Raw genomic sequence first — 576716 nt, forward strand, 5'->3', positions numbered from 1 at the left:
ACCCATTTTGTTGAGTTTTTCATGAAAGGGCCTTGAATTTTGTGATATTGCTCTTCTGCATCTATCAAGATCAATATATGATTTTTATCTTTTGTTCTGTTAATGTGGTATATCATGTTGATCGATTTAAAAATGTTGAAACATTGTTGTATCCCTGGAATGAATCCCACTTGATAATGGTGAAACATCTTTTAATGCATTGATAAATTTGGTTTGCTTATATTTTATTGATGATATTTTCATCTATGTTCATCAGGGATATTGGCCTATGGTTTTCTTTTTTGGTAGGGTCTTTGGTTTTGGTATCAGGGTAATAGTGGCCTGGTAGAATATATCTGAAAGCTTTTCTTTTCTTCTTTTTTGTTTTCATTTTGCTTGTTTGTTTTTTCTTTTTTTTAAACTATTTAGAGGAGAATATGTCTTAACTCTTCTTTATTATTTATTTATTTATTTATTTATTTATTTTTAAAGATTTTATTTATTTATTTGACAGAGAAATCTCAGGTAGGCAGAGAGAGAGAGGGAAGCAGGCTCCCTGCTGAGCAGAGAGCCCGATGTGGGGCTCAATCCCAGGACCCTGAGATCATGACCTGAACAGAAGACAGAGGCTTAAACTACTGAGCTGCCCAGGCACCCCTTAAGTCCTCTTTAAATGCTTGGTAGACTTCACACGTGAATGCATCTGGTCCTGGACTTTTGTTTGGTGGGAGTTTTTAAGTTACCAAGTCAATTTTATTACTAATAATTGGTCCGTTCAGATTTCCTATTTCTTCCTGATTCACCTTTGGATGATTTGATGTTTTTAGGAATTTATACATTTTTCTAGGTTGTCCAGTTTGTTGACATACACTTTTACATAGTAGTTTGTTATAGTCCTTTGTATTTCCGTGGTGTTTGTTGCTACTATTTCTACTTTGTTTCTGATTTTATTTATTGGAGCTTTCTCTCTTTTTTTCCTTGATGGAGCTGGGTAAGGCTTGTCGAATCTATGTTTTCAAAGAACCAGTTCTTGTTTTCATTCATCTTTTCTATTGTATTTTTAGTCTTTATGTCATTTACTCCTATTCTGATCTTCATGATTTCCTTTCTTCTACTAAACTTTAACTTCATTTTTCTTTCTCTAGTTCTTTTAGGTATAAGATTAGATTGTTAATTTGAGCTTTTTCTTGTTTCTTGAGGTAGGCCTACATTGCTGTAAATTTCCATTTTAGAACTGCTTTCACTGTGTCTCAAGTATTTTATTTTTTTTTAAAGATTTTATTTATCTGACAGACAGAGGTCACAAGTAGGCAGAGAGGCAGGCAGAGAGAGAGAGGAGGAAGCAGGCTCCCTGTGGAGCGGAAAACCTGATGTGGGGCTTGATCCCAGGACCCTGGGATCATGACCTGAGCCAAAGGCAGAGGCTTAACGCACTGAGCCACCCAGGCGCCCCATCTCAAGTATTTTAAATCCTTGTGTTTTTTTTTTTTTTCAAAGATTTTATTTATTTATTTGACAGAGATCACAAGTAGGCAGAGAGGCAGACAGATAGAGAGAGAGATGGAAGCAGGCTCCCTGCAGAGCACAGAGCCCAATGTGGGGCTCGATCCCAGGACACTGGGACCATGACCTGAGCCGAAGGCAGAGGCTTTAACCCACTGAGCCACCCAGGTGCCCCTCCTTGTGTTTTTATATTCTTTTCTCTGATGTATTTTTTTGGTTTTCTCTTTTATTTCTTTGTTGGCCATCGGTTGTTAGTAGGTTTAGATTCCATTTGTTGGTGTTTTTTCCAGTTATGGTTTTGTGATTGATTTCTAATTTTATACTGTTTTGTTTGGAAAAGGTGCATAATGTGATTTCAATCTTATTACATTTGGGATTTTTTTTTTTTTTTTGTGGTCTGATTTGTGACCTATCATTTAGAATGTTCTATGTACATTGAAAAGATTGTGTATTTTGTTGGTTTTGAGTGAAATGTTCTCTACACATCTCTTAAATCCACCTGGTCTAATGTATTACTTAGAGACACTGTTTCCTTATTGATATTCTGCCTGAATGACCTCACCATTGATGTGAGTGGAATGTTTAAGTCCCCTACAATTATTGTATTAATGTCAGTTTCCCCCTTTATGTCTGTGAATATTTTCTTTACTTAGGTGCTCCTCTGTTGAGTGCGTAGATAGTTAAAATTGTTAGGTCCTCTGTTGGATTGATCCTCTTATCATTATGTAATGTCCTTCTTTGTTGTTTTTAATGGCTATTTTTTCTGATACAAGTATTGCTACCCTAGCTTCTTTTTTTTTTCACTCCCATTTGCATAAAATAATAACTTTTTCTATCCTTACATTATTAGTTTGCGTGTATCTTTAGGTTTGAAGTCAGTCTCTTGGAGGCAGCATACAGATGGGTCCCCCTCTTTTTTTTTTTTTTTTTTAATCCATTTCACCATCCTATGTTTTTTATAGGAGCATTTAGGTGATTTACATTTAGAGTAATTATTAATACCTATATCCTTATCACCATTTGGTTCATTGTTTTCTGGTTATTTTGTAGTTCCTTTCTGTTCCTTTCTACTTATTCTCTTACCTTGTGATTGACTTTTTTTTTTAGAGTTATGCTTGGCTTCCTTTTTATTTTTTGTGTATCTGTTACAGGCTTTGGGTTTGTAGACTTAGGACTTCCAGGGCTGGTGTGGGCTGGGGGCCGAGGGCTTGCTGAGGTGGCAGGCTGGCCAAGGCACCTGGAATGTGCTCCGGTTGGTATGAGGAAGGTGGACAGGGAACCTAAACTATGATGCCCGCCAGCCCCTCAGACCTGGAGAGAGTTCCAGCAGCTCCTTGATCTTTTTAGGGGAAAACAATCTACAGTCAGGTCAGGTCAGACAGATCTTCTCGTGGTCCCTCAGTACTGTCCTGCCCATTGCAGTTCACTACATCAGGAGGAGGGGTTCCCTTCATTACTGTCCCTCTGTCTCTCTTGCCTTTCTCTGTGTGATCTGTTTGTGTGTTTGTGTGTGTGTTTGCTTTTGCAGTGCAGGAGCTGCTCATCGAGCACTCCATTCTTCTATGCTTCTTCAGGAAGAATGGCTTTATCAATAGGTGTAAATTTGGTGTGTTCATGGAGGCAGTAAGTTCAGGGTCTCTTTATGTCACCATCTTGAGCCAGAAGCCCCAAGAGATCAGTTTTTCAGCTGTCAAGTGTTACTGTGGTATGGTAATCCCATGGATGAGAAGTGAAGTATTATAGGCGAATAACTGAGTGTAGGGTTTGAAGCAAAGCCGTTGCACTTGAATCCTGTCTGTCTCCAGTTCCAAACGTAGACCTAAGAAATTCACTGGGGGAGGTTCGGAGGAGAGAAGTGATGACTCCAGTCTGAGAAGACTCAGGGAAGGCTTCATTTCTGGCATTTGAAGTAGGACTCGGGGGATACTCCCACTGATGCTGCTGGTTACTTTTATAAAAGCCATTTCTTGCTTCTTCCTTGCCAAAAGAACCTGCTGTTTTTGGACAAGCTATCCTTCCCCAGTGTGACTCACAGATTTATTCTGTTTGACTTAAACCACAGGATGGCTAACAGTTACTTGTTTCTGTAAATAAAGTTTATTGGGATGAATTGTCCGTGGGTTTATGTTTTGTCTGTGGCCACTTTGCACTGCAGAGGCAGAGCTGAGTGGTTGTGATGGGGCCCACACAGCCCACAAAACCCGAAATATTTGTAATGTGGCCCTTTTACAGAAAAAAAAAAAGTGTTGATCTCTGATGTAAGTCATCGTGGCATTTCCAGTCCTCTTTCCATGGAGTGTGTGATTTAGGGATGAGAATGCAGCACAATTTTGGCCAGGAAGAATGGGCTAAGGAATCTGCTGGGTTTCCTTTGTGACCAAAAGAGGCCCTCAAGAAGGGTCCCCACTTCTGCTAGATGTGTTTTTGACTAGGTGTGATCCCTTATGTGAAGGTAATATTGTGAGCTTAAGAGAGTGAGCCTTAAGAGCAAGAGGGTGTATTGAGGATGTCAGACTGATATACTGGAAAGTGTTTGTGTCCTTGACAGTGTCTCGTAGCTGCCAAAGTAAAGATTCCTGGAACCATCTTCTCTCCAATTCTTTTGATACATGGCATAATAAATTTTCGCTTAAGCCAGTTGAGTCTGGGTTTTCTTATTTGCAGCCAGGAGCAATAGGAAAATAACTGCAGACACAGTGTAAAGAACACATCTGAGTGGTGTAAAGCAGAGACTACTGAAAGAGGTTTCTGTCTACTTGACTGAGAACTACTGCTCTAGAGCAGGAGCTCTGCTATTAACAAAACTTTGGTCCCTGAAATGACAGCACCAGCATTACTAGTTAGAGAACTAGGGAAATGGTTAGAGATGGAGATCCTGAGGCCTCACGCCAGACCTACTGAAAAAGAACCTCTGTTGGGGCGGGCCCAGTAATCTGGGTTTTAATGAGCCCTCCAGATCCTGACGCACGCTCTCCTTGGAGGACTACTGCTCTAGACAGGTCCCAGATAGCTGTGAAATTACTAGGGATTTTTTCCCCCTTGCAAACAAATGGTACCATTTATTGGAGAAGAAGGAATGCATCGGAATAATTTTTCGGGGAGGTAGTAATGGTATTCATACTGTGTGAGTTAAGAATTTGTGAAATATGGAGTATTGCTAGCAATAAGCTAATTAAATTTTAAAGAAGAAAAGAAAGGGTCCAGGTTCTTGGCTCATTTACATTCTGAATACAAAAGGCCCTCTTTCTATGAATGTAAAACAAATCAAATTAATTATGCCAATGTTGTTTTCCACTGTAGATTAAGGACATTACATTCATCAGTGACACTGTACATTTTGAAGCCTATTAATTATCACTTCCTGGGGTAGAGGGGAAACTTGTTCTTTAGCAGCCTTTGCTGACCTCATTCTTGCAAAACAGCACAATTTGAACCTTCTAAGAGAAAGGTTCTTTCTTTACTTGGTAAAGAAAAATAAAATGTAGGAAGATTTCAGGTTTTTCTTCAGGCAGTTTAAAGTATATGGATTTAAAATGGAAAAAAAAAAATAAACGAGAACTTTGAAATGGGGACCACGCATTGAAAGATTTACAGGTCCTTGGCAAATTTCTTTATCACAAGCATACACCAAGAGAAGATTTATAAAGCTCATCGGTCTGACTCAAGATCAGCCCTAAAAGTCATGACCTAAAGCAGGAAGAAAGAGGTGTCATTTCACATGCTGACTTTGATTGATTGATAGAAACTGCTCAGTTACTGTTTTGGGGAGAAAACACGTTTGTCTTAATCAGCCCAGGCTACAATAACAAAATACCACAGTGGCTGACTTAAATAACAGGCATTTATTTCTCACCCTGCTGGAGACTGGAAGTCCAAGGTCAATGTGCCAGCAAAGTCAATGTCTGCGGGGGTTCCCTTGTAGGTTTGCATATGGCTACTTGTCACCGTGTATTCATGTGGCCCTGTCTTAATGTGTGCAGGTGGAGGGAAGAGAGGAAACCAGCTCTTTGATGTCTTTTCTTATAAAGGCACTGATCTTATCATGAATGCTCCGTACTCATGATCTCAGCGAACCTTAATTACCTTTCAAAGGCTCCATTTTCCAAATAGCATCAGACTGGAGGGCTTATGGCTTCAGGATAGGAATTTGGGGTCAGTGAACACAACTAAGTCCATAGCCCTATCTACGGTCCTGTCTGGCTTGGGGAGAAGGAAAGCTGTGTTGGATCGGTAATGTCTGTAATGGGCACAGAAATGACTGAGTTTTACATCATGGGTGTTTGGTAATTATTACCCTTACCCTGATTGCACTTTTAGTCAGATGGAGTAACTTCAGTAATAACAGAAATTCAGCTCAAACTGTTTTAAGCAAGAAAGAGAACTTACTACCTCACGTAACGAGTAGCTTAGGCTAAGGGTTTTGGGTCCTGTTTGATCTCGTGCTGAAATGACACAAGGCTAGGTTTCTCAGCACTGTAGACAATACTCAAGGTGATAATGGTGACAGCAGCTAACATACACAGCCCTTCAGTGTGCTGGGCACTGTTTTAAGCACTTCAAATTTACTACATTTAATCCTTAGAATGAGCGTATGTGGTAGGTGATAGCATTATTTCCATTTACAGATGAAAAGATGGGGGCATGGAGTTATTAACTTGTTCAGGACTCTGCAAATAATAGAGTCAGGAATTGAGTCTGTGTGATGTTTCTAGTGCCCATACTCTAAACCAGGGTCTGGCAAACCATGCTCCATGGGCCAAATCCTATATCCATCCATTTTTTAAAAATTTAATTTTATTTTTTTTTGGTGATCCAAAATTAATTGTTTATGCACCACACCCAGTGCTCCATGCAATACGTGCCCTCCTTAAACCCACTACCAGGCTCACCCAACCCCCCACCCCTCTCCCCTCCAAAACTCTCAGTTTGTCTCTCAGAATTCATGGTCTCTCATGGTTCGTCTCTCCCTCCGATATCATCTTTGGTGAATTAACTCCAAGTCTATTACCCACTTTTCTACTGGATTTCTGGGTTTTGTTTGTTTTAGTTTTTCTTTTTAGATTTAAATTTTAACTTTTTTTCCCCTGGTATTCTCAGTTTTTTTAGTTGATTATTTTAAAGCTTATTATGGTAGTTGACATGTAAGTGATTCAGCAGTTCTGTACATTACTCAGTGATCACCACAATTAGTCTCCATCTGTCACCATACAATGTTATTAGAATATTATTGGTATCTCAATATTGTATTCCCCAGGCTGTACTTTTTTTTTTTTTTTTTTTTTTTTTTTTTGGTGTAAAATGGTGGTTTATTAAAGCACGGGGACAGGACCCATGGGCAGGAAGAGCTACCCTGGGGTTGTAAGGAGTGGTCCATTATATGCTTGCAAGTTGGGAGGGGGTTAGTGATGGCATAAGTCTCTAAGGAATTTTGGAAGCAAGGTTTCTAGGACCTTGAGGGGCTAGCTATTTTTGGGAAAAAATTATTCATTACTAGTAATAAAACCTTTTCATAAGACCTTTTAGATGTGTATCAGTGGGCCATATGCTTGGAAATGATTGTCAACACTATCTTTGAGGGTTTAGAGATAAAGTTTCCAAAGGAATTGTTAAAGTAGACTTACGGGATCCTGGTTGGGGGTAGGGGTCCTCAGGCTAGGATTGCCCTTTGCCCTTAGCAAAGCATTAAGGTGGAGGCAGTTGAGCCCCTAGAGGAATGTCACTTTGCCTGTTTTTTTTTTTTTTAATTTTTAAATTAACATATAATGTATTATTAGCCCCAGGGGTACAGGTCTGTGAATCGCCAGGTTTACACATTTCACAGCACTCACCATAGCGCATACCCTCCCCAATGTCCATAATCCCCGCCCTCCAACCCTCAGTTTGTTTTGTGAGATTAAGAGTCTCTTACGGTTTGTCTCCCTCCCGATCCCATCTTGTTTTATTTATTCTTTTCCTAAACTCCAAAACCCCCACATTGCATCTCAACTTGCTCATATCAGGGAGATCTTATGATAATTGTCTTTCTCTGATTGACTTATTTCACTAAGTGTAATACCCTCTAGTTCCATCCAATGTCATCTGCAAATGGCAAAATTTCATTTCTTTTGATGGCTGCATAGTATTCCATTGTATATCTGTACCATATCTTCTTTATCCATTCATCTGTTGATGGACATCTAGGTTCTTTCCAAGTTTGGCTGTTGTGGACATTGCTGCTATAAGCATTCAGGTGCATGTGCCCCTTCAGATCACTACATTTGTATCTTTAGGGGAAATACCGAGTAGTGTGATTCCCATGCTGTCCTTTTTATCTTCATGACTTACTTCTTTTATAACCAGAAGTTTATACCTCTTAATCCTCTTTATCCTATTCCCCAGCCATCTCCTCTTCAGCAACCAAGGGCTTGGTTATATTTAAGAATATTTAAGAATCCATTTGATTTGTTTTCTTTTTCTTTTTTTTTTTTTTTAAAGATTTTATTTATTTATTTGTCAGAGAGAGGGAGAGAGAACACAAGCAGGTAGAGTAGCAGACAGAAGCAGAGAGAGAAGCAGGCTCCCTGCTGAGCAAGGAGCCCGATGTGGGACTCGATCCCAGGACCCTGGGATCATGACCTGAGCCAAAGGCAGCAGCTTAACCAACTGAGCCACCCAGGCATCCCTGATTTGTTTTCTATTTATTTTGTATTCATTTGTTTTTTTAGATTTCACATATAAGTGAAGTCATATAGTATTTGTTTTTCCTGTCTGACTTAATTTACTTAGCATAATACTCTCTAGGTCCATCTCTGTTGTCCCAGATGTGAGTATTTTAGATTTTATCCATTCTATTATGCGTGTAGGTGTTTTATACAGTTGTTTCTAGTGTTTTAATTTGTATTATCCAATGACCTTTGCTTGTTAGTCATCTGTATATCTTTTTTTTTTTTTAAAGATTTTATTTATTTCAGAGACACAGAGGAGAGAGAGCACACAAGCATGAGCGGGGTGGGGCAGAGGGAGAAGCAGACGCCCCACTGAGCAGGGAGCCCATGTGGAACTTGATCCCAGGACCCTGTGACCATGACCTGAGCTGAAGGCAGACGCTTAACTGACTGAGCCACCCAGGCACCCAGTCATCCGTATATCTTTTTGGTTAAGTGTCTGTTAAGATATTTTCTACCTTTTTAAAAACTAGTTTTTATATTGAGGTATAGTTGATACACACTACTAATTTCAAGTGTAGAGTATAGTGATCTGACATCTTTTATGTTATGCTGTGCTCACAAGTGTAGTTACCATCTGTCATCATATAGCACTACTACAGTATGACTAATTATATTCCCTATGCTGTACCTTTCATTACGGTGACTTATTCCACAACTGGAAGCCTGCACCTCCCTCTCCCCTTTGCACTTTTTGACAATCCCTCTTTCTGCCACCCCTCTGTCAGCCAGCCCTTTTCTGTTCTTATCAATCTGTTTCTGCTTTCCTGCTTTTTACTATTTGTTGATTTGTTTTGTTTTTTACGTTCCACATATAAGTGAAATTACATTGGGTTTGTCTTTCTGTGACTTACTTAGCACGATACCTTCTAGGTCATCCATGTTGTTACAAATGTCAAGATCTCGTTTTTATGGCCAATATTCCATGTGCTATACACCATATCTTCTTTATCTGTTCATTTATTGATAAACATGTGGATCGCTTCCATATCTTGATGACTTTAAATAATGCTGCAATAAAAATAAGGGTGCGTGTATCTTTTTGAATTAATGTTTTCATTGCTTTGGATAAATACCCACTAGTGGCATTACTGGATCATATCATATTTCTATTTTTAATTTTTTGAGGAATCTCCATACTGTTTTCCACAGTGGTTACAGCAATTAATGTTTCTACCAACAGAGCACTATGTTTCTTCTTTCTCCACATCATCTCCAGCTCTTACTATTTCTTGTCTTTTTGATTCTAGGCATTCTGACAGTTGTGAGATGGTATTTCACTGTGGTTTTGGTTTGCATTTCCCTTATGATGAATGATGTTGAGTATCTTTTGATGTGTCTGCTGGTTATCTGTATGTCTTGTTCTGAAAAATGTCTCTTCCGGTTTTAAATTTTACTTGGATTATTTGGGCTTTTTTTGACATTACAAAAGTTCTGTATGTATTTTGGATGTTAATTCTTTGTTGAATATATCATTTGTAAATGTCTTCTCCCATTCGGTAAGTTGCCTTCTTGTTTATTGATGGTTTCCTTCACTGTACAAAAGTGTTTATTTCGGCATAGTCTCAGTAGTTTGTTTTTGCTTTTGTTTGTCTTGCCTGAGGAGATATATCTATAAATCCATTGCTAAGGCATCTAAGAGACTACTGCCTATGTTTTCTTCTAGGAATTTGATGATTTCAGGTCTCACATTTAGGTCCTTAATCTCTCATTTTTTCAACATTGAGAGTGATATTAGCTGTGGGTTTGTCATATATAGCCTTCATTATGTTGAGCTATGTTTCCTCTAACCCACTTTGTTGAGAGTTTTTATCACGAAAAGATGTTGAATTTTGTGAAATGGTTTTTCTGCATCCATTGAGATTATCATATGATTTTTATATTTTATTTTGTTAATGTGGTCTACCATGTTGATTTGTGGATATTGAACCATTCTTGCATCTCTGAAGTAAATCCCACTCAATCATGTTGAATGATCCTTTTAAGGTACTGTTGAATGCAGTTTGCTAATATTTTGTTGAGAATTTTTGCATCTGTGTTCATGCTTTCATTGGTCTTTTCCATTTTTTTAAGTTTCTATGTCTTTTATTTCCACTCTGATCTTTACTATTTCTTCCTTCCACTAACAAAACTTTAGGCTTTGTTTGTTCTTTTCTAGTTCCTTCAGGTGTGAGCTTTTGGTTGTTTATTTGAGCTTTTTCTTGTTTCTTGAGATAGGCCTGAATTGCTATGAATTTCTCTCTGAACTGCTTTTGCTTTGTCCCAGAGATTTTGGACTCTTGTGCTTTCATTTTTGTTTTTCTCCATGAATTTTTTGTCTTCCTCTTTAATTTTTGCATTTACCCATTGTTGGTTAGTAGCATATGGTTTAGCTTCACATTTTTTTTTTGCATTTTCCCCCTTATGATTGATTTCTCATTTTATACCACTGTGATTGAAAAAGATGCATGATATAATTTAGTCTTCTTTAAAATTTGTTGAGACTTGTTTTGTAACTGACATGTGATCTCTCCTTTCCTGACATGTGATTTTTCCTGACATGTGATATCCTGTAGAATGTTCCATCTGCTTTTGAAAAGAATGTATATTCTGGTGTTTTGGATGAAATATTCCATATATACTGGTTAAGTCCAGCTCCTCTGAAGTATTGTTCAGTGACACTATTTCCTTCTTGACTTTCTGCCTGAATGAGCTATCCACTCAGGTATATGGGGGTGTTAAAATCCCCTACTATTATCATATTATTGTCAGTTTCTCCCTCTATGTATGTTAATATTTGTTTCAGGAATTTAGGTTTTCTTATGCTGGGTACATAAATATTACCATTAAAAATTCTCTTGTTGGATTAATCATTTTATCATTATGTAATGCCATCCTTTGTCTCTTGTTATAGTCTTTGTTTTGAAGTCTATTTTGTCTGACACAGTTATTACCACCCTAGCTTTCTTTTCACTTCCATTCAAATGGAATGTGTTTTTCCATGCCTTCACTTCCAGTCTGTATGTGTCTTTAGGTCTGAAGTGAGTCTCTTGTTTGCAGCATAATGGGTGGTGTTTATTTATTTATCTGTCACTCACTATCTTTTGATAGAAACATTTAGGCCATTTACATTTAAAATAATTACTGATATGTATAGGTTTATTGTCATTTTCTTAATTGTTTTCTGGCTTTTTTTGTAGTTTTTCCTTTTTTATTCTTGGGCTCTCTTTCTTTATGGTTGATGACTTGCTTTAGTGTCATGTTTGTCTTTCTCTTTATTTTCTTGTGTATCTATTACAGGTTTTGGTTGGTGGTTACCATGAAGTTCATTTGTTACATCCTCAGTATATAGCAGTCCATATTAAGTGGATGGCATCTTAAGTTTGAACACATTCTAAAAGATCTTCATCTTTACCCGCCCTCACCATGTTTTATGTAGGTGTTGTCATATTTTACACCTTTCTATTTTGTGAGTCCCTTTAACTAATTTTCAAGATATAATTGATTTTTACTAGTTTTGTCTTTTAACCTTCATACTAGGTTTATAAGTGATTATTCCACTCTTATTGTATGTTGGCTTTTACTCATGAAATTTTTTCCTTTCATAATTTTTTTCTGATTATGGTCTTTTTTTTTTTTTTTTTTTTTTTTTTTTTTTTTTTTTTTTTTACTCAAAGAAGTCCCTTTAACGTTTCTTCTGGTTTAATGGTAATGAAGTCCTTTTAACTTCTGTTGGTCTTGGTAAGTCTTTTCTCTGCTTCAAATATGAATGGTAACCTTGCTAGGTAGAGTATCTTGGTTGTAGATTTTTTTTTCTTTAAGCACTTTGAACATATTTTCCTACTCCCTCTGGCCTGCAAGGATTGTTCTGAAAAATCAGCTGATAGCCTTAATGGATTTTCCCTTGTATGTTACTACTGCTTTTAAATTCTTTAACTTTAGTCATTGACATTTAATCATTATGTGACATGGCTGAATCTTCTACTCATCTTGTTGGGAACTCTCTGTGGTTCTTGAACCTGGATGTTTGTTTTCTTCCCCAGGTTAAGGAAGTTTTCAGGTATTATTTTTTTCAAGTATGTATTCTCCCCTTTTCTTTCTTTTCCTTCTGGGAACCCTATAATATGAAGGTTTCTTCACCTGATATTGTTGAATAATTCCTTTAACATATCCCTTTTCTAAAAACATTATTTTTTCTTTTTGCTATTCAGCTTGGGTGCTTTCCATTACCCTGGCTTCCAGATAACTGAAATGTTTTCTCCATTCTCTAATCTACTGTTGATTTCCTCCAGTGGGTTTTTCAGTTTGGTTATTATTTTCTTCATCTCTGAGTCATTCTGTTTTATATATATATATACATATATATATATTTTTTATCTCTGTTGATGTTCTCACTGAGTTTATCCACTCTTTCTGTCCAGTGAAACATCTTTATAACCATTGCTTTGAACTCTTTGTCATGTAGATTGGTTGTTTCCATTTTGGTTGGTTCATTTTTTGAGGTTTTGTCTTGTTGTTTTGTTTGGAGCATATTCCTCTGTTTCCTCATTTTACCTTTCTGTGCTTGTTTCAGTGAATAGGCAGAATAGATCCTTCTCCTGATCTTGAAGGATTGTTCTTGTTTATGCTCATCCCCTGTGTAGACTGTGTGTTGGGTGACCTTGGCTGGCTGGCAGCAACTGTGGCTGGTGTGGGCTGGGGGTCCCCAGGCACTGTGTTGGGGCTGCACTGTAGGGAGGGCTGGAGCTGAAGTGGGTGTGGGCTCGGGTGATGTCAGGACTCTTTGCATAAGAAGTGCCCTGTCTGGACAGCTGAAGCTGCAGTACATACAAGGCAAGGGTTTCCAGGGTTCTGCATATAGAAGTTACCCTGGTAGGATAGCTGAAGCTAAAGTGGGGATAAGGCAGGAGGTCCTGGGGCTCTCCACAGAGAGAGTACTCTGCATGCTGGCTGAATCCCAGGGAGGGGTGGACCAGCATGTCTTGGGGTACTCTGTGTAGGTGGTGTTTTGGTTGGGTGACTGGAGCTGAAGCAGGCCTGAGCCAGGAGGTCCAGGAGTGGTCTCAGTTCAGGGTAGCTATCAGTTAGTCTAGAGCCAAAGTGGTGTAGGACTGGAGTGTTCTGGGGTGCTTTGCACCTGTGTCACCTTCAGGAGATGGCTGGAGGTGTAGTGAGTGCGGACCAGAGGTGTCTGAGGTGTGCTGCACTGTGGCCAGCCTGGGCTGGTGTGGGCTGTGGGTCTTGGGGCTCACTGAGGTGGCAGGCCAGTGACAGTTCCTGAAACCTGCTCCCATGTGCACTATCCAGGTGGAAAAGGAACTTAAATCAGGTACTCACCAACCCCTCCAACCTGAAGAGAGATCCAGCAACCCCTCCACTGTTTGGCAAGTTTTGAGGGCTGTTTCCTTTATATTCTAGTTGCCCTCTTAAACTGGGGTGTTTTGTTTGTTTGTTTGTTTTGTTTTGTTTTGTTTTCTTGTGTCCCTGGGCAGATGAATCTGCTCGCAGCCCCTCAGTACTATCTTTACCCACAGCAGTTTGCCATGTGGAAGGTGGGGTTTCCCTTCCTCACCTTATTTTGTTCCCCTTGCCATTCTCAGTGGTCTTTTGTCATATAGAAGCTATTCAGTCTCTTCTTCAGGGAGAATTTTTCTATAAATAGCTGTAGAATTGCTGTGTCCCTGGAGGAGGTGGGTTCAGGGCCTTCCTCTGTCACCATCTTGGTCTGGAACCCCATTTTTAAAAATGTATGTTTTTTAAAAAATAGATTTATAGGAGCTGTATTTCCAGTGGGAGAATTCTACTCCTTTATCTCGACAATATGCTTTGCCCACGGTTCTTGTGACTCTGATGCTTCCTTCTTTATTGCTTGGGATGTATCCCCTTACCCCATGTCTGCTCCCCAGGGCCCTCTCCTCAGCTAGCAGAGTTTTGATCTCCACTCTCTCTGTGCCATCACCTCCATAAAGGCCAGGACACCTTGATGACTAACTCTCCATTGTATCCAGTGATATTTAGGTCATAGTACTTTTTTTCCTTGCTGCTTGCTGGTAACCTGTCTTGACCTTGTTGCCTTGCTGGCTCCTCAAACTCATTATGTCCCAAATTAGACCCCTTATCTGTCTCTTTTCCTCCCCCTGAACACTAGTCTCATTCCTTTAGTATCTACCTCTTTTCATATCATTGCTTATCGTCTTGTCTATTAATGGTTTGCTCTCATCACCTCAGTTTCTAAGTTATACTAATCTTACCTCTTCAGTTTTTCCTGAACCCTCAGTTCAGGCCCTCACCCTCTTTGCTGGACCACTTCAGCAGCTTCCTAAGTAGGCTCCCTGCTTTTCAGTCTTGTCTACTCGACCTGTGTCATTTATACAGTTGCCGGAGTGATCTTCAAAAATGTAATCCCATCTGTGTCAATTCTCTTCTTAAAAATCTTCTGGTGGTACTCCATTGACTGCTGAGTGACACCTAAGTCCTCTAAATGGCTCTCTGCAATCTCAACCCGCTACCTGTCCAGCACCTGAGCCGTCCTAGCCAAGAGCTTTTTGGCAAAATCTAACTGTTCATTGTGCTTAGAGGTTGGTACTTGCCTTTGCTCATGTTTGTGCTCATCTGGTTAGCCCCAACCTCCTTTGGGATTGCACCTCATCTCATCCCGACCAAGAGGTCAGATGCTTTCACACTTTACACCCACAATAAACTACACAAATCTCTACCATTTGCATTAACCATGTTATGTTGAAATTACCTGTTGGAATTATATTTTTATTAGGCTATCTTTCTTGAGGTTAGGGATCATATCTTTTTAATCTGTGTAGATTAATCAATGGGACATAATCAAATGGGAATTTGATGAAGAGAGCTATGGGAACGCCTATAACAACATAGCATTTGATTTTGTGGGTAGATGATAGTTAATGTAGCGAATAAATGAAGTGGTCCACCTGTGTGAATCTGTGCCAATGTGGACTCTAGTGAGACTTGGCATGGAACATGTCTCCCAGCACCACCCCCAGAACTGTCTTTGGTACCATGGACAGAAATGTTGACAGCTCTTTGAGTAGTAATTAAGACTTCATATTCAGAACCTCCACCTAGGCTTGAATAGACCTATTCGTTTTAGGCACATGGAAAAATAACAAAGCAACAAATGATAAAGCAAAAATAACAAAGCAACAATGTGAAATAAAGTTCATTTTGGAGATGGTTTCATTCTTGGTCTTCGAGTAACTTTCTGTGCAAACCCTGGGCAGATTACCCCACCTCTCTGGGCATGAAAGTGCCTAAGTAAATTGAAGTGTCCTCACAAACTATAATAGTCAATTACTGCTTATCACCAGGATAGTTATTCCATCCAAAGTGGTGTTGTGACTGAGCAGTATAACAAGCAGGTGAGAAAGGAAGTCGTTACACTCTTATGTGGAGCCATATAATTTTATTACCAACTAAGCCAGCAGAGCTTTAATGTGTAAATGAATCCCCAGTTCTGATGTAAAAGGCAGTAAAAAAATTTACAACCTTTGTCTCCACGTTGTGTTCTTAAGTAGCTGGGAAGCACGCGCCATTCTGACGGGAAGAATCATGAATTCAGAAATGATTCTCTACGAGAGGAATATCTGTTAGTGGGGCGTTGAGGCTGTGCCTGTGTGTATGCACGCATGTGTGCATGATATGTTAGGAAGAATCCATCATTTGTTTAATGCTGGAGAAGACGGAAAAGCTGTAATTGCCTTTCTTGCAGGATTCAACCCTATGTCCCTCTTGGGACATCTTCAGAGACTGATGGGAGTTAGTTAACCATACTTATGCTGGTCAAAATGAAGAGCTGCTTTGAGCCACGTTCCGTTCCTGAAATGGCACATTCTTTTTGTACTTTGGAAGCCATTAGCTTTTGAACTGAGCTTCCTTTTCCATGATGGACACATTGAGTTTCTATGACATTTGTCACATCTTCAATGAATATACCCATCTTTGAGCTTCCACTGATTCTTCCATCAACTAGCATCTCTGATAGAACTAAGTAACCTTTCTGCCTTTTCAAAAAAAAATGTGACTAATAAGCAATACCCCTCATCGTGTTAGGAAATGAAGGGCTGAAAAATGGAGGCTGCCATTAGATAAATGCCCCCATGGAATTAAGAAAACAATCCTGGTGTCCTAGCCCTGGCTTCTTCCTGTTAGCGTTCCACCATAGGCTAAAGACCCATGCTGCAGTGTACTTTGGGGGCTACTGCTTTGTGGATACTATGTAACGTGACTCAGTCCCTTTCCCCCTCCACTGTGGACCAGGTGCTGTTTAACATGCAGTTGTTTGCTGCTTTCTTTGATATATTCAGGCTGACTGTTCATAAGGTACTTGTGCTTACTGCTGGAAACCACTGGTCTAGATGAAATATGACTTTCAATTATGCCACAGTCAAAGAAGCTGAAATAAGAAAGTCCAATTGGGGGCTCAAGTTTTTTTTATTAGAGTGACTTGAGCCTGGAGAATAAATTCCAGCATTCACACCTCACACACTCCCCACCAACCAGACCCTCCGCCTCCCTCTAATTTATTGTTGTGCCTCTCGGCTGCCCACAGAGTCTCCATTTCTAGATTGTGGACACCTGGGCAAATGAAAATGCCAATCTTCTCCCATCCCTGTCTTGTTGCATTAGGCATGCACTAGGTTCCAAGTGATTTCTTTGGGGGAACTGCTCGCTTTCCCCCAAGAACATCCCAGGGAAGGTTTGCCTCACCTCTTGCTTCCAAGTGGAAGGGTTGAAAATAATAGCTCTTGTCACTTCTCTTTGCCTTGTTATGAGGAATATTTAGTGCCGGTGCTGGGATGTGGGGGTAATATCTTGGGTGTGATAATGTTGCGCCCTGCATCAGTGCACATGGTATTGATTGTAAGCTGTCAACCTTTCTGCATGCTCTGCAGGGTCCCAGAAGCTTAGCAACTGCTGGGAGCTAATGCATCAGGCAGGGACACATGTGCTCTATGAAGTAACTTTGTAATCTGAGCTTGGTGGCTTGCTCTTAAAGCATCTTGGCTCACTAGCTCTCAATTTTTTTTTTAAATTTCTTGACTCCTCTGAGCAGTCCTGAGATGCCATATACCAGGGTTCCCATTACTCAAACTCCCAGTGGCAAACTGCTCATCTTGTAAGCTTCGTGGGGACAGAGGCTGTGCCTGTCTTCTTCATTCATTTATTTGCCCATTCATTCAACAAATACTTATTGAACACCTACTATGAGGCAGAAACTTCTTTATGCTTTAGGGATACAAAGTGGCCTTGGTCCTCAAGGAACTTAGGGTGTTCAGCAAAGACATCTCTAAGGAGTTGATACTTGAGCTGAATTTATCAGTGTATCTCCTGTACCAGGGGGCTTTGTTAATATTTGCTAAGTTAGGAAAATCATAATTCCTCAAGTGAGTGGTTTATAGCCTAGATACTGGAGAATCTCTGATATGTAAATTCACTAATGATCATTATTATTTCTCATATCAAGAGTTACAATCCCTTCATCTTATGTCCCCTTACTTCTCTTGGTCTGCCTTACTACTTTTTACCATTTAAGCATACCAAAATATTCTAAATTCCTCAGATATACCATGTGTGTACTTTTTTTTTTTTTTTTTTTTTTTTGCCTTTCCATGTAGTATCTTGAGACCTGGAACACTCTTGTCCTTTCTCTTCCCCTGGATAATTCATTCCCTATTTATCTATTAAGGATTGCCTTAGGAATCACATCCTTTTGGTAGCTTCTGGTCTTGGTGAACTGGAGTTACTTTGCATTGTCCCGAAGCCCTGAGATACCCATTAAAGCACGTATCTTGCTGTTTTACAGTCCTAAACAAACAATAGCAAGAAACATGCATGGGGTGCTTACTGTTTGTCAGGCCCCATTCTCCTATGTATTAAGTCATTCAGTTCTTTTGTGTACTAAATCATTCAATCTTCATAGTAATTTTATGAAATAGGTGCCATTCTACCCTTATTTTACCAAGGAAAATGAGACCTAGAAATGTTAAGTAATTGGCCAACAGTCATTCAGCTTATTAAGTGGTGGGAGCCCAGTTTCCACCCAAGACAGGCACCCTGAGCTCTTAACCATGACGTTCTCCTGTTACCACTGCCTTTGAGTTTGCATGTATCCCGCACAACGCTGCAAGCCCTTTGAGGACAGGGACTGTCAAGACTGCTTCCCCACACCCCTTTGGCGCTGGGCTTTGCAGGTAGTGCATGGTCAATCATTAAATATTTATCGAGTGAATAAATGAACAGATGCATGAACATGACTCAAACTGAGCAGCTATTTAAAATGCTGAAATAGTGCTTTTCCTTTTGCCCATGAAGCAGCTCCCTTCTGTCACTTCTTCTCCAGGCTTCCTGGGGTTCTCTTTGACCCACACAAGGATTTACTAACTTGGTTGGGAGGGAGGGTACCCCTAGCCAATCAGAGCAAGAGTCCCAGGACCTGTGGTTGGTCCCAGTTCCTGATGGTCTCTCAGTTTCTGTACAAGGGTGAATTTGGGAGAAGTGCTCTGTCCAGTTTGACTCAAGCCAAATGCAGCAGCCCTTATGCCTGGGGTCACAACAAAGAGTTACGGTTGGGAGGAAAGGAGCTATGAAACAGACCAAGGTTGACTTCTCAGGGAATTGGGGGTAGGGAGTGGGTCAGGAAAATGACAGTTACTAGATCCCTGTTTCTGGCCTGGTAGTGATTATTGTTCTGACAGCATCCAAGGCAGGAATCAGCAGAGATGGCAGATCACCTTGTTCGGCCACCGGCAGTTTAAGTAATGGTGCGTGGAAGATCTCAATTGGAAGACACTTAAACAGTAATAATAAGGTCAGGGTCACAGGTTGCTGACCTCTGTGAGCCACTTGACTTCACTCTCTGCTTTAGTGACAGATCAAATTTGTATTTGTTGTCAGCTGTCAGGTAATATTTGGTTGCAGAGAGATGGTTTGTATCCTCACAAGTGTTAAAAACAAAAACAAAAACAAAAACACAAGATAGAGTAGCTATGTATTAACCCATCACTGTGATGGAAGAAGTATAAGATCTGGGACAGGACAGATCTTGATGAAACCTCTGGCTGGGTCACGATGACTGTGTCATTTAACCTTTTTGAGTATGTTTCTTGACTGTAAAAAGGTAACAACAAATTTACCCATCAGGTGATTGTAATGATTTTAAAAAGTGCCTATACCATGCTTGTCATAGAATCAGTGCCCATAAATATGTTTCTTTTTATTTTTTCCATCCATTTTACATTGAAATGCAGTACTTGGCTATGGGGGCTTAATACATAATTGTTATTGGGTGAATGAAAGAAAGAAGGTCAATGCCAGTTCTGGCAAGCTGAAAATGGGTTTCTGATGGAATGAGAGAAACGTGGACTCCATGCTCTCATGCCATGTCCATGGTTGCTTCAGAACCTCATGTGTGTTGTTTTCTGTACTGGAAATGCCCTATCGCACTTTGACTGTTGATTCAACCGCTATAATACTCTGCTGAGATGTCATGTATTCTGAAAATCATTTCTTACCAGTCCTTGCTAACTGTTTCCTTCTTTGTATTATTTCTGCAGTTTACACATACCTCATTGTATTGTAAGTAGGATAACAACATCCATGTTGCCCCTCTGTACTGTCACCTCCTGGAGGGTGGGGGCGGATGGCTTCTATAGCTCAGCAACCCGCACCCCAAGCCCTGCCCCTGGTTGATACATGCCAGGCACTCACTTCATGAGCGATAGTGATCGACTTATATATGGGTCAGGACTGGGACTTGCTTTCTGATCAGTAACTTCCATCTATCTGTATAAAATGTGAGATAAGATAGAGGATGAGAACGCTTGTGAACCGTATAAGCTTAGTGAAGTTATACAATCTCTTTCAGTTTCCTTATCTGGAAGATGGAAACAATAATAGTATTGGCATCTAGAATTTCAGGGGTAAATGAATTAACACATGGGAAATTGTTGAACCAAGTCTCGCCATAATAAGAAGCGCTCAGTAACTGTCAGCTACTGTCATATATTAGTAAGAGCATTTTAAGAACTCTGGCTTAAAAGTCAGATACGTGGAGTTGGAGTCCTGGGTCTCTCTCTTCCATGCCTGGGTTGACAGCTTGAGTCTATTTCCTCACTTCCGAGATGGAAATAACACTGGCATCAACCTCGTGGGCTTAAAGAAGGAAGTTGATGAGAGATTACCAGTTTGTCCTTCCAGGGAGTATTGTTCCTATTACTGATAATAGTATTGTTCCTATTATTGATAAATTTAAATTTATCAAAGCGATTATAAGTAAATACATTTCTTGTGCTTCTCCCAGTAATTCTGTGAGCTAGGACAGGTGGCTTTCTGAGGATCTGATAGGTGGCATGACTGATGTACACACTGAGTGACTTGAGGAAGCTCCTTAGTTACTTAGCAGGGAGCTAGGGGCAGGATCCACATTTCCCGTCTCCCAGTTCCACGTCCTTTCCATGACCACTCAAGTCATTCCAGTGGAAGGCAGTTCCTGAGACTTGGCTAAGCAGTATGGGGGGAGTGGATTAAGGTCTGGTTAAAGTCTGAGAGATGCCCAGTGACTCAGGTGGCAGGGAGAGTGTTTCCTGGTGGTGAATGTGTGGATTGAACTGTCTTCGGGGGTACTGTTGAAAGCACACCTGCCTCATCTACACATGGCCATAATGGAGGATGAAGAGTTAGGAAGGGTTCCCTCATTCTGACAGCAGACTATAGTGTCCACCCCAGAGCTTTGCTGTTAGGCCTCTGAGGGCTTTCCTGAGACCTGCTGGCAATCAGCAGAGGGAATAAAAAAGCATGCATCCACAGTGGTGGAGGGAGGTGCGGTAGGAGGGGGGCATTAGGCAGTTGCCCTGGTGGCTTGAAGGGAGGACAATCGTAGGCTCCCCATTTGTCGTGACTGTGTGTGTTAGGGTCAACTTTCCATATAACAGGCCCTAGAGTGTTAAAAAGAAGTATGCTAGAGATGACTGATTTCATTGGGTACTCAGTTAAAGGAATGTTCTCTTCATCCTTATTCCACCTGACTGCTGTTCTACATTCCACATGCTGGTTTGCATAATAAGTGTTGATAAGGTTGAGTTAATTATGAGATCAACGAGAGGTTTAAAGATGTTCTGTTTTCCCCCAGTACAGAGTAAAGACAGGAGCCAGACTTGAAGGATTTTAGAAGCAGATGGATTCTTACTGCCTACTCACCTACCTACACCCCACTACTTTGATGCTCACTTATGTCTTTCTTCTTTGTTTCTTCGGATTTCTCTTCTACCTCCAGACAAGAAGGCATGGATGTCTGTCCAAGTCTAGCTTTTGAAATGTCAGGGGCTGTTTCAGTTGGATCATGTCAAGAAAGGCTTGGGAAGCTGTGGCTCCCTTTCCCCCTCCATCACGGGCCATCTTCCAGTGTAACCTGATGGCTCATACCAAGCAGCAGGCCATGCAGTATTTAGTATAAGGAACCAACAAACTGTTGAAAACATGGCTGGTCAGCTCTCCAGTAGCTTTTATTGTCAGCTGGAACAGGGACTGAATGGACGATGACCACCTCCAGTACTGGGGCAGAAGGAAACTGCAACTGAAAATACCTAGTTCATTACCTGACACAGGGCAGATCAGTGCAGATATGCGGTGGTGGCGATGGCTGCCTGAGGTCCAGTCTCTAAGGCCTTCCCCTCCTGTTCTGGTCTAGGAGTCTCGTATGTTTTCTTCTGGTGCGTCTTTGTTCAAATAGCTGCTCTCTGCTCTTAACTCTGAGATCTTTAGCAAATTCCTCTCACTCCCTGGATCTCAGACTATAAATCTATGTGCTAAAGGCATGGGACTAGTTAGGGGATTTTATGTGGAGTCTACAGGTAGCCTGCAAGGGTGGGGGGCTGTGAATTCCTTAAAACCATGACCGAATTGTTCCTGTATGTGTTGTGGGGAGCACTCTTGGCTGCAGATAGTGAAGAACCACTGTCCTCTGGGACTCTAGGATGCCTCCATATGTTCTCTGATACCGGTTACTCCATGTCCCCAAGTCTAATAAACATGTTCCTGGGGGTTCACAAAATGATTGTAGGTGGTGCATGGGTATGATTATTATGTCACTCGTTATGTGATTATTTTAATGGTGAAAACCCCACTAAAAACAGACATTTCCTGATTATCGTTTCTTCAGAGGAGGCTAAGTCTTGCTTCTAAAAAAGGTGACTTCTATGACTAATATCACAGAAGTAGGTTGATGCCTAAGTCTGAGCAACAGGGATCTCTCCCAACCCCCACCTGGTACCAAGAGAGGAGGGGAGTGTCAGAGGAGCAGAGAAAAGGCCATGAGGCAGTTGATAGTAAACTCTGGACAGTAACTCACAGGTCCTTCCAGTTATCCTGATACCACAGTTCTATAGAAGTTGGAGAAATTTCTGATCCTCTCTCAGGTCTCTAAGAACATTGTCACAGACAGGCCAGGAATCCTGCCCAGAGAGTTGACATCTGGGGCCAGCGTGTGGGCAGTGCTTGAAGGGAGGCTCTCATTGCAGGGAAGAGGACAGACACTGAGAACAGAGTCACGTCTTCATCCACGTGCTTCTTCAGGTTTGAGAAGTACTTCTCATGGTTCAGTGTTTCTGAAATTGGGCGGTGTCTTACAAAATGGTGCTCCCTTAAATGCGAAATAGCCGTTACCTTGCCAAGAAGCCGTTATTTAAATGGATAGTAGCTTAGAATGGAAAGAGGCTTCTGAGACTCTTTTTTTCCCTCCTCCCAAGCAAATGACCCTTGCACGTTGGGACTTCTAATGAACACACCAGTCCAAAGAGAATCTCACTGTAAAAGAAATATGCTCATCTCATTTCCTGTTGACGAAAGGGAAATTAAAGGGAAAGAGTCACTGTGACAGATATAGAGACACTGAAGCCTGGGTCCTGCTTCCTGGGTGCCTCCCACCTCCTCTCTGAGACTCCCTTTCCTATTTATAAATCCTTTGGATTCACAGAGTCTCCTGCCCAGGAGTGTGCCACATAGAACCTTCTGGAACTTACAAGTCTGAATTTTAGATGGCGGGGGAAGGATGAAGCAGACTGCACAGGTTCAAGCTAACTTCACGATACTGTGAAAGATGTCTTGACTCCCCCATACTCCGTTTTTGGAGCAAGAGAGCCGTGTGGTGTATTTATCCAGATGGTGAGCTTGGGGTGGGTTAGAAACACTTGATGAGACGGCACGAATCCGCATGTGCCTTCGCCATTTCTGTGCTGGCTGCAGTGGAGATTGATGGATTGTGCCTTTTGGTTACCCAACCCAGGAAGAGGGGAGGGGGCTGCAAAGGAGGTACGCCCCAGAGGAACAGACCAGCCTTTCTCGGGGGGGGGGGGGGGGGGGGGGCTGGGGGTGGTGCGCCATTGCTTCACTTAGAATGCCGGGTAATAAACAACCGGGACCCGGCCTTTAGAAGTCAATGCAATAAATAAGCTGGAAAAGGTTGAAGAGAAAAAGCCAATGAACGTGTAAGTGGAGGATTATTCGGAGCCATTTAAAATGACAAAAAGCAAGAGTAACAAAGCAGCAGATGGAATCTGGCCCCACATGGTCTTGCCAAGCTAACTCTGAGAAGCACTGTGTAGAAAGTGTTCTCTTTATGTCCCCTGAAGCCTTCATGGGGTTTCCTGGCCAAATTCTCAGGCTGTTTCTATGGCGTTTCCAGAAAAAAAAAAAAAGTGTAGTGCTGATGTGTCCCCTCCCTTCTCATTCTGCATCCCCTTTGCTGCCTCGTGACATAAATCTCTGCTTTCAAATTAAAAAATGTGGTGGGAGAGGGAGATGCCGACCGCTTGTGATTTTTTCACACAAAAAAGTAGAAATTGTCTAAGAGTAAACGGTGTTTATTTTTTTGTTGATTTTTTTTCAATCAAATGGAATTGCTTAATTAAAAAAAAAATCTCTTTTCTCTTTAAATACTACAGACAACCTCATTTTATCTCAGCAGACACCTAGAAACAAAACACTGGACCCACCAGAGAAAACTGGGCAAGAAAAGCATCAGAAATTCAAGTCAACTATGGAGAATTAGTGTTAGCTGGCAGCTCTCAATTCTAACCAGAAGTGTCTCAGAACCTATTGGGTTTAACAAAAGTTTCTTAGACCTGGGGATCTGGGAAAGTTGGACTCCTTTTAATTCTATCCCAATTGTTTTCTGCATAGGGAAATTAATGTCAATGCATCAAATGAAGACCCAAAGAAACATTTAAAAACATGTCTGACTAGTATTCAGTATGTGAGATTATTAAGTAATAACTTGTCCTCCTAGTTAACCTTGTCCTGGAATATATATAGGTTATTTGTAGCCGCCACTGCTATAATATTTTCTGAAGGGTGCCAAGCCGTATGCAAGATCTTTTTGCTAAAGTCCAGACTGTCGACACTGATCTCGTCTTTTCTCCGCTTGCCCCCTACGCATACTTTCCGTGGTTTTAGGATAGCCCGGGGTTTGCTGTTTTCCCTCGAGGCCTCCAGGGTGACATCACGCTTGGTGTTTCTGTCGAACATCCTGAAGAAGTTGTTGTAGGAGCCTGTCATGATGACGCTGCAAGGTAGAGAGGAAATAGGGAATCACTGAGGGCTCTGGAGAAAGGCAGGAGCATATCCCTGTTGTCTTTCTGGAGCCTATGACACCACATTGTGGCCAGCGTCTGGCACCATCGTCTTACTAAAAACCAAAACCCAAGATCCCAAACAGACTGGCCAGTGTGACTATCTGTGGTCTTGGTTTTGAATCCCTAAAAGCAACAAGCTCTTGGGCTGGTTTGGAAGTGAAGGCTCATGATAATCCGCCTTGTTACTTACTACTTGGGATGGGTCCCCTTTTGGTTCTTTGGCTCAGTGAGTCCCGTGGTTTTAATGATCTCAGCTCTACCTCCCTTAAGATTGCAAGGCTGGAGAGAGGTCAGGACAGGAGGAGCCCTTTTGGAAACATCGGTTATGCACACAGAAAGTGTGCTTGTGGGAGTGGGGCTATGCTGCCAGGCAGCTAAGGCTTTCTGCCGCCCGCACAGTGGGAGAAAGGCCGGTAGAACAGCACACTGAGCCCCGTGTGTCCTTCCCCTGCTAAGAACCAGCTCTCTCAATTTAGCCTTGCCAGCAAACTTCGCTAAAAAATGGATGTCATCGTGCTCTCCCTCAGGAAGAGATAAACAAATTCAAATTTTAGAAGAACTGGGGAGCGCAAAGGCTTGCTAGTGGGTTGACAGATGGCGTCCACATTTTTATAAGAGTTCTCCACCTTCAGGCGGATTTATGATTGACTGAGGGCAGTGATTGCCAAAGCCTTCCAGAAGCAGGGGACTGACTCTTAATTGGTGACAGTTTGCATGCAGGGCTAGCCTGGGGTCGGGGGGTGGAGGGCGAGATCATTCTGTCTCGGTACCAGCCAGGGTGGCTGCTGCTGGCGCGTGGGCGCTTGGCTTCTTGGCCTCGTTGGTGGGTGAAGCCCTGGCTGGCTGGTTAGGGTTAGGAGGACAGTGCCTCCTCTGTGTTCAGGTGGTGGGAGTGTACAGACAGGTGCAAGGAAAGCTGAGAGCCCAGGGCCACAGCCCTGGGTATGTGTTTCTGGGTGCTGGGTCAGCTGTGCCAGGCAAGCCAGTCAGGGGCTGGCTTGTGTTAACTCTGGCCCAGGATATGGATGTGGTGAATGTGTTTGTCCTGCTAGTGGAAGAAGCTCTTGCTATCTTATCAGGCAGGGTACTGAGCACTGGACACCCCCCCACTCCACCCCTATCTTGCTCGGACTTACATAATCTAGATGGGATTTACACCTGAGGAAAAGGGACTAACTTGCACAGTGTCACACTGGGATGAAATGGCCAGGTTGGGCCTCCCACCCCCATGTGCCCTACCCCAGGGCCCAGCACTCCACCAGCGGCCTCACTGCTCCCCATGAATGGACAAGGCCTTCCTCTACCATGGCCCAACTTGGTTTAAACAGAGAAAGCCTTTGCTTTTTGGGTTTTGTAGGTTGGTTTGGGAAACAACAACAACAACAACAAAACACAAAAACCCCCAAACCTCTCAACCTTACCTGAACCAAGAATTTTCTTGGTTATGGAAAGCAAGAGTGAAGTTATGAAAAGAATGTCAATCTTAGGATTCAGACTCAAAACTTCCTACTTTTGTCCTACTACTTACTAGCCCAGGAGCTGGGGCAGGTCACTATCTCGCTGAGCCTCAGTTTACTCAGCTATAAAATGGGGATGATGACAACAACCTTGTCATCCTGTGGTCAGGATGCTGTAACAGGATGTGTGCAAAGGTGACTGATATGTACTTTGTGAGTCTAGGTTAAGATAAGTTATTAGGACGATAACAAATAGAATTTATTAATAATGAAAAAGCAAAGAAATTATATGTGAATTAAAGTATTTATATAAACTACAAATAAAAATTAGAAACACAGGGCCGGGGCCAGCTACTTTTCCCCTTAGGAGCCTCAGTTCATACATCACAGCTGCTCTGCTGTCTCCTCCCTCTGCCCTAAAGCAATGGGGTGCTGTGACTTGGGTCCTCTGTGATGTGTGGATTCTTTTCGGGTCTGCTAAGAGGAAGGCACATTTTGGTTCATTGGCAAAGGAAGCCAGGGAATGGCCAGAAACCACTTGTTTTTACTAAATGCTCCAGTCCCTGTACGCCTTGTCCCGACAGAAGGTAGTGCTTGCAAGCACTATGGTTGATGCCGTGTTCCTCAAAACACTAAATCAGCCCCTGGTAGCCTGTATCTTGTTCTGGAAGGTGGGGAATCATCTGTATTTGTCAAACTAAAAATGAACTATTAGAAGGTTATATGAAGTATTGTTGAAATAAAAGGCCTTAAAACAATAATAAATCACTTTGAGGGACTATGATAAATGAGGCCAACTAGAATTCAGCTAATGAACCACCGGGGCCTTTGGCCAGGTCTACACTAGAAGCGTCTAGGGATAATTTTCCATCTAGAAAGCATACTTTGCAATAACTGGAACTGTTTACGCTGGAATTTGCTGGTGTATTGTTAGTGTTCTTCATTTTGGCCATGTTGACCTAGCTCTGGGGGCGTCTGGTGTGTAAGAGATGGGATTCTCTCGTTCATGTCCCATGGTCACCTGTGTCAGTCCTGAAAGAGGATTCAGGGGTCTCACTGCATCCCTCCCTTATATCCAGGTCTGACCTCAAGGGAAACCCAGGGACCCACAGAGTGGATTCCTGCCAGGCCCTGGGGTCTGATTCCTACCCCTCTTGGCCATGCCCTGCTTGGGATACATTGCCCAGGACCCAGCTCTGGAAGGTTCCCCAGCCACAGAGCTTCTCTTACCTGTCTGACCCATTCCACACACATTCAAATTTATCAAAAATGCAGTCATTTTCGTAGAGGGAGCACAGCTTGCTGCGGAGGTAGTCATGAACCTGTTGGGGAAATACATCAAGAGGGTCAGTTACTATTTTAGAAACGCCTGTTTCTGTGAAGACGTCCTCTGGGGATGTGAGCTGTTAGTTCTTCCAGTATACATGTGCCTGGAATCAGACAGCCTGGGTCTGAATCCAGGCTGGGCTCTCTGCAACCTGGGATTATCACGCTGGGTTGGTGAGCTGCTTACGCGGTGAGTGTGGATTAAGCAAGCTTGCTTAGGTGGCCCGTGGCCTGCAGAAGGGCCGAGTGGGTGGTGGAGTTCCACTTTCATTAGCAAATATGCATCAGAGGATGCCACTCATTTGGTCTTTGATTCAACCAATGTTTATGGCCCGCGTGCTCTGTGCTTGGGATAGGCAGCGAGCAAAATGCTGCTGGCCTGCTCTTATCCTAGTGTGGGGGCAGATGAGTGTTCACGTGGGCCTCAGGAGGCGACATCGCAGAAAGGAACACAGAGCTATGCCATGATAATGGGAGGTAGCAGAGGCAGGGCAGGCCAGGGAGAGCCTGGGGGCAGATGACGGCACGAAGCAGGGCGAGAGCGGCGGGAGGAAGTGGTCAGCCTCTCGGCATGTTTGCAGGGACCACAGAGAGGATTTGCGGATGGTGCAACTGTGACGCATGGAGAGAAGAACAGGGGTCAAGATGGCTCCTGGATCTTTGTCTTGAGCTAGCGCAAGGATGGACTTGCCCTGTTCATTTTTGGGTATGATCACTTGGAGACGTGTGCAAGGTGAGCTGTTGACGAGACTCTGATGTGAGGGCTGCAGTCCTGGAGTGTGGGCAGCTCCCTCCTGTTTCTGTTTTTCAGTAAAATAAGCAGCAAAGCCCACAGATGAGAACGAGGAAGGGCAGGGATGCTGGGGAATTGAGGCGGCACGGCTGGAAGGCACTGGGGCCCCACGAAGTTCTTGGACGGGAATTTTACATGAGACCGGGCAGCCCGGTTGGGTCATTCACCCTGTGGTCTCTGAGACGGTTTGGGGATTGAAAAGTGCTCTGAGTCATTTGGACAGTGCAAGTATTTCTAACTCTGCAAATGACTGTTCCCAACTAGTCCTGGGTCTTGTCAGGGTAGCTGCCTCATTGCTTTGGTGACAGGAGAATCCATCTGTGGTGGCGCTTCTGGCATTGTGAGATGGGGGAGCAGACGCGAGGGTGAGTTTTATGTCGTGCACGTGAGATCTCAGCTGTAAATTAACTCCTTGTCGTTCCCTTCCTCTCCTGCCACCTTTTGGGTATATGACAAGCGGCACAGGTCTGACGTGGGAGGCCATTTCTGTCTGCACAGCTGTGGATCTCTCGTGATTGCTAAGAGTCTTTGAGCAAAGGAGCAGAAGAGAGTCTGTGGGCAAAAAAAGGGCTGATTCTTGATCTTGACCATTGTTCGGCAGACCTTTTCTATCAAGGGCCAGAAAGTGAATACTTATGCTTTGTGGGCCATAGACATCTGTGGCGACCTCTCAACTCAGCCCTGGTAATGCAGAAGTAGCCACAGGTCACGTATAAGCAGAGGAGTGAGGCTGCGCCCCAATAGCACTTACTTATAAAACAGGTGGGGGACAAGATGAGCCTCTGGGTCCCCCGATCTTTCTTGCCTTTTCTTGATGTCTCATTGACTTGTTTCTGGGTTGTGACAGAGGAAATAGAGAGCTGTGGCTTCTGAAGGGCAGTATGCCAAGTGGGGAATTAATCCAGTGGGCAATTCAAGCCAAGTGTTTTTTAGTCTAGGCACACCTTGAAGATACTGTGGGTTCTAGACCGCGATCATAAAGTGAATACCGTAACAAAGTGAGTAGAAGTAGAAGTTAGGTTTACACTATACATTATTAAGTGTGCAATGAACTGCATTATCTAAAAAAAACCAATGTATATACCTTCATTAAAAAATAATTGCTGAAAACAAGTGCTAATTATCTGAGATTTCAGGTGAGTTGTCCTCTTATAGTAGAAGGTCATGCCTCAGTGTTGTCCTGACTGGCCACAGGGGTGGCTGGTGAAGGCTGGCATGGCATGGCATGGCATCCATGGAGATGGCAATTTCTTCAAATAAGTCCAAGTGTGCCACATCCATGGCCTCTGTCTTTCACAGGATTCTTCTGTAGCATGCGATGTTGTTTAAAATAGCATTTACACATAGCAGAACTTCTTTCAAAATTGGAGCCAATTTTTCTCAAACCCTGCCCCTGTTTCATCCACTAAGTTTATGTGATATTCTAAAGCCTTTTCTGGCATTTCAACCATCTCTACAGCATCTTCACCAGTAGATTCCAGCTCAGGAATCCACTTGATCTGCTCATTGGTAAGCAGCAGCTCCTCCTCCTCTCAAGTTCAGTCCCATCCGTAGGCTCCACATGCTATTTCCACCACTGCTGCAGTGGTTTCCTTCATTTAAGTCTGGAGCCTCCCCAACTCATCCACGAGGATGGGAATCAACGGCTTCCAAACTCCTGTGCGTGTTGATAGTTTAACTTCTTCACATGAATTCCCCAGAATAACAAATCCTTTCCAGAAGGCTTTGCATTTACTTTGCCTACACCCATCAGAGGAATCACTAGGGCAACTCAAGCCTTATGAAATGTAGTTCTTCTATAATAAGACTTGAAAGCCGAAATGACTTCTTGATCCATGGGCTGGAGAATGGATGTTATGTTAGCAGACATGCAAACAACATAAATCTTGTACATGAACCTCCTAGCTCTTGGGTGACCAGGTCCATCATCAGCGAGCAGGAGTACTTTGAATCTTTTTTTTTTTTTTTTTCTGAGCAGTAGGTCTTAAACACTCAGTAAGCCATGTTGTAAACAGTGCAGTCATCCAGGCTTTGTTGTTCCGTTTATAGAGCACAAGCAGAGTCGATTTTGCATATTTCTCAAGAGCCCTAGGATTCTCAGAATGGTAAATGAGCTTTGGCTTCAACTTAGTCACCAGCTGTGTTCGCTCCTAACTGGAAAGTCAGCCTGTTCGTTGATGCTTCGAATCCAGGTGTTGACTTCTCCTCTCTAGCTATGCACTCCTTGATGGCGTCTTTTTCCAATTGAAGGCTGTTTTGTCCACATTGGAAATCTGTTGCTTGGTGTAGTCCCCTTCATGAACTGTCTCAGCTAGGTCTTCTGGAGAACTTGCTGGAGCTTCTAGATCAGCCCTTGCTGCTACTCTTGTGCTTTCAGGTTTTGGAGATGGCTTCTTCCCTTGAACCTTATGAGTGTTTTATAAATGGAACCTCTCCCGAGCTTTACATTTTCTTCTGCAGCCTCTTCACCTCTCTCTGCCTTCAGGGAATGGAAGAGAGTTAGGGCCTTGTTCCAGATTGTGCTTTGGCCTAAGGGGATGCTGGGGCTGGTTGGATCTCCTCTCTGAGCCACTCAAACTTTTTTCTAAGGCTGTTTCGATTTCTTATCATTCATTTGTTCACTAGGGTAGCACTTTTAATTCCCTTCAGGAACTCTTCCTTTACAGTGACAACTGGGCAGATGGGCACAAGAGGCCCAGGTTTCAGCCGACTTTGCTTTTTACGTGGCTTCCTTGCGATGCTTCCTCACATCTAGCTTTTGATTTCAAGTGAGCACTGAGACTCTTTCTTTCACCTGAGCACTTGGAAGCCAGGGGTGGGTTATCAACTGGCCTGATTCAATATTGTTGTGTCCAGGGAATGTGGAGGCCAGAGGAGGAGAGAGGGATGGGGGAAGGACAGGTTGGTAGAGCAGGCAAAACACACAAAACATAAATTATTGGAGCTCACCATCTCATATGGGCACTGCGTGTGGCACCCCAACACAGTTAAAGTAGTAATGTCAGAGATCACTCATCACAGAATTGTCATAGCATGTGCTACTACTACTACTACTAGAGCTTGAAAATGGTAACGGTGACACAGATTTGAAATGAGCAAATGATGTTGGAAAAACAATGCTGGTAGATTTACTCAATGCAGTGCTGCCGTCAACTTCAATTTGAATATGTGTATAAAAAAGGCAGCATTTGGAAGTGTAATAAAATGAGACATGTCTATATTCCAGTTCTCCTACTTTTTGGAGAAGAAAATGAGCCAAATAGCTCCTTTTTTTCAGCCTTCTCCCCCTCTACTCATTCCACTGATCTGATATGGAGCACTTTTCAGGCAAGGCACGGGTATATTTTGAGAAGGGAGAAACTAGTTTTGAAAACAAATGGTTAAGCAGGTTTCTAGGATGCAGAACTCCTCAGAATCCTACAAGGGTCAAGGAATGGTAAAATTATAAGAAATGGAGAGTCATTATTTTATCTCACTATAATCACTAAAATTTGTTTTTTTGGCTCAGTCTATGTTCTTCACAAATTTTTCTTGATATATAAACTTTCGCCTTTGGCCTTCTGTCTTATAGAAACATCACAGGTGAATAATAAGGATCAAAACATGTGTGCCTTGGAAGTGTGGGTCCATTAGTAGGAACCACATTGCCAAAAACTCTACAAATAATTCTTGAAAGACAAAGTCAGGAGGGATCTAAAGGAAAATCTGGTCTAAACCAGTATTTTCTCCTCCCCAGCAGCTAAATTTTGGGAAGCTCCTACTGCCTTGACTTGATGTCATCTAAAGAAAAAGAACATCGACCATGAAGGTATGTTATGTTTACGTTCTGTGGCTCAAAGAAAAAATAAAACCTTAGGGAAACAAGATGGACCTCTCTCCATGGAGAAAAGGATAAGGTAAGATACATTGATTAGAAACATCTAGAACACAGAGCAAGAGAAAACTTAAAACTCACCCAATTTGATGCTTTTATCTTCACATTCCAAATATTTGTTGTCCACGTTCCTATTGTGTATGGCCTTCTAGACACTAAACTGAGCCTCCCAACATAGAGGTTCTCAGATCATGAGCTCGTGGAGGCCTTGTATTGTAGATAATGAGACTGTTCATGAGGCCCAGCAAGTGGGAACTCTGCTGGGTGGTTCTGAGATTTCAGGGGTCAACAAACTTCTTTTGTAAAGAGTCACATAGCGGGTATTTTAAGCTCGTGGGTTATATCATCTCTGTCACACCTGTTGAACTCTGCCCTTGTAGTGTGAAAGCAACCATGTACCCACGATCAGGCGTGGCTGTGTTTCAGCAAAACTTTTTACTAAAACAGATGGAGGCTGGATTTGGCCTACCAGCCACCATTTGCCAACCCTTGTTTTGTAGGAGAGCTTGAAAAGAGCTGATGATACTGACGTCTACAGAAAAGAACTAATGATATTTAAGTCTACAGTTTCTCCTTCCTGGAAAGACGCTGGAGACCAGTGGACACATGTATGAAAATACAAAGCAGGCACATTACTTAGTCCCCTCCCCAGGGAAGGCATTAGTAACTGGTGATGAATTATTTCCTAAGGGGCCAGGCTTCACCATCTTTTTCAACAATGTTCTAGAAATTCAGTCACAGTTTATTTGCCATCTTTTATATAGTATGTTACCAATCTAGGTACAGTATATAAATTTGACTAAATTGCTTTGAAAATGCTATCTAAAGTTACACTTCTGTAATATTTCATTTAAGTATGTGCATTATGAGACCTGTCTCAAAGTGTTTGACAAAGAGCATTTCCACATCTACCGCCAGCTGAACTTGCTTTGAGAATCACGCTCTTTAAATGCTAATTATTCCATGTCACAGTGAGCTTACTGGGTTCTAAACCCAGCTTTGCTCTTAAAGCCTTTCTCTAAAATGAAAGTACTAATTGCTCCTGCCACTGAAGAGACTAAATCCAGTTTTCTGTCGTCCAGGCTCACCAGCAGGCCACAACTCTGTCCATACCACCCACACTCCGGTTCTAATTGTCATTGTCCTTTGTAACATGAAAGGTGTGTGCAGCTGAAAGAGGACACTCGAGTTGGCTTCACCCTGGACTGAACGTGAAGGTAAGAGCTTTGAGGCTGTTGCTGTGAAGTGGGGCCCTGAAGTCTGGCAGGATCTGGGGGGTAGGCTGTTTCAACCACAGACTATCTCAACCACCTACGTCCTCTTGAATTCTGGCCCCAAAACCTTCTCACAGCACCCTGCATTACTCACAGTTGGTCAAAGTCCTTGGTGTCCTCAATCTTCTCTCTGAATTTCCTCTGAAAGATTGGCTTGTCCCGTGGCCGCTCTTGAGTCACAGTGTGGGTTAAGTGGGCTCCTTGCTGCTCCAGACAATGATTCCTGTTCTAAAGCCTCAGTCCTTTGAAGCCATGTCACCAACCAAACTCCCTGCTGACTACCTTGTTACAGTCAGCAACAGTTCTGAGTCCCTCTGTCACATTCCTTGAAGCAATTCTAGCACCCGGATATCCTGCCATTATTCTTCCTGGATCATTACTCTGGTCTCTCCGTTGTTTGGCCTCATCATTTTCAATGTGTTTTATCCTTTGCTTCCTTGGCCACATGATGTGACTTGCCACAACCCTAATTATACCTGTTGAACAAGTCCTGCTCTATTGCTACCTCCTTTTTTAGTTCACTCTCTTTACCATCTGGAGTCTATCAATTCTTCAGATCCACTTTTTGGTCTACTTTCCTTCAGCCGTTATTTCCTTCCTCATGTATCAGTGGTTCAGTGGTCCATCTCTCTCCTTCCATTTTACTCAACCGGATCCCTGAGCAACCCTGCCTCTCTCATGGATGAGTATTTTATAGTTTTCCTTCTCACTCAGCTAATGACTTTGTTCTTATTTTATGAGAAAACAGAAGCAACAAGAAGAAACCATCTATGGCTACCATCACAATGCATCCATCGCTATTTACTCTTCTCTCCTTCCTTTGATGAATGAATTGCCCATTTTCCCACCTATAGCCTTCTGTAATGGACTCTGTTCCCTCTTGTTCCCTCAAGGAGTCAGCTGCTTGACTCTCCTGGCTTATTCCCCTCAGCATCAAAGATGCTGTGATAACTTTCTTATGTCTATAGCCCATTCTGCTATTGCCCTTTAGACTAAAATCTCTTGGAAGGACTATCTCTAGTCCTTCTACTTATAGTCTCTCTCAAACCCCACTCCAATCAGACCTTCATTAATACCATTCACCTACACCTATCTCATTGCTAAATCCAATGGTCATTTTCAGTCCTTTCCTACTTGATTCAGCAGCATTTGGTAGTTGGTGATTCCTCCTTGAAATCATCTCTTTACTTGGCTCCCAGAATCTTATTCTCACTTTTCCTCTTCCCAACCTGTAAACACTGGGCTCCCAGGGCATGGTCCTGACTGTTGCTTTTCTCTAAGCTAAGGTATACCCAAACTGATCTGTCTACTTGGAATTTCTGGGTGTTTACTTGGCTCTACATGTCCCAAACTAAATCTTGATTCCCTCATCTACATAAAATGGCACCACCATTTTCCTCTTTGCTCAGGATAAAAACCTTGGAATGATTCCTGGTGCTTCTTTTGCTCTTACATCACACATCCAATTTGTTGTCCAATCCTGTTCTACTATCAGCCCTAGCCAGAATGTTGCCATAACTTGTTAACTGTTCTGCCTCCTCCCACTCCCCCTATAGTCTCTCCTCCCCAGCCCAACCAGAATGTTAGTCAGTGATGAAAATATTCTGGAATTGGAGGGGGATGAGGTTTCCACAGCCTTGTGAATATACTAATGTAGACTTTGAAAGGGTGAATATTGTGGTATCTGAATTATAGCTCAAGAAAAAAATATGTAACTTAAATCCCTCTATCTAAAATTTTCACACCTCTTTTAATCTAACCCAAAATATCTTTAAAAAAGACTAGTTTACCCCCACCTCTTGATCTTTGCTTCTTTTGTGCTCTTACAGAAATGAGTTTCTTCAAATCCTTTCTGCCTCAAAGTCTGGTCTTCATCTTCTAAAAAAAAAAACCCATTCTATTCTAAACACTGCCTTCTCTTTTGTTCCCTTTGTCCATAAAACTACCAGCCGTTTTGCCAATGCTTAAGCCAACAACCTGTATGGTCTTCTTGCCTCTTCTTCCCTCCACACTGAATTAGCAAGCGTGCCTCACAGACTTTCCTCCTACCTGTCTATCTGCATGCCACCATTTCAGTGGCAATCGACATCATCTCCTCCTGTCATTTCCAATGTAAAAACCTTCTAATGGTTTTCCCTTTGCCCTCAGCCTGAAGACAAAATAACTGAATCTTCTTTACCAGGGCCTACATTTCCAGACTCTTCTTTCTGCCCATGCTCTATATTTAATATACAAAGAGCTCCTTTCTGAACATAGAATCTATGAACATACTATTGTTCTGGCTAGTTCCTGGTAGTCAGGGTTCAGCCTTTGGGTCTCTTCTCACCGGGCTGACCCACCTTGCCTGTGCCCTCAAGCACCCAGTGATAAGGAAAATCTGTGTTCTGAGGCGGCCGACTGATCCAGCAGGAGAATCCCAGTCCCAACCCCAGGGCCATTCCAGGTTACCCCCTTGTCCCACCACCTGTGGCCGCAAGAGTGGCACAGATACGGAAGTACAAGTGTATTAATAACCCCCTTTGTTTGTGCTCGGGGCCCAGACCTTGAGCGATTACTCTCTTCTGGGCCCACCCGTGTGAAATAAACCTCCAATCCTCCAAGATCACTGAGTGCTACTGTTTTTTTGGCCAGGAACCAGTCTGTATTCCGTAAATTTGGTTCCCTGACCAGGAAACCCAACTACACTGGCCCAGTCTTGCCACCCGTTTGGGGGCAAAGACAGGGCAGTGATGGAATGAGGGGTCGTAATGGAGAACGTGTGCCCTGCCTAATCTTTGGCAGTCTCCTACCTGGTCGCCTTGGACTGGCCCCACACCACTGTTCCCGCCAGACTCCGAAGAGACTGGGTAGGTGAGGCCCTAGTTCCGATGTTGGATTCCTGTAAGGCCTGGGGCCCCAGGCCCAGTCAGACCTACCCGTCAGGGTGGAAGCAGGACCTTGATCACCTCCCAGAGAGCTAGAGGTCTCACAGGTAGGACTTCCTAGGGAGGGAAGTCCCTCAGGTAAGAAACCCCTGAAAGGGGGATTAGTAAGTAATTTCCTGATGGAATTCCACTGGGGCCTCCTGGGGCAGGAGGAACTGTAATAACTTCGGCATGAATGTGTGAGTGAATGTGCAGTTTGACCTGGCTTGTCAGGCAGACTGATTCTGTGGCTCCACAGTCTTGGGATTACGGAGTCCAAGTGGGCCCCAACCTGTTTCTGTGGTGACCTCATTGGTTCTCTAGTGAGCCCTTCGGGGCGCCAGTCTGGGGTTTATATGGACTCGCTATGGCTAAGAGGCATCCTAGTCTCCTCCGGGAGGGTGGACAGGCTGGCATCTGACTGGTCTCTCCTCAGGAGGGGCCCCCACCCTCTGTCTTGGCGCCACCACACCCAGGAACATCACTGTGGGATTAAGCCAGAGTAAAACTACAGTTCTTGAGACCATGATCAAAAATTTTTAAAAAGGGGTTTTCAGAAGGTGATGGAGTTAAGATGCATCCGGGCAAATTGAGAACTCTATGTGAGTTAGAATGGCCCACCTTTAATGTCACATGGCCTTCAGAAGGGACGCTGGATGTCCCAACAGTTTGTCAGTTGTAACAGGGGAGCCAGGACACCCTGACCAGTTTCCGTACTGCCTAGGAATTGCCCAGACCCTCCCCCCTGGGTGTGATTCGCTTGCAACAGGCAGGGACAGGCCAGGGTCTTAACTGCCTCATCCAGGTGGCCCACAAAGACCAACAGAAGCCCCAGCCTCCACAGATCCTCGCCGGAGATCCCAAGGATAAGCCGATCATGCCGCTCCGTAGGCACCCCTGAGGCCATCTACACATGCCCCCTCCAGTTCCAAACATTCCACCATCAGTCTCCCTAGTGCCCCAGGCCCAGAGGATCCACTTTCTCCAGGACCAGTAGCCAGGCTGTACCTCAGACTGGGCCAAACATCCTCCAAATGCCGGTACGAGGGAAGAGAGAACCCGAGAGGCACGATAAAGACGGGATAGTCCAGCCCAGCCGTTCCATGCTGTATTATGAAGCCCACCTGTTCATTCTGGGAAAGGGTTCTCAGAGTGGCCCTGTTAGCAGGTTTATAAGGCAGAGAGGCCCCAACCACCGAAAGGGGAACCCAGACCCTCTTGGCCAGTGATCAATGTACCTTCTGTGGAGGAAAGGGTCATTAAAAAAAACTAAATGTCCCAACCAGGGAAAGGCCCAAAAGCCCAGCTGCTACAAGGAAAAACTCCAAAAAGGGGATCTTATAGGCCTTGCTGAAATAGACTCAGACTAAGGGGGACCAGGCTGTCTTCTTCTTAGCCCCCATGAGCCCATGGTCAAATAAGAGGCCAACCAGTGACTTTTATGGTTATACTGGGACCAAGCACTCTGTTGTCACCTCCCTCATGGCCCCTTTCAACAAGAGACTGCAACCATCCTTGGGGCTACCAGGACACGGACAATACAACAGCCTTCTTGCCAGGTTCGTCAGTGTAAACTCGGGGGCCATAAGGTCCAACATGAATTTTATTAGTTACCTGATTGCCCCATCCCCCTCCTGGGCCGAGATATACTCTCTAAGCTTGGGGCTCAGATAAACTTGGAGGTCACTGGGACAACAGTCTCTAATTAAACCGAGGGCAGAAGGAGACGGGGACTCTGGTGCCAGCAATCACCACACCAAGGAAAAAAATGGAGGCTACCTGGTGCCCAGGCCCAGCCAAATGGCCCACCGGAGTTGAGGCTCACCTTCAGTATGGGCTAAGGACAGCCCACCTGGACTAGCCCAGAACTGGGCCCCTATCCTTGTTGAACTGATCCCAGGAGCCCAACCCCAGAGGCAAAGGCAACGCCCCCTCCAACAAAAAGTGAAGATTGGCATTCTAGAACATCTGGCCAGACTTAAAGAAGCAGGTATTCTAATTGAGTGCCAGTCAGCCTGGAACACCCCAGTCCCACCAGTTAAGAAGACAGTAGGGGGATATCGAATAGTCCAAGACCTGCGGGCCATCAGCAAGGTAGCCATCTCCCTCCACCCAGTGGTCTTCCAAAGGAAGTAGCAATCCTGCACTGTAAGGGACACCAGAAAGGAGACGACCCCATAGCATGGGCAAATCATCTGGCAGATGAGGCTGCCAAGACCGCAGCCAGTAAGGACATGGACAGAGCCCCTTCCCTCACCATGGTCCTGACACCCCCAGAAGAAGTCCTTCTGCGCAGTTACACTAAAAAGAAAAAAAGGGCCATGGCTAAGGGAGCCACCCTGACTAAAAAGTGATGGTGGGTGATGCCAGAAGGACGTGTCCTCATCCGAACAGCAATAGGAGGGCATCTAGTCTAAAAAGACCACCCACTCACCCACCTGGGAAAAACGGCCTTAGAGGCCCTCCTCCAGAAGCATGGTGGCATCGGCCAGCTGCCAACCCTGGGCCGAGCAACCAGTGAGCAATGCACAACCTATATAGAGCTATATATAATGCTTGGCCAGCACTGCGGCCCCCGCCAGGTATCCAGAGGAGGGGAGTAACCCCTCTCAAAGATCTAGAAATAGACTTCACAGCCATGCAGCCGAGCAGGGGGTTCAGATGTCTCCTAGTGATATTCTCTAAATGGGTCAAGGTCTTCCCGACCAGGACTGAGCAAAGCCGGGAAGTAACCAAAGTCCTCTTGTGGGAGATCGTGCCCCAGTTTGGCCTGCCGTTAACAATCCATAGTAACAGTGAGCCCATACTGTGCAGGTCTTGACCATGTCTCTCACATCTCCTGGAGGCTCCATGCCGCCTACTGGCCCCAAAGCTCAGGGGAAGTAAAGTGAATGAATCGCACCCTCAAGGGAACTTCAGCAAAGTTTTGTCAGGAGACTAGCCTCCCAGGTCCGGATCTGCTGTCCCTGGCCCTCCATGCCTGCTGCACGCCTGGGACACTAGGTCATTCCCCTTTCAAATTACTGTATGGATGGCCTCCCCCTGTGCCTGGGGAGCCTTCCAGGAAACTTACATCAGATTGGGGATAAAAAAATAAAAACAATTTCAGGCCCTGGGGGCCACCCTAAGTAAATGACAAAGGTACACCATTGAGAGGGCTCCAATCTCCTTAGGGTCTCAGGTGCACTCCTTCCAGGCAGGAGACTCAGTCTGGATCAAAGATTGAAAAAGGGAACCCCCTCAAGCCACAGTGGACAGGGCCTCACTCTGTTGTTCTAACTTTCCCTACTGCCCTTAGAGTCTCTGGTGTCACCCCATGGGTCCACCACTCCAGAGTGAAAAAAGCCCATCTCTCAGACGAAGAGCCATACCAGTGGGAAGTCCTGCTAAACCCCGCAGAGGCACTCTGGCTTTGCCTCCGCCAAGACCCCACCGATGGATGGACACCTGCTCACCATGACCCCTAATTCTCACCAGCACAATATCCCTTATTGTAGGGGTCGGACTCACTGTTGCCCCTTCTGGACTTTCCCCAGAGACATGCCATTGTTGTGGTTTACGGAATGACCCAAGTGTTTTACTGCCCGTACTTGTCCACAGGTTTTATCTGCTGTCGGGCTAGCCACGATGGCGCTCTCTAAGGTTGTGGACCCCACTTTCATACGCTCTCTGCTGTCTCCTCTGAAGCACATTTCACTATGGTTTTCCTGACCTCAGTCAGTCCTGGTCTTCAGTTCCCCTCACTGCCTTCAGCTAGCCCGACCCTGCGAGGGGCAGGGGGCAAACTCTTGCATTACTGTAACCGGCAAATGGTTCCCTTGGTTCTCCCCTCCTCATCGGCCTCCTCTTTATGCTCCTCACAGTAGCATTTAGTCCTTGTATTTTTAATGCCCTCACCAGGTTTACCACTGCACCAACTGCCAGGGTCAGACTCCAGATGCTTCTTACTTACTACTGCCCTGTAGATAATATAGACAATGCCCTCTAAACCAGGTGTTTAAAGGGGCATCAAAGGGGGGAATGATAAGGAAAATCTGTGTTCTGAGGCAGCTGACCAATCCAGCAGGGGAATCCCAGTCCGGGCCCGAGGGCCATTCCAGGTTCCCCCCTAGCCCCACCGACTGCCGCCCCAAGAGTGGCACAGATACAGAAGTACAAATGTATAAATGACCCCCTTTGTTTGTGCTCAGGGCCCAGACCTTGAGCGATTACTCTCTTCTGGGCCCACTGGTGTGAAATAAACCTCCTCCAAGGTCTCCGAGTGCCGCTTGGTTGTTTAGGGCGGGATCCAGCCCGCGTTCCGTAACACCAGTACCATCTCTAGCATCACCACCTACTCAGTCCCCTGTTCATCCCTGGGCTTCTCCACCAGACCGTCGGCTCTAGGATAGCAGCACCATCGCTGTCTTGTGTAGCTTCTATGTACACTATGCAGCCCACATTAAACGCTCAGTAGATACGGGTTAAATTGAATTCAAGCTCCCTCCTTATGTACCCTTGTCTAATACCCTACGGCACTTACAGACTGCACCATTTTATTCAATATACATGACATGATGATGTATGGTCTCTTACTCTTTTACATTGTAAGCCTTTCAGCCAGAAGCTGATATGGAGGCCCGCAAAGGAAGTGCTTTGTGTACCTGTGGGTAGGTAGTGGTCCGTACCTGGTAAGTCTCAATGGGGCGGTTTTCCATGTTAAGATCCCAGACTTTAACGGTCAGATAGTCTCTGGTCATGATATACCTCCCACTGTGGCTGAACTTCACATCCGAAATTGAAGAGATAATTTCAGAGAAAAACGACCTGTTGCTTGGATCTTCGGGCTCTTCAAAAACTGCAGAACAGAAGCAAAAACAAGAGAAAATAAGTACATCCTCATCACCTAACTCTACCACGTCTGGGCCAGTCAGAAAGCCAGCAGTCTCACTGGAGTAGAATCTGCAGGATGTAAGTAAGTTACTGAGACAGAACCTGGAAGCAGAAAGAGTGGTCACTGGTTTCTGCATTTTCTTTCTCATGGAAGGACTCGCCCAGGACCTGTACCATTCAGAGGTCGGGCACAGAGCCTTGCCAAGCTCCAAGGTGACGTATCTATTTCACAATTCCCCTGATCTCTGTGTGTTACCGCTCCTATCAACATTGGAGTCATCTGAGATGCTTAAAAAATGCGTTTAAGATACATAAGATTGAGATGTAAAATTATGTACCATAAAAATCTGCTCATTTGTAGTTTAGAGTTCATTGGTTTTTTTCAGTATAATCACATAATTGTATAAGCATCACCGCAGACTACATTTCAAACGATTTCATCAACTGATTTCCCTCTCCCCCCGCCCCCAGAATTCCATACCCATTTGCAGTTAGTCGTCATTCCTTACTCCTGCAGCACCAGGAAATGACTAGTCTGTTTTCTTGTTCTATGGAATTGCCTAATTTCCCATAAATGGAATTACAGGAGATGGAGTTTCCCTGTGACTGGCTGCTTTCCCTCGGTGCCCCGTTGCCATGGTTCACCCATGCTGTCATAGGTATCAGCCCTTCACTCCTGTTTATGGCAGAATATGGGTACATATCCACTGTATGGATACACCACATGTAATATATCGATTTAACACTTGATAAACACCTGGGTTTCTGCTTTGTGGCTACTATGAATATTCATGGACAGGCTTGTATGTGGATATTTATTTTCATATCTCTAGGTCACAGTTTTCCATCATGGCCCTGGCTGAGCCTCACCTGATTTCCACTTTAGAGGAATGAACGCAAGCCTCCCCAGCTGGACAGCAGATCCCATCGGAAGCGGCTGTCCTGTGTCTATCTACCTTGATTTTTTTTTTTTAAAGATTTTATTTATTTATTTGACAGACAGAGATCACAAGCAGGCAGAGAGGCAGGCAGAGAGACAGGAGGAAGCAGGCTCCCTGCTGAGCACAGAGCCCGATGCGGGACTCGATCCCAGGACTCCGAGATCATGACCTGAGCCGAAGGCAGCGGCTTAACCCACTGAGCCACCCAGGCGCCCCCTATCTACCTTGATTTTGAACTTCTCTGGTTCAAACTGAATGTACAGAATAAAGCTTAGGTATATCTTTTTTTTTTTTTTAAGATTTTATTTATTTATTTGACAGACAGAGATCACAAGTAGGCAGAAAGGCAGGCAGAGAGAGAGGAGGAAGTAGGTTCCCCGCTGAGCAGAAAGCCCGATTCAGGGCTTGATCCCAGGACCCTGAGATCATGACCTGAGCTGAAGGCAGAGGCTTAACCCACTGAGCCACCCAGGTGCCCCAAAGCTTAGCTATATCTTGACCTTTCCCATTTCTATGCCCCATTGTTCTACCTTCCTTGACTCAAACTCTGAGGGACTCACAGATCTCATCTTTCACTACTATCTTAGCCTTAAATGATCTTTTTGTAGAAGAGTTCCCCCCGCCCCCCGCCAACTTGGTCTGGCCTGCTTTTTTAATAGGAGCTTAGGTACTCTCCCATTATTATTTAACAATCCTTGCATTTGCTTTTTTTTTTTAAGATTTTTTTTTTAAAATTTATTTGACAGAGATCACAAGTGGGCAGAGAGGCAGGCAGAGAAAGAGAGGAGGAAGCAGGCTCCCTGCAGAGCAGAGAGCCCCATGTGGGACTCGATCCCAGGACCCTGAGATCATGACCTGAGCTGAAGGCAGAGGCTCAAGCACTGAGCCACCCAGGTGCCCCCTTGCATTTGCTTTTATCTCAACTGCTTTGTCAGCTTCTTTCTGGTTTTTCTATGGACTGAAAGTCTTCCACACAAATGTTCAATAAACATGTGTTGCTTGATTAGAACCAAAGCTAGATCAGTGAATGAATTCTTTGCTGTCTAGGGGCTCAGCATATCTGATGGGGAGTTAGGTGCATTTGTCCATACTTACTTTTAACCTGTAACAATAGTAATTGAATATGGTTCCACTTAACAAGTGTTTGTATCACAATTTTTGGCTACATGGAACACCATTCTGCAAGGTAACACATCCTCCAGAGCTTTCTCTTTCTTGCTCAACACACTCAGAGTCCGTATCGAATTCCATGTAGAAAACCTAAGGCTATAATAAGTTGCCTTTCAAACCTTGCCGAATTAAACTCTCAGCCAAACCAAAATATTTGTCACCTCACCATTTAAGAGAACCACAAAAACCCCTCATCAATTAGAACTGAACTTGAGAATTAAACCCACTGACACAGAAAAACCTCTTGGACTTTAAGCACTCGGGAAGGCTCTTGGACTCTGAGAACATAATCGAGAACTAGATCTTCACATTAGTTTCTCCTGCACAGAACCTCATGAGGGTTGGGGACTTTCAAACTCCAGGCAAGCCCCATGCAAACATCTCAACAGACAAGTGGGAGCCTTGAGGCATGGTCCTCTCCACCTGATGCACCTGCCGTAAATGGGATGGGATCAGCACACTGGCTCCTGCAGCCCATCAATTTCTGCCTCTGTCACTTACCAGCTGTTCACATTTTATTTCCTACTCCAAGATTTCAGTTTTCCCAGCTGCAGAAAGGGGACGCATATTCCTTGGAACATATGATTGGCACACTGTAGGTTCTCAATAAATGTCAGGAGCTATTTTTATCCTCATTAGCATGTACTGGTTCTGTATCAGCTAATCATATTTTATTCCAGACTGAGACTTGGGGACTGAGGACTATAGGACTTGTGGGCTATTTCAGTGACATAAAGAAGGTGTACAAGATTATACCTAGCAATCTGTTCTCCGTATACATGGCTCATTGGGATGCTAGGGTAGTAACCTCGTAAAGCCCAAAAATGACAGCCCCAGAAGATGGAGGGGAAATGAAAGAAGACAATTCTCTCATCAGCCCACCACTAATTACTGTGTATGACCCAAGAGGGTAGGTTCTAGACAATGGACCGGCCATCACAGCACTTTGCGGCTTATTCCCTGTCTATGCATATCCAGGTTTTAATATCCACTCCATGACTTCTTTTCATTCATTCATTTAGCAGCAACAATTCACAGTGTTGATAATGACTATTTGCAGGAAGCTTCCTATGTTCCAGGCTCTGCGCTTTACATGTTTAATTTCATTTAGTCCTTACACTAATCTTCTCCCATAGGAATGATGCTCACAGATATGAAATACGAAGGCACAGAGAGGTTTTGTAACCCGTCTGAGGACAGCACAGCTCAACTGGGGTAGAGCTGCATTTTGCACGCAAATCCACCTGACTTCAAAGCCCTTGTTCTTAACCATGATGCGGTTCTGCCCTGCCTCATGCAGCTCCGAACAGGTAACCAGGGTAGAGTCTACATAGAATCATGGAATCACAAAGCCAGAAGGCTCTTACCCCCTGGTTATCACACTGGATATTTTTAAATTGTGTATTAATTAGATGACAGCGGGTAGAGAGGTGAATGGTGACTGCTCCCACGCTATCCTTTTCATATAGCCAAAGTCCTCAACAGAATCAACTCATTTTAAACACTGTAGAAATACAGTTTCTACAATAAGGGCTCATGAGCTCAAGTTTTACTACATCATCAGCAAGCATAGGTTGGGGATCTCAGGACTTTGTATGACTCAAGACCCTCATATCACAATAAGCCCAGACCCCCAGGCCATCTCTTACCTCTGGATTCTAATCTCTGTGGCCTGTCAGCAGCAAGACAACCTTCCTTCTCGATGCCCCTCTCCACCAGTTTATATGCACTGGCTTTTAATGTATTTTGTGTCCCCTAAGATACAAGCTCTATGAGGGGAGGGGTTTTTATTTTGCCCTGCTGTAGTCCCTGAAACATAAGACATGCTCACTAAATATGTTAGCTGAATGAATACTGACAAGTTATTTTTAATTTCTACAGGAAGATAATACTTATTAACTCACTAGGTCCTGAAAGGAAAAAGCAATGCTCTATTCACCTCGACTTTGTTCCAATTCCTTGAAAAGTATGAATAAATAAATACCTTCCATAGGAAGTTATCTGTAATTCAAGGTTTTCAGTAATTCAGCCTGAACAATCATTTATCAGCTATTTGAGTATCTTTTACATGCATGCACACATATGCACAGAGCACTTAGTACATCACCTAGGACATACAAAGTATTTTTTTTTTTTTTTTGGTGGGGGTGGGATGGACACATGCCAGGCCCTATATACCAAGGACACCAGGAGAAAGATCAAGTCCTACTCTCATGGAACTCACAGGCTAGAGGAAAGGACAAATGTTAACTGATCACATTTAGTTACAGACACGAGTAAGTGAGATTTTTACAGCATTATCGGAGGGAAAGAAAGGTGCTGGGGACCCAGCTAGGGAATACAGATGGAACAACCACTGTGTGTTCCATGTAATTTACTAAACATGTGGTACAAAAGGATTAAGTGCCTGGGCATTTCTCTTGGAGACCCTTGGCTTAGCATTAACAATCCTGCTGACCTACATGGTTTTCAACTAGCTTCTAGAACATAAAGCCATCAGGAGGAGAAAAGAAGAATCCTTTGACATAGCAAAGACAAGTTTTGTTTCCTTCATGAGGAAGGACTCTGGATGAGCATCCTAACAGCCCAGACTGAAGCAGTGGGGATGTGTCAGATTTGCCAACAGGGAGCTTGTGTCTCAGAGACCCCAATGACAACACTAACAGCAGTAATGGTATCTATGCTTTCTTGGTCCTCAGGCTTTGTACACATGATCCCACTTATGCTCACACTTATAAGGAAGGTACTCTCACTGCCCTTACTTAGAGATGAGACCGGCCAAGAGAGGCCGAGTAGCTTGCTCAGGATCATATGGTTAGTGAGAAGAGGCTTTCAAAGGACCCTCTGTCTGCATCCTTGTCACACTGTCTCCACAATCAGCCCTTTTCTTGCTCTGTCAATATCATTTCCCTGTTCAAACAACTGAATCAAAGTGGACTCCCTACTTTTCTAGATGTACCTATGAGTGCCCACTTCTGTTTATCTACTCCTTCTTACCTTCCCATGTACTCATATGGGAAACTGAAAAGACGATCAGCCTGGGAGTCATGGATGCTATGTTGGAATCCAGGCTGGACACAAATTAGCAGCCCCTAATAATACCCACTATCTGTTGAACAATTACACTGTGTGCTTTGTATACATTAACTCACTCGATATTCATAGGTATTATTTCTAGTTTGGACAAATCAGTCTAGTCAGTCAACTCAGGCATGGGTTCTATTGCTCATAGGAGGCAGAGCAAGGATTTTAACTTGGTTTGTTGCCAGTTTATGTTTTTAACCTCTGATCTGCCTCTCATTTCAAAGGCTGGACCACCACTGGCTCTCTGGACTCATTTTCTTGTCTGTCATAAGAAGGAGGTAGGATTGTCTACCAAGTGCCTCCCACCTCTCAGATCATAAGATTGGTGAATCTCAGAGGTCTTGTCTTTTAATTTTCTTCTACCAATGCCCCTGTACTCTAGGATAGTCTTCCCGAGGTGATTTCAGCAGAGCACTCAGGAATACATCAGGGATACTGGAATGTAAGGTCAAAAGAGCTTGGGGAACTCCTATTCAGTTTTGGGGGTTGACAATGCATGATTTCAGCAGAGCACTCAGGAATACATCAGGGATACTGGAATGTAAGGTCAAAAGAGCTTGGGGAACTCCTATTCAGTTTTGGGGGTTGACAATGCAATTAGCCTATTAGAGGTGCTGAGAAGTCCTGCACACAGAAAAAATTTATTCTTTAGGAATCCAGGCTTTTCAACTTATGCACTAACAAATTTTGGGATGGATCATTCTTTGTTATTGGGGCACTATATGATCTTTAGCAACATCCCTGGCTTCTGCCCACTAAATCCCTAAGCCCCAGATGGGACAGTCCAAAATGGCTTCAGAAATTGCCAACTGTGTCCTGGGACGGTATGACTTACCCTTGGTTGAGAACCAACAGCTTTTGTCCTGCCTTCAGATCTTATCGGATCACATCATCTCCCTCCCTACTACTTCACTGTATTTTTTTTTTCACACATTACTTGAAGCCTATCATTTCTCTAGTACAGAGTTCCTCAGAATACCTGGGGTTATGATGCTATAGGCAAAAACAACCAACACTTCTTTTAAGTCCTACAGGGTATATTAGGTGTCCCGCACAGAAAGAGTTTTGTGTTATAATCTGTGCGACTAGGAACATGTCTGCATGTAACTAAGCATATTCTCCTTCATGGAGTCTGGCAGAGCACTGTTCACCAGAGAGAACTCAGACCACAGGGTAACTGAAGATGGGATTGCAATCCTGGGAAAGAGATGAAGTGATGAGACTGAGGAAGAGTTTAGAAGAAAACTGTTGAGGGAGGAGCAAGATGGTGGAGGAGTAGGAGATCTAAATTTCATCTTGTCCCAGGAGTTCAGCTAGATAGTTCTCAAACCACGCTGAACACCTACAAACTCAACCGGAGATCGAAAAGAAGAAGAGCAGCAATTCTATGAACAGAAAAGCTACCTCTTTCCGGAAGGTAGGACATGTGGAGAAGTGAATCTGATCTGATACATGGGAAGATAGATCATGGGGGGAGGGGCCGCCTCCCAGCAAGCAGTGGAGCTCAAAATTGGAACTCTTAGAAGTCTGTTCCACTGAGGGATGTTGCTCCAGATGATAAGCGGGGGTAGAGCCCTAGCCGGGACAGTGTGGTCTCAGGACCCTCGGGGTCACGGACAGACCAGGGGTGTCTGAGTGTGGCAGAGCTCCCAGGTATCAGAGTGGGGAAGCCAGCATTCATTTATATAAAAACAGTAGTTTCCAATGAAACTAGGAGCTGGTTCTTTGAAAGAATTAATAAGATTGATGACCCCTGGCCAGACTTATCAAAAAGAAAAGAGAAAGGATCCAAATTAACAAAATCATGAAGGAAAGAGGAGAGATCAAAACCAACACTGAAGAAATACAGACAATTATAAGAACATATTATGAGCAACTATATGCCAGCAAATTTGACAATCTGGAAGAAATGGATGCATTCCTAGAGATGTATAAGCTACCAAAACTGAACCAGGAAGAACTAGAAAACCTGAACAGATCCAGAGCCAGTAAGGAGATTGAAACAGTCATCAAAAATCTCCCAACAAACAAGAGCCCAGGGCCAGATGGCTTCCCAGGGGAATTCTACCAAACACTTAAAGAAAAATTAATACCTATTCTCCTGAAACTGTTAAAAAAAATAGAAATGGAAGGAAAACTTCCAAACTCATTTTATGAGGCCAACATTACCTTGATCCCAAAACCAAAGACTCCATCAAAAAAGAGAATTACAGACCAATATCCTTGATGAACACAGAAAATTCTCACCAAAATACTGGCCAATAGGATCCAACAGTAAATTAAGAGGATTATTTACCACGACCAAGTGGGATTTATTCCTGGGCTGCAAGGTTGGTTCAACATCCACAAATCAATCAATGTGATACAATACATTAGTAAAAGAAAGAACAAGTACCATATGATCCTCTCAATAGATGCTGAAAAAGCATTTGACGAAGTACAGCATCCTTTCTTGATCAAAACTCTTCAAAGTGTAGGGATGGAGGGTACATACCTCAATATCATCAAAGCCATCTATGAAAAACCCACCGTGAATATCATTCTCAGTGGGGAAAAACTGAGAGCTTTTCCGCTAAGGTCAGGAACGCAGCAGGGATGTCCATTATTACCACTGCTATTCAACATAGTACCAGAAGTCCTAGCCTCAGCATTTAGACAACAAAAAGAGATAAAAGTCATCTGAATTGGCAAAGAAGTCAAACTCTCACTCTTTGCAGATGATGTAATACTTTATGTGGAAAACCCAAAAGACTCCACTCCAAAACTGCTAGAACTCATACAGGAATTCAGTAAAGTGTCAGGATATAAAATCAATGCACAGAAATCAGTTGCATTTCTATACACCAACAAGAAGACAGAAGAAAGAGAAATTAAGGAGTTAATCCCATTCACAGCTGCACCCAAAACTGTAAGATGCCTATGAATAAACCTAACCAAAGAGGCAAAGAAGCTGAAAACTATAAAGCACTAATGAAAGAAATTGAGGAAGACACAAAGAAATGGAAAATGTTCCATGCTCATGGATTGGAAGAACAAATATTGTGAAAATGTCTATGCTACCCAAAGCAATCTACATGTTTAATGCAATCCCTATCAAAATACCATCAATTTTTTTCAAAGAAATGGACCAAGTAATCCTTAAATTTATATGGAACCAGAAAAGACTCTGAATAGCCAGAGGAATGTTGAAAAAACAAAGTCAAAGTTGGTGGCATCACAATTCCAGACTTCAAGCTCTGTTACAAAGCTGTCATCATCAAGACAGTATGATACTGGCACAAAAGGACACATAGATCAATGGAACAGAATAGAGAGCCCAGATATAATCCTCAACTCTATGGTCAACTAATCTTCAACAAAGCAGGAAAGAATGTCCAATGGAAGAAAGACAGTCTCTTCAACAAATGGTGTTGGGAAAATTGGGCAGCCACATGCAGAAGAATGAAACTGGACCATTTCCTTACACCAAAATGGATGAAAGACCTCAATGTGAGACAGGAATCCATCAAAATCCTTGAGGAGAACACAGGCAGCAACCTCTGACCTCAGCCGCAGCAACTTCTTCATAGAAACATTGCCAAAGGCAAGGGAAGCAAGGGCCAAAATGAACAATTGGGACTTCATCAAGATCAAAAGCTTTTGCACAGCAAAGGACACACAGTCAACAAAACCAAAAGACAACCGAAGGATTGGGAAAAGATATTTGCAAATGACATATCAGATAAAGGGTTAGTATCCAAAATCTATAAACAACTTATCAAACTCAACACCCAAAGAACAAAGGCTCTAATCAAGAAATGGGCAGAAGACATGGAGAGACATTTCTGCAAAGAAGACACCCAAATGGCCAACAGACACATGAAAAAGTTGTCAATATCACTTGGCATTAGGGAAATACAAATCAAAGCCACAGTCAGATACCAGATCACACCAATCAGAATGGCCAAAAATAACCAGTCAGGACATGACAGGTGTTAGCGAGGATGCAGAGAAAGGGGAACCCTCCTACATTGTTGGTGGGAATGCAAGCTGGTGCAGCCACTCTGGGAAACAATATGGAGGTTCTTCAAAAAGTTGAAAATAGAGCTACCCTGCAACCCAGCAATCGCACTACTGGGTATTAACCCTAAAGATACAAATGTAGTGATCCGAAGGGGCATGTGCACCCGAATGTTTATAGCAGCAATGTCCACAATAGCCAAACTATGGAAAGAACCTAGATGTCCATCAACAGATAAATGGATAAAGAAGATGTGGTATATATATACAATGGAATACTATGCAGCCATCAAAAGAAATGAAATCTTGCCATTTGCGACGATGTGGATGGAACTAGAGGGTATTATGCTGAGCGAAATAAGTCAGTCAGAGAAAGATAATTATATGATCTCTCTGCTATGAGGAATTTGAGAGGGAGGACAGGGATTCATGGGGGGAAGGGAGGGAAAAATGAAACAAGATGGGACCAGGAGGGAGACAAACCGTAAGAGACTCTTAATCTCAGGAAACAAACTGAGGGTTGCTGGAGGGGTAGGGGAGGGAGAAGGTGGCTGGGCGATGGACGTTGGAGACGGTATGTGCTATGGTGAGTGCTGTGAATTGTGTAAGACTGATGATTCACAGACCCATACCCCTGAAGCAAGTAATACGTTATATGTTAATAGAAAAATAATAATTAAAAAAAGAAGAAAACTGTTGATTTGGGAGAAACCAAAAGCTAAAACCTCCTGCGTTACAACAGGGACAGAAGGTGACGGGAAGCATGCAGGGTGCCCGTGTGGGCTCTGGGGCCAGGAGAAGAGAGGCTGGAGGGAACCCAGAGTCTGTACAGGGTGTTCCTGTGTGTGGCTCCTTTCAGCTGTCCTGGAACTCCTGTCCACGGTGCCATGGCTAAGAGGACAGGTGGTCCCAGGCTCAGCTGGCCCAGGCTGAACTCCAGCTCTGTTGCTTCTAAGTTACGAAGCCTTGGACAAGTGGCTTGCCTCCTTCCTAGCTTCGTTTTCCATGGCTGCCAAATGGAGCTAAGAGGAGTACCCACCTTGGAGAGGAGATGAGATAGATCTTTTTGGTTGAGCATGTGGCCTCGTGCCTGGACCCACAATAACAGGGAAGAAGGTGCTGCTTCAGGCAAGCGTGGTGTGAGAGGAGCCCAAAAGCCTCCCGTGTTCTCCCACTGGGGTCAGATTGGAAGAGCTACTAGTTGTGAAATGGATTTCTCTGTCTTCTAACTGCACTGGCACACAGACATGCAACAGCTTGTCCTGGACTATCCCTCGGAACACATCTTCCCCGGGACAAGTGGTGGTGGCTGGCTGGCACGCGATGTCACTGCCGCCCTGGCTTGGGTGACTCAGGCAGAGGAGGGGGAACATAAAGGAAAGAAGGCAGGCAGATGTGAAGGTGGGTTCATGATGACAGAGGCACAGACTCAGAATCACACATGGGGTTTTAAAGTGCTCACTTGCGCTGATGCATCTTTTGCAGAGAAGGAGAGCTGGCACGCTCTTCTGTGTGGAGATGTGGCTGACTACCTCCCTGTGGTGGGGACACAACTAGAGAGGGGGGCGGATGGCGATTTTCCTTCAGAGAGATGCAGGCAACAGTCTTGCCCCTGGAGAGAAAAGGCCCGACAACCGAGATGCAGCCAGTAACCTGTCCTATCCAGAAGCCACATCCAGTCATTCTGCCCAATGAGAGAAATGGCCAGTGATTTTCCCAGGGAGGGTAAGAACTCCCATGGACTGATCATGCTGGCCTTCCTCCAGCTGAGGACAGTGAGAGAAGTTTCAGAATGAATTAATAATGAATATACTACCACAGGTCTCAAGACACCATCCCCAGACACGGGCTGCAGAATGGCAGAGGTCTGAGGTCACACTGAGACTGAGATCAGATTAAGACTCAGGATTCTGTGTTGAGAAGGAGTGATACCCAGTGACTCAGCCTTAGTGATTTGCTCTTCATACAGCCTTTCATTAATTCTACAAATAAGTGTTCAGCGGTGAGCACCGCGGGAACCCGACGCACAGCATCACGGAGAGTAAGCGATACATCTAGAAGGGATTATGCAGGTCCCTGACTTTTCTATAACTTTGCAGAATAGGTCAGCATATAGATATACTTCACCAACAGATCTTCTAATAAATAATCATTCAAAGGAACGCCTGGGTGGCTCAGAGGGTTAAAGCCTCTGTCTTCGGCTTGGGTCATGATCCCAGGGTCCTGGGATCGAGCCCCGCATCGGGCTCTCTGCTCAGCGGGGAGCCTGCTTCCTCCTCTCTCTCTGCCTGCCTCTCTGCCTACTTGTGATCTCTGTCAAATAAATAAATAAATAAATAAAATATTTAAAAAAATCATTCAAAGTTAAGAAATAGTGAGTCACCCCCCCCTTTTTTTTTAGACAAAAGAAATGGACTACAACTCAGAGGGAGGAGACATGATGGGACAGGCGGGTGGGGTCTGATCTGGCTGATGGGATCGGGGAAGGCTTGGTTACAGGCTGAAGCTTGAGGGATCAATAAGCACTAGACAGATCAGAGGTCAGCAAACCTTCCATGTAAAGAGCCACATAGCAAGAATTTTAGGCTTTAAGGGCCATTCAGTCTCTGTCGCAGCTATCATAGTGTGAAAGCAGCGCAGATGATCTATAAACAGATGGCCATATATTCCTATCAAGTGCTCCTCGTGGACACCAAATTTCAGTTTCATGTAATTTTTACAGGTCATGAGACAGTATGGTTCCTCTTCGTTCAACCATTTCAAAGTGCCAAACCCTCATTCTTCACTAGAGTTGTGCAAAAACAGCTGGTGGGCCAGATTTGGCCTGGAAACCCTAGATTGCTGACCCCTTATGTCGATGGTCGGGGGATGGTCAGGGTGCCTATACTAGACAGGGCAGTCAGCAGGAATCAGCCCATTCTGCGGGGACAGTGGAATCGGAAGACAGCTGTTGGTGCAGAGACATCCCGTGGAAAGCATGGAGGATGAGATTGTGGCTTAGTGACTGCAAACGTGCTTTCCTCCAGTGCATGTGCAAGGTGGGTACCGGCAGATACACTTGGGCTAGAATCTGTGGCCCGCCACTTACAGGCCGGATGATTTTTTTCAAGTTTCCATAGCTTTCTGAGATTCAGATTCCTTATCTTTAAAATGCAGATATCATTTTAAGAAGCAGAGGTAGAAAAGCAGATAGGATGCCTACTGAAATGGCTGGCCACGGTCAGCATCAACAAACAGCAGCGTCACACAGTCTTCAACCCACATGCGCTCAAGGCACGTGGACAGGCATGGGGGTCATGAAAGTGAGCAAGAGAGGTGAGGACCCTGTGTGCTTTGGTTCTGTCTTCAACAGAGAGGGGACCCATGGTTGAAATCTTTTTTATTTTTTTTTAAGATTTTATTTATTTTGTTGGCAGAGAGATAGCGAGACAGGGAATATAAGCAGGAAGAGTGGGAGAGGGAGAAGCAGGCTTTCTACCAAGCAGGGAACCTGATGCGGGGCTCGATTCCAGGACCTTGGGATCATAACCTGAGCCAAAGGCAGATGCTTAACCAACTGAGCCACCCAGGCGCCCCCCGCCTTTCTTTTTTAAAGAAAGAAAAGTTGCTTGTTTCTTCTGTGGTTGGTAGAAAAGTCTCCCCAAGCCAAAGATGTCCACGCCTTCATTCCTGGAACCTGTGATTATCTTAGAGGGCCAAAGGGAATTAAGGTTGTGAACTACCTGACCTTAAAATGGGGAGATTATGCTAGGTTATCCGGATGTGCCTTAAGGAGCGGCAAGGGACCCTTTAAGGGAAGGAAGAGGCAGAGTGACCCAGTGGAACAAAGTTTCCACGGCCACCTCTAGCTTTGAAGCTGGAGTAAAGGGGCTGGGAGCCAAGGAATGTGGGCTGCTTCTAGAATCTGAAAGCGGCAACGAAACGGCTTCTCCCACAGAGCCTCCAGAAAAGAACAGAACCCTGCAGGCGCCTTGATTTTAGCCCAGTGTCACACATCCTGGATTTCTGACCTTCAGAACTGTAAGATAATTTTGTATCGTTTGAGATCATGACAGTTACTATGTTTGTGGTAATTTGTTACAGCAGCAAGAGGAAATTAATAGCCCTCTTTCCCCGTATTACCATCAAAGGAAGGGGACAGAGTGTGTGTGCTCTCTTGCCCAACCAGACTCTCGGAATCTGCTCTGATGTCCCTGGGCCTTGAGGCAGCTCTGTCTCCCCATGGGTCCCTCTTAGCAGTGCTGTTTCCCGAGCTGGCCCAGAAAGTAAGCCAGCATGAGCTGTGACCTGTCTGCTGCTTTTACGGGAGCTGGTGAACCAGCACGGCCGGGCACCCTCTCCTCCCACCCTGCCGCTGCACCCAGAGGCTGACATGGTCCAGAGGAACCAAGACAGAGCAGCTGCAAAGAGAGCAAGCCAGGGGGCCCAGACCCCAGGAGGGTGGAGTAGAACACGAGACTACCTGTGATCCCGATGAGTGCTGGACATTCTTCCCAAAGCAATGCCATTCCCTGCAAAGATGCCTAGCCTGCCTCCTCTCCCTGACTCCCTACAGCCAACAGCCGACAGTGCCGCCTCATCAGCCCACCATCCAGGGCCCTCCAGATCAGGTCGGAGATCAGGCCCCCTTCTGATACTGCCCTGTGACCTTCCCAGCCCACTCATCATTTGCATGGGGGTAGAGAGCTCCCACCTGCAGTGGCCAGGGGCATGGTGAGACAGACGAGGCAGGCATGGACTTACAACAGAGAGTGGCGGGGACTGTGGCAAACTACTGTGTCCACAACTGATATGGGGGGCGCAGTTTCCACACAGCTCCAGCGGATCGCTGCCATGCAGGAATGTGGGTCCAGCAGAGCCAGCCTGTCTCATTTGTAAAATCCAAGTCTTTCTGAGAAATCCAGATGTTTCATTGTTAGCAACCAATTAAAACATTCTAGCGTGTGGGCAAATGCAATTCATGCGTCAGCCACACGGGCTGTTGTCTGCAACGTGTGGTTCACGTGCTTAATACTGAAGACCTGTGTTCACGGGGCATGCGCTCTCTGAGTGAGAATGGCATCCCAGAGCCTCATCGGCTCTGGGGTTAGACACTGATCATGAAGGAGCCTCAGTTGGACTCTGTGCTCTACAGAGAGGGGAAGTGGGAATCTGTGTTTTGCGGAGGGCGTACTTGGTGATCTAAAGGCTGAATTTGGGTCAACATCCCCAGATAAGTGTATTAATTAGGGCCTGTCTGTCCTTCCTTTGGGAGGAATAATCACTTATTAGCCAAGCGGGGCTGCTGCCTTTCTGAGAACTGTCATTCTGGAAGGATGTTGATTGGAGATTTCGGAGCACATGGTCTCCAGCCTACAGTGGGGGGAGGGAGGCAGCACCCATCCACAGGACACGATGCCTTGGCAGTGGGAGCCTCATGAAGAAATCCTTTAACAGTGAGGCATGGCTTCACTAATGCTCTGATTTGGTCTTTCCCTCCAGTACACCCTCTCTCTGTAAGGTGGGTGAATAGCAAAGGGTGGGTCCTCATGCCTCCCGCTGTGTGCATTCCTATAGCGACTGGGCTGCTGGAACATGACAACAGTGTCCTCACGTCTCTGGGCTCACTCTGTACATGACAGGCTAGAGCCTTCTCATCTCCCTGATTTCTGTCTCTGTCTCTCTCTCTCTCAAAATTTGTTCCCAGCAGGAAGCTTTGTGCAGCTGTTCCAAGAGAAGCTTGAGTTCCCTGGGGAGCCTTGGCCCAAGTGGAAGGGACTGTGAGTGTGTGGTCTTTATTAGGGGTGATTGCTGGGAAGCCGGTTGTCATGGCATCACAGAGACCAGACCTGCACTCCCAAGATGTCACCATTTCCCAGGCCAGATACATAATCACTGCAACGAGAGGCAGAAACACGGAAAGGAGAGAGGGGCAGCTCCCTGCTGATGGTAATCTCCTTGCAGAGTGAAGTCAGGGGTTCAAGGCTGAGTTGGAGGGGGTCCATCTGGACATGGGCCAGGTGTGGGGAGGAGAGGGACCTGGTGTCAGCTGGTTATCGCTTCATTGTGTTCTCAGGGCTCTGCGGCAATGCCTGTGTTCCTGGCACTGCTTTCTACAGGAAAACATTGTTCCTAGCCCACAGACAGTCAGACTCATGTCTTGAATGCTCCTGGAGCTCCCGTGCATGGTATGGTATTAGCTACCATGTTGGAGTGGACGGAGAAATAGCCTCGCACCTGCCAGGCACTGTGCTAAGCACTTTATGCATGTGATACTCTCCACATTTCTGTTTTACAGATGAAGAAATGAGGCTCCAAGAGTCACCTGCTCCTAGGACAGGCCAGGAGGGGGCAGAGCGGGAATGTGAACCCAGATGCAGCTCTCAGGGCCACTACTGTGCCCCATTCTACATTGCCTTTCCTCTAGTCCCATGACCAGGAAGGGTGAGCCCTTCACCTAGGAAATGGCAGGCGCCAGAAGGCAGGGTTCCCGTACAAGCAATGAGTGGCTGAAATATTAAACGTCTGATCTGGGCATCATTAGCTCTGTGCTCTCACCCATCACGGGATTAACCAGGACGGAGCTATCTCTTTATAGTAACACAGAGCTGCAGGGGCAAAGTGGAGGACAGTCACCAGACTGACCGAGCCCCTTATTATCAGCTGGCTATGCCCTCTCTTGTTCCTCACTGGCTCCACATACTCCATCCCCACATTGGGTCCCCTTCCCCTCTAAAGAGCCTCCAGGACCTCGGAGAGAGAATGCATTTGGCCATCCCTGCAGAAAATAAAGGCTGTGTCCCTCAGCAAGCACTCTGGCTTAATGACTTGCTCAGGGGGAGGACAGGAGGGACAGTCTGCATCCTGTTCTCATAGGGAATCTGGCTGAAGAGGACGCTCACATACTTCCCTGCAGCGCGCTCCGGGCGCCTGCTCAGTCGGGGCTCAGGAAACACGGGAGCCGCGGTCTGTTGATGTCTGGAAAGCCAGACTCCATCAGAGGAATGCCTGAGCCCTCCTCTGCTCTCCCAGGACCTGGCTTACCCAGGCGCCAGCCCTCTGGCCTGGTGAGGCCATGACGGGCAGTATCTCTGGGCATTCTTTCTCAACAGCTTCAGCCACGGGCTTTAGACCTGGGTCTGAATCTGGCTTCTGCCTATGACTAGATCTTCGACTTTGCCAATTTACTTGCTTTCTTGAGCCCTCATTTTCTCATCTCTAACTCTGAGTTCATGGATTGTTGGGGAAAGAATAAAATATTAATAAATACTGAGTGCTTTCCATGGGCCAGGCTTTATCTCACTGAATCCTCCTAACAATCTAATAACGCAGGCTCCAGTCTTGTCCCCATTGTGTAGAGGGAGACAGGCTTACAGAGCTTATGTGCGAGAAGTTAGGCACACACTGGGTTTGTCTGACCCTAGAACCAGCGCTATTGACCACGGGAGTGTGCATCCTCTTTCTATCCTCATTAAAACCTGGTTTCCAAACCACAAGTCTCACTGATACCTATAACTGGCCTTTAGGATTTACCTTCATAAACCTCAACAGAGCTGGGAGCTCCATACCAGAAAGCTATCAGGTGGCCGCTCTGTTCCACTGCTTCCTCTCGCACTCCCTGTCCCTTCCTCTCCCTCCCACTGCCCCCCACCGATCTCTTTCTGGACGCCGGATTCAGGACCAGTCCCTTCCCGTCCTGAACTTCGAGAGTGGAGCTCTCACGTTCTCATCAGGACACAAAAGTCAGAACATCATAAAACATTACAATATGACCCTTAAAGGAGGTTATTATCTAGACCTCAGTATTAAATAATATATGATTTTGTACTCTAGGCATGTATACGGGCCACAAATATTTCTAGGAGGAAAGCTTACAACTGAGAAAATTCTGAGGGTCAGCTCATTTGCTTTTCCTAGGCACCTTTTCCTAGGACAAGATAACACCCTACATCTTCATTTTCATCCTTGGCTTCAGAACCACAGCCCTAGTGTATTGTCAGATGCATGCTACATTTGATCTGATGTTTGTTCTTTTATGAACAAGTCTCCGATCATTCATCCGTGAGTTAGCCTGTGGGATATGTTGGGTGCTGTTCAGGGGTGCTGGAATGCTTCTGCTCCTTCCTGACCTCCCTGGGTATGAGCAACCGTGTGCTGTATTAACACACATCTGTATTTCTGTGGCTCTACACTGACACAAACATAGAAGAATCCCAGCAAACAGGGACTAAAAAATGCCGTGATTTGGGACTTTGAGGAATACCTAGGATACATGGAGGATATCTGGCATCGCAGTTTGTTTTAACCATGTAACATGATAGTCAGCATAAATACTACGTAGTCAGCGGCTTCACTCTCAGACACTGGGAATCTGAAGTTCACATTCAAATTAAAACAAAGTTTATGTTAGAAACATCCATAGCTGGGGCGCCTGGGTGGATCAGTGGGTTAAAGCCTCTGCCTTTGTCTTTGGTCATGATCCCAGGGTCCTGGGATTGAGCCCCACATTGTGCTCTCTGCTCAGCAGGGAGCCTGCTTCCCCCTCTCTCTCTGCTCTGCCTACTTGTGATCTCTGTCAGATAAGTAAATAAAATCTTAAAAAATAAAAAAGAATCATCCATAGTTTCATATCCTCCTGTGTGATGGAGGTAAGTCCACCAAACCAGGGGCTGCTTTTTCCACGGCTGCTTATCCCTCTGTGTTGAACACGACACCTGACTCATATTTATTGACCAGTTGGTTCCTTGCTTTGCTTGAAATCACCATCTTTTTCTCCCAAGCTGGGTGATCCTGTCTTCCCTTATGTCAACTCTTCAATGACAATTTCATGACATTTTGGGGATTTTGAAATGATACCAAAATTTCAGGATGAACGAGTCGACCCCAGGATTGAAGATGACCACCCAGAAGATAAATCCTATTCAAACCTTTATGTTCAGGTTAAAGACGTGAGAGAAGATAGAAGCAAGTATCATGATAAGCTTGGTGGGGGTGAGCTTTCCTCTGCCCTCTGCTGCCTCTGGGCTATGCTTGAGGACAACGGGAGGCTGGCAGGTGCTCTGCGTAATTCAGCAGATAAAGGGACCTGCGCTGATGGGGCTGGGAGCTGTGTGAGTGGACAGCAGATCTCACAACTCAGTTATGGATGCCACCTACTGAGCTGTCAAAATGGAATTATGTGAACAACACAGGGGGCTCGAATTAGCCGATACACTTAAACATGGGTCAATTACACACGTGAGAGATTCCCCATTCCCTTCTCTATCCTCCAGTGCTGGGCAAGTACGGAAGGTGGCCATATTCATTAGAGGAAGAAATAAACACACGATAAACCCACGATCTTTCATCGGTATATTAGATTTAATGTTTCTGGGTGTTCATTTCCTCAAGCTGCAAAAAGAAGGAACTACTTTGAACTCACAGGGTTTTGTGAAGATCAGTATGATAAAAAATGGAAGGGGCTCTGTAAATGGTAAAATGCTAAACCATAAAAGGTATTGATATAATTATTTATGCCTTTTTTTTATGTGAATCTTATGTCCACAGAATTTGTGAGCTTCCTTCCCAAACAGTCTTTCCACTAGTCTATGCCAGCTCATTCACTGCCCTCCATCTGGGCATATGCTTAGACCAAAATCATCCTGGATTTTTCCCTTTACTTCACCTTCTGTGTCTAGGTTTCAAACAAGTCCGGTGCATTTTCCACTCAAAGCACAGCCCACACGAGGCCAGTTTAGATCTAAGCCGCTGTTCTCTCTAGCCTGGACCATTTGATGCCTTTCTAACTCTTTTCCCAGCATCCACTTTTCTTTCTCACATTTCATTCTTTCCATATTTGAGCATATATTTACAAGTCTATGCCTGGTACTTTTTTTTTTTTTTTTTAAGATTTTATCTACTTATTTGACAGAGAGAGAGTGAGTGAGTAAGCATGAGGGAGAGGCAGAAGGAGAAGCAGACTCCTTACTGAGCAGGGAGCCCGATGCGGGGCTCGATTCCAGGACCCTGAGATCATGACCTGAGCTGAAGGCAGATGCCTAACCGACTGAGCCACCCAGGCGCCCCAAGTATGCATGGTAATCCTTTGCACAAGCCTTCCTAGGTTTCCTCTTTCCACATAAAATAAAAGCCAAATGCCTTACCTTGCCAACAGGGCTACCAAGTTGACCGACTCCTAAGCCCTTAGCATGGCATACCCTGGGGATGAGGCCTGCAGGTTATGTGGGGTGACCCCTGAACCCTAGTGATCCCCTAGTGACCTCTCATCAGTTGCCAGCAGAGTCCTCTGTGACCTGAGCTACCAGCCTGCTCCCCCCACTTCCCTTCTTGCTGCTCCCCTCACCACACTACAGACAGACAAACCGGCCTTCCTTTGCCCCTCACCCTGGCAAGCACAGTCCAGAATCACAGCCTCTGCATTTGCTGCCACTGCTTCTCCAGGAACACTTTTTACAAGATCTCACCTTAGCTCATTGGCCTGTGTGTATGTTCCTCGCCTATCCATCCACTGGGACAGGGTGCCATGGGGGCAGGAGGTATTCTCCTGGTGCCTAGACACAGAGCCTGGCACACAGTAGCCACAATCAATGTTGGTCAAATAAATGACTAGCTGGTTGATTACCATCATTTCAGAGACTCCTCTGCTCTTTATTTTGCCTACCTACAAATGCCAGTGCATTCCCAAAGCTCGAAATGGGGGAACACAGATGAGGTCAGCCACCTTCTCATTTATATAAAATGTGAGCCTTTTTATTTATAGAAAAAGAAACCCCATGTGCAAATTTATCATTCTGCATGACTAGAGCTGTTCGATGGGCATTTGCTTAACACCTTCACTAGGCTAAGTGCAACAGGGACAAATAAAGAGCTTCAACCATTTAGTGGGGCAGATGGCAATGGAAACAGAATTTCGACCGATAGTATCAGGTGGTCAGATGGAGGGCCCGGAGTCCTACTTGGTGAAAACGTGAAGATGATGGAAGGCAGGGTTGACTCCTGAAGGACGTCCGTGTCCTAATCCCCAGAATTCACGAATATTTTACTTTTCATTACAAGGGGGAATTAAGATTGTAAATGAAATTAAGGTTGCTCATCAGCTGACCTTAAACTAAGATTAGTCTGGATTACCTGGGCAGGTGCGGTACACTCATAGAAGACCTTACAAGTGAAGAGGAAGGCAGAAGAGACAAGTCAGAGATGTGTTATGCTAAAGGACTTGTCCCACTGTCATGGGCTTTCAGATAAAGGGACCAGAAGCCAAGGAATGGGCGTAGCCTCTTAGAAGTTCAAAAAACAAAGACACGGACTCTCCTTTAGAGACTCCAGAAGAACACAGCCCTGCCAACACCTTGGTTTTAGCCCATGGGACCCATGTCCGATTTTTGACCTACAGAATAATTAGGTGATACATTCATGTTGTTTTTAGTCATGAAACTTGTGATAATTTGTTATAGCACCCAGAGGAAACTGATACACAGAAGAAGAGGTGAACTTTCTGATGTCACCTGCGGTAGGAATAGATAAGCTACTCTAAGACCTCTCTTGCCCAGGCCAATGCCTCTCTTGGGGGGACATTTCTTCCAGGTATCCCTTAACTAAGGTTCTCTTGAATCTCAAAGTCAGGATGCTTACCCAGTGCCTGTGACTGCTTTGCCAGTGAAAGCTTGTCATAGATGAGGAGGACAGGCAAGTTGGCGTTGAGATGTTCCACGCCCAAAGCAGCCAGGTCCACTTACAACGTCATGGCCAGCCTTTCCCATCCCTTGTCTCTCTGGGGCTACAGCCACATGCCTGAGCCAGTTGTGGCTACGCTGCCTTCTCACCTAAGGCCTCTAGTGAGGGAGGGAGCAGGGCCTGGGAAGGTGTCAACCGCTAATGAATGACACTTGCCTCCAAAATTAATAAGCCTTCTAGTTCTTAGGAAAATGCACTCAACTGGAGTCTCCAGGATGACTAATTGACAGAACTGGCTAAATTAATCAAAAATGGAAATGAGGTTGGGGAAAGGGGGAAGGGATTCTATTTTTACTCTGTGGCTTGGATCTTGGCTGCTCTGTTGTTAATGGCTGCTAAGCTTGAATGGGGTAGACACTGGGTTGGGGTGAGGGGAGGGTTGGTTTTAGTGAATTCTACTCCTTATAGCAAGTCTCTGGCTTTTCTCCAGGAGGGGGTGGTGTCCGTGTGTTTGTAGTCTTGTCATCAGGCGAAAGCATTTTAATAAAGGGCCTTGTTTTTTTTCACCTGACCGCCCCTAAAATAAACACTGTTAATTATGTCCCTGATCAAAGTGAACCCCTTTTGGAAGCTGTGTCAAACCTCAGAGGTTTTAAGATTCATTGCGGCTGCATTGTCACTGATGTCTTCGGGCACATTCCATCAGAGACCGGGGGAATGAACCATAGCTTTATTAAGGGATCTAGTGGTCTAGAGAAGTGGGACTTGGCAATTGTTTGTAGATGAGGGTGAAGAACGAGACAGTGGATTTCATGTTCTCTGCAAGGGCAGAGTTAGTCCTGCAGTTGGAAATTACCGGGCTGGGGGATCCAGCTGATGGGGATTATATGAAATGGAGCCCTGTGAAATAATCCTTCTGGATGTTAGCAAAAGGTCACGCTCCTTCGCTACCTGCCAAAGAGCCAGGAAAAGAATCGATTCTTCTCTTGGAAGAAGACAGACCTGGGTTCAAATGTTAGTTTCTTCATTATGATTTGGGGCGTGTGTCCTCACCTCTCTGTGCCTCATCTGGAAATAGCAGTTACCAGAATGAGTCTTCATGGGTTGTTATGAGGCTTAAATGAAATACAGGAGAGTCATACCCCCTCTACTATACACACTTCTGGAGGAAAATGGAATTTCAGATCTGGATTTTTAGGTTGGGTATCAAACTATATCCCATCCACAACAGGATGGAATAGAAGAACAAGGCTGTTCTTCTAATGACTACACTGTTCACTAGAACAACTCAGACTTGATGGCCTTGAGAACTCCTATCTTTCCCCTATGACATGAAAAAGTCAGATCACCTTCACACCAGCCCCCTGACCACAGATGGAGGTGCCTTGCAGGGTTGGTGCTGACTGTCCCTAGCCAGGAATCCTGCCTTGGTTTCCTCTGGATGAGGGAGTTTCAGGGGTCCCATCTTGACTCTATGCAGCAGACTCACCGGTATGGCCTGGAAGGGAAGGGGGTTCTGGGCCTTCCATCACTGTTGCCCACAGCCACCCAGCCCCTCACCCTGGCCTTCTCTCCTCTCTTGGCTTACACCCCACTGCTTCCTACCCCTCTCCCCCCCCAGCTCGCGTTTTCCTCTTACCTCCCTGGCAGCTTCTACTCGGCCTCCTGTCAAAACCACCAGCTCTTCCCCGGCTGCCCTGGTGAATGTTGCTGAGCCCTAGGCCTCTGTCCAGGACTGTCCGCTCCTCCCCACGGACACCCCCTCCCCTAAGCTGCTTCACCACCCCCCCCATGCTTTTCTATATCCCAGCAGCTCATGACTCCTAAATTTTCTCTTTGGCCTGCACCTCCCTCCTGACGTCCACACTCAGGTGTCCACGTGTTGCAGACTTCCCGACATGGGCGGGGCAGACACACCTCAATCTGGTGCCACCCAGAGACAATGCCTGGTCTTTCCACATCAACCTGCTCCTGCCTCTGTCTCCTTGTCCCACTGTATGTCACCACTATGCCCTCTGTTGCTACAGACCAAAACCCATGAGTTATCTGAGGTTCCTCTGTTTCTAGACCTCTCCACCGCCACCTCTCAGCAGTTCCATGGAGCTCTGCCTCCTCAGGAGATTCTGCCTCTGTGCACTTCCCACCCCTTGTGTGCCCCTGCCCTGGTCAGAGTCCCTATCATTCCTTGTCCCAGCTGAGGGAAGAGCCTGCTCACCAGTCTCTCTGCTCCCAGTCTTGCCTCACCCTTTGAGATCTCTTTTATGATTATAAGCAGAGTACTGGCCACTTCTCTGCTCAGAACCATCTACTGGTTTCCACCTCACTCTAAACAGAATCCAGGTGCTTCGCCTGGTCTACCAGATGACCTCCTCTGGCCCCCAGCTGCCTTTTCGGCCTTATCCTCCACTCTGAGGCTCCGCCCACCAGCCTCCATCCTCTGGTCTTTCTTCTATTCTTCCAACACACAAGGTTTTTCCCATGTGAAGCCCTTCATGCTTCGATGTTATCTCTGTCTGCTTTTGACAATTCAAGTCTCAGTTCTAAGGCTTTCCCCGCCACCGTAGGCAAATACCTCTACCCAGCGACTCCTTAACCCTGTTTATTTCTGCAGCTTTTGTCACTGGGTGACATGAATGCATTCATTCGTACACTGGCATGTCCCCCCTTGCCCCAACTGGCATGTGAGCTCTGTCAAGACAAGTGTGACTAGGTGTTGAATAAATTGTAGCTGGGTAAGTGATTTCTGGTGTCCTGGTTACAGGGTACAGGTCTGGGTCACACCTCAGCTCTGTCACTGGGGAGCGTTTCGTGTTCTGTCACAAGAGGAACATTTGGTGGCCATCAGAGTATCATCTCCCCTCTGCGTCATCTGTAAAATGTGACTTGTGATGGTATGCCCCTCACAAGGCCGTCGGGAGGTCTGAATGAGCTTGCTCCTTGGCTTACTTCCTGGGCATCGTGACATGTTCTAGAAGTTAGCTGAGGTAGTGGCCCCAGACATGACTCCACCAACGGCCGTTGCTGCCGCTGCTCCTGTTCCCACTCTTAAAAGACACATGTGGAAGGGGAGCAGGACAGCACCAGCATCCCAGCCCTACCTAACACAGGGCTCACACAGGCTGGGCACTGTTCTAAGGCTTCACAGTGCTCTCTCCTGGCAGCCCCACAAGGTCTACCCAGAAGGTATGCATTTCCGCCGGTCCTGTTTTATAGACAAGGAAACTGAGGCACAGAGAGATTATGAAACCTGTTCTGGGTCACCCAGTTGGGCCACAGTGGACACCAGACTGACTTCCCTCCCTGACACGGGCACCGTCTGAGCTCACGCGCTCAGTTTAGTCTGGAAGAAGGGAAGAAAGCCCCGAGCTCACAGGGAACGCTGTGGACTGAATGTGTGTCCTCGCTGCCAAATTCACGTGTTGAATCCTCATCTCTAGTGCTATGGGATTTGTAAGTGGGGCCTTGGGGAGGTGACTAGGTCCCGAGTGGAGCCCTCACAAATGGGAACAGTGCCTTTATAAAAAGAGTCCCCGGAGAGCTCCCTCCCCACTCCCACCACATGAGGACACAGCACGGTGAGAGCTGTCTATGAACAAGGAGGCAGGTCCCCACCGGATACGAAATCTGCCTGGGCCTTGATCTTGGACTTGCAGCCTCCGGAACGGAGAGACAGCCATGTGGGGAGTTTAAGTCCCCCAGTCTGGAGTCTACCACAGCAGCTTAAATGGATGAAGACGAGGAACACCCAGCTGGTCTGTGCACGGCCTCGCCCATCCCAGTACTTAAGACAGGTCCTGTCGAAGGGTGTGTGTGGAGGGAACCCTAGGTTTCCATTCTGGAGCTCAGCATCCCCGCGGGGCTCTTCTGTTACCACAGACTTTAAATCGGAGAAGTACAAATACGGCCCTGAGGGGAATGTGGAAGACAGGCAGGGTGCCTGTGTCTCAGGATTCTGACCTCATCCCTGCCTGCCAGTCTCCGTCTACACCTACTCTCTTCGCCTTGCTGCGTTCCTGGTGGGTCTGCGCCTGCAGCCCGCCTTCACTAATCGCCTCCTGTTCACTCCATCTTTAACCACGTCCGCAGGTTGTTGGCAAGTTCAGTCTCTAGGGCCCTTCAGGGGACACCCCGCCCCCTCTTTTCTCCATTTCCATTTGAGGATTCCACCTGCCACTCTTCTCGATCACAGCAAGTGAGCCTGGGACCCACACCTGCAGCTGTGGCTTCCAGGGCCGTGCTCCTGATGATACTCCTGTCTTCTGTTAGGCGCTGAGTTGTGTCCCTCACTGACCAAATTCTTAGGTTCAAGCCCTAACTCCGAATAGGTCAGAACAACTGTATTTGGGCGGAGGGTCTTTAAAGAGGCAATTTACATTCAAATGACATCCCTAGGGTGGGCCCTAATCCAATAGGACTGGTGTCCTTGGAAGAAGGGAGTTTTGGACACAGACATGTGCCAAGCAAAGAGGCTGTGTGGATACTGGGAGAAGACAGTCATCAGTAAGCCAGGTCTAGAGAAGACCCTTTCCGCACAGCACTCAGAGGTGAACCCTGTCAATGCTCTGACATAGGGCTTCTGGTGCCAGAGCTGGAGATGATTAGGTCTGGGTGTTTAAGTCACCCAGTTTGTGGAACCGTTGCTGCAGCAAGGCTAGTAAACAAATACACCCTCTTTCATCTGTCTTTTCCCATCTGCCTGCCTTTCTACCACAGATATTCGGTGAAGCCCTATAGTGGCCGGCACTACATGAAGCATTGGTAATTCAGTGGTTGGCGAGATACGGTCCCTGCTCTCAATGGAGATTACATCCTAGTTGTGGGAACAGAAAAGGAAAAGCAAACATTTAGAGATGGATGCTATGAAAGAATAAAGAAATAAAAGTGTAATGAGATATAAATAGGGTGTAAATGAGGTAAAAAGGGAAGTCTTCTCTGAGGAGGTCAGATTTTCCCAGAGACCTAAAAAAAAATGAGAAAAGTCCAGACAAGTAGGAACATGCTGGAAGAGCATTCCAGGCAGAGGAATAGCCTGTGCAAAGGTCCTGAGGTGTGTTGGAAATTTAGGAAGAAGGCCTGTGTGGCCAGACTATGGGGAGCTCACGTTGGAGAGGTGGGCAGGGACCAGATTTATGCAGTGTACTGGGAAGGAGTTCAGATGTCATTTCTCTTTCATTTCCTAGGTTGTCAATGGTCCCATCTGGCCAGTTTCTCCACTCACCTGCCAACAGTCATGAATCGAGAAGGAAAAGCATGGTTCAGCCCAGCCAAGGGCTGCTGCCATCCGCGCCCTATTGTTTCAGGCATTAAAATCTCAAACAGCAAACGCAACCCTTGTCGCTACCGCCAGAAGGGAAAATAGGGAGATGAGGGAGCAAAGCATCCCTTCCAACCCCTGCTGAGTATGCAGAGTGAGGGACATATGGAAATTAATATATGCAGCTCTGATCACACGGATCTCCTCGGTATTTTGATTAAACGCCGACGGTTATTAAATACTCTCCTTCTTGGAGCTCATCACCAAAAGCCAATGTTGCTTTTCATTTTGAACTCTGATGAACTGTCTCAATTCTGTTCACACACCTTGGCTGAGCCATCGTTGGCTGGCGTTTGAGGAGGATGGAGAAAATCAATATGAAATGTCAGGCGAGAGGTCAGACTGAGCTCGTTTTCCCAGCCGGCAGGAGCCGGGCCGCTGCAGCTGAACAAAAGGGGGTGTGCATTGAAGAAGGTCGGCACTTCGGACGAGTCAGGAAAATGAATTTTGTTCGCTTCTTAATTAGATTAGGAGGCTGGCGGCTGGCAGCTCAGAGCCCTGCGGCTGTCGGTGTAGGGGTGGAGTGTGGCGAGGCAGGGCTGCGGCACAGGCCCAGGGCCCACTAGCTAGCTCCCGTGGCCCCCTGGGGACTATCCCCGGGCTCTGCCTCTCTAGGGCTGGGTGACCCAGGCTGCAGAGAGCTGAGCAGGCCTCCTGCTTCCATGGGCCCAGGTAACTCTTCCCTGTTCCTTTGCAGGGGGCTTCTCAGGGGTCAGGCCACAGCTCGGCGGTTACTGCCTGGGGTGTATGCTCCTTGTCTCATTCCCTCCTAGCACCACGGGCCTCTCTTTCATGCTACTTTTTAATAGCTAAAATGTCCTGTTTGTTATTCCCTGATGAATGAGTCTTTCTTCCTTCGTGTGAAGGTTAATTTTATGTATCAACCTGAGCCCTGTGGTGCCCAGATATTTGGTCAAGCATTATTCTAGGTGTTTCTGTGAAAGTGTTTTTGGATGGCTTCTATGTTCAAATTGAAAGAGCGAGTAAAGCAGATCATCCTCCCTAATGTGGGTGGGTCTCATCTAATTAGTTGAAGGTCTAAACAGAACAAAAGGCTGACGGCCCTCCCCAAATAAGAGCAAATTCTTTTTAAGAGGGATGTGGGCTGTGGGCGGTTTAAGGGGTAGGGAAGGAAAAAATGAAACAAGATGGGATCAGGAGGGAGACAAACCATAAGAGACTCTTAATCTCACAAAACAAACTGAGGGTTGCTGGGGGGAGGGGGTGTGGAGAGAGGGAGTAGGGAAGGGGATGGTTGGGTTATGTTACAGACATTGGGGAGGGTATGTGCTATGGTGAGTGCTTTGAAGTATGTAAGCCTGACAATTCACAGACCTGTACCCTTGGGACTAATAATACATTATATGTTAATAAAAAAAATAAATTAAAAAAAAAAAGAGGGAATTCTTCTGCCTGACTCCTTTGAGCTGGGGCATTCCTTTATTCCTGGCTTTGCACCTGAACTGAAAACACTGGTTCTTCCTGGGTCACGGGCCTGCTGGCCTTTGAACTAAAACTATACCATTAGCTCTCCTGGGTCTTGGGTCCTTAGACTTGGAGTGGAAATATACCACTGTTTCCTGTGGGTCTCCTGCTATACCACTGTGGATCTTGGGACATGTCAGCCTATAATTTCATGAGCCAAATACTTCTAATAAATCTCTCTCTTATATGCACACACACATATGTATCTACGAGATATCTATCTACCTACCTAATCTATCTACCTACCTACTTATTCACCTCCTATTGGTTCTGTTTGTCTGCAGAACTCTCACTAACAAAGACAGGAAGCTCTAAGAGGGAGGAAACCAGGTATGGTATCACTCACATTGGGTCTCCAGTCTCGTAAAGTACCTGATGTATATAGTAGGTGCTCAATAAAAACTACTTAAACAGATGACTAATGGGGCTTCATATATCTGGAAAAAGGGTTGAGGCTTTCGTGCTGTGCCCCAGCTGCAGGCCTGGAACAGGGGGATTCAGGTCGTCTGTGCCCCTTCCTGCCTCTTGCGTGCCTGGCAGACGCCAGCATCTCACACACGTGATGACATTTACTTCTCATGAACCACCAGCCCGAGGAGGCTGTCTTGATGATTTTTACTTTCAAATGAGGAACATGGGGCTCAGAAGAATTAAATAACTTGCCCGAGGTCACCTAGTAATTGAATGTCAGAGTGGAGTTCTGATTCCAAAGCTTCTGCTCAAAACCTTTCTAGCTCTGGCAGCTTCTAAGGCTTTGTCCTTTTCCCACACTTAAGGGTTCAGGATTCATCCCACCTCCTCAATGTCTGAGTCTGACTCCTAAGCCCAGACTTGTGTCTGCCACACTGGGCCATGAGGACACTGGGCCCCTCATGCCACGTCCCACATTCACTCTGGGTCAGCAGCCCAGGAGTCGGATCTGCCTTCACTCACCAGAGAGGTTGGCCCCCCGAGGTAGCTCATGTCACCCCACACAGAGCACGTTCCCCGCTGAATCCCAACTCTTCACTGTGCCCCAGTGTGGCTTCTCAATGGTCCCCGTTCCACACGCTGTTTATATCACCCTCAGGCATTAATGCCTTTACTGAGTAAGTATTTACTGAGCATCTACTTATGCGCCAGGCGTTGGCAATGTGATGTGAGTAAAAACAGATTTAGTTCTTAACCTCAGAGGGGTGGTGTCTAGAAGGAGAGAACAATGAACAACCAGTATCCATGCACCACGAATGCCAACCTCTGATACTGTTTATGTCGCCCACGGTTATTTTTTTTTTTAAAAAGGTTCCTTTCCCTCTTCCCTTCCTTCTGATTTCCATAGCCACCACCCTTACGTAGGTTATGAATTGCCTTTGTATTGAGATGAATGCAGAATGTTCTAATTGTCCTACCTTTCTTCCCACCACCACTGTGTTCATCTTCCATAAAACATAAATTCTGTCACTCTGTTCTCCAGCCAAATGATCTCAACTCACTCTCCACATACTAGGGACTGTGTTTCTCAACCTGGGCCGCATGGACGTATCTGAGAGGGAGGAAGATATGGGGTTGCACCAGGCAGTTCAGAAAGCCACAGGCTGTACACTGCATCTTTTGGGAAACATCCATTTTGCTTGAAATCTGGGAGTGGGGGAGAAATGTAATTATTAAGTCAAACTGAAAATCAACATTCTATGGGAGTAAAATGCACCATTCCTGTGAAATTTCAGGATGGAAAAATAAGACTTCAGAGTCGGTCTGTGGTGGTCGGCACCTCCCCCAGGGACTCTGCCTCGGCTGTTCTGTCTGTGTGGGTGGGCCGGGCCACCCAGGGCCTGCGGGAGAGGTCGGACTGCTGCTGGAAGCCCTTCCTGCTTTGTGGACAGGATCACGGCCTGACCCGCGAGCTGTGTGACTCGGGGAAAATGCTTAAGAAGCACTGGCTGCCACAGGAGCCAGACTCTGAGTGCGGAGTCCGTACTCAATGAGTAAATGAACAAATGCATGAATGAATGAATACATGAAGTCATATGCATTTAACTTTGATCTTCAAGGACCAACCTGATATGAACCATCACCCCACTTTTACCTCTTTCTTTGATATTCATTCCCCCAAACTTGATTCTATATAAAGGTTCCACGTAACTTCCTAACTTCAGGTTTTTGTCTATCCTGTGTGCACCACCCAGCACCGCCCCCCGCTTCCCACCTAACCAGATCCTGTGTATTCAGAAGGACTACTCAGCCTCTGCTTTCCTTGTGACATCTATCACAAGTGTCCCACCTCCGCAGAACAGCCCAACCCGTCTCCACCACTCATTTGAGTGTTAAAACTCTGCCTGAAATGTTGCCTGGGTCTATCTCAGGTCATGAGCCAAATTTTACATGCACCAAATGCAGGAGATGACTTAGCTTTGCAGTGGACCCCTCAGAGTTCTCAATAGTAAAAGACACATCACGGATACAAGAAAATCATGCTGAAGGACTGATAAGGGATTTTAGTCTAGATATATAGTTCTCAACCAGGAGCAATTTTCTCCCCCCCACCCCCCGGTATTTCATGACGTCAGCAGATCATTTTGGTTGTCCCAACTTGTTTTGGCCACTCACAACCAATGGGGAGAAGGCCAGAGATGCTAAACATTATACAAAGGACAACACCCTTCTCCGAAGAACTATGTGCCCCAGACTCAATAGTGCTGCCGTTATAAATCCCTGTCTACATGATAGTGTCCTCCTAACTTGTTTCCTTGTCTCTCTTTTCTCCCTCTTAGAGGCCAGCCCGTGACTGGGAGAAATCCTGATCTCATTACTCCCTTGGTTACTTCAGTGGCTGTTCACTGCGTTGGAGAAAACATTTAAGTTCTTCGAGATAGCCATATGCTCGGGCCCCTGCATCCCTCCTGAGCTCCAACTCACTTCCTTCTCCAAGTCATTCCCTACGTACCAGCCTTCTCACTCACCCTGCAGTCCAGCAAATGTTCCGATCTTTTGTGCCTCAGCACCTTTACCCATGCTCATCCCTCTGCCTTGAATATGTTTCCTCTCGCCAACTTAGGTAAGTTAAGTCTTGCTCAAAGGTCAGTGCCATCCCCCGCAGGAGCACGTATTTATTAATCATCTCTCATGTGCCAGGCCCTGGTATAGGTGCTGGGGAGACAGCTATGAAGAAGACAGAATAGGTCCAAAGAGCTAACCATCTAGAAAGGCGCTCTCCAATAGAACTTCCCACCATGATGGCAATGTCCTAAACTGGCACTAATATGATAGCCACGTGCCACATGTGGCTACCAAGCACTTGGAATGTAGATAATCTGAATTGAAATCTGCTGTAAGCATAGAATACACAACTGTTAATCATTCCTCTAGGCCCCATGGCAAACTCATGCAGTGGAAGTTACTGTTTTACCTGTTTTGGAGATGAGAAAACAGGCTCAGAAAGGTTAGGGACAGATAGACAAAGTCAGGCAGCTCAGAAGGGATGAAGCCTAGCTATGACCTGGGTCTATGTGGCTCAGAATCTATAGTCTACACACCACCACAGTCTACACACCACCACAGTCTAAATACCAGCTCCCCTGTGCGATACTTCTCATGCCCAAAGAGCAAGGAAAAATGATGAAAATGACACAGATATTTCTGGCCATACACCGACTGTTCTGGCCATACACCGACTCAGTCATCCTATCACTCATGTCAGGGAGTGAATCTGGAAACTGGGACAACGGGAGAGAAAGTCTTCATTTCTTGGTCTCCACAGCCAAAGGTATAGGCCAAAAAGCAGAAGGTGATGGGGGAACGAAAAGAGCTCTGGTCCCCTCTGAGCATTGTGGCAGCTTCATGTTACTTAGCCTGAGACTAGACATGGATTATCACTGCCTGCAGGCACTTCTTCTCTGGGAGCACTTTCTTTTCTAGAATGTTCCAGGACCACCCTGTCCACCACAATACTTGCTGTCAGTGCCAGTACACTTCATCTGCTCACAGGGGTCTTAGAGCCTTTGGTTTCTAAGCACTCAGTCCCCACTAGTTTGGAGCTACTTCTCTCCAACAGTGCCTTGAAAACCTGCACGACCATGACCTTTGAGTCTGGCTGTTTGTTTAACCCATCCCCTTTCTCTGAAGCTCTTCCCTCGTGCCCACTAGACCTCTAGAGTTCTGGCTCCCAAAGCCACACCCTCTTCAGGAAGGCACTAACCCCTTCCCATGGGTGTTATTCTTTTTCTCTTTTTTAATTGATACACTCGAAATATGACATTGTGTTAGTTTCAGGCATATGACGTAAGGGTTTGACGTATGTATACATCACAAAATAATCACCAATAAGCCTAGTTAACATTCGTCACTGCAGAGAGTTACGAATTCTTTTTCTGGCGAAGAGAACTTTTAAGATCTACTCTCACAGCAAGTTTTAAATATGCAGTAGACTGTGATTAACCTCGTCACACCCCCAGCCGCCATTCGTGATTGCCTGCCTACTCTCAGCCTCTCACATTGTCCAGGGGCCCTCGTGACTGTGAAGATCTGTGCAGAAGCCACCAGCCCCCGACCAGGACACACTCCTCCCCGTGCCCCCCATCCCAGCCTATGGCAGCAATCCCCAAACCGGTCTCCCTTCAGGGGACTCCTCAAGCTCATTCTCCCCACAGCAGCCAGAGTGATGTTAAAACATAATTCGGATCAGGTCACAAGGCGATGTGACTGGGCTCGTGTCCCATTCACGTGGGGATTCCACAACCTTAAGTGAACGCTGGTGGAATTGAACATGAAGGGGCACGTGTACCAAAACACCAGATGTGGAGCGGACTCCTGAGTCAGGTCAATGCCTGGACTTGGCCCCCGGAGGCTGTCAGGTGGGGATGGGGATCCGCATCCTCTAGGCTCTCCCTTCCTCCTCCCGCAGGTCTGGGGCCCGCCCACCCGGCGCACCCCATCTGCGGCGCGAGGCTCACTACTCACATTTGCTGTGCCTGTCACACAAGGCCGACGCCCTCATGTCACACAGCCGGATCGTCCCTTTGCTGCTGCTGTACACGAAGCTGTTGCAGTGATGCGGGTGGAACTCGGCCGCTGTGATCACCTCCGTGAGCTCCTCCATGTTGGCCGGCTTAATGTCCACGATATCTGGCACAGGCGGGTCAAGGACGGAACCGGGACAAGCAGGCAGGACCTCAGGGGTGACGAGTAGCAGCACCGCCTGATTTTAGTGTAACCTGTGAGCATTTACCGCACACGGGGAATCCGCAGAGGAACCCCACGAGCACACGGGCGGGCCTTCCTGGTCTTGGCAGAGAGGCCTAGGGATGCCCAGGGCTCGGAGGCATCGTTAGAACTCCGGTCTCCCTGACCCCTTAGGATATTTCGTCCTCCCCCCAGGGAGAACAAGCCCCATCGAACACCAGACTTATCTGCTCACGCTATCACGCTAACATGTGCTGAACTGCAAAGACTTCCATTCCTCCTCTGACGACAGCGGTCACGAAGCCAGCCCCATCCAGCTAAATAATTCCGTTTACCTGCATCTTTCCTCAGACTCCTGGGTTGGTAACTGAGGTCCACAGTAGACTGTGAATCCTCTCCCATGAAATCCCTGAGATCTTTAACAGCACACCAGTGAGAGTAACAGTGGCTGCTACTACTACTTAGTGAGCACTGACTCTTTCCAGGCCCATTGCTGTGCAAAGCAGATCATTTATTTTAGTTCAGTTAAGCCTCAGAACATCGCGATAACCTGTCCCTTCCTGATCCCCATTTGTCAGGGGTGGAGAGGGGGGGCCTGCCCCATGTCCCATGGCTGGAGGGGTGGCACCAGGATTTCCTCTCAGGTGAAAAACTTGTGCTCTCGAGGAATTATGCACCATTTCGCTCCCCGAAGATACATGGGACCTCAAGCTTCCAGAAGCTGTGATTTGCTTTAGAGCTTGGCTGGGAGTTTTAAGCGCCCCCCAAAAAAGCCGTCCAGTTGCATGGTGGGACCGTTTCAGCCTCCCATGGAATATATCTTTGTTTTAGCATCTGTTTTTTTTTTTCCTTCTTTAGTATTTTCCTTTCTGATCAAGAACTATTATAACTCCATTTTTCAAGACCACATCCCTGTATACTGAAATGAAACATCTGGTCTTTGAATTATGGACGTGACTCCGTGGGCACGAGGTCCGTCAGGAGGGAAGGGACGGGTTTGTGCCACTCCAGAGCTCGGGGCACCTGCATGCAGGTTGGGGGGGGCACCTGGCTGAGGCGCTGTCTGGGGACCTGAAACTGCCTGCAAAGGCACGGGGCTCATGACATGGATGCTGTCACACGGGAAACCTGACCAAAGCGATTCCCACTTTTCCTAGACTTCCCCACTCGTGAGCCCCCTTTGTAACTGCGCCCACATGTACATCTCCGGCGGGGATCTGCTCAACACGTGTCCTTCCGATTGGTTTCACTATCGACTCCCTTTGTTCCCTTAGCCTTGTCGAAGCCGTAAGCTTAGAAGTCATGAAACCATGGGTTTAAGGGGCTAGTTACATTTTAAATAATATATATGAAATAAATGCATATCAGTTAAGATAAGAATGTTGATGTCTGTGCCGGGAGCTCATCCATCCTGTTTTGGGAAACTGCATCGACTGAACAAGCAGTAACATGACACAGACTCTGCTATTAGCCTGGGATGGAGGCAAAACTTTTCTGCTTTTCATAAAGTTAGGGGCACAGTCCCCTCCTTGGAGCACACACGAGGTACAAGTAAATGTGCTGGTATCTTCAGTCACACCAGCACGGACACAGTCACCCGTTCCTACATGTCTCCTATGCTCCAGCAGGCGATCTGGTGCCATAAGGGCTCTGTAGTCTGTTGTGCCCTTCTCCCCTTCAATTATCTCTCAGAAGCCCTGTCGGGGCTTTCTAAAATTAGTTCGCAACTCAACTAACACTACGTCTTACTACCATTTCCCCCACCAAGCCCATTTGCAAATATGACTTGGGTCTCCAGAGCAGGTGGGTCCCCTGGATTCACAAAACACTACCTTTCAACTCAAGGGCTGCCACGGTTTTAAATCTGATTGCAGTTAGCACTGCTTGCTGGGGCACAGGAGGCTGGGCCCCAGGAGGCCCTAAGCTGCCTCTCTGATGTTCTCTTCTGCCCTCCCCCGACCCACACCAGACCCCTGCCCTGGGCTTAGGTGGCCACGGGCTGGGGGATTGGGTGAGCAGAGGCTCGCGTGTAGCTGCTGTCAGATCTCTTTGCCTTCTGGAAAGAGCCTCCAGAGCCTAGCACGCCAGGGAGCGTGTTTCTCTTTTCCTAAAATAGGGCACGAAAATCTGGTGTCAGCTTTCTCAATCGCTACCAGGAGAGCTCTAAAAACAAGCCTAACTGGAAGGGATCGTTGCTGTGTGGGAGGGGGAGGTGCTACAGCTACTGTTATTTCTTTCTTACCTAAAAATAACGGCCTGAAGTCAGAACGTGTGAAAATGCAGTGCTTAAAGATATCCATGAAAGCAGGAAGGAACATTCCCCCAGCACCCAGAACAGCACCATGGGCATGGGCTCCGGACTCGGCTTAGGGCTGCTTCCTCTGGATCTAGGCTCCCTCCTTCCTGCATTCCCTCCCTCCCTCCCTTCCACCCAAGCTGGATGTTGACGCCTCCCCATCATCCCTCATCCCCAAGCATCGCCCTTTTGACTAGAATGTCTGACTCCACAGGGTTCGGCGATGGCTCCAATTCTCTCTTTAATAACTGTGATGCCATGGACAGCAAGAGGATAATAATCAACAGTTAATATTTACCGAGTGCCACGCGTTGTCTCATTTGACCTTCATCTCTGCCTTCTGAGGTCAGTACTAGGAACAGGCCTATTCTCCAGGGGAAGAAGCAGTCACTGAAATGAAGTAACCAAGGTCACAGAGCAGGGGGCAGAGCTGGGATTCCAACCCGGTCTGACTTCAGGGCCTGGGAGCTTGGCCACAGGCTACTCTCCCTCCCCTGAGGAGGGGCCCTTCCAGAGACAGCCCTTCTGACCGCAGTCATCCTGGCTCTCTTGAGACTCCCTCCAGCTAATCCCAGAGGGCAGACTGTGTTTTTTAAATTCACTGACCACTTTGGTGGCCACATTTTTCAGAATCAGAGTTTGGACACAGCATCTGACACAGGATTCCTGTCTCCTATGATGGGATAATTATTTTTTTCTTTTTTGAGCCATCAACTGGAACAGAAACATATGGGATTTCTTGAACTGTTCACTGATCGAGGATCTGCTGAGTTCTAAAAAACATGCGGGAGGGGACTAGTTACCAAAATTCTGCGGCTGATGGGGATGAAAGGATGGGGTATTTCGCATCTACCTCATCCAGAAACCCAGGACTTTCCTCTTACTCTGTTCTAAAGGGAGATGCACGCCTTCGGCATATGTGGTTTTGCCCTTCATGTCAGGAGGGAAAGAGAAAAGAGATAAGCAGTGCATGGCTTCCTGTATTATCTTGAAAACAGAATGATGCATTTTGACAGTCAATTTTCTCTTCCCTCTGCTTTAGAACTCTCTATCCAAATTATTTCCCTGTTGTCCCGAAGAACTAAATGGCAAAAGCAAAGCATAACACCGGATTCATGGCTAATATACAAGGCAGACAGCCAACAGATTGCTATTAAATTAACCCTGGGGCTTGACAGATCTGTTCTTCCTGACCCCAACTGCTTATGGCATTCCTTATTAATGCTGAGCCCAGACAAATTACCTCTGCTAACAAAAGGGGTTAATCTGCTTCTCTGTTGGGACTCTGGAGGCAGCTCCGAGGACAGGAGGGGGCACAGCTAGTTTGGCAGCTGAGCTCTATGCTTGGAAGGCGGAAGGAGGGAAGGTGAGGGCATCACTGTGCCAGGCAGGGCCTAAGGCATCATTTAAAATAATAATTGAAGACACTGGGAGGTCACCCCTTAAGGGATTGGCTTCAAACAAATAAGATGCCAGAGTCATAAATTACATCACCAGTGGGGTGAGGGAATGGAGAAGGTAATGGCAGGACGCTAAGGGGTAGCACGGGGGCTGTTCAAAAGTCATTTCCTTCATCTCCAATTTGGACAAAGCTTTCTACCAAAAAAAGAAAAAAAAAAGTCTACGGCAACACTATTAAAAAAAAGAGAGCGATAATAAACCGACAAATATATACAGAAATAGGGAAACGAGTAAGTAAATTTTGATCTTCCTCATTAAATTGTTTTTGCAATGAAATTCTAAGTTTGTTAAAAAGCTGTGAAACACTGCATCTATAGCATGATCATAAGGTCATTTAAAACTTACACTCTGGAACTGATGAGCCAAAAGGCAAGATTCCAAATGTTAGTAATAGTTCCATCTGGGTGGGTTTATGAATTTTCAGTTATCAGTTATCATTTCCACATTTTCTCTTAATCAAGTAGTATTTCAGGACAGGAAAAGACAAGGTATTATATGAATTATATAGTATATATTATTATACTATATATACTATAAATATATATGTATAGTGTAAATGTGTACATATAAAATATGTGTGTATATATATATATATATATATATATATATAAAATTAGGTGGGAGAAGTTAGATACAAAATATATACACAGTTTGACCAGAGTCATGTAAAAAAAAAACAGAGAAAGAGAGACAGAGAGAGAGAGAATACAGAATGGAAGGAAATGTGGTTACTATCTTATAGGGATTAGAAGGAAGGTCAGCATGTAAGTTACCCTTTAGTAACTGTACTTTACAAAGGGTAATTTACCTTTACCATTCATTCATTCCTTCATTCCTTCACATAAATCTACAAATGTTTACAGAGAAACTGCTAGTACTTTTCTGGGTTGGGGGGGCAGGGGTGGATACAGCCATGACCAAAACATCTAAAACATCCTCCTGATCTGTGGAGCCTATATCTTAGAAGGGCACATGGTCACAAAGCACGGCAGATCAGCATAATATATAATATACTAGACAGTAATAACTGCTAAGCAGAAAAAGAAAGCAGGGAAGAGAGGGAGAAATGGTACGTGTGTGGGTTGACAGGGTGTGCGTAGGTCCTAGGCTGAATGGAAGGCAGTTTTCTGGAGAAATAGAGTTAAGATTTTTTTCTCCTTTTATTATTTATTTGTTTTTCTCCACCCTTGTAGTTGAATTAGCTAGCATGATGTTAAACTGTGATGTATATCCCCTGTATATACAATCAAAACTAAGCGGTGAGATTATAGGTGATTCTAATAATCTCTACAATAAATACTTATTTTTAAACAATAAAAAATTAAAAAGTAGTTTCCTTGTGTTAGAACCATCCATGAGACAGGTGAAAGATGAGAGGCCTGATCACCATGGGTAAAGTTCAAGATGGTACTGTGATCAATACCATGCTTGGAACAAAACTGGGTCAAGGAGATTGGGATCCAATTTTGATTCCAAGTCTGTTTTGCTTGCAGAACATAGGAAAGCCATTTTTTTTTTCTCTAGGGGTTTTGATTTTTTTCATCTTTGAATGGGCATAATCCTATTTACTCCAATAACCTCTGAGAATTTTGATTATGAAATAATTTCATGGAGAAAGTTATTAAAGAGCTTTACAGTAGACTGAATAATCCCATCTCCAAAAAATTTATTTTTCCACAGATAGCTTATACATTAGTTTCATGGGCTTTTGAAGCTGAGGGCCTTGCATGCTTCTGTCTTTATCTGTGCAGATTTTGTTGATAATAACAAGATTTCTTTTGTTTTTGTTTTGTTTCATTACCTAAGCCCCACCTAAGCCGATCAAGGGCAGGAAAACTGAACAGGAGGCCTTTCTGCAGGCTGGGCTGGAGAGCGGAGTCTACACTGGCCTGGGAAAGACACCCATGTCCAAGAGCAGTTGAAGTTTTCATGTTGAACTAGTTAGAGTCTGTCAGTACCGAACGTGGAGAACATTCTTAACCACATTAGAGTTGGATTTCCTTTTAGGGGACATGAATTGCTTTTTTTTTTTTTTTTTCCCCCTTTCCAAAGTCTGAATGCAATCTTTGGATATTAAGTACTGATTATCAAGCTTCCAGATCTTGTTAGCTGAATGGATGTGTTACTTGATGATAAAACACCGGCAATCTCTGAAGAGGACTCTAAGGGATATTCTTCTTTTAAGAGCTTAAAAAAAGCCAATGTGCAAATATTTATGGAGGGTTTGCCAATTGCTAGGCTTAATATGAGATACTGACAAAGAGACACATGGTGCCACATTAGTTACTGCTTATGAGTATGTAGTGAGCTACAAAAGACACTGGGCTGAGATTATCTTCATGATTTGGGGGAGGAGCACTTGAAAATCCCATAACTGTGGACTCTACTATTCACGTGACATAGAGCTTGAATTCCGTTATTAGCAAACACCCAGTATTCCCTTCAAAGTTCAGTTCGGATGTTACCCTTTATGATGCATTCTAGCCTTTCCTTCATGATTCTCCCTGTCCTGTGTCCTGTGTCCTAGCACCTTGATTACATTTAACACGTAGTCCATATTATTAGTACTAACTGAGTAATTTGAGATGGTGAGATAGAGGATATCTCACTGGAGTATGAAGTAAGAGTGACCAAGATTTTAATCCCCAAGTCTGTGACCAGCTACATAATACTGAAAGCCTTTAGACTTGATAGCTCATCTACAAAAAGAGGCCAGAAACTATAAGAGATAATGTGTAGAACATACCAGGTACTTAATACAGGCTCCAAAAATTCTTAGTCTCACCATCCCTAGGATGACAACATGTCTGTCTCCCTCCGTCCACATACTTGCTTTGCTGGTTTTGTGATATGTTAACTTGGTTAGGCTGAATCCCTGGTGTTCCCTTTGTAGGATATTTCTGGTTATGTTGGGCTAACATGGGCTCAGGAGGTTCGGAGGACAGAAGGGAGGAAGCAGCTGTTGTGTATCTCTCTCTCTCTCTCACAGACACACGCACACACACTCTTCCTCCCACAAGTTCTATTGTTAGGGAATCTGCTGTAAGAGATTCTGCAGATGTGATTAAAGACCCCAAGAGGTTGACCTGAAGTTCATCAAAGGAAGATTATCCTAGGTGGGCCTGGATTAATCAGCTGGAAGATATTTAAGGGAAAGCTTAGGCCTCCCCTGAGTAAGTGACTCCTAAAGGCTGCTGGGTTCAAAACTGTTCTGTCTTCCTGACCACGATGTGTGGACAAGCTTCAAATTGTGCTTGTGCTATTCCAACCCACCTGTGATTTTTCCATTCCTGACTGATTGCCTTATAGATCCCGGACCTGCTTGGCCAGCCACACAACTGCAAGGCTAATTCATTTTAATAAGTCAGTCTTTCTCCCACTCCCTCCTGTCCTTTCTTTCTCTCTGTAGGCAGAAAGACAGATGAACAGACAGATACACACACATACACACACTGCTCCCCCAAGAGTTTTGCTTCTCTGGTTGAACTCTGATTCATCTACCCTTCAGATTATAAGAGCCATAATAACAGGGATGGAGTTTTACTCATCTTGGCATTTCCAGTACACATAGTAAGTGTTCAATAAATGTTTATGGATTTTACTTTAAGTCATTGTGACTTAGCAGCCTTCCCTAGGCATAGTTTTTTAAAATGTAGAAAATCCATAGTAGGTCAATAATAGGTCAAGATGCCAGGCCTGGATATTGTAAATCATTTACCTTTTTTTTTTTTTTTTTTTGAAAGAATGGGATCCAGGCAACAAGATTAGAAGAACAGAGGCCTGGGAAAATGTTACAGATAATAATAGCTTCTATTTATTAAGTCTCTTCTCTGTGCCAGGTGCTTGGCTAAGAAGTTGACATGATGATTTCATTTAATACCCACAATAACCTTACAAGATACCTGGTATTATTATCTCCCTTAAAAGATGAGGAAATGGAGGGTCAGAGAGATGTTAAGCAACTTTTCAAGGTCACACATATTTTAGGAGATAAAACTGGATTCCACTCCACTGAATGTGACTCCTGAGTCTAACCTCCAAGCTAACTACTACTAACTACTAAGCACTCCTAACGACTAAGCTCTACTTCTCTAGAAAGCTCAAAAAAGCCCAAGAAGTCTGCCTAGCTGCATTCTTGCCTGCTCTCTTGACAACACGAGGTCCAAGGGGCTTTCTCCATGCCGAGGGAAATCCCTTATCTCATCAAATCCAAGGTATGGCACAGACAGAGAGTCAGCAGCCACATAAGCAAAGCACCAGACCTTAGAAAACCTACAAGGGCTGTCACTGGAATGCTCTTCTTTTACACTAAATGCCAGTCTCAGAGTGATATGTACATTTGTGGATGGAAGCCAGAGCAGCAATAAGGGAGATGAACTGGTATCAGGCCCCACAGTCTCCTTCAGGGCCTGGCTGGTAGAATCCCACCAGAATGAAAGAAAGGCCGCTGTCCAAGGTACTACAGAGAGACAAAAGCCAGGAGTTGAGGTCCCCTAATGAGAGAATCAAGTACAAAAGGGCCTCAGCTTAGTTGACAAATGAAGCTGATGCACAGGGCTGCTAAGACCAAGGTCAGTAATAAAGCACCCTCTGATTCCAGATGTCTTCTCTCAGAGAGATGTTCTATGTCATGCCCAGAGAACAGACTTCTGTAAGATGTGGCTTCTGCTGACCATTTTAGGCTTGCTTACACTATGTTCCACCACATCCTCTGAGCTCTAGTCACAATGGCCTTTTTGGAGTTCCCCCAAAATCGTCATCCTCCCTCCTGTGACATGCCCTTTGTACATGCTAGACCAATCTCCCCTGACCTCTTTGCCAAATTAGCTCATACTCTTTCTCTTTCAGATCTTAACCCAATCATCAATTCCTCTGCAAAGTCTTCTTTTACTCCCTCATCTGAATCAGATTTCAAAAAAGAAGCATTCACACAACTGTATTTCCTTTCCTCACAGGGCTTTCTTCTGTTTGTAATTAAAAAGAGGTCAGGGGAGATTGGTCTAGCATGTACAAAGGGCATGTGGCAGGAGGGAGTGATTATTTGATGAATATCATTCTGAAAGCAGGAAATTTCTTTTCACTTTTTCTATCCCCATGGCCTAAGTGCAGTGCCGGGCACAAACTAGGTACCCACTATCCAGTTGTTGAGGGCTGTTCTCTTTACTTTCACTTGACAGGAGCCTATTAATAGTTCCCATATTGGACTAGTAAAGGCCCAGTGAACTCATTCTTAATCTTGAGGAGAGAGTTCTAAGTATCTGAAGCATACCACAGAAAACTAATTTGAAAATTAGGGTTGCTTCTTGCCTTAGAAAGTCACTACCCTAGCAATGAGTTGTTATTATTATCCTAAAGTAGTTAACCCATTAAGGCCACACGGTCTGACCATTTCAAGACAGAACCTGTTATATAAGACAAGGACAGATTGGCTATGGAGGGAAGGGAGAGGATTCAAGCTGTCATGAGGCCAGGAATGATACAATCTGATCTGGTATTAAACATAAGGCCCTGGGCCTTGGAGATCCTGCAAGCATGTGGGATCTAGAGTAGAATGAGCAACATCTTGAAAAGAGCATTCAACTGCAAAACCAAAGGAGGAGTCTAGAATGGAGAAGACCAGACAATGAATGAAGCAGAATAGAATCCACTATACTGTCATTCAACTTTTTTGGTTTCCTTGTTCGTCCCATGATGATCATCCTCGTTTTGAAACCTGCTGATCGCTCATTTAGCAGGGCACTGACCTAAGCATATATGATTCTGTATGAATATATGTACAAGTATTATATGTGTCCATATACATACATACATATATAGGTATATACACATATATGGATATATTTTATATGCAGTTGACCCTTGAACAATGTGGGGACTAGGGCCAGAGACACCCGTGCTATCAAAAATCCACATGTAAATTTTGGCTCCCTTAAATCTTAATGACGAATACCTTACTGTTGACCAGAAATCTTACCGATAACCTAAGTTGATTAACACATATTTTGTATGCTATATATAATTATAAACTGTATTCTTACAATAAAGCAAGCTGGAGAAAAGAGAACATTATTAAGCATATCATAAGGAAGAGAAAAATACATTTATAGTACTGTACTGCATTTATCAAAAAAAAAAAAAATCACCGTGTAAGTGGACCGGTGTAGTTCAAACCCCTGCTGTCGAAGGGTCAATTGTATATATAAAATTTATCCACATACACATATGAAACATATAAATCTTTCAAATATAAATAAATAAAATATAATCTTTTAAAAAGTTCTCACAATCCTCTCTGATAGAGCTCCTCTTTAAAGATCATGGAACAGAGGGCCGGATAAATTAAGAACCATGTTAAAGCTTCCATACTCAGCAAGTGGTAGAGCTGAGAGTGAACTTTAGGACTTTGAGAGCTTCTAGAACTTTTAGGACTCCACAGCCTGTGTTCTCAATCATAATGCCAGTGTCACACCAAATGCCAGGCAGGGGAAGTCATGACTATTTTTTTTTTAAAAGATTTTATTTATTTATTTGACAGAGAGAAATCACAAGTAGGCAGAGAGGCAGGCAGAGAGAGAGGAGGAAGCAGGCTCCCCGCTGAGCAGAAAGCCCAATGTGGGGCCTGAACCCAGGACCTGGGATCATGACCTGAGCCGAAGGCAGGGGCTTAACCCACTGAGCCACCCAGGCGCCCCTCATGACTATTTTTTAACCAGACTGCAAGACCGCTTGTCTTACTATTCACTTTTCTTCACATATACTTCCTCTGTAACTTAAGTGGATTTTTCAGGATCTATGAAATCATCAGACTGATATGATAGTTCTATTTTTCTAGTCATCACGGTCATAAATGCTAATTCTGAAAACAAAGAAAGGCCCCATCGTGCTTAGAAGCCCCTTCACTACCATCCCCATAGTACTCCTACCGTGCTCCGGGAACCCCCAGCATTCTAACCTGAACCACGTTTTCCAGCCTTTGTAGTGGATAAGAGGCGTCATGGAAATGGCGCTAAACACTGTGTGATTTAATAAGAGCTGCCTGCTGGCTGGTGTTTTTCTGAGGGTGTTTTGAAAGCTGGCCGCATCCTCCCTCAGAGGTGGCTACACTTCAGTGACAAGAGGCAAAAGGGTCCCAGTTTGTACCATCAGCTCAGCACTTAAGGCGGTGTGGTTAAAAAGAACTGAATAGATACCAGTGATCATCATCCTCATGATGACGATGATGATTTTACATACGGCTGCTTTCAGGGTGAGTGGCACAGTCTCATTTGTATGCCGGCATCTGGCAGGCTGTCACACATCTGCAGAATATAACCTAAATTGTGCTATTAATATTTCCCCTTTGCATTCTCCCCAAGGCATCTGTCTCCCCAAATGCCTAAAGAAACCCCCCTCCCTCTTGAAGGCCTAGAGGCAAATCCAGAAAACATGTCACCTAGATTGGGGACAGCAGGCGCTCAGAGAGACAACAGCTGAGACCAAGCAGATTCCTGGCTCTTGGAGAAGGTATAAAGGGAGAGAGGGAACCACAACCCACATTCATCCTATTTGCAGCTGAACTTCCAGACAAAATCTGTAGGCAGGTCTTCTGAGGCTCAGATAGTAGGTAGAGTCTGCTCCGTGACCAACAGGAGGTGCCAGTCATGGTCCTGAGGATCAGGTCTTAGTGCCTCCATCACTGTCATTGCTTGCTTAAACTGCCTTTCTTAGAAGACCTTGGCAAACCAAGAAACAGACTTTTCCATATACAGAACAAAGTAATGGTTACTGGAGGGGAGGTGAGTGGGGGATGGGTGAAATAGGTGATAGACATTAAGGAGTGTTGTGATGAGCACTGGGTGACTTATGCAAGTGTTGAATCACCATATTGTACAGCTGAAACTAATATAACACTGTAAGTTAACTGCTATTTAAATAAAGACGTAAGGGCAAAAAAGCCTTGGGCAACTATCAAGCAATTTTCTGTGGTGGAGACTAGCTAGCTGTGTACCAAAACCAGGTCAATATATATATTTTTTAAACACACATAGCTACACTACATTTCCCAGCGTGCTTTGCAGTTAGAGGTAGACATGTAACTGACTTCTAACCAATGGGATTCATGCTATTTGAGGGCCTGGCCCAAAAGAGCCTCCTGTATGGGGTTCTCTACAATATTTCCTTTTGTTGTCTTGACCGCAGGTCAGGCTGGTGACAGTGGGGAGCTGCAAGATGGAAGCTTCTTTCTTTGATTCACAGTTTGGAGGAGGTTGCTTTTTGGTGGGGATGATCATAATGGACTTTATAACAGAAATCATCTTCTTTGTGTTTGAGACACTATGTAGTCTATTTTTATCAAAAGATTCATAGCTTTACTATAACAAATGTACTCTTTAAGTGAAATTTCCAGCTTAAATTTCATGATCACTGGGGCACTTGGGCGGCTCAGTCAGTTAAGCATCTGACTCTTGGTTTCAGCTAAGGTGACAATCCCGGGGCTGTGAGATTGAGCTCTGGCTCAGGCTCTCTGCTCAGTAGGGAGTCTGCTTGTTCCTCTCCCTCTGCCCCTCCCCTAGCTCATTCTCTCTAAGTAAATCTTAAAAAAAAGCAATCAACTGTCTACTGGATAGTTCCATTCCAGTGATCTATCACACTTCAAACTTGCCCTGGCTAATCAAAACGGCATTTTCTGTATCTCAGAATGTTCTAGGTACTCAGATACAGGAATGGATCATATAAAGCCCCTTCTCTCATAGAATTTACATTTAAACATGGGGAAATCCAAAATACACACACGCACACAATTTCAAATAGTGGTATGTACTGTGAAGATAAGAGGGATAGAGGGCTATTGGTGGCTACTTGGTAGTTAATGGGAAAAGGGCCACTGAGGAGGTGTCATGAGTTTGAAATGTGAACGATGGGATGGAGTTAGCCATGTGAACTCTGGGGACAGAGTATTCCAGAAAGAGGGGACAGCAAATACAAAGAAGAGACATAAGAACAAGGTTTATCCAGGAACAGAAAAGAGATGAGTTGGCTGAAGCAGAGTGAATTTGGGGAGAGTGATATGACAGGATATCAAAGAGGGAGGTAGGGACCAGACCATAGAGAATCCTGTAGTTCAAGGTAAAGAACTTGGGTTTTATTCTAAATTCACTGGGAAGTTATTAGAGTGTCTTAAGCAGGGGAAGAATGAAATCTGAATTAAATACCGAAAGGTCCACTCTTTTATGGGAACATGAACTATGTAGAAGATCAAGAAAAAAAGGAGACTAAACAGGAGATTACTGTAGTCACATAGAGGAAGGGATAGTGGCCTATGCTCGTGTACGGTAGCAGGAGTGGAGAGGGAGAGAGAACAAGTAGCTGATCTGAGATATACTTCAGAGTAAGCACTAGTGGGACTCATAGATTGGGTTGGGGATAGGGAGGTTGGTGACTGAGAGAAAAAAAATCCATACTGACTCCCAGGTCAGGTGCTCAGCAGCCTGGATAGAGAAATCATTACCTGAGAATGGGAATTCAAGTGAGGAGTCAGGGCTGTGGTGGGATGGACCACAGGAGAGGTAGGGAATAAATGACCCATCCATATTATGAAACAGAGACTCATTGTAATGGAATTAGAATGTTGGCTCAGACACTCATTCAACAATTTTCTTGATGTTGCTGGATTTTAGCTAAATAGTGGACAGTAATATTTACATTAGGGGGTTGTTATATCAAATATACCTTTGGTGTATGGGGACTAGAAGGAAGCATGATGGGGACGTGAGGGTTGCTAACACAGTTTAGTTTCTTGATCTGGATGCTGGTTATACAGGTGTGCTCTGTGGAAATTCATCAATCTGTAAAATTACAATAAATGCACTTCTCAAAATGAGAGTCAATGCATGAAGCTCCTATTGTAGTGCTTCAAATTCAATAAATAGCAGCCAGTATTATTTTACCATGTTGATAAAACGAAAACCATCTCATGAGTACCTGCTGCCCATAGAGGCCATTTACAAATCCTTTCACAAGAGGAAGGAACCCTAACTGAATTCTGGGGTCTTATAGTTGATAAAGTTGCAACTGACTTGAGTTCACGACACATGAATGTCTCTATGCCAACGAACTGACTCCGAGTTCCAACCCAGAGGCAACGCGGGACTACTACGTCAGTAATTCAATACTTCTCTAAGTTTGTTAGGATGAAGGATGGATGCCGACACAATTGAAAAGGGAACAGCCCTCCACAACTGCTAGGAGCAGTGGTAGCGATGGCTTCTTTCTCTTCTACTTCCCCCCAAGCCTGAACATACCTGAATATTTAGGATTCAAGCCAACTGGTTATTGACCCCCAGGAAAGGATACTAAAACTTTGATTGGTTATTTCAAAGTTCCAGAGATTAATCCTCAGGTCATCAGCTGACATGTAGGTCTCATAGTCGCTGTTGACTGATATAGAGTTGATGTGATATGTGTGTGCGTTGGCAAATACTCTTCGCGGGGTGGCCTCCACCATCAGGTCCATGGGTCTCAGGACAGGCACCTGGGATGGAAGAGAAACAGATCACTTCAGAACCAAAGCTCTTCACCAGGGAAAACGTGTGCACATTTATGTCCTTACCATACACACAAAATCATGACCACAGTTAAAAACTTGAAGTTAGAGAAGTAGACTGATAAATCCCAAATTTCTGTCTCCTCTGCTGCTTTTAGTTTTATTTATTTATTTATTTATTTATTTTTGGTCTATTCCTTTCAGTTTTACATCCTTCTCAAAAGATGTCACCATCACTTAGCCCTCCCTCATGGGCAATTTCATCCTTTATAGGCTCTGAGCATTTTTCCCTGGCTGCTCTAGGGGGCCTCATCCTAGGGTCACTGAACTGAGAATCTACAGTGCTGTCCTTAGCTCCCAGAGCTGTTGCTCCAAGCTGCTCGCCTGTTTGTTTCAAAAAGCAGTATAATGGGGCACCTGGGTGGCTCACTCGTTAAGCATCTGCCTTCAGCTCAGGTCATGATCCCAGTGTCCTGGGATCAAGCCCACATCGGGCTCCCTGTTCAGTGGGAAGCCTGTTTCTTTCCTCTCCCACTCCCCCTGCTTCTGTTCTCTCTCTTGTTGTGTCTCTCTCTGTTAAATCAATAAATAAAATCTTAAAAAAAAAAGAAGTGTAGTTTAAAAAGGAAGTTGTCAATTATCATATGGCTTCACTTACTTGTGGGGTAAGTGAAGGAGAGGAGAAGTGAGTTAGGGGAAATCAGAGGGGGAGATGAGCCATGAGAGACTGTGGACTCTGAGAAACAGACTGAGGGTTTTGGAGGGGAGGAGGATGGGGGGGGATGGGTGAGCCTGGTGGTGGGTATTAAGGAGGGCATGTATTGCATGGAGCACTGGGTGTGGTGCATAAACAGTGAATCTTGGAACACTGAAAAAAATTATAAAAAAAATTAAAATAAAAAACTAAATAAGAAGGAAGTTGTGGGCAAGTTTCAGAAATACCTAGTTCAACTTTGATCTACATTTATACCACAGAGCTTAGGAGGTCTAGATCCCATCCTGGCTTTTTCTCCAATCTTTAAGGGCATTTTGGGAAAATATATCACCACCTAAGATTCTAAGAGCCCAAATTCAGCCATTAGCATATAGAGCACTCATTGACATCCTGTTTTACCTGGGAAAATCTTGGTTTATACCTGTTGTCTTCATGTACCAACCACATAATATCTACTTCCACATCAAAACTGTCCTAGTTTGGACAATAAAGTATACGGTCATCTTACTGATATATAAAGTGTACTCAGTGATTATTTGTTGAATGAGTGAATAAGAATATTTGAGCAAATGTCTTCTTCCCCATAGGCCAAAGAATCAGGCAGTTACATCGATTCCAACACACGAAGCTCTTCCTGGCAAATATGAACAAAGACGCAATGCTCTTTTGACTCCCTCTTTGAATTCAAGGGCACTTCTGACTTCACCCAGGTGAACTGGCTCCTGAGAAAGTGAGAGAGAACCTACCAGTGCCTGACAGGGGACAGACTAAAAACAATACAAAACAAACAGAAAACACAGATGTGATCCTTTACCAGAAACAAGAAAGTAAAAGGACCAAAACAATTTCAAGGAAGTCATCTCTTGCAACTGAGTGGACTTGCTGACTGATTAGTTTGCAGGTGCTCAATTAAGACTTCAGTTCTGGATTTGTTTCAGCCCAGCGGGTGAGGGGAACAGGGCAGAAACAAAGGTTACATTTTGTGAAGTATACTCATCCTAGTTCAGTCTTGGAGGAGATTAGCTCCTTCGAACTTTTGAGAGTTTTTAAATCAGATAAATAATTCAGAAGAATCAGTAGATTAAAGCCTAGTTAAAGCCTCTGCCTTCAGCTCAGGTCATGATCCCAGGGTCCAGGGATCATGGACTCTTTGCTCAGCAGGGGGCCTGCTTCCCCCTCTCTCTCTGCCTGCCTCTCTGCCTACTTGTGATCTCTGGTGGTGAAATAAATAAATAATGTGATCTCTGTAAAATAAATAAATAAAATCTTTTTATTTTATAAAAATAAAATAAGAGCACTCTATTGCTGTGGTGCTAGACAGGCGGCATGGATGTAGGAAGAACTAGGAATCCTCTGAACACCAGGAAAGAGAGGGGAGGGCAAGCTTTGTGAGCCCCCCCCCCAATTATGGATGATGGTTTTAGAGCATATGCTTAGGGATGGCAAGAACTATAAGACCTGGGTTCTCATCACAGATTCATGACATGCCTAAGGGCTGTGTGACCATGGGTGATTAACAGTAATACCCCTAGTTATCAGGAAGGGTAGTTGGGATCTGTGGAGATAATATATCCTCTTGTTCTCCCTCCTTCTTGCCCTTGAGAGACATTTATTAGGCTATATACAAGGTCCTGGGGGCAGTGGTAGAGCATTTGACTGCAAGCGCCGGGAGGATCCAACTGGTGAGCAAAACCAGACACTTCCTGCCTTCATCCAGCTGGTCTAGATGGAGGAGGTAAATACAAAGTCATGTCACAATAAAATGCAGTAAGTGTCCCAAAGGAGAGGATATCATGCAAGGGGGGATTTAAAATGGCCAGAGAGTTCTGGAGAGCTGATGCTAAGGAAGTTTGGGATGGATAACTGTGAAGGATGAGAAGATGTTTACTACCCCAGGAGGGGAGAGAAGAATGTTCCAGCTGGAGGAAACAGCCCATGCAAAGGTCCTGTGGTGGGGGTAGGACAGGAATGAAGGGCTGATAGGTCAATGTGGGTGAGACAGAGGGAGTGATGGGAACCTTGGTAAGAGATGAAGTAACAGAAGAGGTCACAGGCAAGATCCCCACCTCCAAAAGATTTTTGCTATTATCTTTAGAGAAATGGGCAGAAATGAAAAGACTTTCAATGACTGTGGTATGATCAAACTTTTGATGTGATCATTCCTGATGTATGGTGGAGTACAAGTTAGAGGACAAATGAAGTAAAAAGTTGGAAAGGAAGATGATACACTATCAACACCAGTGAAGGGTGCATCCAAGTCAAGACTTCGTAATGGATTAAAAAAATGTCTCTGCTCTTGGGAACTCTCCTCGCAAATAGTTACTGGGCATTTATTCCTCTGTGTCAATCATTCTTCATACATCGTTCCTGGGAATTCTTTCATCAGCTTTGTGAAATAGGTACTAGTGGGAGTACTATTACAAGGAGAAAGCTCAGGTTCAGAGAGTTGAAGTCACTGGCCCGGGGCTGCCCAGCTAGAGGAGGCTGTGGTGGCTCTGAGGCAATGTCAGAATTTAATATGAGAGCCTATTTGACTGCAGAGCTGGCATTCCTTCCACCGTCTCCCACCACACTCATGTATCATATGTGACAGGAAGTGATGAATGGTCCAGATGTGACATGAATACCCAGCACTAGTATTTGCGGAACCGACAGCGTTACTGATAGTAGTAACTGTAGTGGTAGTCCATGAGGTTTACAGTTAAGCTGCCTCTAGCAACCTCAATATGATGTTGTAGGTGTTCCTGGTATTTGAATGGGGGGGGGGGGCGACTGTGTGTGCTTTCAAAAACACATGCCACGCTTTTGTAGTGTGTCATAAAGGAGCTCCCCACCTGGTGCTTTGGAGGGCTACCTGTGCTTCCTCTGCCCACCCCCCCCCCAGATGTAGCAGAGCTCAAAGCGGGCTCCCCAGGGCCACAGAAGAAATGGAATCTGCAAGGACTTCCCGTGGCTCCTCCTCCTGTCCTCACTGAGCCTCCTTCATTACAGTGCATTGTCTGCAGAGGCTTCCCGTGGCTGTGGTGACAGGGAGGGAGCGTGACAGCCGGGATCAAGAGGCATTACAAAGTGGGAACTGCCAGCCCAGAGTGTCAGCTTAACGTGATGGGGCTGCCTGCTAATTCAGGCTGACATATTCCATGATGTACCACTTAATGGGGAAGGCTCTGTGGAGGTGTCTGGGGAGGGAGCCTCTGATGCTTCCCCCAGATAAGGCAGAGGGAAGAAGATCATTCACACTAGTCCGGCACCATTCCCATGCCCGGGGCGAGGTCTAGCCACTGCCTGATGATGCCCCTCACAGGAAGGAAGAGGTCTGGTTCAAGCTGGACGGCAAGCTCATCAGGAAGCCCCATTGGGACCGTGCTTGCCAACTGCTCCGGCTAACTAGTGCCTTCTGGGCCAGACAGGAAGAAGAGCCGGGCACTGTGTTCTGAGTTGGACCCACCGGCACTCGTCAGGGCCTTCTCTGTACGACATTCATGGAGGGCTTCCATGTCCTGTGCCAGTCGCTGTGTTAGAGCACCCCCGCCCCCACCCCCGCCCCCGTCCCTGCCCTGAGTCCAGGGCTCTGCTTCGTTTAGCCCTCTGCCTTCTCGGGGCAGAGGCCCCGAGGAAGATTCTTCTGTTCACCCATTTCCTAGGGAAGGTTCAGAGAGCTAAAGTACCCCGTCCAACGTCACATGGACAGTAAGCCGAGAGGCTGAACCGAGGCAGTGTGGTTCCTGAGTGGACACACTACTGCAGATGGAACTACTAGAGGGAAATAAGAAATTGTCATTTTTGCAGGTCAAAAATCATCAAATCTCCGTAACTGCGTATGGTTCAGCCTAATACTCTGGAAGGACTCTGTGCTAGGGTGAGGTGACAGTGACTCACGGAACAATGAATCTTGGAAGGGTGCTTAGAGCCTTTCCCAAGGACCATCCTGTGTGTGTGTACGCACGTGTGTGCACGCATGTGTGTGGCCGCGTGTGTGTGCGCATGCATGAGGGGGATGGGAATTTAATGAGAGCCCTGGCTGTCTAGGTTTTACCTCCTTCATCACTCTTGACAGTCCATTGGGATTCCCAATCATATCTTGCTTAAATAAGTATTTCTGTGAGTAAGGCAAGGGTGAAAACAACTGGCCCAGGCAGTACCTACCACATGCAGATGAGAGATTCAGGACCCGCCGAGGTGAGGTGCCTTGTCCAGTCACCCAGAGAGGGGCTGCCAGCACAGTCTGGGTTTCTCCCTCCCATCCCAGAGCTGCTTCTGCCCCCAAACCACGTGCCCGAACCATTTTCATAGGACCAGAGCCCCCTTTCTGCCAAGTGTCAAGACAAAAACTGGACAAAACCCAGGATCAAGCCAAGACCTTTAGCTTGTAGGTCAAAGTCTCTCTTCTGAGCCATGCTGGCCGTGGTGGGTGAGGCTCAAATCAGCTGAGACCAGGCTGCCCCATGCTTGAAATGAGAAGAGCATCCCCAGGCCCCAGAGGGCCGCGGGATGCCCTTCACGCCCCTCCCTCAGGTGCCTCCTACTCCTCCTGCACTTGCATTCTGTTTCCCCTCATTGCCCCGAGCCTCGTTCTGAAGGAGGAGCACGTCAGCCCCGTTGGCAAGACAGCCAGCATTGTATTAGAAGATTAGCTGGAGAGGGTGCCACGTCCCAAGAGATCAGAGTCAGAGTGCAACCTGCTGAAAGCTGACAGAGCTCTCATCTGTAATATTAGGGTGGTGCAAAGAGCCCAGAGAACCACATGGCTGCCTCCTCCTCATCGCTGAGGTCTTTGTTCAATATCACCCCCTGAGAGAGGCCTTCCACGCCCCCCACCTCAGATTTCACGTGTCCTCACTATCTTCTCACCCAGTTGACTGCTTAGCAGGTTTTAAACATTTCAGCAATTCATCGCTTTATTCTCATGAGTATTCTATGATTTAGCTTGGTAGGTATTACGATCCCTGTTGTACAGATGAGGCAACTGAGGCCAGAAAGGTTAAGGAATTTGTGGCAAGTCACACAGCTGGTAGGCATGGCTGGCACGCTTGACTCTGGAGTCTAAGCCGTCGGTCAATCTCGATTCTGGGCCCCGGAAGAGCACAGTGGGGTGTGTGGGACTGAGACAAGTAAAGAGACATTTCAGGGCAGGATCTGTGCTGTGGTGGAGGCCACTAGGCACCGCCCAGGCCGTGTTGGCCAAATGGGCTCTGTGTCCACCTGGGGAGGTCAAGGGAGACCTCAGAGGGAGAGGGTTATGAAACCGGGCAGGGTGCAAAGGGCTTGCAGGACTCCATCAGGCAGAATGGGGGGTGGAGAAGGGAGGGGTTATGCTGTACTCAGAGGGACCAGCCCATGCAGAAGCTCAGAGAGGAGAAAACAGAAAACGAAGAACGTGTGCACCAGTGTGTGACTCCACGTGTTTCTGGGGGAGGGTGGCCGTGACTTAATGATGGGCTCAAGTACCCCCTCTGTTTGAGACATGAAGAGTGCCTGAACTGGGGAAGTGGGTGGGTGTGGATGAGGAATGGCTTTTGAGGGAAGACCAGAATGCAGTGTGGGAGGGAGCTGATGGCTGTCTGGGGAACAGCATTCCCGATGGAGGGAAGAGCAGGTGTGAAAGTTGGAGCCCATGAGGGAAGCGGGGGGTGGGGGAGAGTGTGACATTGGCACTTGAGGTTACAGTACAGGAGGAACATCAAGGGATCTTTGTGGATGGAGAGGAGTCTGTAAGGGAGCAATGGCAGCAGACGTGGGGTCAATAGTCTGTGCTGCATCACAGACGTGACCGGGAGGCTGAAGGAGACTCGGGGAGCCGTCCAACACACTCGCCTTCCTGCTCAGAAACTCCTTGCTCACTCTCCCTCACCACTCCATCCATCTCTCCCCACCTGGCCTTTAGTCTTCCCGCCTCAGCTCCTTTCTCATTATCTTTCCTGTCCCTCCTCTTGGAACATATAAGATCATCTTTCAGTCCCCAGAACCCATTTACTAACAAAATGAATGTTGCTGTCATTGGGCTTATTTGGCGACCACGCGGGCGATTCTTCACAATCTTCCATGACACTGAGGCGGGCGTCGGCGGGTCATGAAGCCCCCCTTCAGAGACACACAGGGGAAGCTGTGCAGAATCCTGCAGCCCCTGCGGCCCCCACTTGAAACGACATCTGTGAAAACGCACAGCAGGAAGAGGCTAGAGGTGAGGACCCCCATGCCTTTGAGCACCGACTCTTTACAGAGAAAAAACAACAGCTGTGTTTACCATGGCAACCTCCAGTGCCCCAGCAAGCTGACAGACTAGAGGCAAGGCTCAGAGAGCAGAGATGGCCCGAGAGGAGCTACAGAACAGAAAGAAGATGGAGTCGTGGAGAAGGAAGAGAGAGGGGGGGGTCAGGTGTGGAAGGATGTGAATGGATTTCAGCTGATTGGTAAGCTCGGGTCAAATATGTTGGAGTCCAGCAGGCACGCATTTGAACACCCTTGGTTGTTAAGCACGCATGACATAATCGACATTATGGGGCCTTTTGAGAAAACTGCTATCAGTTTACCTCCATGCTTGTTCCATATCTCCTTCTCGTTGTTCAACACATGCTCCCCACCACTCTCCCAATAGTGGAGATACTGAGATACCAACATTTCATATTGGGACTGATAGGCCAAAGGACAGTCATGGGTTACGTGCTCCATGTCCTCACTTAGGGAGGACACAGAGCAATGTCATGACCACACACTGGGCCCAGATAGAACCTTCAATAAACATTATTACATGCCAGGCAGTTAGCACACAGAGGGTCCTTAAGATTCTTTCTGGAGGCAGATAAAACACAACCGCCTACCCTTTCTCATTGCTCCTAACAAGTCCTTTGGGGAAGCTGAAACCATGGCTGTTCAACATGGAAAAGAAAGAGAGGAGAGCTGTCTACCTCCTCCTTGGTGCAAGGAAACCGTGACCCTGGTGCTCGGACCACAGGTGTAAGGCTGGGTGGAGAATCTGGGATGATTTTACTCTTCCATCCAGAAGCAATAAATGGTTAGGCAGGTGGAGAACCAAGGAAGTCATGGATGCAAGCCTCACTTCAAGTTTGCCACCAAGTGTCTCTCTGGGCTTTCTTCAAGGAAATCCTTCACGCCCTCCAATGATAATTACTGTGAGTTTAGGATAAAGCCAGACTTCTTCAGTGTCAAGGAAGACCGAGTAGGTCAGCCTGAAAATGGGAGAGCCACTGGGTCCTCCTGTAACTATCCTTGTTCCCAAACAATATAGCTTTGTGGCAGAGCAGCCATCATTAAACAGGAGTATGTGATGGCTTCCCAACAACTATATGGAACAGTTTTCAAGGTGACCATTTTGGGGCGACTGGGTGGCTCAGTCAGTTAAGTGCCTGTCTCTTGATTTTTGGCTCAGGTCAAAATCTGATCTGAGGGTTTCGAGTCTATGCTCACACTGGGTGGGGAGCCTACTTGGGATTCTCTCTCACCCTTATCCTATTCCCCTCCCCCACTCTAAAAAAAATAAAAAGGCAACCATTTCCCCTTATCTAACTTCCACATATTTTCCTTGCTGAAAGCAAATCATCTCAGGAGATACCCACAGCCTATCTCTTTCTCTTTGCAAAAGAAAAACAGAGAAGACATGCATTCACCCATCTCCAATCCTACTGTGGTACACTAGCCAAGGTATAAACACTTCTGGGAGAGATAAGTGGATGGTGCCTTTAATCTATGCTCCACAAATGTCACCAGCTCCAGCTCAATATAGTATGAATTTCTAATAAAGTTTTATTTCTTATTTTTAATTATTATTTGTCAGAATGATGTGTTTATGTTGCTCAGGTCAGCTGTATTCTATTAATAATTTTAGAAACAATTACATCCGCAAGAGAATTTCATATATTCTGGGGGGGGGGTACCTATTTTTGTTGCAGAAACGATCAAGAAAGGCTTTTAGCATTTATTTGGGGGAAGCGAAAATATATGTTTCAAGAAGAAAAGCAATATAAAGTTCTGACTTTTAAAGAACTTGTTCCCATATTCTTTCAATGGACATCGGTGAGTATCCAGTTAAGGTGGTATTTAAATTCCAGTAGATGCATTAAAAAGGTGATATAATGGTTTTATTTTATTTATTTATTTATTTATTTTTTATTTTATTTATTTATTTTTAAAGATTTTATTTATTTATTTGACAGAGAGAGATCACAAGTAGAGAGGCAGGCAGAGAGAGAGAGGGAAGCAGGCTTCTCGCTGAGCAGAGAGCCCGATGCGGGACTCGATCCCAGGACCCTGAGATCATGACTTGAGCCGAAGGCAGCGGCTTAACCCACTGAGCCACCCAGGTGCCCTAATGGTTTTATTTTAAACTGCCTACATTCAAAATACTCCTGAACTCATCTTCTGTAATTATTTACCATTACGATGGAAAATGCTTAGTCGTCTACATATAAATGTTCAGGAAGGCACAGAAGTTTTCAGACATCTTCTAGGGGGTGCACGAACATCAAATCTACAGTTGTATGGTGTAAGAGAATTTTGGAAGTAGACCTGGGCTTGAATCCTGGGTGAGCCATTTATCAGCCACATAGCCTTGGGGAACTTCTTCACCTTTTGCCACGTGAACGGTCCCTTGCATGATGTTACACATGGCAACTCTCAGTAGTTTTTTTGAGAAAACTCAGCAAAGGGCCTGAGGCGTACTATCTAGTAAGGAAGAAACATTTAAGGAAAATCTACTTTGGGCAGGACAGGGTTGGGCACTTAATGTACAACTTGTTACTGAACCTTCACGATGACCCTAAGAGGAAGGTGCTGATATTATTCCCACCTTCCAGATGTGGATGCAGAAGCACAGGAGGTCATAATGCTCATTCAAGCTGTGAAGCTGCCCTTGAACTTGGCAGTCTCGCTTCAGCCACTATGAATGCTATTATTTGAATTCTTACCATTAACTGTCAATTGTAGAAATATGGTCCATTTCAAGAGACTGCTAAAGGAAGACTTCAGGACTTTTTCTATTGGCTCTGGGGCTTAGGCATCCCTTCTATCCACCTAGGGAATTCAGTCGTGATTACAGAACTCGGCATTGCCGAGGAAAAGTGGCTAGTGGGATGATTGTTCACTGGGTAGCAATTAACTTCATCGGAAAAAAAAAAAAAAAAACAGCTGAAGGCTTTTCTGGTTAGGAGTTTTCCCAAATAGCTTCTGTCCACATTGTCATGAAAACCCTGGAACAATATGGTCGTCCATCCAATTATCAAACCAACCTGGGGGCCAGAGTCTGGCATTCTGTGTACCCATTATTAAAGGGTAATTCAGTGTAACAAACCAAATCGAGTATGTACAAAGACTGTCAAATAAAATAAACCACTAACAAATTCAATTACTTCCCATTTTCAGTGGGAAGAATGCCAGTCATTTTTCATTTTAAAAAATATGCATCTTAATTCCATTTTTTTAAAAACATGAAAAGCAGCACATGAAGGTCTCTTGCGCTGTCTACACCGAGGTTTATTTTCCACAGGCACATCTTTCCTGGTCCTGGGGCATGTTCTTTCTGAGAATTAATGAAGCATTAAGCCTCCCCCTGGTCAAAAAACTTGTTTCCTCCATGGACCAGTGGTGGATGGAGTTCAGAAAGCAAGAGTGATAGGTTGGCTCCGGTTTTCAGCGACAGACCAGAGCTGTTTCCAGAATGAAACTGCCACTCAAGACCAGCCCGCCAAAACCCCCGGGGAATCCTATCCAAATAATATAATTTTTAGATTTCCCTGATCACACCCTTCAACAGCCTCAATATGTCCCTGATTTCTTTTACTGGCTTTGTCATGTAGATTGAAGTAAGCCTTAGAGGAAAAACCCCTTTGGACCAAGTCAGGCTTTTGTGCTTCCGTGTCTTAAATATCTGAGAATTATATTCTTTCATTTGACAAACATTTATGAAGTGCCAATCACTTCTCTCGGTGGTACGTGTAGAGAGTGAACAAAACAGATTATTTGCGGCACTTAAAGTAGAATAGAGAAGAAAGACATTAAGGTCTCAAGGTAGATAATCCTGTCAACTGTCACTGCCGTGATAGGAGACGTACCGGGTTTCAAGAGAGGAAACAAAATAATGTTTCATTAAAAAAAAATAGGGGCTCTAATTTAGATTGGGGAATTCGGTAAATTGTTTTCAGGGTAGTAAAAACTCACCTCCCCAGATCAGGACTCTAGCATCCTCTAATCAGTGGCCAATTTTACTGTTGGACAAGAGTGGAGATAGTTTTGGTTGTCACGGCTGGGTGTATGCTCCTGGCATCGAGTGGGCGGAGGCCCAGGACAAGGCTAAATGTTCTGTGAGGTACAGGACAGCCCCCAGCCACAAATCACTATCTGGTCCCCAAATCAACCATTGTGAGGTTGAAAAACCCAGCTCCTAAAGAAACCCATCAGACACAATGTCTAAATCTAGGATAGAAAAAAGAAACCCAGTATTAACTTGTACAATAGGTAGCAAAGAGTTTCTATTCACAGAGATGTTTGGAATTAAAAAGTATAGATATATGTACACACACTCATATAGACATAAATACTCATATACATATACACATGCATATAATACACACGCACACACACACACACACACACACACACACACTCTCTTTTATGTACTTGGAAGACTTATCCTCTGTTACCAGCTATAAGAATGACATACAACCCATAAAAACTGCCCGAGGAATTAATATATATATTTTTAAACCCAATGCATCAAAGATAGTTTTTATGGCAGACCAACAATTTCATGCTTTTAGTGTCTTTGACTTCTTTTGCCCTCTCTATGGAAAAGACAGGAAAAATCTCTTTCCCTCAGAAGATAAACTCGATATCTAATTACCAGTCCATGCAGCAGCCTGTAATTCTGCCAGTTTTATCTTTTTTTTTTTTTTTGCAGACACTTCCATTTTCTGCCAACATTGCTATTTCTCAAAGCATGTTTCCCTGTTCACTGCCTTTCCTGTTATTTCCCTTGATGTTTCACATTGTGTAATTCTGCAGGAAAAAAAGGAGACATCTTAAAATACCCCAGTAGGGGAAAATTTCAATTAACACTTATAGGTGGGGAAGGAGATGGGATGGGAAGAGGGTATAATTTCTGATTAGTTCGGTTAATCACAAAACTGTTTTTGTCTTGGTTTTCAACTGCTATTGATAGGAGTATTTCTAAAATCTATCCACACACTTTCTCCTATCAGTGATTAGCATAAATATCACTGAGTCTTTGATGACCAAAGACAGACACCACCTCAGGAGCATCAGACCACTTTCTGTCATTTGTTACTGCAGAATATACAAATACAAATCTGATATTTACTTCAAGAATCGTAGAGTTGGAAGTCACATCTGAGAAGTCATGACACTGAAAAGACATGGAGGTGTACGAAGAACTTTGAAACATGGCCTTTCAAGAGATACGCACAAAGCTATACAAATAGCTAAATGGTGTCAGTTCTGCCTCCCGCCAACAGATGGCGGTAGTGATTACTAATGACACCATGATCTAGGAACCATTAACTTATGAATCTCCTTTCAGAACTGCATCCCCTGGTTCCCGTTCCTGGCTGCATATCAGAATCGAATGAGACTTCTTATTAAAAACAGATACCTGGGCCTGACCACTGGTCAGTTAAGTCAGAATGCCTGTGAGGTGGAACCCAAGTAATGATACTTCAAAAGCCCCCTAACTGACTAATATGTAGAGCCAAGGCTGAGAGCAGCCAATGAATCTGAGGGGTTAGATGGAAGGGTTTCCATACAACAAACTTGTAACAATGGTTACCTTTAGTGGTATGAGATTATATGAGTTTAAAATTATTATTATTATTTTAAAGATTTTATTTATTTGAGAGAGAGAGAGAGAGAGAGAGATCATAAGAAGCGGGGGGAGGGGGAGGGAGAAGCACTGAGGCAGGGGGCCTGATGTGGGACTCAATCCCAGGACCCTGGGATCATGATCTGAGCTGAAGGCAGACGCTTAACCAACTGACCCACCAAGGTGCCCCGAGTTTTAAATTATTTTTATAGTTCTGTACTGACTGAGGTTTTTATGTTAACTTTAAAGAGACACTCTGATGTTTTACATAAACAAGAAGGAAATCATTTATGGGAGACAAAAATGACAGCATTCAAAATATATAGAAAGTTCCTAAAAACTGTTGAAAAGTTGAAAAGACAACTCATTAAAAATATGGGCACAGGATATGAACAGAAAATTGAGAGAAAGTGAAAACCAAATGACCAGGAAATACATAGAAATATGCCAACCTTACTAGTCATCAAGGAGATGCATATTAAGTCTGTGAATCTTTAATCTTATAGAAGATTAATCTTATTAATCTTTAATTTTTACTTACAAAAATTTTACTATATGCCACTCACTGTTCTAAGTGTTTATCACTATTAATTCATCAAAACACATAACAATTTTATGAGGTAGGTATTCATATCTATTTACAAAGGAGGATAACAGACACGAAGCAGTTATGTGTCTTGCTTAAAGTCACACAGGTAGCATGTGCTAGAGCTGAGACAGGTACTTCTGTATTCTAGCAAGAGCATCCTTACCCTTAACAATTACACTATATTCCCTCATCTGTAGTAGCCCTACTTGGATGGGTAAAAATTACAATGACTAATAATACCCTATCCTGGAAACGACAGGAGCAATTGGGCACTTGCTGGTTGGATTATGAACGGCAAGAAAATTCCAGAAGGTGACCTGGAAGTAGGTATTAAAACAAAATAATGTACACATCTTTTCATGTATAAACAAATCCTACTTTAATGGATATTATTCTACAAAAACCAAACAGTAGCTTGGGATAATACATGTTTGTGCACACTTACTGCAGCATTGTTAGTTATAACTACACTGTGGCAAAATCTACAAACAACCCAAATGTCTATCAATAAGAGGATGATTTAACAACTTATAGTACACCCATACTTGAAAATATCTGCCATTATTTCAAGGAAGGATTGACCTGAAGAGATGCTACTATTACTTAGCGGAGTAATGTGTATAGGTCTCAACTTTGTAAAAACAAAACCCAATCCTATCCATCTACTGATGTTAATATGTGCTTGTGTAAGCAAAGAGAAAGGTATGAAAAGACACACACCAAACTAGTAACAGGAATTGCACTGAGATGTGGGTCCACAGTTTAGTATTATTTCACTTGTTGCTGTAACCACGAGTTAATTTTGGAGCATAAAAGAAAGAGCAGCAAAATCCCAATGTCTAATGTCTTGCCAGGGCAGGATTCTTAGGATTTTTCAGTCTGCACCAGACTCTTCCTGGGAAGATTCTTTCTGGGAAAAAAGCAGCTCTAATGAGCACAAGATCTACTTTCTTGCATGGTCTACCTATTAGTTCTCTAGGTAATCAAAGAGCCAGTCCAGCCCCTTCCTCCATACAAAAGCACTTGCAACACTTGAGACCAGCTCTCAACCCATCTTATGCCTCATTAAATAAATTATACCAAGACCCCAATCTTCATATCCTGCCAATGCTAAGGGCTGCTTCACCTCTGCTGAAGCTTTGCTTTACTGAACACATTCACTAGTTCTGACCATAGATGGACCTATATTCTTCACACAACATGTGTGTTTTCCCCTTTAAGTAGTTTAAAACTGATTTACCTCCCTCATAGTCCATATCATGTGCTCAATTAAAATTCCCAGGTCTTTTTTTTTTTTTCAAATAAATGAATGTCTAGTCAAAGGTCTTCTATACTACTTGAGTTTTTAAAATTGAGTATGATTTCCTAAGTTCTCCCTCATCCCCCTCCTCCAGGATTTACCCCTTTCTTTTCAAAGTGAAATACAGGGGTGGAGAAATGGTATGTGTGTGCGTGTATGAAATTATGAATTATGGACTCTGGATAACCAGATTTTTCTGTATAATGAAGAAGATGGGTGAATGAGTTCAGAATTTGGAGAACATAGGATCATGTCCTGTAGTTTGGCTGCAGAGTGGGAGGTACCTGAGATCTTCCATTCCCCAATAGCAGGGCTGAATTTGAAATGTAATAATCCTGGAAAGTGAACTGTTATATGAAGTGGGTGAGGGAAGAGATAGCTCTGGAGAAGTTTTGCTAGTTCAAGGAGAGAGAGCAGGGAGAGGCAAAGAACAAGGTAAAGGAATGGGACCAGAAAGAGAAGAGTGTATTTGAGAAAAGCAGCAGCACCTAGGACCTCAAGAGAAAAGGAATGGCAAGACTCCAAAATAGGAATGGAGAAAGAGAAGAAAGTAGCAGGCACGGGTGTTGAGGGGCAGGAAATCATCGAGTCCGGACAGTTTAGACGTCAAGAAACAGAAACCACCACAAACTTACTTCTTAGAAAAACTCCTATAAAACAAAATCAAGAGGATTACTGTAGGACAGGAAAAGCTTGAGGCTTGTCAGGACTGGAGATGGCATGTATGAGATAGAATAGGGATGTGGCATGTTGTCAGGGACCTGGGAACTATGTTTTGCTTTTCTCTCTGTCTCTCCAGGGCCATCTGGTCTCTCTCTCTCTTTTTAAGAGACAGAGCATGTCTCCCCCCAACTACCATGTGAGTTAGGGGAGGAGTAGAGGGAGAGAAATCCTCTAGCAGGCTCTCCACTGAGCATGAAGCCCAACACAAGACTCAACCCCACAACCCCTGATATCATGACCTGAGCTGAAACCAAGAGTTGTATGTTCAACTAACTTAGCCACCCAGGCATTCCTGGGGTGGCCTGGTCTCTTAACCTGCTTCTCCCTGGATGTCTGGCCCTTTCTCCTCTCCTCACTAACAAAAGTTAACTCTATCTGTTTATGAGTCTGACTATGGTTTCCAAAGAGTCCCTCTGATCCTGTCTCCATTACACTTTCAAACCAAGTGCTCGTCACTATTACAAAGGAGAGGAGGGAGAAAGGTAGGAAGAATGGAAGAGTCAAATCCTTGTAAAAAAAATCTCATCTCGGGTACCTGGGTGGCTCAGTGGGCTGAGCCTCTGCCTTCAGCTCAGGTCATGATCCCAGGGTCCTGGGAACGAGGCCTGCAACGAGCCCTGCATTGGCCTCTCTGCTCAGCAGGGAGCCTGCTCCCCCAACCCCACCTGCCTCTCTGCCTACTTGTGATCTCTGTCTGTCAAATAAATAAATCTTAAAAAAAAATCTCATCTCTTCCCTTGTACATATCATGTTCATAATCACCTCCATGCCTCACTTCCAATGACCCCTTTCTTAAGTCCTTCCATAGGCTGACTGTGGGAGTTCATAGAACTTCCCCCATTCCTCATGCACACATATACTCAGACCAGTGGAGAATTTGGTATTTTAAGAGTCCTGTAGAAAAGGACGAATTTTCTAGCTTCCTCTTTCAACCTGGCACTATTATGACAGCCTTCTTGGAATCATTTCCTGACTAAAGCTCCTAGTATTATAATTCAGACTTCTAACAGTCTCTTGTTCAAGAGCAAAACACAACTGGCCACTCCTTCCAGAAAAGTTATTGTGTTTGGAATGCTGTTGTAACTGCACTTCAATCTTCTTCAGGCAATGAACCCATTTCTTTTAACTCTCTCTTCCCATCTTCTCTCAATTCCCTAACAATGTTACAAATTGTGACTTGTCCGTGACAATCACATACTTTTTTTTAGATCACATTGTTACAGTGTATTAAGAATAAGAGTTTATCCTGAATAAAATCTGGTAATTACTTCTGGAACAACCTACTATTTTGGATGACTTATGCCTGGTCTGGTTCAACCTAACACTTTCATGTTATTATTCACCAAGACCCTGGGATGTTTTCTCCATACATTCGCTTCCTCTTTTCATATTCTATGCATGAATGGTAGGATTTTCTCTCGCATGTACCAGCACTGTGCTTTGCCCTTTTAGAACTGAACTCTCTATCTTATCTGTTCACCTCAAGTTTGTAAGGTGGGCATCCATTTCTTTATTCATTCTTGACCTCTTCTTTGTCCCCAAGTTTTGCAAAATGTGAGCCTGTGCAATCAATGGTGGAAAGCAGGAGGGAGGGTGCAAGGATGGAGCTTACAGCCTTCGAGGCTGACTCCTAGGACCATAAACTCTTTTCTTTTTTTCCTGAAGGGAGGAATATGAATTATTTTCTCAAATAGCCAAAGCAGGGGACCCCCTTTAAAAGCCATAAATCTCTGAGGCTAACAGTTAAAAGGGAGGGAAAACTAATCATACAGATGAAAACAGGACAAATATGCAGTTCATTGAAAATCACTGCAGTTGAACACCAAATTACTCTACCTGATTTCTACTTCTTTCACATTCCCCTGAGAACGCATTTTACATCTAAACTGGGAATAATAATTATATACTGAATTGCATTAATGTGTGGATTCAACTATATATGCTTAGCATAAAACAGAAAAATGAAAGAAGGAAACAAATTTAAATAACTTTGACTATGGCAACTGCGTTCCGCTCAGTGGAGAGAAGCCCTGCACGAGTATGAGGTAGGAAGTCAATCTGTGCTTTCCTCAGACTGGCTGACTGTGGGTCTCATCTCCTAGCATCTTGATATGCTGAATGAGCTACTAGGGTTTAAAGCAGTCTTGGGATGCCTGGGTGGCTCAGTTGGTTAAGTGGACGACTTCTGTTTTCGGCTCAGGTTGTGATCTCAGGGTTGTGAAATCTAGCCCTGTGTTGGGCTCCACGCTGGGTATGGAGCCTGATTAAGATTCTCTCTTTCCCTCTCCCCCTGACTCTCCACTTACCCCCACCCCCCACCCACCTATTAAAAAAAAATAGAGCTGTCTGTTTTTCATAAATGGCCTTTCAGATTTTTTTTTTGTATAGCTTTCTAGTGCACATTCTTCTTCTTCTTCTTCTTCTTCTTCTTCTTCTTCTTCTTCTTCTTCTTCTTCTTCTTCTTCTTCTTCTTCTTCTTCTTCTTCTCCTTCTCCTTTTTTTTTTTTTTTTAAGATTTTATTTATTTATTTGACAGACAGAGATCACAAGTAGGCAGAGAGAGAGGAGGAAACAGGCTCCCTGCCAAGCAGAGAGCCCGAAGCGGGGCTCCATCCCAGGACCCTGGGATCATGACCTGAGCTGAAGGCAGAGGCTTTAACCCACTGAGCCACCCAGGTGCCCTTTTAAAGCTTTTTTTTTTCTTTAAAGATTTTATTTACACATTATTCTTTATATGGTACATATCTATATACACTTGTTATTTTGTACAGAGATTACAAAAACTATGTACTGTATACCTTATGGGTGATTTAAGGGATTTTTTAGGAATATTTTTCAACAAACCTGACCCTTGCATTAGATGACTGTGGAACCCAGCCTCTTCAAAACTGCCACTTTGCTGACCCTTTTACAAATACCTATGATTTCCCATATGCCATTACCTTCTTTAAGCATCACAAAAATCCCACACAGTTGAGACTGTTTTATAAATATTTTATAGATATTTAAATAATTGAAGTTCGGTGAAGTTAAATGACATAAGTCATAAGGTCATTTGGTTAGGATCAGCAGAGACAGGATCCAAGCACAATCTGAACACAATAATAAAAGATACAACTTTTATTTTTAATTTGTTCCCACTATTCTGGTTCTTTTCATTATTTTTTATGTAACCTTTTAACCTATTTAACATCAAAATGAGATGTTCAGTACATCAAATTTCATAATCACCTTTTAACCTCAACTTTTTAATACATATACCTCTGTTTCTCTTTTACTTTTCTAATTTTATTTATTAATATTCATATAGCCTTAAGCTTCAAGGTAATCCCCTTTCCCCAATCGATGCTACCCGTGTATGTAAACCAGTTTTAATCCCCCTTTATCTCAGGAAAGTTGAGTCCTTTAACAAAGATATCAAGATACATCCAGGAAGAATCAAAGTAATCTTCCTCGCCCACACTGAGAATTTATAACCACCCTCCCATCTTTTTCTTCTGTCAGTGTTTCTGTGTATTTGTTTTTGTTCTGGTAGTATATAAATCTTATACTTGGGGTTCATTTTCACTTTGGGGTTATTTGTTTGTTTGTTTTTCCTTGTCATCTACTTTTGTTGATCTTTTTGTCTGTTTGTTTTCATATATATACTTTATAAATCTTACCTTTGGGGCCCATTCAGCCTGGACCTTTTCTTTTATTTTTTTCTTTTTTTTCTTTTCCTGTCTCTCTCTCTTTTCTTTTTTCTTTCTTTTTGGTGGGGACTCTCAATTGCTCAGAAGTGTTCCAGGGTGCACCTTGCCTGCATCACAGTTGATATATTCAGCTACACATCCCTTCAGCCGTCTCTCACCAAAATTACTAGGAGGAGGAATGCCCAACAGAGGAAAAATTCAGGGACTGGGCCCTCTCCATCACAGCTTTTGGATATGGACATAAACAGTATGTCAGAAAGGGAATTCATTATCCAGGCAATAGCTAGGTTAGAGAAAGCCTTTGATGGAATTGATAAAATGGAATTGATTAGGGCATATGTGAAAGCCACCAGAGATGATGTTAACAAGGCTCTCCATGAGTTCCAATTTAATTTTAATTCTCTAAAAGCTAGGCTAACTGAGGCAGAAGATAGAATTAGTGATCTGAAGGAAAAACTGACAGCTTAGAAGCCATGAATACAGAATTAGGGAAATAAATGATGCCATGAAACGTTCCAATGTCAGAATTAAAAAAAAAAATGTCGTGTCATGGACTCTAAACTCTTGATACATTTCAAGCTCTTCGGCTTATACGAGGGGTGTTCTATCTTCTTTTGTCAAGGACTACATAGAGAATGATATTCTAAATACTTTAAAAAGTTAATGTAACTATTTGTAGGCAATATTTGTTGTGCACTTACCAAATGCAAGGTGCTATTGATATACTATAGCTATGAAATAATCTTCTTCCAAAAGCAGCTCAGAAATTGAGAGTGTAAAACAAAGAGTGAAATAATACAAGCAAATCATCAAATAATTTGTAGGAAGAAGCCAATAACAGGGCCTGGGTAAGTCATGATAAGGACTTTGGAATTCATTCTAAGTGATAAGGGAAACCAATGGAGGCTGTTCAAATGGGAGTGAGAGATCTTATTTGCATTTTTAAAAGCTCCATCTAAGTACTTTGTGGTTATCAGATTGTTGGTGGGTTGAGGGGAGTGGAGGGTCAGTGAATGTAGGAATAACAATTGGGAGGCTTTTTGACATGGACTGATGGATATAGGCTAGAAATAAATTAGCAGAACAGAAAGATAATGAAAGAGGAAAGAAAAAGTTAGAGATATAAGTAAGCTACCTTGAAGCAACCACAGTAAAACAGAGAAAGTGGAAATCAGACTTAACAACATGCTTTATAGGCTTGAGGAAATGACACAAAACAAAATGAAAAGGTACAAAGATCTAAAAATCAATGAAGAACCAATTATATATACACAAAACAAAGAGGACCCAATGCATGTATAATTGTTGGTTATAAAAAGATCAAAAGAAGTGAATATAAAAAAAGATTAAAATGTATTTATATAAATTCTGTGAAATAAAGACTCAAGCCCAAGATTGAAAAGATGGAAAGGTATAGCAATCCAAGAAAAACAGAAAGTTTAATACCAAGGCATACCCTAGTGAAGTTATGTTACCCTAAGTATAAAGAGTATCTACGGGTTATGCAGATCTTTAAAATGAGTCAAGTATGAGAAGTAGAAATAAAGAATGGCTTCAGACTATCCCCCCCACTAGAAACCCAATGCCAGAAACAAACCAGTGTCCACAAAGTTATGACAATTTCATATGCTTTCAGGCTGTGATTTAGCATAGAAGAAACTTTTATGGCAGGCAAAAAAAAAAACATAGTATTGTAAGTCCCAGCCACAGCAATTAAACAACAAAAAGAAATAGAAGGCATCTGGATTGGTAAGGAAGAAGAAAAACTCTTGCTATTTGCAGGTGACTTGATAGCATATACAGAAAACCCTAGAGTCCATCAAAAAACTACTAGAACTGATAAATAAACTCAGGATACAAAATCAATGTGCGGGAATCTGTTGTATTTCTAAACACTAACAATAAAGCAGCAGAAAGTGAAATTAAGAAAACAATCCTAATTACAATTGTACCCAAAACAATAGAATATCTAGTAATAACCTCAAAAAGGGAGGTAAAAGACCTACACTCTGAAGACTATAAAACAATGATGAAAGAAATTCAAGATGACACAAAGAAATGGAAAAGACATTCCATGCTCATGGATTAGGAGAACAAATGTTAAAATCTACAGATTTAATGGGATTCCTATCAAAATACCAACAGCATTTTTCACAGAGCTAGAAAAAGTAATCCTAAAATTTGTATGGAACCAGAGAAGACCTCAAATAGCCAAAGTAGTCTTGAAAAAGAAAAAACCAGAAATATCATAATTTAAAACATCAAGTTATATTACAAAGTGGTAGTAATTAAAACAGTATGGTACTGACATTAAAATAGACACATCAGTCAATGGAATAGAAGAGAAAACCCAGAAATAAAACTACAACTATATGGTCAATTAATCTTTGATAAAGGAAGAATGAATATACAATGTGAAAAGGCCAGTCTCTTCAACAAATAATGTTGGGAAAACTGGACAGTTACATGCAAAACAATAAAAATGGAACACTTTCTTTCATTATATACAAAAAAAAATGCACAATGGATTGAAGACCTAAATGTGAGACCTGAAATCATAAAAATCCTAGAAGAGGGCATAGGCAGTAATTTCTTTTATATGAGCAATGGCAGTACTTTTCTAAATGTGTCTCCTGAGGCAAGAGAAATAAAAGTAGACTATTGGGACTACATCAAAATAAAAAGTTTCTGCACAGTGAAGGAAATAACCAACAAAACTAAGAGACAACCTACTGAATGGGAGAAGGTATTTGCCAATGACATACCTTTTTTTTTTTTTTTTGACATCTACACTTTTGTTTATTTCCTAAATTATGGGATCATAATTAAGGGCAAGTTCGTCTTAAGAAGCAGACTTCATCGCCCACGTTGAAAGACCTCCTTTCCAGCCAATGACATATCTAATAAAGGGTTAGTATCCAAAATATATGAGGAACTGATACAACTCAACACCCAAAAAACAAATAATCCAATTAAAAATGGGTAAAAGACATGAACAGACATTTGTCCAAAGAAGACATGCAGATGGCCAACAGACACAGAAAAGATACTCAACATACTCACCATCAGGGAAATGCAAATCAAAATTACAATGAGATATGACCTCACACCTGTCACAATGGCTAAAACAAAAAATGCAAAAAACAACAACTGTTGGTGAGGATGTGGAGAAAAAGGTACCCTCTTGCACCATTGGTGGGAATGCAAACTGATGCAGTCACTGTGGAAAATAGTATGGAGTTTCCTCAGCTAAAGCTAAAAATAGAATACCTTACAATCCAGTAATCACACTACTGAGTATTTACCCAAAAAGTATAAAAATGTTAATTCAAGGGGATACATGCATCCCTATATTTATAGCAGCATTATTTATAATAGCCAAACTATGGAAGAAACAGAAGTGTCCACTGATAGATGAACATATAAAGAAGATAAGGAATATTACGCAGCCATAAAAAAAGAAATGAACTCTTGCCATTTGCAGTAGCATGCATAGGGCTAGAGAGTATAATGCTAAGTGAAGACAATCAGAGAAAAGACAAATACCATATGATTTTACTCCTATGTGAAATTTAAGAAAAAAACAACAAATGACCAAAGGGGAAAGAGAGAGAGAGAGACAAACCAAGAACAGACTTAGAGAACAAACTGATGGTTACCAGAGGGGAGGTGGGTGGAGGGATGGGTGAGATAGGTGATGGGGATTAAAGAGGGCATTTATCAAGATGAAAAAATGTTCTTATATTCTAGCCAGATGGGTCACCTGGAAAGCCTTAGCTACCTCTCAGTCTTAAAAAAGCAAAATTTACAGGGGCTAAAATATATTTATATCAAAGTGGGACTTTGGGCTTGATACAATCAGAACAATTTTAAAAAGAAACAAGAAAGGAAAAACTTCATGTGTTATGCAATTCAATATTACTTAATGCTGTGTCTTGTACCAACAGAAATACATAGCCTAGACTTCAGGGAACAGAGTGATATTAGACAGTGACCAGCATGGTACTGGGCACACATTAGGTGATGAATACATATTGATATCACATATTGATAGGTAACATACTTTGTGTCAGGCACAACAGTGGATCTTTGGAATGGGACAACAAACAAGATAGTCTCAGACTTTCTGTGGCTCAATGCTATTTTATGTGCCTTTACACAGTTGGGAAGTGCTAAATGTCTCCTTTGATGAGTTATTTGCATAAACAAATCGAGAGCTGGTACTCCTGGCTGGCCTTGTGTAGCTGCAGATTACAAACCCAGGAAGGTATGAGGTATGGTCTCTTACTCTTGCTTTCTATAACCCTAATAGTACCTAATGCTTTGAGGGGGCTTGCCCTATTCCATTCCATCAAGCACATGATGTGATTTCGCTCATGCAATCCTCACTACCACTATATGAAACAAGGACAATCTGTGAGGCGTATCCTCAGACACGGGGTCCCATCTGTCCCGGTGAACAGAAAACTGCCCACCTGACAATGACCCTACTTTGGCTTTCCTTCTATTGTATCCCTAGCTACTACCATTAAATGTGATCAGAGAAGGAGCGTGGGACTCCAATGGTAGTCTCATTAACTTCAAGTTATTAAAGGGGAAAATGCGGAGAATCCGGGCAGGTGCAGATGAGGCCAGTTGGGCTGAGAATTAAGTGAAATGATAAGCAAGATAAAGGGAAAGAATCAAGGGAAGATTTTACTGAGGTTAAGAGAAAAATAATGAGCTCTTTTTTAAACACAAAAGAAGGACGTAAGCACTGAAGAAGGAATCCAGGCTGCTGGGGGCTGGCAGGGGGTAATTTATTGATCGACAAGTAAGAATGTGCCCAAAAGAAAGACACAGAGGAGGAAAATTATTTGCTGCAGTTTTCACCATGGGAGATGTCCAAGGAGGCAAAAGATGTAAATTTCTCAGGGGAGAAGATTATGAAGTAAGATTCTTCAAGTCCTCCAAAGGAAAAACACTGCCTTTTTTTTTTTTTTTTTTTTTTTAAGCCTCCATGTTGTTGACGAACAAGCATCAAACCACCAACTCACACAGTTGGTCTGAAACTGTTTGGAATATAGGAAACTGGGACTAATTATTCCTCAGTCTCATAACGACAGGATCAAAGGAGACCGATAATCGCTCAGGGAACAGACTCAATGGGTTTCTGTGGGCTCGCCCACAGAAAGGAGGAGAATCTAAGACTGGAGGCAAAGGAAAGGCTTCTCATCGGGGAGCATGCTGGAGAGGGGATGCCTCAAAGGTCACAGGAAGCATAAGCAGAGTTGGTCCAAACGTTATAGATGAAAGTTACATGATCTATCTTGACAGGGGAAGCTACCAGCAGAAATGGAGATGCTTAAGGACGGCTAGGGGAAATGGAACCATGGTACAGTTCAGCATGTAAACAAAGGGGGCAGACACCCCTCTTCCCCTTTACAAGGACAACCTGCAGCTGTTTAGGCTGGGGTGGTGATTTAACACTCTCTTGTTAATTTCTAAGTCTTTGAAGGCATCTGACTCTCGGCTCTCCCCAACTATTTACTTTTCCTTCACAAGAACGCTTTTGTTTCAAATGACATTCTCTTCTAGATATATTTATAGATCTATAATTTTTTTTGTCTTTAATTATAGAGAAGAAGATAAACCCAGCCCTTGAGTTATGATACCAAATATAGGGAGGCATTTTCATTTTTTAAGGTTACAGATTTAAGCAAGCTAAGTTTACAGACTGTTTGGAATTTCAATCTTTCAACATATAAGGCACTTGCAAATGCTTCTGCATATATATATATGAAAAAAATATATATTTTCTTCCCTAGGAGGGCCCAACGCCAATAAAGCTCATCTGTGCCTGAGTTATAGCTTTTTCCCTTCTGATAATCAGTGAGAATTATACAAAGGCATAGATAGCATTGTTAGCAAACAGAGATAGCAATCTAATTCTACCTGATCATTTGTTTTTCCAGAACATATCTTACCACAGATGCTGGCAGGATGGTTTCTATAGAAAAGCAGTCCAATTAAGGGGGAAATTTCTGTTAGGTCAATTTTAATGTCCAATGCTGAATCTGAATTTGTGAATATGAAATAAATTAATAATGAGCTTGTGCAGGGGGAAAAAAGAGAACTCTTTTTTCAGTGGTCAAGAACAGGAAAAAACAGCAAGAGAACTTTTTTTTTTTTTTTTGGTAAGGGAAAGTGAGATACATAAAAGGTTACCTTCAATGCTAACAAAATAAAGACAGGTCTAACATCTGAGCATGAATCCTTTGATCTAGGTAAAGAATTCTGCACTTTTGCCGACTGATGGCTGGAGGCTGAGGCAGAGAATCGAAAAGAAGCCTTGTCCCCAGAATCCTGGGCCAACTTTTGACAACGTTCCATGAACTATGGGGCTATCATCCCAGAGGCCACTCCCGTCAAAGAAAGGGCTGTAGCTTCTTCTCTAGGAAGCAGTTACTACTAAGCACAGAACTTTTCTCAGCTCAGTGAGAACTTAAAAGTTCACTGGTCACCCAAAAAAGGTTGATAGAGCATGGGAACATACCTCGACTTTATCTAGAGACTCAACCTGATGACTTATTTTCTGTTATCTCCTTATCTTTACTTATAGGGTTTTTCTTTTTTTTCCTTCCCAGTTAGAGTCTGTCTGTCTGTATGTATTCATGTATTTCTGAATCTTTAATGGGAGTGTCCTTTAGGCCAGTGATATGAACATTCACTGAAGAATCTTAAATACTGAGGTTGATGTGGCTTAGGCAAACGACCTTGGGCCCTTTGATCCAGTGAGAAGTCTTTCCTTTCCCACCTATCCTCAAAACTGTATGTTCCCATCTCAAAACAATAACTGGGGTTTACTGATGATGTCTCTGTACTGAGCATTCCTAATTCCCAACCTGAAGCTAGCTACCTAGTACTGAATGGTTAATACTAAAAACCAGACCCTATGCTGGTAAGTACTATGATGTAGGCCCCTCAGGCAAAATCAATACTTTGAAAGCTTAAATAAAAGACCCAAAGCCAGGGATGCCTGGGTGGCTCACTCCATTAAGCATCTAACTCTTGATTTTGCCTCAGGTCATGACCTCAGGTTCCCGGGATTGAGCCCTGCATTGGGCTCTGTGCTTAGCGGGACATCTGCTTGAGGATTCTCTCTTTCCCTCTCCTTCTGCCATGCACCACTCCCCCCACCCCTCCCTTGGTTGGCTCGCACACCTGCTCTTAAAAATAAAATAAATAAAATAAAAGGCCCCAAGCCATACAAAGACAGAGCTGGGATTCGAATCCAGAGTTCTTCCTCTAAACTCTTGTAACTGCTCTACTAGACTGTCTCCCACAACAGTTCCAACTGTGGGCTTTCCCTCCCTTACCAGAGGATAAGTGGAAATAAGTCGGCCTCACATTTCTTCTGGCAACAGGAACATTTTGCTCACACATTCTGAACAAACAAGCAATTATTCTGTTTTATTTTAAAGTATCCATGTGACTTGTTCGCTCAGCTCCCACATCCCTCTGTGTACTGTCTTGACTCATATTTTGGGTTTGTTCAGAGAAAATAGACTGCATTTCTAAGTCCTAGGGAATTTTAACTGGCAGCCAACACATTTTGGGCTGTGTTGTGATTTTGAAGATATGCTTCTCTTTAAAATACATGAAGGCGCAAAAGAAGAAAGGTTCCTCGATCACTGGCAACAGGAATATCTGAGCTGACAAACCACGGTTCCCTTTGAATGCAGGTTCCAGTGGCCAAAGTCCCTTTCAAAAGCCTGGGGAACTGGTCTGTCCTGGAGAATGAAGGAGTTCCCCCACAGGTGTGTCCCCTCGGTCTACCGGGGCCCAGAAGACTCACAAGGCAGCATTCCTTAAGGTCTGCTGCCCAAGTCAGTAGTCTGGGCTTACTCAGTGCTGGGGTTTCTCCCACTGGAGCCTTCCAAGGCTCCCACATTCTGCTAGCTCTCTGGTATTTTATAGAACCTAACATGAAATGAATATTTAGGTACCATCCAATCATTTCAGGCTTTTCAATTTTTCCTGAACACCTTCAGTTCTGCTGTCCTTCATTCAAGCCTTTTCTTTCTGTTTCAGGTTGTTTTCTGCCCCTAGATACACCTTGATATCCTGGACTGTGGGACAGGAGGTTAGTCCAGATAGTCCCTGGTTATCTTGGAGATTTTTGGCCAGTGACTGAGAGAAGGAAAATGATGACAATAACCACGATCGCTATGGTGATGACACAGTAGGGAAATCAAGGAGCACACAAAAAACACGCATAATACCAAACGGGCTCCCCACTCTGGAGTGCGGGAAAGCTTTGGTGGCCGCTCTTGTTAGATGGGTGGTAAGAGCCCTTAGTGAATGCCAGAGAAACAAATCGCCCCTTCCTGGAGCCAGTGGGCATTTGTCTCTGTTGTTCCTCTGGGCACGGGCTCTGTTCTCTCTGCATGGATAGCAGAGCAAATCTTGCTTTGGAGGCAGTCAAGAGCTTTTTAAAATGGTTCTGCACTGCTAACCAACCTCAGTCACTTCCTTCTCTCTGGCCCAATTCTTGCATGGAAAATTGAGGTAATGATTTATACGTAGTAAGCAGTTCTGACAGGTGCACTCTGTCTTGGCTTCTTCCAGCCCCCGGACTAATCGGAAGCTTATCTTTTCCTTTGTGTAATAGGGAGCTGTCAGGTTCTATGACCCTCCAAACAATTCAATCGCTCATGGGAGGGTTCACCTTGGAGGGAGGATGCCTTCATACTGGAGAAGGTCCGTGGAGGCCACGCCCTGACATGTATCAAAACGGTGGCCAGCGAGAGGCCGGAGGGCGACAGGGCCATACCAACAAGATGCTGCTGGCTTCCTCCATTTAAACCCTTTGCATCTGCCAATAACTTCCTGGTTTGTGCTGACAGCTTTTCTGCAGTGGTGTATATATCTGTCTTGGGTGCCAAACATTTAGCACTGAGTGCAAATAAGGGCTGTTTCCAAAAAGGACCAGTGTAGAGAAGAAAGGGCACGCACTGCTCTTGGAAGGGAAGAGCAGATTCCTGAGCAAGGTCTGTGATGCCCAGCATGTCTGGCCACGACCTGCCTGCCTTGTCACCTGCACCGTGCTGTCACCACACATTTCCTCGTGCTTAGGATTCCAAAAACTCTGGCCTGTTCCATCCCCGGCTCACCTGTGCAACCTCCCACCTCACGACCTTGGCCTGAGGCATGTCCTCTGCCTGGAATGTTCCTCCCACTCTCCTCGCCTCACCTACCTCCTGCTTCAGCTCAATTAGTAGTTGCTCAGGAACTTATTCTCTGCTCTCCCCAAATGGATCAAAGTCTCCCATCTGTTCTCCTGTGTACCGTCCACTTCTCTTCTGCAGCCCCAACCCGGTGTCAGTTTCATATTGCGGGGGTGGCATTTGATCCATGCCGTTTCTGACCAAAAGAGACTGTAAGATCCATGAGGGCAAGAAACAGGTCATTCATGTTTGCTGCTGCCACTCCAGGGCCTGTCGCAAGGCCTGGTTATAGTAGGGACTCAAGAAATACTTGTAGATTTAGTGAGACCTGGGTGGTGCATCTGATCTTAGTTGATTTGACCATGGCGTAGGGCAAAGGTACATTTAATCAGGACTGATGTGACAGTCAACTGTGGTTCAGGTGCAGGGATGACTTTATTGTGGGAAACAACAATGGGGACCAAATATGGCTGTCTTTGGTTACTTCTGTCTCAGTATCTAACCTCACAACTCCTGAACTCATTGATAATCTTATGTCCCCCCACTTCCCTCACTACCCCCCCAATACTTTTCTCAGATGCTCTTTGAATTTGGAGAGCAAATGATTTTTTTTTTTTTTTAAATCAAGCTCTCACATGTTTCTAAACATCTGCTTGTTTGCAAATGCAATGGAATAATTGGAGGAAGTTGGCTCCCCTTGTGTCGAGATGTTTTGGGATTTAAATGGGGCACCTGGGTGGCTCAGTGGGTTAAGCCTCTGCCTTCGACTCAGGTCATGATCTCAGGGTCCTGGGATCGAGCCCCACATAGGGCTCTCTGCTCAGTGGGGAGTCTGCTTCCTCCTCTCTCTGCCTGCCTCTCTGCCTACTTGAGATCTCTGTCAAATAAATAAATAAAATCTTTAAATAGGCAATGTCCTTATTTAATTCAAAGTTGCAGAACTCTGGACCCTGAAATAATGAGAGGAACTGGGATCACAGAGCAGAGAAGCAAATGCTGAGGAGCTTGGGCAGGGCTGACTGCAGCATCAGGCAAGGATGCATCAAGTCCATACGTTTCACTAACAGACAAAGGGGTGTATCAGACAAAGGGGCGTAACCACCCAGTTTCTCACAGACGGTCAGCCCCGTGAGGGCAGCCATGTATATCTGGGACCATGGATGTACAACCTTCCCTTTATAAATGATGATTAGAGAGATGCTAAGCTATATAGAAGGAGACTTTGGTGAACAGGGATGGTTTCTAGATCAGCTAATGCAGCGTTCCTGCTGCAAGAGGTTTCTGACAATGTGAATAAAACCTCCATTGACTCAGATGGTTGAGAACCCTGGATTTTGGGGAAGCCGGATACTATGGTTGCTAAAAGGGGGGAGTCTACTATCAGAGAGCCAAGGATGACCTCTGGTTCTGTCCCTTGCTAGTGAGCAACCCTGCACAGACTGTTAAGCAGTTTCCTCATCTGAAATGGCAACAACAGTTTTTTGGTTTTGTTTTAAAAATTTTATTTATTTGTTTTTGGAGAGAGAGAGAGCGGGAGCACATGTGTGAGCGAGTGGGGGCAGGACCACAGGGAGGGTAAGAAAGAATTGTAAGCAGACTGTGTGGAAGGCAGAGCCTGATGCGGGGTTTAATCTCACAACCCTGAGAATCACGCCCTAAGTAGAAACCAAGAGTCAATCGCTTAGCAGACTGAGCCACCCAGGTATCCCTGGCAATAGTAGTCTTAAGCTCTTGGAGTTCAGGTGAAGCTTCAACAGGGGGGTATGCAAGGTGCCTGGAGCTGTGCCAGACACTGTTAAGTGCTTAGTTCATATTAATGAACTTGAAAGCGAAGAATCTTTCCCCATCAATATGATTTGAGATGGCAAGGCAGGAAGAGCAGAGTGAAAATGCCGCCAGGTGAACGCCTTCTTCCTTGACCCAGTTCTTCAGCCATCATTTCCCCGAGTGAGGTCTACTGCTGTGCCGCTTGAGGTAACAGTGCCACAAGCTGTTTGTTAACGGCCGATGATAAGATAAGGAGCTTAAGACAGAATCAATGCATTGCTTCCTTCACTGAGAAAGTCCTGGTCTGGAAAATAAAGTGTCAGCCGAACAAGGCAGTGGCTGGGTGATGTGATGATTCATATTCTGGTACTTTATCTGTAGACTGGCACTGGGCCAAAGGCCACATTTTGAGGAGAATGTCATAAAGAAAAGTGATCCCATGAGCCAAGCAAAGGGCTTTTCATGTGATGCCCTTGGTCATGGTCAGCTAAGTTTGGTGGAAAATATCGCATGTCATGTTATCTTTTTTGGAGTCTGATATCCTCTATCAGTATATTCAAGGTCCCGAGAAACCCTGAAGTAAATAAATTTGTTTAAATGTTTTTAAGTGGGGGTTTCCCCATATACTCTTGAGCAAGAAACATGTGTGAGAGTGAATGTGTGTGTGTTTTTATCACTGCCTTTAACATTTTTCTGGTAAAGGACAGAAGCCCATTGGATCACAACAAACGACAAGGGTGTGACCCCATTCTCCTCCGTTCAAGCAAATACAAATTACCATCGTTAGGTAGAAAGTTCTTTTCCTTCTACTCAATCATTCTAAGGAATCCAAAGAATTAAATATTTTTTTCTGTTGATAAGAATCTCCTTTAAACATGAAAGTTACCCTTATAAAATATCTTCCTCCACCAGGTCCTTTGCAGCCCCCCCCCCAAAAGGGACCTTCTCATACATTAACCTCTAGGGAAATAGTTAAAATCTTTTTCTCAGATAAGGACAGGTATCGAAAATGCTACATCAATGTATCAGGTAAAGCCTGGTTTGCAACATACAAGGATCAAAGTGATCCTGTCTTCTCCTGAACTTGATTCGAAACCCATCTGTGTTCATTATTTTCTACAAAAATTTTATGGATAATGAGCAGGAGCCCTAGAATTTCTTCTGTGGCTTCAAATTAGTTCTTTGCATGAGCTGGTAGCAGAAGGGATCTAGGCACGTATTTCTGATCTCTGGTTCAGCAGGTCTAACTGACAAAGACGATTCCGTTCTTGGCTTTGTGAACGCTCTAAGGTTTCTTGGGCCGTGCATGCCCACACCCGCAGACCTGAGCAGGAGTCACGTCAGGGCATGGGACTCACCCCTCTCACCGCAGCAACAGTGAGGTCTGGGGACAGTGTCTTTCCCATCACACTCATAACTCAAGTAATTCCACCTGAAAAATTCAGAAATTGGAGGCCCTTTTCTCCTTGAACCATCCAGTTGTGCCTGGATTTTCTGCTTACTGTAAAAATATACAGAGAGCTAGCTCTTGAAAGGAAAAGATGGGTGAAACTATACTGATAACCTCTCTTTTGAGAAAAGTCCATCTGGGTCCGTGTGGATTAGGTTTGAGACAGGGACAAGATCCTTGCTTGCAGGGCCTGAGAAGGGCCAGCAGCAGGCCTGGCTGGGCCAACCTTACCACACCTCTGAAATGCACATGAATTAATGAGAACAGATTGCAGTCTAGAATACAGTCCTGGCTCATGACTAGAAGATAAACCGCATCAGAGGCCATGGAAACAACAAGATTTTCTTCATTTAACAGGATTCTTTTCTTTTTCTAATATTAGTGGGCTTCTCAGCTTCCCAACCGCTATTAAGTGTATGTATGGGAAGTTATATTTACCAGTTTCTATCACATCCAAGAAGCCATGGTAGCCGTCAAAGGGGGTAAGAGCAAGAGACAAAGTGACCTTTATCTTAAACCAGGTATAGGATTCTGCTTATATTTACATTAACACTGGATCTGATTACCACACTGGAAAGGCAGCAGAACAAAGGCAGCTTTCAGATGAAAGAAAATATTTTGTAGCTCAAGAATGCACTCTGAATTTGAGGCAGCTTTGGAGTCAGTACAAACACAAATTCAAAATCAGGCACAATGGATCGCTGGTTCCCTGACGTCACACTGCTTTGAATCTTTACAATTATATTCATCGGACTTTTCCTGAAACTTTTGGTCTCCGGGTGACAGACAAGAGGGGAGGGGAGAGGAGAAAGGGAATAATGCTGACCATCCACTGTTCACAGGGCATCATGCCACATACTGCTGGCATATTACTCTATTTTATTAACAGGGGTGATTTCCATCTTACTGATGATGGCTGACGTGTGGCCTGCTCCCTTTCCTGGAGACCTGCCGTATGGTGTTAAGATCAGAGACTGGAGTCCGTGAGAATGTGGTTAAAAATGGGACTGCCACTTAGCAGCTATAGCCTGTGGGTAAGTCATCTCAGCTCTGAAGTAAAATTCTTCATCTGTAAAATGGGGATGACAACAGCACAGCCCCCACAGGGCTGCAGAAGATGGTGTTTATAATGTACGCAGCACAAAGTCTTGCACACGGTACGTATTTAATGAGTGTCTGCAAAAGAGTTCGCTCTCAGGGCACACTGGCCATCAGGTGGGCTGCCTCTGATTCCATAAGGACTAGGATGGGGAAAGAACTTGGGTTTTGAAGGGCAGAACCACTCACATGCAACCTAAACTCTGATGGCTTGCAGAAGCTTACTCCCAAATCAGATCACTCAGTATAGCGCCGACCTCCTTTTGATAATAAGGTTGCCCTCGGATTACTCTATGTAGTACCCTGAGGTAAGGGGAAGGAAGAAGTCAAAGACAGAACGTAACAATGAAACCAGAGAACCTTCCCCTTGGAGCGGACCTTTCAGGTCATCATTGTGCCAATGCCCCCAAAACCCAGGTGGTCTTCAGGACTGCGATAGAGCTGAGAGGTTCGGGAGGGTCCCTTGGCTCTGCTCCCACATGTTCCGAGTCAGTGAGCTGGGACTGATTTAAGCCACATCCCAGAGTCTCATCATCACCCAGCTTTGGTAAACCATGACCTAGTTCCAGGCGTCCTTTGTGCCCCTCCTTCCCCCAACACCACACGGGAAACTCACCTGTGCCCAAGACACAAAGCAGCTTCTACAGTTTCCTTGACAGGCTGTCCTCTAGTTCCTGCTGACTCAGAGTGTGGTTTACATTGAATATTCAGATGAACAGACCAGATATTCTCTTTTGATATGAGAGGAAGGATAGTAAAGACATGAATTCCAGTCCAAACACTACCACTCACCAGCTGCGTGACCTTAGGCACATTGCATAACTTCTCTGATGTCTGGTCTCACATCTCTCTCTCTCTTTTTTTAAAGATTTTACTTATTTATTTGACAGAGAGAGTGAGAGAGCACAAGCAAGGGGAGCAGCAGAGACGGAAGGAAAAATAGGCTCCCTGCTGAGCAGGAAGCCCAATGAGGGGGCTCTGTCCCAGGACTCTGGGATCATGACCTGAGTTGAAGGCAGACGCTTAACCGACTGAGCCACCCAGGCTCCCCTGTTCTCACATCTCTAAAATGAGGTTTATTTCAGTCCCTCTGTAAAGGCTTTATCTCAAAGATAAAATGAGCCAATATATGTACACTGTCCCTGGAACACAGCAAATCCTCAATAAATGTGGGCTCCTCTCATTATTATTCCAACAGAATTAGTTCCTTTGCCTAACATCGAACACAGCTAACATTGTCTCACCAAACACTGGCCAAAGAACAGGACGGAGACATCCCCAACACTCATCCCCACGAGGCGAAATGCATCAAAATGCAGAGGCTTGTCGGGGAGGGTCGTGCCGAGGTTCCTGTGGAGTGCTTTCTGATCCCATAACCAAAACCCCATGACACAGACAGATACAATCAGATAATGATGGCAATCAATAATGATAACAGAAATTATTATTTATTTTCATAAACACAGACTATGTGCGTCCCGCTGAGTTACACACATCACATGCCAGCATTCTCTTTTGGGGCAGTCAATCAATGGGAAATCTCAATATCCACCCGCCGGGGCAGGAGGGGGAGGGACGGAGCGAAGGTTGAAAAATTACCCACACCAGAGTGACACGTTCACGGAGTTAATCTAATCCAGGGGGCCATTGCAAGCCTGTGAATATGGAACAGGCTTGATTGATTTTTCACTGCAGTAGCTAAACACTTCATTGTTGTTTGCAACAAATATAAGGAAAGGAAAGATGAAACTGTGCAAGGGTTGGATATTAAGTCCCAGCACAGCAATAAATCACAAAATGAAGCCTAGAAAAATTAAAAATGGGTAGGGGAAGGCTGTATCTGTGTCCTAAGAGGCCTCGGGTATCAAAGCATAAGAGCCAAACTTAAAACCTGGGCAGGGCTGGCACATCCTGACTCACCCAGTAATCTTCCCCGAACCTGGGGTTACCCATCGTCCATGGGCACTGTAGAGGCAGCAAGAAAGCATAAGGTTGTGTCTAGATAGCAAATACTTGCTTCTCAGAGCCTTAGTTTTCCCCTTTTGTAATGGGGATAATTACATCCATACCATTAGAAAGAGGAAAATACCAATTCATGTCCTACTTGCCTCCCAGCATCCGTGGGAGCATCCAACGAGATCCCCAGCATGAAAGACCAAATATCCTGCAAGATGCATCTTGGAAACCCCTTCCTAGGCCTGTACCTCCTTTCCCTCTGTTCTTGCTCTGATACAGCAAACTTCTGTGCTGGTCTCGGGACCCTTATCCTCTCCAGTGTTTCTCAAAGAGCGGCCCAGGGACCGCACGTACAGAATCACCTGGGGGTTTTCCAGAAGGGGTCTGGTCAAAGATTCACTGGGTGTAACTCAGACCTTCTATGCCAGAAGCCCTAGAGGGAAGGGACTGTATTCGACAGAGCCTCCCAGGTGCCCATGAGGCATTCTGAATATAAGAACCATTGCTTCTATTAATTTTTGGTTGCAGGCACTTGCATCCTGTTCCCACCTTCCTCTTGAGAAAAGGGAGGGCGTTTCACTCGTCTTCGGGAGATCCACTTGGCAGTATGTACCTAGCACAGTGCCTGACACACAGCAGGCACTCGCCAAATACGATAAAATACAGTAAAAAGTTCTATGTGTCAGATGCCATCCCTCTTGTTGTCTCAATCAGGGGCCACACAGTACATAGTACTGAGTAATGGGGAAGGTCAGGACCTCTGGGATCACAGAGACCTGGGCTCCATTCTTGGCTTTGTCATTTATTATCTGTGGGGCCTTAAGCCAGTGCTTACCTCCCTGAGCCTCTGTTTACACATCCTGTAACACGGGCATGATGCCCAAGTCACAGGATTGCAATGAAGAAAGAATTGTAAAGCACGCATTACACACTCTCAGCCCAGAGCCGGTCCCTAGGAAAGGCTGAACACAAGCAGTTGCTTAACTTAACCCCCTGGTGTGTTTAATCAGTTCTTTAGAAAACAGATCAGGTAGTTCCACTAGCTGTTTCACTGAAAGGATCACTTTTGGGAAAAGAGCTAGTCTGTTTAATCAACCTTACTAAGCCGTGACCTGTTAGCCACAATCCTCAAAACGACCCCTTGTGAGTTCAGAGCTGGCAAACGCTCTTGCTAATGGGCCAAGTTGCCCTTAAGGTGGCGGGAGGGTGGTGGTGTTTGGCGGGGGGGTGGTTGTGTGTGTGTCCAAACAGTCATGGGCAACATTTGCAAACATCAGGGTCACCCTACGTGGAAAAATGTTAGTCCAGAATGTCATGAGTGTGTGTCTAGAGGCTGAGAGGAAGACGGGCTCAGTCGCCAGCATCCAGCTCATATATAAAACAGCAGGTCATTTCATCTTTCCAAAAGAGTGCACCCACTGTGTGCCCACCCTGTGACAGAAAAGCCTTTGCAGCCCTCAGTCCTTGGTCCCCCCTCTTCCACCAAAGTAAAGCTCATGCATTAAGAAAGCTCTGCTGAAGAAGTCCAAGGTACACAAAGAACGAAATTCCCCTGCTCTCTGATCATGAATGAAGATCTTAGAAGGCAGAAGCTATACGGAATCCTAATGAATTGGATAGATTTGGTTCTCATCTCAGTTTGGCCATTTGCTAGGCATGAGATCTTGGGTAAAATCCTTGCCCTCGCTAAGGCTGTTTCCATTTCTGTATAATGCATTCATTTGACAAATATGTGTCCCTACCACATCCCGTGAGTTCTAGGTGCTGTGGCTGCAGGAAGAAAACCCAGTGTGGCTCCTGCTTTCCCGGAGGTGGAGGGAAGGTGGAGGGCCAGCAGCAAATACATAGATGATATCTCAGGCAAGGATACAGACCAGCAAGAAGGGGCAGGGTAAGGCCACCGATGGTGAAAGGGAAGACCCCAGTATGTGATTTTCCCTAGGGAATTCCAGAAGAGCTTCTCAGAGGAAGGCAGGCTTTGGATGACCCAGAGAGAATAAGAGAACTTACCTGGCAGAGTTACTTTAGAACTACATGATCTAAGGATATGAAATCCAGCATCTGGGATAGAGTAAGCACCTAATAAACATGGCTATTATTATTATTACTATTAATATTAGCTGCAAGGAATATCTGGGTAAAATCCATTAGAAAACTGGAATTCATCACAGCCCCTTCATTTCTGGCAAGTCACAGCGTGGGAGATCACACCTTCTGATATCTACATGTGTAACTGGTTAAAAAACAAATTCCAATCTGGCCTAGGTTCCCAGGGCACTGGCAGCGAACCATAATGAGGCAAATAATAACTCCAGGCTCCTCCTGCTGGGAGGAATATGCTAAGTGTGATTTCTCACCACCCAGCTCCCATCCCAGGCTGATGAAGTTACTGCAACTATGAGTTTCTGTTGCCTAGAAAGGGCTCTGAGGGCTGCTTACATCTTGCTATTGGGAGGCTGGACAGGAAGGCCAGGGGAATCTTGCTAAGCAGAACTCCTGAAGACTCCAGGGTCATTGCTCCTGCATGCTGGGGACAGGGATCTGAAAACCCACTGTGTATGAATGTGGGGGTAGGAGAGAAGGTGGAATGGGTAGGGAGAGAGAGACAGGCATCCTGATCTGGAGTGATAATGGTGCTAATGAGGAAGAAAGCCATTTCAAATCCTCCAAAGTGTGTGTTCAAGTGTTAGAGCGATAGCTCTTGATTTTTAGTCCTAGCTTTGGAATCACCAGTTGGCAGGCATTGGGCAAGTCACTTCTCTTTCTGAGTCTGCACCAGGTTTAAGGGCTCACGTCCATGGCAAAGGAGACCAAGATTTGGTTCTTAGTTCTATGTGACCCTGTGTATATTACTTAACCTCTCTGAGCCTCATCTCTACAATGGGTAGTTGATAGCAAACTCTACCGCGGGTGACAGCTAATGCAGACACAGTGTGCAGCACAATGCATGGGATATAATAAATGTTCAATAAATACTAGATACCAGCATTTTCACTGGCCCTCCCCCTGGCTGTTCTGAAGGTAAATCAAGGGATTAGGTAAGAAAACACTGATGATATAAATGGCACTTTACAGCACTAAGGTTTTGTTATTAAATTATCATCATGATTATTGCTTTGAATGCTATATACTTAGCAGTCAATATGGTTTTCATAGAAGTCTTCTCATAGCCTTTCTGGATAATGAGTGATTGGATGTAAAAGGTTATCTCTTCTGTGAAAAAAGAAAAAAAAAAAAGGCCACATTCTTGCTTTGAAAAGCTGAGGATCCTAGCACTGAAACAGAACAGGTTCATTACTCAGTGAGGATTAATTAGCTGTCGGGGATTATTAAATGTTCTCACTCTCAAGAACCACACAGAACTGGAAAGTATGAAAAGTGAGCAAGAGGTAATCGTAAGACAGGGAGGGGGAAAACGCCACAAGTGCCGGCAATGCAAATTTCGAGAGAGGAGCATGTTAGTAAATTACAGTCTGATTAATATCAGGTCAGCTCATTCTCTGTTTGGAGTCATTGTTCTGAATCTACGGTCTTCAGGGTTGTTTGTGGTTTTTTTTTCTTCTACTACTGAGATTAAAATGGAAAGGAGGCTGGCCTTTTCAGTGTTTTCATCCAAAGAAAGCTGCAGTGTGGAGGATTACACTGAAACATAGGATACTGGAAAGCCTAGGAAAGTAGATGGGGTGAAATCAAATATGGGTATTTACACTATTATAGCAAATGTGTCTCTCAAGTTGATGTAGTAACTATTGAAATGATTGAAAAGTAGCAGAGGCCCATATAAAATGATAGCTCAGGGGAGCCTTAGAGATTATAAAATCCAGTGACCACAGACCCCTGTCTCAACCCAAACAGACTTGTGTTAAACATGTAGATCTCACTGGATCTCCTCCCTTTGCTGAAGGGAAATCACTGGAGTCGGGTCCCGGGAATCTGGACCTCGCACCGTGGATGCAAGAGCACAGACTGTTCAGTCTTCTGTGTGGCAGCCTAGAAACTAAGCTTGGACAGAAGAAATGTGATTTGCTGGCCCAGGGTCACACAGCTTGTTAAGATAAAAGCAAGAACCAGAATTAGGGTTTTCTAACTTGCAACCACACCTCAAGGCCTCCTTCCATGTTTGATGGGTACCGAGCCTGATTCAACATCTCTGCTCTAAGGGAAACATACACACACAGGCCTTCTCTTCATCACGGGGGCCATATCTCTGAGCACCAACCACAGGCGTACAAAATCCTATGGGACACCAGGGATGCCAGGAACTACAGATGCGTTCTGAGAAGGTCTGTCCACAGAGCAAAGACAAGGTGACATCTGGGCAGAAGGTCATGATGTGAACCCCCCATTGGCACCCACAGGATTGCTAAGTTCCACGGGGCCAAAGATGATCTTATTCCCTTTGGACAGTCAACAGATTGCCTGCCACTCACTAGGTATCAGTGATTTGCTTGTGGACTGAGTACAACAGTATAAAAAGTACATGAGAAGGAAAAGAATATGAACTTTCTCATATCAGTAGGGAGTAATAACAGCTATGATAATGATAATGATGAAAATAATATCATACCAACAGCAGGGGACAAACATTAATGAGTGCTTTCTGGGAGTGAGACACTCTAAGGGTAAGCACTTTGGCACACACAAGACAGCGTGGATTTCTCACAAAAATCCCAGGAAGCACTGAATCCTTGTAATGCACAGGGGACTTGGCAGGCACAAGGACTTTAATTAATATGCCCAAGGTCCCCAGCTGGAAAGCAATGGTGCCACAGTTCTGACCCACGACATACTGACTCAGTGTCCAGACTCTTCACTATTCTACCCTTGGCTCTGCAAAACCCCCACACCTTTAGAGCATCGGGCCAGCCTGATACGGAATATTCGCACGGCCGTTCTTCAGTCTGGAGGCACAGGCCGACAAGAGGAAACAGAGCCAGTCAATGCTTATTTGCTCAGAAGACCAAAGACCAGGTACCCACGAGTAGTGGGTAAATACCGGACAGCTTAGCATTGTGACCAGCAACTAGCCTGTGTTCACAAAGCAGCTGCTGGAGGTACCTGGGTTGGCTCAGTCAGTTGAGTGGTCGACTCTTGGTTTCAGCTCAGGTCACAACCTCAGGGTCATGAGACTGAGCCCCATGTTGGGGTCTGCACTTAGCAGGGAGCCTGCTTGAGATTCTCTCCTTCTCCCTCTGCCCTTCCCCCTGCTCACACTCTCTCTCTAAAATAAATAAATCTTTTTTTTTTTTAAAGATTTTATTTATTTATTTGACAGAGAGAGATCACAAGTAGACGGAGAGGAAGGCAGAGAGAGAGAGAGGGAAGCAGGCTTCTTGCTGAGCAGAGAGCCCGATGTGGGACTCGATCCCAGGACCCTGAGATCATGACCTGAGCCGAAGGCAGCGGCTTAACCCACTGAGCCACCCAGGCGCCCCAAATAAATAAAATCTTAAAAAAAAAAAAAAAAAGCATCTGCTGCATCAAGAGAGGAGCAAAGGAATTAACGAACAAATAAACAAGTGAGCTAATGGGCACACACTGATCATTCAGCTCCCGTATCTGCTTCTAAACCTCGAGTGACAACCTCTTTTCCGCGCATGGGCTGCGCTGTGCCTTCTCAGTTTTTGGTCTTCGGTAGAGCAGCTGGTATCTGAAAGCATGTATCTGACACAGTTTTGAAAGCCCCTCAGGGCCAGGGCTGGTATCAGCATGTGTCTGCTTTACCTCTCATGTTAAACACATCCCAAACCACTCACCACCGAGTCCTGAACCACTCTAACCTGTATCCAGAGAGCCTTCCCTTAAAAGTTTGCTTTTTAGAAATCCATTTTTAACACCACTTTCCTAAGAGAACTTTCCTGGTCTCCCAGAGCCAAATATAATTTCTTCCTCCATTGACCAAACTCTCTCTGACACTCCCTGCATTTATCTTACTCTATTTTGTGCCATAAGCATTTTTATAGTAGACCTACAAATCTGTTCTTTACCAGACTGTGCATTTCTGGAGGGCAGGGAGGGAGCCACTTAGACCAACAGGCGAGATCACATATTGAAGACCGGCCACGGAAGGAGGGCTTTCCAACCGCGGCACATTTTTAGCCAAGTATGAGGTTTGCTGTATAGACAGAGAATCTACAAATAACTTGCATGACCAAAGTTCCAAAGGGTTAAAGTGATCACACGAGATTCTGGTGAGGAGCAGAATTCAAACCCAGGCCCATTACATTCACAAGTTCACATTCTGAATCATAAGATTCCAACTTGCCATGTGGGTAGTCCCATCTCCTGCACCTTGAGTACAAAAGACGCTCAGAACATTTTCGATACTGAGAGCAGACAGAGGCTGAGGATACAGTAAGGCACGACAGTGGCCATATGGCCAGTCCTGGGGGCATAAAGGAAGGACACGCTTCTGCAGTCATCAGAGCTCAGACCTGTCCTCCTCCTCCCTCTGCTTTATCTCCTTCACTCACACATGACGGTTGCAACCGAGAGCAGCACCCAGCCCACAGCCACACCGGTGAGTTCTTCCTCGGTGCCTGGTGGCCAAGAGAAGCAAAAGACAGCGGCCAAAACTGCCCCGGGGACTCACCCTCAAGGTCGTGATGGTGGCGGGATCCCGGAGCCGGCCCTCCTCATCTTTCAGATTGTAACCTTCTGGCCTCTTATCACGCTCGCTGACTTTCCACAGCTTCACAGTTTTATCTGTGGAGGGCAGCCAGAGGAAACCAAATTACAGTGAAAACCAGCTTGTCAGGGAGTTTTGTGTGCAGAGGGGTGGGGCGGGGGACACAGGGGGAGGTGGGGGTGAGGACGGAAGGAACTGGGGGTCACGTCAGGGATTCAGGGCATCATCTAATGCTGTCTGGAGGCAGAGCTCGTGTTTCAGAACAAAACCATATATTGTGCCTAGACCAATGGTTTTCCTGATGATGGACTATGAAATCTGGAGCTTATGTTTTCTTTTGGTTCATTCAATAAAATTATTTTCAATAAAAATATTTATTAAACACTGAACAAGAGCGGTCACATATACAGAACTAGCTGTGTCACTATGTTATTAGCACTTGTCATGGAAAATTTATTTAATGCTCACCACAACCCCCATTTCCGTATCCCACCCGAGTAAGGACTGTCCCGGCCATGACCGGAAGGGCCTTCGTGACCCACACTTCCTCACCCTTTCTGGTCTCACCATCTGCCCCTCTGCCCCCCTCGCCCTGTGCTTCTGCCACACGGCTTCTCTACAGCCCCCATACATGTTGTCTCTACTCCTGCCTCGGGCTTTGCACTAGCTCTGCCTTTTCCTGGAGCCCTCGACCCTCTTCTTCACGTGAGTTTTTCCTTCACTCTGCTCTGTTCATGTCCTACCCCCAGAGGGGCCTTTCTGTGCCAACCTGCATCAGAATGTCCCCACCATTCTCTTCTCCTGCTCCTCTGGCTTCAGGGCCTCATCTTGCAACTATGTGACAACGGCTTTGTTTCTTCTCCCTCAAGTGAATGTAAGCTTGCCGGAGCCAGGGATTCTGTCTTGTCCATTACTACACATATAGCACATACAACAGCACCCGGGACACAGTGGATGTTCAATAACTATTAGGTGCGTGAACGAGTGAGTCCCATCTATACTGTGTATCTTGCTAGCAGTACTCAGAGATATCAAATGGTAAGAACATTCATCCAAAAGCTCCTTTCCCTTTGCAGTCTCCTTGGAATCCCCAGCTGGAAACTGCCTTTCTCCCCCGCGTGCTGTTCCAGCACTTTCCATCACTGGCTGACACCTGTCATTTGCCATAGCAATAAAGCAGGGCAAGATCTCTAATGGGTACGGGGGTGAGGCAGGCAGGGAGAATGAATGAGAGGGGCCGAGGGCTCTGGGTGGCAGGAGATGGCACGCCCTACCTGCAGATTTTTGATCACATTTCTTAAGAAAACATGTTTGGGCCAATCAGATCATAGGTGTGGGCCACGTGCCTTTGCAGGCTTTCCTGAACGGGTCCTGCATTCATTACTTGTATGCATTCTAGGTTTTCTTGTAGGAGGCAGGGACTCGAATGCCTTCCTCCTCTGTATCTTGCTCTGTGACTGCACGGGGTAGGCTTGGGAACCAGACAAACTTGGGCCACACCCTCACTCCCCCTCCAGCCAGCCACATATGGCCAAGGACAGGGATTCCCATGGAGCAGGTGTGTAGTTTCTTCAAGTGACAAACGGGAACACCAGATTTATCAGGAAAAAGAGCACAGGATGCCCAATTCAGTGTGAACTTCAGAGAAACAACAAATGACTTTTTAGTATAAGTATGTCCCAAATATTTCAACCTTATAAATAAAGGCACCTAACTTCTCTATGCCTTGGTTTCTTTACTTGTCAGCTGGGGAAAACAGCACCTTCCCCACGGGTCTCTCAGGAAGATGAAATGGAACACTGGGCATGTAGTGTTGAACACAGGGGTGGCCTGCTAACAATGGTTGACAAAGGGCGGCTGTTATTAGAATTTGCAAAGGGGGCAACTATTCTCTGATAATAACATGTTGCTCTGTGACCGTGACAGTTTTATCCTGTGGTGATGTCAGCACATATCATTTCCTTTGCAATACTGTGGGGAGATGAGCCGCCTCTCCCCCAGCCTCTGGTAGGGTTCCCTTTCTCCTTCACCCCCTCACCCTCCTTCTCCACATCTCCTTGCCAAAGGTCTGGCCCTCAGGGGTCTGAAATGCACCCCATCCTGAAGTTGGCTTTCAGCAACCACTTGGCTACTTTAACAGGTCAGTGCTCCTGTTTCCTATTATCTGGGGACAACTCTAGCTGGTCACATGTGCTGGCAGACCCAGCCGGGCTGCTAAGTGCAAGGTGTGTGTGCCCTGAACCGTGTGCTCCCCCGGCCTGTACTGGGACAGAAGGCAGGGAAGCCTTCCCCAGCCCCAGAGTCGAATTTCTGCACTTCCTGTCCATACACCAGCAGTCCTCAGCTCCTACCTGCTTTGGATGCTCTGTGGCCGCAGGCGCTGCATTTCAGGGTGAGAAAATGAAGCAGACGCCCTGCTTTATACAGTGGCTGGATTAGTGACCGGTCAGCTGTGACTCAGAACAACGCAAATCAGTGATGTTTAACACCCAATATTTCCTACTGCTGGGCTTTGGAATATATCCTGTCCCCTTTGCAAGGCGATTCTCCTCTTCTTTTTTCTTATTATAAACAATACATTGCAACACAGAGAAATAGAGAAACCACAGGTAGAACATAAAGAGTAAGAGTCAGCTATAATCTGGGGCACCTGGGTGGCTCAGTGGGTTAAGCCTCTGCCTTTGGCTCAGGTCATGATCTCAGGGTCCTGGGATCGAGCCCTACATCAGGCTCTCTGCTCAGCAGAGAGCCTACTACCCCCCCCCCCTTCTGCCTACTTGTGATCTCTCTCTCTGTCCAATAAATAAATAAAATCTTAAAAAAAAAAAGAATCAACTATAATCTCTCTGGTCAGGGACAATCCTTGTTAATGTTTCACAGAGATACTTGTATTTTTTCTCTGCATTTTTTTTGGTGGGGTGGGGTACAAACCTATAGCAATACTGCATATACAGATTTTGTATTTTCTCATTTTCTTCTTGTATTATACAAGTGGCAAATATAATTACAAAAAATGAAGATGAGCCAGAAAGTGAAAAAAAAAGGAAAAAAGAAAAAAATTAACATTTCCCTCAATTCCGCTAGACAAAGAACACTATCAGGAAAATTTCATATACATCCTTTCATTATATTTGTGTGTACAATTATATCACTTTTTAATATATGTAATGTGCTATGCATAGTTTATAATATGCTTTTTTCCTAATCATATCTATCCATACTAACATCTACTCCTATAAATATCTACTTTAAAATAGTAAGAATTTGTTAATTATTAAAGGTCAAATAAAGGGAGATTTATTAGTAAATTATGGAAAACTCATACAAGGGAATGCTATGCAGTCACTGAAAATGTGATGATATTTTATTTTATTTTATTTTATTTTTTTTTAAAGATTTTATTTATTTATTTGAGAGAGAGACAGTGAGAGACAGCATGAGCAAGGAGAAGGTCAGAGGAGAAGCAGACTCCCCATGGAGCTGGGAGCCCGATGTAGGACTCGATCCCGGGACCCCAGGATCATGACCTGAGCCGAAGGCAGTCGTCCAACCAACTGAGCCACCCAGGCGTCCCGTGATGATATTTTAGAAGAATATTTAACAACCAGGAAGATATTCCTGTTAAGTGTTATATCACTAAGTAAAAAAAAAATCTTGCTGCAGAACAGCTTACAGATTAATCTCATTTTTGTTAAGAAGCAAAAAGATTTATCCATTTATCTACATCTCTGCTTTTTTCTTTAGAAGACATTAATACTGGTTCTCTCTAGGTGTGAACATTGTATTTTCTTCCTTTTGCTTCCCTGTTTTTTTCTAATTTATTTTTTATGATGAACACATACTGTTTTCGTAGCACGCAGAATTAATCAAGTATACCTTTCCCTCTCATTATAAGAATTAAGACAGAAGTAGAAAGCTAGGTAAAGCAATGTGTTTTCGCCTGGCAAGTAATTTCAAAGTCTAGATTCACAATGGAATGTTGGTTTTATTTTTCATGAAAAATGATAAAGTTGAAAATATATGCCAGCAGAACATAAAAACTACACCCAACTGTAATGAGATAAGCACATTTTTTTTTTTTTAAAGATAATTGATGGCGAATTCAATCCAATTCCCTATGGCTGGGTTGCCTGGAGTCATTCTCGACTTTATTATCACACAATTTTTCTTGACTTAGTATCTTGAAGCTTTGTGGATAAAAAAGTGTAAGGAACATGTGGCTGTTACTATGAGTAATGACTTTTTCTTTTTTCTGGCTGGCTCTCTGAGTAGTTTATCATTACTTATGGCAGCTTTTAAACACAATCTTATCATCTATCTTCATTTTCTCTTTTGTACAGTAATTCCAATTGTCTTTCATTAAGTTTTGCATGTTAACCTATTTGGCTTAAGGGGAATTCTCAACCTCAATATTAGTACAAAAAAGAAAATCACATAAGAACATGGGAATTTTTCTTCTAAGAATCATTTTGAGATGCTGTTGGCATATGAAATAGCATCCCAAATGGGAAGATAATATCCTTGTTAATCAAAAAACTATTTAAAAACTCAATTAACAGAACATTATGCTATATAATTAATCTTCATTGCATTTCAATGATTTCCATCCCATCCCCCCCCCCAAAAAAAAAGCAGTTAATAAGTCTTTGGATTCTATAGTAATAATCAATAGAGTAAATTTCATAATATGAAGTCAGTTAGCCAGAGCAGATCATTAGACACTTTACCTCTGCCTAAAACAATTAAGTCAACATCATCAGAAGTCTCTTTTATTCTAAAGGGTTGGATAGGCAGAACCTATTTTGCATTCGCCAGCGAAACAAACAAAAAAAGAGGAAACATTTATGTGGTCTGGCTTTCAAGAAATCCAGGGTGAGAAAAGTAAAGTGAACAATACAGACAGTTCTGAGAAAGAATTAAATTACTGAGAATCTGGAAAAACAGATGAGTGGAGATCTGGTCATGTTGAGATAAGCCACGTGGATAGCGTCAAACTGGCTACTTCAGAAATGCGAGTGTCTAGACTTGGACTCTGGCTTTATAATCAAGAGAGTTTGGGTTCATATACGTTGAAAACTTCTCCCCCTCTTTTCAGAAGCGTAACATAAAATTTGTTGTAAAAACTTTAGAAAGTGAAAAATGATAAAGGGAGCAAGTCTACAAGACACTCAACATGCACGATCCAAAATTAATCATGATAAATCTTGCGGTGCGTTTCCTTTCTGACTTCAGGAACACTAATATATGTCTGATCATATTACATACATATGACCAATACCTTGTCAGTGCTGGGGATCAGCACAAAGCAAATTCCTACCTTCTTGACTTATATTTAAATGTATATTCCTCCTAGGCAGACTCACACGTAGGATGAAATGAAGCATTCTTCAGCTTATTTGTTTGATAGAGGGTTTTCAATTTTTGTACATTAATCTTCTTAATTGTTATGCTAGTCAACTAGCGCCCTTTAGTATATGATTTTATTCTGAATTGTTCTGAGTATAGGTGGCTTCTTTCAGCAAGGGTATTAATGAACCTTAAGGGTAGGTCATTCCACTGTATAAAGGTTTACCATATTAATACGAATCTCTATCCAACCCTCTATGTCCTCTCTCTCCGACCTAGTTCTATCAACTCCCCCTAAAACAACAAACGGTATCGGAAGAGTATGGAGGGAGGGAGAAAAAAGAAATCACTTCTTGGTCTATCCTTTGGTAGGCCCCCCTCTCTTCTTGACCTGTGCTCCTGGTCGAGAACTTGATGGTGTAAGAGAGACATGGCCATCTCCTTTACAAACCCCCAAATATATTCAGGGATTAATAATTCCTACTCCATATGCCAAACTCATAGGGATGGCATATGGAGTTTTCTGAAATGTCTTCGCAGAACACTGAGTAAATCTTAAGAAAGGAAGTCATATTTTAAAAACACCTGGAAATCATCTGCATTATCGAAAGCTACGGATAATGGGTCTCTCACATAATTTGGTCATAAATTGGTTATTTTTGAAAAGGGTAAGTGCTATGTACTAGGAGCCTACCCTGGGCCAAGTATTCGGGTAGACATCTTGCAAACACAGTCTGGAAGTTTTTCAACAGCTTGCAAGGTAATAAGAAAAACTGAGCCCCAGAGAGATTGAAATACATGGTTTGCTGATTTTATCTCTACGAATACCAAACAGGCAAAGTCACCTCCACGTACCATTAGTAGACAGAAGGAAGTAGGCTGCATTCTGCTGAGGGAGCCATCTTATTTTATTGATTTTTTCTTCTATTTCTAAGCTCTTCAGGTAATCGAACTCGGGTTCATGGCTCTGGAATGTGCTGTAAACATTGTATTCACCCCTACGATGAACCTGATTTTTACTCTGTAGGAAGAAGAAAACACACACACACACACACAGAAGATGAAATCACGTAAGCCAACTACAAATTCACCAATTCCTTCTTTTGGGGGACAGAGTCACTGGGGTGGGATGAGCAGGCCATGTCAGTGTAGAACGAGGGCAGAACCAAGGCAACAAGTTTACCTTAGCTTACTGGCCTCCCCAGCATTTGATCACAAACCCCAGTTGGTGAACACTGGGACCTTCAATATAAAACTATTTATTTATAAATTATATGTATGAACTTCTGCACTAATATATGGTATATATAACATACACAGAGGGATAGATATTAAAATAGGATCATTTAAAAATACATATCACTAGAAATTCTAATCTTTTCTTTCTATGTCCTAATGGATGTCTTGGACACCCTTTGGAGTGAGCCATCCCACACCCAAGTCCATACCTCTATTAATCCCTCACAAAGACTCCAAAGCTATGGCATCTGTACCTTTTAAAATCTTACCAGATCCTCAGAGAACCTCTGAGAGGTTGGCAGTGCAGGAAAATGGACAAGAAAGGCTCAGAGGTACTAAAATGACCTCTCCAAGGTCATACGGCTTATACACAGCAGTTTTGATCATCAGATCTCTCCCTCCCCCCATTTTCTTCTGACATGAGTGACAAAACAGACATGAGTACAGAGATGCCACTGGAGTCCCTGGGAGGACTGTTAGACTCTACCCCCTCCGCCCACCCCTGCTTCCCCCCAGCTCCCTTACGCACGGTGCCCACAGAGGGAACTACATTAAGTATGCTATTAACTAAACTTAAAGGAAAGGATCTGCGGAAGGGGGAAAGGGTAAGAGGAAGGGTGGAGAGGAGGACAAAGAAGGTGTTAAAGAAAAAGGGGAAGGCAAAAAAGAAGAGGGAGTTTATATTCCAGGTGTTTTAGGACCTTATCACCAAGAGCTTCCAGATTCAGGCTTTGCAAAACTGTGCTCACGAATTCAAATTCAGGTCTTACTGAACATGTGTTGCAAGAAGCTGGATTCTGAAGAAGAGGCTCAATTAAAAAAAAAAATCATATTTCTGGATGGATATTGAACATCCAAACCCAAGTCTCCATGTACTCCATTTGGTGGGTGATGGTGCTGATGGTCTGTATTGAGCATATTTTGAGGGTCCTAGGAGCCAATTCTTCAGGGGTGGAACATGCCTCACACAAGTCAAAAGCAGGCCTGGCTTCCATGTTGTCCCCTGGCTTTGCTTCTCAGCCTTCGCATTCATTCCAACCCCCAAGTCTCGCCACAGAGCAGAACACCCAACTGTACGCTCCTTTCATCGATGTCTATTTTTTTATTGAACAAAACCATCCTCCTTTGGAATATGCGTCCCCCTTCTACTACTGACTCAGGCTTCCCAAAGAGGTCAGTCAATTAAAACAGGTGAAACCTATAAGAGCTACCGGAAATCATGGCACGGATTAAGATGGGCAATGTGCTGCCCAGGGTAATTTATGTTAAATAGTGGCTCTGGTTCATCTTTATCATCTCTATGGACCTAATTGGATTTTCTTTTAAAACAGAAGAAGGTTTTTGAAAATCAGTTTTAAAAGGACTTTAAATGCTGATATCCTGCTTATACTACGGAGACAGCCAGTCCACCTTAACAATAAATTTATAAGAATGCTGATTTGCTACCATCCAAATCAGACTGTCAAACGTGTGTAGTATGTGCCAGACCAATTAGCACTCGGCAGCTCTGGAAAAGCAGGAAAAATTCCAGGTCACGAAGAGCTATTAGTTCCTACTTGCCAACCACATTTTCGTGTTTCCAGGGCCAATGGAATAGGCCTGGTGCCTGATTTAATGCTGAACACTTGAATTTATACAGAACCCCGAGGGATCATGATGCCCTTATAGAAATTAATTGCAAATAATGTGCAATTACCAAATATATCACCTCTAAATGAGGCTTTCCTTTTTTCCTTTTTTTTTTTTTTTTGAGGGGAGGGGGAACATAAATGGCTTTGAGGCACAAATCAGGCTTTCAACTGCTCGGGAAGTCTCTTGTGAAACCTTCCTCCTGTAGTGGGCCTCCCCCTGCCCTGGGCCTGGTGAATCTGAGAGGCAGGCGGTAACAGATGGGAGAGGTCCTAGAACACACACGGGCCTGCTGGAAGCTCCGGGACCATGCCAGAGGAGGCCAAGAAATCAGATTGGGCTGAAATTCCCTTCTGACAAAAAGAGAAGCAGACACGAAAAAAACCTCAATTTATATGAAAAAGAGAAACAATTCCTAGTGGAAACCAAGTCTCAGTAGGAAGTGGGCTTTTTGAGATTCAATTCACTGGAAGTTCAAACTCCTGGTCAGCATGCACACAGCACGGAGCTCCAGGGACCTTTGTGACACCTGCAGTAAAGCACTGGTCACGTGCATCATCGAGATGACACCTGGTGGGATCTCACTCCCTTTGGTAGGATGAGCTAACACTATCTTCTGTACAGACCCCAGGTGTCCTTTTCACATCTGTTGGCAAAGAGCTGTTTTTTTGTTTTTTTCCCCTCCTACATATTCTGCAGGATCACCTGAAATGGGGAGACCTTATTTCAATGGCTGGAAGAGAAATCCCACTCAAAGAGGAGTTCTCCGCTCAACAAACAGCCATGGAATTTCACAGGTCAGATGGGAAGTGAGGTCATTTTCAATGTGCAACACCCAGGTTGGGCCAGATTAGGCCATGCCCGGAAAAGGCTCTATTATTAGGTGCTTTTAGGAGCCTGAATGTGGAACTGTTGATGTTAATGACTTTTTGGCAGTTTTTAGTTTGCTAGCAAAGCAGCAAGGTTAAGGGCGACACATGAGGATTAAGGAACAGTAGGAGACCTCCTTTAAAAAGAGAAGAAAATGGGCATTTTGCATTCACTGCCACTTACCTCCTGCTCTCGTTGAAATATTACAACCCGACCCCCCTTGTCCCCTGTCGCTAGTAATTCTCCCGTGTGGTTGAATTCTACCGTAGAGATAATGTCAGCTGAAAAGGAGAAGACAAAGGCAATTAAAGTAACTGCACACTTACTTTGAAACGATAGATAATAGATATACTTTTCTGTGCACTGAAGGGCTCTAGGCTTTGTCTCTGCAGTGGAATTTACAAGGATTTGATGCTCTGTATTTTAAGCGCCACGAGAAGTGGCATTTGAGAAAGTCAATTTCCGAGATGCCCACACTGCAGGGTGGGCTCTTGGAACATCTGGAGAGAACAAAAGGGAAAAACACATGCAGACCCTTTTGTTAGGGGCAAGAGATAACGCATTTCTTTAATGGCTCCAGGAAATGGCAATTTTTTCTTTTTCTTTCTTTTTTTTTTTTTTTGAGAATTTCTACCTCTCACGGATCTTTTACCCACCCAGGATTTTTGCATTCTCCTTCCTTCTACACAAACTTCCCCAAACAGGTTTCAGGCATGGCTATTCAGACTGGGCTGAGGACTGTGACGCACACAGCTGGGGGGCCTAGAAGCTCAGACATGGAAAATGAAGGGACAGAGCAGGAAGATTTCACTGGGACACTAGGAGTCAGGAATTCAGGAGGGTCCCCACAAACGCAGCTTGACCCACACTCCCTCTTCCCTGGTGAGCCCAACACACCCTTCTGGAAGAGCACAGCCTTATTCCAACCCCAGGAGCAAGGTGCTGAGAAACAGGGTCACGAGGTCAGAGGGGAGAGGGCAATTTGTATTCTGTATTTCAGAACGAAGAAAATACACAGGCGCCAGGAACCCAGATCACAGATAATTGCTGAAGGAATGCCAGCCTGCCAGGTCTTTCTTCAACCCTGGTTACCCTGGAGGAACACGGACAGGTAAATTACCTATGATTGGATTTATTAGGGTTATTTTTAGAAAAAATGTCAGAGGTTAATTCCTCTGCAATTATTCTCCTGCAGGGCTCCAACAATTGCTACCAAGAGTGCAAATGAGTTAAAAAAAAAAAAAAAGAGGCAGGGGAATTATGACGATGGCCTTTGGCAGAGGAACATTCTCAAGATTATGTCTATGTGAGGAAAGCAAAGGGGAAACAGTGAGGTGGAAAAAGAAGGCAATTACTCCTGAATAATTCAAATCTCAAATCTCACTTTAATATCATTTCAGGATTTTTTTTTGTATGACTGGTTTATTCAGGTAAGTTGTGTAAAATTCTCCACTTTGCATGGAATTACCCTGTTCCACATGTGAAAATGCTTCCAATGGTCATTCTTTGTGCAGAAGTAAAACAAGCAGGCACAGGCCACAGCCACTTCCAAGCAGGGCACATTTAAAAAAACAATTCATGATTTCCTGTTTTGGCCTCTTAGATGTCTGACCCCAGGGGCAGCAAATTCAAAGCCCCACAGAGCCATGGGGTGTCAGGGTGTGAAGCAACCAAGTGAGGTAGAAAGCCCGTGGCCCCTCTTAAGGGTAAGTGGCTACTCAGCTTACACCAATTGTGGATATGAAATATTTCATGTGTTGCTGGGTTTTTACATTTTTTTAAATTTTTTAAAAAATAACTTTTATACTCAATCATTTCAATTTTATATATTGTCAACTTTTTTTTCAAAGCCATAACATTAAAAAAAAATAATCTCGTTTGTGGGCTGAATATGTTTTGTGAGTCACGAGTCTATGACTTCTGGTCTACCAAGTCTTTCTTCAGAAAAGGCCACCCCATTCCTTACTGATGATCTCAACTAGAACTCTAGTCTGTCCACTCAGGGAGACTCCTCCAAATGAATGCAACTTCAAGGAAACACAATCTAAGCTGTGTAGTTACTCTGCTCCTGATCCAAGTTCAGAAGCCCATTTCGGTAACAAGTGCCCATTGCGGAGTAAGCAAGCCCAGCAAGGCTGGGTAGCCGGCACCACGAGTGAATTACTAGACCACTTTCCTTTGTTGAAGTGTATGTATGTTAGCAAAGCACTTTCAGGTAAAGAGGAGAGAAGGAGGCTGTTCAGAGTTTGCCGCCATCTCAGAATGTCCTGGGAAAGCACTTGAGCGCTAGGATACAATTCTAACACTAGTTCCTGCTTCTGGCTTTTCAGTGAGCGGTGAGCAACGGGGCTATTCACGAAGCTTCCGGATTTGCGCAGAAGCTGACGTGGACGTGGCTATTTCTTCTCACTTCAGGCTTCTGTCAGGTACCTCTACATGAGGCAAAGCTCTCAAACTGCTAAAGACATAAACACTTCCCTGAAGGAAAGAAGGGTGGGGAGGCTGGGTATATTCGTTACCAGAGTCACACTGAGGTCTTTGGGGCCAACAACTGGCTTAACTTCAGTCTACACCCTTCCTGTTAACAGCACTGTTGACACAGGCTCCAGAGTTCTAGATGGTGCACTGGGAACCGAAAGATGGGCCTTCCCTTTTAGTGAAGTTGGGTATCAGAAGGAAGAGTTAAGTACCTTTCCCAAGGTCAGTTTTTGTCTCAGTTTCCAAGAAAATGTTACCCCAAGGGAAACAAAATTCCACTCCCCCAGAGATGACATACACATTTGTCCTTTTGTCCTGACTCTCTGCGAAAATGTCTTCACTCTCCTTTTTGGGGGTACACAGGTCAAAACAAGGTAGGGCTCAAGCTCATAGCAGAGCCACATGATCCAACCTCATGTTACTAGAACTCTGCGTTATGAGCGATCCAGGCATGGCCCTGCTCCTAAAAATGTCCCATTTATTTTCCAAGTGTTGTAATTATTTGTGCTATGCCTCCCTCAAGAACTTGTGAGAGAGGGGCGCCTGGGTGGCTCAGTCGTTAAGCATCTGCCTTCGGCTCAGGTCATGATCTCAGGGTCCTGGGCTCGAGCCCTGCATCAGGCTCCCTGCTTTCCCTCTCCCACTCCTCTTGCTTGTGTTCTCTCTCTCACTGTGTCTCTCTCTGTCAAATAAATAAATAAAATCCTTAAAAAAAAAAAAAAAGAACTTGTGAGAGAAAGGCTGATTGGCATGGCAGGATTCTCAAATTCTTTAGTCCTCTTGCCAAGACTTTGCTTTATTTTAATCCTGCCACTCAGGTGGTGTGTATGTTACGTTGTTTATACTAGCTATTGTCTACCTCCCTTCAGAGCACAGGCCACTGAGGCTCGAGTTAATACCTGTTTTGAACTTTCATGTTTCCGGCCTCATTTATCATTGCTAAGCCCGTAGGTGCAACCAGAATGCCTTACTGCCCCATCCATCTTTGCAGATCTTCATCTAGGACTGTTTAATAATTGATGCCAACCTCATGAATCACCCCACATTCCAATTTCAAGACACTCAAACTTCTGATACAAATACTCTTATCTGCAACAGGCTCTGGGTAGAGCAGCTGAAGTCAGAAAAGCCGGGTCGCTCCAGTTAAAATAGCTCTTGTTGAGTATAGAGAAGACACGGCGGTAACCATCAACTAGCAAGCCCTACGACAATAACTTCCTCTGAGATCACGATCAAAAGTAATCAATTCATCAAGTTCAATAAGACATTCACCTTTAAATGACATGTGTACATGACAACTCATTTTATCAAATGCCGAGCGAAATCACACCGTTATAGAAGGAGCTGTAAACTGGGGCATTTTTCCCGTCTTTTCCATAGAGATGTGGATGTAGCGCATGTTTTTGACTACAAACAAAAACTAGAGGCCAAAAGCGGTTATGGAGGTCAAATGTAGTTAACATGATTTTTTAAAAGGAAACCCTGGGAGGTAGCATGTTTGCCCTGTTCCACATTTCTGTGTGCTGATTTCATTTCCACAAGATGGTGGCCCGGTAACCCCATTTCTAGTTCAGTAGGCACTGCTAAGCCTGAGTTTTTCTTTCTAAATCAATCTTTGCATCTTACAAAGGTTCCAGACTAGTAAATTCATACATCAAGTCTCCATTTACCTGAATAATGAAACTGACTTGGCCCTTAGATGCCTATGATGAGGCTGAAGAAATGGAGGGAACCTCCACACATGCCGTAGTCTCTCACTGCTCCATGCGGGGCTGGAGTGCAAGCAACGCCTGGGCTGAGCACAATGATTAGGTGATGTACCATCCAAAGAGCAGGGTGACAATTTCAATAAAATTCTGGCTCAGTTTAAGCCTGGAGAGGACCTAAAGCCAAAGCCTCAGTGGGACAAGGTCTTACTGACCAGGTCAGGAGCACTGGCCTCTTCGCATCAATCATAGAGATGCAGATGAGAAGGTAATGCAATTTAGCCTTCAGAGCCCATTAAATGTTTTATCTCTCATCTAAGAAACATTTGGGAGGTAATACTGTAAAGTCATTTACTCTACTGAGGTCAGCTAGCCAGTTCTGTCCACTCAGTACTGGGCTGTCTTCTGGATGGTAAGTTGGGCTCTAGGCAGATCTGTCTGCTTCTGCATCGAAGAGGAGGAGGTGGTTAGCCAAGATGGGAAACCAGTGTCACAGTGGATGACAATGGTGAAACACGGTGGTGGTGGAAAGTTTTGTGTTGAGAGGGATTTGGGAGGTCACGTGCAGGGCGAAGGGCTCTGATTAATTGGGACTGGGTCCTGAGTTGCACAGCGAGGGACAGGGGGCAGCATGTGTACCCTTTGTGGTCACTGCCTAGGGGCTCGTTGTTAGATTGGCAGTGACTCGGTGGCTCATTAGATAAACAGGGGAGTCTCAGGCTCCCAGCAGGTATTAAAATTACTCCTTCCATCTGCATAAAACTGTGGCCTCCTTCTTGGGCTCTGGTTCATAGCCCAAAGTCTTGGGCTCTGGTTCATAGCCCAAAGATCATAGCCCAAACCCCATCCATTTTTCTCAGATAGGGTTTTCTCTGTTAAGTTTTGATAAATAAAATAGTGTGTTGGAGTATAGTTTCCATCAAAATAGGGTGATAAAAGGAGGTCTGGTTATGGCCATACAGGATATGCCCAAGTACGGCTACCGGGATTGGGTCAAAATGGCCTAGATTTTGGAAAATTTTAATACACTCTAAAATTAAAAAAAAAAATCAGGCAATAAAACAGTAGATATGCAATGACTGCCATTTTTAAAAAGTATACTCATTTTAAAATACATATTTTTTAACTGGTAAAGCAATATATGCTTATTAAAGCTCCCTTTAATACCAAGATGATGCTTAAAATATAAAATGAAATTTCTTTTACAATCTGACTCTCTGGGAAATAATAATTAACTCCTATAAGTACACACACACACACACACACACACACACACACATACACACGCAAACCCAGACTGAAGTCTGTCAGCCAGAGTCCAGAATGACGTTTTAGTGTAAGATGTGAATGATTTAACTTATTATAATCTTTTTTCTAATTTTTCAGGATTTTATAAATTTTTTTTTATCTGGACTATCCACCTTGAATAATTTTTAACCTGTGAAAAATTTTCATTGGTTTTCAAATTGAATACAAGATTTTAGCATTTACCTCAGTGCTTCTGTAGACTTAAAAAAAAAAATTCTTTCTAATGTCCCAGAGAGTAAAATTCACTCTTTGTGCCATACAGCTTTTGGAGTTTGGACCAATGTATGTAGAGGTGTATCCACGATGCCCAACCATGATAGAGAAGTTTCCAAATGTTAAAAACCATTATGTAAGGACAGAGGCTTCATACTGTTGGTCTCTATGGATAGGGTTTGGTTGGGAACCAAAAGCTCCTTCCTCACTAATGAGAGTCAAAGATTTCATATTTTAATCTTACTATTTAGATATTATCACTGTTGAAAATTGTGTCCTCAGAGTGGCAGGAAACAAAACTCACCACCATGCCTTTGTTAGCCCGCACCACAAACTTGGCTTATGCATGAGGTTTTCTGCCTGTGGAGTCAACGTTTGCTTTGTACTGAAACAGAACTGTGTTCAGTCCTCTGTTCGGGAGTAGCATTAGCTTCTTAAGTTGGTGTATTTCTCACATTCCTGTAGCTCAGTTCTAGTGACAGAAGTAGTAAATACCAAGCACTGAGCAGTGAAAACAAGTGGATCTCATCTTGCTCACCACTTTTATTTATTGGCAAGAGCTGCCCAGGGAGAAATATTCTGATATCATAGCTGGGCTTGGTGGGAGATGGTGGCGATCAGTTGGTGAACGTCTGGCGTGGGTACGGAAGGAGCCAGTACATAGGCCACGTGCTCACAGTCCTGACCTTCTGTGTATCACACACACTCACTGACTGATCCAGACTTGATTCCCTTGTCACCGGACCAGTGCCTACTTGTTTAGATCCTGAATCCTTTTCCTTTCATTTGAATGTAATGAATTCTGTGCGTATTGGTTTTAACTTCCATCTGGCGCTGGTATTCCTCCTACATCAAAGAAAGCAGGTAGAAGGGTCCAATAGTCCCCATTCTCAAGATCTTTTCATAAGAGCTGCTTCCTATGCAATGGCAAGCACAGTGCTGGAAAATGGGCATGGGTTCAATGTCAGCCTGCCTGGGAAGACCAAGCATATTAAGGGCAAGCAGGGTGTTAGGACAGATATACTCGGTTAGCTACTCCTACCCGGTCTTTCTCCCTTGCCTGTTTCCCACTACAGAGGCTGAAAAATCCAGATTCTTGCTTCCCAGACTCCCTTGTGTCTAGGGGTGGCAATGGGAATGAAAGATGGTCTGTGAGGCACACAGGCAAGTCTTCTGGGGGGCAAGGAGGCAGAGATTCTGGGAAGAAGGTTTTCCCCCTGAATAAAAGGGAGGAAGCAAGTGAGGTGTGGTCTTCTGGCTATACGGACATACTCCTTGTGTACAGCTGCCTTTTTTTTTTTTTTTAAAGATTTATTTATTTGAGAGAGAGAGAGAGCATAAGTAGGGGGAGGGGCAGAGAGAAGGAGAGAATCTCAAGCAGACCCCCCACTGAGCGTGGAGCCCAACATGGGGCTCGATCTCATGACCCTGAAATCATGACCTGAGACAAAACCAAGAGTCAGATGCTCAACCAACTGAGCCATCCAGGAGCCCCCATACTACTGCTTTCTCACATGATTTTATGTGGCTGTGATATGAGAAGCTGTGGCAGCCATCATGTGACCATGAAGTGACAGGGCAGGAGGTTGAATATGACAGAAGAAAGGGACAACGTCCTTGGTGACATCACTGAACGGCAAAACCTACCCCGGAAGAGCCTATGTCTGAGCTTGTTAAATAATACATGCCAAGTGGTAAAAGCCACTGCCAGATAGATTTTCTGTTATTTGCATCTAAATGCATACTGACAGACATGTCTTTCCATCTTTGTTTTCCTCATAGCACTTTGCACAGGGCCAGACTATTAATGTAAGCTGAATTGGGAGGAAAAAAAAAAAAAAGATTCTTGGTCCTGCAGCCTCTGTGCTCCAACTCTCACACACACACTTCATGTTAGTTTATCACGTGACCAGTGTTCGTTCATACTTGCTTAGTTCCCGGCATTGAGGTGGTTTGTTTCTACCCCATTCCCCTGTGTGGAAATGGTACATTACTTGTTCGGCCATTCAGTTACGAAAGCAGCGTATTGAGATAGAAGCATACCCCCACCTTCAATTGATCATGGGGTCCATCATAAAATTATGACTTCAAAGGGACCGAATCATGCTCTCTGTAGGAGCTAAGTTCTCCTGGTTAAGTCTGGGGAGCCCACCATGCTTGCTGAGCTGTGAAAATCCAGATGGTGGGAAGCCAGTGAGAAATGAACGCCATGCTGTTTCTATTAAAATGCACAAAGCTTCCCCACACTGACCAAATCCCCAGCACTAACCAGGTGTGGGACGACCCAAGACGTGAGTTGATAGAGGCTGCCTTTCATTCAAAATAGGTTCCTACCACACAGAAGCTAAGAAGAAAGTTCCTGTCATTGGGACAAGACCTGCCCAAAGGCAAAGTAGTTTTAAAAATTCTAAGTCCTCCAAAGACAGAAAAATCCAGTGGGAAATTGGTAGCAGTTCAGATTTGCCTACAAGCCTGCATGGTTTATAGTGGGATCTGCTGTCAAGGTATCTACCATCTGTTCCCCACTCTCTCAGAAAGCATAGGAGTAATTAACTGCTCGGGCAATGCAAACTCTGTCAATCATCCTGCTCTATTATCTCACAACATGGGTCATCTAGCACGGACCCCAAAATCTGTGGGACTCTGGGTCCGAAATAAGAAAGTTAATCACGACTGTGGGTCTCTACAGGATGATCTGGGACAGGCAATGTGCCACCCAAACACACATGATGAGGAGTCTGTTTGGCATGTCTTTGGTCAACAATTTTGCTGTGCCAGAGGCTCTCAAATCAGAAAGATGCTGCACCTGCCTTGTGGGAATGAAATGTCCACATGTTTGTGTGTTGGCTCCAATTTTATTTATATTGGGAAGCCTTGTAGGACTTCTCCCAAAACCCAGACGGCCTCCTTTACTTGGCAGCTCCACTGCTCCCCATTCTTCTCCTTCATAACAACCCTCACCACTTACCATTAGACTTACAACAGTAATAGGACCATTTTAAATGTCTTTCTTAGTCTCTGAATTGTGAACTCCATAAGGAACTTACTCATCATTGAACTTAGGCTTAGTGTCTTAAGATGTGATGGATGTTTCTCCATGTTTTTCTTTAATCTATCACTGAATGAGAGCTACAAAGAATCAACACCAAATGGGCCACCATATAGAGAATAACCCTAAACAAAGTGTCAACAAACAGAACATTTATGTTGGAGGAATGTAAGAAACCTATTTTCAGGGGTGTGAGACAATGGGATGTTCTTAGTTTGGGGTGAGTATTTTATGACTTCAGAACCACAGAGACTGATCAGTAAAGAACAGGTTTCATCCTAAAAAGCCTTTGTCATATTGCCAGAGATTTAAGGGTCCTATGAATCACAGGAAGAGAAAACATCAAATGGGTTGGTGAAGAGAAGGTATTGGGAGAGGGCATGGAGGTAGCAATGACACACCCAAAGTGGATTTGGAGCAAATAGGTCTGAAATGCATGAAATCTATTTAGTGAACACCTACTATGGGCACATCATTGGGCTGGGTGACAGGTATATGCTATAAACAAAACACATATGGTCTTTGCCTTCAAGAAGCTTTCGGCCTAGAGGACTGGAAGCAGTATAAACAGGGATATGGTTAAAAAAAAAAAAAAAAAGTTGAGGGGCGCCTGGGTGGCCTAGTGGGTTAAAGCTGCTGTCTTCAGCTCAGGTCATGATCTCAGGGTCCTGGGATCCAGCCCCGCATCCAGCTGTCTGCTCAGCAGGGAGTCTGCTTCCTCTTCTCTCTCTGCCTGCATCTCTGCCTACTTGTCATCTCTGTCTTTCAAATAAATAAAAAAAGTCCTTAAAAAAATAAAAATTTTTTTAAAGATCTTTATTTATTTATTTTACAGGATCCCAGGACCCTGGGACCATGACCCGAGCCAAAGGCAGAGGCTTTAACCCACCGAGCCACCCAGGCACCCCAAAAAATAAAAAATTTTTTAAAAAGTTGTAAAATGGAAAAGAGTCGGTTCATCAAACACCCTATAAGTCTTAGAGCCAGAGAGTAAGAACCCTATTGTTTGACCTAGAAGGCAAAAGGAAGTCGCTACTGAAACTTACGGTAACTCACATGTCATCCATATTCCTGCATTCAAGAAATCTCCTAGGGGTGCCTGGGTGGCTCAGTTGGTTACGTGGCTGCCTTCAGCTCAGGACTCGATACAAGGGTCCTGGGATCGGGCCACACATTGGGCTCCCTGCTCCATGGGGAGTCTGCTTCTCCCTCTGCCCCTATCCCCACTCGTGTGCATGCATGCTCTAAAAAAATAAAATCTTTAAAAAAAAAGAACTCTGTATTTTCTCTGAAGGACAAATTGAACAATAAATACAATATGTCCATGTGTTAAATTCTAGATAGGCCTAAAGAATGAAAGAAGAATGCAGCAGGACAAGATCTGGATTTTTCCTCCTAAAACGTGAAGTTTCTATGTCAAACACAATAAGGATGCTGCTACCAGTTTACAAGATATTATACAATGATGACTTTTCAACGGTCTTAGCAAAGAAAATAGAAAGTATTGGAACCAAATGTGCCATTTACAGTTCTACGAATCAGTATTTTTCTTTCTCTCGTATCCTTTCTCTCTTCCCATCCCACACCCTCCATTCTTCAGTCTCTCTCTCTCTCTCTCTCTCCATGGCTAGGCATTGTGGTGTTTTGAAGATTATAAAAAAATATTACTCTCAACGTGCCTGGCTGGCCCAGTCCGTAGAGTATGTGACCCTTGATCTTGGAGTTGTAAGTCTGAGCCCCATGTTGGGTGTAGAAATTACTTAAAAATAAAATCTTTAAAAAAAAAATTACTCTCGAGGCACCTGTGGCTCAGTTGGTTAAGTGTCTTTCTTGATTTCAGTCCAGGTCGTGATCTCAGGGTTGTGAGACTGAGCCCCACAATGGGCTCTGTGCAGGCTCCCTTAAGATTCTCTCTTTCTCCATCTGCCCCTTCCCCCCCCTAAAAAATTACTGTCTCTTGGATATGTTTATTTTAAAACACTGAATATAATACTTAACACATAATAGCTAAACAGTAAAAGGTAGCATAAATAAACTAGTGTTGATGTCCATCACCAGCATGACACAAAACTTAATAAATATTCTTCAGGCAAAAGCACTATGGTACATCCTTACTGCTATTTTATATCCACTGAAAACTGTATATTTATAAAACCCATTATATTTGATTTCATGTTCATGTGGCAATTTAGGTATCAACAAATAATATAAGATGTAGAAAAATCAAGAAATACTAAGTGTTGATAGATTTATTCATAATTCCACTTAGTCACTCAAAAAATATTCGGGGACCACATCTTTTATGTGTCGAACACTATTCTAGGTATTGAGTATACATCAATTAATAAAATAGAATATTTGTCCTTCTGGCACTTACATTCTACTTGTGAAAAAAAAAGTCCCAACAGTCAATGTTATAATAAATTGCATTGTATGTCATGTACTTTGGGAAACAAATAGCTGAGTAAGGGACATTAGGAGTTCGGGAGGAAGGTGGGAAGCTCAGATTTGAAATACAGTGATTGTGAGAAGCCTCCCTGAGCGGACTTGAAAGGGAGGAGAGAGGTCACTATGTGGGTGTCTGAAGGAAGAGTGCTTCCTGCCCACAGGGAACAGACAGGGAGAAGATCCTCAGAGAGAAACATACGTGTGTCAACAAACCTACAAAGCCAGAGCCGTGCAAACAAGGGGAAAATGAGAGCAGACAAACGAGAGACTCAGGTAACGGAAAGCTCGGAGGACCACAGCAAGCACTCTGGCTTTTGCTAAAAGTGAAATGGGCACAGCAGTGGGTAGATGGTAAATTTTGTGTTATGTCCCCTTGATCACAATTTTTTTTAAAAAGTGAGAAAAAATGAAATAGAAGGCCACTGGAGAGGATTGAGCAGAGGAGTGAGATGGTCTGATGTGCGACAAGTATCACCGGGGGCAGACAGCAGAGGGCTGAAGGAGCCTCTGGAAGGGTATGGCCATAATTCTGGTGAGAGGTGGGGGAGGTTGGGACCGAGGGCGGGCAGTGAGGGTGGAGAGCAGTAGTCAGATTCTGGATGCGTACTGACCGAGTCGACTTCACAGCATTTGCAGATGGACCGGTTGTGGGTATGAAAGACAGGATTCAGGATGATTCCAAGGTTTCTGCCCTTGGCAGCCAGCATGACGGAGTTGCCTTCACTGAGATGCGAAGTTTGTGGGTGAAGCAAGCATTTGGGGGGGGAGCGGAGACCAGATACTCCATTTTAGGCGTGTGAAGTAGGAGGGGTTTATAAATAAAGATACTGAGTAGATTAATTGGAAATACAGTTTAGAGTCCAGGAGGGGGTCTGAGTTGGGGATATAAACTTGGGAGTTCATTAACATTTCAGATGATATTTAAAGCCATGGGACTGGACGAGATCTCGGGGAGTGTGTGTATGAATTAAGAGGAAAGCCAAGGGCTGAACTTTGGGATACTCCCAATATCTAAGAGGTTGGGAAAAGAGGAGGAATCAGGAAAAGTGAAGAAGGAGCAGCTGGTAAGAGAGAAGGGTGATCAAAAAAGCTGAGTGTCGTGGATGCCAGTGAATTTCAGAGGAGGGAGAGATCAATCATGCCAAACACTGCTGATCTGCAAGGTAAAAGTGACCTTTGGATTTGAACCTTGGAAGTCGCTTTTGACCTCGTCAAGTGGGGTTTCTATGGATCAGTGGGGGTGAGTTTGGTGGAACCTTGGAGTGTGTTTCAGAGTGAATGGGAGGAAGAGAAGGAGAGAGGGTTACAGTGGACACTACCCGTCAGGGAGTTTTGCTGAGAAGCCTAGCAAAGAAACGAGGCAGAAGATGGTAAGGGATATTGGGTCCACAGAGTGTCTATTTTTTTTTTTTTTAATCATAGAAATAGCGGCATGTGTATATGCTAATGAGAAAGTTTCAGCAGCTAGGGAAAAATGAATGGTGAAGAAGAGAGAAGGCTGAACTTCTGAATGAATGCAGGCTTGCATGCTTGAATAAACAAGTCAGTACCCAGGACTGCTCCACCCCTGAGAGATGAAATCGAATCTTCCCAGGCTCAATTCCCACCCACAGCAAAAGATGGTTAGGAAGAAAAATGCTATGGAAACCCTATCTTCATAGAAGGTTTAACAGGACCCTCAAAGCATTTAATATTGCAAGAATTTCTCCCACAGAGCAACATATCAGATGTCCACGTGATCACCCTGAATCAAAGAATAATGTCTTGGTTTTCTTTTTGTTTCTTCTTCCCTTCCTGCTCGTCCTCCTCTTCTCTATCCCTCTTTTTCTTCTTTCCTTCCTCCCCTTTCTCTTTTTCTGTGTTCCATCCCTCCCTCCTTCCTTCATCTTCCGAGGCCAGGAGCAGAAAGGACTCTATTTCTTCTGTTGCGATACAGCTCCAGGTCCGTTACCTCCTGTCTACAGATTGGATAGAAGGTTGCTCAACTGCATATACTTTTTTTTTTTAAAGATTTAAAAAAAAATTTATTTATTTGACAGAGAGAGAGAGATCACAACTAGGCAGAGAGGCAGGCAGAGAGAGGGAGAAGCAGGTTCCCCGCTAAGCAGAGAGCCCGATGCAGGGCTTGATCCCAGGACCCTGAGACCATGACCTGAGCTGAAGGCAGAGGCTTAACCCACTGAACCACCCAGGCGCCCCTCAACTGTGTCTACTTTAAAATGCTAAGTCAACTTCAAGATCACTCGCACATGGATAGTCTGACCTCCTCATGGCCTTTCTTGGGTAATTTTCACCATCATTCCTAATATCGCACAGAAAGAAACAAGTCTGTCAGAGCAGAAAGAAAAAACCCACATTCTCTCTGGCCCTGTGGAAGATTTATAGACATTTTGCAAATAGCCAGACCCAGGTGACGGTGCCAGGAACATTCCAAGTGATTTGCAGATCTCCCTGCCAGGAAGTCAGTCTTCAATGGAAAACTCTTCTGGCTGAACATTCCTTTATTACGGTGTGGCTGCTGGGAGAGGATCACAACTGTCATGCAAAAGACCTTCTGAAATTAACTAGCTATTCGCCTAGCCTTGAGATATTTCAGCCTCAGAAATATACCACTCTCACAGCTTTTCTTCAAAACAAGGATTTACTGATCTGGTCTACTATGTGCCAGGCATAGTAATAGGCCCTTTACCTGAACTCTCTTCCTTAATCTATATTTCCAGGCTCATTTATCAAACACCTTCTTTGGCCAGGATCCATGTTGTGTGTTTTATATGATGTCATTTAAATGTTACTCGGACTCCACGATTTCAGTCTCTTCCTCCATTTTTCAGATGGGGAAATGGCTCAGAGACATGAAATAACTTGCCCACATCCGGAAGGCTAATAGGGGAGCTGGGATGGGTAACCAACTCTGGTCCCAGAGCCTGCATTCATCACCTGCCTTTTGCGTCCTGCTTCTGTTCCCTCTGCCTTCTATGGTTTCTTGTCCCTCCTTGCTTTTGTGGGTCATTCTTTTTTTTTTTTTTTTTCCCCAATCCTGTCTTCATCTTCCACTCACAGATACTTATGGGCTTTATTTCTTAACCTGGCAGAGTGGATCTTCTGGGTTCAGCCTTAACTTTTCCATCGATCGACTGTACTCCTTGTCACCCACCTGGCAATTTAGCAACTTTAACTCCAGGACCCTATGCAAAGGTTGTCTGTGCTGACTGCCTGTGAAGCAATTTCATTTTCCCCAAGACCTTCTTTCCATTGCGTGTGCCTGCTGACACATATGATCCTGGAGGCTAAGATCTTATTCCCTATTTTAGTCTAGAGACACAGCTTAGGGACTGGCGCTTAGGAGGTTTGCACAAAATACCTGTTTAGTGGCTGAATGAAAAAATGAACACACGAATCCTTCAAGGCCAACTCAAATGCCACCTACTCCATGGCACCTCCCGTGAGCTCCCCTGATTGGAACATAATCCCTTCCCCCACAGAGCTCCCCCCAAGTCTCTGGACTATCCAGAGGTACTTATGTAGCTATTCCCACTTACGCAGCTACATAACAGAATGTACTCGTTCTCTCTCCTTAATGAAATTTATTTCACTAAGGGCACAGTTCCTATTTTACCCATCTTTGGCTCTACCAATAAATGCCATGTAAAACTTGACTAACTCAGCATTTTCCCACTGGGCATGACTATTGGATTATGGTACAAATGTTAATAGATGCTCCGGTATTCTGTGTGTGTGTGTGTGTGTGTGTGTGTGTGTGTGTGATGTTTCTTTAACTAGACGGTAAGTTCCTTGAAGACAGAATCCCATTTATTTCTTTAACAGATAGCATCTTTATCAGTATCTATGATCTCAGAGTGCAGATGATATAAACAGTCCCCATTTGGAGTTCTAATATTCTCACGGGGACAGCTGAATGTTGGCCTATGCAATACATATCCCAGTTCTTCCCTAAAAAGAGAGTCACACATGCTCCATTTCTGTCTACAGCTTATTATTGTTGTTTTAAAAGGGTCAGGACTGTGGGTTCATGGCCTGGGACATCTTTGAAATAAACCCAGTACTTGAGAAATCAAGTGCCAAGCCCATTTTCAGAAGCACTTTCTCTAAGCACAGCAGATGTAGAAGAGTGGAAATAAGGAACATATTTCCATGTCTGTAAGTACTCTACTTTCGGGGACATTTCAAATACTGATTCCAACCATCTAAGTTATTGCCCTGGGGGAGTATGGAAAAGCTTAGGGCACGAGAGAGCCAGTAACTGTTAAATGCAGTAGCAAAATTCCTTTCTATCCAACACATACTATAAGAGGTTCTTAGCCTTGATTGTGATGCATTGATTATTTCCTGCAAAGTCCACGGTAAGAAATTTATTTTATCAAGTCAGAGAAGAAATAAAACCATTAAACACTCAAGATACAGACTTAACTGGCCACAATCTCAAATCTTCACCTGAAATTAAATCAAAAGTAAAATTTACCAGAAGCCATTTTAAGGAAACCACTGGAAAATAGAACCTTTTGGTAATTTATCATTAAGGAAACAGTAGAAACTGGCCTTTCTCAGCCACTCAAACCTCATCTTAAATCCTCTCCCTGACCCCCCATCTCCCTACATTTTAGCACCACCAATTCGCTTTCCAGATCTTGTAAATGCCGTGCTTCCTCCCACTCCGGGGTCTTCAAGCGTGCTGCTCTCTCTGCCTGAACTATTACTCTCCCTCCTCCCTTCTCCTTGGCTAGTGTCTATTAATTTTTAAAATTTCAGCTTAACCAGCACTTCCTGAGACAGACCTTTTCTGACAGCCTGTATCAGAGTCACTCTACACAGCTCTATACTGCTCTTTTCTTTCCCTTGAAAGCATCTACCAGAATTCCTCATTATAGATTTGTTTGGGGGTTTATTGTTAATGTCCGTCTCCCCTATAAGCCTGTAAAATTCACCGGGGCAGGGATCACAAGTTATTTTTTTCACCTTGCTATTCCTGGCCCGCAGCCCCATCTTTGACGCGTAATCGATGTTCAATGAAAGTATGGTTTTTCTAGAATATTTGTTAATAGTTACCCTCTAATACTGTTCTTGTCCACATGCATGCACGCATACACACACTACAGACACATGCGGTTTTCAGTCAAATTGGGTGTAGCCGCCCTGTACGATCATGAAAATTTAAAAACCAAATGAGCCTCCCTCATTCTCTTCAAGATCTCCATTTGCCTTATTCTCCTAAGCTAATCACACACATGAAAACTCACGCACTGTAAAATGTATCCACACCCTTCTGATTCTTAAATTCTTCCCTGTCTAAGCCAGTCTCCACCCTGTTCAGTTTTTAGGAAGAAAGAGAATAGAACACCAGAGACCGGGTGGGAAGATCTTTCTACGCCAAGAAGTCTGACCCAGTGAACTATTTCAGTCACACACGCGGTTTGGATTGGACTGCCCGATTGCCGAGCAGGGCTTCCCAGATGACACAGTTTATTAGTGGCTGAGCCAGCTTCCATGACCTGTCCCTCTTCGCTCGGCATGCCTGCAGTTAGCAGAGTGACAGAGTGAAGGCTGCTTGAGTGACGGGTGCCGGGGAGTCACACAGAATAAGAGGTCTCAAAGAGCCGGCTACCCAGAGGCACCAGCCACAGCCTTAGGCTCAGGATCCCCCGTGCACGCAGCTGAAAATGAGGCTTGCTGTCAATGGAAAACTATTCGCTGAGCACCTTCTCTGTGCCTCATCCTGGGCGTGGTTTTGAGAAGCCATTCTGTGAGTCAACAGCAGTCTCCCAGCCCTGCTTTCAATGCCAGCATCGCTGGGCAGAACTCTTAACTTCCTTTCTTCCCCACCGTTTACTTAATCTGTGCATTGGGGGTGGTATTATACAGAGGCTGAAATGAGTCAGTTTCTGGAAGGTGCTCAGCATGGACACACACAAACACTAAATAAGAATTAGAATAATGCTTTACCCAAAGTAATATAATGGGTGGTGGCCAACATCCCTTTTGATGTCAGAGAGACCCCATTCAGCTTTGCCATTTATGACAGACGTGCCTTTGGACAAGTTAGCTGAAATCTCTGAATCTCAGTTTCATTGTCTGTAAAATCAAATGATGCAGGCGCCATTCTGATAGCATGTTATAAACACTAACTACGGAAGGTACAGAGCTGAGCACAAGGCTTAGGATGCCGTAGGCATCTAGATCGATAACTAGGATCATGTGTTATTGCTCCATGTGGATCGCCACCTTGGATCCCAGAGAAGCAGAGCAAGGCCCCACACTCGGCATCACAGGGGCAAAGAGTCCAGAGAACACCAACGGCAGTGTACATTCATATCTGGACAGTGGGGTTGTTTTCTTGCGACACCACAATGTTAGTCCACACGATGATCTCCCATTTGTGGAACAAGATGCTTACATTTAGAAATTAGGAAGTTGTGTATGAACAATGCAGATTCTCAATTTCTTTAGAAATCAATAGATTGGTCCCACTGGACAAACATCCCCACACAGCCACTCCTGGCGTGGGCTGGGAAGCAGCTGCCTCCTTTTAGAAGGGCGCAAGGTCTTGAACTGACCTCATCTCCCACCATTCCCTACCATTCCCCAACCTTGAGGCCAACTGTCAGCTCCCCTTTGTCCTCCTAAGGTTGTTCTCTGCCGCTCTGCCTTCATTTTTGATGTTACTTGGCTCCTGTAGGCATCTGAGTTAGCCGTTGCTGGTCTTGGGTGCTTGCGGGCTTCCTCTGGAAATGGATACCTCCATGAGGCTACAGATAAGGAAGCAACCCCTTTCTCCATAGAGCCTGAGGCCATTTGTCTACACTGGCAATACAGAGTGTGGAATGAGTCAATTCCACAGCTAAAGACTGCCCTCTCCATGGAGCTGAGCACATCCTTAAAGAACAGCCTCCCACCCAAAAGTTGGCCCCATAAATTCACAATTTTACTCACCCCGAGTCTTCTCCAGTTCCATTTAGACTGAGGGTAAAAGATATGGGACAAAGGTTAGGGGTGCTATACAATAATGCTTTAGAGCTGAATTTTCTAAAACATATCCTATGGGTTATCAGTCCCTCAAGATTCTGATCCATGGGTGAAAAATGTCAAAATACTTTTGGGAAATAGCTCACACTTTATCTCACATCTTGGGGACGCATCTGAGCAAATCAGTAAGTCAGAAATCTATAGGAAACAAGTTCATTCATAATCCATTCATTTAACAGACATTTACTGAACACCTACTATGTGCCAGAAACTCTTCTCAGTGTTGGGGATTCAGCACTGATAAACAAGAATGCTGAACTCAGGTAACTTACTCTAGCATGGAATGAAGAAGGAGGCTTCCCTCTGTTTTAAAAATTTATCTGACTACGCTATGCTCCTGGGAACTACTGCTACATGCATAGTGCATGTGACTTGCAGAACTTCCAGATCCCCTTCATGATAAAAGCATGGTGGAGATTTTTCCCCTATGAATGCCTAACCACATAAGACCACTCTAGAACCCTTCTCATTCAGAGAAATACACAGTTTATTTCTTGAGAAGTCACTGAACCCACTAGGGCAGACTTAAGTGGGAAGAACTGAGGCTCCCTTGGGGTCTCAGGTGTGGCCAAGGTTTTTCTGAGAATATTATACAAAGGGTTAACTTGACTTTCACCTCCAAAGTGGAGTGTTTTTCTCTGCATCTGTTATGACCCAGTTGGAAATGTATTTGTTTTTCACTGTTTAATCTTCTGCATCACCCACTGTTGATTAGATTTAATTAATTTATGTTTCTAATGAATTTAGAAACTCACAGTGCTGTAGCAGGAAAATGTTCAGACGGCATCTGGCCACCAAATGGATTGATTACCTTGTCTGCGAAAGTCTTTCAAACATCTGGGGCCTGATTTTGTGAAATATCCAGAAGCTCTTTCAGACATAAGCAACACCCATTTAGGGGAGAGAGAGGGTACTAGAAACAGGTAGGTTTGCTTTGATTTGTAAATCTGGATTCTGGCACTCCCCCAACATGAAATCACAATTTGCTGCTCATTGGCACAATTTCAATGGTGCCAAACAGACTGATCTGAATGTATTTTGTTTGACATAATCAGAATCTACCAGGCCCGAGCCCAGGCTGCCACCCTGTGAACCCCTTTGGCTCTTCCTTCCATGAGGAGGCTCCCACTGATCATTAAGATGAAACATTTATAGAAAACATTCAGAGAGAAGCATTTTGCTCTCATTCATTCAACAAACATTATCGGGGACCCACTGTGCCTGGCACTGAGCCACCGTACCTCTTCATTAGCTGCTCTTGGCAACCACTCTACAAGGCAGGCAAACATATGACCAAGTACTATACAAAAATAATTACTAAAACTAACATCAACACTACTAACAGGGGATATAACAGGGAGAGACAGACACACACATGCACACACACTGGACAGTATATGAAGCACTTTCTATGCATTAGCTCATTTAACCCTCACAATAAAACCATGAGGTAGATGTCATTATCATCCCCATTTTACAGATAAGAGTGCTGAGGCATGGGGAGCTTATGTGACTTGCCCAGAGTAACCCAGCAGCCTTTGGCAGATGCCTTGGAGCATAGGCAGTCTACCTGTACTCTGACCCACTTTGCATTACTGGGTCTACATAACATTTTTGGAAGATCTACTATGTGTTAGACAGTGCCCTAGGGGATTAGCTGCACTACATTTTCATCACTCACATCCTACACAGTGGGTATTACTATTTCCAGACAGGGAAGCTGAAGCTCGGAAACATGAACTTATCACGGTCACAAGAAGAGTCAGTAACAGGACTAAGCCTTCAGTCAGGTGTGAAGGGCTACAAAGGCCACGTTCTGCCTGCTGTGTCACTTGTTCCTAGACAAGAGGGAAAGGGGGGTGTGCGCCTGGTAGCGTGCTCAAGGCTGTGCAAGGAAGCCTGCCGGACAAGTCAGAGCAGAGGGGTGGCCTGGCAAGTCAGCATGCCCTAGACTGCTCCAGAAAAAAGGAGATAAAGAATGTAAAAAACCTAAGAAAGTCACTTCATCTTAAAGAAGGAGGTGAAAATGCTGGAAGTCTCATTGCCTGACTGGTTTTTCTGGCTCAAATTCAGAGAGAAATGATGGACAACTTGGTGGGCTACTTACAATAAAAGCAACAATGACAAGGCGGGCCACACTAATCATCTGAAATGTTCCCAAAGATAGATACTGACTGTTGCGCAATCAGGTGACCAGGATGACATGCTGGTGTTGAGAAGACCTGGTGTGACAGAGGATCATTTACTAGGTCTGGCTACTTCTCTCACTTGAAAAGCCCCTTGTATGCGACCATTCTCTTGCTCAAGCCTCTACCTCAACATGGCCACCTGTCTTCTTTGTTCGCTTGTGCATACTCCTTCTTCCCTTGGACCATTTTTCCCTCTCAGTTCCCGCCCTGGTCTGGCTCACCTCCTTTTGTCCTCAAGCCTCAGGTTGGGCATCTGTTCCTCCAGGAAGCCCTTTTTGACTTCCCTACTCCAGGTTAGGTGCCCATCTGAAGTGTAGCCTGGGCTTCCTCCTATTTCAGTACTTGCTATGAAGGAAAGTAACCGTGTCTCAGTTTGTTGGTCTTCTCACTGAGGGAGTGTGTTGGTTACAGTGGTAGCCCCAAAGTAAGGGTATGGTACACAGTAGGTGTCCAACACACACTGAACGGAATGAATAGAGGGAAGGAGGGATTGTGAACCTTATAATACCCTCTTGGCTTTAACATCTCTTACCTTCATGGTCCATGCTACATCCTAGAAAGTCATTAATCTGGTCTTTAAACCTCCGCCATGCCATTTGCTTTTTTATTACTTTCCTTGAACACTCACAGACAAGTCAGATAGTGATAACTCGGGGATGGGGAGGAGTTCAGTCAGAGGGGGCATGGAGTCCCAAAAGTGTCCTATGCCTTGATCCTTGGTCATGGTGATGTGGGTGTATAGGAATGTAAAAATCTTCGAGCTGAACATGAGTAACCAATGCTCTACTCTAAGGAATTAATACTTTAGTATAAACAAACAGAGCCCTTGAAAGCTCACTGCGTTGACAGGATAATATGCGGACCTCTTCGCTCCAGAGTTCAAGGTTCTTCACTCGTGGCCTACTTGTCAACTTCCTTGTTCAAACTTCCTTCACTAAAACACAGGCCCTGACCATCATGCAGGTCCCCAAACTCTTGTCACTCACTCCCACCTCTATGCTTAAAATCACTCTGTCTTACCCAAATTGTTCACTTCTCTTCCTTTCCTTTGACCTTTTGGCAGCTCCTCACATTCTGGAAAGACCAGAATGAATCTTCCTCATGAATCTCAGTAATCTCCCTCATATCTGAACCTTTGACTACTTTGTCTGGTTATTCATACATGACAACATTTCCTGAAGATGGTATGCAACTTGAAGGAAAAGACTTTATCCTATTTCCAATTTTTGTATTTAGTATAGTACCTGGTACAATGGTATTCAGGGTTCTAAATATGTACTTGTTCTGAATACACTGAAGGCCTATGTATGTGTTCAGACCCTCAGCAGTTATTACCTCGTATAGAGACTAAAAAGGCAGGTTGTCTGTGTCCTCAAGGATGAAATCTTAGTGTTGCTGCTAAAACCATGGACTTAGGAGTCATGCATGGTTTCAAATCCAGGTTTTGAAACTCACTGGCTCTGTGATTGAGTAGATTATGCAGCTGTCGTCACAAAATCTCTATTTCCGCATCTATATAATGGGGACTTTCTCATCAGGGTTGTTGTGAGAATTACATAAGAACATAATGACTTTATTAGTGAACACTCACTGAATTAGTCATTTTGCCAAATAAGAACAATCCTACCCAAATAAAAGTCCATGCTCTTAATAGGGTCAGGCAAAAGATTCAGCCCAGTGACTGACTCATAGGAAACACTGAACACATGGTAGTTCTTACCAGAGTTATTAAACAGAGATATATAGTTTCAGGGAAGAAAACCCATGGACTGGTAAAAATAGAGAAGGCAAGAGATGTGGGCATATTATGAGATGCATACACGTGCACATCAACACAGAATGAATTTAATCCAAAAGAAATCCTTTGGGAAATTCCATCACATCCCATTACCACGGTCCCAAAGGCATGAGCTGGCCTCTGATCTTTACATATTTAATATCTTTGAGAAAATTCTGAAACCATAACCATCCTGACATGGTCCACAAAGGTAAGTGTATATGGGAGTTGTATGCAAAGTCGTATTTTACTTCTGGCTCCCAGAATTCTTTAATCATCGTAATTCCTTGCGCTTCTCTGCCAACTTTTGACCTTGGGATAGCTCTTTGATTGCTCAGTTGGATCTGACAGCAAGGAATGGAGAACAGTGAGGAACATGTTCTCTGTGCGCTCTTACACACTCACTGAAAAGACAACAGTTTAATAATTCTAATTCATATATACTTCTACTCATGCAATCAATAATTCATGGCAATTCCTCCACAGCATTTTAGTGACGACAGAAAGGACAGTGTATTTCTTCTCTTCCCTTTGCCTTCCTTTCTTCACTTAGTCGTGCCTGGAGCCTGGAGAGGACAGAATCTCAAGAAAACAGTTTCCATGGTGATTCTTCCTTTGAGTACCCAACTGTATTTCCCTCTTTCTGGAGTGAATTAATGCTTTTTATTGCTTTCATGCTAAATATACTGAAGATTAGATTTGAGTTCCTCTGCAGTGATACAGTTTTATCAGGAAAATAGAAAAAAAAAACACAGCATGAAGAAACCCTATCTTTCTTCCACTACACTCTCAGAAAGAAAAGAAAAAAAAAAAGACATTTCAGAGGGAGAAATAACCAGTCACAGGGAAACGGATGGAAGTGTCTGGAAGCTTGGATGTGCATATGTGCATCTCAATGTTAGAAAGCCTGTCTTGAGAGGAAATTATCTTAATTCCTCCATATGTTGAAGGTGGTACAAGTTGACCACAAGATACCGAGTTACAGGAAATAACCTGATTTTTAATGTACTACTCTCTTCTCAGAACAGAAAATACAAAAGCACGTAGAACAAGGGAATGCATAATACCTTCCCTACTCTATTCTTTATAAAGGAGAGTCTAGCTTTCTACCAAAGCTAAATACCTGAACTTCCTTACCATTCAAAATGATTAGGGGACTCTCCCAAGACACTCTGAACTTCCTGCCCAAGAACCAGTCCCACTAGTACTTAACATCTACTGTACCGCTTCCCCAGCAGACCCTAAAAGGGCGGGGCCTGTGTCTTCCCCACTCACCCCCTTGTGCCTACACAGCACTTGGAGGGAATGCAGATGAGGACAAGGAAATTATGAATGGGTAACTCTGAGGCACCGAGGTCTCCCCTGTGAAACATCAATAGGCTGCTGCAACAGAGGAAGAGGGAATCGTATAAAATGAGAAATCAATCTCACCAACAGCTATTGGTTCCACGGTCTCTCCTCAATTTTGAGACAATTGGGATTTAAAGAGAAGAATTGGTGTTGGGGGGCCGGTGGTGGGCAAAGAGTAGTACCACCCAATGAGGCTTCCTTCTCCACCATTTCACACCCACCCCACATGGTCTAGAGTCCACCCCACCGGAGAAAACTGGGATTTTAGCCAATTTGAGCCAATTAGAAGCACCTATGCCAAACCAGGTGGTGTCCCAGGTACAGAAGGGGACAGAACTAAGCATGGGAATTTTTGCCTCCAGAAAGTTTAGAGTTCAAGAGAGATATTTTGGGGGATCCCTTGGAAGAGGGTATGGCCGAGTATAAACACAGACACCCTTGATTACTGGGAACAGTGCCAACAACTAATATTTACTCATCAGTATGTTAGATACTCTTTTAAGCACCATATATACATGAACTCGCCAGATCATCACAACACAACTACAAGTTAGTAATATTAGTTTAATTAACATAGAAAGAAACTGAGGCTGAGGAAAGCTAGGTCACTTGCCGAACATCCTAAAGCCACTCAGTAGTGGAGGCAAGCTTCAAATCTGGACAGTGTGGTCCTTTAGTCAGTGTCTTATCAACTACAAGGTTCTGAATCAGACTCAGACTCCTGGAATCTCACTTAAGAAAACTCTGAAGTTAGTAGTTCGTAGAAAGGTAGTTAGTCTACCTTTGTTATGTAAATTACCCAAAGTCCATTATGTTCATAAATCCCGGGCAATCTGTAGGATGCCTGGACAGCTATATAAAATACAGATTCCAAAAAGAAAAGCATATTTTGTGGTTAAATAGATGTGTGAACGAAGTGACTTACATGTCCTTCTAACTCTAACATAACACTATGGCTCTGGTTCAAGGAGATGTTTCAAGAGTAAGCGCCAAAAGACTGGGGGTTAGGTTTCGTCCTAGAGAACCGGCATACTCCAGTTGTGAGGTGGTTCTACAAAGGGGTCCTTTTGGAACTCATTTTCTAAAGTACCTTTGAGGAAATACAAGATTCACTAACTGTATACTAAATTTCACTCCAGAGAAAATAGCGGCTAGAACAAGCTCTCAGTATATTAGCTCAGAGACACTTCCTTCTATTGTAAAGAGTGTGGATCCCTCAACTATGGTAAACATACCCATTAAAAAGAAAAAGGGCAGGAAGGAAGTGTATGAGTTCAGAGTGCAAGATTCTAAAGCTTTAAATTTTGCTTTTGCCTTGTTGAGAGAAATTGCTCAGTTTTCTGTAATGGGTATTTATAATTTCATTTTATTTTTATTTTATTTTATTTTATTTTAGGATTTTATTTATTTATTTGACAGAGATCACAAGTAGGCAGAGAGGGAAGCAGAGAGAGAGGGGAAAGGAGGCTCCCTGAAGAGCAGAGAGCCCCACCCTGGGATTATGACCTGAGCCGAAGGCAGAGGCTTTAACCCACTGAGCCACCCAGGTGCCCCGAGTATTTATAATTTTAACTATTACAAAATAACTCACTTAAAAAAATGCAATGACTCCCAGCAAAAGGAAAACAAAGATGGAAGACAGAAACATTGATTTAGTGACTGTTATCTCTTGAGGATCAAAATTAGGAAGGAAATAAAAGTTTGACCTCCAGCGTTATCTGTCCTACTGCATGACTCGCATACCATACATGGAATATTTTAAATTGAGACTCTTCTTCCATGGTTAGTAACAAGAATCACTTCTTATTAGGCAGTGAGAAGTGAAATGTGTTTGTCTATTTTCACCAAGGCACAGAATGGGGTTCAGAGATCATTTTCTTCCCACACCCCGTGTCTCAGAGTTAACCGATCCCTGTGGGTCTGTTGGACCCCAGAGCCTGTTGGTTAACACTGCTCTCCTCCCCTTCCCAACCAGACCAAGTCATCTCCAACATGGGCGTAAGATTCACTTTCATCATTAGAAAGAAGAGCCTGAAGAGTCGTGGGGAGTCTGATCAGGAAAGGTAGGCGGAGAGAGTCCCTGCATTTTCAGAAGAAACTGATGAGGTCTTTGAGGCACTTAGTGGAAAGCGGGAGGGAGGAAAGCTCTAGGTGCCTCCAAGGTGTGAGTTTGGAGAGAAAAACACAGATTAGATATGTCTTCCTGCCGGAGCTACATGTGGCATGCCAGCTGGCTCCTTTTCCAATTGCCTCTTTATTAGCGAATCCAACAATCATATTTTGCTAATCTTCTCATAAATAAAATATCATACATATCAGAAAGGCTTCCCTGATGGCAGACGGCGCTCCGAGTTCGCTAGAATGGATGAAGGGAAAACATAACCATCGAAATTACGGGCACTGTAAACGTCGGCAAAACCCGAAGCATGGCTGGGTCCTTGATGTTCCGTGCCTCCCCAGGAACACAGTCTGCTGCTGGGACTTTGCAGGGTCTTATGGGTATCTGTTTAGGGACTCTCTTTTTATAGCACTTGGCAGAAAAATAAAATTATTTTGCCAGAGACTTTATACCGTACTATATCTGTTGCTAAATAATTAGCATCTTAGATAGCAGAGAGAAGGTCAACTCGCATTTCTGAATATTCTCCTCTCCCTCTTCATTTTCCTTGGCCTCCCAGAGAGGATAACCACGTAATTAAGAGCTCGGGCTTTGAAGTCAGACGGATCTGGGGTCAAATCACAGTTCTGCCACATATTAACTGTAAGATCTTGGGAGTGTCAGTCACTCTTAGTCCCAATTTCCTCCTTGGTAAACAGTGAAGAAAATCTTGCCTGTTTTATAGCTTAGTGGGGAGGATTCAGTGAGATAATGCAAATAAAGGAGCTAGCACCAGGCCTGCATCTGTTGAGTCTTTAATAAAGGTTAGAAGGACAGAGGAAGAAATGAGACTTGAGGGACAAAGACGTGGGGGGCAGACTGGGTATGTTCATTGAGATTTTTTTTGTCTTTCGTTCTTCCATGAGGAGTTTATCATTTTACAATGGGTTCCAACTCATCTGTCCATATCGTTGGCTATAGCTTTCTTTTCTCCCCCCGAAGTTAGGACCATAAATATATCCCACTGATGTGATGATTAAGACAAGGTCCAAGGACTTTTTCCTCATTTACTGTTTAAAAACAACCTTTTGTGGAGATTTCTGATGGATCGCAGGGATATTTATGACTCAGGCCTCCTGAAAGGGTCCCTGATGCTGACTCATTCATTAAGCGGGGAGAGAAGGAGGCAGCTGAAATCATCATTCATTTATTCTGCTTCTCAGTGACAGGGAAAGGTCAGAGGTAAGCCAGTCGGCAGCGTAGGGCTCAGTAGGAGAATCAGAATTTCAATAACGTCTCTTGACCACAAGAGAAAAAAGAGTTTTAACAAACATACACTCATGAAAAGGTTTGCAAAGTCCCGCTTAACACAAATGCCACAGTAGCGCTAAGCTACAATATTCTGTGGGATGCCTCGGGCTCTCAGCTCCCAACTCACAGAAACTCCCGCTCCTCTGCAGAGGAAGTGCAAACCAAGTGACAGCTGACAGACAGGGAGGACAGACAGAAATAGAAAGGAGGCGGGATTAGGAATTTCCGCAGCAATGAGGAACGAAGAGCAACCTTGTAGAAACGTAAGTGGAGAGAGAAAAGCTTCCCTGAAACAAGAATAATAAGTGATGACCATTACCTTGCACAGTAACAGCATCCTAACACCACCATCACCATCAGGCTATAATTACCAGTAAAGACAACATCCGTAAAATTTACTAAATGTAAGTTCAGGGGGTGCCTGTGTGGCTCAGTTGGTTAGGCGGCTGCCTTCGGCTCAGGTCATGATCTCAGAGTCCTGGCGTGGGGCTCCCTGCTGGAGGGGGTCTGCTTCTCCCTCTCCATCCTCACACTGCCTCCTGCACCCCCAGGCTTGTGATCTCTTTTTTTTTCTCAAATAAATAAATAATAAAATCTTTAAAAAAAAACCAAAGAAGTTCAGAAATATGAAAACCAATAAAAGAGGAAGTACAACAGCTAACACTTCTTCGAGTACTTTGCGTCAGGGATGGGGCTACAAAGTCTAAATCTGTCCTTTCATTTCATCCTCAAGCAGTACCATAAGATTGGTTCTATTCCTACACACACAGCTCAGAAACTCGATCGAGGCTTAAAAAGGTACAGCGCTTACTCACGACCACACAGTTAACCAACAAAAATGGTCTCTAAAGCCCATTTTCTGCTCTCACTGCTTCTGCAAAGCCAAGTTGTGTTGGAAGCACTGTCCAGTGCCTATAAATTACTGATATACACATACCATAAAAATCACTTTGGATTATTTTGCATTACCCTTGGCTCTATGTATAGGATATGGGAGAAAATCTGGGTCCGATTTGGACTTTTAGGCCACTGTGAACCCTTGGCACTGCTACCTTTACAAATGTACATCAGTGGGGCTGCTGTTTCATAATCCATAAACTATAGAAAAGTAGCATGTAGCACATTCAGTATAAATTACATGGCAACACAGGATAAAATTTATTCTACTTCCAAAGCACAGGGCTGGGTGGTACAAAAAGTTATAATAGCATTTAGAGGATTGCTAAAGTTTACTTGAGGTCAATGCCAACAAATATTTTTGCAAGATATGAAACTGGAGGAGGGGACAGCTCCCTAGTTTCAAAGCAGCAGATGCTCCCAGCAAAGCCACTTTTGTCCTGTATTTTAAATAAAGGAATAACTTCTCTAGAGTCCATCCATCGACATTTGGTTTTCAGCAAGAAACATACGGTCTAATAAAGAATACACACCACGGCTTAAGACCAGAGAGACAAGACGATAGGATACAGAGTCCTTGAATGAAGACTGTTCTTTCTAAGCTTGGGCTAGAACTTTAGAGCAAACCTCTGTTGGTCAAGCCTGGAGTTGGCATCCAGGTTGAGAAGGGCAGCTGTAGATCTAGGGCAGGGAAAGTAAAGCAGGAACACACACACACACACACACACACACACACGCAAACACCCTTGGTCTCACAGTAATATAAGCGATAATTACTATCATGGCGGAATTCTGCTTGCCAGAGGCCTACCTCAAGGTCTTTGCAACATACTGGTTGGATAGTACCGATCTTCTGTATCGGATTTCGTTTGAATCATGACAACAACAACAATAGTAGTAATAGTAGTGGTGATGGTGGGACTAGCAGTAAAGTGGTAGGAGAAGTGCTAACAACAGCTAACATCCATAAACATTTCCAGGCACTGTTTTAAGTGCTTTATTTATACATATACATAAGTGCTTTATTTATACAACCTCACAGGGCTGTTGGGAAGGTAAATTAATTAGGTACTATTATTATCCCCCTTTTAACAGATGGAGAAATGTGTTAAGTGCTCTGAGTGTGATATCTCATTTGCTCTCCAAATTACCTATGTCAGTACTCCACCAGCCCCATCTTACAGATGAATAAACTGAGGCACAGAATGGGTACCTGCTCAGAGTTCCACAACTAATAGGCGAGAGAGCTGGAATTCTCACTCCCAGAGTTGCTTGACTTCAAAGTTCTTGTGCTTACCTGCTATCCTGTTGGTGTCAGTATTCCCCCTGATCCCGTGGCCATAACCTATCCCCTCCTCCTGGCCTCCAATCCTTCTTTCTCCCACTCTCTGCCTGTTCTAGTGAGACTGAGATGCAACATGTCTACTTACTCAGCTGCCACATGGGATGAAAATCAATTCCTACCTCAAAAGGCTGGTTTGACAATGGAAATCCTATAATACATGGAGAGGGTTTGCACAGTATCTCCCATTTAGAGACCCGATACCAATTACTGGAATCAGATCATGGCTCTCACTACCCTCCCTGCTCCCTGTCTTTCCTTCTCAGGTCCTGAAGGAAGCTGAGGACGTATTTCCAAGGAGAGGAAGTAAGAGAGCCAAGGGTTCACGTGTGAGAGGTGAACCGAACCAGAGAGAGGCAAGGGAGAGGGGGAGCAGCTTTGGATCTCATTGCTGGGAACTCTCATCTTTTTAATTATTTGTATAAATCACTTGTCTGTGAAAGCACCACACACCAAAGCCTCCGAGTGTGCCGATGATAATAAATTGGGTGGCACAATAAATAGTAAGGGAGCCCAGGCTGCCAAATGAAGAGGATTTAGATCATTTAAATCCTAGGCTATGGGTTGTAAAATCCAGTTTAATACTGGTAAGTGTGGGATAATAACTCATAGCAAACACTCCTCCCATCCCCAACCCCCCAGCCACAGCCCTTCCAACCACTTCTCTCACCCCTTGCAAACAGAAAGAGGACCCAAGGGGATTTGCAGAATGAGAAGGGATGGTATATACTGACCAGAAATGAGCCCAAGTTATTACATAATAATCCCAGACACCTCAGCTCGGGCTTAGAGCAAATACGAACAGCTAATAGAAAGCTGCAAGGTTCGATTAGCTGCAAAAGAGATTCTAAATCAGAGCAGGTTTTATACTATTAAATTGGATGGGGAAAAGGAGTCTCGCAGTTGGATATAGTGGAGAGATGGAAAGGATTAGGGAAACAGAGCCATGAGCATTGCTGGCTGGCTGAAGAGTGGGCTCGGGGTGGAGTCAACTTGGAGGGCATTAACGTCAAAGCACGAGTCAATTTAGTCATCCGAATGGCCCATTCTCAGTAGGCCTGGCCGTCCTTCCAGGACTAAAACCTACATTCACACACAAGGCCTTGAGGGTGACAGAAGAAGGATTCTACTGGGTAACCCTGGAATCTCGGCAGATGGAATATTTAGTCCTTGCTTGATGTGATGGTGATGCATTATTTCATTAATTCAACAAATATTTATTGAACACCAACTATGCGGCAGGCATCACTCTGGAGCTGAAGATATACCACTACACAAAGCAGACGTGACAGCGACAATACCAGCAACGGACCGTTTACACCACGCCACGTTCTTCATGTGCATTAGCTCCTTCTAGCCTCACAACCATCTTGTGATTCAGTTACTGTTACGAACTGAACTCCTACATTAAAGCCCTAACCCACAACGTAATGGCATTTGAAAGTGGGGCCTTTGGAGGGCGGTCAAGTTTAGATAAGGTCATGAGGATGGGGCCCTCATGATGGGATTAGTGCCCTCACAGGAGGAGAGACCAGATACTGGCACAGGATAGAGAGCCCAGAAGTAAACCCGCACTTATATGGTTGATTAATCTACAACAGAGGAGACAAGAATATACAAAGAAGAAAGCACAGTCTCCTCCATAAGTGGTATTGGGGAAACTGGACAGCCACATGCAAAGGAATGGAATTGGACCACTTTCTTTCACCACACACAAAAATAAACGCAAAGTGGGTGAATGACCTAAATGTGAGGCCTGAACCCATAAAAATCCTAGAAGAGGGCACAGTAATTTTTTTGATATCTGTTGTAGCAGCATTTTGCTAGATATGTCTCCTGAGGCAAGAGAAACAAAACCGAAAATAAACTATTGGGACTCTATCAACATAAAAAACTTTTGTACAGAGAAAGAAACCAGCAATAAAATGAAAAGACAACCTAACAAATGAGGCAAGATGTTTGCAAATGATATATCCAATAAAGGGTTAATATCCAAAACATATGAAGAACTTATACAACCCAACACCAAAAAAGCAAACAATTTAATTAAAAAGATGGGCAGGGTAGGATATGGGCACGGGGTCAGGGGGAATACACACACACACACAGACACACACACACACACACACACACACACACACAATGAAATATTATTACTCAGGCACAAAAAAAGAATGAAATCTTCTCATTTGCAACAACATGGATGGGCCTAGAAGGTATTATACTAAGTGAAATAAGTCACACGGAGAAAGACAGATACTGTATCATTTCACTTACATGCGGAATCTAAAAAACAAATCAACAAAACCCAAAAAAGCAGAAATAGACCCATAATTACAGGGAACAAACTGGTAGTTGCTGGCTGGGATATGAGGGTGGAGGGATGGGCAAAAGAGGGGGAAGGGGAAAGGCAAGGGACAGACTTCTAGTTATGGAATGAATAAGTCATGGGAATGAAAGGGACAGCATAGGGAATAGAGTCAGTGGTACTCTCATGGCATTGTCTGGTGACATACGGTAGCCACATTTGTGAGCACAGCATAATGTTGAGAGTTGAGAACTGTCAAGTCACTATGTTACACACATGAAACTAATGTAACATTGTATGTCAACTGTACATCAATTAGAAAAGAAAAGAAAGGAAAAATAAAATAAAATGACTTAAAAAAAAGAGAGAGAGAGGAGACACCAAAGACCTTGCTTTCTCTCTGCCACACGATGACATGGCAAGAAGATAGCCACCTGCAAGCCAAGAAGAGAGTTCTTGCTGGGGAATTGCACCAGCCAGCATCTCAACCTTGGACTTCTCAGCCTCCGGACTGTGAGAAATAAATTCCTGTTGCTTAAGCCACCCCAAATACCACTCTATGGTATTTTGTTACGGCAGCCTGAGCAGACTTACAGGTACTATTATCATCGGCATTTTATAAAAGGAGACACTGAAGCTCAGGAAGGTTAAGTATCCTGTCCAAATCATGCAGGAAGAATAATCCTGACATCCAAACTTCATCTGTCTAAAGCGTGCTGCTTTTATACGGCTTCCAAATGACGAAGTCAGCCCTAGCAGCCTCTGTGGGAAGGGATGACTGCTCTGCCAGCTTTCCCCCACCCTGGCACCACCCCCTTTCCTAAGTGTGTAGGTGGGGACATTTCACAAGTGGTACTTGAGCTACAGTGGATTAGAATGTCGTGGCTCTGAGGTACGGTCTGGTAACTACTACTGGAAGTACCACGGGGCTATGAAATCAGGATGGCAGCTTTGTGTTCTCACCCCTGCTCTGTCACAACCCCATAGGATGCACCTCTGGGTCACTTTTGGCATCTCTAATTGGTGCTTTTTAAAAATCAGTAACTTGGGGCGCCTGGGTGGCTCAGTGGGTTGAGCCGCTGCCTTCAGCTCGGGTCATGATCTCAGAGTCCTGGGATCGAGCCCCGCATCGGGCTCTCTGCTCATCAGGGAGCCGGCTTCCTCCTCTCTCTCTGCCTGCCTCTCTGCCTGCTTGTGATCTCTCTGTCAAATAAATAAATAAAATCTTTAAAAAAAAATAAAATAAAAATCAGTAACTTATTTATTCTCAAGCCCAGTACTGCCCAACAGAAGTCATGGGAGTCACATACATAATTTTAAATTTTCTACTAGCAACATCCAAAAGAAAAAACAGGTAGAATCCAACATTTTAATTTGCCAAATTTCATGAAAATATTATGATTTGGGGGTACCTGGGTGGCTCAGTCATTAAGCATTTGCCTTCAGTTCAGGTCATGATCCCAGGGTCCTGGGATCCAGCCCTGCATCAGGCTCCCTGCTCAGTGGGGAGCCTGCTTCTCCCTCCCCATCCCCCTACTTGTATCCCCCTATATTGCTATCTCTCTATCAAATAAATAAAATCTTTAAAAAATATTATGATTTAAAAATGTAATGAATGAAAAAAATATTAGTGAGTCCTCTTTCTCTTTTTTCTTTTTTCAAAAAATTTTATTTGTTTGAGGGGAGAGAGAGCAAACAAGAGCATGGGCAGAGGGAGCTCACAATTTGGAAGTAAGTTATATATTATCAAGATTCTCTACAGGGAGCTCTTGTGTTCCCAACATGAGGTTCTTCTTCTTCTTCTTCTTCTTCTTCTTCTTCTTCTTTTTTTTTCCTTTTTTAAAGATTTATTTATTTATTTGAGAGAGAGAATGAGAGAGAGAGAAAGAGAGAGCATGGGGGGGGAGGGGCATAGGGAAAAGCAGACTCCCTGCTGAGCAAGGAGTCTAATGCGGGACTTGATTCTGGGACTTCAGGATTGTAACCTAAGCCGAAGGCAGTCACCCAACCAACTGAGCCACCGAAGCGCCCCCCGCATGAGGTTCTTGAAAGGAGGAACTCATAAATTTTTACTCCCCAAAGTATTTTACAGAGTGCTAAGTAAATGACAGCTGATCATCTCTTAATTAACTGGCCCAGCTCTGTTCCTGCTCCTGTGTGTTTAAGTAACCAAGAGTCAGATTCCTCATGGACAAAGAGTGGCTTGGTCAGACACTGTTGAAGTTCTAATTATAAACAGCATTTCTTAGAGAATAAAGAGGTAGGAGGGTTCTCCATTCTGACTTATACTTGGAAGTCTTATAACTAATTCTGTTGAGAGTTTTTTATTAAGTTGATTCATTAGTAAATTAGTTGATTCAAAAATTTATTAACTATTATGCATTAGCCAGCATCACTAGAACTAAGAACATGCTAGTCCCTGCCCTTGACGGTATCATGTCTGATGAGGAATACAGACAGGTTAGGAGGTAAATGTAGCATAGTACGATAGACACAAAAATAAGGGTAAGTAGAGAGTACTATGGTAACAGGTAGAAGAAGTATCTAACTTGAACTTGAGGGTATCAGGGGAAGTTGCCTGGAGAAAGCATCCAGAGTCTACTGGCAAAGGACAAATCAAAGTCAGCCTGACCAGAGGCGACTGGCTGGCTCAGTTGGTTAAGGGTCTGCCTTCGGCTCAGGTCATGATCTCAGGGTCTTGGAATCGACCCCATGTTGGGCTCCCTGCTCACCAGCGAATTTCTGCTCCCTCTCTCTCTCCCCTTCCCCTCACTCTTACTGTCTCTCTCACTCTCAAATAAATAAATAAATAAATAAAATCTTAAAAAAAAAAAAAGTCAGCCTGACAAAAGGATAAAGGATGAAAGAGAGAAGCACACCAGGCAGAGGGGATAACTCATAAGACCCACAGAGCAGGGCACATTTGGAGACCAATCAAGACTTTAATGTGATAGGAGCATGAATTGCCAGGGCAGGGCAAAAGAAAGAGGTATGCCCACATGAGACTGGAGAAGTAAGCTTGAGGTTCATGAGGAAGATCTTCATGGACAACATCAAGAGGAGACCTCAGGGTTTAAGGTAAGAAAAAAGAATTGTGCTTAAAGAACATTAGAGTTCTTGCATTGTTTCATCATGGTACTTCTCACATTCTGTGGCCACTGTTTGTCTATGTACCTCTACCATTATACTGACAGCCTTAAGATAAGGATCCTATCTCTTTGTATCTCCAGTGCCCCAGTAGAGTACCTCCTAGATAACTGATGCTCAATACTTATTTTCATGAGTCATATCTGTCGGGAACCTTGGTGGATTTGAGGGGACTCAGTCTGCTGAGGAGGTATAACCAGAGGGGTCCTTAACTTAGATTGCTTGGAGATCCTGAAATTAGGTGTAAAAATTTGGGTGGAGATATGTACAAGTTTTAGGGACTGAGGGATCATCACTTTCCGAGATTCTCAGTGGGATAAGACCTCCCAATGACTATGAAGCACTGAATAAATGGAGAACCTTGGGAAATACGGTTTTAGAGCCTGCTCTAGCTCGGGAAGACCTCTCAGAGGCCACCTGCTACAGGTAGCAAAATGAAGGGCAGATGTGGATTTCCAAGTGGAGAAGATGGAGAAGAGGTAAAAGAGACCAGTTCCGTGGTGCGAAGATGATGTGTGCAACAAAAGGGAGAAGAATCTTGGAGACAGTACAGCAATGTCCCTCATGTCTTCTGAATTAACAATTAACAATCAATAGCTACCCAATTCTTAAAGAAAACTGCCATTGTAAATGGCAGAGTAAATTTCAGAGGCCTGAAATCCAAGGAAGATAAGGTACTGGTTGTTAATACTAGAAGAGAAAGGACCTTGTGAAATCCACCTCCGTCCCTTTCTCTTCCATCAAATTGGGTCTGCAAACTTAAAACAGTATTTTTAAATGATAGCAATCATGCGCGCGTGCGCGCACACACACACACAATTTCTTGCTAGGTATTCATTAAAATTTTACAATAATTCTGTCTCAATGGCAGAAAATTGATTTTTCTTATATTGTCTAACATTTTGAAAATTAATTAGCATGTTTTCCTCTTATAGGCATCACACCTGGAATTCAAATGGAATGGAATTCAAAATTCCATTTTGAAGGAAGAATGGTAGGATAAAAAAATGCAAAAAAAAAAAAAAAAGACGATGATGGCGATGGTGGTCACAGGATAGCAGAGTACTCATTAGTATTTCATAGGCCATAATCATAATTACCAAAAACAAACAAACAATAAAAATGCAGATTCCTGGGTCAGGCCCTGGTTCTACTGAATCAGACTCTTTAAGGAATCCAAAATTTGAATATGCAACTTACAAACTCCCCAGGTAACTCTTATGCTCACTATTGGGATTTTGAAAATACCTAGTCAACAATGGTCAATCACTCTCAATAAGGAAGGATTGAAACTACCAAGCAACTTTTTTCTCCATATCTATCTATCTATCTATCTATATACACACACACGTGTCGTAGACACTAAGAGGGCATGGGGCAGAGGTGAGCTTAACACATCCTCTTAACTTTTCATTTAGTGATTTAGCAAAAGTGATTTTTTCCCACCTTCCAAAACATTTTCATAGACATTTTTAAAAATACGCTTAAAATCTGAAGTTGGAGGTAACAGTGGCAAGGGAAGGAAGGCAGTATAAATTATGAGCTGACAATGTTACATACCCATACAAATTCCACATTTCTGAGAAAAGAGGATGAAACCATTAATGGCGTCCTTGTAGACAGCTATTTTCTTAAATACCTGGGAATTTTTCACCCTCTTACCCATCTAGATGCCAGGGGAATCAATAGCTAAGGGTATTAATAACAACCCAAGGGGTTGTCTCTCTTAGGGGTTGGTGAGCCATCCCCAGGGCTTCGAGGATCCTGTAGCATCAGGAAGAGCTGGGTTTTCTACAGCTGCCAAGTCCTGCCTGTGCTGGAAAATTGCCTTCCAATAATAACAAGACTACAATTTTAAGTCACCCAACTTTTAATTTATTCCAAAATGTTATATTTGATACACCCTTGTATGTCATCTTAAATTCTTTTGAAACCGAGTGGAGTAAAAATACTCTAGTTCAACGATCCTGTTTTGACAGATCAATATCAGCCTAGTTTCCAAAAATAAACAGGTGGACTGAAAGCTGTTTCTATGCTTCTAGGTAAGAAACTGTATTTTTTGTGGAGGGAGACTTGTCTGGGTTTGCATTTTACTGGTGATTCTTCATGGAGGTAATGGGATTTCCTTAATCGAGCCCATTAGACTATCTTCTTGTAATTATCTCAGGGGCCAATCTGTCTATGTAATGGGCTCTGGAGGAATCAAACCTTCAGGTTCTTACAAAGGAAAATGTTGTGTACATGTCAGAAGAAAACCGTTTTTGAAGAATTACTGGCTAACCATCTCAACAACAGCCGGGGGAACTTTGTTATGATACTGCAGGAAATTGCTGGATTGGGGACTTTATTGCTCCAAAGGGGATTTCTTTTTTCATGGGCGTTTTAATAAATCTAAAATGTGCATGACGTCAGTGGCACAGGGGACTCCACACCATCTGGTGAGGTTTGGGCAGGCGGCTGCCTGCTCACTGTGGGAAGATACCAGAATCTTAAGGTTGGAGAGATTGCCAAAACTCCGGACAGCTTTGGGTGTAACTAATGATCAGCTCTGCTCCCTTGCTGGATTGGGCTGGCCATTGTCCTGGTTCCTCTCACCAGGACCACAAATGTCCTGACGTGGTGGACCTAATTTTTCAGCCAGTGCAACCAGAAGATATTCACACTATGTGGTGATATTCCAATTTCCTCATTCTCTCTCCCTCTTTTTTTTTTTTTTTTTTTTTTTTTTGCAAATTTTAATGTGTAGTATAGAGGGAGTAGATCCACAGTTTAGAAGAAATCATGAAAAGCTAAGAATCCAATGGTGATGAACAGATAATAATAAGTAATAGTAATTGCTATGTGTTGATTTGACTCCTGGAAAATTCGTATGTTCAAGTCTTGACCCCCATAATGTGATTTTATTTGAAAATAGCATCACTGTAGATATCATTAGTCAAGATGAGATCATGAGGGTAGGCCCTAATCCAATATGACTGGTATCCTTATAAAAAGGTGAAACTGGGACAGAGAGATAGGCACAGAGGGAGAACGCTGTGTTAACACATAGGAGCCACCGGATGAGGCATCTCGAGGCCAAGGAATGCCAGAGACTGACAGTTCGTTGTCCCCAGAAGCGAGCAAACAGGAGGCCTCAGAAGTGCCCAACCCTGCCAACACTTGATCTCAGACTTTCAGCCTCCAGAACCATACTATAATAAATTTCCATTGTCTAAGCCATGCTTCAACAAAGTTCATGGTATTTTGTCATAGCAAGTCTCATAAGTTAACACAGTCCTACATGAACCGGGTTCCATTCTAAGCATTTCGTTTATATTATCTTTGAATCCTCTTCAACAGCAGCCTGTGGTCTAAAGATTGGTGTGACTTACTAATTGGTAGGAAATGAATGGCTGGGTGATGGAGGAAGAATTCTCTTCTTTTCCTTTTTCCCCACCAATAGTACATTCTAGTGGGGTTTTCGCTAACCCTCAGGCTGCAAGGTGTGAAGTAGAATTCACAGGATATCTGCATGTGTGACTTTGTTTAAAATGTATAAAACTCTCCCACAAGGCTACCAAAAGAAACCATGTTTGGGATTCTCCCCAGTTTTGATGTAGACGAGGACACGGTTTTCAAAGAAGAAAAGGGGGGAGGCAGCTCCTGTGTACCTAATGAGAGGGGGACGGCATGAATTTTAACCCAGGGACTCCACAGGCATTCTTTACTTCTGGGCTAAATGCCTGCTCCCCCAAGCCTAACCTGATCCAAACTTCTCCAAACCCTAAGGCTCTACAGTGCTTCAATTTTTTAAAATTTCCTTTCTGATACTGCTTCAAACTTATTTCCATTCTCTTCTCTGTCAAGTTGATTTTTCCATGCTTCATTCCAACAGGCCCTTCGCGGGACCAGGAAGAAAACAGACACCACACGATGAAGCCCAAAGGATAAGGAACTGTACACCACATCATAAGCTAAAATGCGCCCTAAATATGGCCACCAAGTCATTCAGCCAACATGGCTGCCAGTCAGGCTGCCTCCATATTGAGTGATCTGTAGCTGGATTACCAAGATTAAACCAGTCCCGATGATGTGCAAAAGTGGGCCCAACTGAGCTTATTGATTCTTTCCCACTGAGAGGGAACCACAGGTTAGTAGGCAGAAATCAATTTGACTGCATTAAGCTAAGCCAAGTGGAGATTTATTCATATCATGCTTGGGAACATCTTTATAAAAATGGCCAATTTTTTTTTTTACCTGTATACAGACACATATACTCGTTCATAAATAAATACTATGTATTTGCACAAATAGATACCAGCTTTTTCTTCCTTTCTATAATATTTAAAAATCTGAAACAAAATAGTATAGAACACAAGGCTGTTCTCCCACCTCCAACTGTGATTCTTTTTTTTTTTTTTTAAATGAAAGAAGCTATTTGTGTTGGGATGTCGTGTACTTGGCTAGTTTCACAGCACCCCAGATTTCAGGATGGAATGGCAGAGCAGACATGGATACACTGCAGCCAAAGAGGCAATGGGAGCCATTTGCTCTTGAGGAAATCATCATTTTTGGCTCTTTAAAGGAACCTGGCTCTAGGCTTCAGTGCACAATAGGGAACACAGAATTCATTCTCTTTTCTCTCCTCCAGTGAGAACACACAGGCTGGGGCTGAAGAGAGCTTTCAGAATGAACAATGGGTGGAAAACACTGCCCTTCTAGCAATGAGAAATGTGAAATTCCACTCCTACCCGCACACGTGTCACCCAGGGAGCCATCCTGTGTGCTCCATCAGGACTGGGACAGGAGCCAGGCCCTCACTGGTACTCAGGGGCTCTGCCTTAACCTCAAAAATCATCAGAAGAGCCAAAGAGGGCTTCCTCCTCATTCCTCATGTCTAAGAAGTAAAGAACACCATATTTTACTGCAAGAAACTGTGGTTCTCATCGAGAATATCTTAGAGCTCCTTTTTTCCATAGGCAGGCTGTCTATCAACTTCCTTGCCTGTCTTGCCTGCTAACACATTTATCGTCTGCCTTCATGACCCTTCCCGGTCACTTGGGTTCTTTAAATGCATTGCTGGTTCTCTGGTGGGTGGTCTGTAAACCAACAAAGGCAGCTTCAGCAAACACACGGTCAGCACCACAGAGATCAGGCAGTGAAGAGACTAGGGGTCAAGTTTATGTTCAGTTTAGAGTATGAATTGTCCATTCCCAATTCAGTAGAAAAAGCAATCATTGACCAAAACCTTTCAGTGGTTCAGAGCTGGGCACCGTGGCCACAGGAGGCGCCTGTGTCTTTGTGGCACAATATAAACTACACCGTCTCATCTGCCTGTAACTACAGCGCACCTTGCGTCCAAGAACACCTTGCGGGAAGGCTGGATTTGAGTCTGCAAGCCTGAGCTCTCACCCTTGACCTGCCATATGGCCTTGAGCAAGCGGCAGAACCTCTCCCAGACCACAGCTTTTTCAAACCTAAAATGAAATACAGGACTTCAACTAATAGTCCATGGTTTTGAGCTTTTCTTTGTGCACATAAAAATCATAAAGGCTAGATTCACCGTGCTATTACGGGAGACCTGATAAGAAAGTGACTACAGAAGCCTTTGTAAGTTGCTAAGTGACGTATGTTAATTTCTGCCATATGGGCAGGAGAAAACTCTTTTAAGGACTTATCCTTGTCATGAGCAGTCTGGTACAACCATCGGTGTCCTGTAATTGATAAATCACTAAACATCTCCGAACGTTGGGTTCCCCACCTCAGCTGCCTCAGCCTTCCGCAGGAGAGAAAATTAAGTAAAGGAAGCGTAAATGTGCTTTCAAACCATAAACTGCAGTTAGTGTTTAAAGAACTCGTTCTGACTTTTGGCATTATGATGCACACACTGTTAGTTCTTGGCTCAATGACAGATTTTAATGGGCCTGGCTATGAAAATCTTATAGAGCTATTACGTGCTACACCTGTGATGGCTGCGCAGCGTGTTAATCAAGACAATTAGGCTGGGGACCCAGAGAGTGGCTTTCCACCACTGTGCCTCACCCTCCTCACTTTGAGAGGGAAATTAACATCTGCTTTATGGTCTTTCATATCATCTCACTTTCTTGGAGAGAGATCCCATTCAGATCCACCTCGACAAAGCGACATCTATCACCGATGCCAGGAACGACACAACATCTGTGAAGAAATATTAACTTTGACTTTGGAAAGGTTTTTGGGCTGGGAGTAAAAAAAAAAAAAAAAAAAAAAAAAAAGTCGCACCTGGTACTAGCTGGATAAAACAGCCCCTGGGGTGACAGCCAGAATCAGAAGAAGAAAGTTGATCTCTTTTAAGTGATATATTGGAGAGAAAAAAGGAACAGGGAATGAGCAGATCAATTTAGCTCTCAAAGAATTTATTCTCCTGTCTGCAAAAGGAGAAGGCGGCTCCCGGGGCAGTACCACTCTGTAAGCTCCCAAGCTCCTCATTAACATCGGCTACACAACCCTCTGGAATTTTCTTCCTTGCCCCACCTCTTGATAGATCCACCTCTTCTGAGAAGCATGACAAATGCATTTTGTTGTCTGGAAATCTTTTCACCCTTGGACAAAACAGACTGGGTTGGTAATTAGTGATTTAAAAAATGGCAAATATAAGTGCTTGTTACTGGGCGGTCATAAGACTGAATTTACATGCATTTACATCCTTAGCTCCTGGCTAAAGGCACTATGCACATAGATAACACCTATTTTGCAGACAACAGAAACTAAGGCTTTGGAGGGCTAACCTAACAAGCGTACTTTGCAGAGTCTGGCCTGAAATTCAGGTCTCTTGACTGCAAGTTTTCCGTAATATCGTGCTGCTTGTTGTCTGTGGAATGAATTTTAATACCCACTACTCAAGGGTTGGGGAGCAGGCCTCACTAGGACTACACTTGTCACCTTCTAGGTGCTTCTATTAGAATTTAATTATGAGAGAAGAGGAACTTCCTGAATGGCTTACTATCTCTGGAATGAGCCCGGCATGACAGAGTGCATCCGAAAGAGAGAGCATGTAAAATGGTCCAGCATCCATTTCATTTTTTTTAATGAATTTATTTATTTATTTGAAAGAGAGAGAGAGAGAGAGAGAGAGAGCGCATACACACCCGACCAGGAGGGAGGGAGGGGCAGAAGGAGAGGGAGAAGACACCCCACTGAGGGTGGAACCTGGATATGGGGCTCTATCCCAGGACCCTGAGCTCATGACCTGAGCCAAAGGCAAATGCTTAATGGACTGAGCCACCCAGGCATCCCTCCAGCATCCATTTGTAATCATCTTCTCTGCCTTGGCTGAGTCAGAGGAAATAACTCTTGTGCCCTAAAGATTACTGTCCTGGGGACACAAGTATGTCCAGTAGCAGGTGGCTCACTCCCACTGGGAAGATCCTGGAGAGTAATGTTTCATCCAGGTCTCCTCTACCTTGCTTTGAAAAGACACCATAATGAACCATTATGCCCACAGCTTGACATCTATGCAACCAAAGTGCCCTGTGGTATCAAAGCACACTCGGAAGGTGTTGGGAGATGTTTTAAATTTTGAGGGAAAAACAGCAATATTTAACATCTGTCAGACACTGCAAAAACCAGCATAAGGAAACTCACTATATCAACATTAGTGTCTATTTTTCCCCCTTGAATAACATCGTATTTTTGCAAAGTTGGTTTTGGCTTCTGATGTGATTAAACCCAAGTACTGCATCAAGATCAAGGCAGAACAGACACCAAGGGTGGCGATGTTGAATCTGATTCCGAGGTTTAAGAGGCTGAGCAGAGTCCAACAGGGACATATATGTTGCTGTACACAATTGCCGAATGAAATTAAATATGGTTTCTTTCAATTTATGTGTATTCTCCCCCCCCCAAACAGTTACTAAATTCTTAGGCTGCACATACTTGTAGGTAGCCTGGACCAAACTAGTTAATTAACAGAAGTGTGGCAGATTTCACCTGGCCTGGGAGCACCATGAGAGCCATGACTGCAACACTAACCATGCACCGACTGAGACACTCAGGCCAATTCTGCTTGACACCAGCCCTGCTTTACCCTGAAGTGTACCACAGGGGACCCTGCCTCTGATTCTTAACTGCAGGCCCAATACACACTAGCTCTTCAGCTCTGTAGATGCATGACCTCACTCAATTCATCTGCAAAACAACATGAACATGAGACTTTTATGATCCCCATTTTTTCAGATGAGGACAAGAAGCTCAGGGGGGCTAACTGCCCAGGGTCACTTAGCTAATAAGTGGCAGAGCAGGGATTGCATCTAAGGCTGGCAGATTTCTAAAACCTGTATTATACTTTAAGCTTTTAATTTTGAGCTAACTGTAGATTCACATTTCTTACTTCCTAAGAGACAGTACAAAGAGGTCCTATGTACCTTTTGCTCAACTCTTCCCAATGGCAACATCTTGTGAAACTACAGTACAATATCACAACCAGAGATGGACGTCCATACCATCAAGATACAGACCACACTGCCAGTACATCCAAGATGACTCATGGTGCCTCTTTAGGGCCGCATACCCACTTCCCTCCAACTCCCTCTCCTTCACCCCTGGTAATCACTAATCTTGTCCCCATCTATGTAACAATCTTGAAATGACATAATGAGAGACATGGAAAATAGAGGAGTGGTTGCCAGGGGGTGAAAGAGAGGTCTATCATACCATACCTAAGACTTTGGGATTCGTTTTTTTGTTTTTGTTGTTTTTTTACTCAAGATATTCTTCTGCAGATTAATCCAGACTGTATGTACAAAAAATCTTGGTGGGATTTCCCCTACATACCAATGTGGGGAAAGTTAACATCTTTACTGCATTAAGTAGTCCAGGTCTATGCTTTGAAATACCCAAGTAACAACACTTATTCATTTTTGGACCAGGGTCACAAATTCCATTGCCCAAAAGGGCCCCATGTACCAGGTATGAAAACATGCTATATCATTCCTTTGCCTGCAAACAGGATATAGACTTTTGTTTCCCTCCCACATGAAAACAATAACTCAACCCAATGTTAGATGACAAGAAATTGTCAACCCCAGCATTAGACATGAATAGGGAGTGGTAGAGATGGTGGCTTGCTTTAGAAAGCACACCCCCTAAGGCCAGGGTTGCTGATGCTCAATTTCTCCAGTTGTTGAGAACATGGGAACAACATTACTATGTCTTCCAAATTTTCAAGAGAAGCTGAAAATCCATTTCTTAAAAATCTAAAATGTTGACAACCACTGCGGATTAAATTAAAACAAAACAGGTGAAACACACACCTCGGTGGGCTGGATGCAAATGACCAGTGGTCTTTCTGTGGTTTCTCAATTGGAGGAGCCAACAAGAAAATGTGCTCAGTCTCAAGAGCTGACATGGCAGCAGGACCCACAGACAAATACCACAAAGCAACAGCTCATGCTCTGCTATCAGTGGGGGCTGCAGAAGCACATGGGAGGACACTTAATTCTGCTCCAGGAGATCAGGGATGGCTCCCTGGGGGACTGAATTTACACAGCAACTCAAAGTAGCTGATTCCATATGTGCTATATCAACCATAGCATCTCAAGCAAACATTGGTAGGATCAAAGAGCAGAGTACAGCTCTGTTTCTGCGCATCAGAGAAGGTAATAAAGAGGTCATACAGTTCAATGTTTCTCCAAATGTCATGTCACCTGTTAGAAGAAATTACAAAGCAAAAGCTTTCCAGAGGTGAATGGCCTCTTGATCATCTTAGGATAATTCCAAGCTTCTTAAAATCACTTACTTGGTCTTGTGGGGTCTGACCCCAGGCTGCCTCTTTGGTCTCCTCTTTTCTCTCCCCACTCCTGACTTCTGTTTTTCCAATACACCAAGACCCATGGTTTTTGCATTTTGTCAGTCAGCCATCCATCTACCCATCCACCTAACCATCCATCCATCCATCCATCCATGAAAAAGTGGTTGAGGACCACCATTCCAAGTACTGCAAATACAAAAGTGAACAAGGCAGATTCATTTCCCACTCCCATGGGACCTATATTGTTAATAGCAGAGACAGAAGGACACACAAAACATGCCCCCTCTGTTACGTGGAGTTCTACAAAACAAAGTTACAAACATAGGCAATTGGAAGCATAGGAAAGAATGGTGATGACCATTTTCAGTAAGGGTTGGGAGGCTTCTGGTTAATATGTGAACAGAACGTGAATTAAGTGATGGAGCAAACCACAAAAGCACAGCGTAGGTGGGGGAGAGCTTTCCAGCAAGAGGAAACCACAAGTGCAAAGCGCCCGAGGTGGGAACATGTTTTGCCTGTTCCTGGAGGAGTGAGAAGGGCAGTGTGCCTGAAGCGGGACCGCAGTAGAAAATGGGGTTGGAGAGGAGGCCAGATGACATGAGATGACAGGAGGCTTCAGTCAGTCCTGGGATTTTACGCTCAGGGTGAGGAGGAGCCACCAAAGGACGTGAACTGGGCAGTGATCTGATCTGACTTATACAGAGTGGACAGTGGTGGGACGTGAAAGCGGAGAAACCTGACAGGAGGTTATTCCAACACTCCAGGTGAGAATGACGATGGGCTAGATCAGGGTGGCAGCCGTGAGGACAGGGAGAAGCTGACCAATTTGGGACACTCTGGAGACAGAGATGACAGGAGTGTAAGAGGAAGGAGTCAGGGATGACACCAAGGCTTCTTCCCTGAGTAACTCATACCTTTACTAGCATCCAAGACAATTCTGTCTATACCTTCCCAAGGCTGGGTCCTTACCACAGGTCAGGTCTCAGTGCCATATGCCCTCTTTGGAGATTCTCCCCTGACTAACCCCCATCCTGTTAGTTGTTCTCAGTTTAATTTTCATTTGAGGACTCAGGAATACCTGAAATTATCTTATTCATTTTATTTGACTAATTTATCATCTGAATCCCCTGACAGAATGCAGGTTCCAGGAGAAGAAGGATCAGATCTAGTTTACTGCTACATTCTCCATTCTTAACTTGGTGTCTCCATCAAAGGACATGGTCAAAGAATATTTGCTGACTGAGGTTTGGAAGGTGTGAGTCAAGTTAAAGAAGTCTCCAGGTTTTGTCAGTGTGGCTTCTCCACCCCCTCCCCAAGCCTTTAGTAAAGCAATTAGTTAATGAACTAAATAATACTGATGATTCCATCCAGGATCTGCGTCAGGCTCTGCAGCAACAAAAATGAGCGAGAAAAACACAGACCACAGCCCCACGGAGCTCACAGCACCCTGGTGGAGACAACAGCAAACAATCTCCCAGATGTGGGCTTCCACTGTGCCAAGAATTCAGGAGGGAAGCGATACCATGTGTGTTCTGGGGATCCAACCTTGCCAGGTAGCTCAGGGGAAGCTTCTGAGAGGAGATCTACAGGAGTGGCCACTGACGCCTCAGGGATCTCTAAGCACGGCATATGCTGTCACTATAGAATTTTCACGGAGCTTCTTGTGAGAAAGAAAAAAAAAAACCACATCGAGGCAAAAGGTGAACTAGCCCAGCCTTCTCATGAACTAGGGTTCAGTAGGGTTAGGAACCCAGATGGAGACGAGCAGTCATCTCATGAAAGAACTAGGGTTTTGCATTTATTGTGACATTTGAAAAATGGCAATGCTATCTAGCTCAACAGGACTGTTGAGAGAATGAAAAGCATTAATGTCTATAGAGAGCCATGCACAGTGCCTGATACATAAGATGCACAGATTATCTGGTGATAATTACAACGAGATCTCAAAATCTTGCAGGTATTAATCACATTAACACTCTTCCTACATACACATATCAAACAGCACAGTACCTGACCCACAGTAGGGGCTCAATTAATATAGATTGAATGAATGACAGTTGCCTCACTGATATACTATTTTGAATCTGCCCAACCACTCTCACTCATGATTGGACAGTAAAGAGAGAGCAATAAATCAGACCAAATCCTTTCATGTGGTTCACTTGTCCCAGGGTAGGCATCTGCTCTTAATTATTGATAATATTACTTATTGATTAGGATTGGGAGCTGCAATTAATGATTCTTGCCAGCCAAGGACACTTGGGAGCTTGAACGGAAGGAAGACAGTCTGGTTATTGGGTTTAAAGGGAGGTTAAGTTACATGGTGGAAGGACACAGAGGATTCTGTGATTTTCTGCATCACTAACTTGCAATAAAAAGGCACAGTCGAAGTCCAGAAATAGTTGTTGTTAAAATGGCATTTAATTTCGCATTGAAATTCACATGCTGGCTTGTGCATGTGATTTCTCAGCTGCTACCGTAACAGAGGAAGTCATTTTGAATGAACAATAATCAACCTGGATCTCCAGGGGCAACTTGTACCTGAAAACCTCTGAGTCCTTTGTAAACAACAGTTAAGCCTCCCTGTCTCCAGAGGGATGAGCTCCTGTATTTTTGTTTAAATCAAGCAGAGTTCAAGCAGAGAGGCTGTAATCATGAGGAAAGTTGGAAAAGTCTCAGGCCTCTCCCAAAACCAAACTCAAAAAAGGCAAAAATAATCAGGAAGTCCCCTAAGCTATTTGACCTAATAATGTTCTACTACAAGCCCCGTTCCCCCCACTGTTAGGGAATGAATGGTTGGAAATCAGAACAGTCATTCTGGAGGCCCGTCTGATAGCAACAGTTATAGTCAACATACACTTCAACTTGATAATTCTACTTCAGTGCATTTTTACTGTGAAATCCCGGGATGTGTGCTAAAGAGACACTAGGAAAGCATTCTCATTGCTTTATCTATGGGAGTGAAAATATGAGATCAGTCTCAAGGGGTGTGTGTCCCGACGGGCTCAAGGGGTGTGTGTCCTGACGGGAAGGATTACATAGATAGTGGGTTAGTACACAGCTGTTGAAAGAGTAAATTGACACATATGCTGAGTCAGTATATATAATCTGTCTATAAGAAGACACATTATTACATGAAAAAAGGTAATAGTGGATCCTATGTGCTATCTGTGGTGGTTTTTAAAATGTGTCGAGAGATTCTCTGATACTCCTTTAGCAGCTGGAGCTTGATTAGCCTCTCCTTGACTGTGGGCCAGACCTAGTGACTCCCTGATGCATAGAATATGGCAGAAATGACCATGGGCCTCTTCCAAGACTAGGTCATGGGGTATTCCTTGATCACGTCTACTCTCTTGGTTTCTTCTCACTTGTTCTAGGTGAAGCTAGCTACCACATTGTAAGAACACTCAAGAAGCCTCATGGAGAGGCCCATGGGGCCGGCAGGGGCTGTGTCATCCATCCAGCAGCCCTGTGAATGGGCCACCAGCAAAGCAGTTCCTACAGGCCCAGGCCAGCCTTCAGAGGACTGTCATCCCCGCTTATATCCTGATTACAGCCTTATCAGAGAGCATATTCCAGGACCCACTAGCTTAGCCACCCCTGCTCCCTCTCAGAAAACACAGAAGATAAAAAGCCTTATTTTGAAAAACAAAAACAAAAACAAAAAAAAGCCTTATTTTGAAGCATTAAGTTTTATGGCAGCAATCGACAACTAGCAATGCCATTTTATATAAGCATAAATTGTTTCAGTGTAATATATGCACACATAGAGACAAACACCTGACAAATAGAGAAAGCTCTGGAAAGAGATCTGCTAAAGTGACTCCAGAAGTCCCCTCTGAGAGATGGGATTAGGAGGGCGCAGGGGAACTTAGCTTCACCTCTTCTGTCTCTGTTTTTGTTGCACAGACTTTATAAATGCTACTGGCTGAGTTTTTCTGAAATACCAAAAAGGGGGAAATATAATTTTAAATTGCACCACTTTGGAATGTCATGGCAAGTCTGATAAGTCTGAGGTTTACCTTTGATCATCTCCAAGAAATAAGGTTGCTTAGCAAACTTGTTTAATAATAAGCAAGGTGATTAGTGGGGCTCTTCAACCTTGTTAAGCGGGCCAACTCCAGTCAGTTATTCTTTTTTTTTTTTTTTTAAAGATTTTATTTATTTATTTGACACAGAGAGAGATCATAAGTAGGCGGAGAGGCAGGCAGAGAGAGAGGAGGAAGCAGGCTCCCCGCTGAGCAGAGAGCCCGATGCGGGGCTTGATCCCAGGACCCCAGGATCATGACCTGAGCTGAGGGAGAGGCTTTAACCCACTGAGCCACCCAGACGCCCCTCCAGTCGGTTATTCTTAAAAATCATCTCGGCATAAGTCATGTATGTTAAATGATTATTTTTACCTGTATTTCTTACCTATTGGGAAACCAGGTCAAAGAGATCTTCATTTGGACAACACTGATTAGTAATACCCTTACTCTCAAAGAGTAGCCAGAGTCTCTCAGAAGTGACAAAGGTACCTCTACTGAAAATGCCAAGTTATATATTAATACTTGCTGGTCTTACCAAGGAGTTTAAAATCAAAGGGGTTTTATGGTCTGGCCCAGGTTCCACAAAAGGTATTTTTAAAGTAACTTTGTGTTGGGTTTGTTTTAGTCTTGCGCTCGTTTGTTTTTCAACTTGGAGTCTGGGGATCTGCACCACTCAGTGTAAGTTTCGTGGTAAGGACCCTGATCCCTGTCTCTGGTGAGACTGGCTGCAGGCACCAAAGGCTTCATGCATTTTCAGTGGAATTGGGTCCAGAGCTTCGTGCAAAATGCCTTGTGGGTGACTGACCAGAAATTCAATCACAGCACATTCATTTCAAAAATCCCTTTCATGTATCATTTAAAAGCAGCCTGCATATTTAAAATGAGCATATCTCAGATTTTGGAAATGCAGGAGAAGAATGGATTCCTGTTTAGGTTTCAGGACGAGAGGAGGGAATACACAGGAGGCATTTCCTTTCCTTAACTACTGGGTAGATTTGACTACTACTGAAACCTTCTGAACCAGCAGTTCCAGAACATAAGCCATCGTCCCACGGAGCTCAGGAATAAGAATAACTAACATTTATAGAGCGTTTTACAATCTACAAAGTGTGTTAGCATTCACCGCCTCATTTAATAGGCCGAGAGGCTCTTAATTATGCTTTTCTGATGAGGGGACAATGATTCTTTCAATCCCAGCATCTGCAGAGATTACTCTGGTTTCCCTTTCATAGGGACTCACTAAAGAGCTCATGACGCCAGCTCGAGCTTCCCCAGCCTGGGAAAGAGTACGCTGGAGCAGGTGTGAGATGGGTTAATTTCCCCGGGCTGCAGCCTGCTCCAAGTTTCTTTCCATGATCTCAAATGAAATATGTGACTGCTCTAGGAAGCCAGGAGGGCCCCTCAGCAGCTCAGGAGCCAGATGTCTGCATGCGAGTCTTGGCTATGTCGATCTCCAGCTGCACAGTCCCCAGCAGCTTTGTTTCCTCTCCTAGATATTTAAAATGATTTAACTTCTCAGTTTCCTCATCTGAAAAATGGAGCTGACAATAGTGGTACCACCCTTGTAGGGCTTTCATGAAAATTAAATGGGGGAGTTCAGACAGAGGGCTTAGGAGTGTGTGCCCTAGAGTCAACACTTTGTCACCATGTCTCTTGTGACGGTGTATACGATAAGTGGCGTCACAGCTGGATGGGGTGCAAGACACATTTGTCATTCATCCATTCAGGGTATCAGTGAGCAGCTTGCTGATGGGCACAGTGCCAAGCTTGAAGGATAAGCCAGATGCATTCCCTCCTGTCCCTCTCCTCACAAAGCTTACACTCTGGTGGAGGAGGTCCAGACAAGACCAAAATGAGATAAAGGCTAATGAAGTGGTAGGAGAGACAAAACTGGGGAGGTGAGCTAGAGTGAGGGCTAGAGGATGGATGGAAGCATGGTATCCTTTGATTTTACGATGTGAAAATCCAGTCTTTCAAAACATGGGGGGCAGAACCATCCTGGTGGTGTGAACTCATGAGTGATAGCCATGCAGGAGGCAAGAGTGAGGTGGGTCTGAGAGGTAGGTAGGGCTCATAGGCCCTGGTCAAGTGCTGTAGTCCTGTCATGTGTACATACGGCAGCCACACTTGGGAGGCAACTAAGTCACATGGTTCCACATCAATCAGATACATGTATGATATTTAGTGCAAATTTATGATATATAATGGTTACATATATAATTATCTATTACACGTATACACATAGATGTAAAGATAGCCCTGGCCATTGTGTGCGGTGAGGATGGTGGAATGGAAGGACTAAAGTAGTAACAGAAGAGTAACAGAAGAGATGCAGGCCAGCCAGGAAGGACAAAGCGCCAACAGAGTTCTCAGGAACGATGGAGAGGATGGGAAAAGGGAGCATGGCTTGGGGGGACTTTGAAGAGGGCACTGCTTTTAGACATGCAGTGCTGCCCAGAAAACACAGATGGCTTCACTAACAGTCATGTATTGTGCAAAGAGGCCATATGGATCTCCCTGGAGTGCCCCAAATTTAATGTATGGATCTCAGAAAACTGCAGGTAGATGCGGCACGGAGGAGGAAATGTCAGACTATTTCATGCATCCCAAATTACCCTGGTATTTAGACTTGCCTGTGGAATCAAAGCACAAGGAGCTTTCTAAAATAACTGTGACTTGATCAGCACCCAAGTAGAACCCTTTGCTCTGACCTCATCTTAGCTTCTTTGGTCCAAGGAAACCTAAAGAGCCTTCCATTTTCTACAAGGCATCAAGGTAAAAGGAAACGCTCCCATGCACTGAAGCCGAGCAAATGTGGGCAGAGCGATGTCCGAATGAAAGGATGGAGGAAGGACATGGAAGTCCCAGGGAGAGCTGAATAGACCGGCACAAACAAACAGCTTGCATAGTGACACGACGGCTCAGCTAGTTTTGCCCACATCATAGTTCCATTTATGCAATATTTCTGCCTGGTAGGCCACCCCCCCACCTCGCAATATCAACACCGGGAATACCAGCGTTCTCTAGAATTGCTCATACAAACATTCTCTTTGGATGAGAGGTTTACAATGGTCAGATGACGGACATTCCAAATGACTGCCCAGAAGGTTCAACCTGCAGCAGCAAGAGAGCACTTGAACTAGCTTTGGAGGTGACAGGTTCGAGTCACGTCTCTGCCATGGAACAGCTCTGGGAATCAGGGCGGCAACCCTCATCCTTTCAATTTGTTTTCTCTTCGTTGGAAGTTATCAACATCCCCCTCAAAGATTTGTCCTGAGGATGAACTATGGTGTATGTTCAAATAATGGATCAAATTAATAAAACACAGAACAGCGCTACCGTCATTATCAAATAATATCAAATACACCATATTTTTAAAAGTCTATGGATTTTCACTTGCTGTATTTAATTAGCCAATTAACTAATTAATGAGTTGCATTAGATCGGCACTAAGTTGGCTCTGTAGGAGGCAAAAAAAGAAAAAAAAAGAAAAACAAACAAACAAACAAACAAACCCTGGTCTGATTTCAGCTCATCCCGCATCCCTAGTACCCAGCAGAGTAACACCAGCTAGAAGGAGGGGCTCAGTACACACGTGGTGAACGGTAGAAAGATGCAAGAGTGAACAAAAACCACTCTAGGGAACAAATGAACACTGCTGTTTGTGGGGCGGAGATGATCGCTCCTGCTGCACGGCTGTGGATTCAGAGCAACAGGAGGGGCTAGCTCTGTGCCACACACTAGAACTTCACAGTGAAATCTGGGATGGGACTGGGCCCAGTAGCCGCTACTGTCTCCTAAGCATGTCCACCTTGGAGCTCTGCTTCCTCCTGCATGGAGTGTGTTTTCAAACGGAATTAAAGCCCCATGCTTTCCTAGTGCGGGCTTTTCGTTCGCTTCCTCAAGCCATCTGCTCTTTTATCTGTCAAAACTTATTGATTTTATTTGAAAACTTTTAATTAGAAGCTTCCAGGCAGGGGCAGAGTTAAGTATAGAAGCTTCCAGCTTGTCTCATCCTGAGCAGCTGCAGTAAGGCAATAAGGCTTAGGATTTAAATTCATTATTATCTCCACGCTGATGTCACTTTCTTTCCCCTGCTCTTGCATTGTTCCGGGATGTTACATAAGGCTTAGGAGCCACCAGACTAACACTGCTTCTTAGAAATGACCTTTCAGGGAATTTTCCTTATGTGATGAGATGCTGGTAAAGCAAGGATAATAAAGAATACACTTCCCTTCTACCTCACCTTTTACCCAAAGATGACTGAAAGCTTTATGAACATTACTTAAGCCGATCTCCTAATGCTCCTGAAAGAAAGAATTATCCACTGTAGAAAACAAAAACTAAATGTAAAGGCACCTTACCAACATAGTTAGAGTCAGCCAATCACAGAACGGTTCCCACCTTCAACCTTCCTCCACTGTAGGCTTAGGAAGCTCCTACTCATCCTACAAAACCCTGTTCAGGTATCACCTCCCCTAGGAAACCTCCCATACCTCTACCTTCCATGACAAATTAGGTGCACCCCCTTCCATTCTACTCTCAACATTTTCTATATGCATCTCCCTACAACCTTTATTGAAATTTCTGCAGTTTGTATTCTTGTTTATCTGTCTCCCTAGAGCCCAGTTTACTCAGGATATGCACCTGTTTTTCTCACCAAGGACATGTACAAATTCATTATTTTAGTGTTCTCTGAATGTCTCCCATAGTATGGCACGGAGCAGATATTCAATACATCTACATTTAACTAGACAAGATTTCCATTTCGTTTGGGAAACAGATTTTTTTATTTATTTTTAAAGATTTTTTTTTAAAAGATTTTATTTTTAAGTAATCTCTACACCCAACATGGGGCTCGAACTTAGAACCCTGGGATCCAGAGTTGCATGCTCTACTGACTGAGCCAGCTAGGTGCCACTAGATTTTACTTTTTTGAACTGTTGTAGGTTCACAGAAAAATGGAGCAGAAGGTACAGAGATTTCCCATTTACCCCCTGCTTCCACACATGCATAGCCTTCCCCATTACCAACAAGCCCCAGCAGAGTAGTACATTTATTACAATTGATGAACCTACACTGACACATTGTTATCACCCAAAGTCCATAGTTTACATTAGGGCTCACTCTTGGTGTCATACAATCTATGGGTCTGGACAAATGCATAATGACACGTATCCACCAGTGTGGTATCACACAGCCTAGTTTCGCAGGTCTAAAAATCCTCTGCTCTGCAGGATTCTGTTATTGGTCATCAAAGTACACTTTCTACAGCACAGCTAGAAAACTCTTCGCTTCTAATTCAGCACCAAATTGATTTCAAAGGAAAAAACAAAAACAGGAGAAGACCTTCTCAACCCCACCTGCTCTAATTTCTCTATAAAATAAACCAACCAGCATCCTCAAGAACTTGTGGTTAAATTTAGTGGTCTAGACCACACCGAGCAAAGCAGCTTCTACTCTGTTTGCCTTACAAGTGCTTTCAGGGTCCTAAAAGATTTAATACTATGTCTTGTGCCTAGACCAGCAGTTCTCATCCTGTTTTGCACAGCAATACTCATTACTGAAGGGCACATGTGGGATGCTCTGATTGGCGATCTATCTTCACTTTCTCTTTGACTTGAGAGAGAGGGGACAGGGACATCTTTGAGAGGGAAGGATGGTATCCCAATTTGGATCCGCTTTAACTTGCAGAAGAAAGCAAAAACATTTGTCAATTCCAGTGCTTTAGCTGTCATTACTGATTATTGTGCTAAGTCTAACTGTTCCCATGAAATACCAAGAGTGTGTTATGACACCCTATTATGCCTGGCTGGCCTGATACAGGACTCTGAAGACAGAGCAACCAATGTTCTTAAGTAACTTTAGGGTCAAAGGAAGAGCTTTTTTTTTTTTTTTTTGAAGTTGACAAATCATTTGTACACTATGAAAAAATTAAATGAGATAATTGCATACAAAGCATTTAGCACAGCATGTAACACAGAGCAAATACCCAATGAATTGAGCTACTCTGTAATAACAACATTAATAATTACTATTTATTGAGAGCTTATTATGTGCTAGGAACTATGCCAACTGCATTTTCTGTTCCTTTTTAATATTCCTGACAAGTCTGAAAGGTATTGTTTTAATCCCTGTGTTACAGTGGGAGTAAATTAAATTTTGTAATTTTCACTGGGTTGCAAGCCATTGTAACTTAGCAGGTGAAGAACAGAGTCTATCTGCCTTCAGAGTCCAATAAACTATCCTGCCACTCTTTAAGGAAACAAGGGGCATTGATTAAGTGTCCATGCCCTATAGTGTGTTCAGCAGGTGCCATATGGGAGGGAATGAACTCTGAGCCCTCTAGCAAATTAGTCTAGTTGAAAACAGCAAGATATCCAGGTGGAAGATGAGCAGTGGTAAGACAGTGTACAGTGAGCTGTCAATTAAGTATTTCATCTCAATGTGCTCCGGGCTTAATGGAGGAAGAGACTAAGGGGTTGGAGGGGTCAGGACAGACCTCAGAACTTGAGATGGACTTGAAACTATCTGTATGATCTGCATACTCTGCTGTGATTTTATGAGTGAGGAATGTATTGGAACCACCCTGAAGGGGGTGGGGGGTTCTAAACTTCATTTCCCTACCCCTAACAGACATACCTAAGAATTATTGAACAAACTGAGGGTTGCTGGAGGTAGGTAGGAGGAATGGGGTGGCTGGGTGATGGACATTGGGGAGGATATTGCTATGGTGAGTGCTGTGAATTGTGTAAGCCTGATGATTCACAGACCTGTACCCCTAAAACAAATAATACATTATGTGTTAATTAAAAAAAAGAATTATTGGGGCGCCTGGGTGGCTCAGTGGGTTAAGCCGCTGCCTTCGGCTCAGGTCATAATCTCAGGGTCCTGGGATCGAGCCCCGCATCGGGCTTCTCTGCTCGGCAGGGAGCCTGCTTCCTCCTCTCTCTCTGCCTGCCTCTCTGCCTGCTTGTGATGTCTCTCTGTCAAATAAATGAATAAAAAAAAATCTTTAAAAAAAAGAATTATTGTTGAACTCTGCCATGGACATTGATGGCAATATTTAGAGTGTACTAACTGTGAGTGTGGACTGTGCAGTCAGATTATCTGGGCTCAAATTTTGTCCATGCCCAATCTCTCTTTGAACCTCAGTTTTCCCATCCATGAAAAAGGAGTTATTGATTATGGTAATATGAAAATGTACAGAAAGCTCCTAGCATAAAGCTCGGGGTCTAGGGGATGTTCAGTGCATGATGTTTAATGTCAGTAGTACTGCTTTGGCTTGGTGAGGGAGAAAGAGGGTGGGAATCACTGATCTAAGAGGTCAGAGGAGAAAGTGCTCTGAACTCTCTGCCAAGAGCTAGTCCTGGACCCGTGGCAGGGAGGGGGCAGACGAGCTGCTTACAGGCAATATAATTTCAATTTATCTTGGGACCTAAACTTTCTAATTTAAAGACATCATTGATGGTTCTTCTTAAACAGCTCTGACTCCAAATGGCCACTTAAACAAAATGGAATGGTATGATTTCATACAACACGCTCTTGGGACTAGTAGAATTCCTTGAACAGATAAAATATTAAAGAAAAAAGTTAATGATGTTGGCTAAAACCCAAGAAGAGTTCACTTCAGGCTACTGAATCATCTTTCATAGGAGATTTTAAGAAGAGCAGTAACACTCAACAATGTGGGACCAATGGTTTGACTATCCCCGAATTCGCTCAAACGTTTCCTGAATGTTTCACTTTCTCCATCTATTAAACGTGGATAATACTTGTGCTGGCAGCTCTATATAAAGAGTTGTGAGGATTAAATAAAGGAATGAATGCAAAGCATTTAGCACAGTTCTAGGCATTTAGTTACCATTCAACAAACATTCAGAACTCACCGTTCCAGATGCTAGGCTAAAATCTGGGGCTACCCAGATGAATGAAATATCTAAGAGCTCTCCTAATAGTTTTTAATAGTTGTCTCTTGCATGTCTGCAAACTCTTCTAGGACAGAGTTCTGGTCTCATTCATCTCTACCCATCAAAGAGATGGGTATCAGAGATGAATCTCTGGTATTCACGTCTTCATCAGAGATCTCTATATCTGGTATTCATCTTTATATCATCTAATACCAGAGATGAATCTCTGGCATTCATCTCTACCCATCAGACAGTGAAGCTTAACAGTTGTGACTTGAATGAATGGGTACAGAAGACCCAAACCCTGGGTTTAAGAAACTCCTTGGAGGGAAGAGAGACATGTAGACAAGAAATTATAATGCAGTGTAACTGGTGTGGTCAAGGGGCTTTGGGCCCATAGAAGTCCTAGGTGAATAGCACCATTGTGCAAGGGCAGAGCAGACCAAGTTCAGGTCTGCGCCGCCCCAGGCTGGCAGGTAATAAGTAACATGTGTGGAGTACACTGACATCTGACTGTAGTCACTCCAAGTTCTTCAGTTGAGCCCTGTCATTTGGCTAATATTCCCCACACATTAGTGCAGTGACCTATGACCCTCCTGGCCCCAAGAGCAGCTCTGTGAGCCTCTTTTGTGAGATTTCTGCCCAGAGCACTTGGCCATAACAAAGTGGAGGGGGGAGAAATCAATACAACCTAAACTGAACACTCACTTAAAACATTAGCCTTCAACTCTGGATTCACGCCCTTGTCACTAACATCCAAAGTGCTTTTGCTCCGTGATCTGCCCTGAGCCTAGTAAGTAAACATGAAGGCGGAAAAAGAAATGGCTCCAGGGCACGGGCAGGTAAAGGCACTAGGTTATAAATGGGAATGCACAGGGGGAGGGATTCCCAATGTGGCGGGGTCGAAGGAACACAGGCTTTTTAAATGCGAGCTTGTGACATTAGGAATTTTCTCGACCTCCCTGGGCCTCAGTTTTCTTACTTGGCAAGAGCAATAAGGCTGTTTTGTCAATTCGGGGAGCATTAGAGCACGTCGAGCCCTGGCTCCCGACTGACGTTCAGTACATGGTAGCTTCTGAGAACAGCTTTTCTGCCGCTCATAAGGAAGTAGGCAAGGCCAAATGCAGTGAAAATCTTTCACTAACTACACGAATCAACGCTAGCAGGCTTTCACAGTTTTGTGTCAGGAATACTTGCTAAACACTTACCATGTGCTACCTACTCCGTTAAGAGCTGAGGACCCAGAGGTGAGTGAGACAAGGGTCAAGAATATAAATCATTTTAACCAAATTCTGAAGTGACATTTACAGAGAAGAGAATGTACCAGGTGACAGGATGCATGGAGAGGGGCAAGCAGCTCAACACAGAGAAGGAGCAAGCTGATTTGCATATAAAGGATAAGGACAAAGTCAGCTTTGGGAGGAAAGGGCAATAGGGCATTCCAAATTATAAGAAGACAAAGACAGGGGCACCTGGGTGGCTCAGAGGGTTAAGCCTCTACCTTCAGCTCGAGTCATGGTCTCGGGGTCCTGGAATAGAGCCCCACATTGGGCTCTCTGCTCAGCGGGGAGCCTGCTTCCCCCTCTCTCTCTGCCTGCCTCTCTGCCTACTTGTGATCTCTCTGTGTCAAATAAATAAGAAAGAAGAAGACGAAGAAGAAGACGACGACGACAAAGACAGATGGAGATAAGAGGGGGTGTGTGTGGGGTCCTGGGACCTGAGGCTGCTGCCAGGTCACAAAAGCCCCGTGAGCCCATTTTGGAGGGAATGTACTCTGAGAAGGTAATTACAGTCAATTTTATGTAAAGGGGCACCTAGGTGCTCAGTTGGTTAAGCGTCTGCCTTTGGCTCGGGTCATGATCTCAGGGTCCTGGGATCGAACTCCACATTGGACTTTCCACTCAGCAGGGAGCCTGCTTCTCCGTCTCCCTCTGCCTGCCTCTCTGCCTTCTGGTGATCTCTCTCTCTCTGTCAAATAAATAAATAAAATCTTTTTTTTAAAAGAAGTTTTTACGTAAGGACAGATTTGCATTGGACACATTGCTTGGGCTTCAGGGTAGAATGGGAAAAGCGACTATTGCACAAGTAGTTAGGGTGTTATTCCTACATTCCTTTCCAAACCAAGCAAGTACACAAGTCTACAGCCTCTTCTGGGTGGTCCAAGTTGGCAATTACACAAGCAAGGATAATTTCTGGACACCTAATCTTTCCCTCGCGGAGAAGCGGTTTTAGGCAGGCCTCTCTCGGTGCTCATGCTCCCTACTTCCTCATCACAAATTTGTCCATCTCTGCTGTGTCTGCAGGACCGAGCTCATTACTCTCCATTATCCATCCCCACTCAATAACGTGGAGCTGAAAGTGGAGGTCACGGGTCCCAGCCCTGCTGATGTCTGCTCAGGTTAAGCAAACTCGAGTCCTTGTAATCTCAGGAGGGGGGTGACCATGCCAGCCAGGAGAGGTCTGTCTGTACGAATCTCCTCCAGTCCTCTGAAGAGAGGGACACATAAGCCACCTGACTGAACATACACACATATATGTCTGTACTCTCCTACCTAAACCATCCTAGATCTTCATAGTTATTAATAAAATATTAAGTTACTCCAGGTAATCACCTATTTTACTGCAACACATTTAAATTCATTCTTCTCCGATATAAGAAGAGCTAATGAGGCAAATGATTAACCTCGTGGTAGAAAACAGAGAGATGTAAATAGGGCTTCAGAAATAAGTAGATTTTTATGCAAAGTGTGTCATATGCACTATCTTATCAAAATCTATATCCTCTATTAAGTTCTAAATAGATGAGGACTTTTCATTTGTTGTAGAAAATTTAGTATTAAAATTTTTTTTTTTTTTAAAGATTTTATTTATTTGAGAAGGAGAGAGAGAGAGCAAGCAAGTGAGAGCACAGAGCCGGGGGAAGGAACAGCAGACTCCCCACTGGGCAAGGAGCCCAGTGGAGGGCTGGATCCCAAGACCCTGGGATCATGACCTGAACCAAAGGCAGCCGCTTAACCTACAGAGCCACCTGGGTGCCACTAGGATTAATTTTTAAAAGGTTACTCAGTTGTAAATTATAGTCATTGTTCATCCACAATGTCCACATTCATAAAGTAAAAGACTTTTCAAATGATATCTGAACATGTTCATGTTCCTTAGCCAGAGGGAGCACAGGAGACCCACGAGGAGGCACTGCTTGTTCCCACCTAGTACTAGGATAATTTTTGGAATTACTCCCATTTTGTTAAAAACAGCCTCACAAAGAGGCTTCCCAAGCATAAGAGAGGTAAGATAAATTTATTCTTTTCTTCATTCCTCTCAGCCTTAAGATGAGCCTGAATCAAATGGCAGGGCCCAGAACATGGAGAGAACATCAACCCCACAGTATGAGAAGTGACCCCCATCCCTTCACATAGGCCTCCGACATTAGTGATGAGACACGTGCTACCCTAACCTGCAGAACACAGTCCCCTTGTTACATTCTGCCCAAAGTGACAGCATCAAGACCTGAAATTCTTTCTTCACGTCTAGAATGCTGGCTGCTAAGCTTGGATCCAGAATCTTCCCACAGTGCACAGACTATCTTTAGAACTTGGTTTCCTCATCAGATTTATAGAGAAGCGAGTTAATTCAGACCTTGTACCACAGGAAGTGCCTGGAAAAAAAAATTGATAAAAGCAACTCATTATTCCTCCCCAAGAGCCATCAGGGAGACTTTAATTAAGTCACCCTGACACACAGAACAGCGTCAACCGGAACACTGTTTCTCAGGTCCTCCCTTACAAATCCAACAGTCATCTTGGCAGAGTGTCCAGACCGCTCTTCGGGGCAGATCTTTTTAGACTCCCCATTTGTCATCATCTAATGATGAGAGGATTAATTAAAATGGTGGTTCCTCAACATGTGCTCTTGAATGAAAGGAAGTATTATTAAGTCACTAATAAGGAAATGAGGAAAAAAGAGGGAGCCAGTGGAGTTTCCTGAAAGGCTTTCCTCACTCTTTCCGCAACACAGTAACCATCAGCTCATGAAGAGTTGCCCTCTCACACAGCAGTCTTTGATGTATTTTTGCTGATGATAAAGAAACAATCACATTTCATACCAAAAGAGAAAATTCATGGTAGTCCTTTTAGGGTAAAACAGAATGCCTGGAAAAAACCCGGAGAACATGTCTCTAAGTGAACATGTGGTTAGAGGAACAACAGTTTTTCAGAACTATCGCTCCCTGCAAGTTCGCACCCCACGGAAGAGCTGTGAATCACTCCTTCAAGGACCAGCAGACAGGGAGGAGGAAAGGCGTCTGGGGCTTTCTGCCACTGAAAAGAGCCAAGGTAACACTTGACCAAAAGTGAAGTGGAAAACATGTAATTCCTTCCAATAACAAGAGCTACTATTATTATGGCTAATGTGTGAAGTTCTTTACCTGAACGATTTCATTAATCCTCTTAACGCTCCTCTGAAGGTGAGTTTTATTATTTCCAGTTTGGAGCAACAAACCAGAGGCTTGGAGAGCTAAATCCTCCCAGTCTCAAGGTAAAGTTGTGTTCCGCTGGGGAGAGCCTCCATACCCCTCCCCTGCCCCAGGGCACCCGTGGGGAGCTTAGCAGAAGCAGGAAGGGCACAAATAAGGGGGATTCCTGAGTTTCTTCTTACACATGCTGGGAGCTCACTAAACCTTTAGGGTGAGGAGGCAACCACAAAAGAGGCTGGTTTCAGAGAGTAGGGAAGCGTCACATACGCTCGAAACTTGAACCCTCACGCGCACTGCTCCCGTCTTACCTGTTCCAAAGTCGGAACAGCTCAAAGACCCTTCAGGCATCTAACTTCTAAGCACATTGCACTGAATTCATACTTCCCCGGGGGCAAGCAGTCCAAGTCAGAGATGCTCCTGGCCTCATGCCCCTAAGGCCGTCTCCAGCTTTGGCTGGGAAACCTGACCGCCCGCCTCCCCAGCTCGTTCCTAAGGTGGGACCCAGGGAACCATCCCGCCAACCGCTCCACGGACTAGGACCGAAGAGCACCAGGACCTTTGAAATGGTGGGTGCTTGGGCCAGGACTCCTGGAGAAGCACTTTACAACCCGAGGCGCTCTCAAAAATATCTCTTCTTAGGGATTCACAGTGAACATTTCCATTTTAAAGGCTCTGAAAAGGCCGGGGTTAAAAACTGGTTCCGATTTTGGGGTAGCCACACTTCCCTAACTTTTTTGGGGTGACCAGAGCTTTAGTCCATCCCCTTCTCACCGTGTACCCCGAAACTCCTTGGGGAGACCCACATCCATGGTCGTAGCCTCCGACTCTGGTCTCTTCAACATTACTCCTGCTAACTCGCCACCCTTCCTCCTTTCTACAGCGTGAGCTCCTTAAAACGTGAACTGTCACTCACTGCTTCTCTGTAATCCTCGTTGACCTCCCTCTGCATTCAGGTGAAGTGCAAACCCCATTCCACCGCTCCTAAACTTCCATACCACTGACACTGAGCCCACTCCCGTGACTTTGACATTGACCATTCCTTTCCCTCAGTAATTTCCAGCCTCACTGGCCTCCTCCCAGTTCCTAACCAGACAAACCTTTCCTGTTCTAGACATCTGCTCTTGCCTCAGTCTGAAATATGAGACTTTATGGCTTCTTGTCCTTCGGGTCTCCACCTAGCCATTCTCTCTTCAGACAAAGCTTTTGCAAGCACCAAAGGAGCAACCCTCTCCCTTACCCTTCTCAATCCCTTACTGCCTATCACAGTGAATTTGTAAAGTGGGGTCCCCTGACTAACGGCATCCACAGCAGCTGTGGGCACTTGTCAGAAGCTCAAGTTCTCGGGCTCTGCTCCAGACCTGCTGACTGAGAAACTCTGGGGGTAGGGGGAGCAGTCATTTGTGTATTAACAAGCCCTCCAGCAGATTATGAGGCACACTAAAGTTGCACTGTCCCGTGACAGCATCCTGGCTTTTTCCTGCATGTTTGTCACCAACTGTCATTATTCTTTATTTAGCTTGTTTTATCCAAGTCTCTTGCTAGATTCATAAGCACAGTAAGGATAGGACTTTGGCCAGCCATCATTGTAGTCCAGGACTGTGGCTGATGCTAATTACTATCTCCTGAATGAATGAATGCATGGAATACACCTCAGGGAAAACGGGTTTAAATAGGCGCTGTATTAGCTGATGGCTAAGCTTCAAGTGTCATAAGCCACATGCCACCAGTTTTACTCTTCATTCATTTACTCAGTGTTTTTGGCCATCTTTTATAGGCCAGGTACTGTTTCAGACAATATAAATACAAAGAAGAGCGAGTCTTTGGTCTAAAAGAAATTAGAGGCAAGGGGGAATTGTAAAAAAAAACAAAAAACAACAAAAAAACAAACCCAGATAAACACACAATGATCTCAATCGGCTAAATGTTATAATTAAGTCTACCAAAATCCATCAGAATCATGAGAAATATGCATGCATTATCTTTGACCTAGTTTTTCCAGTTCTAAAAGTTAATTCTAGAAAAATAATCAGGGACATACACAACGGATTTATCAAATGAGTGGTTATCACAGCATTATTTATAGTACCCTAAATAAAAATCAGAAAAAACCTAGATGTAAAAACAGAGAGTAATTTAAAAATTATCCTAGCTATAAGACAGAAGGGTAAAAAACATTGTATTTTAGAAGAATTCTTAATAATATATAGAATTTAAAAAATATACTGTTAAGTTAAAAAGCTGTACGAAATCATTTTTATACTATATACACTGTAGCCATACATATGCACGTTGTATAGAAACATACTTAATAAATTGGACATAGAAACATACTTAAATATATTGGAAAGGTGCTTACTAAGATAGTAACAGAAGTTACTAGGTGGTGTGATAACAGGTAATTTTTCTCTAACATTTCTTTGTATTCCCAAATCTCCTACAATGCACTACAACATTTAGAGAGAAATGTCAAGGGCAATGGGTCAGAGCAGAAGGAACACATAAACCTGCAGTGTGGCGTAGAGGGTTTCAACACAGAGGACGTGTTGTTTGAGCTGGGACTTGAGAATGTATGGGAGCTGGTGTCAAGGAGAGGTGTCAGCACTGGCAGGAGTCAGGGAAGCCTAGTGTGTCTGGGGACAAGGAGCAGCCCAGGGAGGATGAAGCAGTTGTAGACATTTGCAGCAAATCTCTACAGAAGTTTCCAGTTGCAGCTCTCCACCAAATCTACAGAGAACAAGCTGTTTGTTTACCTTCACAAAAGAAACAAAGCCCCATATGGACAGTGGCATTCTTTATTAATCAAAATCAGAGTTCACTTATGGGCCATAAGTGGGCCATCCATGCTCCACAGGGCTCCCTTCTCAGCATTTTGAAAAGCCACAGACAGGTCTTTCTGTTGTGTAAAGGATTATAACAATAAATAGAAACCATACCAATGGTTTCACTCTGGCTAGATTATTATGTGATAACATCAGATGGAAGAGGAAGGAGGAGGACATTCAAAGATAACCTTGTATCTTAGACTTAGAGCTCCCAGTGCTAGAATTCTAGAGGCAGGTCTAATCTCATGGTCTGGCCATCGTCAATGGTCAGGATTACTGAATGCGCAGTAAAATACCCCTCTGATGCTCATTCATCGCTCAGCACCAATACATAAATTTCAAAGGCCATGATAAGTGTGGCTTGACAACCTGGAGACAGATGATAAGGTCTCAGCTTCTGATCACTGAACACAATAAATCCCTTACAAACCCGGTGCTACTAATTTTTTTTAAGACCTATCTTTTGCTGTCAATCATTTTCAGGTCAATTACATGAGAACCTGTTGACCTGAAGCATACTCAGATTTGGGTAAAATGCAGTTCAATATGAATTTTGGGAAAGATTCATGTGGTTTAAACACAGAGGATTGCCCTGGAGATGATTTATAGGAGAGGTTACAAACTCAGATGTCAGTGGAGGAGTGACAGATGATCAGTTGTCTAGCAAACTCAGTTTTCCCTTCTGCAACAGGAATCAAGTTTTAGCTGGGCACCTGATTAGGTACAAACATGTTTCAGATTCCCTTGCTGTGGCAGACATGCTAGAAACTCACCAAACAATCTTTCCATTTTTCTTGGATACTCAGCCTATCAGCATTTCTCAGTCTCCTATGCAGTTAGGAGAGGCCACGCACTGAGTTCTAGCCACTGGGATAGCGGTAGAGGTGGTATAACCTGTATTCAAGCCCATAAATAATACGCAAGCTGAATTCTATCTGTGTCCCCAACTGCCAGGAAAAGGAGACATTCAAAGACCCACCTACATGAACTCAGAATGTATATAACCTCTGAGCCAGAAATCCTCCTTCAAGGAGGCTACTCTACAGAAGCACTGGAGTCATTTATACACAATACACCGAGGGTCACTTACATGGGCGTTCATTGCAGAATTGTTTATTACAGTAGACAACTGGAAACAATTCGATTACTCCACAGGAAATTATTCCATGGGAGTTAAATTATGTTAACATCCATACCACAAAATACAATGCCATCTTTAAAAAAGGGAAGATGGCTCTGTTTGCACCGACTTGGAAAGGCCACCAAGAGCTGCTGCCGAATACAAAAAGCAAGCTGCGGGGTGATTCAGTCCCTCAGCCAGCCGGCATTTATTCTGTTTGTCAGGCACTATTCCAGGCACTGGGGCTAACGTAGTCAACAACACACACAAAAACCCTTGCCCTATGAAGCTAAATGCATATAGAAGGTATTTTTAAACATCCTAAAATGATTCATCAACTAGTAATATAAATGTATTTATTCCCAAATATATATATAGAGAGAATCCATAATGATGAGCTCTGGAGAAGGGAGTGGAGATAAAAAGGGGGATATTAACCTCTTGGTCTATATTCTTTGGTGTTGTGTGAATTCGTTTGATGGGAATGTATCTGTGCACTGGAATGCAGTAGTAGTAGAATGTGTTCTAGTAATGGACCCCAAACCTCGCCCTGCAGAACCCCTCAGGGGCCACTCTTAGGAAACAGAGAGGCATTTTTCCTCCCTCCACCACCATCACTGTCATCTATTTTATTTATTTAAAGCTGCAGTGAGCTTTCTTTTGATCCAAGGCTTCTGTAGCAACAAAAATGTAAGAACAGTCCATCTTGCTCATTATCAGAAAATTATTTTGATACACAAAAGAATAAGGAATAAGAGTGAAAGCCTCATCTGGGCCTCAAACTAGACTGATCCCAGATCATTGAAGGGTTTTGATTGTCCGTCCCTTTACTGCTAAGGCTCCTCTGCCTATAAAGGTCAAGATTTCCACTTTTCGGATGTCAGATATCACTCAATAAACACCACGGATGAGTTTGGAGGTGGGAAATGCATTTTCAAATAGAAGAGTTTTTGTTTTATTTTATTTTAAAATCGTGTTAGCCCCTAAAACACCCCTGTAATAGCGAAGATAAAGTTAATCCAGCAATGCATTTACCATAGCAAACCTCCAGAACAGAAACACATTACTTCCCTCTGATGGAATTTTAAATCCGCATAAGGGATTAAACAGTATTATCTAGCTGATGGAGAGCAACTTGGGAAACACAATGGATTATGGGGAATGACCATTCTGTGTGCCATCGTTTGTATTCTAGGAAGTCCTTTTGGACCTTCCATGATTAATATGTCTGATATAATTCTAAGGAGGTGGTGTCTTTTCTAACTTCTCATTTCTTCTTTTCAAAAGGTCTGCACAAAGCAGAGTTCAAATCCCTTTCAGACTGCAGTTGACATAATCCAGACCAAATTACAACCGTGAGAATGGTCTTGCTTCTGCAACTCCTCTTTAGTTTGGTTGACTAGGGCAAGCAGAGCACATTCCCCCTTGTATTAGCACATCCACTACGGCTCACTTTAAAAAAGAAATGTTGTCTGAAAGAACAGAGAGTGAACGGACTGAATTGACAGAAAGAACCCAAAGATTAGCAAAGTTCCTTCTTTCTTTTCCTTCCTTTCCCCTTGCTTCTGTGTCAGGTGATCTAAGACCTGTCCTGTGGATATAAAATAAAACAACTAAACAGAAAATTGTCTCTCCTTAATCTGGCATTGCCTGAAATATCTTAACCCTAGGAGCCAATCTTAATTGTTGTGAGATACTTCTTTTTTTAAATGTGAAACATCCAGATAATCTGTCTTCCTAGGACCTGGGAGAGCCTTGCTACATAGACCATCTCTTCCCTTAAATGTCTCCTCCTTCCCTGACCCCAGGACAAATCTGTAGCAATGTGTGTTAACAAGTAATGCCAGCCACAGGAGGAAATATCTTAGTACTTATAGGTCAACATAAGAGAAAAAGTCCATTTTGTAGGTTTTGTGATTTCTGTGGACTCAAGCATTGGATTAATCATAAGCAAGATGAAATCTCATTTTTTGATTCTCTGGGATCTTTGTTCTAACTTGGTGAGTGACAATTGCTTTGTGTTTCTGTTTTTCTAAAAACTAAGAGAAAAGCTAACAATGATGATATTTGCAATCTCTTTCACACACAGTGAATTTACTAAAAGTTAGCTATTATTGCTATTATCATTACTACCAGTAATACATTTTGTCATAAACTGAATTTAAAAATACAGTTTGAGATCCAGGACTACATAGTAAAAAGCTTCTCAGATTAAATTTTAGTAAACTCAAAGAAAAACTCCCTCATGATGGCAGATATAAAAAGTAAATGCACTAACATTGCTATTGACCTCAGAAGAATAAAAAGGATTTTAAGAGAATGCTAGTAACAACTGTACACCAACAAACTGGAGACTCAGAGAACTTAGTTCTCTAAGAAACTGGACAAAGTCCTAGGAACACATGAATTACTAAAACTGACTCACAAAGAAATAGAAAATCTGAACAGACCTGTAACAAATAAAGAAACTGAATCATGAATTAAAACCTCTGAAAGAAAACTCCAGGATCAGACAAAATCACTGGTGAATTCTACCAAAAAATTAAAACAGGAATAAACACTAGTTCTTTTAAAACTTTCTCAAAAAAATTGAAGAGGAGAAAACACTTCTTTATTTATTCTATGAAGGCAGTATTATTGTGATACCAAAGCCAGATAAAAGCACTACAAAAACAAACAAAACCAACAAACAACAAAAAAAACCACTACAGACCAATATTCCTTAAAAATATATGTAAAAATCCTCAAAAATATATTAGAAAATTCAGCAGCATTTTACAAGATTATTTATCCCTATGAAGTAGGATTGATTCTAAGATTTCAACAGTGATTCGATAACTAAAAACCTATCAATATAAAGCACATTAATACAGTGATTAAAAAAACACACTATCATCTCAATGGATACAGAAAAAGCATTTAGTAAAATCTAACACCCTTTCGTGAGAAAAATACTCAATAAAGTAAAAAGAGAAAATAAAAAACCTCCCTAACAGGATAAAGGTCATATATGAGAGATCTTTAACTATATTATACTCAATGGTAAAGGACAGAAAGCTTTTCGCCAAAGATCAGGAACAAGACAAAGATGTCTACTCCACTGCTTCTATTTGACACAGCACTGAAATTTCTAGTCAGAGCAATTAGGCAAGAAATAAAAGCCACCCAAATTGGAAAGGAAGAAGTAAAACTACCTCTACACTTAGATGACAAGATTTTTATAAAAAAAAAAAAAAAAAACCAACCAAACAAAAAAAAAAACCACCAAAAACAAAAACCCCCAAAGAATATAGAAAAAAACTGCTATAGCTAATGTACGAATTCAGCAAAGTTACAAAATACAAAATCAACACATAAAAATCGGTTGTTTTGGGGCACCTGGACGGCACTGTTGGTTAAGCATCTGACTCGTGGTTTCAACTCAGGTTGTGATCTCAAAGTCATGGGATAGGGCCTGTGTGGGGGTCCACACTCAACATGGAGTCTGCTTAAGATTTCCTATCCTTTTGCCCCTTCCTCAACACACATGTACTCTCTATCTCTAAAATAAATAAATCTTTTTAAAAAATCAGTTGTATTTCTATACACTAGCAATGAACAATCCAAAAGAAAATTAAGAAAATAATTTCATTTATGATAGCATATAAAATACTCAGGAATAAGTTAACCAAGTCAAGACTTGTACACTGATAACAACAAAACATTGCTGAAAGAGATTCAAGACCAAAATTAATGGGAAAATATTCAGTGTTCATGGTTTGGAAGACAATATTGTTCAGATGATACCACTACATGGTAGTATATATGTCCAAAGTGATATACAAATTCAATGCAATCCCTATCAAAATCCCAATGGTATTTTTTGTAATCTAAAATTCATATGAACTGTCCAAGCCTCATGAAAAGCCACCAGCTAACAACACACTCAATGGCAAAAACTGATGTCTTTTCCTCTAAGATAAGGAACAAGACAAAGATGCCCACTCACTAGTTCTATTCAATATAGCATTAGAAGTCCAAGCCAGAGTAATTAGGCAGGAAAAAGAAAAATCAGAAAGGAAGAAGCAAAACTTTATCTATATAGAGACAACTTATTATATCTAAAAAATCCCCTGAATGAAACCACAAAAGAACCTGTTACAGCATAAACAAATTCAGCAAAGTTATAAGGTATCAAATCAACACATGCAAAAAAAGTGCATTTTTGCACACTAGCACTGAACTATCCGAAAAGGAAATTAAGAAAATGACTCTTTAATAATAGCATAAGAATTAATAAAACACTTAACCACAGAGGTGAAAGACTAATAACTGAAAACTACAAAACATTGATGAAAAAAAAATTAAGATGAAGAAGTTGCAAAGATATCTTATATTCATGCAATGGAAGACGATGTTGTTAAAATTTCCATACTACCCAAGGAGATCAACAGATTCATTGCTATCCCCCCATCAAAGTTCTCATGGCATTTGCAAAAATAGAAAAAAAAATCCTAAAATTCATATGACACCACAAAAGAAATCTTAATAGCCAAATAAAACCTTAAGAAAAAAAGAAAAAAGTTGGAGGCATCACACTTCCTGATTCAAAATATATTAACAAAGCTACAGTAATTAAACAGTGTGATACTGGCATAAAAAACATGCACAGAGACCAATGGAACAGAATAGCGAGCGCAAAGCTAAACTCACTCACATAGGATCCAGTGATCTTCACCAAAGCTACCAAGAATACACAATGAAGAAAAGATTGTCTTTTCAACAAATGGCAATGGGAAAACTGGATATCCACAAAAGCATAGGACCCAGCAATTCCATTACTAGGGGACTATACCCCAAAGAACTGAAAGCAAGGATTCAAACAGATACTGCACACCCATGTTCATGCAGCACTATCACAATAGCTAAGAGGTGAAAACAGCTTAAGGACCCATCAACAGATGAGTGGAAAACCAAAACCTAGTATACAATGGAATACTATTCAGCTGTCCAAAGGAAGGACGTTCTGAGACATGCTACCACATGGACAAACCTCAAAAACATTAGGCTAAAGGAATGAAGTCAGACACAGAAGTGCAACTATTATCTGATTCTACTCTTATGAAATATCTAGAATAGGTAAATTCAAAGAGACAGAAAATATACTAGAAGTTCCCAAAGATTAGGTAGGGGGAGAAATGGCAAATTATCACTTAATGGGTACACAGTTTCTGTTGGGGACGATGGAAAGTTCTGGAAATAGTTCTGATAATAGTCACACACACTATGAAGGTAATTAATGCCACTGAATTAAAAATGGCTAATGTGGCAAATTTTGTGTATTTTATGTTATATATTGTTTGCCACAAAAAAAAGTAAATAAAAAATCTACAAGTAGCACAGCTGAAGTTAGGAATAGTACCATGTTGTTACATATATAGAACCATTCGCAACTTTTCTATGCATAATTTAGAAAACAAAAAGTAACCTTTACTTGTTAGAATTTATCTATTTTTTTGTCTAATATAACAGTGAAAATTTAAATGATTCAATTGACTTCTTCAATTTTGCCTAATATAGTAAGAAAGGTACTTAAATGTTTTTAAAAAATGAATGCACTGCTATGAGGGATTAAACTTGCCTGCACTGGGGACATTTAGGAAAAAGTAGATGATCATTCAGCAGGAAATGTTGGAAGGAATATATACAAATGGCAGTGTGTTGGACAAGGTAAGGGTTCAAAGTCCTTCCATTTTCGAGAGCCTAAGCCTCTATGAGAATTGTATACAACTGCCAAGCTTAAATTATTTCTTTCTTCCTCAGGCAGTGGCAAACCTACAGTTTCCAGCATTCCTGATGAGAATTTACTACCTAGGTCTGGTGGCAGCTCCAATGAAAATATTCTCTGCTATCATTCCCCTGCCCCAAATGTCCCAAGAGCGTATCAGTTTTCATAAAGCAGATCAACTTAAAATAGTTCTTAATTACAGAATGGACAGATTCCTCTGTGAAATTGTAATGTAGAAAATAAGGCTCTCAGGGTGCCTGGGTGACTCAGCTCAGGTCATGATCCTGGAGTCCTGGGATCGAGTACCACATCGGGCTCCTAGCTCCATGGGGAGTCTGCTTCTCCCTCTGACCTTCTCCCCTCTCATGCTCTCTCTCACTGTCTCTCTCTCAAATAAAGAAATAAAATCTTAAAAAAAAAAAAAAAGGAAAAAAGCAAATAAGGCTCTGTTAATTCTCAATGTCTGCACTCGAGTGTTTCCAAGGAGAATATCCAGGGGCACAACACGACCAGGAAGGCTGTGACCAAGAGGGGAAGGTGAAGTGCTCACGGCCTGCCGACCTCAAACACACAGCCTGTGGGGAGGCCCTCGGAGCACAGACTGTCGTGGAGATTGTCAGTGTTGTCAATTCTTGATCTTCTTCCTCCTAGGGACTGTCTTACTCACCCTTGGTCCTACTAATGGCATACAGCATCATTCCTTTCACACGCTCCGTCAACGTCTCTCAGAGTTAAATGTTCACTCCTCCCAGACTTCATCGTGAGTTTTCTAGAACAAAGATGATGGAGATGGACGGAGATGGGTCCGTGGCTCAAACTGAGAAAGCGGAGGCAAGCGACCGAGGTTTCCAAATACAAAGCTGGGCCACAGAAGGCCGATACAGAAAACTGAGAATCTAATCATACACATCTGTGCCTTTCATTCTCCACCTGCTGTCTTGCCCGGAATGAAGACACTTAAATCCCCATTAGAGGGGCAGGGCCACCCAGCTATGGAAAAACAGAGCTGGACTCCAGTCTGCTTTGTGGGTCCTCAGCATGGCGGCCAGCTGATCAGCAAACAGTTCACGTGGGGGCTCCAGGGCGAGGCAGGATGGACAGAGCTGGCTGACACAGCAAGCCATTGAGAACAACAACAAAAATGTCACTTAATTCAGGGGCCGAGCCAATCCAGCTGGGAAATCTTTCCGAGAAAGTCACAGGAAATGCCACTTCAGCTCGGATTCTCTTCGTCGGGTCAGAGACTCGAGTCTCCCTCAAGTCAGAGACTCAAAAAGAACACTCCACCTAGCTGGGGTCAACCCAACAACACTCAAGCGGCTGCTTCTTTGGTCTTTCCAGAGTGATTTTAGCTCTTTTGGAAAGAACACTGGAGAGACCAAAGGGGCTGCGTGCTGGAAAGGGGACCGTGCCCACTTCTCATTTCCAGAAAATGGATTGCCCCGCTCGCCAGTGACTCGTGGATTTTCTATCATGAGATCTGAACACTGGGCCTGATGTACAGCGAGGCGCGCTGTTGGCATTTGCAGAAACCCTGACATCCCACATGCCAGGTCATGACTGGTGTCAGACAAAGGAGCATGCTAAATGACTTCCAGCCCGACGACGAGGCCAGTTATTACCGAGCTGTACTTTCCCCAGGTCTGAAGACTCACAGCGCTGGCACTGAAGCATGCCAGGGAGGAGATAAAATTTAATTAATAATTTCCTTAGAGGCCAACAGTCTATTACAACTGTGTTCCTTGCTGTTTCCTGCAATGACCTTATAGCTCATAAACATCACGGAGCCACCCTTGGTCATAGTCTTATCCTCAGGTTCAATTTATGGCTCAGGTTGCCCCGCATAATCAGCGAGACCGAAATAAAGATTTTCAGACGCCTTCGCTGGAAACGTTGCAGGGTCTGCGGAAGGCAAGCGCAGGCCTCCCTCCCTCTGCGCAGTCGACGGTCTGCAGTAGATAGTGTGATTTCCTGGATTACTACTAAGCATTCTGGACAAAGCTGAAGATGAAGGGCAAGTCTGCTCCTCAGTTACAGGGGGTACATTTTGGGTTTTGTTAGATTGGACTAGAGAGGACACTAAATTAGGTAGTTTTTATGTATTCTAACAATGGACTCGATCTAATTATTTCTAAAAAACACAGAATTACAAGAAGTGATATAACAGGAGGGGATTTTTTTCTCCTACAGTAAAAGATACTTCCTTTACTATGGAAATACAATGTATTTTGGACCTATTACGTGAACATTTTGTAGAGCTGTGGGGGAAACAAAGTTTTCATTATCTTTGGGAATAGTGGCTGGCTGCAAATCTGGAAAACTACAGGTTTAATAAATATCTGTTGAATGGGGGCACCTGGGTGGCTCAGTGGGTTAAAGCCTCTGCCTTCGGCTCAGGTCATGGTCCCAGTGTCCTGGGATCAAGCCCCACATCGGGCTCTGTGCTCTGCAGGGAGCCTGCTTCCCCCTCTCTCTCTGTCTGCCTCTCTGCCTACTTGTGATCTCTGTCTGTCAAATAAATAAAATCTTTAAAAAAAAAATATCTGTTGAATGAATAAGTCCGTGAATTCATTGTGAGATATTTTATATTTTGAATTATTGAAAATGTGGACATTTATATAATCAGAAAAATAACAATAAGATCCACTACAAATGATAATCTCTACCTTCTTAAAATTAAGAGCCAAATGATAATCTCTATCTTCTTAAAATTGAGAGCCAAGCTTGGCTGACTACGTATTGCCAGACTCTGGCAGGCACCAGGGGTGGAAAGGATTGGTAGCAAGTACTGGAGAAAGTTTACAGGCTGCATGTCCAAGAGCCAAGGTAATTCCCTCAGCTTTCCAGAATAAACCCCAAACTCGAAGTACAAGGTAGTCTACTCTTATCATTGGCATATTCCTCTCCCCATCCTATGCTGTAGCTAGATTGCTCCCCGTGCCCTTCAAACCCCCAAGCTTTGCTCTGGTATCTGGTAAGTGTCGCAAAAGCCTGTTGAATACTTGAGATAAAGAGAGAATTCATCACTATGCCTTTGGTGTTAGCATTCTCTCTGGTTGGGTGTTCTTTCCCAATTGCTTGTCCATCACAACTCTCTTCTTCTTTCTCTCTCCACTTGTTTCTCAGAGGCTACCTCAGACACTACCTAGAACACAGGGATGCCCTGTTGGTGTTCATCTCATTCATTCATTCATTTCCTCAGTCACGTATATCCCATCTTATTTTCAGTGGTTAAGGCAACACACATGTTGGTTGAGCTGCACGGAAGGAGAGAAGTGTATGGATAGTTTTGTGAGCACAGAGTCCTCAGTGCCCGGGGTGGGCCACCTTCCTTCTAGTTCTCATCCACATCCCAGCTGATGACAACAGGACGTGCAATTTACCCTACTGACAGAACTTCGTATTTGCTCAGGACTGTGCTAGCTTCCTCACATCGCCTTACTTCCCGCACACACCCAACACCACTCAGATCTATGTACCCCTCTCCCCATGTTACAAGTGAGGACACCAACAGAGACACACTAACTAAACCAGTCTCCGAATCCCATGGCCAGTAATGGCCGTGTCAGCATGTGGATCCAGACCGAAGTCTGAAACCCTGCTCTTAGCCGTCACATGACTCGGTCTTTCTTGGTGTCACATCAGAAACAGATGTGAAAGTGCGTCCACTGAGTTACACGCTTCAGGAAGAAAGCTCGGGTGCAATGGTTGCCTGTTTGATGCCAGCTCTCCAAATATGTGCTGTCACTCGACCACCTGGACGTTTAGTCTGTATGAACGCAAACATCTGGATATTTGGAGAAGAGAAGCTCACGCAAGCATTTCTGATTTTATCTGAGTGCCTGGCTCTCTATAATACCCAGGCAAGGCATTTTTCCTGGAAACAGAACATAGAGGTATGATTAAAAAAAGTTTCAGGCAAAGAGTAAACATTGTTTAATTATTACCAATGGAAATAAGAAGTTTCCTTTCAACCTACCTCAGTGTTTTATAGAATCAATGTTGCCCTAATATGCTCTGTGAAAACAATTCATGTGAGCCAGGTCAAATCCAACTGAGGTTCAAATAAAGGGTGAAGGAAAATGCTGAGAATGAAGTGAATTCTAGATCACTGCAGAATCTTTACCATCCAATGTCGTAAGGCTCCCTCTCTTTCCCTATCTCTCTCTCTCTCTCTTTTTAAGATTTTATTCTTTTATGACAGAGAGAGTTAGTGAGAGAGGGAACACACACATGAGGGAACTAGAGAGGGAGAAGCAGGCTCCCGCCAAGCAGGGAGCCTAATATGGGGCTCGAACCCAGGACGTCAGGGTCATGACTCAAGCCGAAGACAGACGCTCAACGACTGAGCCACCTAGGTGCCCCGAAGTGGGACTCTCTTTTATAGTCACTGATGGTCTTAACATGCTACTTCAAATCAAAACAAAGATACCATTTTATACCCCCTCTGCTTTTAGGATATCTGTTTCAGTATGCATTAAGGATGCTCAGGATGCAGAAATTTTCACTAAAGAAATTACAGGCCTAAAGCATACCTGTGATTTCTCACCAACTTAAAGTCACGAAGTGCAAACAGCAGGCCCAAAGCAATTAATACTGCAGCCTGACCTGCCAATGACTACCTTACTCCTTCAAATCTTGCATTTACTGCACAAATCACATTGTAGCAAAAGGTACAAGAGCCTCCAAACCTAACACCTCAATAGCTATTTTGTCTGTCCGACCCCCCCGCCATGGAGCTGGTTCATAGTTTTCCAACCAATGCTTCATATATGCTGACCACCTTCATGTATACCTGAACAGCTTCGTCATTTCCCTACATCAAATACATGACTTAACTGAGAGACAGGGTGTGTGTGTGTGTGTGTGTGTGTGTGTGTGTGTGCACATGCATGTGTGTGTGTTCCTGGTGGAGGGACAGAGGGAGAGAAAGAGATAAAGAAACACAGAAAAGGGGGAGGGTGATAGAAATGTGGATACAACAGGGTCTTAAGGTAATATATTCATAAAGAAAAAAATTCCTTAAAACTGCCATCACACGTTCTGACACAAATTCAGCTTTTAGGAAATTTCCCCCCAATATGCAAAATGATATAGATATAGTAAAGGTTAAAATATGGAAACAATGGAAACAACCAAGTGCCTAAGAATAGAAGCCAGGTTTAATAAATTTAAGGGCATTTATATAGAATCAATGTTGTACTATCCAGTACAACTACTGGAAGCCATGTGATAGAAGAATATTTCATGACTTTTTGTGATCTGTTTCGATTACAGATGCGCGAATAGTCATAGTCTCATTCCCAGGTTTAATTTAGGACACAGGCTGCACTGTGTTATCAGCGGGACTGAAATGAAGGTTTTCTGAAGCTACCGCTGGAAACACTACAGGCTTTGTGAAAGCAGGTGTGATGATTTCCCGGGAACAGGAAATGAAGTCTCCCAGGACCAAGGACTTGAGCGACTCAACATCAATTCCATCTCAGGGCTTTGGGAAATTTTGGCATTATCTGGTTGGGGACAGAGGGATCAAGACACAGTGTTTCTGCCTTAGTGATTAATAATTCATCACATCAAGAGACTATCAAGCAGAAATAAGATAGGAGTATGTGCACACATCTTCTGATATGTGCCTCTTTGTGTGTGTTCAGCAAATAATTCCTACATCTACAGAACTTGGCCCATCGTGGAAGATGTTCTGCAACAGGCTTTATCTTTTCTTTAAATGAAAATAAGAAAATAGAATGATTCAGTTTAGTCTTCCCCCAAGTTGCATCCAACTTCCAGTTTTGGCTGTATTATGAAATTATGGCAAAGAAGATTTTCTCAGTGAAGATCAGTGAATTGATCTATTGATCTGTCTGTTTGTCTTTCTGTCTGGAATTCCATATAGTATCTCAGGAACCACGACTAAAATGCGAGTACAGTGTCAATCCCCTAATAAAATTAATTTTGATGTAACCATGTTAAGAAATGTTATCACTGCTTTTATGTCAAGGATGTTTCCGTAGCAACCTGAAAAACCACTATGAAAATTCTTCAGACCTGTCTTTTTTTCTTTCAAAGATTTTATTTATTTTTTTGAGACGGAGAGAAAGAGAGAGAGAAGCACAATCAGGGAGGAGCGGCAGAAATAGAGGGAGAAGCAGACCCCCCACCAAGCAGAGAGCCCAATGTGGGTCTTGATCCAGGACCCCGAGATCATGACCTGAGCTAAAGGCAGACACTTCACCGACTGAGCCACCCAGGAACCCCTCTTCAGACCTTAAGAAACATAGTAGCACTAATAGTATTGCTAAAAGTTGATTCAAGACGACTCTCCTTGGGACACTTCCTACACTATAAATTTATTCATCCTCTTCACATCTTTAGTAAATATCATATCTCTTGATGGTGGTAAAGCAGAAGTAACATCAATTCAGAATTGGGATTCCAAATATAGGCAATGTAACTATATGTTGGTTCTTAATTTACTATTAATAAGTGCTAGATCCAATTGATAAACATGAACATAATTTATTTTTTCCTAGGTCTTAGCTCTTAATAAGAATGACAGCCAAGTAGATATTAAAACACAGTTCCTTTTTCTATGAAGATAGCTATCTCCATCTCACAAGAGAAGGTTCTACTATCTTAACTTTACAGAATGCCTGTTTCCCGATGAGTTCAGTCTTAGACATACTGACAAGTCAGAACCATGAAATTTTAGGAATGGACATACCAAAGTTAGAAAGAAATTCAGAAATGCATAAAAGGGGATGGAGAATCAACTTGTAAAATTTATGACTGGTTAGGACTGCCAAGAGAGAAGCCAAGAGAAGACAAAACTTGCCCGTCACCGGGTAGAATACTTTTGGGAAGAGTCCCCTCACCAGAGCCATTTCTGAGCTTTACTAGGATGGCACCCACCCCCATTCCCCAACTCCCCACTTTTCTGTGGCACATGCTTCAGTGAACACTACTTTAAATCCATTACTGTGGTTCACACAGGTTGTCAGGTTCAGTGTTCTCTGAGATAGTCAGCCAGGCACCTTCCTGCTTATCCCACATCCCGATAAGGAAGACACCACCACTTCCCCCAAACTCCCGGCTGCCACATGGCTCCACCCACCTGTGGAGCTGCTGCTGATCCCTGCCCAAGTGCTCTTCTTGGGGGCCCGGGTTACTCACAGGCAACTGAAGACAGTTATGTTGCCCTCCTCTTTCTCTGAGCTTAGTTTACAACACTTTAGTGCATGTGGGTGCTTCTTCATAACAAATGGTTTTATTTCTTCACCCATGTCAATGCTTTTCAGTATTGTCTGGAGAGGCATGATTTGGTTTCATCCTCCCCTGCCTCCTCCCCCAGCCCCCAAATGGCAGAGAAAAAAGGAAAGACACACTTGAATATGACGTAACCTAGCAAGTCCCTTCTTATGAGAGATCCATCTTGAGAGAAAGAGAAAAGTTTTTGGAAAGCAGTAAGATGATAGAACCTCTAAAATACATGTATTTTTTAATGTTCTTCAATTCAACCATCTCAGAAGACTTCTCTTGATGGTCCAACTAACAATAATCACACTTGATATTTACTTTATGCTTATCATACTCCCAGTCTGATGCATAATGCTTTATAGGGTTTATTTTGCTCATCCCTTACAACTCTATGAAGTCCTTATTATAACAAATCCCCATGTTGTAGATGAGGAACAGAAGCATGGGGACAGTCTGTCCAAGGCCACTTGGCTCTTTCCTAGCAGGTCTAGGATTGAACATTATGTCTGCAAAAGTCAAACAAGAATGGTGCCTTCCCATGTGTGTGTGTTGGGGGTTGCAAGCTCTGATGCCAGGCAGGACATGGCTAGGAGTGGAGCAGGCTGGGAGGAGACAAGGGCAGCCCTGAGTCCTCAGACTTGACCTATGGGAAGGCACCTGTGTCCCTCTTCAGCTAACTGCCAAAACATCTGTGTGCTCACTGTGGCCAGAGGATCAGAGTTTTCAAGGGAAGATGGAAATAGGGGTATTTCTTTAACACTGTGATTTTTAAATATTAGCAACTCATTAAAAAATATTTAAATATTGAGCCAACTCTCTACGGACCACACCTAAGCAGAGGCAGAGTTCAGGTCCTGTGTCCACAGTTTCTGACCCCTGCCTTTGTCTTTAATCTCAAACCTTGACAGCTGTGATCATACTGGCTTAGTAACAAGAAACATCTCTGGCCCAGCCACGCCATCTCTCCCTCTGTCTAGTCACTGTTGTAAGGAGCAGGGCAGCACAATTCTTTCCCAGTGTCTGCTGTAGGAGGCAATGCTAAAACTGAGCAGGCTCGGGAGAAGCCGGCTCTTCCAGCTGGTAATAGGAATCTGTCCCTCTCTGCCCTCCCGGCTGTTGTGGTAGCATCTTGGGAGTTGTCTCTGGCTTCCTAGTGTGGTTCAGCTACACGCAGGTGCCCTTGCATTTAGATAGCTCTTTTGTGTGTCTTGAAGGAGAAAGAAAAAAATCCCTGCGAAGCTCTGAAAAAATAGTTTAGCTTCAGCTTCCTCTGTTCAAATTTTAGAGGTGAGAGTCATCTCCACACTCAGCAAACCTTGTTTTTTTCCTTCAGCACACCCCATTCAAAAAAAAATATGGGTAATGTTTCTCCAAAGTAGGGAGGTCAAGTTTGGACAGAGAAACCTACAATTTTAGCATTAGGTGATGTGAAAAAGCACTTTAAGATTGTCGCTGAAGGGGTATTCTTTAAATCCGATCCTTTGGTGTACAATTAGATCTCTTGCAACAGCAGAGCCAAACCTCTCTACTTTGAAGTTCAGACTCAAACAGACCTCTATGTTCATTCATCCTCCTGAATTTCTCCCAGAGACCTTAGCATCAGGAAATCAATCTTGCTCACTGTTGTCTCCCCAGCACCTGGCACAAACATTAATAAGTATTTGTTGAATAAATGAATAAAATGAAAGAAGGGCTCAGATCAGTTGGGACCGAGATAACATCTATGCTGTGATTTATTCATTCAAATACGTTGGAATGAAGTCAGGTCCCTATGGAGTGTGCTTGAAGAACAAAAGGTGGCCGCTGTTCAGATCACTAGGAGACTTTTGTTTTTGCTGTGTAGGGTGGAATCTGAGGGCAAGAGCTGATTTTCTCAGAACAAAGGCGGAGGAGAGAGGGTTTCTGAGTGGATGTGTGGGTGAGCAGGAGGGAGAAAATACCAGAAACTTGAGTGGCATACGAGCAAGCCACGGGGAGAGAGAAGAGAGACGACGGGGTGTGTGATGTACCTCCCCAGTCCAATCTCTCTACAAAACCTTCAGCGAAATACTCACTGTCATCAAAGATTTTGGAGTCAAGCAACACAGTCTGTATTAACAGCGTAACTGACATGCATGTTTGACCCGGAAAACAAAGATGAATATAATAACCAAGTCCTCTCCTTGGAGGAAGAAACCATCAAGGATAAAACAGCCAGAGAAACAAAACCTCGTACAACGTGTTCTCATGCTGCTCAGAGATACTTGAAAAACACCAGTGATTTAAACAAAGGCATTCATTGCCCATTTCTGGTGTGCCGGGCTCGTGCCGGGCCCTAGTGATACAGTCTCAAAGGAGAGAGTCAAAGTTCCCTCCCCTCAAGGAAAAAGATGCAATTAATCTAAGGAATGGGATAGAATCCATGATCGGGGCTCTGAAGGGAATCAAGAGCGGGTGAGCTATGATGATGATGGATGGGATTCAGCATTAACTAGGTGGTCAGGTTTGGCCTCTCTCAAGAGCAACAAGTGAGCTGAAACCTGAAGGATGGGAGGAAGCCAGCTGCACAAAGATGTGTGGATAGAGCTTTCCAAGAAGAGCAAAGAGCTTCATCCAAAGGACCCAAGGTGGCACAACGCAAGTGATGAAGAGGAAGGTATAGACGATAGTCAGAGGGGCAGGCAGGGGCCAGATCGGGAATTCTGAGAACGTGACTAGGACTGCGAGAATAACGGGTGGACTGGCAAAGACTCAGAACTGATGACTGGAACGTAAAGGTAAAATGTAATCACAACATAAGGGCCTTGGCACGCACCATCTCTGGGGCGATGTTCTCAAACACTGGCTCTCCAGGGGGCAGGAAATAATTTAGTCTAGTTAATTGCCCTTCGGGACTGCTCTGTGTATGCATGTAAAACTATGGATTATCCAGCCCCAGATGCAAATGAAAAGGGCACAGTAGGTCACTGGTTTTCCAGAAGACTCTTCTCACTTGAGGTAGAAGTGAGAATGCCAATTAGCCTCATTTCTGTGGAAGAGAACTGAGAGAGGAGAAACACCCAGAGAATTGTGCTTCCGATTGGCTTACAAATCATAACAACCACCCCAAAATTAAGAAAAGAGAAAAAAAGCTCCTTTGCTCTTGGGACCTTAAATGATTAGAAAGAGTTGTTATTTGGCTGATTTTCACACTTCATTAGCATATGCATAATTTAACAAGGGAACATGCTGGGGGCTGGCACGGGTGAGGGCAGCTCTCCATACCCACGGACTAAAAACTGGGGCAGCGGCATTGGGAGCGCTTAATTATGCCAGCAGGGCAACAGAAATGAGCATAAAGTGGGGTAAGCACACGATGGAGGCGTGGAACAGGCACGGAGAGACACTCTGGTGTCTGCTTTCACCCACAAGCTCACCTGCTCTGAGAGCTGTAAGGCAGGCCTGAAGGTTCTTCCCAAGGACAAAGTCTCATGTGTTAATGCTCACATTCCCTACTCCACCGGCCCTCAACACCCTATATCGGACAGTCACATTTCCTTCTCGAAAAATCTGGGATGCCAAGAAGGGTCGAGTATTATACTATGGTGGTCCATATCATATTCCACTGGGCACTGAATGGAAGAATATGGAGAGGCGTCTTAGGGGCTGAATAAAACGGACTCCAGGAGAAGGCTCAGACCTTCAAATTTCACTCCTGGATTCCCTGATTAGATCCCCAAACAGAGAACCAAGGGCAAAATTTACAACCAATCCTGTAATTTAGTTAATATTTAGACTTTCTTTCCTCCACTCAAAGTATCCCTTAAATCCCAGGATGAAAATAAAGAAAAAGCTACCTTCAAGGAGAGGATTCAACTAGGCCTGGTCACCTGTCGTTCTGGTCTTGTTTCTCTGCTCGTGGCCTTGGAAGGACACACACATAACTCAGTAGTTGATGAGTGTAATCAGAATGATGTTTTTAAGAAGAATAAGCAGGGAGTTTTACAATTCTTACACTGTATCTCACACTATCACCCCATTCAATGTCATGTAACTTTAAAATTGTGACTATATCATATTGATCTATCTTGGTCAATTTGTCTATTCGGAGAGGATTTACTTCATCTTTTTCTGCTTCTGATACCTTCTCAGCATCAATTTCCCTTTCTTCTGTAAGAAAATCCTATTTTTTCTTTTTCTGAATCCAATCTGCTGTGTGTGTGTGTGTGTGTGTGTGTATGCGCGCGCGCGCCCCTTTAAGGCCTGAGCTAATTGGCATACTCCCGTCCCCCTCTCAGCAGTGATTGGACCAAGCACAAAAAAATACTCCAACTTGGACCAATGAGAGTGAGGTTCAGGCTTCTGCTGCTGCACTGAGAAGGCTGTAATATATTACTTTCACTCACTTCACACCAACTCTTCACAGCAATCCAAACATGTCAAGCATTTTCATACCTCTGTGCTTTTGCAGATGCTATTCCACTTCTTGAATGAATGAAGAAATCCATCAGTTCTTCCATATGTTATTTTGGCTTGAATCCCCAAACCTTATGCTATCATATTTAACTTAATAAGCATGTACTCATTACCGTTACACCAGACCATCGGCTGTCTCCCCATCAACCATTCCTCCCTTCTTCTGCCAACAGTCCCCTGGCTTTCCCCCTTGTCACCCTCAAGTCATGTGGGTAGTACTCATCCTTCCCTCAACGTCAGAGTTAGGCTCTAACAGGCTCGAGTCCACCAGTCCATCCTACTGAGTACAGGGAATAGACTCAGGGTTGGCTATGGAATCCAAACAAACTAAGTGAGAGGTCAGGATACATTTCCTAAGGACTTAAGGACATGTGAAACCCTGCAAGACATCAGTCCATTTTCCACCACAAACAAAGAGCCTGCAAACAGCTGCTGAGTCAATAAAGTGGAGCAGAGAGACTGTCAATCCAGGGCGACATGGCTGAGCTCTGGATCAAGCCTTACCTGAAGTTACTATTTTTCTGAACTTCTCATTTGTGTGTGCCAAATTTGTGATCAGGTAAAATTTGAGTAGGATTTTTCAGCCTGGTAACCAAAATATTCCTAACCAACTGTGTGACAAATAATATTAAATAGCCTAAGAGCCAAGGCAGAACCCTGTGGGGTGTTAGCAACCATGTTCTAATCAAGTCCAAATTGTTCATGCATTCATTCATTCAACAAATATTTGGGCACTTATTATATGCCATGTAGTGTTTTAGGGCGTTAGGGGTATATCAATGAACAGAACGAACAAATAGCCTCTTGAAGCATCCATTCTAGTGGAAGGGGATATTTAGTAAACAATCACGGTGATAAGTAAATAAAATCTATCGTATATCAAAGATGACTACAAGCAGGTAAGAGGTCAGTCCTATCAAAAGGGCCAAAAGTAGAAGGGGATTACAATTACAAATAGCTACTTAAAGGCTCCTCGGAAAAGACAACACTTGGACAAGGCTTCAAGGAAACTGGCTATCTATGTGGGTATGTGGGACAAGAGCAGTCCATGCAGAAGACACAGTCAGCACTAAGACCTTGAGTTCTCGTGACTTCAAGCAATAGCAAGAAGGCTGCTGAGCATGAAGGCAGCAGGAGTGAGGTCAGAGAGAAAACAGAAGAGCTGATGATGAATGGCCTTCCAGGCCACCGTAAGGACCTTTTTTTTTTTTTTTTTTAAGATTTTATTTATTTATTTGACAGACGGAGATCACAGAGAAGCAGGCAGAGAGAGAAGAGGAAGCAGGCTCCCTGCTGAACAGAGAGCCTGATGCGGGGCTCGATCCCAGGACTCTGGGATCACGACCTGAGCCGAAGGCAGAGGCTTTAACCCACTGAGCCACCCAGGCGCCCCCGTAGGGACCCTCTTATACTGAGTGAAAGGGAGAGTCTTTGGAAAAGTATGAACAGAGAGGTGATAGGATCTGGCCTCAATTCTTATGAGAATTAAACTGCTTACCGTATGGGGGACAGATCTGGATGTCAGAGGCAAAGGTGGGAGCAGGGGACTGTTATACAATGCATGATAGTGGCTTGGATCAGCATGGGAGCTGTGGAAATGATGAAGAGGGATGGGGTTTTGAGCAGAATTTAAAAATAGAGCGAGTAGGATTTCCCGATGGATTGTATGTGGAATGTGAGTTAAGAATGACTACGAGGTTTCTAGCCCGGGGAGGAAGAAGGAAATTTCCAATTTCCCTGAAAAAGGGACCATTGCAGGCAGAAAAGGTATGTTCAGGAGGTGATCATGAGTTCAATTTGAAAATAATAAGTCTGAGATGTTTTACTAAACATCCGAGTAAAGAGTCTCAAAAAGTTGGATATGTAAGCCTGGAGTTCAGGAGAGGACTGGACTACAGAGCGAAATTTGAGAGCTGTCAGCATTTAGGTAGCATTTTCAGCCAGAAAACTAGACAAAATAACAAAGGGAGGAGTTATAGATGAAAAGAACAGATTCCAAGGACCAATTCTTTTAATCAACTCATTTAATCCCCAAGATAATCTTATGAAGTCAGTTATTACAGCTACCCTAGCTTTACATTTAAGGAAGTCGAAGTCTAGAGATGTTACAATCATACAGCAACCAGGCCAAGAACACAAATGCTCGTCTATCAACACTTTAAATTGGCACGCAGGGACCGAAACCCAAGCAGTCTGGCCCCAGAATCTGTGCTCTTAAATATTACTCAATATTGCTACCTGTTCCCAAGAGGAATTGTTTAATCATCTGGTAGATGTTTAAGATTAGCAATAAATAAAGTGCGTAGGACCAAGAAGTGGCCCACTAAGCTAAAAGAATTCAGTGTCTTGCCTCCAGAGCTAGAATGGGTTACAAATACAATGCCCAGATAAAGGGAAGAGTTGGACTCAGGAGCAGGAAGACCAGTTTGCTCACTGGTCCTCCTACTTAGTCAGATTCAGTTGGGTGAACCTGAAAAGATACAGGTTACTAGGCAACCACTATAGACCTGATTCAGTAGACACTGAATGGAGCTTGGGAATTTCATATCGACAAGCATCTCAAGAAATTCTGAACACCATTTTCAGGAACACTGTCATAGGAAATCTACGTTGGCTCATCTCTGTCCAATAGCTGTTCACCCAAAAGATCAATAAGATTGGACTTCACTTCATTTTAGCTTCACATATAGGACAGAGACCGAAGAAAAACAGCTTAGCTTGGAGAAATAGTTCGAAGTTCTTCACAAAGTTCTTTAGTCTTACTTTGTTAACCAATAGTCAATTTCCTACTTGAACTAAAACTGATCTCATTCTTTACTTATTCATGCTAGTATATGAACCAGTGCCTGAACTTTGTACAGAAGAGGGTGGACTGTTACTAAACACACATTGAAAAAAAGGTAAGATGTGTGAGAAATTTTGCCGTGCGTTTGTCAGTGGAATCCCATGCTTACTTGGACCTCTAGCCCAATAGCAGTTACAATCAAAGTGTAATTGCATTTAGCTTTAGGCCGTAAGCGAGTGACTGCACTTTATAAAACACTGCCAAAGCAGATCTATAAATATAAGTGGGTTGGTATGAATGCCCACTTCCTTTTTACCTCTGGTCAAACAGATAAGCACAGAGTTGTTCAGAAATGCACAGAACTCCAGTAATTCTGCAAGCACTTGAGTATGTCCAGGAAAACACGAGGAACATAGCTAATATTTGTTCCCCATTTGGTCAGAATCTAAAGGTAAATTGTAGGAATGATTTCCTCCAATACTGAATACGATCACCAAATGTTTGCACATCCTATTGCTTTCTGTTTCTACTTAGCGCTTTGAAAACAGCACTTACAAATTGTCTCTATTTTGGTGATGTGACTAATCACCATATTAATATGGTGTGGTTTCATTTTTATTTCAGACCCACTGACTCATCCCATTTATTGGTTTAATTGGGAGGCTATCAAATAGAATGGGACTAGTTTATAAAGCGGGAGAACCAAGCCAACAAACAGCGATTTCTATTTCCCACCCCCCATTTTTGTGCAAGTGAAAATATTGGGGCAAGAAGGAATAAGTTCTGGGACGCCTGGGTGGCTCAGTTGGTTAAGCGGCTGCCTTTGGCTCAGGTCATGATCCCAGGTTCCTGGGATCGAGTCCCACATCGGGCTCCTTGCTCGGCAGGGAGCCTGCTTCTCCCTCTGCCTCTGCCTGCCTCTCTGTCTGCCTGTGCTTGCTCGCTCTCTCTCCCTCTGTCCCTGACAAATAAATAAAATCTTAAAAAAAAAAAAAGAAGGAATAAGTTCTCATTCCCATCTACCAAAGTGTCCGTCCACAATCCATTCTTTTAACCACGCAGTATTACACATTTGCACAGCAATATAGTGTCGTGATTAAGATTGTGAACTCTGAGCTACATGGCTGTGAATACATCATCAGTTTCTTCACCTACAACTGGGGCTAGTATGAATATCCACCTTATGAGGAACATTAAGAAAATTAGATAGGATAACACATAAAACATCACTAGCAGTGTGTTTAACCCACAACACATCCTCTGCCTCATGAGGGACTACCGCTTTTATCTTTGCACATGCTCACTGGGAAACACACAGGCTTCCCCAGCTTGGGCCCCTGGGCATTTTGCTACGGCACTCAGCTGCCCAGCGGCTGCCTGACAAGTGTCTCTGCTTCACGTCTTCCCCTGCAGACGCTCATTCATTGTGCTGCTGACGGACACCGATAGATAACAACACCCACAGAAAAATGGCACTGCAGTGATCTAACATCGGAAGAGGGTTTCAGAAATGCAGTGGCATCATCTTCTTACCAAATTGAGGAAAAAAAAAAACAAAGGACATCTTCATGATGGGTCCACACGTGTGCAGGGAAGTGGGTGCTCTCCAGTGATCTGCTTCCAAGTCTATATGTGACCAGTTATCCCTTAGTGAAGCCATTAAATGATGACAGAGCCCTGGAGTAAGCAGAACTTGAAATGACCCACCTGGTCTTACCATTTACGATGCCATTTTTATTAAGGGACAAGGTGTAGGTTATTGGGAGATACAAAGCCAGTTCCCTGGCATCTGACTGCTCTGGTAGCTGCACATGACAGAGTATTTTTTTTTCTTTCCTTTTCCCTTTAGGGAGTGCCCCCGACGTGTCATACACTGTGCCAAGTGCCTTGGGGAACAGGCAATGAACTCAAGAGCCCTGAAGTCAAGATAATGATAACCTATGGAAGACACTCTTTTACCAACAAATGCTTAGCAAAGGACATAACTGATGCTTAATAAGGATGTGCTGAGCAAATGAACAAATATATCATCTGGGTAGTCCCATCCACATGCCCAGGGTAGAAAAAGAAACTAACGAAGTCACAAGCTTCTGTTGGTGAAACGCATGGTCAGAAGGCATTCTTGGTCCTTCAGCTCCTAAGCCTGGCCAAGAAGCACAAGATTTCACTCAGGCCATGGATTCCCAATGAGAGCACTCACCTTGCACTTGCTGCATTAGCTGAGGTCTACTCTGGTCTTCTGGAGTAGACACAGTGACTTAATGGAGAGCTGCTGGCAATGGGCTCAGTCTGTCTTCACCAACCTGTGCCCCTATCCCAGAGGAATTCCACCTTTCAAGGTGGAAGTTAACAGTCAGCTCTTGGGAATGTCTTCAGAGTGAATCCTTCGTTAGCTCTCAACACCCCGGCTACATTCTGTAGCACGGAGGTTATGCACCACGATCCATACAATTGCCGGTGCTGTTCCAATCGCAATCAATAGAGTAAAGGGCTCTCAGGTGCGTCCTAGCAGCTATTATCTGTAGCATGAATACAACCATGCTTCAAAGGGTTTCAAGATACCCCAGAACTTGAGGGTGCACCATCTGTGGATTTTTGTCATCACAGAATGTAAATAATTGCTTTTTAAAAAATCCATGCCACTATTGCTAATTTTTTCATTTCCGTGAGCTACACCACTAACCACCTCTGGGTATTTACACAGTTTATCTAATTATGCAGTGATTGTGAGCATACTGAACCTTACACAGTGCGTCTGTGCATACTGAATCCACCCTCCTAATTTCTAAAACTAGTTCTCTTGCTTTTGTTTCCTTTCTGTACTGTTAGCAGGAGGACAATGACGCCCATCTTTCTGGCCTCCGGGAGGGATTCATGTTTTAAGAGCTGAAAAGCTCAAAGACGCTGCCTTCGGGGTGAGTGTGATATCACAGGATATCTTTGGCCCAGCATGCTTACAGAGACCTATCTGCTGGGTTACTGTCATCAGATGGTATTTACTGAACAGGCAGTCACTGTCTTGTGAGCTCCAAAATAATGGGTGACTCCCGAGAACCTAATTTTAAAACATTATCCCCGTCTTTGTTATCTGTATTTGTTTGTTTCAGGGCCTGACCCTTTAATTGGCACTGAGGACTCCAACGCAGGACTGCAATTTTCCTTGGGAAAGCTCAGAGAGCGGCTGCCTTAAGACACGCGGGGGGTTAGTTCCTGGAGTTCGGAGGGTGCCAAGAGTCGCTCGGCCACAAGCACCAGTACATGCCAGGACTCCAGAAGAGAACCGGTGCTTCTCTGGGGCGCAGGCCTCTCTGGGCTGCAGGCCTGGAAACGGACAAACAAGCCATCGGTCTCTGGGGGCTCCTCCCCTCTGTGATCACCCTGCCCTCCGCAGGCACTCCTCTGATTTTCTTTCTCCTTCTTGGGATATTTCCATTGTGATCCCCCAGTTTCTGCAGGAGCTTGGGGAGCCTGGTTTCAGTCCTCTGATGGGCTTTTCCCTTCCAATCCTTTATGATTCCCTCAGAAGCTGAACTGGCCCATTCCTTGCCTCTGTTATCCCACCTGTGTTCACTGTTGCCTCATTCTGCTTCAGGTTTTCATCTTCCACAGAGACTTCCTGGTCCAGTATGTCCCATCGGAGGGATGGGTCATGCCTCTTATAACCCCGACTTCCCCTACCTTCCCACATAAAGCCTTTCCCACTGGTCATCTGTTTCTCTTACCCACAACTGGCCTGGTCCTTGATTGAGATCTTCCCTCCAGCACATTCTTTGCAGATTGGTCCAAGGAGCTCCTTGTAGACAGATGGGCGCAAGGAGAAACCTTCACAGGTCGTACACCCGGCCGCCTAGCACTGAACCCGGAGCAGATGCTTACGAAATATTCTTGAGCAAATGAGTGCTTTTAATTAGGTAAGTACTCCAGAAAGTTCTAGTGAGGTTAAAATCAACACCTAACATAATCGAACCATGTGCAAGTACTAAGTACAAAAACAATAAAAAACAACAACAGTAAAAAACCGAGTATTTACTCAGCAATTGACAATGGACCGGGCACGTGGCTAGGGGCTTTGCTTGGGTTTTCCTTGAACCTCTCAACTTTATGAAGGCGGGTGTGGGTGTTCTCAGTGGAGAACTGCAGCTTCACCAGCTCACTTCCTCGAGGGCATACAGCTAATGACTGGCAGATCCGCGATTCGGGTCCACGTCTGTCTGATCCCAGAGCTGGTTCTCTTAGCAGCTTTCCTACATTGTCTTCTTTTTCCTTGTGGGCCCATTAAGAAAGATCCATTCAGGTTTAACCAGGCTGACTTTGAGACTTTATAAAACCTTATATGTAAGGACAGGTGATGGACACACGCAGTACTCCGAGGTGACTTTTCAGTGTCCGTAGGGAGTGGTTGCTGATTCCCATCCCATGGCGGACAGAACAAAGCCATTGCTAGAGAAAGTTCACCCGTTCTCTGGTTCTTTGGTGGAATAATGATTTCTTCACTGAACAAGGAGGGGGCCAATCTAGGTCATTAGGACAAATCTTGTTCCCTGGCTATCCAAGCTTCTTCTGGTCTTTGTCTTAAAGGTTAAGTCTACCAGAGCAATTTAAATATGAACACAGTAAAAATTTTAACTAAGAGTGAGGGTGGAGGGGGGAGATGGGGAGCATAAGGAGAAAGCAAGAGAACATGAGAAATTTGGGGCAGTGTTGGTAGAGAGTTCTGTTCACTTTTGTTAAATGCCAGTGCTATGAAAGTCCAAAGCCAGTAAAACAAGTGTGAAACCAATAGGGATTTCTCACCCCTCAGGTTGCTCGAGGCAATGCATACTGCATCCCCGAAATATGAGGTTTTGCAAGGCTGGGCTACAGTTACTCTCCCATGCTGCAGAATGGCACAGTGCCAGCCAAGCCTGGGACAACACATGCCCACTTTTCAGTCTTGGGTGAAAAGTGCTATAACTCAGAAGAACAGAGGGGAACAAAAGAGATTCAGCAAGAATGGGGAATAAAGCATGAATCACAGACAGAGGAGATTACCATCAAAAGCTTAAAAAAAATCTGCCAAAGCTATATAGCTTCCTGCTAATGACTGTGACTGTAATTTCTGCATATTTTAACAGATGTTCTGTTTATAAAACTGCAACCGGATTTAGGGGTTATGAATAAAGCCAGGAGGCCCTGGAGATGTTTCTTTGTATGATTAACTGACCACAGGCCATTTGTTTTACAACAAAGATGCTCAATGATCCATAGTCCATGATTTATACCAGCCCATGTATACTAATGGCTGATGTCTCCATGGTACTTCTCATTAGCATCTGAAGGGGGATTGGAGGAAAACAGATTATGGGAATAGCTCCCCATTGCTCTAACATGATAGTTCATTAGTGGGTGTGGAATCGATCCGAAAGAAAGCTAAGATAATCATAAGCTGAAATCTGAATTATAAATTATAACAATTAAATAATCCAATTCAATGATAAAAGAAAGAATATGGCTTTTCATCTCCCTAGCTGTATGTACCTTAGTAAACCAGGAATGAGAGGTTTTTTTTTATCTTCCAAATAAAAGACAAATCACATCGAAATTCCAATAATAATAAACATCAGAATAGTACTGACTTGTATTGATCACTTAACTATGCATCAGGCATCTGCTGGGTCATTTACATAAATTATCCCACTTCACTCTCACGTTATATATTAACAGGATCCCTGTGGACCGGAACGAGAAAACATCGCGGGTCACTGGCTACTTGTTCCATTTCTCATGACCCTTCTGCTTCGCTCTTGTGTGTTCTCTGAGGCTCTCCCTACCAAATGCACCTGAGAGAGACTATACATATATTTATGGACTGTATCCCCATGTGCTTATTCACATTCCTTGCTGCCTGTGTCACAGGCTGACTTAACTTCGTGGCTTCATTTCATCCTAAGCTCTCAAAGCTAAACACCTGGGTGGCATTTTTTAGTCTAAATTCCCCAAAGAAGGAATCTGATAGTCTTAGCTAACTCTGTTTTTTTTTGGGGGGGGGGGCTGGAGGGCGATGGGTACTAGGCCACATCAGAGGCCATGAGCCAATCTATTGACTGGCTGCCTTTTTTTTTTTTTTTTAAAGATTTTATTTATTTATTTGACAGAGAGAGAGATCGCAAGTAGGCAGAGAGGCAGGCAGAGAGAGGGGGGAAGGAGGCTCCCCACTGAGCAGAGAGCCCAATGTAGGACTCTATCCCAGGACCCTGAGATCATGACCTGAGCCGAAGGCAGAGGTTTAACCCACTGAGCCACCCAGGCGCTCCACTGTCTGCCTTTTTTGGTCAGTCTTTTACCTCTGGTCCAGCCAGCTGTGGTACGACAAGGTGGGTATGACACAGGGCCCAAAATGGGGCCCTTCTTTGAAACCCCTGAGTGGAAATGGGAACAGGCCAGATTCCTTTAGATGGGGAGGTCACCATCAGCAAGTCAAGTTCAGCCCTGAGGATACTGGGCAAAGGCACAGGCTATGAGATCAGGCTGCCCGCCTCTGCCTCATGTTAGCTACAGGACTCCAGGCAGTTATGGAGTAAAACTGAATTTCATTCACTCATCCATAAAATGGGACCATTATAACTAATGTGGTTGTTATGGGAAGGAAAGGGGGATATAGGTGCTTAATACAGTCCTTGCTACAGAATCCACATTTCATCAATCCCAGCTATGACCATAATGCTTGGACTATGTTTCATTAATGACAAGTTGTAATTGCAATAACTTCTCTGTAGACAAGCCCAAATTCAAGGACCAGCTAGTTTGGAAGTGGCCTCACTTAACCGTGCTGGAACGAGATGGAGGAGCAGCTGTGTGTGTCCATCATTCACATCAACTCTGTCATTTTGTTTTCATTGTGAACCAACTAAAGCTGGTTCCTCAACTGGTTCTTATCTCTTGAGGTCCTTGGTGTTTAACAGAAGTTAGGGGGTGTTCTAGACCTTCCTGAATGACCCTGACAAATGCCCAGTGATGCCTGGGGCTTCAGGAGTAACAACCAGCTCTGAGGAACTCACTGCAAATCCCAAGTCCCCTGGTTCATGTCCCATTTTCTCCCATCCAGAGTCCCAGCTCCCAAGACTGTTTCCCCTCGTTTTTTCCTGGAATGCATCAGATCCTTCTTCCTGTTTAAAATGTCTGGGTCAGTACCCAACATCTGGCAGAGCTACCCCCAAGTTTATTGGATAATTAAATTCTACCCAAGAACTTAACAGGGGGTGGCAAATGAGTACCTGAAGGCGTTGCCTGGCCCTGGAAGTTTCATCTGAGTGGAAATTATCACTATTTGTGGGTATTTGTGAGCACAAAATTAGTAAGTGCTCCTGGAACATCATCTCATTCCATCTGCTGCCAAAGTTCACAGCAAGTACCAAATCCAAGGGAGGATAATGAATTATGTGAAAATGAACTTGTGCTTGGAATTTCAATATCCCCAGGTGATGCAAATAGGAGCATTTGAACTTGCTCTGAAAAATCCCAAGCTTTGGGAGCTGAACATATGGTCCAAATTATTTAGCCAGAGGAGACATGGGATTTCCTCTAAGTAGGGTTCTGTCTGCGTGTTGGTAAACAGTTGTCCCTCCTCTCGGACACTCCAAGTCATGGTGGGAGTGGGACAAGAATGTATCAAGGTCTTTCAGCAAAGGGCATACTCAGAAAAAAGGAGACCAAACCTTCATGTTATGCCCCAAGGCTCGGAAGCCAGCACCAGCTATACAAGTCTTTTGAACCCAAAGGATTTCTGGGGAATTGGAAGGAGTCCAACGTGGCTATTAGAATCAACACTCAGATAAATTTTACTTCTGTCTTCACTGTCGAGATTAACAAGATGGTCAAGGAGCTAAAGCCAAAGCCATGAGGAATGATCATGTCACAGAGAAAGTAGGAATGAACTTAGCTGATGGGCTGCTCCTTCTGTATGATTTAAATGCTACTTCTTTCTCGGAAACGTGTTTTTCCAAGGAATCCATGCCTGGCATTGTCGATCCTTCTGAATGCTTTACAGCTCTTATTACTTAGCCTGAATTAGAGCACTTTAAAGCATGTATGGGGAGACTAAATCCCCAGGCAATTTGAGATGCCAAACTTTCCTACATTGTGTATTTGTCAGTGCTGTATAAAACGCACCATTGGAACGATGCAAGACCAAGCAAATGCCTTGTGTGGGATTGTGTTGGGTAATACCCAACACAATGCTGGGTATTATCAGCCACATTTGTTAACTTTAGTACAATTTAGACACTTTTAAAGATAAAGGTCATTAATATTTCAACACATCATTAAATTTAAATTCAGAAGTGAGAACTGTTCTAAGTGAGAATCCAACCAGTTGTAATTAGGCATTTAATAAAAATTCTCTATGTGAAGAGAAATACTCACTGGATATTGGGAGGAAAAAACCACAGCAGAATGAATGTTCAAAAAATGTTATATTCTAGCTAAGTCATGGGGCTTAATTGGAGCTATTAACGAATCTAGCAAATTAGGTTTCTCAAAACCCAGCTATGTATGCAGCTCCTAAAAATATAAGGAAATCTTAGCCCAGTCGGCCCGGCATAATGATAAGGAATGTGAATGTCAGTGTTAAGCCCAGCCGTGTCTAAGCCTGCCACGTATAAACTATGTGATCTGTGAAAAATTATTTTGACTCAGTTCTCCCAACCACAAAGTGGCCGGAAAAGAAGGAAATACCTCCCACAGTTGGTGTAAGGATGAAATAAAGTGATAATCACAGCTAATATTTATGGAGCATTACCAGGCACTATTTTAGGCATCTTAAGATATTTTTAATTGAATCCTTCCAATGAAATGGACTTTTTATCTCTTCTTAATCACAAGGAAACTGAGGCTTAGTCAAGATCATGAACTTGTGCTAGGTGTCAAGATGGGCAGCTGGTGCACAGGAACTGGAACCCAGGCCCACCTGGTCATGGAGTTCATGGTTCTGGTGCCTGCCTTCTCCCCTCCACCTCGACTCTTGACCCACTGCCCTTCCAACCAACTACCTTCTCAGTCCCACTGGAAGCACCTCGACTTGCCAGTAAGTATTTGCCAGATGAACGAATGAGCCTTTGAATATTGTTTCTGCTCAGGAGCCATGAGGAGTCCCTCAGTCTGAGCTCCAAGTACGGCTAAGACTGCGGACCTTTTGAAATTATTGATGAGCTGTACGCTAATCTCTTCAAGTTGGAACAAAAAGGGGCTGACTGAATCATTGTCAAGTGTGCTAATGACCTTGTCAACAAACCAAAGCAATGTGCTTGAAGAAAAGCATCTCGTTCAGTGGCTCCCACTCTGTGCTGGGCACCAGAGAAGAAACGAGGCTGAGTAGAGACAAGGCAACCTGGTGGGGGCTTGGTGTCTGGGAGGGAAGCACAGCGTTGTACTGCTCTCATTCCAGGAGCGTGTGACTTCTCCAGCTCCAGGAGCAGCTTCCGGCCTCCAGAAAAGGCCGTTGGGTCCCAAGATGACAGCATAAACAAGAGAGCAATTCTCTCGCAAACTGTGGGGGGTCAGATTTTATGTGCTGAGAAGAGATTAACTTTACTGCATCAAGAAGGATTTAATTGCGGGCAGCGATTAGCCAAACGATTAGGTCAATAGAATGCAGGTCAAACTGCACTCAGGGATATCCATGGCTCTTCTGACATGGGAAACCGATTGGGGACCCTAAGTAATGTGAGCAGAGTCATCAGCAAACCTTCCCAAAGACCAGATGGACTCTTTTCTTTACCCAGCAATGACAGCGTGCTGACTCAACGAACACTTGCCCCCCTACTCTTGGAACTGGAGAAGCCCAATAAAACAGCTGGGATCCTTAAAAGCTGTTTTTAAAAGTGGGGGGGGGGGGGTGGAATCTTGCCTGTTGTAGCTTTTCTTTCTCTAATTGCAGCAAAAATCAATGGTTTTGCAAATTCAAAGCAGAAATATCTTCCCCATTTAGTTAAGAAGCTATTTGGGCAGAAGATGGAATTTTTGTGCTAGCCAAAGCCCTCCGACTCAGTCAGGGCTCTATTGCTATTAACCTGTGAAAAGAATTCAGTGACAGCCGTGGGACTCAGTAAGCCAGATATGCCTAGAGTACAAACTAGGATAAAAATGCAGAGGTTTTTTTAAAGTGGTTTTTTATTTAAAGTCTACCTTACTGGCTCATGAAACATACCAACAAACAGATTACACATACAGATACATCTCCAGGGAAAAGCTGTGTTTGCCAGCTCCTCCAAGCTGGGACCCCAAAATGAGCAGCTCCATCTGTGACCCAGACCTAATTGTTGGAGGCCACGTATTCATTTTAATTATCAACAACTCGATGCATTTGAATTCCTAGTTCTTGACATTTCTCTCTTAGAATCTCAATCTCATGATGGCAGAGACCCAGAAAAACTGCCTGACCCTAATCATGGCCGCTGAAACTGATGAAGAGATCACAGAGGGGAAAAAGCCAACTCTTTCTCAGTTCTCTGGGAGGTCAAGTGCCATTTCCCTTGTCTTGACAAAGTATTCGGGAAATGAGTGTAATGATAATATGAACGGAGTGGACCACTGAACATATGGGAAGGGAAGTAGGTAGATTTAGGTGTGTGCCTGGGTTACATGTGTGCACACATGTACACACATCCACATGTGTGTACATACACGTGCACACACATCCCTTTATCTGGGGTCACCCAGAGCCAGTAACAGGGACAGTGTCCTAAATTTTAATGCCTCCTCACCAAGTTGTTTTAAGAAGCCGTGCCGCTCACGCCTACCAAGGAAATTTTTCCTCTTCTCAGAGTTTGCTGCTTCATTTCCACCTTTCCCAGTTGGAGCTCCACTCATTTTCAGGCTGTCTAGGAATAAAACATAGTGCTCCAGGAAATGGCTTATGCACAGGCCTTAAGCACACTGCCACCGCTCAGCTTGTAATAAATTCTCTAGGATCCTGTGTTTGTGACATAGAAAAGACAAAGAAGAGACACCTGACTCTTTCCACTCTGTTTTTTTTGTTTTGTTTTGTTTTTTGGTTTTTGGTTTTTTTGGTTGGTGTTTTGTTTTGTTTTGTTTCTGAGTGGGATCTTAAATGCAAACTGGCCCCTAAATTCCCACAAAGACATACCAGGCCTGGAGTTTCCTCCAGATGGAGAAGGGAGCGACACAGGTGCCCTGGCATATAACGGAAGGAACCATGAGATCAGAGTCAGCACATGTGAGCATTAGCTCCAGCTTCATGATCAGTCGCCACCAGGAATCGTGTGACCAAGAGGAGTCACCTCCCCGCTTTGTTCTCCCTGGTGGGCGAATGGAAAAGGAAGTACAAGACTGAAGGATGGTTTACGAAGTGCCAAGTGCCACGTGATAATGCAAGAGACAGTAGCTGCCCAGGCAAGTGTGGAAGGTCACGTGACACTGGCACAGGAAACACGGGAGCTTCATCTCAGCCTTGGTTCTACTTCTAGTTGTCCCATGCCCCGAATTCCCCCCCACTTCGGGTCTCCAAGTCCTCTTTGGAAAGAAAGGGTACTGGTCGTCTGCCCTAGACTCCAGGTGCTCGACAACCTGGACACACACTGTGCATGGCCCCTTGGCCAGCAGCCTCTGCAGGCACTGGTGGCCTGGAGAGATAGGCGCCGCAGGCCCCACCCTGATCCCTGGCATCAGGACCTGGCATTTCACAAGACACCTGGCTCAGCTGTTTGTGCACGAAAGCCTCAGGACCACTGGTCTTCAAAATCCCTTCTACCTTTATCATTCAATCATTCGATCATAAATGGTCCAGAGCTGGGTAGTTTGACAACACGGCCATTTCATGAGACTCTGCAAAACTTGCTATGCATGGGGGAGGGGGCAGGCTCGTCCGGTCAGCTTTCTGTGTGGATCTTCTACCTCCCTCATCACAAAGCTCATCAACACTGCTATCCAGATGTGTGTCATATTAAAGAATACTATACCAAGTTTGCTGAGTCCTAAATTGTACCAGATATGTAGTATTAAGGATGTTCATATAGTGCTCGTAAAGTATGTGATTAAAGACATAAGGCAGCCCTGGGAAGTAGGTCTTATTTTCATCTTCATTCTATGGATAAGAAACATGAATCTTGGAGAAGTTAAGTACCTTGTCCAAGATCACACAGCAGGAATTTGCCTGAGCTGAGATTTGAACCCATATCTCACACCAGACTACACACGCACACGTAACCACCATGGGACACGCCCTCCCCAATTACTTGGTTAACAGTTCCAGCGCACCTTCTAAATATTCCCATTCCACCCTTGTACCTGGCACACCATTCTTGATACTCTCCCTCCAATCATACAGTATTTTACCGCTGTGCCATCTAATGCAATAACCAAGAGCCACATATGCTATTCAAATTTAAATCAAACTAAAAATCAGTTCCCCACTGCACTAGGAATATTTCAAGTGCCAAGCAATTGTGGCGCCTGGGTGGCTCAGTTGGTTGAGCATTTGACTCTAGATTTCGATTCAGGTCATGATCTTAGGGTCATGAGATTGAGCCCTGTGTTGGGCTCTGTGCCCAGTGGGGAGTCTGCCTGAGATTCTCTCTCCCTCTGCCCCTCCCACCAACCTGGTCTCACACATACTTTCCCTCTCTCTAATAAAGAAATAAATCTTAAAGAAATTGCTTAGTAGTCATACATGCTTAGTGACTACCATGTTGGACAACACAGATATAGAATATTTCAGTCATTATAACCAATTTTATTGGATGGCATTGTTTTAGAAAATAAAATGGCTGAAAATTATTACTCCATCATTGGCCTTGTCCCTTATTTTACTACTTCTCGGGACTGAACAGTCTTAAATGCATGCTCAGGGAGTTATCTCAGCACCCGTCCCCTATGGGGTATGATGCTCTCCGGGGAGGAACTGAAAGACCTTGTATATCCAACAAATGAGAGCCCTAAAACTTGACCCTGATTTCAAGTTCAAAGACCACATCCACAGAGGAGACGTGAGGCTTTGGTGTGGCATTGCTAGCCTTGCAGCCTTGGCCTTTATGATTCATCGTGACAACTACTCATTTCTGTCAGGGGAAAAAAAAGTCCAATCAGGCAGAGTTTTATTTCCTCCCTCAAATAAAATAGACCTGACTGGCCAAGGTATCTCCAGGGACACCCGCTATAGGGCCTTAAATTACCCAGTAACACTTCTAGTCAATCCCACTTCCATCGTTGGAGTTTGCAATCAACATTTATCTCTATCGGACAGACCATCTGCAGGTTTCTAATACCACTTTTATTATTACCTTGTAAATGCAAAATCCTCAAGGCAGAAATGCCAGCTGCTAACAGCAGAGTATGTATGAGCGCCCACTTTTCCAGTGACGGATGTCTCTGGTCTCGGAGTCTCGGAGAAAAATATACCAAGGATTTGCCCAGAAATTGGGTCTTATATGGATCCAATATCAGGGGGTTTTGGGGTCAGTTCTCTCCAGTGATCCTACAGACAAAGAATGACCTTCCCTTTCTCTACCACACATAAAGCCTTGTCACTCGTTCTATATTAGAAATTGAGGCAAATAACGGGACAGACACTCTTAGCAAATGCTCAGAACCAGAACAGTTTCTCTGACAGGTATTCATAAATAAGAATAGCTATTATTTATTGAGCTCGTTTCTCTACTAATTTAGCAAATGTTCACCACATGGCTATTTTGTGCCAGACACGTGCTATGATCCATCAGGCCCCCAACAGAAGAGTTCAGACTCTCACAGAACTCTCAGCTTAGTGAAGGAGCGAGACAATCTAGTAAGCACCCAAATAAATGGATAATGACAAATTTTAATCATGGCTGGGGAGTAAAGAAATAAAGTGCTATGGTAGAAACTAAGAGGGGAGACTTTATTTAGACGAAGTGGTCAGAGAAGACCCTCTCTGAGAGCTAAAACCTGAAGGATGAAGCAGGTAGCCGGTGTGGGCAGAGCCTGCGACCAAGGACAGAGAGTTGAGACTAGGAGGTGGACGGAGGCCAGATACTGCTGAGTCAGCCTCATAAGCAAGGAGTTTAGATTTTCTACTAAGAACAAGGAGAAGTAACTTGAAGATGTGAAGCAGCAGGATGACATGTGTTTTGATTTTAAAAAGATCATTGTAGCGGAGGTGTGAAGAATGGATGAGGGGGTCAGGGGTGGGGCAGAGAGCAGAAGGACAGAGATGGGGTAAGCGCTGGGTTCTACTCCAGGTGGAAAAGGAAAGCAGTTTGGACTTATGCCATTCTATAGAATGGAGACAGAGAGAAATGGAAGAAGTTGCAAGGTATTTTGGCAGAGTACAGAAAGGACCTAATAGCCATCCTATTGTGTGGGGTGAGTAAACGTCTGGAATGAAAGATGACTCGCAAGTTTAGGCGTGAGCAGCTGGTGGGCAGTGGTGCCTTTTACCAGCACTGGGTTGGATGTTTTGTATTTATTATTTGCAAGCCTGATGATTAACCTTGCAGAAGTTTGTGTTAACATGTCCCTTCACAAATTGGAAAACTCAGAGAGATCAAGGCACTTGCCCAACATCACACAGCTTGTGAACCCTGAAGCCAGTATTTGAACCTTTGGCTGGTCTTCAAACCTCATGTGCACCTTTCCCTTTGACTTCATTGCTTCCCCACAGCATTTCTCAGTTGTTAGCTTCAAATCCTCACAGCTTCTGTCTCTGTATTGGTCCATATTAAGTGCTGTCCTCGGCTCAATTCTCTGCTCTAAACATTTCCTTCTGTATGGAACCCTGTGTCCCCTACCTCTACGTCCGACTTAGTTAACACTTACTCCCCCAAATCTTAGATGTGGCTTCCATTCTCCTGTCTTTGCTCCCTTAATGGATATCAAACTTTATAGCAATGAGTTATGTAATTGTTTGATTTCTCCACTAGACGGTAAGCTCTAGGAATGCAGGACATACATGGTATGTCCATCACTGCCCTGCTAAGTCCTGGCACAATTCCTGAACCTATTCAGTGGTAATTCAGTGAACACGTACTAAATGAATTCCTAGTCGCTGGTCAAGTTGAGAGGATGACTCATCCAATTTGATGAGTCACCCAAGGCATCAGGAGCCTGGATTAGTGTTCCCATCAGCGTGCTGAGGGGAACTGGAACTTAGATCTGGGTTAAGTTTGGGCTTTTATTACTAACTAGTTAGTTCTGTGATGTGTAGAATTTCTTATCACCTCTCTGTACCTTAAGTTTTCTTGTTGCTCCAAACAAAGAAAAGCAAAACCCGGCTCTCTTACCTCATGGGATGAACAAAAACATCCAAATGTATGTGAAGGGACATGAAAGGTATAAAAACCCCATTTGCTAGCTCATCGACATAACATCATTCCCGTTTAGCATGTCCTAGAGCTAAAGTTTCTGGAGTCCAGCAGATCTGAGGAGACTTGGCTCGACTATGTTGCTATTTATGTTTGGGCTAGTTATCTCCTCTGAATTGAACTAATGAGGATAACGGAACTAATATCATGGGGCTCTTCTCAACATTTAATCAACTCTAGTATATGGCCATGTGTGTGGCTGTATGTGTAACAAATAGTATAGAGATGGAACAATGCCTTGTGCATAGGAAGTGCCTAATAAATCTTAACCTTTTTATTATTCTTAAAAAAAAAACCCAAAAAACAAAATCCACCTCCCTTCACACACACACACACACACACACACACACACACACACACACACACAGCCTACATACCAACTCAAACTGTACATCATGAATTTTGGGGTTGGGGCACCTGGGTGGCTCAGTCAGTTGAGTATCCATCTGACTATTTCAGCTCGGATAGTGATCTCAGGGTCGTGAGATCAAGCCCCTCATGGGGCTCATGTTCAGTGTGGATTCTGCTGGTCCCACTCCTGTTCCTACCCCCACTTGTGCTCGCTTTCTCTCTATCTCCCCACCCCCCTTCTCTCTAGCTCTAAAACAAAATCTTTAAAAGAATTTTGGTGTTAAATTATTTGAGAATGTATTTTTGAAAATGTCACTGAGGACGAATATTCTGTCATACTCAACCTCAGGAGCAACCTCTTCAAGTCCGGTTTCTGTAGTTTTGTACCTCAGAATGCGTCATTTCAAAAACAAGATGCTCCGTTAAGCAGGACTGCCGCTTGACATTAGCGTGTAGCTCTGTTCAGTGGGGACAAATCCAAATGAGGGCTAGCAGCTGCCCGATCCTTAGTGAATTGAAATAGGCCATATGGGAAGACAATTTTTTAAAATTTTTTTTTTTTTTTTTGAGAGAGAGCAAGCACAGGAGGAGCACAAGCGGGGGGTGGGTGGGGATAGAGGGAAAGGACCTGCCTCTGCGCAGGGAGCCTGTCCTGGGGTTTGATTCCAGGGCACATGCTTGACTGAGCCACCGGGGCACCCCAAGTTTTTAAACTTAGCATCAGGACAGCCCTTCCTTCTAAAACTCCACTTCCCGATTCCAAATCAAAACCTTCTATTTTCCACGCTCTGCTCTGTTGCTCCTCCAGTTATTAGAAAATCTGTGGCCTGATACTGGACTCCCAAATAATGACCAAACAAAAGACGAAGGGCCTTGCTTAAGGAGCAGCAAGAATAAATGGGACAAAGGGTGCCTTAACAGATGGAAGAAGAGCGGAATCCAGGATTCAGTGAGGACAGAAATGGAGAGAACATTTGGGAAGAGTCCTGGCAAGATCTCAGGAGTTTAGATGGGACAGAAGTGGAGAGAACATCACAACCAGGAGAAGGCAGGAAGATTGTGGTGGTTAAAGCCCTAGGCTCCAGCACTTGCTAAACAAGGACTCTCTGAACGTCTGGCTCCTCATCTACAAAATGGAGAGCATGAGGAAGATGAAGGAACAAAAAGCACTTAGCACGGTGTCTAATATTAAAGATGCATTCTGGGACACCTGGGTGGCTCAGTTGGTTAAGCAGCTGCCTTCGGCTCAGGTCATGATCCCGGCGTCCTGGGATCGAGTCCCGCATCGGGCTCCTTGCTCAGCAGGAGCCTGCTTCTCCCTCTGCCTCTGCCTGCCATTCTGTCTGCCTGTGCTTGCTCTCTCTCCCTCTCTCTCTGACAAATAAATAAAGTCTTTAAAAAAAAAAAAGTTGCATTCAATAACCGCTTTCTTTTAAAAGATTATGGGCAAAAAATAAGGAGGTAAAACATCCCCCTTTTGAAATGTGTACCAAAAGGAGACAGTTAAAAAGAATTTGACCTTCTTTTGGCCCTTTGCCCCCCACCCCTTTTGTTTTTTGGATGATCTTAGCTTTCTAATTTACCAAGTTTTCCAAATGCTGCCTGCTTCCTTTGTATGTTCTTCTCTACAAGGAATCCAAGGAGGATCCATTTATATTACTTCTCCGGCAGCACCAGCATCTCCTCCAGAGCACCCCCAACAAATGTGCCCTCTGGCTCTGCCTGCACTAGTCTGCTGGGGGTGCAGGGGGAAGGGCAGAGCCTCCAGGAAGGCCCCTATTCCCTGAGAAGTTGGCGATGAAAGCTCTTCTCAGTAAGTCAGCGCACACCTCGCTGTTAGTAGCAATAACTAGTCCTAATTAGACCTTCTGAAGTTGAAACCCTGTATTCCTCTTCCAGTCAAGTCATGGCACACCACTCCCTCCTGCACGCTCTCACTGTAGGCTGCTTGTGGGTGGAGATGCCGTCAGGTTCACTGTCATCTAGAGTATCTCTCAGAACCTCAGCATGCAAAGGTGCACGAGAAACATCTGAAAGATATGCATCCAGCAAAGGATTTAAATATCCACTACAAGGAGTGGTGATCTCAAGTTCCTTCAGGAGCCCAGACACGTAACAGAAATAAGGAGGGGTGTGGGTGGAGGCTAATTGGGGAGTGAATGTGCTACCTAGAGGTATTTGAATTCTAATTGTTTTTAGAAGAGTCCATTAGCAGAACAAACCCGTTTACAGCTGAGTTGTTGCTTGGGTCACTGGAGTTTGTGACTCCATTTTACATTCCGTCCCCCTTCATCACTTCAATTAGAAATGTGAATGTCGTCAATTACTTCCTTTACAAATGCTAACTTCCAGCATCCCTAAGGATGGGCAGGCAGGACCTTCAAAACTTAATTATTTGAAAATTCATTACCTTCCCCTGAAAGCTACTTCCTTGCAATTTTTACCCAATGGTCCCTTTGAGGCTGGCAAAACAAATTGAATTCCTTTTCTGTTTGATTTGCCTGCAAATATTTAAAGATATTTACCACCCCTCTAACCCCACTAAATCTTCGCGAGATTAAAGTTCTTTCAGTGGCTCCTTATGTCAAGATCGCAAAACTCCCACCGTTCTGTCCATTCCACTGTCTTTTTCCTCTTCAAAGCGGAGTTCCACACAGGTATGTACATGTTATTAACTACAGTGGGAAATTTTGGCAAAGATCCAAATATACAATAGGAAATTGGTAATTTTCGATACATTTCCTAACACGGATGGTTTATGCATCTCTTAAAAAGCATGATGAAAAGCCTAGACCTATGCTCCTATTAGAACAAGTCACATTACAGAATGTTGCATACATCATGATCCTATTTTTACTTAAAACAATTAAAACTAGGGGCGCCTGGGTGGCTCAGTGGGTTAAGCCTCTGCCTTTGGCTCAGGTCATGATCTCAGGGTCCTGGGATCGAGCCCCACATTGGGCTCTCTGCTCATCAGGGAGCCTGTTTCCTTTCCTCTCTCTCTGCCTGCCTCTCTGCCTACCTGTGATCTCTGTCAAATAAATAAATAAAATCTTAAAAAAACAAAAACAAAAACTAATTAAAACTAATCTGCATAAGATAGAATATAGGAATGAAAATATTGTCCAAAAATGACTTCTATGATCAGGAATAAAAAAACAACTTTTTTTTTAAAAAATGTGGTTTTCAGAAATTAAAAACTTCAGATTGCAGATAATTTAACATGAAAAAATTTGAGATGGCCCCTCCTTTGATCCAGGTCAAGGTTTAAAAATCAGAGTCCTCTGGGGTTATGGACATTGGGGGAGGGTATGTGCTATGGTGAGTGCTGTGAAGTGTGTAAACGTGGCGATTCACAGACCTGTACCCCTGGGGCTAATAATACATTATATGTTAATACAAAAATAAAAAATTATTAAAAAAAAATCAGAATCCTCAATGGGAAGAGAGCTTCTAAAACCCGTGTGTTTAGTCCCTACCCCACCTCCTCCAGCTTGGAATAGTCAGATGTGGGGTGAGGGGGGAGAGCGGACTTATGAGTATATTTGGAAAAAGACTCTTCGGTGATTTCCATGCATACCACTGGTTAAGAATCAAACCAGACACTAGATCTCTGTTAATGCAGCCAAACATTATATCCCTTCTCTTGGCAGCCACATCAGTCTTTTGACTCACTCTTAATGTTAACTAAGACCCCGGAGGCTTGTTTTGATGAGCTGTTCTTAAGGGCCATTCCCCTCCCCGCGTGCAATCAGGTGGCTCTTCGAGACTTCAGCAAAGATATTGGCATTGATCCCCATACAATTCATGTTATTATTAGGTTGGGCCCATCAATCTAGACTGTCAAGATCTTTTGGTTCTGGCTCCTCCTCCCAGCTGTGAGTAATCCTAAAACTCAATCAGAATGACATTTAAGTACTTATTATTCAAATGTCCTCTTTCTCAAGGTAAATGTTCTCAATGTCATCTACCGGAAAGCCCAAGACCTTTTTTATTTCACCTTCTGACAGGTGCTCTTAGGACAGCCTTGTCAACAACACTGAGGACAGAGGCTGTCTTTCCCCTTTTTAACTGGATCACAGAATACAATTTGGAAAGGTCCTCTGTTGCCGCTTAGAGGTCTCTAACTAGGGCGTGTAAGCACTAAATATTTGCTTACTGTAAGACGCGTTTTAAATATATTAAGCCGCATAAAATAAAAACATGCCCCCAACCCCCAACTCACTTGCCACGGTGCTCACTGTTCACAGTGCGGCCTTATACAGAAGGCTCTAGGCGTACTTCTCTGCTAGGCTTGGTTTTATCTCTTTCATCAACAGTCAAATGTTTCTGCCAGCCACTTCATAATTATAATTTTATTTCGGTATCAGTTTTAAAAACAACACTTGATCATTGTAACTTCCAAAAACCATGTGAAGCAGTCCAGTTCATACCCATGAGAGGCAGAGCAAGTTCGTTTTGCTGGTGCTTTAGCAACCTGACTGGACCTGATGATTTCTGAGCAGCCTGTGTGTGGAACGAAAGACAAGAGTCCTTCCCAAATGCTAGACTTTGTTGGGATCATCTAGATAGCTGAAAAAAGTAACAGCTGCCCAGGACATGTTCCCCAGAGATTCTCACATAGTATGGCTGGAGCCGGCCTCAGGACTACGCTAGTACCTGAGGCTATACTAATGACGGGCAGGGTCTGGGCCCAGGGAACTCCGACTTGAGTAATCCTAAAACTCAATCAGAATGACATGTAAGTACTTATTATTCAAATGTCCTCTTTCTCAAGGTAAATGTTCTCAATGTCATCTACCGGAAAGCCCAAGACCTTTTTTATTTCACCTTCTGACCGACTTGAGCTTGGTGCTCTGGTGCCATCCATCCTGCCTTCTCCTCTGGGCTTCCTTAGTTCCTCACCTGCCAGTCATATCACTTCCCAGCTGACACACTCTCAACAGGAATCCAGCAGCCTCTGTGTCTTCTCATACTTGAACCCTCAGCCCCATATATTCTAAGAACTTACCTTCACACAGGTTAAAATTCAACCAGGCTGTTTATTCCGTGCATCCTAAACTTTCCGTATGCCTGTACTCCTACTGTTCTCTTTCCCTGCCCTGTATGTACTCCTTACATCTGCCTATTTATTCCTGCATTCTCTGAGGTTCTGGTCAAACACTGCTTCGTCCACAAAACCCTCCCTGATCACCGCCCACTTCTTGCCTCCTTGACAAAGTGATCCTCTCTTCCCCTGAAACCTCTACTCCCTTTCTCCTACTTGGGGCGCTCACCTATTCCACTCCTGTATTATAATTTACTGACTATATCCTCCATTTCCAACTAGATTACGGGTTGATTTATGCAACAAACATGCATTAATACATGAATCTACAAATAAACATACAAAAGCAAAGAGGGGGAAGGAGTATGGAAGAAGAATCAGTGAGACCCCACCTTCCCCTCTGCCGGCCAGAAAATATTAAAAGCATCCAATCCATCAGCACCCAACCTACCAAGTGCACACGCAGAGCCTGGTTGGTGGATTCCTATCGGCATATTTGACTATAAGGAACTTAGCTTATCTCCTTTGCTGGTAACTCAGGTTTATTACTATTTAAATATTTCCCCATGGCCTCCGATCTAGGAGACGATTCCTTGGAGGAAAAGGGGAGATGCTGCAAGACTGGGGCGGCGGGGGGGCTGCCAGACAGAGCAACAGGTGTTGTGTATATGCCCCTTGGAGGGCTCTGCTATCATCCAATCTGACCAGTGTACACATCGCTTAAAGCTATTGATCTTAGGTAAGTCCTGCCTGATCTGGCCTATTGATCTTAGGTAAGTCCTGCCTGATCTGGCCCCCACTTCTCTCGTGGCCTCATTGGATGGCATCCTGCTCAGTCCCACAACCTTTTCCCCAAAGTCATGTGTTTCTCATGGCCTTGCTTTATGTTGCTCCCTCTACCTGGCATGGCTGCTCTACTCCTAAGGGTTAGCCTAAAGGTCACGTCCTCAGGGAAGTCTTCCCTGCTCCCAGCACAGTTTACAATGACTCTGTTAGAAAGGAGCCTTTGATCTTGGAATAGGTATTCCTTCTATGATTATTTGATCAAGACTTCTCTTTCTCACTAGATTTTAAACTCCATGAGGGGAGGGAGTGAAGCTTTCTTATTTGGCTGCTCTATATCCCTAGCATCTGGCATGCTTATGTATGGCACATATGTTGTCTAAATAATATAAGCTGAGTAAACAAATTGAAATCCGAGGATATCCATCTGTGCTTAAAAACAACAAAAAAAGACAATTAGGTATGGAAAAATCATGGGAATTTTTGCAAAGCCTCCAACTCTTTCTTCTCTCCCTTCTCTTGGTTGATGGATATTTTCTACACACCATCATCTCACACAGAGATTCTTTCGACTTATAAACCACTAAGCCTGTTTTGAAAATACCTCAGAGAACCCTCATCAGCATGCACCCCATTGTTTCAAGGGAAACATTTTTGAGCACCTACTATGTGCACACACTATCCTCTAGGCATCTTAGGTTATTTGATTTTCTCGATGACCCAGTAAAGTCTGTTCATTATTTTTATTTCACAGATGAGAAATCCGAGAGTCAGACAGACTAAGTTACTTGGCCAAGATCATAGAAGAAGTAATGGCAGGAATCGAACATTGTTCAAGAGGTAATCAATGGAAAGGACGCTGACCTGGCAATCAGGAGGTGTGAGTTTTAGTCCATCTCATTCCTTGGGTGACCTTGAGCCAAGCATGTAATCTCTGAGATTGACTTCCCTGTATACAGGAATAAGACCAGGCCTCCAAAGTTTCTGAATAGGAATCAAGTACAGTTTGCTATAAAGAGTGATTATCCTGCCTCATTCCCCCTACCCTCAACCAACAGATGGCCTTCTCCTCATTTGAAAATCGAACACTCCTACCAAGGTCAGTTGTGCCTACAAATCATTGTAGGCTTTCTTCTCCTGCACAAAATCTCCAGCTGGAAATCAGCTCTAATTCTTCCTCTTGCTCAGGCCTTGCTGTGAATAATATATTTCGAAAATGAACTATTTTGGGCCAAGAAATCTGTAAATCAGAGCTGATTCATCACTTTCACCATCAGGCTCTCGCTCTCCTGCTTCTTCTGCTTTGTCAGATGAAGACATTTTACCTCCACAAACAATTTCTTTTTGGGTTTCATGGAGAGTTCACCTCAATATTCTGTGCAAACGATTAAAAACATGAAGATGGACAGAGTCTGAAGAAATAAATCTCAACTAAATAAAACTCAGATGGGATAGGTGTAGTCAGAGACATAACCATAGTAGAATCAGAATGGAAAGCGACATGGCACCTGCTTGTGAATGTGCTGATTCCAAAGGCACCAATTCATGATTGTCACAATTACTAAAGAAGAGGGAGATAAAGACTATTCCAGAAAATGTACTACTTAAAAACCAGCTCCAGTTAGCTTTAGAACTCACGTAACTCTTACCTATAAGATTTACCTTTCTAACTATTTTTCTTCGATAAATATGTACTGAAATGAATTTGCTGTAAGGAATTATGGAGACAAAGCCTTAAAAACATGCTGGGTAGGGGACCTGGGTGGCTCAGTGGGTTAAGCCTCTGCCTTTGGCTCAGGTCATGATCTCAGGGTCCTGGGATTGAGCCCTGCATCAGGCTCTCTGCTCAGCGGGCATCCTGCTCCCCCCCCCCCCGCCACCTCTGTCTGCTTCTCTGCCTACTTGTGATCTCTGCCTGTCAAATAAATAAATAAAAAAAAAAATCTTAAAAAAAGAAAAAAGAAAAACATGCTGGTTAGGCTCAAACAGCCAGCTTAAGAATAAAAGGAACTGCCATGGCTGCTCATTTGTGGATTATTGTGAATTGGCTTGTTTTCTTAGAGGCACACATACTCCTTCACAAACCCTCCATCATGCAGTGGGAGTTTGGGATGCTATTAAGAGCAACGTGATCACAAAAGCATACCACTGCAATATGAGATGGGAAAGGCCAGCTGTGTGGTGACCTTTCCTCCCCATTTCTCTTGCTCTAGGTTATACCTTCTCTGTGCTTTGGATCTTCTTTCCATATCCACCTGCAAAGCTGGCATCTCCCTGTGGATGCCAGGCTGCTCAGACTCATTTAGTCCCAAATTTACCACCACCTCGTCCACTCTCCAAACCTACCTCTGCTCCTGCTTCTCTTATTTAGGTTCCGAGGCCTGCATGCACACCACTGCCAAGCTAGAAACCCAGGATTCACTCTGCACACCTCTCTCAGCTGTGCCTTGACGTTGACAGAAGCATTACTGACCTTATTTCTAAAATAACATTCCATACATCTCCTCCGTTCGCTATATATGTCCCAAGCGGCCTTCATTCTGGCCACACACTGTCTCTTACCTGGATGAGTGCACTAGCCTCCCCCCAGACCTCCCACCTGTCATTTCATCTCTTTGAAAGTGTCATACTCCAGCCACATCTCGCCTCTCACCATGTCACATACCATGTAACTTCGCCACACACCATATAAATCCAAAGACAGGAAAAGTCCTAAAAATACACACATATGCTCACTCTCCCTCCATGTCTCTCTCTCTCCCCTCTTCCCAACACCAAAAATTAAAAAAAAAAAAAAAAAAACCCACAGATAACACTAAGTACACAGAAATACAAGAGCACAGATCCTGTAGTTACACTAACTTGCCAGCCATTCCCCACATTCCATACCCCTCTCTCACATTTCCCTATTTCTGCTTAGGATATTCTTTTCTTTCTTTCTTTCTTTCTTTCCTTCTTTCTTTTTTTTTTTTTTTAAAGATTTTATATATTTATTCAACAGAGAGAGAGAGCTCATAAGTAGGCAGAGAGGCAGGCAGAGAGAGAGAGGGAGAAGCAGGCTCCCTGCTGAGCAGAGAGCCTGATGCAGGGTTCGATCCCAGGACCCTTAGATCATGACCTGAGCTGAAGGCAGAGGCTTAACCCACTGGGCCCCCCAGGTGCCCTAGTATACTCTTTTCTAAGATGACCTTCCTTCACTATCATATCACCTGATCATGTCCCTTGAAGCTCTTACCCTTTCAGACCAAGTTCAAAGCTATCCTTGTTTCTATGAAACCAGCTGAACTTTTCCCCCCTGCTTCCTTCTCCTTGCAGTCAGACCACTCTATACATGCATATCCCAACCTAGCAACAAGGTTTGTTAGCCTGCCCTTCCTGCTGGGTAACAAAATCCTAAAAGGCAGCAGAACTTAGCAGTAGAGTGTGGGCTTTGGGGGCAAAAAGATAGGGGCTACAATCCCAACCAACTCTTGCCAGCTTGGGAAAGTAAATTCTCTGAGCCCTTATCCTCTCATCTGAAAAACAGAAATAATCCATGACTGCACTTATCATGAGCACTGAGTAATGTACAGAACTATCAAATCACTATGTTGTTAATCTAAAAGTAACAAGACACCGTATGTCAACTATACTTCAATAATAAAATAAAAATAGAGATAATCCCATCACTAACTTGATAGGGTTGGAATCAGCAGTCAATGAAAAAGACCACAGTTAATAAAAACCACAGTTAAAAGTTAATAAAATGGCGGAGGGGCACCTGGGTGGCTCAGTGGGTTAAAGCCTCTGCCTTCAGCTCAGGTCATGGTCTCAGGGTCCTGGGATCGAGCCCCGCATCGGGCTCTCTGCTCAGCGGGGAGCCTGCTTCCCCCCTCTGCCTACTTGTGATCGCTCTCTCTCTGTTAAATAAATAAATAAAATATTAAAAAAAATGTTAATAAAATGGCAACCATTATTGTTAAAACCATTTATGTCCCATACTCAACAAATGTTTAACTGCATGAATAGATTCAGCTTTCAGCCCCTTCAACTTCATAACCATCACATCAGAGCTTCCCAACATTTAGGTGGGAGCCAAGGAAAGGAGGTACTAATATCCTCGTTTCACTCATGGGGAAACGCAGATGAAGAACACAAGTAATTTTGCCCAGGACAGAAAGTCAGTTGCTCAAGTGAGAGTGGAACTCAGCCTTCAAAAGTTGTATTACAGGTATAACATCTTCTCACATTTTAGAAAATGAGCGTACCTAAAAGTGGCAGCTCTGTCCGGACATTAACACTATGCTGGGTAATTTCTAAAACATCCTTATTTTACAAGAAAATTAATTACTAAAATAACCAATCAGTAAGATCCAGAAATAAAACTGGCTCCCCAAATTAGAGTAGAGCCTTGCAAATGAAAACACAAATTTGAAAAAGAGATCTGGAGAACATAAATGAGATTATGTCATCCCCTTGCTTCCAAACCTGCTAATAACTTCACACAACCCTCAGAATTGTCATGGCCTCTATACCTCTACATAGTCTGGATCCTGTCTACCTCTTCTGCTACTCCGTCTTTACTCATTAGGTTCAAGTTGCACTGGCCTTCTGTTCCCCATACTCTCCAAGCTCATTACTGCCTTAGGACCTTTGCATTTGCTGTTTCCTTTCAGAGAGTCCTCATTCCCTAGATTTTACCCATCTTCGTTCCATTTTGTCATTTAGGTCTTAGTGTCAAGACTTTCCCTGTCTACTTTATCTAATGTGGGTTCTCCACTGTCCATAGTTTCTATTATATCATTAACTTGCTCTAATCTCTTTCTGCTATTTATCACCATATAAAATTCTTATTTGCTTTTTGGATCATACTCCCCCCGCCATGATAACAGGAAAAAACCACGTTGATCTTGTTCATCACTTTCTCTAGGACTAGAACACTGCCTGGTATATGTAGGTATTTAGTCAACACTAGCTAAATGGATAAATACATAAGTTTCTTTTATCACCAGTAAAAGATCAGGGAAGTTCCTTCCATGCATTTACAATCTAGACTGATAGAAGATCCTTGTAACTGAAACCAATACAGTCCCCAAAATATGAACTCATAGGAAAAAGTAAACCAACACTAATCATAATTCTTACGTCTTTCAGAACAAAGGACTCCTGTTTTTATTTATATCCAAGGAAAACAGAGTCTTTTGGCAAAGGAAACTGTTTGGAGACAGTCCCTCCACTTGAACCAAGAGGTCACACATGCTTCTTCTGCAACTTGGAGCTCAATTCCCTGTTCTGGTTTCAATTTGGAGATGTCATCTGACAGCCAGCAGGTCACTTCTTATAGTGGACTTGCTCTGTTGCCAGAGAGTTAACTTACAGGACTTGTCACATGAAGAGCAAAATGTGCATCAAGAGGGAAAGAGGGGCCTTTAAAGTAATTTAATTTCAGGGTTAACTTTAGCATGATACAGAAACTTCATTTCTAATGTTATGGTACCTAATCCACTTGAAAGCTAAAAATCCTGAAAAGTGACTTAATTAGCCATGCCAAAAACACATTCTTCTCAAGCAGAAGGATGAGATGATTCTTCTCTCTGTTCTCCTGAATTCTCTTCCTAATAACAAAAATATAACAGCATCCACAGCCTACCTGTAACCTAGCACAGTGACTATAAAACTCAGCAGAACAAAAGTCCCTATTGCCTCATTTCAGGTTAATTTTAAAAATCAAAGTCAGAAAAGACTCAATCATGCTTATGCTGAAATGGTCCTTGATTCTAAGCAAGCAAGTACCATCCGAAAGGTTAGGACTGGGACTCTATTTCTTTCCTGGATCTCTGGGGGTTGGTGCACGTGTGAAGTGAATCCAGGCACAAACTCCAAGCCCTCTCCCAACAAATTCCATTTTTAAACATCTGTGCCACAAATTTTTCTTTATCAGATGCCACAGGAAGTTACAGAAAGCAAGGTTTGTATTGGATATATGTACTTATGTCAAATCTGGTAACATTATAATTTACTATAGATCAAAGAACTTATTGAATATGAGGTCATTTTTATTACAAAAGCTCAGAGCATAGTTTCATTCTCTTATCCCAGCCTTAGAAACCAAATAGAGAGGTGTCTGGGTGGCCTAGTCAGTTAAGCATCTGACTCTTGGTTTCAGCTCAGATTGTGACCTCAGGATCATGAGATGGGAGTCCCACGCCAGGCTCCATGCTCTGCTTGAGATTCCCTCTCCCTGTCTCTCTGCCCCTCCCACTTATACTCTCCCTCTCTCTCTAAAATAAGTAAATTTAAAAAATCAAATAGAGGGCGCCTGGGTGGCTCAGTGGGTTGAGCCTCTGCCTTCAGCTCAGGTCATGATCTCAGGGTCCTGGGATTGAGTTCCACATCGGGCTCCCTGCTCAGTGGGGAGCCTGCTTCTCCCTCTGCCTCGGCTCCTCCTCCTGCTCATGCTCACACTCTCTCTCTCTCTCTCTCTCTCTCTCTGACAAATAAAAAAAAATAAATAAAGTCTTTAAAAAAATAAATAAAAAATTAAAAAATCAAATAGAGGGGCACCTGGGTGGCTCAGCCAGTTAAGCATCTGCTTTGGGCTTAGGTCATGATTCCAGGATCGTCGATCAAGCCCCGTGACAACTTCTCTGGCCAGCAGGGAGTCTTCTTTGCCCTCTATGCTCTCCCTCCCTCCCTCCCCTTCTCTCTCTCTTAAAGAAATAAAATCTTTAAAAAAAAAATCAAAGGGTATGTGTCCGAATTGGTGCCTAGAACTCACCTTGCCTCTGTTCATATTCCTGATGACTACTTCTTTGGTCTAAGTCCAATTAGTGCAGATATTGCTTGTTTAGCATGTATGGTCTACTCTTTCTAATTTATGGGCCTGCTTTTAGGCTACTTAGGTCCCTTCTTCAAAAGCTATAGGATTAGCATCTATGGATTTCCATCTGATCCTTATCATCACAGAGAGGAGTCAGCCATTCATTGAATCATTGCGTTTGGGGAAAAGCACTGAGTAAAAGGGGGAAAAAGAGGTTACACTAAAAAAAGTGGACTCATGAAACTCAACTGTGGTAATTATTCAAATGGGCTTTAACAGAGATGGAAGGAAAGCTGTAGGAAAGCACTTCACAGTAATTAATTGAGCCTCTCCTCATTCTAAATTGAGAAAAATAAAAAAATCAATAATTTCAAATGTGTCATACTTATTGACACTAATGAAACCTCCTGAATAAGCATTTAATGCAACTCCACTGCTATTTTAAATTTACGTTCATCACTGAGTGAACATTACAAGGTCAGGTCAGCTCCCTTGGGCTTCGCAGAGCGGATGCTATCAAACAGACAGCACTTTGTTCATGCCATATAGGGAACAACCCTTTGGAGAGTTGCTGAGCTGTCCCCGGTGCTGAAAAAAAAGCTGTTCTTTCCCCTTTGGTTCAGCAGGAGACACATATTCAGAAATGACATGGTATCTCATAGTCCAGTTACCCACATGTCCATGTTTATTTGGGAAAAAAACAAAACAAAACAAAACAAAAACCCAGACTCTCCTAAGACTCTGATTTCCTAGAAAGTTGTAGTTTCATTTATGCTATATCAGTAGAGTCTGTCACTTTACTCTTTTTTTCAGCTATTAACAATCACATTGAGGTATATTAATTTGCATGTGCCTGCATTTTTCTCCATAAAGTAAGTATTTTGCCTCCAAATAAACTGCAAGCTCAAAACCTGTGGGAATACTTACAGACTTGTTGGAATATTTGGTTTCAAATTTAGGCTTCATTACTTATTAGATGGGTAGCTTCGTTGAGTTAAGTTACTCTGTGCTCTGTCTCCTTCTCTGGGCAAAGAGGTGAGTATTCTCCCAGTTGCTAACTACCAGGGAGGGTCAAAATGCAATGGTGTATTTCAAAGTGCTCTTCAACATGCTATAAAATTATAAGCATTTATCGCATCACAAAGTTTTCTCTGTAACACAGATTTTTTTAAAAGAGTTTATTTATTTATTTGACAGAGAGAGACACAGAGAGAGAGGGAACACAAGCAGGGGGAGCAGCAGAGGGAGAGGGAGAAGCAGGCTTCCTGCTGAGCAGGGAACCTGATATGGGGCTCCATCCAAGGACCCTGGGATCATGACCTGAGCCGAAGGCAGAAGCTTAATGACTGAGCCACCCAGGCGCCCCTGCCACAGATATTTTTTTAACACAGCCCTCACAATTTAACTTTTGTTGTCTCCTTCAACTCAGAATGGGTCTGTGAAAATTCAGATCCCATGTCATACCTGGGGAATCTTAGGAGTAAAGAATGCACAGAGAGACTGACTCAGAAGAAGGTAGAAAAGCTGGAATCTATAAAATTCAGACCCCACTAAATCACTGAAAAATTAAGGTCCAAACTCTTAGTCATCTCCTGGCTCAACATCAGCTCCTCTCCGGTGCTTCCTTCCATTCACTGATATAAGGCCCCAGTTAGCAAGCTATGTATACACAGATGACCCAATTTAATCTGAATATTCACATTTTGCAGATAAAGCAACTCGTCTTGAATTAAATAACCTGCCCAAATAAAGGAAAAGTGACAGAGTCAACATTTAAAACCAGGTTACTCTGAATTCAAAGCTTACTCTCTTAATCATCATGTCCATAGCTCCCTAAATCTGAATGGGTCCTTTGGATATAAGTTAACTTTGAAGTTGGCCAGAATTTCTTGGGTCTCATACTAGAGCAGCACTTTTAAGAATAAATTATCTAACACACTAGAAACCATAATGAAAACACTTTTTTTTTGAACAGGGAGAAATTTACTGTAATCTTTGCCTTGTGAATGCTAACCTGATGTAAAAAATACCCTTGATGATATGATGCAACAAATCAGAAGGGGAGTCAACAGCAATCACAAGGGCAATGACTTACAAATGACCAATACGGCATCACCAAACCAACTGAAAGTATTACCCTACATCACCAAGGAATTCAAATAACATGTACTTTAATTTTTTTCCTACCAGAAGTCAAAACTCCTCAACCCCAATAATTATATTTTAAAATTTCATTTATTGTGCAAATCCTTCTCCTATTTGAATCCTTTCCATTCTTAAAGATCCATTGATATTCTCCTTCCTGCATGAATATCCACAGATGGCTCCAACTCCTAGTAATTTAATTTTTGTCTGTATTAATATCGCTTCTGCCTACACCAAGTATTACGCAACAAGTCACTTACTGTCCTGGTAGCTCTCCTTCTCATGTATTTAATACATATTAATTAATAAGATATAATTAAAACATTTATACTTTCTTTCTCCAGTCTTATCGGAGACTGACTCATAGTAGGTGTTTAATATTTGAACTGAAGTTGGCACTTAACTAGACTTGACTGAAACTGCTTACTGAATTTCTGCTTTCTTTCCATCTGTTTGTGAATCCCGTTAGGGCCACAATGTGGAGGCTGTGTGTGTGTGTGTGTGTGTGTGTGTACATGATACTCGAAAATGTATCCTTTGTGCAAAACATATCACAGGAGCTTATGCATGTAATTGGAATAAATGAAGGACTGAATAAATGAGCCAGTTAAATTGACAGGGATTATCTTACACTGAAAGCCCACACCCCTAACCTGACCCTAAGAGCTATTTGCAGGAAATTTCAAATCTAATTCAAGTAGATAAATTATGTTCCTAAATGAATTTATTTTATTCGACAGGAGAATCACTTTTAAAGAACCATAGGCGATAAGTATATATAAAAAGTATATATAAAAACTGTATGATGAATCATAAAAACTTACATGGGAATAAAAGGGAAAGGGCACCCAGAATACATCAATTATTTTCTCAGTGTTTTATAGCAAGAAAATGCTGAGGCATTGTACTTCAGCACAGAGCTGAAAAGAAATTTGTACGAATCATTTGCAAAAGCATGTAAGACGTTGTTAACTCCATATACTTACACATTTATTCAATAATATTTACTGCAGTAGATGCTGGGGTTAGACAACTGAACAAAAGCAGTATGTTCCTGGCCTCATAGAACTGACATTCTAACACACAATGAGAAAATAAAGCTCTCTCCCATTTGTTTATACAGTAAGTGTTGTTCAAGAATCAATTCTGAGCATAACACTGGGTTTTTACTTTCTTGGCCTGGCTGCATCTCTGATATTACTCAGTGTAGAACAGATGATACAAGCAGTTAATCTGATTTAATAAATCCTTTAATTCTCTTGGTAAATACTAGAAAAGCAAGGGGATCATGGAGAAAGAGGGTCCAGAAATAGACTTTAATCTCTTTTTCCATCATCTTGCTATACTCTTAAAGAGAAATACTGAGACAGTTCCTTGAGAGAGCAATCTCAGCTTTGCTTAGGGGAAAAAGAATTGGGAGTTTCCAGGGATATATTTGGTGTGTGTGTGTGTGAGAGAGAGAGAGAGAGAGAGAGAGATAGGCAAGGAGGCTTTCGTTCATGGTGTGTGTCCTGGCTCCTGCGATGGTCACGGTTCAAGGGGTTAAGGACCAACCCTTTCCTGGCACAGACATGCAGATCTCCATGAATTCTGCAATCCATGATGCACATTCTGTAGTTCAAATCTTTTTCCCCTCTTTGCTTTGTTGTGATTTTTCTACTATACTCTCAAGTATTCCTTTTTTTTTTTTTCTAAACTAAGACATTCTCTCACAATTTTACATGTAGTGTCTTGATTAACAGAACAGATTCACAAGACATCCTAAGGAAGAAACCTATGTGTCAAAAACTGTATCAATAAGTGACACCCACAAACTAAAATCAGGGGCTGATGCATTGCTTTAAAAATGCCCCTTATTGGCGCCTGGGTGGCTCAGTGGGTTAAGCCGCTGCCTTCGGCTCAGGTCATGATCCCAGAGTCGTGGGATCGAGTCCCGCATCGGGCTCGCTGCTCAGCAGGAAGCCTGCTTCCCTTCCTCTCTCTCTGCCTGCCTCTGCCTACTTGTGATCTCTCTCTGTCAAATAAATAAATAAAATCTTTTAAAAAAAATGCCCCTTATTTATAGATAACTTAATTGCATTAAGTGCCAAAGAATGTACTGCTTTCATTATAATGAGTTTTTATGGTCTTAGTCTTTGGAAGCTCAGATTCCATCTGTGACAGCAGACTGTGGAAGAGTTGGGCTATTAATAGCTGCTGGTACACACTTACTCAGAGCTAAGAGGCCCAGGGCTGCAGAGACAGCCAGATGGAGATAATACCACAGGGTGAGTGTATGGACAAAAAGATGATCTTTTTTTTTTTTCCACCACAAAACAGACAACACTAAAAACACGACAATCCTGTTTTATTGCAAGCCAAACTCTGAGGAAATTTTTTTTCCCCTTTCTAATTCTCAGGACTGGTTCTAAATTGCATGTGATCTATCATTGTTTCTGTTGTTCAAATAACTCCTTACATAGGTTACAAAAACAAAAACAACCAGGTGGGTTAACAACCTCAATTACTAAAATGAAATCCTGACACAGATACCCAGTTTCCTGATATAGAAAATTGGGAACAAAATATTTGGCAATTATTCAAGGAAAAAAACCCTATGATACTGGGCAGTCTTTTAAATCAAAAATGAATAAAAAAATAGAAAAAGGAACAAAAAACCAGAATGAATAACACATCAGAGATTTCTATGAAGAAAAGTTTCCCCCCCTTCTTCAAAAAAACTGATTTAGTGTGATGTAACATGATTATGGTCTTAGTTCATCTTTATTTTAATGACAGTATGAAAACACACTGCAAGACAAGAGTTACATACCTACCATACCTAATGTCTAATGTCATGCTGTGATTCTTTTGGGCCAAAGTTTAAGGGACAACAATCCTTTTTTTTTTTTTTTTAATTTATAATAACTTGTCAGGTGAATAAGAGGAAAAACTATTTTAAATATGTGACTTGTCACAAAACTGGCTAAATTCTATTTTGGTGGGGTTGCACAAAATGGGGGTTTTAGGTTTCCGAAGTAAAGGGATATTCATGGGAACGCTTACACACAATGGAAAACAGTATCATTAAAAAACGGGCAGGGGATCAACACATCACCTTGTCTGGTCTGCAACAAGGGTAGAATCACATTGTTCTCATGCAGACAAGCCCAACTAAAAGCAAGAGGTGCAGCTTCAGCTAAGAACTCATTCTGTTTTCACACTTTTAGGAAATTCCAGGTAAGCTGGGGGAGGGTGAAGCACCCAATTTTGTAGAGATACAACAGAGATCCCGTATTTCATAGAGATATCACGCAAGAGTCCGAAAAGTAAAACAAGTAAAGTAAGCAAGTAAAGCACATCTATACAGAAGAGACAAAGGTGGCCAGTTCAAACAGTTGGGTATCTGGGGTATTTCAGACTGTATCAAGAATGCACAGTGTATCCTATGAACCCCCATTTTATTCAGGTAACTAGCTTTACTTTACAGGCAAGTTCTTTTCTTTTTAAAATAAAAAATGGTCCGTCATAAAATAATGATAATCTATTTTTAACACAAACAAATTGATTAATAGTTCAGGTTCCAGAGCCACACTGCATTGAATTTACTGTCTGTGTCTGCATCTGTCTAATTGCTTAAAACTGGGCAAGTTTCTTAACTTCGATGAACTACTACTTTCTCATCAATGACAAAGAGACAGCAGGATCGTGAGGGTTAGAGATGATACTCCATGCAAAACTTATTGGTCAGTGCCTGGTGTACGATTCAAATGCAACAGATGCATCTCCTTCTCCCTCTTCTTTTTCTTTATGATTTCTTTGTACTCTGTATTACTACTGCATGTATAGTGCTTCTAAAAATTAGAAAGATCTGGGGGTGAATCCTTCCTGGGAGAGGCTTTGATCAATACTCTTCAGTTCACTCATCTGTTAAATAAAGCTGAACATACCTACCTTATAGGACTGTGTGAAGTAAATGAGATAATTCATGCCACATGCTCAACACACTCTCTATCACAGGCTAACCCTGGTGCGGGAATGAGCTCCCATGATTTCACCATCCTAATCCCATCCTTTCAAAAGGTTGATGTGGCACTTAAATGCAATAACGTATACAAAGCAGAACCACAGTGCCTGAGCCTTAAACCTTCTTCTTCCAGCCTGGTTAGTGAGACTGCATGTATCACACATTATAATTATGGTGTCTTCAGCAGTTCCACAGTGTAATGGTGAGCATTCTGGATTCTGTATAAGAGCTTTAATACTGTTTCCAAGACCATTGGGTGACTTGCTACTACACACTAGCATTTCACAGAGCAGCTGAGGTATATGCTGTACATGCTTATTGCAAACTAAAGAGATACTGTTCCTCTTCACTGTCATCCTTTTGTTAATATCAGAGAGCCAGCTCCTTAAAACAGTCCAGACACTTCCAGCAGATAGATCACAGGCTGCTTTTGCTTCTCAGTTCATTTCCAGGCTTGTTGTTTCTTCATTTCTAGCAGTACTGTTCCTTCATTTTTAGCATTATCTTTTCTAAAATTTCCACATTAGCTCATCACCTTCAAATACTCTCAGCACTGATATATCACCCTCATCGGACAATATCATATGGGTGTGTGCAGCGTGCAAGGCTCGAAGTGAGCACATTCTACAAAGAGATTTTTTTTTAAGATTTTATTTATTTATTTGACAGACAGAGATCACAAGTAGGCAGAGAGGCAGGCAGAGAGAGAGGAGGAAGCAGGCTCTCTGCAGAGCAGAGCAGAGAGCCCGATGCGGGGCTCGATCCCTGGACCCTGGGATCATGACCTGAGCCAAAGGCAGAGGCTTTAACCCACTGAGCCACCCAGGTGCCCCTACAAAGAGATTTTTACCTACATTCCTCAACAGCGGGGAGACTTGGCTGTGATGCTTTCCCGATGTTTACTAACATTTCATTGACACTAACAATTTCATTGTCATCTTTAAGCCTTCAGTAGTCACAGCAAGAGTACATGTGAAGATCTAAGGAAGCTAAGTTCTCAGGATGCCTTGAAACAAAACCTGTGTGTACCGTCATACAAAATTCCCCAGCCTGTTTGAACACTGGCAGTAGAAACATGGCATTTTCCACCTTGACTTTGCCTTCAGTGTGACAAGGCAGTGTCTAACTTCAGGGCATTCAATGGTTATGAAATCTTGACACTTCACCTACTGTGGGAATGACATGTTTAAACAGTTGCTCCATTCTCCCAGGCATTTTCATATTAAGCTCTGGTGAATGGAAAGTAATGAGATGGACCATGAAGTGCTCTGTCAGGCAAGTAATGCCTCTCTCTCCCTCCTTCTCTATCTCCCTCTCTCCCTCTCCCTGTCTCTCTCTCTCCCATCCCCTAGTCTCCTCCGAGTAGCACAGCTGACAACTTCCAACATTTATTAATATCGATCCCCTTGTCTTCTAGCAATCAATAGTGAATGTCCGAAGAACCAAATAATATTCAATGTGCAGAACTGTATTTTCACATAATATTGTGGGGAAATTAGAGACAACTTATTATATGAATCTGTTTATCTCTTTAAGATTAAGAAATTACTACTACTTCTAAACAAATTCCAGGGTTTTAGATAACGCGGCTGTAAAATAGCCCTGGGGAAATGATCTTACTACTTCTCTGGTTACATTAACTTATTGTCTAATGATTTCCTTGGTAAAATATGATTTTATGATATCTAGACTTCTTAAAAAGATGCCTGCTATAGATGGTAAATTGCTTGTCTTCTGTTAATGTTAGTACTTAACATTTCTGAGGGCTTGCAATGAATGCACTAGGCAAGATATTAGGTGTTTTACATACAAAATCCACTTCATTCTCAAGCTAACTCTATGGAGGTAAGTCCCATTATTATCATTCATGTTTTATACAGATAAAGATATTGGCATTTTGAAAGTATGGTGACTCAGTTAAGGTTGTAACAAATTAGTGGCAGCACTAGAATTTAGAATTATTTTATTTGACTCAAGAGCCAAAGGTTTTAACCACTGCTTTACATGTCTTTCTTGGTGAAATGTACTATTGTTTAGGCTTATCTATAAATATTACAGTTAACTCACCTAACCACCTTGTTATTCAGGTCTCATTAGCAAGGCACAGAGCTCCAATTGGTGCTACAATACTGATAGAATTTCCATATGAGAAGTCCTAAATCTTTACAGTTTTCAGAAAGGTGAAGTGGTTTGGTTTGTGGTCCAAATGTAGACTTCAGATATCAAAACAAAAGATGATCTAAAAAATTTCTTAAGGATTATCTACCCATCTGTACTTACAGTCTAGTAGAATATTTAATACCTAATAATCATTCAATCTAGTACATATTTTTTTCATTTATTTGGAAAGTAATGCTAAAATGTTCCTTTAAGAACTTTTCAAGAAACTAAAAATTGTGAAATGTGGCCAAATCAAGTACAAATTTCAGAGATTGTTCTGAGTTCCCAGTCTACTGCTTTGTAGGTAGCACAGAGCCCAGTTCCACAGGAGAATGGGCCTGCTCCGTCCCCTCTCAAGGCATTGTTAGTTCTAAGAAAGATCTTTCTCTTTGGTGTGTCACCTGTCCACATTGAACCTGGGGAGGAATGACCACTGCCTCACATCCCTCCTTCCCCTCAAGGTTGTAAGACTTAGAGAATGAGAACATTGTACGAAACCTCAGAACTCAGTGTATTGTAGCCCTTGTAGTCTACATTCGAATCAACAGAGGCCCAGAGAGGTGCTGAGGTGCTGAGTTGGCAGGGCCAGACTCAGGTCCCAGTCCTATGCGTCTACTACCATCCTGTGCTCCCTCGCTTGTGTAAGCAATACAGTGCAGGTAACTGGTACAGGATCATCACTTGTGAATAAGGCTGACAGAATGTCCTCACTGTTTAATGTTGTTCACCAGATATTGCTTTAACAGATGCTGCTAGTTCTGCCTCAAACATAGCCTGTATATTTTGTTAGTTACAGCCTAATGATCTGGGTTAGAGTCCCACCTCCACTAGGCATAAGCTATGTGACCTTGAGTAAGCAACAAAACCTTCCCAAGCCTGGGTTAGAAAGTAGTGACCATACCACCAACTTCACGGGGTTGCTTGTGATGTATACATGCAGTAATTCATATTTAATACTCAACAATATGTCTAACACATAATAAACACTCTATTATTTTATTATTACTATTTTGCCACATCGTGACAGGAAATTTACTATTAGGCCAGCAAGTAATTCTGTCTCCGACTCCCTGCCCATTCAGTGGCCAATAAACCCACTGCAGTCAAGATACCACTTCCTAGATCTCAAATGGGCAAACAAATTCTCACTCACTCCCCACCCACTTGGAATATGAACTCCCTGTAGAACTAGCTGTGACGTATTGTTTGGCTGTGAGCTCTCACAAACTTCTCAAGCTCTTCACTGGGAAATGTCTCCAGCTAATGTGCTAAGAAAGGTCCACTCATAATCTTATGGTACTGATGTATAGCCCAGTACCCAATATAAGGCTATTCTGTCAAGATAATAAATAGTATTGCAATCTATGGCAAAAATTGCATTCAACTTCCGGTTTCCCTTGCTTAAGGGTACTGAGTCAGAGGGAGAGAGGACTCCAAATTCCAGCTAACTGTACTCTGCTCATATTTTGTAAAGTTGAGCTGGCCCTGTTTTGCTACTAGGGTAATACCGTTTGCCTGCTTTCCTGAGATGAATCCTTTAGAGACTGCTACTCTCCCTACTCCTAGACTTTTCAAGGAGGCAGTGCTTGGGAGGTTCTGTGGCTTTGCCTAATGAGTGACAGCCAGGTTTCTGTCATCTGCAAAACACAAATATCTGTGGAACCCTGAGACCTCTTCCTTGCAGAGATAAGTCATTGCCAAAGGTCACAGAGATAGCTGCAGACACAGATGTAGTATTAGGACATATTGATTAGTCTTCTGGTTAGAGCTTTATTATGTAATTGACACAATCCTATCTTGGTGAGGTAGGGTGACATTTTGACAGTTTGCAGCCACTGCACTTGCCTTATGCATCAAAGACAATGGAGGACTACCTTTCTCTCAAGTTCACAGGCCTCAGAATCTATCTCCACCTATCTATCAATCAAATATATATTGAAGACTTGGTGTTATGTGCTATGACAATAGCAGCATCAATAATAATGGTAAATAGTGTCCTGGAGTTTATAATTTAGAAGTGAAAATAGTCCACATGACAAATATGTTAGAGTCCTATAGATGCAGGCAGAGTAAACTGATGTGTCCATAATGTGGCACAATGAAGTACTAGGACAGTAGTGTCCAATAGAAATAAAATGTGAGCCACATATGTAATTTTACATTTTCTAATAACCACATTGAAAAGTAGGAAAAAAAGTCCAGATGAACTTATGTATTACCTCTTATTAATTTTATATCTTATTTATTTTGTATTTTATTTAACACAATGTATACAAAATATTGTTTTATATGTAATCAATATTAAAACATTACTAATGAGCTATTTGACTATTTTGGCACTCACCTCTGAAGTCTGGTGTTTATTTTTACACTTACAGGACATCTCAAGTAAAAGAACCAAATATCAAAAGCACAGTGGCCACAAGTCACATGTGTGGTGACCTTACTGGATAGCACACTACTAAGAAGCTCAGAAGAAGGAACAATTGCTTCTAGAATAGAGGAAAATGGAATTGAAGGATTTGACTTATGAGAGACTTGGATATCTGAGCTGATTTCCCTAATGTGTTTGCTCCCTAGTCCCATGTCTCACTCTGCAGTAAAAGAATGTCTTTCTCAGTGTTTTATGAGCTCCTCGTGAGAAGATTCTATGTTGTATCCCTAACAATGAGCTTAGCATACACTCATTCTGGTGTTCATGTCTTTACCCATTAAATAAATATATTCAAGAAAAATAAAAATGGTCACCTACCACTTCTCAGATTCCATGTTGTTATTTTGCCTACAATCTCTCTAACATTTATAATGATGTTGCAATGAGGCACTAATACCTCCCTTTAATAAGAGAATAAGCTAAAGCATGGATTTAAGGATTTCTCAAGATCATTGTGCTAGAAAGAAGGGAAGCAGAGGGGTACTTGCACACAGACCTAATTGAAGGAAGAATATTTAGACATTTAGAGACAGGGAGAAATGTAGACTAGACTCTAGGGTGAGCCATAGCACAGAGTTAAGGTGAGTCTGGGAACAGGGTTCAGGTGTCTGCCCTCTATGCCATTCTGAGAGAGACTGAGACAGAGAGAGAGAGACTAACATTCTGAAGACTAATAAGCTTATTTAACAAACCTTACATGGCATTTTATATGTATTTTTCCCTTGGCCCTTTGTTCTGTCTCTCCAGGTAAAGATTCCTTAAAATAAGAAACAAAACCAAACTACTAGTTTCCAAAGGCAAAGGGCACTTTGGTTAATGAGAACCAGAGAAACTCCTGTGAGAAGAGGCACTGGAGATTTAGCCCAGTCTTCTCCCATCTTCAACATTTCTGAAAAATGGATATCCATCCTCCCCGTGTAAAGACCATCTCCCAGGACCATCCCTTCCACTCCTGACAGGCTGAACTCCTGAAGAGTGTTCCATATCTGAGAGCTAGTCTCCTGCCCCTTAACTTCTAATTAGAAGTTGGCTCTAATCGTGCCCTACATAATTCTCTCCTGAAGACAGGCATCACATTTCTGTGATGCTGGAGGGGTGGCAGAAAAGCAAATGGCACCAGGGACTCAGAAAAGCAAAACAGCCCCCAACCATAGACTCAAATTGAGTCCTAAAACATAGATGCAATTTCTAAAATATTTTAAAAAGCTTGTACTTGTGTCAGTTAGTAGATCAAATGTAAGCACTAGAACTTGTTTGTCCTTACAAAACTTAGTATTTTCTCATTGTTACTACAGCTTAGAAAAAGACTTATTAAATCTGCTGACCATGCTAGTCATCAGCATCTTGGAGAGCCAGGATTCCATTAAAAACAGGTCTATAAACTGGAATGATCAAACAAGATAAAGTTCTAATTTGCTGACTTCTTGGCTGTATTTGGACTGCCACTAGCCCCCACCCTAGGGTGGAGAGGAGCAGAAAAGAATGCAAATAGTGTCACCATTTTTGTAATTTTATTCACCCTTCTTTCCAAATGTTTATTTTGCTTCCTTGGGGTATCATGAAGAGTGTGTTATAACACGATCGTTCTGAGTTTTTGCCAGAAAGTCGAGTTTATCTTTAGCATCATCTCTGGGCAAATAGCACAAAGGAAAATAATGTTTGGGGTCAAATGTTGAAAACTTGAGTCTTCAGTAGCCTTAGCTGAAAGAGCAAAGGACTAAAAAGAAAAACTAGCAAATTGGCTCTGTTTTTTCTCCTACAAGAATGTCTAGTTAGAGTAGGGGCAGTAGTGGAAAGAGGATGGGTTTCAAATATCAACAGCTTTGAGTTCAAACTCATACTTGATCAGTTGGTGACTCATTGAGTACCCCCACATGAACTTAATTCAATATTTAATTGAAGGACTCCTCTGTGGCAGGCACTTTGTCCTTACAGAACTTAAAGGAAGTTAGTTACCTCTCTGAATCTGGTTGTAGGTTAAAAAGAATATATACTACTATTTGCAGGGCTCTTATAATTAAAATGAGATAACACATTTAAAATTACAAAGCTCAGCTCTTAACCATACAGTAGTCATTGCTTAACAAATCTTAACTTTCTTTTGTGTTCGGAATAACTGGATAAATTTCTCTTTTGAGTTAACTGTTGATTTAAAAGAAGAGTTCTAGGGACACCTTGGTGGCTCAGTCAGCTGAGTGTCTGACTCTTGATTTCAGGTCAGGTCATGCTCTCAGGGTCCTGGGATAGGGCTGCCTCAGCCTCTCTACCTTGGCTCCCCAGTCTGGGCAGTCTGCTTATTTCCCTCTCCCTCTGCTCCTCATCCTACTGTCTCTAAAATAAATAAATATTTATAAATAAATACATAAAAATACAGCTCTAATACATAAGCAAAAATAAAACCAACAGACAATTCCAGGCTCTAGTATGTAAGCAAAAATAAAACCAATAGACAGTTTTAGACACTCCTTAAATACCCCCAAGTCTTTAGGGGAAGTCCATCAACTATGACAATGAGACTTCAAAAATCAGTAACAGATACTAACAACTTACGATAATCCTATTTCGACTTCAACTTGGTTTTATGCAAAACAAAAATAAGTTGCTTTTCTTTCCATTAGCAGTAAGTATGGTATATGTAGCTGAAAAATCAGAGCAATAAACAAGGCTGAAATGTTAGAATTGTTCTTTCCAAGTTATCTGTGGATTGCCTGTAATGTGTGAGGCATTGTGATGAGATCAGAGTAAAGAAAGAACAAATAGGTCCCCAAACGGAAAGAGTTTACTCTCTACTGGGGGAAATGATGTCTCAAGAAGGCTAGAAGCAGACCAGAAGAAAAAACAAGACCAACATGCTTTAAATTCAAGTTGCCAATATGCTATTTTACAAGCATTAAAATATGAACATGAGTCTCTAATATCGGGATGATTCAGAAGAGATTGACATAGTGAGGTGTTTTTTTTGGGGGGGGGAGTGGGATTTGAGATGAGACTTTTGAAAATTAAGAAAATTATTCAAGGTCTTCTACTCTCTCTTTGAAGATAGAATGCATCAAAACAAAGCACCATCTACTCACAATAACGCCTTCTATTCTTGGATCCCGATTGTCCCCTGCCAACCCCATGATTATTCACTAATACAATTTCTACCTGGGTTCTAGCTCATTGAAAAGGCAACAATAACTACTCCTGCATGGAAAATATTTGGTTTTGCTATCACCGCAGTGTTTTTAAAGAACTATTCAGTCCACCTGTCTCTGTTTCTCTCCCACCCACCCCCAATAAAGGAAGGAAGGAAAGGAAGGGAAGTAAGGGAAGGAAGAAAGAAAAGGAGAAAGAATGAAAGAATGGGAGAATGGGAAAGAAAGAGAGAAAGGAGGAAAGAGGGAAAGGGAGGAAGGAAGGATGGAAGGATGGGAAGAAGTTGAAGAAAGGAAGGAAGGAAAACTGGCCAGGTTTTTTTGCATTGCTTTTAATTTCTAATTTTGAGAATCCCCCATTTCTACCTCCCCAAATTCCCTATAAGCAGGAGGTGATCACAACCCAGACATCTGGTGTTGCCCCTCCTGCTAGCTAGAAAGTTATATAAGATCAGGGTAGTAATGAAGGATTTTGATGTTTGAAAGAATTTAAAATTGTAAATCCTATTTGGACTGGACAAGCTTCACAGGTGAACCCTCTGAGACAAGACGTCATCCACATTCCCTAACCACAAAATTCTGAAGCAATAACAACCACACTCCATTCTTGGCACAAAGTACAACATTCTCCCCTTGATGTACTGCACAATAATGCCTCAGTTATATTCTGCACAATTGTTTGCCTCGACCTTCTTTATTATTGTGAAATGCTTGATTAGCCATTGAGGGATGAATGTCATGGGAACCCATGACTTCTCTGAAATTACATGGCCCATTTTATGTTCATGGCTTTCTTGGCAATTTTTCCTTATGGAGAAGGCCCTTAGCTTTCATCAAATTCTCCAAGGGTTTTGTGAGTCCTCCAAACCTGCACTCCCACCAAAAAGTTTAAGAATCCATATTTTAAATCTACCAGGATCAAATTTCTGTTTGTACCATTTCCAAATGGCTATACTCCAGCCATAAACTCAAAAGAAAAAAAATGACACACTTGGATATTTCAATGTTTTTCTGTGTTATAACAGCCAAGTACTAATTGTTGGAAGATTTAGCTGTTAGACTCTCAATTGGGATATTAGATTAAAACAATTTTTAAATCCAAGTTTTCCCCCATCTTAATGCTTAAAAATTATCTGGATATCAGACTCTGTAAATAATGGCCAACTGGGGTCTTAATATGAACATTTTTTATTAGCTATCTAATGAGAGTAATCTTACTGAGCACTCTACTAGGGAAGTACATAAACCCATTACTTTGGAGCTTGCAATCAAATTGTTTTTATCAATAAGGTAGATTATAAAACTATTCCACTCTATCCTGTACTGATAGAGTACAGGAAATTAGGTTTTAAATAGTCCCAAGGGAAATACATTCCCAACAAGCTCACATCCTATTTTATACATTCCTAAAAGAATGGCCTTAACAGGCTGTACAATCACTAAAGTCCTTGGTTTACTCTCATGAGAGAAAAAGTGCAAGTTAGAAAATATAATCTCCCTCTCCAGTTTGGCCACAACTGACCACATGACCTTCTACTTCTCAGCCTCAGCTTGTTCTTCTATAATTTGGAGGTCATTCTGCTTGCTTCATCAACTTTATAGCTATCATGACCATGAGATAATGATTTCAAAAATATATTGAAATATTATAGAATGCCAGACAAATAAAAGATCATCTTTTTTCCTGGCCTTCTTGGATATTTCTTCCTTCTCCACATACACATAAACTGTTAGAAGGACCCACCAGGATGTCACCATGGCTTTGTAGACATGTGTTTTAAGAGCAGCCAACCACTTATCTGGAAATCCAGAAACTGGAGGGAGGGCAGAAGACCTAGATGCCTAGCTCCACTCTGTGCAAACTCATTTTCAGAAAAAAAAAAATTGACATGCCATTCAGAGAGCACCCTGGACACTGAAAGATACGATTCCATTACAAAGAAGAGATCAACAAAGCCAGCTAGGTTTAGCACCTCTACATCTTTCTTTTCACCATTTTGCCTCTATAGATCATTATACAGACTCCACAGATCTTTCACATACCTTATTCCATCATTAATAACACTGTGAGATGTATCGAACAAACTTTATTCCATCTTTCACTTGACTGAATTTCTACCTTTAGTCTACAGAGTAATCTGAAGTTAAGGCAGTCTTCACAATCAAAAAGACTTAGGAGAACCTGGGGGATGCTGTTGGTTAAGCCTCCTACTCTTGGTTTTGGCTCAGGTCATGATTGTAGGGTCATGAGATTGAGCCCTGTGCTGGGCTCCACACTCTGCATGGAGTCAGCTTGAGATTCTCTCCCTCTGCCCCTTCCCCCCGCTAGAGCTCACACTCCAAATCAATCAATCTTTAAAACAAGAGATTTTAGGGCACTTAAATATTTCAACTTCTTTCTATAGCTCACAAAGTCTCCAGAGACCCCACTGCCACAGACTCCTCTCCTCTCCCACCACTCCCCCCCTTCATTGATGTTCAGCCATACTCATTTTCTTGGGATTCTTTCAAAGGGACGCAAGCCTCAGGCTATTGTACATGCCATTTCCTCTACTTGATCTACTCTTGCTCCACTTTTGTGTGTGGCGGACTCATTTTCATCTTTATCTCCCAGTTTATGTCAATTCAACTGAGATTCTGTAAAGCCATCCCACCATGGTTATCCAGTATCTCAGTCTCTCATGTGTTTCCATCACAGATAATTTACAATTACTGCATTTACTGGGTTTTGTTTTATTTTGCAGGTCTCTTCCACAAACTCACAAGCTCCAAAAAGGATAGGCACCGTGGGGGTGAGGGTGGGGTCAGCTCACAATTAAAACACCAGTGGGTAAATCATAGCCCATGCTGATAGAGTAGGCATCCCACTGGACACTCAGAAAAACCTGCTGAGTGAAAGTAACAAGCTATTTGTATATGTACACTAAAGTCTATTGGGATGTGCACATATTAAAGAAGAAATGTTGACTAACTTATTTAAAAATTATTTCTTTAGGAAGCATAAAGCCAAAAACAATTTCTGAGTCAGATTTTGGAAGCCCTAGACCAGAGGTGTCCAGTACAGTAGACACTAGCCACATATGGCTATTGCATATTTGAAATGAGGCTAGTCTGAATTGGGTGTGCCCTAAATAAAAAATACACACGATGTTTACACAATGTAATGCACATTCTTACACAATGTAACAAACACAATATAATAAAATATCTAATTTAAAATTTTTATTTATAATTTTTAATTCTATGATATGTTGAATTTTTCAATAAACTGGGTTAAAGATATTAAAATTAATTTCACCTATTTTTTAATGTAGCTACTGAAAAATTTATTATTTTTTCACTATTTCTTTTCAAATTTTATTTACATTCAAGAATTAACATACAGTGTATTATTCATTTCAGAGGTAGAGTTCAATGATTCATCACATAACACCCAGTGTTCCTTACATCATGTGCCCTCCTTAATGCCCATCTTCCAGTTTCCCCATCCCCCCACTCCCTTCTCCCCTCCAGCAACCCTCAGTTTGTTTCCTATGGTTAAAAATCTCTTGTGGTTTGTCTCCCTCTATGATTTTGTCTTGTTTTATTTCCCCCCCCCCTTCCTCTATGCTCCTCTATTTTATTTCTTAAATTCTGTATGAGTGAATTCATTTGATAATTGTCTTTCTCTGATTGACTTATTTTGCTTAACATAATACCCTATAGTTCCATCCACGTTGTTGCAAATGGCAAGATTTCTTTTTTTTTTGATGGCTGAGTAATAGTCCATTGTATGTGTGTGTGTGTGTGTGTGTGTGTGTGTGTGTGTGTGTGTATAATTTTCTTTATTCATTCATCTGTTGATGGACATCTGGGCTCTTGTATTATATACATTTTTTTATTTTTATTTTTTATTTTTTTAGAGAGGGAGAGAGAAAGCAAGAAGTGGGGGGAAGGGCAGGGAGAGAATCTCAAGCAGTCTCCACTCAGGGCATAAACCCAGACCACAAGGGTTGGGGAGGGCTTGATCTTACAACCCTGAGATTATGCCTTGAGCCAAAATCAAGAGTTGGATGCTTAACCAACTGAGCTACCCAAGTGACCCTGTACTATATATTTCTATTGTATGATCCTGGTCTAGAACATTCTGGAGTAAATGTGATTATTATGTGCTTATGGCTTTTTTTTAAATTTTAAACTCTCTATAATGGTATATACTGGTGTATATACATGTAGAAATCTCTAAGTCACTACCTAAAATTCATAGTATCACCCTACAGTTTTTTTAAACTTTATGCAGATATCAAGAAATTATCCAGGTATTACATGCTATAATACATGTGACTCCTAGGTAGAAATAGAGCTTCACAAAACTGTATGATCAGCATTTGCCCTATTGTTAGTCTTCAAATCCTTTAACCCTACTTCCAGAGTTGCCACCATAGCCTAGGCCACCATGATCTCTCACCTGTACAACTGAATTCACTTCTTAACTGGTCTTCCATCTCCACTGTAATTTTTTTTTTTCAAACAGCCAGAGTGATTGTTCTAGAGTTCAAGTCTTATATTGACCCCAGGATAAAGTACAAATCCTTACTTCAGCCTTCAATTCCAGACATAATGCTGGCCTGGTTTACCTCTCCTCTTCCTCCTTAGACTTCACATTCCAGCCATTTTGAAATCTTTGAATTTCGGAAAGGTGCCATGCTCCTTTTGGCTAGGGAACCTTTGTTCCTTCTGCTAGAGTCCACACCCACCGCCAGCCCTCCTTTTGTCTGGTCGGCACTTATTCTGCTCCCAGTTTAGGGTCAGAGAAGACCACTCTGCAGGATTCATGGGTAGGGCAACTCCCGGCCCCCACAAACATTTCCCTTGCTGGCACCACCACCGCCACTGCCACCAACAGAGAGCTTATGATACACCAGACATGTGTTAAGCACGCTCCAATTGTCCCACTGAGTCCTCACCACGAACCTGTGAGAAGACAGCCTCCGCTTACATGTACCTAACACGGGGTGCCAAGACTTGTTCTAAGCTCTTCACAGACAGAACCCCTGCCCCCGGGACAACACACAGAGTTAGCAACTAGTGCCCAGATAGGTTTTGTCAATCACCCAGCTTGTCGCTGGGGGCTTGAGCTCTGCAATTTGACCTCACAGCCTATTCTGACTCATGGCAGGTGTTATCACCATCTTAGAAAAGATAAAACAGAAGATCAGAAGGGTTAAAGCAACTTGCCCAAAGTGGTCAAGGAAGGATATAAAAGACCAGTTAGAAGCCCATTATGTTTCTCTCAAGGACCCTATATACCCTCTCAATATGTCTTACAATTGCCTACTAGCTTACTAGACCATAAGCTTCTTCTTCTTTAACTTTTAAAAAACAGCTTTAGGTTTACAGAAAAAGTGAACCAATAATACAGGGAATTCCCAAATACGTCCTGTAGACTTTCCACTATTATAAACATATCATGTTAATGTGGTACATGTTACCACATTAATGGACCACAAGTGTTAGTAACGAAAATTCATAGTTTAATTCCTATCTCCTCAGTTTTTACCTCATGTTGTTTTTCTGTCTTAGAATCCCATCTAGGATACCACATTATACTTAGTTGTCAGTCTCCTTAGGCCCTTCTTGTTTGTGGCAGTTTCTCAGACTTTCCCTGCCTCTGGTGATCTTCCCGGCATTGAAGAGCATGGCCAGGTATATTGTACGAGGTCTCCCTACTGTAACTTGTCTGGTGTTTCTCTCATAAATGAAGATCACAGAGGTAAGGCGCCATTTTCATTACATCATGGGTCACTACCGTCATGACTTAGGACGACTCATGTGGATTTTCATCACTTAGTTGAAGTAGCATTAGTCAGGCTTCTCTTCAGTCAGTTTACTCTTCCTGATCCCTCTTCCGATCTGTGTTTTGTTTTTTTTTTAACCATTCTAGCTGTTTTATTGCTGTTCTTTATTTCTTTTCAGCATAACAGAATTCATTGTTTATGCACCACACCCAGTGCTCCATGCAATATGCGATCTGTTCTCTTTTGATAGAAGTCTCTATGTGCAGCACACACTCTGGGAGGAGTGGAGAGTTACACCCGCTCGCTATGCTCCTTAAGGCTGGGTCATCTATATAATTAATTTGGCGATTTTTCTCTGTCCTTTATTAATTTATCCAATTATTTATTGATACTAGTACAGATTTGTGGATATTTATTTATACTTTGATTTATAACCCAATACTACTAACACTTTTTTTTTTCTTGAATTACTCCACTTGAGACATTAGGAACTCTTTTGGTTGGCTTCTGTGTCTCTTCGACATACTCCCATTGATGTCCCCTTTGACATATTCCCATTAGTGCATTTTTTTTTCCCCAAGCACTTCCTTACATTTTGGCACTAGAAAAGTCTCTGGCCTCATCTTGTAGATTTCCTTCCCCAGTCCTAGAATCAGACACTTCTGGAAAGATTCCTGGTTCCTTTCATTGGATAATGGTTTTAGAAATAAAGAGGTGGGATGCCTGCATGGCTCAGTTGGTTAAGCTGCAGCCTTCGGCTTGGATCATGATCCTGGGGTCCTGGGATCGAGTCCCGCATCGGGCTCCTTGCTCAGCAGGGAGCCTGCTTCTCTCGCTGCCTCTGCCTGCCTCTCTGCCTACTTGTGTGTACTCTTCTCTCTCTGGCAAATAAATAAAGTCTTCAAAAAAAAAAAAGAAATAAAGAGGTGAGTGCTAGCTGTACCTCTTGCTATGGGAGTGTCGTTTAGGTGCTCTCAAATGACAAAGGAACAGGTGTAGGTACTTAAGCCCATGCATATACATATACTTATAAATATCTCTACATGTAATCACATGTATCTATATGAAGTTAAATCTGAGTTCTTCCGGGTGTGTCTAACTCTAATTCATCACCACACGGATCGTCTAAGCTCCCAGCCTTGCTCCAACAGTCAGAAATGACGGAGCTTCATAAAGGCAATAGTGGTGCCTTAATCCATGGCCATATCCCAAGGATAGTGCCTGTCACTTATAATGCCCATGGGGACTTATGGTCCCAATAATTTGAATTCTGGAAGGGAATACAGATACATCTGCAAATGTTACCAAATACAGATTTCAAAGACTAAAATCACGACAATTTATTAGGGCAAGAGTGTAAGAGGGTACACAAACAAAGGCCTGATTTAAGTGTGTTTATTCAACTCCGTGAAGGGAAAATGACAGCAATACATCTAAGCTACACAAAAAGGATTCAGGCTTCCTTGAAAAGGATTCAAGTGGCATAAAATGGTTTGTTTCTCCACAGCAATTTACATTTATTAAAAGAGATAACAGGCATAATCATTGTCAAAACAGAGCTTCCACCCTGCGTAATGTCTTAATATATTCTCGAAGTTCCTGACAAACAGGCACAAAGCCATGGCAGATTAGACTCTAAGTGGAGGATCACTCTAATAGCTCAGCAGAAAAACCAATCTTGCTCTTCTAGGAAGGAAAGAAGACCTGAGAACAGCCTTTGAAGGCGAAGGGTAAAGTACAAAGGGAAAAGTGCTAAAGTGGGGCATCAGCTGGAGGGGGAACCGGGCTCCAATGTGACACTCTGCATTAATGATGCTAATTTATGTCTGGGTGAGTGCGTGTGCAGGACACAGAGGAAATCTGAAGAGGTCTATATCGTACCACGGCAGAGCTCATCTTCAATCTCTTGGAAGGGTGCGTGCTCTACACTGGAACGGCCTCACATGGGCATACATTATGCAGATTCTGTGTCAGTTTCATATGAACAAATCACTTGTCTCCTTAAATCTATTCTGGAGCATTTCCAATCTGTTCTGTACACGGCAGCCAGAATGATCTTTCTGAAAAACAAGTGGGAACGCGGCTCCCCATCTTCCCTACATTTAAACATTTTAACACTTCCCTTTATTCCTAGCATAAGAAAAATAGCAGAGTCCTCTTCTCCCATCAAGGCTTGGCAAGATGTGGCTACTGCCTAATGACAATCCTGTGAGAATTCAAGCCACATGGGGCGTCTTTTGCTTTACCTGGACACACACTCTCTGGGCTAATACTGTAGGGCCCTTGGTCATGCCATCCTCTCGCCCTGAATCATGCCTCTTGTTCCTCTTCAACACCACTCACGCCTGCTATGGCTTTAGGATTTAGTCCTCTCACCCCTTCACAAGGGAAGCTTTCCATTTCCTGGCCCAGTAGTCTTTTACACACACTCGCAGCCCCACAAGCTCTTCCTTTGCAGTGCCTGTCACAGTTACAATCGTACGTACATCTTAGTTATTCTGGATTAACCTATTTCCCCAGAGGGTCTGTTACTCCAGATCCCTGGCACCTAACCCCATGCCTGGCACAAAGTAAGTGTCTAATATGTAGCTCTCGAATAAACAAATGAAAACGACCGCCCTATATCCCCACACTATTGTCAAGGCTTTCTTGAACGTGAAGGCTCTGCTTTAGATGCTGAAGAGTAGGTCATTCCATGCCAGGAATCTGATAGGTCACTTTGGTGAGGAGGGCAAGAAATAGCTTTAGTAGTTTCCACAAGAACGGGAGGTCCCTTTTATTATATGGGTTATTAAGGCAATGAAATGGAAGTTTATTTCTTTTATTTTTTTAAAAGATTTTATTTATTTGGCAGACAGAGATCACATGTAGACAGAGAGGCAGGCAGACAGAGCAGGGAGGGGAAGCAGGCTCCCAGCGGAGCAGAGAGCCCGATGCGGGGCTCGATCCCAGGACCATGAGATCATGAACCGAAAGCAGATGCTTAACCCACTGAGCCACCCAGGCTCCCCCAAATGGAAGTTTATTAATGCATTATATGCACTACATGGAAGTAGATAAAAGGGGATGTGAAAAAAAAACAGAAAAGCTCAACTGTGATGCTGATTATCTACTAATCCTAATACTTAAGATCATTTTTATCAAGTAATTTTGTTTATTTCACGATATCCCAAATGCTACAATTGGGTTTTCAAACTCTAATCATTGTGCCTGCCTTTCCCTCAACAAATGTTTACCGAACGTGTTTATTACCTGCCAGTCCCTGTGTTAGACCCTGTGATACATGCTGAGCAAGAGACCCAGGGTACTTACTCTAAGCGGAGGACATTAACACAGAGATTGATAGTCATTTCAGATTAGTGCGTGACTCAGGTTCATAAGCAAAGAAGTCATGTTTTATGTGCATGAGATCACTTCCAATGTTTTAACATGACCTTAAGCGATCCAAATGCCTCACTGGAGTAACCTGTATTGTTATCGTTCTATGCTATCAAGTAGATCACAGAATTTTCTTTTTTTTAAATTTATTTTTATTTACTTATTTGTCAGAGAGATAGAGCACAAGCAAGGGAAGTGGCAGGCAGAGGGAGAAGCAGGCTCCCTGCTGAGCAAGGAGCCCGATGTGGGACTTGATCCCATGACCCTGGGATCATGACCTGAGTTGAAGTCAGATGCTTAACCCACTGAGTCACCCAGGCATCCCAGATCACAGAATTTTCACCTGATGAAGGATTCGAGGCTTGTGTGTTTTAACTTTACAGTCTCTCTTAAGAATTTAAATGTTTTTACTTCCCCTATTTAAATAAATGACTAGGGAAAACACAAGGTAGATCTTTCCCAAGGAGTCACTATAATCCCTCAAAATCTTTATTGCCAGTTTTCATGTACCCCAAAAGGATCAGAGTGTCTTATTCGCTACAATACATAACTCAATAGAGCATCTGTTTCACACCAAGAGATTTTTCATTTGTTTTAGTGATAAGTAACTCTAGAAGTAAAGTTAGTCGCACAGAAACCCTAAGGACATTTATGGAGAAATAGTAAAGTTCACCAAGACTGAATCACAGCTCTCTTCCCAACCATTATAAACCTTAAGACCTAGGACGGTAGTGGCAGCATAACTGGCCCTTGACAATTCTGGGTTAAAGATTGCTGGATGAATGAGGATACTTTGAGAAAATGAGGTGGTCGAAGCACGGGACCCTAGGGGAGGGAAAGAGGAAAAGTAATAATGAAGTAGTTAGCTCATCAAGAGGAAAGGCCACAGAGAAGTGACACCAAGAACCATATACTTTTTGTCCCCTTTTGACAATGGCCACAGCCGCATCAGTGGTTGCTCAGGAAGCTAGGAGAATTGCAGAACAGATGAATGGCAGCTCCAGGGAGCCACGGCTCAAGACTCGGGCTCTAGCCTATTGTCTTCAAACAAGAAGAACAATCAGCAGACTGATAAATTCTTCTGTTTACACTCCTGAACAAATAAACTAATTGCATCTTTGTTTTTAACCTAACAAATCAAAGCTTGATTACAGGTCATTAGTGACCATTAATACACGAAGCTGTTTGCATTTCCCTGGTCTATCTGAATTACACAGTCTTGCCTTGCATCAGCTCCATCAAGCTTCCAAAGGGAAACCCCGTTATCAGGCCTCAAGCTGGAGCAGAGACAAACTCATGATTAGCCTTTGCAATTGAACTGTGATGCAGAAGAATTCATGATTCGGGTTCATTGTTGAACTGGCCATTGCTTTCCTAGTGGAGACATGCTCTTCGGGCCCAAAGAGTATACAACCACCTCTATGACCATTTTCAGTTGTTCTCAACGACTGCTAATGTTGCATTAGTGAGCAACACGACCCTGCTAACGGGATACTGGTGTAGGTAATCCTCAATTCTTAACACGGTGGCTGATTAGAGTGCCGATAAGGGCGGAGAGCACATAGGAGATTGTCAGAAATATCAAGGGGCAGGAAGAGGAACTATTTGGCAAAAAAGGGAAGGTGAGGGGGACCCTCCCCTAGGGTCCCACTTGGAGGGAGAGAGAAAGGTGTGTGTGTGTGTGTGTAGATCTATGTATATAGTACATACATATGCACACATCAGCTAGGGAGTCCAGAATTTAAAAAAGTCCAGTCAAGGCTTTGGATTACCCCTACTAGAAGCCAAGACTCTTAAAAAATAATTGGATCGTGGCCAAGCCTCCATTTCATTTTGTGCTGAGCAGTCACAGAGGGGCAGGGAGTGATCAAAAGAGATTAACAATCTCAAATATTTGAGGCCTTTCTAACATAGCAACTGCTGTTTGGGAGCAAATCGCTGCTCCATCTCATCTAACGTTCTGTTGCTTCAAAAAGCGTCTCCTGGGGAAGGCCAGGTTTGACTATTAACATGGGGGAGGCCAAAGGATGAGAGGAGGTGCTAACAAGGCCAGGGACGACAGCCCATGTATTGCTGAAGCCATTTTTACTCTTCAATCTAGGCTAGCTCCTGAGCGCATGACTCATGCCTCAGCTCAACATGTGCAAGGAGAGTGGAGAGTTCCACGCAGTTTAAAAAGCTCTTTCAAATGAACTATCCTGCTCATCTTTATTTATATCTGCCCCTGAAAAAGTGAGATTATTAATAACACAGTAATGGTGGAAAATGTGAGCTCTCGAGTCAACTTCTGTTTTTAAGCCCTGGCTTTTCCACTTACTAGCAAGGTGACCTTCGGCTTACTTCGCTTTTCTCAGCTTCACTTTTCTCATTATCTGTGTTGGGACCCACAGAGAATGATGGTACCTCCATTCACCAGGTGACTGTAAAGCTCTAATAGGTAATGAACGTAAGGAAAGTGCTTAGCGTACTTCAACATGCTACCCAACAAGTGTTCAGTAAGGATTAACTGCTATGCTTTCTGTCTTCCTCTACAAGCACCCGCCATGGCCGCCATCTTGGCCACCATCATTAGCACCACCTCTGCCCCCCACAGGAAGATAAAGAAACTAAGTCTTCAAGACAGACTTTTTCCTGAGCTACTCAATGACTCGGGGAGGGTGAAGCCATTATCTTCTGACCATACCATTCTCCCTCCCTGGAACGCCTTTCCTGCTTCCTCCCTCTCCTCGTCCTTCGGGTCTCAGCTGAGCCATGTCTTTCTTCAGGACCCCTCCTTTGAGCCCTCTCACATCATCTCGCAGCTCCCTGTACATCCCCGTCACAGGACTTCTCATCCTGCAGTGTCATTACTTGTGGTCCTCTGTCCCCTATTGGTCCAGGTGTACCTTAAAGGCAGACACCAGCTGTGTGTACCTCACATCTGCATTCCAGGGCAGAGCACAACACCAGACACACACGTGTGGAATGAATACTTAGTAAATGGAAGGCTGATGGCAGACTCCTTTCACACCATCCCACCACTACACCGAATAGTACAATTTCTCACTGGAGCACTGTTTGGGAAGTCAGAGACAATCATACGTGGCTTTTTGCCTTCCGCTGCTTTTAAATAATCTTAGCCTTATGATGAAAACTCAAGGCAATCTTAACCGAATTTTAATGGATTCCATTTCCAAAGCAAGTAGCTTAACTTGAGAAAATAATGCCTTGAAGTGAGGCTTACGTTATGTTAACACATGTACATTCATTCATTTTACGCCCCACACTCAATCACAGAGCTATGCACGATGCTTACATAGTTACCAATCCCTCAGCATTTTGAAAAGGGCACTGTCTTTGTACTTGGAAAGGATTTTTCAGAAACAGTTGGATTTGATGAGGTACAGCGAAAAGCAGTCTTCCTCACAAGAAAGCTCTTCAAATTCTGACTCTGAACGGTCTCTTTCCCACTTGCCACTTTTGGGAATTTTCGAGCCTGACATGACACAGGTCAGAAAAAACATGACCAGATAACAAAGTAATCCAATCCCTCTTGTCCCCTCATTCTCGGAGGAGGCAAGGAGGGAATGAAGGTCGGCAGCTCCAGGGAAACCCATTTGAAGTCTATCTAGTCTTATCTCCTTAAAAACAGCAACGGAGGCCAAACCAAATGAAACTCAGACCCCCATTCAAAACCACATTAGAACATACTGGAAAGGTTACCTGGCTGGTAAGAATGAAAGAAAGGTTCATTGAAATCACAACAGATGTAAACTCTTAATTAAAATAGGTCATACAGAAAAATGCGGAATTTTTCTATAGCAAGGAAAGAGCTATAGACTACCTCCCAACACAAACACTACAAGGTATTTTTTAAGAACAAAGCCTACTCTCTCTTTTGTTCTATAAAAAAGCACAGTAGCAACATAGGCTGTGTGAAGTCTGTATAAAAATACGAAGCTAAGGCCGCATAATTCCCTCGGGACCCCAAAGCTTGACTTGACTCACCCATCCCCTTTGGCTGATGGAGAATATAGAGAAACACATATCCATATCCATAAGTACACACATCTCCTCTTCATTTTCTTCTCCCTTTAAGGCTTCGACCACATCATTCATTTTCCTAGAGTAAGTCTTCACCTGGAAACTCTTCTTTCCCCGTACCTTTCCTTAAAAGAAACTCTTCTGCAGGTCTTACTCCTCGACCTGACTCTGAATTTCTTTCCCTCTCTGTCACAAACTCCACCTCAGGAGAGAATTCCCTGAGGACTCTTTCTCAAGTAAAAATTAGAGTCCCTTTGTACCAGAAGGGCCCCAAACCACAGCCGCATGTGAAGTTGTAAAGCTCACCAGTCTCTCCCCATAGTTTGAAGAAAGGAAAACAAAGCTGGCAGAAGCCTTCCCGCTACTTGATCCCAATCAGGTGGGATGGCCCCGTGGTCATATTAATAAGGCCTCCAAGCATTTATTCCAGGATAGAAGTTATTGTGTTTCCTATGTAGTAATTTCCCGATTTCCTTCCTAATTCAAAGTTACCATTTAGTAAGGCCCTTCATTCTTCACTGCCCCTTTCTTCACCTCCTGGCCCAGTGCTTTTTCTCTGTGACAGCAGCTGACCCATCTGTCTGATTCTCTAGCCCAGTCTGCATACTTTGCCAGCATCTACACAGTCGGGTCTAGTCCTACAGAGCCTCGCCTCTTTCCTGGTTAGCTTTTTAACCAGTCATTACTTGTCACTGTTCTGTACCAACACATCTCATCAAAACAGGTTCTGAAGACAGTAAGTCAAATGGTGCTTATTACCTACACTTTCTTTATAAAAGAAATTTTTATTTTCTTTTTATAAAAATTTTATAAATTTTATATAATATATATAAATTTATATAAATATATATAAATATATATCTATATATTTATAAATGTGTTTATAAATATATATATTTATAAATGTGTTTATAAATATATATATTTATAAATGTGTTTATAAATATATATTTATAAATGTGTTTATAATTTATATATATAATATATATAAATATAATTATAAATTTATAAATTTATAAAATTATAAATTTATATATATTTATAAATATATATTTATAAATATATATATATAAATATATATAAAATTATATAGATTTTATAAAAATTACCTACACTTTCTTTTATTAAAAAAAATTGATTTGCGTCCCCCAGAACAATTTTTATGCGGCTGGAGCTATTCAAAACTTCCATATTGTTATTTTATGAAGGATAGTAGGTATAAATAATAATACTAATACCTTTATTTCCATGGGAGCTTTCATCTGGATAATTCATGCTTCATTATTCTGCCACTATTCTGTGTCTTGGGTTCTCCCTTGGCTCCTGTGACAAACACGGGGTTCAGATCCAGACTCCAGGAGGAAGTGATGCTTCAATTTTTGGTGACATACAGGTGCATTACACACGCCCCAAGTCCCCCCACAGCCTCTTTGGGTGAGGTTGTTCCTGGTCTGTCAAAATCCAGACTGATAACGGTAATACAGCCAACATTGTAAAACTTCTCTGTGGCTCAGCCTTTCCCACTGATAGTGGGCTGCTTTCAGATTTTGGAGAGCAGGGGTTCCCAAAGCATCGCTTCCAACCCGCAGCAGCGACTCTCTACCTAAGATGCCACTAGAAATCAAACTTTTGGGCTCTTTCCCAGTCCTTTTCAATTAGAATCATTGGGAGGTGCCCAGCAATTTACATTTAACAAACACTTCAGGTGGCTCTTGTAACCATTAAGGTGGAAAACAACGGCCCGGAAAACATGTGAGGAGTTTTGAGGAAGCTGGGGGCTGTCAGGAGGACTGACCCTCATGTAGTTAAACAGGGATCATGAACGCAAGGATACAAAGCTTTTGAGGTAAGGCTTCCCAGCAGAGGGCTAGCAGCAACGGTCTGGTACACAGAACTTTAAAGCAACTGGAAGTATTCAGAAACGGAAACGGGTCATATCCCCGATTAGAAGAGGCTCCCTTTCTCTCAGTGTCCAGAGGTATTAGGATTATACTGTGGGAGAATCTATGAATAAGGCAATATAAGAAGCACTAAAAATAAAGCTACAAGACTGAAAAACAACAACAAAATAAGCCTTAGCAAGAAGCATCAACATACCACTCATATAGAAAGACAGGTTTATAATTTATTTATTATCATTAATGTTTTAATATCTCAAAGCTATTATCTTCAAAAATGATTCTACTGATGCTACATAGAGTAGATAATGGATTTTCATTTCCTAATGTTTTGTTTCATATTCCGAAAAGGGCAGCAGTTGGCTTGGACTTTCATAAGATTCCATATATTATCATATGAGACATTTATTATGTAAAAGATGTCAATTACCACCATCCAGAACCGATACTAGACCAGGTATTAAGGTTAGGGTGTTATTTCTCCTCTGTTTTGTAATGAAAACCACCACCTTTTGATGGTAATGATTTTGTTTTAAGATACAGATAAATGAACTAATATTAATTAAGATACAACCAAACATTATGTAGCATTTATTTCATATTTGATACTGACTACATCACAAACACTGTCATATTTAATACAGCAACCTCAGGAAATTCAGCTTCGTTATCTGTATTTTATAGAGGAGGCACCTGTGTTTAGCAAAGTTAAAGAACTCACCCAAGGTCACAGAGCTAGCAAGTGGAGGTGGAATACAAACCCAGGGGTCTTCAGTGTCAGTGTTTTCAAACTGCTAAGTTTATTTGTTAGTATAACCCTGAATTCTAGGGATTTGGAGGGCAGAAAGAATGTATGGCCCAGTGCAAATAATACTTAGGACCAGTTAGGGCTTCTAGAAATACTAAAGAGAACCAAACAACCACTTACTGATGTTAAATCTAGGTCAGGTACTTAACTAACCACTGTACAACTATCGTACTTAATGCTTACAACAACCACAGAAAGTTAGCTGCTAGTATTATCGTGACTTTACATATGAGCGATTACGGTTAGATGATTTAAGTAATAAGCCCATCTTCTTCATAGAGAATTCACTGCTCACATATTTAAATGGAAATGAAGCAAAAGAAGTAAACAGCATGGCATGTAAGAATCACTCAGTAAATGCAGCTTCGCTGCCCTTATACCATGTTCCCAGGCAAAAGAATGGTGTTCGTGGTGATTCATCCATTCTTTCTCATCTCTTTTCTTGCTTGCTTTAAATGGCAGATATTTGGGTGCCATATGCAGCCATGAAAGAGAACTAAGTTTACTGCCTTCTCCACATCTTCATACATGTCAAACTTTAGCTTTCTGAGGCTTGCACCAAAGACAGTGGCCAGGTTGTGACCTCAAGACGCTTCCATTTGGAATAGTAACAATGAATGACCTTAGAAATGAGACATACCCCACACCCAGTGCCCAACAAAGGGCTGTGACATGCCAAGTTGCTCCAGCCAAAGAACCTTGTGTTAAGGATGTAGGTGGACAACATCTCTCAGAGAGAGTCAGCAAAATGAATGCTTTTTCTCAAGACTGCAAAATTCCTCCAGTTGGGAGTTCAATGAAAGTTGATTTTGTTTTGTAACATCATGGGAAGAGCTTGGTTTTATGGATCAGATCTCTGCACCTCTGTCTTGTCTTTATCACAAACCGGCTAGGTGATCATGGGCAAATTGAGAGCACCATTATCACAATGAGGAAAAAAGAAACTCATTCTCCAATTTTTGGGTGCAGAGTAGGTAAGAACTTTCTACAAATATTTTGTAGAAATATAAAGTCCTTTCACAAGTTTCAGATGGCATTACCATTTTATGTAACTCGTTCCTTGCTTAAAATTAAGTTACAACCTATCAACCTGGTTAAACCAAGTTGGTTCACCAACAGGCTAACAGAAGACACGAGGAAGAGGGACAATTTAAACTTGTTAGCTCTACCGAAGATACCTGTGGAACTGTTTGCTCAGTTGTTGTGATGGTTAAGAGGGATTCATTTCCATTGGCCTTACATCCCTGTAAGCTTGGCAAATCCTCAGATCAGTGAACATCAGAGTATGAAATAACCTGAGAAGCCTTTCCATGCAAACCAAAAGGATTATCACCAAACCACTATGTCACTAAACAGGACACAAACACTCTCAGTAGCTCAAAGGGAGGCTCAGTAGATTGTGCCAAAGATGCCTTTGGGTTCCTGTTCAGATTTCAAGGTGCCAACTTACTCTCCCTTGCATGTCTACATGAAAGAGTAGCATTTGGCCTCTATGGAGATTAGTTGGGACAGCAGTGAAAGGGGATAGTGTGAAGGACATTTTTATGCAAGGAGAACAAAAAAGAAATTCCATCTGGAGTTAAGTGTGGAGAGATGAATCAAAGATAGTATGTAGCACTATTGACTATTTTTACAGTCTCAGTGGGAGGATTCAAACTAGACACTCAAGAGCAGAGAGGAAAAAATTCAAGAAAAGCATTTCTTTGGTGCTTTTACATTTATCTTGGACTATGGTTTCCCTGAAATTATCTGAAAGATTAAAATGGCTTTGTGATGCGACACCATCATACCCCTTTTCCTATTATAGTTCTTTTCTTAAAATATTTTGTAGGTCAACACACATGGGTAAAACTAAAGATTACAAGTATACATTTTCCCTGGACCTATACCTGGAAAGGCACATTCCTTCTTTCAAGTCACTAGTGTGGGACCATGAAGCTGATTAATCTGGCTCTAGATCACCTTACCAAATTTACTTTCAAGACACCAAAAACAGAGCTTGTGGAAGTTGCTTAGATGAGAACTATGGCTGGGAAGGAAACTGAAGCTTCTCAGACATAAAACATGCCGTACTCTCCGAAGCCAAGATCATTTCGTGGGTGGAAGCTGGTATTTTCAGGCTTATGTTTCTCTGATAAAACACACCCATGTTCCGTCACTAGCAGCCACACTGCAATACACTACACTTGACCAAGTGCCCCCATACGTACACCTCTCCCGTTGGTCTGGTTGTCAGAATTCCACTGATTAAACATTTAAAGACTGGCTTTGGCAAAACATGCCAGAAATTCCTACAGGGTAATTAAAACCACCTTCTGTGTCAATAAACACAGACTACGAGATCCTTCGTGTGCAAAGGGGCTGGCTCTGACCCTCAGGCTCTAGGACATTTTTTCTTAGATGGCTTTTCCACCATCGAAATAGATTTTCACTGACTCACCTAGACACTTTCCTGGCCCCCTTATGAAGTGATTGGCTGAGGTCAGAGATACCACCTTTCCTTTACTGTTTCAGCCTAGACACAGGACCAAAGTCTCTGAACCCAAGGGCCAAGCTCACTGCCAAAGCCCCTTCCCACAGACCTACAGCTAAGAGAACTCAAATGGAATTCTTGTTACCAAATTCAACAGTTAAGAGTCTTTACGTGCCACTACTCCTCCAGGGTTCTCACTGATTTTCCTCTGAAGAATGATTAATGTGACTTCAAAGGAAAAGTAAGAACTCAGGTGGATATTTACTACGCTGATAACCACAGACTTGTTCTTTGCACATAGTAGACATTCCATGAATTGTTTTTCACCATAATGACAGCTTTATTATTCCTATTACGTAAACCATGTTTATACTTATTGAAAGCTATCAGACATTAGAAAATAAAAATAGTAAGAATTAAAATTTCATCAGCCTGATCTAGCCATCATTCATATTCTACTAAACATTCTTTCCTTGGAATTCTTTATGGACAGACACAGAAGTTTATAGGAGAGGAATCATACTATCTATACACCCCTTCCATCATGGATGTGGTTACCTTTAATTGTTTAATAGTCTTTTTTATACTTATTTCTCTCCTCCCCACATACCCAGTGGTAATAACCTTCAAGATATTTTTTCATACTTGGGTCATCATATACCAACTTATACAGCACGAGTGAGGTTTTCATTACTTAACTGATACTTGCTGAAGGGTTAAAGAGTAAAATAAAAAAACAAACACAGAACCAATGAAATGAGTGACAGAATAATAGGCTATGCTCTTAATTAGCTGCTACAATTTCCAAGTGATCGAAAAAATCATATAGCGCATCTTTAAACTCCAGTGGGGGTAGAAGAACCTAACTTGAACATGTCTGGATGGAGTTGTAAGTTTAAACTCCCGAGTAAATATGCACCTGGCTACTGTCCTAACTAGAGACATTACCAATCTCCTCTCCAACTCAAATCAAGTTCAAAACCACTTAAAAAGTGCCCGTGTGCCAAGCAGCTCACTGTCCTCTATAGGATAAACCAAGGAGGTGAAGGGGTGAGGACTGTCTTCCAGCAGTTTCTTTCTAGCTGGGGAGACAACGTGCAGGCTATCTGAACTTGGACTTTGGTGTCCACATCCATGAAATGGGGATAATATCTGTATATCCCAGCACTGTTGTTATGATTTTTAAAAAACTTGAACTGAGAAAAATTTCTCAGGGAATTTTTCAGGGAAAATGCAGAGTCAAGGCAGGACATGTAGTTACCAGGAAAGGGGAAATTGTATGTACAGAAGCAGGGAGCAGGGATGGGTGGGCGGTACTGAGGACTCAGCACAAGCTCGCATGGTTGACTTGAATGTCAGTTGGGAGAGACTCAAAGAAATGAGGGGACAGGCAGGAAGCAGTAATGTTTACAAGCACAGGACAAAATGGTCAACGGCCCAATCTTCTTAAAGGGCCAAACACAAGCAGGAAAACATTTTTGCCTTTTCAGCACATGCCAATGTCTAGATCAAGGCCATCCAAATGAGTGACTCAAAGGCAACCTACTTGTCAAGTAACTGGAGAAAGAAGAAGCCTGGCCCACATAACAGGCTTAAATCCAAGCTTCTGAGACTTATAGGAAAAATTCTGATCGGAAAATTTCCATCTCAAATTGTGCTGAGGAAGCGCAGGGACTGAGTAAGCATGTTGGCAACAGAAGCACAATATGATAATCAGACTGCTTTTGCTTTTTTTGTTTTTCTTTTTTTTTTACCCCTGTGCACAGAGTTCTTCAGGTCCCAGGGAGACCTCAGCAAGTCTTTGATCTCTGACCTGTAAAGGATCAGAGAGCCTTCAGGGAAACACACCTCATTCACAAGTGGAACTGCATGAAAAACCTTCTCCTCACATCTTTTCAAGTGACCAGAGGGCTCTGACTTTCAAAGCATAGAAGGTTAGTTTCAGCCGGCCTAATCCTACAGAACTGGGATGGGATTAGGTAATCTTGCAAGATACGTCAGTTGGGAGCACTCAACTGTGCCAGTCTTTTCTGTTAGCTCAGAGTTCCAGTACAGCTCTTCCCTGCTCCGTCGTATTTCTTTTTTTGAACTGGTACTGGTGATGACTTCCTGGAAGCATGTTCCGATGGCTCTGTGCCGCCCTAATCAATACTCACTCTCGCACCCCATTGCGCCTGCCCTGACTTCCCAGACAGAAGAGAAAGGAGAGGTTGCTTTTAATATTACACCCCCAAGTTATTATTGAAACTTGATGTTTCTAGAAGATGTTTTCATACTTATAACCCTTTAACAAAGCAACTGGGTCTCTTACTGACCGCCACAAATCTTTATCCATTCAAATGACCATCCATCCGCCCAGCCCATCAGCCAGCTAGGTATCTTCTGATTTTTATTTGCCTAACTCTTGGGTCACAACCTATGTTCAATTTTTTAAAACTTCATAAAGATTTTAAATTTAAAAAAGTCTCGAAGACTTTGTATTCTCACTTTACAGGAAGAAACATGCCCCAAATACTCAAGCAAATGGATTGAGACTTCAAATCAACTCCCACCTACAATCCCCAGCAACTGCTGAAATGCAGACAGCCCATTTATTTTGAAAAAGGACCAAAATCACTCACTAAAAATACAATCCCAAGATGTTTATAAGATTTATACTTCTCAATTTCATTAAATTATGCACCCAGCTTTTGGAGGAGAACTAGAGATGTCTGCTGGTCTTAAGTCAATTATAGGTAAAGTTTAGTTTCCTTGGATTTACCTGGGTTCAAATTGCATTCAACCACACATAGTATTAATAGAAAAAGAAGGAACACAGCTTTCAGAAATGTCAAATATGAACCCCAGGAGAGGGCTAGCTCATTAAACAACCATAGTGGTTGTCGTCATGGGTCAATCATTCTTTGAAGTCACCTACTTATCAGTTTGAAGAAAATTAACATTTCTGGGTCACTGGGTTCCATATACTTATCTACAATGGATGCCCTGGAACCATGAAAGTCATTTTATTTAATATAGGTGGGCAACTAAATCCCAGAGAACAAATGACTCACCCATGTATTTAATGGCAGAGGCTGAGAATTGAGCTTGCTTCCCCTCTCAGATTGGGTAGATGTATGTGGGCTTTGGGGAAGGACAAGGACAAAGGAGTATATTAAATGTCAGTGGTTATATCTTGATGAATTTATTTCTAATCTTCACCTGCATAAATTCCCTCTGAAAATCTACGACAATGTGAGGTAGAGGAAAAATATAGACCGGGCAATGGTGGGAAAGGGCCACAGCTACTGCAAAGGTCTTCCTTGGTAGAGCTTTTTCTAGAGAACACAGTAACTAGAAACTTAATTGTCTAGAAACTTAATTGTTTGCATCTAGAAAATTACTTATACCACTTAACCCAGGAATATTGACTTCAGAAATCTGTTCTAAAAAAAGTAACTAGAAAGGATTTAGATTCATGCAATTATTTATCACACAATTATTATAGCAAAATATTGGAAATAATCTAACTTCCAACATTAGATGAATGGCAAAATTATGGATGAACTATATGATGTTACAGAAGAAGGCTCACAATTTTATTTAGAATCAAAACAACAACAGATATGATACCATTTTACATATAATTCTAGTATTATCCTTCCACTGCCCCTTTCTCTTTTCTCTTACACACACACACAGTCTGGAATACATTTAAAATATTTGTAATGATTATGTCTGGCACTAGTGGTAAATTTTATTTTCTTTTTTACAGTTTTCTTTGTAGTCCAAGCTTTCATCAGTGAACATATATTTTGTTCTCATAGGCTCTTTTATTTTTCTACATAGTATTTAATAAGATTTACATTCATATCCTTATGTTTATATTTATTTCAGGTGTGTCTTCCCAATAGAATGCAAGTTCTATGAGGCCAGAGTCTTTGTTTTGTTTGTTATTGTTTGCCTAGTGTTTTTTAGCATGATGCCTTGTATATAATAAATATTTTACTAATTTTTTTTAAGATTTTATTCATTCATTTGACAGATAGAGATCACAAGTAGGCAGAGAGGCAGAGATAGAGAGAGGAGGAAGCAGGCTCCCCGCTGAGCAGAGAGCCCGATGCGGGCCTTGATCCCAGGACCCTGGGACCATGACCTGAGCCGAAGGCAGAGGCTTTAACCTGCTGAGCAACCCAGGCGCCCTTTACTAATTATTTTTAAGTGAGTACGCAGTGAACATTGAGGGGGACATACTAAAGGAGGTGTGCTTATATGCAGGGATTCTAATGGCCTATTGAACATAACAATGTGTCTAGTCTCTAGCTCAAACAGCATACTATTCTCCTTGGCGTACTTTTGTTTCCTAATGTCACAAAAGACCGCCCCACCTCATGAAGACAGCATTTGTCCCTCCTCATCACTATCAGAATCCTGCTAAAACCCAACTTTGACCATAAGCCATTGCTGTTTGCTAAAGTTTTTCTCTAGCACTTAACTGCAATCATTCACTTGGAAGGCCAACATTTTTTGAACTTCTATTGGGTTCCAAACATTTTTTTTTAGAATGGGAGGGTGGGCAAAATACCATCCAAGGGCCAGCACTTGATTCTGTAGGGTTTCTTGCTAGAATATAGCCACGCCCACATGCGGCAGTGGCAGGGTTCAGTAGCTGGGACATAGACTGTACGGTCAGCAAAACCTAAAATGTTGACTACCTGACTTTATAGGAAAGTTTATCAACTCCTGTTCTAGAATACCTATACTTATACAAAGTGGAGATACCAATTATCCTATTAAATAGTTATTCTAACATAAAGCTTATGTCTGAGAGTTTTGTAAAAACAACAACAAAACCCAAACCAAACCCAAACAAAAACACATTATTTTAACATACCTAAATTTGTTCTTAAGAACATCCATTTTTGTGTCAGACACACTTGAGTTTTAAGTCCTGAGTTTGCTGACTGACACTGGGAAGATCCTACAAATTCTTTAAGCCTCAGTTTCATGAGCAGTGAAATTGGAGCCTATCCCCTCATTTCCTTAATAAACATGTAATGGGTGCTATTTGTCAGGTACTGTGCTAGGAGATGACTATTGGACAATGGTGAATAAGACCTAAAAGTTTCACCTAATTAAGCTTTAATTGTACATACTTTCTGAGGTTTGCTGTGAGGATTAAATGAAACAGACACATACATGTGCACAGATCTGTATCATATATACATCAATATAAGGCACAAGATGTACAAATAAGCATACTATGCAGTACATCATATAGCACATATAGAGGACAGGAACAGTACTCAATTCCTGGTACACTGCAAGCACTCAGTACCTGTGTCTCTTCCTCTTCACCACAGATAAAATGGAAGCTCTTTTTCTTTTTTTTAAAGATTGATTGATTGATTGATTGATCAAGAGAGAGAGTTTGAGTAGGAGGAAAGACAAAGGGAGGGTATCTTAAGCAGACTCTGCACTGAATGTGGAGACCCACCTGGGGGCTCGATCTCGCAACCCTGAGATCATGATCTGAGCCAAAACCAAGAGTGGGACGCCCAACTGACTGAGCCACCCAGGAGCTCCATGGAAGCTCTTTTAACGGACTTCTAAGAATCAGACTCATTGGATGAAAAAAATGCTTTCCACTGCCTCTGTAAAATGGGCCTACAGCCTGCTCTCTACTCACAGCTAAATTAGCAGGCTCATCTCTGGGACAAAGACATACTCCTGCTTCTCGTAGCTGAGGTGCATGTTTACTACAAGGCTGTTGTTTTGTCTCTTATCTCATGATGCCTGTTATATGTGTTAGTTAATAAAATATCTCGGAAGGTGATGAAAAGAAAGGTGTGGAAAGTTAGGAAAGGATTATTTTATATGAAAACTAAGTTGGATGCTTTCAAAAGATGACAAAGAGCTGTGGGGTTAAATGTGGGAGAGAGAAAAGGTCGGGGCCAGTCGTAAAAAAATCTAGAAAGATCGGTGGTAAGTTTGCTTCTCACATGTTTGTACTGTTATTCACCTCAAGGAAACCGAACTCAGACATGGTTTTTGTCATTTTGGGTGTGGTTTGTAGAAGAGAAATATAAGCTCCAGTCAGCAGACTCACATTCAAAGATGAAGCCTTGATTCTTCAACAGACCCTTCATCAAAATTAGGCAACGCTATTTAAAATAGCATTTAAACTTTTTTTTTTTTTCAGCCTTAATTTTTCTAGCTGACCATCAACCATTGTTCCCAAAAGCATGGAGTAAGAGAGGCATTCTTTTGAATGTATTTCTCAAATACGAATAATAGCATGCTAGCATGTTGCCTCAACCCCTGCCATGTTTTCTAAGTAGAAGAAATAATGGGAGACAGAGTGACCTGTCCAAGGCCACAGCACAAGCCCTGCCAGAGCCATGAGGGGTCTGATTCCACCACCTCAGCCACCTGACAGAACAAAGACGCAAACACAGTGCAGACTCACAAAGCCTGACTCGGAGGGCGAAGTGCATTTTGAGCAGGACAGAGTCTCCTCTGCTCACATCCGACAGGAACTGTGACCTCATTCACCTCCTTCACCTTGCTGCCCAGCACAACCAGCACAGCAGCTGGCCACAAACCCCATAAGGAAATTTTGTTGGACGGGATGGATTTTCTTTCCTCGAGTAGTGCAAGAAACGGGAGCCTTCCTGATTTCTGACAGAGCAGGTCGTCTCCAAGGAGTGTACAACAGCAGGGGAGACATTTTATTGTGCCTGTCAGCCCGTGTCATGGAGAGCCCAGCCTCGCCGATTGGCACATGCTTGTCGCTGTCAGCGCGGTGAGATGAGCAGCACCCTGCTCACCAGATGGTTATTTGTTCCACCAGCCACCTTTGCTGCATCCCCAGTTCATTCCAGCCCAGGACAGTCTCCAGCATTCATGCTGCAAGGCTGCTCCTGCCAACAACTTTGCCAAATGGCTCCTCTCAAAGTCATGGGCCTCCCAGACAGACTGGCTCCTCCATCTGCAGCAGCTTTTGGCAAAGAGATGTTTCCCTTTCTGGCTCCACCCCTTGGCTGCACCAGAGACTTCTTGCCAGAAGGGTGATCTGACCCATCAGCTCTTACAGCCAAGCCTGGAGTTGTGGGGCTGATGAAAGCCAGCGTCTGTGTCTCCCACGCTCACCTGTGAGCACGATGTCACAACAGACTTAAGAAGAAGACTTCAGAAGGCTAAACGACACAAAGCGTCGAACACAGACCTAGGGCATCACAGAAACTTGGAACCAGAAAAATCTAGAGAGAGCATGCCACCCCTCCCCCATCTTCAGCCTCATTTTAGGAGATTAGGAAACTGAAGCCCCCAGAGTAAAAGTGACTAATTATGACAATGGGACTGGGAATTACACCCAGGTCCTCGGATGTGCATTCTACATCACTCCGAACAATGCTCCATCCCCTTCTAGTGTTCCCTCTGCTCATTTTCAAAATCTTGATAAAAATTGGACCTTTTGTATTGGCCTTGATTCAAAATGGTATTTCTGTAGAAAAAGGAATCCTCTTTTCCCTGTGTCAACATCATGACTTCTGTTTTAAACAGGTGTGTCCATTTACTAGTCTGGCAGACCCGGAAGTTGACTTCTGTTCTGCCACTCACTAGTGGGTGACCTTGGACACCTCATTCTGCTTCAATGTTTTACTTCAAGGGGGTAAGGACAGTATCAACCTCTGGAGTTCTGAGGACTAAATTAGAAAAATAGTTTGGAAATTTGTTCCTGGCACATAGCAAGCCTTCCACAACTGCTACCAGCTAAACTTTATGCTTATCCACTCAAATCTAAAATGGTTATAGAATACTCAGGGCTAGGCACATAGAAGTAGATATGCTAGGTGTTTCCATATTTGACGTGAGGAAATGCAAGTTCACGCAGTTACGGGATTTATCCAAGGTTCATTAGAGAAGAAATGAAGGACCAAAATGCCCTTCTTGCCTCTTCGTGGAGAAATAGGAATCAGTATCTTGGCTTTAAAGATGGTAAAATCAGGAAGGAGAATCTTTGAACACAAACAATAGATGGATGGATAGATGATAGACAGACAATCACCACAGCATCATATGCAATATAAAAAGCCAAAAATACTCTCCATCCATCCACCAGGGAATTACTAAATAAATTATGGTACCATCATACCACAGTGCACCATGCAGCCATTACAAAGAACAAGGCAGTTGTAGGTATCCTGACATGGAAAGATCTTCCGAGATCACTGAGTGGGAGAAAAAGCAAAGTGCAAACAGAACAAACAGTATGCATTCACTTATGCAAACAAACAATCCCTCCCACAATATCTATGTGTACATGTATATTTAAGTGTATGAAAATACACCCAAAGATGGCCACGAGGAAGCCTAGTCAACTAATGACAGTGCTAACTCCAGGCAGGGCAGTGGGATGGGTGCGGGGATAGAGGGTGCTCATGTTTTGCTTTGTCTATTTCTTTAAGATTTTTTTTTAATATATAAGTAATCTCTACACCCAACATGGGGCTCAAACTTGCAACCCTGAGATCAAGAGTTACATGCTCTACTGACTGAGCCAGCCAGGCGCCCCTGCTTTGTCAACTTCTGTAATGCTTGAGTCCTTTCAAGTAAGAAGACACTTGTATTATTTGCCTGATTAAAATAAAGACATAGACAGAAGACTGGACAAGACAGTGACAGGACTACAACGATGGTGAACCAAATGACCTCCTAACTTGGGTATTCCCGGCCCCAACTTGACTTCTGAGCAATGTTACTCTCCGAAGTTTCTTATATAGCTCTCCTCTTTGGTACACCTTCTGGTGACATTTTGTACTTAAGGATCCGAGTTTTGTCTTTCAGACCACCTGGGAGTGCTCAGCACCTTCCTGTGGTATCTGTGAGGGCTGTTTGCAGCTTGTCTACCCTCTGCCTCCTTGTGTATCTATTGAGCATCACAGAGATGAGCCCCTCCCCCCCCCATTATGTGGAGGAGGTAGCCTGCCATTCTGTGACTACTTCAGGTTCATTACCTGGTGGATTCACAACAGTGGAGTCAGCGTTGCAATGCACGGCGAGGAGGAGGCTTTCGGTACCCTAGCATCAAGCTCAGTGCAGGTAAGGTACTCTTGGCACACTTCTTCTAGTAGACCTCCCCTTTCTTGGGTCAAAATCCTGCCCTTCAGGGTCCCTCCAGGTCCTGAGATCCTGTGCATTTTTTTGCTCCTTACCCACAGAGTCCCCTTCTTTTCTCTACGTTTGCTGGAAGCAATCAGGTCTCTTTCTTCCCAAGCAAAGACAACCCCCCTACACAGCTATCACTTTCCGTTACAATGACCCCTTCTCCAAAATTAATACTAACGAGTTTTCTGTGGATTTCACACATGCAGCTCCTACCATCATCATTTCCCACTCTTTCCACAGTGAACTTGGAGCATAAGAATTCAAGGGTTCCTGGGTCACTTGAGACAAAGTTCCTAGTGGTTTTGTAAAAACAATATGCTCCCAATGAGATAGCTATGTCAGATCTGGTCTATTCGTATTTTCAGCCTGATTCTAGAGTTCTGTTGGAGAGGCAAAAGAAGGCAGATAGGTGGTAAAGATGACAAGTTTGGTGAAAGCAATTTCCTTAATAGGGGACAAGGCCAACAGCATGGGCGAGCCTTTCTGGCCAAAAACAAGGCCTCACACACCTCTGCATTTATATGAAAAGGATAATTGCCATCACATACCTGCTTCTACCCCTTCCTTTTGTTGCCTGAGCCAACTACAGGAGTTGCTACCATTTTTGGAGAATGGGTGCCCCGAAGGTCCAGGGGAGCCATTCCGGCACAGCCTGGAAACTGCACTGTTTACATCCTATGCTAAGGGGGAGGGACATGGACTAATGTATAAAAACCCAGCTAATTCTCACAATTTGCTCAATTCTATAAATATTTTCCTTCTTTCCTTACAGAGTAGAATACATCTAGAGGAGGTCAACTAAGGATCCTGGCATTGGGTGGAAAAGTTCAACTTCCTTCCTGTGGGACAATGGCGAAGGCTCAGACAAGTGCACTGCCCTTCTAGAAAGATGGACAAAGTCAGTCCAGCCACACTGAATGTGCACCATGGGGATAAATGCAAAAGAGAGAATATAACCTGCATTTCCCCCCACTTTAAATCCTGACCAGAGGCAGCAGGGGCAGGAGAAGAGCACGTGCCTCAGGTCCAGGCAGTCATGGCTTACAAGCTGGTTTTACCACTTAGAAGTAGGTGACCTTCCATAAGTTTCTTTGTTTTTTCAAAGCTCGAAATTTCTTGGTCTGAGAAATGAGGCTAATGCAACCATTCACTCGTGGTCGTTGAAGGAGATTAAATGAGTAAACATATGCGTAACACCTAGGAAAATGCCTAGGACAGACAGTGCTTGAGAAACCTCAGTTCTCTTCCCTCAGCTAAGTGCTGAATTTGGGCCCTTCGTTTCTTCATTAATGTAAATGCCAGAGTCTAGGAATGTCAGTCTACAGCTGTGCTCTTTTCATGGAGCATTACCAATATTTTGACAGAACTGGCCTAATATTATTCACCCCAGGTTCATTGGCATGTTTCTGACCAGCCCTCATAAAGGGCTGGAGATTGCCCCTGGGGACCTGGATGCTAATAATGAATGCTCGCTAGTGATTTTCAATGCACTCTGGTTATTATGTTTGGTAGCAGAACATTTCCCATCCCCAGAAAGGTCATTTACAATAGTATAAGGCTGCTTCTTTCCACCTTCCATTTCAGATCTTTCTGAGAATGGCAGAGAACTCAAACATTCATCCATATGCATTGGAAGTACTATTCTGATCTGGCATTTGCATACAAATATCAAAGCAACTTAAGGAACTACAAGGCAGCTCTCCATCATCTAACACCATCTCCTTTTATTTTTCTAGTGCCTTCCCAGCCCCTTCATATCAAAAGCCATTTTTATGTACCGTCCTACTTTTACGCATCTTAGCTTCCCTCTTGAGTGTGTGTGAAATGGGGGTGGGGTACAGGAAGCAGGGACTTTTGCCTTCTCACTTTTATTCCCATGCCCCTAGGAAGCTGTAACATTTCAGAAATCACACAGATCTCACTCAAGTCTGGAGACCCTCTACACTCAACTCACCCACGACTGGACTCTTCTTATTCTACCCCCATTGCTGAGAAATGGCCATAATAGTGTTCTCTGAATAATTTCAGCGTGTGGTGAGTTAGGTTTACACCAAGGCATTCCATTGTGGGGTCCTTTTTGTTACAATTTCTTTGTACCAAGCCCAATTAAGTTTCCTTGTTCTGCCCTGGAGTGCTTTTCTCCTAGGCATCTTATCTATTCACATGACTTTAGATACTTTTAATGTGCTGCTGACATCTCAAATTGTACATCTAGTCTCGATCTTGTTTCTGACCTTCAGACCCAGATATCTAACTGCTTGAGGGTCTTGCTGTGAGGCTAAGTGGCTCACACACCCCTCAGACTAATCAATTTCCAAAGTCTTTTTCCAGTGTCAGTGAGAAGTTCCTTTATGCATCCAGTCTCATGGCAAAGTCCTGGGAGTCGTCCTTGACACTCGCCTTCATCTACTTCTCTATCTCTGCCCAATCTATCACACCAAGTAAGTTATATCCATCCTTCTACTATGATGTATCAGAGTCACCTAATTCTCTCCACTTCTACTGCTGCCACCATCCTAGAGTACAGCTGTGGTATCCTAACTATTCCCCTTTTGCTCTATTCATTTCCTTCCCGGCCCTCTGACCCCACCCTGCATAGCAGCTAGACTGAGCTTTGAAAAAACAAACCTGATCATATTACCATCCCGATTAAAATCCTTTAATGGCTTTCGATCCATTTTTGGATAAAGTCCAAACTCCTTATGCTCAAATCTCAACATGATCTGGTCTCTGACCACCTCTCCAGTCTCTCTTTTGTGACATTTTATTATGAAACATTTTAAATAGTCAGCAAAATTGAAAAAAAATATATAGTCACTATCCATTGATGGACTCCCCTCAATTTTACCATGAACATTTCATACTTGTTTTATCATGTATCTATCCATTCATCCATCCATCTATCCATCCATTCATCCTAGCATGGATCTTTCCTGGTTTTGGTGCATTCCAGAGTAAACTGCAGGTTCTGGTCTAATTTTCATCACTCTTCCTCTTGTTCCCTATATCCCACAGGCAGCTTTCTATTCTTCAAATCAGCCACACAATTTTAAATCTCTGGGCTTTATACCTGTTGTCCCTTCTACCTGAATTGTCTTCACCTCTTGTTAATTTCTGACTGATCCTTTAGTTCTCAACTTAAAACTTTCTCAGAGAGGCTGCCTCTGGTCCCCCAGACTAAATTAGATCCCCCTTCCTGCCTTATATATGATCTAGAGGCACCCCATGCTTTTCCTGAATGTCACTTATCACCACTGGTAATTACATATTTATTTGCCAAATTCTTTGATGTCTGCCTCCTGCGCCAGCCTGATACCACGTCTGTATTGGACCATGCTGGATCACCTCTGCAGAAAGTCAGCTAATATTTGTTGAAGGAATTAAAGGCAGAATGAATCAATAATTATGTAATAATAATAATATAATCATAAATCATGGAATAATAAATTCATTCTTCCTCTATTGTGTAAGTAGTACAGGTTTTTTAAAGGAGAAGATGGAACTTATTCACTGCCAGAATGTAACCAGCAAGGACACTAAAGCAAGTAACTAAATGGCAAGATCCATGGCTGATTCGCTAACAAAGAGGAGACTGGTAGGTTTTAGTGACTTCTCTCCCATCTCCACTAGCCATTCCCCTCAAGACCATACCCAGTCAAGACAGGATCCAAGGAAAATGTGTGTCTGCTATGCAAATGTGCCTGTACTGTACTGAGGGCATTTACTGAGGTCCAGCTTTTTCATTAGGCACTGTCTTGAGTGCTTTTCCTGTATCAATTTTTTTTGCTGTGGTACGTTCTATTGTTATTCCCATTTTACAGCCAAGGAAATTGAGAACAGAGTAGTTATTTTAAAGCATGTTCTCCCGAAGCGCCTGGATGGCTCAGTCATTAAGCATTTGCCATCAGCTCAGGTCATGATCCCAGGGTCCTGGGATGGAGCCGGAGTTGGGCTGCCTGTCCAGCAAGGAGCCTGACTCCCCTCTCTCGCTCCCCCTGCTTGTGTTCCCTCTCTGTGTCTCTCTCTGTCAAATAAATAAATAAAATCTTTAAAAACAACAACAACAAAACAACAAAAAACATGTTCTCTGACTTCCTCTTCAAACCAGATTGCCATTCCTGTAAACTCAGCTAGGAAAAACATTTATTCTGTCTGTGGCCTCACGGAAGAGTGGGAAGATCAGTGTAGAAAACTCTCAAACTGCCCTAATGGAGAGAGGGTTTTGGTCAGTTCTAAGTCTGAAAATAAAGAAGTCCACTGAGAGATCAGAAAGATTTGAGAGATGAAGCCTTGGTTAGGACCCCCAGAGTTCCATACCTGAAAAAGCCAGTAAAAACATTGTGTTGACTTTATTTCTGTAGTCATTCCAACCCCACTTTTCGCCATATCTACTCCCATATACACATGTCCAAATGATCCCTGCCAAGAATTTGACCCCAGATAAGAAGACAATTTATACATGAAGATAACACCATAGTGGTCTTCCTCCTAACAGGAACTAATGATTGAAGGAAGGAAAATGAGGCAGCGCAGAATTTCTTAGCGGAAGACCACATGCTTCAAACGGTCTCCAGTTTGAAGGCAAACTCTTCCCTCATTGTGTGACCCTCACAAATTAGCAACATCTGTGGGCCTCAGTTGACCACTTTCTTTATTTGCAAATGCTAATAGCATTCAGTTAGCAGGACATGGAGATATTGGAATGCTATATTTAAAAAGCTCAGCAATGACATGAGAAACAGAAGATGCTCCAAGATGATAACTTGAAAAAGGGAGAAAAGAAAAAGATCGAGGAGGGTGGTAACTTTGATGCTCAGAATAAAAGAAGATTCATAGGAAATGTCTTTAATAAATATACATCATGTGTTCTTTTTCTTCCCTGTGGTGGTGGTGGGGGCGTTGGGTAGGGAAAGGAGGGGATGGAAGGAGGGGGTGTTGGTGGAGGAGAAAGGGCGGAGGAGAGGAGAGAGGGAGAGAAAATAAGAGAGAAGAGCTTGGTAAAAGTGTCCTTTCACATTTGCATTGCTCTTAGCTGGCTAAACTTGCCTGCAGCTACCACTTACGATGCAAATTGAGCTTAGAGTCCTTCACACTAACTACACAGCAAAAACCTTTCAGCTTTAAATAGAATACTGCAGTGTGGAATGATCTGAGCAAAGCAAAGCAAAGCAAATTTTAGAGATAAATGTGAAGGAGATTTGGGAGGAAAAACAAACAAACAAACAAAAAAACCCTTGACCTATCTGGCCAGGTAGAAAAATGCCGAAATATCAAGGAAGACAAAAAGCAAAGCAAAGTCTGTAGAAGGACCTAGAATCTAAGGTCAGGTTTAAGAGAAAATGGATTTAAGTCAATAAAGGAGAAGGGTACTTCTGAGGCAAGCCCTCAACAAAGAGGATTTTAACAAATACTATTTTGATCTGGTGACATTTCAAGGTGTACTTGGCACTTCCAAGGTATTCATCAGAAGAGAGAGGATGGATTCTTGCCCCTGTGGCCAGCCACACATGAATGTTCCCTAAGTGAACAGATTAAGACCATAGAGAACTTCCTGCTGTACCCAACTTCTGCTATTTACTCTGTCTGAGTTGCATTTTTTTCCCCTTCTTCCCAGATTTTCAATAAGATCAGGTAAAGATACCTGAAGGCATACTGGGAAATAAAGGTTTTGTTTAGTTTCCAGTGTGGTGTGTATATATGAGAGGTGGAACATTCTGAGAGGTTGATTCAGACAGAAAGATTTTCGAGAGCGGTCTGCTATAAACTCATGCCTCTTTTTTGACTACACGAACTCAGTTATTTTACCCAGAATCAGAGTTTATAAAAATGCCGTAAGAAAGGACCAAAGATCAGGGTAGTGCCTGGAGCCCCCAAAGAACTAAGGAATTCCATATTTAATTCACTCCTTCATTCTAGGGATGATACTCCCATTCACACGGCCCCAATTTGCCCATCTTCCCAGCTCAGTAAGTTTCCTGTGCCTGCGCTTGGAGGCATAATGCAATCTAGAAGAAAACATGAAGGCGGCCCTCTTTCTTTGTTGTCACAAACAGAAAGAAGAATCACCCAGAAAAACCAATAGACCCAAGGCCAACTTCTCTCTTGGATGACATGCTCAGACATGGAGCTAGCCCTAATCTACCTGGTAACCGAGTCAGTGACGAAGCACTTGAGACCAAGAAGGAACATCTTATAACCACCCTGTCATCCTGCAAATGAAAAGACTCGGCAAGTATGGTGTCTGTATGGGGGAGGGACAGGCTGAACATCTCTTAAAAGCCATCTCTAAGCTCCTGAATGGCAGAGCTCATACAGGTCTGCTTAATCTGTCTAGCACCATGGACTCATTAGGCTGGACACTCTCCAATAATGATGATAAATGAAGAATCTGTTTTCAATAGCACGGGGCATTCTTTATTACCTAAAACTTACCGGGATGTTTGTAGACGATGCCACCTTTGCCCCCATATTGTATCTTTTTTTTCTCTTTCAGAGTTTGAACTCTTCTACTACCCCAACCCCATCACATTTTTCTATGAGTCTTGATTTGATTAAAGATTATAAAAATTTTAGTATCCAAGAGCACCAAGAATTGTCTTAAATTAACATACGTGCACTGTTTTCCTCAAGCATTTTCACACACATTTTCTCACGTGGACGTTACAACATGATAATGCAACACTTTATATGAGTGGTTAAGGATAAGGGCCTACAGGTAGAAAATGAAAGCAAAAATGCAAAAGTTTTGGCATTTGAAAAAAAATGCCTCTACTCTCTATTCACACACAAAAGGCAGAATGAGATTCCACCTGCTGACTTTCCCTGCCTGCCTGCTAACGTCAGAACAAGCGGGGAGAGAGAGCGAGAGAGAGAGCGCCACGACAATTTCACCTCTTGGCAAAGCTCGGCTTACTGAACCCTCTTGCTTTCTGCTGGCTGTTGATTCAGCAGAAACTACTGCTGCAGAATTCATAATGGTGATTTTAAAGGCCCCACTGATCGCATTGCTGGCCCCACGTGTCAGACTCGTTCGCTCGCTGCTGGAACGCCGTCTCCCCAGCTACCTTTTGATTTCTTGCTAATGCACTTCCAAGGGGAGAAGGGCTAGCTAGCCCTTTTGCAAAGGGCCTTTTGGGGTTCTGATTGTCTGAGCAGGTAACCTGGACGGGGTGATAGACCGGCAGGAAATGAAACCATGCCCTCCCTGCCGCCACGGAGAGACACAACATCATTCCGTCAGGATTGGGGGGGGGGGGGGGGAGGACCTCGGATCCGACTGGGGCCCTTTCTTCTCTGCCCCTCCAAGATCCCGTCAAACGTCTTGGGGGAGGGGTCATCTGCCTTCACGGGGTCATTTTCCCAGTCCGAAGCCCCACCCTGCAAAGCCTGATCCCCGAGGGCCATTTTAACTCCCGTGGGCGCCGGGTCCACCTGCTGCTGAACGCCGGGCTCGCCTCGCGGAGCCCGGGTGGATGTGGGGCGCACCGGCCGCTGCCCCCGCGGGCCGAGCCCCCGCCCCAGCCCCCGGCCGGGAGGAGTCTCCGCCACTCGGCGCTCGGCTGCCCGCCGAGCCCAGCGATCCGCAACTTGCGCCCGGCCCCAGCGGCGGAATGCGGTGGGGCTGGCGTTACCTTCGGTCGCATAGCTGTGGTCGCGCAGGAAACTGTTGTTGATTTTGCGGGTATCAATGTCCTCCTCCATTGACAGCAGGCTTACTTGCGTGGGAACCAGAAGCCGGCAGACAAGTATCCATGATCCCTCCCCGCAGCCAGTCTCACAGGAGAGGGGGGCAGGGGAGCCGGTGGGACTGCACCATGGTCCGAGCCTGAGGAGGAGACGGGGAGGCGGAGAGAAAAAAAATAAAAACCCGGCAATGGAGCTGTCACCTCCTCCACTCGGGATCTCCGAGGCTGCGGCGGCTCCTCCCGCGGTGCGCTCACTCCAGCTCCAATTCCCAGCGAGGATGCTGCGCCCGGCTCCGCTGCCTCCGGGTGCCAAGATGCGCCGTGCCCCGAGGGGTCCGGGCCCGCCCGCAGCCCGGGAGGCGCTCACAAGCGGGGCTGGGGAGATGCCCAACAGGTTCCCCACGTTGGCAGCCGCTCCAAAATGCAAAAAATGTCCCTCCTCCCCCTGGGAGAGCGGGCGGCCGCGACAAAATGGTGCCTTTCTGGACCCGAGCTGCAGTGGCGAGATGGCAGGGGCCGGATTCGGGCTGGGCCGGCCGGGAGCAGGGTGCTGGTCCCACGGGAGGGCGGCTCCGGCTGGCGGGGGCGAGGAAGGCGGCGGGGAGCTGGGCAGGGCGCTGCGGCCGGCGCCAGCGCACTCACCCTCACACCCACACGCGCGCACTCGCAGCTGCTGCCGCCGCTGCTGCTGCTGCTGCTGCTGCAGAAGGAGGCTGGAGGCGGCTGGTGCATTAAAGGCGAGGCTCCTCCCAACCGCGTCAGCAGCCCCAGGACTCTTCCCCAGCAGCGCTGGTGGCCGAGGCAGAAGCTACGGCTGCTCTCTGCTGCAGTGGGGCGCACGCAGCCGCGAACCGGCACCTGGGCAGCAAGCAACGAGCCGGCAGGTTCCTGGGAAAACCAGAGAGGCGCTCTGGCAAGCGCCCTCCAACCGTGCCACGCAGCTAAGGCCGGCGTTTACTCGGGCCCCCAGAGTCCCTAGCTCGCTGCCTTGCTCCGGACATCTGCGCTTCAGGACCGCGAAGAGAAGTGGGTCCCCTGGGGTAGGCAGGAAGACGACACTCGGGTCCCTTTCGCTCACCCTTGGGTGAGGTATGCGGTCCCTTGATAAAGTTCAACGGCGAGGCCTGGGGTTTGAAGCCTCAGAGAGGGGAGAATGGGAAGAAGGGCTGCCATAGCCTAATTGAAGCTTCCTGGGCTAGGAACAGAACGGGGAGCAGAACTTTTCTGCGACCACCTATGACTTCTCCATTCCAGACGGAGTCAACATCCCCTTCCTATTCTAGGCGTCTGTGTCTACGCAGGCAGAGGGAAACAAGAGGGTTGAGTTATGAAGCCAGACCACACAGTCAGTCTGAAAAAGTCCACCTTCTCTAGCCCTGTGCACTTTGTTTTGGACCAAGTGAAGCAGGCCCTCCTGTAGGTATTGCTTGTGAAGACATAGCACTGTAGGAACGGCTTACGTCTCCTCCCAACATGGAAGGGACACAGGAGCCCTGTGCCCGCAGAGAGCCACTGCTATCCTGAAGAGCTTTCAAAGACCCAATAAACAGAAAAAAGAGACCTGCCTCCCTACTTCATCTAGGAAGCAAATGCAGAATTCTCACCCCTGACGTTTCCCCATATTGCAAATTCAGTATTTAAAAGAAAACTTGATCACTACCCTTATGAAACCAATAAAATCATTTATGAAGCTACCCAACTCCCTAAAAAGCCAAATTGGAAAAGCTATTTCCCTGTTTTCCTCTTGTAGAAGGTATTCATTTCAGTGGGCTTCACTGCAGGGAGAGACATCAGCAGACATCTTGCTCAGTTAAGCTCCACAAGTTGAGCTAGATGAGCCCAGAGGGACCTGTGAGTTAATTATATACATACAATGCTTCGGCTAACGCAATTTAGGAAGTATTTGAAGTTCAAAAAAAATGGGAAAACAAGTTTTTAACTGAGGTTGGGAATTGCCATCCGATTTCCACAAAGAGTGGATGCTTCTGGCAGATGGAAAATGGCATTAATTCCATCTCCAGAAAGTGAGAGGAAGAGAGTAGAAATAGTCTTTGATATAATTTTTAAGGGAAGATCAGCTTACAACAAATTCCATTTGATTCTCACTTGGTGGTTAAAAGTCTTAACATACTTGTTTGACTATTTGTTCAAATTTCACAAATGAAATTCTGGTAACGGATGGAATCCACGCGGCATCGGTTCACAGCTGGCTCTTCCACACGATGAGCTGTATCCATCACCAAGGCTCCAGTGGTCAGCTCATCTGTAGTTACACAGTTCAGCTTCCCTTGCTGTTAAGCAAAATGGGGAAGGGTGGGCAGAGGGGAGAAAAGCTAAGTTCCTCTCAAAGTGGTAAGAAGACATTTTGTTTTCCTTCGAAATGACCTTAACTTGTGACAGGAGACCTTGGAATCGTGTTTGGAAATCCTCCCCTTATCTTCCTGGAATGTGGGCTAGATTGGAACAGAGCAGCATGATGAAGTGGGTAAGCCCAGGCTCATTGGCCAGGCTCTGCTTGAGGAACTTTCCACTGTAACCAATGGGAGAAATGTCCCCTCCATAGATTAAGTTTCTGGGGTTTACTAAATTTTCCCTTTCACGTTTCCTGCAGCATCCCTCCTGCATATATTCAACAGTACAGGCAACACAGATACATCATGGGTAAGGAGATTGCAAGGTTTCAACCTTGTGGACCACTCTTTCCTACTGCGAGCAATGGGGAGACAGGCCCTGCATCAAAACCAAGAAAAATAAGGCTGTTGGCTTTGTGCTTGAACACAATGACGTGTAGGAAAGAGGTCAGGGGATGAAAGAACCCCGTGCAATCCTGTGGTGGTAAGAGGACCATAGAGACCATTTCTCAGAAGACCTGTTGACCTTCTTTCTATGCCTCGACATGTCAAGTTCTTTCCAAAAGCCTTTGAGATATGTACATGCCAACTGATGCTCTTTCCTCATGTTCCTGGCATTCTTCAGCATCTCAGCTCAACCGTCTCTACTTCCCTGAGGCATCACCTGATCATACCGCAGTCTCTTCCTCTAGAATTTTGTCTCTACATCTTTTTGTTGTTGTCGTTGCTCTTCATGGCTCACTGAATTTTGTAATAGTTGTTACCTTATCATTATGAACCATTCCTACTATATCTCTGATATTAAATGTCTGGCACTTAGTAGGTACTCAATTATCTTTGCTGAATAGACATAAATATTTCTTCAATGAATGAATAAATTACTGATGTGTTCAGTATTACAAATATTTGTAATATTTAGGTTTGCTAGCTCAATCCTTATTAAAATTCCTGCCAAAAAAATCCCCCATACCCAACAACAAAACCTGTTCTGAGCCAGTAATTTTCTAGTTTTTAAGTTTATTACAATTGAAATAATTGTCTTACTCATTTCTGTATGCATATGTACCAAGAATATTTACTGAGTGCTTAATATATGCCAAGAATTATTCTGGTGCTGGGGATACAGTTAAAACAGAGTCCCTTTCATCACAGAACTGAAATTCTATCTTCTGATTTTGATAAAATGAGCTTTCTTAGAAATACAACAAATGTATTATAAATCAACAGACTATAGCGTAATGCTAAATGCTAAGGCTCTGATATCCAACACAGCTGATTTTCTGACACTTACTATTGTGTCCTTGAGTAAGTTACAAGATTCCCCTAAGACATTTTTTAAACCTCTAAATTAGGGGAAAGAATAGCATCTACTTCATAGAGTTATTGTGTGGATTTTTTTTTTTTAAAGATTTTATTTATTTACTTGACAGAGATCACAAGTAGACGGAGAGGCAGGCAGAGAGAGAGAGAGAGAGAGAGAGAGAGGGAAGCAGGCTCCCCGCTGAGCAGAGAGCCCGATGCGGGACTCGATCCCAGGACCCTGAGATCATGACCTGAGCCGAAGGCAGCGGCTTAACCCACTGAGCCACCCAGGCGCCCCTATTGTGTGGATTTAATGAGATAATGTATTGAATAATCCTGGAAAGAAGATACTATTATTACTTGTTGAATATTTACTATCATCACCACTATCAATAATGAACAAATATTGAAGCACCTACTATGTCAGCCACCGGGACAGGACTGAAGACTCAGCAACACCCGTGCATAAAGTGTATAGTCAGCTTCTGCTGTCATGGCACTTAGTGTCTCTAATTAACAGTTGATGGAAAGGAAGTCATAAGCTACAAGAGGGGCAGCAGAAGACACTCTGAAAGACTGACCCAATCCAGGCTTGTACTCACACACACAAAAAGGCCAGTTACATATACACAGTCTTCTTAAGTTACACAATTCAGCATGATGGCACGTAGACACATTCTTGTTTTATCACCCTTGTCATGGCCCCTCCCCCCAACACTGCCATTTACCCTCACCCCAGTTAGGTCAGTGCTGCCCATACTGGAACCTTGCAGTTCATCCCGTCCAATTAACCCATTAAATATCTACAATTTTATTAAAACCTTGACCTAAGCCAGTCTGGAGATTCTTAATATAGGCTTTAGGGGTCAGAGACAGTCCTGGTTTGTCCCAGCTCAGGCATTTGTGAATGTCATGACCTTTGGCAAGTAATTTAACATCTCTGGGCCTCTGTGTTTGCGAAATAGAAGAAAATAATAGAAACTACTTGAGAGTGTTGCTGGGTGGCTTCAGAGCAGCCTAATTGCTCAGCACTAAAATGTCAGTTCCCCCCTAGCCGTGGCTCCTGTGCACCTCCACCAGTAGAGAATGGGACAGATGAACTACAAGTAGATCATTTATGTGAACACAAGTGACTTAGAAACCGGAGTTTTACTCCCTATCGGTTTGTCCTACTGGCAATCTAGAAACTGGATACATGAAATTTTACCATCCTGCAAAAAGCCCTTTAGAAGCCATCAAGTCCTGTGGAATTAGGATGACCCTCTCTTCATGCAGACCTGATCATGTTTCTCTATTGTGGAATCCTCCGAAATCCCTCTCTAACATCACTAAGCACTGAATGCATGACTGTCTCTCTGGTTTATGTGTTGACTGCTCAGTGGGTAATCTCCTGAGTTTCCAGCAAGCTTCGCCATTCCTTTTTGTGCATGTCACTAGAACGTGTAATATACCACACGAGTGAACCTTTAACATGGCATTTAACCTGGGAAAAGAAATCAAAACATCTCGCTCTTAAAATGTTGTATTAAATCCAGATTCTGCATACTTAATGGATTTCACAGAGTAAAATGCTCCTTCAATTATCCAAGTACAGTAATTTATCCAAAGAAACTGTGGACACTGGAGCTGCCATGTACTGGCTATTGAGAGCTGAACGTGCCGATTATACACATCTATTTCCAGCTCTGCTGTGAGGGACATCACGTTGGTAGCTTAGAATCTGAAATCTGCTACGGTTGGATATTTATATCATGGAAAAATTTTAAAAGCCCTTTATAAATCAGGGCTTTGGGGTTTTTGTTTGCTTGGAGAGTCAATTGTTAAACATTTAGCAGCGCACCAGTAGAAATGCAATAGTTGCCACCGTATCGTCCTGCTCATCCCTGTAATCTATGCAAAGTTCTTTCCAGTTCTCAGTGTTTAATCTCCCAAGCTGTGTCAAATTCCAGAGCATCCCACCATCCAACCACACTTGAGCCATCATGCTAAATGACTCTTCAAATCCTACCTTTACCATGAAGCTTTCCCATATCCATCAGAGGAAACCTGATGCCTTTGTTTGATCCCTTCCAGGCTGGATGTGCTATTGCTGTGGCAGACTTGGAAGAGACTGCCCCGTAAGTGTCCTGACAACATAAGGAATGTCAAGCGCATGCCCATTCTCGATGAATCGTCCTTTTCTAGTGTTCAAGCTCCACTGTCTCCTTACTTTTGCTCTGGATTTGCCTAAATGCAAAACAAAGACATCCACTCTGCCTGGTTTCATTGATAACTCTTCCAAGTGTCTTGTTAGGATATTAATACAATGAGAGAAGAACAAAAATCTAAGAGTCCAGATCTGAGAGTCTGAGAGAAAATATCCTCTTGTACCTTTTCTCATTCAGTGGTTTTAGAGTTAAATTTAGGTAGGCTGTCTTATTCAAGATAGTTTCAATTTGCTTTATATTTATTTGGTATATGGTGAGGATTTACAAAACCCCTTCGGCAATACCCAAGGGGTATTATCTAGTTTCTGATGACATTTCTCAAAATAAAATTTCATCTAATTTAAATGAGAATATATATTGGGAATTATCTTTCAAATTTCTTTAAGAGGCACCAAGCAATAACACTTACGGAATATATCCTAAGAAAATCATCATAGATGTGGGCAAAAAATTAGCCATAAGGTTCTTTCTTTTTTTTTTTTTTTTAAAGATTTTATTTATTTACTTGACAGAGAGAAATCACAAGTAGGCAGAGAGGCAGGCAGAGAGGTGGTGGGGGGGGGGGGAGCAGGCTCCCTGCTGAGCAGAGAGCCCAATGTGGGGCTCCATCCCAGAACCCTGAGATCATGACCTGAGCCAAAGGCAGAGGCTTAACCCACTGAGCCACCCAGGTGCCCCCCATAAGGTTATCTCTCAGAGCATTGTTTAGAATCACAGAAAACTGGAAACAACCCAAATGTCCAACAGAATTGGCTAGGCAAATTATGGTGTGTGCAAACAATGGAAAGTACTGGGCCATTGATAAAACATTAGTAGCTAACACTTGTTTGAGTATATATTATGTACCAGGTGCTGTGCAAAGGGTTTTACCAGCATTATCTCATTTAATTCTAACAGGAGCCCTTAAAAGGAAAGTACTATTATAACCTCCATGGGTGTTAGAGATAAATAACCATAGTCAAACCAAAGGAGCCTGGTACTGCATACACTCACATGTGTGTGTACACGTGTGTGTGTGTGTGTGTGTGTGTGTGTGTGTGTGTGTGTGTTGGGGTGGGTTGAGGCCACTGTACTGAAATCACGCTTTTCTAGATTTCGGTTTGTCTCTCTTAGAAATGAATAATAGTCTCCCAGTTGAAACCCACTTACTACTGTGTTGGTGAGGTTGTGGCAAAATGGGAACCTTCGCACGCTGTTTGTGGGGTTGTATAATGGGGCAGTCACAAAGAGTCTGACAGTTCCTCAAAATGTTAAAGCAGCCCATATGACCCAGCAGTTTCCCTTCTAGGTATATACACAATAGAACTGAAAACCTGTCTTTACGCCAAAACCTGTACCTGAATATTCGTGACTGTGGTCCACAAAAGCTCCAAAGTGGAAACAACCCAAATGCTCATCAGGTGATACATGGATGAAATGTGATATATCCATACAATGGATTATCATTCTGCTATAAGAAGGAATGACGTACTGACACATGCTAAAACATGGATCAACCTTGAAAACATACTAATTGGAAGAAGCCAGTCACAGAAGACTACGTGTTATGTCACTACATATTAGGTGATTCCATTTATGGAAAATGTTCAGAATGGGCAAATCCACAGAGACAGAAAGATGAGGTTGCCAGGGGCTGGGTGGGGGAATGGGAGTGAATGTTTATGGATTTGGGGGTTTCTTTTTGGGGTGATGAAACAAGTTCTAAGTTAGGTAAGGGTAAAAGTTGCACAACTCTGAATATAGTAACACCACTGAATTTCAGTATGCTTTTATTTTTATTTTTTTTAAAGATTTTTATTTATTTATTTGACAGCGAGAAATCACAAGCAGGCAGAGAGGCAGGTAGAGAGAGAGGAGGAAGCAGGCTCCCCGCCGAGCAGAGAGCCCGATTCGGGGCTCGATCCCAGGGCCTTGGGATCATGACCTGAGCCAAAGGCCGAGGCTTTAACCCACTGAACCACCCAGGTGCCCCGATTTCAGTATGCTTTTAAAAAGTGAATTTTTACGGTATAGGATCTCAATAAAGCTGTTACTAAGGATTAAAAAAAAAAAATCTCTGCTATCAAAAGCCACTGTTACTTCTTGGAGTAGATCATGTTCTTTAGTCTAATATGAGTACAAAAAAATGTAAGGGTATGTAATGATAAGGATAGATATTTATGTTATATTATTTTAAAAAGTCAAAAAACAGCATATTCTGGTTTCCCCTTTCTTGATTAAAAAAAAGTGTGTGTATGTCAAAATCCATATATAAAAATACTATGCAGTGGTTATGTGTGGTTATCTTTGTTGTTTATATTTTTGTCAAAGAAAATTTAGAACGTGTATTATTTTTTAATAAGAATATTTTAAAAATGTTTTTAAGGTGGGGAGGAGCAGAGGGATGGAGAGAGAATCTTAAGCAGGCTCTATGCCCAGTGCAGAGCCCTGGGGCTCGACCTCACAAGCTTGAGACCATGACATGCGCTGAAATCAAGAGTTGGATACTTCACGGAGTATCCCTAAAGGTTTTTTTTTTTAATGTTATGAAACACTTTTTTTGGATGAAACCTTGTATTGGAAAGGTTAATAGTCATTTTCTGCTCAGGAGGAAATTAGGACACAATATAAATGTACATGGTACCAAAGGCACAGAACGACAACTCTGTCTGATAGAAATGTAATGCAGGCCATGCTTGTAAAATTTTTAATCTACTACATTAGCAAGTGAAAAGAAGCAGATAAAATAATTTTGATGATATTTTTTAAATGTTTTAGAAGGTTTTTGGGAAAAGAAAATATTTTCTTTAGTCTATCAGAAATATTATGATTTCAACATATATAATCAATATAAAATTATTACTGACCTATTTATACTTTTTTTTTTATCCCAAGTCTCTGAAATCTGCTGCATACTTTACACACACGGTACCTCTCAGAGCCAGTCACATTTCTAGGGCTCAATAATCCCATGTGTGTAGTGGCGGCAGCACAGGTACAGAGGAACTTTTCCAAAAAGTGCCATTCGTGGTGCCTGGGTGGCTCATTCAGTTAAGCCTCTGCCTTCAGCTGAGGCCATGATCCCAGGATCCTGTGATCTGGCCCCATGCTGGGCTCTCTGGTCAGCAGGGAGCCTACTTTACCCTCTCCCTCTACTCCTCCCCAGCTGGTGCTCACTTACTCTCTGTCAAATAAATAAAGAAAATCTTAGGGGGGAAAAAAGTTCATTCCATTCACAAAATATTTTTGTGTTTTATTATATTTTTTCTAAGAGAGATTTTTATCTACTAAAGACTTGAACAAGAATGTCATGCTAAAACCAAGATAAACAACATGAATGTAACAGGCCTCACAACTATGTTCAAGAAATACCAACTGAATATGGAAAAAATAAACACGTGCATATATATATACATACACACACACACACACACACACACACACACGCATATATGTTAAATGGAACAGTATAATTGAACTCAATCCACATTTCCCCCTAAAACCAGTAAACTAGTCTAAGAGAGGAAAAAAAAGAACCCGATTCTGAAAGTGCTAAAATGACACTATATAACAATATATAATAGCAAGAAAGGTGTAATTCAGTACAGTTATCACTCGTATAGGTCAATCAACTGTTTAGTTTGAGCCTATGGCTTCAATTCCAGCTAGAAGAAGAAGCCACATTGCCAGATGTCACTGCCAAAAAAAAGGATTTCCACAGCTGACTCTCTGGACTCTCCTAGGGCCACTAAAGGTGGAGAAATGTAAAGATACAGTGATAGGAATCTGAGAATGATTCATTGTTTTAGATTGAATTAGAGTAGAATTTTGTGGTCCCATCCTCAATGGATTAATTTCTGAAGACTTGCTAAATTAGATACACCATTACCTTTCACACCCACGTGGGTATAGTTTTGTGTGTGCAGCTGAGCTCTTCCTCCTTCCTGACACTCTCCTCATTGATTCCCCGGGCACCACTCTTGCCCCATCCTCCTGCTACCTCAGTGCACGTTCCTTCTCCAGGGCATGTGCAGGTTCCTCCTCACTGCTTGATGGCTAAATGTGCACAAACCCTAGAGGTCTAAGTTCTTGGATTTCTCCATTCACAGTCCCATCTCACGGGACCTCCTCCAGTCTCACGGCTTACCTCTCACACGATGACTTGGATTTTGAGCATCAGTCTCTCCTCTGACCTCCACACTAGTATCACTCACAGCAGATGTGGCACTTCAGTCCCTAGTGCCCCCCCATCCTTGCTCCCCCTTCCTGTTGCTTGGTTCCTCTCTCATTTCCCACATCCTTTCAGTCCATCCGCAACTCCTGCCAGCTCTAACTTCAAAACACATCCAGAACCCACCACTTCTCACTACCTCCTTAGCTGCTACCAAGTGCCAACTACCATCTCCCATCACCATGATTGTTTCAAGACTCTAAGAAGCCTGTGATCCCTCCTTTGCCCCCTACAGAATGGTTTCTATGCAGCCGGCAGAATGGTCCTTTTAAATGCAAATCACTTCATGTCACTTTTCTGCTCAAAGCCCTTTATTGGCTTCCTACACATTCAGAGTAAAACTTTCTTAAAATGCTGGAAAGATTCGGCTCCAACTATAGCTCTATCCTTTTTCTTTTTCTTTTTTTTCCTCCCTGTTCTTTACCTGAATCACCACCAACTCTTGTTTCAACTCCCTTCCCTACGTCTCCCTCAGAGACATGGTGGTGTCTTTACTGTTTGCCAAACACACCAGGAAGAGCACTCCCACCCCAGGACCTCCTCATCTGCTCTTCTCTCGGTCCTGTGCCTTCCCTCAGACAACAGCAGAGCTCCACACTTGACTTCATTCCGGTGTCAGCTCCAGGACCATTTTTGTGAGATACCGTCTCTCACCATAGAAAATAAAATTAAATAGCACCCCTCCCTCCCAGTCCTCTCCCTCCGTGTACTGTTGCCTGACAGTATCTATTGATTTGGCTTTGGTCTTATGTCAGTAGAACCCAATTTCCAGGGAGACAGGAATGTTTTTGTCCTTTGCTCTCTATCTGGCACCTACAACAGTGCCTGGCACAGATTAGTTACTCTAAAGACTTTTGAAAGAATAAAAGAGTCAATGTGTGTTCGCTTAATAGTGAAGATCTATCAGGAGGGAATCTTAATGAACAATAAATCTAGGATGCTTATAAAAATCTGGCCTTGCCCAAAGAGAGGCCTGGCTTTTGCTCTAGGCTTCTGGGAAGTAACGTATGTCAGACCTCATAGCAATGTCTTTGTTTATAGAGTGGGGGTGGCCACATTTAGCAGTTTAAATGCCAGGCTGGCCACACCAAAAAGACCGGTGATTTAGGGTGGAGGATTTGGGCCATAAGCCAAAGGTTGACCTGGTGATGGAGTTCAACCGTATGGGCAATTGATTAATCAATCAATCATGCTTATATAATTGAACTCCAATAAAAACTCCGAATACCAGGCTTAGTTAAGCTTCCCTGGTTAGCATACTCTGTGTTATCATACATCAGTGGAGGGAGGTTAATGTGTTCTGAAGACAAATTCTGAGTTTGGAACCCTCCCTGACTCTGTCCTATGCATCTGTTCCTTTGGCTGCCTATTTATTTTTATTTATTTACTCATTTATTCATTTATTTATTTATTTAGAGAATATGTGTGTGTGTGTGTGTGTGTGTGTGTGCGCGCGCGCGCACAGGGGTAGGGAGGGACAAAAGAAGAGGGAGAGATAATCCCAAGCAGACTCCCCCTCCTGCCCCCCTCCCTGATGCTTGGATTCAATCTCATGACCCTGAGATTATGATCTGAGCCAAAATCAAGGGTCAGACACTTAACTGACTGAGCGACCCTGTTGCTCATCCTTTGGCTAACTTTAACCTGTATCCTTTCCCTATAATAAATTGTAACCAAAATATAATAACATTCTGTGAGTTCTATGAATCCTAGCAAATTATTGAAATGGAGGATAGTTTTGAAACCCGCCCCCCTCCACCCACCATTTGCAGATGATGTCAGAAGTGAGGACAATCTTGGGAACTCCGCTCTTTTCAGTTTGGCTAACTCTAGGTAAGGCTAAGCCCATACCAAGAAAGTCTCATACTACAGGAGGCTTCCAGACCATAAGGGCTAGCCTACCATTTTGCTGAAGGGAAAACTAGAGCCCAGGGCAAAGAACTGACTTGCCCAGTTCCCCCAGCAACAGACCGCGAGCATGGACCCCGGTGTCTGGCTCCCATGCTAACCCCTCTACGGGACTCTCCTCCACTTTTCTCTTAAACACACTGCTTTTTCTTAAGAGGGTAAACTGAAAGTTGTTGGGGATTAAGTTGTTCACTCCCCAGAACTCTGAGGTCACTATCAAGGGCAGGAATGACTACTGCTGTCTTTCAAAAGTCATGGGGGCCCACCATGAACAAAACTGAAGTAACAGAGCTCCACACTCTTCTTCATCCTCATTTTCTCCCTTTTTCTGCTCTGAGATGGGCCAGGTGGAGCTGCAGGAGGGGTGGCATCCATCCATCCTCAGAGGCAGAAGTCTGGGAAGGAAGCCTGTATGCTCACATAGAATCAGCACAAATTACCCTCTCCCTATAGTATCCAAAATCCATAAAGAAATTATCAAACTCAACACCCAAAGAACAAATAATCTAATCAAGAAATGGACAGAGGACATGAACAAATATTTGTTAACATCCAGATGGCCAACAGACAAATGAAAAAGTGTTCAACATCACTCGGCATCAGGGAAATACAAATCAAAACCACAATGAGATACCACCTGACACCAGTCAGAATGGCTAAAATTAACAAGACAGATGTTGGTGAGGATATGGAGAAAGGGGAACCTTCCTACCCTGCTGGTGGGAATGCAAGCTGGTGCAGTAACTGTGGAAATAGTATGGAGGTTCCTCAAAAAGTTGAAAATAGAGCTACTCTATGACCCAGAGAGCAGACTACTGGGTATCTACCCTAAAGATATAGATGTAGTAATCTGAAGGGCACGTGCACCTGAATGTTTATAGTGGCAATGTGCACAATAGCCAAACTATGGAAAGAGCCTAGATGTCCATCAACAGATAAATGGATAAAGCAGCTGTGGTATATATATACAATGGAATACTATGCAGCCATCAAAACCCCTGAAATCTTGCCATTTGCAATAACGTGGATGGAACTGGAGGGTATTATGCTAAGTGAAATAAGTCAATCAGAAAAAGACAATTATCATATGATCTCTCTGATCTTATGATCTCGTGGGGAGAATGGAGGGAAAAAAATGAAACAAGATGGGACCATAGAGGGAGACAAACCATAAGAGACTCTTAATCTCAGGAAACAAACTGAGGGTTGCTGGAGGGATGGGGTGGTTGGGTTATGGACATTGGGGAGGATATGTGCTATGGTGAGTGCTGTGAGTTGTTTAAGACTTATGATTCACAGATATGTACCCCTGAAGCAAATAATACATTATGTATTAATAAAAAAATTACCCTCTGCCTACAGTATCATGTTCTGCCACTTTCCCCTTCTTTGGAAGAAGACTTCTAAGTATAGGCATTTTGGGAAGCTACAGGACATATCCCATGATAAACTGAGCTCATCATGTGGGAACACCTTTTGATAGGTTCAAAGTGTTGTGCAGCCAAGGTTAACACCCTGGTCGTTACTACACTAGTGAGATAAGACAAAGAAGCTGAATTCAAAAGCCAGATGGACCTTGAACTTATAAGCAAGTCTGTAGATATTTTAAAGCTCAATAAATATTTATGGAATAAATACAGAGTGAAAATAATTATATTAAACATGTCTCAAATAGAGTCCTCTGCAATTTCCATTTGGCATCTGACAGGGCTATAGGGGTGGGCAAAGTATGACAAACAAAGTTTATGAATTTACATCTGAAAAGGAGCATGGGCCCTGAGCGCTGACTTAATGTTTTAGGGTCACAGATGCTTTTGAGAATTTGATGAAGGTTTGGACTCTCTCCCCAGAAAAAAAGCCTAGTTTAGAGTACTTTCTGCTTCCAAATGCTGACTCACTGTGTCTATTTCATGCGCAGGAAAAGGAAGGGGGGAAAAAAACCTGGGACAAAAGAAAGATCCAAAATTAAATACAAGTTTAGAATTCCAGTGCCATCACCTCCCATGCATATATTTTTTAAAGATTTTATTTATTTACTTGACAGACATAGATCACAAGTAGGCAGAGAGGCAGGCAGAGAGAGGGGGAACCAGGCTCCCTGCTGAGGGGAGAGCCTGATGCGGGGCTCGATCCCAGGACCCCGAGATCATGACCTGAGCCGAAGGCAGAGGCTTTAACCCACTGAGCCACCCAGGCGCCCCCATGCATATTCTTATATGGGGAATAATAATAGCGCTCACATATATAGCACTTAATACTAATGCTATAAGGCCAGATGTAAGAGTCCTTTCTAAGATGGGTCAGCAAAGTATAAGAGGTGGTCAAATGCCCGACTTTGGAGAAAGAGACTACTCACATTCAGATCCTGGTTCTGATATTTCCTAGTAGTATAAACTTGGGCAATGGCCTTAATCACTCTGTGCTTCAAATTCCATTTGCAAAATGGTAATCATAACAGTGTCTACTTCATAAGGTTGTTATGTTAAATGGGTTCATATATACAAAATATTGAAAACAGGCCACAGCACATCACCCACACCCATCAGTGTGCCTGTTGGTATGAGACATGGCATATTGTCACGATTGTATGCTCTGCGGCTGTCCATGTGGATGCCAGATTTATTCCCTTTTCCAGTTCTCATTCTTGAATTCTTGAATTGTTTTGGCAGCTCTGCTTCTTCTCCTCCAACCCCACCCCTTTCTAAGGAGAACTCAAAGCCAAGGTTTCATTGCAAGGGAGTATCAAACCGTTTATGTCAGTGGCTCGTCACGGAAGTAGGTTCATTGGACATCAAACATTTTCTGCCTGCCTACTATGTGCACAGCACCAGCCTTCTTAGGTGCTGGTAAGGAACTCACAACTTGATTGCAGAGACAAATGCTGAAATTCATGGGCAAATAGAGACTTGTCAAGTGCTGGCTAACCACAATGTAAGAATTTAGAGACACCCAGCTGAGTGAGAACAGCCCCCAAAAGTAAAACGGACAATTCAAACACCTGTGCTGAGGTCTGAAGGAGGACGAGCTACATAATACTTGAGAAAGTATTAGGGGTTTCAAGACTGACAGCAGAGCACTAATCCAAGCATGGGGCTTGGTGCACATGCCCGTGTCACATGGTCCTGGAGCTGGCGGTGCCCTGAAGGATGAGGGGGAGAGGCTGAGTGGGGGTGGGGGAGGACTCACAGAGAGATTCCAGCCTGCAGCAAATTGGCACTTCCTGCGTGTCACGTGCATTTCTGCTTCTGTGTTTTTTCTTACATTTCTCCTCCTAACTAAAGAGATTTGCTTATTTTTCAACCTATGCAAATGCTACATATCCTTCAAACTGTAGTTTAGAAGGAACTTAGCTTAGAAGGAACATGAGAGATTGCAAAGAGCCCTGGGGTTGCCTTGAGAGGAGCTGAGGCCAGGTCTGCCTTTCACAGGCTTGGAACAGCAGTCCAGTCTCTCCTTTGATACTCACCTGGGGAAACTGATTTTAAAGTCTCTCCCGGGGTGATGGGAGGATCGAAAGGCATCACCAATAGAAAAGATTTTTGGAATAAGAGTTTCTCATGTTGATCAAGAGCTCCAAAACTTTTTTGATAAAGGCTTCTTTAGCTTGTACAAACAAGTCGTACGTGCTCTAAGTGAACACACACACACACACACACACACGTGCAAACACATGTGCCCCTTCCACTGCTGCCTCCTGTCTGAATTTGTCATCTTATTCTCTATTTAACTTCTTAAGGTCCTCAGGCATTTAGACTTTACCCCCTTCCAACCCCTCCTCCTCACTAAGGGAGCACGATCTTTATAACTCATCGATCTGATCCTCTCACTGTTCTAAACCCTTGTGTGGTTGGTTCCCCATTCCAAAACCCAATGGCACCAAAGTACTGGTGTCTTTTGAGGTGTTAATCAGCATTCTGGGCAAAGAGGTGTGGAATTTGAGAAAAAAATAAAGTCATTATGTATGTCTCTTTTGTACGTTTACAATCACATTGAAAAGCTCTGAGAAGTCCTGTAACTAGGAAGTTAATTTTTGTTTAAACTAGAATTTTCCATATTAATTTGATAATACTAACATCCTACGAGAAACTTGTATTCTGTAGTAAGCCTTTGGCTAATGCTGGCCTGTAGGATGACAAACTCTTCAGCTTGATTTATGGAGCTTCCACAATCAGAGAGAGAGACAACAGAGAGGGAACACAAAGAGGGGGAGTGGGAGTGGGAGAGAGAGAAGCAGACTTCCCACTGAGCCGGGAGCCCAATGCGGAGCTCCATCCCAGGACCCTGGGATCATGACCCGAGCTGAAGGCAGATACTTAACAACTGAGGCACCCAATAGGAGTGCCCCCCTATTTCCAGTTTCTTAAAGGACTTTGAGCTCTGCGTCTGCTGTGCTCACTGTCAAGAATGCTGTCTACCGCTCATCCCTTCATTTATACCCTGGTGATCTGTTACTCAGTAGGGCTCAGCTCAATTGCCCTATAATGTCTTCTCTGACATTCTTGGTAACTAGATTTCAGTGGTTAACTGCTTCTATGGAATTTTGCCATAAAAATAATTGCCAATGTTTTCTGAACATCTTAGTGTACTGTAGGTAATCCTACAAGAAGATTAAAACATGCCTACTTTACAGATAAGAAATAACACAGATTAAGCAACTCACTCATTTTTCTATGTTTTCTATCTTTTGAGTGGTACCTACTGTCCACCTAGTCATCCAAAACAGAAACCCAAAAGACATTTTTAACACTTTTCCTTCTACCCTATGTCTAGTCAGATGCCAATTCTTATGAATTCCAGCTCCCTAGAAGCCAAGAAATCTGTCCCCGTCTATCCATTCATATTATCATGAGTTTAAGTTTGGCCATTATCTCCCAGCAATTGCTGTAGTAGTTCCCTAGCAAATCCTCCATTTTCCATGTTGATACAAGTACCATCACCTTAAAGTTCTGATTATGCCAACTGCCCTGCTTAAAGTCCCTGAGTAGCTTTCCTGACCCTTAGAGGGAAAAAATCCAAAACCCTTAACACAGTTTAAAAGACCCTTTAAGGTCTGGCTTCTGCCTACTTCTTTACCTTCATTTCATTCAAAAAGGATCTCACAGACTACACTGGAAGGTCCAATGAGCCTCTCAAAGTTTCCCAGCCTTACCAAACATTCCTTTGCCTCTGGACCTTGGAACACAGTTTTTCTTCTTGAAATTATCTTCCTTCTCATCTTTGCCCTGTACTCCCCAAGCTTCCAAAATGTAGACGGAGATTCATGCTTTTCCTCTGTGACCTCATAGTATCCGGGCATCATCATCTTTTTTCCTGTGAGATCTCTGGGACCAGGGGCTGTGGACTTACTGTTATATTTATGCCTAATGCCAGGCCTGCCACAGAGTAATGCCATGGAATAATCATTTGCTGAATGCCTGAATGAATCAAGGAATAAATAAATGGATGAATGCAAGTAAAACTAAAAAGGCAGCTTGGGGTATTAAAAGAGTAGGGATTTAGAGCTTGATAGCACCTCTCTGCTTGTCTTTGTCCTCCACATCAAAATTCATTGTCCTTTGAACTCCCCACAAGCACCTTTTCACGCCAACCACAGGGCCTTTGCATCTGCCCAGAACATTCTTTCCCTTTCCACCTACAGTTAATGCTCCTTATCCTTCACATTTCAGATTACTCATCCTTTCCATAGGGAAGAATTCGTCCAAAGTAGACCGAATCAGCTCCTTTACTATGTTATCCTCATGGCACTTATGTCTTTCCTCCATCTTTCTCACTGCATTGTATTTCTATATCTGGGTTTATGATGGTTCATTTAGTAACTGCTTCCCTCAGGAGACAGTAAACTCCACAAGAGAATCATGTCTGCTTCTTACTCACCAGTGGGTTTCCAATGCCTTATACTGTGCCTAACACACAAAATAAAATTTGTTATATGTATGCACGAATTAAAAACTCAGGGTCTCACCAGTAGTTTCTTGGCTCATTTCAGTACTGTGTATATAGTAGGGCTTGAAAAGAAAACATGGTTCATTAAATGAAAGATTAGAACTGATTTTCTTTCTCCAGTTTATAAGTAGTTGTTAACTCAGATGCTTGAGGTGAATATATTCATTCCTACAAATTTAGCAACATTTGTGTATGTCCAAACCACCTTCTAATGTGTTTATGTGTTTATAGCTTCCCTTGAAACAAGTGTGAATGTTATCAGAAGAATCCGACCTCTGCTGGATCCTGGACTCTACCTTGTTAGACAAATAAGGAACTGCAAGTCGATTTCTCACAGGAAAGGACAAGAGCTCTAAACTCACAGGTTCAACAGCGTGCACATACTTGGGAGATGTCAAAACTTGTCATGTCATAGATTAGCCAGTGATTCCAGCAAGTAATTATTAAATGGCAAAACAAATAATCTTTTGGAGTCATTACTGTTTGTCAGTTCACTGGGTATAAACAGTACTGACTAGAGAGCCACCTGGCTCAGTTTTGTAATATATTCAGGGCTGAGCAAAACGAGATGAGCTTGAACAAAGGCAGAGGGAGGGCCTGAGAGAGACATTAAAGAAAGCTAAGTCTATGGCTTGGGGAGTTCCACAAACCTGGATGTGTTCATGAAGTGCTCTTTGCCCATATCTGAGAAAAGATGGTAACCAATTATATTATAAAGGCTGTCTAGCTCATGATCAAATCAGCTGCCATTGACAGATGCTTACCACCTGTCAGGCATTGGGCTTATGTCTTTATGTACACTTTACTTCTCTCTCTCTCTCTCTTATCCACCTCACAAGGGGAGTATCATTAGTGCCATATATCACTGAGGCAACTGAAACTCAGAGATGTTATCTTACAGCAAGCGGAATGGAGCAGATCTTGGATTTGAACCCAGTATTACTCGACTCTTAACCAACTACTCCGTAATGGTTTCATTTATGTTTTCCCATGGAAATCTCTGTTGAAGTTCTTTTACCCAGTAAGTATATAATTAATATTTGTCAAAAACCCAAAAAGCTATAACCCCCATAATTCTTTAAAAAGAACACCTAAATAGTTACCAAAATGATTTTTCTCTAAAAAAATTTGTTCAGTTGGAAGTGTCCTGTAATGGTGAGAGTTTATGACACTATAAAGAAACCCTTGGGTATTTTACTATTGAAAAAAAATTTAAGTCTTTCTCTGTTTTTTGGTCATTCACTACTACTCAGAACATTATATACCTATTCATTGAGTACCGAATACTCCAGATTTAAAAGCATAATGAGGATTTAATACATGAAAATAGAGAAACTTGGTATAATTGGGGAAAAGTGGAGACTTAAACTGTCAAAAAAGAAAGCTTTTCTACTTTAAAACAAAGTTGTAGGGGGCATCTGGGTGGCTCAGTTGGTTAAGCATCTGACTCTTGATCTCAGGATTGTGAGGTCAAGCCCTGTATGCCTATGTAAAAATAAATAAATAAATAAATAAATTAGTTAATTTATTTATTAAAAAAAAACAGTGTTGGAGAATGTAGAAGTAGACCCTCTGAGAGAGGCTGGCTTTGTCTCTTAAGGAGATAATGGTCTTCCCTGATTTAGGAAAAGCAGAGAAAGAATATTAAGAGTAATAGTAAACTGAAGATACATTTATCATCTCTTTTTTCCCAAGATCTCTCTTAAATGACAGTAGAGGAGCAAAGCAGATTGACCTCAGAACAATAAAGAGAGTATAAGGTGTGGGGCATTAAGTGAACTATGGATTTCATGTTTCTGGAAGAAGAAAGGTAGACAGAAGGATAATGATGATGAAAGGGAGAGGCGACATGAGGCAAAATAGAGCATTTATCCACCTTGCAGAAACCTGGAGAGGTTCAGGACTTAGAAACACCAAAAAGGATGTATGATGAAGACCAAAAAATGGAGGGGATGCTAAAATAAAATCCGCAGAAAAATTGATTCATCTTCCTTTCATCCCCACTGTTCAACTCTATCTTCTTCACCTTGGGAGGTGAAAAAAATTAAAATAGTTTGGGGTATACTAAAATGGTGAGTATGGGCATTGGGTGTCCAAAGTGAAACGTTCTACATTCTGGCATTTAGAGATCCCCAAATGCAAGATCACTTCCCTGACTGCTCATTCTATTATGAAAACACCCAGTGATAAATCCTATTCATGTTTGTTCAACTGTTCTATTGATTCATTCTTACATATGACAAGGCAATGTAAGATGATCTGGATGATTGAGTAAAATGTATAATATAAAAAAAAATCAAGAAAACACAAAAGTAGATAACTGGTAGACACAAATATACTACTAGGAACATAGATAAATAAATACTAATTAGCACATGCAGAAATAATAAAAGAGAGAATAAATGAACAAATCAAGAGGAAGAGGCTATAAAAAGCAACAAGTAGAGACTAGGGAAAAAAAAACCATGAAATGAAAAAAAATATATGGCTTATTTGGTTTTACATCATTGGAGGGTTAAAAGTCAAAGAACAGAAGGGAAAGTCCAGAAATAAACCCATGTATATATGGTCAACTAATTTTTGACAAAGCTGCCAAGAAACACAGTGAGGAAAGGATAGTCTTTTCAATAAATGGTGCTGGGAAAACTGAACAGTAACATGCAAAAGAATGAAACTGGATCCCCATCTTACCCCCTACACAAAAATCAACTCAAAATGGATTAAAGACCTAAACATAAGACCTGAAACTATAAAACTCTTAGAAGTACAAATAAGGGAAAGGTCTTTAACACTGATCTTGACAATGATTTTTTGGGATATAACACTAAAGCACAAAAATGAACAGGTGGGACTATGTCAAACTAAAAAAGTTTCTACATGACAAAAGAGACAATCTAAATGAAAAGGCAATCCATGGAATGAAAGAATGTTCACAAACAATATATCTGTAAATGGGTTTATATCTAAAAAATATAAGGAACTCCTATAACTCAACAGTAAATAATAGTCTAATCAAAACTGAGCAAAGGACCTGAATGAAGCCATGCAATTGGTCAACAGGTGTAGAAAAAGGTACCCAACAACACTAATCAACAGGGAGATACAAACCAAAACCAAAATGAGCTAACACCTCACACCTGTGAGGATGGCCATTCTCAAAAAGTCAAATGGCAACAAGTGTTGATGAGGATGTGAAGAAAAGGGAACCCCTGGGCACTGCTGGAGGGAATATAAAATTGATATAGCCATGATGGAAAACAGCATGAAGGTTCCTCAAAAAATTAAAAATAAACCTGTCATATGATCCAGCAACTCCACTATAATCCAAAAACAACAACAACAAAAAGAAATCACTATCTTTAAGATACATTTGTGCTCTCAGGTTCACTGCAGTGTTCTTCAACAGTAGCCAAGAGACAGAAACATCCTAGTGTCTGTCGGACAAATGGTTAAAGAAAATACAGTATTTTAATGTGCACACATACACGCGCGCGCACACACAATGCAGTATTATTCAGCAAGGAGATCCTGCCATTTACAACAACATGGATAAATCTGGAAGACATTATTCTAAGTGAAATAAGACAGACATAGAAAGGTAATATTGCATAATCTCATACACAGAATGAAAGAGAGAGAGAGAGAGAGAGAGGAAGGAAGGAAAGAAAAGGAAAGAAAGAAAAGTAAAGAAGGGAAAGGAAAAGAAAAGAAAGGAAGAGAAAGAAAAATCCAACTCGCAGTAATAAGCGTGGTTACTTAAAGCTGGGGGATGGGAGAAAAGGAGAGATATTGATCAAAGGGTAAAACCTTTCAGTTACAAGATGAATATGTTCTCGAGACCTAATGAACAGCATTAGGTGGTTGTGCTATTAGGTGACTATAGTTAATGGCTATGTACTGTATATATGAAATTTGCTAACAGTGTAGATCCTAAGGGTTCACACCACACACATAGTACAAACTATGTGAGACGATGGATATGTTAATTAGTTTGATAATTAATTTGATTGTGGTAATCATTCCACAATGTATACTTATATAAAAACATCACTTTATACACCCTAAACACATACAAGTTTTATTTGTCAATCCTACCTTAATAAAGCTGGGGGGGTGTGTGGGAAGTAGGACAAAAAGATAAAGGAGATATTGAAGATAATAAAATTAGGAAATTATTCTATGAAGCCCAAGATCCATATGCAAGAAGTAAGTATCAGAAAGCTCCTTTTTGATTAGGAAATCAAAAGGAAAGAATTATTAAAGAAATACTTGAAGAGAATTTCTCCCAGTTAAAGAATATGAGTCTTTAAGATTGAAGAGACCTATTGGGTATCTATAATGATAATTTTTGAAAGACCCACAACTACCTAATTATTTTGAATCTGCAGAGCACTAAGGATAAACAGAATATCCTAAAAGTTTCCTGGAAGAAAACAGAGGCCCAATATATGGCTCACTCACTCTATCATCTATCTATCTATCTATCTATCTATCTATCTATCTAACACCTGTCTATGTAATCTCTATACCCAACTTGAACTTGGGGCTTGAACTCATGACCTCTTCTGAGACAGACAAACACTCCCAATGGCCATAACTTTTAGATTGGAATCTTCTCTTCAACAATAATGGTCCCTTATAAAAAAAAACAATTAAACAACAACTTCAAAATTCCAAGAGAATGCTTTTCAAATAAGAATTCTCTATTATCAATTGAACGCCTGAATGACTGGGAAAACTAAAATTTATTGAGCTATCTCATTCTTTTGCTAGATACCTTACTAGAAATATCAGGAAAAGTTTAAGGGTGGTGTTATTTCACCATTCCCAGAGGAGATCTGCCTAACAGGTCAACCCAGTGAAAAAGCGGCAAAGTAAAAAATTACACTTAAGTCAATCTGCTACTCTTTTTCTAGACTATACCACTTGGCCTTTGACTTTTTATTTTATTTTTATTATTTTTTAAAAAGTAGGTTCCATGCCCAGTGTGGAGCCCAGTGCAGGGCTTGAACTCATGACCCTGAGATGGAAACCTAAGGTGAGATCAAGGGTCAGCCACTTAACTGAGCGACCCAGATGCCCCAGCACCCAGCCTTTGAACACACAAAGGCGGACTAGCTGACATGGTGTGGAAGTAAGGAGAGTCATCCATTACTGGGACTTTAGAGCATAGGGTAAGCCACAGCCACTTGTAAAGGAGCGTTATGTCATTGTTACTACCTTGGCAACTTTCAAAGGGTAAACACAACTGAAGAGATTTCACAGATTGAGGTACACCCAATTTTCAAGTCAAATGCAATGGAGAAACTCTCATTAAAGATGGCTGGCTTAATGGTGCTAACTTAAAATATCAGACAAATTCAAACCCAAGCACAGATTTCCGCTACATTTTTTTTTTTTAAAGATTTTATTTATTTACCTGACAGACAGAGAGCACAAGCAGGCAGAGAGGCAGGCAGAGAGAGATGAGGAAGCAGGCTCCCTGCTGAGCAGAGAGCCCTATGCGGGGCTAGATCCCAGGACCCTGGGATCATGACCCGAGCCGAAGGCAGAGGCTTTAACCCACTGAGCCACCCAGGCACCCCTCCCCTACATTTTAATGCTCGTTTTCTATTTCAGCCTATTTCCTGAATCCCATTTATTCACTCATGAAACAAATATGCATTAAATCTGAGGACCTTTCCTAGACACTATGCCAATGATGATGAATGAAATAGAAAGTCTCTGTCGTCATGAAATGCTGTCTGTGAAGATAATGAAGAGGATTTAGTGAGAGAAAAGAATGCAAGGGGGAGGGAGACTTGCTTGGATGACAAGATCTGAGAAGGGCTCTTGAGCAGGTAAGATTTCAGAGGATTCAACAGATCCAGCTGCGTGAAGAGGTGGTGTGACAGGTGGTGCTTCACAAAACAGGGAACCGTAGTGTAAATACCCCCGAGGTGGGGAACAGTTTGGGGGGCTCAAGGTACTGAAATATTGGACCAAAGTAATGGAAAGGGAGGATGGACCAAGATGAAACTAGAAAGGTAATTAGAACCATTAACACACTGGGCCTGTAGGCTATTGTAGGAAATTAGAATAAAATCCAAGCTGTGTTGAAAACGCTTTGAAGAGCTTAAAGCACAGCAGGTACATGAACTTGTGTATGGTTCTGTGTTTTATCTACTTAAGGAACTTATCATGTGTGTGTGTTCCACAAGAATCTCAAAACCAAAACCAGCAGACATCACCTTCCTTGCCCCAAAGTCTTCATCTCTTTCCATGGCTCTCCTCTCCCTCTAGTCCCTTCAAATACCTACTGAGAATCAACTCTTTGTCCAAATACTTCCTGGGTGCCTAGAGTAGTCAAAGAGCAAAATATCGCTACCTTTACACTTTCAATTTCCTCAACCCTACATCCATTCAGCAACTACATCCAATTAACAAACTACATCCTGTTGCAGAATGTCTAATTCTGCCTAGTTCTGGCTTTTATCACTGGTCCTTTAGTATTAGTAATAATAGCGATAGCACTATTGCTACAACGACAACTATTACAATTCCTTCTAACAGTGCTTACTACAGAGCAGGCTTTGTTCTGTGCATTTTATATAAATTAATACATTTATTTTTCATAAAATCCTAAGAGGTCTACATCCTCTGCCTCTTCATAGTGTTCTTACTGGTTGCCTATACACTTTCCAATCCATCCTACCCATTATATTGACAGACTGGTGGTATTTCAATGCTTTCAGAATGACATCTCAACTCCTTAATTTGGTCATCACCCTCTCAGGGGCTTGTCTAATCTACACTTCCCCACTTGTTACCCACTGCTTCATGTAATAGATTTTTGCTACAGTGGAATTAATACATTTGTAATTATCTGAATGCAGCAATTCTCAAATTATAGTCTAAGCACCCTTAGGGCTCCCTGAAATCCCTTGGGGGGGGGTCAACAGATCAAAACTGTTTTCATAATACTTGGAAGTTAGTCCCATTTTTCATATTCTCATGAGTATTCAGTGGAGTTTTTCAGAGGCTACATGATGTGTGATATCACAACAGACTGAATACAGAAGCATACATGAACACCCAGCTGTCCTCTATGAACCACACAGACATTACAGAGATTTATAAAAAATATAAAACAATGCTGGTTCTTCTTACTAACATTTTGTTTAAAAATATAGTAATTTTTCATAAAAGTATGTTGTGGGTATTAATATGCAATGGATTTTTATTGCTTTTTAAAAATGAATATTTCTAAAATCTGTTTCTTATTTCTAATAAAGTAAATATAAGAAGGCAATTACTCACATAAATTAAGGATCTTTGGGGTCCTCAATAATTTTTAAGGTTGCAAAAGTATCCTCAAATCACTGGAGAACCACAGTCCTAATGGTTAGGAATACATGCTTTAAAATCAGATTGGCCTGGAGGTGCTGAAAACCTTTTGACCTCAGAAAAGTTAAAGTTACATCAGAATCCTGAGTTTCTTCAATAGCAAAATGGAAATAATAATTATATACCTTGTAGGCTCATAAAACCAAAATGTTTGAGCCAGAATTGGTACACGTAAACGTGTAACAACAGGGAAATTCTGCCATTACCATCATCAACATAACAATCATTTTTATTGTCATTTTCCAAATGTGCTCTGGCTTTTCAGCTTCTGAGTCATTAGCGATCTTATCTCCGCAGGGACTATTGTCTTGGAGAATTTCTTACCTACTGGGAGCCAACAGCAGTAGGATCATATTTTGTAGCACTGAGGGGGGCGGGGGTATGTGGTGACTCTCTCTCACTCTTCCTTAGACCCATCATTCAGGCGTTAGAGGTAGCCCTCTCTGTGTACTCACCCCAGAACCAAAGAAGGCAGACCCAAAAAGACCCAAGTGTTCTATTCTTTATTAGTTTCTAACTACACTTTTAGAACTTATGGCAGGGATATTAATCTTAGAGTCTGGTGCCTGGGAGGGGAATAAAAAGGACTTTTGAAGATCAAAAGCTTGGCTTTAAGTACTGAGTACCAATGCCTGCCAGATTGAAAGCTTGGCATATATTCTATGAGGAAGGAAAAAAAGGGAAGAATGCAAGCCGATTGCATAAGAGCATTATTATGAAAGGAAACCAAAGTCTGACCAAGTGGCAGGAAGCATGAAGATCAGATGGGCAAGTCTACAGATTGGATGTCCCCTGAATTTATTATGATAAGGCTCATTAAATTCAGTCCTGAGCAAGGCAGATGAGTGGTAGAAATCACAGATTATGGAAAATCTCACAGACAAAGAATGGGGAGAACTGGTGCCTCAAGTTCTAAAGGATAGCCATGAGGTTGTAAACTTTCTGGAGACGGAGAAACCTCACGTCTAACAACTATGGGGCCCGAGTGGCAGTTGTGACAATTGTTCACGTAGACTGCTGAGTACATCTGCCTGGAGTCCTGCAATCCCAGCATCAGGTGAAAGAGAATGCTGGAAGTTCCCATGGCTTCCTGAGAAAAAAGCAAAAACAGTTAAGAACGTGTTGGTAGACCCAAAGTTGCCAAGCGTTAAATGAGTGTGTGAACATTGGACTGAATATACTGCATGACCACATTCACCAGTGGCAGAAAATAACATCAATGTCAGGAAATAGAAAAAAGTCACACCTGAGCCAGGACTGGGAGAAAACATAAATTAAACACACTTGATAAAGAACTTCTACCCAGCTTGTTTAAAACAACTCTTACGACCCAATGATAAAAGACAAGCTGATAAGATGAGGGTAAAATAGTTGAAGACACTTACCCAAAGAAAATGTACAAATGGCAAATGTTCGAACACTTAGTGTTGGCTAATAGTGTTGAAAATATGTTCAACACTTAGTCAGTAGGGACATGCAAATTGAAGCCATAATGAGAAGCACCGTATACCTGTGAGAATTGCAAAGGTGAAAGGTATCAAGTGTTGGTGAGGATGTGGAGCATTTGACAAGCTCCTGCAGGAACAGTGGGAATGCAAAATCACACTCTGGAAAATATTTGGTAGTTTCCTATAAACACCCGTTCTTCAGTCCACTCATGGACATTTATTCAGGGGAAACAAAAACATAAGTCCACACAAATATTTGTATTTGAATGTTCCTAACAGCTGTATTCATAATAGCCAAAGACTGGAACAACCCAAACATCTACCAACCGATAAATGCCACAGTCCTACACAATATACTACTTACTAGGCAACCACTAAATGGAAGTAACTGCTGATGAGCCTAACCTAGACCATCTCAGAACCTTGTGGTAATTGAAAGAATTGCAAGATGAAAGGCTATATGCTGTATGATTCCATGAATGTGATACTCTACAAAAAACAAACTACAGTGACAAATGGCAGATCGTTGGTTCCTAGTGCCAGATGGTGGGAAGAAAGGGTTAATTTCAAAAGAGCAGAACATAACTTTTTGGGATAATGGAATTATTTTTTATGCTGTCCAATACGGTAGCCTCTAGCCACGCATGACTGCTGAGTGCCTGACATATGGTTCATATGACCAAGGGACTGGATTTTTCATTATAAATAATTTAAGTTAAATATAAATGAAATGAAAAGTTACAGTGGAAAACTTTAAATATGTTTGGAACAAATTGGGTCTTTTAATCCTTTATTTTGGACTGTGAATCTTATAAAATCTAAATACAAATCATGCATTTTTGATGAAAATTTTGTATCTGAATTGTGATATCCTGTAAGGGTAAAATACATAATGAATTTCAAAGAATTAATGTGAAAAAAGATGTAAAATACCTTGTTGATATATTTTTATATTGATTACACGTCAAAATAATAATATTTGGATATATTAATTTAAATGTATTTTATTATTATTACCTAATTTATTATTAGAATTAATTTACTCATTTTTTCCAACTTTTTAAAAAAGGTAGACCAGAAAATCAAAAAAAAAAAAAAGATAGATTTATTTATTTATTTATTTATTTGACAGAAAGAGAGAGAGAAAAACAGCAAGAGAGGGAACACAAGCAGGGGTAGTGGGAGAGGGAGACACAGGCTTCCTGCTGAGCAGGGAGCCAGATATGGGGCTCGATCCCAGGATTCCAGGATCATGACCTGAGCTGAAGGCAGATGCTTAACAATTGAGCCACCCAGGTGCCCCTAGACCAGAAAATTTTAAATGAAATTATATGGTTTACATTATATTTCTATTGGACAGCACTATTTGGTATAATGATTGTGGGAATAGTTATAAGACTGTATGCCCTCGTCAAAACTGATTGAACTATACACTTAAAACTAGCAAATTTTATAAAATAAAATAAAAAATACACAGAATAAAATAAGATATTCATAATTTACAACAGAATAAAATAAAAAAATATAATATACATCAAAGGACACCATCAAGAAGTCAAGATGAATTTCTTCAGGAGAAGGGAGAAATAAATTACTCTTGTGGGGTGGTACAAAATGAGTTTACACCTGGAGTCAAGGATAAAATGGGTAACACCTGGGAAGGACTTGATGCTTTATGCCTCATGGGGATAAGATTAGTGCCATCTGGAGTAGGGACAGGATGAGTTATATCTGGAAGGCGGCACCACAGGGATAGAGGCCCATATGGGATGCCAGAAAAAGTAAATACTCCTTAGCTGATTCCCATGAGGACAGAGGATGGAACAGGGACTCCATTCTGATAGAGAAAGGGAAAGGTACAGGGTGGTTGGGTATGTGTGAAATTGATTGTTTAGATCTTAAATTTGAAATAAATTTAAATATGAAAGTCATTGCATTACCATGAAGTGGCAAGACTACATCTTCTGATATCAGCAGAAGCAGAAGTTAAAATCAATAAACAAAGATGCATTTTTGTATCAGTGAGTTGGTAGGCTATGGTAACTATACATTTTAAGCCACGAAGATGCCCAGAAGTCAAGCTCTTTATATACATTCCCCTATTTTGTCCTCTAAAATCAAATGATATGATCCCCCAAACCATGGTACCCAAAGTGACATGAGATACCTTGGACACCACAGCAAACTCCCAGGGGTGCTGCGGCACATATTACATTCTTGAAGGAAAACCCACCTGTCAGATGCCATACAAACTGTTAGCATGAGGTATATCAGAGTTTCAACATTAGATTGTGCTATATGTCACATTGCTGCAAAGCTTAGTTTTCAGTGATGGCTGTTTCAAAATAACTATGGTTTGAAAATTAATATGGAAGCACAAATCTGGTTCCATGTTTGAGGAAATTTTTCAGTGCTCAACAGGTACTTGTGATGACTTACAAATTAATTTTTTTCCTCCCAAATTATATTTATTTTTTCAAAATTCTACTCACTTATCTGGATGAAAATATGTATTAAGTTGTTTGGAGCTACTTAACAGAGATACTGTTAGATACTTTTTTGGCCTAGGGGATCTAAAGGAATTACTAAGACAATAAGCGCTCTGGGAAGTAAGCAAGTTTAGACATCTCTGCCCTTCAAGATTCATACTATTGTTTCCACATTGTAGGAGACGCTGATAACCTGAGTATGGAGGGATTTGCCTGAGGGCAAATGCTAGTAGGCACCAGTTTGGGGGTTTCATTCCATGATCCCCTCAACGTAACACTCATGTTCTTAACCTTTTAGGGTTCCTTTAAGATCCTTTAGTACAGCTTCTAGAGATAGTCACTCATGAAAAGGCAGATGGTCCATGGAGAAGCAATAGTGGAAGAGGAGTTCCCTTGGGGGTTAAGAGAGGGCGGTGGGAGGTCACAGAAAGAAGCACGGTCAGCGACCCCAACTGTTTCTAACCACCAACTATTCCCACAATTGAAATTTACACTGAGAGATTAAGTGACTTACTTGGGGTCCCTTGAGGACCTCCTCCATCCTCCTGGGGTATAATATCCTACCCCCATTGAAATCAGAGGAAAAAGGGAGCAACTTAGTATTAAGTCAAGCAGTTCTGGAGTTCAGTTCCTTAGCTTCTTGGGTGTTCCTGGATTTTTATTCTAACCTCAATATGCTTCAAGGAATGACAGTGTGACCCTTTTCTTATCATGATGGTCTGGGAGCATTTTCCTCACAATTATGCATGTATTACTATCCTCTTAAGAGGTCAGTAAAACCTTTCATTTAGAAACCTGATTTATTTGCATCCATAATCTTCCTGCTCGTTAGACAATCTGCATAACACCCTTGCATGAAATACTTTTAACTTGCCTTTCCAAAATATAGAAGGAAGCCTCCTGAATAATAGAAGGCATTAACTATCTTAAACAGGAACCCATTTGCAGATTAAATTTGCCGAAAGGTCAGCTTGCAGCTGCCACTGCATTGCAAACCCCACGTGTTCTCTGTGTCACATACTGTGACATATCTCGAGAAGAGTCAGGGTCTTTTCCAGTCTACTGATTCTCTGTTTCAATTAGAATAGATTTAAGAGTCCCCAAGCTCTGGTTTCTAGGTGGCCTTGCACAATATTATTAATAATTCAATCATACCTGTGCTGATAACAAATTACATTTATACCGTCCCACAAAAAAAGCCCAAACAGATTAAGGACTACCCCATGGCTAATTTCGTTAGCAGTTTCATATCTGATTGACATCCATTTATCTAATTGCAGCTAGAAGATTTAATTTTCATTTTGTTGGCTTAGAATTAACGAGAAAACCTGTTTACTTTTTAAATATTTGACTCGTTCTTTCTCATCTCCTGAATAATGTTGAGACAGTCCCTTCCATGGGGTGAATACTATATTTTATCAGTTTTCATTTTTCTGAATTCATTTCAGCCGAGTCGAGCTATTTACACTTCGAAGCCTAATATGAAATTTAATCTTTCATGGCAAATAATTTCATTTTTACGGGAGGCCAACAATGAGGTGGGCAGCAGAGTGTTCATTTGGAAATTCAGAAAATTCTAGAGACAGAAAACCTCTTGAAGAGCTCGCCAGCCCTGGATTTGAAACCTGCTTTGATTATTTATGAACTTCCAAGTAATCCAGGATAGTTTACTTGACCCAGATTTGAGACAAGTGAATTGTCTCAAAGTGCACAAAATGTAAGGTGTAAGGTGTTGCCTCTCAGGGTTGTGGAATGGCCTGTGAGTGCGTCCCTTCTTCCTTAACTTCTGTACTATAGGCTCGTAGTTTGCTTCACTCCAATCCTGGCTTTGATCTCAGAACATCCCCTGCTTTATCTGCTAAAATGTGCTGGCACGAGAAACCTTCCTCATGGTGGTCTACTGAGGAGGAAATGAAATAATTCATACCTTAAACATATTGCCTGGCCCATAGGAAGCATCAATCAATGTTCAATGATGTTGCTATTAATAGTATATTACTGTTACGGACTCAATTGTCCCCTGCCCCCATTCATATGTTAAAGCCCTAACACCCAGCGTGACAGTATTTGGAGGTAGGGACTTCGAGACGTGACTGGGATTAGATGAGGCCATGTGAGTGGGGTCCCCATGATGGGGTTAGTATCATTATAAGAATCTGAGCACACAGCAAAAAGGTAGCTCTATGCGAGCCAGGAAAAGGGCTCTCACCAGACCCTGATCATTCTAGCACCCTTATCTTAGGGACTTTCAGCCTCCAGAACTGTGACAAACAAATTTCTATTATTTAAGCCACCTAATGATGGTAGCCCAAGCAGACTAAAACAATAATGTTGTATTATGCAATTTGATTGTGTTACACCTAGCTTTTGAGTTGTTTCTTAGGCTCTTTTCAGAATAAAGTAGAAAATCATTAACATGTCCCCCAAACCCAGAATGTTCTGGTCCCTGCATACCTCTCCAGCTTTCTTTTCTTTTTTTTCTTTTCTTTTTTTTTTTTTTTGGTTAGCCAGTTTTATTTTATTTTTTAAGATTTTACTTATTTATTTGTCAGAGAGAGAGAGAGAGCGCATGAGCATGCACAAGTAGACAGAGTGGCAGTCAGAGAGAGAAGCAGGCTTCCCGCTGAGCAAGGAGCCTGATGTGGGACTTGATCCCAGGACCCTGGGATCATGACCTGAGCCAAAGGCAGCAGCCTAACCAACTGAGCCACCCAGGTGTCCCTCCAGCTTTATTTTCTAATAATCTTCCAGCTTTATCTTCTAATAATCTTCCTGAAAACCTCTGCACATCAATCACACTGGTCTTCTTTCAGGTTCTTGAACACACCATGCTCATCTCCCGTCTGCCACAGGATCTTTGCACAGGCTATTCCTCATCTAAAAATGCTGTAGCATCCTTTTTTCACATAATTAACCCCCTTCTACACTCCATCATTTCCTTAGGGCTTAATTCAGATCTGTCAGACATTTTCTTGGTGTTTCAAATAAATGACAGTTGGTTCTTACGCATTTATTTATCTGTTTATCTAATTACCATCTCTCTCTCCCACTAGGTGTTAAACTCCAAGAGGACAGGAAACCTTTCTGCTTTGATTGGCAATTTATCCTCAGCACAGTAATTTATAATCAATGGGTGTTTAGTCATTGATATAAAAATAATACTGCCACTTCTCCCTCCTTGTTAAAACCATCCTCAGTCAGGCACAGGGCATACAAGCCCTCACATGGAAGACTAGCACCTTTTGTATTAACAGTTCTAAAAGGCTCTGGGACGAGTTCCAATGTGGAGGAGTGGTTTCTCTGTATGAAGTAATGCTTGGATACCAGCTGGCTGTGCTACAATTCAACTCAATTCTGATGCTATCTACCATATAGATTGGAGGTTCCCTCCTTGCATTTGATTAATTTGCTAGGGTGGCTCACAGAACTCTGAGAAACATTTTCCTTAGTACATTACCAGCTTATTATGAAAGAATACAAGTTAGGAACAGCCAGATGGAAGAGATGAACAAGGCAAAGTTATGAGAAAAGGGCTCAGAGCTCCCGTGCCCTCTCTGAGGGTACCACTTTCCCCAAATCTCCATATGTTCACCAAGCAGGAAGCACCCCAAACCCTGTCTTTTGGAGGTTTTACAGAAGCTTCATTACATAAGCATCATTGATTAAATCACTGGCCACTGGTGATTGAAATCAACTTTGAGTTGCTCTCCCCTCCCCGGAGGTTGGGTGCCACCAGAAGTTCTAACCCTCCAGGCACATGCTTGGCTGAACTGGCAACCAGCTCCCAGCCTTAGATAATCTCCAAAAGTCACCTCTTTATGCAACAAAAGACATATTTATGGCTCTCATTGCTCAGGCAACTCCAAGGTTTTCAGGAGCTCTGTGCCACAGACAGGGATGAAGACCAAATGTATCTATTTCCTATCGCAAGTTACAGTATCATAGATTCTTATTGCTTGTTTTCCTCATAGTGAGTCCAAAGGATTCTTCTTTCTTTTTTTTTTTTAAAGATTTTATTTATTTATTTGAGAGAGAGAGAGAGAATGAGAGAGAGCGCATGAGAGGAGAGAGGTTAGCGGGAGAAGCAGACTCCCTGCTGAGCAGGGAGCCCGATGTGGGACTCGATCCTGGGACTCCAGGATCATGACCTGAGCCGAAGGCAGTTGCTTAACCAACTGAACCACCCAGGCACCCCAGGATTCTTCTTTCTACATGGCCACACTCGGGTCCTATTTTTGTCCATAGGAAGTCACGTTCTTTGCATATATATTAGTTAACAAGCATTTGCCGAGCATCTAGAACAAGCACACAAAATCTGGCAGGGTATACTCAGTGAATACAGGCATACACAAGTTGTTTCAGCATAGCACGGGGAGGGCAAACCACTTCACCAAGCTCTGATTTAAGTAATGTATTTCAGTAACTGATTTAAGTCAGTTTCCTGTGAGAGGTGTAGGATACCCTAAGGAGTATGGTCTTCTCCTTTGAGGAACCAGGGTCCCTGCCTGAATGAAGTGACTCTGAGCTAACACCTCAGAATGAATAGGAGTTATACAATGAAGAGGAGAGGGGAGGAAGCCAGTCTTCTCAATGATTGAGAGCAAGAGTAGAGGAAGGATGACGAGGCAATTGGCACATTTGCCAAAAGGGGACCTAGTACACAATTTTCTCTGTTCTTTCAACATTCACTTGTTCATTCATTCATTCATTCATTCACTTACTTACTCATACCCAACACTTAATAAGTCCCTGCTGTGTGCTAAATATCAGCCTTAGTATAGAAATAGTATAGGAGAAAAGGCAGATGAGTGCCACGCTCTTTGGGAGATTATATACTGGCATGTGAAAATCCTATCTGTCTAAGGACTTTCATCCATTGCAGGAAATGTTGTTGAAAATACTATGTGCTCAGCCTAGTAGGTAGATCTCTGTCTAATGCTTCATTCGGCCATTCTTGAAATGTAGTTGTGTGGAGACTGTCTGGTCATAAGGGTAACATATTTTGGAGGCAAGACTGAATTTTTAGTTGGCTAGAAGTGTCTATTTGCTATGAGCTCAGAAGTGCAAAGGGAGCCAAGTACTTAACACAAAAAATAGGCTAAACAAATACGTGTTATCATTACTAGGCTGATGGGAGAAGGCAGGGGGAAAGAATGGGAATTTTGGAAAAGGTGTTCTCCACATGTGACTGAAGGGGAAGCTCTGTACTTGAGAAAGATAGGGAGGATTCCCGAAGCTTACTATCATCTCCTATAACTACTGTGACTGGTTATCTTACACCAAATTTTCAAACTACCCCTATACCCTATACCCAAGACAGAAAAATTAAAGGAATTTCTCTGTTTAGTATGAATGGAAAGAAATAGAGGCCACTATGTATTTCCAGGAAGACGAAAATTTTCTCTGCATACTAGGCCTCCTTTTTTGATTTCCTGGTTTTCTATATTTTTTTAATATCTTTCACATTAAACAACTCCCTCAGTTTCCTGATCTCCTAGTTACCATTACCCATAAAGACCCTATAAGACATGGTTCTTGACTTATATGATTATCTCTAATTTGAAAAGATGAAACTGAATTGAAACATGGAGAATTTCAGGAACTTGACCATAATCTCAAATAAACATAATACATATATTTTGGTTACTGGTCGAGAATTCAAGTTCAAGGACTAAAAGCTAAACTCTTAAATCCTTTAATGGATTAAACGGTAAGGAGAGATCCTTAAAAGCAATGGGATGATTTAAATTCAAATTACTTCTTGTATTCTGCTGAAATGGAACTAGCTGATGCTTTCTACTTGCCACTTGTGTGGTCTTTGGTGGGATTTTTCGCTGGGGCTAACCCAACTCCAAATCTATGGGTTATAAAGAATCAGCAGAGAACATGACATACGGTGGAGAGCAGGTGGATTTGAGAGAAAATATTAAGTATGTATATATGAAATCACAACAAGTATAAATATTTAATTTCTAATGTTTGGAAAAGAGGGTTTCTTCGAAAGTGGACTTTAATGCATATGTAAATTAATTAGAATTCATGACATTCCTCACACAAATCATTATTTCAGAAAATGATGCAATCATTTCAAATCAATATTGACATTTTGAATGTTACAATACTTTTAAAGATTTATTGCAGTATATTTTCCTTTCCCCCTAAAGAAGGCCTTCTATCATGAGCAAGAAAGCAAGATGAAATGCAAAAAAAAAGCTGCATGGTTTTCATTTGTCAAGCTTGTGTAAATTGAGTTCAGAAACCATCTGTGAGGGGTATTGGAAGCAGTGATTGTTGGGGGGGGTGGCGGTTTACACAACTGTCCCACTGGACTGCATCCTGGTACCTTATTACAATCTATACAAAGGTCACATCCAAAAGCTAACGGTCCGTGTGTTTTCCTGGGCACCATTTCTCATCTCTGGTAACCTCCAACTTTAGGGTGTGTGCACAACTATCTCTAAACTTGATCTCATGACACAACCTGCTAAACAAAGTACTTCAATGTGGGAACAAATGAGGTGTCCAAAGGAAGTAATGAAACTACTGTTGTTGCAAAAATATGTTGCTGGCCAGGTTGGCCCTAAATTAAGCATGAAACATCAGTGGGTCATGTGCTAGTGCATGAATATTATAGGAGTGGGTTTTATGAGCACAGCCATCTTCTTTGGCTACATGATGATGTAGGAAGCAGATCTGGCACCCCAACTGGGAGTGCCAAAGAGCCCTATTAGGTATTGACCCATCATGTGTGATGCAATTGTGTGCCCAGGGACTTGAAGTCCCCCCTAGCTCACAAGTATCTCGCTAACTAGCCCACCACTCTCTGCTTAGAATCAACAGTGGCTTCCACCAAAACCATTCCCATCTGGATGTCCCAGTCAAAATGCACGCATTCTGAAGCTAAAATCCAATGTGTTTTTTTCTTTCCTTTTTCCTTTCCTCCAAATGTCTTTTATCAGCAAATCCAGCAAATGTGCTTTCTAAATAGCTCTCAAATATGTCTATCTATCCTCACTGCCTCTCCTCTGGTCTAAGGCATGGCCTTCTTACTGGGTCTCCTGCTTCCATTTTTGTCCCTTGAAATCTATAATCTGCAAGTAGCTAGAGAAAAACATTTTTTAACAATTATGAAATAGATCATGCCATTCTTCTACTTAAAATTCTCCAACGTCTTCCCTTGTGCTCAGAATAAATTCCAAATTGCTTATCCTGGCATTTAACTGAAAACATTCTTCCCACAGCCCTTTGCAAACCCTAGCTCTCTCTCATTCATGCACCTTTTCCCTCTCCCACCCCATCAATCAAGAGAAGTTATCCTCCCTACACACACACACACACACACACACACACACACACAGGGCACATACCACCTCCAATGGTAGGACTTCTTAAGAGTTTCCTCGCTGTGAAATTTCAGCACCCTAGACATTAAGGCTGTTTTGCAAAGCTGCTGTTCCCTTACCCCGAGTTTAGCTGTCACATCTAGGTGTAGACTTTAAGAAGGACTCTGCTCTAACTGTTACATTTCCTTAATGAGTGACTCATGGATTAACTGCCCTTTGTCCCCTGCCCGGATACGATTTCATTTGGTTTGTATATTATTACATATTCTGAGCCACTATAGCAAAAATCAACTTCTATTAATTCCTTCCCCTCTGCCCCAGTTCTTAGACTAGCCTCCTCTTGGCTAGTGTTTAAAAACCATGGACAAAAACAAACACAAGGAAACCTCCATCTCCACACTTTTTCTGCACCTTTCTTTCGTCACGCCTTTTTGCAATCCAATTGTCTTAAGGAAACTTAGACCTTATTGCCCTAAAATCCTCTTGTCCTTCCAGGGATGATAGAGAAGTCATTTATAAAAACTGGACAAGTCAAACACATGACTTTCACTTTGGGGCCAGCTGTGATTCCCACTGGAAGCCTCTTGAAGACAGTGCATTAGTACAACACTTCTAAAGGAAATCAGTAACTTTATTCACTTTGAAGTGCTTTGTACTGCATCTGGCCCATACTCAAATATTTGGTACAAACACTGCATCATCCACAACAAAAAGAGGCAAAGTGTTAATATTTTAAAAGTGCATTTGAGTTATTTAAATTCCTTCCAACTCAGAAGAATAAAAAAGAAAATTCTAACCAGATGTTACCTATTGTTTTGAACACTCAGAGAATATTCTCTCTCTGAGGGTATAGTATGATCTCATCATACAGCTAGTTAATCCAATGATTACAAATATATACACTCAGTAGAGAGTGACAGAGGAAAAAAAAGTAAGTCGTTTCTCTCCTCTTTCTATGTCCTGGTTGCTGTTGTACCCCCATCACCAAACACAGTATCTGGCATATGATTGGCATCTAAGATACATGCAATGAATGAATGAATGCACACGGCAGTAGGTGATAGAGCCAGGATTCTAAGTCAGACTTGTCCTGATTCCAAGCCTGTGTTCCAGAGCTAAACTGTGTTGACTTTCTTCATTCACTTGAGCAATGGTGATGCTGTTTTCTGGTGCTATCCTTTGAGGTGTTTGCTCTCCTGACTGTCATTACCTGTGTTTGTGCTTTTCTCACCAAGAGCCTGTAGGTGCTTTAGGGCGGAGTCATGCCTTGTAGGACATTTCTCAGAGCCAAGAAAAAGAGAATCCCTGCTTACTGGTGTCCATCATTTATTCTGTGTGTAATTAAGAAATTCCTTTTATAGATAAGAATCCTTACTTATAGAGAGGTTCAAAGTTGGGACTCCCGGGTAGCTCAGTCGGTTAAGCTGCTGCCTTTAGCTCAGGTCATGATCCCAGGGTCCTGGGATTGAGTCCCACAGCGGGCTCCTTGCTCAACGGAGAGCCTGCTTCTCTCTCTGCCTCTGCCTGCCACTTTGCCTGCTTGTGCTCTCTCTATCTCTCTCTGACAAATAAATAAATCAATAAAATCTTCAAAAAAAATTTGAAGAGAGATTCAAAGTTATTCCCAAGGACACACAGTTAATGGCAGGGTTAGTTTCAAAACATAACTGACTTGGCCTCTTCACATTCTTTTGCAAACAAGGAGAGCTACAAATAAATAAATGATCTGTCTCCTGGCTGCCAGTCCATATTCCCTCTAATACCACAGTGACCACCACCTTCAATCTGTTTGGCCCTTCAGCCCAGTCTTCCTCTATAACCTAGATGCAGCCAGATCAGAGGACAAGGAAAGTGGACAGTCTAATGACCATAAAAATGTTCAGTTCTTTCCTCAGCTTTTACTGAGCCCTGTCATGGTATCTGCTACCCGAGGATGCAAAGTATTTATTTAAAAATAAAGCACCAAGTAATCTGACATCTGCCCTCGGCCAAAACAAAAGTGAGTCATCTCAGGCACGGAGGGACCCGTGTCACTCTGCAGCCTACCTGTGCTTTTCACAGGTGCCCTCAAACTGTGAGCATGAGAACGCCTCCCCACCCCCCTGCCTTCTCTTGAAAACATATCATCTGGCCCACCTGTATTTTTGTATCCGGCAAAGAAACCATTTGTATTTGCTCCGGCAAAGAAACCATTATGAAATTGACAGAAGTGCCAGAAAGCAGGATGACTTCACTGCATGAGAACTCACCGAGGAGGTGGCAGGCAGAGGCGTGGAGAAAGAGGAGGAAGAAGATACATGAAGAGAAATTTGCCTTTGGGCTTCCCACCTCTTTCTGCATGGTGTCGAGAAGAGTTTTATAGGCCTTTCAGAACGAACACGTTTGCTCCATAACAAACCACCCTAAGTCTCTTTCCATAGAGCACGGGGAGACTTCGACCTTTAAACTGAAGTTGGTAATCTTAAGAGTAATGAAGAAGTTGGGAAGGGTACCAACAGCACATACCGCTGACTGAATGGGGGCGGGGGGACGAGGTGCTAACACCGTGCTAAGCCCTACTTGTATGCCCTATTTTATTTCATCCTTACAACTCCTCCCTGTGTCACTCCCACTAAAACCCTTTAAGGACCCTGCATTGCCTTTAGGATAAAGGCCAAACGTCTTAACACAGTTTATGAGACCCTCTAAGGCGCCATCAACCTTTGTGTCTCTCAACCTCATTTTATGTACTCTGCACCTCTCGTGAATGGTTTGGCTTCACCTGTACTCAAACACTTCTGGTTCTTCCTATGTTTTTGTGCTCTCTCTTGCCTATAGGCTTTTAAATACATTCCCTTGCAAATGTACTTCTACTCTTCACCTGGATAACTTGAACTGTTCCTCAAATCTTTAATATCTTTCTCTCAGGGAGACCTGTCTCCAATTCCACCTCAACTAGATAAGGTTCTCTGTTGTTTGCTCCCCTGATTCATTCTGTTTCCTCTTTTATAACTCAATACCTGTAGTGACTAGTTGGATATGAACCTTTGCTGGTAGAGTTAACCTCTGTGAAGGCTGGCAGGCGCCAAGCCTTCTTATCACAGTTGCTACCCTCACACCGAGCCAATTGCTTGTTGCACGAGTAGACTCTGAGTAAATAAATGGAAATCAATTATATGCCAGATGTATATTTGACCATTTGCATTTTGTAGATGAGGAAACAGATTAAAAAGGGTTAAGTAACTTGTCCAAAGACATACACTTAGTACATGGTGAAGCTCAACTTTGAACTCAAGACTGATTCCCAAACCCAAGTTTGCACTCATTTCACAGCATGGCCTTCTCAAAACTTCCTCCAACTCTAACACGAAAAATAAAGAAAATTACTATAGGATATTCCTCTTACAGAAAAACTGAGTATAGAAAACTTCTGGGATTCAAGGAGGTGATCTTTCTCCCATCTGATTTCAAAGCTACCTGAGAGATGCTGGGTGAGTCTGAGTCTTTCGGCACCTTGGGCACAATGGTGTGCTTCCCCCCAAATACTGCTTTGATCTCTCAGCTGTAGGTGGTAGTGGATAACAAGTAACCCATAGCTACAACTTTTAGTTCTTCCCACAGATCTACATAAAATAGGGAAAGTGAGTTTCTCCCATTCTGAGAGAGGTTGCCCAGGCAACAAAGATGGAGCCAGAGCAAAAGACCACCCAGTTGAGACATGATGAAGTATCCACACTTTCTCCCATACCGATGCCCTTATCAGGCCCACTTCACACATCTTTTCAAGGAAGCACCACTGAAAGATTCACCTGCCCCAACTGGACACAGTTTGTTAAGAGGTCCCCATGGGCAGCCAACTGGTATCCCTAAATTCTTGCTATGCAATCACGTGAAAAACCCTGTGCTTAATTTATAGATTATACCAGAATAGCAGCTCTAAAGTTGGAAACAGCTCAGTAGTCCCAATTTTGTGGCTTGTAAGAAGGTTAAAAAAAAAAAAAAAACGGGACATTGAATTTAATATTAATTTTCAAAATTAAGTCACTCTACTTTGTATATAATGGCAGTCGCTGACACAGCGCTGACACTTCACGGCTGATTAATAACAGTGTAATTTTTGATGTTAGCCAAGAATTTGTACATCTATAAAATGGATTTATAAGTATAATTTCCAAAGATTTTGTGTGTGTGTATGTGTGTGTGTGTGTGTGAAGAGCCAGAGACAAAATGCATATAAAGTGCTTAACATACAATGTAGCACACATCAGCTCTTCATAAATGAAAGTTATAATAATTATTAGGATTTACTTGAGTTCCTGAAAAGGTAGCTGGACAGAGAGATGGGCAGACTCTTCCGTTGAGTCTTTCTGCTGGTTTAAGTTTCGTGCAAAAGCCCAGCACCATGTCTGCCCCTGTAATCACCAGAGACATGGGCGATCGATCCCTCCAGGCACGGGCTGTCTTCACCGTGCACTATAAAGCCTTCACCAAGCCTAATACAGTGAGAGGCACACAGTGTGTGCTCAAGAAATGCTTGTTGACGCTGTCAACACTGGGACGTGCAGGCAGTTCAAAGCACAGTCGGCACTGGATCTTTAGAGGAAACTGTACCCTCCTAGGAGTCATTAAACGAGTTCTTCAGGGAGGGCAGTAACAACACACCACCTGATTGCTTTGTTCAGAAGTACTTTCCGACTGAGCTACCCCAGAGGAGATGCTGTTTTTTTGCTACATAACTGTGGGACTTCCAGTCCCTACTAGGAAATGGCTTTTCAGAACGGCTTGCTGATGCTTTTGTTTATGGAGGGGAGAGAGCCACAGGGTAGATTGAGACTTCTACCAATCTGCTCCCAGTCTCTGGCTCACTGTTGTGCCCTATTATGCTCTGCTCTCTGTGTGTGTGTGTGTGTGTGTGTGTGTGTGTGTTGAGGGAGTGGATACATCAGCGGTACCCACTTACCTTTAAAAATCAGGTCCAAATCTCATTTAATTCTATGAGAAATTGATTCTTATGGTATAACTTCAGTACTTCTCTGGAAGTACTTTATCCTTTAAACACCAAAATCTCTTTGGAGAGAATTAAAATGGAAGAGGTATAAATGAGCACTTCTCTAAATTAAGTAGTTTCTGGCTGAGCAGACCAAATTAGCCTTTTCTAGGGTGCAGAGTACAATACAGGGGCTCTGGTCTTTGTTCTTGAGTGAAAAATTCAAGAGGGGACATCCATTCCAGAACAAATAACCTCCAAATGCTAATTCTGCACATCTAAGGCTTGTGACTTGTTAGTATTTGTGAGTCACCTCATTTTTGCTATTTTGAAAAACAAACCACACAAAGTAGTAAGTAATAAAAGATATCATGTCTTATTAACGTTCATATAGTAATTACCAAAATCACAAATCCATCTGCTAAGTAGTCAGCAAACAAGACAAACGACTGAGCTCTGTTAAACAGATTATCAAATGCCTATGGGAGTATAATCTAATAGCCCCATTCTAAGCCAGGAATAAAGCAGCTATTCCTTTTGCCGTGTGGTCTCATCTCCCACACGAGGCAGGACAGAGCAATGGAGATATCTGGCACCTCGCCCTCTCTGGAGAGAATGTACTCTTAGGCGAGTGTCAATATTACTCACCTAGCTTGCTCTGATAGCCTTTGTACTGACACTTAAGATTTGGTTTCTTAAAGAGACATTAGAGAAAAGACCCAGAAGATGTCACCTAATGTTAAACACAAGTCCACTAGCTTTTGCAATAAAATGCCTATCACGGAGGTGTCTTGCCTCCTACCGCAGAAAACCTCCATCTTCCTGCAAACTTCTGTCATTTTATCCCTATTTCTCCTCCAGCATTCAGCCCCTGTATACATTTCACGTCTCCTCTCTTTGATGGGCATCCAAAGAACAGTAGCCATGTCTTACCGACCTTTCAAGTGTAACACCCCTAGTGCTCTTAATTGTGATTAAGACACCTGCCATTTCTTGTGATTACAAATGTGCCAGTCACCTGGGTGAACGCTTTATTTTTTTCCAATTTATTTTATGTTATTTGATATTCACAATGGACCATAGAGGTAGGTATTCCCTCATTGAACACATGAGGCAGCCGAGGCTTGGAGAGACGGCATGACAGAGCCGGGATTCATTTCCAGATTGGAGACATACCAAGGCATGTGTTCTGAAACACTATACTAAACTCAATGTATCCTGTAAAGGGCCTCGGTCAGGGCCAAGTACACAGCAGGTACTGATCAACACCAGTGCAATAAGTGAATATCTTAACATCAATTCACTCTTTCTTCTCGTTGGTAGTTAAAGGTTCAATCTTTGCAGTTCCTGCTTTCCTGTGCATTTTCCCCAGGGGTGCATGATGGTAGAGGTTATTATTACTACTGGCTATCCAAAAATGTCAAGAAAAGCTCCCCTTACCTTTTTTACATCAGAAAATAAACACCTCTCCAGGACTGTACCTCCCAGTCAGTATCTGCCAGGATGATATTCACAATTGGGCACATTCGATGACTTTTCATTTGTATTGGTGTTACTCACATGTTGGACCGCAAGCTAGATGGTAGGAGGCAGCCCAGTGTTCCCAGCACCTCCTCCCAGCTGTCTTCAACATCCTGGCCCTATAGTCACATGGAGGGGCGTTCAGGGCCTAGTGGTCACTGACTTCACAATAGTCAATGTGACTATTGTCACATGACCCCCATTGGTGGGGGTAATGGGCTTTTGATGCCTTCACCCTCCCAGCACACAGCATTCTCTCTCCATCTGGGAACTGCTTCTCCTATGCTGTCCATGTGCTTAGAGGAAGCACAGCCCTCTCAGCTCTAGAGTAGAAGCCCAACTGCTTTAAGCCAATCAGCACATCGCACTGGCCTTTTCACAGTGCTCAGTTCAAGGCCAAGACAGGCCAATGACAGACAAGGGGATGTCTGCTGGGACTTCTGGGAATGATGCTTTCCAGCTCAGCAAGCTTTAAGGAAAATAATTCTCTCTCTCCTTGCTGGGCATTTACACAGCCTAAGAAGGATCAAGAAGGTGTGAGAAATCATTCTGGATCTCCAAAGAAATCCAACCATAGGATTAAGCAAGATACCACAGAAGATCAAGAAGAAAAGCAAGCAAACAAAGTTGTTTTTGTTGCTATAACTCAACCACTTACAATGTATTCCAAAGCTTGGACTATTTCCGGGTTTTTCAGTTACCTGAGAGTCTATGATTGCCTTTTTTAATTAAGCCCGTTCTGAGCCAGATTTTCTCTGATTTGAAACCAAAAAGACTCATAATATTCATGGGTGACAACTTTGTTTCAGGCTCACCATCAAATTCACTTGCTTTTTTTTTTTTTTCCAGAACAGCAAGTATGACAATGGTCTGAAGGACCAAAGGGGAACCACCGTTTATCATAAACTGTAAGCAGGCAAAATTTACCTGTCAAAGCCGGAGTAGGATTGGCCTGCATGATTTAGGGCCATGATCTCACAGAGTGCTCTCAAGTGTGAGAAGAGCGAACTGCATTCCTGCCAATTATTAGTATGGTAGTCATAAAGCCTAATTATGAAGACATGATGAGATCACTGCACAGCTGAACCACGAGATAACGGCCACCTTAACAGGCCCATCAGCTTGCCCCAGCATGGTGCCCCATGCCCTCTTCCTGGGTTCCCTGTACAGTACAGATTGTCAGGTGAATTCAGGAATATCAGCGACTTGGAAGGATGTTCTTTTCAGAGACTGCCTTTGCCGACTATGACAACTGCCCTTGGAAACCACAGGGTCAGCACAGGTGAGGAAACCACAAGTTTTAATCCAAAATAAGATGTGGCAATGTGTAGTTACAGCTGCCTCACATGGATGTGAGAGATTGGATCCCGTCTCTTGGATTTTGAATTGTGAAGGATGAGCCTTTCCCAAATGCTAGAGATTTGGGATTCAAGGATGGGAAAGGAAAAGACAACAGGGAAGGACTAGAACTGAAGGTACTGTGTCCCCAAAGGAAGCTTATGAAAGGGGTAGGAAAATAGGATATGGCAACCTCTTGTCATAGGTCAGCTTCATAGGTAAGGAACTCATGCAGTCACAGAGCACTATGCTCAGAAGGACCCCTTGTTTTTCTTTACAATCTGCTGCCACCATCTTGAAATTCCTAATACTTTTCAAACAGGGACCCTGTATTTCATCTTGACTTGGGTCCACAACTTAAGTAGACCGTCCTGCTTATTATAGATCTTCAGTTCCCTCTTTACTAAAATCACACAAGAGCAAAACGAGGGGAAATTTTTACCAAAGACCTGCCTGAGATTTCCAATACATCTCCTGTCCTTTTTGGCTATCTGCTCCTCCTTGACTGCCGCCTTTGTGTTGAACAAATATTTTAGTGGATTTACTATATTTCCACGATTCTGTAGATTTACTATATTTCTTTTGTGTTATTTTCTTAGTGGCTACTCTAGGGATTGCAATATGCATTTTAATCTATGAGAGCCCTCCTCAGATTAATATTAATTTGAAAATTTAGAAACTTTGCTCTAATATAATGCCATTTTTCTTCCCTTTGTGCTATTATTGAAACTACATGTTATATATGTAACTACGGTATTAACATTATTATTTCATAAAGTCCTATGTCTTTTATTATTTATTTATTTATTTGACAGAGAGAGAGAGATCACAAGCAGGCAGAGAGGCAGGCAGAGAGAGAGGGGAAATCAGGCTCCCCGGTGAGCAGAGAGCCCGATGCGGGGCTCCATCCCAGGACCCCGAGATCATGACCTGAGCCAAAGGCAGAGGCTTAACCCACTGAGCCACCCAGGTGCCCCAAATCTTATGTCTTTTAAAGAAGTTGGGGAAAGATGAGAAAAAGATGTATGAATGGAGTCTTTTATACTGACCTACGTATTTATTATTTGCACTGCTCTGCATTTCTTCCTGTGGATTTGTGTTGCTTTCTGGTTGTCTTTTCCTTGAAGGACTTCCTTCCTTCAGTATATCTTACAAGACAGATCTGCTAGCGACCAATTAACTCAGCCTTTGTTTATCTGAGAATGCCTTTATTTTGCCTCCATTTTTGAAGAACAGTTTTGTTAGATACAGAATTCTCGTTTATCAGATATATTTTTTTTTAGGATTTTATTTATTTATTTGACAGACAGAGATCACAAGTGGCAGAGAGGCAGGCAGAGAGAGAGGAGGAAGCAGGATCCCCGCAGAGCAGAGAGCCCGATGCGGGGCTTGATCCCAGAACCCTGGGATCATGACCTGAGCCGAAGGCAGAGGTTTTAACCCACTGAGCCACCCAGGCGCCCCTATCAGATATTTTTCTTTCTGCATTTTGTATATGTCATTCTACTGCCTGCTGGCCTCCATGGTTTTAGATGAGAAGCCAGCTGTTCATTGTATCGATGTTTGCCTATATAGGAGGAGCTGTTTTCTTCTTGCTGCTTTCAAGATTTTCTCTTAGGCTCCGGCTTTCAACAATTTGACTATGATGTGTCAAGGTGTGGATCTATTTTTATGTATCATACTTTGGTTTCTTTGAACTTCTTGGATGTGTAGATTAATGGTTTTAAAAAATCAAATTTGTGAAGCTTGGGGCTCTTAGTTTTTTGAATAATTTTTTATCCCTTTCTACTCTGCCCACGTGGAACTCCCATGACATGGAGGTTGTTATGTTTAATCTTATCCCACAGGTTTCAGAGGCTCTGTTCATTTTTGTCTGATTTCTTCAGATTGGGTAATTTCTACCAATTTCTAGTTCACTGCTTCTTTCTTCTGCACTTTCAAACCTGCTGATGAACCCCTTTACTGATTCTTTTTTTTTCTTTACTGCTATTGTACTTTTCAACTATAGAATTTCCACTTGGTACTTTTAATAATTTTCTGTCCTTATTAAGAATCTTTACTTGTTGGTCTATTGTCACACTTTTCTTTATTTCTTTGAATGCAGTTTCCTTTAGCACTTTGAACCTATTTGTAATAGTTGCTTTGAAGCCTTCCTTTGTCTACTAATAGGTGGTAACACAGTGGTGGTTTTTATTCACTGTCTTTTTTTTTTTTTAAACCCGAGTATGGGCCACACTTTCCTGTTTCTTGGCATGTCTCTTAATTGTTTCTTAAAAATGGAACACCCTAGTTAATACACCACAGCTACTCTCATTCTGGTATTTTTTCCCTCGGAGGTTGTTGTCACTGGCGTTTTGTTTAATAACTCACCTGGGTTGCATCTATGAAATCTGTGTCCCTGGCAGTCACTAATTCCTCTGCCAAATTGTTGTTTTAAATACATATCCTTCATTTTTAAACCTGGATTGCTAGAGGTCGTTCCTGTGTCTGTTCAGCTGAGTGGTCAACTAATGATTGCACATCGACTGTGCTCTAACACCTCAAACCAGTAAGGCTTCTATCCATTGCTATTGGATATGTTTGTGGGTAAGGGAGCACATTTCAAATTCATGCTGTTTTTTAACCTCCTAGGTTTTAATTCCTTCTGGGCCCTTTTGAGTGTCGGATGCTCATGCACTCAGACCCAGGATTAACCAGAAGTATGTGAAATGCTTGTGCCCTTCTCAATCCCCACCGGACATATAAATAACCTGAGCCACGAATATGCTGTCTTTGACCGCGAAGGTGACCTGTGTCTGGGGGAGCCCATGATTCTCCCTCTCCATTGACCTCCAAGAGGCTCATTTCGACTGACAGCTTTGTTGAGTGTTTGCATTGCCCACCTGTGCAAAGTGGGTGAGTCTCTTTAACACTGGCAGAGATGCTACTGACCATCACGGCTGTCCCTACCTTGGCAGAACCTATAAGCTGTGGGGAGGTGGATGGAGAAGCCCCAGGCTAGAACTTTGTAGATTCCCACTCTTGCTACATGAAGCTCAGTGGTTTTTAAAGCATAAACACTTCTCAGATTGTTTTGTGTCTTTGGTTGATTTCCAAAGGTTGTGTTTGTCAGTTCTTCCAGCAGTGTGGTCCCATCTGGGGGAGAGAATTTGCCCAAACCTTTCCCAGAGCCACAGCTAAAAGTTGCCCTCTCTCTTGGGTTTTGACTTTTTCTGTTTGTGCCTTGAGTCCACAAATTATGTAGACCATCCTCCTTATTACAGATCTTCTTTTTTTTATTCTCCTTTCATGGAGCACATTTTATACATGTACGCCCAACATACGCTAATGGCTCCAGAAAAATAAAATCATTCTTACACCCAAAATCATTTCAGCAACAAGTTGTATACTGATACTGCTACAAACCATGTAAACTGACTTGATAAGTTGAAAGCATTTCAGTGAACTCTCCAAATACCAGTTGCTGCTTATCCCTAGTCACGTGGCCCTTCCTCTCAGCAAAGAATGGTAAAAATCTGATCCTGCCCTCCTGGCTCACTCGGCACTACACAACTATAGCAGATAACACGAATCATTAATTTCTTTCCCACCCAGACATGGTCCCAGAACCTTCCTCAGACAGAACTCCAGGCAGCCATTATGAAGTTCAGGAGATGAGACCTCTTAGACATACCTTCTTCAAGTCCCTGAAGCTGAAGCTTGTAAAAGTTCTTCCTAGTACCTGCTCTGCTTCTACCCTCCAGTCAAGGATTTTGGGTTTAGTTTCCTGAGAAACATGGCCTTTTTGGGCTTCAGGCACAGCTCTGGTTCATTTTTTTTTTTTCTTCTGGATCTCCATACTTATTCCTTTGGTGATTTCCTCCTTTTTCATGATTCTAAACTCCATTCACTTATTGGCCTCTCTCAAATCTATATTTTTAGACTGAATCTCTTACTTGGACTCCCAACTCCCTGTGTATCTTCTTGGAAGTTTGAAGGGCATCCCAAGTGACCATGCCCAAAAATGGACCTCTGATTTCCCACCTGGAGTCTCTTCCACTTTTCTTGTTTGAAGGTTTTCACCATCTTGATCGATGTTAAATTCATTCTCTCAGATGCTCCAACCAAAAAATTAAAGTCATCCTCAATCTTCTCATTCTCATACTATGTGGAAATCCTGTTGGCTGTACCTTCAAAATAAATTAGAACCCCAATGCCCTCTTACACTGTCACTGCTACCATTCTGGTCTAAGCCCCAACATCTCTCACAACATCTCAGGTATTATTATACCTGATTTCATTACTTCTTTGTTGCTTTATATTCTATATTCAACATAGTATCCAGAGTGTTCCTTGATCCCTGATATTCTATGCTCAACATAGTGACCAGAAGGTTCCTCTTCAAAAGTAAGGCTGATTGTGTCACTCCTCTGCTCAAAACATTGCAGCAGCTTCCCATCTCACTCAGGAGAAAAGCCAAAGGCTTTTCAATGACTTACATTACACAGTATGTCTTGCCACCCCCTTAAGATACTGATCTCATCTCTCACTTATACTGCCTCCTACTCCTTTCCAGGCGTGCTGTTCTCTTGATGCTTCTTGAAAATTCTAATCCAGGTTTCTACATACTTTGCCTTTGCAGATTCCTCTTCCTGAAATACTCTTACCTCAGATATCATGTGGCTAATTTTCTCACCCTCTTCAAGCTTTGGCTCAAACACTACCTTTTCAATAAAGCCCACCTTGAGCACCCTATTTCAAGTTGCACATCCATCCTTTCCATCTGCCTCTCCCTCAACTTCTATCCTTCTGGCTCTTCTCTCGCTCTCATCCTTCTCACTCTTTTCTATACTCACCTTTTCCCCCCAGAGAATACCACCGCCTGCAGTATGACAGAATTTACTTACGTTTGGTTTATTATCTATCTCTCCCCCTCTCTGGAATGTTATAACTCAAAACGGGCAGAGATTTTTGTTTTTTCACTGACACCTCATAGTTTCTAGAGAAGTGCGTGGTGCATAACAGGCATTCAAAAAACATTAGTCGAATGAATGAATCAGTGGCGGATCTATGGTTCTGATATAAGCAGGTGTTTTTGAAGACAGAGATTACATGTGAGAACAATTTCCAAAGAAACTTCAGGAGTACAGTTTAAAGAAATGTTAAGAAAATCTTCATGAAAAAGAGGAGTGGGTGGTTAAAAAAAATTGAATGGGATGGGGCGCCTGGGTGGCTCAGTGGGTTAAGCCGCTGCCTTCGGCTCAGGTCATGATCTCAGGGTCCTGGGATCGAGTCCCACATCGGGCTCTCTGCTCAGCAAGAAGCCTGCTTCCCTCTCTCTCTCTCTCTCTGCCTGCCTCTCCGTCTACTTGTGATCTCTCTCTGTCAAATAAATAAATAAAATCTTTAAAAAAAAATTGAATGGGATATTATATCCTTATCTTGACAAGTCCTGGGGTACATTAGCATATTAAAGGTTCTGAGAAGTCCTTCAGGCAAGAAATTGAGAACTTTACTTTTCTCTGGCTTTTTTCAGAATCATTTTTTAAAATTTTTGATTTTCTGTAGATTGAAAATTATATGCTTAGGTGAAGGTATTTTTTCCCCCAAATATTCCTTCTGCTCCATTCTTTGTCTAGTATTCCCATTATGCATGTTACATCTTTTATAGTTGTCTGGGGTATTCTTTTCTGTTTTGTTTTTCTTTTCAGTCTTGTTTTCTTTGCTTTTCAGTTTCCAAGGGTTCTACTGATCCATCCATTAGCTCAGAGATCTTTCCTCAGCTGTGTCCAGTCTACTAATAAACCCAACAAAGGCATTCTTCATTTATGTTATGGTGTTTTTTCTGTCTAGTGTTTCTTTGTGGTTCTCTCTTAGGATTTCCACCTCTGCTTACACTGCCCATCTGTTTGTGAATGTTGTCTACTTTATCCATCAGAGCCCTAAGTATATTAATGATCATTGTTTTAAATTCCCAGTCTGATAATTCCAAGTCTTGCCATATCGTCCTCTGTCTCTTTAAATTGTGTGGGGTTTTTTGTTTTGTTTTGTTTTCACCTTTTAGTATGCCTTGTAACTTTTTCTTGATAGCTGGGCATCTACATAAAAGGAACTATGAAAAATAAACCTTTAGTAATATTATGGAAAGATTTGAGGGGAAGGGAAGGGTTCTGCAGTCCTATGATTAGGTATTCATATTTTAGTGAGCCTATGCCTCTGGCCTATGAACTTCGCAAGTGTTTCTCAAGTTGTTTCTTGCCTCCTATGTGGAACAGGATAGCTAGAGTGGGCTGGAGTTGAATATTTCCCTCCATCCATGTGGAAGGCTACAGATGACTGGAACTGGGTATTTCCTTTTCCCCAGATCAATTAGGCTCTGATAAAACCCCAGTAGATTGGGCTCTGGTTAACTAAGTAGGCAGATCTTGCTCAGAACTGAGTGCTCTGGCATATTTCAAAATGGGTCCTTTCCCCCTCCCTTGCTGGAAGAACAAGGGGATTTTTCTCTGATATTTACTATGAGAATCTAGTTGACCTCTTGGAGGTAAATTTCATAAATTGTAACTTGTCCCCTCCATGACTGGGTCCCCTTGGACATTTTAACTCTCAGAGCTATCCACACTGAGCCTCCAGCAATTCGTCAATTATAGTTCAGGTTTTCCTACCCTGACACTGGTTCCCCAAATTACTTCCACTCTTGAGTCTCTACTCCAGTAAGCCAATACTCCCTATAGTCACCTGTCTCTCCAATCCTGGGGACAGCAGTTTATCCTGTATCCTCCCCGCTTTTACAGATCCAAGAAGAATTGTTGACTTTTCAGTCCATTCAGCTTTTCATATATTGTTAAGATGGAATGGAGACTGCCAAGCTTCTTATATTCGGAACTGGAAACCAGAAATCTTTTTTTTTTTTTTTTTTTTTTGGCACAATCTGAAACTTCAAAAAAGGTTTATATACAATGTATAAGTAAAATGAGTAGCAGCTATAAGCTTGGGCTCTGGAGACAGACTACCTAAGCTTATATTTTGGCTCTGCCATTTATAGGAGTTATTTCATGTCTCTAAGCCTAAGCTCTTTTTTATCTGTAAAATAGGGATGGTAGCTCTATCATAGTTCAGGGTAAGGATTAAGTAAGATAACATATATAAAGAGTGTCTAGTACATAATAAGAACATGCACTTTTTTAATGAAAATTTATTTGAATGTTTTATGATCTTTCAGGTTTTATCCTGGATGTCAGAGATGCAGAAGTAGAAATTGGACTCTGGCCTCATAGAGCTAATGTTCTACAGGCAGGAGAGAAACTAGAAACATGTAAACTAGTGAACATTTTCTGATAGTAACAGTGGTATGAGGAAACAAATCAGAGTTATGTGATAGACAGGAATGGAGGAGGGCTTTAGATTGGGTAGTCCAAAAAGACTTTGCAGAGGAAGGGGCACTTGTACTGAGAGCTGACCTGTTGGGAGCCAGCCAAGCAAAAATCTTTCTGGAAAAACAACAGGGGTAAATCAAGAGCACAGGTGTAAAGACAGAAGCAGGTCTGACTTGATTGTGATTGGAAGAGAAGTTGATGAGGCTGGTCATGGAGAATATGGGAGAGAAATAGCTTCTGTATTGCTTTAAATAATACCAAGAACTCTGGACCTTTATTATTATTATTTTTTGGAGGGCAAGAGGAAAGTGGTTTTAGAAGGATTCTAGCAATGATCCACTGGTGTGGAGAAGATGGGAGATGCAATTATCAGAGTCCTGGGATTCCGGGGGAAGTGACCAGCCTGTCTTGAATGGGTTTTCCAGGCCAGGGTGGTAACTGTTGCTTTCCACTACTCTCCTCCCACACACACCATACACAAAGGGCAGTGGGGTTAAGGTAGATATGAATGAACAACTCAGAGGACAAAGAGATATGAATTAACAACTCAGAAGAAAATGTTCATACTTGAATTTTACTAATACTGTGGTTCCCTGCTTCCAAATGTTCTCATTCTTGCTGAAGCCTACACTCATTTCTCTCAGTTGACGTTAGTCTAAAAACTCTCTTTTGTATACTCTTCCTCTACCTCCCTCTCTTTGGAGGGCAGACACAAATCCCTTGGGTATGACTAAACATCCAGAAAAATGCTCAGAAAACACTGCATGCTATTACTTTAACTTGTAAAAACTCAATTATTTACCCTACCATAATTAAGTCCTTTTCCAGGCGTAAAACTCTCCCTACATGCTGAGTGAATATAAATTTTCATTGGTGTTCATTTGACCTTGACAAACAAGCCTGAAAATTGTGTCCCCTTTTGCCAAGAATAATTTTTTTAGTTCTCTTCTCAATAACTATAGTTGAAAGGAGAGAGTGATATCTTGGTAACTCAAACCAGATCCTTTTGCAATAACACGTTGGCAAGTGACAATGTGATGAAACTGTTTTATGCGTGCATGTTTTTGTTCCCTATCTTAATGTTTCTGAATGCAGAACCAACCTGTTTATTATTCTTCTGCTACACAATGGAAAAGGGATGTAAGAGGATTGCTGACCTCTCTGTAGCTTCAAGAAAGTTTCTTAACAAGAATGCTTACTCCTAACGGCATCTCTGGAAATGTCTAGAAATAGTATCCACTCTCAATCATCTCTCTTTCCTAAATGGAAAGCATTTCCTTGACTAATCTAAGCCCATTCGAGGGTACCCTATGGCATCAATCCAAACATTTAGTGATTGTTTGCCTACAGGGATTTATTCAGATACTATCTTCCTTTTTTCTCAAATTCTTGGCTTTTGAGGCATTTCATTATTTTTAGCAACTCTGGCAGAGGGTAAGCAAGAGGTGTTGGAGAGAACATTCAGGCTGCCTTTAGCTCCTCGTTAGCAGGTATGGGAAAAGCAAGTGTAGGTAGGTGGTAGAAAGGACTGAAATTATGAGGTTCAAGAATTCTCTATAATAGGTTTTCATTAATCCCACCTTAGCTTGTTCTTTCATGAATAATCGAGAATTGACTCTAAATGAGAAACACGTCTCAATTATCTTAATGATTAATAAAGAAGTTACTTCCTCAAATCTTCAATGGAGACTAGAAGAGGGCTGTGTGAAGGCACAGTGGGCACACCTCTGTGCATGTGCTTGTGCATGAGTGTGCACATACCTGTGGGAATTTCATCTGTCTTTAGTGCAGGTGTGAATGGATTCGTCTGAATTCCTTTCCCCAACCTACAGCAATGGATCCAGGCCTGGTCATTAACAAGAATGTGGTTTATTTCCCAACACCCATCCCTAGGCATAAGGATTCCAAAGTCTAAGAATGGTAGATAAAAAGTAGAAAAACTGATGCATTTTCCAGGGGAGAAATCATTCCATAGAAACAGATACAGAAATAACAGATAAGGAAGTAAATAGAAGGACTTCAATTCACTCATTCTAACTATGGTTAAGGGTGTAACAAACAAAAACCTGAAAATAATGAGAGAAGAAATGGAAGACATAATTTTCTAGAGATGAAAAGCACATATCTTTTTTTTTTTTAAGTTCACTGGATGGGATTAACAGCAGGTTATACAGTACAGATGAAAAAAGATCAGTGAGCATTATGACACTGTAATAGAAATTATAAAAAATAAAGCACAGTGAGATAAAAACTAAACGAATACACACACCTATCCTGAGTTTACAGGATAAACTCAAAGTGTTTAATATCATTGTAACTGGAGTATCAGAAAGGGAGAAAACAGAAAAACAATTCAAAATTATAATGACTGAATATTTTTTCCAAATTTTATGGAAATGAAATCCATAGATCCAAGAAAGTTAATACACCAAACCAGGATAAATACAAAGAAAATTCAGAATTCCAAGAAATTCCGAGAAATCTCAGAATTCCAAAGTCTTTGGAACTTCCTTAGTGTGTACTCAGTTTGTACTCATTTGTTTCCACTCCAGGAAACTGGGATTCTTGAATTCAAAGACTCTCATGTTCTAGGGCTTATCAAGTTATCAGCCCACCTCTCGGTTTTCTGTCTTGTTTTTTTTTTTTTTTTTAACCTTTTCAATATCTTTAATTCACTGGAGCACCTCTAGTGATGATAATAGTCTCAGAAATCTGTCATATGCAACTACTCTCCTTGTTCTGTCTTGGTTTTAAGGGATCAATCAAATTACCTAAGATATCAAATCTTGGGACAACAGATACCATGAAGAACCTGAAGTGTGTAGTGGGGTCCAGGTGGCTAAGTCCTTTCCCTGCTGCTGAGAGCGTCTTTGTGCCCATCACAGTTGTGAACTGTGACAAGCACGTTTGCAGAGCAATGAGAAAATATAACTAACCACCTAGTGCTTGTTAAGAGATACTGCATATGGAATCATCTCAAGAGAACCTTGAGAAGGAGGGTAGGTAGAGAAATCTACGTCCATTAGAGAGATTATAGCTCTGGAGGTCTGAGTGAGGCCTTGAGAATTGGGAGGGGAGCCCAGAAAAAAACAGTGTTTCTTTACCTGTAACAGCATTAAGCATGCTGAAATGTCCACATGGGAATTATATTGTATGCTGTTTTAATTAAGGAAATTCTATTCTACCTTGGAATTGTAACTAATTCTGTTTGAACTTTGAAAAATTCTGTTTTAAAAAAAAAATCCTTTGTTTTAGCAGCTGAGATGTCAAGCAAAAGGGATTGGATAATAATCCCATGTGTTTCTAATTGGATGAATTGTTTGCTTGTAAAGTTATTTCCTAAGTTTTTTTTTTTTTTCAATTAACATATTAGATCCTTGAGGAGTACTTTGGATAAATGCCCAAGTTGCTCTTTGGTTAAGTTGAATAGCACAAAGTCTTGTGTTCTGGGAACCCAGCCCTCTGATTAGTGAGCAGGTCAAACCTCACCTTAATTATTTATTTTAAAAATCAAAAGGCTTTTTATGATTATTTGAGAGGGTTGCTGTTGTTGTTTTTCATTCTCTGTACGATTACCATTTTGGTTATGGCACCTAATTTTTGAGGAAAAAACCCCTACTATCAACCATACTTGTGATGCTATTAATTACCATTTTGCTTTGTTCTGAAATTTCTCCTTCAGGCAGATTTCCAGACATCCAGATAGGAACAAAATGAAACACGTACACTATGAGCAGGTGGCTTATTGTGACAAACAGAATGTTTGGGGACTCAGAGAAGGTAATCTTTCACAAGTGAGGGGAAAATAAAAAGTGTGTGTGTAGGGAGGTGACTGACAGAGACTCTGATCTCAAAAAATGTATGTACAAATTTTCTAGGTTTAGCTGTAGCTCACATTTTAAAACCAAATATTTGAAGCTTGGATCCTATTTCTTCAAAGTTGAATCAGAAATTAGAGAAAAGAACAAACTTTTAAGAGTGAAAGGTATAGTTAATGGGAACCAGACTGGTAATTGGCAGGGCTAGCCTGGATACAGAATTGTGAGGAAGGTGGGACTTAACCTTTGGTGTGGAAAAGTAGATGGGACATGGTCACTCTCCTATTGCAATGCATTCCTACTCTACCGGTTACTATTGATTCACCAGTGCACTTAATCGTTCATTCCATTATTCTGTACTAAACTTCTACCAGCTCCCAGACACTGAAGACAAAACAGAAACCACAGCAAAGTGCAGCCCGTCCTTGTGCTACTCACAGTTCCACAAAGGACGGAATTACACAAGACACAGCTATGCTGCATGAGCCATGCTAACATAGGCGATGGCCAAGTAGCTCTGAGAGCACTTGGTGGGACCATCCAATAATATCTGGGGATGGTGTTGTGCTTTCAGGAAATAAGTTTTCTGGGGAAGTGATATTTCAGCAGAGGCCCAAAAGCCTAAGCCAGAGAGCAATGGGGGAAAGAAAAAAGTTGTCATTGTGGTATGCTGGAGGAACTACAAGAAGTTTGGTGTGTCTTAGGTGTGAAGTTTGGTAGAAAACATGGCTGGAGAAGTGAGCAGATCATAGAGCCATGCTGATGTGAGACCAGACTAGTGAAGTCTGCACAGGCTTAGAATCAGATGCTGCTGAGTTTGATCTGCAGTTCTGATCTTCCCCGGCTACCTGGGCAAGTTACTTCACTTGGTAGCCTCCCTTTCCGTGTCCATAGAATGGAAATCTACCTACTTCCTAGGATTGCTTGGAAAATTAAATGACTGAACATGTATCCAGGTGTGAGATCAGACCATTCAATTAATGGGAGCTATGGTTGTTCATTCTGCAATGGTCAAATACAATGGCATTTCCACATGGAACAAGATCTCAGAGAAAGTGAGCTCTATTGCCATGATTTTCGGCATCAGCCAGGCTAGATGTGTTGACGTTTTTGGGGTGGAGTCACTTCCTGATGTGTCTCATTTACACATTCCTCATAGGGGGCCGGTCATATCTCTAGTGCCAAGAGAACAAAGATTCCCCAATCAAAGCAATGGGTTCACTTGGTAAAATATCATTTTAGTCATTCTTTTCATCTGCTTGTATACTGTCCTGATCATTCATACTCATACTGCTTAATAAGATCTTAAATTACTATGACATCTTCCTCTGAAAGGATACAGGAAGTAAATGAAAGAAACTAATAGCCATATACAGGGTTCCTTATATGTGAGATACCACCTTTTTGCTAGCAGTCTTAAGAATCCCAGTAAGCAAGGGAAAACATACTCCAACTCAGCCCTAGACAATTATTATGAATTTTCTTTCTTTCTTTCTCTTTTTTTTTTTTTTTTTACAAGACTGGTCTATTGAGATCTTATAGTCTTTTTGATTGCTTTTCATATCACTGAGCTCAAACTAACAAAACCATCTCTCTAGACAGGGAGATCGTAGAAGACCATTCACAAAGCAGAAAAGCTCTCCTGAGCCAAATAGAGAAGTCTGTTACCTAATTTCTTTTTGCTCCTAAGGCTGTGGACTTAGTTTTTCTGTATAAGCATTTTAACACACCTGTGCTGAGAATTTGGTTCATACCACACAACTGGGATCAGAGATGAAGGACACCCTCTGTACTCCAGAAGAGCATTACTCGGCTGGGGGAGACAAAGATCCAGTAAGTATTTCTTTCCCCCTCAATGTTTTCCTGTGGCCAGCCCCTGTGCTAAGTGCTTCATATGTTTTATTAGAGGTGATTCTCCAAAACAACCTTCTGAACAATGCAATACTAACTTCGATGTGTAGATAAGAAAGTGGAGATCCAAGAGTGATTACAAGTAACTTGCTCAAGGGTAGATCAGTAACACGGGGAAGAGCCGGGCTGAGCTGGGGGCGGTCTTTCCAGAGTCCTGCTCTTGAATACTGGGAATGCCCTGCGTTCCTTATGGCAGGGGAAGAGGTGACCACAATGTGCGGCTTCAAGTGGACTAGGTACTGTGGAAGCAACTCAGACAGAAGGCAGGGACAGAGGAAAGGAGAGATGGAGCCCAAGCCACTTCCCAGAGGAGGTAGCCTCTGCACTGAGATGTGAGGGCTGGACAGGAGGTGGCCAGGTGAAAAGCCGGCTGCAAAGAGACACCCCTTGAGTGAAATGAGCAGCGCTTGTTCTTGCCAGAAAAGAATGGCCTCAAAAACAGGCAGGTAGCTCCGAGGAACACCCGATTATCTGTGTCAACACAGGCAACGGGTGTGACAGATGATCCAAGATGGATGTCTACGTGGCTTCTGTATAATGTTTTTATTTATTTATATCCCGCCTTGTTCCACAAAGGTTTCGAGGTAAAATTCATTACACGGTTTTTATGCGGTGACCTTCTTAATTAAGTTTTTCTCAGCACTGTCATGTTCGTCTCTGTATTCCCCGAGCCATATGCCCAGTATCGTGAATAAAAGTTGAATTGAATTTACATACTTGGAGCATGCTGTAAGTGGTTAGCAAGGGCAACTGGTCCCAGAAGCTTGGTGGGTGGCAAGGGAAGCTGGGCCAACACTGAAAATTGCTTAGACTGAATACCGTATTTCACTGGATCTAAGATGCCCGTGATCAGAGGGCAGGCTGCTCCCTCACGTGCTTCTGAGAGAGGAAGAAAAACACTGCCGATTACACCGAAACACAGTGTTGAGTCACTACCTATGGCAAGATGCAATCTGTTTTCAGATATGTTCAAATACGAAAAGCTGCATGTCTTTAAACAGACGATATATGGTGATGATGCTACCCCCCCAATACTCAGAAATTCTAAAAATTAATGGCACTCTGATAGAGTGTGAGAGAAGACGAACACTCTTACCCCATTTTGGATGCCAACTAGTCTCACCACCCAAACCCTAAGGACTCTGGAAATACTTAGCAATTGTACCTCTAGGAATTGAACCTAAGAGAATAAATATAAAATTCCTAAGGGTTTATAAGGGTAACATCCTAAAATTATATATAGCCATAAAAAATAAAGAATATCCTAAATTCTTCATTATATATATAAACATATAATGTTATGTATAACATTATGTAATGTAATATATAATGTATAATGTAATGTGATATATAATTAAACATATATAATGTTAGAGTTATACAATAGATTAAAATGATAGGAAAATATTTATTTACATGGAAAAACATTTTATACTACATTAAGTTTTACAACTCTGGTAATAAAGAATGTGCTTTAAGACAAAATTATTGCTGTGAAAGAAAAATACATTTATATCCTGTATTTATGTAGGAATAAATTTTGTTACATATAACAAAATTTAACAGGGGTTGTCTGGATGAAGGGATTTTAGTTACCTTTTTCTTTTCCCTGTGTTTTAATTTTTCAAAAACTGGAAAGCCAGATACTAGTTAGACTTAGATTATTAAAAAAATTTTATTTAAATTCAATTTAATTAACATATAGTGATTATTTGTTTCAGAAGTTAGGATTTAGTGATTCATCAGTTGCATATAACACCCAGGGCTCATTCCATCAAGTGCCCTCCTTAATGCCCGTCACCCTGTTACTCAATACCCTCCAGCAACTCTTGGTTTGTTTCCTAGTGCTCAGTGTGTTTTATAGTTTTTTAGACATAGACTTTTCAGTAGATAGTGTGAATGTGGATAATGGAAAACCAACTAACTTGACTTAAAATCATCATTTTTTAATGGAATGAGCTCCTGAATCTTTCCTTTCCTAAATGGGCCTGGCTGGGTTGGCTCCAACTGAGGCCCTGTTTAAAAAGGTATGGAAAGGCTGTTTGATTCCAAATTGGTTATTTAACTTCACCACCTGGAGTTTTCCCTCAAATGCTGATACTAAAAATTAGAAAATAAATACTGCAGACCACAACTATGCAACAGTCTGGGGAACTCCACTGCCTGATGTCATATTAATCTCAGCAAAATATGAGGTCCTGAGCTCGGGCAAGGCAAGTTCCAGGTCTTACAACAAGGAGGGAGGGTGATGATCAGAAGTCAAGGTTAGACCTCAATTTTTAGCATGGCTAAAGTGGAAAACCTCCAGCTCTGTGTCCGAGCACCATACCTGCTACAAATCCACATTATTATTTTTTTTTTTGGCAACTCATTTAAAATTCTTCATAGATGAAGTCATTTCTTGAGAGATGAAGCCTTGATGGCCTCAACCCCATTTTGATTATATCTTTATGGTGAACTGGTCTGCTCAGAGTTCACAGGAGACATTGTTTTTGAATGGCCCATCATACAGTTCCTGCTTGACTAAGTAAGACTGTAGACTGAATGCATTCTACTTATATATTTTATCCCCAATCTTGAGTTGGGTATATTTTGATGTGTTTTGCATATAGCTTTATATTTCTTTATAGCTTGTTCTAAAAAATAAGCTGTCCTTTATACTTCCAAGGATATCTAATTCTTCCTTATTTCAAAGCTCAGTTAAGATAAAAATTTTATTTCGCACTCAACTTTTACTTGTTTATACACTTGGATTTGTCATTTCATCTGTCAGCTTTGCAATTTTGATCCCCTTGTCATCTCTCTCTTATCTATAGTCTATCTTTCTTTAATATTGGACAGTTGGAACCCAAAAGCATAGGATTTCAAGTGACATGGAAGCCTAGGTCAAAGGGAGGGGGGACAGTACTTGGGGAATGTCTGGATATTCTAGCAGGCACTTACTGTTTGTCTTTCTTGCATCACTTTTTTCTTCTTCTGGATAACAGCACCCTGACTTCTTTAGGGAAACTTAATCTTCCTCCCATACATTATCTCAATAGGGCTGCCACTTCTACTGCCTTGCCCTTGCCTTGCTCTCCAGCAACAGATCCAGGCCTGGCTAAGGATAGTATGCCATCTACCTGGTCAGGGTAACTGACTCAGGTATGGGGACCTAATCCAAAACCAACCATCACAGAACTTCTCTGATATTATTTATGTGTGGACACTGAAAAGGAGTATTTTTCTCTTGTTTTTCATCTTAGTTTATGAGCCATGGGAATACATGTCTGGAGCTAAGCCCTACTTGTTCTGACCATGTAGGAGAAGGCTGTGAGCAAGAGGGAAAATGAGGCCACCAACTGGGACAACCAGAGCGAAAAGGGAGCACAGTGATGAACAGACACATTTAATGATGAGTCCTTAGAGACAGGATGCCACCTCCACTCCTTAATTTCCCGAAAAAACCTTTTTCCTTTTTTTAGTATAAGCCTGTTGGAGTTGGGTTTCTGTCATTTGAAGCCGCCCAAGTTCTTGACTAATCCTTGGTCTTTTGGTTACCTTCCAAAACACACTAGGCACATACGCCTGCTCTTTATGCACATAGAAGGGGCTGTGCTCAGTTGAATTCTCTACCATCAGAGCATTCAAACAGGTACAATTTGATTAAAGTGCAGTTAGTCCAAAAAGAATGTGAGTGACTTAAGCCCCAGGGCTACATTCTCCATAAGCTGCAGATTTACTGTGGAAATATGCCTTGTCTTTGGTTCCTCTGCCCTTGTGTTTAGACTCTATCCTGAACTGGCACGTTCACCCACTCTTGATGCAATTAGATCCTCAAGTTTACTTTGCCAAAGACTCAGCACAGTCAGAAGGCATGGGTTTCCTGCAATCTTGTCTTTTTGCTTCTCGAGATTACAAAAGACCACTTAGAAAGAAAATGATTATGAGCCTAAATAAGATACAGGAAGGTTTTATAGCAATCCAGGCTGACTTGAGGAGGCAGCTGGAAAACAAGACCCTCCTCCTCCCATCCTCTCCTCTCCCAAACAAATGCCATATGTCTGTTCACAATGCATTCTGGCTCACTGCTATGTAGTTGACCTTCGATACTGAAAAGATGCCAAAACACTTGGGACCTAGTTTTCCTTTCAGCTCATTGGTATAGTCATATTTAATACAGTTGAGGAAAAAATGAGAACTGTGATAAGCAGGACTGTAATTCTTTAAAGTAGTGTATCAATGAGACATATCTCTGTATATTTCATGGTGATGGTTCACAGAAAAAGTCTTTGGGGGCCTTGGAAAAGAATGCTTCTGTTACCTGGGGGTGCATTCAGACCACTTGAGCATTTGTGCCACTGCTGTAATACTGAAGAAGGACATTTTGACTTTCTTTTCCTAAGTTCCATGCATTAACTCCCACATCACTAAATTGGATGCAGAACTGTTAATAACGGGGTTTGTGATTCTGTGTGTGGCAAGGTAGATGATGTTTCTTTTTACCACATCCAGAGAGTAAACGGAGTCTCTTCCTTTAAATTGCAATGGATTTTGCATTGGTTTTCTGGGGCTGCTGGAGCAAAATACCACAAACTGGGTGGCTTACAACAGCAGAAATGTATTATCTCAAAGTCCTGGAGGGTAGATGTTGAAATCAAGGTGTTGGCAGGGCCATGCTCCCTCTGAAACCTGTTAAGGAAGGATTTTTCTTTGCCTCTTCTAACTTCTGGTGTTTGCCAACAATCTTTGGCATCCCTTGTCCTGTAGACTCATCACTCCAATCTCGGCCTCCAGTGTTACATGGCTGTCCTCCTACTGTGTGTCCTTCCTCTTCTTCTAAGGACACCAGTCATACTGGATGAGGGCCCACTGTAATTCAGTATGACCTCATTTTAATGTGATTACATCTGCAAAGTTAAAAATTTGGTGAACATCTTTTCAAATGTTTCTCACACAAACCAAATGGTTTCCTTCTGTATTGTCCAAAGTAAGTCAAGTTGAAGGACAGAAGCAGTTAAAGATGTCTTTAGTGTCATATGAATTGTAATAAATGATGCTATGATAGGCTATTCTTTTCTTTCTTTTACTCTCTCTTTTTTAAATTCCACTTATACAACTACCTTTTTAGGATAAATGTCTAAAGATAAAGTGTCTCAGTAGGAAGAAAATAATACATTTTCATTTCTATTACCAAGTATTCATCCATTAAAGATTATTTACTTCCACCAATAATGCATTAGAGTCCTAGTTTCACTGGGTATTTACCCTAAAGATACAAATGCAGTGATCCAAAGGGGCACGTGCACCCGAATGTTTAAAGCAGCAATGTCCACAATAGCCAAACTATGGAAAGAGCCTAAATGTCCATCAACAGATGAATGGATAAAGAAGATGTGGTATACATATATACAACGGAATACTATGCAGCCATCAAAAAACACCAAAATCTTGCTATTTGCAATGATGTGGATGGAACGAGAGGGTATTATGCTACGCAAAAAAAGTCAGTCAGAAAAAGACAATTATCATATGGTCTTTCTGATATGAGGAATTTGAGAGGCAGGGGAGGGGGTTGTGCGGGGAAGGGAGGGAAATATGAAAGAAGATGAAACCAGAGAGGGAGACAAACCATAAGAGACTCTTAATCTCAGGAAACAAAGTGAGGGTTGCTGGAGGGGTGGGGGGTCGGAGGGATGGGGTCGATTGTTGACAGACATTGGGGAGGGTATGTGCTATGGTGAGTGCTGAGAATTGCTTAAGACTGATGATTCACAGACCTGTACCCCTGAAGCAAATAATACATTATATGTTAATTAAAAAAACAAAAAAGAGACTCTTAGTTTCTCCCATCTGCTTTGCCCTGATTATAACTATTAATGAGATATATAAGTTAAAACTTTATATATATATGACTATTTATAAATAGATTCTCCTTTATGAAGTCCTAAACCATGGTTCTCCTTTATTCTTAGGTAACAAACATGAATCCATTTTTATCTAGTGTTTTCATGATTTGGTTTTTGATCTTTAAACCTTGACCCATCCAGAACTGTGTGTGTGTATGTGTATGTCTGTGAGTATGGTATGAATCTGCAATCCAGAGATTTCGATAGAGTTGAGTTTAATTTCCTTGTCTTGTTTTCAATTCACTCTAAAAATCTGTATGGCTTAAGAATGTGAAAGGGGAAACTCAGTCTGTTTCCTGTTCCTCTTTCCAAGGGATCAGATTTTCTTAATAAAAGGCCCTATGCTAATTCACAGAACAATGCATCTGCAAAAAGGAACTGGGGACGTAGTGTTGAACACACAGTCACTAAGCAGTACTTTCAGCCTCAATACCAAAGTTAATTGAATTTCCCAGCATTCTTGCTATAACTACCCCCTTTCTCTCCCAGTCAAAATAGTTTGTGAGGCTGTGAGAACAAATGAAATTATAGGGTTAATCTTTAATCCATTCTAATTTGTTTTCTTTAAACTGCAATATTGGCACACTTGGGTCCTGCTAATTTTCACTAGTTCAGGTTACTTGCAAATCCTCTCCCCAGCTCTTTATAACAGACTTGAGGTTAAAGTCCCTGGCTCAGAGAGAAAAATTTTGATGGCAAGAAAGCTAAAACTCAGAGGGAAGTATGTTTATCCCCCGAGCAAACTGGGAGAGAACCGTATGAGAGGTCTTGAATCAAGCTTACCGAAACAATGCTTTCAGATAAAATGAGGACAACATCCCTTAGTATCTCTTTCTCTGGACTCTCACATGGATTCACTTACTGAAGACCAATCACTGCCCCAATTCGCCATCTTTACACTGTCCTTTTACCGTCAACTTCCCATTAGTTTGGTGGGTGATTCAGTCTCTTCTCCCAGTGTTATCGATATTCAAGGAGAGGCAGCCTCAATGACTTGTCTCCAGTGGATGGCATTTCATGTCAGTGACTTGCTATTTAGCTGCAGAGATCGGCCCCTCCAACCTTATCTCTTTAAATCAGTAAATGAATACAAATTAAAGTTTTAATCTCAGACTGTAACATAAATGGTATTTTCACTACAAGGAGTTTCATAATGGTCTCATTACTGTTCCTAAGTGCAACACATTGAGACGTTTAAATTGTCAGTTGCTACTACATATATTCTTTGAGAACAGGTAGCCAGGTAACCATGGCAATGGTGTCTCCAGGCAGGATGGGAGTGGGGTGGGAAACTATTTCATTAATTGAAGGGAAGGGACTGAAAAGAAATTTTCAAGCTGTAGATCAGAGAGAAAGAGAGAGAGAGAGAGAGAGAGAGAGAGAAGAGGTAGGTTTCACAACCATATTTTCTTTTCATTATTAAATTATGCAACCCAGAGAAACTCCAAAGAATTTGAAAGGTTTAAAGAAATCACAAGATTAAATAAAGCAGCATCCTTAGCCTTTCCACATTATTACAGTGATTGACCTGTACTAGATTTTATGTGGTTGGGTTCTTACATAGTTTGATTGAAACTCAATGTGTTTCCTGAGAAAGCAGAATTGTGTCCTATGATTTCAGGGGAAAAAATGGAAGCATAGTCACATAAGAAAGAAGGCTGTGTAGGCGGTCTAAGAGCTCTATTTATTTCAAGCTGATAGCACCTGAAAAAAGCTGATATTATCAGGAGAATTTTATTTTCAACCTTCCTTCCCTGCCCTCCCCCAACCCATGGTAGTCAACATTAAAAAAGATATAACAGCACACCATTAGCTTTCTCTCTCCACCGCCCCCCACCCCCAGTATACATAAAGGGTAAAGAAATAATTGTGAAGAAAAGAGGGCATATAGATGACATGGAGAAAAATACCAAATGTCTGATATGGTTTCTCAGAGGAGCCTAATATTTTGCTTTCATTTAAAAGGTGCTACAAATTGGTGATTAGATCAACTTCTGTTATTTAACCAAATGTACCCCTGTGTAACTTCCTGCTTTGACTCTCTGCCAGACATGTTCTAGCAGACAACTTAGAATTTGTAAAATCCCAATTACCCAGATAGACATCCTGACTTCTAATATATGTTGGCCCTAGTTTATAGAATTTCTCTTCAAATTAGGCCAACATATGGTACCTTAGTGACCCATGTTGAATCTCTCCAACTCCTGATGAATGCCTCTTTGGTGCTTTCTGTGTGCTGTATCATCTAATTATTCAGGAGGAAAAATAGCCAGAAAACATTAGATGCAACCATTATCAATAGGAAATGAAGACTTGGCTATATTCTTAGGATCCATTCCTCAAAAGATAAATCCACTTTTCATCCATCACTGGGAGAGGCCATACAGGAAATTTTATTTACAGAATTAGAGAAAGCAATGTAACTGAGCAGGTAGTTATTAACCAAATAAATTTCACTTTAAAACAAACACTTCTGGGGCACCTGGGTGGCTCAGTGGGTTAAGCCTCTGCCTTCGCTCAGGTCATGGTCTCAGGGTCCTGAGATCGGGCCCCGCATCGGGCTCTCCACTCAGTGGAGAGCCTGCTTCCCCCTCCCTCTCTGCCTGCTTGTGATCTCTCTCTGTCAAATAAACAAATAAAATCTTTAAAAATAAAAAATAAAACAAATACTTCTTTTCTACCAAACAGATTTCTATGTTGGAAAGCTGTGAATTCCCCAGAATGAGGCCACGATTCACGGTCTGCCTTAGAAGAGCTGCTTGGGGCCCTCTAGGTCCAATATACCGACTACCTTGCTCCCCAGTGCAAAGCAGAGGCTTTCAGACAACCTGGAGCTGATCAGTGACCCTTTACCCCCTGCTACTGCTGTGTCTGAAGGCCTGTGTTTCCAGGACACACCCATGAGGAGAGCCAGTGGGAAATGGGAAGAGCAATTTGTTTTCCTAAAAGCTTATACTACAGTCAGGACAGGCATCTTCTACCCTGTCATCATGGACAATAGGGTATCACGTTATGTACACCTGAGTCTAATTTTTGGAAGCAGAAAATCATCATGCAAGGCAACCGAATTTGACAAAAAATCTTGGTGATGGAATGGAAGAAGAACCACGGTTCCCAATCACAGGCTGAGGGCAAGACAGGTAACACACATCTGTGTCAGGTCTTCTGGATAACAAAGTATGACTATGGACCCCTGCCTCGTGGCCATTGTGTCATCCACTGCAGGCCACTCCTAACACAAATAACCATACTAGGATTGAGCAGTGGCCACGGGTGACCAGAAGGCAGAGTGGAATTTCTTACATTTGGGTTGTTAATTCTAGTGCATCAGTGAGCTTCTGAGCCAATTCTCTTATTACTCATGTGGATTCTATGAAGTAGTCACTTCATAGAAGTGCGTTCCCTTTCCCAAAGTATAGCTGCTTGAGGAATGCCTTATGCGAAGGACACATTGTGAGCCAGTGGCTAGTAGAGCACACCTCCCCCAAGGCAGACTGAAGCAGTCCACTTTCAGGCAGTACCTGACACAGACACATAAGGTCCTTTTTTTTCTCCCTCAAACATGGCTCTGAATTATTTTGCGTGGAGCCTACTGGAACACCAGCAAGAGCTCATGTGCTAAACGATGCTTGAATTCACAGTGATCAGTCCTTTTCTTCTGAGTTGTGGGTATCTTATTGACATTGTCCCTTCAAACAATGTAATCTATGGTGTTACTTTTCTGAGCCCCCCAAGTCTGCTGCTTGGTCTCAGCTTTTCAGGTGACTGTCTGTTAAGCTAGAACTTTAATTGGTGAGTATTTTCTTTACCCAAAATCCCACTAGGACTGCCAGGCCAAGAGATTACCATTTGTCACTGAACGTGGATGTATGGAGAAGTGTACGTAGAATATATAAAACCTTCTGTATTCTGATTTGCATTGCAAATGGAGAAGCTAACCAGAGGACTCAGGGAAATAACATAAATAAAACATGGCTTCCCTACTGGAAGTGCTTAGTTCATGCCAGGGGAGGCCTAGGCTGTTCCAGAAGGATTGTTTCCATCTAAACAATTCCCGTCTCGGGAACTTCCGTTCTAAAGCGGCTGCCAGGAGGATGAGGATCGGGTACTTGGGGAGGGGCTGGTCTAATGAGGCGACTTTGGCAAACACTCAGCAGAGTGAGCCGGGAGGCTTTCTCTAGAAATCCAAAGCATGGTTTGCGATCCCGTATCTTGTTCTGTTGGTGAACATCCTCACAAATGAAGGGGAGACAGAAATCTGCTCTTCAACTCAATGTGGGCCCAAAAGAATAAAACAGAAGTCTCTGCATGGCCAGTGACCAAACAAAGCTCATTCCTTAAGGCTGAGAAAGAAACTCCATAATACAAGGTGAGAAGGGTTTGGTCAGGTTATACACAGACTCTCAAAAACTGAACTTCTACTCTAGTGGCCATTTGTTATGCTTCATCCCCCGTCTCCCCCCCACCCCCAGCATTTAGTTACTCTTCTTGTGAACATGATATCCCAGTCCCACTTTGAGGTGCATCTCTTCTCTGCCCAGGGGCTCCGTGACTACTTCATGACTTCCGAAGTCCAAGTGTGTGACGAAGGCTAAAGCTGTCTGTGCATTCCACTCTCTGGGGACTGGGTTCTGGATGGCGGGGACCAGCGTAGGGCTCAAATCTCCTCAATTAGGGTCAGTGAAATTGGTTTCTGCGGGTTTTCTGGAACCGTTGGAGAAGTGGACTCTCTCACTTGCTGAGTTGAGTATGGGAGCAGGAGAGGATTTTGTTTTGGGGTTGCAGCTAGAGAATGAGGTTAAGAGACAGAAGCCAAGTTGGGAGACCGAGAAAGACACTAGAGGCTTAGCACATGGTTTGAGGTCTTCTATCCTTGTGCCAGCCCGATCCTGTGACTCTGTTTAACGAGGCAAGACAGTCTCTTGTTGCTTAAGTCAGTTTGAATCAGACTTTCTGTAAGAGTTCTAACAACCATGCACACTTTTCCTGTCTCATCTGCTGGTACTGCTCTTCCACGTTTCACCAACAGCCACTGCCTTCTTTGGAGCCACCATAAATGCACTCAGCCTAAAGCCTGTCCACACACACTGTGTGTTCTCATGCATCCATACCTCTGGCCGCATTCCACTAATGACCTTTCACAGTTCCACCCAAATCTACCTCTTGAAGTCTGCATTACGGTGTTTCTCCTACTTACCTCAAGGTGAAAATTAAAACTTCCTGAGCTGGATTTTTAGAGCCATTTTCCCTTACTCTGTAGAACTTTAACATGTCATGAGAATATGTTTTGACATTGTACATCTCTCCTGTGAAGTCTTTAGTTCCTTAGGGTCAGGGACTAATGCTTTACTCATCATTCAGAGCAAGAAGTGCCATTAGAGGGTGTCTGGATGGCTCAATTGGTTAAGCATCTGCCTTTGGCTCAGGTCAGGATCCTAATGTCCTGGATCGAGCCCTGTATTAGTCTCCCTGCTCAGTGGGAAGCCTGCTTCTCCTTCTCCCTCTGCCTGCTACTCCCCCTGCCTGTGTTCTCTCTGTGTCAAAAAAATAAAAATAAAATCTGAAGAAGAAGAAGAAGAAGAAGAAGGAAGAAGAAGAAGAAGAAGAAGAAGAAGAAGAAGAAAGAGCGATTAGGCTCAGAGGCTTCGTTTGGACCCAGACTCTGTGTGTTCAAACACTGGCTCATTACTTCCTATGGTAGGGTGCCTTAAGTACATTACCTACCATGTGCCTCAGTTTCCTCATCTGTAAAACTGGGGAAAATGCTAATATCTGTATCCCAGCTTTCTCTGAGGATGAAATGAGTCAATCTATCATGGTAAATTTTCAACAAATATTATCTATTATTATTCTGTTTCTAGTGTCTACTACTTACCTGGCACAAAATAGGTACTCAAAAAAAAAACAAATGCTACTGTGAGAAGAAGGCTTATGCTACATAGAAAAGAAAGAGTAAGAAGTCACTTAATCCTTATAACTTTATTTTCTTTCTTTCTTCCTCCCTCCCTTCCTCCCTCCCTTTTCTTTCTCTCTCTCTTTTTCTTTCCCTTTCCTTCCCTTCCTTCCTTCCTATTTTCCTTCCTTCTTTCCTTTTTTTCTTTCCTTCTTCCTAGAGATTTATTTATTTATTTGAGAGAGAGAGAGCACATAAGTGGGGGGAAGTGGCAGAGGGAGAGAGGGAGAGAGACTCTCTAGCAGACTTCCTGCCCAGCCCACAACTCTGAGATCATGACCTGAGCTGAAATCAAAAGTCCAATGCTTAACCAACTGAGCCATCCAGGTGCCCCTCACTTTATTTTCTTAAATTCATATGTCCCTGTGAGAAATCATGAGGCATTAAAGAAAGTTTTGAGATTTGCTCATACTTGTATGGTGAAAAAAACATGTATTGACAGAGAATTAGGCTAGGCTCTGGGAATCCAGATTGACTAAGATAACATCCCTGCCTTTAAGGAGCTCATGGCTTAGTTGATGAATTTGAGGGTAAATAAGAAACTATAATGGAGTGAGTGTGTAGTAAGAGAAGTATGGATACATCCCATGGGGACTCAAAGTGGTGTGTCCTATGATGGCTGCAAATAGAAATTATCTAAGAGTTTACTAGAGACATGGTGTCTCAGGCTCCATCCCTGAAATTTCCGAAATACCACCTTGGGGGTTACGTATCTGCATTTGCAACAGTCTTTATGGGTGAATCCTGGAATAGAAGACACGATGATTATCTTTGCCTGGCTGGGTCCAAGAAGGCTGCATGGTGGAAGTGATGCCTATCCTGGACTCTCACCGATGTTGAGGGACTTGCCTACTCTTGACAGGAGCAGCACAACTGTGCTTGGAGAATAGCTTTCCTGGTGCTGCTGTCAAAGACACAATTCAGAGCCTGACAGCTGTTCAATGGATCCCAAAGTATGTGACTTTTTTTTTTTTTTTTTCACTTTGAGTGTAGTGGTCTCAACCTGGTTATGTATTATGTAATACACGGGGGAGGGGCGCATCCCCATTTCAGATTGAACTGGTCTGCAATGAGGCCAAACAAGTGATAATAAATGTGCAGCTAAAGAATTGTCATTTAGACAGTCCTACAGTGTCCCTAGGAGGACTCTAAGTACTGGCCCAGCATCGAGATGTGTCTGCTCCTGTGAGGGTCAGGCTTGTGCCTCACAGATGCCAAAAGACACCAGGCTCCTTGCCTGAAGGTATGTCAAGAGGGTGATCAAAACTATGATAAATTTCATAGATTTGCAATTAACAAATTAATGCTTTTGGTACAATATAGGCAACACAGGTGTGCTGCGCACCAGGTAACTAACTGCACATAACAAATATTTCATTCTTAGCGCCCAGGTGTATAGGCAGTATTGGATGCAACATCAAGAGTGTGACTGCTGTCATTTGTCAACCCTGGCATGCTAGTTCTGTGATGGCGTACAGTCTCATGGAGAGTAAGGTCGATCGCTTACATTTGAGATTCTTCATTGACTGTGAGGCCCGGGCAAATGGCTCTCTGTCTGAGGTCTCCACTTAGCTTGACCATCCTTCCTTCCAATTTAGTTTTGGAGATAAACTCCAGATTTAAATTACACACTATTTCTGAGTGTGGGACCCTGGGATCTCTATTTTCTTAAAGCTCCTTGGTGACTTAATACAGCTGGTCCACCCCAGTGTTTTAGAATCACTGAAATTGTACAGATAAAAAATTCTGTCTACCTGAATAAACTGGAAATATCATGATCTTCATTACCTTCCTGCGGGAGGAAGGGAGTAACTCTCTCTTCCTTGACTGCCCTTCGCATTTTACTTTTCAGTGACTGGATACATTTTCTATAATAATCATTTATCATAACCAAGTAAACAGTACCATAAAGTGCTTATGGTGACTTTTTTTCTCTCCATCCTTTCACTCATTCATTTGAGTAGTAACAACCTCCACCATTGCCTATGATCTTAGCGAAACTGTCAGTTGAGATGCCCTGCCTATGATCCAAGCTCAGATAGTCTCTCTTAAGGCTTTGGACCTTGAGCTGAGCAGAGCAAGGACAGAAAAATAGTAAATAAATAAATAAATAAATAAATAAGGTTGGGGCCAATTCATTCTGAGTAGCTTCCAGATGAGAGAAATGTCTAGATACCCCGATCTGTATTCATTCTGAGTAGCTTCCAGATGAGAGAAATGTCTAGATACCCCGATTCCTGTCCTTTGTCAGCCAGACTTTCCATTTGCTGAGCTACCCATGGAAGAAACAATGTTACAAGCAGTCTCTGTCACCTGGACCGGTAGTAGGTTATGGCCAGTTCGGGGAGACTGTGAAATATTATATGATTAATCTTGGCTGTTAGATGTGTGAGTCACATTCTTTGAGTCACATTCTTTAGAAAATGGCCAACCTAAACTGTTATCCACTGGAGACCCAATGATAGCAAATGAATGGGAACTGGCAGATAATTAAGTGAAAGGGATGGGGGATTATAATCAAAATAAATTTGGGGATTCAGCCACAAAGATTACAAAATACCCATCTTAATGTAACGGTAAAATGTACTTAAAAAAACTATACCATTTAGAAGCCCTTGCTTTACAAACCACAGGACAAATGAGTGGTACCAAGTTATATGCCTTTCCACTAATCAAAACAGATCACTGAGTTATAACTTAAAAAATATAAGGAGAAACGGTCATGGATACACATCTGAATAAAATTACTGATTATGAATAAATCTGTAATATGGCTTCTTGTACATTGTTTACTTCCTTCATTACCTGACCTACAGCCATTGCATTAAAAATACATACACATACATTTATAAATTTATATTTACTATTTATAATATGTCTGAAATACAATAGTCCGAGTCATTCACAAAAATGTTACCAAGGCATTCTGAGTATATATAATTTTATCATCTGGGGAACAATGGAAACAGCCAGCTGTCAGCATGGAACTAAACTGAATTGCCACATATAGTCATGGAACAAGCATTTTACTTTGAACTGAGGGGAACTTCACATCATTTAGATGGGGAGAGGTAAAAATGAACTCAGAGTATGATTTGAATTGGTCAAATACTTGTCATATAAATAACAAAATGATCTTCAGTGATACAAAACTGAATCTGATAAATTTACAGAAGGAAACAAATCCCAGTGGTGAAGGGATGAATATGGTATAACGGCCGCCATTTGTTGAACCGTTGTGTTAAGGATTGCACTGAGCCCCATTAATTTTACAATAATCTTTTGAGGTACTTACTAGTCCCATTTAACTCTTCAGAACAGACTTAAAAGACAACAGTTACTGAGACAACATCGTCCAATGACGATGTAAGAATGCACACATCTAAAAACAAAGGTGCATATTTTAGCAAGACTTTCAAAGCCAGAAAACAGGTAGATGTGTTACAGAAGTATAAGTAGAAGCTTTGTTAAACAGCATCAACTAGTTTGGTCAGCCACTAAGGAAGGACAGAGTTCTCCATTATCTCTAAACTGGGGTATGAATGCTCTACTGATTGCTATCTGAGGTCAGATAGGTATGCGTGTATGTGTAATGTGTAATTTTCTTTTCCCTATAAATACCATGTTACATAAGCATGTCCTAAAGATGAAAAGATAACATAATTCAGCTTTAGCAAGAGAAACCTTTTCTCAACTTAGGGAGCATGGGGTCAATTTCTTTCCTGGCTCTGAACTTATCACTCTTTCTTGAAGGTATTCTCTTGGTATTAATTCTCGAGGACCTCTGAGTATATGAGGACCCTTAGTAAAGATATTGCCTTGCTGATGTGGAGTAAACATTGTCGAAATGATGCCTGGGCCAGTTTTTAAGACAGTAGGGTCAGTTGTACCTCTGGAAAGCTTACAAATTGAAAAGAGTCCAGATCTGCAGGAAAATACGTGCACCAAATGCATCCCTGTGTGAGCATGTTAAGGGTATGGGGGTGATGGAATTACTGCACATTCTCTTCACCCTGTCAGCACTCACCTACGGAAACCTGTTTTCTGATCAGTAAAATAAACCAAGTGCATTTCCACAGCAAAGTAGCTCCCAAACTTCACTATGAGAATAGCCAGCATTTCTTCAATGGCTTCCTATACACCAAGACCATGATAAATATCTCCTCTCCCCACTGCACTGCCAAATAGTTATCATTTCCCTCTTTCACTGATGAGGCAACAGACCTAGTCAGGTTGGATTGTTTGACTGTGAACACACCTAGTGAGAGGCAAACCACACTTTAAACCTTAGCAATCTTCACCAAGAGCTCACATTCTTACTCATTAAGCTAAAATGTAATATACTAAGGTTGAAGCCTAGGAATGGAAATAATTACAAACCCCCAGGTGATTCTAATGCATCCAGCTCAATATGGGTCCCCAAATCCACTGGTAAGTCTTTAATGTGAATATAAATCACCCAGGGATCTTGTTAAAAAGCAGATACCTGTGCAGTAGGTCTGCATTTGAGCCTGAGTGTCTGCATATCTAACAAGAACCAGGTGACGATGATGCTACTGGTCCTGAGACCACATTTTGAGCAGCAAGTCGCTAGAGCATAGCACTCAGCTATACAATGCTTTAAATTGTCCTCTAATAAAATCATGAGTTCTCATGTTCCCAGATAAATATAAACACCTTAGCTATAAGCATCTTGCAGAATGCCTCCAACCCATAGCAATGTTAGATCTGTAGAAATGAAGTCATGCAATGAATGCTTATTGAATGATTCTTGAGAGAAATGTTCTCTTTTAAAACAACACGAGATGGACTGGATCAAAGGCGTTTGCTCTCAGAGTGCAGGTACTCTGATTTACTTCTACGGGGAAGAGGTTATGGCTTCTGTCCCCATATCTGGTCACCTGACAGGTTATAACTGACAAGAGTCAAACTTCGCAGGAGTTCTGGGGAAACGGGCTCTATGGTATTACCCACAAAGTCATTAGATCACAGAGTAAAAAGCAAAGGGCATGTGTTCTTCAGGATTTACAGAAAGATGTAACTAACTTGAATTAAACCAATTCTCTGGCATCGAAGTTGCACATATTTGGTGTTCAAAACGATTCCTATTTGTTATTACAAGGTCCATGCACAATTCTGTTTCCTGCACACTCGAATCCCATGAGGGGGAAGACCTCTGCCTGAATTCTTGACTTGCACTCTTCATTCTCCTATCTGATCCACAACTATGTGGAGCTGTCATCACAGAAAACTAATTGCCCCGGTCACTCCCCAAAGAGCTCGCTCATGATTTTATCAACCTGCATTTGACCAAAGATTAGTCTTTTGATCTTGGAAAGAAAAATATGTCCAACTCAGTCAGCCAGCTTTTAAAATAACCCAGGATATTGTCATCATGCCTTTTTTTTTTATTTAATTAAACACTTCAAAACCAAAGTGCCCTCCATTCCTCTCATTAACTCCCCCAATGCCAAACACACTAGTTCATAGACTAGAGAGTTAACCTATTTCAAAAAAATAATACAGACATATATGTATATGTTCTAGAATCTCTAAATTACATTTGGGACTCAAAAACTTTTCTTTTTGGGAAGACATGAACAGCCAAGGCATTCTTCAAGTGGAACTCAATGTCCAATAGGTAACTGCCTGTAATAAATATCTTGCTCTCTAGAGAAACGAGTTTCAAACTGTAGAGGGCTTAAGTGGTTCCAGGTAAGTCCTATTTAGAAATGCAGCTTTTCAGATTCTGTGCCCAGCAATTCTGATTCAGGAAACGAGGAATCAGGCTCAGGAATCTTCATTTTCATAAACCTCCCAGGTGGTCTTGGTCTAGAAGCTCAGAGTTTAGAATAGGAGCCAGTCATGTAAACAAATGATTTCAATGCAGTGTGACAAATTCGAGGACAGGAGTGTATACCATTCACTCCTGTCACAAAGCCAGCGGTGAAGAAGGGCAGAGCAAGACTTTTATTTAGTCCAGAGCAGCGAAGGCTGTTAGGGATGGTTTCTTCAAAGAGCGTGTTTGACTTGAGACTTGAGAGAGGAGTAGAAGTTCAGCAGATGCTAACGGAAGGGATATAGGCAAACAAACACATCTTCTGAGGAATGACCATTGAAGATAAAGTTAGGGAGCAATGGGAGAAGGGAGAGGTAGCTGGCACATAACATTATGTAGGTTATATGCTATTAAACCTTGGGGGCACCAATCCCATTATAGTCATAACAATTTTGTATTGCAATATTGCAATAATAATAATTACTGCAATAAAAATTGCAATAATTTCTTTCATATAGCAACAATATTTCTTCAAGAAAGAGTGTCTGTTTCTAATTTGTGCAAAGAGCACTGAGCTAGTTGTGGGGTTAGAGGAGAGGAAATGCAAGATCCAAATTCCTTCTTCCCTACTTGTCAATCCCCTACATGTACGTATTCCTTGATAAAGAAACAGGAAATCCTGGAGGGAAGTCTACAGTTACACCCCACTGTGTGGACCCCATGTCAAAGGTTATACACTTGCTCAAGGATCAAATAAACGGAGAAGGGGGGAAAGATCACCATACATACCACACATCATATTTACTGTGGTTTTTTTTTCCCAAATGTTGGTGCCAAGACATTAATCACATAATTATTACCCAGAATTCCTCACATAGGATGCCAAGGAGCTGTAGCCATAGATCTACTGGGGGTCTCACCCTTTCATACTCAAGACATCATCTATGAGGAGTGCATCTTTCATTTCCCCTGAGGGCCCTTAGGATGCCCTGTCTCTAGCCCTTATTTGTGTCTTTACCAGCCCTCCACTCTGGAGGGAATGGCAGTCTTCATATTCACTCCAAATATTTCAATCCTAGAGAGGGGTTTTCAGTTTGGAAGGGACTATCACCTAGTTGATCTGCCTACATGAGCACTTTTTTCCAAGTAGGACATATTTTCCTTTTCCTTTCCCCAAAAGATTTTATTAGTTTATTTGACAGAAGGAGAGAGCACAAGCAGGGGGAGTGGCAGAGGGAGAGGGAGAAGCAGACTCCCTGCTGAACACGGAGCCCAACGCAGGCCTCAATTCCAAGACCCTGAGATCACGACCTGAGCCAAAGACAGATGCTCAACCCACTTAGCCACCCAGGCGCCCCAACATATTTCCCATCTAAGGAAAAGGGAGGAAACCATAGGGTCAGTGTTGGTGATTTACTGTAACCAAATTTGTTATTTTATTATCACAGCTATTAAAAACAACATTTTCTCATCACTTTCCACGTGCCTGTCAATTGTCCTAAATTTTTATATTCATGGTTTTCATTTACTCCTCACAAGAATTTCATGATCTCTTATTAAACTCCATTTAGATAAGAGCACACCAGGGTTCAGGGAGGGGAAGTAACCTATCCTGAATCACACGGTTAATAAGAGCCAGGATACAAACTCAGCGTTGTCCACCGCCAAAGGCCATAGTGTTAATCAGCACATAATACTGTCCCCATCACTTCTGCTTCAGATAATGAGCCTTATCGTCATAGTACTTAACCTTTTGTGAGCTAAGTTCTTTCTAGGTCCTAGCTCATTTAAACTTCACAGCCACCTTCTGTACTGAGTTCCATCACCTACAGTTCAGAGATGAGAAAAGTGAGGCAGAGAGAAATTGAACGAGGTGCCCAAGATTCTCCAGTTATTAAGTGTCTGGACATGGGATCCAAATCATTCAAAATAGTTGTTGAGATAGTGTTTAAAACTGCCCCCGATCCTGTATTATGTGCTTATACAGCAGTCTTAATTCAGCTAAATCCAACATTTTTGAGGTGCTTTAACAAACATCTAGGAAAACCCATTGAGTAATCCAGGTTTGTGTTTCAGTTCACAGGGAGAATGCAGTAGAAAACTAGAAGTTCTCAGTCTAAGATCTTTGTCTTTAAATGTGATCATTGAAAACTAACCAGAATTTTATAGTGAATGCTCAAAACCTGTCTGCCTAGCATGTCTTGTTGGCATTAATTTCTTCATCCAATTGTTCAGTGATAGACATATGTTTACTGACAGCCTGATGTTTCTGGGACTGGGGAATCAGAGTGGATTAAGACATGATCCACACTTCAAGAAGCCCGGAGTCTGGTGGAGGAGACTCAGAAGGAAGCCAGTGATTATAGTACAGAGTGTGAAGGACTACAATAGATGAGGAACTCCACAAAGTCAGAATCTCTGCTTTATTCTGCTTTATCTCCACCCAGCACCCAGCCCACTGCCTGGCAGAGAATAGGAACATGAATTCTTACTAATGCTGTGCCCAGGAGTAGACAAGAGAGGTGGTGCTAAGGCCATGGGTGTGGAGGAGGGTCTAAGTCAGGCAGGGGTGGGGCAGAAAGGAAAGGAAAGGCTTCTGGATCCTTGAAGGTGGTGTTTGAAATAGGTATTGAAAACTGAAGAATTAGCAGAAGTGGGGCAGGCAAGGGAAGGGGTTGGAGACGTGGGGATCGGGTGAACAGGTAATGGACAAGAGCACTGGGAGAGAGTGGTGATGCTGGTAGTGGGTCTGTGAGGGGCTTTCTAAATTTGACTGGGAGATGCACAGAAGTGTGAACCGGTTGACATCATGAGGGAGAATCAGGAAGTCTAGAGTACAGAAGGGAGGCAACAATGAGAGACAGACCTCAAGCCGTCAATAGGAAGAGCCAGATCGTGTTTCTCAAGCTAAGGATTTTTCAGCCTGACTCTGAAAACCATGGCAGAGCCACTGACAGGTTTTAATAGGGAGATGTCCTGATCAATTTCAGTTGATTATAACATCTGAAGCTTCCTCTCCTTGCCCTCCACAGGGATGGCTTTGCTAGATGACGCTATAGACAGCTGTGGCAAGACTTAACAAGTCGTTGTCATCCCACCTCCTGTTCAGGTCTTGGTCTGCCTCTAAGGTTCTTCCTGAGGTTCCCTTGGTGGTCCTGAGAATAACCAGGGAAGTCACAAGCCCCTTTTTGTGCTCCAAAGGGCATTCCATCTATCAGATACTCTCTCATTCCACACCAATAAAAGCTACCGCGAGACAAGACAAGCACATGCTCTTTGAAATGAAAATCCCCCGGAATCTGAGCAGACAGAAGAGAGAGGCAGAGTAATTGGAATGGAAAGTCCCCAGACCTAAATGGAAGTGGACCAGGTAGCAGAGACAAATCTAAACAAATTAGACTCATAGCGCAGGTCAACGTCTTTCAAGCATGGCGTCAGCCCTCAGTCCCAGGTGACAGGTTTTCACATGTTTGAGGAAGATATGTTGTAACTTTCTGAAGCTAGTAAAATGACAGGTTTTATTTCCGGCATGTTGAATCCACAAGCCCTTTTTCATGGTGTGCGGCACCCCCCCATACCTTCTCCCATACTTTATTCTATTTTCTGCCTTATTTGCTATTTTCTGATTATAAAAGCAATTTGCACTCAGTGTACAAATTCCAACAGTAGGGAAAAAGACTTAAGTAAAAATCATTCTTTACACCCTGACCTTCCCAACCAGAGTAAATAAGGCATCAGCTTTTAGAACAATTCTTCCCCAGCTTTTGTCCTCATTGCACAGAATGTTATTGTTTTGTGGTTTTATTGTTATTGTTGTCTTTTAAAAGAATATTAGCTTTATAATTTGTCTTTTTCTCCTTAATTTACTGTGAATATGTATTTACATCCTGATTTCTAAAGCCTGCAGAATATTCCATTTTCTGGATACACCATAATTTTATCAATCTCCTCTTCATACATACTTGGATTATTCATAACAAAAAGCTTATGGAGAGAGAAGGCTATGATAAGCATCCCTATAGCTCAATCTTCTTATGTTTCTATGCTTATTTACTTAAAATAAAATTCAAGAAATGGAATTGCAGAGCCGAATCATAAGCACATTTAAAACTTGGGCTTTGCATTGCTGAATTGCCCTCCAGAAATGTGGTATCTCTCTACAGTCTCACCAAAAAAGGTATCTGCTTTGCTCCATTTTTAACAACTTTATATATTAGGTGAAAATTAGCATCTCATTGTTATTTTAATTCTTTCATTATTGGTAAGCTTGAATATCTTTTCATATAACTATTAGACATTTACTCTTTTTATGAATTGCATTTTCATGTCCTTTGCTCATATTTCTGTTTGGTGACTTTTTTTTATATATATTAAGAGTATTAAGAGTATTGAAATATTAAAGAGTAGTTTTATATATTAAGAATATATATTAAGAGTATGTTGAAAACCCATTTTGTAGACAGAAAATTACAATCTGGTCCAGTCACCTACAGACAGCTTCCAACCTAAACTCTGTCTCATATCAGTACGAGATGGTTAAGCCATGATTAAGCCTTAATAATCCACAGCCAAAAAGACCTTGTGCCCCCACGGAAGAGCTCTTTTCAAAAGAAATGAATCACAACCAAAGGGATTTTCTATGGTGGGCCAGGTAGTATAATAACCTTCGGTCTGTGACCCACATTTGCTTTGGCAATTTCTGGTCCTTGCCTGTGTGTGTCCCTAGAGAACGGAGCGAATCATGGAGTGACCAGCTAGGGTGATTTAGAGAGAAGTCTGGCAAAAGCTGATTTTGCTAGTTTGGGATTCATCTGCTGAGATAGTCCGCTTAAGCTTCAGGGATAAAGGAAAGGGCCAATAACCCCACCTGACATCTCCCATTCGAGGTCTCTGTTTACCTGGTCTACTTATCTGGCACGGTGGGGGCTCTTCCTTACATGCATGTGTGTGTTCCAACCCCTAGAATCACTTGAGATGTAAAGAACATTATGATTGTCCTCTGTTGGGTCAGTCCGGGGTTTTGCTCAGGCCAACCCTGCCCCATCCCCTCGCCTTCACTTGGCTTCTAATGCTTCCCTTTTTCATTTTTCAGGAAGAGGGAGAAGGATCTGGCAAAGCTGTGTGTGTGTGTGTGTGTGTGTGTGTGTACACATGCATATGCATGCACACCAAAAGCAGGTAAGAAGCTTTAAGGATAAATAAGCTTAAAGCTAAAAGTCTTAGAAGCCAATACCAACTGAAGCCCCAATCAGAGATACCATTTCAGAATTATAAGCATAAGCTTACTTGATTCTGATCACCCTTATTTCAGATGGTCAGGAACTTGCTGGAAGTCACAAAACAAAATGGTGGCAGAGGTGACGCTAGAACTCACATCTCTGTGATTCCAGACCCATTTCTGTGAGGTGATAATCCCTCATGAATCACCATACCCACTCCCCACTGTTGCGTAGGTGAGTGAACCAAAGTCCAGTGGGCTAAGCATCTGGCCTAAGGCACTGAACCTTCCTTAGCAGAGCTGAGGGGAGAGTGCAGGCCCCTGACTGGAAGGCCACAGTGGGTCTCCTTCACTGTGCTGACTCATCTTTCAGACGACGATGCAATTTAATGAGAAAACATTATTAAATGTGTACAAATTGGATTGGGGCAATTTGGCAAGAGCACATTTTGTAAAGTGAGCTAAACCCCATACTCTTTGCTTAGCTCCCTCTTTAAGCCAAATATTTCTCTTGGGCCTCTATAACACCCCTCTGTGGTAGTCAGAACCTGGTGTCAGTTACCTTCAAATCAAAATCAACACAAGCCATCAAAGTGGAAGAGTGATCGTCCTCACTGAGGTTTTGTGGAGTTATGCCCTGGCCTGGGCACGCTTGGGGAATTTCCTGTGAAAACACTTCCCAGCCGTTCTCTTCCCAGAATTCCTCCTCTTAGCACCATGGGGAGCAGGCCCATTAGGGGCTGACGTTTTCCCTCTCTCCCCTTCTGCTTTGTGCTCCCTGCCTCACTTCTCACTGGCTCCTACCTCTTCTACCAGCTTAGTTCCCTACCCACCCTTGGATTTTCTTATCCCTCTACTACACGGAACTGTCGACAGAGCATATTCTGGTACTTGAGCATTTTCTTAGAGTTCCCCTTTACTTCCCAAGTGGTTTCTGAGTAACTACGTTGGACAAGTATGGCACCCTCTGTGTTTTTCCTCCATCTTTTCCCATGGGTACTGTTATTATCCCAATTTTCACAGAATGTAATTATCCCCATTTTAAGGAGTCTGAAGGTCAAGGGGGACAATTTGCCCAGAGTCACTGTTAAGATGCTGCACAGTGTGAATTCAAACCTATGTTTATCTGACTCCCCCAGTTCTGGCTTTAATGGCGCAACTCCCTAATTCATTGTACAGAAATCTTACCATCTTTGCTCACTTCCAAAACATTGTATGAAAAGATGGCCCTCCCAAAAAAATTAGGTTGACCTTTTCAGATCTCATTGGGAAAGTTTCACAAAGATGGCGCTCTACTCTGTGTAATTTCCCTTTCTTGAGGCTGGATTTCCTCTGAGGATACTTCATGTTCTCTAGGTAGGTGAGCCTTCTGAACATAGCCCTTAAGATAGTTGGATGCTGGGACTAGGAGATGATTTCGTTTTGTCCATAACTAAGTGAAGCAGTTCCTAAGTGTGCTCCCAAAACATTCATTCTGCGAGAAACTCATAAACATGGGGTTCCATGACCAAATACTTTGGGAAACATAGATAACAAAAATTAAGCCATTGTTTTCCCATCTGTGGTCTACTGAACATTATTGTGTGAGCCGTTAATGGACATGGTAATAAAAACAGTTTGGGGTCAAATAATTTTAGCAAACTGTACATATTCTGGTTCCTTCTTGGAAATTCATAGGAAATATTAGCACATTAAGCGTTCTGACACATCCTATTAAAATGTGTTGAAATTTGTTTGACTGGATGCTTCTCAGATTTATTTGATCTCAAGGCCTTCTTTGAACTTAAAAGCAGCAGCCCACAAGGGCCCACTCTGGACAGGCCTCCGGTTTGAATTCCGATCTCCTGTACTCTGAAGGGAGTTGGCAGAGGATCCTCTTTTGGGAACTGTGGCTGGGCAACCGTGAGCTAGTTGGGCCACGGTGAGCAAGTCACTTCTTCCCTAGGCCTCAGTTTCCCCAGCTGTAAAATGAAGGAGCTGCATCAGATTGTCTGTGATTGCCCGTCCAGTTCAAGTCTACCACTGGTGGGGCCACGACCCAAAATATCATGATAAACTACATTTTTATCTCTTTAATCTCATTCAGTCACCCAGAGACAAAACCACCATCATCTTTTCCAAGCTGTAGAAATGTTAAACGTATAAGTATTAATCTGCCCTATCTGCTAGTGAAATATTCTCTTGAGCTACATTATCACTTACTGTTTTACACCTTTGAAGCTATCTTTGATCGGCCAGCTCCAGGATAACGGGAAAGCCCCCTGGAACCTCCAGCATGCTTCTAGAGAACCGCTGTGAGACCTCAAGCAGGAACTTAACCTCTCCGACTGAGATACGTCCTCCATAATGACAGTTTGCCCTTGATTCTTTTAAGACATCTTATGAGGACTGTCAGTCACAGTTAAAAAAAAAAAAAAAAGGTTCTGTCCTCTGGCTATACACCTGTCACTGCCTAAGTCTTGAGAAGTATTTCTGCTCTCACTCTCTTTCCTTCGGTCGTCCCCTCCCCCCCATCATTCCTAGAGCTTGGTTAAGTACTCCATTTGATAGTATTAATCCTTGTGTTACATGGATGAGAATATGATACCTTAACATGGGAGACAATTTCTTCTGTTTCAGTGCACTTATCTTGGTAAATATTCTTCTTCTGTAAATCCAGAGGAACACAGTCACGGTACTAGCTGGACTTTGACATCAGACAAATCTAGATTTGAACTCAGCATTGCCGCGTACCAGCCATGCATCCCTAGGCAGGCTGCTACCTTCTGATCCTCAGGTTCTTCATCTATAAAGTGGAAGTCATATGAGTCACTGCCAAGCGAGTACAACAAGGTAATGTAATAATTTCTGTAAAGCTCTCTCTACATTACCTTGGCATTGTACGCTCCATCACAGCAGTTAAAAACATTGTTTATTTCAGACATACAATGAAAGGAGAGCCAGAAGGAAAACTGTCCCTGTGCAAAGAGCAGCAATCCTGAACAGGCTTCAGAAAGGATAACTGTAATTAGTGCTCCCAGCAAATGTTCATTAGGGGGCCTGCAATATTCATGCTGGCCGAGGCCCTCTTTAATTAACGCTTTCATTGTTCATTATTGAACACTGCCACCTGGTGGATGGATAGGCCACATGCAGGCAGGGAAATTGCTGAGGCTCCATCCCCGTTCCCTGGCCAGGCAAGGGAGAGGTCCTGGGGTCCACCTTGCCCACACTGCTTTCAGCATTTTGATTTGGAGCTAGGCCCATGGAGAGGTGCGTGGATTCCTGTTTATGCAGACTCCCCTCCATCTTCATGCAGTTGTCAGAGTGACACAACCTGAAAGCTGTGTTTCTCATCGGCCACACGATCTGAGCCGAAGAGCAGCTTCCTCTGACGGTGTGATCTGAAGGAGAGCCCTCCTCCATCACCCTGACCCAATCACCTTTTTGCTTTCTACATAAAGCATATCATTGCCTAAAAATATACAGGTTCTTTTTCTGTCTCTCACCCCTTTCTCTCCCTGACTGGAATGGAAGGAAGCCTCCTGAGCACAAGGTCAGATAAGCTGTAAGCTATATTTATTCCTCACAACAAACACAGGCCTGGCACACAGTAGGTGCTCAAGAATGTTGTTGCCTATAGAATTAGAAATAGCAATAATACAGCATTAATGTTCATGGATTCTTCTTTACTTGCCAGACATACAGCTAAACTCTGTACATAAATCATTTCATTTACTCTTTACTATCACCACGCTGGTGGGGGTAATGTCACCACTCATGGAGCATCAGAAATTTCTAAGACCTAGATGTGATCTCTTCAGTGCAACAGTCTCAGCCCTTCTTTGGCCAGCAGTATAATGCCGTGTGATATTTAAGCCTTGCTAGGCTGTGTTATATAGTCTGACCCATTTTACAGATTCAGAAGGTGACTCTCATAGGAATGAAATTCTTCCCCCCAGAGTTATTCAGCTCCTATTTAAAACCCAGGTCTTGTCTAAATTCTAAAAGTCCTGCTCTTTTCACTAAACACAATGCCTTCTATGGGATACATGAATAAAAAGGCCTTCCTTAATTGTGTCCTGGAAACCCAAGCCCGAGTTTTGGCCAAACATCTGAAACAAGCCTTCCCCCAAGCTGCATCTCAAGCTGGACTTTTCTGTAGCTGGGTCTTTATTGGCCCACAGACATCTTCTGCATCTTCACTTCAAAGAAAATGGCTAGCTAAGATTTACTGAGATTTTAGTATATCCCAGCCCAGGTTCAATGATCTCATTAAATTCTTACAACAGCCCCACAAAACTGGAAATACACACACACACACACACACACACACATAATATATAAAATGATATTTTTACCATTTTACAAATGAGGAAACTGAGGCACAGAGAAGTTAAGTATTTTCCCCACTGTTCTCCAGGCTGTAACCCAATGTCTGACTTGAACCCAGACAGTCTCCTACAGAATACACTCCTCAGCAGAAGCAGACTCTCTAGGGACCTCATCCTGGTGCAGTCCTGATGCTCTAGAGAACCTCAGAGCACCTTACTGGGTACAGCACTTCACACAGAGTTTCAGCTCAGAAACTGTGCAGAAGGTGAAACGAGACAGGACCACCAGCACACCCTGTGGCTCCCTCACCTTCCTGCTTGCAGACCTGGCCCACGGTTACTCTTCAGTTAGTTTCCATCTGGAGGAACAGCAATTCCCTAGGGGTACACAGGCCAAAAAGAGAGACCAACTCAACCAAAAATCCAAAAATATCTTCACTGCAGTAAGCAAACTAGTGATGGAGAGAAGGGAAATTTCCCCTTCAAGTCTTGGACATTTCTCAACGACAGCCCACTCAGCTTATGTAAGCGGACTTCGCCACTGAGGAATGCAACCAAGGCCCTAGGAATCTAGGCTAATCCTGCCCGGTACATGTTAACAGAAAGTTATTTAGGGCCTATCCACAGGCCCTGTGGGAAACTTGACCCCCGGGGCTCACTGAATGGTCTGTCCTGGCTCAGGGGACATAAGCAAAGAGGTTCCAGGGAATACCCCAAGGGTGGCCAAGTCAATACCTTAATGTTACTTCAGACAGCTTCTACCCTCCCTTGAACCTTTCTTCCTAAGCAACGGGCCATGCCAGGGTTCAGGGAAGTTCTTTATATTCTGCCATTCATGTTTTCATCTATTTACACATTTTCAATAAATATCTCTTAAGCCCCCGCCCTGTTTCAGGTCAGTGCCAGGTACGGGGAACACCAGAGTCAGTCAGACACAGCTGCGAGCCTAGGCAGGCAACAAAACCATAAATCAAGCCTGGTTTGTGGCCTTTGACACTTTTGTGTGTAAATCCACCCATCACTGACATGGCCAGTGTCAAGCTACCAATCTTTGGTCGCTGAGCTTCAAGTCGGGACAAGGTACACAATATAGAAGTCTTGTCATCTCCAGAGCACAGAGTTCAATGCAGTAATTAGGAAGGGATGAGTTTTAGTCTTTATTATTTTCATTTTAAACATCATATACTTGATTGCAAACTTATATAATGTAACTTTGTATCATGGCCGTGTTTACCAACCAGCTTGCAATAACCCTGCAGGTTTAGCAGCTGGCTTGGGGACACTGGTCCTGTCAGCCCCAGCATGGCGCTGCTTAGACTCGGGCTCATCAAGTAGGAAGTTGACAGGTGAGATGGGGAAAAACTAATAAAGGGTAGGAGCTGCTTTGTGAGACGGAAGCACAAGATGCTCTGGGAGCATGTGGGAGGGAGATCCAGGCAAGGGCTGGGTTTAGGGAATGCCTTCTCGGGCGGACACCCCTGAGACTGGAAGGAAAGCGAGTGTGAGCGACGTGAAGGGTGGCGCTTCCTCCATCTGGAACCCAACATGGACAGAGGTCTGAAGGGAGCCCAGACAACAGAAACTTTGTCCGACAAAGAAACAAGTGTCCGAGGTGAGACAGTGACATGAGAGAAGAGGAGGGGAGGGAGGACAGCAGACCCAGAACATAGAAACCCTGTTCAAGATCTCTCTGAGGTGAGCAGGGATGGCAGCGGGAATCCATGAAGGCCTCCCATCCCCCATTAAACGTCTCATCAGGAAGATCGTTCTGCCTGCAGGAAGGGAAAGAGGTGGCACGTGGGCCAGCCCAGAGGATGGGGCCACAATCTAAGACAGAGATAAAGGTGCCTGCATGGTGGAACTCCATGAGTTTGGGGAAGAACACCTGGAATCGAGAGAACTTTAGGAGGTTGTAGATGCAAGACAAAGTGACTGTGTGCGTGTGCGTGCGTGTGCATGTGCACATGTGTGTGTGTGTGTGTCCTGCAAGGCTGGGGGCTGTGCTGAAGAAAACTAAGTCAAGAATGATCCCGAGGTCTCTAACAAAAGCAACACCAGAGACGACTGGAAGAAGGAGCCAGTGAAGGAAGAACAGGTAATTGGCTTGAAGTATGGTGAGTTTCGCTTTAGACAGGTTCACCTTCTGGGATATCCAAAAGACCGTATCCAGGGGGCAATAGACTGCATAGGCCTGAAGCTCAGGACAGAGATCTGGGGCTGGGAAATAAACTTGGGAGTCATCAGCAAAAAGATGATACACAAAGCTGTGCGTGTGAATGAGACCATCCAGGAGTGAGTCAGAATAACTGGAATTAATAGGCCACCTAACCGGCCAGCACTGCCTGTCCACTGTCCACTGTCCATGTCCTTGATGTCTTTCTGTCATTACAGCCACCTTACCGTGCAGGTATTATTGCAACCCCCGCCCCCCACCTTTTGTGGATCAAGGACACTTGTACGGTAGCAGGCAGAGCCCAGAGCCGAAGCTGGTCCATCCAGCACCAAAACCTACACACTCGGAACTGCAATCCTGGGCTGCTTCTCTATCAAAATATACAGACTAAGAAGAGAAGACTGGAAAAACAGAACCTGAGCAAATGAATATTTCAGTTGCAGGAGGAGGAACTTACAAAGGAAACTGTAAAGCACGGGGTGCAGGTGGGGGACGTGAGGCTCACCCTTGTTAAGGTCAAGTTCTGAAAAACCTCACCATAAACAACGTGAGCGATTTCCCCCTTAAAGCTGAGAGTCACACTGCATTTGCTAACAATCTTTTCTGATCATAAAAGCAATGCTTTATCCTTACAGAAAAACACAGAAGATACACAGACATAAATAAAAATCACCACTATGAGACCACCTAGAAACAATTGCTAGAACTATTTGGCACACCTTCCTCTAGATTTTTTTCCTACACATAAAACAAACAAACAAAACCCAAAACAAAACAACAACAAAAAAAAAAAACAAAACAAAACAGTTATTTCTTTAAAACATTTTTTCGAAGTTATATTTTAAAAGCACATTTTATGGTTTCAAAAGTACACATTTCAAAATTATGCATTTATTGCTTTTAAAGATGCACATCTTAAAATCAGGATTTATCTTGTAGTTAGTGGTATTTTAACAGATAAATAGCAGCTTTTTGTTCTTAGTTATACATGAAAGAAGGCTATGTTTTGTAATGTGTGACATCTTGGCTTTTGTGACATATGGTAGGTAATATAGTCATAGCTTTCAAAATTCAAAATACAATAAAAGGTGTACAGAGAAAGATCTATCTCATTCCTTCCTACTCTAGTGCTCCTCCCTGGAGGCATATGAAAGTTTCTAATTGTCTGCCCTTCCAGATACATTTTAATGCACATACAAGAAAACGTTACATATGTCCCTCTCTCTTCAAATACATAGTAATACACTATCCACTCCACACTAGGCATCTTGAACTTTTTATAACTTAGTAATATATGTTGAACGTTTTTTCATGCCAATTACAAATTTTCAGTTGAAAAGATGTGCCACAATTTATTAAGTTAAGTCTCCTACTAGAATGCAAACTGGTGCAGCCACCATGGAAAACACTATGATGTTCCTCAAAAAATTAAAAATACAGGCAACTGGCTGGCTGGCTTAGTGAGTTTGAGCCCCATGCTGGGGGTAGAGATTACTAACAAAAATAAAGAAACTTAAAAAAAAAATTAAAAATAAAACTAACCTACAATCCAGTAATCACACTACTGTGATTTTTGTTACCTAACCAAAAATATATAAAAATACTAATCAAAGGGATATGAACACCCCTATGTTTTATAGCAGCAATATTTATAATAGCCAAACTATGGAAGGAGCCTTGAATGAATAAATAAGAATGAATGAATAAATGAATGAATGAATAAGAATAAATAAGAATGAATAAAGAAGAAGATGTGATACACAGCACGCACACGCGCGCGCACACACATACACACGAATATTAAAATTACTTAGTCATAAAAAAGAATGAAATCTTACCATTAGCAGTAACATGGATGCAGCTAGAGAGTATTATGCTAAGGGAAATAAGCCAGTCAGAGAAAGACAAATACTATATGATTTCACTCATACGTGGGATTTAAATACAAAGCAAATGAACAAAGCAGGAAGAGAGACAGACAAATCAAGAAACAGATTCTTAACTATAGAGAACAAACTGATGGTTACCAGAGGGGAGGTGTGTGGGGGGATGGATAAAATAGGTGATGGGAATTAAGGATGGCACCTGTTGGGATGAGCACTGGGTGGTGTATGGAAGTAATGAATCACTACATTATACACCTGAAATGAATAAAACATTCTATGTTAACTGTACTGGAACTGAAAAATAAATAAATAAAAAAGAAGTCCCCTACTGGTAAACAGAGTTATTTCGAATCTTTTGCTAAAGCAATGCCATTATGAATGATCTCATGTATTTGTACACATACTGGTATATCGTTCAGGGAAATCCCTAGAAATAAAACTACTGAGTCACAGGGTAACTTCAATTATTTTGACAGAAACTGCCAAATTGACCTTCATAAATGTTGTTTCAATTTACGCTTCTTTTAAGAATACATGAAATACTGTTTTCCTACACCATTTCCATACATAGAATGTTATCAGTCTTTTCATCTTCGCCAAATTGATTGGTAAAAACATATCTTTACCTTTTATTTCGGAATAATTTGATTTTCCAGAAAATTTGCAAAGATAGCAAAGACTGTCGCTAGATACTCTCACCTGATTTCTTCTCACGGTGCTGACATTAACACAATGTAATCATGAAAACGACGAAACAATATTGGCTTATTGTTGTTAATGGAAATCCAGATTTTATGTGGATTTCCACAGTTTTCCTATAATGTCCCAGGATCCCATCCAGGAAAGCATATTGCATTTCATTATCGTGTCTCCTTACTCAGGTCTGTGACAGTTTCTCAGTCTTCCCTTGCTCCATGTGACTTTGACAGTTTTGAGGAACTTGTCAGTATTTTGTACAATATCCCTTACATGGGGTTTGTCTGAGATCATCTCTCATGACTAGACCAGGGATGGTGACCTTGTTCATTTGGTTAAGTTACTTTCTAACCAATTACTCCAGTCTAACATGACTCTTCTTCCCTTTTCCATAGCCCATTCCTTGGATACGAATCACTAAGTCAAGTCCAAACCTAGAAGGGATATCTTAGTGAAACCACAATTAGAATTTATCTTACGAATAAGAATAAACATCTTCTGAATTTAAGAACCACCTGTATTTTCTACAAACTCTGTTACCATTTGCTCGTTTTTTCTGTTGAATTGTCATTTCTTTTATTAATTCCTATGAAAAATAAGCTACTTTTCTGTAATGCTATTTAAACATTTTCACCATTTCTTCTATGCTTTTATTGTGGTTTTTTTTTGCGACATAGATTTAAATGTTTTAATGTAATAAAACTGATCTTTTTTTTCTTTTATGATATAGGTTTCCTTTCACACTTTGAAATAAATATGCTGTTTCATGATAACTTTTGGAATGCTCCATGGTTTTCCTTTTTGAAAATAAGTCTTTTTTGAAATTAAGAGTTTACTTGGAGTAAAAGTGGATAGGATCTGATTTTATTTCTTGTCATTATGGCAACCCAGTTGCCCCAATAACAATTTATCGAACAGTCTTACCATTTCATTGGAAGTACAATAGATTATTTTTCAGGAAAAAATCATAGGAGCTTTAGCCCTGTGCATTTCAAATTCTCATGTTCTTTCCATAGAGACTGAGCAAAAAAACCCCCAAACATACAATTAAACAAAGAAAAGGATTCCATGGCTGAGAATTCCCCACATGAAAGGAATGCTGCTTGATTGTATGAGGTACCAGTGTTTGATACTGGAATGGTTCAAGGAGATCCACGGGCCACACTGATTTAAAGGGGTAAGTGGCATAATTTACTTATATTTTTTTAAAAACAACTTTGACAAGGTTCTACACAAAAACCAGATGAGAAATACAAGTGCCCATGTCCTTGGAGAGGACCTTCTCTCAGGGAGAGTCACTGCTTTCAGGAGAACAATGGGTATGGCTGTCTATTGAGTCAACCAGCTTTGTAAAGACAGAACAAGCGATCCTTGTTTCCTAGAGATCCATTCTGGGCCCGTCCTTAGTTAAATCTGTGTGAGTAATGTGGAGGACTAAGAGCAAAATGATGATTTTTTAAAAGATTTTATTTATTTGTTTGTTTGTGAGAGAGAGGGGGGAATCCAGCGTTGGGGGTAGGGGGCAGAAAGGAAGGCAGAGGGAAAGAATCCTTCGCAGAGGGAGCAGAGACCAACAGGGCTCCATCTCACCACCAAGAGATCACGACCTGAGCCAAAATCAAGAGTCGGGTGCTTACCTGACCCAGCTACCCATGCGCCCCAAAATGATTTTAAATTTTTGAGTGACCTTTTTACAGATTGACTTTTTTTTTCTTGCTTGAAGAGCCAAGCAAATGATGTCAAAACCAGTAAATGCTTATACATCTTTTAGAAATTCGGGCAGGAAAGTATTATATGAACGTAAAGGTATATAAAGGCAATAAAACACTAAAAAAGAACAAAAAGGTCAAGTAGACAGAAAATGAAGGGTCCCGCTCTGGAGTAGGTTTCGTTCACGCTCCTAATACCACACGCTAACACAGTCCTCAACTCTGTGTTTTATAAGGCTCGAAGCCCTTTACAGAGGCCGACTTTCCTAATCCTCCCAACCAGCTACAGGGTCGGCGCCCTTAGGCTGTCTGTCATTTTCACACATTCGAAAATGGAGGCCCACAGAGAATGAGTAACTAGTTAAATGTCACACAGCTTGCCAGTGGCGGAGGCGGGTTTGAATCGGGCGGCCCAGCCCCATAGTGCTGCGGTCTGAATCACGGAACCCGACGCCTTCCTAGCCCCGCTCGGTGCGGATGGGCGTTCATTACCATAGGACGCATTTCCTCGCCAGAAGAGCTGTGGGTCCATCATAGTCATCTTTGTATTTTCAGATTTGGCCTAATACCGGGCATGAACTAGATGCTTAATAAATTCTGACTCCCTGAATGTTACCGTGGAGGTATGATCAAAGTCTTGTTCAGTGATTCTCAAGATTAAGGCAGGGAATTCAATTTTCTCCTCCCAAGTCTTATAAGGATCCTAGAGTAGACAGCCTCTAAGAGGACCCCCAAATGCCCACCTCATGGTATTCACATCCTTACATATTCTTCTCCCCTTTAACTGGGGATGGACTTAGAAACCGGCTCTCAGCAAATACAATACAGTAGAGTGCTGAGATGACAGGCCCGTGATTCATTAGAAAAGACTGTGGCTTCCATTCCAAACACTAGCGCTGCTGCTCTGTGGGGTCCCTGTCCTGTGGGGGAGGCCAGCTACCACACAGTGCAGCGGTCCTGGAGAGATGCTTGTGTGGGTTTACTTGGAAGCAAATCTGAGGCCTGCCAACCACCTTGTGAATAAACTTGGAAATGGATCGTGTAGTCCCCCTGGAGCCTTGAAGTGAAACATCTTAGGCTGGTAGTTTGACTGCAGCCTCACAAGACGCGTTGAGCCAGAGACACTAGGGATACCCTTCTGCTGCCTCATCAACAGCACCCCACCTCCCCACCCCTGCGAAACAGAGGGATGAAGAAGGAAATAGAGTGGACAGAAGTGACATTTTAAAATGTTCTCAAATTTCTCTCCACACATGCTCCTGCATTAGATGTTCCTTCTCATTCTCTTTGCTCAGGCCAAAAAAATCTTTGGAGCCATCCTTGAGTTCCCTCATTCCTTCATATCCCATATCCAACCCACCAACAAATTCTACCAGATCCACCCTTATAAGCCACTCAGAATGTAACTACTTCTTGCCCCTCTACTGCTACTGGAACCTGGCTCCCATGATCTTGTCCTTGGTTCCTGTAGTAGCCTCCTTCCTGATTTTCCTGAATTTATTCTTACTCTCTAGAGTCTTATGCTCATCACAAGACACAGAACAATCCTATTAAAACATCACTCTCCAACTCAAAACCATCCAGTGGTTTCCATTTCACTTAGAGGAAAACTCATGTCCTTAAGAAAGGCTTCATTTCCTACTTCTCCCCTTTCTGGTCACCTCACTCTGGTAATACTGGTCTGCTTGCTGTTCCTCAAATAGGCCACCTATGATCCTACCTCAGGGCCTTTGCATGCTCTGTTTCTTCTAACTGAAATACTTTTCTTCCAGGTAACTGCATCTTCTTAATGTTTTTGCTCATATGTGCTACTGAGGTCTTCCCTGATTCCTCTATCTAAAATTATACCTCTTCTCAATACTTCCACCCACCTTGTCCTGATTTCTTTTTCTCCATTGCATTCACCACTTATAAAATTCCACGTAATTTTGTTATTTATTATGTCCATTTTTTTGTTTCCTTTCACTAGAATGTAAGCTTCAGGAGAACAGGAATTTCACCTATTTTATATTTCACCTATTTTGTTTATGGCTGTATCTTTACTGCTAAAAGTAAAGTACATGGCATGTGGTAAGCACTCAAACAATAGATCTCAAAAGAATCAATATATTAACACTGAATCTTCCCACTTCAATATGTATGTGTGTGTGTGTGTTCATAAATATTCAATATTATATACGAGGTATATGTTGCTTTGTGTTCTTCAATACAGTTTTGTGCTTTTCTTGTCTTTCAGCCATCCACAAAATAGAATTTTATCCTTTCCATTTGAAAAACTGAGGTAGACTTGTATCTATTGTTATGGATAGATGTCTACAATATATTTTTACAAAAATAAAGAAATGCAGAACAGTATGTCATATGATTTCATTATGGTAGAGATAAAAATGTGCACATGTATCTATGTTTCCTCACCCCAACCCACCAACTCCCTTTCTGGAATTAAAGATATCCTTTAGATAGGGTAAGAAGAGGATACCTTGGTAATAGAGAAAATGAGGCAGAAATCCTTTGATTACAAAGCAGGAGATGGTACAACAAAGAGAAGGTCAGTTTTGGCAGGAGAAATGGCCTAATGGTCTGATGAGTACTCTGACCTTTGCCTCCTTTACACCTTCCCACCCCTCCCTGATACAGTTTCATCCAGAAGGGAACCATGATGATTGACAACCCACCCATGTTAGGAACATGGGTGAGGAAAAAAAAGATGAGAGTGAGAGGAAGATTGAAGGGAAAGAATGGAGACTCACATGTCTGAGCTAAGACTGAGTTGAATTCAACTCCCTGTGGACTGAAGGGGGATCATATAGGAGAGACTTGTATATGAAACCAAAATATTATCTGTTGTTTTCTTATTGATTCTCATTTTATGATACCATAGTCTCTATGATACTGATTATTGTCATTTTTTTTGCATTTGATTTGAGGCTAATATATAGTCTCAATTTTGTAAAGTTTTATACATGCTTGATAGGAACAGCCTTCTCTAATTTGTAGACACAGTATTTCATACACATCCCTGTTTGTTACATGACTCTAGCTAACTGTTCAAATATTTTGTATCCTTACTAGTTTTTGTGTTTTGTTAGACCCATCAATTTCTGGGAAGAGTGTATTTCTACATTTCTTTTCATATGGATACTCAAATTTAAGAAACAGGGACTCCTGAAATGATTATCCTTCTCCCCTCTGGTTTCTTGGTCTGTCTCTCTTTCTCTCTTTTTTTCCCTTTGCTCATTTCATTTGTTTCTCAAATTCCACACATGTGTGAAATGGTATTTATCTTTCTCTGACTTATTTCACTTAGCATAATACTCTGTAGCTCTATCCATTTCATACAAATGGCAAGACTTCATTCTTCTTTATGGCTGAATAACATTCCATTGTGTGTGTGTGTGTGTGTGTGTGTGTGTATTCATACCATATATTCTCTATCCATTCATCTGTTGATGGATACTTGAGGTGAGCTGTTTCATAATTTGGCTATTATAAATAATCCTGCTATAAACATAGTGGAGCATGTATATCTTTGAGTTAGTATTTTTGTATTCTTTGGGCAAATACCAAGTAGTACAATTGCTGGATCGCAGTGTAGTTCTACTTTTAATTTTTGAGACAGCTCCATACTATTTTTCACAGTGGCTGCACTAGTTTCCATTCCCATCAACAGTGCAAGAGGGTTCCCTTTTCTCCACACACTTGCCAGCACCTGCTGTCTCTTGTATGGTTGATTTTTAGCCAGTCTGACAGGTATGAGATGATATCTCATTGTAGTTTTGATTTGCATTTCCCTGATAGTAAGTGATGTTGAGCACCTTTTCATGTGTCTGTTGGCCATCTGGATATCTTCTTTGGAAAAATGTTTATTCATGTACAGAAGTTTCTATTCTGTCCTTACTCTTGAATGAGAGTTTAGCTGGATAGAGTCCTCTACATTGATATTTATTTCATTTTTCTTTAGGGTTTGAATCAATTATCTCAGTAATTGTGTTCTGGCCCTCCGTGTTATTATTGAGAATTCAGCTCTCTGTCATTCTTTGGGAGGTGAGCATTATCTTTGTTTCCGGGAATTTTTTGCTTAATTAAACTCCTTTATGTTGACAGAAATACAAATTCACAAGCAGTTGTAAGCAGTGAGAGAGAGCCCTTGTGGCTTCTATCCCGTTTATTGTTAATTGTAACATCTTGCAAAACTATGGTATAATAGTGCAACCAGGATATTGGCATTGATATGATACAGATACAGAACATTCTCATCACCCCCAAGGATCTCTCATGTTGTCCTTTAATTTTTTATTTTTATTTTTTCATGTTGCTCTTTTATAGCCATACCTACTACTTTCTCACTTAAACCCTATATTGGTCTGTGACAACCACAAATCTGATCTTCAATTTTACAATTTTGTTATTTCAAGAATGCTATAGAAATGGAATGGAGAGATTGAATATATGAATTGAGACAATGAATATCCAAAATGGTGTCATTTTACCAGTGCGAGTGAACTATAGAGATCTTACCTGTCGTTATATTCCTTTACCCCTCTCTCCACCAGTTGTAAATGATTACCTTAAATGTTTCCTCTACATACATTGAGAGACACGTCAGATAGTTATAATTTTTGCTTCAACCATTAAATATAATTAAATACATATAAATATAATTTAGTTTTTAGAAAACTAAAAAGGAGAAAGAACATCTAATGTAATTACCCACAGTTTTGCTTACTATCTTCTTTCTTCCTTTCTGATATTCTAAGTTTCATTCTTTCATCTTTTCCCTTTTATTTAGATAACTTGCTTTAACAATACCTTTAATGTTATTTTGCTAGTAGCAAATTCTCTCAGTTCTCCATTTAAGAATATCTTATTTTAAAAATGGGCAGAAGATATGAACAGACACTTCTCCAATGAAGACATACAAATGGCTATCAGACACATGAAAAAATGTTCATCATCACTAGCCATCAGGGAGATTCAAATTAAAACCACATTGAGATACCACCTTACACCAGTTAGAATGGCCAAAATTAGCAAGACAGGAAACAACATGTGTTGGAGAGGATGTGGAGAAAGGGGAACCCTCTTACACTGTTGGTGGGAATGCAAGTTGGTGTAGTCACTTTGGAAAACAGTGTGGAGATTCCTTAAGAAATTAAAAATAGAGCTTCCCTATGACCCTGCAATTGTACTACTGGGTATTTACCCCAAAGATACAGATGTAGTGAGAAGAAGAGCCATCTGTACCCCCAATGTTTATAGCAGCAATGGCCACGGTCGCCAAACTGTGGAAAGAACCAAGATGCCCTTCAACGGACGAATGGAGAAGGAAGATGTGGTCCATATACACTATGGAGTATTATGCCTCCATCAGAAAGGATGAATACTCAATTTTTGTAGCAACATGGATGGGACTGGAAGAGATTATGCTGAGTGAAATAAGTCAAGCAGAGAGAGTCAATTATCATATGGTTTCATTTATTTGTGGAGAATAACAAAGAGCATGGAGGACAAGGGGAGATGGAGAGGAGAAGGGAGTTGAGGGAAGTTGGAAGGGGAGGTGAACCATAAGAGACTATGGACTCTGAAAAACAATCTGAGGGTTTTGAAGGGGTGGGGGGTGGGAAGTTGGGGGAACCAGGTGGTGGGTATTAGAGAGGGCATGGATTGCATGGAGCACTGGGTGTGGTGCAAAAACAATGAATACTGTTACGCTGAAAAGAAACAAAAAATTTAAAATAAAGAAATACATTGTTTAAAAATTAAAAAACAAAAGAATGTCTTATTTTCTCCTTTATTTCAGAAGGATATTTTCATTGGGTATTAGATTCTAGGTTGGCAGTTCTTTTCTTTCAGTTCTTGAAAAAGTGGACATTTTCCTTTTGGCCTCTGTGATTCCTGATGAGAAATTTGCTGCCATTCAAATTCACTTCAGTCTCATGCTTTTTAAGATTTTTTTTTAAAGATTGTGTTTATTTATTTGACAGACAGAGATCACAAGTAGGCAGAGAGGCAGGCAGAGAGGGAGGTGGAAGCAGGTTCCCCACTGAGCAGAGAGCCTGATGCAGGATTCAATCCCAGGACCCTGGGACCATGACCTGAGCTGAAGGCAGAGGCTTTAACCCACTGAGCAACCCAGGTGCCCCAAGACTTTTTTTTAGAAAAGACTAAACTTTTTTTTAGAGAGAGACTGAGAGAGTGCAAGTAGGGGAAGAGAGTGCAAGAGAGACTGAGAGAGAGACAAGCAGACTTGACTCTGAGCACAGAGCCTGACAGAGCTCAATACAATGACCCTGAGATCATGACCCAAGCCAAAATCTAGAGTCAGACAATTGACCAACTATGCAACCCAGGTTCCCCTACTCTTCAATATTTTTAATGAATTTTTACTCATCAGAAATTTGATTACAATATGATTTGGTGTGTTTTTTGCATGTTTCCTGTTTGATATTTGCTTATTTTTTTGAATTTATAGGTAGGCACGTGTGTTTTTACAGAAATACAAAGCAGGGGAGCACCTGGGTGGCTCAGTGGGTTAAAGCCTCTGCCTTTCTCTCAGGTCATGATCTCAGGGTCCTGGGATCGAGCCCCTTATCAGGCTCTCTGCTTAGCAGAGAGCCTGCTTCCTCCTCTTTCTCTGCCTGCCTCTTTGCCTACTTGTGATTTCTGTCTGTCAAATAAATAAATAAAATCTTTTAAAAAAATACAAAGCGTAAATCCATTATTTATTTGAGCACCTTTTCAATTCTGCCTTCTTTCTCCTCTACTTCCAGGACTTCCAGTGACACCAATGTTAAATCTTTTGTTATATTTCCATGGGTTCCCATGGCTCTTTGCATTTTTTTTGTTTTCTAAAGGCTATTTTCTCTCTGTTCTGATTGTGTAATTTTATGTTCATCTTCTGGTTCACTGATACTTCTCTCTTTTTTCCCCATTGTCAGCTCACTCTTTGTTTTGTTTTGTTTTTCTTTAATTTTGGTTATTATATTCTTCAGTTCTAAAATTTCCATTTGGTTCTTTTTTACACCTTCTTTTTCTTTCCTGACACTTTCCATATTTCTGTTTGTTTCAAGTGTGTTTATAATTGCTGTTGAATCATCTTTAAGATGGCTTCTTTAAAATTTTTGTCAGATAATTCTAGCATTTATGTCATCTCAGTATGGACATCTTTTGTCTTTTCATGCAGTTTGAGGTCTTTCTTGTTCTTTATCTGGTGAGTGATTTTCAGTTGAAATCTAGACAATTGGGTGGTTTGTTATAAGCCTCCTGGTCTTAATTAAACCTTCTGTTTTAGTTGACTCCTTTTAGGGCACTGCTCCAGAAAAGAAATGGGGGAGAGGTACAGGCTTATAACTTCTTTTGGGGATTCATGTTTCTCACTTGGCCTCCACTGACACCTGAGAGCAAAGAATCTTCATTATTATGGGGAAGGAGTGGCAGTGTGGACAGGAGGTTCTGACTCCTTGGAGGCCTCCACTGATACCTCTGTGAAAGGGGAGGAAGAGTTTTGTGTATTCTTCAATTTAATGACACTTGGTGTATGTTGGGGTGGAGGGCGGTGGCCTTTGATTCTCCTGAGTGGTGGTGAAGTCCTGACTCTCCACTAGGCATCCTATGACATGCCCCTACTAGTGAAGAGGAAGGGTGCTTCAACACTGTCAGCTGTGGGTGGAATCCTAGGCATCTCATGTGGTCTCCTCTGTCCCTGCAGTGCAGAGAGCCTCATTAGCACCTGGCTGCGTGAGTGTCCTGGGTTTCTACTTGTCCTTCTATGATCTCACCTCAGTGGGGATACTGAGCTACTTCATCACAGACTCTTGACGGTAGAAGTCTAGGCTCCCCACCTGGCCTCCAGTAGCATGTGCATTATGATAGATAATATGTGACTCTGAGGTAAGACCAAGAACAGGTGTGGCAGCCCTGTCTCCAGTGAGTTCTAATTCTCTACAAAGTATCACACAGAGCATTGGACTGAGAATGTGAGTGTAACTCTGTAAGTTGCCACTGTGTGATCTTGAACAGAAGTTTGGTCTCTAAGCCTCAGCTTTCTCAATGGCAAAATGGGGTTAATAAGAACAACTGCATAGGACTGCTTGGAGGCTCTATACCAGTAGTAAATGTGAAACTCCTTGCTCATAGCAGGGGTTCAATAAATGACACTAGCTATCATCATCATCATTAATGCCGTCACCCTCATTGCCATTAACCAGATTATCCAACATTAACCAGAAATATCCAACATAATTTTGCATGAATCTGAGTCACATACAAACCCAATTCTGATTCCCTATGTGAGAACAATAGAATGGTTTGTAGCCATTCTCTATGGATCCAGAGCTGCTATTTAAGCCAGAAGGCAGGAACAGGCCCCAGAGCTATGTGTGACCTACAGAAAACTACCTCTCATTAAAGCACTGTATTTTTCCTCTGGGTATGGACCCACGTCAGGAATAACTGAGCAGATTTTGGGTTCTTGAGGTCAGGACAGGCCGTCAGAAAATCTCTTCTGGACATTTGACTCTTAGGCTGCTCTGTCCCTGCTAGGTCAGATGGGCATGTGCCGCCACAGTGGTCCATTTCAACAACTCAGTACAACTTAAGCAAACTTTTCATGAACCATATGTCAGTGGAGCCCAGCAACAACCTGGTGAGGTTGGGAGGAAATTTTATAGGGGAGGGGGGACAAAGGTGAAGGCCCAGAGAGATGATAACATGCCTAACCAAGCAAATAAGCAGCTAAGTTGGAAGGGGACTCAGTCATTCAACAGGTATTTGATGAGTACTATCTTAGTTTGGGTTCCTTTAGAAGCCAATCCTGAGTCAAGGATCTGATGGTGAGAGGTTTATTTGGGAGGTGATTTCAGAACATTGATAAGGGAGTGGGGAAGAAAGAAGGGAAGGGAAGATAGCCAATAATGCATTCTTAAACAATTGAGTATTGGGGGCCACTGGAGCTAAATCCAGGTGTAGGACATATACCTCAGAGCTATTTCACACGAGGGACGAGAGAGCTACTGCAGTATTTACCCATCAACCCCAACAGTCCTTCCCTGGTGCTGCTCCTGGGATTGTTAATTCCCTGGCATCTGCAACTGTTTGTGGACCTGCTCTGCCCACACTTCAAGCACTGATGGTTGGCAGGCATGCAGGCAGACATGGAAATGGTGCATGGTAAGGCCATATATAGAGCATTTCCTTCAAGATCCCATATACCCAGCACTGTGCCAACTGCAAGAGATGCAGTAGTGGTCATGGTAAATATAATTCTTGCTTTTGTGGACTTTATTATTTAGTGGGAAAGATCAGCAAGGTAAACAGATAATTATGATGCAAAGTGATAATGGCTGTGATAATGGAAATATAGTATGCTTGGGAACATACAGGAGGGGCCTCAACCCCAAGGTTGGCAGGCCCAGGGGTAACTTCTCAGAGGCAGTGGTATCTCAGATTCAAGTTACCACTCTCTTGCCTCTGAGATTTCCACAATTCTGTTCCTTATGCCCTGAATACTCTGTTCTCCATCCTCAGCTGGCTGTCTCCTACGTATTTGTCATATCTCCATGTGTATGGCACTTTTTCAGAGAGGCTTTTCTGAATCTCCACACTGGGTTTTACTTCCCATCAATATGCTTCTCTAGTAATTAGGATTTACATTAACACTGAACAGGAGGAGTACATTCCTTTTTCATTATTGTCTCCTCAATACTTGGCCCAGTTTCTAATATACAGTAATTATCAATCATTATCTGTTGAATGAAGGAAGAGATGATCTGTCTATAGAAAAAGTCACACTCTCTGCTGAGGTTGCAGACCCAAGGAAAAAGGAAAAAAATTAGGGGTGTGACTGGTGACAAGTTTTACCTTCTGGGAACTAATCCTCTAAAGCTGAATGTGTAGGTTTGAATTCAAAGATGATGTGGGCACTTCCCAATTAACTGAAGCCAACAGTGATCCTCTGCCAAAAAGTGGGAAGGAAATAAAGACTGCCTTTGGTATCCACCCACTTGCCTTCTCACAAGTTCAACTTCATATTTCCTGAGCAGTTACTCCATGCCAGGGATCATCTTCTGGGGAGTCAGAGGAAAAATGGCACGCAGTGTCCATTCTAGTGTGCCAGATTGTGAGCCCCAAAACACAGGAGAGAGGAAACATACCCAAGATGATGGGATGAGGGCCCCCTCTGGACTTATGACTGGTGGGAGAAATGAATCCTTATTATTGGATGGAGCTAAGTGTCCCACATTCACAAAATCAGCAATATAAAATTATGCAATATGTCCTACTTTAATTTGTTCTGAGGCAAGGTTCAAGCCTCAACTCTCTCATCAGGATAAATGAAAACAATGACAACATGGTCATGGTTTGTGCAGAAATCCTCAGAATCCTAGAAGCATGATAAACAACTGTGCTTACCTTTAGTTATATTTTAGTACCAAGGAGAGTAGAATGCGTGTATGGATGTGCTTATAAACAGGTCCTCATTATGGATATAGTTAAGCTAGGCCTATGACAGATTCACCAATAAAAATGCTAAAATCAAAGAGACAGAGAAATTGGGTCTCATTGGTAGACTAGCGAAAACTTCACAGAGGACAGCTTGATCTTGACCTTGAATAATGGGGAGAATTCTGGGTGTTGGAGGAGACAGTTGTAGGGGGTAGCTTGAGCAAAAGAGTGCAGAAGTGGTTATGGGACTTTTTTTTTTTTTAAGATTTTATTTATTTATTTGACAGACAGAGATCACAAGTAGGCAGAGAGCCAGGCAGAGAGAGAGGAGGAAGCAGGCTCTCTGCTCTGGGATCCTGGGATCATGACCTGAGCCAAAGGCAGAGGCTTTAACCCACTGAGCCACCCAGGTGCCCTGGTTCAGGGACTTCTAAGTCATGTGGTAGAGCTGGGACATAGGTTGTACGGAAGGGAGCGTAAGGACATAAAAGTGAAAAGGCAAGTTGGGTTAAGGGAATGAGACAACTTGAGTGCCATACTGAGAAGATGGGACTGCTGCCTTGTGGGGTCCTACTTTTTTTCCTCTTTTAAAGCTATGTAAACTTTGATTTAAGTGAAATCTAAACTGAAACCCTAAATGTGTAACAGATAACTGAAGACCGTTAAGCAGGAGCACAGTTTGATCTTAGAGCACTCTGGTAGCTGTCTGGAAGACTGATTTCAGGAGGAGCAGAAAGGATTTGGAGGCTGTAGTGACAGAGAAGCCAGGCCCTTGGCAGCAGGAGAGATAACAGCAAGGAGGAGACTGCTGGGAAGACATGGCGGCTCCACTGGGACATAGAAAAAGAAGTTTAAGGCAACCCTGAGACTTCCAGTTTGGGGCCAGGTTGATGGTGTCATTACATAAAAGGCACCCAGGAAGGGGGCCTATTCAGACTCCATCCCAACCCATTAGCTCCTACCCTCACACTATGGCCCCACAAGACCATCTAGGATCCCCCATCCTCTCCCCCTCTAGGCCTGCCCAATTTCTCCACTTATTGGGCGGCCTGGCTTCATGACTTTGGGAAAAATAATTTCTTTGAACTCCCATTTCCATTTCTAGTATTAGAAGGCTGAGACAGGTTGGCATCCACCTCCGAAGTTCTGCTTTTTTCAGACTTACTCATTCTGCCAGGGCCAAATACAGTCAGTTAAGTTTTCAGGGCATCCTCACCTTTCCACTAGGTACTGCTGTTTACACAAGGCATGATGCCTTACAAAGGAATGTAGCAGTCATGGTGGACCTGGTGGATTACAAGCAGCAGACACCGAGGCAGGTCTGGAAAGGAAGGGGAACACTTCTGGGCCTGAAATCCTTCCAATGTAGCTACCCCTGACTCTGGCTCCCAGTGAGGACATCAGTGACTTCCATCAGCAACCACAGATGACTTAGGACAGATGAGGGCATCAAGCTTGGTCACCCCTAGGCAGTCAGGCCTCTGGGTGGGCCCTTGGGCACAAGACTGAGCAAGCAGGCACTGGCACCAGAAGAGGGGGCCTTTGCTGGTGCCTTACCCATTCAGACAACTCCATTAATGACACCCTTCTGAATAAAAATGGGGTTCTCGATGTGAGCACCCTGGACTGGCAACATCAGAATCACCTAGAAACTCATTAGACATGTAAATTCTAGGGCTCCCCACCCTACCACCTGAGACACTTAGGGGTGGGGGCTGAGGGTAGGAGTCCCTATTTTGACAAGCCCTGCAGGAGATTCTAGGGCACGCTAATGTCTGAGAACAAATGAGTTAGAAGATGGAGGAAAAAAAAAAAAAGAAAGAAAACTGCATTACTATTCCTAAATAATACATGAATTTATTCATTATTTTGAGCTGAAGGCAGACCCAGCAATATAATGTACAAATTTTAGAATGGATGGAATTTAATTTTTTTGTGAATAAAGTAGCTACTTTAGTGAAGCCTAGCAATATCTCTATGGACAAAGGAAGAAATTACCCGAGAGGCTGAGGTCTAAAAAATTTGGGTAATTAAGGCAAATAAGTGCTGGGTTTTTATTTGTATCATCTTAAATTCTTGGGTTTTTATACCTACTTTTTTTCTTTTTTAAAGCTATGTAACCTTTGATTTAAATGAAATCTAAACTGAAACCCCAAATGTATAACAGATAATTGGGTTGTGCTCTAGGGAAATGGAAAGTGAGTCAGATCTCTGCCTCGTGCTCCTCCCTCCCTCCTTCTCCTTCTCCCAACCCCCATTCCCCATTCCTCCTCCAGCGGCCCACAAGGCTCCAGGCAAGGCCCATTACTGCAGAAAATAGCTTTAATTCCCTCTTCCCATTGCATACCTGATGCAAAGGCTTCGGGGAAATGCTATCATATTCCTGGTACAGGCATTTTAATTAATACAAAAAGGAAATTTGTTTTTGTTGTGACTGTGTTTTTCCCCTGAAGACCAAGGATGGGGGAAAGGGAGGGGACTTCACCTGGGAAAGGCCCTTTCAAGGACAAGGTGAGCACAATGAAAAGGCAGGTGTTTCAATCATCTTTGCAACCCAGAGACTGAGCCACCTGCCCAGGAATGTGCTCACAGCAAACACCGTTAATTGAGCCCAACAATTGTGAGAAGCCTATTAAATTGCAGCTCAGGAAGTGGGAGTGACTCAGTGTCTATGTCTGTCACGCGTTTTGCCTGAGCAGATGTGACTGAATATGCCGGCTTCTTTTCTCCCAGGCTTTTTCCTGAAAAGAAAAGCCCACCTGTATTTGCATGTTTGTGTGCAGCCTTCTAGAAAAATGGCAACTTGACTCTGCCAGCTGTTCCATCCCCTCAGATTTTGTGTGCGTCGAGTTTCCCTTGGAAAACACAGTTACAGAGTGTTGATCTGGAAGGGGTTTAAGGCACCCTCTAGTACAGTGGTTTTTGAATGATTTTTCTTTTAGAAATGAATCTCCTTCTTCAAAATAAATGTTACTGAGAAATAGATAAAGAGGAAGTTTGTTCCAATTGCCCCTTCAGCTACTCACCCCCGGCCCCCGCCCCATCACCCCCTGACCCATAGGGATGCAGCAAAGCCTAGTTTGAAAAACACTGGCACAAAGAGACTGAGCTCAAGAAGTAAAAGTCCTTTCCAAAGGTAACAGTGCAAGAGAGAGAGCCTGGGTTAAAAAAGAATCTTTAAGATGAGCTTTCCTGGGCACCTGGGTGGCTCAGTGGGTTAAGCCTCTGCCTTCGGCTCAGGTCATGATCTCAGGGTCCTGGGATCGAGGCCCACATCGGGCTCTCTGCTCAGCGGGGAGCCTGCTTTCTCCTCTCTCTCTCTATGCCTGCCTCTCTGCATACTTGTGATCTCTCTCTCTCTGTTTCAAATAAATAAATAAAATCTTTAAAAAAAAACACACACACACACAAAGATGAGCTTTCCTTTGCAGTCCATATGCAAAAGCCCATACAGTCATTCCTTCAGTGGGCGTAGTTTCTAGGCACTCACTCATTCGTTATGTTTTTAAGCAAGTTTTATTGAACACCTATTATGTTCCAAGCACTCACTAGCTGCTGGAGACCCAATGGTAAGCAAAAGACGTCTTTACAAAGTCTATTGCAGGATAAATGCACTCACTAAATGGCCACACACATGTAAAATGTGTTATTTGTGTTATGAAGAAGAGAAAAGCCCCATAAGAACGCATGACTGCTTGTCCCAAGTGAATTTTAATTCTCTCCTCAGTTTCTCTGTTCTTTAGGCAAACACACAATTAAAAATATATATATATGACAAGAGGATTTTTTCTCCTCAGAGAGATCAGGAAAGCTTTCCCTAAGATGCAAACCCCAAAGTGTAACAAACTGAAAGGCAGAGTGACTAAAGCAGAGAGTCAGGGGAGAAGTGGACTGGCTAGGACCACCCAGGACCATGGCAGGCATGTGAAGATGTCAGTCTTATCCTAAGAGGAATGGAAAATCAGGAACAGTTTTTAAAGTCGGGGAGAGAACAATTTATACAGTCAGATTGTAGTTTCAAAATGATTTCTGGGCTTCTAGTATGGCATTTCAATTGAGCAAGTGCCCAAGGGCAGACACAAGTACAGTTTGGAGGCCAGAGTTGATCAATGATGAGTTGATTCTGAATGATGATAGTTGGAATGGAGAAGTGGACACATTTAAGAGTTAAGTGTGCATTAATGTGGACAGAATTTAGAAGTGGAGGGAATATAGAAGATGAGGATAAGGAGAGTGGAAAGGATGATGCCTCATTTATGCTTTGTGGACTGTGACCATGATTATTGCCATGAGACCTAGGGGCAATAATACCACATTTGCCAAGCTATTATTTCTCAACTTTGGAAACACATTACAATTACCTAAATATTGGCACCCAAATCCCATTTCCAGAGATTCTGGTTTACTTGGTTGGGGTGAGGTCTGGGCATTGGTGCTTTTCCCAGTCTCCTGGGGGTGATTTTAGAATGCCACCAAGATTTCACCAAGGCTGAAACCCAGTGCTCTAAATTATCCCCAGGGGATCTCATGTGGTTTCTTCTCTATTTGATTGTACCTCACCATAAACAGAGACTGGCATGATCTTCAGTGCCAAGCTGATTTGCCTCTGACAAAGAAACAGATTTGCAGGAAATCCTGGCAAATGGGGGACAGAGCAGATTGGGAAGTAACCAAACACACCCGGTCAAGGGAAGGGGGGGCAGTGCATAGATAAGGAAGGACCCCAAACTCACAGAGAAGTCATAAACTCTGTTACTAATAAACAACTTGCTCATCTGTAAAATAAAGGCTCTGGACCAGCCCAGTGGTTCTCAAACTTGACCTCACTTCAGCATCACCAGGGGGCCTGGTTCAAGCATAGATTGCTGGGTATCTCCTTCAGAGCACTAGATGGAGTAAGTATGGAGTGAAGCCTGAAAACCTGAACAACTGAAAACCTCCCAAGAGATGCTGGTGCTGCTCCGGGCACCAAGGCTGGGATGAAGGTGCCATTAACAGAGAGAAGGAACCCAAGAGAGATCCATTCTTAAAGAAAGAGATCCTGTCATTATTTAAATTTCAATATTTCCTGTATCATAACGTTAATTTTGATTTTTAAACAATACTGCATTAACATATTATTTATTTGACTCCTGAGGTCTTTGGCGCCCTTGTACATTTTGCACCCAAAGAGAGGGCCTCATTCACTTGATTCTAATCCCAGCTGGCCAAGGGCTACATGCAGAGGACCAGTGAACCAGATGAGTTCTAAGGGCCCTTCAAGCTGTAACATTTCATGAAATGAGAAATAGGGTGGTGGCAAACAAAAGGAGCTCTGAAGCTAAGCTGCCAGGATTCATGTGAGGTCAATGAGCTCTGTCATTTCCAAGATGCACAGTTGCGGGGAAGTTGCTAAACTCCTCTGGGCTTCTGTTTTTCCTCAGGCACAGTGTCAAGATAATAATACTGATCATATGGGTTTGTAGTAACCGACTGAGTTAACACACAGAAAGCACACAGTGTGGGCTGAACACGGTGGGCAGTCGCCACCATCAGCAAAGACCCGTGGCTTTCATCCCTCTGGAGCTCTCCTTCTGACAAGGGTTACCTTGACTTCTTTGAGGCTGAAGACTTTTTTTTTCCCAAGGCTTCATAGTACTTATCCAGTCATACAGCTTCTTGTTTCTCACCATTTTCCAATTTGTCCCTTGTGGGTTTGCATCTCTTCTATCCCAAAGAGACCATCTGCAAGTTACCATAATGAAACGCAGCATCTTACACAGAAGTCTTTAGAAAAAGCAAGACAAACCTTGTGGAGCGATCCTCACTATTTACTGAACATCCATGAAATAACTAGCCAGTACCTGCCACAAAATTCAAGAATCATCTCATTTATTTTGTGGAACAGAGATATTTATATAACGGGGAGACTGACAGTCATTGGCTTCTGACAAGTAAGTTACAGTTTCTGCAAATGTAGTGAATATTTGTCCAGTTTTGTAATAAATGAGTGTTCCCAATTTGAAGATTCTGGGGCAGGGCTGTAGCTTCTTTAGAGAACCAGATGAAGTGGATGGAGAGGTCTGCAGGGAAGGAAGCCCAGACCCTTCGTTCAAATGTCTTCATGCTGGAGTCCGTGCTTTCTTCCCAGCCTCATGTCTGCCATTCCTCACTACTCGTTCTCACCAAATAGGACTTCCTGCTGTTTGTGCGCTGTAGAAACTCACTCCCTTCCTGCGGGGGTCAGGCTGTTTATCCACCCGCAGTCGCCATCTCTGTTTCTTCCATATGAAAATCAGATTCATTCTTTGAGATGAAGCTCAAGTGCCACCTTGAGGGGCTCCTTCGTGATTCCCCGTGTTCGGTAACAACCAATCGGTAACAATCGGTTACAATCGGTAATCAGTAACAACCAATATCACTGTGGTGATTACCGTCAGCATCCATCAGGGCGCCCTCTGACGTCTGGGTTTTCCATCTGGGACACCATCCTTGTTGGGTATCCTTCATAGGAGGCCCTCAACTCTAGGCTTTGTTGGGTTGGTTGTCAAGGCAACATTGGTTGACTGTCAACTTTAATCCACAAGCAAAATAAAAGAACCCTAGGTTATACTCAGAGAATTGGTCTTGATTTTTTTGCTGTTCCATTTTCATCAAAAGCATGCTAAAGTGCTATTCATGAGTCAGAACAACAAACAGATGTGTCCTTAGATCAGGCCATTCAGTCCTCTCTACTGATCTATACTTTAATGCGCAATCTACCTGAACTACAAAATATTATAAGATGATCCCTATAAAACTCATTACTATATTCCTGTCAGAAAGCTCTTAAAGAAAACCTGCACTGTGACGTTATTGCCCACTGGAGAAACTGTTCCCATGACTGAGGACCAAGAAAAAATGTACTTCCAAGCAAATGGTGGGCTTTAATCTTGTTGATAGCCATGGATCCTGTCCTATTTTCTCCTTTGCCCTGGCCAGGAAAAAGTTCTGAGTAAACATCTGTAAGAGTGCTGACAACACTGACTCCATTGTCAGCCCTCCATCTTGTCCATGCCTGGGCAATGACCACCACCGGGGATATGTGTTTTAGGCCTTGGGGAGGTAAATGTAAGTCCTGCCCCAGAATGCAGGAGGCTTGTCCTGATCTTCCCTAAAAGAGTGGCCATTCTGAGTAACTAGCAGTGATTATGGATGCATAAGAGGCCACACTTCAGATAACCATCCTGTGACCTCACCACCATGCCCCTCACTACATAAAACCTGTGGGTTAAAGTTCTGATGGATGTGGAGAATAGGGATAGAGAACAGCTCTTCAGTGTCCCTGATCTTCAATGTCTCCCAACGTACTTGCCCCCATCACTAAGTTCCCCTGAATGCAACTCTGTAAATAGTATGAAGAGGCTTGATTTTTCCATGGCTTGATTTTTCCATATTTTCCTTCCAGCTGAGAGGACACTTTACTGATATTCCTCTACTTTCTAACAACATTGTATAGAATGTTTTGATGTGCATTGTTTATGTTTATTCTGTTACTGGTTTCACATTATTCTCCTAACTTTATTCACTTTTCAGTCTTTCTCCCATTTATTTAATATTTTCCTTTTTGCTTACACATTCCTATAAGATACTTCAAATCTTTTTATAAAAAAGGTAGGGGATTGGGCGCCTGGGTGGCTCAGTGGGTTAAGCCGCTGCCTTCGGCTCAGGTCATGATCTCAGGGTCCTGGGATCGAGTCCCACATCGGGCTCTCTGCTCAGCAAGAAGCCTGCTTCCCTCTCTCTCTCTCTCTGCCTGCCTCTCCATCTACTTGTGATCTCTCTCTGTCAAATAAAAAAAAAAAAAAAAAGGTAGGGGATGGCTTCTTAAATAAATAATATTTCCTTGAAGGCAGTTAATATATCTTATTTGTTTTGGATTTCCAATACTAAACCTAGAACTTGACAAATTTATGTATTTTTAAAAGGTAAAAGAGGCAAAATGGGGAGATGAAGGAGAAATTCAAGCTGGTGGTAGAGGTATCTATGTCCTACTCATACAACTAGATAAATAGTGGGGAAAAAAAAAACCAAGAAATATTTTAGGACAATGGAAACCACACTAAATATTTTAGAATAGTGAAAGCCTAGAGATGCTATTTTGCATATTTGCAACCAATTTTTAATATTGTACAGATACTTTATACTCAGATATCAGCATAAGTAGACACAGCCACCAACTTAACAACTACCCCAAGTACAAATGGTATTGCTAAAGCAATTATTATTTAACTTTCTGAATCTTGTTTATGTACTTTTCTGGTTCCAGATATTGTTACTGGAGACAATTCAATGCACTTTTTAATACTCAGTATAGCCATTCTAATAGAGAAATGTTGTGAGCATACAATGACATGAGAAAGCACTTTGTAAAGTTAGAAGTCTTAATAAAAAGCAATGTGATACGTATTTATTCACGAGCACAGACTTTGCAGGGGCATTCATTTATCTGTCAAAAAGGAATTCCGATTTTGTGGCCTAACATAAAAGGGCTATAAATGCAGTGTATATAAAGCGTACATATACCAACACACACCAGCAATTCATAAAACCAAGAAACAGTCACTGTTGAGTACATGTTCTGTACAGAGTCATCCAAGACTCCTCTCTTTCTCACAAACTCCACATTCAGCAGGTCAGCTCATCAGACCACCACCAACCAACTCCAGAGCTGGACTGAGCCACCACCCTCCATAACCATGAGAGCTCCCAACTGAAGTCCCACTATTGCCTTCGTCCCTGTTCACATATGCCTCCCAGAGAGCCTGAGTTCTCCTTGAGAAACCTAAGTCAGACTATGGCACTCCTCTGCACAAAGCCCTCCAGTGATTTCCCATTTCACTCAGAGAAAAAGCCAAAGTTTTTGCTATGCTCCTCCTCTATCATCTCTCTGGATACTTTTTCTCCTACCACCCCCTCTTCACCCCTTGCTGGCCATGTGTCCTCTTTACTATATTTTAAATATGACAGGTATATTTATGCCCTTTCATGTTACGCTTGGTACCTTAAATGCTCTTACCCAAAATAACCACATGGCTCATTTTCTTACCTGTTTTTTGTTTTTGTTCCTATCACGTTCTCAGTAAGACCTTTACCTACTGCCCTATTTAACGTATGAAGGCCCTCCCATCAAAACTCAGGAGCTCTCTATATTCTTCCCTTGTTTAGTTTTTGTTCATAATGATTATCACCTTCTAACTCTCAACTAATCTCTCTCTAGCTCTCTCTCCATATATAAAACAACAAATCAATTCATATGTATGAGTTTTATATATATAAGAATTGTTTATTTGTATATATATTTCTATAATTATTTATTTCTATATGTATTTATATATGAATTGTTTCTTTGTATACATATTTGTATAATATGTATATTATTTGATAATATATGAATAAAAATGAAAATATTTGTTCATTTTTGTATGTGTGTGTACACACACACACACATATATATATATATATGAATTGTCTATTTGTTAATTATTTGTTTCCTCCAAGTAGAAGGACTCCATAAGAGCAGAAATTGTTGCCTCAGTATGTAAAACAGTGTTTGATACTTAATAAGTGTTTGTTGAATGAATGAACCATCCCAGACTCTCCTTCCTCCAATCAATTTTACAGACTTCAGTGGTATTAATTTCTTAGGTCATTGCCCTGTTCTAAATTCTCATTGGCATTCTATGACTCTAGAAGGAAACTTACATTGCTCAGTAAAAATAGTGACTTCCTACCCACATTTCAGTTTGTGTTCTCACTACTCTTTTTAAGGCTTCATCCAAGCCGATCTCCCTTGCTTAGCATTGTGTATGCTGCACACTCTACCACCTCTGTGACTATATTTAAACTCTTGCCTCTGCCTGGAATGTCTTCCTCTCCCTCCCTGAAGATCCAAAATTTAATCATGTTTTAATGCTTAGACCAAATGCCATCTCCTCCATGGAGTCTTCTCTGGTCCCTCCAGCAGGAAGCCATCTGTCTTGCTTTTTTCTGAGTCGTACTCTTGGCCGACTCTCTTTCATAACACATCACGATATTGTAGAGAGTATAGCACAAGGTCAAGAGTGTTGAGACTCAGAGTGTAACCCTGAGCATGTTCTTTAGCCCTCTGAAGTCTTAGTTCTCTCATCATAAAAAGAGGATGATAATAGCTTACATTATGATTATGAGTTAAGCCAGATAATGGAAGTAAATCTGATTTTTCTCATTGTCATCACCAATGTCATCTTTGCTTCCTTGGAACATGGTTATGTTGTTTTTTTTCTGCTGAACTGTAAGCTTCCTGAAAAATGGAATAAATGTCTAATTCACCTCTACACAACCCAGATACTCAGTAAATATTTGTAGAGTAAATTTGAGAATCAAGACTGTGACTTTGTTCTCTAAGTTAAACTAAAGACGCTTGCTAAAAAAAAAAAAAAAATCATTTTTTTTGGGGGGGGCAATCATATTCTAGCAAGCAAATCCATTCCTATGTGACTTTTAGTTCTCAGATATTGTTTGCATTGAATTTGAAGCTCACTAGCATTAGGTTTTCTTATTGTGTTTCTCAGTGTACATAAAGAATTCATTAGTTAAGAAAATACCAACCTAAATCTTTCTGAAAGAAACCCAAGGAAATGTAAGGTCAGGAAAGAAAGTCCAAGAGCAAAAAAACCAAAAAAACAAAAAAACCAAGAAGATATAAAGGAGACAATCCCATACCCAGATGGCTGTAGAGTTAACACTCAGTCAGAGACAGAAAAGACGCAGGTGCAGAGTGCTATGAGAACACAAAGGGAGGGTCTTCAGTTCCTTTGTGCTGTCTATAGTACCCCCTAGAGGAAAGCCTGAGCTGAACCATAAGAGATAAGCAAAAATTAGTCAAAAGAAAAAAAAAAGAAAAAAGAAAAAAAAAGAGAGAGAGAAGTGAAATGTTAGGTAGAAAACATGGCATAAACAAAGGTAGGAAGACCTAAATGAAATAACATGAAACAGGCTGGATTTTATGGACATTTTCCCATGATCACAGCTTCTATTTCAGGGTAAGGAACAGAAAAATACAAGGTAGATGGAGAATTGTGGGCCACATCATAGAATATCTTAAACACCACACTCTGAAAGTTTGTTTTGTGGGTGAAGGGGAACCTGGAAGAATTTGAAACAGTAAAGGTACCTGGTCATATGTGTGTTTTAGATAGATTTCTCTGGCTCGATGTAGAGGCCAGACCTGAGACACAGAAGAATGAAAGCAATATCAAAACAAAGAGCAAAATAAAACAAAACACAAAAACAGGTCAGGAGACTATTGAAAAATTCCAAGCTATAAAAATGGAATCCCTAACCAGGGAAGCAGAGCAACAGAAGAAGAGAAGGAACCAAAAAACTGCAAACAATGCAATCAGGTGGATTGGCTGGTTGGTGTATAAACTGGATGGGAAGAAGGAAGAACATGAGTTCCCATGTGTTTGGATGAGTGGGCAGAAGGGGATGCCCGTCACTGAGACAGGACACTGAGGAGAAGGAGCAGAATAGTGGCTGGACATGTGGGAGGAAGATGATGATTCAGTTTTAGTTACTCTGGAACATCAGTACTCAGCCTTAACCTTGGGGAAGAGGTCCTCGCTGGAGATAATATTTTAGTGTCATCAGAATACAGGGTGGTTAAACCACTGGAGTGCATGAACTTACCCAAGGACAGAGTTCATGTCGTTTTGTTCACCAGAATTGCGGTGAACACCCCATGGAAAGCAGAGGAGGAGCCCACAGAGGAAGCGGAGTCGGAATGCATAGAGAAAGAGAAGAGGAGAATCAAGTAGAGAGTAGAGAATTTCAGAAAGGAGGGAATAATCAAAGTGTCAAATATAGCTGCAATGTAAAATAAGATATGAGCTAAAAAGTGTTCTTAGATTTGGCAAAGGCTTTTCACATTAGATGAGGAGCAAGAAGAAAAACGAGAAAGGGTTAAGCCTGCTGCTTGGAAAAAGATGATGTAATGTTAACAGATGACAGCGAGAGAGGAGAAGCATCTAAAATTTCCATTGCTTATCTGTTCTATCAAGGAGAATGATCTTCCAACTGGAAAGGTAGGCCAATGACCTTAAGAGGGAATGAAAGCCCAAGCTAAATGAGAATATAAGGAAGATGGCATTATGTTGTTTTACAGATAAGGAATTCCTCCAAGCCTAGATGAATTATATTCTAGGACATACAGACACATGCATACACACATATGCACACACACACACACACATACATGCACACACAAACTCTGCAGTATGGTTTTAGAACTCCTGTCAGAAACCTTTAAGTATCATAGATAAAAATGTCAGGAGTGCCTGGGTGGCTCAGTCGGTTAAGCTCCAGCTCTCAGTTTCCACTCAGCTGGTGATCTCAGTGTTGTGAGCTTGAGCCCCTCCTCGGGCTCTGCGCTCAGCATGGAGTCTGCTTGAGATTCTCTGTCCCCCACTGCCTCTCCCCCCATTTGCACATGCCCTGTCTCTAAACATACAAACAAATATCTAAAAAAAATTTTCAAAGATGCTAAGAGACTGGTGGATAACCAAAAGAAAAAGGAGCTCAGAGAAATTGTGTTCAAAATATATTAAAGTGCTATCATGTAGAATAAGACAGAGTGGATTTATTGTGACCCAAAAAGGCAGAACTCAAGTTAAAGGGTAGAAGGTATAGAAGGATGGATTTCAGCTTATTATATAGAGAAGGACTTTTGAACATTCAGTCATGACATGAGCCAGTCTGAAAGGCAGCAGTTCCTGGCTTAGCTGTGTTTGAGTGGAGGTTGACCGCCATCTGCCAGGATGGCGAGTTGGACTTGGTGTGGCCGGGCCAACACCTGGTGCTCATGCCTTTGCCCACCCTTAAGAGACATTACTGAATGGAAGCAGCTCTATTTCCTATTGAGCTTAGAAAAATGAAATAAATTGTATTTGTCATTCCTGTATTTCATTACCTCTAAGTTCCCTTCTAAATAGGAAAGCCCATGTATTTAGATTCTAGAAACGATAGTATGTGTAGTTTCTACAGTAAAGTTGAAGTGATGGCAAAAAAGAAACAGCTCAGTTAACTAAAGTATTTGGGAGCTGAAGTATGAGTGTTGTTGTATTAGCTTTCATTTCCCGTGGGACCCTTGCTGGAGAACCAAGGTTGTGGGGTGAATTAGGCAGTGTTCCATGATGGCTTTGGACTATCAGATTCATGCACAAATATTTAATAATGTCCTTCTGGTGCCGGGCACAATGCTAGGTACAGCTACTGCACAGAAAATGTGTCAAGACAGGCACTAGGCACACGTAGAACAGAAGGTGATGATGTTATAAAAGACTTTTTGCCATCTCCCTCTTGGCCAGTTAAAATGAATTAGAATGATCAAAGGCATTAGCATTGAGTTCTTGCTTTGTATAGTTCAGCCTACAAATCAAATACTGCTCTCTGTTTATTACTGACAGGCCATAACTCAGAGAGAAAGGTTCAGAGAGGTCACTATTTATGATTACCCGAAGTGTTTCATTTGCTAGAATTATAAATGGAAAATCTGGCACATAGTTGGAAATGTAGATCTTCTGATACATAAATTTGCCCCATTGATTTTTATGTATTTCTTAAACTGTGCACTGCTGCTTTCAATATTGTTTTGGAACAGATTGTCCATAAATATTTAAATAACTGCTGTTCCACAATCAAAGCTACTCACAACGGTAGCTGTTTGAAGATACAAATACGATCAGCTGAGGTCAAGAAAAGCAAGTTGAATAGAAAAGATTCAAGGTAAATTATTACCGGGTACGACTCCAGCCACCAAAAAAGGGAAAGCTCGTAAGACAATGCTTGTAATATATCAGGTGTTCAATAAATCGTTTTGGATGAGATGTATGCGTAAGGGGAGAGAAGGGAGATTTTAGGCTTTCACAATGGTAATGACAGAGCCACAAATCACAGTGCAGTCAGATCTGAAGCCGGCTATGTAAGAGATGTGCTAAAAACACAGAAGGCCGTAACACCAAAATACAGCAAAGTGGCCTTTGTCTGAACAGCGAGTCTAAGAAATTTTCTCCTTATGTGACCTGAATACCTAGTCTCTCCATGGTACAAGGAAGAGATGTTAGTCACTTAAACATGGTTCTTAAAATATCCTAGAGAAGTCTTCCTCACCCTACTAGACCAGGTCCAGTGACCCTGTAAGACGGCTATGGGAGTGCTCTGCTCACATCTTCCTTCAGGGAAAATATGCTGTGAGGAGTGTAGTTAGCTGAATCTCCAGCTGCCACACCGTGACCATCCACCACAGCATCCACACTGAGGCCACGCTCTCCCTGGGCTATTCCCAACCAATGAGTAAGTGTAGCACACGTACTAGACCCATCCATTCCAGACCTAAGAGAGGATTCCTCTAGGAGACACTCTTTGCTCTGGAGCTTCCCCTTAATCTGGCCAAGGCTTTCTCAGAGCTGTATAGCTGTCTTGCTTTCTTTCCACCCAACCTTCCCTCTCTCCTTGTATAGGTGTCAGATTCACATCACTATCTACAACTCTCCCCACTCCTCTTTTCTCTCCCTTTTTTCCTTCATAAGCATTCCCACTAATAAATCTCTTAACATTTTAAATTCAATCTTGGCATTTTCTGACTGGAGAGCCCAAATGGACATACCCAGCTATGTACTCTCAAAGTATTTTGTTCTTTTTCTTCAAAGCACACATATTTTGTAAGCAAATACTTATTTATGTAGTTGTTTGATAAATGATTCTCCTCCCATCAGACTTTTGATTTCCCCTGGGATTAAGAAATCTTTCTACTTTATTTCTAGAATCTGTCAAAAAACCTAGAAAATTACAAGTTTTTAATAAATATTTACTGAGTGGATAAATGGGTAAATGATAGTAGTGGTGTCATATCATGAAAGATTTGGAGGTTGTATTAAAGAAGATAGAACAAAATAGTTACGATCAACTTTGGCAAAAGAAGGAAAGCAGGAGGGTGGAAAGACAAAAGGAAAACTGAAAATCACCTAACTTAAATTGTACCTTTCTGCTTGTGGGGTTTTGATAGGGATTAAGAGAGAAGGTACAGGCAGCACTAAAAAGAACTCAGAGCTCTAATTCTCAGAATCTGGTACTAATACATTTATTTTAATTCTTAATTTCTAATAAGTACAGTACTGATGTAATAGTCAGACTAGACTGATACCTGGTCGGCATTAGTCCTGTCTTAGAAGTTCAGACATGTGTATGCAAACTGAAAAAAGAAGAAATTTTCCAAACCAAACCAAGCAAATTCCCAGGAAAACTGAGAGCTTAGGGAAGTGTTTTAGGGAAAAGGCTACACAACCAAAAATTTCCAGGATATTGTTTTATCCCATGTGACACACTGTCATTAATTCTTATAGTCACTGCAAAACTTGTGAGCTCCCTTATGCCATATAGAATTGGAAGCATATGTTAACAGATGTGAAAGTAAAAAATAATAATAATAATAATAATAATAATAATAATTTCTGACTTCTGTTTCTGGCCATGATGGAGCAAGTGGTACTAGACTAACCCAACTAGTATCACCACTAAAAATCTAGACAGAATGTGAGGTGGAGAAAAAACTATTTTCAGATATAAAACAATGACTAACAGAATTGTAATCCCTGAGAGAAAGAAAACAAATAAGCAGAGCCTTGTAATTGCTCCTTCAGTCTGGAGGCACTTGATGGACCTCAGGGTAAGAAAGGGGCAGCCAAGCAAATCACGACCTTCTTGCTGCACTGACGAAATAGATAAGATGTCTGCGAGTCTAAGCCAGCTATAATTTGGAGGCAGAGGGATAGGGAACAGAAAGCAGAGGAAAAATTCAGCAAGTATATAAGGGAAGTCTTCTTGAGTCTCAGACTGTATATTAGGAGAGACATGCCCAGTCTGAGACTCCATAAGCCTGGAAAAGAATGACCAGTGAGTCTAAAATATTGGGAAGGTATAAACTGACTAGCTATGAGAACTACCCCTCACCCCAAGTGGGAGATTATTAACCTGAGACACTTGTAGAGATCCCAGAAAGGCCTTGCCCCAGCAGCAGGGCTAAACCAACTTCAGAATGATAGCTCATCTAGGCTTGCCCAAGCAAAGCTTAAAATAGACTTTAAAGGACAAGATTATTAACAAACAAATTAACTATCAGAATAAAAGGCAATTTTCAGTCAATAGAAATAGCTCTAAACATTATAGGGAGGATGGTATTATTAGTCAAAGACTTGGTGGGTATTAAGGAGGGCTCGTATTGCATGGAGTACTGGATGTGGTGCATAAACAATGAATCTTGGAACACTGAAAAAAAAATAAAATTAAATTTAAAAAAGATTGCTGAAAAAAAAGATGTATTAAAAATATATTCAAGGATTTAAAGGAAACAAGAACATAGTGAGAAGAGAAAAGGAATCTACAAAAAGGTACCTGAAGAACTTTTAGAACTAAAATACACAATGTCAAAAAAAAAAAAAAAAAAAAAGCAAGCTTAGGATGAGCTTCAAAGTAAATTAAACACAATAAAAGCAAAAATCACTGAAACTGAAGACAGAGAGATAAAACTATCTAAACTGAAACACTGCTAAAAAATTAAGAGAATGTTAGTGTTCTGTAGGAAAAGATCGAGCCACTAGACACTCCAAGTGGAGTGCTAGAAGGCGAGTTAGAGGTGGGCTCAAAAAGTACTGACAAAGTGATAGTTAGAATTTTCCAAATTTCACTTAAAAATATAAACCCATAGAACTAAAAATTTAATAAAGCTCACTTAGGATAAGTTTAAAAAATCCTTGTAAGGCATGTAATAAAATTACTTAATAACAGTTACAAAGGTAAAATCTTCAAAATAATCAAGAAAAAAGGGCCCATTATAGAGGGGAACCCACTTAAGAATGACCACTGACTTTTCACCATAAACAGTACAAGCCATTAAGATAATGGACAAACATCTACAAGTGTTGAAATAATTTTTTAAAAACTCTATCAACCCAGAGCTCCCTAACCAATGAAAATATCTTTCTATCCTTCAAATATGAAGGCAACATAAAGAACCTTCCAGAGAAGACAGAAAAAGGTGAGTGAATACATTGCCATGGAAAAGATTGTTGATACGAATTCTGATCTACATAAAGGAATGAAGAAGAAAGGCAATGGTAAACACACGAATAATTATAAAAGACTTGTTTTCTTGTTTTTAATTTTTTAAAAAACTTGACTTACTAAGCCAAACATGTGGCTTACTAAATCAAAAAGACTATTAATGAATTGTGTCATATATATGTGTGTGTGTGTGTGTGTGTGTGTGTGTGTGTGTGTATAATCACATACCTATACACATAGGTGCATGGACATCCTATGTAGAAATACTGATACAACGACCAGACAGGGAAAGGAATACTGCTGTTTACATTACACATAAGTGGCATAATACTTAAACTATGATGGTAGATATTTATTTTAAACCCTGGTGCAACCACACAAAAACAAAATGAAAAGTGATACATAACAAGTCAATAAAGGAGAAAATATGCTAAAGATAGGCAATTAATAGAAATGAAGGCAGAAAAAGAGGAAAAAAGAACAAAGACCAGATGAGCAAGTAGGAAAAATGGCAAGACAGTCAATTTAAAATGGAAAAGGAACACCAGTTAAAAAGCAGATTTACACATTAGATAAAAATGCAAGCCCCAGCTAAATAATGTCTTCAAAAATGCACTTTCAGTAAAAAACTATAGGTCTCAAGTGAAAGGATAGGAACAGTCACGTCATGCAAATAAGTCTAAGAGACATCTTAATACCAGAAAAACAGACTGAAGGACAAACTATATATCCCTAGGACCAAAGAGGGCATTTTGTACTGATAAATGGGTTAATATGTCAGAGAGCTATAATAATATTAAATGTGTATGGGCCCTATAACAGAACTTCAAATTAAGTAAAACCAACAAGAACGAAAAGGAGAAATAGACATATTTACATTTACAATGGAAAACTTGGACATTCCTCTCTCAAAAACAGATAGAAGTACAATGAAAGCAGTGATAACGCAGAAGCAAACAATATTATTACCCAATTTTCAGTTAGCTGACACTGAAAAAACACAACACTCAATACTTGAAAAAATACACATTCTTTTTAAGTGTATATGGAATATTCACCAAAAGCGATCATATACAGGATGGCAAAGTAAGTCTCCAGGAATTTAAAAGGACTCAACTCACATAGAAAATTCTCTCTGGCCACAATACAGTAATTAAAAATCAATAACAAAATCCAGAATACCCTCAATTATTAGAAATTAAACAATACCCTTCTAATTAGCCCATGGCTCAAAGAAACCACAAGAGAAATTAGATACTATTTTTAACTGCATGACAATGGGAAAAAACCCAATATGTCAAAATTCATGGATTTCAGATAAAGAAGCATTTGAAAATTTATAGCTTAAAAGCTTATATCAGAATATACTAAAGGCTTAAAATTAGTGATCTAAGCTTATACATAAAGAAGCTAGAAAAAGAAGGGCAAAGTAAAACCAAGTGAGGAGAAAGAAGGAAATAATAAAATCAGAGCAGGAATCAAAAACAGAACAAGTAGTCCCTTTAAAAAGAACAGGAAAAAAAAAAAAGAAAAACCAAATTAACAATATGAGAAACGAGAGAAGGAACCTCATTACAGATCCTACAGACTTTAAAAGGGAGATACAAAGTATTATTAACCACCTCATGACAATAAATTTTCCAATTTAGATTAAATAGATAATTTCTGAAAGACACAAATGAACACAACAGACACAAGAAGATACAGAAAATAGGAAAATCCCTGTATCTACTAAAGAAATTGAATTTATCACAAATAAAACCCTTCCCCAAATCTGGAACCAAATGGCTGAAATGGTAATTTCTATCAGATATTTAAGGAAGAAACACTCTTCTTATATAAAGTCTCTGAAAATGAGGGAGGAGGAAACAATCCTGAACATGTTATTTGAAGGCCAGCTTTGCTTTAACACTGAAATCACACACAGACACTATAGGAAAATAGGAAATGGGAAAAAGAAAATAGGAAAACTGAAGACCAACATCCTGCTGATCAAAATGTATGATAATCCATAATACAATATCAGCAAATAGAAGCAAGCAATACATAAAAACTGCAATTAATCATGACCAAATACAAGATTGATTTAAAAGTTAACCTATTACGGGGCGCCTGGGAGGCTCAGTCGGTTAAGGGTCTGACTCTTGATTTCGGCTCCAGTCACAATCTCAGGGTCCTGAGACTGAGCCCCACATCAAGCTCCAGGCTGGGTGTGGAGCCTACTTAAGATTCTCTCTCTCCCTCTCTCCCTGCCCCTCCCTCTGCTTGGACACTCTCTCTCTTCCTCTGTCTCTCTTTCTCTAAGGAAAATAAAAAGTTAACCCATTGAATCCATTATCTTAAAGAAAGAAAAGGGAAAAGTTATATCATCCTCTCAATAGATACATTTGATCAATTCAACATCTAGTCATGATAACAGCATTCAGAATTGCAGAAAATTTCTCAATGAAATAAAGGGCATGTGCAAAAACCTCTAGTTAACATAATACTTAATGGAGAAATATTGAATTTTTTTCTAAGATTATGAACAAGGGAAGGATATCTATTCTTACCACTTATATTCAACATTGTATTAGAGACCAAGAAGGGAAGAAACAAAAGAAGAAAGATTTTCTTTTTTTTTTTAAGATTTTATTTATTTATTTGAGAGAGAATGAGAGTGAGAGAGAGAGCATGAGAGGGAGAGGGTCAGAGGGAGAAGACTCCCTGCGGAGCTGGGAGCCTGATGTGGGACTCGATCCTAGAACTCTGGGATCATGACCTGAGCTGAAGGCAGTTGCTTAACCAACTGAGCCACCCAGGCGCCCCAAGAAGAAAGATTTTCAAAGGAAAAAGTAAAACTGTCCTTTTTCCAGATGACATGATTGTGAAGGTAGGATACTCTAAGGAATCCGGCAAAAAGTACTAGAGCTAGTAAATCAATTTGCTTAGTTCTCACAATTGAAGGCCGAAATACAAAATTTAATTTTATTTCTATACAGTAGAAAAAATATTTGAATGTGAAAGTTTTAAAATGCCATTTACAACTGTAGTAAAAATATTTATAAGATAAATTGAAGAAACCAGAATGTATATCCGTATATAGGAACACTTCTCAGCAAATAAAGACTGAACTGCTAATACCCACAGCAAAATTGATTAATTTTTGAAATGATGGTGTTGAGTGAAAGATGCCAGAAAAAAATACTGTGTGATTCTATATACATAAAATTATAGAATATGCAAACTAATAGTGACAGAAAGCAGGTCAGGGAACGGGAGAGATTATAAAGGAAACCAAGGGAACTTCTTGAGGGTGATAATGATTTCCATTCCCTTAATTAGTGACAGTTTCATGAGTGCATACGTATGTCACAACTTACCAAACCATACACCTCCATATGTACAATTTACTTTATGTCAATTATACCTCAATAAAGCTGTTAAAATAGGCAAACTATTCGAATAAATATTTCTCAAAAAAGGTATAAATGGCCAATAAGCACACAAATAAATGCTTAATATCTTTAGCCACTTGGGCAATAAAAATAAAACCACTGTTAAGATACTACTATACATGCACTAGAATGCCTGATACTGAAAAGAGTGGGAGTTGCAAGGGTTGGCCAGGATATGCACTGCTCATGAAAGTATAAAATGATACAACCACACTGGGAAGGAAATTTTGCCATTTCTTATGATATTAACATAACTTAGCACATGACCTAGTAGTTCCACTCCTAGTGTTTACCCAGAGGAAATCAGGAGCTTGGATTTATCAAAAGCTTTGCAAGAGAGTGTTCACAGTCGTTTTATTAATAATAGTCAGAAACTGGAAACAACACAAATCTCTTCCATCAAGTTAATGAAGAAACACACTTTGGTCCATCCATACGATGGAGTACAGTTCAGCAATAAAATGAAGGGACTGATAAGATATGCAAAACATGCATAAACCACAAGAATATTTTGTTGAGTGAAAGAAATCAGACATACAAAAAACTTTCATACAAGTTCATTTACATGATGTTCTCTAAGGATAAACTAACCTACAGTGATAGATTAAATCACGGTGTCATATAAAATTGTGAATGTACTATGAATTGCTCATTTTAAAATGATTTGTTTTAGGTTATATCAATTTCACCTTAGTTAAAAAAAAATCAGGTGTGCTTGGGGGGCTCAATCAGTAGAGCAGGTAACTCTTGATCTCGGGGTTATGAGTTCAAGCCCCACGGTGGGTGCAGAGATTACTTAAAAATAAAATCTTTAAAAGAATTAAATAAATTAGTGCGTATGACTGGATAGGAAGTGGGAACATTCACTATAAATGAGCACAAAGTAATCTTGTGGAATGATGGAAGTGTTCTGTATCTTGATTGTAGTGGTGATTAACAGGAGTATACATTTGTTAAAACTCCCTGGGGAGTGTCTGAAGGGTACAGTAAGTTAAGCTTTGGTTTCCTGGTTTAGTTCATGTTATGATCTCAGAGTCATGAGATCAAGCTCAGCATTAGGCTCCACACTCAGCATGGAGTCCACTTAAGACTCTCTCTCCCTTTCCCTCTGTTCCCCCAACCCCTAATTCTCTCAAATAATAAATAAATCTTTAAAAAAAAAAAACCCTCCACGGGTTTAACTTTTAAATGGATGAATTTCATTGCATGTACCTTCTGTCCCTATAAAATCAATTTAAAATGCATTTCCTCAGCTTTTTTGGCAAGGATGGGTGCTCAAGCTGTCTGGGACAATGGAAGGTAAGCAGAAGTCAGGGGGTGAGGCTTCTAGGATATCTTTTTAGCAAGAGACAACTTGACTGGAATGGTAGCTTTGTGTTTCCTCTTCTTCATCAAGATATTTGAAGTCTACTTTATCTACAATTTCCCATGCTCTCTGATTGCTGGGTGTGTTTAGCCAATATGGATTCAGATTCACAATGGAAAAGAAGAATAGAGGTTAGAGAGGTCAGAGGATTTATACTTCTGTGTTTTTTCCTATAAGGTCTTCAGTTGTCTCTCTCTCTCTTTTTTTTAAAGATTTTATTTATTTATTTGACAGACAGAGATCACAAGTAGGCAGAGAGGCAGACAGATAGAGAGAGAGGTGGAAGCAGGCTCCCCACAGAGCAGAGAGCCCGATGTGGGCCTCGATCCCAGGACACTGGGATCATGACCTGAGCCGAAGGCAGAGGCTTTAACCCACTGAGCCACCCAAGTGCCCTTCAGTTGTCTCTTAATAGAAAATCTTGGCTTCCTCTCAAAACAGAGGACTCAATAGAACTTTTCTGTTTTTAGTAACCTCTTCTTTTGATTTTTTTTTCCCCCAAAAGAGATAACAAATTTCCCCATGATCAATTATTTAAAAGACCACCTTTCCTCTACTGTTCTACAATGTCACTTTTTGAGAGACTCAAAGTCCATATAACTGTGGGTTTCTTTCTGGACTCTAATATGTCCCATTGATCTGTTTGTTTATCCTTGTATCTAATACCAATGTTTTAATTTACTACATAGCTTTAGTTCTTATAGCTTTATAAGAAATCATCATAAGTGGTAAATTCCTCCAATATGTATTAGCTATGTTTCACCCTTTGCATTTGCAGATAAATATAGAATAACTTTTCAACTTCCACAAAAATGGTTCTAGAATTTTGATTAGAGTCGTCTTTCTCTATATGTATTTCTCAACAAAGTTGGGACAGAAGAGACAATTTTACAATGCTGACTATCTTAAATCTGTGAACATATATCTATTTAAATCTTCTTTCTATTGGTAAAGTTTTAAAAATTACTTTTTGTGTTAATATTTTGACCTTTATTCCTTAGACTTATTCCTAAGTTTTGGATTTTTTAAATTGTTATTATAAATGGTAAAAACTAAAAAAAAAAAAAGTCTCCTAAATGTTTGTTTCTATTATGTGGAGATAGGACTTAGTTTTATTAACTAAAAACCTTGCAAAATAACTTCAAATTGTCTATAAATACATATTTTCTATTTACACAATCATGTCATCTGCTAATAAGGACATTTCATGTCTAATTTCCAATCTGTATTTTTTTTTAAATTTCATTCTCTTGCTTTACTCTACTGGCTAGAAACTCTAGTATAACATTGGATGGAAGTTGTGAAAGAGGGTATCTCTGTATTATTCCAAACTCCAGGAAAACAACCACCTTTTCACCATGAAGTATACTGTTTGGTATAGGGTTTTTGTTGTTATCCTTAATCAGGTTGAAATGTTCCCTTCTATATGCAGCTGAGAAATTTTATCATACATATTTATAGTACAGATTTATAAAATTCAGCCCAAGAGCATTGTTTTTAGGGGTTTTCAGTCCACTTATACTTGTTCTGTCTCTCATTCTCTTTTTTTGTCTTCTTTTGAATCAATTGTACATTTTTTAACTCTAATATTTTCTCCTCTATTATCTTGTTACTTTTACACTAGTCTATTCTTTAAAAATTTAAAAAAACTACTTTTACACTAGTCTATTCTTTAAAAATAATTCTTTAAAAATAACTTTAAAAACCATTATTTTTAAATAGAGGTATATTACAGTATACCTCTATTAATTACTGGAGTATAATTTTCATGAGCAGTTTCACTATCCTCCCAAAAGCTAAGACCTTCTTAAACATCTTAACTTTCTAATCTTCTCATCTCTGTCTCCTGCCTTCTACTTTTTTTTCCTATATTTTAAACTGTTATTATTTTCAAAATTTTCCATCAATATTCAACACTTTTCATTGTTGCTTACTCAGTTCTGCATTTTTAAATGTTTCTGCTTGTAGTAAGCATTCTCAGGTTTTGTTTCTTGAAAATGTATTTATTTTGCCTTAATGTGTGAAGGATATTTTTAGGAGATACAGGATTCTGGAGTGGCTGTTATTTTCCTTCAACATCTTAAAGCTGTCACTCTGCTCTCTGCTGGAGTTCCCTAATTTTTGTTGAAAAGTCAACTGTGCAATTGTTTTCTCTTTGGTGGTAGTGCATTTTTATGCCCGTTTTTGAGATTTTCTTTGTCTTCAGTTTTTAGTAGTACTACTATGATGTACCTAACTATAATTTTCTCTTTACTCATCTCAATTGGAATTAATACACTTCTGGAAACTGGAGCCGCCAATGACTTGTATCAATTTGTAAAATTTCAAACCAGAGTCTTCTCAAGGACAGATTTCACCCATTACCTCTCTTCCTTCCACTTCTTGGACTCCAGTTACAATTGCTAGACCTATATACTATGTCTCAAGTATCTTTTAAGCTAGTTTCTTATTTTTCATACTTTTTTACTTCATTGTTTCTGTCTGGATTTTTTTCTTTTTTATTGATATGACTTCCTGTCAATAATCTTCCCTCCCATTGTAGTACAGCAGCTCTTAACTCAAGTGATCGAGTTCTTAATTTGAATTATTGAATGTTTTTATGCTCTTAGCCTATGATTTTCATTTGTTGCTATTACGATCTACCTTCCTTTACCCCTTCCCCACGTATCCATGCGTTTGCTTCCACCAAGCTATTTTTCGTATTTATTATTCTCATAACATCTGTGCCTGCTCCCTTGAGAAGTCTGAGGTTTGCTAGATTCTACAGAGCTATACTGTCCCTAGAAGCTTTCTCTTGTTGTTTGTGTTCTCTTAGAAAGAGCCCACTATGTTGCCTGGTTGGAGTCATTAGATATGATTGGCATATCAGATACTTCTCCACCAGGCTTGGAGGGAGCATCACTGATTCAGAAGCCTCCTGGCTCAAAAGTGGGAAGATCACAGTTGATGTCAGAGTTCCCACAATGCAGGACTTTGTCCTTCCTCCAAGAGCAAAGCAATTACTCATGTAGATGATTTGGGTGGATGAATTCTGGTCAAGAGAGTACCACCCTACATCACAATGCTGGACCCTACCCAGAATCCCATTAAAAGAGAAGACATCATCTGGTGTTTCCTGAGGATGGAGGGCTAGAGGGAAGAAGATGGGGGAGAGAGCTCAGCTTATCTGCTAAGTAATGCCACAGGCCTGTTTCCACCTTTAAGTCTGGATGCTTCGGTCTCATTTGCTAGTTGTTCACCTGTACAACCTATAACTATTAAAGAATTCCCAGAGCTTGGTTCTTGGCCTCCTTCTATTTTCAGTCTCTACTTTTTTGCTTAATGATCACTTGGGCCTCTGGATTTAAATCCTACCTGTTGTTTTAGTGTTGTCTACTTCCCAATATTCCAGATGCAAATATCTAATGGCCTAGGAGATGTCACTTCATAGACGTAGAACACATGACTCAAAGTTAATCTGCTTCCAACACAACTGTGATACTCCTACACAGAAGCCCCCCTGAACAATTATTCAAATATAGCAACCCAAGATTTACTAACACATCCTTCTGTCCTTATTTTATCAATAGTGGTTTGGGTATCTGATATTTTATGATATTTACTTATTACTGACAGACTTTTTCCTCACATTAGAACCTATGTTCCACTAGAACAGTGGTGTGCCTATCTTGCTTCCTACTCTTTGACCAGTACTCAGAATTTGGTCCAGAACATGGTAACAGAAACTGCCTATTTGTGGGGTGAATGTGAAAAGATATCCATAGCTAGACTGTGTGTCACTCTGTTGAGATGACATCTGGCCAGAGTGGAGTTGGGAGGGATGTGTGTGGCTGGAGATACAGTTTTATCCTCTTTCTTTGTTATATGAAAGGCTACATCACAAGTCACTCATTCAATAGAGGATTGCCACTCATATACCTCCTACTGACACCACATCCACTTATCCAATCCGTTAGCAATCCTATCAACTCTATCTCTGAAATAATTGATCCTAAATCCAGCCTTTATTCTCCATTACCTCTGCTGCCTCCTCATCCAACCTCATTCCTCTCTATCCAGTCAACTGGGATAGCTTCCCTGAATTTTCCACACAGCAACAAAAGGGAGACTTGAAAAAAAACAAAGTATGGGGGCACCTGGGTGGCTCAGTGGATTAAGCCTCTGCCTTCAGCTCCGGTCATGATCCCAGGGTCCTGGGATTGAGCCCTGCATCAGGCTCTCTGCTCAGCAGAGATCTTCCCCTTCTCTCTCTGCCTGCCTCTCTGCCTATTTGTGACCTCTCTGTCAAATAAATAAAATCTTTTTTTTTAAAGGATACTTATAAAAAACAAAACAAAACAAAACAACAACAAGAAAAAACCCCAAAGTATATTATGTCCCTGACCTGCTTTAAACCACCCAAGGCTTCCTATCACATGTAAATAAAACCAAGCCCCTTATCATAGCCTTTGAGGACTTAGATGGTCTGACCTCTGACTTCCTTTATGACTGGTGGTACCACCACTCTCTCCCCTGCAAAGTTCTGTCTCACTGCCCTGCTTTCTTTTATATTAACACACCAGGCTCATTGTTGTTTAAAATCCCTTTTACCAGTATTTCCCCTATCTGGAGGAATCTTCCCTGGTGTTTGTATGGTATGGCTGATGACCTCACATCCTTCAAGTCATAAGCTTCTCTGACCACCCCACCCTATCTAAGGCCACACAATCTTTTATTATCACATTCTTATGTTGTATTGCCTTATATTATTTTCTTCACTGTTCTTACAACTAGCTGCAGTTATTTTTTCTTTTGATTGTCTGCTTTATTCACTATCATTTTCCCAGTATATAAAACAACATGTAACACACAATAGGTGATCATTACTTATTCATGGGACATGTAAGAGAATGAAAGAGTTGAAGACAAGTAATCTCTCACACCATTGTTGTCCCATCATTTCTTTGGGAAGAGTCCTTCTTTATTCTTTCTTTACTTAAGAGAAAATAGAGGAAGTAAAGTTTAAAATCTGTAAATTTTCCCCTTGCCTACATTGCCTCTCTTCTTATAGAACTATTAGCAATTTCTTATAATAAAAATAACTTCATGTATTTTGATCTCTTATTGGTGCCAAACAAGGTGCTGGATTATCCCATCGATTTATCAAATTAACCCTCTGCATTAGATCCTTTCATAATCTATACTTCATAAATCTAAGATTTGTATGTCTCCATTACTTTCCCAGAGTCACAAAGCTAACCAATATCTCATCTTACTTTCTCAAGTGAACTTCAGGAACCAGAAACCAAGTAGGATAAGGAGGGGTTTTACATCATTGTTAATTTTTTTGCCCAACAATCCTTCTGGTTATCAGTAATGGTAGTGGAGAAGAGAGGGAGAAAGGGATGGAGGGAGATAAGGTAGACATGTGTGAGAGTGAGCAATTCATTTCATGATGCCTGGATAAAACTTTGATAGCAGACTGTGAACTCCATTAATTTAACATCAACCCCAGAAGGAAGGACAAGCCAAAGTCAGGTCACTGTCTGTGAATCTCCTCTTCTAGTATTAGAACAACTCTCTAATTAGTAGATTCTCAAGGCTTTGTTCAGGAAAAACAGCAAGCTGACTTCGCCTGACCAATTAATCTTAAGGTTTTGCTTGACCAATTCATTCTGTTATCCAAAAAACAAAATTACATGAGAAATAGAAACTCATTTACACACCCCCAAGAAGTATACTGTTTGAAATAGGAGAGACTAGGAAAAGAGAAAAATAGTTGAGAAAACTCTTAGGTAGATAAAGTTTACACAGACCAAGAGACTGTCTCTATGTAACCTCAAATATCTCAGTGAAACTGAAGGAAAAAGAAGGTTTAGATGCCTGAATAATTGACTAAACTTTTAATGTTTTATCTAGTTATTTGGCACTATGGAATTCTAATCACTTTGTAAAGCATTTTAAAATTGTTGCTTCTGTTTAACAAATTTTCTTAGAATTTTAGTTCTCTTATATTGGTATCTTGAACTACAAAAGTTGGGTATTTTTATGTATTTGGAAGATCAACCTCAACCTTAAAATCCATTGAACACAATCATGAAATCCTATGATTAGGAAGGCTGCCTCCTGGATTGTAACAATTTAGTGATGGTTTACTTCTTGTCGAGATCAGTCAACAGTGGATGCATTAGAGGGTAAACATATTATTTGGTGTTTTATATATGTGAGGAAACTCTTTTTTTTTAAATTTAATTTTATTTTTTCAGTGTTCTTTTTTTTTTGTCTGAAAATGCTTTTATTTTATTTTTTTATTTATTTTCAGCATAACAGTATTCATTGTTTTTGCACCATACCCAGTGCTCCATGAAATCTGTGCCCTCTCTAATACCCACCACCTGGTTCCCCCAACCTCCCACCCCCTGCTCCTTCAAACCCCTCAGATTGTTTTTCAGAGTCCATAGTCTCTCATGGTTCACCTCCCCTTCCAATTTCCCCCAACTCCCTTCTCCTCTCTAATTCCCCTTATCCTCCATGCTATTTGTTATGCTCCACAAATAAGTGAAACCATATGATAATTGACTCTCTCTGTTTGACTTATTCACTTTCTATGGATTAACTCATTTAATTGCACACCAACCCCATGAGGAAGGTACTGTTATAAGCCAGTTTTATAGATGGGTAAACAATATGTCATAGAGGTTAAATAATTTTGCTCAAGTTAGTATGAGGTAGACTCAGGTGAACCCAAGCAGTCTAGTTTGAGAATCCAAACATGCCAACATGCAACTCTTCAGGGAACCTGTAGTTTCTTTGGAAAAAAAATGGAAGCTCATGTCATAACCTCAGGGTCCTGGGATGGAGCCTTACTTCCTTAGGGCTCCCTGATTAGTGGGGAGTCTGTTTCTCCTACTCCTTCTGCCCCTCTCCCATGCTTGTGCTCTCTCTCCCTCTCAAGCAAATAAATAAAATCTTTAAGAAATATAGAGAGACTTGTATGCACAAAACCGCTAAATCACAACAAAAGGGCGTTGTGGGCTCAGTGGTTTGAGTGAGTCTATACTATGGGCTCCCTTAGTGCCCAAATCAGACAAAACTCAAAAGAGAGGGATTCCTGACAACATGATCCAGGGAAACTGATCTTCATGTGCGTAAATCGTAGATTAAAAAAAAAAAAAAAAGTAGGATGGGAGCCTATCCTTAATTCTGGGATATATATAATCATACATACAGGGGCGCCTGAATGTCTCAGTCAGTTAAGCATCTACCTTTGGCTCAAGTCATGATCCCAGGGTCTGTGGATGGAGTCCCATGTAGTCTCCTTGCTCAGCAGGAGCCTGCTTCAACCTCTGCCTGCCCCTTCCCCTGCTTGTGTGCTATCTCGCTCTCTCTCGCTCTCTCTCTCTCTCTGACAAATAAATACATCCTAAGAAATACTGGTAATCATACATATGGACTCAGATTCTCTGTTACCTAACTCTCAAGTTTCCTTGTATAGCAGCTGCCTTTGCCTTTTTTCTAAAAGACTAGTTCTGCTCACAACAATCTAGTTTGTCTGACAAATAAGCAGCTGGCAAATGGAGGGTGTGATATTGCGTGCTGCGAAGAGGGAGTGAGACGGGCAAATTCTTATTCCTGTCTACCTTATGGTTCTTGTACCGCTTGGGATTTTATTGCCAGTTCCCCAGGATGGGTGTTTGGTGCTAAATGAGAGTTTGCCGCTGGGCGGTGTGTGTGCACGTGCATGCACATGTGTGTGGAGGGTGAGAGAGGAAACGTCGTGTGCCACGGGGAAACACACATGTGTGCCATCTGTGGAACTGTTCCGCCAACTGCCAGTACCCCAAAAGTGGGGGAGGAGGAAGGAGTCAGGCTGGAAATAGCACTTCCTGGCTGCCCACTCACAGGCTTGTTGCCAGAAGGATTTATTTTTTTCCCTCTAGGTTCTAGTCTTCAGATTTATATGAAAAAATGATGTTGCTGAAGCTGGGGAGGAGATGACTTTTATAAAAATTAGAATGCTTAATTACAAGTCTCTAATTTCCTGAGGTCAGGGAACCATGTCAGTCTTATCCACCACGGTATATCAGCATCTAATATGCTACCTGGCATGAAGTCAGGACCTAAAAATATTTGTTGAATGGATAAATGAATAATAAATAAACATAATATTTCTTATTTATGGGATCAGCTCTTCCCCGCGAATTACTCTCCTGGGTCATTGAGAAGCTGGCAACACAGGTTGCATTAAAAATATGGACTATTCTTATAACCAAGGCTCTTTGACCCATAAGCAACACACACCCAGATGTTTTTTGAGGAATGTGTAGATAACAGAATTCAGTCAACAAGGATTTACTGAACTCTACTCTTTCAGCACTGCTAGAGGGAATTGGGGATGATGCCCCGAACCAGGCAAAGAAGTCCTTGTTGTCATAGAGCTTTCCCTCTTGTAGGTTAAGCAACAAAACAAGTGAACATTTAATATGACCAGTGGTGATGAATGCTATGAAAAAGTAGGGAAGAGAGAAAAAGAGAGATGAAGGAGCACTATCTTATACAGTGTAGCCCACCATCTTCCCTGTGGAAAGCACTGTTCAGAGCCAGGGCCCAATCTGGTGAGGATTTCGTGGGGTCTTCCTCTATGAAGTTACACGGAAAACTTCAAGGATCTCAATGGCATCCAACATATGAAGATTTGAGGAAATTATTTTGCATTCGATTGTTCAGAAATGTATTCATGAGTGGCTGGGGGCGGATCAGGGAATAAAAAGATGGCAAGAGTGATCAAGGATGTGAACTTCTAGGGGCAACAATGGAGGGATTCTAATGGCCAACATGCTTTGAGCACTTACTAGGGGCTTGTTAGGTCTTTATGTTCATTATCTCAGTTTATCACAGAAAGACTCTCATGAGGTAGGCACTGTTCTTATCCCCTTTTATGGCAAATGAAGCACAGAAAACCTAAGTAACTTGGTCAAAGTCACTAAGCTAGCAGACGGAAAATCCAGTATTATATAAAAGCAATCTGATTGCAGGGCTCAGTCATTAAATAATTCCCTTACAGATGTAAATAAACTATTTTTTAAACTACTAATATATATTGCTTCTTTGGAAAGCTTAATGAGTTATAGGGCCTAAACATATGAGAGAACGTTTTTAAAACAAAGCTGCAAAACCTACCACAAAAGGATACAAGGATCCACCTGCCCATTCCCTGACTATAGCAAGCTGATTCCAGTCTCCAGGTCTTTGCGCTTGCAGATCCCTCTGCCTGGAATGCCCTTCCCTGGGCTCTTCGAAGGGATGGCATGGATGGCTCTTTCTCATTAATCAGGGTTCAGCTTCAGAGGGAGCTCCTGTGGACCCTATAGCTGGTCGCCTGCCATTCCCATGACTGGCTATGCTATTTACCCTATTGTTACTTTCTTCCCTGCCCTTTTCACTGTTTGAAAGGTCCCTGTTTTTGAGGTCTACTTCTGGTCATCCTTTTCCCCTCTTAGAAGGCAAGCACCCCGAGGTCAGGGGCAGTGGCTGCTTTGTTTCCTGAAATTGCTCCAGAACCCGATCTCTGCCTGATCCCTCATCCAAATGAATTCCTGCTGTCCCTGGGGCTGCAGACTCAGCTCCCAGAGGGCTTCACTTCTACAGAAGATCATGCTACTGGCAACATCTGCCCACCATTCTGTGCAGAATGAGAGCACCAGATGGGAAAGGAGAGATCAGCACAGGGGACGTGACACGTACTTGCCAGTAAGCACCCAAGAATGAGCTGTGAATGCTCTGACGGCTGCCAAAGAGACCAGGTATGAAGTTAGGTATACGCAAGGTCATTATTTAAATGTTACTTGAATCTCTTTGTGTGGATCTAGCTCTAATTTGGTTGTCATCCTATTGATGACCTAATGCTTGTAATGCCTTATTACCTGTCAGCCCCCATTGGAACCTAAAGTCCATGACAGCAAGGATCTAGCTGTGTTCTTACCTGTGGATACTGTCTAGAATTATCCCATAGAGTGGCACCCAAGAAATATTTAATAAATGGGCCAAGAAATGAGCCAACATTATTATGTCTATAGACAAAGATGGGGGAAGAACAGAATGGAGCGAATGTTTACCGAGTTGCTGCTAAGCCCCAGGCACTGTTACAGCTGCCTGGAACATACCTTTGATTTGTTTACCCTGTTCAGTTGCAAGCTTTGGGAGCCTAACTTTTAAGAAGCTAAAATTTACAGGGCACCTGGGTGGCTCAGTTGGTTAAGCCACTGCCTTCAGCTCAAGTAATGATCCAGAGTCCTGGGATCGAGTCCCGCATCAGGCTCCCAGCAATGTGGGGAGTCTGCTACTCGCTCTGACCTCCTCCTCTCTCATGCTTTCTCTCACTCTCTCTCAAGTCTCTTAAAAAAAAAAAAGAAAAGAAAAAAGGTAAGAAACTAAAACTTACAGAGTAGAAGATACCTTCCTTCTACGGCATTATAAAATCAGGTCTTGCTGAGGAAGTGTTTCTCTAAATGAAGGCTGGGGATCCCTGGAAGCCTCAAACTTCAATCAATTCATGGAGGTCTACGCTATGACCTGACAATGCTGTGTCAAATAAATATTTTTGTATGATGCCCAGAGCGTATCTGAGGATCAATAGAGAATTAAACTAAAGCCTCTGCCTGTTTCACCAATAGGATCATTTCCATTGATCATCTCAGTTTGAATTTATCTGAATCGGAGCCAAAAATACAATTTCCAAACAGAAGACTGTAAATGAAGTGAATTTGGAGGAGATTGTCCCCAGCATGTAGAGCAAGCTCAGCCTAGGTCAGTTCAATGGGAAAGGACGAAATACAAGTTGGCACAGTGGCGTGTTTAGATGTAGCAGAAATTGGAAAAGAATCAGTTCAGGCAACACGTGACCTCCCCAAATCCCCAGCCCTGAGCTCTCCACAGTCAAGGTCGGACTGTTGCTTAGCGGTGCCTAGGAGGCACAACATGGGGAGATATGTATTATATACGTGGCCCTAAACTACTTTGCCGGGTACCCAATGTGGGGAAGATAGCACTTGGGAGAAGATTCTTGAAGGCTTAATGTCTAATAGTAGTCTTTTCCACTGATTCTGTGTATAAATAAGGTCAATTTCAAAGAAAAATGAGCTTCCTTTTAAAAAGTGAAAATAATGGGGCGCCTGGGTGGCTCAGTGGGTTAAGCCGCTGCCTTCGGCTCAGGTCATGATCTCAGAGTCCTGGGATCGAGCCCCGCATCGGGCTCTCTGCTCGGCGGGGAGCCTGCTTCCTCCTCTCTCTCTGCCTGCCTCTCTGCCTGCTTGTGATCTCTCTCTGTCAAATAAATAAATAAAATCTTTTAAAAAAAATAAAAAAATTAAAAAATTAAAAAAAAATAAAAAGTGAAAATAATCATGCTGTTTCAAGTACCTCACTCAGCCTTTTAAAAGTACCTGTAAGCTGGTGTTCTTCTGAGGGCTTATCAGCACGCATGCTCACAGTGTGACAGGAGGTAGACTCTTCATACAGTTTACCCTTGAGGGGTTTTCTCTCTCTTTTATGTAGAGTCTCTACTCAGGTCGGCACATTATTCTAAGATCTTCACAGGACTGTTAGGAACAGTGAAACCACTTTTAAAGGGGGTACAGAGGCCATAACATCACAATGAAGCCACAGGCTGGGTTTCAATGCTGGCTCTTAAACTAATTAGCTGTGTGGTTTTGGGCAGGTCACTTAATCTCTCTGCAAGATGGTGGGCGGGGCTCTGACCAGAACTTGGCGTGTCTTCCAGCTCTGGCTGTCTGGTTTGATGCCAATTGCCAGGACCAGTGGTGCCCTCCCCCACTCACAGGCTGTAGCAGCCATTCTGAAAAAGGCTCTGTGCACAGGCAAGGTAGGATATCAATGTCCTTTTGCATCTGAGACCACACTAAGAGCACTCCTTAAGCAAGTCTGCAGCCACCCAACCTCCAACCAAGAGATCACGGTGTCTATGAACAGTGCACTGAACCCCTGACCCCCACCAGCATCACCCCCTAATGCTACATCAGGAGTTCCCACGTCTCAGACCAGACATAGAGGGAGGAAGGAAACCATGCAAAATTCAGTGGTGTTGCTCATGTTTTTCGACTTTTCTAGTGGCATTTTTTTACTTTCTCTTATCCTAGGACAGCGTTTCTTGAAGGTCTGCACTTGCTCAACAGGCACAGGGGTTCTTAAAAGTGGTGGCTCTGGGGCTCCGCTCAGGATGGACCGATTCCAAATTTGAGGGGGTGTGTGAGCCCCTGAATCTCTATTTTAAACCAAGCACTGCAGATGACCTTTGTGTGTACGCAAACACTTGGGAACCAGTGCCCTCCTAGAGAGGCAGCATCTTGTGGGTCTCTGCACTTACCCACTGCTGCTGCTAACCATGATCATTCACCATATATTCAACAAAGATGTGTCACCAACGACTACATGGCAGACAAGATGTCAAGCAAAACTTCAAAACCTGCTCTCAGAGACTTAATGGGCTAGCAAGAGGAAACAGGTGATAACCAAATGCAAATGTAGAATAGGCGGGCCAGGGGGGCCATCTACAAAGTAAAATAAAGGGTGAGTGCTTGGGAGGTGTAGATCAGGTAGACAAGAAGGCCCATTTGAAGGGTGGTATTTGTGCAAAGACATACAAAAAGTGAGGGAAAGAACCATGGGGTTGGGAGACGAACACTCCAGGCAGAGGGGACAAGTACAAGGTCCTGGAGAGGGAACGCGCTTGGGCTGCTGGAGGAAGAGCAAGCAGGTCAGTGTGGCTGGTTGTGGGCTGAGTGAAGGGGGAGGTAACAGGAGGTCATCAGGGTGCAAATCTCTTGGGCCTTGTAGGCCACTGGAAGACTTCAGATTTCACTGGGTAAAATAGGAAGCCGTTCATAGAAATGGGCTTCGAACAGGGACATTCCATAATCTGAAAGGCCACTTTCTTGGAGCATGTCAGCTTTATCTCTAGGGTGCCCAGTGCTCTCGAGTCTGGCCTGGGGGGGGGGGAGTGGAGCAATGATCTGTGGTGATGCTATCATATAGTTTTGTTTTCATTCCTACCTGCGGTCCTATGCTTATGCTGGGATGCCCTGTTTCTGGCCGATCGCCTGAAGGCAACCTAAAATAGGTATTTCACTTAAGAATTGGGGAAAAGAATAAGAAAGCTTTGCTAGGGAAGGCTGACCCCAGAGGGTCTTCATTCACATACTCACACATTTACTGATTCTATCAGCCTGTGTGTGAAGGCAGGGTGGGCAAGGAAGACATTATTTTCTGTATTCCCGCAACGGCACGGAGGTAGGGGTCCTGGTTCCCCATCTCATGGATGAAGAAATGGAGGCTTAATCTGAAGCAAGTGGTCACAGGAAGTGTTGGAACTTGGATTCAAAGGCGAGACAGTGAGAGCAAAGCCTGTGCTTTTCCCTGCACCACAAGCGGAAGAACAAAGCTCCGGGGCCAGCCTACCTGGGGTCAGGTCCTACCTCTCTGCTGCTTGCTAACTGGGTGACTTCGGGCAGGTTATTTACTTTTCTGGCCTCAGTGTATCTGTAAAATGGGCATAGTAGAATTTCCTCTTCGCTGTTACTACAACTAAATGAGCTAATACATGAAAACACTTAGAACAGGGTAAAGCCCCTCGAAGCTCCTTGTTATGACCATGACTGTAGGTAAAGTCAGAGGAGGCTACTTGTAGCAAATTGGAATCTTAAGCCTGCACACGGTACAAAAATCATCCTCATAAAGTACAACTATCATGAGGAAAAGGCCTCAGATTTGTGATTTGAGAAGAAACTGACTGCAATGATTCTAAGAAACAGAGTCCAGCTCAACTTAAAGATCTAGAGACAGTCAGCAGGGTCCTGAAGCAAAAGGGTCAGCTTTGGCAGGAAGTGAATTCTCCAGTTCTCTGAGTCAGGAGTGCTGTTCGAGACTCAGGGATCCCAGGAAGGCCAGACTGTTTCAGAGGCCTGCTCCCAAACAGATGTTCTAGGATTCTTTCTAATGGGATGGAAATAGGTGGCCTAAGGGTTGGGCCTGACTTTGTTTTCCTTGCTTACTATCTTTTTCTTTTTTTCTTCAACTGGACTGTGTTTCCTTTAGGGCTCCAACACACAGTTTCCCGACAGCCAATATCACGCCTTTTTGGTTAATGTGCTACCTGCTGCTTTCCTGCAGTATTTCACATTGGAAGCTTTCACCCACATGCTGAGACATTCCCCCATCTTGGATATAGGACCATGAGAAAATGAATTAATAACGAAGGTAGAACAGGGCTTCCTAACCCTTGCCCAGGAGACTGACTTCTGGTCGGTCCTCTCCTGAGAAGGTCACCTTGCCGTGTCTACATGATTATACACAGCTGGGCAGATGTACTGTTCTATCTAGAAGCTTTGACGGAGCAGCCATTTTGTGCTGAACAAACATGATAGGAAAACATCTTTAGTGGTTTGGTACCAACACAGACTTTCTCTTCCTTCTAAATATCATGCTTCGCGAGTGTTGTGTCTGGCAGAGCACACTCGATCTATTTTTCAGTGCTGGGAATGTTTACTGCCTCTTCAGAACAGAGCATAGCATATTCCTGCCACTGCTCATTGAGAAGAAACTTTTTTGGGCTGGATGTCAAGACAATGGACAGGTTTCTGCACTGGATTCAGACACCAAATGAACCTTAAGGAATCTGGGGCATACAGACTGTCATCGACCTGTTCCCCCGAAATGCAAGGACAGGGACTTTTAGCGGCCAACTCCCCAAGATGGATCCACCCACTGCTTAGCCCTTCTAGTCTGCCAGCAGTCAGACGAATCTTCTCATGTTGCAAATATGGACTTTCTTTTCCCCCCAGAGTCATACCCTTCAATAATTTCCAGTTGCTCTTTGGGTCAAGGCTGTAATTGCCATCAGAGAGGTGTGCAGAACCCACCACTCTAGGACCTATTTCTTCGCTGTTCTGTTGCTGGGTCTCCACGTGCCTATCACACTGACCTTCCTTAAGAATCTCACATTCACCAATGACCCTCTGGTAACAGGGCCTCTCAACATGGTCTCCTTTCCCTGGAAAATTCTCTCTCATTCCACCTTTATGTAAGTCGTATTTCTCCTTCAGATCTCAGCTCAAGAGACACTTCTTCAGGGAAGACGTCCTCCTCTTCCTGGGCAGTCCAAAACCCTATTGGACCATGTCTCTCTACGTCCTTGCCACTACTACATTTGCCACAGTTAACAGTAACCTGATGATTCAGTGTTCCAGTAGGGCGGGAACCATATGTATGTTTATCCCCGGTGAACCCACTGCCTAGCCCATCTCTGACATGTAAGAGAGATGTTCTTTATGCACATGCTTGTAATTTTGGAATTCACAACTAATTTCTCTTGCAAGAAGATTCACTGACCATTCAATTTGCTCCTACAATTTCTAGGTAAGGGACATTCCCACTTGTCAACCATAGGATGCAGAGCAGCCTTTCATGCATATCTTTGAAGTCAGGTATCCATTTGCTTTTGTTTGCTTTGCCTACTAATTGTGCTTTTGCAGCTACTTGGGAAGATAAAGGCTTTGGCCATCTTGGCCCATCTTTTCTCCCAGCTCCATCTGCCAGGGAAGAAACAATGACTCAGAAAACTAATGGGCCAGTCTCTCTAACGATGGTGATGATTTCACCACTGGTGATTTCTCTATTCAATTTAATAAAACTGAGTCCAAAGGAAGGAATTGCCTTGGGGCACAAGTACTAAAGACAAACAGTGAATTTGCAAATACACATCAGAACTGTGCTGGCCAGTGTTCATGACACACAAGCAGCAAAGGTGATGAAGGTTGAAAGAACTAAAGAATTCAAAAGCGAACCTTTTTTTTTTCCCCCTTTGGATGAGAACATGATGGTGTGGGAGGAACCAAGGATGTGCCCTCAGACCAGCTTGGAACAAAGAAACTGTCACAGTAAGTACAGGGACCATCTACTCAGTGGCCATCAGGCACGCTTCACTCAATGTCTTTAGTCCTTACAATAGACCTGAAAAGGAAACCTAATTTCTTCTCTTTTACCCTTGAGAAAACAGACACTCAGAGGATAAATATCTTTAGTCATATTTGGAACTCTCATTTAACTGATTCCAAAGCCCAAGTCTGTTCCAACTGGATGGCTCACCTCACCAGTCCTCTCCCAGGATCTTCACTGGCAAAACGTGCCTATTGGCACGCACGATTATTGTGATAATTATCTCCCCATGAAAATAACTCCTGGAGAGCGCCTGACTCCCCGTTGGCTTTTACTCAACATTATTCTCTGTCTTCCACATTTCTTATCGGCTGCTAAGTTACTTACGATTTTATCAAGAACTCCTAGAAATCAGTTACCATTCCTGGCTTCTGATTTAATATGGGTAGCTCAAGAGGGGGACATACTTCACAAAGCACTGTCATTTAGTCTCACACCAATACTACCATGTTTTATTATGTTGCAGTTTGACCTCAAGGCACAGCAGGATTAGGCAATTTATCAAGGGACATCAATGTCTAGAGAAGACCAGAACATATGTGTCTCTGGACCACTGGCCTAGGATTCTTTCCATCACTGCATTGCATCAAACTACTCAGGGCAAAGTTGACTTCTGAGGCCTCCACTAATATGAATCATATTCATAGTAACAGCTCTCACTGAGCTCTTCATATGCACTGGATAGCACGCTGTACGCTTTGTATGAATTATCATGTTTACTCACTAAAGCAACTCCTTGATATGGGCATAATTTTTATTCTCCCTTATGAAGAGACAAAACTAAAGCCCAAGAAACTGAATGACTTGGGCTGAATACGTTTTATTAAAACTGGATGTTTTAGCTGGTATCCAAATAGACACTCTTAAAGCAAATCCATAGTTACCATGAAGCAGACAAAAGCTCAGTGAAGTTCCACAGAATGGGTAAATGAGTAACACTGACCTCGAATCTTCCCAGGACAGCCACTTATCTGCCAGACATCAGGCATCTTAACCAAAGGCGATCTCTTCTTAGCTGCAGGATCTTACTCTGTCAGTTCAAAGGGACCCACAACTGATTGTTCTCTTTCTCCCAAAGCTCCTCCCTTTGAATATATTCCTCAGCCCTAACCATTGTTTCTCATAGACTCAGGTTCCCAGCTCTGACTGTTCATAGGATTCACCAGGGTAGGGGTGCCTGTGTGGCTCAGTCAGTTAAATAGGTGCCTTCTGCTTAGGTCATGATGCTGGCATCCTAGGATTGAGCCCCGCGTCAGGCTCCCTGTTTCAGCAAGGAGCCTGCTTCTCCCTCTCCCTCTGCCTCCTGATCCCCCTGCTTTTGCTCTCCCTCTCCCTTACCCCATGTCAAATAAATAAAAAATCTTCAAACAAACAAACAAGAAAAAAAAAAAGAAAGAAAGAAAGAAAAAAGAAAAGAAAAGAAAAGAAAAGAAAAGAAAAGAAAAGAAAAGAAAAGAAAAGAAAAGAAAAGAAAAGAAAAGAAAAAAGATTTACCTGGGCATCTTTTAAAACTAGGATTCCTGGGGCCCCCTTCCAGGTAATCTTATTCAATAGGGACATGGTGGAGATGTCCCTGTTCATTTGCCACAGCTGATTCTCATGCCTAATCAGGTTAAAATCCCCTGTTAGAGTTGTGTATGCATGCCTTCCTCTCCCCCACCAGACTGTAACTTCTTAAAATACTGATGAGTCCTTTACATCTTTTAAATTTCCATGTGCTGAGAACAATGTTTAAAATGCTGTATTTATGCATTGTATTGTAAAATCCAGTATATTATGGAGCGGATAAGAACCTGGGCTCTAGAATCTAATAGTCTGGGTACAAAACGCTGACCTACTCCATATTTGCCATGTGGCTTTCAGTAAATTATCATACAATTTTGTGGTTACTTCATCTGTAAAATAAGGACAACTAGATGTTGTGATGTTTTCCTGAGATTTATGAGAGGCGGTAACTAAAGAATTTAGCACAAGGTCTGGCAAATTACAAGCCCTCACCAATGCTAGCTATGTAAGTAGGCAAAAATGATTCAATCAGTATGGCACTACAAATACCTTTATGTGACTGTTGCTGTGGTAAATGCAGTAGGGGATACAGAAGAAATACTGTATGCTGCCACATTACTCATTGCTATATGAGTTCTAGCAGTTTGGGGTGGAGTCTTTTGGTTTTTCCATATAAAGTCTCATGTCATCTGCAAAAGAGAGAGTTTGACTTCTTTGCCAATTTGAATACCTTTTATTTCTTTTTGTTGTCTGATTGCTGCTGCTAGGACTTCTAGTACGTTGTTGAACAACAGTGGTGAGAGTGGACATCCTTGTCATGTTCCTGATCTCAAAGGGAAGGCTGTCAGCTTTTCCCCACTGAGAATGATTTTCGTTGTGGGTTTTTCATAGACAGATTTTATGAAGTTGAGGAATGTACCCTCCATCCCTATACTTTGAAGTGTTTGAGTCAATGTACAGAAATCAGTTGTTTTCTTATACACTAACAATGAAAATATAGAAAGGGAAATTAGAGAATCGGTTCCATTTACTATAGCACCAAGGACCATAAGATACCTGAGAATAAACCTAACCAAAGAGGTAAAGTATCTGTACTCGAGGAACTACAGAACACTCACAAAAGAAACTGAAGAAGACATAAAAAGATGGAAGAGCATTCCATGCTCATGGATCGGAAGAATAAACATTGTTAAAATGTCTATACTGCCTAGAGCAAACTATACTTTCAATGCCATACTGATCAAAATTCCACTGGCATTCTTCAAAGAGCTGGAACAAACAATCCTAAAATTCGTACAGAACCAGAAGAGACCCCGAATTGCTAAGGAAATGTTGGAAAAAAAAAAAAAAAAACTGGGGGCATCATGTTGCCTGATTTCAAGCTTTACTACAAAGCTGTGATCACCAAGACAGCATGGTACTGGCACAAAAACAGACACATAGACCAGTGGAACAGAATAGAGAGCCCAGATGTAGACCTGCAATTCTATAGGCAAATAATCTTCGACAAAGCAGGAAAAAATATACAGTGGGGAAAAGTCTCTTCAATAAATGGTGCTGGGAAAATTGGACAGCTATGTATAGAAGAATGAAACTTGACCATTCTCTTATACCACACACAAAGATAAACTCAAAATGGATAAAAGACCTCAAAGTGAGGCAGGAATCTATCAAAATCCTAGAGGAAAACATAGGCAGTAACCTCTTTGACATTGGCCACAGCAACTTCTTTCAAGACCTGTCTCCAAAGGCAAAGGAAACAAAAGTGAAAATGAACTTTTGGGACTTCATCAAGATAAAAATCTTTTTTATAGCAAAGGAAATAGTCAACAAAACAAAGAGGCAACCCAAGGAATGGGAGAAAATATTCACAAATCACACTACAGACAAAGGGCTGATATCCAAGATCTATAAAGAACTCCTCAAACTCAACACACACAAAACAGACAATCATATCAAAAAATGGGCAGAAGGCATGAACAGACACTTCTCCAAAAAAGACATACAAATGGCTAACAGACACATGAAAAAATGTTCATCATCATTAGCCATCAGGGAGATTCCAATCAAAACCACATTGAGATACCACCTTATACCAGTTAGAATGGCCCAAATCAACAAGAGAGTAAACAACTAGTGTTGGAGAGGATGTGAAGAAAGGGGAACCCTCTTACACTGTTGGTGCAAATGCAAGTTGGGCAGCCACTTTGGCAAACAGTGTGGAGAATCCTTAAGAAATTAAAAATAGAGCTACCCTATGACACTGCAATTGCACTACTGGGTATTTACCCCAAAGATACAGATGTAGTAAAAAGAAGGGCCATCTGTACCCCAATGTTCATAGCAGCAGCCATAGTAGCCAAACTGTGGAAAGAGCCAAGATGTCCTTCAACAGATGAATGACTAAAGAAGATATGGTCCATATATACAATGGAGTATTATGCCTCCATCAGAAAGGATGAATACCCAACTTTTGTATCAACGTGGATAGGACTGGAGGAGATTATGCTGAATGAAATAAGTCAAACAGAGAGAGTCAATTATCATATGGTTTCACTTATGAGCATAAGGAATAACATGGAGGACATTGGGAGATGGAGAGAAGTGAGTTGGGGGAAATCGGAGGGGGAGACAAACCATGAGAGACTGTGGAGTCTGAGAAACAAACTGAGGGTTTTGGAGGGGTGGGGGCATTAGGTGAGCCAGGTGGTGGGTATTAAGGAGGGCACATATTGCATGAGCACTGGGTGTGGTGCATAAACAATGAATCTTTGAACACTGAAAGAAAATTTAATTTAATTTAATTTAAAAAATCAGAAGAAATACTGTTAAGTCTCATTCACTGAATACTAACAGGCATTTTTTATAAAATTGTAAAGAAATTTTTTTCACCTTCATAACAATACCCTGATATGTTATTGTTGGAGAAGGAAATACACCAGTTAAGTAAATGAAGGTTACCCAGTGAGTAATTTTCCATGTGAGACTGGAACTCAGGTTCATCTGGTTTCAGAGTCCATTCTCCCTACTTTATTACTGAAAGGTTGCATAAACCTTCATTCATACACCCATTCATTCAATCAACAAGTATCTAATATGTGCTTATTATGTGCTAGAAACTGTTCTAGGTGTTGAAGATATATAGGAGTGAACAAAACAGAGACAGCCTCTGCTGTTATGTAGCTTACATTCTACAGGGCAAAAAGAAGGGCAACAAGTAAGTAACTGGATATAGGACATGTCCAGTAAGAGAAGGGCTAAAGCAGTGTAAAGATAACTAGGGAGTGTGTGTCTGTGTGTAAGAGAGAGAGACAGGGACAGAGAGAGATTTGGGTGGAGGGGGAGCTTGGGCAATAGAGATTGAGAGATGGAAAGAGAGAGATCTTAGGCAGGAAGGCCAGGAAAGGCCTCTCTGGTAAAGAAACATTCAAGTGATAGATTTGATAAGATGTAATTGGATTCGGAATATTTTTAGAGGTTAGGCCCAGAGGATTCACTGTAGAACTAGAAGAAAGATATGAGACAACAACAGAAACAAAGAATGACTCCAGGTTTTCTGGCTGGAGTAACTAGGAAACTGGAGTTCTCATTCCTTAAGCTGGAGAAGAAGTTGGATAAGCAGGTTTTTCTCAAGGGGAATGAGGAGTCAGGTTTAGAGGCCACTATTGCATCCCAGCGGGAATGCTGGGTAGGCCATTTGGGGCACTGGTCTGCATTTGGGGTGAGAGGCTGGAGCTGGGGATACGGGTTGAGAAGACGATGTCTCATACCATGGGGTTGGTGGAGGCCACCTAGGAGAAAGAGCAGGTTAAGGAGAAGCCTCTGGCCTGGGCTTGTGTGTTTATGGCTCAAGAGGAGGAGGAGGAATAGGCAGAAGTCTGAGGCCTGGCAATGGCCAGAGAAGGAAACGGAGAGGAACTCTGGGCCCTGAGGCCGGGACAAGGAGCCCTTTCGGGAAGAAAGCAGTGACTGCCTGTGCCAAGGGTGCTTGAGAGCTGCCTTAGGAGGAACCTGGCTGAGAAGGATGGGCCAGATCAGTGAGGGGGCCACGGGGGACTCTCCCAAGAACAGCTTTGGCAGAGATGGGAAAAGAGGTGACAACTGTATATAGATGACTCTTTCAAGGCATTTTTCTGCAAAGAGGAGTAGGGAATGGGCAGTAGCTAGAGGTGGATACAGGACTGTGAGATGAGTATTTAAAGCAGGGTGACTGACAGTCTGTTGGGGAACCACACCAGCGATCCTGTAGAGAGAAAAGCCTTAATGATGAGGCACAGACAGCGGACAAGTGCAGGATGAAGGGCTGGAGTTGGTGTCAGGAGTGGGATCCAGCTCCCCAGTATGTGCTGGCCTTGGATGAAAGCAGGGACAAAACAGATACTGTGTAGAAAATGTAAAAAATAAATAAATAAATAAATATATATATATATAAATGTCAAGCAATGTAAGATTCTGTCTCACTTAATCCTTACAATAACCTGGTCAGGTGGCCTAATATTACCTCTATGTTATAAGAGAATCACAGTGCATGTGTGGAAAAGGCTTTAAATGCAGCTGAGAAAATGAACAGTCAGGGAAAGCTGTGGGTGGAAGTGTGTTTGATGTGGGCCTAAAGAGTGGGGTGGTTCTACATATGTGGAAGGGGCTAAGAAGAGAATTCCAAAAACATGAAAAACAAGAATTCCATAAATATATTAAAAGGCACAAAAGAGAAGAATGGATCCTGTTGTAGCATGTACCTCAGAACCAGAATGCATGGGTTCTAATCCTAATCCTTGCACTTCACAGCTGTGTGACTTTAGGCAAGTTACCTAACTTCTCTGTGTCTTAGTTTCCTCATTTACAAAATGAGGATAACAACAACTTTCCCTCAGAGAGGTTTAAGATGAGGAATACACACACCCGTTCCTACGTCCACAAACATGTATATGTTAGAATTATGCCAGATAAATAATGAGCATTGTATGCTTTAGTTATTATTTTATTATCATTTACAACATGATAAAGAGTTAGAAAAGTGTGTATTTTTCTGAACGTGGGTACAGGCTTCCAGTAAGCCTGCTTTTGGGGGTCTCTGGAAGGTACTGTGCTTCTGGGTTCCTCCTCCCAAAGGAGAACCATGGATACATAGGCAGACTGGTCACTCTCCCATTCAGTGTTTTATTTATGAAGCATTCCTTAACCATCTACTCCCAGTCAAGGTCTGTGCTAACCAGGACTCAGAGCCTAAAGACAAATGGCAGAATTCCTGTACCCAAGCTGCTCCTGGCCACCAGGACACAGACATGTGAACAGACTGGGGCCATCCAATCCGAAGGCTGTTCTCATGCTGGTACTCTGGAGGAAATGTGTCAGGTGCGAGTTAAGAGCACTGATTTCTGATTCCGAAAGTGTGGACTTGAGTCTTAGCTCTGCGGGTTTACTAAGTATGGCCTGTGTGTGTGACTTTCCTCCCCTATAACATGGAGAGAACAGTATCTGAGATGAGATCGTGTGAGCAGCAAAGGAGACGATACTGGCCCAGCCTGGCGCACACGGCCAGGGATTCTTGTAGTGCTGCTTGGCTTCTCCTTCTGGAGCCTTCTTCCCACAACTGTTATGGTTTGCATGACTCAGAATAGCAAGTCCTTCTTTGGAGCTCTTGAGGAAGTCTTCCTGGGAAGCCTCAACTGGAGTTGACTTTTAAGAGATGAGCAGTGTTTTACAGCACGGAAACATGAGGGCGACTTCTCAGGGAAAGGAAATGTCTTGGGGCAAGTCACATGACCCTGGTCCCTTCAGGAAGAGAGAATACCTCTGCTCATCTGTTCAAGGGCCTAGAAAAGGCCCATGTTGGGTGCCAAATTAGGTCCACTGGAAAATATCAGGCAAGGCTCCTCATACTTGACTGGTTCTCTTATCTCTGTCCTGTCTGGAATGGTTTTTTTGTTTTGTTTTGTTTTGTTTTGTTTTTGTTCTTGTTTTTGTTTTGCTTGTGATTGAGATTCTGTGCCTCTAATCCTGGAAACAGTTCTCTGGATGAATGCTTCCCCACCGTGGTGGAAGGAGTGATGTGTCCTTCTAATGAGGTCCACAGAGAAGGAAAGACAATCCAACTGTCCTCTCAAAACCCTGTTCGTGCACCAGCATTTTTTAGTTGGCCTTTTTCCCCTTCATATTTTCTAATTTTAAGGTAAAGTAGAGCATGGTCATAAAACCAGTCCCCTCAAGTGTGGCTACGAAAAGTACCTGACCAGCAATGGTTAAAACAGCTTGCATTCCTGTAGCAGCTAATGCTTTGTAGAATGTGTTTTGCCTGTGTTTTAAAAATGTGTCCCCACAGCAGCCTTGGTATTTGTCATCATTCCATTCAATAAAAATTTGTTGACTGCCTATTAAGTACTTGGCATTGTTTTAGTGCTGGGGGTATAATAGACGGCAAAACTACATGTGGGTCCTGCTCCCATGAAGCTTTCAGTCTAGCAGGAAGACATTCACAGAACAGTTTCGCCAGGCCATTTATGATGACAGACTAGGACAGGTGCTCTGAAGCATCCCGTTCTCTAAGAGCTATGACCATCATGACCCGAGGGCCAGGGATGGCTTCTTAGCTTGAGCTGAGAGTCCAAGGCCAGAATTAACAAGGAATGGGGCTAGGGGGAGAGAGAAGCTTCCCAAAAGTCTATGGTGGGAGGGAGATTCCCGAGGAACCAATAATGGTCTATGTGGCTGGAGACCAGACAAGATGGCATATGCTCAAACAGGAAAGTCAGGCAGGGGTCAGAACACCCGGGGCCTGCTAGGCCATCAGAAACCATTGAGAGGTTTTCAAAGCAAGCATTTTTGTGTTTGTGGGGAGGGGGTTGAGGGAGGGAATACAATTTTTTTTTTTAATATTTTGAAAGTGAGAGCAGGAAGGAAAAACAACTATTATCTGTGGCCACATATTGTTGATTTACCCTACCTATGAATGCATTACTATATCATCCACTCAGATAATGTCTGGGGCACAGTAAGTGCAGTAGAAGTGAAGGTCAGTTATTATTATTGTTATTGCTATTATTGCTTCTACTATGATTATCACCATGTGTGGCATTGTGAATATCTTTCTTTGTGGCCACCCTATGGCGTATCATCATCCATGTTCTGCAAGTGGGAAATTGAACTCTGAGAGGTTAAATAACTACCCAACCTCAGCCAGTTGGCAAGTGCAGAGCTAAAATTCAAAGCCCATGATATTTCTGTACTGAGAAAACAATGTGGAGACAAGCTGGGCAGAAAACCTGTCTTTTAACTAGAATGGTTCCACCCTCTAAGAACCTCAGCAATTGTTGAAGCTTTTTTCTTTTTAAAGATTATATTCATTTATTTATTGGAGAGTGAGAGAGTGAGCACGCAAGCCGGGTAAGAGACAGGAGAAGAGGGAGAGAGAGTCTCAAGCAGACTCCACGCTGAGTGCAGAATCCAGACATGAGGCTCAACCCCACCCCCCATGAAATGATAACCTAAGCCAAAATCAAGTGTTGGGGGTTCAACCAACGGAGCCACCCAGGTGCCCCAGCAATTGGTGAAGCTTTTGGAGTTGTTCTTAAATTAATCTTAAAGGGATGGTTTGGGTATTTCTAGTTATTTGATGTTCCCAGGGATATACACCAATTATTCATTCTCTGACTCTTCGTTTAAATAAAATATGAAGTTTGCAACCATAACTTTTCTAGAAGAGACTACAGGGCAACATAATAGCTAACAATATAAAACCTCAAACTCCTATCCATTCTCACATACATTTCTCCTCAGACAAACTCTAAGTAAGTGTAACTAGTTCCTGAGGGACACTGTGATGTGTTTGAGGAAGCTCTTCATTACTTAAGATAATGTAATAAAAAAAGGGTAACTTGACAGCCTAAGAAAGTACAGGAGACTGCAAAACAGACAGCACATATCATGTACCAATCTTCCTAAAGAACTAGAATGATCACACTGAATTCTCAATATCCTGGGAATAAGTCTCTTTATTTCCATTTTTTAGGTAAAATTGAGCATAGAGCAATTAAGTGACTTGGCCCTACTTGCTTGGTATTTAATTCATGCCTTCCCCGCTTAGCTCTGGCCCCTCACTCACAAAGTTAATGTTTGCCACGTGCTATTATCCCTACCCATTGTCTATGAGTGTCACAACAGATTAAAAGACAAGTCTCCTTGCCCCCCACCCCCTAAACCTGGTGATAGGTAGCAAATTAGAAATTGTTTTGATGGGAATAAAATGGGCTTTCCATTTTGATGGAGCACAACAGTTAAATTTGGTTAAAAAAAAACACTTCAAGAAAGTTCTTGGGGGTGGTAGTTGTCTGTATGAGGTAGGAACTTTAGTTCGATTAATATACAAAACAGCAACAGACCACGTATTTGGGTTCTCAAAATCTAAGCTAGGAGGAGAGGACAGGGGACCAATCAGAAATAGAAAAGTCATCTAGGCATCTTCCTATATGAGTTTAGGTCTTTTGTATATGGGAAGTTTCCCTGGAGATTTCTATCCATGCCATTCCCTATCCCTCCCTAATGCACATAAAGACATAGTAAGTTTCTCTCTGTAAGAGGAAAGATTTCTTAGTGGGTCATCTCCTATAGCCACCAATAAAATTTTTAAGGGAAATATCTAATGGAAAAAAATCCTTAAGATATGAAGGTCTGTGAAAAATATCATCCTTGGTCTCAATTCAAGGGTTATCCCAAACTTCTACTTGCTTTTCTCCGGGGGCAATGACTGAAAATCACTTCACAGAATAATAAACACTCCCCTTGTTTTCTCTACATGGCCCACGATCCCCAGCTCCTACTCTGAGGAGGAGGAGGAGGAGAAACAAGGGTGGGTTTTCGCAACAGGCTGCTCACCAGCTCCATTCCAGAGAGTGAGGCTGGACAGAGGGTATAGGCAGCCTCTCACTGCCCCAGCCCTCTTCAATCAGTACCACTCGTAGGGCAAGCCTCAGACTGAAAAGCAGCCAGCCAGACGCTTTTCTTGAAACTGCTCTTTTTCAAGGATGTAGCAGATCAAAAGAAACAGGCAAATCACACACAGAATATGCACAACCGGCTACTGGCTCCAGAAGCGTTGAAACCTGCAGCATTTGGATGAAGGCGGATTGCCAGAATGTTGACGAGGTACACACACACACACACACACACACACACACACACGCACACAGAAAGTACACACGCGCATACATACAGATGCAGAGCGCAATAGGTTAGAAGGTAGCAGAGATCCCCAAAAGGACCGGCGACTGGGGACTGTTTGTATGAGGCTCAGCTCACCCTTGCCGTAAGGCATTAACTTAGGATCCCCACAAACCCCATTTCCAGCAAGCGCTGAAAGTCAACAGTGTCTTCCTGCTCTGCAACCTAAGTCCAGACTCCCAACAAAACAATCCGACAACCGACACCCCACAGTCATGTAGTACTCAAATACTATTTTGCTAATTGCTTTCTTGGGCATGCACCAAGTTATTAAACAGACAGTGACAAAACAGAGAGCTTGGATAAATGTCTGTGGCAGCACCTACTGAAAATGTTCTTCCTTAACAGGAGTTCCAATTACTTGTCTGCTTGTGAAGGGGAATAAGGGAAACTGGCAAAATATTTCTGATTTTTTTCCGACTCGGCTAGATCAGCTTTGAGATCACCTTTGCAATATTATCCTGCCCTTTAGAAAATACGTCCCTTTCCTTACAGAAGACAGACTGGTTTTAGAAGCAGATCTAAGTCTGTTAGATACAAGCTTTTGCCAGGAACGACAGTCATCTGCTAGCTACAGAAAGCAGTATCAGCAGAGCCTGTGGGAAGTCATACACCAGCCCACTTTTTCCCACCCACCCGGACACTCTCCCTCTCTGGTCTGTACCTTCCGTGTGGCAGCTGGAAGAGAGGATGGTATTCGGAGGTCTGAAGATGTAAGGCAGGTAACGAGAGAAGCATTTCATCTTCCAACAAAAATAAAAAATAAAAATCTAAATAAAAAACCAGTCTCCTGAATCCATAAGGATTCTCTTGGCCTTTAAAGCTGGCTACATCACCATATGTTTATGTAGGTTCTCCCCTGGATCTGCAAAGCTGGGAAGCCCGAGGAATAACTGGAGATGGGGCCCATTTTGCCATCAGCGCCAGGAAGCACTGCCTTACATTTCTGCATGCAGCTCAAACTCAGAAGCCCCCAAGCAAGCCGGGATATAGCCTCTTCATTGGCTGCAGCTTCTCCGAGCAGGATTTGCTGAGTAAGTCAGTCCTGCCTGTAAACACACGCTGAAATGCCCTGCCTGAAACCTCTACCTTTTCCCGTGTGGTCAGTTTCTCCTCCTGCAAGAGAAATCCAGCAGGATAGGGGAGCACTGAGGATAAGTGACCATCTCTTCTTCAGCTGGAAGATCAGATGAAACAAAGGCAGCACAGTGTTCCACCCTGGAGAGGGATGGCTGTTAAAAAAGCCACCCGTAATGCCATGGGTCTCAAGAATATTAAAGTACAGTGCAATGAAATGGGTCTCTGTCCTTGCTTCGTCTAGATTTAGCTCTATGGTTTTTTAATACGAAAGCGCAAACAATAGGACCATTTATCATTTAGGTGAAGCCCAAAGCTGGGGTGAGTAGCCGGTGACAGAGGGCTAACACAGACAGATTCTGTGCTCCACGACAGGCTTTTTTTTTTTCCCCTGCCAGCCGTCACACCAAGGCAGTAACCTGGTTCTGAGTTATTTGCTGTGAGAATTTAAAGCCACAACACAAGAACGGAGGCTAAGCCCAAGGAAACTGACCCTTCACCGACTGGTGTGCCCTGATGGCATGGAAAAAGTAAGTCGATCTAAGAATTATATGACTTTACCAAAACATTCAGATTTCACAAGAGGAAGAGAGGGAATGAGAATACCCCTCATTGAGGACAGGTTGAACCACCACATAAATTTGGATGGGGGAACTGGTTTGGTTTTGACCCATCAAATAATAATGATTTTGGAGACCTTATTAACAGAAGGCAAGCACAAGGTATCGGTTTGGGATTGATAAGTTCTGCCAAAGACACCATGGTCTACGCTAGAGAAAAGGTGACTGTCCTTTGTGCTGCATTCGGAGACACAAGGAAATGATGTAATGGTCTATAAAAGAAAACCAATATTGCCCTGAGAGGGATTTTTAAAAATAAGATTTAACACCAAATTTTAAAATATGATTTAATATAAAAATATAAAATGTCTTGCTCTAATTGCACTAGAAAGGATTAAATACCTAGGAATCAATTTAACTAAGAAGGTGAGTGAGAGACCTGCACTCTGAAAATTTTAAGACACTTGTAAAAGAAATTAAAGACAACACACAAAAAAATGGGAAGACATATTGTGATCATGGATTGTAAGAATTAATGTAGTTAAAATGTGCATATTACCCAAAGCCATCTACGGATTTAATGCAATCCCTATCAAAATACCAATAGCATTTTCCACAGAACTAGAGCAAATAATCGTAAAATCGATAAAAAAAAAAACCCACAAAAGACCTCAAATAGCCAAAGCAGTCTTGAGAAAAAAACAAAGCTAGAGGTATCATAATTTCAGATTTCAGGATATACTACAAAGCTATAGTAACCAAAACAGTATGGTAACAGCACAAAAAGAGACCTATAGATCAATGGTATAGGATAGACAGCCCAGGAACAAACCCATACAGATGGCCAACAGACACACAAAGAGATAGATACTCAATACCATCAATCAGCAGAGATATGCAAGTCAAAAAACACAGTGAGATACCACTGCACATCTGTCCCAATGGCTGGTACCAAAAAGACAAGAAACAACAAACATCTGTGGGATGTGGAGAAAAAGGAACCCTTGTGCACTGTTGATGGGAATGTAAAATGGTGCAACCATTGCAGAAAATGCAGAGGTTCCTCAAAAAAATAAAAATAGAAATGCCTTATGATTCAGTAATTCCACTACTGGGTGTTTACCTAATGAAAACAAAAACACTATTTCAAAATAATATATGCATCTCAGTTTACTGCAGCATTATTTACAATAACCAAGATATGGAAGCAACCCAAATGTCCATCAATAGATGAATGGATAAATAAGAGGTGGAAGATATATATGAAATGGAATATTACTTGGCCATGAAAAAGAATGAGATCTTGTTAAGTGCAACAATATGGGTGGACCTAGAAGGTATAATTCTAAGTGAGACAAGTCAGAAAGAAGAACAAATATCATATGATTTCACTCATTTGTGGAATCTAAAGAACAACCTAACAAATCAAAACAGACACTTGAATACAGAGAGCAAACTGATGGAAGCCAGAGAAGTGGGTGGGGAGATGGGGGAAGTAGTTTTGGCGGGTGAAGAGGTACAAATTTCTAGTTATAAAGTAAATAAGTCACAGAGATAAAAAGAACAGCAGAGGAAATATGGTCAGTAATATTGTAATAATATTATATGATGACAGATGGTGACTACATTTACCACAGTGAGCACTAAGTAATGTATAGAATTGTTGAATCAGTATGTTGTATACCTGAAATTAATACAACATTGTATATCCATTTACTTCCTTTAAAAGAAATGTGTGCCTTGAAATCTGGTAGAATATTTTTTTTAATCCTTCATTGCTTCTCCTCTTTGCAGATATACTTAGCACTGGAGAAACATACTGGGTTTTCCAAGGAGGCAAAAACTTGGAGCCATAAAGTAATTATGGTCTTTGTCCAGGCCATGATATATAAATAGACCCTTCCACCAATATGCTTTCTGACTTTTAGATCATTGTGACAGGATAGCAAACTATTGGCAGAGACAGGATGTCTAGCCCTTCAAAGGTCATATAAAGCATCACTTCCTTAGACCCAGGCACCTGGCAAGGCTGGGCCATCCCAAGTAAGGTGCCGTTTAAACAATGCCTAAATGGTCTGGTTTGGCTGTATAGGTCATCTTAGCCTCATGACACAAAAGCATATCCGGAGCTGTCTTCCTGAGAGGTATTGTACCTGTGACCTGTATTCAGCGGAGTGGAAAGAGTGTGGGCTTTGGGGTCAATCTGACCCAAACTTGAATCCCTATGTATTCCATTTACCAGTTGGGTAGATCTACACAAACTTTAACACCTGTGAGGCTTCGCTTTCTGCATCCATAAGATGGGACCAATGACAGGGTTTTCCTTGTGCCTTCTCAGGTTGAGTGAGACAATAAGCACATGAAGTACCCATTGCCCTGTGGCCATGTGATCAATGGTTACTACTGATGCCATGTTTACAGTTGCTGTGCACATGCTCTGACCTTCTGTGGCCAGACAGGAACTTGAGAGCAGGGACAGAACAGGTGTGATGAGGAGGGTGGTGCCACAACTAGACAGCCAGGGTTGAAGCATGTCTTTGAAACTGACTTACCTGTCATCTAAGCCTCATTACATAGGTAATAGGGATAATAACAGAAATAATCTCACATGATGTGGTAGGGGCCAAAGAGGACGGCTGGTATGAAGGGTTTAGTACAGTATTTAGCAAAACGTAAGTGCTTCCTAAATTTAATTGCTATGTCTGCAGCAGTAACATCAGCCCTGACTCACAGTATCTCATTGCATTTACCTACCCATCTTGTCTACACAATGAGACTGGTAACTTCCTAAGGGAACTCTCAATGTCTAAATCATCTTTGTTCCTCAGGTGCCTGGCACAGAGTACTCAATAACTATTAGTTGAAGGAGTGAATGAATGGATGGATGGCTAGATGGGTAAATCAACACATATGGGAGAAAACTTCTGAAAGATGTTTGAGACTGCTTTGTGGAGGTCTTTCATAGCAGAAATGAATTTGAGCCCATTATAAAGCTGGAATATATTACTCGGGCAAAGCTGTTATGGAATTCATGAATCGACATGCTTCTGCTTGGCATAATTTGGTCTTAAATAAACAGTAGGCATTTAGTACATACCTCCTAAGTCAATAGCAGGCACTTAGTAAATACTTCCCAAGTGAGAAAACATTCATGGATTATGCTGCCCATAATTAAAGTGAAAAAACTAAGCAACTCCCTCCTCCCCCCCAAAAAAGCCTGTCTCCTTCATTAGAAACAAAAGATCAGTGAGGCTGGCACCCAAGTTCCAAACTGGCCGCTCCAGTCCAGCCAGTACCTCTTGACCTCCATTGAAAGTGCCTTTTCCAATCCCACTTTAAAATGACTGATTCTGTGCCAGCCCTGTGCATCCCCGCTCCACGCAGATGTAGAATGGGCAAGGGGCAGAAAGAACTAATGTGGAATCTCTTCATTCAGATGATTCCAATGCAGTTGGTTTGCGCTGTACCATTTTGAGTGTTTCAGTGTCCGTTTGTATCTTTTTTTCTCTTGGATTCTCTGAACCATTCCATTTTACAGATGGGAAAACAAGCTGAGAACATATAATCATTATCAAAACCAGCCTCACTTAGGGAACTTGCAGATTTCAGAGCCATCAATTCTATGAATTCAGACTCTCTCTCTCTTTTAAGATTTCATTTTTCAGAGAGAGAGAAACAGGCAGAGAGAGAGAGAGAACAGGGAAGGGGTAGAGGGCGAAGCAGACTCCCTGCTGAGCAGGGAACCCACTGCTGGACTCCATCTCAGGATCCGGGGATCATGACCTGAGCTGAAGGCACTTAATCAATTGAGCCACCAGGCGCCCTGATTCAGACTCCCTGAGGACAGACAAGGAATCTGTATATTCCATATGAAAAGTGATTCTTTTTTTTTTTTTAACATATAATGTATTATTTGTTTCAGGGGTACAGGTCTGTGAATCATCAGTCTTACACAATGCAAAGCACTCACCATAGCACATACCCTCCCCAAAATCCATCCCCCAGCCACCCTATCCCTAGCCCCGACCCCTCAGCAACCCTCAGTTTATTTCCTGAGATTAAGAGTCTCTTATGCTTTGTCTCCCACCCGATCCCAACTCATTTCATTTTTTCCCTCCCTACCCCACACGACCCCCCAGCCATGCCTCTCAAATTCCTCATATCAGAGAGATCATATAATAATTATCTTTCTCTGACTTATTTTGCTCAGCATAATACCCTCTAGTTCCATCCACGTCGTTGCGAATAGTCCAAGTGATTCTTATCGGACTTTGAGAACCTCAGGAGTGAGGTATTTCGTTTCATGCTTTGGCTTGAAAGGTAAGGGTTACAGAAAGTTTTTCAAATACTCTTGTTCCAAATCATGTGTCTCACTGCTTTGGTCCAACATTTTGTTGGCATTAGTGAGTGATGGAGTGATTTACTGACTCCTGCTCTAAAGGAGGGCGTTTTCACAGAAAAAAAAGAGAGAAGAAAAAAAAAGAAGGACTAATACACTAACACATGACAACATCACCGGGGTTATGATGGAAGGAAGGAGTCTGAAAAGATTCTTTGGGATTACAGAGCCCCAAAAAGTCCATGCCAGAGATCCAGTCTTAGGCATCAGGCTTTATTTACAGAAAGTGCCCGTTAAAAGGCAATTATCTTACTTGTAGCCACAGTGAATAAAGAGCTGGCCGTAATTAACCCCATCAGCAGACTGAGAGTCTTATATAGCAAATATCATCACAGATAAGAGCAGGATGACCAAGAAAGGAAGGGTCTTTCTAGGGAGACAAGGAGACAGGAGGCTCAAAGGCATTGGCAGAGATGCCTGGAGGGAGGGCCCAGGAGCATAGAGTGATCTCTGAAAGGGAAACCAGGAGCCCAGGAGGAGGGAAAGATAAAGGTGACCCATTTTAGGTGCCATGTGAGAAGGGCCTTGGAGTCTGGCAGAACAGAGCTTACAGACAAGAAATACCCCAGATGATTTCCACATGCCAGGTTCTGACATCCAGTTGCAGAAAAAAAGCAATTAACAGGGAGATTGTTGAGTGATGCACTATGGACTGGGGTGCTCCAAGCTTTTCTCCAGACCACCTCCTGGGAGATCAGAAGCATTCGTTTTGGTGTTGCAAAGCCCCAGCTGGAGCCCTGGCCTCAGGGCCTCCCAACAGACTGCTGTGCGCTGCTTATGGTCCACCCCCACTGAAGCCCGCTTCTTCTGGGAAACTTACCCCGATCATTCCCTTTTCACATGTCCTTACAACCTCCTCTGGGGGACATTTCATCATTACAGTTTTTCATTTTGCTCAGAAGGAAAGTAAATCCCAAGAAAACAGAAATTAGATTATTTAAGATGGGTCAGGATGAACATGGCCAGGTTTTCACTTGGAAGCCAAGGCAAAGCAAATTCCTCTTCATTCTCAAATCTTAAATAAAATGTCACATCTTCAGGGAGAGGCTACTTAATACCTCAGACTGGGCCAAATCCTCCTGCCACAGGCTCTCAAATACCACCCTTTCCTTTCAAAGCACTCGTTCATTACTGAACATGTTTATTGAGCATCTACTTATGTCTGGCACTGTACATGGTACTAAAGAATCAATAGTAAACAAGACAGATGAGATTCCTGCCCTTTTCTTCAGGGGTAATTATCATTGCTAACATATAAGGTTGTAGTGAAGATTACATGAGCCAATTCATTAAAGTGTTCAGAATTCTATGTGGCATGAAGTACCGTTCCATGACTATGATAATTGCTGTCAAGTGTCTAATTCCTTAGGCAGGAATGTAGAATTTTGACTTTCCTCTGCTGAATCCTGAGCGTGAGGTTCACTGCTTGGTGCATAGAAGGAATTCGGTAAGTTTGTGCTGGATTGAATTGATCTGCACTGAAACAGGCAGAATTCTGACATAATTTTCATCCCCTCCCCCATAATCTCCAGTCAGTATGTGAATTTCACAGCTTGGTACATTCTGATTTGGAAGGAAGAGGAACCTCTTGGTTAGTTCCTTTATCCATTCATATAATCTTTTTAGCAGCTATTAAACACTAGGCTTCTAGAAGCCAGAGATAGCCATAGTAAATAATACACTGAGGTTTAGCTCATTGAGTTTATATTCTAAACAAGGAAGAGGGACAGTAAACAGGTAAACATTATATCAACAAAATTATCTCAGATTGTAAAAAGGAATGATCCAGTAATTCATCCAAAGAAAACAAAAACACTAACTCAAAAAGATAGATGCATCTCCATATTTATGTGCAGCATTATTTATAGTAGCCAAGATATGGAAACAATTTATGTGTCAAATGATGGATGAATGGGTAAACAAAATGTGTATATATATATATACAATGTAATATTATTCAGCCATAACAAAGGGGGAAATCTTACCATTTGCAACAACATGAGTGGACTTTGAAGATACAAAGCTAAGTGAAATAAGACAAAGACAAATATGATAGGATCTCACTTATATATGGAATCTAAAACAAAACGAGTAACCCCCTTTCCGCAACTCAGATATAGAGAACAGATTGGTGGTTGCCAGAGGTGGGGTGGGTGAGTTGTGGGCAACATGGGTGAAGGGGGTCCAAACGTACAAGCTTACCAATATAAAATAAATATGGGATGGAATGTACAGCACGGTGACTGCCGTTAGTACTATATTGTGTATTTTAAAGTTGCGAAGAGAGGAGATCTTAAAAGTTCTCATCATAAGAAAAAAAAACACCGTAATTATGTATGGTGATGAACACTAACGACACTTACTGTGGTGATCATTTCACAGTATATACAAACATGGAATCACTACACTATACACTCCAAACTAATATAATGCCATATGTTAATTATACCTCCATTTTTTAGAAAGCAGAATGGAGAAAATAAAATGGGGGTTGTGGTAGAGAGTGACTGCTTGGCTTAGATGGTCAGGGAGGGCTTCTCTAAGGCGGTGACATTTCAGCGGAGGCCTGAAAGACAACTTGCCTGGCCAAGAAACGATTTTGGCTCGTTCTCTTACCCAACTTTGCAGCAGCCTGTACGTTTTCTTTCAGAGCAGTTTTGTCTTTTACTTTAATTAGTTAACAATCTAATTCTTTAAAACTGATAGTTTTTGTCTGAGATCAGCGGGAACATAGATTGTGCTGTGTTGCTCACCACGGCACTCCCGGACTTACTTCCCTGAGAGGCCAGCAGAGACCTCATTCACATGGCTGATGGGGAGTCTGGACCAACAGCTCACACGGTTCTCTAGGCATGTGACTAAAGCAAGGAAGAGGTGGGCGGCTACAGATAAGCCTAAAGAGGATTTTGAAGACCGAGGACAGGCTTGATTGAAAGCAGATGCAAAGGGAAAAATAGAACCTAGCTGGTTACAGCAGAAGATTTTGTCTCTCAATGAAAAGACTCTACAGTGAAAAGCATAATAAAGCCAAGCACATTTTCCACTAAATTTTATATACTAATTCTCACAGGAGCTACAAAAAGTATACAGCTTCTCCTCACTTATGAAGAGATATCAGAGCAAGTAGGTAGTATTTCTTCATTCAAAAGCATATGAATAGGACTTGATTTTCATAATGATAACAACAGTAATGACATCAACCATCCAATCCGAGTTCTTCTGGGGTCCTGACCCTCTGCGAACCGCACTGCCTAGGACATCTCATTTTTTTTTTTAAGATTTTATTTATTTATTTGACAGAGAGAAATCACAAGTAAGCAGAGAGGCAGGCAGAGAGAGAGGAGGAAGCAGGCTCCCTGCTGAGCAGAAAGCCCGATGTGGGGCTCGAACCCAGGACCTGGGATCATGACCTGAGCCGAAAGCAGCGGCTTAACCCACTGAGCCACCCAGGCGCCCCTAGGACATCTCATTTAATCCTCTTGAAAAACTTATAATAAAGTCAATGTTATTATTTTATTTGCTTATACATGAGGAAATTTGCACAGAGGTCTTAAATAACTTGCCAAGTGTGAGCCAATGGAGGGACTAAGTTTCCTGTGCAGACTTCTCACTCCTACCCCACCCTGTCTGGATGCTGGGCTGTTTCCCATGTTGCATGATCTTGACATTCTCTTCCCTGGTGGTCTGGTAGAGAACAGAGCACCCAGAATGGAACTCAACTTCTGTGTCTACTGATATGGGATTGGTGGGTATTTGATCAGGCTGGTCAAATTTACTTCTACACTATTTGAAAGAAAGGATCTGCTAATGACTAGTGTCATTATGTGGGGGAACTATAATCAAATCCACACACCTACCCATCAATGCCTCCAGAGACTTAAGATGAATTTAAGGGTTACTTTTTCCAAGATACAGTGCCAAGAACCACGGGGGTGGAGGAATATGTAAGGCAGAGAGTGTAAAGTGAGTGGGGAGGTAAGATGTCAATGAAAAATATGAATATATTACCAATTACAGAAAGGGCCTAAGAGCATTAATAGATACAGTGCAGACTAGGAAAATCTCACATGTCATTGGGACATTGGGTTGGATTCCACAAAGACTTCCTGGAGGTGGCAGCGTCTGAGATAGGCTTTGAAGAACAGGGAGAATTTGAATTTGTGGACATGTGAGTGAAAAGAACATGCTGGTAGGAATTAAAAATTAGAGTTTGGCAGTAAGGAACCTTAAGAAATATTCGGGGAATAATGCATACTTCTTTTTATTAGTCTAAATAATACCATCAAAGACGGTTTTTAATGCTACTTTATGAACATGAAAATAATATTACATTTCCTTAAAATTTCACTACATCACTATTCACAACTCAAATTTACCCTGTTTATTCTAAACTAATGGCATTATGACACATTTTATTTTATTTTAAAGAATTTATTTATTTATTTGACAGAGAGATCACAGGTAGGAGAGAGGAAGGCAGAGAGAGAGGGGAGCAGCCTCCCTCCTGAGCAGAGAGCTCGATGCGGGGCTCGATCACAGCACCCTGAGATCATGACCTGAGCTGAACGTAGAGGCTTAACCACTGAGCCACCCAGGCACCCCACATTTTAAACCTATAAAGCAGATTCCAACTTCACCATTTGGGCCAGACACGAATTAGCTCTCATTTGGAAATAGGAGACTTCAACCTCCCTTATCTGAGCCAGACAAAGAACTGCCCAATTTTTCAGTCTATACAGTGTCTCAAAGCCTTTGGAAGAAGAACCCATTCCAAAGTCAACCCAGAATGTGCTTCCATTTCCTCAAAAGGATTTGCTTTGTCTGCTTCTCTCCTGCACATCTCGGGGCTGTAATTAAACCATGAACAAACGAAAATGAATCAATATGCTAGGATAATAATAAGGCATTTTTTAAGGTATCTCTTTGAGCCTTCATCCCTGGGAGTAGGCAGCACCATTTGCTTCTGGACAGATGAGAACATTAGAGGATTTTGAGGTAACTCAGCACATGAATCCAGGTGGCAAGACCTTAGCTTTCTGACCCTTGGGCCACCCTTCAGATAGTAAAGAAAAGGTTTGTGGGGTGCCTGGGTGGCTCAGTGGGTTAAAACCTCGGCCTTCGGCTCAGGTCATGATCTCAGGGTCTTGGGGTTGAGTCCCATGCCAGACTCTCTGCTCAGCGAGGAGCCTGCTTCTCTCTCTCTCTCTCTCTCTGCCTCTTTGCCTACTTGTGATCTCCATCAAATAAATAAATAAAATCTTAAAAAAAAAAAAGAAAGAAAGAAAGAAAAGGTTTGAGGGATCAGGTTTAATGCCTTCTGTAGAAAACACTTTGACCACAAGTTTTCCCTTGATTCCAAGAGGCCATAATAGTAAATCTTTGAGGGGGGCAGGGGAGAAAATGGTCGACCTGTTGTTCCAAAGTATGGAGAAAAGACTTGCTTGTTCAGCAAAGACACCCCCACGGGATTGCCATCCTGTACATGCAGCATGCACAAGAGTTCTGTGTGTCCTGCAGAGCAATTTAGTTTTTGATTCAAATGTCAAGCCTTTTGAGAGGCTACGTATTCACCCGTCTCTTGCATTGGGAGAGAGTTACACACATTCCTTTCTATTTCAGTCTGTGAGTTTCGCTCTACAGCTGGGTTGATGCACGTCAGCACTAGTGACATTCTGGCCTGGATAATTCTTTGCTGAGGGTGGGAGTGGGGCTCCAGGTGGAGAGCAGGGGCCGGGAGGGGGAGCTCTACTGGGCACTCTAGATGTTCAGCAACATCCCTGGCCCCAAGCTGCAAAATGTCAGGAGCACCTCCCCACCTCGGTGGTGACGATCAAAAACGTCTCCAGATGTTGTTAAGTATCCCCTGGGCCCCTACATACACACACACACACACACACACACACACACACACACACACGGAGAATTACAGACCAGGGCTGGAGCCATCACCACGTGAATTGTAACTGCAAACAAGGCAACTTTGTGCCAGCAAATAATTATTTGATGAACAGTCAGCAAACTACGTGCTTCAGCAATTCTTCATGTCTTCATTTCCTCCCCCTCACTCTCTCACATGGCTGCTGTGTATATCCCATGAAACAATATTTGTAAAAGAGCTTTTGAAAATTTGAAAATAGAATGTTGTTGCTATTTGGTTTACCTGGGTCTTTAGGCAACCACTGATGCTGGCATGTTGGAAAATGACAGCTCTATTTTGTAATAAATAAATAAATAAATAAATTTTTAATTTTTTTAGAATTCAAGTTAATTACATATAGTATATTAATGATTTCAGGGCTAGTATCTAGTGACTCATCAGTGCTCATTACTTCAAGTGCCCTCCTTAATGCCTATCACCCAGTTACCCCATCCCCCAACCCACGGCCCCTCCAACAACGTCAGTTTATTTCCTGGAGTTAAGAGTCTCTTATGATTTGCCTCCCTCTCTGTTTTCATCTTATTTTATTTTTCCTTCCCTTCCCTTACATTCATCTGTTTTGTTTCATAAGTTCCACATATGAGTGAAATCAAGTCTTTCTCTGACTGACTTATTTTGCTTAGCATAATACCCTCTAGTTACATCCATGTCATTGCAAATAGCAAGATTTCATTCTTTTGGATGGTTGAGTAATATTCTATTCTATTGTATAGAATTTAGATTTAAAGGAATCCCATGAATGCAGTCTATATACAGGGAGTTGAAGGCAACAGTTAGAAACATCGCTTTTGCCACTAAGATGAATATTAGAGTCTGCTGTCTTCATAGCCATTGCTGATTGGAAAGCTGGTGTTAATTCATGCACTCATGCATTTGTTCAATAGATACTTGTTAAGTACCACTGTGTGCCAGGCACCGTGCTGGGCACTAGTGATAGTTATACAAATTGTAGCTGTATTAGGCACATCAGACCCGCCCTGCCTTAGTGGAGGTTATAAGCTAGTGGAGAAAACATATAAGGAGTAAGGAAACTATAATGCATTTGGCAGGTGCTATGAAGGGTAACAGCCTGGACCTCCTAGAAGGGCCACCAGGAGTTAGGGGAGGCTGGCCAGGGCAAGTGACACCAGAGCCGGGCTCTGAATGATCAGGAGGGTTTTGCAGGGAAAGAGAAGGTGAGCAGTGTTTCTGGCAAAGGGGAGAGCATGTGTGTGGTGCTGGTGGAGAGGAGCTATGGTGTGGAAGGAAATGCAAAGCACAGAGTACATGCAGGCAAGCAGTGACACAGGCTGAGAGCACCCTAAGAACAATGAAGCCCTTTGAAAGCTTTAGGGAGGCAAGCCACACGTGTGTGCACTAAGAATACTACTGTGGCTCCAGTATGACAAATAGAAAGGAGGTGGTCAAGACAAGAAGGAAAATGGGAGAAAACCAAAGAGACTCTTTCCACATCCAGAGAACAGAAGATGGCATCCAAAGGAGGATAACGGCAATGTGGTTAGAGGGAGGTCAAGGAATTCGAGAGATCATTGGAAATACTTAGGAGGAAGAATGACATAGGGTTTAGGGTAGATGAGCATGTGTATTGAGGGAAGTCAGGAAGGCAGGGTCAAGGATGACTCTTAAGTATTTGGGTGGGCTTTTGGAGAAAGTCACTGAAGTTGACTACAACCATTGCTACTAATAACAAAAAAGTGATAGAATGTTTATGGGTTCCTGCTAAGTGCACGTGCCTAAGTATTAAAAAGCATTATCTCACTTGAGTCTTGCAATATCCTTATTATATAGGATCTATTATTCTTAGTATATCAAGACTCAGGATAACCTGTTCAAGGGCACAAATCTGTTAATGACAGACCCAAGATTCAAATCCAACTTCTTGACTCCAGAGCCCACTCTGAACCACCACATATGACCATTATTAATTCACTGGAGAGTTTACCTCCTATGTTTAAATCAGAAGTCTTTCAGCTACTACTAACAAAACATTTGAAGGAATCTTCAATTCATTTAAGCTCTTTGAATTTCAATTTCTGTAGCCAAAATCTGTGTATTAGAATACCTCCTTTTCAATATTGATATAAAAATTAAATTGGTCTCAATACTAATAATGAGAGAGCAAGCATTTACTGAATGCCAACTATATCCATTTCGCGCTGTAAAATACTTCATGTGTGTTAGTTCATTTAATCTTCACAAAAGCCCTTGAAGTAGCTTCAATAATAATGTTACAAATGAGGCCACTGAGGCCCAGACAGAAGAAATGCCATACTCAGAGTTACACAGCTGGGGTGCAAACCTGGGTTAGCATTTCTGAAGCCTGTACTCGTCACCACTGGGTTATGCTGCCTCTACTAAGAAGTGAAATCTTAGGAAGTCCCTGATGCCCCACGAGTCTAAGGCCTGGAGTACTATATATACTCAGTGCTGGCTGCCATTTTTATTCAGTGTCAAGTTTATCAAATTTTGGTAAGTGCCAGGAACTATGTTAGGCAAACAAGATAGATATGGCCCTTGTTCTAAGGCCTTTCTTGGAATTTTGGAAAGCCATTTCTAGTCATGACTTTTTACCCCCCATTGGGCAAGGAGCACGCAGTTCAGTGTCTACATGTAAGAAACAAGTGGCTGAGAAAGTGGAGTCCAGAAGATTCTATCTAATAGACATTTGGTCACCAGAAGGCAGGGAGCACAGGTTGATGGTATTTTTTTAATTAATTTCTTTCTTTTTCAGACAGAGAGAGAGAGAGCATGGGGGAGAAGGGAAGAAGGAGAGGGACAAGCAGACTCCACACTGAACGCAGAGCCCAACACAGGGCTCAATTTCATGATCCTGAGATTATGACCTGAGCCAAAATCAAGAGTTGCACACTCAACTGACTAAACCAACCAGATGCCTCAGATTCATGGTAATTTTTAACTGGAGGAACTGTCTGAGAGCTAACCTAACCCTATAATGTCACACAGGAGCCTGAGTTGTGGAAGCATGAAGTGGTTAGGCGGCAGAAGACACTTGTGGGTTTGGTTGCATCACTCCTCTTTTCTGCAGCCCATTTCCTCTCTCTGTAAAATGGGGAGATGAAAAACGACCTTCCAGCTTCCTTCCAAGTCCACTATACTATGAATCTACATGTTCAAATCACACAGCTACCTACTTGCTCGTTAACAACATGCAGGCAAATGATATTTTTATTGGGAGTAACGAGCATTAATTAATTGTTCATGTTTGTGGATGATGTAGGGACAATTAACTACCTATGATTCTCTTTTAACTGTTTTGGCATTACGTTGATAGAACCCAAGCCTAGAATCTTCCACAGATGTTTACTATTCTTTCCAGGGAGGAGGCTTGTTTTGGTTTGCAGCCATAGGTAAGTTATCCTTTCAGTAAACATGGGAGACTGCTGGCCATTTTAAAACAAGTTTATCAAACTTATCAGATATGAAACATTAAAAATAAATAATTGTCTGGTGGCTGGGGTGACAGATTTTTAATATTTTCTTGGAATCTGCTTTCCTGTGCATAATAGCTAACATTTACCTAGCATCTGCTCTGTGCCTTTTCCAGCCTTTACCCGGATTATTTGATTTGTTCTCAAAAAAACCTACAAAGGAGAAGCTATTATATTCCCCATTTGACAAAGGAGAAAAGTAAAATTGAATGAAACTAAGGTTAGGTAACCTATTCAAAGTGACATAGAGAGTGGTGGCACCGGGACTCAAACCCAGTCTGTTCAGAGTTTATACTTTTATTCTTAGTGGAGTTGACACACAATGTTACATTAGTTTCAGGTGTACAACTTAGTGATTTGACAAAGGTACCCATCACGTTATGCTCACGCTTTTCACTGTAAGTTCCCTCTTTATGATGCCCTCAGCTTTCTATTACAAAAAGTATCACTTTCTGTGAAAAGAAATGCAAGTATTTAAAAAATAATACCTGGGGGTTTTGGTTGGTTTCAGGTTTTTTTGGTGTGTTGCTTTTTTTTTTAAATAAAGTTTATGAATTATTTTTTTAGTTTTAGTTTCATGAATTAAGTTGTGATTAAGGAACAATACTTTGAAGAGATGGCTTATCTTCAGCAAGCTATAAATGATGTATTAAAATCCATTTGCTCTCAGGTATGTCTGATGTGAAGCTGGACTTTACATGAATGTAAAATTCTGAGACATGTATGAATGGGAAGTTGTAGAAAATTAACAACAGTTTTCCTTGGGAAATAAGCACTTACTATCAATATTTGGAAGTCATTACTGCTTGGATATTGTTTGTACAGACCTGTCAGCGTGGAAACTGCCTGGTAGGTGTGATGGATGGTTTAGAGGAAGAAGCACACACTGAGAAATGACTTGTGCCAGAATTTGGAGAAAGGTTGCCTTACACTGTGATCAGGAGAAGCATTCCTGAAACAATAGTAACGACTCTTTAAAAAACGCCTGATACAATTATGGAAATGCCACGCCTGGTAAAGAGTAACATTTTTTTAAAAAAGACCCCATGTTACTTAAGCTACAGAGTGAGAGGGCACCACCAGTTCTATGAGCTCCCAAATTGAAGGGATCTCAACAATGCCTTGCAAATCGATCTCTGGGCACTAGAACCAACATTTTATAAGTTCCTGGGATGGTTCTGAGCAAATATGTGTGCACCACAGTGAGCCACAGACCATGGGCAGTTTTCTACTCTGAGAAGTAAGGTCTGAAGATTGGAAGCACTAGGTGGGAAGCACTAACCAAACAATAAAAAAAAAAGTTTGAGTTTAAAGGTGAGGTTGAATTTTCATAGTACCACTCTACAGAAGGTCGTGTTACTGAAGTTCTCCATTGAGGTGAAATGTTCTCGGCTTATGTGGACAGTCAAATGACCAGTCCTCCATTTTACTAGTACTGCTTCAAGCATCAGTGTATGCCCATCCTTAAGATCCTCTAGCAGCTTCCCTTTGTCCCCAGAATAAAACTCGATCATTTACCAAGGCTTGCAAGGCCTCACTGGAACCTGCCTCTGCTTCCCTCTATAACCTCACACTTCTCCCAGTCATCCTGGGCTACCTTCTGGTCAGACCAAGATTTCTTGTGCCTCAGGGCCTTTGCACCCACTGTTCCCTGGGTTTATTTTTTAATTTTTTTAAATTATGTTATATTAGTCACCATATCAAACATCATTAGTTTTTGATGTAGTGTTCCATGATTCATTGCTTGCGTATAATACCTGGTGCTCCATGCAATACATGCTCTCCTTAATACCCACCACCAGGCTCACCCATCCCCCAACTCCCTCCCCTCTAAAACCCTCAGTTTGTTTCCCAGAGTCCATAGTCTCTCATGGTTCATCTCCCCTCTCTGATTCCCTTTCATTTTTCCTTTCCTTTTCCTAATGCCCTCCATGCTATTCCTTATGTTCCACAAATAAGTGAAACCATGTGATAATTGACTTTTTCTGCATAGTTCCATCCATGTTGATGCAAAAGTTGGGTATTCATCATTTCTGAAGTCTGAGTAATATTCCATTGTATATATGGACCACATTTTCTTTATCCATCTGTCTGTTGAAGGGCATCTTGGCTCTTTCCAGGGTTTGGCTATTGCGGACATTGCTGCTATGAACACTGGGGTGCATGTGCCCCTTCTTCCACTACATCTGTATCTTTGAGGTAAATACCCAGTAGTGCAACTGCTGGGTCACAGGGTAGCTCCATTTTAAATTTCCCTGTGTATAAATGCTATCCCAACAAGTCTTTTGAACCTGGCTTCTATTCATTATTTGTCTTAACTCAAATGCTGCCTCTTAGAAGAGCCTCCACAGAATGACTGTTTAGGGGAGCAACCCCACCTCCTCACATGGCCACTATCATGTTACCACATTTTATATCCTTTATAACACCTGTCATCATCTGAAATTATCTTATGTCTTTGTCAGTTTGTTTACTAGTCCGTCTCACCACTAGAACGTGAACTTCATAACACTGGAGATGTTGCCGATTTTGAGTTCGGCTGTGTTTCCAACACCTGGTGCCCAATACATATTTACTGAATAAATGGTTGAATGAAATCCAATTTTCCTTTTTTTTTTTCCTCTAAGATTCATTTACTTTTTTATTTATTTTAGAGAGCAGGTGGAGGGGCAGAGAGAGAGGGAGAGAAAGAATCTCAAGTAGACTCTCCACTGAGCTGGGAGACTGACACAAGGCTCGATCTCACAATCCTGAGATCATAACCTGAGTCGAAACCAAGAGTCAGACGCTCAACTGACTGAGCAACCCAGGCACCCCTGAAATTCATTTTTCAATTTTCTTACCGCTAACCATAGTATTATAAAGGTAGCTATACTCTTCTGAAAAAAAAAAAAAAAAAGCACTACATAATAAATTAAAAATAACCATTCTAAAGAAAAAGGCTTGACACTTATTTGAAACCTTGAGCACAAGACCAAGAACCATCTAACAGTATCCATGTGCTTAATTATTTAGTCTCAGTTTTTAAATTCCATTAACAAATAATGTGGGCACTAAGTAGAATGATGCTGAGCCAGCTTATTAGTAATATAAAAAGAAAACAAAAGGCAAGTCATCTTTTTTTCACACACCCAGGCCCCAGCTTCAAGGCAACCTAGGGAAGGTTGGCATTTGGGTTTGCCTGAACCAGATGTTTTACAAAGAACAAGCCAATGAACCTCCACTCTTTGCCCAGTGATAGCAAGAGAAGTGGCGAGACCACCTCTTGCTTCTTCCATAGAGGCTGCCATGTTGGGACCACCAGGAACTGCGCCCCCTTCCCCGATGCACCCAGATTCTACTGTGGTGTCCGCCACTCAGAGATGGCCGTCCTAGACTATGCTCAGATGCAAGCCTGATCTGTGAAGCCACTTAGCTGATCTCGTTCTCTGTGGTAGTGTCGGTTTAGAAGGCATGTGACTCCCATTGAGGCCGAGGGGCTTCTAGAGAAATTTTCTAAGGACATCTGTGGGGAAAGTCTTTGCTGTTTTGTTTTGTTGAAGCCAAACAACCTTTCATTAGATACTGTCGCGTCTATCTGAGTGTGACACCCACAATGACAGCAATTATTTTGGGACAAAGCTGATGTTCCAAGGGCAGCCAGGCAGGAAGATGGCATGAGTGCCCCATGCTGTACTTCAGCCAGGGAACTAATGAGCTTAGGGGGTTCCCTGCCTCAGGTCTTACGTGAAAAATTGGATTACCACCATAACCACTGAACTGGAAGGCTCTTTGCTTTTGACCTTGGCCCCTAACCATATGATACTGACCTGCTGTTAGAAAGAACGTGGTATAACAGGGGTTCTGTCCCATTTAGGCAGAAGAGCAGGCCCTTCCAATGGTTTGGAAGGCCCCTGCTTGCGTTCACCTGCCATCCCCTCTGCTCCCATCTCTCACAGCTTCCTCCTTGGCTCATTCAACTTCAGCCACTACTAGCCTCATATCTAGTCCTTGAACTTACCAGAGAAGCTCTTGCCTCAGGGCATTTGCATTGGCTGTTACCTCTACCTGAAACTCTCCACCCCAGATATCCAGGACTTGATCTGCCTTTTTCACATCATTGGTCAAATGTTATTTTTTGCACCAAGGCTTGACCCTCCTATTTAAAAGAGAAAACCCACACCCCTCCACCCCTACTGATTTATTTTCCTCTACTGCACTTACATCTGTATATTTTATATTCTACTGATTAATCTATTGTCTATCTTCTCCGCTATTGAATTCCCAGGGCCTCGAATACCTAGGACACAGTAGGCAAATATCTATTCGTGGGTATTTGCAGAAGTAAGGAAGGGAAAATAATTCTTTTACCCTTCTAGGTATTTTGAAATTAATTTTCTATTGCAGCCAAAATCATCTTGAGTGATGGATTTCCATTGCAGTGCCTTATAACCAGTGCCCAGCATTTTGAAGACAGTCAACCATGTTTTAATTCAGAGTCAGTGCTTCTAGAACAGAGTAACCCTCACCCAAAGCCATCAATCCATATTGTGTAGTGAAAGATGAGAAGTAGAAAAATCACCTGTTTATGATTCAAAAGTTTGCTTTCTGGTCTCCATGAGACCTTGGGCAATTTAAAATTTATCTCTATCTGCCTTAATCTCCTCATCTCTCTGAGGAATAACCTATCTACTACCTGTAATATCTATACTATCTCTTTTATCTCTGTAATGTGGGATTTTTAAGACCTATTCTAGTTATCTCCCCTGGGGGTTATAAGAAATAAATGACCCATATGTGTTAAAAGCAGGAAAGTGCTGTGTATATTTGTACAGTATTGTTTTGAATGAGCTCTTTTATTCTCTGGAAAGCATTCATTATTGTTGTGTTAATAGTAATACTGATTTTTTTCATTTGGTGACATTTATTACTTACCAAAGGCTATATTCATTCAATAAGTATTCACTGAGCCCCTACGCGGTGCCAGGCTACTTTCCCAGGAGCGTTCAAACACCAACTGAAGTCAGACAGGTGTATTACGAGAAAAGTGGTTAAAATTTCAGAGCCTCAATTATCTCCACTGTAAAATGAGGGTAAGTTGCCTGGGCATTGTTGTGACATTGTTGAAATGGGATAATATACTGAAAGTTACTATTATAAAATCTGGCTTAGTGAAGTCTGATTAAATAGAATTATCTTTTTTATTACTTTACCATGGCCAGGCCTTGTATAGTATTTTCAAAGATCTTATTAACAAAGCCTCTCAACATCATCCCAAGATAGCCCAGAAAAGATGAGTAATTAGTCCAAAGGACTAGATGAGCCCTACCTAAACTAGGGTCTGTATGCCTAAAAAAGCCTAACTAGTTCCTATTCCTTCTTTAGGTCTCAGATTGGCTGCCAGCTACTCCAGTGAGCTCTCCTTCTCTTTCCTCTACCCCACTGTGGGTTGGGTTGTGTGATCTCACTCTTTTTCGAGCACTTTCTGTACTCACACCGGATTGTCATTGACAACCACTTGTTGAGATCTCTCCAGGAGAGTATAAACTGCTTAAAGGGGGGTGGGGGAGAACAACAGGGTAACAATGTCTCGTTCACTCAGCCCAAGGCCTGACACATAGTAGGTGCTCTATAAATATTTGTTTTTTAAACACATTTCATGTGGTTGGCATTCGGGCATGGGTGAAATGAACAGCCATAAAACCTTTTCGCTTTCTTGGCCTGGAGCGTGTTTAATTACCTAATGCTTACAAAGAGAACAGGATGTTTGACTTTTGTCCTGCGCAGAGTGCCTCCCCTCCCCCACAGAGCCTTGCTTCCCGGGAGTCCACTAGGCAACCCAGGCTGCCTTCAGAGTACCACAAGACTGCAGCTCTCTGCACCAAGGTGGCTTCCAACACAGCTGAGAAAAGTGCTTTCCTCTTATGGTAACTTGTTCATAATCAGACCAGTTTTGCTTCTAGTGGATTGGAGCCCTGCCCCAAATAAAGTTACTTAGGAAATCCCTTTGTGGGCTACAGATGCATAGAGGAGATCCAAGCTTCCTTCTGACACATAGAGGAGGGGTTTTTACTCCCTTCAGTGCCTGGGGCAGAGCTAGGATATGCAGTAACCTTGTATTTGCTGGCATTCTGGTTTCCTTTAAGAGCACTCCAAACATGCTCCGATGTCTCTCTCTCTCCCTTCTGATATAAGGAAAGAAGGACTAGAATTTCTCAGTGGATCTCTTGGATCAACCCCTGTTAGAATTACCAGGGATGCCTGTGAGTTTTTTTACTCCATCCCAGCTGCTGGGAATCAGAATCCCTAGGGGTAGGACCTAGGAATATGCTTTTTAACACCCTCCCAGCTTATCTGCATGCACAATGAGGTTTGAAAATCATTCAGTCACCTAAGTTCACTAGCTGGGTAGCTGAACCCAGTTTCCGATTAGTGCCTGATGAATAATCTTATGTTGGTGGCCTGGCCTGGTCGATCCAGAAAGCTTCGGTCCAAACCAACAGCCCTTCCTCCTGAAACTAGAGTTCTTACCACAGCCTTCACTACACCCTGTCTCCGAGAGCAGGAGAAGCAAGCAAGCAAGGCTCCATTTTCTACCTCTTAGGCTAAGATCTGTGGTGTAACATTCTAATCACTCTATGCCTTGTAGGTTGCACAGACAGCTGAGAAAGGTTATTTGTCAGTCACTGACTTCTCTCTATAAAACGAGAAGGTCACAGTCTTTACACTGCTTTGAGACAACCCAATCAGAGTTATTTATTGATTTATTTACAACAGCAGAAAGTCACAATCCCTGAAGGGAAACTGAAAGATTCCCCAGACCCCTGCATTTCTCAGGGCAAAGATCAGATGTTCCCTGCAAACGTGTTAGGTGGAGGACTTCCCTTTGCAAGGAAGCCACCCACCAACATCAGCTTTTCGTTGAGGGTCTATGGCACGTGCCTCATGGGAGCAGCCAGATTGGTATTTTTCTCTCATTAGAAAATGGAATCGAAGGGGCGCCTGGGTGGCTCAGTGGGTTAAGCCGCTGCCTTCGGCTCAGGTCATGATCCCAGGTCCTGGGTTCGAGCCCCGCATCAGGCTTTCTGCTCAGCAGGGAGCCTGCTTCCTCCTCTCTCTCTGCCTGCCTCTCTGCCTACTTGTGATTTCTCTCTGTCAAATAAATAAATTAAAAAAAAAAAAAAAAAAAGAAAATGGAATCGATAGAATGCCTCATCCATTCCCCTATGTGAGCCCCATCATTTTGGAGGGAGGGGAAGGAGAGAAGGTTATGCCTGTGGAGCACATCAGAATGGGTATCATGGTTATCATGGTTATCACCCATCAATAAGGGGGAATGACCCATGTGGACAGATACTGCAGAACTGCAGGTTGAGGAACAAACAAAATACCTTAGAATCATAGCATCAGGAGGAAGACGGCCACAGAAATCCCATCAGATAATTCTGATCTCTTCCCCACAGAATCACGCGCCAAATCTGAAGACACCATCTCAAGTCCAGAGTAAGCAGTTTCCACCCCGGAAAGTGCCCCTGTGACGACACCATGGAGAATGCCTCATGATGAAATCGGACGTGTAATGTACATGCTGCACAAATCAGATACAAGAGCAACACATGCTGAACCTCTCAACGTGTAAGTGTCTTATAAGGACTCCACTAAGTGAACAGGCTTAGAAGTCACCCTAACCCTAGCAAAACGGGAAGCTTTACACCACTGACGATTGTGGGTTGCATGATGTATGTGAGCCATCCAGGACAGTGGGTCCAAAGACCACAGATGTGCTGATGCCTCCCTCATTTCAGTCTTGCCTCCAACTCCCATTCTCTCTCTGAAGAGCCACACTCATGGATACAACTTTCTTCTTGGCGTCTACCCCTGAGTGTCTTACGAACATTTCATGCTGAATATGTGCAAAATGAAGCTCATAATTTTTCTCCCTCGGGGAGGTCAGGACATGCTGGTCCAAAATATGCTGCTTTGGTATATTGACTATTTTGAACTAAAGATGTTTAAAAAATAGTATATGTAGGGAGCGCTTTCACAGAATTCCCCTTATCTGTCTATAGACAGAGTCTCCAAAAGGAACTCAGCTGTCACAAATCCTCTCTCTGGAAGTTTCTTCAACCAGGGAAGATGGACTCTTATTCTGGGAAAGACTAGAGCAGACACCACCCCTGGACAAACTAGGCCACAAGCTATCACACCTGCCATCTATTGTTTAAAAGGCCCATTCCTATTTCCTAAAAGTCATTTTCTTTCCTCTAAGAGGAGTACCTCTCTCCTTCCTTCCGCTGTTCAGATGATGTATGAAAGCTCATATCTCAGTGTCTTTCTGCATATTCATGTTTTTCCTGTGATGTCTTTATGTACGTAACATTAACAATAATTTTATGTACGCTTTCTCCTATTAATCTGCCTATTGCCAGTCTCACAGACTGATCTTTTGAACCTCAGAGTCGGGGAGAGAATGTCTTTCTTTCTCCACACCCCAAACATGTTTTCTTTCCAGGTTTCCCAGGCTCTGCAACAGGTGCCAAGACACCACCCAGTCACTCAAGGCCAAAACCTGGGAGTCATCTTAATTCCTTATGATATCCCTCCCCAAAAATCCAGTCCATGATCTCCAAAATATGTCTGGAATCTCTTCTCTTCTCATTGTCTGTACCTTCTCTTCTCTAATAAAGCCATGCTGTCTCTCAATGGAATTCTAAGAATTTATTAAAATGGTATAAATTTAGTCCTTAAACTCCTTCAAGGACAAGGAATCCCATTATTCTCAAAATAAAATCCAGACTCTGTGAGGTGACCTAAAAGTTCCTGTGATCTAGCTCTGTCCTACCTCTTTGGTAGGATGCCCACGACCATAGCTTTCTCCCACCCAGCTCCTGTCACATTGAGTGTGCACTCCTTTGTGTTTCAAAAACACCATCTTTTCGATGGTGCTGGGCCTACATGAGTACTTGTTTTATTAATTCCTACAGTGACCAAGGCATGGTTCTTTGAACACTGGCCCATTCCATTTCCTCAGACCTCGGCTCAGGTGCCACCTCCTCAAAGAGACTTTTCCCGGCGCCCTGTACTGAAGTGATTTCCTCCACAACTCTCTCAAGCAACCTGTTTACATCTTTCCTAGTGTTCATCAAAACCTCAGGTGATCTTTTGGTTTTATACATTTTTTACTGGCTAAGTCTTTCATTATAAAGTATTTTTCTTCTTACCTGTACATCATATAAATAATTAGATATTTTAAACAACTCAGCACATAGAAAATGTTCAGTAATTATGATTAGTTACTGTGATTATATCATTGGGATATACCTCCATTTTCTATGTGCCGTGTTGTTTAAAATATCTAATTATATTCTAATAACTATTCCTCAGCTAGATGTTTTTATCTCAATTTTCCATATTAGGAATGGAATAATGAAAAATCTGAGATAACTTGGTCTTTGACAAGAAGCAGCAAGGCCAAAATTTAACCAGGTATTTTATTGTAAAACATAGGCTCTTCATCAGGCTACAACGTAAGTTTTCCTGCACAAATGCAAGGTAGCTATTAAGCATGTTCGTAGCAGTGTTATTATAAACACTGAATGACAATTGAGGAAAATAAATTAGGGCATATCTACTGTTCATAATATGAAATATGGTCACTATATATTGTTAAGTTAAAATATCTATTAATAATAATATAATAAAATATCTATTAATAAAATAGTATTTCCATTATGACCTTTTTGGTTATATATATGTATGTATGTATGTGTGTGTATATATAAATATTTTGTTCATTATAAATTAAATTAACCAGTCCCCTTTGCAGTTTCTGGCACATGGCACTTGTTTGTTGACTGAATTAATTGACGAATGTACATAGCCCAGAGACTAGAAAAAATATGCCACAAACTTTAGCAGTATTGATCTGTGGATTGTGAGAATATGAATGAAATTTCTTTTTTTTTTTAGTTTTATTTCAAATTCTCTAGACTGAGAACATACATTCTAGTAATATAAAAGGGAAAGAATCAATGTTGTATTTTAAAAAATTGTTTAGGTTCTATCTTGAATGACTTCTTCCCATTAAGTTTATCTTTGTATCCCAAAAATATCAGATTTCTACTTCTTTTGTACTCAAAGCACTTTAGTTTTGAGTCAAAGCACTTCTTTAGCTCACTTTGCCTTGTATTACTTTTACTGATATGATGCCTAATTCTTAGGTACCAATTCCTTTCCCCCCATAAATGGTGCATTCCTTGAGAATTTGAACTATATTTTATTTATCTTTATTACCCTTTCATTTTCTAGGGCAGTGCTATGGATATAATAAAAACTCAGTCAATGTTTAGTGTTGGGCTCATAGTATTATTTATCCACTATCCTACTGAATAATTTGGAATATGAAAAATATTAGCCTATTAGCAGTTACCTAAGATACACATTTAATTAAATTAGCAATAACAGTGCCATGCTGAGCCATATTAGAACCTGAAGTAAAGGAAAAATAAATCAGTAATGCTGTTCCTGTCTTTATGTAATATTTTGATACTTTATCATGAATTTTTTGTATTAGTTCAGTTTTCAAAAATATTGCATTAAAGTATTTATCTTTATTTCTATCACTTCACCTAGCCTATGCCCTACTTTTATAATACAGTATTAGCAGGTTATGCAATCTAAGCATCTTATAGCAATCTAGACACTGTATGTATTATATGTATATTTATACTATATACATATAGAATTATTTATAAAAATACACATGACAGGTATATATGTGTTGTGTGTGTGTATATCTATCTACCTATATGATATATCTACACATAACTTTATTCAGCTAGCACTCACTGCCATTCTAAAATGGATGTCTGTATTAACTCTATTTTGCATACAAAGAGACTTAAGCACAGAGACATTAAGTGACTTTGCCAAGGTACCAGCTAGAAGAATTTATCAAACACAGCACCAAAAGAACAAATAATCCAATCAAGAAATGGGCAGAAAACATGAACAGACATTTCTCCAAAGAAGACAAATAAATGGCCAACATATGAAAAAATACTCAATGTCACTCGGCATCAGGAAAATACAAATCAAAACCACAATGAGATATCTCTTCACACCAGTCAGAATGGCTTAAATCAGCAAGTCAAGAAATGACAAGGCGCCTGGGTGGCCCAGTCAGTTAAGTGTCTTGCCTTCAGCTCAGGTCACAATCCCAGGGTTCTAGGATCGAGTCCCACATCTGGGTCCCTGCTCCACAAGGAGCCTGCTTCTCCCTCTCCCCCTGCCCCTCCCCCTGCTCATACTCTCTCTCTCTTCCTGCCAAATAAGTAAATAAAAACTAAAGAAGAAGGAGGAGGAGGAGGAGGGGAATGGGGAGGGAGAGGAGCGGGAGGAGGAAAGCAGGAGAGGAGGAGGAGGAGAAACGACAGATTCTGGCAAGGATGCAGAGAAAGGGAAATCTTCTTAAGCTTTTGGTGGGAATGCAAGCTGGTGCAGCCACTCTGGAGAACAGTATGGAGGTTCCTCATAAAATTGAAAATACAGCTACCCTATGACCCATAATTGCACTACTGGGTATTTACCCCAAAGATACAAATGTAGTGACCTGAAGGGGCACCTGCACCCCAGTGTTTATAGCAGCAATGCCCACAATAGCCAGACTATGGAAAGAGCCCAGATGTCCATCAACAGCTGAATGGATAAAGAAGACATGGTGTATATATAATATATATATCATATATGTGTGTTAGTATCCAATCTGATTCTCCTCTTAAAAAATATTTATCACTTTCTTCACCATTTGAAGTGGTTTTTCCTGACAAAAGTTGGCAGTGATTATCATTCTGACTCAATGAACAGTTAGTTTAAGTATGCTACTTACTCATTATGGACAACCATGGCAACCATGTGAGCCCATCCTCGGCTCACCTACATCCAGGATGATCATCTAAGAGCTTGCATGGAAAATGCAGATTCCTGGGCCTCCCTCCAAACTACTAAGTAAGAACCAGTCTTCAGAACAATGTTTAAAGAGCTGAGGTTTTCCCATCCCACAGACTGGGTTGAAACCTAACTCAGACATTTATTAGCTCTAGAGCCTTTGGCAAAGGACTTGGTCTTGTGTGTGTTTCTGTAGCTTCAGTATCCTCATAGGTAAAGTAGGAATAAAAATACCTACCTCTCATAAGGTTTCCATGAGGATTGGATTAGAATGAAGGTCTAATTACTATGATACTTATCACAGTTTACAAATACAGAGTACTTTCAAACTGTCAGCACTGTGGTAAATGCTGTACCTACATTACCTTATTAACTTCTCCCAAGCACTTAGCAGGGTCCTTACCACACAGCGAGTACTCAAGAGCTAGAGCCTGAGTAGCCACACAGATCATCGTAATTGGTGGGGAGCCAGTCACAAACACAAGATTTAGGTCCAGAGGCTGAGAGATGGATAACCCAGAACAGGTCAGCCAGGCTGGTGGTCCCCAAAGCCAGTCTACTGCATCAGAATCATCTAGGCAAGCTCATTAAAACACATGGTCCTTGAACTTCTAACTCAGTAGCTCTTGGGGGACCTGGAAGTCTCTATTGTTTAAAAAAGCAGAAAAGATGGGGGGCCTGGGTGGCTCAGTGGTTTAAAGCCTCTGCCTTTGGCTCGGGTCATGATCTGGGGGTCCTGGGATCGAGCCCCACATCGGGCTCTCTGCTCAGCGGGGAGCCTGCTTCCTCCTCTGTCTCTGCCTGCCTCTCTGCCTACTTGTGATCTCTCTCTCTCTCTCTCTGTCAAATAAATAAATAAATAAATAAATAAATAAATAAATAAATAAATCTTTTAAAAAATAAAAATAAAAAACAGAAAAGATTTTGAATTGTGGTCAAGATTTAAAGCGATTAGTTAACCTGAGCTGCCGATTTCTTGAAATTCCTGAAGTGAGGGCATAAGTCATTTTTTTTCTCCTTGCCTTTTTCATCTACAAGGCCTAGGATAAGGCTGCCGCATAGAAGTGCTCAGAAATATTTTGGATCCGATGAGCATAAAATGGGCCTAACAAAGCCTGTTTTATCTACTTCCCAGGGGCTTTATGAGAAGTATTTGTAAAGCTCCAGTTTATAGTGCACCTAAGAAATAGAAGATGTCATAGGGTAGTGTAACTTTATAGATTTAGTTATTAACTTCTTTTACTATGCCTTCTCTCACCCTTTTAACAGAAATCATTTGGTTTGGCGGTATCCCCCATTACAGTGGGTTTCTAAAAATAAAGTATAGCAAAATTACAGATAAAACACCTCCTCCAAATTACTCAAAATAATTTTTACTCAGAATTAAAATGCTACAGAAGGAGCCAAAATTCCACATGCATATAGGCATGTTAGTTTCCATATTGAAGTTCAACCCTGTCAACTCTTCACTGCCTCATTCACTTCTCTTAGCTTTAGACCCATCTTACAGTACATCGGTTAACTGTACCTACAGTCTGTTTCAGGCACCCCCATTGCGTTCCACTAGACCAGCGAGCCTTCCAAGGACACCCAGTGGGGCCATTCTAGCTCCTTCCAGTTGCCTATTATTCAGCTATTTTCAAATGCAGACATCCTTTGGGAGAGTTCTGGAAGTCTCCAAGCTCGGGCTTATGAGGGAAGAGAGTGGAGAGATGGAGAAACAAGTTCTTCAGGACAAGGGAAATGGATGCATTATCCCAAGTAAAGAGCCTACAATAGGAAAATCTCCTGAGAGCCAGGAAGGCAGTCATATGCTGATCCTGGGACTCAGTGTAGACACAGCTCATAAGACTAGACTTGAATTCTTCACTCTCCCTGTGGGCTTCCTCTACCGAGAAGCAAGTGATCTTCAACAGAGAATGGAAGGAAGAGATTAACCTCTGACCATGCAGCCATGCTTGGCCTCACAGTCCTCCAGAGCTGACAGACAGTCCTGAAACATGACTTGACTGAGTACAGCCTTTCTCTCGGCCCAAACCTATCTCACTGAAAGTTCACTTCAGTGCTGCATCATTGGTGGGAACAAAATAAGGTTTAAAAGAAAAAAAGGGTAGAAAGAAATCATTAAATCTATTTCTAGCCCAGAAGGCTATTCCGGGATGTGTGGGACCTTACATTCACGGACACACAGATAAATGTTTTCAAATCTGAAACCAGCACAAACCCCCAAGGAGGCAAGAAAAGGAGGGGAGGAAACTTTTCCTACCTTCTGTGGCTCCAATTTCGATGGTGCCTTTCACTTGGCTGAAGCACCATAGTGTGTCCTGGGTGAGCGTCCCAATTCCTGAAAACAACACAAGGAGACACTTCAGCTTAGGTAAGAGTTCCTGTTGTCCTTAACAGGCCAACAGGGAGGGAGACACATTTCTAAAAGGAGGCTTGCCCACCGGGTATCATCCCGTTGGAGAGGAGACCCTAACGAGCGCTGGGAGAAGGGCCCGACTGCGAGCAGCACGTCCTGCTGTGAATCACGGCTCTGTCCCCTCCATCTGACCACGCCACCACCAGGACTATGGAGCAATCGGAGTTGGTCCCTTCTGCCCCTGGCAGCGTCCTAGCGCAGGCCTGCAGTCACACCCTGTGTGACTGCCCCTTTTCATGGGAATACTAATGCTTTCGATTGTTTTCCTTCTGTGGTGGTGGGGAGGAGAAAGAGGCAGTTCGTTAGAGGAGAGAGGAAAAGAAAGACAACTTTTTTTTTTTTTTTTTTAAACTGGTTTCCCAGCTTGCCCAGCTGAATGGCCAGTAAGGGGTCAGACACTCAGAACTTGCATCTCTCTTGTTCACTTCTTGACTGCTTGCCAAAGTCTGAGCTGACTGCAGAGGAGAGGAAAGCAAAAACAGGTTAGGGACGGGGGCGGGGGGCTGACGGCACTGTGGAGTCAGTGCTGACAAATGTGACCTACTTTGTTGCATGGGGATTTCTGTCTCAAATGTGAACCGAACCTTTGGCGGGGGAGGGGTTAAATTCTCCGGCTTTTCTGGCTTCTGGTTTCTACAAATGTATGTATCCAATTTGAATGCATATGCTAATATATCTACAAATATATTTGTTAATGTATGTATTCAAGTCAGAACAGTCTTTTTCAGAGGACTTCTCAATTGCCGTGGTGCCAATTCGCCTTCTCGACAGCCTGGCTGATCCCGTCAGTTCGACTTAGGTTTTAAAGTTAAGAGGAATATTTCAAAATCAAATTGGGGGAAAGGCTATCAATTTAAGAATGATTATATGAATAGGGGAAAAAAAAGTATCAAAGCCAAACTGATCTTTTCAAAATGCACAAAGAACTAGAACTCAGTAGCCATCCCCAGTGTCAGAGGCAGAATTTCCCTGAACTGAAACCTTCACGTGAGAGGGGGGCTGGGCCCCACGTGCTTTTCTCACTGGGGGTGACCTCACATTTGAAGGAGGCTGCATAGGGTCACTATTAAGAGCACACATGTGGGGCGCTTGGGTGGCTACATTGGTTAAGTGTCTCCCTTCAGCTCAGGTCATGTTCTCACGGTCCTGGGATTGAGCCCCTCATCAGGCTCCCTGCTCAATGGGGACTCTGCTTCTCCTCTGCCCTCCCCGTTCATTCTCTCTCTCTCAAATAAATAAAATGTTTGAGAATCTCTCTCTCGCCCTCTCCCCCTCCCCCTGCGCCCTCTCTCTGCCAAATAAATGCATCTTTTTAAAAAAGTGCTTAACCCAATCAAGCAACTTAATAAATGATATTATTATTGACAAAGATCCTAAACTGTTCAATAGTAAAAAAGAAGAATATTCGCTCAGCAATTTTCAGTTAGTTATGACAAGTCAAGTACAGTGCTAAGCACTTTGCATAGATGATCCCTTCTTACCCATGTTACAGGTGAAGAAACAGAGACCCAGGAAGTGTTGGTAACTCATTGAAGGTCACACCTAGGACACAGCAGAGCTGGGATTTCCACCCAGGCTGTCTGAAGCCCAGTTTCCCCGTGTGCTGAGCTCAGCCTGCCCATTTAACAGTTAGGGCTCTGAGACCCAGAGAGCCTGCGCAACTTAAAACGTAGTCACAGTTGGAGGGCTAAGCTGGAATCCAGTATCCCATGTCAGTTATCAAAATCCCTATGTCTCCTTGAAGGCTACACGGGACTAAAATGTCCCAATAAAATTAGCAGCTAGGAGAGAGAAAGGTAGGAATCTGGCAACATTTGTTAGAGGCTACTGCTGATCACTTCTTGCAAGTCTACCGCTGGGCTTGGATTTCAGCATGAGGCATGCTCTGGTTGAGTTCTTACTCTTCCTGTGAGCTCTCGCTGGCCCTCTCTCCACTGCCAGTCCTGCAGGTGAAGCTGTGATGGCCTCAGTTCTAACGGTCTGCCTGGTGTTTGTCCTGGCACAGTTCCTGTATCACTAGTTATAACTCTGGGTGCAGGCACTATACTCATCACAAAGCCTGCAAAGTAAGCAGACACACACCCCCCCACTTAAGCAGACGGAGATGAGCCTCTGTGTAGGGATTCTCATTGCTTCAGGGAATTTTAGCTCTAGAAGAAAACTTGTCTATGTGTGGAACCAACTTATTTCACATTTGGAAAATTAAGTTATAGAAAATTACCAACTTGCTATGAGTCACAGAGAAATCATGTGGCCAATTTGCTGCCCGTGACAGCTCTGACCATCATCCCGAGATAGGCTGCCTGGGCCAGTGAGTTCCGTTGATTAGAGCTCAACTGATTAGTTTGAGAAATCAAGGCAGCCAAAGCTTTTGTCAGTTTTCTTGTCCAGGGCAGTATTTGATTGGACCCAGTTTCTGTCTCCCACCATGATCATGGCCAAATGATGCCATCAATGATCTCAAGAGAGTTTGGGCTGTGCCATCTCTGTCCTAAAAGTGCCAAAGAGCAGGTGGAAACTCAAATGTCAAATGGGTTAGGATGTACATGTAAAAAGCTGGCCAAGAGTAGGGTACTCAGAGGAGCGGACATGAATCGGTGATCAGCTCTGGAAGGGTGGAATGGTGGACATGGAGAACCCAAGCCTTGTCTAAAAGGAGCAGCAGCTACTCAGATCCAGCTGAAAACTGCCATGGAGGATTCCAGCCTAGTTTTATCTAATTGGCTTTTTCCAAGAGAAGCCATAAATCAAGATTATTGTGTGAACACTCCTAATTTTTAAATGGTGTCAATCAATTAAAATTAGAACATTATGTGGCTCATACAACACAGGGCAAACACATCACATCTGCAGGCTGAAAATGGTCTTTGTGCCACCAATTTGCAAACCTCTGGCTAGAATATGTGAGCCGAAAGACACCTTAGAGAATACATTGCCCATCTTTACCATTTGGCAGATCAGGAAGCAAAGCACCCAAATGAGAAAGAACTCCCAGCATGGTAGAGTTATTTTATCTGCAGACTTAGGACTCAAAGGTGACAATTCTAATTCTTATACCAGATTTCCTTTTACCTCCAAACTACCACCCATGGTGATGGTTTGGTGAGATTTCTGTCTAGATTTAATGAATGCTCTTCAGGGAAGTGTATTTGACTGCTAAAGTGGATGACCGAGAGAATTAAGCTGACATAGTGAGGAAGGAAAATTTGTTTCTCTTAAATTACGGACTGTGACAGCTTCCCTAAACGCCAGTGCCAAATGACACTCCAGTTGCTATGGTAACGGTGTCAATAAGCAACATTCTCTATGAGGAATCTGATGCAAATACAGTAACTAAACATCTTGGAAGACGCTCATTTCTCTGTCCCCACAGCTATGGCTCAGGAAAGTCCTGAGTCTCATCTACTGAAAGGCCAGCAGGTCGACCCACTGAAGGCATACACCTGTCTTCTTCCTAGGATTGTGTAATAGCTGATTTCTGAATCTGCTCAGACCTTGGAGATCATTTGGTCCAATTGCCTCATTTGAAAGCAGAGGACACAGAGGCACAGAAGGGGCATGGCCATGCAGGGAGCTGACAGCAGCTTTGGAACCAGATCCCAGGGCTTCTATGCCCAGCACAGGCTCTTCTCCTTGTCCTGCCCCAGCAGGGCCCTTCAGAGTTGAGGCTGGCCTTTGTGCTACCTCTTCTGTGCCAACTTGGCTGTGTGAATACAATGAACAGAGGGTGGGACACACAGAAAATAAAGCTCCTTATTGATGGGGAGGCCCCTGTAAAGAGTTGTTTTCAGGGACTTGGCATCAGCAGTGTGCTCCTCTCTGCAGAGAGAGGGAGAGAGAGAGAGAGGTGATCCTTGCCCAGAGAAATTTTTTCTGAGAAGAAAGTGTTTGGAAATTGGCTATAATATAAGCTGTAGATGTGCCTTCAGCTCCTTAGAAGGAGCTTACAATTATGCAAGCCTCTGTGAGTGTGTTGTTACGATACCATGAGAACTTAAGACAGGCACTCAGGATGAATGGACATCTTGATAAAATACCAGCTCCAACTTGGTTTAAAAATCTTTCTACTGAAGATGCCAGATTTCAAAGAGAAGAGACACAGCTGCACCAGAGAGTGTGACAAACAAGGGCTTTCCATACTTAAAGTAATAAAAGAGAGACTTTCGTGTTTTGTTTGGTTTTGTTTTTTTCACTCCCTACCTCAGTGCCTTGTATATGGCTCAGCTTTAGCAAGTGCTGCTCTGTTTAGTAAAGACTGGTTACTTCTATGTCCCCAGATTGACAGCAAGCTCATGAAAAATAGGAGCAAGCAGCAAAAAGAAATAGGTCAGATTTTCAATCAAATGTTTCCCTTTCTTTGCACCAAAATGAATCAACCGTTAGAGAGATTACACTAAAATCATCATTGGACGGAGCCTGCTATATTTAGTTCACTGGATGAATCCAAAGGACAGTCAAGCAAATTGTTAACTGGCTAAACTCTTTCAACAGTCCCTCTGATGAAGGAAGAAAGAGAAAGGAAGTGGAAGAAAGTGGCTTCTTGGACTGATTAATAGGAAAATATAATCAACAGGGCTCCATGGAGGCGATCCAACATATGAGTGAGGAAATCTTGGGCTTCTGGGACAGAGCACAGCTACTCACTCTTTATCACTTTCTTGATCCTGCGTCCTCAGAATTCATTTGCTGAACAAAGAAAAGGAGTTTTACACTCTCAAATAAGTAATAATGCTGCGAGATGCCTCACTGGAAACTTCACTCTATCTTTTTTTTTAATTCAAGTTAGCTAACATATAGTATAATATTGGTTTCAGGAGTAGAGTTTAGTGAGTCATCACTTACATATAAAACATAGTGCTCATCCCAACAAGTGGCCTCCTTAATACCCATCATGCATTTAGCCCATGCCCTCACCCACCTCCTCTCCAGCAACCCTCAGTTTGTTTTCTGTAATTAAGAGCAAAATAAGTTAGTCAGTGAAAGACAAATATCATATGGTTTCACTCATCTGTGGAATTTAAAAAACAAAACAGAAGAACACAGGGGAAGGGAAGGAAAAAATAAAGTAAGGTAAAAACAGAGAGGGAGGCAAAGTGTAAGAGATTCTTACATATAGAGAAACCTCATTATTTTACAAAACAAAGGAAATGGAGGTGCCAAACATCCTCAAGATTGATGCAAATATTTGTATGTTACATACTGAAAAGGTAAGAGGACAATTGTTACTTCTCACCCAATGCATCCAATCCTGTCAATCTATTTTTGTCTTTAGTGTTAAAGTGTGTCTCCTGTAGACAGCCTATACTGGGATTTTTTTTTTTTAATTCAGTCTGAAAATCTCTGCCTTTCAATTGGAGTGATTATAACATTCACAATTATTGTGCTTACTGAAATAAGTTTGAATCTATTATGTCATTTCCTATTTGTTTTCTTCTGGGTTTTGTTTTCTTTCTCCATTTTTCTGCCTTCTTTTGCTTTGTGGGATATTTTCATGATGTTATTTCATCTAATTATTTTAGTATTGAGTTATACTTTTTAGTTTTGCTATTCTAATGGTTGCCACTGGCTTTATAGTAAACTTAAACTATCAGTCTGCTATTTAGTAATTTTACACCACTTCACACATAGTGCAAAACCTTAAATAGTATATTTCCATTTCTCTTCACCCCAATGCCATGATATTGTTCCTCCATAGTCTACTTTCATGTTATAAACCTCATACTTTATTATTTTGTTCAAATAGTCGATTATCTTTTACAGTGATTTAAATAATAATAAAAAACTTTCATTTTTACCATATGGTAACAACTTCTGATTCCCTATTTTTTTTTTCAACTTCTGGTACCCTTAATGTCTTTCCTCACTTCTATATTTCCACCTGGTATCATTTTCCTTCTGCCTGAAAACTTCCTTTAATATTTTTAATAATACAGGTCTACTGGATATGAATTCTTTCAGCTTTTGTATGTTTGAAAATGTATGTTTGAAATTTTTTTTTAATTATATTTTAACTGGGTATAGAATTCTAAGTTGACAAAGGTTTGTGCTTCAGTACTTTAAAGATGATGCTTCATTGTTATCTACAACATATCTGACGTTCATTTTATCTTTATTCTTCTGTATATGTCTTTTCTGTTCTGGCTGCTCTTAAATTTTCCCTTTATCTCTGGTTTTGAGCAGACTTTTATTTCTTCCATGTTTCACCTTAATTTTTGAATGCATGTAACAGAATTATAATGACTGTCTTAAAGCCCTTGTCTGCTAACTCTAACATCTGTGTCAATTCTGGATTAGTTTCAATTAATTCTCCTCCTCATTATGGGTTGTATTCTCCTCCTCTTTTGCAGGCCTGGTAATTTTTTACTTTGACAGACACTGTGAATCTCACCTTTTGTATGTTGTATTTGTGTATTTTTATTTTCCTCTAAGTATATTTTTTGTCTTTCTCCTGGGAGACAATTAAGTTGGAAACAGTGTGATCTCTTCAGGTCTTGTTTTTAAGATTTATTAAGCAGCACCAGAGCTCAATTTAGTTTCAGGCTAATTATTCTCATTACTGAGCCACACCTTTCTGAGTACTTTGTACAGTATCACATGAATTAAGAAGTTGTAGTTTGGCATTTGGGAACAGGCACTAATTCCTTGTCCTGTGTGGGCACTGGGTACTGTTCAATCTAATCCTTTTGGGTGGCTCCTATAGTTTCGTCACAGGTATACACTGATCAGTACTCTGCTGAGTACTTGATGTGGAGCCCCTCAACATTCCTGGAGTTCCCTTTCTGTGCATATGTCTTCTTTCCTGTTCCTTGTCCTACAAATTATAGCTTCCCTGGTCTCTCTGACTCTCTGCTCCCTCTCCTCAACTCAGAGAATATTCTCAGATCTGCCTGGGGTCCTCTTCTCTATGCCACAGCCTGAGAAATCCTTCAAGGCAGTAAGCTGAAGCAATTATGGGGCTGATTTTTTTTTTTCCCTGAGAGATCACTGTCCTTCATTGTCTTCATTGATATCTAAATTGATTCAAAAGCCATTGCTTCATTTGTCTTATTCTTTGGTTATTGGTCACAGAAATGAGTGTACATATAGTCCCTATTATTCCATCTTGTTCAGAATCAGAAGTCCAATAAACTAGAGCAACATTTTTTATAGGGTTTCTCCAGGTTTCAGGGTCTTCTTTCAGTAGATCTGCAATGAGCACTGAACTGATATTTGGACCAGGTTTATTTGTTTTCTTCACCTTTTTTTTTTTTTTTAACCATTGAATATTTTGTTCCATACAGCAATGCATTAGTGGAAAACAAGAATAGAATTATACCAGGCTATATTTAAATTCTGCAACCCTTTGCTCTTCTATCAGGTGCTTTCAGAATTATTTTGCCAGCTAATGTTTCCAACCAATCAAAACACTCTTTGGTCTTAAGAAGTTCCTGGCTTCCCGCTGTGGCATCCTATCATCTCTGTGACCTCAGCTGCATCTATCCTGCATACCACTCCCTCAGACCATGTTTTGAAAAAGACAATGTTAACCAATGATATCAATCTTTCATGAGTTACTACTTTATTACTTATAACCAAAAGCACTGTAAGAAAGTCTTTAAAAAAATTTTATAGAATTCCTGAGAGCAGAAATTTAGGTTGCCATAGAAGACTATTTCTAGAGATAATGAGTATTTTGATTCTTAGTCTGTCACACTAGGCAGGTGATCAGAATCTTACTCATATAAAACTAAGTTTGAAAGTACACCATCAAAACCATTTATGATGTAGTTCTGGCTTCCAACAAGATTATTGTTTCTACACCAAAACCCACTACCAGCGGCAGACTCTATCTCCTTGAATAGTTTATCATTACCTCTTCCACTCTGTATCTTTACTTTGTACTTATGGCAAAGTTGTGTGTCAGGAACTTGCCTATGTCATATCCATCTGTTCCTTCTATGTATTAACAGATTCTCCTGTTTAAACAAACAAGAATACTTGAAATCTTGGACTCCCTTACAGCTAAGGTTCCCCATATAACTCTTGACCACTTCTGCCAGGAGTATGTGGAAAGATTTTTAGTTTCATGATACACCTGCTGCTTTTCTCCCATTTACCAGGGCTCCACTTTTTCCTTTCTGAAACAATATGTGATGACAGGAGCTATTGTAGCCTTCTGGCAGCCCAAAGACAGAGAATCAAAGAGACCTTGACCCTGGTATCGTCAAGCCACTGAACCAACACAGCAACTGTCTGTCTCTGACTTTTCACGGCGGAAAACAAAACAAAGCAAAACCTTGATTTGTGGGATCTACTCTTTATTCAGCTACAGCTGAATCCAATCCTCCATACACAAGTGGGAAAAAGGATGTTATTTCGGCGTAACTGCACAATAATTTTTATTTCTTTCACAATAAAAACCCAGGAGTCATTTTTAGATTTTAAGAGGTAAATCAGTTCAAGACAATCCATTTTACTCATCTTCTGGCTCACGACTTTCAACCATTAGCCAAAATGTCAAGCATCAAAGCACAGTTAGCACTAAGTTATAATTCTATTTACACCTCAGTTTATAGACTCTGAATTCATCAGGGGCAAGACCTGTATCTTAAAAAACACCTCCTGGCACCTATTAAAAGATCAGGAGGTGATCGTTTAATTGAATTAGAATAGAAGGAAAAGAAGCCCTTTACTCTCATATTGAAAGCTCTTCCCAAAAAATTAAAATCAGACCTCAGAAACATGATAAGAGAAGTAACCAGGAGGGAGCCAGAATATAGGGCCAGTGCTGTACCAGTGTCACTCCCCCTATAACACAGGCAACATCGTCGGCTGTACAAGGACGGAAGTGCCTTCTAGCATCCTAAAGAAAAACGTCTTGCAAAAAGAAGGCTTGATAGATGATTTAGCAAATCCTCCTCCATTTGCAGCACTTCCTGTCTATAATTACATTTCCCCAAAGAGGGCAACATATTAAAAAAAGAGCTGTCATATTTACTGCACTGCTTCCCTTAAACTGGTTAGTGAATTATAAAGCACAAGTAGCAAAAAGCCAAACGATGCCCGCTCATTTAATCTTGTTTTCTCCTCTGCCAGTCACTGACCCATCAATTGCTCTGGATCTGGTGGGAGTGGTTTTCCCTGGCTCATGGGGTCTGAGAGCAATGACAACCAGTACCAGCTTAAACTGGATTTCTTCCCAGGCCTGTACATAAAGGTCAGACGTGCTTTCAAGGCCTGAAACTCCTGAGTCTTGAGTCTCTGACAAATGAAACCATCTGAATATGAGATCATACTTTTGCTTCCAGGCTTCCAAGCCCATATTTGGGCTCGTCTTGCTATGAAGGGAAGGATAAATTGAACATAGCCCGATGGGAGCAGGAAATTTGGACGGCTAAAATTGTTTTGTGATTTTATACATCGGACACCATTCTCTTCAAATCCACAGGACAGCAAAGCTAAGAAAGATCACTCACAGCGTAGAGCCTCGAGAATTTTGAATAGATCAGGAAAAGCGGAGTTGAAAAGCTTAGTTTTCCTACAGGCTGGGGGGAATGGATTTACAATGAGGATTTTTAAGTGAAGGCTGAATTTGCAACCATTCATTTCAACACACGCCTAGACCACCTGATAAATAATACATTTGTATTATACTTATGAAACATGCAAATGGAGTCCAATTTGCAAATAAATGCCTTGAAGAATTTTTTTACAACTTCAGAGTTAAGTAACTGAATCCTAGGATTCTCTATTCTTATTTGTGAGGTTTTTATTTTATTTTGTGACAGCTGCCATAAATTCAATTAAACTCTATGGCAAATGAAATTTTGTTGTTGTTTTTTTTTTCTTGCTGATAAAAGAAAATGATCAAAAAGTTGGCAAGATGGGGGCACCTGGGTGGCTCAGTGGGTTAAGCCCCTGCCTTTGGCTCAGGTCATGATCCCAGGTCCTGGGTTCGAGCCCCGCATCGGGCTTTCTGCTCAGCAGGGAGCCTGCTTCCTCCTCTCTCTCTGCCTGCCTCTCTGCCTACTTGTGATTTCTCTCTGTCAAATAAATAAATAAAATCTTTAAAAAAAAAAAAGTTGGCAAGATGGGAAACAATAAACCCATTTGCAAACAGGGAAATCAAACAGTGCCACATGAGAATGCAAAGGAGGGAAACCCAGTCAGCTAAGCAGGTACAGCCTCACTTATTACCCTTGTCCTTCACTCCCCTTCATTCTCAACATTCTTTCCTTGCTATGGAAAAAAGGCAGATGCAATTAGAATCTGCCAGGTGAGAAGCTACAATAATGCTCTGACAGCAAACGGAAAGAGAAAGCAAAAACTCACAATCTGCAGCCATAGAAAATACTGCAGGGGATGGACATTTGAATGTGTTCCAGGATCCTAGGGCAGCCCCTGGCAGCCACCCAGAGCACGGGAGGTAAGCGTGCCCAATACTAGCTTCTTATAAACGGAAGCGACAATTGCACTTGACGTATATACCCGCTGAGATATGCACATGTAGCAGGAACATGCGTACAGAAATGGAAAAACATGACCACTGAATTCCCTTTACACATTACACATGTTCTCTAGCTCTACAGCTACTAATATTGAGGCTCTGCTTCATGCTTGGCCCAAAAGAAGCACAGATCATATGGTCTCCACAATAGCCCCATGGGTTAAGTGATTATAAGTTAAAAAAAAAAAAAATTTAAGCATAGACTGGTGAAGGGGCTTGCCCAAGGTCATATGGCTAAGTGTGACAAAGCTTTTATGGGAAATCAGGTCTGATGAGACTAAACTCAGGCCTCCCATCTCCTTTCTTCTCCAGTTAGGTGCTGATGTTTTGAAAAGCAGATGGTATTTCTGTGACCCAAATTCGATCCTATGTGTATGGTGGAAGCTTGCTGGTTAAAAGGCATCTCAGTGTTCTTTCGGTAAATAAAGGATTCATTAGTAAAGGTAAATTAGTAAATTCAGATTTTTCTTTTCTTTAAGATTTTATTTATTTAATTGAGAGAGAGTGAGAGAGAGCATGAGAGGGGAGAAGGTCAAAGGGAGAGGCAGACTCCCCACAGAACTGAGAGCCCAATGCAGGGCTCGATCCCAGGACTCCAGGATCATGACCTGAGCCGAAGGCAATCGTTTAACCAACTGAGACACTCAGGTGCCCCTATAAGTTTTTCTTAAAACTACACACATGCCAAGTACAGAAGGCACAGCAGGGAGAGGGGAATAAGAAAGGAAAACAGAAATCAACACTGGGACTTCATCAGTATAAAACCCTTTGCACAGCAAAGGAAACAGTAGACAAAATCAAAACACAACCTGAGGAATGGGAGAAGATATTTGCAAATGTCTTAACAGATAACTGGTTAGGATCCAAAATCTATTAAGAACTTCTCAAACTCAACGTCCAAATAACAAATAATCCAATCAAGAAATGGACAGCAGACACGAACAGATATTTCTCTGAAGAAGATACAAAAATAAATGGCCAAAAGACACACAAAAAATGCTCTATGTCGCTTGACATCAGGGAAATACACATCAAAACCACAACAAAATACCACCTCACACCAGTCAGAATGGCTAACCTTAACAAGTCAGGAAACAACTATTGGTGAGAATGTAGAGAAAGAGGAACCTTCTTAAACTGCTGGTGGGAATGCAAGCTGGTGCAGCCACTCTGGAAAACAGTATGGAGGTTCCTCAAAAAGTTAAAAATAGAACTACCTTATGATATAACAATTGCACCACTGGGTATTTACACTAAAGATACAAATGTAGTGATCCGAAGGGGCACGTGCACCCCAATGTTTATAGCAACAATGTCCACAATAGCCAAACTGTGGAAAGAACCTAGATGTCCATCAGTAGATGAATGGATAAAGAAGATGTGGTATATATATACAATGGAATATTATGCAGCCATCAAAAAAGAACCCTTACCATTTGCAACTACATAAATGAGACTAGAGGATATTAAGCGAAATAAGTCAGTCAATGAAAGACAACGATCATATGATCTCCCTTATATGTGGAATTTAAGAAACAAAACAGGATATAGGGGAAGGGAGGGAAAAATAAAATAAGATGAAATCAGAGAGGGAGACAAACTGTAAGAGACTCTTAACTATAGGAAACCGAGGGTTGTTGCTGGAGGGGGGGTACCTCAGGGCCTGGGGTAACAGGGCAATGGGCATTAAGGAGGGCACATGATGTAATGAGCACTGAGCATTATATGCAACTGATCAATCACTGAACTCTGCCTCTGAAACTAATAATCAACTATATGTTAATTAATTGAATTTAGATAAAATAAAATTTTAAAAAATAAAGAAAGGGAACACAGTTTACTCTTTGATGACCTGAGTTTCTCCCCTCATGCTTGTTCTTTCAGGTCACATAGCTCCCAACCTCTTTTCTGCTTGGAGTACAGGCTGCTAGAAAGTGTCTCCTGAATCAACTAGGTGTGGGGAGAGCCCCACAACAATAGACAACATGGTTCACCGGCTAAACAATCCCAATGAATTAGATTCAGGACCATCATCAGGGAGAGGAGCTGCTAAGGGAGAGGTCACCCTGCAGTGCACACTCCACTTTCTGTCTCCTCCAGCTTTGTGCAAAAGAATATGTGTCGATTATAAATCATAGGAAGAACAATTACAATGGCAGGAAAGACGGAGTGAGAAGAATGTCATGGGAACTGGGCCATTTCTCCAAGCTCTAGGGCTGATAAAATGCTATTTTTCTTATGGCATCATTTATGCACCTAATAAAGTGTTCCAGAAATATTTATTGAGAACCAGCTATGTTCAAGGCTGTGGGGGATGAAAAGCAAGGTAGCTTTTCTCATGAAACTGACATTCTAGGAGGTGGGAAGATACACAGCGAAATAAATGCATAATTGGTTAAGTTGTGGTAAGTTCTGTAAAGCCAAAAGAAGCTGCCTAAGGAGGATAAAATCCACAGGGGAAACTAGTTTACATAGGGTCAGGGAAGTCCCCTTTAACAAAGTGTCCTAAGAAGAGAGACCTACACAAAGTGAGTGAGATGGACAGCTAAGAGAGGTCGTTCCGGGAGAAGGAATGGCCTGCACAAAATCCCAAAGACAGGTAAGTGCTCTGTGTGTTGGGAGAACATTAAGGAAACACTGTGGGACCACAGAGGGAGCAGGAGGCAACAAGGACAGAGAGGCCATGTTGGCAGGCAGATCAGAGAGGGCTGAAACGCTAACAACATTCTAAGGACTTTAACTTCAACTCTGAATGAAATGAGAAGTCAATGAAGAGTTTTAAGCAAAAAAAGTCACTTTGGCTGATGTATAGAAAACAAGAGTGAAAACAGAAATGCAGCCAGTTAAGAGGCTAGTGCCATAATCCAAGGGAGAAATAGACGAGAATGGGAGCACAGCAGATTGTGAGCAGTGCTGCATGCTCGGTATGCAAGGACAGTGACAAAGGGGGACACCAAGATATCTTTGGCCTAAGTGACTTGAAGAATGGACTTATCATTAACTGAGATGGGGAGGAGGAGAGTGGGAGGTGTTTTGTAGGTGTTATGCTTGGATGCTGCTAAATATTAAAATAGGGATCACATACCACCACCTGCCATTGCTATGACTCCTAACTCTGGGACAAAGCTATGTTATTCGATAGGATGCATGATTTTTATTGACATCCATTTCGTCCCCATGGGGTGTGGTCCCTGAGAGAAGTGACTATGTCTGTCTATCTCCACTGTGTTCCTAGCACCAAGACCAATGCCAGGTTTGTGGCCAGCACTTGGTAACTAGTGAATGGAGGAAAGCGTGAAGCAGTGAGTCCTCCCAATACCAACATGTGGTAGGATTTGGGTCAATGAAAACTTCCAGGTAAAGAGCCGAAACATGGCCCCAGTGTAATGACCCATGAGGATACGGAGAAGTGCCTTCTACTCTTTGGCTCAAATCATTACCTTTACTTCATTTTAAGATTTTCAAATGCTGTTTTGTTGTTGTTGTTGTTGTTGTTGTTTTACTATTACAGGATTTGTAATAGTACAAATTACAAACAGTAATTACAAATGGTAATTACAGAATTTTTTACTATTACAGAATATAAAGGAAACACATTTTCAAAATAAAATACTGTAGATTTATTTCCCCAATTTTAAATGGCACCGTGGCTGCCTCAACTCAGGTTTTCCGTATACATCAACTTGAAAATTCATTCTAGGGTTGCTCCCTGGTCTCATGCAACTCACCAGAACATCCTGGTCACGTGGTTTTGTGCTTCTGATGTCATACCCTGAAACACTCATGCAAGTGTTAGCTTTCTCTTCAGTCGGGGCCAGCAGTGGCTCACACTTTAGTGCCAAGAGGAACCTGCACCCCAATCCCCAAGACAAGCTGATCTTCATGCTTAAAATTCCAACACTAAGAAGCCTTTCTCTGCACTCACCTTCCCTTGTCAAGAAACCTTTAATAGGATGGGTTAAGAAATGAATCCATTATTAGTCATGTGTCTGGAATGATCTGTGTGAATGAATGCACCTGGGAAGGGATGGTTCATTAAGGACATCAAAGACTGAACTTGGTGTGGGGGTCCTGAAGAGACAGTGAGGGTGGCTAGGAGAGATTTCACCACTTTCCCACTTGGCAATTCAGGGGATCAAAGATTTAGGTATTTGGCAGCCAACGGTATGAGTGCTGGTGTTTTAAAAACCCTCCATCCTGCTACACAGAGGCAAGGGTAAAGCAGTAAAGCCTTAACTGTGGAAGACAGACCTGCCCAACCTTTAGCTGAGAAAAACCGTTTCACAGTCAAGTAAGTTGGGGGTGTTCTTATCATGTCCCTTCCTTCAGTATTGACATGGGACATCATTAGCAGGTTTGATGCTGGAAGAAGCCTTATAGTTTAGAAATCTGTTTAACCTTTTTTATTACAGCATTTTTACAAATCTACTTTCATGGTTTGGAACGTAAATTATAATAGATGGAGCTGACTCGCCTTACTGGGAAGTTGACAGTAGGAAAGAAAAGAGGCTGCCCAACACTGCACAGCTCGGTCTGTGAGCAGGTTCAACAGATCCAAGTTCAAATCCTCCATTAAACTACCTGCTGGCTTTGTGGCTCAGTGAGTTACTTAACCCCTCTGTGGCCTGTAAATGGAGGATCTAATTTGTTCTCACTTCTACTGCATGTAAAATATCTTGATGTGGAAAAAATAGTAATGAGGCTCTTATAATCCGGGCTCGTTTTATTCTGCTTTTACCTTTGGTGAGCACTCTGGTTTAAGAATAGCCAGCAGCAGAGCCTAACAGCAGGGGCTCTGGATTAAGATAGATTTACGTCAAATTCTGGTTCTGTTGTTTACTAGCTGTGTGGTCTTGGGCAAGTTATGTGACCCCGATGAGCCTCAGTTTCCTTATCTAGGAAACAGAGCTATTGGGAGGGTGAAAATAATCAAGCACGTACAAAGTCCAGCCAAGGACAGCACAGAGTAAGTGGCACAGTAAAAAGCTGTTACAAGTGTTCTGCTTTCCATGCCTGGCTTGGCTATGATCTATCTCCTCAGTGCCTAAGCACATTTGATCCTGGCCCCAGCACTGCCTACAATGGGGTCCCCCAAATGGCTTCCCTACCCCCATTCCTAAACTGTAGCTTCCTCCTTGGGGCAACTGGTGCTTGTAATTTCCTTCCAGATCCCTGGCCCAGCTGCAGGGAAGGAGAACAGACAATGACTTCTCTTCCCACAGCCTTCCACGCATTAGTTTTCCTAGCATGTCTGACGTTTGACTTCTAACTCCCCTCGGGCTGTGATTACTCAGGCAAAGTGAAGTGGACACATGGAACAATTATTTGGAAAGCTCAGCCAATGGAAAACAAAACAAAAAGATGGAAAAGAAAACCCTACACCAAACCTTGCAGTGGAGGGGAAGGAGTTTATAGGTTTAAATTACTCTTATTGCCTGCTGGCATCGATTGCATTTTCCAGGTGATTGCTCAGCTCTCCCATTAGTGGGTCCATATAGAGAAATGATAGCTTCTTAGATATTGGCACGGTGAGTGGCCCTCTCTGGAAACGATAGCTGTGTTTGGGCAAGGCTTGGCTATACAGCCAATTTTTGTCAGGTGACTCCAGTCAATTCATTAACTTTTGCAATAAACACAGGCCTGTTGCCATATTGGGGAGAAAAGGGTCTCTGCGTAAATTAACAAATATCACTCTAGAATAGAGTAAACTTGAAAAATCTTGAATCTGAAAACTTTCTGAGAAGACTCTAATTCGTGTTTCATAGATATGGTACCCAACAACTCATGGGTTCAATTCCAGGCTCTGCCATGCTTTTGTGGGACACCTAGTGTAAATTACTTAGTGTCCAGGCAGGCCTCCATTTCCTGGTTTCCCCATAGGAGAGAACAGCCCTTACTCACAGTGAGTTAGAGGAAATAGTGATGTATATGCAGGCTTTAGCCTCGTATCTGCCACACGGCAAATCCCCAATAAAACGTGACTGTGAGTAATGAATCACTAACAAAGAGACTTTTGCTTTGAGTTACAAAAGCTAAGGACGCAAAGTCTGGCAGTCCTGATGATGGCAGCTCAGGCCTCATACTCTATGGGTTTTGAGCTCTGACTTGTCTGGTTCAGTTCATAGACTTCTTTGGTTTCCAAATCTTTGATGCACATCTCCGTTCACGGAGAGATGCCCATCTACGCGTATATTCCTGCACGGACCTACATACAGGAGACTTTCATGTAGTGTTTGGAGTCATTTACTCCCAAATACAATGAAAATGTGATTCAATCCCCGCCCAACAGGGGGTAAGATTGGCTGGGGAAGCTACAGCCTTTAATCAGACTTTTTTTTTTTAATTTTATTTTTTATAAACATATATTTTTATCCCCAGGGGTACAGGTCTGTGAATCGCCAGGTTTACACACTTCACAACATTCACCATAGCACATACCCTCCCCAATATCCATAACCCCACCCCCTCTCCCAACCCCCTCCCCACATCAACCCTCAGTTTGTTTTGTGAGATTAAGAGTCTTATGGTTTGTCTCCCTCCCAATCCCATCTTGTTTCATTTACTCTTCTCCTACCCCCTCAACCCCCCATGTTGCATCTCCTCTCCCTCATATCAGGGAGATCATATGATAGTTGTCTTTCTCCGATTGACTTATTTCGCTAAGCATGATACCCTCTAGTTCCATCCACGTCGTCGCAAATGGCAAGATTTCATTTCTTTTGATGGCTGCATAGTATTCCATTGTGTATATATACCACTTCTTCTTTATCCATTCGTCTGTTGATGGACATCTAGGTTCTTTCCATAGTTTGGCTATTGTAGACATTGCTGCTCTAAACATTCGGGTGCACGTGCCCCTTCGGATCACTATGTTTGTATCTTTAGGGTAAATACCCAGCAGTGCAATTGCTGGGTCATAGGGTAGTTCTATTTTCAACATTTTGAGGAACCTCCATGCTGTTTTCCAGAGTGGTTGCACCAGCTTGCATTCCCACCAACAGTGTAGGAGGGTTCCCCTTTCTCCGCATCCTCGCCAGCATCTGTCATTTCCTGACTTGTTAATTTTAGCCATTCTGACTGGTGTGAGGTGATATCTCATTGTGGTTTTGATTTGTATTTCCCTGATGCCGAGTGATATGGAGCACTTTTTCATGTGTCTGTTGGCCATCTGCATGTCTTCTTTGCAGAAATGTCTGTTCATGTCCTCTGCCCATTTCTTGATTGGATTATTTGTTCTTTGGGTGTTGAGTTTGCTAAGTTCTTTATAGATTTTGGACACTAGCCCTTTATCTGATATGTCATTTGCAAATATCTTCTCCCATTCTGTCAGTTGTCTTTTGGTTTTGTTCACTGTTTCCTTTGCTGTTAAAAGCTTTTGATCTTGATAAAATCCCAAAAGTTCATTTTTGCCCTTGCTTCCCTTGCCTTTGGTGATGTTCCTAGGAAGATGTTGCTGCTGCTGAGGTCGAAGAGGTTGCTGCCTGTGTTCTCCTCAAGGATTTTGATGGAATCCTTTCTCACATTGATATCCTTCATCCATTTTGAGTCTATTTTCGTGTGTGGTATAAGGAAATGATCCAATTTCATTTTTCTGCATGTGGCTGTCCAATTTTACCAACACCATTTATTGAAGAGGCTGTCTTTTTTCCATTGGACATTCTTTCCTGCTTTGTCGAAGATGAGTTGACCATAGAGTTGAGGGTCTATTTCTGGGCTCTCTATTCTGTTCCATTCATCTATGTGTCTGTTTTTGTGCCAGTACCAGGCTGTCTTGATGATGACAGCTTTGTAATAGAGCTTGAAGTCCTAAATTGTGATGCCACCAACTTTGGCTTTCTTTTTCAATATTCCTTTAGCTATTCGAGGTCTTTTCTGGTTCCATATGAATTTTAGGATTATTTGTTCTATTTCTTTGAAAAAAATGGATGGTACTTTGATAGGAATTGCATTAAATGTGTAGATTGCTTTAGGTAGCATAGACATTTACACAATATTTGTTCTTCCAATCCAGGAGCATGGAACATTTTTCCATTTCTTTGTGTCTTCCTCAATTTCTTTCATGAGTACTTTATAGTTTTCTGTGTATAGATTCTTAGTCTCTTTGGTTAGGTTTATTCCTAGGTATCTTATAGTTTTGGGTGCAATTGTAAATGGGATGGACTCCTTAATTTCTCTTTCTTCTGTCTTGTTGTTGGTGTAGAGAAATGCAACTGATTTCTGTGCATTGATTTTATATCCTGACACTTTACTGAATTCCTGTACAAGTTCTAGCAGTTTTGGAGTGGAGTCTTTTGGGTTTTCCACATAGAGTATCATATCATCTGCGAAGAGTGATAGTTTGACTCCTTCTTTGCCGATTTGGATGCCTTTAATTTCCTTTTGTTGTCTGATTGCTGAGGCTAGGACTTCTAGTACTATGTTGAATAGCAGTGGTGATAACGGACATCCCTGCCATGTTCCTGACCTTAGCGGAAAAGCTTTCAGTTTTTCTCCATTGAGAATGATATTTGCGGTGGGTTTTTCATAGATGGCTTTGATAATATTGAGGTATGTGCCGTCTATCCCTACACTTTGAAGAGTTTTGATCAGGAAGGGATGCTGTACTTTGTCAAATGCTTTTTCAGCATCTATGGAGAGTATCATATGGTTCTTGTTCTTTCTTTTATTAATGTGTTGTATCACATTGATTGATTTGCGGATGTTGAACCAGCCTTGCAGCCCTGGAATAAATCCCACTTGGTCGTGGTGAATAATCCTTTTAATGTACTGTTGGAGCCTATTGGCTAGTATTTTGATGAGAATTTTTGCATCTGTGTTCATCAAGGATATTGGTCTGTAGTTCTCTTTTTTGATGGGATCCTTGTCTGGTTTTGGGATCAAGGTGATGCTGGCCTCATAAAATGAGTTTGGAAGTTTTCCTTCTATTTCTATTTTTTGGAACAGTTTCAGGAGAATAGGAATTAGTTCTTCTTTAAATGTTTGGTAGAATTCCCCTGGGAAGCCATCTGGCCCTGGGCTTTTGTTTGTTTGGAGATTTTTGATGACTGTTTCAATCTCCTTACTGGTTATGGGTCTGTTCAGGCTTTCCATTTCTTCCTGGTTCAGTTGTGGTAGTTTATATGTCTCTAGGAATGCATCCATTTCTTCCAGATTGTCAAATTTGTTGGCGTAGAGTTGCTCATAGTATGTTCTTATAATTGTCTGTATTTCTTTGGTGTTCGTTGTGATCTCTCCTCTTTCATTCATGATTTTATTTATTTGGGTCCTTTCTCTTTTCTTTTGGATAAGTCTGGCCAGGGGTTTATCAATCTTATTAATTCTTTCAAAGAACCAGCTCCTAGTTTCGTTGATTTGTTCTATTGTTTTTTTGGTTTCTATTTCATTGATTTCTGCTCTGATCTTTATGATTTCTCTTCTCCTGCTGGGCTTAGGGTTTCTTTCTTGTTCTTTCTCCAGCTCCTTTAGGTGTAGGGTTAGGTTGTGTACCTGAGACCTTTCTTGTTTCTTGAGAAAGGCTTGTACCGCTATATATTTTCCTCTCAGGACTGCCTTTGTTGTGTCCCACAGATTCTGAACCGTTGTGTTTTCATTATCATTTGTTTCCATGAATTTTTTCAATTCTTCTTTAATTTCCTGATTGACCCATTCTTTCTTTAGAAGGATGCTGTTTAGTCTCCATGTATTTGGGTTCTTTCCAAATTTCCTCTTGTGATTGAGTTCTAGCTTTAGAGCATTGTGGTCTGAAAATATGCAGGGAATGATCCCAATCTTTTGATACTGGTTGAGACTTGATTTAGGACCAAGAATGTGATCTATTCTGGAGAATGTTCCATGTGCACTAGAGAAGAATGTGTATTCTGTTGCTTTGGGATGAAATGTTCTGAATATATCTGTGATGTCCATCTGGTCCAATGTGTCATTTAAGGCCTTTATTTCCTTGTTGATCTTTTGCTTGGATGATCTGTCCATTTCAGTGAGGGGAGTGTTAAAATCCCCTACTATTATTGTATTCTTGTCGATGTGTTTCTTTGATTTTGTTATTAATTGGTTTATATAGTTGGCTGCTCCCACGTTAGGGGCATAGATATTTAAAATTGTTAGATCTTCTTGTTGGACAGTCCCTTTGAGTATGATATAGTGTCCTTCCTCATCTCTTATTATAGTCTTTGGCTTAAAATCTAATTGATCTGATATAAGGATTGCCACTCCTGCTTTCTTCTGATGTCCATTAGCATGGTAAATTCTTTTCCACCCCCTCACTTTAAACCTGGAGGTGTCTTCGGGTTTAAGATGAGTTTCTTGTAGGCAACATATAGATGGGTTTTGTTTTTTTATCCATTCTGATACCCTGTGTCTTTTGATTGGGGCATTTAGCCCATTAACATTCAGGGTAAGTATTGAGAGATATGAATGTAGTGCCATTGTATTGCCTGTAAGGTGACTGTTATTGTATATTGTCTCTGTTTCTTTCTGATCTACTACTTTTAGGGTCTCTCTTTGCTTAGAGGACCCCTTTCAATATTTCCTGTAGAGCTGGTTTGGTGTTTGCAAATTCTTTCAGTTTTTGTTTGTCCTGGAAGCTTTTAATCTCTCTGTCTATTTTCAATGATAGGCTAGCTGGATATAGTATTCTTGGCTGCATGTTTTTCTCATTTAGTACTCTGAATATATCATGCCAGCTCTTTCTGGCCTGCCAGGTCTCTGTGGATAAGTCTGCTGCCGATCTAATATTTTTACCATTGTACGTTACAGACTTCTTTTCCCGGGCTGCTTTCAGGATCTTTTCTTTGTCACTAAGACTTGTAAATTTTACTATTAGGTGATGGGGTGTGGACCTATTCTTATTGATTTTGAGGGGGGTTCTCTGAACCTCCTGGATTTTGATGCTTGTTCCCTTTGCCATATTGGGGAAATTCTCTCCAATAATTATCTCCAAAATACCTTCTGCTCCCCTCTCCGTTTCCTCTTCTTCTGGAATCCCAATTATTCTAATGTTGTTTCGTCTTATGGTGTCACTTATCTCTCGAATTCTCCCCTCGTGGTCCAGTAGCTTTTTGTCCCTCTTTTGCTCAGCTTCTTTATTCTCTGTCATTTGGCTTCTATATCGCTAATTCTTTCTTCTGCCTCATTTATCCTAGCAGTGAGAGCCTCCATTTTTTATTGCACCTCATTAATAGCTTTTTTGATTTCAACTTGGTTAGATTTTAGTTCTTTTATTTCTCCAGAAAGGGCTTTTATATCTCCCGAGAGGGTTGCTTTAATATCTTCCATGCCTTTTTCAAGCCCGTCTAGAACCTTGAGAATCATTATTCTGAACTCTATATCTGACATATTACCAATGTCTGTATTGATTAGGTCCCTAGCCTTTGGTACTGCTTCTTGTTCTTTTTTTCGTTGTGAATTTTTCCGCCTTGTCATTTTGTCCAGATAAGAGTATATGAAGGAGCAAGTAAAATACTAAAAGGGTGGCAACAACCCCAGGAAAATATGCTTTAGCCAAATCAGAAGAGATCCCAAATCGTGAGGGGGGAGAAAGGGGATAAAAAGGGGTTCAGAAGAAAAAAAAAAAGAAACTATTAAAAAAAGAAAGCCGATAAAAAATATAAAAAGGAAAAAAAAATATATATATATATTAGATAAACTATTTAAAAAACGTTAAAAAAAGAAAACGGTAAATGTTAAAAAAATTTAGCAGAAGAGAAAAAAAAATTGAAAAAGAGAAAAAAAAATTAAATTAACTGCAAGGCTAAAGAATCATGGGGAGAAAGCCATGAGTTCCATGCTTTGCTTTCTTCTCCTCTGGAATTCCGCCGCTCTCCTTGGTATTGAAACTGCACTCCTTGGTAGGTGAACTTGGTCCTGGCTGGGTTTCTCGTTGATCTTCTGGGGGAGGGGCCTGTTGTAGTGATTCTTTTTTTTTTTTTTTAAGATTTTTTGTTTATTTATTTGACAGAGAGAGAGCACAAGCAGGCAGAGAGGCAGGCAGAGAGAGAGGAGGAAGCAGGCTCCCTGCTGAGCAGAGAGCCCGATGCGGGGCTCGATCCCAGGACCCTGAGATCATGACCTGAGCCGAAGGCAGCGGCTTAACCCACTGAGCCACCCAGGCGCCCCTGTTGTAGTGATTCTCAAGCGTCTTTGCCCCAGGCGGAGTTGCACCGCCCTTACCCGGGGCCGGACTGAGTAATCTGCTCGGGTTTGCTGGGTTTGCTGGGTTTGCTTTCAGGAGCTTTTGTTCCCTGAGCGCTTTCCGTAGAGTTCCGGAGGACGGGAGTGAAGATGGCGGCCTCCCAGTCTCCGGCCCGGAGGAGCCGAGAGCCCGGGGCCCCACTCCTCAGTGCGCCCTCAGAGAACAGCGCCCAATGACTCCCGCCACCCTGGCCTCCGGCCGTGCTCCGAGCTGACCGAGCCTGCGACCGGTTCAAGGTAACCCCGAGTTTAGAGCTCACTCCTCGGCTCTGTCTCTGTAGCCGGCTTCCCTGTTCTAATACCGGTAAGCTCTGCGACACTCAGACTCCCCCGATCCTTCTGTGACCCTGTGGGACCTGAGGCCGTGCTGACCCCGCCTGGGCTTCACCCCGGTTAAGCTTCTGGAGCGATGTCCCTCAGTGGAACACTTTTAAAAGTCCTGATTTTGTGCTCCGTTGCTCCGCCGCTCGCCGCGAGCCAGCCCCTCCCCCCGCGGTCTATCTTCCCGTCACTTTGGATTCACTTCTCCGCCAGTCCTACCTTGCAGAAAGTGGTTGATTTTTTGTTTCTGGAATTGCTGTTCTTCTTCTCTTCAATCTCCCGTTGGATTTATAGGTGTTTGCAATCTTTAGATAAGCTATTTAGCTGATCTCCCGCTACCTGAAGTAGTCTCAGCCTGCTACTTCTCCGCCATCTTGACTCCTCCTCCTTTAATCAGACTTTTAAGGTGAAAATGACCCTCTGGGCAAGAGAGCAGAATTCCTGCTTTGGCTTTCCCTAGACACTATCCTGCCTCAACTCAGGGAGACGTGCCACATAATACGAGGTCATACATGTTGTGTTTCAGATTTTCTATTCTTTTTTTTTTAAAGATTTTATTTATCTGACAGAGATCACAAGTAGAGAGGTAGGCAGAGAGAGAGAGGAGAAAGCGGGCTCCCCACTGAGCAGAGAGACTGATGTGGGGCTCGATCCCAGGACCCTAGGACCATAACCTGAGCTGAAGGCAGAGGCTTTAACCCACTGAGCCACCCAGGCGGCCCTAGCTTTACTGCTGTTCTGAAAGAGAAAAATCAAGGGCAAGCTTGGTTGGCTTTAAGCCTAAATTTTTCTCATGGGTGCAACAGGGTCAGCCAAAGAGGTTCAAGAACTTTCCTGAAAGACGATAAAAAACATTAACTACTACATACTGAGCATTTAATATACCAGGTATCATTCTGGATGGTTTACAGGAATTGTCGTATTTAATTTTCTTATTTAATTCCTTCAACTATGTTCCTAGAAGGGAATCATTATTAAGTTTTATGCATTAGTCAGGGTTCTCCAGAAAAACAAAATCAATATGAGAAAGGGAGAAAGAAAGAGACAGGCAGAGATAGAAATTTATTATAGGAATTGGCTCACATGGTGATGATGCTGAGCGGTCCCATGATCTGCCATTTGCAAGCTGGAGACCCAAAAAGCTGTTGGTATCCTTCAGCCCAAAGGCCGAAGACCTGCGGGACCAGTGGAAGTCTCAGTCTGAGGAAGAAGGTCCGAGAACCTCGAGTGTCAGCGTCAAGGGCAGGAGAAGATGTCTCCACTCAGAGCAGAGTGAATTCGCCCTTCCTTCACCTGTTCATTTTACTCAGGCTCTCCGTGTATCAGATGATGCCCAGCTGTGCTGGGGAGCGTGCTTCTCTCTTCCAGAGACACCTTCACAGTCATGACCAGAAATAATGTTTACCAGTGAGGAGGGCATCCCCTCCGCCCAGCCAAGTCGATATACAAAATTAACCATCACATGAGCCTACTTTGTAGATGAGAAACAGGCATAGAGAGCTGAAGAGACTTGACCAGATGATATGACTAGTAACTTGTAGCCTTTCTATTCCAGAACCAGAAGTCTTAATTGACTACTCTACCGCCTTTTGAAAGGATTAGTCTCAACCTGGGACAGAGCAGGAGCACCAGTTTTCCTAGAAAACACTTTGGTCTTGATTGGACCCACAGCCAATCCATGGCCACCTGTAAGGAAACCTAGACTTGCATCCCAGGTCTGTCTTAAATAACAATGACAAAGACAATTGATACTAATTCAACCGAGATAAAAATAACCACTATAATTTAGTGAACAAAAACTTCATGGCGGCCACCAATCTCAGCACTTGAAAATTAACATAACAAACCACAAAAACTGCAGCTCTGGTATCTGATCAGCCTGCATTTTGTGTCTAACTCCACATTTGCCAGCTGTGGGATTTTCAATAAGGCATTTAGTCTCTCTCTCTCCCCCCGATTTTCCTCACTATAAAAATAAAATTGGCTGTGAGAATTAAGTGAGATAATGTGCAGTACACACATACTACCTAGAAAGTGGTGGGCCCCAACAAACGTTACGTTACTATTAAATTATTCCTCCTGTACAAGATGAAGACATAAAGTCTCTCCGAGATGTGGATAAATCACTTGAGAGAGGCCAGCCACAAGGCTGGCAGAGTCTGTACTCGGGGTCAGTTCTGTCCTCTAGTCAGATGGATCGGGCTCTCACCCAGCCATACTCCTGGAGCAACTAGATGACTTACTTTAAAAACCCAGGGTCTTGGCCCCCATCCTGGAGCTGGGCTGTTGAAGGGCCAGGTCGGGATCCCCTGCTCCAGCTCCTACACTGTATTCTTCTCCAGGTCCTCTTTCTCTCCCCCCAAGTCAGAGATTATGGCTGTTATCAGTGACTGCAGAGAACCAGCCTATCTTAGCTTGGGGAGCTGTAACAAAACACCATAGATGGAGTGGCTTAAGCAACCAAAATTTATTTTTCATAGTTCTGGAGGCTAGAAGTCCAAGATCAAAGCATGGGCAAGGGTGGGTTGCGGTGAGAGCTGTGGTGAGAAGCTTGGCTTCTAGATGGCTGCCTTCTCTGTGCTTCCTCATTTGGTGGGGGTAGCGGGGAGCAAGCTCTTGCTCCTTCTCCTTCTGGGGCCCTAATCCCATCATGATGGCTTCTACTCTCATGGCCTCGTTCAAATCTAATTACCTCCCAAAGGCCACATTCCTAAATATATCACACTGGGGGTTAAGGTTTTAATACACGAATTTTGGGGAGACAAAATTCAGTCCGTAGCACCTTCCTAATTAACTTAAGTTTTTTTGTTTTTTTTTTTCTAACTCACCTCATCAGCCATAGTCTTATTGGCTGAGCACTTGTTTGCTGGGCACTGTACCCAAAGGACTATTTATTTATACACTCATTTTATATATATATATATATATATATATATATATATATATATATATATATATTTAATTTGGTCTGCTTTCAGAAAAAAGAAGAGGTGCCTTCTGGAAGTTTAAAACCATCACAGGAGACACTGACAAGGACACGTGGGTTTGCAGGCTACAGAAAAAGGGCAATTTTCCCTGCAGTTGTTTGCACGCCCTGGGTGGTACTCTGATTCGCACAGTGATGGGCTTCTGCCCCTTTAGTCATGTATTCGTGCCCTCAGTCACGGTGGGAGTGAAACGTTTCTGCCCTCCTGGGTATTTGTTGCTGGGTACATCCCTGAGTCATCTCATCAGTTGTCTCTGGCTTTCTGGTGCCTCAGCAGAAGCAAAAGGCAGCATCTTTGTCCTAAGTGATGACCTGAAAAACTCACATCTCCATGCTCCTGAAATAAAAAATAAGACTGAGCATGAGAGCAACTTACCTCTACCAATTGCTGACTCTGTGCCCAGTGTGATCCATTTCATCTTCCCGGCAGCCCCAGGAGATGACTTCTCTTCTACTCCTTTCTGCAGAAGTGGAAATTAAGGCTTAACAAGGCCCAGTTATGTTGCTCAAGGTCACACACAAGCCAATATATTGGGGAGCCATCAAGTCATGCACTTTCTGGCTTCAACCAGCTTGTTTCATCTCATGAAATGTTTTCTCCTAATGACTCCCCTAAACACCGGCTTAGGAATAGGGTGCCTTATGGGCCAAGGTTTTTCACATCCTGGAGATGGGATAAATACACAGGGGGCAGGGAGGCCATGTCTGTCAACATGAAAGACCCCACCATCCCCGGTCTGGAGAACCGAGAGTGTAAAACAGATTCCTAGACCCAAATCTCATTACTGACAGTAGTAAAACTAATTGCAAGAGACAGCCACCAAGATAGCTGGGCAATTACAAATCCAATTTAATGCATTCTCTCTGATTTTACTTGTCACATACTAGAACTAGAATCAGAACCTAAAAATCACAGTGAAGTTGGAAATGCTCATTAAGGAGATCACAAATAAAGTCTAAAGATGGAATTCAATTATATTTTGTCAGCAGCACTTGGTAAGAGATGTTTGTAAACACCATTTCCCCCCTGCTCAGTGTGTATTTCTCACATATACTGTGCTCCAGAAAGCATTCAAATTTGAAGAAAGGTGATGAGCCATTTCTCTGGCATTTGTGCCCAAACTTCTTTAGCAAAAACAATTCTTATGAGATAGTAAATGTGTATATATTAAGATGAAGGAATTAAGACTGAGAACCCATTCTCCAGAAGAGATGGGGCTGCTTGTTACCAACAAGGCCCCATTCGCAGGGCCTCCTCCTGGTATCACTTGGGCCCAGATGTGCCTTCAGAAGCCATCTCAGGTGACTTCCAGTTGAGGTCTGGAACATTCAGTGCACCTGCAGAGGTATCTCTACACATACTGGAGATGGACACTCTAGAATCAGAAGTGGGACAGAACAGTGTGGTGGTTAAATGCACAAGTTCTGAGATCAGGTAGGGGTGGATTTAAACTGGGGTCTGTGACCTTGACCCCAGCTTCTCACCACTCCGTCTTGGGCTTCAGATACAGAATGAAGATGTGGATGACAGCCACTTCCTAGGGCTATTGTGAGAATTATATAAGCCACCCAAGAGGCAGAACGAAGTAAATAATGAGAATCAGATGTTATTATTTCTACTACCATCACCACATTACTACTACCATTACTAGCATTTTCACTACTATTATAATTCCTTCTCCTCCAACTACCATTACTACCATTACCACTATACTACTACAACTATTGTGTTCTAATAAATTTAAAAAATATCTTTTCCATCCTCCCTTTCTTGTGTCCTTTTACTCCTTCTGTTTAAAATGGGGAATAAAATTGTTTTTCCTGCCAAGTGAGTAGTTTAAGAATTGGAACATTAATTTATTTGAACAGCTGTGTGTTAGTGTTGCTCTAAATACAAGGTGCCTGTATTCTCTGACTTCTTTCATAAAAAGAATGAAGTATGGGGTGCCGGGCTGGCTCAGTCCAGAGAGTATATATCTCTTGATCTCAGGGTCATGAGTTCAAGCCCCATGCTGGGCATGGAGCTTACTTAAAATATAAGAAGTAATGAAGTATGGATTATACATAAATTCATATTTCAGCTCATATCCCACCTCCTTCCCAAAGCTGTTGGATCACATTGATATCTCCCTTCTCTGTGACAGCCATCATCATATTCTCTAATTCTTTCATGCTTGTGAGAGTTATTTTCCCAATTAATAAGCTTCCTGCAGTCAGACTTTAGCACCATAAACATAGTAGGCCTTCCAAAAATACTGATATTTGAAGATGGGACTTAAAAAAAACCCTGAAGTTTCCAAATCCTATAAAGATATTGAATTGCTCATGTAACCCAGAGCCCTGGGTTAAGACAGGGACAGTTGAATCCAGGAGCTCAAAAGATACCTTAGGGTCCAGTCTCCCTATCTCTCAGATCTGCTTTCCTCTCTACTCTTTCCAGGGGGACTTATCTATCAGTGGTGCTCACGTCCTCATAGCAACAAGCCCAGAGAACAGTGACCACCCTTCTCCAGCCACTCCTACACATGCCCCAGGGAGGGTAGCTCCACACTGAATAGGCTTTAATCATGTGCCCACCCTGGAGTTCCAAGTGTATGGACAGCCCCATCCAACCACCTGAGGCAAGTAAGAGGAGAAAAGATTTCCCCCAAAGAAATTTTGTAATAAGGGAAATGGGCTATAGATGGGGGAAAGCCTTTATAAAGATGTGCCTTGTCTCTAAAAACAGTAAAAAAAAAAAAAAAAATGGATACTCAATGCCAATTTTGAGATTGATAGATTCTTACTTATCAGTCCTCCAATCTAAATCCGAATCTATTTTCCTTCTGCCAGACTGACAATTCGTGCCCAGATGATAAAAATGTGGAAATGGTTCACTCACAATCAACATCATTACAAAGTTTGCATTAACTCAGGAATGGCAGGTGTACCTGGGTGATTCAGTTGGATAAGCATCTACCTTTGGCTCAGGTCAGGATCCCAGGGTCTTTTGGGATCCAACCGCAAATCAGGCTCCACCCTTGGTGGGGGTCTACTTCTCCCTCTCCCTCTGACCCTACCCCCTGCTTGTGCTCTCCCGTTCTCTCTCTCAAATAAATTAGAAAGTAAATAACTCAGGGACGGTGAGTTTACAAAGGACTAGTATCACCTTCTCTCCTTAGTATGTTGTCCCTTTCCCCATGTTCTGCGGGAAGGAATCCCTTCATCCCCTGAACTTTGGCTTTATTTAGCTCACGAATTTGCAATGCCACTCACCATATGGTGTCTCTGTTCTTATGTATCCTAGTCAAGACTGCTTACATGGTAGAAATCCCAATTCAAAAGATTTCAGAAAAAAATTATCAGCTCACAAAACTAAAGGGACATCAGTTTAGGGATAGTTCTCCTTTTCAGATGGTTTAGGGATCGTTCTCCTTCACAGATGGTTTAATTCAAGGTTCTTATGATGACAACAGTATAGAGTTTTTCTGTCTCTTGACCTCGACCTCATCCTTAATATTTACTACATTCTCAGTTCCACTGCTCAAATGCAGCTGCCACAGCTCCAGCCATTGTTTCGTTTCCCTCTAATAGGAAAGAGGAAGCAGCTCTTTCTCATCATTACCATGGTAATTTCATTGCTTTGCACTGGCACTGGTTGGAGCTTATGCTCTTACTGAATCAGTCACTGCCAAGGCAATGGAGCACACTGACTGCCTGAGGTTGAGGTCGCATGCTCCATCCCAGGTCTGGGTGTAGAGTAAAAATTCAGTCAAGAATGAGGAAAAGATCATTCGCAGAGGAATATCCAATTTGGGAACAGGAAGAAAACTTTATACAAGGGCCATAGAAACAACTAGAGGCAGGGAGGAAGAAAAGGCTATAGGTGAACCCCTGATTTGATCTTCCTGACATTTCATAATGCTTCAGTCGGGACTATCTTCCTTGGGAAAGCATTTGATAATGGAATTTGGATTTGGATTTGGAATCTGGGAATCCAAAGTTACTCATCAGTTTAATTAGCTTTAGCCTGTGCCAACTGAAAGTTTTCCACAAGCATTTGCTGTTTACTCCCGTACTTGAAAGATTTCTTGGTAAAAGCACCAGGGAAAAAATAATTCACGTCGTAATGAGGCTGAATGCTTACCTTTTGGCCCCTGGAGTTACAAATTGGGCTCTGGAGTCATATGACGGAAGCACTATTGCCCATTTTGGAAAGAATTTTGAATTGCCACTGACAGAATTGGTAAACTGATTTAGTAGAGTCTGCCTTAATGAGGTAATTTACCTTACCTTCTGAGCTTCACTCTATTTTTTGGCCCAGTGAAAATTCAGTGGCTATAATAGTATCTCTGCACAGGGGTTAATGACACGACAAGAACACAAACCAAACCAGTGTCAGTGTCACTTCTAACCAGATGTCACTGGTAGAGTAGAGAGACTCCTCCTCTGACCTTCCCTCAAAAGCCAGACTCCCTGAACACAAACATGGGAATTGGAAATTACAAATTCAGAGTCATTGATTTTCTTACACTCCTGTCGAAGCCACTTAACCTTCCCTGGGTCTTCAGCACACTGCTCATCTCTTCCATTAGCTACAAAGCAGAGATGGGCTTAGGGTCTGGGATGAGGATTAATATGTCAATACCTGTAAATTCCTTCAGAGTCTGAATTCTCATGAGCTCAACTTATTTTCTTTTCTCTAAAGAGAAAATAATCTATGTTCAGTACACTTTTTACGTAAAATCATCCCAAAATGAAATCTTTCTATATCACAAGGCTAGAAGGTAGCAGAAAACACATTGTTGAAGACTGGACAAAGATGTGTCACAGAGTCTAATGTCACTGGTAGGTAAAATATTCTATTTATATGACAGAAATCAGACTGGAGAAACTCAGTCATGGGAACATCAAACTTCTATGTTTTATTTTAAGGTAACCATCAAATTATTATTAGTCCCTAATAGCTTGGGGACAAGACCCTGAGGAAAGAGGTTGACCTGTTTATGTGGTAACAAAAGAGAGGCAGGTGGGAGGTTAAGAGAAGAAAATGACACAGAAAGACTCAAAAAGAACTTGTTGGCTGTTCTTTTGGTCTTTAGATTCTTTGACTCCCTTATACTTAAGACATTCGGATGTCCTATAACACTGTTTGCTATCGTTTTTGGAAAGATTCTAACTTGTGAATGTTAAGAGCAGAAGCTGGGACCAAACAACTGTAATTAATTTTCAACAGATCTGGAGTTTATTTCTGGCTTGACGTGGAGAAGCGTACCATGAGATGCCTACTGAAACAAAAGAAATAGAAACAGATTTTGTGTTAAAATAAAAAAGGTAACATAGACATTTTTACAATATTTGTTCTTCAAATCCATGAGCATGGAACATTTCCATTTCTTTGTGTCTTCCTCAATTTCTTTCATGAGTACTTTATAGTTTTCTGAGTACAGATTCTTTTCCTCTTTAGTTAGATTTATTCCTAGGTATCTTATGGTTTAGGGTGCAATTGTAAATGGGACTGACTCCTTAATTTCTCTTTCTTCTACCTAAAGGGCTAGTATCCAAAATCTATAAAGACCTTGTCAAATTCAACACTCAAAGAACAAATAATCCAATCAAAAAATGGGCAGAAGGCATGAATAGACATTTCGGCAAAGGAGACATCCAAGTAGCCAACAGGGACATGAAAAAGTGCTCAACATCACTCAGCATCAGGGAAATACAGATCAAAACCACAGTGAGATACCACCTCACACCAGTCAGAATGGCTAAAATTAACCAGTCAAAAAATGACAGGTGCTGGCGAGGATTCGGAGAAAGAGGAACCCTTCTACACTGTTGGTGGGAATGCAAGCTGGTGCAGCCCCTCTGGAAAACAGCATGGAGGTTCCTCAAAAGGTTGAAAATAGAGCTACCCTATGACCCAGCAATTGTACTACTGGGTATTTACCCCAAAGATATAAATGTAGTGATCTAAAGGGGCACGTGCACCCCAATGTTTATAGCAGCAATGTCCACAACAGCCAAACTATAGAAAGAACCTAGAGGTCCACGAACGGATGAATGGATAAAGAAGATGTGGTATATCTATCTAGCTATCATATACAATGGAATATTATGCAGCCATCAAAAATGAAATCTTGTCATTTGCAACAATGTGGATGGAACTAGAGGGTATTATGCTAAGTAAAACAAATCAGAGAAAGACAATTGTCATATGATCCCACTGATATGAGGAATTTGAGAAACAAGACAGAGGATCATAGGGGAAGGGAGGGAAAAATGAGACAAGATGAAATCAGAGAGTGAGACAAACTATAAGCGACTATTAATCTCAGGAAACAAACTGAGGTTTGCTGGAGGGGAGGGGGTTGTTAGGGATGAGGTGGCTGGGTGATGGACACTGGGGAGGGTATGTGCTATGGTGAGTGCTGTGAGTTGTGTAAGACTGATGATTCACATACCTGTACCCCTGAAACAAATAATACATTATACGTTAATTTTAAAAAATCTTAAATTAAAAAAATAATAAAAGAATTTTTCAAAGAATCAGATTCTAAGGACTGCCATAAATTGCTATAGGTCTAGGGAAAAACAGAGACTAAAATCTGAATATAGTATAGTCAGATACAGGAACAATTTCAACATTTAAAACAGATAATATATTATCCTCATTTTAGGTAAGAGTAATAAATATTCATTGAACAAATTTTGGAAGACTCCAAACATTTAAAAGGAGATTAAAATAATAGTTTCATTATTCAGAAAATTATCTGAAGTATTTCAGTACTTTTCCTTCTATTCTTACCTGCATTTCTTTTTTGCTTTTTAAAAAACTTTCTAAGTCTAAAAGTAACTACTACTTGTCAGAAAAATGTGGAAATCGTAAAAATATAAAAAGCCTTTAAAGCTATTTGTAAATCTATCAGCAAGCAGTAACCACTATGAATATTTTAGATATATTTGTTTCTAGTATTTTACCATAAATGTTTACATATTTCTCACATCCAATTCTGCTGGGCATTTTGGGTTTAAAAGTACAACCACACAAGGCAGCAACTTCATCCTTGGGCAGTTATCCTAGAAAAATGAAAACTTACATTCATCCAGAAACCAGTACATAAATGTTCACACTAGCTTTCTGTGTAATAGCCAAAAGCTGAAAACAGCCTAAACATTTCTCAGTGGCTGAGTGGTTAAACCAACTGGGGTACATCCATGTTGCAGAATATTACTCAGCAATAAAAAGGAAGAATTAATTATACATGCAAAAACTTGGATGAATCTCAAGTTAATTATGTGGAGAGAAAAAACCAGTCTTAAAGCTTACATATCATACATATTTATATAACATTCTTGAAATTATAAAATACCAGAGATGGAAAACATACTGGTGGCTGCCAGGAAGGGAGAAGCAAGGGGATGCCTGTGCCTGTGAAGGGGTAACAGAAAAGATCCTTATGTTGGAAGTGTTCCAAACCTTTACTGTGGTGGTGCTAACGTGATGTACACATGCTACAAAATTTCATAGAACTAAACCCACATGCCCAGGGGACTGGTAAAATCCAAATGAGGTAAGCAGGTCATATCAACACCAACTTCTCAGTTGGGATATTATACCCTAGTTGAAGGTTGAACACAATACTGCCATTGGGCAAAGTGGGTGAAAGGTACAGAGGGTCTCTCTTGCATTATTTTTTACAAGTGCATGTGAACCTGTAATTATCTTAAAGAGTTAAAATGAAGCAAAAACAAAGCAAAATATGGCATAAGACTCTTACCATGTAAACATAATTTTAGATATGAAAGTTCTCTGTAAAGGTAATTTTAAGACCTATATAACATCTTACAGGATCATTATTTACCTATTTCTCTACTATTAGATATTTAACATAGAGTTGTAAGCAACATTAACATCTCACAAATGATAGTGCAAAGAAGATTTTTGTGCATAAGACACTATCCCACTTTAGATTATTTCCTTATAAATTATTTCACAAAGTGAGTGCCATAGGACATTGAGAATTGTGATGCAAAAATGAGGTCCCACATTCAAATATATTTGGGAAGCAGATTTTTCATTCTGGGAATTCTCAAAATCTTTAATAGAGAAATGTACATTGTGAGTCCCCCAGAGGCGATAATGTAATCAATGTTTCTGAAGTTTATTTTCTCTGGAAAACCCCATGACAGATTAAAGATGACTGCTAATTCTTTGGCTCTACTCCCCTGCTCCCTGAATCTTGGTGCACGTTGTGACTGCTTTGATTGGTAGAATAGAGCAGAAATGATGCTGCCCCAGTTTATGAGCATGAGTGAAGAAAGTGGGAGATCCACTTCCCATCTCTTGAAAAGATCTCTTTGGGGAACCCAGCAGCCACATTTGAATACCCTGTAATTTGTCTGTTAACCCAAACTAGCCATGCAAAGAGGTTCTATGAGAGAGGGAAATCATCAGCTCTCTGCAGCTGTTCTAGCAATCCCAGCTCAGGCATTAGCCACGTGAATAACACCATCTTGAACGTTTTAGCTTGAACAGAAGCAAGTGTAGTAAAACCAAGGAATCGAGCCAACAGCCAGAACAAGACTCCAGAATATGGTACCAAGGATGCTTCCCTATATATCTCAAACCATTTGAGAAACCTAGCTGAACTCATTACAGAAGAGAGACAAACTATGCTCACTATGCTTTGCCCAAATTCCCAAACCATAAAATAGCACAATCAAATGGTTGTTTATGCCACTAAACACAGGACTATTTGTTACACAGCAGAAGATAATCATTACACTTCTTTTTTTGCCCCTAGTGCTGCATGGGGTTTAAGATCATTTGGCTTTACAATTAGAGTACCAGAATACTCTGTAATTTACTAATGATGTGACCTTGGAAAATCAGCCTCTTCAAAACTGAGTTCTTTCATTGGTACACTTACCTTACTACTCAGTTGGGAAGCTAAATGAGATTATGCCTCTACCGTGCTTAGTATCATACTTGGTATACAGTAAGTGCTCAGAAGTAACTACATCTGCCCTATCACGATCAACTAGGGCTATGCCATACAGGAGAGGAATTATTACATTAAAAAGCACATACAGGGCGCCTGGGTGGCTCAGTGGTTTAAGCCTCTGCCTTTGGCTCGGGTCATGATCTCAGGGTCCTGGGATCGAGCTCCGCATCCGGCTGTCTGCTCAGCAGGGAGCCTGCTTCCCCCTCTCTCTCACTGCCTGCAGCTCTGCCTACTTGTGATCCATCTCTCTGTCAAATAAATAAATTTTTTTTTTAAAAAAGCACATACATTTTTTACATTCTTCATACATTTTTTATACATACATTTTTTACTTTCTTATAAAGATGGTCAGAATGCTTTCCAGAAAGTATGTACCAGTTTACATTCATCACTGTATAGTGTGAAAATTGAAAAAACCTTTTTTTTTTTCCCAAAGCAGAGCTTGACAAATTTTTACTGAAGTGGGCCAGACAGTAAATATTTTAGGCTTTGTGGGCTATGTGACTTCTGTCATAACTTCTCAACTCTGCTGTTTAACCATGAAAGCAGCTAGAGACAATCTGTAAACAAGTGGGCAGGAGTATTTGCAATAAAGCTTTATTTACAAAAGTTGAGGTGGGCCAGGTTTGGTCTGCAGGATTTACCTAGCCAGTCTGTTCTAGAGTTTGGAGGCAGAGGGTTTTTACCCCAGGGATATATAAGAGTGTTGAGAAAATGAGGAACTCAATCCAGGATTTACTCCTCTAGAGGCTTGTGGGCTCTACTCTTTCAAAACAAAATGGCTATTTTTCTAGAGCACCCAGAGGGGTGGAGTGTAGTTTCAATTTTGCATACTACTTCCTACAAGATTAGCTACATCAGCTGATTCTACACACTTTAATTGGTAATGATCTATGCACGCGATGTATATACTCTAGTACTTGGTTAAGCTTGCAATTAAGAATGTCAGCTTTTTTCTTGAAGCAAAAATGATTTTGGTTCTTTTTTAAGCACAAAGTAGATATTCAAAGTTAACTCAGGCAATAAGTATCACCACTAAATATAGATACTGGGCTTTGACAGAAAAAAGACGTTGGTTAGCAAAAGGCCTGAGTTCTACTTCCAGTTTTAACTGCTAACTAGCTGTGTGACTTTGGGGAAGTCATACCCCTGGGCCTCAGAGCATTATACATTTATAAAATGGGACCAAAAATTGCTTCTTTGACTGCCTTGTATCACTTGAAAAAGTATAAAACACCACATGAAATTTATAAATCTCACATTTTTTCATAATTTACTATTTATGTGTCACTCTCCCAATTAGAAAATGAGCTCCTGGAGGACAGGGGTGATGTCTTACCCCTTTTCAAATCCCCATTTCTTGATGCAGTGCTTACATACTGAGCATTCAGGAAGTGTTTGAAAAATGAGTAACTAAATGGATAGGAGGCTAGGAGAGCCTGTGAACATCACAATGATTAAGAGAAGTTAAAAATGAGATTTACTATCATGAAGCAAATCAATACAACCTGAAAAAATATTCGAAAAAGAGTGGAGTATTATTTACGTCAGGAACTTCCCAGGGTCATCTTTTCCTAAAGCCCTGAGATGTGAAGACTTCATGTCTCAGGTGACTCCCTCTCTACTGAGTTGCCTCACTTTTTTTTTTTTTCAAAGAGTATGTATTAGGCATAGTTGATGGACCTCTTCTTAAACTAAAAATGACTGCTTTGTCCAAAAGCCATCCATGTACACAAGTGTCATTTGCAGCCTTTGAAAAGGGAGTAAGAGAAGAAAATATCACTGTTGTGCTATATTCTGTTACAATTAAAAATAGTATTGTTCCTTTAAGAAGGCTAAAGTGAAATTACAACAGATGGATGGATTGAACAAGCACCTGTAAAGTTAATTGAGGAGTCCAATTGATGCTTTAAGGCAGTATCATTTCGAGGAGCACTACCATTTAGAGGAAACATTTAGCAAACATTTCTTCTTCACTGGTCAAGTTGGCCATCCTTGAATGAAACTCTTAGAACTCTAGAAATCTTTGGGATTTTCCCCTTGGCAAACCCAGACAACTGTGGTACCTGCTGCCCTGATATTTTATATCCAATGTAATGAACTGATCAACAGCTTGCAAATGAAGGTTTCCTCCCAAAGGATCTTTATGAGGAAAAATCTCCAAGAGTACGATAGTTAATAGTGGAAATACTTAAAGGACTGGACACTAATTTGCACTAAATAAATGTTTTCCTTGGCAATACTGCAGATTTTCGCATATTCACATGAGAAGGAGATTGCACTAACCCTCCATACCAGGGCCATGTATGGCCGAGCTGACCCGACAGCAGGAGGACTGGAAGAGATGGCTGTGAATCAAGGTGTGGGAGAAGAACCTTCCAACACTTCCCAGTTGTGACACTGGCTACCCAGAGGAAAGAGGACTTGTGTAGAACCTGGCTTTCCTGGCCAGCATAATTCTCCATAATTCTGACTCTAAGTGTCCGACCCTTCCTTCCTCTATTCTAGGACAGACTTGATGATGTGCTGCTCTGGTATGTCCATATACAGCCATGTCTCCAGGACGGAGAATGAAGGAAACTTGGTCTCTCCCATCCCTCATCCATCTGAATGTACACAATTCCGACAATAGGCTGCATTTGCTTTTTTCCAATTTTATTTCTCTTTGTTATTACTTTTTTATTTAACCCAGACACATTTGACTTTCTCAAAGAGCCTAAACCTAAATGTAAAAAGAGTATGTTATTATTCCTGGATGGCAGAAGAGCAAACAAAGGAGGTGAAGCGACTGGAAAGATCTTTGATAATTATTCTATGACCAACTATAATTCTCTTATTTAAGTAAAAAATTACTGACTTGAAGAAATAAGACATAAGAGTCATTTACTGTTTACAATAGTTCCTTGAGGGTCACACGTAGTCAGTTTTAACGCTCCCTGCTCAGCTACGGGAAAAGGCCCTCCGTTAAGTCAAGGTAACACTGACAGACCCAGGCAATGCTGTTACTACACTAGAGTCACCAGAGAAGCTTGGCTTCTTGAAGGTATAACAATTTTCAGGCACACAGGAAAGTTGAGGTAATTTTATAGCTAGCACCCAGCTATCCACCCACAGAACATCAATCTAGCGCTCTAGTGTCTCTAATTTCCATCCTTCTATCCATCAAACCATTTCATTTTTGACACATTTTACAGTAAATTGCCCACATGAGAACCCTTTTTCCTAAAGATTTCAGGATGCATAGCTTCAACTACAGTTCTGTGTTTACAGTTTTATTTCTTCTGATGTAAAATTTATACACAATAAAGTGCAAAAATCTTAACTACGTCTTTGCCGAGTTTTGATGAAATCGCACACCCTTATCACCCAAACTGCTATCAAGACACATAACAGGGGCGCCTGGGTGGCTCAGTGGGTTAATAAGCCTCTGCCTTCGGCTCGGGTCATGATCTCGGGGTCCTGGGATCGAGTCCCGCGTCGGGCTCTCTGCTTGGCAGGGAGCCTGCTTTCTCCTCTCTCTCTCTCTGTCTGCCTCTCTGCCTACTTGTGATCTCTCTCTGTCAAATAAATAAATAAAAATATTAAAAAAAAAAAGACACATAACAGTGCCTTCAACCCCAGAAAAGTTTCTTATGCTGCTCCAGTCAGTAGCTACTCTCATGTCCATTACCAGAGGCAACCACTATTCAGATTTTTTTTTTTTTTTTTTTTTTTTTTTGCCCCACCTCAGAGGACTATTGTTTGGCTGAGAATTTCATTTAAATGTAATCCTATAGTATATACTCTCCTTGATAAGCCTTATTTCGGTCATGATTCTGTTTCTGAAAGTCATCCGTGTTGCTGTGTACTGGTGGTCTGTGCTTCTTTTCATTGTGATGTAGCATTCTACTGTGGAGGCATACCAACCTTCATTTATTCATTCTTCAACTGACCACCGCTGTAGCTGCAGGACCCCGGGTGATGCAGTCGGTTACATGTCTGACTCTTGGTTTAGGCTCAGGCATGACCTCGGGGTTGTGGGACCCAGCTTGGAGATGAGCTCTGTGCTCTGCAGGGAGTCGGCTTGGGATTCTCTCCCTTTGCCCCTCCCCCTACTTTCTCACTCTGGCTTTCTCTAAAGTAAATACATAAATCTTTTAAAAAAGGAATAAAGCTTCTAAGACTTTTAGTACCTGTCTTTGTTCAACTTCTCTTTTCCTTTCTTACAGGTGTATGTTTACTTAAGTGAGAGGCTGTGTAAGCATTTCTAATGTCATCACACCATTTAGATTTCTACCAGCAACAAATGAGAGGCCCATTTGCTCTAAAACTACATCCACATTTGGTATCAGTCTTTTAATTTTAACCATTGTAGGAGGCCTGTAGTCATTTCATTGTGGTTATAATTTGTATTTTTCTGACGACAAATGATGTTGAGCACTTTCTCATGTGTTTATCGGCCATTCATGTATCTTCCTTTGTGAAGCGTCTGTTCGAGTCTTTTACCCAGTTTTTGGGAGGGTGTTTATCTTTTCATTACTGAGCTGCAAGAATTACTTATAGAACCTAGAAACCAGTCCTTCGCCAGATAGACATTTTGTGAGTATTTTCTTCCAGTTTATGCCTTGCTATTCATTTTTTTAAATGCTGGCTTTTGACAGGCAGAAGTTTTTAATATTGAAGAACTCCAATTTATCTCATTTCTTTCATGGTTATTCCTTTCTGTTATTTTTCTAAGGAATACTTGATGACCCTTAAGTTAAGAAGGTATTCTACTATGTTTTACTCTAAAGTTTTATGGAATTTGTACAAGGATTGAGCTTCATTATTTTTCTTATGGGCAAGCAGTTATTTTTACCTGATCTGTTGAAAAGACTTTTTCTCCACTTGCTTCTTTTAATGCCTTTGCTGGGAAAAAAAAATCCTTTTTCTGCCTCTTTGTTCTGCTCTATTGATCTATGTGCCAACCCTTATATTAGCATCACATTACCTTGATTCCTGTGTATTTATGATAAATCATGAACTCCAGTCGTGTAAATTTTCCAACATTGTTCTAGTTCAAGATTGATTTTGATTATTTATGTATTAAATAATGTATATATATTTATACATATATACATATGTATATATATATATTTGATGTTACTATAAAAGGAATTGCTCTTTTTTTTTTTTAAGTAAGCTCTAAGCCCAGTATGGAGCTTGAACTCATGACCCCGGAATCAGGATGCTCCCTTGACCAAGCCAGCCAGAGGCCCCAATGGAATTGCTTTTTAAATTTATTTCCAATATTTTCCACTAGTATGTAAACATAGGATTGATTTAAATTGACTTATTATTTCCTGTAGTTGTTTTTATTTTCCTTAGAACTTTCAATATAAGCATTTACTTCAATTCTGAAGAGAGTATTAATTCTTCCTTTCCAATTTTTATATTTCTATCTCTTTTTCTTGAATTATTTTAACAACCAGGACTGGTAGTACAATGTTACACAGACATGGTAGTAATTAGAATGGGCATCTTTCCATCCTTCTTGATCTAATATTGATCAAGATTTAATATTGATTTAATATTTCAGTAAAGATTAAAGTTAGCTGTAGATTTTTTACAAATGCCCTTTGTAAGAATGAGGAGGTTTCCTTCTATTGTTAATTTGTTGGGTGTTACAATGAGTGAATTTTTACTCTTGTCTAATGCTTTTCTTCACATATTTGAAAGCATCCCATGTCTGGAACTAGGAGGACATCATTTTCCCCAATTTTTTTTTCTTTCAAGATTTTATTTAAATTCTAGTTAGTTAACATATAGTGCAGTATTAGTTTCATGGGATAGAATTTGTGATTCATCAGTTGTATATAACACCCAGTGCTCATTACATCAAGTTCCCTCCTTAATGTCCATCGCTCAGTTACCCCATCCCCCAAGCCCCCTACCCTCCAGCAAACCTCAGTTTTTTTCCTATATTTACAAGTCTTTTGTGGTTTTCCTGCCTCTCTGTTTTTATCTTATTTTATTTTTCCTTCCCTTCCCCTATGTTCACCTGTTTTGTTTTTTAAATTCCATATATGAGTGAAATCATATGGCATTTGTATTTTTCTAACTGACTTATTTTGCTTAGCATAAGACACTCTCATTCCATCCACAGCATTGCAAATGGCAAGATTTCATTCTTTTGATGGCTGCATAGTATTCCATTGTATGTATACATACCACATCTTCTTTATTCATTCATCAGTTGATGGACATCTGGACTCTTTCCATAGTTTGGCTATTGTAGATAATGCTTCTATAAACATCAGCATACAGATGCCCTTTCAAATCAGTATTTCTGTATCCTTTGAGTAAATACCTAGTCATGCAATTGCTGAGTCATAGGGTAGTTCTATTTTTAATTTTTTGAGGAACCTCCATACTATTTTTCAGAGTGGCTACACCAGTTTGCATTCCCACTAAGAGTGCAGGGGGCTCTCCTTTCTCCACATCCTTGTCAACATCTGCTGTTTCCAGAGTCGTTAATTTAAGCCCTTCTGACCAGTGTGAGGTGGTATCTAATTGTGCTTTTGATATGTATTTCAAGGCCACAAAGCAGTACAGCCTAGATTCAAGGGGAAGGGAAACAGACTCTCCCTCCTGCTGGATGGATCAGCATACACAGACAAGATGGAAGGATTAGTGTCAGCCATTGTTTGAGATTATCTATTTTAGTTAGTATTATATTGTACAACCAGGATTCTAACCTGAGCTTATCAGATCCCTAGAGCCAGAGCCCTTCTTTTAAGCACACTTAGGGGAAATTGGAACTCTTTACATGAGTTATCATCACCAATAACTCCTCAGTTCACTATTGCCAGAAGGCTTTGGTTGCACACAATGACTAGAGCCAAGACTTGACCCTCCTCAAGTCACTGCAGATCCCAGACAATATGGAAGATACTTTGAGCTTTCAATTCAAGCTGCTCAATTACTTTGCAATCCACTGGACAAAGTCCTTATTCCAATATCGTCTCACTTGACATACTAAAACTAAAACACACTGAAATTACTTAATGACTTGGTTACTTGTGTTAGACCATCTCATCTCTCTAGAATCCATGCTTCTTCATGTCAAAAAAACTTGTCACTTGTTCATCACTATATTTCTGTGCATAGAATAGTGTTGGGCACATGGTAAGTGTTCATGAAATCTTTGCTAAACAAATGAGTCAACAAACAAAAAGTCCCCTTTCCTAAAAACTCTGACTCTACTGCTCTCAGAAGAAAGTTCTCGATATTTTCATACAATCTATGAGACTTCCCATGATCTCACTCCTGGTTATTTCTACAGTCTCATCTGTCTCAAATTCTCCCTTAATTATTAGGTTTACCCTTCCTTAGCCATCTACTATGGGCCAAGAGTGTTTAATACATTAGGTGTAAATCCTTGAGAGAATATTAAAGTAAATGTTATTATTCTGCAGAGGAGGAACTTAAAGTTTATAGAAGCAAGTCACTTTTCCAACTAAATGATAGAGTCATGATTTAAATCCATGTCCATTATCATCATGCCACAGAGCCTCCCCTCACACCTCCAAACACACTCAGCTATGTGCTTTTCCCTGAGCAGTCCATGCTTTCTCAGATTTTTACACAAAACCATCCCCTTTCTCCTGAAAACCTATCTGAGTTACTTCTACTCATTTGAGTTAGGTCAAACACCAGATCTTCCAGAAGCCTTCCCGGGTGTTTCCCCTTTGGCAGGCTGCGTTGTGGTCCCTCTTGTGTCCTCCCAACATACTCTATGTCTTCTCTGTGACTGTATTTTCTATATTGTGCTGGCATCATCATGGTCTTGTCTGTCTGTCCCTGTTGTTTCCTTGAGAGTGGAAACCCCAGGTATTCACCTCCCCACAGTAACTTTCCAGGGTTGTACTGTCTAATGTGGTAGCTACCAGCTAAGTGTGTCAATTGATTATTTGCAATGTGGCTATGTAAAATAGAGATGTGCTGTAAAACATATACCAGATCTTAAAAACTTAATGATTAATAAGAATATAAAATATTTTGTTAATAGTTTTTACATGGGATGCATATCAAAATGATAATAATTTGAATCTATTAGTTTAAATAAAATACATTATTAAAATTATTTGTGTCTACTTCTTACTTTTTTTCTCTTTTTTAAGATTTTTAATTATTTGACAGACAGATCACAAGTAGGCAGAGAGGCAGGCAGAGAGAGAGGAGAAGGAGGCAGGCTCCCTGCTGAGCAGAGAGCCCAATGTGAGGCTTGATCCCAGGACCCTGAGATCATGACCCGAGCCGAAGGCAGAGGCTCTAACCACTGAGCCACCCAGGCGCCCCTACTTCTTACTTTTTTAATGTGGCTACTAAATGACATATATTTGGGGGGGGGCACCAGTGTTCTAGCATTCTATCAGATAGATAATTCTGAGTAAGCCTTTGCTAATGATGAAATGATTTGAAGGTATGTGCGAAATTATCTTTATAGATCATTTTTGTTTGTTTTTGGTTTGGGTTTTTGGTTTTCTCTATTAACTTTGGATAGGTCACTCCTGGAGAAGAGGGAGACGAAGGGTATGGGTCTCTTCTGTGTGTTCTTGTACTGTAGTTTGGGCTATTAATGGGCAGCAGATTGTTGGGTCAATGGATAGGTATCTTACTAGTTGTGTTGCCATAGGCAAGGTACTAACTAACTAACCTCTCTGTGTCTCATTTTCTCAAAAATACAATGAGGATGATAATAAAATCTACCTCATAGGAATGTTGAAAGGATGCAATGAGTTAATTTCATGAGCCAGTTCACAGATCCATCTGCCTGGCAAGGAAGAAATGCTCAGCACATGTTAGCTTTAGGACTCCTGCTGTAGCTGTGTGACTCCTGGTGGTGAAAGGTAGAGAAAACATTTCACTAGACGCATGGCCACATTCTGTGGAAGCCCAGAGTGGAGAATGACTGTCTCTATGTCCTTGACAGTCAGAGACTCCTCAGTGTTAAGCTGTGGGGACAGCGGCAAGGTCTTAGGAGGCCAGGCCATCCCGAGGCTGAATAACAATCTGGTGACTCTTCCTGTCAGCTCTGGGGCCTTGACACACAGACAGTTCCCCTCCTCAGGGCACTGGGAACTGAGCATCTGGAGAGCAGCAAATTTAATTAACTTTAAGCAAGGGGAGCACAGTGCAAGAAATAATGGTCACAAGTTCCAAAGTTCCTAATTAAAATGCAGAAGGCACTGTGGGTCACACATACAACCCAGTAACGTCATTCATGGATTATGCCTTCCGTTTGAGTTTCCACAGTGCATCTATGCAAAACTGATCTTTCATGCAAAAAGGAAGACAAAGGGAAAGGAGCTAGATTGGGCTCTGTTAGCATTTAATGCATCTTTAAGCCCACAAGGGAACTCCTTCCTTCTTTGATCTCATGTAACGTGGCCTGGGCTTCCAAATGAAATGCCTTTCTATTCAGATCTATAAGGAGCTTTTCAGAGATCAAATATGTCTGTAGACTTGATTGTTCCAGGGGACTGATGGGATTTTAATGATATTTTCTGGCACTCATTTCTAGCTGAGTCGAGCTGGGGGGTGCAAGCAGTCCCCAGGCAGGTCAAAGAGTAGAGGAGCTGGGTATTTTTATCCTACTGCCTTCCTAGAGATGTTCCAGCTCTGAATGCAACCCTGGTACAGAAAAGGCCCGGCTGACCTAGGCAGAAGGGTTATGATATACCTGGAAAGAACGTGGGTTTCAAAGTCATGTAGACATGGTTTGGAAAGCCACCCCTGTCACTTACAAGCTCTGTAACCTTGGAAACTGCTCCTCCTCTCCAACCCTCGGTTTTCTCACCTATAAAATGGATTCGATAATGACCTCATGGAGTCTGGGTGAGGACTAAATGAGATACTATCTGTAACACTTCCAACACATGCTTGGCACACAGTAGGGACTCAAACATGATAGCTCTTGTTTTCTATTTGCTGCTAATTATAATAAGCCAGCCTGCTCCTATACTATCCAGACCTTACAAAGAATCATACAAACCCTGGAATTTTTAAAGCTGTGCCAAATCAAGTGCTTAATACTCATTATGAGTATTAAGATGAGTTCTTTTATTTATTCCGTTATTCAGCTAAAAAAACCCCAATACCCTGCATTTATACATTTATCAAGCCTCTTGTGAGTACAGAAAACTGTACCAGCCTCTAGACAAAGGGAAGAGAGATATTAGCAGGCCTTCCTCATAGAACTTAAAATCCTGTTGCTGAGAAAAATGATGTTTTCCTAATACTCTTTTTATATATTCTGAGCTATTAAAGCTTTTATAGTTGAGATATAAATTCTCAGGCTAATTGTTTAATTTTGAAATGCACCAAATGATAAGTGTAAAAAAACAAAAATCCCAGCCCTCACTCTTTAAAAATGTCACGTTACATAACTAATATGGAAAACAGAGATGAGACAATTCTCACATGTCATTTCATTCTATTCACAGTGGAAACAAATTTAGTCTGAGTGAGCCCAAACACAAATACAGAAGTGTCTCAGCCAAGAAGAACTTAACTGCTGGAAAGGAAGAGAAACAGGAGTTTACAGCTACCTAAACAATGACATCTGCCTAGGTTTGATGGCTTTTCCTTTCCTTCTTTCTAGGTTACATTTGCATAGACACAGAGGGAGTGGATACATGTGTGATTCAATATACATGTCCTCCTAATCTGCTGCTTCCCATTATTTTTTTATAATTATAACAATAATAATGACAATAATAACAGTTATTCTTTTTGAATCCCCACAACAACCTTGTGGCTAAATAATCATCAAAACCAAATGGTCAGACAGCAACTTCTTCCTAGAAATACCATCCAAGGCAAGGGAAGCAAGGGCAAAAATGAGCTATTGGGACTTCATCAAGATCAAAAGCTTTTGCACAGCAAAGGAAACAGTCAACATAATCAAAAGACAACCGACAGAATGGGAGAAGAGATTTGCAAATGACGTATCAGATAAAGGGCTAATATCCAAAATCTATAAAGAACTTATCAAACTCAACACCCAAAGAACAAATAGTCCAATCAAGAAATGGGCAGAGGACATGAACAGACATTTCTGCAAAGAAGACAAACAGATGGCCAACAGACTCATGAAAAACTGCTCAACTTCACTCGGCGTCAGGGGAATACAAATCAGAACTACAGTGGGATACCACCTCACACCAGTCAGAATGGCTAAAATAAACCAGTTGGGAAATGACAGGTGTCAGCGGGAATGCAGAGAAAGGGGAACCCTCCTACACTGTTGGTGGGAGTGCAAGCTCGTGCAACCTCTCTGGAAACAGTATGAAGATTCCTCAGAAAGTTGAAAATAGAGCTACCCTATGACCCAGCAATCGCACTACTGGGTATTTACCCTAAAGATACAAATGTAGTGATCTGAAGGGGCACGTGAATCCGAATGTTTATAGCAGCAATGTCCACAGCAGCCAAACTATGGAAAGAGCCTAGATGTCCATCAACAGATGAATGGATAAAGATGTGGTATATCTGTATACAATGGAATACTATGCAGCCATCAAAAAACTCTGAAATCTTGCCATTTGCAATGATGTGTATAGAACTAGAGGGTATTATGCTAAGTTAAATAATCAGAGAGGGACAGTTATCACATGATCCCACTGATATGAGGAATTTGAGAAACAAGACAGAGGATCATGGGGGAAAGAGGGAAAAATGAAACAAGATGAAACCAGAGAGGGAGATGATAAACCTTAAGAGACTTTTGGTCTCAGGAAACAAACTGAGGGGTGGTGGAGGGGTGGTGGGTGGAAGGGATACGGTGGTTGGGTGATGAACATTGGGGAGGGTAAGTGCTATGGTGAGTGCTGTGAATTGTGTAAGACTGATGATTCACCGACCTGTGCCCCTGAAACAAATAATACATTATATGTTAATAAAAATTTTTTAGTAAGAAATAAATAAATAAATAAAATCCAAATGGCCAGGAAGTGATGAAGGCAGAGTAGTGTGGGACTTTATCCTGTTGCATAAGATGCTTATGCTTGGCTTCTTAAAGTACCTACATGAGTATCAAATAGACAGGCAAGTAGAAAACAGAACTATTTTTTTTTCAGATTCCTAAATATGGAGAAGCTTAAAAATTGTTAGGGTTTTTATTTTAATTTGCATTTTTTTTTAGAGAGAGAGAAAGAAACAGTGCAAGCTGGAGGTGGGGAGGAGCAGAAAGAGTGAGGGAGAGAGAGCATTTCAAGCAGCCTCCGTGCTCAGTGTGGAGCTTGACACAGCTCCATCTCATGACCCTGAGATCATGACCTGAGCTCAATTCTGGAGCAGGATGCTCAACCGACTAAGCCACTCAGGAGCCCCAATAAATGTTGGTTATGATGATGATTTTCTTATACTTTGGAGTCAGCAATGAGTCTCCAAGAATTATAAATTCAGTTCAGAGATTGGATTTTAGCAAATGCTCTGTGTGATACTGATCATTTTTACTATCATTGTTTTTGGTGTTATTCTAAAACAGACCTACAGACTTTATATTATTATTACCATTATTATTGTTGTTAAATATACATGGTTATACCAAACATTGGGGGTGACAGAAGATGCATAGAATTCCGTATTTGTTCTTGAATGGATATCAAAATGTGCATGTGACATGAATGGTATCAGCTGAGTAGTAGCGTGAGCAGCCGGGGTTCATTTAACATCTACTCTTTGCAGATATAATCCTAAGAATTCTAAAATGTCTTTTTTTTTTGAAACTTATACTTATTTATTTGAGAGAAAGAGAGTGAGAGAGAGTGTGTGTGTGTGCAACGAGAGGGAGACGCAGACTCCCTGCTGAGCAGGAAGCCCGATGTGGGCTTGAACCTGAGACTCCAGGATCATCACCTGAGCCAAAGGCAGATGCTTAACCACTGAGCCACCCGGATGCTCCTAGAATGTCTTCACATTGTCTTGTTATAAGGGTTTTCTCATGCCCATTTCCTGGATGAGGAATCTGTAGCTCAGAAAAGCGATGTAACTCAGGCAAGTGGGTAATTTGGAGCCCCCTCCACTTGCCCACATGACACACCCCTAAGCTGTTGACTCAGAGTGAAGCCCCCCAGAGCTGTGCCCAGGGAACCCCTGTGGATTCTTAGGAACACACAAGAAGATTATATATGCATATGCAGCGGTCCTCTAGAACCTGGAGGGAATAAAGAAGTTTGGGTTATCACCATTGCGCCTTTTATCAGAGTCTCCCAGGTAGGCTCTACTTCGCTAACACAGCTTCCCTAAAAAAGAGGTTCAGCATTAGTGAAGTCTCATGTAGCAGATCCTTGACTGAGCTCCAGAAACAGAGCAGCTCCGGAACTCAGGAAGTAAGCTGACTCACGGTGCACAGACCACAGGAAGGGGTCTTACCCTCACTGCCATGTCACCCTGCCTCCTTGTGTTGCCTGCCCCTGGGGAGAAGTCTGCAGAGGGCCAGCCACACGTAGTAATCAAGAACATGGGCTCTGAAGGTGGACCGATCTGAGTTCCAGCCCCAGGCCTGATACTTACTCAGCATATCATCTTGGACAAGGGTTTAAATCTCTCAGCCTCCATTTTCTTATCTGTAAAATGGGGCCAATGGTGTTTCCTCCCTCAGGGTTTGCCAGGCTAAGAAGAGGAAGGCAGCTAAACCACAGGTACCACCACCCCTGGTCCACAAAAACCACTCATGGGCAGTAAGACTGAGAGGAGTATCTTTTATGGAAGAATGGTGTCCTCTGAGATACCAAAGCACAAACAAATGCCTGGTAAATAAACACTTAAAATCAAGTGAAGAATTAAAATTGAAGGAGTAAAATGTCTGAAATAGGTTCATTTTTTTTTTTTCTTGTTCATAGTAGGCTTTGCTGAGAGCCTCTGAAGATTCTTCAGGAGGAGGGCCAGGGAGGAGTGGGTATGTGTACTGGGAAGGGTGGTTTCTTTCACAGCAGGAGCTGTCGGTGCCCAGAACCACGCCTTGTGGGGGAAACTAGCTCAAACAAGCTGGCAAAGCCCCTGAAAATCTAGTTGTTTTCCAAAGGATGGCAACAAACCCGAGAAAGGGACATAACCTTAAATAGCAAAGGAGGAGGCCCAAGAGGTTATAGAGTCACCACGAATGTTGAGCAAGTTTTCAGCAACTCTACCTGCGGTGCCCCCAGTATCTTCTCTTGCTAATAAGCTGTGTGGTGAAAACAAGGCTGTCAGCCAAATGTAAGGGAGAGTGAGCCAAATATAAAATAATGATTCCATTCTTCTCGTAAAGGTACACAGTCCTTTACAGTCATTGCATACCACGTTCTTTTGAGCCTGGGAGTTGTCAGGTAACTTCAGAGGGAAGCAAAGGAGAGTAATTTGCTGAGTCTGTGAGACTGTGGGTAGAGAAATATGCCTGGGCTGGGAGTGCCAAACTGTCCTGTGGCTCCAGCTAGCTGCAAAATCAAAGCACGACAGGCGTGAGCCCCTCCACCTCTGACTCGGGGTCTTTGCATTTGAGAAAAGGGTTCTAAAGAGACACTGAGTGCCAGGAAGATGGGGGGCTGCTGTACCCTTATTCCCAGAGTAGTGCCTGACCTAGAGTAGGTATTGATAAATCAAATATGGCTGCTGACTGGAAGAGTTGGTAAGATCCTTTGCTTTGCCAAAGAGACGCCATTCTATGAGCCTATCCAAGAAACCATGACTCCAAGCCCAGCCACATGATTCTCTTGAGGAGATGATATTCCCTCCCCAAATCCAGGCTCCTGGTACATGCTGCCTCCTTCCAGGCAAAGAAACCCAGACCAGAGCTGAGTGAATCCCTCCCAGAATCCTGGGGCCTGGAGGGACTGCTGAGTCCTTCCTTCTCCGAACTGCCGGCATGGCACCTCCCCAGAAGAACGCAGGGTATTTGGAGGAAGCCTATCTGTCTGGGGGAGAGCAGTCCCACTGTCCTGCCCCTTTGGTCCTACCTGGTACACTGTAGGAGCCCTGGGGAAGGGAAATGGATGGCTTAGCCAGGGTAGTCTGGTGAACCTGAATCTCAGACAAGGTATCCACTCCTCGGAGTTCATTCGCTGTAAGCGGACAGCCAGGAGCTGAGCCTCTCACTGTAAAGTGCAAAGTCTGAGCTACCAACACCATTCTGTACTAAGAAACTGTATAATCTCCACCTGCACCCAAACTAGGCCTGCAGATCCCACGTCCCGCATGCAGTATTATTAGTAATGACCAATATCAACCGCCACTCACATGACCAGCTTACGACAGCTCACCCTCGAACAAGGTGGGGGTTAGGAGCGCTGACCCCCCCCACCGTAACTACGGAGCACATACTGCTGATCACAAGTCTTACTGATAACACAGCCAATTCTCATATATTTTATATGATTTATGTATTACCTACAGCATTCTTGAATAAAGTAAGCTAGAGAAAAGAAAATGCTATTAAGGAAATCACGTATAGTTATAAAAAGCAACCCACTATACGTGGACCCACACAGTTCAAACCCGTGTTGTTCAAGGCGTCCGCTGACTACCCCAGGCACTGTTCTCGGCACATAATGTGTGTTAACACATTTAATCCACCACAACAATGCTGGGAGGCAGGGACTATTTCAAACCCCTGTTCAGAAGTGAGTGAGGCACCCAGATTGGAAACTAACTCACCCAGGTTTACACAGTTCCTGAGAGAGCCTATAGGTGGTCAGGGTATTATTAAGTCCTTCCCTTATTCCAGGCCCAAGAAGTAGAAAATGGGAGGAGGTAGGTCATGGTTTTACAAAGGGCTCCCCTGCCTGTGGCTCACCAGAGTGAGGCTGAGGACTCCCAAGGCAGCTGCCTGTGGTTGGAGGACAAAAGCCGCCAGACACCCATCATCCTGGCTTTGGGGCTGCTGATCCCATATGTTAGTTCCCCTTCCTCCCTTGGGACCACATACCCTGTTCCTCCTCTCTATTTGCAGCCACTGTGCCCTTTCATTTTGCCCAAAGGCGTCTCATTGATGAAGGCAGGGCTGAGAGCAGGGCTGCCTGGGTAGTTTTCAAGAGTCCTACTGTCACTGGGGAGTGACTCTTTTCAAGAGTCCTACTGTCACTCCCTACTGTTGGAGGGAGGATTAGACCCCCAAGGGTGGACAGAAGGAGACAGGGTATTCAGAATAACCCAGCCTGGTTCAGACTTACCTATGGTTTTTAAGTGCCTACCATGTACCAAACACAGTAGTAGCTCATCCACTCAGTCAAAACACATTTACTGAGCACCTATTCTGTTCCAGGTGTCAAACTGGTTATTCAATATTCACTAATTTGAAAAATACCATTGGTCATCTATAAATACCAGGGCCAGTAACAGACATTGTGAGCATGAATTGTAATGGTTATGATAAAAATAATATATTTTTAAAGATTTTATTTATTTATTTGACAGAGGGTGAGCGAGTATAAGCAGGGGGAACTGCAGGCAGACGGAGAGGGAGAAGCAGGCTCTCCACTGAGCAGAGAGCCCCATGCAGGGCTCCATCCCAGGACCCTGAGATCATGACCTGAGCCTGACCTTAACCAACTGAGCCACCCAAGCGCCCCAACATAATAATGACTAAAAACTTAAATAATTTCTCTAAGCACATTACGTTTAATACCTCATTTAAACCTCACAACTAATGAGATAGGTACTGTCATTGTTCCCGTTTTACAGATCATGAAAACGACACCCAAGGAGGATCAGTAAATCAGCCAGAATTGCATTAATGGCAACTGTTAGAGCTTGGATACAAAGTTAACTAAAAGCCAGCCCTGGACTGATGGAAGGTTCAGGAACCATAAATTATTCACCCCTTTGCAACAATGTTGTATGAGGTAAGTAGTAGTATTTTTTCTATAGTGCATCGCCTATGTTTAATTTCAGTTCTAAGTGCTCAGTGGGCAAACTACATATGAAGCCCACATTTTTAAAAATAGATCATGAACTATATGGCACAGCAATTTTTCATCAGCTATTTAACAAAACAAGGCCTTTTTCCAATGCCTAGGTTATACATGAAAGCATACCCAATCCACTTAAAATGATTCCATTTCAGGGGCGCCTGGATGGCTCCATGGGTTAAGCCTCTGCCTTTGGCTCAGGTCATGATCCCAGAGTCCTGGGATTGAGCCCCGCATCAGGCTCTCTGCTCAGCAGGGACTCTGCTTCTTCTTCTCTCTCTGCCTGCCTCTCTGCCTACTTGTGAGCTCTCTCTCTGTCAAATAAATAAATAAAAATCTTAAAAAAAAAAAAAAGATTCCATTTCACTTGAAAGTGAGAGTCAAAGAGACACACTCAGATCCCATTGCTAGCAAGTGGCAAACCTAGTCCAGGCTCCTTTTACCAAGCTGCACTTGCAAAGGGAAAGCTGCTCATCTTATAAGGTATCTCCAATGCTAATTGTAAGCCTGCTGATTAGGGTTCCATGGGGAAGGCAAGTACTGATTCTTAGCAGCCTCAGCATGCATTTCAGAGTTGTCTGACCAAATCTGAAAAACTGCCAAAACCAAACCCTTGCTTTGGCTTCCTGTGCAAATACCAGAGAAGAAGGATGTGTCTGCTGCGGGATGGAGATCTAGCATCTGCCTGGGGTGCAGGTTGGATCCCTGAGGTAGAATACTCCAAGTATAATGGAGAAACGTGCATCTGTGCAGTAATTTGCAAAGAAGGAAATGGAAACATTCTATATGAGTAAGTTTCAGACTGGCAAGTTCCTCAGGAAGTTTGGCAAACTTCAGAGATACTCTCTTCTGTTGAGAGAGATCATCGATATTGGATATACTCCTGACCTGCTCTCTAGGTGCCTTAACCAAAGACACAATTTTTGAATGGACAGACTTGTCCCCTGAGATACATATGGCTGGCAATGAGAAAGCAGATGTACACGTCAAGTTGTGACATTGGGCAAATCATTTTAGCTTTCTAGCTCTCAGGTCCCCAATTTTTTAAGAAGGGAAAACATATAAAAATTAATCTTTATAGGGGCACCTGGGTGGCTCAGTCTGTTAAGCATCTGCCTCTGGCTCAGGTCATGACCCCCTGCTCAGCAGGGAGTCTGCTTCTCCCTCCTCTTGCTCTTGTGCTCTCATTCATTCTTTCTCTCTCTCTCAAATAAAATCTTTTAAAAATTAATCTTTCTACAATCTTTTTTGAAGCCATGGGCCCCTCTGAAACTAATTTGTCTGGATCCTCTCCCCAGAAATATGTAAATTTTTTGGTAAATAAATTCACAGATCTCCTAAATCCCCATAATGGGTCCCCAAATGCCTATTGATCCCAAGTTTAAAGATTCAGGTCTAAATTTATCTCTATAGTCAATTTCAGAAAAAATGTCTTATTCTTAACAATCACAAAGCTTGGGATTTCTCATTTATGTAGGCAGCATCTATCCTTGCTCTCCCACTGCCAAGTGACTAGGCAGCTTATGGCAAAGTCTAAAGGAAGTCTTCAGGATTAACAGAGGTGTGCCCAGGGCTAGCAAAGAGCCTAGATCCTTCAGAACTTCCCTTAAATATTTAACTTTGCAAAGGGATCAGTGGGAAGAGCTGCTCTAGCAGGCTCAGAGAGGGTACTAACCCATTAACTTCTAGGGGTAAGGTTCTCCTTGATGCCAATTGATTGTTGCCAGGAGAATGTAATTGACTACTATCTCCCAACATTCCTGAAGCATTTAATTTTGATAATTTCTACTACACAAGCAGGTATCTTTTTTTTGGCTTTCTGTCAACTAATATTACTTGAGTAATTACTACATGCAAGTAACTGGGAAATACAAAGATGATTCATTCAACCACTTTTTCTGAGTTCATTTCTTATTTGCTTCATTGATAATCCCAAAATTATTTACACCCTTGAAAATATTATTTTGCCAGTCACTGCTTCTTCTGGTTCTTCTCACGTTGTCCTATTTCCATGTATGTTTCATGCATGTAAGTGTGTACATGTGTGTATTTAGCTGTGAATTCATTTTCCTTGCTAATTCATCTGGAGAAATTTGAGGAGAGCTTGATTTGAGGTTACATTCCTTCAAAGAAAAGGTGCATTTCTTCTTGTAAGTACCTGGGGATATTAAAAATTTGGGACTTCTATAATCACATTCTCCTTTTGAGGTGTTTTTTTTTTTTAACCCTACAGACAATGTGAATTTCATTAAAAACTCACAAAAGAAACAACATGGAATTATGCAATCTGAGAGAAATGTTTTCATACACTGTTTATCTCCTTCATTCAGTGCTGCTCCATCCTGAGCAATGGGTTTATTTTTCATTCTTTCTTCATTTGAAGCTATTGCCCTTTGCGGCTAGGAGGGGGGTGGTTCCAAGATTGGCAACCTCATATTAGATCTCCAAGTGCAGATGGGTTGTAGGCGTTGTCACCTGTCTCTTCTGCAATCCTGAAAATGGAAGCATGCAATCACCATTTTTTTGAAGATGCCTTCTGGGATTACTCCTTATTGAGCAACTACAATGTGCCAGAAATTGTGTGGGACACACCAAACCCATATTTCTTTCATCTTCACAAATGTTTACTGTCCACATTTTTTCAGAGAAGCAAATGAGATCCATCAGATGCAGATATCTTTGAGGAATTTACTAGCAAGTCATTTCTTGGCAGCTCTGAACATGCTACTGTATCCCATGTCCCCATGTTTACCTTTGCTTTTCCTCTCTTCCTCTCTACGGTGTCCTCATGTCATATGGTCTTAGTTCACTTATAATTACTTCAGCTTAGGAAGGGATATGTTGCACATTTGCATGGATGCCTAAGTTTTCACCAACACCTCCAGAAGTGTGACATCTCATTTTTTTTTTTAAAAAACCATGATCCAGAATGGACTTCCCCAAGCATTTCATTTTATTTTATTTTATTTTTTAAAGATTTTATTTATTTGACAGACAGAGATCACAAGTAGGCAGAGAGGCAGGCGGGGGCAGGGGGAGAAGCAGGCTCCCTGCTGAGCAGAGAGCCCAACTTGGGACTTGATCCCAGGACCCTGGGATCATGACCTGAGCCAAAGGCAGCGGCTTAAACGACTGAGCCACCCAGGCGCCTCTTCCCCAAGCATTTTAATCATTCTTATCATCTATACAAGAGCAAGCCTACTTGAATTTACAGTCTTGGACCAGAAGCATCACCAGCCCCTGGAAGGTTATTGGAAATGCAAATTCTTGAGGCCTGTTCTTGACCTACCACATCAGAATTTCTGGGGCACGAGCCCAGGAATCTGTGTTTTAACAAGCCCTCCAGGGAAAAAGGAAAAGTCATGTCAGGTGGAGAAAAGATTAAGTAAAGACCAAGCCTAGAAAAGGTGATAGGACAGGAGAGAATAAGTCATCCAGTTTGGCAAGATCTTCTCTCTGGCAAGGCCAGATCATCGATAAGTGGACAATTCAATTATGTTCTCCTTCAGTCTCTTCATGTTCTATCAGAAAATGGAAAGTAATGGAGACAGAGCAGCCTTGGGGCAAAGCAATGAGTTCTTTCCTAAGACCGGAGGCAGTAACATGGAACGCTGCCATTGTGGCCTGCAGAAGGAATGAGGAGGACCCACAGAGGCAGATGCTAATATTAGCCCAAAGCCTGAAATCCTACTGATGCATTCTACCGCCCTGTGTTGGCAAGGGAATGGCGGAAATATATTTTCACAATTCGAATCAGAAGGCTGTGGGAGTAGCTTGCCAAGTGCACAGATGCAGGGGTGTTAATTATTCTCGTGGACAAAGCACTGGAGAACTTCGTGTGAATTATTAAAATGCTGTGTTCACTTATTGTATTTCAACGTCAATTGACTAGATTTCATGGATCTTTACTTTGGGACTAAATAATAAAATTTCTACTTATTTCCCACCTCACAGAGCTGCGATTGCCATGGCCTTTATTGAATTAGGCAGTATAGAAATTTGGAATGGCAATATGTCGGCACAAATACAGATACTGAGGATTTTTAGAAATAGATGGAAGAGCAAAGAGGTGTTAAGTTTGCATCAATGACTGTTCCTTGAGGAAATAACGTCATCAATGTCCCCAAGAAGTGCTATCCTGATGCACTAATTATACAATGACAAAGAAAAGCACTTACGACATTAAAAGAAGATCTTCCTAGAAGAAAGATGGGGACATGGGATGTGGTGACATGTTCAGAGCTGCCAAGAAATGACTTGTTGATGAATTCCTCATAGATACCTGCATGTAATCAATCTCATTTGCTCCACTGAAAAATGTGGACAGTAAACATCTAGTTCGTGAAGAATAAAGAAATATGGGCTTAAAGTATCCCACACAATTTCTGGTATATGCTAGTTGCTCAATAAATGGACATTTTTGTTCTTGTTAATGAATCAGATGTGACCAACCAGGAGCCAGACACAGATAACAGGGACAATTGTCTATTGCTTTAATCTGCCCCGTGCCTGGTCCTCCTTCTCCCGCTCATTACTTGTCAGCTCTAATTTGGAGATGATTCTTTCTGAATGACACAGTTTGGCAGTGGGTGATGGGGTGGGGGTGGAGTCAGGTCCTGGTCCTTCCCCTGTTGAGAGGCCTCACAGACCAGCCTAGGACAATGGGAAGTTTACTTGTTAGTAAGGCCTGTGAATAAAATAGACATTAGTTACTGCTTTTGTCCTTTCTAAGGAGTTTAAGTGGTTCAGTCTACTATTTGCAGCCCAAATATTCCTAAACAATTATCTGTCTCACAATGTTGTAGAAGGATTAATGTATATAAAGTACTAAGAGCATGTCCTAGTATACACTCAACAAACATGAGTTACCATACTTCCTCAGTAAGGTACACGTTTTTCACATTTTAAATGTCTCTGAAAATAGAAAAAGGTTTACAGTAGACAATGTGATATTGTTTCCTTTTTCTCTGAGAGGATGGTATTAAATAGCTTTTTTTATAGCTAGGAGTATTTAAAACTTGACTTAATCTAGTACCGCTATTAACCTATGGAATTAACAAGGATTCACTCCATATTAATTGGTGAGTTTACTAAATTAAGCTCATTAATAGCACCTTCTTTCAAAAGGATTTTTCTTGTTTTGTTTTTGCATTTGTGTTTTTAGTAACTGAAACAAAAGTAGCCTGCTTTTAATAAGAGACTATTTTATACAGCTAACATTTTAGATCCACGATAAAGACAAAATAGAAATAAACCCTGTCGAACCCTTCAAAGTTTGTAAATTTAAGCCATTTATGCAGAAACCAGTTATTACCAATGTGGGAGTTAACAAAAGAGCTTTTTTCATGTGTCTTGTTAGAGAATCGGGGTTCAAGTTACTTTTCCAAGATATCTGGGCTTGTCCCTATTAAGCTTCTCTGTGCCAACCAGATAGATGTGAAGGACCTACTGTCCCCAAAGCTTGCCATCCACCAGCCGCACCTTTACTCTTGTCATAAGAGAATGGCTTCTCTAACTAGAATTAGGAGCATATAATCATTTTCACAAAACTTCAACATCTACTGCTTGAGTGCCTAACATATTTCAGGAATTGATCTAGGTCTGTGGTTTAAAACCCGCTAGTGGGTCACAGCTAACATTCTTAAAAAGAAATAGAATAAAAAAGAAGAGAAAATATCACAATGCTTCACAGATAGTAAGAATATTGCCTTGTGACTTTTTTTTTTTCAATTTTATATAGCCCCTTAATTGTAGGTTCAGGGTGTTACTGTGGAATGTGGTTAAAACATCTAAATGGCCCTGTTCTGGAAGCTACTGGTTTGACAGGAAAAGAAGGACTGACTGTTCACACAGGGGATTCATCCTGGTGGGGAAGGCAGACAGAAAGCAACAAGCGAACAAAGAATAAGTCTAAAAAGGATAAAAACTGTGAAGAAAAACTGCAGGATAAGGTGTGGAGTGATGAGGCTCAAGTCACCTGTGTTAGATCATGGGCAGGAAGGGCTCTCTGATAAGGTGACATCTGAGCAGATTCTGAAGGAAGTGAGAGAGTAAGCTGTTTTGATATGGAGGGAAAGTTGCTGCAGGCAAGGTTCAGCAGGTGCAAAGGTCATGAGGCAGAGGTAACCAGAATACCTCTGTTACTATTCTAAAAACAGAACAGGAAGGAGGCCAAGGGGCTGAAATGGAGGGTGTGAGGGGCATGGCGGTAGAAGCAGTCATCAAGGTCACCAAGAGCCAGGACTATAGACTTTATGGTCCACGGAAATGACTTTGGCTTTACCATGTGCCATGAGGAGACTTGAGAAGGCTGTCCAACACAACTGAGGATAAGAGCCATTCCAGGATCCTCTCTGCCTGAGACACTGGATATCAACGCTCCTCATCGGATTCTTACTGCCTCCCCTTGGTTGCATCAGTCCACATCCAGGCTGCCAATTCCTCAAAAGCGCTTTATGTCTGTGTGTAAGAGCGTGGCTACAGAGACAGACAGATGTAGAAGCGGATGTTGACCTATCTCCATCCCTGTGCCTAAAACACAGTGCCGGGCATGTAATAAGCTTAGTCAATATCTGATGGATTGTTCTCTAGATCTACTACAAAGAGAACCATAGAATGTCTGCAGGTACTGAACTCTTCTGGCTCAGGACCACACACTGTGGACAACAGTAACATTGACTAACACCTGCTCTGTGTCAGGGGTGGTTCACATGTTATGCTCTCCATGAACAGACTTCCTGTGTCCTGACTCCTCTCTCCTCATGGCTGCCTGGAGACTTGTCCTGCCTCAGAGCCCCATGACTTCCCTTACTATGACACACAACATAACATACACATACAATGGCAAAAGCATTAGTAATTAATGGGATTTTTTTAAAATTCATTTGAGAGAGAGAGAGAGCACAAGCAGTGAGGAACAGCAGACAGAGGGAGAGGGAGAAGCAGACTCCTCGCTGAGCAGGGAGCCCGATGTGGGGCTCGATCCCAGGACCCTGGAATCCTGACCCGAGCTGAATGCAGACACTTAACCATCTGAGCCACCCAGGTGCCCCAATTAATGGGATTTTTACAGAAGGATTCCTAAAGCGCTACACCCTATTACCTGCCATCAAATTTAAAGTAAGGCCACCAGGCAGCATCGTGGTTCTCTAAGTTTTCTCTGTTTGCCTGCCCTGTAGCTGGACGTCTACCCTTAATTCCCTTCTCCCTGTGGCCCCCAAAATGTCCATCTCATTGGCCCTGGCAATCCCAGTCTTCCCCTTGGAGTTCTTACTCGATTCAAACAACAAAAACCCAGCAGTGAATCTACGGGGTTTCCCTTGTAAGCCACAAGCAAACACAGGCCACACTTGCAGGGTCCCTGCAGGGCTGGCCTTCTTATCCACCAGAAAGCAGAGAATGCAGGAGGCATATCAGAGCTGCTGCAGGCAAGTGGCAAAGCTGGGTCTGAATGCACATCATTCCCTCCCCTAAGCCTGTGCTCCAGGCATCAGGCATGCCTCTCTGAGCCCATGCAGAGTGAGCAAGGAGACGGTTCCAGTCGCTGAGGAATGTTCGGAAAACTGCTCACGCAGCACTCCTCACTCTGGAAACCTTACTCTTCTCTTCTGGGACCCGATGATTTGCCGAATCTTATGCAAGCCATTACTCTTCTGAATTTTCCATCTATGACAACTGGACTTCACCAACACGTTTGAGATGAACTAGTAAATGATTAAAAGGAGGCTGTACAGAACAACAAAATCAAAGTATGTGTTTTCAAACCCTCAGGGGGTTGTGATTCAAACCCTGATCCCAATACTACAGAGCAGGTTTTCCCTCTTTCCTTCCTTCTCTCCTAACCTCCACAACTCTACTCTCCTCACTCTGGTTATTTTCCCTCAAGGCTCTTCGGAGGCTCACATAAAACTAATTCCGGCCCGTGAAGCCTGTGGGCTGTCCAAGTGTGAAGACAGCCATGTGTCACACTGGTATTACTGCGGATGAGCAGTCGGGGGTAGCATATCCACACCCAGGAAGTTCATTTGATGGTCCAAACGGAAACCATAGTAGAATGGCCAACAGACGGGATCAAAGTCGGAATCCCCCAGTCAACCAAAGACTGCAAAATCTGGAAGCAAAAGATGCCTAGGGTGTGGGGAGGGGGCCAGGTTGCCTGGCGTCAATGGATCTCTCTGGAACAGAAGGAGAAACCAGAGGTGGGGGGACTTGCCTTTGTGGAATATTTATTGCCTCCTGAACTACTCTTCCAAGTACCTCGCTTATCATTAAACATTAATTTCCGGGCGCCTGGGTGGCTCAGTGGGTTAAGCCTCTGCCTTCGGCTCAGGTCATGATCTCAGGGTCCTGGGATCAAGTCCCGCATCGGGCTCTCTGCTCAGCAGGGAGCCTGCTTCCTCCTCTCTCTCTCTACCTGCCTCTCTGCCTACTGTGATCTCTGTCTGTCAAATAAATAAATAAAATCTTTAAAAAAAACAAACAAACATTAATTTCCGTAGACACTGGAGCTTTCAGTGCTTGTAGCTGTGGCAATTAAAGGCAGTTTTGGCTAGGCAGCTCTGACTTCCCAGCACGACTCTGTGAGCTCTGTGGCCTTTCCTCAACAGAGAACTTCACTCATTTATAAGCCATGTTATTTTTCTGGGAAACACAAGATGAAGCCTGCCCCAGTGCAAGAACCAGGGTCAGACCTGTAAACGTAATTCCGGTAATAAACAAACTGTAATTGTCAAGAGGAAACTGCATTATTGATGAAGCCCCTCCCCCTTTTAATCCCCCAAGTAGGCATCTTGTTCTCTCTGGAAGGATGCTTTTTGTTTTTTTAGCTAGCTGAGCTGTAACTGAAAGTGTGAAGAAAAACAGCAACAGATACTCCCGTCTGGGTAGCATTAATATTCAAAAGGGCCGCCCATGACTTAGAAGTCTGGTCTCCTTCCTAGCGGCCATTGCTCTCCCAGGAAGGGATTAGACGTTACATGTGACGGGCACAGGAACAGAGAGGTGACTTTGTTAGAGTCACAAAGTGACCCAGGGACTGCACGGGGACCAGGTGTCTCATCTCAGAACCCAAGCTGCCTTCCTTATTTGTGTCTTATCTGGCAATCTCCACTATCATCACCACTTCATGTTTTATAATAAACAAAACACGGGAGGTTTTTTGATCTCATGTGTCACTCAAGGCTCTGAAAGATGATGCACCTGCCAGAGAGAACCCAGGACAGGTGGAATGAGTACCTTCAGTGAGAGATTGTCTTTGCCTCCATGGAGGCTGTTGATTCTCAATTACCCCCTATAAACAGAGGGGAACAGATCATAAAAACACAAGATAATCAGAAAGTCATTAATAGTGTACAGAGATCTGTCTCCACAGATATTTCGTTGCAGCATTTTCACAAGGCAAACCTTATCTCTTTTCTCTCAAGGGATTCTAGAACTTAATAGAAAGGCAGCAAGTCTTCAAAAAAAAAAAAAAAAGACTAGACTAAGCTGCCAAATATGACAAAAGACGACACTGTTACAAATTGTACGCCTGTAGGAGGATGGGCCTGTGTGACAGCCTGGCAGGGAGGGGAGGCCCCAGGCTGGTGGGACCAAGGCTGGGATATCTGAGAGGCCTTGTCGGAGGCATCAGAGGCCTGGAGAGTAGACAAGAACGCACACCAAACTCATATACAAACCCAGTAAGATGGATGCCTAATTACAGAGAATATATGAGACTGATTCATCGGGTAGAAAACACCAGACTGGACAGATCAGAAATCTTACTGAGAACAGCAGGGAGCCCACCAGAGACATTCACATCTGAGACTCAGCCCTTGCAGTTTCTATCTGGGTGACATTGGGTGACACTAGGCAGATCACTGTCCTGAGCCTTGGCTTCTCCTTGTGGCTGTTATGAGGAGGACAAGAGTTAACATGCAAGAATGATGTAACGTAACCTTCAGCATGTAATATGCCCTTGATACACATTCACAAATATTCTTATTGTTGTGGTTGATACTCCTGCCATCTTAATGCAAAAGGTGTTTTTTTCCATTTTTTAAGTGCAGGCTACACTTAGGGACTTTCTCCCAAAGAGTACAATATGAAAAGAGGGGGAAGAGTAGCCTTACAGTAGAGAAACTTGACAAACACTCTCAGCCAGGTGCTCAAGGTCAGCTTCGACAGTGGAAGCCACACTGATAGTATGTACCCTTGATATGATGTGGTGAAATGGCTCTTTACCTCTGTGCTGTTCTTCGAAAAATCCCATAACTCCAGGCCCACCGTTAGCAACACATCAAGCAACTCTCAAAGGGGCATTCTAGTAAATATCAGACCCTCAAAACTATCCAGATCACCAAAAACAAGGAAAGTCTGCGAAACAGTCACAACCCAGAGAAGCCTAAGGAGACATGACAATTAAGTGTAATGTAGTGTCCTGAATAGAATCCTGGACCCAGAAAAGGACATCAGGGAGAACAACTAATAAGATCCAAATAAAGTCTGATGTCTAGTTAACGGTAACATTAGTACTGGTTCATTGGCTGTGATTAAGGTGTCATGCTAAAGTAAAATGCTAATAGTAGGGGAAATGGAGTGCAAAGTGTACTGTGTTTGCAATTTTTCTATAAACCCATTCTTTAAAAAAAAAAAAGTTATTGCATCACAAAGCAGACTCAGACCTCTAAAGACAGAGGAAGAACGTGCTTGCCAGACAAGTGGGGGCAGAGGATGGGCAGAAGGGGTGCAGGGGAGGGGGAGACCCAAGCTTCCAGCTATGGCATAAAAGGTCCAACATAGGGAACATGGTCAGGGATACGGAGATGGCATCGTGTGGTGGCAGATGGGAGTCACACGTGTGGTGAGCACAGCATAACACACAGCAGAGGTGAGTCACTATTGTTGGACCCTGATATTAATGTAACACTGCATGTCCACTACGCTCAGATTTAAAAAAAAAAAAAATTAATGGGGGCGCCTGGGTGGCTCAGTGGGTTAAGCCGCTGCCTTCGGCTCAGGTCATGATCTCAGAGTTCTGGGATCGAGTCCCACATCGGGCTCTCTGCTCAGCAGGAAGCCTGCTTCCTCCTCTCTCTGCCTGCCTCTCTGCCTACTTGTGATCTCTGTCTGTCAAATAAATAAATAAAATCTTAAAAAAAAAAAATTTAAGGTTATTTAAATAAATAAGGAGGCTACCATGCCACTTGGCACAAGGGGTGTTTCAGGTAGCTCTTTATACATCGGAAGGGTGAAAAGGCACAGTGTAGACCTCACAGCCTCTGAAATCCAACATTAAATTCATGTGGGGCCATTTTCCCACTTGAAAAGCCCTCAGAACCACTTTTTTTTTTTTTTTTTAATAAACATTGGTAAGAAACCTTACTACAGATACTTGGCTACTTGCTAGGGATAACAGAATGAATGAAACATGATTCATGCTCTCCAGTTCATTCTACTAAGAGAAAAGAAATACAGAAATAGGAAATTCCAATACAAAGTGGGTAAGTGCTATTATAAAAGTATAGGAGTAAAGAGGCTAACAGCCTTGGGGACTAGAGAGTTTGGGGGATAGCTTCACTGATATTGAAAATACTGGGGTTGTCTTGAAAAGGGGGAACATTGTGTCTAAACACGTAATTTTGTTTGGCTGGAACCAAGATGGCGTGTTGCAGAGCAGTAGAGATCTTGGCCACGGGCTGCCTCTCCTCCGGATCCCGACGGGCTCTCATCGCCTCAGCCGCCCCGACCAGTATGTTCGGGGCCCTCCTTCTCTTCCTGCCCTTCTTGGGGTGCCCCCCACCCCCGCTCCTCTCCCTCTCGGGATCCATGAGGCTGTGGAGGAAGACCGGCGAGACCGACAGATCTAGTTTCTTAATGGTTGCCATCTTACCCCTCCTGTTGTGGAGTCTCACCCCTAAAGGCCATCTCCTGATACCAGCTTTCTCCTCCTTGCTCCTCTCCCCTCCGTGCTAAGACACCTCTATAACTCACATCTTTTCTTTCTAAATGTGTGGCAAGGAAGCTGCAAGCCGGTAATCAATGCAACCCACAGGGGATTGTACACAGGCTTGTGCTAAAGCTCAGTTATTTTCCTGAGGGAGCAACTTGAGAAATTGAACTACTATTTACTGACTGCACAGTCAATGCCAGACAGCAGTCTAATCATTTTTACAAAGCAATTTCATGTCATCCTCTCGAACAGGCTACAAACAAGTTACTATTAATATCCCCATTTTGCAGACAAGTAAATTGAGGCACAGATTATTTAAGCGACTTGTGCAAGGTCAGACACAAATAACAGACTGAAACATTATAAAGATAGAATAAAACTCAAAACAAATCCATTGTGTATCCACAACCCAATAAGAAGGAAACTCAGTAAATGTCCCCACCTCTGCACAGAAAGTTGGACATAAAATTCAATGAAGATAGAATGATAGGCCTTGAATCAGCTGCCCCCTCATCTCCAATGTGTGATTCTTAATTTGGAGCCTTTCTGAAAAGTCAGGATGCAGCTGCTTATAAAGGTAAAAATGCGGGGCACCTGATTGGCTCAGTGGGTTAATCCTCTGCCTTTGGCTCAGGTCATGGTCTCAGGGTCCTGGGATCCAGCCCTGCATCGGGCTCTCTGCTCAGCAGGGAGCCTGCTTCCCCCACCGCCTGCCTGCCTCTCTGCCTGTTTGTGATCTCTGTCTGTCAAATAAATAAATAAAATCTTTAAAAAAAAAAAAGTAAAAAATGCATCATTACTAATTGATCTCTTTTTTTTTTTTTAGCAATTTATTAGCAATTTACAACAGATATTTCTGACCTCCAGTTCCTCTCCAAAACTCAGTCACCAATTGCCCTATTTCTGTTGCCACTTTAGGCCCAGCCTGGGTTTGGAACTGGAAACTGACCAGCAATGGGCTGCACTTACCATCCACCTTCATCACCTTCTCACTCAAAAGAACCCCAAATTGGGACGTCTGGGTGGCTCAGTGGGTTAGGCAAGCTGCCTTCAGCTCAGGTCATGATCCCAGGGTCCTGGGATGGAGTCCCATATGGGGCTCCTTGCTCAGCAGGGAGCCTGCTTCTCTCTTCACCTCTGCCTGCCACTCTGCGTGCTTGTTTGTGCTCTCTCTCCCTGACAAATAAACAAATAAAATATTTTTAAAAAATAAAATAAGAGCCCCAAACTTAACGGATTGATTTTCCCACTCTGTCAAACTCTCCCTAGTTGCAAAACAGCCTTTTGTCAATGTTTTGAATCCCTCCAGACTGGGTAATTTTCATCCAAGCCCTCTTATTCCACAAGTGAAATGTTTACCTAAGGCGTGCTTGGAAGTAACAAGGGCAGCCATAACCATGGTCAGGTTTATGGAGCTACCTGGATCAGAGCTTTACAAAACATAGGCTATTTTCTGCTAAAAATGATGATCCAGTAAGGGCTGCTTATTTCCATTTTTAGAGTTGAATAAACAGGCTGAGAGAGGTTAACAACTTGCAGAGTCACAAAGCGAGAAAGTGCAGGAGTGACTGAGCATAACTTCACCTGCTCCAAAGCCTGAGCATTTCCCGCTTGTGATCCTTCCTCACTGCGCATGCTCCCCGGCTCTTCTCTCTTCCCAGCCTCACACGTGCCCTCTCTCCTGGTTCCTTGAAACGCCCTTTTCTCTTATACATTCTCTCAAATCCAGGGCGTCACCTTTCTCATGTGAGGAGGTAAAGAAGACCACGGGAAGGGAGGAGGCAGGTGGGGGAGGGGGCGCTGCCCGTGGGGCTGCCCCCGCTGCCCAGCTCCCCAACACCTGCGCTTCTCCCCCGGAGCGTTGGGAGAAAATCCTCCTCCTTGTGTCCTTCAGGAGCTGAGCATCATGTGGCAAGCCAGAGAACCTCTGTGAGCCTTAGTTATCACTCCTCCAAGTGAACAGAATGCTGGCTGTCCTGTCTACCTAACACGTGTGAAATCTACGCTGATCATTTTGGCAGAAGCTTGCCATATGTAACTGCATTTTTATTTATTTGTTTTTGAAGATTTTATTTATTTGCCAGAGGGAGAGAGAGAAAGAGCACAAGGAGGGGGAGTAGCAGGCAGAGGCAGAGGGAGAAGCAGACTCCCCGCTGAGCAGGGGGCCTGATGTGGGACTTGATCTTGAGCCAAAGCCAGACAGTTAACCGACCGAGCCACCCAGGTGCCCCCTGTAACTGCATTTTTAAAAAAGTTTTATGGTCAACAAACATCAACTGTGCGATTTCCATGTAACAAGTACTAGGCTGAGAGCCACACGTCACAATTTTAACATTCATAGCAATCATCAGGTCCCAAGTAGTACTGATGAGATCCCCGTGGCTCAAAGAAGGCAAAGGACTTAAAGAGTATTATCAGAAAAGAGCAGATATATCGTATATAAAACATGCTGAGGTAGTTTTTAAATTGTGAGGAATGAGACCAAGAAATCTGAACTTGAATACATGGATGGGTTTCAGATTCAGAAATTCCTGTAAGAACCATTATGCTAGCTAGGAATGTACCTAAAAATAGCTCATTATCCTTCTGGATTGCATAAAGAGCTTTCAACCTAGGATTACGGCTTGTGATCACCTCTCTGTTAGCTGGTTGACACCTCGCTGTGAGCTCCTGCCACATAACCTTATGCATCTCCTAAGCCCCTAACATAGCACCTCAATGGAATGAAATGGAATCTTCTTGGGCAAGGATAAAGACAATATGGTCATTAAAATCTTACCCACCCTTTCTTTTTAAGTTTTTTATTTTAACTCTAGTGTAGTGAAATAGGTGATGAGGATTAAAGAATACACATATCACGATAAGCATGGAGTAATGTATAGAATTGATGAATCACTGTATAGTATACCCGAAAATTTCACCCATTCTCTGGTGCAGACACAAGTGAAAATCTCCAAAGAAGAGGATCCGTATGACTGATCTCTGGAGAGGATGATACTAACATTACTGATGTTATAATTAATAACAGTTCTGATGCAATAAAAATGAAATTGTGTTCTTGGAAGTTATATTTGTTAAGGTCATTAATAAGGATGAAGAGGCTGAACATAATACTAACTAACATTTATCAGCCAAAGAATCGTGCAAAGTATTTTTTTACTGTTTTTTTTGTTTTTGTTTTTGTTTTTCATTTTCTCTCTACTCTGGTCCTAGGGGAATCATAACCTCTGGCTAAGGACATCACTACTGGGTGGATTACATGCAGTTTATACTATTAGTGTCTATAGATCATAGATGAGAAAAATGGGCCTTAGAGAGTTGAAACCATTTGCCAAAGTTTATATATCTAGCGAACTGCAGATCTAGAATGAGAATTCATGTCAAGATCAAGTTTAGAGTCTGAACTTGGACCTCCATGCCCCCAGCCTCCCTTTTAGGTGTGAAGCCCAGCTCAAGGCAGGTGTGCCTGAGCTCCACCCTTAGCAGCAAAGAAGAAAAGCCTGGAAACCAGCACTCATCACTCAGCTTGCTGCCTTTCCTTCTCTGGTGCCCTTTCCATCAAGTTCAAAACATTCTCTTCATACTGGGCTGTTAACTTTCTTCTAACTTCCTCTTCTTTATAGAATTTATTTTTTTAAAGATTTTATTTATTTACTTGACAGAGATCACAAGTAGGCAAAGAGGCAGGCAGAGAAAGAGGAAGGGAAGCAGGTTCCCTGCTGAGTAGAGACCCCGACTCGGGGCTTGATCCCAGGACCCTGGGATCATGACCTGAGCCAAAGGCAGAGGCTTTAACCCACTGAGCCACCCAGGCACCCCCTAACTTCCTTTTCTTAATGAGGCCTTTACTCTCACTCAAGCATGACCTTACTACCTGCTCTTCTCCTGCATTGTAGCTGTTGAAAAATCACACCCAAGCAAAAGAAGTATAGTCAGGGGTATTGTAACAGTGTCGTGGAGTGGCAGATGGTAGCAACACTTGTGGTGGGCACAGCACAATGTATATGTCTATCAAATCACTGTGTTGTACACCAGAAACTAAATAAAAATTGTACATCAATTATACTCAAAAAAGGGAAAGAAAGGCAGACAGACAAAGGAAGAGAAAAGAAACAAAACAAAAAGGAAAGAAAAGAAAATGCACATCCTTTCAGTCTTAGTACTAATCAATAGTCCATCTTAGGGAATAGATTTTCTCTCCCTTCACCCTTCTGCATTTGTCATCAGCCTCCGAAGCCAGAATACAGAAAGGCTAGAACCAACTCAGCTGTACCTTTCCCAAATACTGATAAGTCAGCCATGGAAACCTCAGTGCTACAAACGCCTGGTGGCAGACGTTTGGTTTGGTAGCAAAACAGATACTGTAAGGGGCCCAAAAGAAACCATTCCTGAAATCACCTTCCTCCCAATGAGCTGACTGAAAGCAGCCCAGGCACTTCATTTCCCAGGACCGCAATACCCGTAGCAGCCTGAAGGCAGGAAGTGGCATGGTGTAACTGAAAGGACAGCCATCTTGAAACCTGAAGACCAGCTTGGCTGTGTCTCTTACTGGGTACGCAACCTTAGGTGGGTCATTTAACTTATCTGACTCTCAGTGTCCTCAGACACGAAATGGAGCTAATATTCTTCCTAATGGTATGTCATCCAGCATACACATAAGCCAGAAATCTCCAAGTCATCCTTGTTTCTTCCCTCTTCCCAATCCCAACACCCATTCTCTGAATTCCGTTGATTCCATGTCTTAAATAGCTCTCAGATCTCCTTGTCTCCATTCCCACCAGCTAGGTTAGTTCAGGCTTAATAATGTCCTCAAAGACTACCACTAGGTCCTTCTAGCCCATCTCCCTGCTCCCAGTCTAAGCACCACCATCAATCCCTTCCTCTCATTGAAGACAATTATCTTGCTAAAGTGAACATCTCATACTGATCCTCAGGAAAATCATTATGACTCTCCATCATTAACAGAATAAAGTGCAAATTCACCAGCCTAAGATACAGAGTCCTCCATGACCTTGATCATACCTCCTTATAACAGCAGGAATCTTTCAGATGCTAGCTCCACTAGGCTTACTCAAAAGGCAGAACATGGCTTCTGAAACTAAAAAAACCCTGGGCTGACCAGGTATGACCAGATCTGAAGGCTCACATCTCATTGGGAAGCAGCTTCTCTCCATCTTTTGCTTTATTTTCCTCCATAGTGACATTACTCTCGATTAGGCTCTTCCTACTCAATAACCAATGTGCCCCCTGGCTGTTTCAGGTTTACTAACTAATTATTTTGCAACCATTTGGGAACAGAGCATCTTTTTCTCACTAATTTCAACACCAGGCAAAGTCGCAATGGTCCACCTTGGGTCACTGGCATGTCCCTTTACCAAACATTGTTCCTAACAGGAATAGGGTGATGTAGCAAGTACACCCAGGGAGAAGTGGACAAAGTCAGCTGCGCCTAAACTACATGACTTAATAATAGGGTTACCTACAAACATCAGACTGTTACCATCAAAATAAGAAGAAAGGATGCTCACATGGCAAAAACGCCACCTAATTTATGATTCTTACCTACCAGAACTTCTCTCCTACCTGAAGCTCCTAAATTTAGTGAATGAAAACTATCATTTTATCTTGTCCACTTTGTTTATTTTGTTAGTTTCTGAGAGGTCAGGAATTCAGAAAGGTCCCAACCAGGCCTTTCCTGGTTGGGGTCTCCTATGGTTGCAGTGAGATGTCAGCAGGGGCTCAGGTGGCCTGGGTGTCACAGACGGCTGCCTCACAAGGTGACTGCTCATGCTGTTTGCCACCAGCTCAGCGGGGCTGTCCACCGAATGCCTACACGTGGCTTCCTCAGCATGACTGTCTTGAAACAGATGGCCTTCTTACACAGCAGCTCAGGACACCAGGCACTGGTGATCCAGTCAAAAGGGGGGAAGCCATATCACCCTTTAAGACCCAGCCTCAGAAGTCATGTGGTGTCACTCTTTTGCATTCCCAGGCTGCCCAGGGTAAGAGGAGTATCACATGATGTGTAGCCACTAATTACTTGCTATTGTTCCGTGGACACCCTCCCACCATTTCTACAACTTTTGCCTTTGTGAAGGCATTTCTCTCAGTATTGGATCTCCTTTTTCTCTCCTTTGTTTTTGTGCCACACTCTACTGACCATGCAGGACACAGCCCCACTGCCAAGCTTCCATTCTCCCCACCAGGAGTGTTCATCACCTCCTTTCAACCAGCACATAACCTCTCTCATAGCGCCTTTTCCTGACATACTGTTGACCCCACTCTATGGCTGCTAGAAGCTCCTCAAAGGCATGAACAGCCTGATTTTGCTTCCCATAGTAATTGTCACTCACAGGCCCTCAGGACTTATTTGCTGGATGACACAATTAGATGATACGGCCTAAAAGCTTTTCTTTCTTTCTTTTCTTTTCTTTTTTTTTTTAAGAGATGTCAATTTTTTAAAGATTTTATTTATCTATTTGAGAGAGCTAGCACACCAAGAAAGAGCATGAACAGGGGGGTGCAGAGGGAGAGGGAGAAGCAGACTCCCAGCTGATCAGGGAGCTCTTATGGGACTCAATCCCAGTACCCTGAGATCATGACCTGAGCTGAAGGCAGAGGCTTACCAGTCTGAGCCACCCAGGTTCCCCCAAGAGCTTTTCAAATGTTAAAGTGCTATTCCAACAAAAGCTATAATTGTTTACAAAACAAGAATGAACCTTGTACTAAGGAAAATGTGATAACATCTAGTGATAGCTTTCTGCCTAACAAATTCAAAATGGATAATCCATTTTACCATCCAAAAAAATATTTAAGTGTTTTTTTCTTTCCTTCTTTCTCTTGCTTAAATACTATGGATACCTAGTTGTTTGCCCTTTATTTTTATTTGTTATTTGCATCACGGTTCTGGGTTTTATCAGTAAGTCACCTTTCCGTGAACCTGTTTTATCAAGCCAGTCCTTTATATTTTTTACATCCAGGGTGGTTTTTTTTTTTAACATCTAGTTGGTTTTTTTGTTTGTTTGTTTTTTGGAGGGTTTTTTGACATCTAGTTTTCCTGTACAATTACTTTTTATCTTTGATTAGTCTTTCATGTATTCAATATATATTTTTTGAGGATTTCAGGGCCTACTCTGTACCAGACATTATAATGAACCCTGCAGAATCAGTGAAAAACAAGTTACCCTCCATCTTTCAAGAAACTCAGTGCCTGGTGGGAAAAGAAGATGTGGTAAATGTTAGGTCAGAGACCTGCAGAGAGGTGTAGGGAGTTGGGTACCTAGTCCTGTTGGCAATGGGGCAGAAAAACTCTGCAGAAGCAAATAGCAGCCCATCTATAAAAATGAAAAGTATTGTTAAAATGTCTATATTGCCTAGAGCAATCTATACTTTCAATGCCATTCCGATCAAAATTTCACTGGCATTTTTCAAGGAGCTGGAACAAACAATCCTAAAATTTGTATGGAATCACAAGAGACCCCGAATAGCTAAGGAAATGATGAAAAAGAAAAACAAAACTGGGGGCATCATGTTGCCTAATTTCAAGCTTTACTACAAAGCTGTGATCACCAAGACAGCATAGTACTGGCACAAAAACAGATACATAGACTAGCAGAACAGAGTAGAGAGCCCAGATATGGACCCTCAACTCTATGGTCAAATAATCTTCAACAAAGCAGAAAAAAATATACAGTGGGAAAAAGGCAGTCTCTTCAATAAATGGTGCTGGGAAAATTGGACAGCTATGTGTAGAAGAATGAAACTTGACCATTCTCTTATACCATACACAAAGATAAACTTGAAATGGATAAAAGACCTCAATGTGAGGCAGGAATCCATTAGAATCATAGAGGAGAACATAGGCAGTAACCTCTTTAACATCAGCCACAGCAACTTTTTTCAAGATATGTCTCCAAAGGCAAAGGAAACAAAGCAAAAATGAATCAAAATCAAAAGCTTCTGCACAGCAAAGGAAACAGTCAACAAAACAAAGAGGCAACCCACAGAATGGGAGAAGATATTCGCAAATGACAATACAGAGAAAGGGCTGATATCCAGGATCTATAATGCACTCCTCAAACTCAACACACACAAAACAGATAATCATGTCAAAAAATGGGCAGAAGACATGAACAGACACTTCTCCAATGAAGACATATAAATGGCTAACAGACACATGAAGGAATGTTCATCATCACTAGCCATCAGGGAGATTCAAATCAAAACCACATTGAGATACCACCTTACACCAGATAGAATGGCCAAAATTAACAAGACTGTAAATAACATGTGTTGGAGAGGATGTGGAGAAAGGGGAAACCTCTTACACTGTTGGTAGGAATGCAAGTTGGTATAGCCACTTTGGAAAACAGTGTGGAGATTCCTTAAGAAATTGAAAATAGAGCTTCCCTATGACCCCGCAATTGCACTACTGGGTATTGTACTTGGGATACTGGTATTGGTATTGGGGTACTACTGTACCCCAAAGATACAGATGTAGTGAAAAGAAGGGCCGTCTGTACCCCAATGTTCATAGCAGCAATGGCCACAGTCATCAAACTGTGGAAAGAACCAGGATGCCCTTCAACGGATGAATGGATAAGGAAGATGTGGTCCATATACACTACGGAGTATTATGCCTCCATCAGAAAGGATGAATACCCAACTTTTGCATCAACGTGGATGGGACTGGAAGAGATTATGCTGAGTGAAATAAGTCAAGCAGACAGAGTCAATTATCATATGATTTCACTTATTTGTGGAGCATAAGAAATAACACAGAGGAGAGCGGGAGATCAGCTAAATAGCTTATCTAAAGATTGCAAACACCTACAAATCCAACGGGAGATTGAAGAGAAGAAGAACAGCAATTCCAGAAACAGAAAATCAACCACTTTCTGCAAGGTAGGACTGGCAGAGAAGTGAATCCAAAGCGACGGAAGATAGACCGCGGCGGGAGGGGCCGGCTCCCGGCGAGCGGCGGAGCAACAGAGCAAAATCAGGACTTTTAAAAGTCTGTTCCGCTGAGGGACATCGCTCCAGAGGCTTAACTGGGGTGAAGCCCAGGCGGGGTCAGCGCGGCCTCAGGTCCCGCAGGGTCGCAGAAGGATCGGGGGTGTCTGAGTGTCGCAGAGCTTACCGGTATTAGAACGGGGAAGCCGGCTGCAGAGACAGAGCCAAGGAGTGACTCTCAGCTCGGGGTTGCCTTGAACCGGTCGCAGGCTCGGTCAGCTCGGAGCGCGGCCGGAGGCCAGGGTGGCGGGAGTCATTGGGCGCTGTTCTCTGAGGGCGCACTGAGGAGTGGGGCCCCGGGCTCTCGGCTCCTCTGGGCCGGAGACCGGGAGGCCGCCATCTTCATTCCTGTCCTCCGGAACTCTACGGAAAGCGCTCAGGGAACAAAAGCTCCCGAAAGCGAACCCGAGCGGATTACTCAGCGCGGCCCCGGGTAAGGGCGGTGCAACTCCGCCTGGGGCAAAGACGCTTGAGAATCACTACAACGGGCCCCTCCCCCAGAAGATCAACGGGAAACCCAGCCAGGACCAAGTTCACCTACCAAGGAGAGCGGCGGAATTCCAGAGGAGAAGAAAGCAAAGCACGGAACTCATGGCTTTCTCCCCATGATTTTTTAGCCTTGCAGTTAATTTAATTTTTTTTTCTTTTTCAATTTTTTTTTCTTTTTCTCTTCTTCTGCTGAATTTTTTTTAACTTTTACCGTTTTCTTTTTTAACGTTTTTTAAATAGTTTATCTAATATATATATTTTTTTCCTCTTTTTATATTTTTTCTTTATCGGCTTTCTTTTTTTAATAGTTTTTTTTTTCTTTCTTTCTGAGCCCCTTTTTATCCCCTTTCTCCCCCCTCACAATTCGGGATCTCTTCTGATTTGGCTAAAGCATATTTTCCTGGGGTTGTTGCCACCCTTTTAGTATTTTACTTGCTCCTTCATGAACTCTTATCTGGACAAAATGACAAGGCGGAAAAATTCACAACAAAAAAAAAGAACAAGAGGCAGTACCAAAGGCTAGGGACCTAATCAATACAGACATTGGTAATATGTCAGATACAGAGTTCAGAATGATGATTCTCAAGGTTCTAGCCGGGCTTGAAAAAGGCATGGAAGATATTAAAGCAACCCTCTCAGGAGATATAAAAGCCCTTTCTGGAGAAATAAAAGAACTAAAATCTAACCAAGTTGAAATCAAAAAAGCTATTAATGAGGTGCAATCAAAAATGGAGGCTCTCACTGCTAGGATAAATGAGGCAGAAGAAAGAATTAGCGATATAGAAGACCAAATGACAGAGAATAAAGAAGCTGAGCAAAAGAGGGACAAACAGTTACTGGACCACGAGGGGAGAATTCGAGAGATAAGTGACACCATAAGATGAAACAACATTAGAATAATTGGGATTCCAGAAGAAGAGGAAACAGAGAGGGGAGCAGAAGGTATATTGGAGAGAATTATTGGAGAGAATTTCCCCAATATGGCAAAGGGAACAAGCATCAAAATCCAGGAGGTTCAGAGAACCCCCCTCAAAATCAATAAGAATAGGTCCACACCCCGTCACCTCATAGTAAAATTGACAAGTCTTAGTGACAAAGAAAAGATTCTGAAAGCAGCCCGGGAAAAGAAGTCTGTAACGTACAATGGTAAAAATATTAGATTGGCAGCAGACTTATCTACAGAGACCTGGCAGGCCAGAAAGAGCTGGCATGATATATTCAGAGTACTAAATGAGAAAAACATGCAGCCAAGAATACTATATCCAGCTAGGCTATCATTGAAAATAGACAGAGAGATTAAAAGCTTCCAGGACAAACAAAAACTGAAAGAATTTGCAAATACCAAACCAGCTCTACAGGAAATATTGAAAGGGGTCCTCTAAGCAAAGAGAGACCCTCAAAGTAGTAGATCAGAAAGAAACAGAGACAATATACAATAACAGTCACCTTACAGGCAATACAATGGCACTACATTCATATCTCTCAATACTTACCCTGAATGTTAATGGGCTAAATGCCCCAATCAAAAGACACAGGGTATCAGAATGGATAAAAAAACAAAAACCATCTATATGTTGCCTACAAGAAACTCATCTTAAACCCGAAGACACCTCCAGGTTTAAAGTGAGGGGGTGGAAAAGAATTTACCATGCTAATGGACATCAGAAGAAAGCAGGAGTGGCAATCCTTATATCAGATCAATTAGATTTTAAGCCAAAGACTATAATAAGAGATGAGGAAGGACACTATATCATACTCAAAGGGACTGTCCAACAAGAAGATCTAACAATTTTAAATATCTATGCCCCTAACGTGGGAGCAGCCAACTATATAAACCAATTAATAACAAAATCAAAGAAACACATCGACAAGAATACAATAATAGTAGGGGATTTTAACACTCCCCTCACTGAAATGGACAGATCATCCAAGCAAAAGATCAACAAGGAAATCAAGGCCTTAAATGACACACTGGACCAGATGGACATCACAGATATATTCAGAACATTTCATCCCAAAGCAACAGAATACACATTCTTCTCTAGTGCACATGGAACATTCTCCAGAATAGATCACATTCTTGGTCCTAAATCAAGTCTCAACCGGTATCAAAAGATTGGGATCATTCCCTGCATATTTTCAGACCACAATGCTCTAAAGCTAGAACTCAATCACAAGAGGAAATTTGGAAAGAACCCAAATACATGGAGACTAAACAGCATCCTTCTAAAGAATGAATGGGTCAACCAGGAAATTAAAGAAGAATTGAAAAAATTTATGGAAACAAATGATAATGAAAACACAACAGTTCAGAATCTGTGGGACACAACAAAGGCAGTCCTGAGAGGAAAATATATAGCGGTACAAGCCTTTCTCAAGAAACAAGAAAGGTCTCAGGTACACAACCTAACCCTACACCTAAAGGAGCTGGAGAAAGAACAAGAAAGAAACCCTAAACCCAGCAGGAGAAGAGAAATCATAAAGATCAGAGCAGAAATCAATGAAATAGAAACCAAAAAAACAATAGAACAAATCAACGAAACTAGGAGCTGGTTCTTTGAAAGAATTAATAAGATTGATAAACCCCTGGCCAGACTTATCAAAAAGAAAAGAGAGAGGACCCAAATAAATAAAATCATGAATGAAAGAGGAGAGATCACAACGAACACCAAAGAAATACAGACAATTATAAGAACATACTATGAGCAACTACGCCAACAAATTTGACAATCTGGAAGAAATGGATGCATTCCTAGAGACATATAAACTACCACAACTGAACCAGGAAGAAATAGAAAGCCTGAACAGACCCATAACCAGTAAGGAGATTGAAACAGTCATCAAAAATCTCCAAACAAACAAAAGCCCAGGGCCAGACGGCTTCCCGGGGGAATTCTGCCAAACATTTAAAGAAGAACTAATTCCTATTCTCCTGAAACTGTTCCAAAAAATAGCAATAGAAGGAAAACTTCCAAACTCATTTTATGAGGCCAGCATCACCTTGATCCCAAAACCAGACAAGGATCCCAACAAAAAAGAGAACTACAGACCAATATCCTTGATGAACACAGATGCAAAAATTCTCGCCAAAATACTAGCCAATAGGATTCAACAGTACATTAAAAGGATTATTCACCACGACCAAGTGGGATTTATTCCAGGGCTGCAAGGCTGGTTCAACATCCGCAAATCAATCAATGTGATACAACACATTAATAAAAGAAAGAACAAGAACCATATGATACTCTCCATAGATGCTGAAAAAGCATTTGACAAAGTACAGCATCCCTTCCTGATCAAAACTCTTCAAAGTGTAGGGATAGACGGCACATACCTCAATATTATCAAAGCCATCTATGAAAAACCCACCGCAAATATCATTCTCAATGGAGAAAAACTGAAAGCTTTTCCGCTAAGGTCAGGAACACGGCAGGGATGTCCGTTATCACCACTGCTATTCAACATAGTACTAGAAGTCCTAGCCTCAGCAATCAGACAACAAAAGGAAATTAAAGGCATCCAAATCGGCAAAGAAGAAGTCAAACTATCACTCTTCGCAGATGATATGATACTCTATGTGGAAAACCCAAAAGACTCCACTCCAAAACTGCTAGAACTTGTACAGGAATTCAGTAAAGTGTCAGGATATAAAATCAATGCACAGAAATCAGTTGCATTTCTCTACACCAACAACAAGACAGAAGAAAGAGAAATTAAGGAGTCCATCCCATTTACAATTGCACCCAAAACTATAAGATACCTAGGAATAAACCTAACCAAAGAGACTAAGAATCTATACTCAGAAAACTATAAAGTACTCATGAAAGAAATTGAGGAAGACACAAAGAAATGGAAAAATGTTCCATGCTCCTGGATTGGAAGAATAAATATTGTGAAAATGTCTATGCTACCTAAAGCAATCTACACATTTAATGCAATTCCTATCAAAGTACCATCCATTTTTTTCAAAGAAATGGAACAAATAATCCTAAAATTTATATGGAACCAGAAAAGACCTCGAATAGCCAAAGGAATATTGAAAAAGAAAGCCAAAGTTGGTGGCATCACAATTCCGGACTTCAAGCTCTATTACAAAGCTGTCATCATCAAGACTGCATGGTACTGGCACAAAAACAGACACATAGATCAATGGAACAGAATAGAGAGCCCAGAAATGGACCCTCAACTCTATGGTCAACTCATCTTCGACAAAGCAGGAAAGAATGTCCAATGGAACAAAGACAGCCTCTTCAATAAATGGTGTTGGGAAAATTGGACAGCCACATGCAGAAAAATGAAATTGGATCATTTCCTTACACCACACACGAAAATAGACTCAAAATGGATGAAGGATCTCAATGTGAGAAAGGAATCCATCAAAATCCTTGAGGAGACCACAGGCAGCAACCTCTTCGACGTCAGCCGCAGCAACATCTTCCTAGGAACATCACCAAAGGCAAGGGAAGCAAGGGCAAAAATGAACTTTTGGGATTTCATCAAGATCAAAAGCTTTTGCACAGCAAAGGAAACAGTGAACAAAACCAAAAGACAACTGACAGAATGGGAGAAGATATTTGCAAATGACATATCAGATAAAGGGCTAGTGTCCAAAATCTATAAAGAACTTAGCAAACTCAACACCCAAAGAACAAATAATCCAATCAAGAAATGGGCAGAGGACATGAACAGACATTTCTGCAAAGAAGACATCCAGATGGCCAACAGACACATGAAAAAGTGCTCCATATCACTCGGCATCAGGGAAATACAAATCAAAACCACAATGAGATATCACCTCACACCAGTCAGAATGGCTAAAATTAACAAGTCAGGAAATGACAGATGCTGGCGAGGATGCGGAGAAAGGGGAACCCTCCTACACTGTTGGTGGGAATGCAAGCTGGTGCTACCACTCTGGAAAACAGCATGGAGGTTCCTCAAAATGTTGAAAATAGAACTACCCTATGACCCTGCAATTGCACTGCTGGGTATTTACCCTAAAGATACAAACATAGTGATCCGAAGGGGCACGCGCACCCGAATGTTTATAGCAGCAATGTCTACAATAGCCAAACTATGGAAAGAACCTAGATGTCCATCAACAGACGAATGGATAAAGAAGAAGTGGTATATATACACAATGGAATACTATGCAGCCATCAAAAGAAATGAAATCTTGCCATTTGCGACGACGTGGATGGAACTAGAGGGTATCATGCTTAGCGAAATAAGTCAATCGGAGAAAGACAACTATCATATGATCTCCCTGATATGAGGGAGAGGAGATGCAACATGGGGGGTTGAGGGGGTAGGAGAAGAGTAATTGAAACAAGATGGGATTGGGAGGGAGACAAACCATAAGTGACTCTTAATCTCACAAAACAAACTGAGGGTTGATGGGGGGAGGGGGTTGGGAGAGGGGGTGGGGTTATGGATATTGGGGAGGGTATGTGCTATGGTGAGTGTTGTGAAGTGTGTAAACCTGGCGATTCACCGACCTGTACCCCTGGGGATAAAAATATATGTTTATAAAGCTGTAAAAAAAAAAAAAAAAAAAAGAAAGAAAGGATGAATCCCCAAGTTTGGTAGCAACATGGACGGGACTGGAAGAGATTATGCTGAGTGAAATAAGTCAAGCAGAGAGAGTCAATTATCATATGGTTTCACTTATTTGTGGAGCATAACAAATAGCATGGAGGACAAGGGGAGATGGAGAGGAGAAGGGAGTTGAGGGAAATTGGAAGGGGAGGTGAACCATGAGAGACTATGGACTCTGAAAAACGATCTGAGAATTTTGAAGGGGTGGGGGGTGGGAGGTTGGGGGCACCAGGTGGTGGGTATTGTAGAGGGCACAGATTGCATGGAGCACTGGGTGTGGTGCAAAAATAATGAATACTGTTATGCTGAAAAAATTAAAAAATTAAAAAAAATGCTCAGAAATAACACAGAGGACATGAGGAAATGGAGAGGAGAAGGGAGTTAGGGGAAATTGGAGGTGGAGACAAACCATGAGAGACTATGTACTCTGAAAAACAAACTGTGGGTTTTGGAGGGGTAGGGGGTGGGAGGTTGGGTGAGCCTGGTGGTGGGTATTATGGAGGGCAAGTATTGCATGGAACACTGAGTGTGGTACATACAATGAATTCTGGAACACTGAAAACAAATTAAAAAAAAATAAAATTTTTTTTAAAAATGAAAGTAATTAGACTAATAAAGAAGGGGAAATTTCAACAAAAGAGAACCTCCTGGCCACAGGTATGGAGACATAGAAGAACAGAGGTGGGAAGAAGAGCAAGCAGTTCGTGTTCTTGGTACATAAAGTATAAGACAGAAAAGGACAGGTTTCTGGAGCCTCTAGCTAGTAAAGTTGTAGACTGTCCTGGTTTTCAAGTAGTACAGTCTCTGGAAATCTCTGACTAGCTGGGAAGCTGGTTACTTACCAAAAGAATTCAAGAAACAATTGTGGAAAACTGAGCTCGAGGGAATTTTAAAAATTATTGTGTAGCGTTTTGCCCAAGCCAAGTGGAATAGATATAGATATCCAGTTCTGCTTTTTACCATCTAGAAGAGGAACAATTTATTCACAGATTCTCTATTATCAAACAAGAATACATGATATTTCTACCTACCTCGAGGAGGTGGTGGCAAGACCACAAATGATGGTATAAGGAGAAGCTCCTTAAGGAAAAGGGTTATTTTGCCCAGTCAGCTTCTCTGCCATTTCTAGTGGTGAGAAAACACTCCCTTTCCTTCTTTCTTGGGGACCAACCTCCCTTACCTCCCCCCATGTGTGAGCATGTGACCTTAGTCAAACCAGTCATAACTATTTACTGATGACCATATTGAACAATATGGGCCTAAGCACACACACCAGTTTGGTTCACAGATAACCAGAATAAGTCTTGTAATTCAGAGAAAATTTGGAAAGGAGAAGCTTTCTTTCCAATGGAGGTGCTAAGTCATTTTAGTTCAAACCAAAAACCACTGAAGGGCTACAACTAGTAAGGAAATGCCCAACAAAGAAGACCACAGAGGAAAACAGCAGAACAAAGAGATGGGTAACTAATCAGATGTGATCAGACGTGAATGTCTGGCTCCAGCTATCCTTAAAATAAACTGTAGGTATTAACTAATTTCCATTTTTAAGTGACTTTTCCTTTTGTTTCTATATCTTAAAACTATAAGGAGTCCAAATTTATATATACCCTATAACTTATGGTAATATACCTATAGATCTCCTCCTTTATCTGAATACATCCTTTACTTTTAATATTACATTCTGACTTTCACTTCAAAACAATATCCAAAAGCTATAATTCAAGGAAACGTTCCTGGAAACAAATTAATTAGACATACTATATAACTGAGAAAATTGACTGATAATAATTATCACCAAGATATGTAATTTTTTTCTTAACAGCTTTATTGAGCTATAATTTACATATCACCAATTCATCCACTTAAAGTGTACAATTCAATGTGCTTTCGGTATCAGAGCCAAGAAATCATTATAAATCCACTGTCATGAAGACATTCCCTTGTATTTTCTTCTAAGAGTTTTATATTTTTGGTACTTAATTTCCCTGATCCATTTAGAGTTTATTTTTGTGTATGGTACGCATACACAAGGGGTCCAATTTCATTCTTTTGCATATTGACATCCATTTGTCCTAGCATCATTTGTTAAAAAAACTAATCTTTCCCCCATTGAATTGGTTTGGCACCCTTGCTGAACGCTGGTTGATTACAGTTTTAAGGGTTTATTTCTGGACTCCTGAATCAATTGCATGGATCTCTATCTATTCTTACTCCAGGACTGTATGGTTTAACTTACCACAGTTTTACAGCAAGTTTTGAATTTGGAATGTAAGTCCTCCAACTTCATTCTCCTTCTCCAAGACAATTTTATTTTATTTTTTAAGAAAGATTTTATTTATTTATTTGATAGAGAGAGACACAGCTAGAGAGGGAACACAAGCAGGGGGAGTGGGAGAGGGAGAAGCAGGCTTCCTGCTAAGCTGGGAGCCCAATGCAGGGCTCCATCCCAGGACCCTAGGATCATGACTTAAGCCGAAGGCAGATGCTTAATGACTGAGCCACCCAGGCGCCTCTCCAAGACAATTTTAGCTAGCTATTCTGGATCTCTAAATTTCCATATAAGTTTTAGGAATGACTTAACAATTTTTGCAAAAAAAACAAAACAAACAAACAAACAAAAAAAAAACAGCTGTTTCCTGACTGAGATTACATTGAACCTATAGATCAATTTGGCAAGTACTAACATCTTAATAATATTATATCTTCTGACCAAGAACATAGGATGTCTTTCTATTTATTTAGATCTTTAATTTCTTTCAACACTGATTTCTAGTTTTCAGTGTTCAACTCTTGAATCCCTTCGATTGAATTTACATCCTAGTATTATCTAATGCAATTGTAAATGTATTTTAAAAGTAAAATATTAATTTGGAATATCCAGCAGAATTCATCTGCAATATTCATTAGTGTACAGAAACTCAACCAATCATTTTTTTAAAAGATTTTATTTTTAAGTAATCTCTACATCCAACATGGGGCTTGAACTCACAGCCCTGAGCTCAACAGTGGCAAGTTCTACTGACTGAGTGATCCAGGTGTCTCCACAATCAATCTTTACATATTGATTTTGTGACCTGCAACTTGCTGAGATTGTTTATTATTTATATAACTTTTTAGTAGTTTCCTTAGAATTTTCAATATATGAGATTATGTCATCTGCAATAGAGATAGTTTTACTTCTTCCTTTCTAGCCTAGATATCTTTATTTCTCTTTCTTGCCTAGTTGCTCTGGCAAGAATCCCAATACATTGTTGAATAGAAATTATGAGAACAGTTATTATTTTTCTTGTTCCTGATCTTAAGGGGAAAGAATTAAGTCTTCTCCCATTAAGTATAACCTTAGCTATGGAATTTTTGTAGAGGTCTTTTATCAGAGTGAGGAAGTTCTCTTTTATTTACTATTTGCTGAACTTTTTTTAATCACGGAAAGTTACTAGATTTTGGCCAATGCTTTTTCTGTGTTTACTGAATGAGATATATTCTTGACAGAATTATTGACTTTAAAGAAAAATAGTTTCTTAAGCATATAAGCAAGACAAAGTCACTATAAAGAAAGGAAAATCAAATCACCATTGGAATTCTGAACATCAGTGTTTTACCTCAGAAGAAAAGGGAGTAACATATCTAACATACACAAGGAAAGTAAATGCAAGCCACAGATTTTATATCTAACCAAACTGACCTTCAAATATAAAGGCAGATGGCTATCAAAATATAAGAACTCAGATTATAATGTTACTATGAGCCCACATAAGCTATGACTATAATTAAAGCATGGACTTTAAAAATTATAACAAATCACTTTTAAATAAATTTTTTAAAAGATTTTATTTATTTATTTGACAGAGAGAGAGATCACAAGTAGGCAGAGGCCGGCAGAGAGAGGGGGAAGCAGGCTCCCCACTGCGCAGAGAGCCCAATGCGGGGCTCGATTCCAGGACCCTGAGATCATGACCTGAGCTGAAGGCAGAGGCTTAACCCACTGAGCCACCCAGGCGCCCCTTAAAAAAATTTTAAAGTGCATCTTTTGGAATAAAAATAGCTCACCAAAACTAACTCTAGAAGAATCAGAAATTACAAGGAGACCTTTACCCATTAAGAAAAGTAAACCAGGGGCGCCTTCGGGCTCAGTGGGTTAAGCCTCTCTGCCTTCAGCTCAGGTCATGGTCTCAGGGTCCTGGGATCAAGCCCCGCATCCATCGGGCTCTCTGCTCAGCAGGGAGCCTGCTTCCTCCTCTCTCTCTGCCTGCTTCTCTGTGATCTCCGTCTGTCAAATAAATAAATAAAATCTTAAAAAAAAAAGAAAAGTAAACCAGTAATTAATAATTTATTCCTACACACACAGAAAGTACGAGACTTCCAGAGGAAAAAAAATATTTCCCAACTCATTTCATGAAGCTAGAATAACCTTGAGATGAGGACAGTGAGAACAAGGAAAAGTAACAGCTAGATGAGCTTATGAATGTAAATGTAAATGTAAATGCCCTAAGAAAGTATTAGCACTGAGTAACTCTGGCATTACAAAAAGAAAACATTGCCTAGGGGCCCTGGCTGCCTCAGTCAAAAGAGCATGTGACTCTCTATCTCAGGGTCATGAGTTCAAGCCACACGGTGGTTATAGAAATTACTTAAATAAATAAAACTTTTTAAAAAAATTACTTAGTTGTGACCAAGTTGTGTTTTTTCCAGTAATATAGCAATACTTTAATATTAGAAATTTAATCATTTTACAGTATTAAGAGATTAAAAGGGAACAAAATAATTCATCTCAATATATGAAGCAAAAACAGGCATTAAATACAATTTGATTCAATACCCAGTCATGATAAAGTAATTAGCTCCGAAGGAATAGAGGAAAAGTTTCTTAATCTGCTTAAGGACATCCCTTTAAATAAACTTTCCTATTGCTTAGTGTTAAAGGAAGAAACAAAGCACTCATTATTTAGATATGATATGATTATGTAGATTAAAAAAGAAAAGATAATATACAAACATGTTTTGCTAATTAATAAAAGGGTTCAAATGCATTTATATTATCTATTATTATTTTATCCCTATTCTTTAACTAGGAATAAAAAGTTAGCAAATATAATTTTTTAATAGTACAATGCACTATTTTAGAAAGATTTAACTAAAGAGACATAGTATTTCTTTTTTTCTTCTTTTTTAAAGATTTTATTTATTTATTTGTCAGATTGAGAGAGGGAGAGAGAGCAAGCACAGGCAGACAGAATGGCAGGCAAAGGCAGAGGGAGAAGCAGGCTCCCTGATGATCAAGGAGCCCGATGTGGGACTCGATCCCAGGACGCTGGGATCATGACCTGAGCCGAAGGCAGCTGCTTAACCAACTGAGCCACCCAGGCGTCCCAGAGACATAGTATTTCTAAGGAAAAATCATAAAACTTTTTTAAAAGATTAAGATTAAATAAGTGTAGAAATCATTGAGAAGAATCCATATAGTAAAAATGTTAATTCTTCCAAAATTAATTTATAAATTGAATTCTGCTTAAAATGCCAATTTTTTAATGGATTTTGGCAAGTCAGGTTATTTTTTAGATTCCACTTATGAGTGAAATCACATGGTATTTGTCTTTCTCAGTCTGAGTTATTTCACTTAGCATAATACCCTCTAGGTTTAGCCATGTTATCTCAAATAGCACATCTCATCCTTTTTTGTGACTGCATAATATTCTTGTGTGTGTGTGTGTGTGTGTGTGTGTGTGTGTGTGTGTGTGTACCACATCTTCCTTATCCATTTGTCCATTGGTGGACACTTGGGTTGCTTCTATATCTTGTCTATTGTAAATAATGCTGCAATGAACATAGGGGTGCGTGTATCTTTTTGAATTAGTGCTTTCATTTTCTCTTGGTTGATAAATCAGTTTTAAAATTAATGTGTAATGCAAAGGTCCAGGAATAGCTCAGAGAATTTTAAGAAAAATCAAATTTGAAGGCAGTGAGAAACATGAGGAAAAAATTAAGTTTAGAATTTTTTACCCCCAAATATCAAAATTGCAAAGCTATGTAGTAAATAAGATAACATGGCATTGGTAGATTTAGATAAGCTGACCACTGGAACAAAGCAGAAAGCTCAGAAACAAACCCATACATATGCATAAAGTCAGAGAGGGTTGTTGAAGGTCAGTGGAAAAATGACAAGCTATCTACAAATGATACTAGGACATATATGGGTGGATGATAACTGGGACTTTACTACAGACCAAACCAAAAATCACTTTTTGATAAGGATCTTAATATAAAGAGAAAACCCTCCAAATGTTGAGAAAAATGCACCAACTTTATGACATTAGAGTGTTTGTTAAGCAAAATACAAAATGCATGAAGAAAAATTAATAAATTTAACCATATTAAAATTAGAACGTTCTGTTCATCAAAGACATCAAAAACATATACAATATATATCAAAATCCAAAGATTTTGTTACTGACAAAAGATCAGCGTATGTGTGTGTGTGTGAGTGTGTGTGTGTGTGTGTGTGTCCCCCAACAGATGTATATTTTCTACATATTTATAAGTAATAATAAATTTGAAATATTGGTAAAATATATAAAGCCAATATAATACAGGAAACTCAAGTATAAAAAAACAAACAAAATGTGTTCACATTCACTAGTAATCATAAAAGTGATCATTAAAACCACAATGGAAAACCACTTCACACCTGTACAATAGGCAAAAATATTTAGGGAATTGGGGAAGATTTGAAGAAATAGGATATTTCACATACTGATGGGTATGAACTGAAACAACCCCTTCCAGAACAATCTGGCAACACTTAATTGAGCATATTCCTACCCTAGAACCATTCAGTTCCACTTCTAGCTGCTACACACAGCTACTTTCACTCCTAGGAAGATGGAGCGCTGCATAACCATATCCATCATCTCATGAGTAAACAAATAACTTGTGGCATATTTATAAAATGAAATGTTACACAACAGTAAAAATTGCCAAAGCTACAGGTAACGACATGGATGAATCTAGGAAAATTCACACCAAGGAAAAAAAGGCAAGTTACAGAACAGTTACCATTTGACACAATTTACATAATATTATAAAACAAGTAAAACAATACTAAAAATAATAAAGCTATATAAATGTGTAATAAAAATATAGAGAGCTGATGGAAAGAATGAATACCAAAATGAGATCTGTATGACCTTTGTAGGTGCAAGAAGAAATTTAACTGGATTGCTCATGATGCTGGTGATAGATACTTAGCATGGGTTATACGATTCTTCATACTTTTTTCTATGTCCAAAACATTTCAAGTAACTAATAATTTTTAAAGAGAGAAAAATCTCACACTATCATGAAAAGATGTTAGACAATAAAAAGAGCAAAAATATATCAACACCCCCATATATGCACTGCCCATTTAAAAACAAAACCTTGGCACACCTGGGTGACTCAGTCAGCTAAGCATCTGCCTTCAGCTCAGGTCATGATCTCGGGGTCCTAGGATCAAGTCCCACACTGGGCTCCCTGCTCAGTGTCAAGTCTTTTTCTCCCTCTCTACCTCCGTCACCCTCTCTCTCTCACTTTCCATCTCTCAAATAAATAAAGATGTTTAATAAATAAAAACAAAAGCAAAAACTCAAAGGAAACATACCTGCAAATCTAAGAGTGGAAAGATATATGCTATAAAGTTAACAGTAGCTAACATTTGGTGTTAGGCTTATGATGGTTTTTAGTTTTATTTGTGTTGTCTGCTTCATTTTCTCTAGTGAGCATAATTAGCTCTTAATGAATCTGTTGAATCTTAATAAACATTTCTCAATGTCACAGTTTTAACAGTGAAAATCGATGCACTTGTGCTGAAATGTCTTTAAGAAGCAAACACAATCAGGGATGCCTGGATGGCTCAGTTGTTCAGCATCTGCCTTCAGCTCAGATCATGATCTCAGGACCCTGGGCTAGAGCCCAGCATTAGGCTTCCTGCTTGGTGGGAAGCCTGCTTCTCCCCCACTCTTCCTGCTTCTCCCTCCCCTACTCCCCCTGCTTCTCCCTCCCCTACTCTCCCCACTTCTCTCTCCCCTACTCCCCCCACTTCTCCCTCCCCTACTCCCCTTGCTTGTGTTCCCTCTCTCACTGTGTCTCTCTCTGTCAAATAAATAAAACCTTAAAACACACACACACACACAAGTAGAAAAAAGCTTCCGAGATGGTTAAAAAGTGGACCCAGTCCTCCATGAGGTTCCTGATTGGAAACAGACGGTTAAAAGTGGAAGAGGTCCCTAAGTTCAGCAAGCATTGCACTTGAATTTCAGTGCTTTCTGACATTTTAGACAAGAGGATTGTCCCCGCTCTGCCTTTCTGGTTCCAGAAAGGAGCTAATGTCTTTCCCAACAGTGTGAAATAGCTGTCAAACATGTCTTTTTTGTCACTGCCTTTTTCACACCAACTGGTCTACTTTCTTTTTCAAACAAGGAAAAGATAGCACTGCAGCTTTCCCCCAACTATAGAAAATGGATGTAACTGAAGCATAATTTGTGCTGGGGTTTTGTTTTTCACTCACGCCTTAGTGAAGATGCTTGCTCTCAGAGTATGCAAGGCTTCCCTACTTCCTCTCTGACCCAGCTTGTGATCAAACAGCAACAACAAAAAGAGTGTGCATTTCTCTGCAGGATTTGACTCCTGAAAAAAAAAAAAAAAAAGTACTATAAAGGAAAGGATTTCGGAAATGTCAGGAAATGCAGGAACAGTTGTTGGTCTGGTTAGTCATTTCACAAATACTAGAAGCCACTGACCATCTACACAGCACCCGTATTGAGACTCCTTGTTAACTTATTACCAAACTATTATCTCACCTTTTCTGCATAGCTCAGTGCTTTGAAGTTATGCTGACTCCAAGTCAAGTTCAAGGTTGGACCCCGACAAGCCTGTCAGCCAAAGTTATCTCAGTTCCCCCAGACAATGTGATTCCTTCAGTTAACTTTGACTAAAGACAAGCAGCACATTCGTTCCCCTCATAGGGAGGTTTAACTAAACTTGGGGCAGGGAGGCGAGTACTGAAGGTATGCCCATCTGAAGCCAGAAACCACAAAGACATTGCCTACCCTACGGGAGGTTGGTCACTGGATGATACTGACACCATCAAAACGGGTAAGAACTTCCTAAATGTTATTTGTTATTACACTAAAATTTTTTTTTAAAGATTTTTTTATTTATTTGTCAGAGAGAGAGTGAGAGAGAGCAAGCACAGGCAGACAGAATGGCAGGCAGAGGCAGAGGGAGAAGCAGGCTCCCTGCCGAGCAAGGAGCCCGATGTGGGACTCGATCCCAGGACGCTGGGATCACGACCTGAGCCGAAGGCAGCTGCTTAACCAACTGAGCCACCCAGGCGTCCCTACACTAAAATTTTTGAAAATTTCTGTTGCAGCTTCAATGGTGCTAGCCCTTCCCAGGGGTAATTATTTTTAGGACATTCTCTTTCAAACGTGCATGTCTAGCTCCAGCTCATCTCTGCTACCAGTTGCCAACACCATTTCATTGAACTCATTTGTATGAAAAGGCAATGTCGTCTTTTCTCTGTTATTGTCTCATTTTCTAAGGCACTAACCTTTTAATGCCTATTTCCGGCAGTGGGGAGGCATTGCCTGGCACTGGTAACGAGCTTCCACTTCTGTTTCTTTCCCCTTGGGAAAGGCACCCCAACCGCAGGTAAGCAACTAACAAGCATTTTGCAAAATAAAATTTGTTAAGCATAATTCCTTGAAATAGACTTGTTCTAAGTTTTATCTTTCTTGGTGAATTTGAAACATCTTTTCCTTCATTGCCAAATGCCACTGGCTGTTCAAGCCTCTGGTATTTTTCCCACATTAAATAACAAATATTATCAAAATCAGATAAATGGCTTGGTTTTTAATATTAGAACACTGTTGTCAAAGACTTGTGGACCAACACCCACAAAAGAAAGACATTTTTGCATCTCCTCCATAGAGGAGCTTTGAGATGATAACTCGTGATAACTGGGAATGGTTTACTCCACCCAGGACTGGCCCTCATACATGGATGTTGTGTTTCTCCATTTGTGTCCTCTGCAATTTTGCGTTTCCAGGTGGCCAATTTTTTGGAGCCAAGAAAAAGCTAATTTGCATTAACTAGTTCCCAGCAAATTTTTTCTAGAAATGCTCTTGAATTCGCCCCTTCTTGCATCCATCCCAGCAGCTACTGCCCCATTTCAAGGCTCCCACCCAGGTGACTCCAACAAACTTCTTGCCATTTCTCCTTTTTTCCCTTCCTACACCTTGTTGCTCCAGAACTTTCTTAGAAAGTGAATCTGGTGATCACATCACTTTCCTACGTAAAGCCTCTCATGGCTGTCCACTAGCCTCAGAGTAAAATTCCAGCATCATGACCTCATGTTCAAGACCCTTTGTGATCTGCCCCTGACACAGGGATAGCCACGTGCCTGACCATTCCTGTCTTATGGCTCTAGTGTACTATACTTCTTCATGGCACTTATAACATTGGGCTCTGAGAGAATAGAGTGGGGCCATATTTTGAAAGAAAAACTTTTTTAAAAAGATTTTATCTATTTATTTATTTTAGACAGAGAGAGACAGAGCAAGCGGGGCGGGGGTGGTGGGTGAAGGATGGACAGACAGAGGGAGAGGGAGACTCCCTGCAGAGCACAGAGCCCAACAGGGCTCAATCCCATGACCCTGAGATCATGACCTGAGCTGAATCAAGAGCCAGACACTCAACCAACTGAGCCACTCAGGCACCCCTGAAAGGAAACTTTTTAATAAAATCAGTTATTTCTTCCCTACATTTTAAAAAAGTTTTTCTTTTCACATACAGTGCCTTAAAGTCCCCAACATAGTTTCCAGTACAGTATGAGGTAGCAATCAAACTTTATTGTCTTTCACGTGATTAACTAGTTGGACAGATGGCATTTAACCAAGAAATATCCTTAAAGTGGTCATTGTCAATTTCTGGAATATTATACATATAAGAAAGCTTAGAAATAAATGTCTTTGGGGAGTATGCAAATCTCCTTAAAATTTGACCCCACCCAGTTTTCTGTGTATAGAGGACTTCTTAAGACACAAAGAGTACAATTCAAAAAGAAACCAAGTTGACAGATTTATCAGACTTCATCAACAGGACCTATAAACAAAATTAAAAGATCAGCTGCAGACTGGAAATATACATTTATCACACATATTTGTTGGATAAGGGGCGACTATGTAGGCTACATAAAAAGCTCAACTTAAAAAAAAAATCAGAAATGTGGGGAACAGTTTTTGTATAGACTACTCACAGCAGAGGAAATTTAATAAATCTGCTAAAAATGCTGAACATTCTTATTAATCTGAATATGTATGATAAAATTACAATAAAACTACTGTACACTTTAAAATTTGTTAAAAGGCTAGACTTCATGGTATGTGTGTTGTTGCTGTTTATCAGAATTAACAACAGAAAACCATGAAAAGCAGCATCACACTCACCAGAATAACAAATAATAGGCCTGTGGCTACCAAACGTTGGGGAGGACAGTGCCGTGTCCTTTGATCATCCCTTGGTACCCCCGGTGCTTGTGGGAATGTAGACTGGAAGAGCTACTTTGGTACAGAGACTTTTGTTGAACTTCATGGACCGTGTATGGGGCCCTGGGACTGTGAATCTGGCTTAGGGTTTTTGAATCTGGAGTAAGAGCTCAGTTTATGGAATGAGCAATGCACGGGATGGAAACGGCTCTATCCAGAGATAAAGCAGGAGCCCAGTAAAAAGACTGTCCCAGAAGAACATCAACACAGAGGGCTCTACAGAGGGCCCAGCTCTAGCTGTAGGTCAGCATGGCTGAACAGGTGCACAGAGGGACAGATCTAGAAGGTTCTCAGCAAAGGAGGAGAGACTTCCCAAGTTTGTGTCATACAGGATTGTTCATGAAGGACTCCACGAATGTGTTTGCAGCCTCTCCCACCTGTGGCAAGTGTGAAGCCCATCCCAGATAATCAGGAAATTCCTCTCCACTGGATTTGGAACTTACCCACCTCCATGTTGGGGAAGGAAGAGTCAGGATTTTCTTGGAGACAGGATCACAGCCCTGCCTAGTTCATGGTTTAAATACAGTCATTTTGTTTCAGAAACTAATCCTGCCCCTTTCTCTCTCAGACTGAAGAAAAAATATTAAGCAATCAACATTCATTGAGGGACATCTTCATGCTGGCACTGTGGGGAATACAATCTAGCTCGAGATACTGTCCCTCCTACTCTCCAGGCTCTGGTCCTGGGGAACTCAAGACGTTATTTATTTCAATATTAACATGACTTCTTTCTGTCATGGTTTCCCTCCTGCTTTCCATGAAAATAGCCAGACTCTTTGTATTTCTTCTTCCTAGGATTTCTTTTGCAGAAATGAAGTAGTAGATTGCTGGAGGACAGCTCTCCTCTTCTCCCTCCCTCTCCATTCTCTTTTGCTCCTTCTTGCTCCCTAGAGTGGAAATCTGAGTCTTTGAAAGCATTTACGATAGGGCAAGAGGAACCAGGAGAGTACTTTTGCAGGTAGCCAGGGAAAGGTTTCCATCAGTAACACATCTTTCCTGTTGCTGGTCCCAGTCTTCCTGACCCTGAGGCCCACCTGGAGAAGTGAGGCACTAGGTCCCCAACCTACACAAAGCCCCTCCAAGCAAGAAACACACACAGCAGTTGCTTGACTTCAGGAGACCAGTATGGACTAAAGCCCCAAGAACAGGTACCTCCTTGACCCTTGACACTCTCTAAGTAAGACCCTTGGGACTGTTAGGGACCGTTAGGCAATTGGGGGCATCGAGAGTTGTGGGGAGCCCCAATAAGGACAGTCCGGTGGGGTGGGGACTCAGTCATACTTAATTCAATTCATAAGCAGCAATAACAACCAACGGGATTGGGATCATCTCTACACGTGAAATCAGAGACGGTAAGAGCTGGGGTGATCCTTAAAACTCGTCCACCTTCCTCTTGCCGTCATGATCCAGCAAGCCCAGTGATTGTCAAAGGCGGGCAAATTACAAAATTACAGGATCACAAGTAAACTCAACCCAGGTATTTTATCCAACACCTTTTCCACAGGCTCACAGCACTCAGTAGGAAAAGAATGGTGCTCTGAAAAGCTGGGACATCCCTAATCGTTTTAAAGTGAGGAAACAGTAAGAAAAAAAACAAGTATCTCCAGGTAAGGCAGCAGGAGCGCTCAGAGGGCACGCGGAACTACAGAAGCAAACGCTGCCTCATACTGCCCTCTGGTGGATTAAACTAAAAACGCCTCTGCTCAGCACGGCCGCACTAAATTCGAAGTGAACTTGAAACTCAAATTTTAAAGAATGGGGGGGGTGGGGGTGGGGGGAAGCCTTCTGTTTAAATTCAGATCCTAGATATAAAGCCTCTGATCACTAGGACTTTTGCCCCAAGGGAAATGCTAGCATGTTGGACGTAAGTAACAGAAGCAGGTAACCAAAGAGCGGTTTTGGTCCCAGCTCTGGAACCCTGGAGATATTGTCCAGTCTCTCTAAGGGTCATTTTACCCATCTGTAAAAGGGATATAATAATAGGACATCCCCTTGGGGAGCCTGAGTGGTTCATTTAGTTAAGTATCCGACTTTTAATTTCAGCTGGGTTCATGATCTCAGAGTGGTGGGATTGAGCCCCGTGTCGGGGTTCCATGCTCATTGTGGAGCTTCCTTGGAAGTCTCTCTCTCCCTCTGCCCCTCCCCCAACTCATGCTCATACACTCTCTCTCTCTCTCTCAAAATAAGTAAATAAAATCTTTTAAAATCTCCTGATGTGTAAATGCTGAGAACAGATTCACTTTTTCAAACTTTTTGCAGGAACAAGCACTCTTTGGGTCTTGAGGTGGCAGGGGGCACTGCAGTGGAAAACCAGTTTGAGTCCTCTGACTCACTCATGCCCGAGCTAAGTGATTTCCATCAGTAAGAACATGGGAGCACTACCTTCATTTTAAAGATTTTTTTTTAAAGATTTTATTTATTTATTTGACAGAGCGAGATCACAAGTAGACAGAGAAGCAGGCAGAGAGAGAGAGAGAGGGAAGCAGGCTCCCCGCCGAGCAGAGAACCCGATGCGGGACTCGATCCTAATACCCCGAGATCATGACCTGAGCGGAAGGCAGCGGCTTAACCCACTGAGCCACCCAGGCGCCCGACTACCTTCATTTTATTTTTTTTTTTAATTTTTTTATTTTTTTCAGCATAACAGTATTCATTATTTTTGCACCACACCCAGTGCTCCATGCAATCCGTGCCCTCTACAATACCCACCACCTGGTGCCCCCAACCTCCCACCCCCCACCCCTTCAAAATTCTCAGATCGTTTTTCAGAGTCCATAGTCTCTCATGGTTCACCTCCCCTTCCAATTTCCCTCAACTCCCTTCTCCTCTCCATCTCCCCTTGTCCTCCATGCTATTTGTTATGCTCCACAAATAAGTGAAACCATATGATAATTGACTCTCTCTGCTTGACTTATTTCACTCAGCATAATCTCTTCCAGTCCCGTCCATGTTGCTACCAAACTTGGGGATTCATCCTTTCTTTCTTTTTTTTTTTTTTTTACAGCTTTATAAACATATATTTTTATCCCCAGGGGTACAGGTCTGCGAATCGCCAGGTTTACACACTTCACAACACTCACTATAGCACATACCCTCCCCAATATCCATAACCCCACCCCCTCTCCCAACCCCCTCCCCCCATCAACCCTCAGTTTGTTTTGTGAGATTAAGAGTCACTTATGGTTTGTCTCCCTCCCAATCCCATCTTGTTTCATTTACTCTTCTCCTACCCCCTCAACCCCCCATGTTGCATCTCCTCTCCCTCATATCAGGGAGATCATATGATAGTTGTCTTTCTCCGATTGACTTATTTCGCTAAGCATGATACCCTCTAGTTCCATCCACGTCGTCGCAAATGGCAAGATTTCATTTCTTTTGATGGCTGCATAGTATTCCATTGTGTATATATACCACATCTTCTTTATCCATTCGTCTGTAGATGGACATCTAAGTTCTTTCCATAGTTTGGCTATTGTAGACATTGCTGCTATAAACATTCGGGTGCATGTGCCCCTTCGGATCACTATGTTTGTATCTTTAGGGTAAATACCCAGCAGTGCAATTGCAGGGTCATAGGGTAGTTCTATTTTCAACATTTTGAGGAACCTCCATGCTGTTTTCCAGAGTGGTTGCACCAGTACCTTCATTTTAAAACGTATGGCATGTAAAGTAGGAGGATCCCAGAGCAACAGCTGTGTCTTCTGGGAAGAGGAGGGAAAAGTGCCCAAGACTGAATGGGGCTTTTAAAGTTAAAGTTTCTGGCATTTGCTCTAGGAGACAGTAGGTCACAGTGATCGGAGTGTGGTTATTTTAGGGTGAGACGCACCAGCTCTGCTGATGACCAATGTTCCTCTCTCTTTACTTGTTAACTTTAAATCTCTTCCAAGAACTCAAAAGCACATCCCAGGGAGCCAGACTGCCAGGTCTGAATCCCAGCTTTGTCAGTTGCCAGCTGTGTGAATTTGCTCTTCCCACTGCCTTATCTGTGTTCAAAGAGCACTTGGGAATCTCCAGATAAAAAGCAGTTTTTCCCTACATCATATGAGTTGTCTGCATATCTCCTTTCTTCAGTACACCATGATCACCTAATAATATTAACAATACTAGAAAATATTTCTAGAGCTTGTATCTTATCCTTCCCCTTATGAGTTGAACAACTTATATGCACTCTATCAGTGAACATTCATAGCAACTCTAGGACAGGGTTCTTTTCTTTTCCATTATATGGAGAGAAACAGCACAGAGGATTAAGTAGCTTGTACCCAGCTCACACAGCTGGGTACAAGCTACTTACTTGCTACTTACATACTTTACTACTAGTAAACCATCCTTTGAACTCAGAAAGACTGACTGTGGATGGGATTACTCAAAAGGGGATCTGCAGACCCTTGACAGTGCCCAAGGACATACTTTTGAGGTCTTCCAGGTCATCTCTAAATATATTTTTGGTTTTTGCAATTACTTTGATATCTTAAAACACTATCAGCACTTCTGGACTATCTGGATGACCACGTTCTAAGCCAATACAAGTGCATGAGTTTTGGGCCTGCATTCCCATCCGGGCTTACGCTCACATTGGCTCCTGGTGGCATCCCTTACTTACCACAGGCCACTGGGACAAGAACAAGGGAAAACAATATGTCAATGCCATGCTCAAGCTACGTGAAGGCCAAGTGATCATCCCAAACAAAGGTGTCATGGAACTTTTAATGGAGAAAAGTGGTGGCCATATTGAGACATCATGGCCCAGCGTACCAGAGGCATGGCCCATCGAAAAGAATTCCACCAGAGAAACACTGCCAGATCCCTGCTGTGAGTGGTGGTTTAATTTCAATAAAGTATGATTCGTTTTCTCCATTAAATTGTGTTCATTTGAATTGTGTTTGTTTTATTCTTTGTTCAATCTATAAACATATTCGACTTTACAGTTTTATACGAATGGTAAATATAAGAAACATATGCCTAGATTTATGCTTTGACTTATCATAAGCAACATTATAATAAAAATAAATTAAGCAAACTAGCTCACTGTAAGGTTTTTGTTTTGCTTGGTTTTCATTTTAAAAGAGTGCATTCCTTAATTGCGAGAACATGGTATTGCACTGCAGTGAGCGTAAGGGCTGAGGGTCTAATGGAATGGTTTAGAGCTTGGGCTCAAGTCACACTGGATGGGGCTGAGGCTCAATCTAACACCTATTACCTGTGTGCCCTTGGTCAAGTCACTTCCCTTAGATTCAATTTTGTAATTGGCTAAATAGGAAAAATAGGGTTTCTATGAGAACAAAATGAGAATATAAGAAGCAGTTGGCTTCTGCAAGCAGTGGACTTGGCACAAGAGATCTAAGTAGAGCTGATAACATGAACAACAGACCACATGAAGACAATGCTTGCCCCATGAACATAGATCTGTCCATAGACTTTGATACATGTCTTGCC

The 576716-nt window shown here is 42.2% G+C and overlaps 1 protein-coding gene across 12 annotated transcripts; it reads right to left on the reverse strand.

Moving 5' to 3' along the window:
• Positions 1-24042: 24042 nt before the first annotated feature.
• Positions 24043-480999, reverse strand: PPP2R2B (protein phosphatase 2 regulatory subunit Bbeta). 12 transcript variants are annotated; one of them, XM_047731088.1, is made up of 11 exons: positions 480820-480997; positions 480639-480716; positions 300790-300983; positions 138625-138722; positions 135559-135724; positions 129322-129434; positions 88214-88391; positions 73903-74067; positions 41118-41287; positions 27511-27602; positions 24043-24753 (listed from the first exon to the last, which is right to left on the reverse strand). In XM_047731088.1, the coding sequence occupies exons 2-11, from the start codon at positions 480686-480688 to the stop codon at positions 24474-24476; spliced, it is 1506 nt and encodes a 501-aa protein (XP_047587044.1). In that variant the 5' UTR covers positions 480689-480716; positions 480820-480997; the 3' UTR covers positions 24043-24473. The 12 variants fall into 12 exon arrangements, with proteins under 12 accessions (XP_047587044.1, XP_047587047.1, XP_047587049.1 ...); XM_047731091.1 differs by lacking the exons at positions 300790-300983; positions 480639-480716; positions 480820-480997 and adding exons at positions 156246-156380; positions 156589-156615; positions 343837-343942; XM_047731093.1 differs by lacking the exon at positions 300790-300983 and having other exon boundaries at positions 480820-480999.
• Positions 481000-576716: the final 95717 nt, after the last annotated feature.

This window comes from Lutra lutra, chromosome 5 (assembly GCF_902655055.1).
Source record: "Lutra lutra chromosome 5, mLutLut1.2, whole genome shotgun sequence".
Classification (NCBI taxonomy): Eukaryota; Metazoa; Chordata; class Mammalia; order Carnivora; family Mustelidae; genus Lutra; species Lutra lutra.

Coding starts and splice junctions, on each gene's coding strand:
- PPP2R2B (XM_047731087.1), bottom strand. CDS start 451,762: ATGCTTCTCTCGTTACCTGCCTTACATCTTCAGACCTCCGAATACCAT. Junction 135,725..138,624: donor TATTTCAACGAGAGCAGGAG/GTAAGTGGCAGT, acceptor TTCTTCCTACAG/AGTAAAAATCAGGTTCATCG. Junction 74,068..88,213: donor AATAACCAATCAAAGTTTTA/GTATCCTTTCCT, acceptor CGCCTGTGCCAG/ATATCGTGGACATTAAGCCG.